The 576,716-nt window shown below is 49.1% G+C and overlaps 5 protein-coding genes, 1 long non-coding RNA gene and 2 pseudogenes across 9 annotated transcripts; 3 read left to right on the top strand and 5 right to left on the bottom strand.

The window, feature by feature from the left end:
- Positions 1–76,402: 76,402 nt before the first annotated feature.
- On the bottom strand, positions 76,403–77,635 carry LOC114207715 (dnaJ homolog subfamily A member 1 pseudogene; annotated as a pseudogene).
- A 24,800-nt stretch (positions 77,636–102,435) lies between these two features.
- On the bottom strand, positions 102,436–110,712 carry LOC148165090 (uncharacterized; annotated as a pseudogene).
- GATA2 (GATA binding protein 2) lies at positions 106,712–119,931 on the top strand. Of its 3 annotated transcripts, none has more exons than XM_028101849.1 (6): positions 106,712–106,998; positions 112,888–113,164; positions 113,585–114,226; positions 115,984–116,129; positions 117,958–118,083; positions 118,573–119,931. In XM_028101849.1, exons 2-6 carry the CDS (start codon positions 112,936–112,938, stop codon positions 118,870–118,872), a joined length of 1,443 nt encoding a protein of 480 aa, XP_027957650.1. In that variant the 5' UTR covers positions 106,712–106,998; positions 112,888–112,935; the 3' UTR covers positions 118,873–119,931. The 3 variants fall into 3 exon arrangements, with proteins under 3 accessions (XP_027957650.1, XP_087883119.1, XP_087883109.1); XM_088026993.1 differs by lacking the exon at positions 106,712–106,998 and adding an exon at positions 111,076–111,165; XM_088026983.1 differs by lacking the exon at positions 106,712–106,998 and adding an exon at positions 112,020–112,220.
- Positions 119,932–137,884: 17,953 nt separating this feature from the next.
- Positions 137,885–138,586, top strand: DNAJB8 (DnaJ heat shock protein family (Hsp40) member B8). The gene has a single exon (XM_028101836.2). It carries the CDS (start codon positions 137,885–137,887, stop codon positions 138,584–138,586), a length of 702 nt encoding a protein of 233 aa, XP_027957637.1.
- Positions 138,587–180,558: 41,972 nt separating this feature from the next.
- LOC114207794 (uncharacterized) lies at positions 180,559–185,675 on the bottom strand. Its single transcript, XR_003608919.2, has 3 exons — positions 185,287–185,675; positions 183,008–183,225; positions 180,559–180,802 (listed from the first exon to the last, which is right to left on the bottom strand). It is a non-coding gene; the product is annotated as an uncharacterized LOC114207794 (long non-coding RNA).
- A 3,189-nt stretch (positions 185,676–188,864) lies between these two features.
- On the bottom strand, positions 188,865–446,607 carry EEFSEC (eukaryotic elongation factor, selenocysteine-tRNA specific). 2 transcript variants are annotated; one of them, XM_028101802.2, is made up of 7 exons: positions 446,274–446,607; positions 347,942–348,149; positions 322,347–322,443; positions 319,809–319,973; positions 252,245–252,901; positions 235,341–235,497; positions 188,865–189,392 (listed from the first exon to the last, which is right to left on the bottom strand). In XM_028101802.2, the coding sequence occupies exons 1-7, from the start codon at positions 446,587–446,589 to the stop codon at positions 189,202–189,204; spliced, it is 1,791 nt and encodes a 596-aa protein (XP_027957603.1). In that variant the 5' UTR covers positions 446,590–446,607; the 3' UTR covers positions 188,865–189,201. The 2 variants fall into 2 exon arrangements, with proteins under 2 accessions (XP_027957603.1, XP_027957606.1); XM_028101805.2 differs by lacking the exon at positions 235,341–235,497 and having other exon boundaries at positions 189,270–189,392.
- A 16,493-nt stretch (positions 446,608–463,100) lies between these two features.
- Positions 463,101–504,001, top strand: RUVBL1 (RuvB like AAA ATPase 1). Its single transcript, XM_028101781.2, has 11 exons — positions 463,101–463,354; positions 466,925–467,011; positions 474,134–474,266; positions 482,693–482,844; positions 485,876–485,965; positions 486,756–486,905; positions 489,089–489,152; positions 490,532–490,730; positions 497,926–498,028; positions 502,304–502,395; positions 503,611–504,001. Exons 1-11 carry the CDS (start codon positions 463,214–463,216, stop codon positions 503,768–503,770), a joined length of 1,371 nt encoding a protein of 456 aa, XP_027957582.1. The 5' UTR covers positions 463,101–463,213; the 3' UTR covers positions 503,771–504,001.
- Positions 504,002–513,662: 9,661 nt separating this feature from the next.
- On the bottom strand, positions 513,663–530,986 carry SEC61A1 (SEC61 translocon subunit alpha 1). Its single transcript, XM_028101648.2, has 12 exons — positions 530,824–530,986; positions 530,498–530,565; positions 527,590–527,655; positions 527,422–527,500; positions 526,353–526,484; positions 524,317–524,426; positions 523,867–524,020; positions 520,093–520,253; positions 518,203–518,400; positions 517,734–517,925; positions 517,251–517,327; positions 513,663–515,725 (listed from the first exon to the last, which is right to left on the bottom strand). The coding sequence occupies exons 1-12, from the start codon at positions 530,828–530,830 to the stop codon at positions 515,539–515,541; spliced, it is 1,431 nt and encodes a 476-aa protein (XP_027957449.1). The 5' UTR covers positions 530,831–530,986; the 3' UTR covers positions 513,663–515,538.
- Between the last annotated feature and the right edge of the window lie 45,730 nt (positions 530,987–576,716).

Genomic DNA, 576,716 nt, shown 5'->3' with positions numbered 1-576,716 from the left:
ACAGATTGATGGCGGTAGAGCTCTTCGAAAAGTGGGTGTCAGCGACTATCAGGACCTGCCTTGGGAACTTGGCATCCTCCTACCCCTTGGTTCCTCAGTTACCCTGCAGCTGGAGGTTTAGTTAAGGAGTTGGAGCCAAGGGAAAGACAGCTAAAGGTCCCACTGTGGTGAGGAAAGTTCCCAGCGAGATTCAGACCTGGGGACCCGCTCCTGGTTGGGGGCTAGTCATGCTACGCTGCTCGGGCTTTTGAGACTACCCATGGGTGGGCCCCGGGTCCCCAGGTTCCCTGTGGGAACTCACACAGACACCATATGGCAGGATGCCCGAGGCAGCCGTTCGTCTTCTAGTGATGGACTGAGGTCCTCCTGAACCTCTGAGAGGTAGCTCCGGGCCAGCTCCTGTGGGGATGCAGGGACCTTCTCATGCTACAGTCCCTGCTCTGGAAACACCCTGTGGTTCCTGCTCAACTCCAGACCCCTGACACGTGCCAGGTTCATTCCTCCGTCCCTGTCCATGCGTGTGCCATGCCCACCACCTTAATCCTTTCTGCCACTCCGAGCCTGTCTGTCCTTCAAGCCCTGGTCCAGAAAACCTTCCCCAGCGACCCCGACAGCCACCAATTTCCTTAGTCTGCAAGGAAGTTTCCCTCCTTGTCTGCCTTGGACAAACTCCTATTCATTCTCGAAAACCCAGCCACCAGCATTACCCGTGGGAAGGCCTAATGGCACCGTCCTCCTCTCTCCTAGATGAGGACGGTCACTGCCCTGCTGTGCACTCTGTGACTGGAGTTGCAATGCCCTAGCTGTATCCCTGCATTGGTTTGCAGACAGATCCATTAAACATGTGTCCTGTGTTTTATAAAGTTGTGAAAGTAATACATGCTCGAGGCAAACATTCAAGCAGATCAGAAGAGAAAAGTAGAGGCGTCTACCTTCCTACCTGCCCACAGTTGCCAACTACTCTCCCAGAGGAAAACTTTGTTGGCAACTTGTTGTGAGCTCCCAGAAAATTCCCCCTGCCTGTGGGAGAATGCCCTTCCTGTTTCTCTGCACCTCATGACCTGTCTCTGTCCACCGCTCCACCACTCTCTCTACCTTCCTGAGGCCTGGGATAGGGTCTGATTTCGGTGGCTGCCCAGCGCCAGCCCTGGGCTGGGCCCAGAACACATACCCAGAAGAGGTTGCCTGGGCTGCTTTTGTGTTTTCACGACATTGGCCATATGTCGTGTGGAACCTGGTGCATCTCCCTGCCGCTGACGGGCGTTTTGTTTGTACCAGCTGACCGGCAGATGTATTTTCTTCTCCTGCGGAATGCTATGATCATTATGAAATACTGAGTTAATTTTCAACACTTAAAAGCCAGGCGATATTCCCTAAAAACTGGCATTTTTTTTCGTCTTTTGAAAAAATGATCAGGCCATCTCGTGGCCCCGGGCCAGAGCAGCAGTGGCTCCTGAGTGCCTGGCCTTTGCATAGCCCACAGTGCTCCCTGCCCCCACTGCCATCCACACCCTGGGAGCACCCCTCACCTGGCCCAAGGCCCCAGAGTCTGTGGCACCCCAGGACCCCCCAGGAGCCACTCTTCCAGATCGGTATCACCCAGGCCAGCCCTGGGGTTTACCCTCTGGATCCTCGCTGTTCTGTAGGTGGAAATCTCCCCTGCATGTGGAGGGTGCAGCCCAGCATGGCACCTTCAGCCTGTCTGCAGTGGATGCCAGTGGCCCTGGACACGTGGCCCCCAGGGCATCTCGCCCGTGGAGGGATTCAGACACAGGAGGGAGGCATTCTGGGGCGAGGCACGGGGGTGGGTTGACATGTGTGGGGCAGCCATGCGGCATGGCTAACTCTACAGAGCCCCAAGGGAGAATCATAAGGAAGCAGCCTAACTCGCCTGCGCTGCGCTGCAGGGAAGGGCAGGGGAGGGAGCGAGCCTGGGGCACATGGGGAGGCTCGTGGCTCAGAGCTTCTGAAACAAAGCTGGAAATACAACTTAGAAGAATGGCCTTAATCAAAGATGTAAAGATGGAAGCCTAGTTGCCCACGCAGCAAACAGCAAACGCAAACGCGACATGCCGGTGGGCCTTCACTGTGTCTGATTGGCGAGTACCATCCTTTCCTTCAGGGGAATGGTTTCGCTTTGTTTTGTTCCCCTAAAAAGTGGGGCTCTCATCATCTCCCTGTCCAGGGCAGCCCTTCCAGTGGATGCATTTTGCTTTATGGAAAACCCCTGAAGTTGCCCTCGGGATTTTGCTTTCCAGGCAAGGAGAGGAAACTTCCTGTCAATGACCTATGTGAAGGAGACCTGAATTGTGGTGACCCCACAGCCACCCCCGGGCCTGCCTTCCTCCTGCTGAGCCTGGGCCTGGAGTCCCTGCCCAGCTGCAGGAGTGGAGGGTTGCTTTGCAGCACAGTGAGGAGGCATCAGTCAAGGAGAAGCCCACCTCCATCTAGCCCATGGGCCAACAAGGCCAGCAGGGCTGGGTTGAACCCCCGGGCCCCCGAGGCTCCACTTGTGGGCACAGAGGCTCAAGAGCCATGGCACCTGTGGGAAGCTTCCAGGCCAAGGGGGAACTCCACAGGCAACTCCCCCATACCCCTGCACAGCAAGGGTCTGCTCAGGCCCCGGGGCCAGATTAGGGATAACTGGGCCCCCAAGATGCTCGCTCGGCCCTATGCCTTGGCCCCTTCCCGCTCAGGGTGCCTGGGGCTGGGGTGCTGCAGGTTGCGGAGTGAGGCTGAAGCTGAAGGATTGGGGCAGGCAGAGCTGTCCTGTTGCCTATCTCTGCTTGAGGTCTCTCTGTCCTTCCTTTCCCAGTGTGCACCCCCATCTGCCCCTGCTCCCCCTGTGGGGGTGCACCGTGGGGAGGTTGTTGACAATTTGTGCATTAATCTCTCTGCCTGGGGCCTCCTGGTCAGGTGGTGCTTATCAGGGTTCCGCTCCTGTCAGATGGGCCTTCCGGAGCCCGTGGGTGAGGGGGGGCGGCAGGAGCCCCTGCTGCAGGGCCTGAAGGCTGCCTCACCATCCTTGGGCCTTCACATCCCCTCGCCCCTCCCGCGGGCTGTCTTCTTTACCACATCAGGATACAGAACATTGCATGAATTCCGGTCTCAATGGAATTATTTCAGAATTCTGGTCAACCGCAAGCTCGGGGTATTTCACAAACTATCTATCACTGCTGTGTGGTGGGCAGAGCCTGGGCTGGGGGCAAGTAACGGATGCAGGGAGGCCTCTGTCCACTGCCTGTGGGGGTGGTGAGTCCCTGCCCACCTTGCTGCCCCTCCAAGGAGCACGCACAGCTTTGCAGACAGATGCCCCCTCCCCCGTGTCTGCAGGGGACATGAGGGGGAGGTTCAGGAAAGGTGGCGGGAGGCCAGGCCCCGGGATGGGAAGGGTGGGATTAGGGGAGAAACAAAGGGGGGGGTCAAGAGCGGCTGGGTTTGGGGTCCACTCCTACTCTACCACCTCCTAGCAGTGGGACCTTGGCAAGTACTTAGTAAGCCTCCCTTTACAGTAAGCCTGTAAAATGGGGTTCTGATGCCTACCCCTCAGTTCAACAGAGAGTCGGAGATCAGTAAGACTCCAGCCTTTCCTAATTTTCTTTTTTTTTTTCTTAAAGATTTTACTTACTTATTTGAGAGAGAGAGAGCGAGCACAGAGGGAGAGGGAGAGGGAGAAGCAGACTCCCCACTGAGCAGGGAGCCCGATGCGGGGCTCGATCCCAGGACCCTGGGACCATGACCTGAGCCGAAGGCAGACGCTCAACGACTGAGCCACCCAGGCGCCCCTTCCTAATTTTCTCCGCACTGGTAGGACTGTTATGGGGACAGCATCTGCAAAGTGCCTGGCTGAGGGTGGGTGCTTGAGCACCGTTAGCTGGGAGGGTAGTAATAGTAGAGGTGGGAGTCTGCTTATAACCTCTCCCATCTCTCTCTCCTGGAGGTTATGCTTGCAAGTCGGGGGGAGGCAAGACCTTGCCTCAGGGATGGCAAATATGTGGTCTGCCCACTGCCAGTCCCCCCTTCCCCATCGTGCCGACATGGCCAACATGTCACCGATACACGCTTTCCTTCACGCTTGTGCCTCAGAATCCTCATCACAGGGCCCGGGCCCCCAAATCCCAGGGCCCTACCGGAGTAGGCACATGCGAGAGAGCTTCTTTCTTATCCTGACCCCAACTGATGGGAGTGGTGTAGACTGGCAGGGCAAGGTGTGCCCCCTCTGCTTCCTGCTCCTGAAAATCCTCTGAAATGTCTTGACCCTTCCTCTAGGAAGCCACCTTGCTGGAGGGCCTGAGCGAGACAGGGATTGGAAGAGCCAATCATATCTCCTCGTCTGCAGGCTTCCCGCCGACCACGAGTGAGGAGGCCCCAAGCCCGGGGTGGGGGATGTGATAGTAGGGTCTGGGCTTGGTGGCACAGGATATCCTTCCCACAAGGATCCAGGATTTGGGCCATCTGCTCAGCAAGATGCTCCCAGGCAGCACTGTCCAGGCGAGGCCCGAGCTCCCCAGGTGAGGGGGGTCGGCAGGAAGTAGAGGGGTTGCTGCAAAGCCCTTGTAGCCAAGCTCAGTGGCAGCCCAGCCCATGAAGAACAGGGCTCCAGGTCCTGAGTGCCTGGGGGACCAGCCCTGCCTTCCCGTCCAGGGCTGAGGAGAGGATAGGGCTGGCGGGGGCCATCTGGCCACAGGCCCAAACTATGGCTACCCAGTTTACGAGCTCCACCTGGGGACTCCCAGGCAGCCGGCTGACTGAGGGCACTAACAGTCCCGGGTGACGGACAGTTCAGTGTTCCCAGCTTTGGCTCCACTGACCACACTGGGGTCGACGGCCTCCGGGATATAGCTTTGGCCGACGGGAAGAACACCCAGGAAATAAATTCCTAGCAGTAGGCTTGCTGGGTCAGAAGACCTGTGCCCATAATGGTCATTGGCCATGGCCATATCACCCTCTAATTTCCCCCCATCCCGGTAGGGTAGGGTGTGCCGCTGCCCCACAGGCTCACCACACAGGGTCTTCGCACATATTATTTTATTTTTATTTATTTATTTTATTTTAAGATTTTATTTATTTATTTGAAAGAGAGAGAGAGAGAATGAGCGGGGTGGGGGGGGCGGGGGCGGCGAGCGGCAAAGGGAGAGGGAGAAGCAGACTCCCTCTTGAGCCAGGATCCCTATGTGGGGCTCAGTCCCAGGACCTGGGATCATGACCTGAGCCAAAGGCAGACGCTTAACCAACTGAGTCACCCAGGTGCCCCTTCACACATTTTACTACCTCTGCCGGTCCCCATCAATGATGTCCGACAAAGTTTAAAAAAAAAAAAAGATGAACAGAAACATTACAAATTTAAAATGATGCCTCTGAATTAGCCTCTGAACCATTAGATGGCATCAATGGAATACGATTTTGTTAACGGTAATATATTTCAGCTATGGACGAAAAGATGGTATTATTTTTCAAGACGTGTCCTGGAGCCTGCAGGGCTGGGGTGATGTGAGATCTTTGATTTACTTTGAAATATGTCAGCATACAAAATAAAATTTATTAGAGTTTCCTTCTGCTGTTTAACTTCAGATCAGAGTTTCACTGAGTGATGATGGTCATAAAGGCTGAAGAAGAGGTGGCTCTGAGGACAGAGGGCTCGTCAAAGGTAGGGCACGGGGAAGCTGAGGAGGTGGGGTTGGAGAAGGGGGAGAGGACCAGAGTGTCTGGCCGGAGGCAGCTGGGGTCCAGGGTGGCTGTGGGGGTGGCCCTCGGCCCCCAATCTTTCCTCCTCGACCCGTCCCCTGGAGCTGGAGGCGAATGCTGCGGGCAGTTCACGGCAGAGCTGGGTTTGGGATGTATTTGAGGGTGGAAGATGGGCAAGGTGATACTGGAGAACAGTGAGGGTTTGGGGTGAGCTGGTGAGTCAGAAATGATAGCACAACCCACTGTTATCACTACTAATAGCAACTTAGAAGGACTTATTAAGAGCTAGGTATTGTTCTACACACTTGCACATTTATTAACTCGTTTGGTCTTTGCAACAACCTTACGAGATAGATACTAGTATTGTGCCCATTTAAAAAATAAGGAAATGGGGCCAAAGAGAGGTCAGGGAGCCTGCCGGCGCCCCTCAGTAAGGGAGTGGGGGGACCAGGCTAGGAACCTGGGCATTCTTGCTCCAGGGTCTGCTTTGGACCACCAGCTGCGTGGCGATGCGGGTCTGCGGGGTAGCCTGGAGTCCTGGAGATGCCTCCAGTTTTAGGGTTCCATTGACTTAGCTTGAACTATCAAACTAATATAACATTGCAAAAAAAAGTTTTCAAAATAACAAAAACAAATGAACAAACAAAATCTTTCCGCACTAAACTGCATACTCACTGTGATCCCCTGGGCATGTTTTTGCCCAGCGGACATGTTCACGGATAAAACTTTTCCTCTCTTTGTCTTTCCCTTACTCCCTCCTTTCCTCTCTCTCCCCTCCTTCTCTCTCTTTCTTTTATTTTATGACTTTCTGAGGCTAGATTTCCAGAAATAGATGAATGGGGCAAGGGGGATAAGGTGTTTTTTTTTTTTTTCATGGTTTGCGGCAGCTATGGTGTGAGACTGGGTCTTAAACAAGGGAGTTCCCATTTCTGGAGGCTGAATATGGGGGTTTCACAGATCAGAAGATGTATCTTAGATCACTTTTCGGAGGCTTATGGGAAGCGCCGAGGTCCTGGGTGTCATTACCGCTGATGGTCATCTTCACGGTATTATCTAAAGCACTTTCAGGAAGTGCAAGGGTCTGGGAGAGAATGACCCAGCCCCAGCCTCAGCCCTGCCCTGGGGCTTTCTCATGAGAGACAGATGCCTACCACAGAGGGGAACTATAGAATGCACAGGAGGACGACGTGAATGCAGGGCTGGGGACGAGGGAGTGAGGGCCCTGCCACCTGAGTTGACCAATGCCAAGCGTCCGGCTGTGGCAGGTCGCAGATTATGACCCGATGCCCCCCCGCCCAGATGAGCAGTGCACACCCTTGACAACCTTACAGGGCAGCTACGGACGAGCTGGTGGTGCGCATGAGTGAACAGGACACGTGTCTGCCGACTGACTCCATATGAATATTCTTTACCTCCATCAAGTAAAACTCACGGCCCTTTGATTTACTTTCCATTTTCCAACTTTTGATAGAGACATGAGTACGAAGAGCCACGTCTCCACCATAGGAAGAGCAATGGTCTAAAGGCCTTCAGAAATGGGAACAGGGCCTCAGCTCCTGCATCCTGGTGGCAATAGGGAGTGGGTTGGGGTGGGGGGAATGGCCGTGGTGAACAAGGGAGCACGTGTACCATCGGAGGGGGCGACTGCTACTCACCTCCAGCTGAGGGGTGCTATGTGGGGGTGTGGCCAGTGCTGGCAGATCGTCCACTGTTTTCCCTAGAGAAATCTAAAATTTGGATTTTTCACAAATGTGCAATCCTTCAGTATTTACCCGCTGACTCAGGTGTGTTTGAAATGTTGCTGAGGCCGGACAGAGCACTTGGTGGGTTGGGTGAGGCCCGGTGAAGCCTTCCTGGCTCCCTGGCGGCTGAAACAGCACCTGTCTCCCCTCCATGTGACACGTGGCTGGCACTCACAGGGTCCCCCCTGCCCACTCGAGACCACCCCTTCATCTCTAATCCATGGGGATGTTGGTCCACATCTGCAGGTGGCAGTGAGTGGACCAGAGATAAGGTTCTTTAACCAAAGGGACTAATAATAGCAAATGCAAACCCCTTTCATCCATACCCTCTCCATTTAATCATCCTGGGGGTCCTTGGCCCCAGATTACAGATGAGGAAACTGAGGCACAGGCGGGTTAGGCGCCTTGCCCAGGGTCACGCAGCCAGAAGGAGGCAGAGGCTGGGCACATTGCCGTTCCCAGCCCCGTGCTCGGGCCCAGCGGGCCCCACCAGTACTCTCAGGGAGGAAGGGCTGCCAATGAAGCATCTCTTGTGAAGAGATGGTGGTGTTTTTCAGTGAATACGGTTTTGTCTTTCTGGGTGTGATTCCAGCTAGAAGGGAAGGGGTTCCAGGAAAAGGTGAGGGATACCTTCCGAGGACTACAGAACTCTGCTCCATCACTTTGGTTTTCCGAAGGGAAGGCAACCGCTTTCCTGGGCACCCACCACACGCCAGACATTTAGGATATCCAGCCCCGCATGTCGTTAACCCCCAGCACGTGGCCAAGGTCCCGGCGCAGACCCCGTTGAACAGGCAAGGAGGCCGAGGCTCTGAAAGCAGGAGCCACGGAACTGAAGGCACTGGCTGTGGCTCAAGCTGGGCCTGCCTCCCGGGTGGGACACCCCAACATTTCCACCCCAATCCAAGGGGGTGGACAGAGAACTCCTTGGCAGGAAACTCCCTTCCCTCTGCCCTCCGTTCTACGGGACCAGGCCTCCCCACACAGAGGCCTGCTTCGCAGTCCCGGCTCCCTGTGCAGGGAGGGCACCTCCATGGCTCCTTTGGGGTCCCCTCGGAGGGCACTGCGCACATTGCAGCGGTGGCGAAGCCTCGATTGTCCTCTTTGGTCTTGCAGGTGCCCATCTCCTTAACCCCATGCGTCCTTGACACTGAAAACTCTCTTCTAATCAAGGCTAAGTTTATGAAGCTGCACGATGCACCTGTGACTGAACAGTCATCCATGTTTGGTTAAAAAGTTCAAACAGGACAGAAGGGGACACGATGAAAAGCATAACACCTGTTTTTTCCAGATGCCCCAAGGGCATCTGTTTTCTGGTGTAACCCTCTAGTCTCTTTCTACATATTTACAAGTCTATATGTGAATGTTCCCTTTTATTAAAAAAAAAAAAAAGCACAGATCGACTCACACTAGACCCCCCTGTTAGCAACTGTTTATCACTTAATCATGACCTTGTGTATCTCTCCTGTCTCAACATATAGATCGTTTTCATCCCCTTCCTTTAAATCTAAATGTATCTCAAAAGATAGTATATTCAGGTCATTTAAGATCCAAAAGTTACAAAAGAGCGCAGGGCGAAAGCCCCTTGCTTCCACGGCCCCTACCCCAGTTACTCTCTGTAGACTCAGCCAGTACTTCTGGTTCCCCGGGAGTTCTAGAGACGGCTTTCCTGTATAAGTATAGAGGCATATCAATTCTCTCCCTCCTTCTTTTTAATGTTTATTTATTATTCTCCCCCTCCTTCTTTTGTATTGAGGTCTAAGTGACATATAACATTATATTAATTTCAGGTGTACAACATAATGGTTTGATATTTGTGTAGATTGCAAAATGATCCACCACCACACTCACACATAGTTATAGAATTTGTTTTCCGTGATGAGAACTTTTAAGATCTACTCTCTTAACAACTTTCAAATCTACAATACTGTGTGATTAACTATAGTGACCATGCTGTACGTTACTACCTAGGACTTGTTTATTTTATCACGGGAAGTCTGTACCTTTTGACCCCCTTCACCTATTTTGCCCACCCCCTGCCCCCCGCCTCTGGCAACCATCAATCTGTTCTCTATATCTATGAGCTCAGTTTTTGTTTTCCGTTTTTGTTTGTTTTTAGATCCCATGTATAAGTAGATCGTACAGCATTTGTCTTTCTCTCTGACTTATTTAGCATCATGCCCTCAAGGTCCGACCATGTCACAAATGGCAGGATTTCCTTCTTTTTTTTTTCTTTATGGCTGAATGATAATGGATTCAGCACCTTGATTTGTCTCCCTGAACACTGTCTTTCAGGGATAGAGTCTCTTTCCTCTTTCTACAGCTGCATAGTATTCCATTGCAATGTGTGTGCCGTGACTTAAGAAGAGTCTCTTATTTCTGGACCCTGAGGCTGATTCCACGTGTCCTCCGTGTGTATTGCAGGAGATGAGAAACTCCCACGGTGGAATGCCAGGCACAGTGACAGGCACAGATTCAAGCTTTTGGGGGCAGGGGCTCCCGGGTGCTCCTTGGAGCAGATGTGACCCCCAGAGGTCGAGTGTCCTTGAGGCCCAGGGAGTCTCTGTGCCCAGTTGTCACAGGGATGCATGTGTCAGCGCATTTCCTACTAGTGACATTTGCAGGTTGGTGACTCAGAATGCTGTTCACTGTTAATCTTACTTCCTTTCTGTCTTTCACTTTTTCCAGCCTCCCTGCCTTCTGCCCTCCTCCCTGAAGAGGGGCACCAAGTCTGAGATCTTGTGGAGTTCTCCCGGCATTAATGACTCAAAAAGGTCATCGCGAACCAGGACTGTTAGAATTTAGTTTCCTTGTTGGGGTCATTTCCAGATAGATGGGAGCTGAGAAAATGTGGCTAAGGTTTTTGATTTGAGATCTTATGATCAGGGGCATGGTGACAGCCTCGGTTCTTCCTGGGGCCGTGGAGATAGAGCTCTAGTTCTGCTTTGACAGTTGATGAATTTGTGTGAACTTGGCAACAACTCAGGCCTGAAGAGACCAGCTGGGCTCCAGCCTAGTGTCATGTTTACCTCTTTGATTATTTTTGGTGGTGTGGGTTTTGAAAAAGGAAATCCAATGCCAACAGTTTCATGGACTTGCCCTTAATGCAGCCTGTTTTGTTGAGTCAGGGAATATTTAATCGAAGGTTCTCCCTGGAATGCGACTCCCCAACGTGGGGCCCTAGGAATGGTTTGGATTTGGAATGTGGGTTTTTCCAGGACGTGTGGCGTCGGTGAACGTAGCAAAATCTGACATTGGCATTTGGTTACCAGCCCTTTTAGGATCTGACTGTTTGTTGAAAGTGCTGGGGTGGTCTTGTGTGAGGAATGGGCTGAGGAGGGCACTCTGACAAGCTTTCTGAGTGGCTCAAGAAGGACCCCTGGTGATGGCATTGGGGCTGTGGCGTCTCTGCCCCTGGTCCTGCTGGCTGGCTGGCTCCAGGGTCCACCTGCCCTGGCACAGGAAAGTCCACGTAGATCTGCCTCCAGGATGTCCCAGCAGCGTCACCCCAGCCTCGGGGACAACAGCTTCCCTTGAACTCTGTTTCCTACCAGGTCTCCCTGCCTGTGCGCGGGCTGCCTCCAAGTGTCTCCTCACCTCCCCCACCCTCTGAACATGTTCCTCCTCAGACTTCGATTTTTCTCAGGGGGGCTCCGACTGTCCTCACATGCAGCTCCCCTCCAGGCTTCCCCCATATCCACGTCTCCTTCAAGAGAGGAGCCTGCCACAGACTCTGCCAACTGTGGGCCTCCTTCTCCCTGCTCCCTGTGAGGTCTGGTTCTTTCCTTTATGGGCCCTTCCTCACACCTTAGAGACCACGGGGCATGAGAGGGTGGGGGTTACCCTGATGTTGCATATGGGAGGTCTCACACTCAGAACTTCAACATTCTCCCTAAAACAAGTCAATAGCAAGAGGATGAATACACAAGCTATGGACTGAGATAAAATCTTTGCAAAAGACACATCTGATAAAGGATTGTTATCTAGAATATACAAAGAACTCTTAAGACTCAACACTAAGAAAACAAACCACCCAACTAGAAAATGGGCAAAAGACCTGAAAAGACACCTCACCAGAGAAGGTATGCAGATGGCAAATAAGCATACGGAATGATGCTCCACATCATCTGTCATCAGGGAAATGCAAATTAAAATGAGATACTACTACACACCTATTAGAATGGCCAAAATCTGGAATACTGACACCACCAAATGTTGGCAAGGATGTAGAAAGATGTGAACTTTCATTCATTACTGGTGGGAAGACAAAATGTACAGCCACTTTTGAAGACAGTTTGGTGTTTTGTTTTTTTTTTTAAGTGCAGGTTGCCTTGAGATTTATTTTATTTTATTGGGAGGGAAAGAGATAGAGAGAGGAGGAGGGGCAAAGGGCAGAGAGAGAGAGAGAGAGAGAGAGAATCCTAAGCAGGCTCCACACCCAGCACAGAGCCCAACACAGGGCTTGATCTTGCAACCCTGAAATCATGACCTGAGCTGAAATCTAGAGTGAGATATTCAACCAACTGAGCCACCCAGTGCCCTGGTTTGGTGGTTTTTTACAAACTAAACATGCTCTTACCATATGATCCAGCAATCATGCTTTTAGGTATTTACCCAAAGGAGTTGAAAACGTGCCCACAAAAAACCTACACACGGGTGTTTATAGCAGCTTTATTCAAAGCTGCCAAAACTTGAAAGCAACCAAGATGACCTCTGGTAGGTGAATGGATAAATCGAGGCACATCCAGACAATGGTCTTTATTCAGTGCTGAAAAGAAACGAGCTACCAAGCCACGAAAAGACATGGAGATTATGCATGTGTCAGGGCAGGGGGTAGAGGGGAAATTTCCAAGCTTTCCACTCAATTTGGCTCTGAAACCAACTGCTCTAAAAAAGATAGTTAATTCTTTTTTTTAAGATCGAACATAAAATCACAAAAATCCACTGACAGGGTTGAAAGAAGATGGTGTTCCTCGTTTGGCTTTAAATTTGTGTTTCATAAATTGTTCTCACTCCTTATAGAGACTCCAGAGTAATACAAACATATTTGTATAAATCTCCTAATTATCTTTTGTGAGTATAATTACATTGCGGCTAGCTTTTCTTATAAGGGCTTTAATTTGTTCAATGGAAACAATTAAAATACCTTCTAATTTATGTAACCATGTTTTGACATTTCTTTAATTTTTTACGTGCTTGTGGGACTCAGGTATGAAGGGTCCCACCCTCAGTCCTTTCATAGGCTGCTGACGTCTCACCCCTTGGGCCTTTCTTCTCCCTCCTGTGGTCTCCTACCTAAGCCTCCTATTCTGTGCAGTCCTGAGATGGGCCTCCCCTTCTGTTGTCCCATTTGTGACCCTCAAGGCCTCATGTCATTTTGTCCCAACCCAGCGAATTCTGTCTTCCTGTAGGGCTCCCTCCCCAACCAGTCCGCAGAGCTTCTTCCTGGATCGCTTGAGGTGCCACCCTGACTAGAGCTCCTTTCAGGTCTTATCATGCCATGGGGGCAAGGTAAATGAGCAAATATGGGGCATCCTAATTCTATCATACCTGATGTCACTGTGAAGTTGGATTTGTTGCTTGGGAGAAAGGAGATACTTATCCAAACTAAAAAGCTTAAGTTAAAAATCCCATGGTATTGAATTTGGTTGGAAGTATGAGCTCATGTATTTTATGTTAAAATGTTAAATGTGTTTTATTCAATGAAAGGCCTCAAATCAAGGCCAACCCATGGCAGTGAATACCTCTACACTCAAACTGTGGTCTCTAAATACCCTTCTCCACTGAATGATACTAGAGGTCCATGGAGAAATGGCTGATTCCAGGTCTAGAATAGGAGATGCACAAGATGAGTTTGGAACATCCAGTCACACGAGATTGCTATGTTATCTAGGGTGATACTAGGGTTCTGTTAAAAAGACTCAGGAGCCAACTCTAATGATTCCCACTAGCCAAAGACTGGACAACCACCTGAACATCAAGAAGAATAAGAACGGTAATGGATTGTAAACACTTATACTTAAATCCAGGTGTTTGAAACTAAAAACGGAACCAAAATAACAAAACTCACTATCGCCATTGGGAATCTACCCATCATTTTGAAAAACGGTACACAAGAGGGAAAGAATTAGCATTTATCCTTCCTTTCCTATATCACTGCACCACGGGGTAATCAAGTAGTAGATGAGACAAACTTTTCCTTTATGGATGTATTCTTACTACTGAATGAAGAGGAATAATGGAAATAGAATGCCACCATTTTGCAACCCTAATGAATGAATGGATTTAGGCATTGATGGTCAATTTCTGCTAACATTATAACAGAGAGACAACCAGGCACGATATACCTCCTGATGCTTCCATCAGTCACTACCTATGACATAGTCTTGGTGAAAAAAATCAAACCTGAATCTGATCAAGTGTCCAGCTCCAATCACCAGTTTTAGGAAATGCGGCAGAGAAAAGAACGTGAATTGTGTGTTTCTCAGGCTCCAGTGCACGCACGAATCACCGGGAAGCTTGTGAAAATGAAGTTCTGATCCAGCAGCTCTGGTCTGGGGTGGGCCTGGGATCCTCCTCGTTTCCAACAAGCTCCCAGGTGATGCAGATGCTGCCGGCCTGTAGACACGCTCCCCATGAGTAGTGAGGTCGAGTGGACACCACGGAGATGCAGCCAGCAAAATCCACACCGTGGTGAACTCCACAGGACAAACAACATGAGTTTCTTTAATAAATAAATTGCCAACTCGTCTTAAGAGATAAGTCTTAAGAGACATATCAGCCAGTCACAACTGGTGAACCTTGTTTGGACCTCGATTTCAACAGACAAACTAAAAAAATGGTGACATTTGTGAGATAATTGGAAATTTGAACGTTGACAAGATTAGTTTTCTAGGGCTGCCTTAACAAAGTACTGCCAATCGGGTGGCTTAGAATAACAGAAATTCGTGTCTTACACTTCTGGATGCCAGAAGTCCACCATGAAGCTGGCGACAGGGCCACACCCCCTCCGAAGGCAGCAAGGCAGGGTTCTTCCTTGCTTCTTACAGCTCCCTTAGCCCCTGACATTCCTTGGCTCATGACACCAGAACACCAATTTTCACATGTATCTCTTCCCATGATCTTTTCTCCATGCTGGTCTGTCTCTGTGACCAGATTCCCCTCTTCTCATAAGGACACCAGTCAGGTTGGGTTAAGACCCACCTTAATGACCTCATTTTAACTTGATCACCTCGATAAAGACCCTGTCTCCAAATCAGGTCACATTCTGAGGCACTCAGGGTTAAGATTTCAACATATCTTTTTTGGGGGGGGCGGGATATGACTCAGCCCACAACACTAGATATTTGATAATATCAAGGAAATAATGTTCATTTTTTGAAGGTATGAAAATGGGATTATGATTGTGTTCTAAAAGTTTCTTTTTCCTTCAGAGAAAGATACTAAAATATTTATAAGTGAAATGCTGTGGTGTATACAATTTACTGTGCGATAATACGGGAGGGGGTAAATGCAGGGCAGCAAGAGGTGGAGAACATTGGCCCTGAGTTGATCATTATTGGGCCTGGGTTGATGGGTATGCAACGGGTCATTGTAGCCCTCTGTTTAGTATTGTAAAAGCTTGAGTTTTTTTTTTTTTAAGATTTTATTTATTTATTTGACAGAGAGAGACACAACGAGAGAGGGAACACAAGCAGGGGGAGTGGGAGAGGGAGAAGCAGGCTTCCTGCAGAGCAGGGAGCCCGGTGTGGGGCTCGATCCCAGGACCCCGGGATCATGATCTGAGCTGAAGGCAGACACCTAATGACTGAGCCACCCAGGTGCCCCAAAAGCTCGAGGTTTTTGATAATAAAGGTAAAAAGACAAAAAGACGAGCAACAAATAACAAAAACATAAACCCTCTCACATAGCTGACTTGGCCCCTTCCTTTCCCCCCATGTAGGGCTCCCCCAAGGCTCACCTTCTCCCACTACAGAGCTCCCCTCACACGGGCAGTCTGGCTGGGTCTTCCTTCATAAATCCTGCAGGAACTGTCTGGGGCCCACACATCCCGGTGGGCTGTACACAGCTCTGCACCCCAGACTTCCTCCACTCCTCTTCCCCAGGCACCCCCGCCTCGGCCAGCTTCCCCTGCACAGGAATAGGCCTGGTTGCTGTCTTTGCCCTCATGGGGGCAGCCACTGCTCAGGGAAGAGATGCCCCAGCTCCAGTGCAGCTGCGGGCCAGGAGCTCAGGCCCTGGAAGGTACTGCCCGGCCCTCTCCTCTATGTCCAGACCAGCCCTGATGGCTTCTGAAGGAACAGTGACTTGGGGAAGGGCTTCCCCCCAAAAGCAGGCTTGCATTCAGTTCTCTCAAGGCTCTCTGAGGGGCTCCAGGCCAGGCCCCAGGGGCACAGCATTAAGGCCCAAGAGCCCCCTGACAGGGACACCCCGTTCAGCGGGGGGAAGAGAGCTACAAGGAGGAGTGTCCCCTAAAGGCCCGATGATCTGTATCCAGGGTCCGTGTCTCCAGAAATGAGAGAACCTTCTAGAATATTAAACAGTGAAGACAAGACAGAACAGCATTGTGGCCAACTAAGGGATCTGATAAGTGTTTACACTGCACAGATGACTACGGTTAAGAAAAAAGTCTTTTGTAAGTGTAACCTTACTTGGAGATAATATCAAAAAGTCTAAATGTAAGTTTTTTTTGTGAAATCGAGGGTTAGATAAAATGGCCCCGACCTCTTCTGGGTCACCTCACAGACCCCATCTGGCTGGTTTCTCACAAGAGCACTCTTCAGAGGCTCACAGGGGGTCTCCCCATAAGCCTCCCTCCCAGGGCCTCTTCCATGCCCATGATCCACAGGGAAGGGAGAAGGATGGTTTCTTGATCCTCCTGAGGATGAAGTTCTTGGTCTCAGGGCCTCCCAGCCCAGGTGCCATTGCTAGAGGACCATGGCCTAGCTTCCTTCAGGCGAAGCTATGGTGCAGCCAGCTACATGTCAGCCACAGATGTGCTCTGGCTTGTCCCGCACAGTAAATTCTTTCCACATCTATTTGTTGGCACCTACTACCTGCCAGAGATAGTTCTAAGTCCATGGGACACAACAGTGAACACAAGAGACAACCATCTCTGCATTCTAGAAGGCGAGCAGATAAGAAAAAATAAATGCAGCAGAAAGTGTTAGGGACGTGAGCTAGGGAAGCATTGAGAAGGGAAGTGGGGGGCGGGGCGCTGGGTGGCTCAGTCATTAGGCGTTGCCTTCGGCTCAGGTCATGGTCTCGGGGTCCTGGGATTGGGCCCCATGTCGGGCTCCCTGCTCTGCGGGAAGCCTGCTTCCCCCTCTCCCACTCCCCCTGCTTGTGTTCCCTCTCTCGCTGTGTCTCTCTGTCAAATAAATAAATAAATAAATAAATAAATAAATAAATAAGGGGAGCGTATTTCACTTAGAGAAAACCTGGAGTTCAGGATTCTCCTGAAGAAGAGGACTCTCTGGCAGTCCCCGGGGTGTGGATCCTAGCTGGCAAGAAGGGGTGGGGGCCGCGGCTGTGGTGCCCTTCCTTAGCCACAGTCCCTCATGTTCCTTAGTGCCTCACAAAGGCCACCTCACTCCTGCCTGCTCCTGTGAGCATCGATTATAAGGAATATACACATGCTTGTCCTCCAGCATTTTCAAGTTCAGAGCAGGGCTGCTCAGACTTTAACATGTTTAAAAGACCTGGGGATCTTGTTAAAATACAGGTTCTGTTCAGTGGATCTGGTTGGGGAACCTGAGGTCGTCCACTTCTAATAAGCTCTTGGGTGATGCTGATGCTGCCCTGTCCACGGACCACAAGGGTCTCATTGATTCAATCCATTGATTTGAACATGCCCACAGAGAGTTAGTTACTGAGGACGAAAAATGCAAACAGTCCAGGCTGTGCTTCATTTTTCGAGTGTTGATTTGCTAGCTGCATGTTTCAGACAGAGGAATTAATTAGCCAGTGTCGCTCTGAGCACACCCTGCTCTTCCATCAGGGGCTTCCACCCTGCATGCACATCGGAATCACCTTGGAGAGTTTCCTAAAATACCCCGCCCCAGAGGAATTCAGCCAGAATGGCTTTAAAATCTCCCCGAGCAATTGCAACGTATGATCGGGGAGTCAAGGAGGTCTCTGTGGTGCATGAGACAAGGCATCAGAAAGCCTCCTGAAGCAAGTGAAAAGCCAAGTTGCACATGGGTTGTGTTGAATGATAAGATGACATGGCTGGAGTTGGACACAAAGGTCCAAGATCAGGGGAGAATGAAGCAGTTGGTGCAGCATTTGAGTGAAAAGATTTAAGAAACACCCCGCAGGAACCTCTTGAAGGACACTCTGCTTTAGCAGTGACTTTGGCCTCTGAGGTGGGAGGACCGCAGGGTTGCAGAGCCTACGGCCGCCTGCAAGCTGGGCACTTTGAGACAGAAGGGACTGGGGCAGCTGGTGGGGGCAGGTCAGGAAGGAGACGCATCCTGGAACCTTGTTTCATGTGTGTGTTTTACTTTATTTTTTTTTAAAGACTTTTTAAATTTATTTATTCATGAGAGACAGAGAGAGAGAGAGGCAGAGGGAGAAGCAGGCTTCCCGCTAAGCAGGGAGCCCGATGCGGGACTCCATCCCAGGACCCTGGGATCATGACCTGAGCTGAAGGCAGACGCTTAACCATCTGAGCCACCCAGGCGCCCTTACTTTATTTTTTAATTTTAAAAAGATTTATTTATTTATTTTAGAGAGAGAGCCGTGGGGGGAGGGGCAGAGGGAGAGAGGAAGAGGGAATTCCAAGTAGACTCCCCTCTGAGCGTGGAGCTTTACATGGAGCTGGATCCCAGGACCCTGAGACCATGACCTGAGGTGAAACCAAGAGTCAGACACTCAACTGACTAAGCCACCCAGGCGCCCCTCATTTGTATATTGTAAACGGGATCAGATTTGTGCTTTAGGAAAACTGCTGCCATGTGGACTGGGGAGGGCTGGGGCAAGGCTGGGGTCAGAAAAGCCAAATTAGGCTGTTTGTTGTCTTGTTGAGAAAAGACAAGAGCACGTTCTGGAGCAGGGGCTTGAGGGGATGCTAGGGTGGGGAGTGTGAGTGGGGAGACCCCCAAGAAGGCACCTGGGTTGTCCTCAGAGTTCTCCAATGCTCTACAGACAGCACTCCTACAGCCTCAGACCTGTAGATTGCACCTGACTGTAATGCGGTCACAAGTCAACTGGGGAGAAGGCTGGCAAGGAAGTTCCACCATCTTTCACTAAGATGGCTTTTTTTTTTTTAAAGATTTTATTTATTTATTTGACAGAAAGAGACACAGCGAGAGAGGGAACACAAGCAGGGGGAGTGGGAGAGGGAGAAGCAGGCTTCTCGCCGAGCAGGGAGCCTGATGCAGGGCTCGATCCCAGGACCCTGGGATCATGACCTGAGCCGAAGGCAGACTCTTAATGACTGAGCCACCCAGGCGTCCCCACTAAGATGGCTTTTGCTCCCAACCTTATTCCTCTAAAGTTTGGAGCCTTAAGTTGTAAGTCTCTCTGAATGTCTCAGTGCTTACTAAGAAGAAGGTGAGAAGATCAGGGGCCAGGTCACCGTCACTTTTGTGTAGCCTGCTGGCATTGTGGGAGAATGCCAAAGAGAATAAAGCCGGTGACCCTTTGCCCAGAGATCTGCTTTGGTATGTGAATCTATCTGTTCGTTCAGATTAGGCATCTGCGGGCTTTTATTTCTCCTGCACAATCAAATTGGTTTATTTCCTGTTTCAGGAACTGTGTTCTTTACACTCTATCCCTAAACATGTAGTACACTGCGGTACTTAAGAGAGAAAAATAAGGGCCCGGAGACAGATAGTAAATATAGATAGCCAGCACCAGAGCTCTTCTTAGGGAGGGACCCTCTTTATTCAGGAAAATACCTCTGTGCTGGGAGCGCAAGAGTTGTGGTTTGGAAGGAGATGAGAAAATAGAGCTACGCTGTTGTGCTACAAAATGAGCTGGAATTTGGGAGGGCAGGGAGCTGGAAGAGAGGGGAGGGGATGGGGTGGCTGGGGCCCATGGAAAAACATGCAACAAGAAATGCTTGGTGATGGGGTTGTCGCTGGATTCTTAATTACTCTTATGAATTATTCTTTTTTTTTCAAGTAGTTTCCACACCTAACATGGAGACCAATGCGGGGCTTGAGCTCACGACCTGAGATCAAGACCTGAGCTGATACCAAGAGTCAGGATGGTTAAGCAACTGAACCACCCAGGCACCCCTCTTATTAAGTATTCTTGATTAAGATGTCCCTATCTGACTGAGATTTACATTGCTGTCATTTAAACTTCCCTAAAGCTTCAGTAAAATCCATGGTCATGGTATCTTAAGAGGGCAGTTTTGGGAGTACAGGGGGTTTAAGGAAAGGGGGCAGTTTCATTTCCAGGTCAGTGTGGAGAGGAGGGAAGACACAAGACATAGAGGGATGAGTGAGAACAAGAGTCAATGTGGAGTCATGGGTGATCAAGAGAATAGGAACCCCCAGGGGACCTGTAGCAATCTTGGGGAGAGCACTGGGTGGACCACGGACAGAGGGTTCATGATGTGACACAATCCTACTGAGTTCCCAAGGCCAGGGGTGGCCTAGGTGGACATCCGGGTTTTACAGACATATGAACACCCACCACATACACACCCCAACAAGGATGAAATTGTTTAGAGCACATGATTAAACTCAGCTCTAGATTGTTTCTAGGATTGTCGGGACTTTTTTTGGCTTTAAGAAACAGAAACTCAGGGGCGCCTAGGTGGCTTGGTTGGTTAAGCATCTGCCTTTGGCTCAGATCATGATCCCAGGGTCCCTGGATTGAGCCCCTACGTTGGGCTTCCTGCTCAACGGGGCGTCTGTTTCTCTCTCTTTCTCTGCCCCTCCCCCACTCTCTCTCCCTTTCTCTCTCTCTCACTCATCTCTCTAAAAAATAAATAAAATCTTAAAAAAAGAAAGAAACAGAAACTCAACCCAAACTGACATAAAGAGGAGAAAAAGTAATTTATTGGTTCACTCATTTAGAAAGCCAGAGGTAGGGGTGCCTGGCTGGCTCAGTCGGAGGAGCGTGCCACTCTTGTTCTTGGGGTCGTGGGTTTGAGCCCCATGTTGGGTGTAGAGATTACTTAAATAAATAAAACTTAAAAAAAAAGCCAGAGGTAGTTTTAGGCATGGCTGACGGGGGGGAGGGGCGAGTTTCTGGGTCAAAGGGACTCCAAGTTTCCCCAGCTTTTGGTTTCTGGTTTCTTCCTTATTGGCTACATTCTCAGGCAGGCAGTCTCTCCTCTCCTGGAGGCAAGACTGAAATGCAGAATTCTGAGTAATAATAAAAAAGAAATATTGCTGAATAATGTCAACAGAAACTGGTTCACAGGGTGTAGCTGGAGGACATTTTTGTGAGCAGGGACAGGCATTAGCTGTGAACTTTTGCCTTTGGAGTGAAACCCCTTGTTTCAAGAGAAAAGTTGCAATAGACTTGAAGCAGGAGGAAAAATACACGGAGGGAGCTGTTTGGGCTGGACGAAATTTGTTCTTAGCTAAGCTTTGCATGGCAATCCTGACTCCATCTTCCCAGCCTCCCTTGAGGCTCGCATGACCATGTGACCTATTCTGGCCAATGAGATGTAAGCAGCTATCTTCCATGAGGCTTTCAGGCAAAGCTTTTATTGTCCTTGGAAAGGGCGTTGGCAGCCAAGACCAGCGGTCACCTGTCCCCTGCCATCCTCCCTTCAGTCCTGGAGCTGTGGCAGCCATCTCCTGATTCCTCTTCTTTCTTCCTTGAGCAAAGACATGCCTTGGAGCGCCTGCCTGGGAAAGGTTCAGCTCTGGCTAAACCATGTGGATTAAGAATTATTTTTGTCTTATTTAAATTAATTAATTAATTAATTAATTTTTATTTAAATTTCATTAGCCAACATATAGTACATCATTAGTTTCAGATGTAGAGTTCAACATTCTTGGGTATAACACCCAGTGCTCATCACATCACGTGCCCTCCTTAATGCCCATCATCCAGTTACCCCATCCCCCCACCCACCTCTCCTAAGAATTCTTTTAAGTCACGAAAGTAATACATAGTCAATGTAAAAAATTAAAATATACCCAAGTATGTATAAAAAAAGTGAAAAGCCCTCAGCCCTCCTTCTCCCTCTAAACCCAGAGTCTGAGGAGGTACCCTAGTACATGGTTTGGGGAGAAGCTCCCCACATTTTCCTGTGCTTTATATGCCATGCTAAAACTTTTCCTGCTGAATTCCATGACCTCCATTCACGTGACCATACATAGGTCAGCCTCACTCTTCCAAGTGGCCCCAGAGGAGTCCCATATTAGGCTCTATCATAATTTATTTAATTATTCCTGTATGAACGGACAGACATTGAGGGGGTCAGTTTTTCACTAGAATATTATTATTTGTGGCCTCATTGCCTCATGTGGCCACTGGATACAGGACACTGTGCTCAGGTTGGGGGACATGGAACGGAACTGGACAGGATCCTTGCCCCGAGAGCTTGGCTGCGTGGCTGGGGTCAATATGCCAAAAGATAAGGTCACATGCTGAGTACCCAGTGAGGACCTTTGGTGAAGAGGGAGCAAGAACTTGGGGTGTCTGGCCAGGGTGGTCCTCACACAAAGAAGTCCTCAGAGCTGGTTCTGGAAGTTTGGGTAGGGGGCGGGAGGGCACCCAGGCAGGGGGAGCAGGGTGGCTGAAGATGTAGAGGCAGGAAAAATGAGCAGACCTGGCTCTCCAGGCACTCCTCAGGGTGTCCAGGAAGCGTTGATCTTCCTAACAAAGGTAAAATTAAGGTGCCAGAATTATCTACCCTTTCTTAGGGCTCACCGGCTCATCCCTGCTTGGGTGGTGGTACTTTTTTTTTTTCTCTCTCTCCCATTTTTTTTTTTTTAATAAAAATAACTATGAAGGGTTCAAGGCGCTTTTCTTTCACGACATGTCAGCACTTAGGTCCCAGCAGCGCATCGGTGGCAAAGAATGTCCCCTGTCACTGTGGCTGCTTGCCTTTATTTGAAGTGTCTGGCTGAGCTATCTCCCTGTGACATGCTTCTTTCAGAGCGAATTATTCATGCCCCCGTGGCCCCCACCGCTCCCCCAGTCCCTGGGTTCTGTTCATCCCGCAGGTGTGAAGACAGGCCCGGCCTTTGTGTGTGAGGAGAGGGCCCCCCTCCCTCACGCTCCCTCTTGGATCCCCTCCAGGCCTGTCAAGGCTTTCCTCGCCCTGGCCTGCGCTGCGTGCGTGCGGGGCTGACGTCTCCTGTCATCCCGGCGAGGGCTGCGCGGCCCCCAGCCTGCCTCTAATCTCCCCCTCCACAAAGGGCAGCCCTGTCACTCAGGGGGACGGCAGGCGAACCTGCATCCGGGGCCACGCGGTACTGCGTCCACCCCGTCTGGGGGAGGAGGAAGCAGGGCGAGCCGAGCGGCCGCAGCCCTCCAAATGGCAAGCTGCTGGGCAGGGGGATGGCGCGGGGGGGCAGAGAGAGGGGATGTGGAACCGTGTTGGGCCACTGGAATCAGGGAGGCGAGGTTACGATGGGAAAATGTGATGGCGTGCTCAAGGCGAAACGGAGCAAGCTGGCCAATTCGAGCAGTGCTAGCTAATGGTTGGTGTGCAAGGGGTGGGGCTCTGGGTGAGGGTCTCAGGGCCATTGTAGGAAAATGAAAATGACCTGCAGAAATCAGGCCAGCGTCCCCATCCTCCACCAGACTCCAAAACTCTTCCTCTGCCTCCTAGATGGACAGTGATGAGAATCTGATGTAGGGAGGCAAGGATGCGGTGAGCAAGCCGGGAATGGTGGGGTGCTGGCTGGAAACCAACTGGTTTCCCTTGACGGCCCCAGTCTCCTTGTAGTGCCTGCCGCAGAGGGAGGACACAGAGAGAGTGAATGGATCACTGTGGGGGAAGTGCCCTGCAGTGCCTGCATACAGTAGGCGCTCCGTGGCACAGAGCAGAGGTGCACAGTGGAGCCTGCAGGAATGTGTCACCTGCAGACAGGCTTCCTCTCACTTATCCAGTGTTGAGACGTTTATTGTACAAGTTACTAATGTGGAAAAATGTGGAGTTTCCACGTAGAAATCTGGCCACACGTGGCCCACCTTCCTTCAAGGCAACAAACAGCAGGCTGGAGCGGGGAGCAGCGGCTGTCCCCCGGAGGTGGCAGGTGTGTCCCCGGCTCTCTTCACTCCAGCCACTCCTTGTCATTGCAGGATTGGCCAGATGCTGGCCCCAGCTGTGTGCTTTGCCTGGCTCCTGCAGACATTAGTGTTTGAGAGAGAGCTCTGGGACCTGGAACAGACTTGAGTTTGAAGCCCACCACTGCTATTTATGATCTATGTAGCTAGCCTCTCTGAGCCTCAGTCTCTTTATCTGTAAAATGGGACCCACAATCCCCATCAACATGAAAATGAGAGGAGCATGTATATGTCACCTAACTGGGCTGGGCAGAGAGATTGGATCCTCAATAAAAGGGAAGATGCTGTTACTGAGGTTTGGTTGTCATTGTTCCTTATCGGACCGGTGTGGTGTATATCCCATGGGACTAAACTTTCCCCCGAGAGTGGGCAGCTCAGAGGGCAGTGCAGGCCTCTGGGCTCCCAGAGCCTCAGCTGCAGCCCAGTCAGTGTCTGGTGCCCCACAGGGCAACGGGGGAACGTGGCAGAAGCAACAGCCAGAGGGACTCTGGAGGAGGCTGTGTCTGTGCAGAGGGGGACCCCTCCTGAAAACCCTCTGAGGCCGGAAGCTGGCCTCTTGGAGGGGAAAACAGGTGCTTGCGCGCCAACCCTGAGCTCCCCACTGTAAATTAATCCACCCAAGCAATTGGGAACAGAAAGTGCTTCCTGTCCCTGCCCGGGACAATGGACAATAAATGCAGCCAGCCCTCTGGGCCCCAGCCCCTGACCTCAGAGGCTTCAGGAAGAAGTTCCCAGCACACACACACCTGCAGTGTGTTGAGCTCTTGGCATTGTTCTAACCTTGGAGCTGAGCTGGGCCCCTTTCTCTGAGGAGTCTCCAGCTCTTTCTGGAACTGAGCCCAAGGAGCCTTCCCCAAGACATGCATTTCCTGGGGAAGGAGACCCCCAGATAACACATGCCAAATAAGCTTCCTTAGGTTCAGTTTCATTTGATCCATATTCATAAAGCCCCTACTATGCACAAGACCTGCACACTTACCAGCACATCACAAAAAGGTTTCTCCTGAAAGCTGTTGTTTAACACTGAGCAGGAATAGAGCATGATCATGCTCCTTCCCGCGTGGCTCCAGGTTGTGAGCTGAGGCAGGCACCCAAGTCATACTCACGCCGAGGTTCAAACATTCCGGTCTCACTAAGGAAGCTTGAGGATGGGTACTGTGTAACATCACTGGCAAGTGAGAACCATTAGGAAAGTGATTAATTACAATAATTTCTGACCCCAAAGATAATCGTTATGTAAGCAAGACTCTGGTCTGAATCATTTCCTGGGCCATCATAGGCTGGAGGTAGGCTCCTTGGAGTGAAGTGCAAGGTCGTGAGGTTCCCATAGGCTCAGGGACAGAAGCCTCCTTTTTTGCCTTCTAAGCCTCATAACCAGGGCTGTGGTTCAAACTGTAACAGTTTACTTTTGGAGTACAGGCATGAGCGCACGTACCAGCCATAAAGTTAGTAACCATTCTGCTTTGCCTGGGACCTCTTCACATTTTGTCTCCTGAAGCATAATGGACCAGTGCATTCTTAGGGAAGGGAAAAGAAAGGGTGTCGTGTCCAACCTGAGGGGAGCTGGAGATCCACTCTGAAAGGTTTTGGGCGGAAATGGGGCCTGAGGAGCTCTCTGTATGTGTGACTCTCCCATTTTTCCCTGCAGAAAATCTGAGCCCCAGGGAGGGCAAGACAGCTGCCTGGAGCCCCAGTACAAGGCAGAGGGGTGAACAGGCTTCCTTGCCCTGGGCCAGCCTGTGGCTGTCCCGTCCCTGGGTATAAGCAGGTGCTTGGAGAAAAATATGTCCTGAAAATTCCTCCTTGCCAGCTTTTATTTGTGGAAATCAGACCTTTCCATGGAGTGTGGCTCCTGACCGTGTTCTCAGTTCTTCAGGCTGAGGCTGAAGCTGGGTGGGGGCAGAAGAAGCCGTGAGCTCGTTGCTGTCTCTGGGTGTCATCCTCACGGCCAGGCTTCTCCCGCTCTCGGTCCTGTGGGGAGGTCCCATGTAAAGGGCCAGTCCTTCCTGTCCCTTCCCTCTGACCATTAATGAACCACTCTCTCTCTCTCTTTTCCTTTTCAACGATTGGGCCGTTGGAATCAAAGCGGCCCTCCGGTGACTCAGGCGTTTCCCATTGCCTATTCTAGCATCCTCTACTCTTAGCACTGAGAGTTTTTCACGTCCTATTTGGAACTGATAGGAAACCCTTTCATTGTTTCAGTACATGGATATTAGCACTGATGAAGGAAGCGTTCCATCAGATAATCGGCCATAGCAGTGAGCTGGTTTCCAGAGTCAGCATGCCCAGAATCAGTGTGTCCCCACCTCCCGGTGACCCTCAGACTAGAAGCCCCCGGGGCACCCTCAGCCAGGATGGACAGGGGATCTGCCAGCTGCAGGACACAGGAGTCCAGGGCTGAGCCTAGCCCCAGCCCCCACCGTCTCCACCCCCACCACCATTTGAAATGGTGCCTTCTTGTCTCTAGAGAGAGAGATGACAACATCAGGGATCAGATCTGCCATTTCTCGAGTGCCCGCAGTGGGCCAGGACCCTGCTTGGCCACCTGCAGACATTTCCTCCTCTATCCCTCCCACGTGCTGGTTTCTAGCTGCGCTCCTTGAAGCCCTAGGGTCCTGGAGATCTTCCCGGAGACCTCTGAGCAGCTTCCCTTGGATCTATTTTCCCTGCTCGCTTTTTGTATAAGACTTTATTTGAACAAAAAATTCTGCCGCTAAAAGAAGAACCATTGCCTCACCACAGCTTTCTCAGGCAGAGATTTTATTTTGCAATTGGATATTTGCGGATGGTTTGAAGAAAGCCTGGCTCTCCCATTGGACTGTCAGTCGTCTCGTGTTCACTGGGGTCTCCCTGCCCTGGGTCAAGGGTCCAACCTAGTAGGTGCTCAATAAAAATCTCCGGAATGGATGAATGGTTGTCAGCCTCCTCGCCCTAGGTAGAGATGAGGATCTCAGGCTCAGAGAGTGCAAGTGATTTTTCTCAAAACACACAGCAGGATTTGCATAGCAGGTGAGCAGCGCTTCTTTTCCTGGGAGAGGCTGCCCTTGGGGGTAAGGCTCAGGCAGAGCCAATTCTGGGAACGGGGTTGAGGGTGGCAGGGGAGAAGGAGGAGAGGGGTTTCCCACAGCATTATTCTGATTTCAAGGGAATTTCCCCTTGACGACTTCTGTCCCTTTTTTCAGAGCTCAAGTGACAACCCATGTCCACATCTCTGGTTAAAGGTGCTCCCTCCTCCAGGAAACACATGTGCATTTTGGATAGAGCCATCTGTGAGGGAGCTGCTCTGGAGGAAAGGGCTGAACCGCTCGGCTATTCTCAGCTCTCACCTCTCTGCTGGTGCCAACTGGGTCGGCTTCTCCTGGCTCTTGAACTCTAACAGCACCTACCATTTATCGAGCATCCCTTATGCACCAGGTACCTCATGGATGTTATCACCAATCCTCAGACTGAGCCCTCCATGACGAGACTTTCTGTGCCTCACTCAGAGAGGGGACACTGAGACCCAGAAGGCCAGATGGCCTGCTCAAAGTCACACGGACTTGGCGACTGCAAACCTGGGTTCTTCTAGGCCTCTCTCCCCCGACCTGACACCCCAGTAGGCTGGGTGTTCAGAGGGGATCAGGGAGCTGGTGGAAAATACAGATTCCAGACCTTACCCTGGGAGAGTTGGATTCAGCAGGCCCTGGGCAGGGCCCAGGAATCTTCATTTTGACAGTGGTTCAGGTGATTGCCGTGCACAGGCAAGTATGTAAATGGCTGGTGGATGATTCATTGACTCACCAGCTCTCCTGGTCTAGGCATGGAGAGCTGCCTTTCTTGTGTGGTCTGGCTGAGACAGAGACAGTGGTAGGAGAGCAATCTATTTTCTAGGCCCAAAAATCCTCCCCGGAAGGATGAGCCCTAGGGCCCAGGTTATCTTACCCTGAGATAACCCCAGAAATCTTATGTGTGGCCATCTTCTAACAGCCACAGAAAAAAATCTCACCTATTCCCAGTGTTGACTTTAGCTTTATTTTATTTATTTATTCTTAATGTGCTGAAATACACCCGACATAGAATTTGCTGTCTTAACCATTTTGAAGAGTGAAGTTCAGCGGCCTTAGGTACATTCACATTATTGTGCAGCCATCCCCACCATCCGTTTCCAGAACATTTTCGTCTTCGCAACCTGAGATTCTGTCCCCATTAAACGTGAACTCCCACCCTCCCCCAGCCCCTGGCAGCCACCATCCCACTTCCTGCCCCTGTGCATCTGACTCCTCTCGGGACCTCATGTAAGGGGATCATGCAGGATTTGTCCTTTTGTGTCTGGCTTCTTTCACTGTGCATAATGCCTCCACGGTTCTCCCACGTTGTAGCGTGTGCCAGAATTTCCTTCCTTTTTTAAGGCTGAATAGTACTCCATGGTGTGGATAGACCACACTTCACCCATTCATCCTTCCACCTCTTGGTTATGGTGACTTTAGCTTTATTTTAACATTATCAAATTGTGCACATCCAAAACTAAACATCCGCCCTGCTACAGCAATAAAACCAAAACAAATGGATGCATTTAACGACTGAGCCACCCAGGCGCCCACAAATGGATGCATTTAAATACAGTCAACATGACAAGACAAATGAAATTCAAATGGACAACAATACTTCCCAGCTGTGGGTGATGTTGTCTTGGCAGCAACCTGGTTGGAATAGGAAGAGGGTGTCAGCTGCCTCGGTGCAGACTCCGTGGAATCGGGCACGCTCTTTAGCCAGATGTGGCAACTCAATTTTCCTACACTTTTCTCACTGGAACTACTACAGAGCCTTCGTTTTTTATGACACGCACAAATGTTGCTTGCCCTTCTCTTGACATGCACACGTCCTTTGCATCTTATGCCCGCCTTCGTTCTTAGTATCCTATGGCCATGGAGGTGTGTTCAATAGCTATGGGCAGATGACAAACCCGATTGCTGGTACTGGAATATTGTGGCTGCCCTTGGTTAGAAGGCAGCCATACAAATGATTATGGGAATGACTTCCGGAAGCTAAAAGCTAGCACCAGCCCAAGTGCCTGTGCCTGCTGGCCCTAGTTTGAGAAACACTGGGCTAAGCTCCTGTTCAGGCTGCTTCTGCCTGACATCAGCTGTTGCCTGAAGTTAACCACCTCGTCTCCCAGGCCACCAGCCGGTTTCCAGGCTGTCCTTGCTGACCCAAGGGCACCTCTTGTCCTGTTCTAACATCCTGGGTCCCTCTGAGGCTTCTGTTTCAGTTCTGGCTTCCCCTCTTCTTGTTTTCAGTTCACTGCTGGGCAGTCTCTGAGATCAGAGAAACCCGCCTCCTCAGATTATGGGCTCTGCCCAATGCCCGGGACATGTGGGGCCTCTCTTTGCCCTATTTTTCTTTCTTCTTTTCTCCTCCCCGTGTGATGATTTTTAACGGTCCGAGTGAGCATTTATTGAGCACCTACTATGTGCCACACATTGTTTCTTCAAAGCATTCCTGCCTGTCAGGAAGGACTGTGGTGTCCCCACTTTCCACCTGGGACCCAGGGCTGCACGTGCTGTAAGCGGCAAAGCCAGGCCTGGCTGACTCCTCTGGGCTCCACCCTGTCTCCACCACCCGGGGCCATTCTTTGGGTGGAATTCTTGGGCTGTCGCTGTCTGGCACCGTCAGTAGGAGGTGAACTGGCTTTGAAGCCAGTTCCCAGGCCGTGCCCGCCCAGCGTGGAAGGTTGGCTGCAGGCTTCCAGGCCGTGCTTCCTCAGACAGCTGGCATGGAAGATGAACAAACATCTTTTTCCCAGCGTGGTTTTTCCCTGCACTAAATAATGATTGCTTCTGTAGCTGAACTTACTCAGTCCTCTTTCACTGTAGCTGCCTGGTGGTCCCATCGGGGGGCGATGGGCGAGCCCGGCTCTGAGGGGCTCTTTGGGGCACCCACGGCCGTCTGTCGTCGGTGACATTGTTTATGCGGGAAAGCGGTTCCACCATCCAAACAACAGACTTACAAAGGAATTTTAGGAACACAATCAGTTCATAAATTGGGAACTTCCTGTCTTTGTTGGAGTGGGGGGATGGATGGATACAGTAGCGAGTTTCAAACACTAAATGAGATAATACAGCAAAAACCCCTCAGCATGGGGGCGCCTGGGTGGCTCAGTCGGTTAAGCATCTTACCTTCAGCTCAGGTCATGATCTTGGGGTCCTGGGATCAAGCCCCGTGTTGGGCTCCCTGCTCAGGGGGGAGTCTGCTTCTCCCTCTCCCTCTGCTCCCCCACTCGTGTTCACTCTCTCAAATAAACAAATAAAATTCTTAAAAAAACCCACAGCATGGTGCATTGTACTTACTCAAATAACCAGTCACCATCATGTTTTTACTACTGTTATCATTATTTCACGTAAAAGCAAAATCTGTGTGGCTCAGGGTGGCTGAACTAGGACCAGTGAGCAGCAGGTGGTTTCTTTCTCCTCAGCTAAAGGCTTCCTGATGCCTTCAGGCTGTTCAAAAACGGAATGGGCTGGCAAGTGAGTCTCCCGTCAGGGAGCAGAGATGAGCAGTTGAGATGGGAAACGTACATGGTGAAGGGAGGCTGGGGCCACAGGGCCTTTGAGGTTCTATCCAAATGTCAGGTTCCAGCTTCTCTCCCTTCCCTTGGCCAACCCTCGACTTGAGTCACTCTGATTCTCCAGCGCACTGGCACACATCTCTGTCGTGACCTGCAAAACGCTTCGTGGTACCTGCAGTGGACTCGTCCAGGCAGCGGGGCAAGGACTTTGGAGCCAGCGGATCCTGAGTTTGAGTCCTGACTCTGCCACGGCTCAGGAGTTTAACCCTAGGCAAAGTACTTGTATTTTCTGTGCCTGTCAGTGGAACTAACAGTATGAATCAGCCCAGGTTGTTGAGAGGGTTAAATGAGAGAAAATATGTAAGGTGTCAAACAAGACTCTGGTTGCACCCTGGAAAGTCACTGAGTCTCTCTGAGTGTCAGGATCTTCAACTCTGCGGTGGAGCCATGACACCTGCTTAGCACGAGGTCATAGTCCTAGTGACACTGGCAGTCACTGAGAAATACCCTCGATAGATGATTATTTCAGGCTTAGCCAAATCCTTTCTATGTGCCATGAAACCTTTCTCAATTTTCCTTTTCTGCTACCACAGCTAACATTTACTGAGCACTTACTATGTGCCAGGCACAGTTGTAGGTGATTTCCATAGAATACCTTGTTATTCTCACCACATGGATTCTCACCATATGGTCTCCACGGTACAGAGGAGGAAAGGGGGCATTGAGGAGGTGAAGTGGCTTTCCCAGAGTCACACATCTAGTTAAATGGCAGAGTTAGGGTTTGGATCTGGGTCTGTCTGGCTGCAAAGGTCTTGCTCAAGAGGGAATCAGTCTGCAGGCTTGCAGGTTGCTTGGCTGGCCGGTTGCCTGATGTCCAGCTGCATCCCCTTTGCAGTGTTGGCAGGCGGCACCAGGATGCCGGACAGCGGGCTGACTGCGCGTGGAAGGCGCTCATCATCACCTCCCCTCTGCTCTCGCCAGCCCGTTGCTCCAAACCCCTGCAGACCCTACCTAAATCACCTCCGGGAAGGCAGTTCCCAGCCCCAGGACCCATGATTCAGGGTCCCAGAGCCCCTGGACTGGTACAAAGCGGTGTGAGCAAGAGGCAACGTGGAGAGTGGCAGGAAGTCGAGAGGCCAAAGTTCTACCCTGGCTCTATGTCCGACGGCTGTAACTTTGGGCAAGCTGGTCAAACTCTCTGAATTTCCCTTTCCTTCTTTTTGAACATGAAAGGTCGCTAGAGATTTCCCAATAGCAATTCCAACACAAAATTTCTCTGATTGTTAGGACAAGAACTAGAAATAGTTTTGACATCAGTGGGAAAGTGGGTTAGGACAATACGGTCAAGAAGAGGGACCTTGAATGAGGCTGAATGTAAGGAAGTGGCTCAGATATTGACCAAGATTTCTCCTGAGATCCTACAGTTTCAATTACAAATAAATTGTTTCCTCCCTACGGGATGAAGATAGTGGGTAGATGGACTGAGCTGGAGCTTAGGGTATAAGGAAGAGAAGGTGCTGGCCAGAGGTGGTGCTGAGTCTTTCTTTGTCAGCAGATATCGAGAATCCATCTTCTATACCATTCTTCCCCTGTCATATTTTGAGGCAGAGGTTTGGCTCTCAAACTTCTTATAGTGACACAGTCCTTCCCAGTGACCTGCTTTCAGAACTTTTGTTTCCAATTTAGCTATCTTGCCTACAATTAAGACATGCTGTCACCAAGTGGCAGTGCTGTTTCCATCTTGCCTATATCCTCAGGGGGTTTAATGGTAGCTGTGGTTTGTTGGAATTGAAGATGATACTGACTTAAAATGTGTGTGTGTGTGTGTGTGTGTGTGTGTGTGTGTGTGTGTGTAAATAAAATCATGCGTCAGCATTTTGGTAGTTGCCAGCTCTGTTCTAGTTGCCATTAAGAGTCCTTAAGAGCAATGCCTTTCCCTCAAATTCTCATCAATGGGGCTATTACATCATGTAAGAGATCTCTTTGGGAATTAGGATAGGGTACAACTATGGAATGGAAAGTCATGGCTTTTTCCTTTGAAAAAGGAGGTAAGAGTTCTGATTTTTGTAAAGATGACTAAGTGATTTGTCCCCACCTTTTCACAGAGGACAGTTAGAAAAACTGGTCCACCCAAAACAGAACAAAATGCCTGCTTGAAATCATCGCAGAGCTACCAACACTGTGAAGCATTACTGGGCCAGCACCCAATATAAAGTAAAAAAAATCAGAAAGGTGAGTTCAGCATTTGGGACCACTTTTTTCAGGAGGGTGTTTGCCGGTTTCAGAAGAGGTGGCTAAGACCTGAGCCGCTGCTCTTTGACAGTTGGTGGAGTTAGGAAGAGAAAAGTTGGTGAGAGCTGATCTACAGCTTGCACTCTAAGTCAGGATCCTGAAGGAGTATGCTCTGGGAGTAAGGGACAAATGGAGGTGGACCTAGACTATTCCTGGCTCAGTGTCAAAGAGTCTCAAACCCTAAAACTCGACTTAAGATTTAGTGCCTAAGGAACTAGCAGTGCCTTTCTGGAGATGTTTAATCCCTTTACGTGCCTTTTGGAAGAAAGATTTTAATATCTTTCTGGAGGAACATAATAGCACTCTGGACCCCAAATTATTTCTATAAACAATGTCTAAGATTTTAATATCAATGGGCACCTGGGTGGCGCAGTTGGTTAAGTGTCTGACTCTTGGTTTTGGCTCAGGTTGTGATGCCAGGGTCTTGAAATCAAGCCCCACATGGGGCTCCATGCTCAGCTCAGAGCTTGCTTGAGACTCTCGCTCCATCTCCCTTTGCCCCTCCCCCCTGCACTCTCTTTCTCTCTCAAATAAATAAACCTTTAAAAAAAGATTTTATTTTATTATTTATTTATTTATTTGACAGACAGAGAGAGCATGAGAGCACAAGCAAGGGGAGCAGCAGAAGCAGAGGGAGAAGCAGGCTCTCTGCTGAGCTGGGATCTCGATGCGGGGCTCCATTCCAGGATCCTGGGATCATGACCTGAGCTGAAGGCAGACGTTTAACTGACTAAGCCACCCAGGTGCCCCTAAAAAAAGATTTTAATATCAAGTACACAATAAAAGTAGTTAGGCACAGGCACAGAAGAAACAATAGACAATGGAAAACAGATGAGGAGAAATGGACAAATCCACAATTTCAGTGGGAGGTGTTAATATGATTCTTACCTCTCTCAGTGACTTATAAAATAAGCAGAAAAAAAATCAGTAAGGATATAGAAGATTCAAATAACATGGTCAGCAAATTTGACCTCCTGGACACATATAGTACATTGAACACAAACTACTTTAGAACAGACATTCTTTTCAAGCACACACTGGAAATTTACCAAAAATGTACTTTTACTGGAAAGCAAATCTCAAAAATCTTCAAAGAATTGAAATAATACAGACTATGTTCTCTGACCCCAAGATAATTAAGTTAGAAATAAAGATATCTAAAAAAAATCTTAAAAAGATATCTAAAAAAAATCCTCACATGTTTGGAAATTAAGCAATACTCAAAACCCACAAAAACCCTAAGGGCCAAAAGAAAAAAACACGATAGCAATTAAAAATATGTTTTGAATGGATGATGATTAAAATATCACATGTTCAAATGTGTGGAATGCAGTTAAAGCCACATTTGGAGGGAAAATTATAGCCTTAACACATATATTAAGAAAAAGGAAAGTTTGAAAATAAATGAGGTAGACAGTTGATTCTATTTCGCTCTCTAGTTTTTAAGTTGCACTGGGGGAGCTTGACTTTACCAACAAGGTATGAAGTCATATTATTTTTGCATCTTGTCCAAAAGAGGTTTAACATTTTTGTGTGGCAAAATGTTATACACATCAGGGGCACCTGGCTGCCTCAGTTCGTGGAGCATGTGACTTTTGATCTCAGGGTCGTGAGTTCTAGCCCCATGTTGGGGGAAGAGATCAGTAAAAAAAGAAAAAACATGTTATACACATCACTGCAGAAGTCCTTACCTAATATGACATGTCAACAGCATTAAATATGGTTGATCACTTTTTCATTCTTGTAATTCTTTCTTGTAACTCTTTCTTCACTTGGTGCTCAGGCAGTGGTGAGCCTGAGCCAGCTCCTATCAGCTTGCAAGAGTTGATTGTGTGCCAACAACCTGTTCAGAGACATCTCATTGGTAGCTTGAAATGGGCCCTGGTGGGAGTGTTTACACCATGGAAATTGGAAAACACTACAAATCAATGCATCTCTATCTATCTATCTATCTATCTATCTATCTATCTATCTATCTATCATCTATCTATCATCTATCATCTTTCTATTTTCAGCAAGCAGGTTTATCAGCTCTGAACACAAACTTCCTCCTGTTTCTCCTCACCTTTGCTGGCTGCTTGGAATCAGTCTCCAATGGCTCCAACCTCTCTCCTGACTCCACACACATTTATTCTCCTGCGAACTCTGCACTTTTGGATGGCTTAGATTTGCAGTGCCCATTAGACCTCCAAGTGGATATGGAGTCACTCCCCTGAGTAGACTTCCCTGAACAATGGGAAAGATGGACCGTCAACTGGGCTAGGAAATCTGAGGGAGAGGTGGGTAGGAAGGTAGGGGAGAGAAGTGGCTTCCACCCAGAGCTCTTAAAATACACTAAGGGAGAGTTGAGGTTTGAGTACGTTAGAGTTGAACATGCTGGAAGAGTTCCTCTGGGGGTATGGAAGAGGGTTTTAAGTGGTATGCCAATGGGCGTAGATATTTGTTTAAATGTACCTTAGCATAAGATGTAAAAAGTGATAGGTACAAAAAAGCTTTCTTTTAGGGGTGTCTTGGTGGCTCAGTCAATTAAGCGTCTACCTTCAACTCAGGTCATGATCTTGGGGTCCTGGGATTGAGCCCCACGTCAGGCTCCCTGCTTAGTGGTGAGTCTGCTTTTCCCTCTCCCTCTGTGATCTCTCTCACTTTTGCTTTCTCTTAAATAAATCAATAAAATCTTTAAAAAAGAAAAAAAGCTTCCTTTTAAAATACTTTCATTTTATTGTTTGTTTGTTTACTTATTTTTGTGCGTGGAGGGATTAAGCCTATGTAAGGCAGGAAACTCTACAGGGCAAGGAAGCATTTGAAGCACCAAAGAAAAGAGTTAGCGCCCATTCCTGCTGCCTCCCTGTAAGACATCCCCGACCTCCACCATATATGCACCCACTTAGCATATTATTTTTTTCCTTTTTTTCAGTAAGTGTTGGCTGAACACATATGATATGCCAGGTGCTATTCAAGTACTAGGAATAAGGAAGCGAGTAAAACAGACTAAAATACTAAAATACTTTCATTTTAAAAAGCAAGTCCATCGAAAGGATAAATAGTAAGTAAATGATAATACAGGTGTTAGACAAAGAAAGCAACGATTGTGAAGGTGGTGTGAGGACTGGGGAGGTCTGAAAACTCAAACACATCAAAAACGGGGAGGAGCCAGCTGAAACCTCACTGTCCCAGGAAGCGGGGAGTCCACCGTTTGAGCTGATAAATGAAGTTATGGCAGTTTTAGGCTTCGGATTTAGGTGTATGGGGACGAGCATAATAGGAAACTAAAATCAGAACGAATTACCACTGTTTGCTCGGGGGGAGCCGGAGGTCAATCAGGGGTCATTGCTTTTCATTATAAGCCTTGTGCTACTAGCCTTTAGAAAAAATTAATAGACTTTATATTCTAAGACAGTTTTAGATTGATGGAAAAATTAAGCCTCCCCACAGTTTCCCTTATTATTAGCAAGGAAAGTGAGAAACTGTCATAGCCAAAAGGAGCCGAAGGAGATGACTAAATGCCACATGGCACCCTGGGACAGAAAAAGGACATTAGGTAAAAACTAAGGACATCTGAATAAAGTATGGATTTGAGTTAATAATAATGTTAATAATTAATTAGTTAATAAATAGTTAATAATTATTAATTAAAATAATAATGTTGTCAGTGTTGGTTCATTAATTGTAACAACGGTACCACACTAATGGAAAATACTACTAATAAGGGGAACTGGGCGGGGAAGTCTGGGATCTCTCTGTGCTAGCTTTGCAATTTTATTGGAAGATGTTAATGAGTTTGGGGAGGAAGACCCCAGAGGTAAAGGGTCATTCTCATCACGTCAGATCACGGGAGCACGCTGTCAACATGATGTATCACTGTGGGTGTTGACCTTGAGCTGAGGGCATGCTTGTCAGGTGTCTCCACCGTGAAGTTACTCTTTCTCCCCTTTTCCACACTGAGCTCTTTGGAAGGAAGTCACAAGGCGCCGTCCCCACTGAAGGGGCAAGTCGTGTTGTCCCTCCTTTTGTGTGGAATATCTTCATAACTTACTTCTGCGTGGGGGATTTGTCCCCTTCCTCCACTTAGTAATGTATTCAATCATTCATTGATATCAGTATGGATATCGATTGGATTTTATATTTGGGCTACTTCACTTTTTTATTTTAGTAAAATACACGTAGTATAAATTTTTTTAAAATTAATTTTATCTAATTTATACGATTATTTATTTATTTGTCAGAAAGAGAGAGCACAAGCCAGGGGTGGGGGAGTGGGAGAGGGAGAAGCAGGCTCCCTGCTGAGCAAGAGCCCGATGCGGGGCTCCATCCCAGGACCCTGGGATCATGACCTGAGCAGAAGGCAGACGCTTAACTGACTGAGCACCCAGGCGTCCCTTATTTAATTTTAAAGGTACAGTTCAAGAGAGAAGCTGTTACAGAGATAAAAGACAGTCAAAAATCCTGTCTGCTGTTTGGGCTAGCCGGCTAAGCGTCTGAGCAATCTTTGTAAATTCCATATGGGTGGCTTTTATAAACTCCATCTCGTCACTGGCCAAATGAAGAATGAATTCCTTTTCTTCTGTACTGCCCTGACATAACGGAGGGGAAAAATCATGTTTTCAAAAAGATGTAAGTACTTTGCTTGTGTACAAAATATGAAATTGTAATCAGTGTGGAATTTTTGTCACTCGTGGCACAGAACACGTGATCACACTGGCCAGTCAGCACATAATTATATACTGTATTATATATTAGCATTTAATTTTGGCAGCCGGTGAGCTAATTCATATGAAAGTACTGTGTCGGGGCGCCTGGGTGGCTCAGTTGGTTGAGCGACTGCCTTCGGCTCAGGTCATGATCCTGGAGTCCCGGGATCGAGTCCCACATCGGGCTCCCTGCTCGGCGGGGAGTCTGCTTCTCCCTCTGACCCTCTTCCCTCTCATGCTCTCTATCTCTCATTCTCTCTCTCTCAAATAAATAAATAAAATCTTTAAAAAAAAAAAGAAAGTACTGTGTCGATAGCAAAATGTTAATAGTAATTTTTTTCTCAGCTGGACTTAGGCTTTTTATTTAGTAAAATGTACAGTTCAATGACATTAAGTCCATTGCCCTGTTGTGCAGCCATCCCCACCATCCGTCTCCAGAACTTTTTCATCTTCCCAAAATGAAACTCTGTCCCCATTAAATAGGAGCCCCCCCCCCATTCCCTCCTCCCCCCAGCCCCTGGCAGCTACAACCTACTTCCTGGGGAGAGTTGCCTAAACTTAAACCCATAACTCTAGTGTTGCTGGAAAGGTGGTTAGAATTCTCGTGGAGAGATGTTTTCCCTCGGTTTAGGGTCCTGACACTGATAGCAATTCTCTTGGTTACCTTTGTCACTCAGGGGACTTTTCTACCAGCCATCACCATTTCATTGAGGTGGGAGCTCTTCAAGGGTCCCAGAAGAGGGTTGGGGATTCCGTTATCACCTCCTGACCCCCACAGGCTGTCCCCGCAGGGCTGTGAGGACCCGAGCTTTGGTTAGATTGACAGCTCTGGCCATCACCTGTCCCTGCAGAATTTCTGAGTACTGTGTTCTTTTCCAGTTGCCCCTTCATTTATTATTATTATTATTATTAAAGAGGAGAGAGAGCAGGGGTGGGGGTGCAGAGCGAGAGGGAGAGAGAGACTCTTAAGCAGGCTCCATTCCTAGCGTGAGGCCTAATGTGGGGCTCGATCTCACGACCCTGAGCTCATGACCTGAGCTGAAATCAAGAGTCAGATGCTTAACCGGCTGAGCCACCCAGGTGCCCCTATTTTTAGGTCAACTTTTTATTTTAGAATAACTTGAGACTTACAGAAAAGTGACATGGAGTTCCCGTAGACTCTGTATCCAGTTTTCCCTACTGTTAACATATGACATTGGTGTGGTACATTTGTCATGATGAATGAGCCAATGTTGACATATTATTATTGACTAAAACCTGTACTTTATTCAGATCTATTTAGTTTTTATCTAATGTCCTTTTTCTGTCTCAGGATCCCATCCAGGAGATTATGACATTTAGTTGTCATGTCTCCTGAGGCTCCTCTAGACTGTGACAGTTACTCAGATTTTCCTTGTTTTTTGGTGACCTTGAGAGTTTTGTCGGGTCCTGGTCAGGTATTTCATAAGGCGTCTCTCAGTTGGCATTTGTCTGATGTTTTGCCCGTGGTTTAACTGGGGTTATAGGTTTTGGGAGGAAGACCACAGAGGTAAGTGCCTTTATCATCACATCATATCACAGGTGCATATGTCAATGTAACATATCGCTCTTGGTGCTGACCTTGAGCACCTGGCTGAGGTCATGCTTGTTGGGTGTCTTCACTGTGAAGTTACTCTTTCTCCCCTTCCCGCACTGAACTCTTTGGAAGGAAGTCACTGGGCACAGTCCACACTGAAGGGGTGGGAGTTTTTCTTCACTTTTTTGATGCTCCTTCCCTTTTGACCCTTAGGAATTTTCCTTCCTTCCTTCCTTCCTTCCTTCCTTCCTTCCTTCCTTCCTTCCTTCCTTCCTTCCTTCCATCCTTCCTCCCTCCCTTCCTCCCTCCCTCCCTTCTTTTTTTCCTTCCCGCAAGATCTGCAGTGCATTGAAAGCAATGTTTATTATACTTTAACCAATTCTAGGAAGTACTAGGCTACTCGTAACTCTGTGACTTGAGCAAATCTACTTAACCTTTCTGTGCCTCAGTTTTCTCATCTGAAAAATGGAAGACTCATATTCCCACCACAGAGGGTGACTGTGAACAAACATATAAAATGTTTAGAGTGGTGTCTAGATGTAGTAAGTGCTATGTAAGTATCGGCTATTATTAGAATGATGACTGCCTATTGCTCACTGTCATTTTGCTAAAAATGGAATTCCCATGTACTCTTTTATTTTTTAAGTAGGCTCTACACCCCACATGGGCTTGAACTCATGACCCTGAGATCAAGAGTCACACACTCCACTGACTGAGCCAGCCAGGCACCTCTCCCCACCATGTACTCTTTTTTAAAAAGATTTTATTTACTTATTTGACAGAGAGAAACACAGCGAGAGAGGGAACACAAGCAGGGGGAGTGGGAGAGGGAGAAGCAGGCTTCCCACTGAGCAGGGAGCCCGATGCAGGGCCTGATCCCAGGACCCTGGGATCATGACCTGAGCCGAAGGCAGATGCTTAATGACTGAGCCACCCAGGAGCCCCTGTACTAGTTTTTTGTTTTGAGAGAGAACAAGCTGGTGAGTGGGTGGGGGAGAGGGCAGAAAGAGAGGGAGAGAGAATCTTAAGCAGGCTTCACACTCAGCATGGAGCCTGATGTGGGGCTTGATCTCACGACCCTGAGATCATGACCTGAGCCGAAATCAAGAGTTGGATGCTTAACCAACTGAGCCACCCAGGTGCCCCCGTACTCTTCTGATTAAAAAATATTTCTGAAAGAATGATGGCATTCTGGGACTGTGTGGCTGGGCCCAGAGGCTTGGGGCAATGGCAAGATAGCCACAGCCCATGCAGACAGCCACATCCAGGGCAGAATGGCCATCACCTGTCCAAGAAGTATCAGGAAGCCACGTGAAAGAGAGAGGGATGGGCAGGCAGAGCAGATGGTCGGAGAAGAAGCTTGTTAGCCAGGTGGTGCAGCCAGGATGGGTGCTCAAGGCAGGATTCCACACTGGGAAAGGGCTGGTGGGAGCCAGTGTGTCTCCTGGACACAGGGTTAGACTTCCTTTCCGTGTCAGAGATGAAGGCAGATGGAATGTTCTAGAAGCCTGAGACCGAACCACCTGGCTCCCACACAGGGCAGGAAGTTGCCCTGTATCCCTCACCAGAGGCTTGGAGACAATTTTTGAGGACTGCCTTGAGCTGGAAGAAAGCTCCTAGTATCATTCCAGGCTGAACTCTGGCTGGTTGCAGGACCAACCATGGCTGTCGGTGGGTGGCTGGAGGCTCACCTGAGTGGGGCCGGGGGGGCTGGGCCCAGGCTGACCCACAGCAACAATGTCTGGGAGTTGGGGTGCTGGCACCCATCGTGGCAGACTCTAGTGGTCAGTTGCCCAACATCCATCCCCATCCTCTGCCTATAACACAGAAGCAGATAATTGGCTGGGGTAGCTTGGAGGAGGGCTTTTCTTTCCTGATAAAAAGAGATGGATTCAGCTTCAACCCATCCCCGTTCTTCCCTCCGCTTGTCTTGAATGTGGATCTAATGGCTGGAACGACAGCATCCATCTTGTGACCATAAGGAAAGAGATTCACAGAGATTTCAGCCCAGGCATGCTCCAGCCATTGAACAGCATTTGGATTTCTCCTGATGTAAGATAAATAAATCCTTATTTAAGTCACCGAAGTACACACTGTGTGTGTGTGTGTGTGTGTGTGTGTGTGTGTGTGTGTGTGACTGAACATGATCCTAGTTATACCCCAGTCTATCATCGATTTAGCCACCCCTAATGATCTTGCTAAAACACAGGCATCATTGTACCGCTCTTCCTGGGAGATATCATCCTGCTCTATCAGACGAACAAGAATGAAGAAGACTGAGAATACTCCAGGCTTATAGAAGGTGTAGGAAAACAATTCTTAGCATTCACTGCTGCTGGTGCTATGCATTGGTACAACACTTAGGGAGAATAATTGGCAGTAGCTTTCCAGATTAAAGGTGCTCACAACTGTCTCGCAAGCAATTGCGTGGCGTCAAGAGAGCATGGCTCCTGCACCCCATCACCCTGGCTCAGGACACGCCTCATCCTGGCTGGCAACGCTGGGCCTGGCAGAGCTGGGGGCCCATCCCAGCTGAGGCCTGCATTGTTGTGACCGGTGGCCGTGGGTTTCCACCCAGCTGGACGGGCCTGCAGCTGGGCCCTGCCTGACGGTAATAAAGAACATGGCGACCTCACTCACCCGCCCCAGCCGAGCGGCAGGAAACATTCCAAGAGCACCTGTTTCCTGAGGACCCTGTCAGGGGCTCCCGGGCACCATCTGGGCGCTGCCCCACATGTTGTTTGCATTAGGAGTTTAGAAAAACAATTCAGCTTTGACTAATCGCTCTTTAATTTTTTCAGGCACATCCAAAGTCTCACCCCTGCCCCACTCCCTCTCTCCTCACCAGCTCTTCTCAGGAGTTCCCCAGGCTGCCGTGCACACATGCGTGGTGCGCTCACAGTATACTCACTCACACCCCACACCTATGCACACCCACATGTCCGCACGTCCATACATCCACTCATCCACACACAACACACTCACACTCACGCCACACACTTCTACCCACAACCCACGCAAGCGCACACACACTCACACGTATACGCATAGACACACAACACACTCACTGTTATAATGCCCAGACACTCACACATGCACGCACCTACACACACTGTCACTCAGGCAGGCACCTTTACACACACACCCCCCTCCGCCTTACACAGTTCTGAAGAATAACCTTCTCTCTCTGTAAGCATGGGGGCTCTACTCCTCTGAGGTTGGCAGTGGAAGGGAAGGCTGGAGGCCTCAGTGGCCCTGAGAACTTGGGGGCACGAAGTGTTGTTTATGAGCACTGGCCTGGAGCCAGGACACCGGGGTTGAATCCTAATTCTGCAACGTCCCCGCTCTGGGCTTCTTGTCCGCCTGTCTGTGGTTCAGTCTCCTCCTTCATCTAAGTGTGAAGCTGCGGCCATTGCTGGTAGCTCGGTACAGGTGAAGAGCTTAGAACAGTGCCCGGCACTGAGTAAGTGCCGTATGGGTTTGTTCTAAAAAAATTCCACAAATCAAAGTAACACTGAAACTCGGGGCTGACATTAACATGCTTTCCCCCCGGATTTTTCTGATTGCATAATTCTGAATCGGTTCCCCAAAGCTGAGTGTTTCTCCACCCCTGGATGCCCCTGCTTTACTGCATCTACGCAGGAGCCTGTGGCCTTCTGTAAAGCAGAGGAAGCTGAAGCACAGAGAGGTTAAGTTGCTTTCCTGATGTCACACAGCCTGGAGCAGTTCTGCAGACTTTCCACTGTGAACCATCCAGGGAATGCTCACAGGGCAGGTTGCCATGTGGGAGAGGGGGGCAGGGCAGGAAGAGGGGGAGGCTTGGTGAGGACGGGGAAGCAGGACGGGTGGACTCGGTTGTAGACAGCGGGCATGCCGCAGGAAACTGGGGTGGCCTCAGCGAAGCCCCTCAGCTGGAGTTAATACAGCCCGTCCAGCTGGAACGGGCCCAGTTTCCAGGCGGCTCCAGGGCGGGGGGAGGGGGTCAGGGGGGCTGTGGCGCCAGTGGGGTGGAGGGTGCCCGGAGAAGGGCTGGCAGGACCGTGGGGCAGTGCCCAGCCCCATAACCGGCTGAGGGCTTCCTGAGGCCTTTTTCTGGCCTGCCACCCAGGCCACGGTCCAGGCCTGATGGCCCTAGCAGGGCTGCCATCTAGAACAAAGCGTCCTGCAGGAATTCCGGCCGGGGTAATGCGATGCATTGTGGGGCCAGGTCCTGGGACCGGCCGCCCCATCCCCCACCCCTCCCAGCCCACAGGCTGCTCACGGTCTGGGGTCTTGGAAGTCACCATCAGCACTCAAGATGGCAAGGACCCCCTTGCTCGGCCCGCCCCCGAATTCCACAGCTGCTTTGATACTCACCTCACCTCTCCCCTTCCTGTCCTCTAAAGTGTTTGCCTGGGACCAGCGAGCGTGGCGGGAGGGGGCGCTTCCTGGCGGGGCCGGACTGCTGGGCTGAGCCGAGACTCCCAGACTGTTACAGCAGCGAAGATTTCCTTCCTGAAAAACACACCAGCCCCTGCTTTCTGTCCCTCTGGTTTCTCTCCAGAGAGCCTGGGCAACCTCTACTCCTCGGCTCCCCGCTGGGCCCAGCCCACCTGAACCAGCAGCCCGAAGGGACAAAAGGAATAATCAGTGGTTGCCTATGAGCAGGCTGCTGTCCTCGGTGGGGTCAGGCCGCAGGACCCCGCTTCTCACAGGCAGACCGGGCTACTGCCAGCTAATGAGAAATAGGCAGCCCCTTCCTCTGGGTGCCCCCACAGCGGGGCAGGTGCCCTGATTGCACACAGCCTGCCAAGGTGGACTCAGAGCCCAGATCAAGTTTCTTAAGCTCCTCTCCCGGTTTTCTCATCTGTATATGGGCATCTCTTTCCCCCACCCCCTTATCCAATCTGCCCACAAGCCCTGCCCACTCTGCCTTCACAGTGCATGAAGTCTGGCCTCTTTGCCCGGCCCCCTGCTGCCACCCAGTCCCAGCCCTCCCTGGGGTCCTCACCTCCCGCCTGCGGGCCCCTTGTGCTCCAACCACAACCTCTTCTCCCCACAGCGGGTGGCAGGATCCCACTTTAACCAGTCTCCCCTTTGCTCACAACTCTCCCAAGGCTCCCGTGTCATCCAGAGGGAAAGCCTCCCATCCTTTCTCCTCTCCTCTCCTCCTCTCCCTCTCGTCCTCTCCTCCAAGCCTCCCAGGCTTCTTCCTGCTCCTCATACACACAGGCACATGCCTGCCCCGGGGCCCTTGCAATGGTTGCTCCCTCTTCCTGGAAGGTGCTCCCCTCAGGGACCACTCAGGTTTGCTTCCTCACATCCTTTGAGGTTCTCCTCAAATGTCACCTTCTTTGTTTAAACACTCCCCCGCTCCCCTTCCTGCTTCGGTGTCTCCCAGGCATTTCCAGCCTTCATGAACTTTGCTTCTGTAGCTCCTTCTTGCTAGAATGTCAGCATGGAAGGCTGAAGGTGGGGAGGCTTGCTGCTTTGTTCACGGCCGTGTCCCTGACACCTAGGACGGAGGCAAGGTCTTTAGAAGGTGCTTGATAAGCAACTGTTGCATGAGGGAATGAAGAGCACCCGCCTTAAGGGGTCCTGAGCACTGCCTGAGGTAATATACGTAAAGTACTCAGCTGGTTCAGAGGCAGAGCCAGTGCTCAGTGGATAAGGATGATGATGATGATGATGATTAGTGGCAGTAGTAGTGTAGTTTCGGTGGCTCTTGTTGCAAGTCCTTGGTGGACCAGCATCCATTCCCTCTTCTTTCGATAACTCACCCCATTCGCCCTGGGAATGAACCCTCCCCTCCCCCACTCTGGGCCCATGTGATTGCCTAGGGCTGTCCTTGGCTGGCTCTGGGATGCGCCCCCCCAGCCACGGCCAGCCAGGGCCCTGCATTCCCCCGCCCACCGCAATAGGCTCAGAGATGGTCCTGATCCAAGTCAACTGGAGGCATTCCTGTTTCTGAAGTCCTGTAGGCTGAGCAGTTAGATGTAGGGGCTGGAACTACAGCAGCCATCTCTCCACCAGGAGGAGAGTGAAGCCACCAGAGAAGGTGAGCTAAGCCGAAAAGAGCTGGGAACAGTGATGGTGTTTAGAAACCTTAATTTGGGCTTAATCCACATCTGGGTTTTTCAGCTACTTACGTCAATAATGCTCATTTTAGTTAGGCCAGTTGAGGTTAGGTCATCACCTGCCACCAGAAAAGTCCTGCTTCATCTGGCATCTGATCTGGAATCCTCTGGAAGATTTCTCCCTTCACCTCCATCCGTCCTTTTTCTTCCCCCATCTGAGAGAGATGTTTAGCCCCCTCTGTCTGGTGTTTGGTAGCCAGTGGTTCCTGTCTTTATTCGATTCTCGTCCCCTCCTCTACTGCACATCTTTCCTACTATTTGTCTGGTTCCTGGCGGCCCTTGAGGGAGCCAGGACTTCGACGTCCGAGTTTTAACACGTTACTCACTCATTTGCCAAATTAATGCTTGAACATGGGAGGGTGGGACATTCTGGTTAGTGAAAGGTTCTGGTTGGCTGAGAGTTTTCACGCCCTCTCCAGCCTTCCTCTGGGGACCCTGTCTCCTCCCTTCTTCTCTCACTTATCTGCCAGAGCCATCCTGCGTCTGGGTGCTCCCTGGACATGGCACGTCCCTTCCTGAGCCGAGAACTTTGCACTGCCTGTTCCCTTTGCTTGGACGGTCCTTCCTTCAGATCCTCCCATGGCTGCCTCCTCAACCTTCGGTTATCAACCCAATTGTCCACCTTCTCTGAGAGGCCTCTCCTCACCAACCTGTCCCTTTTTATTCCAGTGCTACCCTCTTTTTGGCAGCACTTGTCACTTTTGGAAATAATTTTATCCACTTGTTGATCTGTGTCCCTTGCCGGAAGGTAAGCCACATGAGGTCGGGGGTCTTCAGCTGTCTTACCGGGCATCCCCAAGGCCCATGCTCTCCCCGTGGCACCACATTGCTTTATTTGCTTCCTAAGAGTCATGGAATCTCATTGGTCCAAGGAGAGACCTTCATGCCCAGAGTTACTAAGTCTGGATTATTCTTCACCCCTCCCCTTCCCTTCTGCTCCATCCCACCGTCCCTGCCTTAGTTCAGGCTCTTGTCACACCGTGTAGTAGCTCCTAGCTAGGTCCCCTGCCACTCCGCTTCCCTTCTCTGACTGCAGAAGGTTGCCCCACTCATGCCAGACACTTCATCTGGACCATCCTTTTTTTTTTTTTTAAAGATTTTATTTATTTATTCACGAGAGACAGAGAGAGAGAGAAGCAGAGGGAGAAGCAGGCTCCCAAGGAGCAGGGAGCCCGATGCAGGACTCGATCCCAGGACCCTGGGATCATGACCCGAGCCGAAGGCAGACGCCCAGCCATCTGAGCCACCCAGGCGCCCTGGACCATTCTTTTGTTCCCTGCCTAGTGTCTCAGTTATATCTACAGAAGTCACTTTAGGTATTTTAAGCAGGAGAGGAGATTTAATACAGGGACTTGGGTGCTACTTTGGAGAAGCTGGTGGAGCCTCCAGGATGATCTCAGAAAAACACAGCAGAACCCGGCCCGAGCTGTGCTGCCATCGGGGAATAGGCGACCCTATCTACTACTGGAACAGAGCCTTTCCGCTGTGATCCAGGAATCAGAAGCCACTTCAGCTGCTACAGCTGCTGGTCAAGAGCCCCATGAAGCTGGGGCGCAGAGCATCACTACAGAGGCCCAGCATCTCCGCAACCACACTTACCAGCAGAAAACCCCAAAGGCCTGTTCGCCTTCCCAATCACACATGAGTGCCCCTGATTGGTGGAATCTAATTTGACCCTCGCCGTAAGGGAGTCTGGGAAATGCAGTTCTTATGTGCCAACATCTGTGTTTACAGTGTGGGCCACAGAGCAGGTGGGAACAGACCGTGGGGACCCACCGCGTGGTGTCTGCCACAATGACCCCTGACCCCAGGGCCTTTGGGCCCGGCCCAGGGAGGCATCCCCACTGCTGTGTCGGGCCGGGCCCGTCTCATATGCCCTAGTGACAGCCTGAGCTTTTTCTCAGAGTGCACACGCAGGTCCTACCGATGAGCGTGCGCGGTCACCAACGAGCCTGTTCTTGTGTGGGACTGTGTGCCCATGACGCAGGGGCCCCTCGGGCCCGGGGAAGGGGCTCTAAGAGGACCATGTTGCCAAAGGAACCCCGCAGCCCTCCTCCCCACTCCTGAAGCATTTCCTGCTTGGACAGCCTTTCCAGCTGCCCCCCAGGCTATTTTGAACTGCTTCCTGCCATTGGGGCATCGCCCCTCTTTCCTGCAGCTGAGAGGGAGGACCTCTCCTGGACGAGAGGTCAGCTTAAAGTCCAAGGAGAAGGTGTAAGGAGGGGACACCTGCCAGGCCGCCCACTGAGGTGGCCTGGGCCTCGAGGCCTGAACAAGGACCCTGGCCTGTGTCCTATCACACACAGCCCGCCCCCCGACCCGTGCCCCTGCCACCCTGTGGCTCTGATGGAGGCTCTCGGCCTGAAGTAGAGAAGTATCTGCTTCTGTGTGGGGAGTCGCCGATGATAAGGAGAGGGGAGGAGGGATGCAAGGGCCGAGGTTGTTCCCGAGACTGCAGCTGGCAGCCCGCCCCAGACGACTTTTGCTCCTCTCCTACGCTTGCCGGTCGCCTTCTGTGGCTCCTCAGCCAGCCGGCAGCTCGGGCTGCAGGCAACAGCTGATTTACTTGGAAACTCCTGTCTGGGGGAGCTCTTGCTTCAAGGGGCTCCGATATCATGGCTCTGCTTTCTTCTCCATGGGGCCCCCCCTCAGGAACGTGTTTCCCACAGTGTAACGATTGGCCCCAGCCACTCCAGGGCTCTTGTCCTCCCGGGTTCAAGTCTTTGTCTGAGCATTGCCTGCCAAAGTCCTGATCTTCGCCCTGGTTGGAGCAGCTTGGCTAGGTTTCTACCCTGAACCAGCTACTCTGGGGTGGGGGTGGGGAGCACAGGGTCTGGGGGTGGTGGGACCCCTGAAGGCAGACCGGGGCTTGGGAGGCGCTCAGTAGATGTTGCATGAACAACTGGATGAAGGATGGAACACGGGGGCCACTCAGCCTCAGACGCTAAGAGGAGATGGATTCCAGAGGCTTAGATCTGGTGTCCCTTGTGCTTGGGGCTGGCGTGGGGGAGCCAGGCCCGGGACAAGAGGCCAAAGGGGCTGCTGGGGAGCTGTTTCCTCTCTCGGGCAGTTAGGCCCGTGCTGGGGAACCTGGACTCTTTCTGCACCCTGTGCGTGTTCCCGTAAGGACCATCCCTGTGGCTGCTTCCCCTCAGAGGTAAACAAAGTTCTTGATTGAAGGACACTGTGGCAGAAGTTTGTTCCTATGTGACCTCGAGTATTGTAGGTACATGGGGTAGGCTGCTGGTATCTTCTTTCCTCTTTCCACGGTCACAGAGCTCTCGGTGAGGCACATGACCCCCTTCTGAAGTCACATCCCCACGTCCCTTTAGCTGGGTGTGCTCACGGGATAGGCTGTGAGCCATCTTCCGCCCTCCCTCCATCCTGCTGCCTGGAAGGCCGCTGTGGAGATGGGCCATCTGGGACCACGCAGGGACGGTGGAACGATAAGGCAGAGGGAGCCTGGGTCTCTGACACCATGGAGCTGCCGTAACAGCCCAGAAAGGCTCTGCCCGGACTAGTAGTGACGGAATAACAAACTTCTATATTGTCAATGCCGTTCTTACTTTGGGTTTCTGTCCTATAACCTAACTAATAGATCAAGGAGGCGCCTCCTGGGCTGGATGTCACCGGGACCAAGAAATCTGAGAGAGGGACCCCCCATGGAGGAGCTGCTTCTCCACCCAACAACAGGATTCTTTGCCTGGGGATCTTTCCATCTTGACAACGCCACCCGCCCACGCTCCTCCCCTAACCAATTAAAGCCCCTCTGGCCTTCCTCTCTGTCCCCTTCTGCTCCAAGGACCCTCTTGGCCAAAAGTACATGTCTTACAAGGATCCCACCCCCAGTCGCTGCCCCTTCAAGTCTGCCCACCTTCTCCTGTCTGTCCATGGCCACCCCTCTTGGAAGCCCACTGAGGAGGTGCCTATGACCTCTGTCTCTGTCCTCAAGCAGGAACTCTCCTGCCCTCCCTCCCCCACCTGTGCCCTGGCATGTGCCCGGAAGCGCCAAGGATTCCCCATCTCTGAAAGTGCTGTGCAGTGAGGCCCATGGGCTAGCCTGCCAGGCCTCTCCAGGCTGCCCTTCCAGAAACTCCCAGCCCCTTCCTGCCTGGCTTCCTGCCCAAACCCTTCCTGGAAACTGGGCCCACCCTGCCCCCAGTCCAGGGCGCCAATATTTCCATGGGGTAATTCAGCCAGCCTTCCCCCGGCAGGGCCCCTCCTTTTACTCACAATATTGAAAGTTTGGAAAACAACTTGGGGGATGGGAAGGAGAGTCCGGACAGCACCCCCTCCTCCTGAGGTCTCCAAAGAGGGGGTGAAAGACAAGGGAAGAGAATTGGAGAATTTTTATTTAAATGTCATCTAAAATGAGGAATTAGTGAAGCTTTATTAATACATAAAATGCAAATAGTGTCGCACAATATGTAAATAAACATATAGATGTTGGGCTGCTTGCTCGGAAGTGTTTTCCTGACAGGTGCGTGATCCACAGTTTGGTGACCATCAGCCTAAGGCTATTTGTGCTCAGCCCCATATCCTGAGCCTGTGGCCCTCTGTGGGGAGACCTGGTCTTCATGGAAGGACAACTCAAGAGCCAGACTGGGTATCAAGGGAGGTGGGCGGGGCCAGCTTTGCTGCTGGGGAACTGCCATGTTGTGTGTGTGTGGCACGGGGAGGGGGTGCTCAGGTCAGGAAAAGGTTGGGCAAGGCCCTGGGAAGGCGCCAGAATGACTGGAATGATGGTTCTGGGTATGGAGGATTTTATTTGCTTACTTGATGAGAAAGGGGCCAAGTTTATGCCTTGCAAAACAAATGGAAGCCTGACTTGACTTTCATAGTTTATTGTGTTCAACAGGATCATTTGACTGCATGTGACAGAAGCCCAACTCAATGCAATGCCTTAAGGACAAAAGAGAAATTATTGATTTATGTAATTGAAAACTCTTCCAGGGGCACCTGGGTGGCTCAGTCAGTTAAGTGGCTGCCTTCGGCTCAGGTCATGATCCCAGGATCCTGGGATCGAGCCCCGCATTGTGTTCCCTGCTCAGCGGGGAGCCTGCTTCTCCCTTTCCCTCTGCCTGCCGCTCTCCGGGCTTGTGCACTCTCGCTCTCTCTCTCTCTCTGTCAAATAAATAAATAAAATCTTTTAAAAAATGTCAGGACAAGCGACATTGGAGATATAACTCATTCCTTTAAAAAAAAAGAAAAAGGAAAAAGAAAACCTTTCCAGTTTCAGGAATGGCTGGCTCCAGGGCCTCTGTGTTGGCTTCTTTCCCTAGAGGCTTTCTCCTTATGCCAGCCAGCTAGTTCCAGTGGCTTTAGGCTCATCATGAACAAGCTCAGCAATTCCAGTGGAATGAGAACTTCCTCTTCCCATTAGTTCCAGAAAAAACCCAACAACACAGGGGTGACTGACCATTGGCTCAGATTGGGTCATATGTCCACCTCTGAACCAGTCATGTGGACTTTGATTGGCCAGGCATGGGTCACATGATATAGTCTTGGTGCCCGTCTGAGGGGTGACGTCAGCCCCCCTCCCCCTTCTATCCTAAGGGATTCTCCTTAGGAAAAGTCTGTTCTGCAAGCGAGGGGAAATAGAACTGGCAATGTCCCCACATTTATATAGCTGACTACAGGGACGTCTGGTTGTTATAGCATATTTCCAACAATTACACACTTGTTTTTCCTCTAGGAATTTGGAGGGAAGAATGTGTCCCTCTCACCCAAGGCATGTTTGTGGGCAGCAGAGGGGGGTTTGGTAAGGCCTCTGCAGAGGGCTGATTACAGGACCCAGCACAGGCATCCATGGCTTGGGCACAGAGGCAGTGGGTCAGCATGGTCCTCCCTTGGCATCCTGGTCCTCAGTGTAGGGACTGCAGAGGGTAGGTATAGGAAATGCAAGCCAGGTAAGCTGTGCAGCGCAGTGGGGGAGGCTTTCATATCCCTTTGATTTGGGTTCAAATCCCAGCTTGGTTAGTCTATCATAGGTGACTTTGAGGAATTTACTTCATCCCTTTGAGCCTTGGCTTTATCCCCTATAAAATGGAGTGTTCCCCCCACCTGAGGGGGTTTTGGGGATTGAGGGAGATGATATATCTAGACTGCAGAGCACAGTTCCAGGCACGCAGTAGGGCTGGTGACCAAGGTGATTATTATTGTAGGTTCTGGGCCTCGGGAGTGTGTGCTGGGGAGGGTGGAGGGGTCTGGCCAAGGCATGGGGGCTGCCTTGCCCCTGTTGGGGTTGGTTTGGGCTATAGCTGTGGCTGGCCTGAGTCAGAAGGTAGGAGGCCTCTGGTGATATGGCTTAAAGGAGCTGGAATTTGAGGCCAACGGGTAGGAGCTGTCTCTCCTCATGAAGCACCTTGGCATGAGTAGGTATGAGTGACTGGTGCTCAACATCTCTGTCACCACCTTCTGGCATCCTTTCCTATACTGCAGAGGTTGGGAAGCAAGAAAAGAACCTTTTCCAGACTCCTTTGCAGCTAGAGCTGTGGCAGTGATTGAGATTTCAGCAAATACTCATCTGGCCCCTAACAATGACCCCTGGGGAGGGGGTTCCACAGGACATTTTCTTGACCAGAGCTTTGAGTAATACATTGGTGAGGGGAACATCGGAATTTTGAAAGGCCGTGTCATGGTTATTCTCTGCAGGATGGTGATGACAGCGGGAGACATCCCCATTGAAATGAGCTCCCTGCATAGATTGTAGAAATGGCCACAGATTCTTCCCACTGTATCCACAGCACTCTGCAGCCCTTCCCAGGTGGAGTCTGGTTCTCTATATCTTGTATCTGGGTTCCAGTGTTTAATCTGCTTTGGTCAATGGAACAGTAATAAGGGTGGCCCAAGCCAGAGCTTGAAAAATGTTTGTACTTTGGAGTTTGTCTGCCCTTTCCTCCTGCTTTGGAACCTGGCCTCTGGTTAAAAATTCTGGGCTAGCCTGCTGAATGATGAGAGACATGTGGCCCATTTGTCCCTGTCTCTCTGGCCAACAGCCAGCCAGTTGCCAGATATGTGAGTGAGGATGTCCTAGGTCATCCAGCCACCAGCTGACTACAGGCACATGAAAGGCTCAGCAAGCCCACTCAGACCACAAGAACTACTCAGCTGATCACAGAATTGTGAGCAAAGTGAAAGGTTGGTGTTTAAGCCACTAAGTTTTGGGGAAGTTGAATGATTCAAGGAAGCAGGAGAGTATGGGTGGTGGTACCTAACCACCAGAGATAAGGTGGGCAGCAGGGCCAGAGCAATAAGCAGGATGCTTGGCCCACAGAAATCTTCAGTGGTGGCTAAATGATCATGGTGTCCCTGAGCTAAAATACACAAGCAGCCTAGGAAAGTCTTATTTGATCTGCATGCCTCAAATTCTGATATGCCATATTTTCATTTCTGTTATTCAAATATTTTCTAATTTCCTTTGTAGTTTCTTCTTTGACTCCTGGGTTATTTGAAAGTGTATTGTTTAGTTAGTTATTGACTTCTAATTTAATTCTATTGTGGGCAGAGAAAATATTTGAATCCTTGTAAATGTATTAAGACTTGTATTATCATGCAGAATACAATCTGTTTCGGTAAATGTTCCATGTGTACTTGGAAAAAAATGTATATTCAGATGTCCTTGTGCGGAATGTTCTAAAAATGTTAATTAGGTCAATTTGGTAATGTCATTCAAGTTTTTTATATCAGGAGATGTAATGTTTTTGGTCTTGCAGGCCATACCATCTCTGTTGCAACTACTCGACTTTGCCATCGTAGCATGAAAGCAGTCATCAACTGTATGTAAATAAACGTGCATGGCTGTATTCCAAGAAAACTTTATTTACAAAAGTGAGGTTGATCTGTTTGCTGACCCCTGTTCCATATCTGTACTGATTTTCTGTCTACTTTGTTCTATCAGTTATTGAGAGAAGTGTGTTGAAATCTGCAACCATAATTGTGGATTTGTCATTTTCTCCTTTTAGCTCATCGGTTTTTGCTTCATGTATTTTGAAGCTGTGTTATTAGGTCCATTAACATTTAGGATTTTTATGTTTTTTTGATCAATTCACCCCTTTGTCATTATGAAATGCTCTTTTGAATTCCTGGTAATAATCCTCGTTCTGAAATCTACTTTGTATGATATTAGTATAACCACCCAGCTTTTTTAAAAAGTGTGTGTGAGTGTTGTGTATATATATATTTCCATTCTTTTACTTTTCATCTATTCGTAGCTTTTATATTTAAAGTGGGCTTCTTATAGAGGACCTAGGTCTTGCCTTTTTACCCAATCTGATAATCTTTGCCTTCTAATTAGAATGTAAAATGTTTACATTTAATATGATTATTGACATGGCTGAATTTAAATCTAAGATATTTTTTTAAAAAATTTATTTTATTATGTTATGTTAATCACCATACATAGTTTAGTTGATTTCTATCTGTCTCATCTGCTCTTCATTTGCTTATCTTCTTTCCCTGCCTTCTTTTTCTTCTGCAGTGTCTAATGTGCTGTTAATCCTATCCAGGGTATTGTTCATTCATACAAGTTTAATTTTGGTTTCTTTAAAAAGGACTTTATTTATTTATTTATTTATTTATTTGTATGAGAGAGAGAGAGAGAGTGAACACAGGCAGGCAGAGGGGCAGAGGGAGAGAGAGAATCTTCAAGCAGACTCTGAGCTGAGCACAGAGCCCAATGCAGGGCTCAATCTCACGACTGAGAGATCATGACTAGAGCTGAAATCAAGAGTTGGATGTTAGCTGACTGCACCACCCAGGCCTCCTGACTTTGGTTTTTTTTATATTAATTTCTATCTACATCATGTTCATGTTTTCCTCTCCCTTCTTGAATATATTGAGTATATTTATAGTAGTCAACTATTATAAATATTTTGTTTTTTAAAAAGATTACTTATTTATTTATTTGAGAGAGAAAGAGAGCATGAGTGGGGGATAGGGGGCAAAGGGAGAAGAAGCAGCCACCTCCCGGCTGAGCAGGAAGCCTGATGCGGGGCTTGATCCCAGGAGCCTGGGATCATGACCTGAGCCAAAGGCAGATGCTTAACCGACTGAGCCACCCAGGTGCCCCTCAATATCCTATTAATGCCACTGTCAAATCATTCTGTCATCTGTGTTATTTCTGGGTCTGTTTTTATTGATTACCTTTTCTCCTTACTTTTTTTTTTTTGCTTCTTTGTGTGCCTGGTAATTTTTGACTGGATGACAGGCATTGTAAATATTATGTTCTTGAGTGTCTGATTTTGTTTATTTTGTATTTCTTTAAATATTTTGGAGCTTTGTTTGGGATAGAATTTAGTTCTTTTGAGGCATGTTTTTAAGCTTTGTTAGGTTCAGAACAGCCTTTAGTCTAGGGCTAATTAGGTTCCATTACTGAGTTGGGAGAACTTCCCACTCTGGCTGGTGGGAACATAATCTGTGTAGCTGTGTAAGATTAGGAGAAAAAGAATGAATAGAAGAACAGAAATGAGAAAAAAATGGTGTTCCAGTTATCTATTGCTGTGTAACAAACCATCCTAAAATATAGTAATGTGAAACAACTATTCTACCATGCACATGGATACTGTGGGCCATGCATTTGCATTTGGTCAGGCACAGTGGGCCTTTTCTGCTTCCGGATATCTAGGCCCTCAATTGGGATGACTTGAATGGCTGGGGGTAACTCTGACAGCTTCAGGGCTGGAACAGTTGGGGCTGGAGGATCCATTTCCCAGAGGGTTTTTTCATTCATGCATGCGTCTTGCACCTGGGCTGGAAAGACTGAAATATGGGCTCAGGTATGATTGTCTACTAGATCATCTATACATGGCCTCTCCAGTGTGGCAGAGAGATAGTTGGACTTCTCAGGATGGTTGGACTTCTTACATGGTGGCTCAGGGCTATGGGACCAAGGGTTCCAGCAACAAGGCAGAAAGCTGTATGACCTTTTATGACCTAGCATTTAAGATTCCTTTGTATCATTTCCACCATACTCTATTAATAGAACTGGCCAAAAGCCTTCCCATACTCATGGGGAAAGGGTTAAAGGGGGAGTGTGTCAAAGGATGTGCACTCATATTTTAAAACCACCACAAATGTTATCTTGGACCAGAGGTAGAGATGAATGATTAACAGTGTTAGATGATGCTGAATGAATAGGTACATTGAGGGAAAAAAGACAAATTGTTGGATTCAACAATGAGGCCATCATCATGGGAATTCTCTCAAGGGCCTAATAGGGCAATGGGAGGTAGGAGAGCCAAAAGAGCCAGTGTAGATTGCAGGAATGCTGCACACACACTTTCTACATTAGGTAGACCCAGCAGAATAGAGATCTTCAACAAACACCTCTTAGGAACTTCTGAAAAGAGTTGTCTACACTTCTGTCTTCCACTTCTTTACTACCTGCCTACTCCCTGAGCCTTAGAAATCTGGCTTCTGCCTCCACTATCACTGAGACTTCTCTGGAAAGTACCTCTCATTTGCTTGGACCATGTCATATGTGGATCCCTCCCTCCTCCTTTGATTTTTTTTCTATCCCCTGTACTCTTCTAAATTCCTTCTGATTTTTTGGCTGTTCGTTCTCTGAGCCAACTGTTCCTTCCATCACTGAAAAGTCTTCCAAGGATCTTCCCTGATTCCTCTTCTCTTCTGACCCTCTCCTCCATCCCCATGGTTTCAGTTCTAACCTCTTTTTTGATAACTTTCAAATCTCTCTGTCCCCACTAGGCTTCTCTCTTGCACTTCAGACCTCAATATTGCATTGCCTCCTGGACATTAGAATGTCACACAAGCATTTTAAATACAGAATACCAATATTGAATTCATTATCTCCCCTTTTCATCATATGGTTCCTCTTCCTGGATCCCTGTCTCTGTGAAGGGCCCCACCAACCATGAAATTACTAGATCCAGAAACCCCCATATTGTTCTGATCTCTTCCCTTTTCTCACATCCAATCAACCAATCAATAGGTCCTGTTGATCCTACCTCCTAAATGATTCTTCCCCTCACATTTTCTTCTCCATCTTCATTGTTAACCACTGCAGTTTGAGTTTCTATCAATGGTGGATTATATTGTTCCAAACCAACCCTTCCTCTGAGAATAGCTAGAAAATATGAACTAAGTATCTAAAAACCATCTCTCTGAAGAGTTACCATGGCAATGAGGGATTGCAGAGTTAAAATATGGGAGGACACCCAGAGAAGTCTGTCTGGAATTTGGCTCCATTTCCTTGTCAAGGCAATAATTGATTCTCCCAGAGGCTGGGGCTAAAGGTCAGATGTATTTTGGGGCAAGTAGTTAAATTCTTTGCTGCACATTATTTCCTTCAAAGAAGCCTGCATTTGATTGGATCAATTTGTGGAGCACTTATGCCCCAAGGCATTGAGGAAAACAATAAAACACTCAACCCTAAATAGTGAAGCTTGACAGCTGGATATGGTGAGGGAAAGAAACAATCAAAATGAAATCTGCCCACATGATTTTTATCCCAGGGTGACTGTGGGTATCTTCAAGGCTGCAACCCCTGAGGAGCAACATCAGAGGCCTCACACTGCAGGATGGCAGTGAGAGATGATTTCACTAATATAATTCGGTCCAACACTAAAAACACAAACACAAAAACAAAAACAAAACAAAACCCCCTCCCCAAAAAACAAAACTAAACAAACTCCAAAAAACAGATGAATAACAATATCAAGTCTGGGACAGTAGGGAGACCAGTACCACAGAGACCAGTACCCAGAATTGCTGTACTATGTCATCTAAAATGTCAAGTTTCCAACAAAAAATTATGACTCATGCAAAGAAACAAGAAAGTATGACCCATACACCAGGAAAAAGGAAGGCAACAGAAACTACCTGTGAAAGTCATCAGATATTGGATTTAACAAAGATTTCAAAGTGTCCATTATAAATATGTTCATGAAACTAAAGAAAACCATGATTAAAGAAGTAAATGAAATTATGATGATAATGTTGCATATTGCATTAAGTAGAGGATATCAATAAAGAGAAATAATTTTTAAAAAATAAATGAAAATTCTGGAGTAAAAGAGTAAAATTCTGGAGAAAAGTACAAATAAGATGAAAAAATTCACAAGAACTCAGTAATAGATTTGAACTGGAAGAAGAAAGAACCAGTGAACATGAGGATAGATTGATAGAGATAATGTGATCTAATGAACAAGGAGAAAAAAGAATGAAGAAAAATAAACAGAGCCTCAGAAAAACCATGTAAGCACACCAACATGCATATAATGGGAGTAGCAGACGGGGAGGGGAGAGGGAAAGGAGCAGAAAAAAATATTTGAAGAAGTAATGGTTGAAAACTTCCCATATTTATTGAAAATATATTAATCTATATGTCCAGGAAGCTCAACAAACTCCAAGTAGGAAAACGCAAAGAGATCTACAACAGACATATTATACAGTAAAAATGTTGAAAGTCAAAGACAATGATGGGATGCCTAGCTGGCTCAGTCAGAAGAATGTGTGGCTCTTGATCTCAGGGTCATGAGCTCAAGCCCCACCTTGGGTGTAGAGATTACTAAAAAAGATAAATAAGCTTGAAAAAAAAGTTGAAGACAAGGAGAAAGCCTTGAAAGCAGCAAGAGAAAAATGACATCACTTACAAAGGAATCACAATAAGAATAACATCTCGTTTCTCATCAGACAAAGGAGGTCACAAGGCAGTGGGATAACATATTTAAACTGACAGAGAAAAAATTGTTAACCAAGAATCCTATATCCAGCAAAGCTAGCTTTTGAAAGCAAAAATGAGGTAAAGACATTATCAGATAAACAAAATCTGAGAATTTTTTTGCCAGTAGACCTGCTTTACAAGAAATACTAAAGGAGGGATGCCTGGGTGGCTCAGTTGATTGAGCGTCTGCCTTCAGCTCAGGTCATGATCCCAGGGTCCCGGGATCGAGCCCCGCTTTGGGCTCCCTGCTTAGCAGAGAGCCTGCTTCTTCCTCTCTCTCTGCTGCTCCCCCTGCTTGTGCTCTATCTCTGTCTCTCTCTGTGTCAAAAAAAAAAAAAAAAAAAAAAAAAAGAATAAAGAAATACCAAAGGAGCTTCTTGAGACTGAAAGCAAGTTACCCTGGACAATATTTTTGAATCCACACAAAAAACAAAGATCATTGACAAAAATAATTATGTAATTATAAGAAACAGTATAAATGAGATTTCTTCTTTTTCTTCTCTTATCTTATTTAAAAAGCTATTGTATAAAACAATATGTATATAATAATGTATTGTTGGGACTATACCATCTTAAAATATAACATATAGCACAAAGAAGATGGGTGGAACAAAGCTATATTTGGGGTAAGGAAATGCCTCCAGATGGTAACTTAATCCACAGTTGAATGAAGGGAGCTAGAAATAATAAATAAGAAGAGTAATGCAACTAAACCTATAAATATATATTTGATCTTCTCAGTTTCTTTTTTTTTTTTTTAAAGATTTTTGTTTATTTATTTGACAGAGAGAGAGACACAGCGAGAGAGGGAACACAAGCAGGGGGAGTAGGAGAGGGAGAAGCAGGCTTCCCACCAAGCAGGGAGCCCGACACGGGGCTCAATCCCAGGACCCCGAGACCATGACCCGAGCTGAAGGCAGATGCTTAATGACTGAGCCAGCCAGGCGCCCCTCTTCTCAGTTTCTTTAAGAGACATGACATTATATAAAGTAATGATTATAACAAGGTATTGTTGAGTTTAGAACCTTTATAGATATAATATGTAACGTAATACCAAAAAAGAAGGAAAAGGGAATAGTATTTTATAGAAGTAACATTTCTATATCTCACTGGAATTAAGTTAGCATAAATCAAAAGCTGATGGTAAGTCCTAGAGCAACCACTAAGGAAATATCTCAAAAACATATAGTAAAAATGTCACTAAAGATATTTAAATGTTACCTTAGGAAATATTGTTAATGCAAACAAAAGGAGGAAGAATACAGGAACAAAAAGATATGAGACACATAGAAAATAAAAAGTAAAATGGTAGATGTGAATCTGGCTATATTAGTAATAACATTAAGTGTGAATGAATTAAACAATCCAGTAAAAGGCAGAGATTATCAGACTGAATTAAAAATAAAAAACAACAAAACCCAAGCTCCAGCTCTATGCTGTCTATAGGAGACACGCTTTAGATTCGGAGATACAGATAGATTGAAAGCACAAGGATGGAAAAAGATGTATCATGCAGACAGCAACCACAAGAAATCTGCACTGGCTCTACAAACATCAGACAAAATGGACTTAGAGCAAAAGAAGTTCTTAGAGAGGGACATTTTATAACAATAAAAGGGTCAATCCATCAGGAAGATACAATAATTATAAATATATATGTACTTAAAAACAGAGCATCAAAACACATGAAACAAACACTGACATAAATGAAGGGAGTTGTAAACAATTCAACAATAATGGTTATTAGAGATTTCAATATCCCACTATCAATAGTGGATAAAACAACTAGGCAGAAGATAAACAAAAAGCCCAGAAGACAACAACACTATACACCAACTAAACCTAATACACATCTATAGAATACTCCCCCAACCAGCAGAATACACATTCTTCTCAAGTGCACATGAACATCCTTCAGTAGAGCCCATATGCTAGGTCATAAAACAAACTTCAGTAAATTTTAAAGGATAGAAATAACATGAAGTAAGCTCTCTGGCCACAATGGAATGAAGTTAGAAATCAATAGCAGAAAATAATTTAAGAAACTCAAAAATATGTGGAATTTAAACACTACTCTCCTATATCACCAATGGGACAAAGAAGAAATCAAAGAGAAATTAGAAAATACTTTTAGATGAAGAAAAACAAAGACACAGCATATCAAGACAGCCAAAGTAGTCTTAGAGGGAAATATATGTTATCTCAAAAATGCCTATATCAAAAAAGAAGAAAGATCTCAAATCAATAACCTAACCTTCCATCTTAAGACACTGGGAAAATAAAGGCAATGAAACCTAAATCAAGACAAAGGAATGAGGAAGTGTCTGCCTTAGGCTCAGGGCATGATCCCAGTGTCTTGGGATCGAGTCCCACATTGGGCTCCTTGCTTGGCAGGGAGTCTGCTTCTCCCTCCACCTCTCTACCCTGCTTGTGCGCTCTCTCTCTCAAATAAATAAATAAAATCTTTTAAAAAAAGAAAAAGGAATGATATAATGAAGATTAAAGTAGAAATTAAGAAAATAAAGAATAGAAGAACAATAGGGACGATCAGCAAAACCAAAAGCTGGTTCTTTGAAAAGATCAAGAAAACTAGCAAACTTTTAGCTAGATTGACCAAGAGAAAAAATGAGAGAAGACTCAAATGACTAGAATCAGAAATGAAAGAGACATTACTACTGATCTTACAAAAATAAAAAGGATTATAAAGACATATGATGAGCAATTTCATGCTAATAAGACAACTTAGATGAACAAATTTCTAGAAAGACGCAAAGCACCAAAACTGACTCAAGAAGGAAAAGACAATCTGAATAGATCTCTAATAAGTGAAGAGATTGAATTAGTAATTAAAACAACTACCCACAAAGAAAAGCAGTCAAGGCCAGAGGGTTTCACTGGTGAATTCTACCAAACATTTAAAAAATTAGTGCCTATTCCTCACAAATTCTTCCAAAAAATAGAAGAGGAGGGAATACTCTCCAACTCACTCTATGAGGCCAGCATAATATCAAAACGAAAAGCAATACATGAAAAGAAAACTACAGACCAATATCTCTTATGAATATCAGTGCAAGCACCCTAAGCAAAATGCTAGCAAACAGAATCCAGCAACATATATAAAAGAATTATGTACCAGATCATGTGGGATTTATCCGAGAATGCAAATTTGGTTTAACATCTGAAAATCAATCAGTGTAATAAAACTTATCAATAGAATGAGGGATAAAATACACACAGTCATCTCAATAGATGCAGAAAAATCACTTGACAAAATGCAACACCCTTTTATGATAAAAACACTAAACAACCTTGGAATGGAAAAGAACTTCCTGAACCTGATAAAGGGCATCTAGAAAAACCCCATCACTAACATAATACATAATAGTGAAAGACTGGATACTTTCCTTCTGGGGATAAGAACAAGACAAGAATGTCCACTATTGCCACTTCTATTCAACATTGTTCTAGAGGTTCTAGCCAGAGCAATTGGATAATTAAAAGAAATAAAATGCACTTATATTGGAAAGGAAGAAGGAAAATTATTTCTATTCACAGATACGACATTTTATATAGAAAACCCTAAGGAAACCACTAAAAGACTATTAGAGATAATAAACAAATTCAGCATGGTTGCAGGATATGAGATTAATATACAAAAATCAATTCTATTTCTATACACTTGCAAAGAACAATATGAAAATGTAATGAAGAAAACAATTCAATTGACAATACCACCAAAAAGAATAAAATACTCAGTAATAAATTTAATAAAAGAAGTACAAAAATTATGCCTTGAAAACTACAAAACATTTTGAAAGACAATAAGTAAATTCCAAGTAAATGGAGAGACATTTCATGCTCATGGATTGGAAGACTTAATATTATTTAGGTGACAATACTCTAAACTGATCTACAGATTCAATGCAATCCCCATCAGAATCTCAGATGACTTCTTGGTAAAAATTGAAAAACCGATTCTAAAATTCATATGGAATTGCAAGGGATCAAGAATAGCCAAAATAATCCTGAAAAGTAAGAACAAAGTAGGAGGACTCAGATTTTCTGATTTCAAAACTTACTACAAAGCAATAGTAATCAAGACAGTGTAGTAGTGGCATAAGGACAGGTGCATATAGAGCAGTGGAATAGAATTGAGAGCTTAGAATTGAACCCATGTGTCTATGCTTAATTATTTTCAGACAAGTTTGCCAAGGTGGAAAAAGAATAGTTTTTTCAACAAATGGTACTAAACAACTGGATAGCCAGATGTAAAAGAATGAATTTGGGCCCTTCTATCACACCATATGAGGCAATAGATTCTAAGATGTGACACCAAAAACATGAGCGATGGTGAAAACAAAAACCATTTATATTGAACTCATCAAAAGTTAAAAATTTTATGTTTTGAAGTACACTATCAAGAAAGTGAAAAGACAACCCACACAATGGGAGAAAATATTTACAAATCATGATTAGGAATTTGTATCTAATACATATATAAAAAAATCTTATAACTTGTTAGTAAAAAGACAACCCATTAAAAAAATGATCAAAGGATTTGAGTAGGCATTTTTCCCAAGAAGCTATACCAATGTCCAATAAACATGTGGAAAGATGGGCGCCTGGGTGGCTCAGTCGTTAAGCGTCTGCCTTCGGCTCAGGTCATGGTCCCAGGGTCCTGGGATCGAGTCCCACATCGGGCTCCCTGCTCCGCGGGAAGCCTGCTTCTCCCTCTCCCACTCCCCCTGCTTGTGTTCCTGCTCTTGCTATGTCTCTCTCTGTCAAATAAATAAATAAAATCTTAAAAAAAATTAAAAAAAAAAACATGTGGAAAGATGTTCAACATTATTGGACACCAGGGAAACGTAAATTAAAATGACGAGATACCACCTCACCCCCATTAGGATGGCTATAATAAAAAAAAAATCAGACAGTAGCATGTGGAGAAGTGGAAACTCTCATACACTGCTAGTGTGGATATAAAATGGAGCAGCCATTTTGGAAAACAGTCTAACAGTTCTTCAAATGGTTAAATACCATACGACTCAGAAATTCTACTCTTAGGTATCTAACCAAGAGAAATGAAAGTATATATTCACACAAAACACTCGAATACAAATGTTTATAGAAGCACTATTTATAATAGCCAAAAGGTAGAAACAATCCAGGTATTCATTAACTGATGAATGAATAAATAAAACGTGGTCTATCCATACAATGGAATATCATTCAGCCATAAAAAGGAATGAAATACTGATACATGTTACAACACAAATGAACCTCAAAAACATTTGTGCTAAGTGAAAGAAAGGAGATCATACATAATATAGTTCCATTCATATCAAATATCCAAATAGGTAAATCTATGGAGACAGTAGATTAGTAGTTGCTTAGGGCTGGGGGGAGTAGGAGTAATAAGAGAGGTGATAGCTAAATCCTTTGGGATTTCTTCAGGGGCTGTGAAAATGTTCCAAAATTGACTGTATTGCATTTATGCGTGAATACTTTAAAAACATTGAATTTTACACTTTGAATGGGCAAACTGTGTGATACGTGAATTATATCTCAACTGAAATGCTGTTAAAAATAAGAATGGCCCAGGGGCATCTGGGTGGCTCAGTTGGTTAAGCGGCTGCCTTTGGCTCAGGTCATGATCCCAGGGTTCTGGGATGGAGCCCCACATGGGGCTCCCTGCTCAGCGGGGAGTCTGCTTCTCCCTCCCCCTGCTCTTGTGCTCTTGCTTGCTCTCTCTCTCAAATAAAAAAGTAACATCTTAAAAAAAAAAAAAGAGTGAACCAGAAATAGACCATCCTTCATAGGGACTGATGCTTAGTGTTGAATCATCTCCATGGTTGGATTAGATGATCTGGGATTGGAAGTGTTCCTAGCTGTTCTCCAGAAGCAAATGCAAATTCTTTCTGAAGAAGAATAATGTCACCCAGAACCTTATATTATCTATGATTTTTCACATGCAATGTCTGGCACTCAATTAAAAATTGCCAGACACATGAGAATACAGGTGACTAAAAAACCCAAGAGAAAAAACAGACAGTAGAAACATCTCATTATCCTTCAGGGTTCAGCTTAAACATCACTTTCTCAGGGAAGCTTTTCTTAACCCCCTGGGCTTCTTAAATCCCTGGAAAAATTCAGCCCCATCTCAGCCTATGCATCTCCTAATTACTTGTCCAACATCTGTAAGCAAATTATTTCACCGTGTTTAGTTTGCAAGTTTTGCACAAATTAGGATTTAACTTGTGACAGAGCTTCAGTCCTATCTTGCTTTTCTAAGCAAAACATAAATATGTCCTTTTTTCACTTATTTTTGAAGTAAAATTTTAAGTTGTAGCATAACATACATACCGAAAAACGGATGACTTGTAAGTGTACATTTTTTTTTTAATTTTAGAAAGAGAGAGAGAAAGCGAGTGTGCATAGTGGGGAGGGGCAAAAAGAATCTTAAGCAGACTCCAGGCTGAGCGCAGAGCCGAGTGTGGGGCTGGATCTCACGACCCTGAGATCATGACCTAAGCTGAAACCAAGAGTCGGTGCTTAACTGACTGCGCCACCCAGGTGCCCCATTAATGTACATCTTGCTGAATTTTCACAAACTGAACAGTTCCACATGTGCAACTAGCACCCAGATCAAGGAACAGAACACTGCCAGCACCCTGGAAACTCTTGTTTTGTCCCTTTCTAGCCACTGGCCTTTGCCAAGGGTAACCGATTTCCTGTCTTCTAACACCTGTCTTCAAACACTTCTAAGATTAATTTTGCTTATTTTGGTTCAATGTATTTTCAGAACACACAAAGATGTGTGTACCAGGGTATTCACTACAGCTTCATTTATGATAGCAAATGACTGAAAACAACCAAAATGTCCATCAATTGTGGACTAGGTAAGTTTATTATGATGCCTCTTCCAATAAAATTCTATGCAACCATTAAAAGTAAAGATCCAGATATGCATATGCTGACATGGAAAGATGTCCAAGATATGTCAGTAAAGTGGAAAATCAAGTTGTACATCCATCTGTCTATATCTCATTCATATAAAAAAAGTCTGTGTTTGTTTGTGCTGTTTGTGTGTTTGTAAATGCAAAACAAATGACCTGAAGTATATATACCAGCTATTCACAACTGGGAGAAGGGATGGGATAGGACGGAAAGGCACTTGCACTTAAAAAACAAACAAACAGGGCACCTGGGTGGCTCAGTTGGTTAAGCGACTGCCTTTGGCTCAGGTCATGATCCTGGAGTCCCGGGATCGAGTCCCACGTCGGGCTCCCTGCTCAGCAGGGAGTCTGCTTCTCCCTCTGACCCTCTTCCCTCTCGTGCTCTCTATCTCTCATTCTCTCTCTCTCAAATAAATAAATAAATAAAATCTTTAAAACAAACAAACAAACAAAAAACCAAACCAAACCAAACCAAACAAAAAACTACACCTGGGTATCTATTTTTACAAGAAGCATGTATTCCTTTTGTATACAACTTTTAAATGCAATTTAAATATGTAAGAAAAATCACAATGCCTGAAATTTGTCTCTGGGGTTAAAGTAACTGAATTGAAAGTTGTGTTCATTTATTAATGAATTTTCACCCATCCATATATATTAAAATTACAAATGCACATACTCTCCGACATCAGGGTTCCACTTCTTTGGAAATGGAATCTCTGTTTATATACCCTAGAAAGCATCAGTGAAGATGTTTACTGTTTGGAAGGGTGAAAAAATAGAAGTAACCTCAGTGTCCATTCACAGAGGAAGAGCTAAATAAACCATGGTATAATCATTCCCTAAATAATGCAAGAGAACTGGGTAGATTTATATTCGGTAGCATGAAGATGCCTCCAAGATATATTGTTGAGTGAAAAAAGCAAGGTGCAGAATAATATGCAAAGCATACAACTTTGATCACATAGCCCCTCCTCAGTGCATATACATACATATGTACATAGGACATATGAAAATGTCTAGAAGGATACATTCCAACCTGATGTCAATTTTTGCCATCCTTGGAGGTGGTGATCCTTAAGAACATGGTTTCAGTTTGAGGATTTAAGGCAGCCAGGTGGTAAGATTGAAATAAAACCAACTATCCTTTCCTTGAACACTAACTGTGTGCGTGCCAGGGGCCCTTCTGTCCTTCATCCCACATAATCATCCGAGGGGCAACTGCAGGCTCCAGGAGCAACTGCAGCCTTGGAGAAGGTAAATGACTTCCCTGGGGTTACACAGAGGGTAAATAACAGAGCTGAGATTCATATTCAGGTGGGTTTGACTTCAAAGCCCATTCTCAGTCATTTCTCCATGGTGGAGGGAGATGTGGGGGCCAGGGGAGCAAGAGGGGCTTTGTGGGGTCTACTCCTCACCCGGTTCCCTGCTTGATTGGCAAAATTCTTTCCATTACTCTACTTCTCAGGAATGGCCGATGCTGGCCCTGTGCAGGGGAGTGGCACCTCCAAGATGGGATAGAGATGCTGCTTAGCCTACTTTTGTGATATCTGGCAGTTGGTTCTCTAGTTCCTTCCATGATGATGACCCCACTCCCTTTTGTCATTCCATCCCATCCATGGGGAGTTCTGAACAGGAGGAAGTTCTTTTTGATAGGGAATTTGGCTCTGTCTCCCTCTGACTTCCTCACGGGCCCTAGCTTTGTCATCAATGCCCCTGAATGCCACCCGCTTTCCCCCTTGGGATAGCCCTGCAGAGCCTTAGAGTCACTGGCTAGATCCCCTTGTCCACAGTGAGCCACTTCAACTCCTTACAGGATGGAGTCTCCATTCTCCTCCCCATTCCCTCCAAAAACGTCCCCTCCAGACACCCTCCCAAGGTTGGCCCTGTCCCTTTGTAAGGTGGGACCTCCTGTGGAGGATCTGGGAGTCTGAGGGGCAGCAGATAGCCAAATTAGACTGTTTTCTGGAGTTTGTAGAGTGTGAAAGAGAGAGTGGACTGGAGCCCCTCAGAGGAGAAGATGCCAGTGATGCTGGGTCTTGTGGCTCACATGCTCCCAGGTGGCTTCAGGGAAGATCTGTCACAGTTCTTGACACCCCACAGGCTGGGCCACTCCAGACCCCCAGCGTGGAACCCCAGCCTGTGGCCAGGGTGGCAAAACCAGGCGTCTCTCCTCCCAGAAAGCATCTCACGGTGGTTTCCGTAAGTTGATGGCGATTGCATAACTCTTTCACCAACTGCCATGCCGGATATATTTTGCAACCCAGGCTGCTGTGCCACACGTGTTGGCTGGCATGGCCAAGCCTCCCACACAGGCCGGAGGAAGTCTGAGAGTGAAACACAACTGACAGTGCCTCCCAGGAATCTGCCAGCCACAGGACATGCTCCTCGTTCCCCTCCATGCACACAGTCTCCTGCTGGGCATAGCAGGAGGCTCTCGGGGCCCCACTCTCCTCCAACCAGAGTGGGGAGCCATGAATTCCACAGAGCAGCCAGATGGAGGTGTGCACTTCTGAGAAGCCACCATCGTATGCCAACAGCTCTTCTTGGTGTTCATGTGAAGATAAGCCCCAAAAGTTCCATTGGAAGGAGACCCCCACCCATCACTGCATGGGCAGAATCCTACTGGGGCATGTGCCAAGAGAGGATCCACAGGTGTATCATTCAGAGAAGGCATGGCAGAGGGTGAGTTCCAGAGTGAGTTCTGAGGATAGCGGAGGAAAGAATGAGGGGTCCACTGGGTGACAAAAGAAGGGTAAATCCCACCAGCCTAAGCACCAAGGACACCTGTGAGGGGCTGACTGAGCGGTCTTGAGGCTTGGTCATTTGCCCACAGTTCTTTGGGCACAGTGTTTCAGAGATTGGGGAATGATCCAGATGGCTTTACAGTGCTCCCAAAGTAAAAGCTAGGGATCTCTGAGAAAATGGAGCCAAGTATGGAGAGGACTAGGGACACTCCCACTTCCTGACAAGGTTTCTGGTAGAGTCAGGAGTGTAGTGGACACTGTAATGTGTCAGGGAGATCCCCAAATCACCCCCCAGCTGCCTGGAGAGCTGGCTGCTAAAGGCTCTCTGCTGAGTTCCTCTCCAGTAACTACTCGCAGTTAAAGAGAGTTACCTCTACCAAAGCCAGACCCCCTTCTTGGGGACAGCCTGCATCTAATGACTGGTCAGGGTAGGAGTCTAAAGGCTTAACCCCCTTGCTTCAACTCGGGACAACTCTGAAGGCCATTTCAGCCCCAGGGCTCCCCATGAGTTTGGCTGAGTCTTTGTAGTGACTGTGCCATAGCCCATCTTCTCTCTACCCCATCTAGCTTCCCTTGTTCGCTCACAAGATGCTGATTTTCAGAGCTCACCAATCAACCTCTTGGAACCTTAGGACCCAACCTGGGAGAGTATGTGGAACCTCCAGTCTTGCTGTACTCAAGGGTGGACACCAGACTAATTTAGATATTTGCCATTCAAACTAATGGTTTCTCTGCTCTTTGGAGCTAGTCTATTCCAGCCAACTCTGTTCTCCTGGCCACCCTCGTTCAGGCAGTCTTGGGCCTGCCTTAAACCAAAAAAGGTACCCTCTGGTTGGCAAAAGAAAGCAATTGGCCATTAAAGAAAAGATTTGAAGACATAGCTGTGCCCAATTGACTTTCTGGGGGGGGGTACTCAGAAGAGTAGAATGAACATTGAATATTCTTGGGTTGGGTATAGTCACTTGTGAATTACTTTATTTTGTAGAATCTCTAGAACATTTTTGGAACAAGGAAACCATCTTATTGCTTTTTTTTTTTTTTAAAGTGGGCTCCACACTGGGCATGGAGCCCAATGTGGGGCTTAAACTCATGACCCTGAGATCAAGACCTGAGCTGAGATGAAGACTTGAGCTGAGGTCAAGACGAGCTCAGATCAAGAGTTAGATGCTTAACCGACTGAGCCACCCAGGTGCCCCCATCAGATTGCCTTTTAATTTCCACAGCGAAAGTGACCATTTACTGCACCATACCCAGGCAGAGCAAAGCCAGTACTAGCCATCAGCAGTTTTACTAAACCATCCAGCAGGAGTGATTTCATACACATATATGGGCTCACCTATTTACCAAGTTGTATTCTGTTATTCATCATAGCAGTTGCAAATCCCAAACCTTCTTAAGAAAAAAGGAGGAGGAGCTTCATGTAACCGGAAAAACCTAAGAGTGGTCTTTGGGTATGGTTGGATTCAGGGCCTTAAATTATGTTATCAAAACGCTGTTTTTTTTCTCTCTGAGATTCCACACTCAGGCAGTCTTTCCTCTTGTGTGGCAAGTTAGCTGCAGCAGTTCTGGACTAACACCCTCTACAGTTGAGGAGTTGAGTGGGAAGTGAATCTAATTTCCAGCTGCCTAAGCAGAAACCTTGGGATTCACTTTGGTTGGCCCAGTTGGCTTGGCTTCAGTCAATTCTGAACTAATTATTGTGTCTCAAGAGAACTGCTGTGTCCTGATTGGTCATATCTAAAGTTCATCTGTAAATATTTACTGAGTATCTGCTTGGTGTTAGACCCTGTCATAGGTTCTGGGGATTATACAGATATTGTCATTCATTTGTGCTCAAGAACTCACGTTCTAGTAGGATAAACTGACATATGACAAACTTTAAAAATAATCCATTACCTAATTTAATTCACACAAAGATCTTGTAAGAGGGGCGGTTAAATATATTAACTTATTTTGCAGATAAGGGAAGAGAGACTCAGGGAATTTAATAGCTCACGTACAGCTTAATGGACTGACGGATGCCTAATAAATCCTGATGTTGGGAGGGGTGGAGCCTTCACAGCGCTTGGCAGGCCTGGCCAGAGAGGGATATGATGAAGACTGGAGATCCTAGAAGAGCCACAGCACTTTGCACCAAGGCAGGAAGAATGCAAAATCCTGAAGCTCCCTCCAGCATGGAGCCTGGGAAGGTTTGGTTGAGCCCATGAGCTACTGAGGAACCTTTCCAAATAGCTAGAATTTCTTTGGCTGAAAGCAACAGAAAAACTGGCTAGAGGTGGTTTTAGCATCAGACAGTCATTATCTCATGTAGCAGGCAGTCTGGAAGTAGGCATTCTTGGGTTAGTTTGTACAGTGGCTCAGGGACAGCATCCAGTACCCCTGGACTGCCCCCTCTTTCCCCTTTGCCAGCCTTGGCAGGATGGCTTTCATTCCTAGAACTGGCTTTTCAAGGTCAGAAGATGGCTGCAGCAGCCCCAGGATTCGTAGCTTTACACAGCAATGTCCAAAAGTCAGATGGAGACAGGGTCCCTTCTTATGCACCTCTGGAAAGAGGAAAACATTTTCCAAAAACACTCCAGAAGACCACCTCCCATGTCCAGTTGGCCACAAAATCATGGCACATATTCATGCCTAGTCAATATAGGACTCAGGTTTAGTGTTGTAACAAACATCCAAAATAGCAGTAGCTTAAACAAGAGAGATGTTTATTTTTCTCTCAAGGTAGAGTCCACGCAGGTAGTCCTAGGCTGATTTCTATGTCCACATGAACAGAGACCCAGGTTCTTTCTACCCTTTGTCCCTGCTATCTTTAACTTGCGGCTTTCATCTTGTGATCTGAGATGGCTGTGCCAACTTCTCCCAGCACGTCTTTGTTTCAGCCAACTGGAAAGGGAGGAGGTACTGGAGGCATTCCACTTTCCCTTAAAGGCATGACTCAGAAGTTCAGATGTGACTTTTGCTTATTTCCCATTGGTTCAACTTAATCATATGTCCACTCCCAGGTGCAAAGCAGGCTGAGTAATGTCGGCTTTATTCGGGACAGTTCTGCTACAACAGGAAGAAGAAGGAAATGGAAATTAAGGAACAATGAGCAGTCTCTACCACAGAACGGAATTATTAGAGGATTAATCTAGGCTAGACTAAAATTCACCCCCTGGGACTGGAGAGAGAACCGGCCCCTCTCAAGTACATGGTTTCCCAATATGTAGGCAAATTTGGGACTTGATTGGAAGAAGAGATGGGAGAGAATGATGGTTCATAAGTATGGTAGCAGAATAATGGCCTCCTGAATATATCCATGCCCTAATCCCCAGGAACCAGGAAAGTTAACTTAAGAGGATGAGATTTAGAACTTCAGAGCTGATGAGACTTAGGTGAAATTTTGGGTTTGATAGTGGATTTAATGGGTTTAGGGACCTTGGGATGAGATGAGTATATCTTATGTGTGGGATGCATGTGAATCTTTGAGGGCCAAGAGACTGTGATAGGCTGAATAATGGCCTCTAGTTATGTCCACATCCTCATCTCCAGAACTGTGAATGTTGGTTTTTATAGCAAAAGGGACTTCACAGATGTGATGAAGTTAGGGAGATTATCCTGCATTATCCAGGTGGACCTGAGTAATCACAACAGTACTTTAAGGGGGATATAAGAGGAGTCAGACTTAGGAGAATTAACATAGCAAGGAAGCAGAGATTGGAGTGACCTGCTTTGAAGATGGGACAAGGGAGAATACAGGAATACAACAAGGAATACAGGCATCAAAGAAGCCACTTAGAGAGCTTCAGGGAGACAGATTGGCTCCTCATAGCCTTCAGAAGGAATTGCACTGCTAATGCCCTGACTTTAGCCCAGAGAAACTCATTTCAGACTTCTGACCTCCACAATTGTAAGAGAATGAGCTTTGTGTGTTTTAAGCCACTGTTTGTTGTCATTTGTTACATCAGCAAGAGGAAACAAATACAGTAGGCAACCAACAGTGTCCACCACAGCAGGACTGAGGAGCTGCAAGTCATCTGATGGCTCCAAGCTGAAGGGCAGGGAAGGAAGTGACAGGTTGATGGTGGGGGTGGGGAACAGGAAGCAGTCCTTGGTGTCCCAATCCCATCCTGTAGTGAGGGCTTACTGTGTTCCAGGCACTGTGAAAGGCAAGTTTTCCATGTCAATCTTCACAACTTGTCAAGAAGTAGATATTTGAATGACATGCCTGAAACCGCATAGTTACTAAGTGATGGAAACAAGATCTGAATGGAGATCTGTCTGACACCAACATCCAACAGTATACCCCGGCATCACATAGCTTCCCACATTTACAGAGATATCTTCTAGGTGTTCGAGTTGGAGGAGGAGTCAATGGACTAAACAATCTATTCATAATAACAGCTATTGTTTATTGAGAACCTTCTATGTATTAGAGACTTGGTATTATTGTTGGCATTACACATAGTTTTTCTGCAAATTCTTATTATTTGTTCCATATTATAGAGGTGGAAACCAAAGCTCAGAGCAATTCATTGTCTTATCAAAAATCATACAGCTAGTAAATGACAATATTAGGTTTTGAACCCAGGCTTGCCTGACTACAGAGTCATTGTTCTTCCTGTGGCACCAGGGAAATTCATGAGATGGCTGAGAGTCACCAAATTTTGAGTTCCTTGAGGTCACAATCATTGTTTTATCCAGCTCCACATTCCTACTAACCAGCACTGGGTGTGGCAGGTCAATTTGTTGATTTAATCTGTATGAAAACCTTTCCCCCCTGTTTTAGTTTGTAAAAATTTTTAAAATACAGAAAAATATAAAGAGCAATCTAATAACTCTCCACAAGGAACATTTTACTGTATTTTCTTCAGATCCTTTTTTTAAATAAAAGAAACAAAATATAACAGATAAAGTAGAAGAATATTTTGTCCTACTTTTTTCTCATCCTCGTGCTTTTTGCCTGTTATAAACAATACTATAATGAACATCTTCATATGCAGGGAAGCATTTCCGTGGGGTCTGTACCTAAAGTTATACTATGGAAATATTGCTGCTGGGTAGAAAGGCATTTCAATTTCAACTTTACTAGATGTTGCCAAATTATCAAAAACATTCCCATTCATCTTCCTTTTTTTTTCTTTCTTTAACATTAAAAATTTTAACCAAACTTTATATGTAGAAATAGCATTCTCTTTCCAAGTTGTCTCTTTCAAATGTCCCGACTTACTCTTCTGTTTTAAAAAGATTTATTTATTTATTTTAGAGAGAGAGCACGCAAACAGGGGAGGGGCGGAGGGAGAGGGACAGAAGCAGACTCCTCACTGGGTGGGTCACCCACCTCCAGGCTGGATCTCACAAACCAGAGATCATGACCTGAGCCGAAACCAAGAGTCAGATGTTTAACCGACTGAGCCACCCGGGTGCCCCCTGACTTACTCTTGTAATATTTACCTCCATATCTCTAAATCACATACTTGCCATGCTACTTGAATATCAGCTTTTAAATTATTGTCATGTAAGGTGAGGATTTAACCCTCTCTTGTCCTCAACGCTCCACCCACCCCATTTTCTCCCAATCTCCCACTGCAGTTAGAGCATAACTTTGGTTAGATCATTATGATGAGTAAGCACTGCTTGAAATAAATTATGCTTATATTTTCTTGCTTATACAACTTTCTTTTTTTCTCAGAGTTGGTTTGTCTTGGGTTTCTGTTCTCTTTGTTTGGTTTTCAATGTACGTTTACTACTAAGTTAACTTCAGACTCTCAGCAGATTGTCTAGCTACCCCATCAAGATGTTTAGATGCATCACACATTCTCTTAGCTTCAACTTCTTGGTAACGCATCCCCTGAAGCCCTTAGACTCACTCCAGTCCTCCTCCCCTGACTTGGTGCATATCTGGGGCGTGGGAATTCTCTTCATTTCTCTCAGCCTTCTGTTTCCTCTGTGCCAGGCCCTCATCTCTCTTGGTTTCCTTCTTCATTATGGTGACACACATCCTCCAGTAATTTCTGAAAAGGGCTAAGTGGAAGACAATTTTTAAGAATAACTTGCAGATCTGAAAATGTCTTTGTTTACCTCATACCTGGTTGATAGTTTGGCTGGGTATAGACTTTTAGGTAGAAAGTAACTTTCTTTATATTTTTCATCCTTTTATCCCAAATTCCAGATTCAGCCAGTGCTGCTCCTTCCCATGTCCTGAGGAGTCTGTGGTTCAGTTGGGTGAGTTTTCAGCTTTCCCTGCTTCTGGTTTAAGATTCAGCTTTTTGGGTTTGCCATATCTTTGCTCTCAAGACTCTGTAGGGTTGTCTTGCTGGGGCTGTGGTCTCAGGAGCCAGTGGCAGAGGCTATAGGAAGAATTTCAGGAAGCTGGGTTCAACTTTACGTGAGGAAGACCCTTCTGAATCAGAGCTCTGAAGGGTCTTCTCAGAAGGAGGGAACCTCCCATCAAAGGAGGCATACAAGCAGAGTCTAGAAAACCACCTGGTAGAGGTGTCAGTGAAGGACTCCCTGACTTTCTGAAGGGTTGTTCTTAACCAACTGAGCCACCCAGGTGTCCCTCTGAAGGGTTGTTCTTAAGGACCCTCTAGGCTCCTTCCAGCCAGAGTCTGTGAGTCCCTGAATTAATAACCTCTACATTCCCAATCAGGGTCCTTTCCAGGGGAAGAATGCTCCCCAGAACCCAGGAGTTTAGTTCCAGGAGTTGGAGTTGAAGGTCCCAACAATCTGACCGCAGAGATGGGCTTACCGATGGGAGCAAGGCCCATCCTTTGGGGGCAGCATTGGCCTTCAGCCTTCCTGAGAGCACTGAACAGAACAGCCCTGGGTCACTTCCCCCAAATCCATCCCTTAAGGCTGGCTCTTTTGAGCATCCAATTTGCCTAAGGATCAGCTCACTAAAGGTCACATTTCTATTATCATATGTAAAGTATAGTTGCAAGAGGAACACACTCCTTAAAAGTGTTCCTTAGAGCAAGAAGACAAATTGCTAAGTTTGGTAAAACTGGTGAGATAATTGATTTAAAAAAATGCTTCTTTTTTTCTTGCTGGCAGATTGGTCTACTTCTGAGGGACATCAACCTGGCAAAGACAGCAGGGCATTTCTCTTCTCTACCCTTTCAGAGGTGTCCCTGGGTCCTTGGCTTCTTTACCCATAAAGGGAGAGAAACGCCAGTTCCACGATTTCATAACTACTTCCACACTTAGAAATGTCCTGTCTTGCTACGTCGGGGAGGAATGAAGTGTGAAGATGCAGGTTGCCCCTACTCACTTGTCCCAGCATGGACTTCTCTCCTGAGCTCCTGTGGGTCCGACAGCCTCAGGAGCCCTCCCTCCTAGTCTACTACACAGACCCTGGACCTCTGTCTCAGATCAGGTTTCCTAGAAGCAGAGCCTGGGACAGGGATTTGGCTGTCTGTGGCTGATTGAGGGAGTTCTCTCTGAAGAATTCTGGAAGGGAAGAGGGGAGCAGGGCCAGGTGGGGGAGAGAGGTGAGTAAAAAGGTGCTCTCAGGTGGAATAGGATTTCAGTCTGATCCCATGAAGAGCCTGGGGCATAAATGGCACCACACAGAGTTAGTCCCCCTTGAGTAAAGTCGCTGGCTTTTGGTACCTGTGTCCGGTAGTCATTTGTATCCTTCACAGGGAGGGATGGAATCAGATAAGAGCTATTCTGTGATGCTGCAGAGAAGGGACAGCAGTGAGTCTTAGCAGTTAAGGCTCACAGCAGCTGGGTGCCCTGGCTCAGGAAAGGGGGTCTAAGGCAGAGCCCTAAAGCATCCACTGCAACATCCAAAATTAATTCACCTCCTCTGTGGCCTGAATTTGCTTTCCTGGTGGTGTTGGCATCCTCCTCCCATACTCTACCTTCCCTTCTGCACAACCCACTCCCCCCCCAGGCCCCAACTCCTCTCCCATCACCCCAGACATCCTTAGTCAAGGAGCTCCCTCAGCAGAGGGAAGCTCCTAGAAGGGATACTCCCGGCTGCTGTAGAAGTGCTTGGTCTTGAAGGGGATCTAGGTAGCACACCACAACATCTAGTCTACGTAGAGATCGTTTGCATTTTATAGAGGAAGAAACTGAGTCCAGAGAGGTTAAAGAACATGTCCAAGGTCACACAGTTACTAAACACAGAGCCATGACAGGTACCAAATAGTGAAATTTCTGAGTCATATGCAGTGGTGTGGTAGAAAATGTGTAATAGAATAAAAACCCTCATTTGTAGTGCTTGCCAATTTCCACAGCTGATTTTTTTTATTTTTATTTTTTTTTTGCTTTGTAATCAGTATATTAAGGAGACATTCATACATTTCATTTGCTTAATTCTGATACCCAGATTTAAGCTTGTGAACATGACTTTTAAACATACAATTAAAGCTATTCATCATAATTTGCTATACTACAAACATTAAATTACAGTTACTTTGGAGCATAAGTTAAATGGTTTAAAGTAAGCCTGTAACATACCTAAAAAACACCTTCCTATCTCATACATGCAAATTAACTTCTCCACATAAATGTCTCTTCACTCTAAGTTAACCTGCTCCCGAAGTCACTAGTCTGAAGCTTATCATGGTCCAAAGAGAAGGAAAAAAAGTGTAACCAGGACTGATATTAAAAAAAAAAAAAAGATGGCATAGCAGGAGGCAATGCAGTTCTACAAGTGCAAGCCCTCAAGCAGCAGTATTATGATAAACCCCTTCTTTAAAGAGGTATCCTTTCTGTCAATGATACCACAGGCCAAATTACATAGCATGCCATCTTCAAGTAACAGTTGAGGCAATAAATGCAGAGGCATCACAATAAATCCCACTTAACTATAGACCAACACTTCTCTACAAATGCTTTGTCTGACTGCCAATTAAATACAAGTTTTAACTTCATAGCTTAACAATTAAGGGTCATACACTGAAGTCAATACATACACCTAGCATTTCAGTCTGAGCTGTTTCATATACATAGAGCTGAAATTAATTACAAGGTATGGCCTAAACAAATGCTAGGGGAGATTTTTTTTTAAAGTAGTTTTTACAAGTATTAAACTTTATCTTGCACACTGAAGTCATCATACATACAGGGCAAAGTCAGAGCTTTTATATTTGGGTTTATTCTTCATTTAAAACACTACTATAGTTGAATATTAAAACAAAAACAATAGCAAGTAGTGAGCTATGCTTATAGTCCTTCACTCATTCACTACTGCATATAAAATGCCAGCAGTGTTTTTCACTGGCCCCATTAAGAGGTCTGACACTGAACACCACCCCTGGGATGATGTTCATCATCCTCATAGGCTTCCCCATTGTAATGGTGCCGTCTTTCCTGATTTGGATCAAAGTCCACCAGTTCTACCTGGTCCATTTCGTCAGTCTCTTCTACTTCCTTCCTCTCAGGTAGGAGTTTTTCCAGCAAAGAAAGTTTATCAGGAGAGAGAAAGCCATTCTCAGGAAAGTTTACCTTAAATTCAATGATTAGGTGACCCTTCTCATATGGTCTACGATAAATTGGCATGCCTTCATTTAGCACACACTTGATATCTCCATGCTTGACAATTTGACCTGGGTGAGAGGTGATGACGATGGTTTGGTTGTCAAGAGTAGATATTGGCTTTTGAAAGCCACACAGTGCTTCAACCAGCTGTATGTCCATACACATGAAGAGGTCTTCTCCTCGCCGAGTAAAAACAGCGTGGTCCTTCTGATCTAAAACAATGATAATATCTCCTGGTTCCAGTCCTGGTTCTTGGCCTCCTTCACCATGGAATGTTATCTCCTGGCCGTCCTTCATGCCTTTGTCAATATGAACTTCTAGAATCTTCTTCTCTCGAACTATCTTCCTCCCATTGCAGCTTTTACATCTGTCTTTGGGACTGATCCGTTCCCCATGGCCCTGGCACTCCATGCACACAGACTGAATTTGCTGAACCATTCCAGGTCCTATCTGATGAATTCTTATTTGCATTCCAGTACCTCGGCAATTGGGACAACATTCAACTGCTCCTTTCTTACCACCTCGGCCTTCATATTTATCGCAAATCACATTCTTTTGCAGAGCTAGTTTTCGTGTTGCACCATTATATAAATCTTCTAAGGTTACTGAGAGCTGATGCACAACATTTTTACCTCTCCTTTCTCTCTGCATCCTTCCTCCTCCTCCAAAAAACATATCAAAGATGTCCATGGGGGAGCCAAAATCACCACCAGCTCCACCTTCTTTAATTGCCTGTTCTCCTCCTTTGTCATATAATTCCCTTTTCTTTGCATCAGAGAGTACTTCGTAAGCTTGAGAAATCTGTTTAAACTTCTCTCCTTCATTTGGATTCTTATCAGGGTGGTACTTCAAGGCCAGTTTCCGGTAGGCCTTTTTCAATTCCTCTTGGGTGGCATTGGGTTTGACCCCCAAAACATCATAGTATGTGGTTTCTTTCACCATTTTCTACAACCGGTGAGAGGGCCGAGGCCGGTGTGGGGGAGCGGGAAGGAGCGTGTTGCTGGGCGCAGCTCGGGCAGCCACCGCTCCTTCGCGCCTCACCGAGAGTTCTGGAAAGTTCCCCCACAGCTGATTTTTTTTTTTAAAGATTTTATTTATTTATTTGAGAGAAAGAATGAGAGAGAGAGAGCACATGAGAGGGGGGAGGGTCAGAGGGAGAAGCAGACCCCCTGCCGACCAGAGAGCCCGATGCGGGACTCGATCCCGGGACTCCAGGATCATGACCTGAGCCGAAGGCAGTGGCTTAACCAACTGAGCCACCCAGACGCCCTCCACAGCTGATTTTAAGTGATGTGATGTCGCCGAGTGCAGAGTTGGGAAGAGCTATGCATCACTGTATGGCATTTCTGCCACACAGGCATGAAAAACATAAATGATCTCAAGACCACATGTAATAGTAAAAGGTAATAAAACAGGACTTGGTAAATCTTGAGTATTTTTACCTCTGTTTTTAATATAAGTTATTTAATTATAAGTTTATGTAATTTAATTTTTAATAGTGGTGTGTTTAACAATTGGCCCACAGATTTCCAATACATTTAACTATCAATCTTGTGAGCTGGTATGAGCCAGCTACGGCATGCCACCGGATAGTTTCAATTTTATGGGGAAGTAGTCCTTCCAAAGCTCAAATCTGATCATGTAGCTCCCTCACTCAATTACTTTCCGTGGCTCCCCAGCACCCCAAGAGAAAGTCCAGAATCAGCTTAGTTTTCCAACCTCACGCCCATACCCATGTCTCCCTGATTCTCTTCTTGCCAGTCTGTGCCCCGAATCTGCTCCTTTGTTCATTGTGGTCCTCCTGCCCTGCTCTCAGCACCTCCTCTCCTCTGACCCATCCTTTGATGGCCAGAGTGGGCTCACATCCCTGAGCATGCCTCTGAACTCAAGGAGCACTTCCTTCTCTGAACACACACTTCCTTATTGATCTCTGATTTGTGCGGGTCACACTAGCTTGTCTTACAGATCTTACATTATGGGCTTAACGTGATAGAAGTTTATGGCTTCCATTCATGGCCCAGGGTGTGGAGGCTCAGCTCTGTGCTGCTATTTGGGGATCCATGCTGACAGAAGCTCAGCCTTCTTGGACAGGGAGTTTCCAAGGTTGTCCCAGCTGACCGACATCCAGCTGGGCAGAGAGAGTAGAGGAATGGGGGTCGAGGCTTTTTGAGAGCTGGCCTGGAATCCGCTGACATCACTTCTGTCCACATTCCTTTGCCCAGAACTCAAGCGCATGGCCCATCTGACTACAAGGGAGGCTGGAAAATAGAGTCTAGCCAGTGTGCAGAAGGAAAGGGAAATCATCTGGATAAAGAGCTAGCCTGTCTTTGCAGTACCCTCCATGCCACATGCCTGGTTTCATTCACTAACCTTCCCTGTGCCTCTGGGACATGCCTTCCAACAAGGGTGGGAGCTCTTCAGGCTGTAGAGACCGCACTTAATCGTTTGTACCCAGTAGATGCTCACTGTGAGTGGCATGGAAATCATTAGTTGATTCTCATAACAACCCCACGAAGTAGGAACTCTTATTCTCCTTCTACATGTGAGAAAACTGAGTTTTGAAGAGGTTTGCATCAGAGCAGGGCTCAGCGCCTGGTTTCTCTGACTACAGACCTTGGGTTTTCTCCCTTGCACCACAGATGAATAAATGACCAAGTGCATTAGGTAAATTGGTGTGTGCGTGGCAGTTGTTATCCTTCCTCATCAACTCAGGGCCAGAGATGCACCCAGGAGTTTTGGTGGCTGGATGGTCTGTGTTGGTGGAGCCACCTCCCCCCACCCTCCAGCCGCTGGGGCTTCCCACTGTGCTCTCCACACCCCCTCTCAGCTCCCCTCCTCCTGATGGGTTTGGTGTGAGTCCCACAATTCAGGAAACCTTTTTTTTTTTTTTTTTAAGCACCAACTATATGGCAACTTTGTTCTAGACTCAGAATCAACTTATATCAAACATATATTTAAATCATATGTTCATGGGGCACCTGGGTGGCTCAGTCGGTTAAGCATCTGCTCAGGTCATGATCTCAGCGGGAGACCTGTTTCTCCCTCTGCCCCCTCCCTGCTCATGCTCTCTCTCGCTTTCTCACTCTCTCACTCTCCCTCAAATAAATAAATAAAATGTTAAAAAAAATAAATCATATACTCATAATGAAACTTAACAACAACCACCTCACCCATCACTACTGGAGAGCACTAGGGAACCAACTCTATTTTGAAAACTGGTTTTGGGGGCGCCCGGGTGGCTCAGTCGTTGAGTATCTGCCTTCAGCTCAGGTCATGATCCCAGGGTCCTGGGATTGAGACCCGCATCGGGCTCCCTGCTCAATGGAAAGCCTGTTCTCCCTCTCCCACTCCCCCTGCTTGTGTTCCCTCTCTCACTGTGTCTCTCTCTCTGTCAAATAAATAAAAAATCTTAAAAAAAAAGAAAGAAAACTGGTTTTTAAAAAATGGAAAGAGGCAAGCATTTATTCTGTCTTTCCTATATAAACTGCCCCTCAGGGCCATCAAACGGTTAATGAACGGAAATGTGTCTTGATAGAAGTATGGCAGCTCATGAATGATGAATGAATGATAGAATTAGAATACCATCCATCAGTGTGTAATCAGTAATGAAGAAAAAGATCTAGGCAGCCATCATCAGTGGCTACTAACATCAGAAAAGAAGAGACAACCAGATGTTACACGTCCCTGAAGGAAGGAGACATCACCATCTATGAAAGAATTTTGCCCCCCAAAATCAAACCTGAATCTCATCAGGATCTAACAGGAAATAGAGAGAGGAACATGGTAAAAGACACCAGCAGGAATGCAAATTAGCAAAATGTAACAAGTAAATTACAAGGCACAAAAGAGGAGCATCACAAGTTAAAAGAAATCTGAAAAATATATCAGTCCACTGCAATAGACAGATCTTATCTGGGTCCTTATTCAAACAAATAAAGTGTAAAATAAGAATTATGAGACAATCAGGGACACCTGGGCCTAGATATGTCATATTATTAAGTAATTACTGTTGGTTTTTTAAAGTGTGATAACTTTTATTATGGTAAGGTTTTAAAAGCCCTTATCTTTTTATAAATACACATTGAAATATTTCCAGATAATAAAGATGATGTGATGTCTGGGATTTGCTTCAAAATAACCCAGGGGAGAGAGTGTGTGGGGTGGGGTGCTCAGGCTGGCTGTTTGTTGATCATCGCCGAGGTCATCGCCGAGGCTGGGGGAAGGGTACAGAGGGGAAATTACTTTTCTATTGTTGCTGTAACAGATCCACAGATCCAGTGACTTAAAACACCACAAACTTATTATCTCATAGTTCCATAGGTTAGAAATCTGACAGGTCTCATTGAACTAAAACCAAGGTGTCAGCGGGGTTGTGTTCTTTATGGAGGTTCTGGGACAGAATCATTTCCTTGTCTTTTCCAGCTTCTAGAGGCTGCCTGCATTCCTGGGCTCGTGGCCCCTTCCTCCGTCTTCAAAGCCAGCAACGTTGCATCTCCAACCCTACTGTGACTTCTCTTTCTCTAACTATAGCCAGACAAGGCTCTCTGCTTTTAAGGATTTCTGTGATTGGATTGGGCCCGTCTGGGTAAACCAGGATAAACTCCCATCTCAAGATCCTTAACCTTAATCACATCTGTACAGCCCCTTTTGCTGGGTAAAGTAACATATCCCCCAGGGTCTGGAATTAGGATGTGGGCATCTTGGAGGTGGGGTGGGGCATTGTTCTGTCTACTGTGGGCTGGAGTCATTATCTTATCTCTACTCTTGCACGTGTTTGAAATTTTTCACAGTGATAGTTTAAACAGAGTTTGCTAGATGTCGCTGCCGGGGGTCTGCTATTTGAGGAAAGGAGGGAAGGCAAGTCTGGCTGAAGCAGTGACATCTGAGCTTAGATACGATGCACAAGGTGGAGGGGGCTCTATAAACAGCCCATGTAGCTCGGGTGAGCAGCGGGGAGCAGGTGCATCTGAAGGATAGTGAGACACTGGCTTTGTCACTATCTCAGCTGTAGAGTCACTGGGCAGCCCAGGAGCCCCATCCAGTTGGAAACTCATCTGCTCACTTTATCTGGTAGGATGGGGACTGACAGGTGCTAACAGGCATGAACGCTTGCCCCCAGCTTAGGGTCTGTGTTCTACATCCCACTGGAGCCAGCCTGCTGTGGCATCTGAGTGGAACAAACAGAGCCCTTGGCTTCACCCTCTGAGCAGAAGCAGATTTGGGCAAGGTCTGACCTGGGCACCAAAGTCATCATAAAATGTTTGCTCTGTAGCCTCTTTGTACTATGAACAGTTTCCTAGAGCTCACTTTAAACCAGGCAGGCATAATTTTAGACACTTTATTTATATCAACTCATTTACTCTTCACCACTGTCCTGTGAAGAAGGTAGTACCCATGGTCCATGAGCCAGGATTCAGCCAGAGAAAAACCGGTGGGAGATCTTCAGTAAGAGATTTGTTGCAAGGGACTGGCTTATGTGATGTTGGGGCTGGCTGGGCAAGTCCCAGATCCTTGGGGCAGGTGGTCAGGAAGGACAGGCCGGAACAGCAGCTGCTATGCACAGGTGAAACTTTTAGAAAGCCTTTGTTCTGCTCTCAAGATCTCTCAACAGATTGAATCAGCCTCACCCCGATTATCAAGGATAACCTCCTTTACTTAAAAGTCAACCGATTATGGACCACTTTAATCCCATCTCTGAAACACCTCCGTAGCAACACCTAGATTTGCATTTGATTGAATAACTGAGACTGCAGCTTTGCCAAGTTGGTATGTCAAACCACCATCACAGATGGGGAAACTGAGGCATGGGTTGGTGAAACATCTTGGCTAAGGTCTCACAGTATGTCAATGACAGACTTGAACCAAAGGGTGCTGGCTCTGGGGTCTATCCTCAACACTCTTCCGCATGTTTCTCTTAGCCACTTGCTGGTCATGGAGTTAACCTTGGCGCTGGCTGCCTTCCTCTATCTTGTTACATGGGGAATGATGGCTGTGCTGGGGTAGGAAGCATGTCAGATTTTAAGATGTGGGGGCTTGGGGCAGGTGGCACCATGGTTGGAGGACCAACTCTGCAGCAAGACTTCCTTGTCTTAAGAGCTGTGTGATATTATCAGATAGGTTTCTTAGCCTGTCTTTGTCACAATTTCCCCATCTGTAAACTTTGCATCAAATAGTATCTGGCTTATAGAGTGTTGAGGAATTAAATGAGAAAACAGAGGTAAGATACCTGGAATAGTAAGCAGTCAATGAAGGTCAGCTCTTAAATTCTTGCCGAAGAGCCCATTGTGCCCCCCACACCCAGCTGCTGTGGGCTCAGCCTGAGGGCTTCCCCAGAGCTGCCTGCTTCTGAGCGCTGCAAACCTTTGGCCCATCAGGGGCCTGCTAACTTTGTTTCATGGGAGGCTGTCCTCCTGGAGGGCAGACAGGTGGAGGTGGCTCCCCTAGCCATAGAGGCTTCTGAGAGACGTGTGGCCTCTGGTGCTGCACAGTACAGAGCTGTGTGCTGGCAAGAAGTAACACACAGTAACCTGGTCCAGGCCTGTGCTGCCCTGGGGACCAGCAGGTGTCCCAGGCACAAGGGAAGCCTAAGGTGCAGGAAAAGGTCCATGGCGGGAAAAGCAGGCTTTCAGGAAGTGGGACTGGCCAGGGAACCACAGGTGTATCAGAGATAGGGTGCTGCCCAAGTATGCAGAGGCCAGGGACTCTGGTAGCGTGGGCTCCAGCAGGCTTTGCTGAGGGAAGGAGAAACAGACTGATCCCCAGGGCTGACCCCGAGCCTCAGTCACTATCTGCTCCTGCAATCTTGGGACAAGATTGGGGTCAACGCTGAGCCCCCGAGCTCATCCTAAGTCTCCCTCCACTCCCCACTGCTGAATCAGCCTGCTTCCGCTGGGTAAGAAACCACCCCAAGACTTAATGGCTTCAAGTGACAACCATTTATTATTGCTCACAAGTCGGTAGGGGCAACTGGGTGGCTCTGCTGATCTGGACTGGGGTGTGCTAATCTTGTCTCTGTCCCTGTAGTTTTGCCAGGATGTCATATAAATGGAATCACATAGTATATGACCTTTGAGTCTAGTTTCTTTATTGTTATTATTATTATTTATTTATTTAAATTCCAGTTAGTTAACATACAGAGTAACATTAGTTTCAGTTGTACAATATAGTGACTCCACCCTTACATACAAGACCTGGTGCTCATCCCAAGTGCGCCTCTTAATCCCCATCACCTGTTTCACCCATCCCCCACCCACCTCCACTTTGGTAACCATCAGTTTGTTCTCTATAGTTAAGAGTCTGTTTCTTGGTTTGCCTCTCTCTCTTATTTTTTTCCCTTTTGCTCAATTGTTTTATTTCTTAAATTCCACATATGAGTGAAATCATGTGGTATTTGTCTTTCTCTGACTGACGGATTTCGCGTAGCATAATACCCTCTAGTTCCATCCACATTGTTACAAAGGGCAAGATTTCATTCTTTTTTATGGCTGAGTAATATTCCATTATATATATATACACACACACTACATCTTCTTTGTCCATTTATTGATTGATGGACACCTGGGCGGCTTCCATATCTTGGCTATTGTAAATAATATTGCTATAAACAGAATTGCATATATCTTTTTGAATTAGTGTTTTTGTCTTCTTTGGATAAACACCCAGCAGTGGAATTACTAGGTCATACGGTGATTCTGTTTTTAATTTTTTGAGGAACCTCCATACTGTTTTCCAGAGTGGCTGCACCAATTTCATTCCCACCAACAGTGTAAGAAGATTCCTATTTCTTTAAAAAAAAAAAAAATATATATATATATTTTAAAGATTTTATTTATTTGAGAGAGAGAATGAGAGATAGAGAGCATGAGAGGGAAGAGGGTCACGGGGAGAAGCAGACTCCCTGCTGAGCAGGGAGCCCGATGTGGGGCTCGATCCCGGGACTCCAGGATCATGACCTGAGCCGAAGGCAGGGGCTTAACCAACTGAGCCACCCAGGCGGCCTAAAATATATTTTATTTTTAAATAATCTCTATATCCAATGAGGGGCCCAAACTCACAACCCCGAGGTCAAAAGTTGCATGCTCCACCGGCTGAGCCAACCAGGCACCCTGAGTGTTCCTATTTCTCCACATCCCCACCAAGAGTCTAGCTTCTTTCATCCAGCATAATTGAGATTCATCCATGTTGTTGTGTGTATCAGTAGTTTATTCCTTTTTATTGCGTATTTGTTTCCTATTGCTTCTGTAACAAATTGACACAGAGGTTTAAAATAACACAAATTTATTATCTTAAAGTCCTGGAGTTTGTAAGTCCTAAAATCAAGGTGTTGGCTGGCTAGTTACTTCTGGAGGCTCTGAGGGAAGAAGTCACTTCTTGGACTTTTCTTCTAGTAGTCACCTATATTCCTTGGCTCATAACCTCTTCCTCTATCTACATTCCAGTCACTGCTTCCAACATCACACAGCTTTCTCCTCTGACTGACCCCTCCTGCCTCCCTCTTGTGATTACATTGGGCACATCCAGATAATCCAGGATAATCCTCCCATCTCAAGATCCTTAACTTAATCACATCTGTGAAGCCCATTTTGCCCTGTAAGGTAACACATTCACAGGTTCTGGGGATTAGGATGTGGACATTTGTGTGGGGACCATTATTCCATTATTCTGCCGACCACAATTGCCCAGTAATAATCCATTGTATGCTTATACCAGTGTGTTTATCCATTCAACAGTTAGAGGACAAAAGCATATATTTATAGATTCTCTCGTTGACCAACTTTAGGAGAAAAGTGAGAAAAATATATTTCACCTTAAGGTGAACTAAAAAGATTTAAAAAAAGAAGAAGAAGAAGAAAAAGAAGAAGGAAAACTCTTTTATTAGGTTTAAAAATTTTTAAGTTTAAAAAATAACTTTATTGAGGTATATTTACATACAATAAATTTCTTTCATTTTAGATGTACTGTTTGATGAATTTTGGTAATTGAATAGTTACGTTATCGACCATACTGGAGATCTAGAACAATTCCATCACCCTAAGCATTATCCTTGTGTTCATCTGCAGTACACACCTTCTCCAACCCAAGGAACCACTGATCTGCATTCTATCACTGAATACGTAGCATGTTTTTAAAATTCATTTATGTCAGTTTAATTCAAAGAGAGAATTTTCCATTAATAAAATCACCTTTAAGTATACGTATTTTATATTATTATTACTTTTTTGAATAGTTATAGAAGTTCAAACTATATCTGAATGCTTTTCATCCAAGTGTAGACACAACTCCGGTTAAGCATCGTTATTAAGCCAATTTGGAAAACATTCTAGTTTTTAAAATATAAATATTCTTGATTAACATTGAGAAAAGAATATAAGCAAGTTTTTCAATATTCATTCATTAGTAAAAATGATGGTTTCCGAAATGGCCTACTTTTGATAAATAAAAAATTTAATGTGGTGTAACTTTTGTTTCTTCTTAGCACTGAGTAAATAAGAGTGTAAGAGTTTCTTCTTAGCACTGAGTAAATAGGAGTGTAAGAAGAAAATCTAATAGTTATTCAATTGTTCACAATTCAGTAGATTAATTTGCTTACAAATAAATGTGCTGAGTTATCAAAAAAATAAAATTCACTTATGTCATTGTGTAAATAAATATTTCACTCTTTTTATTGCTAATATTCCATAGTATGGATATACCACAGTTTGTTTATTTATTCCCCAGATGATGAACATATGGATTGTTTTCAGTTTGGGACTACTATGGATAATAAACATTTACATGAAAGTCTTTATGTGGACATACATTTTTATTTCTCTTGTGTGTTATATCTAGTAGGATTGCTGAGTAACATGGTTAATGTATGGTTAGCTTTATAAAATACTACTGTATTGTTTCCCAAAGTGACCAAACCATTTTGCATCCCCACCAGCAATGTGTGAAAATTCTAGTTGCTCTATGTTATCTTCAAGACTTGGTATTGTCAGTCTTTTTAACTTTAGTTATTTCAGGGGGTATATTTTTTAAATTTTTTATTTAAATTCAATTTAACATATACTGTTTAGTATACTGTGTTATTAGTTTCAGAGGTAGAATTTAGTGATTCATCAGTCGCATACAACACTCAGTGCTCATTACTTCAAGTGCCCTCCTTAATGCCCAACACCCAGTTACCCCATTACTCTGGCAAACCTCAGTTTGTTTCTTTTTTTTTAAGATTTTATTTATTTATTTGAGAGAGAGAGACACAGCAAGAGAGGGAACACAAGCAGGGGGAGCAGGAGAGGGAGAAGCAGGCTCCCCGCTGAGCAGGGAGCCCGATGCGGGGCTCGATCCCAAGACCCTGGTATCATGACCTGAGCCAAAGGCAGACACTCAACCGACTGAGCCACCCAGGCGCCCCCAGTTTGTTTCCTATAGTTAAGAGTCTCTTATGATTTGCCTCCCTGTTTTCATCTTATTTTATTTTTCCTTCTAGTAGGTATATTTTTATACCCCCTAAATATTTTCATATTTTATAAAATTTTTATGTTTATACAAAAAATTTTTATATTTTAAAGTGCCTTTAATTTGCATTTCTTTGATGACAAGTGATGTTGAGCATCTTGTCATGTTCTTATTGACCATTTTCTGAAGTGACTGTTCAAATTGTTTTTCCACTTAAAAATAATCAGATTATTTGTTATTATTGAGTTGTAGGAGTTTTCTTTAAAAAATAAATTCTGAATACCCAAATCCTTATCAGATATAGATTTTTCTAATCTAGGGCTTGATCGAAATTCCAATCTTAAAAAATTAGAAAAAGAATAAATTAAACCCAAAATGTTGAAAAAAGGAAATAAAAAAGAGCAGAAATCAATGAGGTGAAAAATAGAAACACAATAAATCAATGAAAACCCAAATCTGGTTCTTTAAAAAGATCAGTAAAATTGGTAAGCCTATGACTAGCTTGATCAAGAGAAAAAGGGGAAGTATACAAATTTCCAGCATCAGGAATGAAAGAAGAGGCATCACTATAGATACTGACAGAGGAAAAGAAGGGGCGCCTGGTTGCTCAGTCTGTTAAGCGTCTGCCTTTGGCTCAGGTCACAATCCCAGGGTCCTGGGATCGAGCCCCACATCGGGCTTCCTGCTCCACGGGAAGCCTGCTTCCCCCTCTCCCACTCCCCCTGCTTGTGTTCCCTCTCTCACTGTGTTTCTCTCTCTGTCAAATAAATAAAATCTTAAAAAAAAAATAGAAAAAAGAAACAATTTACCAAAACTTGATCCAAGAAGAAAGAGAAATTTGGAATAGCTCTATATAAATTAAAGAAATTGAATTTATCATTTAAAATCTTCCTACCAAGAAAACATTTAGTGAAAAAGTAACATAAATCCTACACAAACTACTTTAGAAAATAGAAGATGGGAGAACACTTCTCAAATAATTTTATGAGGCAAATATTACCCTGATGCCCAAAACAGACAAAACATCTCAAGAAAAGAGAAGTATGGACCAAAATCCCTCATGAACATAGACGCAGGAGTTTTGTTTTTTTTTTTTAAGATTTTATTTATTTATTTGAGAGAGAGAATGAGATAGAGACAGCATGAGAGGGGGGAGGTTCAGAGGGAGAAGCAGACTCCCTGCCAAGCAGGGAGCCCAATGCGGGTCTCAATCCCGGGACTCCAGGATCATGACCTGAGCCGAAGGCAGTCGCTTAACCAACTGAGCCACCCAGGGGCCCTAGATGCAGAAGTTTTTAACAAAATTTTAACAAATTGAATATGGTGACATATAAAAAGGATAATATATCATTACCATGTGGGGCTTATCCCAGGAATGCAAAGGTGATTTTCATATCCAATATCAATTCATGTAATCTTCTATATTAGTAGAATAAGAGGGGAAAACCTTATGATTATTTTGAAAGATACAAATAAAGCATTTGACAAAGCTTAACACCGATTCACAACAAAAATTCTCAGCAAACTAGGAACAGAAGGGAACTTCTTCAGCTTGACGAAGGACATCAGGGAAAAAACTTAGTTAACATCATACTCATCTGTGAAACACTCAATGCTAAGATTAGGAACAAGATACAGATGTCTGCTATCACAAATTTTAGTCAACATTTATACTAAAGGTCCTAGCCAGTGTAATAGGTAAGGAAAAGGAATAAACGGCACACAGATAGAAAAGAAAGGTGTGAAATTGTCTTTATGTGCAAAAGCATGATTGTGTACACAGAAAACCCTAGGGAATAATAATTTTTTGAAAAGCTACTAGAACTAACAAGTGAATAAAAGCAAGTTTTCAGGATAAAAATCAATATACAAAAATCCACATATTTCTTTTTTTGTAGGCTCCACGCCCAGTGTGGAGCCCAACGTGGGGCTTGAACTCACAACTCTGAGCTCTTGAAAAAGAGGAACAGGGTCAGAAGATTTGCACAGTCTGATTTCAAGACTTTCTATAAAGCTATAGCAATCAAGACAGTGTTTTATTGATGTAAGGATAAACCAATGAAATGATCAATGAAAGAGTCCCAAAATAGATCTACACTTTTACGGTCAATTGATTTTTTTACAAAGGTAATTACCAAAGTAATTCAGTGGGGAAAATCCTGCTTTTTAAACATGTAGTAACAAAGTTTTAGTGCTTAAACAATTGAATATCTTTATGGGAAAAGGGAACTTCGCTGTACTGAAAAATTAACTCAAAGGGATCATAAATCTAAGTGTAAGAGCTAAAACTCTTAAAAGTCTAGAAGAAAACATAGGGAAAAAAATCTGTGTGACTCTGGGTTAGGCAAAGATTTCTTAAATAGGACACAAAATGCACCATCTACAAAAGAAAAATAATAAAATAAACATCATTTCATTTTATTATTTTTAAATCACAGACTCATTACACATTCTTTTTTGGTTAAGAGTCCTTATTTTTTTGGATTATGAAAGAAATATGTCTTTTATTATAATTCAGATGCTGCTGCTCATAGACGACCTTAAGGAATACATGCACACATTATCATATAGGGTTTTAAAAAAATAGTAATGGGATTACATCTATTACTCTATAACTTGTTTTTCTCTACTTGAAATAAACAGTGGAGAATGTTCCCTATCAGGACGTTGATACTTTTGCTAACGATATTGTACATTTATTTTCTCATGTGCTACTATTTCTGCATAAAATATTACTAAGTGTGTGATTGTGGGTAAACACACTTTAAATTTAGATAGATCCTAGCTAATTGCTCTTGCTAAAAGTTGCATCAGTTTGTATTCCCACCAATAGTGGAGGAGGGTTTGCTTTCTGATAGGCTTGCTATCGATGGATGTTATCACTTTTGTTACTTATATAATTTTTTGTGTGTGGCCCATCTGCTAAATGAACAATGGTACCTCATTGTTGTTTTTAATTATCATTTATTTGATTATAGATGAGGGCATGCTTTCCTTTCATATGTTTATTGACCATTATATTTCTTCTTGTGCGAATTGCCTATTTTTCTGTTGGGTTGTTTTGCTTTTCCTTATTGATTTTTAGGAACACCCTGCATATTATAGATATTGACTGTTGCTTCATTATAAGCATTGCAAATGCTTCAGTCTATTGTCCCCTAAGTCTGTGTGTAGTATCTTTCACTATAGAGAAGTTGGAAATTTTCATGTAGTTCAATGAATCAGTCCTTTTCTTTATATTTCCTGCTTTCTGTGCAATGCCTAGAGAATCTCTCCCTACCCCAACTGTCCCCAAAAAAGCTGTACTTTTCCAAGTATGTAGTGAATTCCTGTGCTTCAACTGTATTGGTGCTGTTTTAATGCTTGATCCGGGTATTGGGGACATTTTTCATATTTTTCTGTTTAATCTTTTGTGTGCCTGACATCCTTTACAATATGTTTTTGTAAAGAAATAAAGAGAGGGGAAACCTGATACGTTTTTGATGGGGTTGCACTGCCAAAAAAACCCCTCCAAGTCTGGCAAAAACAAACAAAAACAAACAGTACAAGACTGTGATATTATCACAGAGTCTAAGCAACCTCCAACATCTGGAATCCTCACCCTCAGGAACTGGCTACTAAAGAGATGAGAGCCCCAGTGCCCATCTCAGACACGGCCACAAAGAAGGATGGGCAGGAAACCGCTTTCAGAGAGCAGAACTGGGGCAACTAACTGAACTTGCTGTCTAAGCAGCTGGCAAAGGCGTCGTGATGCATGCTACACATGAACAACCTTGCTAACATCATGCCCAGTGAAAGATGCCAGTCACAAAAGACCAGAGTGTATGGTTGCATTTATATGAAATGTTCATAAGAGAGACAGAATGCAGATTCATGGTTGCCAGCACTGGGGGGAGGGAGAGATGGAGAGTGACTGCTAATGGGTTTCTTTGGGGGAGTTTTTAAAATCTTCTCAACTTAGATTGTGGTCGTGGCTCTCTTAACTCTGTGAATATACTAAAAACCCTGGTATCCCATTTACTGCTAATCTGCTTTTCCATGTTGTAGCCTGAATCAGTATTTCATTCCTTTTTACAGCCAAATAATATTCCTTTGTTGGGGATAGACTAGTTTATCTGTTCACCAGTTGATTGGCATTTGGGTTGTTTCTACCTTTTGGCCATCGTGAACAATGCTGCTTTGAACGTTGGTGCACGAGTGTCAGTGCCTCGGGTACATATCTTGGAGTTGCATTGCTGGGTCATATGGCAACTCCGTGTCTAACAGTTTCCAGTATTCTGACTTGTGCTATGAGCTAGTGCCCACTGCGGTGGTCATGTACTCTCCCCTTTCCCACGTGGGAGTTGATACCATACTTCTCCTTTCCACTCTGCACAAGTCATGTGGGGGTGGCGGGGGGGAGTTAAGATCTCAACCCGGGGTCACTGGAATCCTGGTCCTGGGGCTGGACGTGTGACCAGAAGAGACAGTGTGTTGCCTCCAGTATACCTTTCCATTGCTGCTATCACAATTTACCACAAACCAAGAGGCTTAAAACAGCCTCCCTACAGTGTCTCACAGTTTCTGTGGGTCAAAGGTCCAGGCAGGGCATGCCTCCACTGGGTTTTTTTCTTAGGGTCTCCCAGAGCTGGTCAAGGTGTCAGCAGACTGGACTCTTTTCCCAAGGCTCTGGAGGAAGAGCCCGTTGCTTGCTGAGGTTTTTGGCAGAATTCAGTTATTTGTTCTAAGACTGGGGTCCCCACATCTTTTTTTTTTTTTAAAAGATTTTATTTATTTATTTGAGAGAGAGAGAATGAGAGACAGAGAGCACGAGAGGGAAGAGGGTCAGAGGGAGAAGCAGACTCCCCGCTGAGCAGGGAGCCCGATGTGGGACTCGATCCCGGGACTCCAGGATCATGACCTGAGCCGAAGGCAGTTGCTTAACCAACTGAGCCACCCAGGCGCCCCTCCACTTCTTTGCCAATATTTCTCTGTAATCATGCTTTGGACCCTCCGCTTGCTTTGCACCTCTCTTCCCCTTGCCTACCCGACTCTAACCTCCTCTTTGGCTTTCTTCTTTGGCCACCTGCTAGAGAACACTCTGCTTTTAAGAGCTCATGCGATTACACTGAGCCCACCGGGATAAGCTAGAATCATTTCCCTACTTTAAGGTCAATGGATTCATAACTCTAACTACATCTACAAAGCCCCGTTAGCTATGTGAGGGACAAATTCAGTTTTCAGAGATTAAGATGGGCATCTTTAGGGGCCGTAATTCTGCCTACTACACTTCCCTCAGGAATGAGCATGGAGTGAAGGATGTTTATGGATGTTGGATCGTCAAGATGTGAGCTGAGTGGACTTCTGTGTTTTTTTGCCATGCAACATCCATTCCCGTTCTTCTGAAGTCATATCTTGATCTTCCTCTAGGGTCACTGCCAGGTCCCCAATCAGTTGCTGAGGGTGGGTTCCTGGCTCAGGCCGGGTCAGTCTGGCCACTGTGTACTACTGGCCACAGAGGCCCCTTTCAGGAATGAGCACATGACCGAAATAAAGTTAATGAGAATTTTCAGAAGCTTCTGGAAAGAGATCCCATGTTCTCCCCACTGGGTTTGGGCATGAAGGGATGTAGGGGCTGGAGCTGCTGCAGCCATCTTGCAGCCATGAGGATGGAGCCTGTCTGGGAAGGGATCCACCGTGGAAGCAAGAGAAGCCTGTGTGGAAATAAGGATGTGATCTCTGTCCTGATTCAAGCCACCCAAAGCATTCCACCTTGGGATTTTCAGTTCTGCGAACCCATGAATTCCCTTTCTTCTTAAACATATACAGTCCAGTGAACACCTAAAGTGTGTGCTTGATGATATACATCTGTGGAAATATATGGTCTTTGAGTAGTGGATGTTAAGTGGAGCAGACAGATAAGAACCAGAGGCATGGGCCCAGGATATCCCATATGTGGTGAGAGGTTGTGCTGGGGGAGAAAAATTGGGGGGCTATTTTTATAGAAAAGATTTTTTTCATGTTGGATAACTCTTAACTTTAATATAATTTCCCATATACTCTTTTTAAAATCTTTTTATTTATTTTATTTTTTTCTTAAAGAATTTATTTATTTATTTGACAGAGAGAGACACAGCGAGAGAGGGAACACAAGCAGGGGGAGTGGGAGAGGGAGAAGCAGGCTTAACGACTGAGCCACCCAGGTGCCCCTACTCTTTTTTTTCTTTTTTTAAAGATTTTATTTCACAGAGAGAGACACAGCGACAGAGGGAACACAAGCAGGGGGAGTGGGAGAGGGAGAAGCAGGCTTCCCGTGGAGCAGGGAGCCCAATGTGGGGCTCGATCCCAGGACCCTGGGATCATGACCTGAGCTGAAGGCAGACGCTTAACGACTGAGCCACCCAGGCACCCCTCCCATATACTCTTTACCTAGATTTACCAATTGTTTATATCTTGCCCCTTTTGCTTTATCATTCATCATTCTGTATTAACATGTACATAGACATATGTATATCAAAGGTGAACCATTTCAGAATATGTTGGACACCTGATGCCCCTTTCTTATTATATATTTCAGTGTGTGTTTCCTAAGACGAAGGATATTCTCTTAACATAAATGCAATACACTTATCAAAATCAGGACAATATGAGACGGGACAAGACTATTCTCTAACCCACAACCATATTCAAATGTCATCACTTGTTTCAGGAATATCTTTTATAGCTATTTCTGTCCTGGTCTAGGATCCAGTGGAAGATCACATGTTGCTGGGTCCCTTGTGTCCAGGAGATGATATATATATATGTTTTTAAAGATTTTATTTATTTATTTGACAGAGAGAGACACAGCGAGAGAGGGAACACAAGCAGGGGGAGTGGGAGAGGGAGAAGCAGGCTTCCGCGCTGAGCAGGGAGCCCGATGCGGGGCTCGATCCCAGGACCCTAAGATCATGACCTGAGCCGAAGGCAGATGCTTAATGACTGAGCCACCCAGGCGCCCCTAGGAGATGTTTGAACTCAGCTTGACTTCCCCAGGAGAGAAATCTGTGAGAAGAGTGAGAGCCTCCATGCAAAGGGGTTCTGCGGCTAGCCATCTGTGTGCCACACAAGCGGGGACCCCGGCTGCTCAGGATGCTTTTAAGGCAACTAGCAGTGGCTCAGGCAACACAGACCTTCAATTTCCTCAGAGAACAAGGAGTCTGAGGTGGGAGTTCCAGGCACAGCGCAGCAGCTTCGTGATGTCATCGGGGGACCCAGGCTCTTCCTGTCTTTCTGATTAGCATGTGTCCTCCAGGCAGCTGCCACACGCCCACATGTCATGTCCTCACACAAGTTTGTTCAAAGAGCATGTATTTGTTTTCTAGGGCTGCCGTAACAGGTACCACAGACCGGCCGGCTTAAACAACAGACGTTTATTTTCTCACTGTTCTCACTGTTCTGGAGGCCCCAAGTCCAAAATCAAGGTGTCGGCAGGGCTGGTGTCACTGAGGCCTCTCTCGTTGAGGCCTCTCTCCGTGGTGTGCAGATGGCCGCCTTCTCCCTGTGTCCTCACGTGCTCATCCCTCTGTGCGTGTCTGGGTCCTAATCTCTTCTTTTTATAAGGACACCATCAGAATGGATTAGGGAGCACTCATATGGCCTCATTTCACCTCAATCACCTCTTCAAAGGCCCTGTCTCCAAATACAGTCGCATCTGAGTCCCTGGGGGTTAGGACTTCAATATATGAATTTAGGGGGGACCCAATGCAGCCCATAACTGGGAGAAGGGAATGATCCTCCTCATGTTTCTTTCTTGTCTGAGAGGACAATTATCCCAGAAGTCCTGGGCCAACTTGAAACGCATAGATTATTAAGTTGCAACTTTGCGGGGTGGAAAGAGCCAGAAGGCCTGGGTCACTTCCAGCTTTGTTATCCACGAGCTGCCAGTCTCTGTGCAGCCTGCTTCCCTCCCCGCAGCTCTGTCCACCTGTAAGATGAGGGGCACTACTAATGGCAGTAATAATATAGCTACTATTTATGGAGCTCGGTGTCAGACAGGTGTTGCTTCATCCTCTGAGCCTCACAGCTGCTGGCCACGAGGGCATTTCATGCGGGTGCAGGACCCGTTCCCCTGCTGCGACCTGCCCAGGGGGCGAAAACACCACTCTTGGAAGATCCCTTCGGTCATCCGCAAAGGGCCGCATTCCCCAGTTTTATATTCACAGTCCTGAGCACAAACATATGTGCAAAAGCATAGACTGTCCAAAAGTGCTTTCCCTGTTTTCAAACACTGTTTACATGGAGTCTACATGTGTGCTTTTCCGTGACCTCCTTCTCTCTCACTGTGTCCTTGGTGAGGCTCGTCACGTTGATGATGGTGTTGTCCTCTATGTTCACGGCCGTCGGGACTCCACTGTTTGGCTATAACATGATTCCTTTCTCCTCCCTCCCCTGAGGATTGTTGGATTGGGCTGCTTTCAGGTGTGTTGTTACTTGCATTGTGGACATTTCAATATCCTTTGGTGCCGCAGAGAACCTTGCCCATGACAAGCATCTTTTTTAGTATTGCCATCTGCTGCCAGGACTCTCTGCTGGGCGTCTGGGACCCGCCCCGACGGGCATAAGGATTCCCAAGGAAACGAGCCAATCCGATGTGTGTCAGCAGCCTCACCTCTCTGTCTCGCTTCTCCATCCAGTAAGTGTATGCGGCAGATAACTATCGTTCCATTTATCTATTGCTGCGCTAAAAAAAACTACCCTGAAACTTAGTGGCTTAAAACAGCTCCTTATTACTGTACCCGTGGGTGGGGAATTTAGACAGGTTGCAGCAGGCAGAACTTGTATCTGCCCAATGACATCTGGAGCTTCAGCTGGGACGGCTCAAACACCAGGCGACTCACAAACACACAGTCTCACCACCTGGTTGGCTCTGGCTTCATGGTGGCCTGGTGACCTCAGGGTAGCTGGACTTTCTACATGGCAGCTCAGGACTCCCATGGACAGGGTTTCAAGAGGCACAGGGTGGAAGCTAATAATCAAAGCTCTGGACCTGGAAACATAGTGTCCCTTTCACCATCTCCTCTTGTCAAGTAGTCACAGAGATGGCCCAGAATCAAGGGAAGGGGACGTGTCTCTCAGTAACAGAGAATTTTTGGTCATCTTTCATCTATCACAACTCGGGTTACTGGACTCTTTAGTTCTGAGAGACAAAAAAAAAAAAAAAAACCCATCTCAGACTGGCTAAAGAACGAAAATGAGAGGGGCTATATTGTTGGCTTATGTAATTGAGAGGCCAGGGATATATCTGGCTTCAGGTGAAAGGGCTTAGGCATCTGGGGGAGGCGTGGCTCTAACCCCAGGCTCTAGGGATGCCTATCTGCCCAGATGCTGCACAGAGCTTGCAGGGCCTCTAGGACCCATCTGTACCCTGGCTTGGGCTTCACCAGAAAGGCCTCTCGGGGAAGGCAGCATTTGAGCAGAGACCTGAAGGAAGGGAAGAAGCGATGTGGATATCTGGGCACAGGCAACAACAAGTGCAAATGTCCTGGGGTGGACATGTGCCAGATACGTTTGAGAAACAGCAAGGAAATGAGTTGGGCTGTAGTTGAGCAAGCAAAGGGAAGGAGATGAGGGAGACAAAGAGGGAACAGATGGCCTCTGAGTGAGGCGGGAGCCCTGAGAGGGTGTGGGGTGGAGCAGGGACAGGGCCTGCCTGACATTTTCACAGGATCCCTCTGGCTCCTGTGTTCTAGATGGACAGGGGGAAACTGGGGGACTTTCACTGAGAAAGTTAGTCCAGTAATCTGAAATGATGGCGGGGCAGTAGCTGTGTTGATGCTGGGAGGTGGTCAGATTTGGGAATGACACACTGAAAGTGGGTGTGGGAGACGGAGAGGGGAGGGTGTGGCCGACCCTGGCTTAGACCTCACTATCTTCTAGGGATTATTGCTCTGGTCACTTCCCCATCTTACCCCCTCCAGTCAGTCCCTCCTGCCCACAAGGTGGCAGAGTGATTTCCAAACTACAAATTTAACCCATCTTACCAGGGTAATTCCAGACTTTTTTTTTTTAATCATAATAGCCAACCTATTTATTTCTACGTGATTCAAAAAATACATAACGAGCTCACTGAACCCATGATTTTGGCAGTAATACAAATTTACCTTTTAGAAACAATTTGGTTTATAAAGACAGGAATTGATTTAAAGTAAAAAAGATTGGGACGCCTGGTGGTTCAGTTGCTTAAGCGTCTGCCTTTGGCTCGGGTCATGATCCGGGAGTCCAGGGATCAAGCCCCGCATTGGGGTGCCTGCTCAGTGGGGAGTTTGCTTCTCCTTCTGCCACCCTCCCCCCCCCACCCCCTGCCGGTGCTCTTTCTCTCTCTCAAATAAATAAATACAGTCTTAAAAAAAAATAAAGTAAAAAGATTAACGAAATAGCACAGGGGTGAAGAGATGTGACAAACAATTCTGAAGATGGTAATGGATGTGATCAGGTTTTGGGGAGGCTTCCCATACACCCGCGCCTCCCTCCCCAGCCATCTTGAGCCCTTTCACCCTCTGCTCCTGCAGCAGAGTGTCGGTCCACCTCAAGTGTTGCCTCCAGGAATTTCTTTGCAAGTCATTTATTTTTCACATTAAAATTTGTAATCCATCTGGAATTTATTTAGATATATGAGGGGTCCAATTTTATTTTCTTCCAGATAGATAGTCACCTATGTCAGCACCAAGTATTTCACGATCTACCCTTCCCCCCACTGACTTGAAATATTACCTTTGTCAAGTATTACATTCTTACTTATACTGGAATCTATTTCTGGGTTCTCTCTTCTTTCCCATTGTCTATTCATGCCAACACCATGTTGATTTGATTATAGCAGCTTTATAATATGTTCTTATTTTCAATAAGGTGAAAACCCCATTTTATTCTTTTTCCAGTTTTCCTTGGTTATTCTTGGGCATTTATTTTGCCATGCAATCTTTGAGGTCCATGTTATCCAGTTTTTTAAAAAATCACCCTAATCATATTTTAATTTGAATTACATTAAATTGATAGAAACTGTGGAGGAATTGGCATTCTGTGGCATTAAGTTTTCCCATCCAGGAACATGGCATGGCTTGCTCCCTTCCAGATCTTGTTTTTAAATCTTCCAGAAGATTTAATTCCATTTATGTTTCTATGCTTTCACTTCATATGCTTCATTTCCATAAACAACATACCGTACTGTTTCGTGTTTAAAATTCTGCCAGTTCTTTCTTTGACTGAAACATCATGTGCTTTGCACCTATCCATACAATGTGACTGCTTCCATTCCATTCAAAGGACTGTCCACTATTTGTTTATCTAGTACCCTCAAGATGAGCCATTAGCTTGCATCCAAAGTTTCTTTTAAATATTTTTCTTTCCTTTTTAATTTTTTTTTTTTTTTTTTTTTTTACAAATAATGCCCCCTGAATATCCTTGCCCCACATCTCTTTTATTCATGTATGAGATCCCTCATATGCCTAGAAAAGGACTTGCTGGGTCATGTGGCATTTCTCTCTTCAACTTTCTAGGTGCAACAAAATTACCCTGCAGGATACGTATACCAGTTAACATTTTGGCCAAGAGGGCAGGAGAATTCTTTTTTCTCTACATTCTAGTCAGCGATGGGAAATTTCTTTCCCGACTTTTCTTGGCAAAGTTCTGTTCTTCTCCCTCTTTATTTTTTTAATAAATTTTTTTTCATTTTGGTTTTTAATCTTTAGTTTTTTGTACGGGATATATATGGATATACATGTGAATATGTGTAACTGTATATGTCTATCTCTATCTCAATCTCTGAATCTCTGTCCATCTGTGGAGTTTCAACAGTAACTGAAGCTTGCACAGTGAAAAGTCTTCTCTGATCCCTAGCCCCAGCCACCCACACCTCCATCCTTTTGTGCGTGCCAAAATTGTTCATGGTTTCTTTTGTTTTCCATCCAGAGAAAGTCTATAAATATGTACACAAAAAAAGCCTCCTATCCCCGTTTTTAATAAAATGGTAGCATACCACACTTAATCCTGTGCACTTTTATTTTTCCACTAAATCTATTTGGGGATCATTCAATATCCTTACATAAAGAGCCCCTTCCTTCTTTCCTTCCTTCCTTCTTTTCTCCCTTCCATCTTCCCTCCCTCCCCCCTTCCTCACTTCTTCCTTCCTCTCTCTCTCTTTTTCTTTCCTGATGGCTGCATAACATTCCACTTTTTGGTTGTATGACGATACTTTTACCATCTCTTCTACATGAGCATCTTTTGTTTCCAATCATTTGCCACAAAGTACAAGGCTACAGTGAATTTCCTTACAAATTTCACAAGTGTAAGGGCATATCTATACCCCATGAATGGAATTATCGGTTCAAAGCATAAATGCGTTTGTAAATATGATAGTGTCACATTGCCTATCGCACCCCAAGAGTGCATTTGTTGGCACTCCCACCAGCCTGTCTCCCCATCCCGGAACATAGTATGTAATCAAATGTAATACTGGATAGATATAAAATGGTATCTCAAAGTGTTTTAGGATTTATTTTCAAACAGCATTACGTGGTATAATTCACACACCATGAAGTTTATTCATTTTAAATGTACATTTCATAAATTCTAGTAAATTTATGGAGTTGCAACCATCACCACAGTCTAATTTTAGAACATTTCTCTCTTCCCAAATCTTTCAATGTGTTTTAAATTTTCATTTCTCTTGGTGAGACTGAGCATGTTTTCATCAATCTAAGAGACATTTCTAGTTCCTTTTCTGTAAATTTTCTGTTCACACCCTTTGCCTATTTTTTCTATTTTTGTCTTATTGATTTGTAGGCACTCTTTATATATTATGCTCTCAGACTAGGATAAATGCCTCTCCCCCAAGCACCCTGTGCTTCTAATTCTCACAGGCTGGAATTAACCAAATCTCTTAATGTGCCTGCACCTCCACCACCCTGTGAGTTGTCTGCCCACAGTGACCGTATCGGGTTTCATTCCATGCCCTCACCTCTCAGCACAGGACCTGGCGCAGAGTAGGTCTCTGCAAATACGCTTGGATTCAATATCTGTAAATATATGTTCTTTGCCCCTCAGAGTTCCTGTCACAATTTGTGATGATGTATTAATCTGTGTGGTTATGTCTGACTGTCCCCTGAGGACAGGTACCATAGCTGTTTTATTCAGTACTGTATACCCAGGGTCCAAAACAGTGTGGCCAAACACATTATTTTAAAGTGTTGATTGGATTTATTAATTAATTTATTATTAAGTGGTTTACAGTACCTGGAGGGAGAAAGATATTGGAAATTCCAGCAAAGGATACAGAGAAGGGAGGCCAAAACCAACATAGCCACAGCACACGTTATTTCTATGAGTGACACATCCCTGACCCGTGGGCCTGAAGTGGGTGGGCAAAGACCCCAGTGCACAGGGGGCTGGTGATACAGAACTCCAGCATTACATTACCATACAAGAATGTGGGCCCAGGGTAGCCAATCTTCCAAATTTTCAAGAGAAGCTGCAAAGGAAGTTCTTTATGTGAAATCTCCCACTTTAAAATGTTGGTGACAATTAGTCACTGCATGGGTCCCTGAGACTTGGATTGCCAATTTTCAAAGCCTGGATCACAAAACTCCTTTTAAATACATGCTTATGAGTAATTCTCATAACCCTGGAGGGAGGTTTGCAGAAGCAGACCTGAGGCTCAGAGTAGGAAAGTGACTTGCCTAAGGCCACCCAGCCAGAAGGGGTGTAAGTATATATGTTGGGGGGAGTCCTGGCCCAAGAACCTGCATTAACCCACAGCTCCTCTCCAGGGAGGGAATTGGGGCACTTCTGAGGGAACAGGGAGCTTATTCTCCGAGTCCCTGGGCAAAGCCTCTCAAGGGGTTTGTCTCAAGCCCACCTGAGCAGGGTAAAGCTTGGCCTGGCGATGGGCTGGCTGGACTCCCACCTGGAAGCCCAGGCAGGCTGTGGCCTTCTCTAGTTCTAGTTACTTCACTGTGCATGCCCCATGCATAGCAATTAATCATCACCACCTCATGACAACTCGGGTATAATTATCTTGTATTATGAGTGAAGGCTCACCTGGCGGCCCAGGCCTTCCCAGAGAGGCCACGGCTCCCTGAGAACACAGGATGAGAAGTGTTCTCTACCCCCACTAGCAATGCAGGCACGCCTTGCAGAGGGGCCTCCATGGTGCTCTTTCCCTTAAGTCCCAGGTCCCTCTGGACTTGCCAGCGTGGGCAGGTTGGTGGAGCCAGGCATCCTGGGGCCAAGTGAGCACAACACAGGGGCAGGGTAGGGGGGAATGGTCTAACGATAAGGAGAAATGATCATGATAGCAGGGCACAGTCTGACCCACTTGCTCTGGCCTCCTCTTGTCCCCATTCACTCATTCCCAAAGTTGTGCCTGATGCCGACCAGTTATCAGAGGAGATTCCAGGCTATCGCTGGGGAACAAGACAGATTCCCTTTCCCCAGGAAGCCTAGCATTCCAGTGGGGCAAGAAAGCCGGCGACTTGCACAAACAGGGAGGAGACTAGTTCACGTTGAAAGTACTTACTCTAAAAGAAAAGTCTGAAGGCTCAGTTTTGCTCTCTGAGGGGTGACATTTGAACAGAGGCAGCATACACTCTGCGTAGAGGGAATAGCAGACACAAAGGCCCCGGGGTGGGAGGAATGTTCTGGCTTGTTCAAAGAACAGAAGGAAGGCCACTGTGACTGGATCAAGAAAGGGCGAAAATAGGTCTGAGTGATCAGCAAAGGCTATTACACAGGTTCCAGAGGAGTTTGGCTTTTATCCTAAATTCAGTGGATACATTCTAAGAAATGATTTCTTGTTGCCAACTAAGCTGTGTGACCTTTGACAGTTTGCTAGGTCTATAATTTCCTGCCATCCATCTATCCAAGAAACACTTATGGAGCATCTACTGTGTGTCAGCCCAGCCCTGGAGACACAGCAGTGACAAAACAAAGCCCCTGCTTCTGGAGAGTCCACCTCCGGGAGGAGAGGACCCCTACCCCAGCTCTTCTGCCTGGTGCCTGGGGTTCAAGCCGCCGGCTCCCCGGGACCCCGCTCGGGACACCGGCGGCCGCCAGGTGGCGCTCTGCGCCTGCGCAAGGGCCGCTGCTCTGGGGGTCGCCGGGCCGGGACCGGACCCCCCGGCGGGGGAGGGGCGGCCGGGCGGGGGGCGGGGCCCGCGCCGCAGGTTGTGTGACTTTGGGTTTGACCTGCCTGGAGATGAGCTAATCCCGCGGTATAATAGACTCCGGGGAGATAGGGAAAATGGCTGCGGCGCTATCTGCGTCGCCATGGGGACCATCGCGGGCGCGCGCGGGCGGGGCTCGAGCCTGGAAAAATACAGCCTTTGTCGGCGGCGCGTGTCACTCACGGCGCGGGGACCTCAGGCGGCGGAGCTCGGGTCTCTCTTTCCTCAGGTCCGGAGCGGGGAGGCTCTGGGGCCCCTGGCGGGGCGTGCTTGCTGAGGCGGGTTGGGACCCCTGGGTGTTCCCAAACTCCTCGGAAGACCCCTCTCCCTTACACACCCGCACACCCCGTTTTCTGTCACTAGCACATCCCATTCCTTCTACTGTGGCGTCTATCACACCCGCACACACCTTTCCCTCCCTGCTGGCTGGCTCTTCCCCAAGCTGGAGAGGGGTCCCAACTCCCCAGCTCTTGTGTCCTGAGCCTGCACTTGCAGGCGCAGGCACAGGCCCCAACAACTGCCCCTCCCTCTTGACCCTCCGCAGCACACCCGGGCACTCCCAGGCAGATAGATACACAACAACACAACCACCCTCACGCAGATCCGTGCACCCTGAAGGCACACACCGGGCTGAACACCGACACCTTGCACACTCACTCCTGGCAGTCACAGGTATGCATGGATGCACATGCTTACAGGGCTGTATGAACCCAGAACACTGAGGAGGGTGGGACACCTGCAGGCACACAACACTCAGGAGACTAACACACCCATGTCCGAATATACACATACACACGCGCCCTAGTGGCAGATGACACCACCTCCTGTGTGCACACTTAAACAGCCTCGTCGAGGGCAGATACATTGAGGCACTCACAATACACCCATTCACCACACTGTACACATGGATTTGCACACCCACCCTTTCACACACGTGTCTACCCATCCTGAGTAACATGCATACCTACACACTCACGTGCAACATCCCTTCCTCTGTGCACCCTCAAACAGCCTCTGCTGGGCCATCTCCAGGCACTCACGGCACACACGCCCACCACGCATGTGCGTGTGGGCTTGCACATCTGCACTTTCTTGTAGCACTCTTCTTTGACATACCCGCATGTACACCAATACCCTTTCTTGTTCAGTGCCCATCCACTGGCACACGCGAATGTCCATCCAAACATGCCGGGCACACCCGGGGGCGCACAGGCGGGTGCCCCCGGCAGGCAGGCAGGCAGGCAGGCGGCGCGGGCACAGGGCGCCCGGCGTGCCCCCCGCGGACGGCTATCTGCCTGCCCATCAGCGCGCGGATCTGCGGTGGTAAATGATGCATTCGATGGCGGGCGCATTTGTTGTGCGCGCTCTGAAAGGGCTCCGATAATCTGGAAGGCAGAGATAAGGAACACCATTTATTCCGCGGCACTTTGGAAACAATTCCCAGCCCTGTACAACCCCATTCTCGGGCAGCCTCCGGGAGCAGGGCAGATAACGATTGGCTATTCATTATCTTCGCCGGGAACAAAGATTAGCCGGCCGAGATGAAAAATTACCCCGGACAGCGGCGCAGCCCCGCGCGGACCCCCCTGCCCGCCGCCGCCGCCCGCGCCTCGGTGCCCCGCCCGGCCCGCGGGCTCTGCGCTCACGCCCTCCGGGCCCGCGGGCCCGGGCGAGCGGCCTCCCGCGCTCGTGTCGGGCGCGGTGCTCGGCGTTGCCGCGGTCCCTCCAATCCATCTGTCCATCCTGCCCAGCCTGTCTGCCGCGTCCCCACTCTTCCCTCAGTCTGTTTGGGGCCCTTCCTGCTCTCCCTCTTCTCCTGCTGCTCTCAGAGCCGATCCGGGTTCCCTTCTGTCTTCCATCTCTCTATTTTTGATTTGTTCTGCTCTCTCTCTCCTCTCTGTATCTCTCCCTTGTCTCTCTGTCCGTGTCTGTCTCTGGTTAACACTTTTGCTGCTTTTGTTCCCTTCTCTCTGACCCTTTTACCACTTGCTGATTGGTTGTTTTTGTTTGTTCCTGCATGTCCCCAAACTACCCCCTCCATCCCCTACTGGTGTCTCTGTTCCTCAATGGCAATTGCTTTTTAAAATCTGTTCTCGGGTCTCCCTGTTTCATCCCATCGTTCCCTGTCTCTCTGAGTCTTGCCGTCCCTGGGCCTCCATGTCTCTCAATCTACCCCCACCCAAGGGCCCCCCCAACCCTGCATCAATGGGCCTCACACCCCCTACCCTCTTAAGGCTGTGTTCCTGACTGCAGACAGGGGCTGGGAGGCTCCAGCAGGCTCTGGCCAGCCCAGCCCAGCCCAGCCCAGCAGAGAGATGGCAGGTGGGGTAGGGGTGTAAGACCTCGAGCCCCCCTCTGAAGAAACAAGACCGAACTAGAAAAGGCCCAGTAGACATTCAGGCCCTGCTGGGTTCATGGGGATTTGCCCTTGTGCCCCAGCACTGGCTCCCCCATGCCCCTCCCCAGTGAGGCTGGGGGCCTTGGGAGCGGGTGGTCCCAGCAAGGCCACCTCATTAGAGCGGTTATTCAGCATGGCGCTGGCGTCGGCAGATAAGCCTTATCAGCTCATCGCCCCCTCCCACAGACAGACAGAAAGTGCCCTCGCAAATGGCACCCCGGAGCTCCACTGGCCGCCTGCCCTGCCAGTTAGGGATGGTGGGTGATCTGGGTAGACACACATATTGTGTGTCACCCAGGGACACACTCCTCCCCAGACAACAGACACAGGGTAATACTGGGTAGAGAAACACACATAGTTCAAAAATAATTCATACACACAGATACCCACACCCTAGGTAAACAGACATAAACACCCAGCCCAACACATATCAGTTCATACATACAGTTATACACAGATATGCAGACACACTTGGCTACACTTTACACTGTCCACAATCAGTTCAAAGATACAATGATACACACCCAATACCCAGTGCTGGTAAAGACAGACAGACACACACCATGCACACACACCCCAATTCATAGACACAGGATACCCAGACACACACTGCTACCGACCCACATAGGGACACACACCAATTTATAAATAAACACTTGGAAATACGCATTTCCCATCAAATGATTCACGGACACGATGATCACACAGATACACAGCCACAGGGACATACATCCCAGTTCCACAGAGACACTCTCCCACACGCACTCTGGGAGTCATGCTCTGAAACAGCCACACATAATATACAAACTCTCAGGGACCCACAAGAAGAAATGGGCATACTAATATACTCAGTTTTGCAGACTTTCCATGTGCTCACAAATGCACAGACACACAGGGGCGCTCAGGATAGATATCCTCCTGTATGCACACACCAAATACATATGCAACACAGTCACTATCAGCGTCAAAGAAAGACCCACAGATAGAAGATGCCCACAGAGATGGGGGCTAGACACTCTGGGACACACACTAGTTTTCCAGTCCTTCCAAAGCAAAGCACTTTCTCTTTGGGCCCAAGATCGCCAGGCCACTTTCACTCCCCCAGGGCAGCTGGAATGGGACCAGCCCTCCACCCCTGCACTGTGGAGTTGAATTTTGAGGTAGGGACTTTGGAAGTTCAAGGACTATATTCCCCTAGTTCACAAACCCGAAAGCATTCTCGCCTGGAAGACTCCCACACCCAACTCCTCTGCCTAGCCTTCCAAAGACAAACCCTCTACTCCCTAGCCCCCTCCTGTGAGAGGGTTCCTTGGGGATGGGCCAGGGAGAAGCCTCACACCCCACTCCTGAAATGCTCTGGTCTGCTCTGGAGTTGGGGAATTCTAGTACGGGTATAGATGGGGAAGGGAGAGGCCATGTGTCTACATCTAGCTGAATCAGCCTGAAGTGAGGGGTGTGTGTGTGTGTGTGCTCGAGCGCGTGCATGCCGCGCGTGCCAGATTCTTAAGCTACATTTGGGTATCTGCATGTGTGCATGCCGATGTGACCCACATCCCCCCGCTGAGGATGTCCACGCAGCCACAGCTGTGTGCGCTAACGCGTGTGCACAGATGTGTGTCTGCGTGAGCACTGTTGGAAGAAGGTTGGAGGAGGAGCAGGCGGCTGTGTACGTGTGTGCGCGCTTGTGGCCACGGTTCGTGAGGGTCCCCGGGGAGAGTCTCCAAAAAGAGACGTCCCGGACTTTCTGAACATACACCCTTGAGAGCAGGGGTGCTCATTTGTGCGCCCCTGCGAGGGCGGGAGTAGTTTGGAGTATGGGCGTGTAGGGTGTTGTGCCTTGAGTGCCCACCGGCCCTCAGCCTGCCGCCCCGCGGCTGGACCAGGGAAACGGGGCGCAGAGCTCTGGGCACCCCCCTGCCCCCTGCGGCACTCCCGCCCCCTCAAAGTGCTGTCGAAATAAAAAGCAGCGGCCGCTGCGGCCGGGGGAGGGGAGGGAGAGGCAGCGGGAGCAGAAGGAGGTAACAAGGCCAGCGCCGCCCGGGCTCGCTGTTCAAGCCTCTATCTCCTGGCTGCCTTCGCCCCCACCCCAGCCGGCCCCCGTCGGCCACCGGGCGAACAAAAGCGGCCCGCCGCGCACCATGCGGCCACTCGGCGCGCCGCCCGGGCCCTGCTGGTGAACGCCGCCAGCCCGCGCCCGGTCCTCTGGGCCCACTTAGCCACGCACCTAGCTGTGCGCCCCGCTCCGCTCCGGCCCCGTCCACCCGGGGGCGCAGCCCGCCACACCTTGCTCGGTAAGTCCCCCCACCTCCGCCTGGTCAGGGCCCTTCCAGCCCCCAGGTTTGGGCCCCCTAAACGCGGTCCGCCTAGCCCAGTGGCCCCTGACATGTGGCCTTCGGGGTTCGCCCTGGTCCTACCAGCGGCTCGAACCCCAAGTCATAGGGGCCTAATCCTGAGGGAGTATTTGCGGAGTTGAGGACAGCAGGCCCGCGTCCCGCCTCCCGCTTTCCCATTTCTCGGATGCAGCCATACATAGGCCGCGAGCCCCGGTTATTCCCAGTGCCTCGCAAGCGCCCCACCTCCCGGCCCCCGAGCTGGGGTCTTTGTCTCGGCCGCCCCCACCTCCGGGCCACGGCGGCGGAGGCGCCCAAGCCCGGCAGCCGAGCCGCGGCTGCACCTGCCGACTGGTCCCGTGCGCCGGCTTTGCGCGGCTTAACCCGGCTCGCTCCTGCGTGCGCCCCCGCGCGCCGCGCCCCGCGGCCCTTTATCCTGTGTGGCTGGGGTGCGGGTGGGGGAGAGCGCCGGGTCTGGAAGTCTCCCCCCAGCCCCAAACCGGAGTCGGAATCTGTTTAGTGGGATTTCAATAAGAATGGGGCCGCCGCGGGCTTCGGGATCGGCCGCCGGGAGGCGTAGACGGCGGTCTGGGTCTGTCTGGACGCCGGGCATTTAGAATCCTTCGGCGGCGGCCAGGCTTGAACTCCAGGTTGCCCCAACCGCGAGGGGAAAGATCCGGCGTTCAGGGCCCCCGGGAGTGGCGGCCGCTCCTTTCCCGGAAAACACGCAAGGAAATTCGTTGTTTTGGAAAAAGCTACTTCTCCCGGGAATCGGGAACATCTGGCGGTGAGCTCCGGGTCTACACGGGCACTTAGCGATGGGATTCGTTAATGAGTAGGCAGGATTAGAGAAGCAGGTAGGGCCAGTGCGGCTGCCCAGGCGTCTGGAGAGCGTTTCCCAGCCGGGTTGACAAATTGCAAACAAATTGCGTCTAACGAAACGGATTTACCAGTTGTCATGCTGCCGGGCCGCCGGGCCGCCGGGCCGCCAGGCGCTCTGAGTAAACCGTGGCTGTTCGTGAAGCACGGAAAAACGCTGCCGGATTGCTGCAGGTCTCAGCAGGGCCCATGGGGGAGGCTGTCCGGCTTGGAGGTGGAACCTGATAAGGAGATACAGGATCTCCCAGGCGCCTCGACCCAGGGCGCCAAGACTTCTCGGTCGTGGGCCCCGGGTTTTACGATTCAAAAAGGCCCAAAAGACGTAAGAGGTGGGAGAGCCATCATCGAGGACACAGGAGAGGGAGGCTTCACATTTGGGGGACTGAAAGTGAACCCCAACGAGCAGAAGGGGTTGTTGGAGCCCTGGAGCCTCCAGTGAAGAACCCCTCTGGAGGGATGGCTGCAGGCCTGAGCAGATCTGAGGCCTTGCCCTTTGGGGACTTCTGAACCCCTCTGGCTAAAGCGGACCCCAGTTCCTACTCAGTACCCCTCAAGGCACATTGCCAGCATAGGGCTGGGAGGTCGCTGGGTTGACAATTTAGTTTCCCTATGGAAGGTAGCCCCTAAGCAAACTGGTTTCTTTGAATCTCCCCTCCACTGCGGGCCAATTCGATGTCCATAGGAAAAGGTGGGAAGAATTAGGTTACAAAGAGAGGGCAACATTATATGGTTCCAGAGGGGCTACCTTGGATGACGGAAGTTTAAACAAAGGGCGCGGAGGGGAGGGCCATGTAGGACGGGGAAGACGGGGCAGCTGAGAGCCACGGCCCAGGCCGGTGAGGCCCCCGTAGAATCGGGCCTCAGGATCCCTGCGCTGCCAGCTCCCGGGAGAAAGCATCCTGAGCCACACCAACGACCCACGCTTTCTCGGGGAATCTCAGGCCACTTGAAAAAGGCAGTTAGAAAATTCAGTTTCTCTGTGGCCCTTCCCCAGTGCTTCCTGAAGTCTTGTTCTTATGTAAGGAAAGTGACAGCTTCTCGGTGCGATCAAAAGGCAGCACCCGCATAAGCAACAACCCTTGGAAATGAACAAAAACATGAAAAAGGGAACGTGTCCCTCTGAAGGTGTTCCCGAGACCCGGAATCCCGAGGCTGTAAACTGAAATAAATCTGCTCTTCTCAGGCTCAAGGATGCCCCCCACAATCCCAGCCGATTTGCCGGGCCACGCTGATCCTCCCCCCACGTTTGTTTGGGTACAGGTGATAGGATGGTCTCCGTTGCCTACTGGGCAAGATGCCCGGGTAGTGTCTCTTGGTCTGTCTGGCATACACGTACACTCATGATTGGAGTGGGGGGTGTTTTACTGACCAGCTGGGCCTTCTCCTGCCTGGCGCCCCTCTTTTCTCTCTCAGGCGGGTTCGTTCCTCCGGGAGAACGCAGCAGTCCCGCGTCCAACGCAGGAACTCCAACCATAGTGGAGGCCTCGACAAGCCGGCTGCCTGCCTGCCTTTTGGAGGAAGGCAACCCCGGGGGGGCCTCAAGAGACCTGGGGGAGCTCCCTCCTCCCCTTTTCTCTAGGTCCGGATTGCGGGAAGGGAGACTGGTGCGGATCTCCCGAGGCCCCTGCTCAAGCATTGCTTAACTGCCCTGCTAAGCTCCTCTGCGCGGCGATTTTCTGAGCCGCCGAGCGGGGTAATTAAATCCCCGCCCGCGCTCGGTTCTGCGCCAGGCCAGCGGGCAGCTCGGGGCTGCTGTTCAGGCAGGGGGCCGGGCCAGGCTGGTCACCTCCACTCCTGCGGTGGCCCAGACGCTGCCCCGGAGAGGCTTCAGGTTGCCCCGGAGGAGCTTTTAGCCGAGGTCGAAATGATGAAACTGCAGGCCCACCCAGGATGGCGGTCGTTTGAACCACGCCTTTGGGGGAAATAAAGCGAATTACCTGTTTTCCCGAGGGCCCGGAGCGGCCACGTCCCTGCGAGCCAAGGCGCAGATCGCAGCCCCACGGAAAGCTTCCGCTCGGCTCCGGCGTTCAAGGCCCCGGGGCCGGCAAGCGGCTGGCTGCCTCCTGCGCTGGGTCCCAGGGTTCAGGCTGACGGGGCGGCCTTGCCCGACACCGGGGATTGTCCCCGGGGCCGCGGTGTCTTTGATAAGCTCTCGCTGGGCTCCAGGGACGCCAAACACTTTCGAGGCTCTGACGATCGCATTTTACGCGTTGATGAAGAATCGTAAGCTAAAGGCAGGGAGGAGAGACAGACGAACAGAGAGGCAGCGAGTCTGGCCCGGACCGCGCGGGTTGCGGGGAACGCGAACCGGAAGGCACTGAGGCCAATCACCTGCCCGGCCCGGCAGTGGAGGCCCGGCGCCCGCGGCCTCGCGCTCCCACTCCCCGGCCCCGGCTGGCGCCGGCCTCCTCTCATGCAGAGCGGAGTTCCGAGAAGCCCGGGCGGGCCCGGCGCGCCCCGGAGTGGAGCGGAGCGGGAGGCGCAGCGGGCCGCCGGGGCAGGAGGGTCCCTAAGCGCCCGGGACGCGCTGGTTCCCAGCCAGATGGGGCCCCGCGCCTCCGGCCCCGCGTCTTTACCTGCGCCAGGGCCTCGGACAGATGAACGGACAGCCGAACGGACAGTCGGACGCAGAGGCAGGAGGAGGCCCCTGGCCCGTGCCGGCACCCCCGGCGCTGCCCAGAGCTGGCCTGGGAGAGGGTGACTGGGGCGCGCCCGCGGAGCTGGGCCTGGCCGGGAGCCCCCCGAGCCGAGGGGACCGAGGGCTTTCCTCCCTCCTCGGATTATTAAAAAGTTCATTTCCTGGCGAATCGGGTGACGTCAGGGGCCCGGCGTCGCGGTGGCGGGGCCGCCCGGCCGGAGAAGCCGCCTCCAGTTACCCAATTACCGACTGTCAATCCCGCCGCCCCTCCCCCTACCCTCCCCGGGGGTGGCCCAGACCCCCACCCTCTCCCCTGTCCCGGACCCACCTGGGATCCCTCTGGGCTCCTACTCCGAGAGCTGTAGACTCAGCTAAGGGAGAGGGGCTGGAGGACGACGATTACTCCCCCTTACCCTCGCACCTGTCTCAATCCCCCCAAAGTTCTTTGTTTCTGACCCCCCCCCCCGCCTCCCTCGTTGGCCATAGGCTCCTTTCGAGCCTCGGTCTCCTCAGTCTGTATAATGGGAGAGAGCAAGGAGATGTGTGCAAGGGGCCCACTCCCCCCACACAGCTGGATCTCTGCACTGGAGGTGTGTGGAGAGCAGTTCCAGGTGACTTAGGGGACGGAGTTCCCAGTCCACCGCCTTCCTCTCCCCAGGGGCCGCCTTAGGGACCCCCGGGAGGGAAAAATGCCTCCTCCTGCCCAGAGGCGTCTCCTTCGAGCCGGCGCCGGCGCCAGTCCGGGTCTCCATGGCCTCGCCCCAGGCAGTTCGGCCCGCTGGTCTGCGAAGGCCACGCCCGGGAAGGGGACGCCCCCTCCCCCTCTCTGGAGCCGCCAGCCAGGCCACCTCCACCCGGTCAAGCACAGTCCTAAGCGGCCTGTTGTCCGAGGCCCGGGTGCCTGCTCGAGCCGCGTAGTTCCTGCCCCTCACTGCTCCTGCTGTCCCGCAGCTGTCCTCCCAACCCCCTGCCCAGCCAGAGCCCGAGTCGGGGGAGGGAATGGTCTGGGTAGGTAGCTGGGACTTAAACTGGCCACGTTCAGTGGTAAAGGAGGTGGGATCCGAGAGTGGAAGGGCTGGGGTCCCGGGGAGAGGACACCCAGACACCCAGAGGATGCACGACCCATGCTCCCGGGGAGGGGTCCCCAGTTGGAGGTTAGTCACTGGGAGGAGGGCCCTGAGGTTAGGGGGATCCAGGAGTGTCCGCAAGAGGGGGCGCAGCAGTTGGCCAGTGGGGTGAGGGTCCTGGCGGGGGGTGTTGGCAGCAGGGGCCGCCGGGAGGGCGCTGGGAGGGGGCCCATCGGCGCAGGGGGGCAGGCCCGCGGGTCAGCCCGGGAGTCCGGCGGACCGGGAGTTGCGGGCTCAGCCAATGGGGGGCGGAGGCTGGGCGGCGCGCGGCGCTGATTGGCTGGCGCGGGCTTCTTAGGCGTGCACGGCCCCCGCTTCATGTCTGTGCAGGAGTCGCGAGCTGGCGCCAGGGCGGCCGGAGGATGCCGAGGGGCCGGAGCCGGGCGGGCCTGAGGCCGAGGCGCGCGCTGTCCCCTGCTCCTACCCCGTGAGCCCAGCCGCCCGAAGCGCGGTTCCTGAGCCCGCCACTCCCGGGGCTCCCGCCGGTGCTGATCCCCCGTTCCCGAGGCCGCGCCCCCCCTCCCCGCGGCGCTGCGTGTGTAAGTTTGGGGTGCGAGAACTGGCCGGGGGCCTGGGGCGCGCCAAGCTCTGAGAGGTCTCTTCCGGGGCTCAAGGCCGGGGCCAGGCTGCGGGTGACTGCTTTGGTGTGCGGTGGTGAGAGGTCCTGATTGTGCCGCCTGGGAGTGCGCGCAGGGGGCTGGCTCCTAGCCGCTCGGGCTGCGTGTGCGTGTTGTGGGGGCGGGGGGGGGGCGGAGGTCGTCAAGTCGGTATGTGTATCTGGCGCCAAGTGTAGGTATGTGCGTGTCGCTGGGATCATGTGCCCCGGTGGGTGCTCAGGCGCCTGTCTCGAACTTTTAGTCTGTGTTTATGTGTTTGTGTACCGGGAAGGAGGGGGGTCGGTGTGATTGTCTGACTTAAAGTGAGACTCTGTATGTGTGTGTTGGGGTAACTGCTGTCGGGGCTTGTCCCGTGTGTGACCCGGCGTGCACGACTGTGGCTCTGGGACCGGGGGTCACCATGTGAGTGTGTGCGGCTGAACCCTCTCCTCCGCCTTCCTTTCGTTTTGAGCTTTGAGCTTTCCTCCCACCCGGGTCTGTTCCTCGGCTGAGCTCGGCTGAGGCGCAGCGGCGTGCGGGACTCCGCGTGGCGGGACTTTGGGGGTGTCAGGCCGTGGCGGCGCCCCTCACGCCCCCTTCCGTCGCTCAGGGACGCCGCCACCGCCTCGGCCCAGATCCCGAGCCTCCACTGCGGGCCATGGAGGTGGCGCCGGAGCAGCCGCGCTGGATGGCGCATCCAGCCGTGCTGAATGCGCAGCACCCCGACTCGCACCATCCGGGCCTGGCGCACAACTACATGGAGCCCGCGCAGCTGCTGCCTCCCGACGAGGTGGACGTCTTCTTCAACCACCTAGACTCGCAAGGCAACCCGTATTACGCCAACCCAGCCCACGCGCGGGCGCGCGTCTCCTACAGCCCCGCGCACGGTGAGCCCCCGGCCAGTGGGTGACTGGGAGCCCAGGCGCCAGGCGCGGGTGGGGAGGAGGGCCCGGCTGCCTGCTTCCCGGATGTGAGATCCGCAGGAATCGGAGCAGCTGAAAAATTGGGGCGGGAAAGGTGGGGGCAGCAGCCTCTTGGGGAGGGTTTGGGCACCCTAGGTTTCTGCCCATTTCCAGCTGGCCTGTGGGGGTTTCCTCCAGGCCCTGGTCCAGTGGGGTTCCTTCTGTGCCACTTGTCCGTCAGCTCCGGACTGACATTCTTGATTATTGCCGGTTGGGGTGTTATGTTTCTGGTTTTCTTTGGGAAGAAGGTTACTGCTGGTTGTTTTGTGAGTTGTCCTCCTGTGTATCCGAGCCCTAGCGCGGCTCAGCCTCTGCCCACCCTGACCCCTCTCCCTCCTCCTGCAGCCCGCTTGACCGGAGGCCAGATGTGCCGCCCACACTTGTTGCACAGCCCGGGGTTGCCCTGGCTCGACGGGGGTAAAGCTGCCCTCTCCGCTGCTGCAGCACATCACCACAATCCCTGGACCGTGAGCCCCTTCTCCAAGACACCGCTGCACCCCTCAGCTGCTGGAGGCCCCGGAGGCCCCCTCTCCGTGTACCCAGGGGCAGGAGGTGGGAGTGGGGGAGGCAGCGGGAGCTCTGTGACCTCCCTCACTCCCACTGCAGCCCACTCTGGCTCCCACCTCTTCGGATTCCCACCCACTCCGCCCAAGGAAGTGTCTCCGGACCCCAGCACCACCGGGGCTGCCTCTCCAGCCTCCTCTTCCGCAGGGGGTAGTGCAGCCCGGGGGGAGGACAAGGATGGCGTCAAGTACCAGGTGTCACTGACCGATAGCATGAAGATGGAAAGCGGCAGTCCCTTGCGCCCAGGCCTGGCTGCCATGGGCACCCAGCCTGCCACACACCACCCTATCCCCACCTACCCATCCTATGTGCCCGCCGCTGCCCATGACTACAGCAGTGGACTCTTCCACCCAGGAGGCTTCCTGGGTGGCCCTGCCTCCAGCTTCACGCCTAAGCAGCGCAGCAAGGCACGCTCCTGCTCAGGTAAAGGCAGGTGCCAGGGACCTAGTGGAAGTGGGGATGGTTTGTGCTTTTGTGTGTGTGTTTTGGGGGAGGAGGGCTGTGATATGGGAGATGGGGCAATGTCGGTCTTCCAGATCTGGGGATGGGTGGTGTCCCCTTCCAAGAGCCTCCAACAGATGTTTGAGACTCCAGAATGGGGGAGAGGGAGCCATAAAACTTTTGTCCTTTTCTTAACCGTTCCCAGTGGCCCCCAAAGTTCATTTCCCTTCCCCCCTCCTCGCCCTCCCTTCCAAGGTTGGCCACTGCAGACCAACACAGGACGGGAATTCCCCCTTCCCTTCCCTTAATCTTAAGTGAAAATTTGACCCTCTTGACTTAGTGTGGGAGAGAATGCAGTACGCAAGTGACAACCATGAGGTTGTGTGTGCGTGTGTTTGTGAGTGTGTGTGCATGCTGTGGGTGTACTGTAGGTGCTCCAGACCCTCAAGGAATCTGGTTCTCCAACGCAATCAGTCCAATCTTGGGATTTCGATGTTTCCCAATCTCCTTGGGAGATTTCCCCCAAAGCAACATTCCCAGGACTTGTTCCTGCTCCCTGCCCCCTGGCGTCCTTCATTCTCCCTGAAGGCTCGAGTGAGGGGGATGAAGTATAGGTGCCTCTGCCCCTTTGCCGCCGGAGGAGACGGCTGGAGCCAAGCTGGTTTGTCCAAGAATCTGGCCATAGAGCAGAAACCAGGGCTAGTGCGGGACTTTAGCTGTCAGTGCCTCCTTCCCAGTGCCTGTAAGTGGAGGAAGAGGAAGACTTTTTAAACTTTTACTCCTGAGTCTGGGAAACTTTTCATGCCCGTACATAAAGACAATTTAGTTGAAACTAAATGGGGAAATATTTTCCTGGACTTCGTGATGCCAGGGCATCCGGCTACCCTGCCTGATTGCTGCCGCCACCTCAGGCACCCACCTCAGTCCCACCTCGGGGGGGGGGGGGGCGCCCTGTGCTGCTCAGGCCAGCTATCTTGCCTTTAATTAGCCCCTTCTCCCAAGTTTGTTTTACACATTCTATTTGAATTCCAGATGGTCTTTTAGCAACAACAACAGAAAACAAAAACAGAACCCAAAAACCCCACCATCGACAGAAGACCAAGGTCACTTAGTCTACTTGGCTTAAAAACAAAAGGGCTTTTGGTTAATTTTATTTTAAAGAACACCACCTTCGATCTGAGTCCGGGACTGAATTCTAGGGCCTGAGCGGAAGAGGGGGCAGCTGGGGAGAAAGAAGGAAATCCCCCTGCTTGAGGAGAGTAGGAGCTGAGGGCAGAGAATTGGGAGGTGGCAGACGCAGCTGGGGAAAAGGGGGAGACAGAAGAGGAGAAGCAGAACTAGAAAGCGAGCCAGAGCCCTCCCAGGCCCAGCTAGGTCGAGCGGGGCCACTCCTGCCACCGCCCTGCCCTCGGCAAAGTTTGCTGTAAATACCCTTTCATTGTCGCGCTGAGAATCCCTGGGGCCCTGGCCCCACTCCTCCCTCCTGCCCCGCTTCCCTTCCTTCAAGAGAGGGTTTTGAAGAGGGAGCTTTGGCCTTAAAGCTACTCTCTGAACTCCTCTTCTGGGGGGGAAACCTCCTCCGGGTCCCTCTTCCTGCCCAGGGTTGGAGCTAAAAGTCACCGCCCGAAGCAGCCCGGGCTGAGGCCGACCGCTGCCTGCTCGGCGCCCGCCTACCCCTGGCTCTCTCCCATGACCTTGTCCGTTAAGCAGGCCCTCTGTCTCTCCCTGTCCCCCTTCAGAAGGCCGGGAGTGTGTCAATTGTGGGGCCACGGCCACCCCTCTCTGGCGGCGAGACGGCACCGGGCACTACCTGTGTAACGCCTGTGGGCTCTACCACAAGATGAATGGGCAGAACCGGCCACTCATCAAGCCCAAGCGGAGACTGGTAGGCACGGGGCAGCAGGTGGCTGGGGGGTGGGGGCCGCTAACCTGGGCCGGGCAGCGACTTACTGAAAAAAATAATAGTAACACCACCAAAACCTTTTGAGGCAGCTGCTTTGCCTCTTGAAATCCTTTTATCATTAAAATCACTTGGGGTCACCCTTCTTTTAGGTCAGATTTTTTTCGGGCCAGATTTCCCCCTCTACAGCCCACCAGGTACCGTCACCGCATGGAGCTCAGGAATCCCCAACATGGAGTGTCCAAGGGCCCAACTCCTGTCCCCTGGCCTCTGTTTAACTCTTTTTAAAAATAGGGCCATGAAGTAATTTTCCTTGTAGCCCAGCACACAATCTCCTCACACTTATTTAAATAAAACACACACTCACACCAACCACCAAAAAAACCTGCCCTTTATTATTTTTCCATGGAGTCACCTATACTGTGTATTTTCATTTGAGTGATTTAAAAAAATGCCCTTTCGGATCTCCTGCCGGAGTTTCCTATCCGGACATCTGCAGCCTGAAGATAAGGAAACTTCGCGTATCTGTTTCCGGACCCCGCGAGTTTTAGAGCCTCTCCTCGGCTCAGTCCTGCCTCTCGCTGGGCTGTTTTGAAATTTCTAATACCCTCCGCTCTGCAAATAATGCGTAAAATGCTAAGAATAATAAATATATTTTTTTCAGGGTGAAGTGATTTACGAGGCTTAAATCGCTTGCCTCTTTGGGGGCCCCCCTCCCCCCCACCCCCCAGTGAGGGCGGGGTGAGGGCCCGGGTGGGGGTAGGGGTGGAGGATACGGTGTTGGCCCCTGAGTCAGAATTCCAGCTCCAGGCCGCTTACTCACCCTCACCCTCCCCGCCCCCAAGGCTGCAGTCCCGCAGGTCCCTCGGACTGAGAGAGCGAGCTCCGGCCCCACCGTCCCAGCCTCTGCTGGTCTCCTTCCCCCACCCCCTGTCTTGCTGCCTGCGGTTCTTTGGGAAATAGTTTGGGGGGCGGGTGGACAGACATGTTCTGTCACTGTGGGGCTGGCGCGGGTGGGCGCTAAGAGGAGATCTGCTTTCTCGGTCAAGACTCTCTTAATTTCCCTTGTTAGGAGCCTTCAGCTCCCTTCTCCAGAAACCAGACCCTCATTTCCAGACTATCTCTGGCCTGCATTCCCTGAGGGGCTGCGGGGCAGTCAGCAGTCTGTGGTTTGGGGTACAGGGTGCCGGACGGACCAGCCTTGTGCTGATGGAAATGTTCTGGTTCTGCCCTGTCCACTGTGGTCGTGACTGTTGATTCCTTGAAATGTGGCTAATGCCATCGAAGGAACTGAAGTTCTAATTTTATTAAATCATAGTTCAGTTGAATTCGAATAGCCCCACGTGGCTAGTGGCTATGGCACTGGACGGCGCAGCTCCAGACCTCCCTAAACATTTGACGTCCCTGCCTGGCCTCTGCGGGGCGGTCACACCCAGGATGGTGGATTTTGAAAGGAGTCACGTGGGAGTGCAGCTCCAGACCCAGGGGTTCCAGGGGGACTGAGTCAGCCGCCTCAGGGCCTCAGTTTCCCCGTTTGATGGTTGGGGGCAGTGGCTAATTTGTCCTTTCAGCTCTTGCAACCCCGTGGATTCTGAGATCAGGCTTCTGAGCATTCTTTATTCTAAGTTCTGCGCTGGTTTAGGTCTCAAATTCTAAAATTCCACGGCTTCTGAGATGCCTGGATTCCCCTGTGAGCTTTCCCGCTCCCGGGCTCAGTCGGCAGGGATGGGGTGGGGGGGCGGTGAGGGTTGCGGAGGGAGGTCGAGGTGGGGCGTGGGAGCCCAGCCTGCTGACGCCGCCCCTCCCCTCCCAGTCGGCCGCCAGGAGAGCCGGCACCTGTTGTGCAAATTGTCAGACGACAACCACCACCTTATGGCGCCGAAACGCCAACGGGGACCCTGTCTGCAACGCCTGTGGCCTCTACTACAAGCTGCACAATGTGAGTCCGCCCCTCCCCGGGGACCGCTGCTCTTTGTGCGGCCAGGCGAGGGGGGCCCCAGCCACAATCTCCAGCGTGGCTTGGCTTGGGAGGCGGCTGCCGCCCGGCGGGGAAAGCCCCAAGTGCCAGAAGGGCTTCCCGTAAGAGGGGGCAAGCCGGCTGGAAGTGTGTCCCCCACAGCGGGGGGCCCTGCATGTCCGGGGGAAGTGGTGCCTCTTTAAAACAAAAGGTGGGCATGGAGTTTGGTCGTGTTGATGGGGGACGGTGCTGGCAGTTAGTGGGCTCAACGCCCTGCCCTGCGGGTCCCACACAGTGAAAAGCACCTTTCTTGACAGGGTAGCATGCTGGCGGGAAGACTGCAATGGGCGAGGGGGTTTGCAAGTGGGGTCCCCAGCCCAGACTTCCCTTTGCCCCTTGCGGAAGCTGGGGGTCGCCGTCTTGTTTGGGGAAGGGAACTGGACCTCCTGAAGGTTTTGTTGTTGCCCCCAGGTGAACAGGCCGCTGACCATGAAGAAGGAAGGGATCCAGACTAGGAATCGGAAGATGTCCACCAAGTCCAAGAAGAACAAGAAAGGTGCAGAGTGCTTTGAGGAGCTGTCCAAGTGCATGCAGGAGAAGGCCTCCCCCTTCAGCGCTGCTGCCCTGGCCGGACACATGGCGCCCGTGGGCCACCTCCCACCCTTCAGCCACTCGGGACACATCTTGCCCACCCCAACGCCCATCCACCCCTCCTCCAGCCTCTCCTTTGGCCACCCCCACCCATCCAGCATGGTGACCGCCATGGGCTAGGGACAGCCCCCCAGAAACGGACGGACAGATGCCAAGGAGGGTGGCGGGCAGCTCAAGGCTGGGCGCCCCTAGGCAGGGTGGGCCAAACTCTTAGCAGCCTGCCCTTCCCCGAAGACTGATGCCACTCCTGTCAGCCTGGCCGGAGCCCCAAGCTGCCTCTCCTGCGGGCACTCCACTTGGCCGTCAGCGGTCACGGTGAAGATTCTAACCCAGGCTGGGAGGCAGGCTTGGCCCGGCTTACTGCCCAGGTGGGGTTTCCATCACGGACGATTGTTTGGAGAACAGAATGGACAACTTTATAAAGAGAAGAGGGGGGCAGGGGACAAACGAAGAAAACCGTTTTTAGAAGGAGAAAGGAGTAGGCAAAAATAATTTATTGTGCTCTTGTTTCTAACAAGGACTGGGGAGACATTCCCAAGTTCTCTTCTGGGTCTTCTGTGCCAAGTGCTGCTTGGCCCATCTGCTTGCTGGGGCCCTGGGGGCAGGTGTGCGGGTGTGTATGTGGGGTGGGGGGGCGGAGGCCCTCGGCCCACACCTTCTCCTCTGGCTTCCTTTCCTGAAACAGCTGAAGCCCAGGTTGGGCTGAGCCAGAGCAGCGGGGCCACCAGCCTGTGGAGGCTGAGCGGTGCGTGCGCTGGCGGCCAGGCCCTGGAGGGCAGAGACAATCATGGGCGGTCCTGCGCAGATTCCCAGGCCAGGGCTGGGTCACAGGAAGGAAACAACATTTTCTTGAGAGGGGAAATGTCTCCCAGATCGCTCCCCTGGCTCTGAGGCTGAAGCTGGTGTGACCCGTGTCCCCTTAATGAGCCTGAGCCACAGCCTGACTCCAGCCAGGTGAACCCCTGTACATACATCCTTTTTCTGCGAAACCCCTCAACCCCCTCCCCTCCCATTCTGAGACAAAAGAAAAAAAAAATATATATATATATATAAAAGACTGCATAAGCTTAACTCGCTGAGGAGTTAGTTGTTTTATTTTTAAACTCATTTTGGGTCCAGTCAATTGTACGTTGCCACGGAAGCCCTTGCTATGGAAAGGAATAAAACCTACAAACCAAGGCTGTAGCTTCACAATTATTTTTGGAAAAGTACTTGGATCCCACAACCCTAGGACGGGGAGCTGGGGGCCTGGGGAGGGGCCTTGGCTGCTCTTGGCTTCCCGGGGCTGGTCTGGCAGGTGGCGAAGGCAGGAGTTAGGGGTGGGTCAAGGGAGAGGCCACGACCCTGCTGGGGTCCCTGGAGACGCCTGAGTTCTGCTCTGTTTTGCTGTGGCTGTCTGGATCCTTCCCAAGGTACAGCTGTACATAACTGTGTCTGAGCTTAGATTCTGTATGCGGAGGTGGTGGGGTGCGGTGGCTGGCAAGGGCCCGGCCCGGGAAGAGGATCGTGCCGATGTAGTCGACCAAGTGCAATAGGGGCCGGCGATCGCTGCGGGGGACGGGGGGGCGGGGGGGGCACCACAGCCAGAAGTAACTTATTTTGTACTAGTATCCGCATAAGAAAAAGAATCCGCAGTATTTTCTGTTTTTATGTTTTATTTGGCTTGTTTTATTTTGGATTAGTGAACTAAGTTATTGTTAATTATGTACAACATTTATATATTGTCTGTAAAAAATTGTATGCTATCCTCCTATTCCTTTAAAGTGAATACTGTTAAGAATAATAAAATACTTTTTGTGAATGCCTCTGGCTGGTCTTGTGGGCTCCTGCGCTGCCGAGTCCTGGGTGTGGCGATGGGCAGTCAGACCTAGCGGGTCCTCTGGGCCCAGTGATTTGGAAAGAAGGGCTCCTGGAATAGGGGATGGGGCCCTGTCTGGGGTCGGAGGTCCTGAGCCCCCTCCCCTGCATTTCTCCCATCTGAATTTCCTCACTGTCACCCCACTGGGGGTCCTGGTGGCTGGGTGGATACTGGGGAAGCACGGGGAGGCCGTGGTTTCTCCAGCCTTTGGTCTACACACTGATCTTTTTCCTGGGGCTCCTGTAGAACCCAACAAGGACCGACTCCACCCCAGCTCCCATCCACTTCCTCCCAGATCCTGATCAGCTCTTGTTTCTGAGCTATCTGGTCATTAATATTCCTGTTCATTGACAAATATGGTCACCAATGTTTTTGGTCACCGATGTCATCGATTGCTGCCATCTTCAATCAACGAGGCTGGTCATTGGACATAGCTACCATGACTGTTATTCTTGGTCAGTGACATGTCTGATTACCAGAGCCTATAACCATAGACATCTGATTACTAACAACTGATCGCCAACACTCAATCACCAATATTTTGTCAATGCCTCTGATCAATGAAGTGTCTGGTCACTGACAGCCACAAAATGCGATCACCAGTGTCTTCAGTGACTGTCCTGGCTTACTAGTAATATACCTGGTCATGAGTATCTCCTACCACCGATATTCGTGATCAGCACCTCTATTCATAAATTTTTAATATTCAGTGTGTCCGGTGCCAACATCTCTGATGACCATTGTGTTTCCTCAGCATTTCTTTCTATTCACCATATTTGTGATCACTGGAGCCTCTTATCATTCATGTTCCTGATTTCCAATGTGCTGGTCCCCAGTGCACCCAGTCATTGATGTCCTAGTACATTGAGAAGCATGATCACCAATGTCACTGATCAATGTTTTTCTAATCATTGATCATCTGATCACTCATATTTCTCTCCAGTATCTCCAATCACACTATTTTCATCACCAATGTCTCCTTGACAATGACTTTGGTCACTTGTCTATAGTCACAAACATCTCTAACCAACAATATGTCTAATGACCAATGTCCCTAATCAAGGGATCCTCTTCCCATCAAATTTTCTGTCGATGTGGTCACCAGTGATTCTGGTGACTGACATCCCTGACTCCCCAGTGCTAATCACCCAGCTTTCTAGTGTCCAGCATAGACATTGTGGAGTCTCATCTTCCAAGTCCCCGCTGACCAGGGTCCTTATATCCTGATCGCCAGGAGCACTGACTGCCAGCCTCCTAGTCATCAGTATCACCAGCCACCTGTGTCTCTGGTCACTAAATTCTCTAACCATTGCTGCCTTTGGTGCCCCAGTAGCTCACCTACCACCAGGATCTCTGGGTGTCTCCAGCCATTGAATGTGATCACCTATGTCTCCTCTACACTCAGTCATCAAGGATATGGGCACCAGATGCTTCCTTCACTAACACTCCTGTTGCTCACATCCTCAGTCCCCCATGTCCCTGATCAATGATGAATGATATATCCAATCAGTGATCATGCTGATCACCAGAACCTCCTGGTCCTCAGTGTACAGCCACTACCTCTCTGATCATGTGTTTGAATGAGATCATGTCCCATGACACCACTGTCTCCAATTACTAGTCATTCTATTCCTATGTTCCTGATGGATGACTTCTTTTGGCCCTAATCACCATCTCTGGTACCCTGGGTCCACAACAATTAGGATTTCTAATGGCCAACCTGCTTGCTGCTTGGCAGCCCTGATGTCCACGTGGTCCAGGGGGCCCTTCCTTTCATTCTTCCCATCCCAGACTGCTAGTGCTGGCAGGGTGCTTGCTTGGACCCAGGGAAGCAAGGGTCCTATGGAGGGCAACATGCCTCCTGTGGGGTCCCAGATACTCCAGCCCATCAGGAGGAGCAACCCTGGGACTCTGACTCGGGAGCCCTCTGTTCCTGCTGTGCCATGCTACCACCCTACCTGCATCCTTTTCCTGTAGAATAGAAACCTAGAGCAGGTAGGAACCAACCTCGTGTATAGCTGGATGGGCACTGGCTTGTTCATCTCAGGGCACAGTGGTCCTCTCAGCCTTTCCCCAGCTCACGGCATTCTGGCCTCCCCTCCCATCAGCTGTAGCCACAGTGAGGGCAGGGATGGTCCTATCCTTCCATGCCCTGGCTCTTGACTGCAGGATTGTGTGCCTGTATGATCATGTACTCAAGGGTGCATGTCTGCCTGCCTGTTGAACACCTCCTACACACCAGGAACTCTTCTAGGTATGGGGGCTATATCACTGAATGAAACAAACAGGAATTCCTGCCCTTGGGGAGCTTACCTTCTATGCAGTAAACACAATAATGACTCTACCTGGCCTCTGGCAAGCCATCCTATTACCTGGCCCGAAATCCAGAGCCCAGAGCCAGAAGCTGGAGTCCAGAGCTTTGAGGGCACAACTGGTCCCCCAGGACTCAGGAACCAGACCCAAAACACAGAGCACAGAGCCTGTACCCCCAAAATCCAGAACTTAGAGCTTGGAGCTCAGAATCTAGAATTTATATGCAACTGGGGTCGAGAATCTGGACTTCAGAATCCAGATCTCAGACCATAGAGCCCAGAACTCAGGGCCCTGAGCATGGGCCCTCAAATCCACAGCCTAGAACTTGGAGCTCAGAACCCAGGACTTAGTGCCAAGGATGTGGAGCCCAGGGCCTAGAATCTAGATCCCAGAGCTGCAAGTGGCTGGACCCGAAGGCCAGAATCCAGAGCCCCCGCCCCCTGTTTCTCTATTACTACCCTGGTCTTAGCTCCTTCCTACTACCAATCAATATTTTTGGAGCACCCAATGGCAGGCACTGTTGAAGGTGCCAGAAGCTGCCAGGAAGAAACAAGTAGATGAGCGGATCCCCTCTCCCTGCAATGTCAGGTCCAAGAGGGCGGGGACTGGCTCTGCTGTTCACTCTCCGGTCTCCATCGCCTCTAATGGGCCCGCGTAGGTGCTTCCCCAATGTCTGTTGGATAGATTCATTCACATATCCCACGTATGTTTGTTGTCCCTGTTAGTTGCTGGTGTTTTGGGGTGGGGATGAAACACATACCTCTTGCCCTGATGGACCAGCTCTCTCTGGCTGCCAGGAAACTCTTGGAGAGAAGGGGTTGTTTCTGACAAAGGCAGCGGCCAAAGCTGGGGAAGGCCGTGGTGGCGGTGGTAGGGTGTCGAGTGGGTGACCACCAGGAGCGGGGAGGCAAGTGGCTTTGGAGGCCCTAAGTTCAAGCCCCAGGCACTCCTGCCCCTGCAGCTTCTGTTCCCTCCTCCATAAAATAATCAGCTCCTAACAATGACTCCTGCTGCCCAGAGGCATTGTGCGGGTAAAGAGTTTCGATTTTGTGGCCTTAAAGCTCCCAGGCAGGGCAGGGCAGGGCAGGCAGGCCAAGTGTCGCAAGTGGCCGCCTTAGCAGGGAGAAGGTGCCTTTATGATTCCACGGGGGCCTGGCGCCAGGGCGCCTGGGGTGGGTTGGCCTTTGTTCCACTTGTTTGCACCCAGGTGGGGCTGGCCCAGGCCCAGGGCCCCTTCCTCCCTTCCTCCTGCAGGGATGCTTCCAAGCCCAGCTTCTTATTCCCATTTTCTGTAGGAAGAAACCAAGCCCCCTTTGTAATTTGTAGAGACCATCTCTGTCCCTCTCCAAAGGTCCCTCCCGCCTCCTGGTGACCACTACTAGAAATAGGGAAGGGGGAAGGAAGGAAGGAAGGAAGGGGGAAGGAAGGAAGGAAGGAAGGGGGAAGGAAGGAGGAAGGAAGGGGGAAGGAAGGAAGGAAGGAAGGGGGAAGGAAGGAGGAAGGAAGGAAGGGGGAAGGAAGGAGGAAGGAAGGAAGGAAGGGGGAAGGAGGGAAGGAAGGGGGAAGGAAGGAAGGAAGGGGGAAGGAAGGAAGGAAGGGGGAAGGAAGGAGGAAGGAAGGAAGGAAGGAGGAAGGAAGGAAGGGGGAGGGAAGGAAGGAAGGGGGAAGGAAGAGAACAGCCTTCCCAGTCCCCAGGGCCACAGAGTGACACTGCCCCAGGGGAACAAGATTTGGGAGGAATGTCTGCCATCTACCTGATGGAAGGGAAGGACAAACTCCCCTGAGAGGCAGGGAAGCAGGCAAACACCCAGGGAGCTCCTCCTAAGGTGAGTGGGCTGCCTCTGTGAGTTTATAGCACCAGACAGTAGATCAAACGTCCACTATGTGTGAGTGTGTGTGTATGTGGCGGGGGGGGGGGGGTGTTAGGCGAAATGATAAAATGATTTCAAACTTTACTTATAAAAACTAACAAGACCAGCACAAGTCAGAAAATTAAGGAAAATAAAACGAGGCATGTGTGTAACACGTTCCAGTACTAAGATTCTATGATCACAATCTTTCAAACCTGCGGTTCTACTGTAAGAATAAGGAGATCAATGGCTCAGAGTCACGTAAGCCCAAAATAGACCCTATTATTTACAAGATAATGGATGATAAAGGAGGTATCCTGGATCAATGCAAGGGTGGAGGGTTATTCAAGCAAGTGGAGTTGGCACAACCGACTGGTTAGCATCTCACTTGGTAAACACCTGACTCCGGGATCTGAAACCAGCGTCATGTGGCCTTATCCAGCCAGCAGACAAATTTTGATTTGGCTGCATGATGTTTTGCAAAAGTATGGATGAGTTGCAAATGATTTTCAATTAGGAGAGTCACTTAAAAATAGGCAGAAGTTCTGGTCCCAAGGGGCCATTTTTGCCTCTCTCCCTTCAGGAAGCCCCGCCTCTATCTCCACCCCGCCCCTTATGACCACACCTGCCTGGGTCTTGGGGATGCTGCTGGAGTCCTGACACCATCACACATATCCTAGCACACATTCAAGACCTTTAAAGAGTTAGTCTTGAAACCAACCACTGCAACCCACCTGGATCATTCAGGTTGGTTCCCCCACAGATAACTTGGCAGAGGGACCCCAAACCTCAAGGTTAAGTTCAGCCTTCTAGGAACCAAAGAGGGAAAAGGAAGTTGTTGATATTGCAAGATGTAAAAGCATCTGCAGCAGGGAGGGAGTGGACGGATAATTTGGGATCGTGCTTTTGAAATGAGCTCCAAGATAATTCCAATGCTACGACTCGAATGTTGAGTATTCATCCAAATACCTTTTGCAGGAAGCTCTGACACGAGATGTTTGGGACATTATTGTTTATAAACCAGGAGATTGGATACAATCTAAATGCTCAACAAAAGGGAGAGTATGTACCCAAAAGAATTGGAAGCAGGGACTCGAACAGATAATTTGCACACCCATGTTTACTGCAGCATTATTCACAACCGCCAAGAGGTGGAAATAAACTGAGAGTTCGTCCACAGGTGAAGGATAAACAAAATGTGGTCTAGACACACAATGGAATATTATTCAGTCTTAAAGAGGAGGAAAATTCTGACACATGTTACAGCACGGACGGACCTTGAAGACATCATGTTCAGTGAAAGAAGCCAGTCCCAGAGAGACAAATACTATGGGATTGCACTTATATGAGGCACCTAGAGTAGTCAGATTCATAGAGACAGAAAGTAGGGTGGTGGCTGCCTGGGGCGGGGCGGGGGGCGGGGAGGGGACTGGGGAGTTCGTGTTTCATGGGGACAGAGTTTCCGTTTGGGAAGATGAAGAAGTTCTGGATGGTGGGGCTGGCTGCACCAATGCTACTGAACTATATATACTTCAAAATGGTTAAAATGATAAATGTTGTGTTAGGTGTATTTTACCACAATAACCAAGGGAGGGAGAAGAGGGACCTATAGGATTTCAGCTAGAAAAGCCTTTCAGATGCTTCCTAAAGGTTAGGCCCTTAGAGCCAAGTCACGGAATAGAGGTGTATGTGTAACATGATGACGACAGTGATTACAGCATCTAAGGGGAGAGAACTGTCACCAAATGTTGACAAATGGTGACATCTAAGTCACAGATACTTTCCCCTTTCTTCTCCCCATTTTCCAGCTATTCTGTAATAACGTTTAATAGCTTTAATGATGAAAATAATATTTAACCATGATTATTGCAGAATGGGGGGATAATTTTGCAAAATATGCAAAAACCCAAATACAAAAACACAATAAATAATAAAAAGACCAACTGCCACCTCAAAAAAAGAGAAAAACAAGTGAAAGACGCAGCGAGAGGTCCTTCCCTTTAGAAATGTAAATAACCATTCCAACATTCCGACGGGTACTCTACCTCAGAAAGAATCAAGTACATGCAAATCATACATGCAAACTACCATGGGCTGCTTCTCTTAGCAGAAACGGAAGAGGCTGCCGTTGTGTAGACTCTGGCACATGCCGTTGACGGGAGCGTCGATCAGAATTCTGCATGCTCTCTGGCCCAATGAGCCCTCCTCAGGTGCACCTCACAGAAACACTAGGAAAAGAAAAAACTAAGTTGCAGGGGGGTTTGGTGGGTGGGGAAGTAAACTGCAGAATATATAAAGCATGGCTCTTTTGGGCTCTAAAAATATTTGTGTAGATATAGAAAATAATCAGGGAAGACATATACCCAATGAACAATAGCTGTTAGTTTGGAGAAGTGTGATCGTCTGGGGTGTGGGGGGACACTTCTCACTTTAGAAACTTGTGCTATTATTTTAACAAGTTGTGATCATGTGCTGCTTTTGTGACATAAAAAATAATCACGACAAACAGCTGTTTTCTTTTCTCTGCCTTGTTTCTGACTGCTCTCTCTCCCTGGGATGTTCTCCCTTCAGATTGGCCTGGAGAACTCCTCTTCAGCCTTCAAACCCCAGTCAGAGATCCTAGAGGAAACCTTATTTGAGTTCCCCTTTCCCTGAGCCCCCCAGGGCCTCCCCAGTCCCTAGCCAATGTCACTCAGGGACAAGGACAGGCTATGGTGCAGACACACCTGCCTCTTCCTTGCTGTGCAGCTCCAAGTAAGGGGTTTAGCTTCTCTGAATCCTGACTTTTCACCAATGAAACAGATCACATCCTGAAGGGTGTTCTAAGGATAATATGAGGAAGGCAAAGGGTCCTCAGTTCTTGGAGAGCCCACCTAGCATGGAGACCTTCTTCTAATGCTATTTCAGCCCACAAGCTTCTCCAACCCCTAGAGCCCAGGGTGTGTAGGGGCCCTGGGCAGGCTGCCTGCCCTTTCTGTCCTCCTTTCCCACACATCCCTTAGGGCTGTCAGGGTCCCTTAGGAAAGCTGGTGGGTACCTGGCTATTTAGTAGGTGCTTTCAGTATTGTCCTCCATCCTGCCCCCGACCAGTCAGGGTCCCCACAGATCATCCCTCCTGTACAGCTGGGGAAACTGAGGGCCAGGCAGGGATGGGGGTCTCATTTCCTGGGAGGGGACAGAACAGGATGGCTCCCACTGGTATGCAGGCTAGAGCTGGGGGGGTTTCCTCCTCAAAGAGGGGACTTGGCGGACCCTGCGCAGCTGCTTCCTTCCACCTCCCCATCTGTCCCTCCCCAGCCCACAGAGCAGGGCTCCCTAGAGGACTCTGGGAAAACGCTGTCCTCGCTCCTTCTCCCTGCCCCTCCCACCCAGGTTCGGCTGTGCTGATCTGGGGTGCGGGGCTGGGATCCAGGTTTCCCGGGCTTTGAGGGGATGCCGGGATGGGCCCCTACCTTTGCTCAGAATTTAGGAATGGAGGGGACATTTTTACCCAAGCCCACACCCCACCACACCACCACTGGTACCATCCGGACTTCACCCCTGGGCCCTCTTCTCTACCGCAACACCACCCAGCTCCATCCCTTCACCTGCTCCATAGCTCTGGCGTCCTACAACCTGTCTCTTCCACCATAGGGATCTTTCTTAAGCTTTTTATTTCAATTATGAAATATTTCAAATATCCAAAACTATAGCTAATGCTATAACAAACGCCCTGGTACCCCTCAGTACTGGTTTTCTGGGCCGCATAAGAAATTACCACAAGCTTAGCCACTTAAAACCACACGCATGGATCATCTTACCATCTCTGTGGGTCAGAAGCCCAGGCATGGCTTAGTGGGGTCCTCGGCTTAGGGTCCCACAAGGCTGCCGTTAAGCTGTTGACCAGGACTAGGTTCTCAACAGAGGCTCGACTAGGGAAGGGTCTGCCCTGCTACTAAGCCTCCTCAGGTTTGAGCACAGGCGGCTGCCTTGCAGCTGTGGGATTCACAGCTGCTTGCTCCTTCAAAGCCAGCCACAGACAGACACTCTTCGGAGAGTGGTCAACACATGCGAGTTTTAGGTAATGTCCTGCAATCCCGGGAATGACATCCTATCACCTTTGCCATATCCTACTGCTTATGCACAGTCCCATGTCCCGCCTGCCAGGAGGCAGGAGAAAGGAGGCAACTCAAGGTCCCTCTGACACCCCCTCACCTCAAGTTAAGAAAGAAAACATTATGGAATCTTGAACCCTTGTAGTCCTATGGCCTGCCTGCCTTCCTCCCCAGAAGTAGGCAGGGCTTTATTACTCCCCTGTACGTTATATGTTGACTACGTATGTATGAACCCTTATGCCACGGATCATATTATCCTGCATGTTTTTACATTTTGTATAAATGGTATCGTAATGGTTTTTTTCTATGACTTACTTTTTTGTTGTTGTTTGCCATCACGTTTACGATATTCTTTCACATGAATATATGAAGTTCTGGTCCATTCATTTTTCGCTACAGTATATGCTATTCCATTGCATAAAGACAACGCCATGTATTTGCCCATCCTCCTGTGTTCCCTTATAAACAGGGCCCAGGTGGCTGCTCTCACCCCTCTGCCATGTGCAAGTGTTTCTCTGGGAGCATAAGCCCAGAGGTGGAGTCACTGAGTCAAGGGACTTGGCACCCTCATGTCTACAAGATAAGGCCAAGGAATTTTCTGAACTGGTTGTTCCAGTTTATATTCCCACCAGCAGGGTATGGGAATTCTGGTTGCTCCACATCCTTGCCAACACTTGGTAATGTCAGACTTTTATATTTTTACCCATTTGTTGGGTATGAAGTGGAATATCATCATTGTAGAGAGATCTCTCTAGAACATGCAATTGATCACGTTCTCCCTGTGCCTCAACTGCTCCCAAGTGCTCCCCAGCTCGGGACCTGATCTAAGCTCTTGGGTTTTGCATGACCTTTGCAGTCCCCGGCCCTCTACAACCCCCCCCACCCCGCCCCTCTCCTCAGTCCCAGACTACAGACAGGTGCTCTCCCACCACGCGAGACTTTGTGCCCGCTCTTCTCTCTGCGTGAAGCCACCCCAATGTCTCAAGGCTCCTGCTTTATTAAGAAATAAATGACCAAACAGGTCACCTGTTTGTTTTAAACATTCACATTAAAGAAATGAATGCCTTAGGCATACTAAAAACAAATGCAATATAACTGTGCTCATCAAATGATGGTTTCAGGGTTCAGACCAGAGTTTTCCACCTCGACACCACTGACATTTCGGACTGGATCATTCTTTGTGGTGGAAGTTTGTCTGGTATATTGTAGGATGTTTGGCGGCATCCCTGACTTCACCCCATGAGATGCCCATAGCAACCCCCACCCGCCCCTCCCTGCCAAGTCATGACCATTAAAAATGTCTCCCATCATTGCCAAATGTCCCCTGGGGAGGGAGGACTGACCCCGTGGAGAACACTGATTTAGAAAGAGATTCATTTATAATGCACCCAGTCTGAAATTGCAGCACGTTTTCAGTCCCATGACAAACATCTTCCCACCTGGAAACACTTTTTCCACAACGGAGCAATTTACGTCATTTGGAAAGGACATCCAATGTCTAAATCCAAGGACCTTCACGTGTATGAGGTCACAACCAAAGGCTAATGTCACCCCTCCCAGTAGACCCCGCCCAGGTGTCACCTCCACTGCTCAGCCTTCCCAGATACCCCCCAGACAGGTGTCACCTCCACTGCTCAGCCTTCCCAGATACCCCCCAGACAGGTGTCACCTCCACTGCTCAGCCTTCCCAGATACCCCCAGACAGGTGTCGCCTCTCCCTCCAATGCTTGTTGCAGTTGCATTCACGTGTTTATGTGTGTCTGCTCCCTTTCCTGCAGCCTGGGATTGGGAGGGCCCTCTGTGGGGGGAGGGTAGGGGATCACAGCTGAAATCAGCTCTGTTTCCAGCTCCCACCCAGGCCAGTGCAGGAAAGACTCGTGGATCTGAATGGCAAATTGTGTAGAAATCACCTAGGCCCTTCTCTAGATGACCCAGTGAAACCCAGATGTGTGCTGGGCTCCAGGTGAGCAGGCCTTGGGGAGGGGCCTGGGGAGGCCAGGGTGGGGAAGAAGGAAAACAGTTCTGGCCAGAGATATGGGCCAGACCTCCCCAGCTGGGTTGGGTAGGGGCATCTCTGGAGACATCATATCCCAATGCCCAGGCACAGTAGAGCTGCAGGCCTTGTGGGAGGCCCGGATGTGTTCATGTGCACGAGTGTATGTTTGTGTTTGTGTGTACAGGCATGCACGTATGTGCAGGGACATGGATGCCTGACACACGTGTGGAGGTGTGGGGGGCCCTATCAGCCTACCCTGTCTGAAAGAGAAGCCTCGTCACCCTAAGCCCTCCTTCTGCTTTGTTTTTCTTCATGGCATCTATCACTACCTGACATTGTATTAGATGTTTATTCGTTATCAGTTTCTTTTGTCTTGCCCACTAGTTGGCAACTCCATGAGGGCAAAGCCCTGGCTAGTGTGTTCACTGGCGTATATACCTGCAGCACCCAGAAGAGCGCCTGGCTTATAGTACATGTATGCGTAGGAGCTCAAGAAACATGTGGAGTTAAGTGGATAGATGAAGGGCTGGCTGGCTGGCTGAGTGGCTGGGCGGATGGATGGATGGACGGACAGATGATTGGGGGGTAGATGGTTGGATGACTGCTAATAGGAATGTGTGCATATGCATGTAGGCCTTGACTCTGGAAGATACTTTAGGCTTCTTTGTTCTATACTCTTTCCAGAAAGACCCGGGAAGCCCCACATCCCAGAAGCTGCAGAGGTCCAGGGGTATTTGTGGAGGCTGTGGGGGTTGAATCTTCCTGGAGGCTTAGGGCCGGTTGTTGGAAGTGGGATCAGAGCCCTGCCCAGAGTTGCTCCCTGCGGGGGTGTGCTGAGGACTAGGGCACCATGGGTGGGGAAAGGAGAGTGGCCACCCTAACAGGCTGGTGCCCTTTGGAACTCAGCAGTCCCACAAATGATGCCTTTGCTCAGGCAGTAAACCCCCACCAGAGGATAGATCTGAGCCTCCAGACACCACATGGGCCACCACCAGGAAAGGTGTTCCCTGGGTTGGGGTTGAGGGGAAAGGACCTAGTGGGCACCCATTTCCACAGGCTGGAAGGGTTGACCAGGAAACCGTCCTGGATGTTCTAGGGAGGGAAAGCAGGTCTGAGCCACGTCTGTGTTGAGACTTGAGCTGAGATCATCCTGTTACCTCTGGAGAAGAAGTCAGGTTGCTCCCCACTTCCCATGCCTCACTGTCTGGCGCTGAGCACTCACTGTCCCTTCTACCGGTCTAGTAACCCACCACCTGACCAGCTCTCCATCAGCCTACCAATTTATATGTCCATCTAGCCTTCTACCCATTCTTCTATGGACCTGTCCATCTACTACTCTTTCCCTTCACTCATCTGTCTGTCTGGCCTTCCATCCGTCTGTCTATCCACCCATTATCAACATTGCCATCATTAGGCTAGCAAACCCATATACACAACGTTTCCTCTGTTCTAAGCTGTCCTCACAGCAACCCTATGAGGAAATGCTATTATTATTCCCATTTTACAAATGAGATGTGGAAAATGAGACACAGAGAGGTTGAGTGACTTCCCCAAGAACACACAGCTAGTAAATGGCAGAGCTGTCTGACCTGACAGGCTGAGCTCTGAACCTCCCAGTTTTCTGTTCATCCATCCATCTACCCTTGTAGCTGTCCATCATTCAGTCCCTTCACTCACCTGTCACTGTCCATCCAGTGGCCCATCCATCGCTGTCGCCCATCCATCCTGAAGGTAATGCAGTTAGAGAACCAGGGGCCCTGAGGGGAGAGAAGGCCCGGACTGCCCATCTGGCTGGGCCAGGCTGGACTGCGGGGGTGGGGTGGGCTGCCCCAGGCTGGGCAGGGCGGCATGAGGCTGGAGGGAATTAGCCGAGTGACTGCCAGGATCATCTAATTAGGAACGCTAGTGATAAGCAGATAGGATCGAGGGTGATTAGAATCCTTTTAAAAAGCCACTCCATTAATTACAGAGACAGAGAGGGGCCTCTGGCTGCTCAGAATACCAATTGGCTGCCTAATCGGACTCCATCAGCTCGCCCTGGGGAGGGTTCCTGGGACCGCTGTGTGACCTTGGGTGTGCCCTGCCCTCTCTGGGCCTCCCTGTGCCCTGGATCAGGTTCTGCTTGAGATCACCTGGTCACCCAAGATCCTCTTCCTCCAACCCGGCCATGGCTCAGGGGGCAGGCTTCAGGGTGGGCCTGAGACTGGGGACCCGGGACATCAGAGGCTGCAGGCCAGGGAGGCTAGCCCCCAAAGGGAGGACTTTCCACACCCCACGGGCGAATAAGGACAGAGAGGCTCAGAGAGGGAAAGTGACCAAACAGCCAGTGTGAGTCAGGAGCAGGGGGGCCTGAGCCAACGTCATGCCTGTGCACCCCTGTCTCCCCATGAGGCCCTGTGGAGGGACCCCAGAGGCCCCGGCTGCTAACACGTTCAGTGTCGGATTGCGGAGGACACTAGGCAGAGCCATTTGCAGAAGGGAAAATCACCTCTGCGTGCTGCCTTTGTGGGAAGCGCACCCTGCCTCGCCCTTGTGAACTGGAGAGGGCCCCCTCTGTTTAGAGCACCTTCGGCAATGAGGAGCTGGGATCTGCCTCCCGGGAGTACGCCCGTCCCATGAAGCCTACTGAGTGCTCTGCTCTCTGAGCCCTGGGACAGCTGGGAAACTAGCAGGTCTCCAGCCCTGTCTCCAGCCCTGTCTCCAGCCCTGTCTCCATCCCAGCTACCTCCTACAGACCACCCCAGGGTGGGGCCTCAGGCTGAGCACGGGGCCTGGGGTCAGAGCAGTGCAGAGATCCGGCTAGGTGGCCAGGAGAGTTCCTCCCTGGAAAGACAGTGCGAGGGGAGCCTGGGGTGAGGGGAAGTCTCTGGGGATTTGGGGGCATCTCATCATCCTGGGTCCCGTCTCTTAACCTGATGTAACCACCCACACACTGCCCCAATTACATTGTTATGGGACCTCAGGCTTCAAGTGTAGTGCCGCCATTGTTGCCAACCCCCTCCCCCGACCAGTGTCACGCTACCCCATCACCAGAAACACACCAGCTTTCCTCCCTTCACCGTCATCACCACCACTACTCCCCTCATCCCCACCATCACTGTCACCGACAGCACCACCATGACCGTCCCTGACTCAACCCAGTATCATCACAACCACACCACACCCCCGCCACCACCATCACCGCCGCCACATCCCGCCTAACATCACCTCCATCACCTAGACCAGGATCACCGTCCTGTGACCTCCAGGATGCCCAGCACTGCCGTTGCCATGACCAGCGTCATCACCGTCACTATCACCGCTGCCACCATGCCACCTCTGACGGGCCACCTCCACCATCACCATAACCGCCCGTCTCCGCCTCAACCAGGCTTCACGTTGCCTTGACCACCAGTATGGCCCTCATCTCCACCGTCACTATGGTCCCCACCACAGCAACATCCCTCACCGCCACCAATGCCATCGTTACCATGACGACCATTCCCAGCGTCACCTGCAACACCACCATTTCCACCTCCCTTCTCATTACTACCGTCATCATCTCCTCCGTCACCTCTGCCACCTTCACCGCCAATGCCGCCTCTGCCACACAGTGTCACCACCTTCTGCACTGTCACCATTATCACGAGCCCACCTGCGCCACCACCACCACCTCCCCCGGAGCCGCCGTCACCATCGCCCCGTGCAAGCACTTGCTGACTGTAACAGGCATGAAGATATTTAATATAAGTTTTCACAACCGTAGGATGACCTGGGGGCATAAAGATCAGGGACAAGTCATCGCTGAGGGTCTGCCTAATGCTCCAAAGTAAGTGGATCTCAAGAGCTCTCTCCAGGAAGCTGCTGGAAGCTCACGTTATTCCAGGAAGCTCCCTGGAGTATCTCAGCCTGCAGCCTTGAAGCCCAGGTGTCTCAGAGGATGGCCGGAAGTTGCTGCAAACCTCCGGTTGTCATCTGCCTTCAGCTTCTTTCTCTTTCACTTTCCAAATCGCATGCATTGGCAGACTCCACCTGGGAACCACATAAGGGATTCTGGAAAATCTTCCCTCACTCTCTAGGATGCAGAGGAGACCGTCGAGGAGGGTGGTGGACACCACATCTGCCAGGTCATCACCCTTGGCGTCAGCGCTGTTGCTAGAGCATGTCGTGACTCCCCCTGTTGCCAGCACCCCTCCATGGCTGTCACAGCTCCCGTCAGCCAAGAGGCACTGCCATCAGCACCGGGGCCGCCAATCCCACCATCTCCATCACCCCCACGATTGCCGGCAGCATACTGCAGTATTGCCCACTTCCTCAGAGGATCATGCCTCTCCAGCTGTTGCTGGAGACTTGCAGAACCTTCCTGAAGGGAGTACCATTCCCCACCCCCCACTGATACTGGCCTGGGCCACGTGGCATGAGCACGGGTGACGTACGTCACATCCCGGGAGAAGTGTTCAGAGGCACTCCATGTTTCTCGCAGCTCCCACTCACGCCCTCTGCGCCGTGAGAATGGTATATTCCAGACCAGAGCGCTCCCTCATCCAGGATCTGGAAGGAGAAGACATGTGAGTTGGAGCCCCGGCAACATGGGCAAGGGCTAAATGTCCATGGTAAGGCTCCAAGATGTGGGGGTCGTTACTGAAGCAAAGCCGCATGACACGCAACTTGCATTAGCCCACTGCCTTCATCCCCATCATGGCCACCAACGTCACCACCTCCCGGACAGCCGTCACCACGACCAACTCCCCGATAGTGCCCCTAGTAGCCTTTCCATCACCTGCCTGTCACACCTCCACCATCTCTATCAATACCACCTCTACCACTACCGGTCCCCAGTCACCATCCCCTCCATTGTCACCTCCATATGTTAACTATCCACCACAAGCATGACTACGGTCCCCACCGCCAGCACCTCTTCTGCCATTATCAACTCCACTATCACCACCATAATTACTCCCACCCTCACCACTGCCTCCACATTGACACCACTACCCTAATCACTTCTACTGTCTTAATGATGCCTTTTCACCACCGCACCATCCCCACAATCATCATGGAGAATTGCGTGGGGAGGCAGCTTTCCCCAGCTCCAGTGGACAAGCCTGTCGAGAACAGTCTCTAACTACAGTGACAGAAATATAGTTACGAAAACGCAGAAACATTTTCATCTGTAGCTACATACCCAGTGAACTTACTCCCTGCTCTTCATTTCCTCTACCAAGCGATATGTGTTAGGTATTAGCCCATGGGGTGGATGGACAGGGGGCACAGCGGATAGGTCCTGCTCCTGGCAAGGCGGGAGGCAGTGACCATGTCTGTCACTCTAAGTCAGGCTTGCAAAGTGTCTCTAGGTTCTGCTTTCATTCCTCCTGGCACTGGGGACTGGCTAGAACCTGCTGTCCCCTGCTAGGTTCCTGATGAGTACGGAAGGAAGAAAGAGAGAGAGAGAGAATACAGAGAGGGGTAAGGACCATAGAAAGAAGAGAAGGAAGGGAGCGGGGGAAAGAAATTGGGGGAAGAGAAGGAAGAAGGATGCCCTCCTATGTGACTTAGTGATCCCAATAGCTCTGCTCCTCATTGGTGCAGTTACTAGGTAGTTTAGCATGTGTTCCATCTTAACTGGAGGGGGGTGAGGGGAAGGGGGGAATAGATGTCAATCAACATTGTTAATTGCTATTTCTAAATATGATCTCACATTGGAGCAAGAATTAAAGAAATGTAAATGCCTAAGAACATCTGGTTCCTAATTCACTCACCTTACTAGCTTTCCAGGGCTGCCAAGGCAAATTATCACACACCGGGTGACTTAGAACAACAGAAATGTAACCTCCCACAGTTCTGGAGGTCAGAAGTCCAAGATCAAGGTGTCAACAGGGCTGCACTCCCCCCTTCCAGCTTCTGGTGACTGCGGGCTCTCCCTGCGCTGCATTGCCATCCCCCTTTTCTGTGTGGCTCTGTAAGGACGCTTATCATTGCATTGGGGACCCACCTACATATAATCCAGGATGTTCTCATCTCAACATCCCTAATTTAATTACATCTACAAAGACCTTGTTTCCAAATGAGATCATATTTGCAGGTTCCAGCGATTAGGACAGGGACATAGCTTTTGGGGGGCCACCATTCACCCCACTACATTCACTAGTCACACTTACCTGGATTTTTCTTACCAGAATGGAGTGGAATGCTTCTTTTAATTTGCTGTCCTCAGACAGTGCTGGGTTTGCATCTCTTTCTCTCTCACGGACATACTGTGTGACCTTGAGTACATCCTACATGTCTCGGAGCCTCGTTCATTCAACAAATATTTACTGATTTCCAGGCATGGTCTTAGACACTGACGAACACGCCTGCCTTTGTGGGGCTTACCTCTGAGGATCTGACCTGATAAAGGGGCACAAGAAGAATGAACTCCTGCTCCCACCTCCTTGTCTGATTTTCCACTTGGGGTCCCCTCACTCCATCCCAACAACCCAGCCAGCAGGCTAAGTGGACATGTCCCAGGAAGCCTGCCCTCCCCTCCCCGGACCACGGTCGCCAGGTCGCCCACCTAGGCCCGATCCTGTAGCCGATCCTTTCTCTGCTCCTTGGCTCCTGGGAGCTCAGCCCACAGGCCCAGCATGACCAAGCTCCAAATTCTCAGACCGCCAAGGTGCCGACCTCAAGGGCAGGGGCAGGCCAGTGTGCCCTGGGGGTGCTGGTGCGGAGCTGGGGGTGGCATTTGCCCCGCCCAGGGTTGATGTCACAAAGGGCCCAGCCTCCGCTCTGCAGGGGGATCTGTCCCTGGCCTGGCCCCACTGCGGCAGTGTCCCCCTCCCCCCACCCCTCTCAGTGGAGGTGCCCACTTGTCCCTGAGAGCTGGTACTATGAAAAGGTAAAGTCGCCGGGCAGACCTGCGCCCGGAGCCAGCAGATTCCAGCAAGGCCCCTGCTGAGGGACCCACACCAGCTGCTGCCTCCTCCGAGTCCATCCCGGCCCCCGGGGCCCCAGTGCCCACCTCACCTTCACCCCCCGCCTCCGCCCCCTCCCTCCCCTCGGCATGGCCAACTACTACAAAGTGCTGGGGGTACAGTCGAGCGCCTCCCCGGAGGACATCAAGAAGGCCTACCGCAAGCTGGCCTTGCGCTGGCACCCCGACAAGAACCCCAACAACAAGGAGGAGGCCGAGAAGAAGTTCAAGCAGGTGTCCGAGGCTTATGAGGTCCTGTCCGACTCCAAGAAGCGCTCCGTGTACGACCGCGCGGGCTGCGACGGCTGGCGGGCTGGTGGCGGGGCCAGCACCCCCTACAGCAGCCCTTTCGACACGGGCTACACCTTCCGGAACCCTGAGGACATTTTCCGCGAGTTTTTCGGCGGCCTGGACCCCTTCTCGTTTGACTTCTGGGACGCCCCTTTCAACAGTGACCGCGCTGGCCGGGGCCGCGGCCTGAGGGGGGCCTTCTCGGCCAGCTTCGGCGAGTTCCCGGCCTTCCTGGAAGCCTTCTCGTCCTTGGACACCCTGGGCCGGGCCGGCGGCGCCAGCCGCACCACCTTCTCGTCCACCTCCTTCGGCGGCTCGGGCGCTGGCAGCTCAGGCTTCAAGTCGGTGATGTCGTCCACCGAGATGGTCAACGGACACAAGGTCACGACCAAGCGCATCGTGGAGAACGGGCAGGAGCGCGTGGAGGTGGAGGAGGACGGGCAGCTCAAGTCGGTGACCATCAACGGCAAGGAGCAGCTCAAGTGGGTGGACAACAAGTGAGCGCCCGGCCGCCCGGGGCCGCTCACCCGCCGCCCGCCGCCCGCCGCACAGGCCGCCAGAGTGGCTGATGGTTAATAAATGTGCCAAGTGAGTTCATGGAAACAGCTGGCCCGGATGTGTGGGGCGCAGGCACCTATCTGCTGGGCCGCTGGGGCCCCAGCCCCCATGCGCAGGACTGTGTGCGCTCAGGCCCGAGGGTGCCACCTCCATGCCCGGCCTGCTTTAGTGAGAGGTGCAAGGGTGGTTCTGCGGGTGGTCTGTGAGCTCTCTTGTCTATGTCGTCAGGGCTGGTGTCTGTCCATCTCAACCCAGCCCTGTGCCTCTGCGCTTGCTCTCTGATGGGAGAGAGGCATCATCATCCATCTCCATGTCTCAGCCCCCTGCCCCCTCAGTGATTCATCTCACAGCCAACTTGCCAAACCCAAGTTACATCACATCACCTGCCTTGCTGTTAAACCTGCATGGCTCCCTCTGCTCTAAGCATAAAGACCTCAGGCCCTGTCCTCACCAGAAGGCCCTGGTGGCTTAGCCCCTGCACACCTTCCTGCAACCCTCACTCTCTGAGCTCTGGATATACTGGCCAACCCTCTATTCCTCCACTGGACCAAATGCCTTACAACCTCAGGGCCTTTGCATATGCTGTTCTCCCTGGTATTTGCCCACTCATCTCGAGGCCTTTGCTCAAGCATCACTTCAAGGAGGCCTTCCCCAACACCACTATTCTGAATTAGTTCTCCACCCACCCTACTCTAAAGGCCCCTCATCTGTTTCACCCTGGCCCTTATGGGTTGTCTATGTGATTACTGAGAGATGGGTGCCTCCGTGACTACACTGGAGGTCCAAGGGAACAGGGCCTGTGCTTGTCTCATTGCTCACTGTATCCCCAGAGTCTAGAGCAATGCCTGGCACTAAGGGGCAAGGCACATTATTTGTTAGAAGAATGAATGTTTCTAGGCGTGTGTGTGTGCGTGTGTGCGTGTGTGTGTTGGGGTATTGGGGGATGTGTGCTGATCCCAGGCAGGCCAGAGCAAGACTGACTGTCTGGGAGGAAGTGGGTGCTGGAGGAGGAGATGGGAGATCTTGGGGCCTGTTCAGGACTCAGAAATGCAGTTCGGGGTGAAGTCTTCTGCTTGCCTCTGTAGTGCTCATGGCTGGGCCCCCAGGCTGGAAGTCAGGGCAAGCTATCAGTGTGATGCTCTTGTGGTGGGCACCACCAGCCAAAGGGGTGGTGGGCCTCTTTTGAGCAGTTTTATGGACTGTGGACAGAGGGACACATAGGAGAGAAAGTGAGGCCAGCTATAGGCAGACAAGACCATGGACACATAGAAGGTCCCCTGGCAGGTGTTCTGAGGACTGAGACCATGTTGTGTGATTTCCCAAATGACCCCGAAGTCGCCCTACATGGGTGGGGGGCTGTGTAGCTTGAGGGTCATGTGTACGGACACTGTGTGCATGTTTTTGACTGTATCTGTGTAGCATAGAGAAGTGGAGGATGGTTTGATTTCAGTCTGCTGCCCCAGTAGACCATAAGCTCCACCAAAACAGGAGCTCTGATCCTGTTTTATGCTCATCTCCAGCCCCCAGCCCAAGGCATGAATATAGTAGATAATAAATATTTGTTGTATTGAGGTGTTTGTGTGGGCATGAGTGGATGCGTTTGTCTAGGAGCCTGAGCAAGGTCTCTACAGCTGGGCCACAGGGCCCTGTCCTCGGCATTGTGTCCTCAGTACAGCACTAAGGCTTTGAAGGAGCCACAAAAGGCACAGACCTCCCATTCTCAGACATACCCAGCTGGGAAGGGAGCAGATGCAGAACTGTTGCCCGCATCAGAAATAAGATGACCCAACCCTTGAGACTGGAGTGAATATCATAATTATGCTCTAAAGAGAAGAAGGAAGTCGGGCTGGGGAGACCTGGCTATGTCAGCCCTGTGTGGACATGGAGCTAGAGATCTTAGTGGACCACAAGTTTGTATGACCAAAGGTGTTAATGAGGAAACGCCTAGGAAGTTGCATGTGCCCTCAGGGAATGGATAGCTCTTCTGTTCAGAATTCTGATCCCACTTTGTGCTCAGCTCCAGGCCCTGCCCTGGGAGAAGGACAGGAGCAGCCTGGAGTGGGTCCAGAGGGGGTGGCTAGGGTGGGGAGAAGGTTGGAGACCTCATCCTAGGAGGAGCTGGGAAGACTCACCTTGGAGAAAGGCAGCCGCGTGTATTCCAGGTGCTGTCCCCAAGTCTCTGCAAGACTCCTCCAGGCCAGGAGAGCAGATGGGTCTGAGGCCCAGGGATCAGGCCTAGGAGCCACGGAAGGGCTGGGTGTCATGAGGGAGCAGGTACCGGCCTCATGGAACTGGAGCTTTCTCTAAGTCAGAGCAAAGCAGACTCTCCTAAGGGGAGTGAGCTTTCCCATCACAGGAGGGGTGACAGTGCTGAGTCTTGATTACCTGTGGGCAGACGGAGTGCCAGTCTTTTAAAAATATTGTTTAAGTATATTTTTATTTTGAAACAATCCCAAGTTACAGATGGGTCATGCACTTTTAATTCAATGCAAATCAAGAAATATGTATTGAGCACTTATTATATGCCAGGCACAGTTCTAGGTTCTGGGGATGTAGCAATGGGCGAAACAGATCCCTGCCCTGATGGGGCAGATGTGCTACTGGAAAGCCAGAGAACATTGTCCCAAGTTGTAAGGAATGCTAGAGAGGAAATACTGGCGGGTAAGCTCATAGATGAAGGATGGGGTCAAGGGCATGAGCACAGTAGTGTTTTGTCGGGTGCTTCTGGGAGGCCTTCCTGAGGAGGAAATGGGAATGAAAGTGAGATCACGGACCATGTAGTTATCTGGGGGAAAAGCATTTCTGGGCCGAGGGAACAGCAAACGCAAAGACCCTGCTCTGATGAGAAAGAGTTGAAGGTGGATACACACAGTCCCATTTAATGCTCACACTGTCCCAGACTGGTCACTGACCCATGTCACATAAGAGGAAACTGAGGCACAGAGCGGCGAGTCACATAACTGGCAAGTGGCTGAGCCAGAATTTCATCCAGGGTATTTTGACTCCAAAGGATTTACCTTTCAAATAATAATAAGGGTAACAATAACCATAATAATTGCAGCAACCAAGGTCAGTGTGCCTCTGTGTGTATGCGTGTGCATGCACATGTGTGCATGTGTGCCTGTGTGTGTACATATGTGCATCTCTGAAGGATTGGCATGCGGCAATTCCTTGTTCCTTGGGGGCTGGAGTGGAGCCAGAAATGGAGGTGATTCCAGGTGCCAGGGTTCAAGGCTGATTAATGACAGGGTGTCTGGCTCCCAGTCTGGGAAGAGGGGAGTGTGGGCATGGCCAGGAAAGGTGCTGTGAGTGCCAATCTGGCTGGGACCTGAGCAGATTTTGCTCACCTATGCATCTCAATTCCTAGCCTGGAAGGTAATAGGTGTCCAATAAATGATGTGAAATGAAAGAAGGTGGGAGCACACTGATCCAGGGAATAGCAAGAACCAAGGGGTGTGCTCAGAGGATAGCCTCTGGCGATCATGAGAGGAGAAGCTGCTGGGAGGCCATAAACCTTGACGGGAGGGTGGGACCTGGTCAAAGATAGACCTGGGAGGAATTCATCCCCATTTCCAGATGCACAGCTAGGCCGAGGGACACCCATCGTGGCGGTGGGGAGGCAGTGCTAGAAGCCTGGAGGTGGCCTGGGTGCTTTTCTCCAAGGGGAAACTTTTGAAGGCTTCTTCTAGGAAGTCAAGGGGCATCACCCCAAAATCTCTAGGGTTTGCAAAGCCCCTCGGTGCTGCAAGTGCCCTGGCCAAGAGGACACAGTAGGTGACCCGGCTGTTGGCCGCACCTCCAGGCTCAGCTTAGCCTGTGGTTTCTTGAGTCCCGCCTCCAGGAGCCCCTGGGACAGGCCAGCAGCTGGAGGTCTCCTAACCACGTTACCAGAGGAACAGGAGAGCCCCATGACGCACAGAAGGTTGCACCCCAGCTCCCAGCCCTGCAATGGGACTAACTTCATCAAAGCCCCCACTACAGCATTAACCACCTGACCTGTGCCCCTGCCGACCTGCTAATTTCACCAATTACTGGTCAACCGTGGCTGCATCAAGTGGGCCCGCTTAGCTCCGACAGCTGCTGGGCAAATCCAATTACGGCCCAGCAGCCCAGGCGGTCGCATGGTCCTGGAGCTGGGTGCATGGCAGAGATCTGGGTCCTTGCAAGACACTGGTGTCTAAACGCCCTCAGGATCCCTGGGCCAAGGCACTGTCTGCACTCCCTTCCTTTCACCAAGCCTGGCCCATGAAACCAGTACTTTCCCTCTCTAGCCCAGACCTGTGATAGATCACAGCATTGCCCTCCCTAACTCCTCCCGGGGCTGCTGAGCATGGCAGCTGCTGTGCCCGGTGAAGCATGTGCTGTGCCCTGGACCGCTTTGCGGAATCCTGTCGCAGCCCTTAGCTGCCTTTGCCACACTGAGAAGCTGAAGCCTGGACAGGCTGAGGTGCAACTAGGGATGTACACCCAAGATCAAGTCCAACTCCCTAAACGGGCATTCGAGGCCCCTGTGGCCTTTCCAGCTACACATGTAACCCACCCCGCGGGCACTGACTGCCCAGCGTCCACGTTTTGTGCTTTCTGTCCCTGCACCTGAGCCTCCCGTCTCATCTCCTTTGGGCCTGTTAAATGCCTCCTTGGAAGCCTCTCTCCAAGTCACCTCCTTGGGGAGGCCTCACCAAGCCCCGCTGGAGCAGGACATTCTGGCCGAGGGAACCTCGCTTTCTGGGCCTGGTTTTGTGCCAGGTGCAGAGACTGCAGTGGTGAGGAAGCCCAGGGAGGGCCCACAGAGCCCCCACAAGCCAGCACGCACACCCTGGCTTGGACCAGCTGGTTGGGTCCAGCTCCATTCCACTTCTCATGCAACAGTGCCCCAAGAGGGGTGGGGGTTACATGGAGGGCCCTCTCCTGGCCCAGCCTCAAAGGGGCTCCTAAGGGGTGAAGGGCCCACCTTTAGAATGTAGCTCCTTACCCCCATTGCTGCCTCCTGGATCCCCCCATCACTCCCCTGGGCATTGCACCAGCCGCCTCCTTGGTCTCCCTGCCTCCTCTTGTCCCTTCCTTCATCCTGTTCTTATCCCAGCAACCAGAAGGATCTTGTGAAAAACAGTTTGAGGAGATACTCAAAGTAAAAGTTAAAGTCCTCATGGCAGCTACAAGGCCTTGTGCCATCTGGCCCCCAGGACATCCCTGGCTTTCCCTTTGCTCCAGCCCCACCCACCTCCTCACCATCCTGCACGCATACCTGTCATGCTCCTGTCTCAGGACCTTTGCACTGGCTGTGCCCTCTGCCTGGAACCCTCCTCCCAGAGTTCCATGGGTCACCTCTCTCCACACCTGCCTTCAGGTCTCTGTGCATCTCCCCATGTCTCCCTCACTCTCTGTGCTGAAGTCCTGCCTCAGGACTCTTGCACATACTGACCCCATTGCCAGAAACACCCCTCCCCGCTCAGCCCCACCCAGCAAACTCCTACCAACAGCCTCCCCACCCCCATCTCTTCTCAGATGCCACTTCTGCAGGTAGACCTCAGACTTAGGCAGGCTTTCCCTCCTCCACCCTTCACTCCAGGGTCCCCACATCCCTTCTGGGCCCCTGGCTGTCTGAAGGGACCCAAATCCTGTGGGGAAGGAGTAGGTTCCCCATCGCTGGCTAGACAAGATGGCATCCCAGCATGTCCTTCTGGCGCTAGGATCCAGTGACACTGGAGCATTTTATAAGTCAGGACACCACAGCCCTGGAGAGGGTTGCTCCCTGGTTCACAGAGCAGGTGGGGAGCCAGGTCTGCAACCTCTCTGTAGGAGTAGCCTCAGACCTGGCCAGAGAGCATCACCCCCCATAGGGGTGTTTCCACCAGAGTCTGGTTTCTGCATGGACTGGGGGCAGGGACAAGGTTCTCAACCCTACCGAGTCCCTACTTTGTCTGCACATTTCCCCGACGGAGTTGCACCAACAACAAGAAAGGTACGGCTATTTGCCCCCATTTTACAGATGGGGAAACTGAGGCTCAGAGGGTTAGAGACTTGGTCAAGGTCACACAGCCACACTGGAAGCCGGTTCTGCCCTCCTCATCCTCTCCCCCTGCACCCAGGGCCTGGGGCAGGGTGGGTGGGGCCCAGGCAGTCTCTGCCCGCCCTCCCTCCCTCTGGCCAGTCGATGTTATCGCAGCTGATTTAATTTCAAAGACGGATTGAGCCTTGGCGGGAGGGAGAGAGGCTAATCGCAGCCGCCATCTGCCCCGTTGTCATGGGGATGGGCTCCCAGCAATTGTGCAGGGGCTGGACCCAGATAAGGGCAACACAGTGGGCTGGAGGGGACTGCAGTGGGTGGGGTGGGGATGGGCAGGACGGTGGGGGAGCAGGGTGAGGCACAGAAGGAAGGAGAGACCCACAGACCCAAGAGATGCAGGGAAACAGAAGCACAAGGGCACAGAGGTGTCAAGAGGCTGCGGGAGAGAGCTCAAGGGTGCCTGAGCCCGGAGAGACACGGAGACCAAGAGACACCAGGAGGCAGCTGCCCAGTGATGGCTGAGCAGAGCCTCGGGGCAAGGCTGGTGATTGCGACACGGGTGACAAGGTGTCCTTGCCCACCCACAGCCCTCCTGGCCAAGCCACCCAGACTGTAGCTCCGGGGCCCCACTGAGCCAGGCTGCCTAGCCCTGCCATGGCCTCCCACGGCAGCACCACCACTGGGCCAGGGCCTTGGCGGGACATTCAGACCTCCCCGGCCTGCCCCTCCACCACGACAGGGTCACAGACCCCAGAGTTCTTCCCTGGCCAGGCAGGGTCCCAAGCTCGGCTCAGAACTGGCATAGCAGCTCCTTCTACCAAATAGCTGCCGGAGCCAGTAGTCTAGCTTTTAGGACATAAACTTGCCAAATCAACAATGGCCTCGTCTTGGGGATGGAAGGAAGGTGCTGAGCACCTACCGTATGCTTTGTTCTCCAAACGTCAGCCACATCGCCGTATGTCCCTGCCTGTTTTACAGGACAGGAATTTGGAAAGAGAGCTCCCTCTGTAACTTATTCAATAAATATTTATCCATCACCCCCTATGTGCCAGGTCTGGGAAGGTGCCAGAACAAGATATCGGGGCTCCGCTCTGCCACCTTCACTGCCTATGCTCACCTTCTCCGGGCTCAGGGACGGACATGTCTTAGCTCCATGCTCAAGGTGCCCCTGCCCTGCTGAAACTCTAGCACATTCCACCCTGGGGCTGTGCGCCTTTGCAGATGTTGGCCACTCTCTGGGAACCCACGGCGAATCAGCAACTTTAAGACAGCAGTGTCCTTGTCGCATCTCAGACCCCAGCCGGGTCTGGGATCTCCCTCCGAGGCAGGCTCAGACTTTAGATCTGTACACCTACTGCATGCAGGACGCCCTTGGTGGCCCCCAGGCATCCCACGATGACCCGGGGAGCTTCCGCGGTGGACCGCGCCCTGGCCTCCTCCCTGGGTTTTGGGCTGCCAGCACCAACCTGCCAGAGGTGGCCCCTCAGGGACAGCTCCTTTGACCTTGTCACTCCCCTGCTCCCACCCTCAGAAAGAAGCAAGGCATTTTGTGTTTCACTGAAGGCCACCATCATTCCTAATTCGTTCTCCCATCGTCTGTTGCTGGAAATCTAAAGTCCAAACTCCCCAAAGTGGCTCACAGGAAAATACCAAAATCTCTCCTGACTTCAGGACAAATTGTAACTTCCCACTGTGCCCGCAGGTGGAGGTCTCCAAACTCCTCTTCAACACCCAGGACAAAGTACCAACACCTGCGGAGACCCCTGGTTCCAGGCCCCTCCTTACCATCTCCCACTTCCCTCTTTTAGCTGCAAGAGGTGATTCTTTGTTAGCTAGCTCGCTCGCTCTAACTCTGAAATAGACATAACATAGAATTTACCATTTTAACCATTTTAAGTGCACAGTTGTGCGGCATGAAGTACACTCAGATTGTTGTGCAACCAACCCCAGCATCCGTCTCCAGAACTTTTTCATCGCCCCAAACTGAAACTCTGGCCCCAGTGAACATGAACTCCCCGCTCCCCTCCCCCAGCCCCCAGCAGCCATCATGCTGCTTTCCGTCCCTGTGAGTTTGGCGACCCTAGGGACTGCACGTGAGTGGAATCGTGCAGGATTTGTCCTTCTGTTGGGCTTCTATTTATTGCTTGGACTTGCCCTCCTCTCTCTTGACCCCAGTGGGTGATTGCGGGCGAGACTGACCCCCCCCCGGGGCGTTAGTGAGCAGCAGTATTTGGGAACAGCCCCAAAGACGTCCACCACCCTCTTTGTACACGGCGATTCTCTATGGACGAGTTTGTATGACAAATCTGAAATTTATTTTGCAGCTCATGCTTATTATAACAAATTAAAAACATATAGAATATAAAATAAAAACACCCCCGTAGACACACCCCACAACTGGCTCCCCAGAGGGTTTGCTGGTGGCAGTTTTCCGAGTATCATTGCCAACATTATGGAAAACTGTACGGTGCATGTATCTGGTTTTCCTTTTTAACCAAAATGGGCACCATTTTACACGTGTCATAATAGCTCTTTTTTTTATTTTTATTTTTTAAAAGATTTTATTTATTTATTTGACAGAGAGAGAGAGCAAGAGCAGGAACACAAGCAGAGGGAGTGGGAGAGGGAGAAGCAGGCTTCCCGCTGAGCAGGGAGCCTGATGTGGGGCTCGATCCCAGGACCCTGGGATCATGGCCTGAGCCGAAGGCAGAGGTTTAATGACTGAGCCACCCAGGCGCCCCATAATAGCTCTTGTTTTGTGCACAAAACAGTACATTGTGGACAGTGGCCGCCCTCCATGGCATGCAAAGCAGGCTCCAACAGGTGGGGAGCCTCACCCCATCTCACAGAAGGGGAAGCTGAGGCCTCGTGGGGGAGGGAGTTGCTCAAGCTCTCCCAACAGGAGGGAGAGGGGTGTGGCCTGATCCCGGGTCGGCTGGACCACCAGCCTCCAGCAGTCTCTGAGCTGAGTCTTCTCCCCTGGAGAAGGGACCTGCAGGGCCTCAGCCCCATCTCAGCTGGGCTACCTATTTTCATTACCAGGCCTGCCAGAACTCAAGTGGATAGAGTGGGGCTACCCCCTTAGGGGTGGGGGGGGGCGGGCATTCAGACCTCCAGCCACAGGTGAGATGCACACCAAGTTCTGGCAGGAGGGTTGGAGTTGGAGTCACACAGATGGGAGTCCAGCCTGGGCCAAGTCACCTTACCCCTCTGAGCCTCAGTTTCCTTATCTGACAAGTGAGGCTTTACTACCCACTATGCGGTTCCCCTCACACTGGCATGGCAGGGTACAGGGATACGTGGGCAATGTTCACATATCCCTTTCTCCCTTCAGTGTGCCAGGGGCTGGCCTGAGGGTAGGGGCAGTGGGCTTGCTTCCTGCTGCCCCACAAGCCACCCTCCCAGGTCCCCTCTGGAGCTGCTCATACCTCTCCTCACTTCTAGATGTCTCTTCATTTGCAATCCAGTGCTTTCCCTTTCCCTTTCTTTAGGATTGCTCAGGGAAGGAGCCTGGGATGGTTTCCTCTTGCTGCTGTTAACAGTTTACTTGGGGGCTTAAAACAGCACACAGGTATTCTCTTACGGTTCTGCGGGCCAGAGTCCCAAAGCGGGTCTCACTGGGCTAAAATCAAGGTGTCGGCAGAGCTGCGTTCCTTCTGGAGACTCTGGGGAGAAACTGTCTCTGTGCCCCTTGAGGCTGCCTGCATTCCTGAGCCCGAGGATGCAGCCTCCATCTTCTGTAACATCTCCGATCGCTCTGACTCTGACCTGCCTGCTTCTCTGTGAGTGTTGTGTTTACACTGGACCAACCTGGATAATCCAGGATGATTTCTTCATCTCAAGACCCTTAACTTAATCACATCTGCAAAGTCCCTTTTGCTACCTAAAGTAACAGGCAGGTTCTGGGGTTTAAGACGGGGACATCTTCAGGGGCTATAACTCAGCCCACCACAGGGCCTGGAGAGAGAACAGGGGGCAGAGGGGTTGGTAAGAGGCCGGCTCATGTTCCTCCCCCTGTCTGGGACTTGCTTCTCTGTCTCTTTCCTTTCCCCTGGCACTGGGAGCCCCCCGCCCCAAGTGGGTCACCCCCAAAGCCTTGCTGCTTGCCCCATAAGCCCAGGGATTATTCATCCCTTTGATTGGACCCTGTGAATGGTCTGGGCACAGGTCTTGGTGAAGGCCCAGGATCATATTACAGAGCTAGTCCTGGGTGGGCATCCCCGGATGCCAATAGACTGTGGGACGTGCACAGGGGCAGTGTGGCTTTAAGAAAAGTTTGGGGCATAGCCTCCATTAGCATCTCAGAGGGGTCTGGGGTCCAACCAAGGTTGACCATGATCTCAGATGGACATCTCCAAACCCCTCACTGCCCCCCCCCCCCCCAGAGCTGCCTGACTCCATGTCCCCTGCACCTGGCACTCCCTGGCTTGGTGAGATCTGGCCAGTGGAACAGGCCTCTCCTACACACGGCTTGGGAGGCATGGGAGTTGGGCAGCGCTGGGCCAGGGCCACCCTGCCCGCCAACCACACTGTGCTGTCACACCCCAAAGCAGGAACCTGGTACCGCCAGCCACTTGAGCCCCCAGGCGCCGTGGTTATGCCTGCGGTCACCCAAGCAGCTGGTCAGGAAACCCCTGGGGTCATGGGGTTCTGGGGTGGCAGCAAGGGTATGTACAAGCCATCTTCTTCAGATGCTCCGGCTGCCCTTTGCCGCCTTGAACCCTCGCCACACCTCCAGCCATGTGGCTCCCACCCCCAGAGCATCCTCCCAACCCTTCCTCATCATGGCCAAGTAGAGCTGCCTTCTTATGGCCCATGGTCCCCCCACCCCATCTCTCCCTCATTTGGGACCACATGGATCAGACTGTCTTCACTTGCAGGTCCCTGAATGTCTTCTGTCCAGCACCTGGAGGGTGGGGACAGTTTCGGCTCTCGTCTCCAGCTTGTCCTGCCTGGTAGTGACTCCTGAGTGGAGAAAGCTTTCCCTTGCATGGCTAAAGGAGACAAGGCTGGTGTCCCAAGCGTCCCTGTGGCTAGGGGAGGGGGAGGAGTGGGCCAGGTCGGGGTCCCTTCCCCACTATTGGTGTGGCCCTCCACCCATGTGGCCCTGGAGCTTGGGCCTTCGACAGAGTCCCTTTTAGGAAAGGAAAGCAAGTGCTTTAATTGCAAGTGACTGCTTCCCATACTGTTTTAAATTAATATGTAATTAAAAAGTTAATTATTAATCGGGCTTATTGATTACCTGCCAGTTGCTGGCTGGGAGAGCCGGCCTGTGGATTTGTTCACGCAAGAGGGTCCGTGGCTCTTGCTGAGCCGGGTCAGTGGCACTGTCTCTGTTCAGATTTGTTTGGCCACTGCTTTTGCTGCTGATGGGCTGGATCTTCTCCCAGAAAGCCTGGCTGATGCGGCAGTGTGGGTGCTGCTCAGATCTAAGGGTGAGCCTGAGGGTGCTGGTCTCAGGCTGTCCATGGCAGCCGCTGCTGCCCAGGTGCTGCCTCCCCGCTCTCCTTTCTGCCTTGGGCTCCGGAGCATGAATCTGTTGGGTGGCACCCCAGTAGTGTCTTCCTGGACTGCCCACAGGTGCTGCTCACTCTCAGTGCCAAGCGTGAACTTGGGACTTTCCTTCCCAAATCTGATCCCCATTCTGTGTCCCTTCTAAGGGGTGGTCCCTCCGGCCAGTTGGTGGCCCACCCATGCACCTGGGAATTACCCCGAGCTCCTTCCTCTCAGGCTCTGCGTCCTGTGGATTCTTCCTCTCTGTGCTCTCTGCCACTACTCTGGTCTAAGCCGTCATAAGCCCTGACCTGAAGGAGGTGAGGAAGCAAGCCAGGTGAAGGTCTGGGGAGAGCATTCCCTGCAGAGAGCACAGCAAGTGCAAAGGCCCTGAGGCAGCAGCGTTCACTAAAAAGTAAAGAATGGGGGCACCTGGGTGGCTCAGTCAGTTAAGTGTCTGCCTTTGGCTCTGGTCATAATCCCCAGGTCCTGGGATTGAGCCCTGTGTTGGGAATCCCCGCTCAGCGGGGAGCCTGCTTCTCCCTCTCCCTCTGCCCACCCCCTCCCCCCTGGCTCATGCGTGTGCATGCGTGTGCAAGTGTGTGCTCGCTCTCTCTAATAAATAAAATATTAAAAAAAGAAATTTTAAGCAAAATGTACTCCACATTAAAAATTAAATAAAAAGCAAAGAATGGAGTGAGGAGTAGTAGAAGGGGTAGCTAGATCATACACAAAAACTCATAGGCTCTTCTAAGGGCTGTGTTCTTTGTCGGGTAGATGGGAAGCCATCACAAGGTTCAGGGCCGGGGAGGGGCCAACACATTTCCAACAGATGACTCCAGCTGCCATGTGGAGGAGGCTGTGGGGGCGTCAGAGTGGAGGCAAGGAGCCTAGAAAAGAGCCTTTGCTGCTCTCCAGGTGAGAGAGGATGGTGAGCAGCATCAGAGGAATAGTAATGGAGGTGGTACAATTGGTAGAATATATTTAAAGATGGAACTGATGGGCTTTGCTGATGGATTGGATGTAAGGGTGAGAGAAAGGGTCAAGGGTGACTCCAAGGTCTCTGGTGCGGTAAAGTGGAGTTGCCATTCACTGAGCTGGGGAGCACCATGGGAGGGCAGATTTGTGGAGGGAAATCAAGAGCTCAATTTGGGGCAGACTCAGTTTGACATGCATGATAGAGGCAGCCGAGTAAGAGATGCCCAGTAAGCAACTGCTTGGAGACATGATCTGGGGTTCAGGAGGAAGGTCAAGACCGGGTGAGATCACCTGGGGAGTGATTAGATATGGAGACAGGTCCAAGGATACCCCAAGGCCAGAGAAAGGAGGAGGAAGAGCAGAGGAGAGTGAGAAGGAATGGGCTTCATCTCAGTTCACTGCTTTCTATCCCCTTCTGTTCCAGTTACAGTTAACTGGTTACAAGAGACAGAAACCAATCATGGCTAATGGCAGCTAAAAGCGGGGAGAGGCACTACTGAAGGGGGTACAGGCTGGGTCAAAGGAACAAGAAACCCCAACGGCTGTAGGAAGGCCAGGAGCCTGGGCAGCTCCCGGATTGAGGGGTGGTCTCTCTGGGTTACTGCCCCTGGAGCAATCAGCTCTGACAGTGCTCCAAGGATCTATTGGCTAAGTGGCACCATCATTACCAACACTGCCATCGCCACCATCATCCCCTCAACCACCACCAACACTGCTGCCGCCTTCACCAGAGCGTCTACCACCACGACTGTCACCACGAACCACAGACCACCCCCACCGCCATCACCATCACTGCCATCACCAGCACCCAGAGACCATCGCCAGACTCGCCACTACTTCATTGACATCCTCGAAGAAAGATTTGCGTGCCTGCTATGTGACAGGCAGAATGGTGGGCTCTGCTGATACCATGATGAGCAAAGGTTATTCCCACCCGCAAGTGGATTACACTTGTAATCCCTGGTGTGGGAGAGAGGTTTTAACCCAGTAGCCACGATGGAAATTTAAGACTACAGTGGAAAGAGGTGCCGCAGGAGACAGACAAGATGCTGGGAAAGTCTGGAGGATCTGATCCAGATAGGAAGGTGAGAGAAAGCTTCTCTGAGATCAGAAAGGTATGAGCTCATGGGGTGGGGGGAGGGAAAAGTGCATCAGGCATGGGGCCCCTCATGTGCAGAGTCTTGATGGCAGGAGGGACATGTGAGTACAAGGGCCAGGAGAAGTCATGGGGTGCTCTGCTCCATGCGGTCACTCAGGGATCCAGGCCGATAGATTCCTCCAACCTGTAGCGGCACCCCCTGGAGCAGTTGCCTCCTCAGTTGCCACGGTAGGTGAAAAGAGACTCAATATTCTTTTTTTCTTTAAAATATTTATTATGGGGGCGCCTGGATGGCTCTTGGTTTTCGCTCAGGTCGTGATGTCAGGGTTGTGAGCTCCATTCCCACGTCGGGCTCCAGCCTCAGCTCGGAGTCTGCTTGGGATTCTCTCTCTCCCTCTGCCCCTCCCCCCACTCTCTCTCGTGTGTGCATGCACACACACACACACACACTCTCTCTCTCAAATAAATGAATAAAATCTTTAAAATGTTTATTATGAAGGCTGCCAGGCATATGTAGAATGGGAGAGAGCAGTATCATGGGTCTCCATAAGACCATCCCTCCGCTTCAACAATTACCAGCATCCGGCCAATCTCATTTCATCTATATCCCCATCCACTCCTCCAACCTGGGGCTATTTTGAAGCAAATCCCTGCTATCATATTCTTTCATCCATAAAGATACGATAAAGACTTAGAAAACATAACCACAATACCTTTATCACACCTAAAAAGCAAAAAATCTTAATATCATCAAACATCTACTTATTATTCAAATTTCCCTAGTTACTTTTGATTTGTTCAAAACAGCTTTCAAACAAGATCCACACACTGTGTTTGACAGATATGCCTTTTAAGATCTTAAGTTTACAAAGCCCCCTTCCCCCTGTCTTTCCTTTCACTTCATTTGTTGGAGAAACTGGTATTTGACTATAGAATGCCGTATTTTGGAGTTTGCCAATTGTACCCCTGTGGTGTTAACATGTTGCTCTGAGCCCTGTGTTTCCTGTAGTTCTAGAGGCTTGAGATAGGTCTAGAGGCTTGATCAGATTCAGGCAAGAGTTTTTGGCAAGGATGCTGCATAGATAGTGTTGTGTCCTTCCTAACCTATTACTCCAGGAGATAACTATGGCTGATCACTTCCTTTTTGTGAGATTATGATTGACCAATGGTTTGGGAGTTCTCAGCTTGGCCCATCCATTATAAAGCGCCCCACATGCTTTTCACTAATAATTTTGGTAACCATTGATGATCATGCCTAATTCCACTACTAGAGGGTTGCAAAGTGGTGGTATTCTATCATTTCCTATTCATTTATTAGCTAGAATTTTCCTAAAGAGAGCTGGTTATTCTGAGAAATAGTTCCTAGAAGAGATGGAAGATAGATGATTGTTTTTCCTTTATTGTAAAATTTTGGGAATAATAAGTTGGTTCCTGGCATGCCCAATATTGACCAATAAAGTTTTTTAGCTACCCTTCCATGCACATGGATTTTTAGCAGCTTTGTTATATTTTAGTCTATTGCAGACTTTCTTGATGTTCAAATTGTCCCACCTCTGGCCAGTGTGGGAGCCTCTGCAAGTTAGCTCCTGAGTCCCATCTTCACAACCCCACAGACTTTGATCACTCCCCTTGCATTGTGCATGATAAGACACCCCAGACTCATCTAGAATATTTCCTGCCCTGACCTGGAGCCAGACCTACATCCAAGGAGCCCTGGCTCCTGTGTGTGGGACGTGATATTGAGAGGCCATGGGAATGAAGACCTGCAAAGGGGTCTGCAGTGTAAAGGATAGAAAGGGGTATCTGAATGCCACTGCCCCTGCCACAGGGTTCAGGGAGGGCAACAGAAAAGTAATGGAGGCCTGAGGATGCTTCAGCTTTGCTGCGAAGAATACAGTTGCATGAAACAGGAGTGTGTGGCAGCGAAGGGAAGGAGGAGGAGGGCTTGGGCAAGGGCTGGTTGGTAATGCAATTCCATTTCATTGATAACTGATCATTGTAATGGCCCTTGGAAAGGAGAGGGGCCTGGGTCCAAGGCCCAGGGACTAAATTGGCCTTGGGTGGAAGTGACAATTCCTCTGTTGCAACAGCAGGGAGGGAAGACGGACATTTCTGAGCTCGGCTGCTCTGGAGCAGGCAAGAGGAAGGTAGATAGCTGTGGGAACCGACATCTAAGATGGCCTCATGGTATTCAGGCCCCTGTGTGGTCCCTTCCCACACGGTATAGGCCCACACACAGAACCCATAGACTATTCTGGAAATAACAGAGTGTGACTCCTGAGGGAAGGTCATGAATGATATGGTGGCTTCCGTCTTCTGCTCCTGGGTCACTCACTCTGGGGGAAGCCAGCTGTCATGTCCTGAGGACACTCAGGTAACCCCATGAGCCAGCATCGGCTTGCAGCCAGGTGAGTGAGCCAGCTTGGCAGCAGACCCCCAGCCCCGTCAACATCTTGGTTGCGACCTTGGGAGAGACGGGAGGTGAGAACCACCCAGCTAAGCTCCCAGGCTCCTGACCCACAGAAACTGTATGAAATAATACATGTTTGCTGTGGTTTGAAGCCGCCAGCTTCTGGGGTGATTATTTATTTATTTATTTATTTATTTATTTATGACCACCAATAGACATCTAATCACATGATTATGATAAAAGATGGTGTGGCAGAAAGGAGATAGTGGTCATGGTATGGACTGTTTGAATGAGGGATCCGGAGAAGTGTCTAAGAGCCCCACGGGAGGAGGTCTTGCAAGTTGAAACGGTCAAGGAACTGACAGGCCAGATATGGGATAGGCTGTCCAAGTGGATATTAAAATCCTCCAGGAAGACAGCATGGCTTGGGATCCAGGGGAAGTCTGTGAGCTGGGTTCCAAATTCTTCAGCAAACGAGGAGGAGCTCAGGAGATGCGACATCATGGTGGCAAGTATATGGAGGGGGGTGGGTGGTTTGGTTCTCAAAAGGGAAGCTTGGACTTTGGGGGGTCTGTTTTTGCACGAGGAGGACAAATGCTGGTCAGAATGGGGTGAAAGGGCCAGGAGAAGACCAGTCCAACCCCTAGCTTGGGCACAAGCGTGCATCGAGAAATTAGTCATCACCTGCACTGTTGGCATCACTCTAGCACGGCCACTACCCCCATCACCACTGCAGGCATCATCATCAGTGTCGGCGAGATCCTGACCGCCATCAGCAACATCAACGTCACCACCAGCACAAGGGCCATCAGCGCCCCCAATGCAAACCCCACGAGAGCCATCACAACAACCACCTCTACCCATATGACCCCATGAAGCACCACCACCATCCTTGTTGCCACAAGCATCAGCCACCACCAACACTGTCCCCTGCTGAGCGCCAGCACGGCCATCCCCATCGCCACAGACATCGTCATCCCGTCCACCACTGCCACCTTCACGATCACTTCACAGTCACCACCCCCAGTTGGGCCCCCACCTTCCCCGTCATTGCCCCACCATCAGGAACATCACTGTGCCCTCCACAGGCATGGTTACCACCTCCACCATCACCTATAACTGACCTCCGCCACCACCATCACCACTGTCGATTCTAACCTCACAGGCGCATCCCTGCTAGATGCCTGCCTCGATAATATCCGTCCCTCCTTCCTTCCTTAGAAGCAGGGCGCCAGACTCTTCAGTGCGCACGAGGTCACATGGGACAAAGATCACAGTTGCCAGGCTCCCCCATCGATGAGCCATGAGAAGAAGTGTGGGGGACTTCCAGGAAGTCTGCTCCAAGGAGGGGCAGCCTCTCCTCTCGCTTCTCATCACTGTGGGCCAGGCAACCATTGTTTCTCACTCGCTTTACTATAATAGCCCCCTGATGGATCTTTCTGCTTCTCCTTTGCCTCCTGAGTCCATATAGCACCAAAGTGTGCCATGAAAAGGTAAATCAGACCATGTGATTGCCTTGCTTAAAACCTTCCAAAAGCTTCCCAATGCATTTAGCATAAAATCCAAACTCTTTATCCTGGCCTATGAGGTTCTAAGTAATGGCGTTCCTGAGCACGTCTTGGTTCCCACCTCCTACGAGACTCCCTCTTGCTCACACTTTCTAGCTATTTTGCACCCCTTCCAGAATCTCTAACAAACTAATCTTTTGCTCACCACAGGGCCCTTGCACATGCTGTTCCCTCTGCCCAGAATATTCTCTAACTCCAGACTTCTATATATTCTTCAGGGTCCAACTAAAATGAATTTTGTTCCAGGACCCCTGTCCTGACCCCCGAGCCAGGTCAATTTCCTGTATACCCTTGCTTCGTGGCAAGTATCATTGTTTGTGACAATATGCTTGTGCACTTACATGTTGAATATGTATCTCTTCAGAGAGATGGAACATCTCTCTGGAACATCTCTCTAGACTGGAACATCTTTCAGTCTAGAAATGTGGGGTATGTGCGGTATGTGGGGTAATGGGGGTATGTGTTCGCTAACTTAATGTTTCTTCAATACCAGACACAGCACCGGGCACATGGAAATATTTGTTAAAAGAAAATAAATGCATGAGTGCATTCATGCTGGCCCATCTCTAGAGCTACACTCCTACCTCAGTTTCCTTCAGGCAAGCTATTAAATTGTCCCTGGAGTCAGTTTCTCCAACTGTAAAGTGGGGATAGCAATACTCTTCCTTCTAGGTTGTTTGGAAAAGGGACTGAGTTAATATGGATAAGGTGTTTAGAACACTGCAAACACTAAGGGCCATATAAATGTTTGCTACGGCTATTTTCATTCCTCCTGCCCACTGAGTCTGCCTTAATGGCACTGGAGCCTTCTTCCACCTCCAGGCTGCTTGGCTGGATGTTGCCCTTCCTTGGGGCCTGGGCCAGTTCCCTACATCCCAGCTCCTAGAAGGCTTGTCCCAATGTGCGCCCCCCACACCTGATCATGCATCCTTGGTGTAAAGCTGGGCCCAAAACATGGTCAAGTTCACCTCCAACCCCCCTCTGGGGCATCCTTCCCTGTGCTCAGTGTTAGTCTCTATAGTCGGAGCTGGCTCCACCTACATGCCCCTGATTGTAGCACTAAGGCCTACAGGATGCGTTTAGCAGTGTTTAAGGAATTTTTAAAAAGTTACTTAATAAAAATTTAACATGACAGAAAAATTGAAAAGCAAAATTAAATAATCATTCCCGAGTCCTACCACTCAAAGCAATCGTCACCAACCTGGCAAGGAGGATAATTCCAGACACCTCCCAGAGAGGCTCAGAAATATGGAGCTGGGTGACTGGTGTAGAAATGGACCATATTATGCTGGCAGTTTAACAGGGTTAAAGGATTGCCTTTAGTTTCACTTGGATTTGATCCAAGAGAGAAAAGCTTGACATGCCACTGAAGGAACTGCTGGTCTGGATATGTGCCAATTGTCATGCTGGTCCACTCTACTGATGACGTCATGGTACTCAGACCCTGGGGCAGGTTGTGCAAGCTCCCTTGTTATCCTCCTGAAGCACGTGAGCCTTGCCATATCAGTGAAGATTGTAAGGGTCCCAAGGCCTGGGGCATGCTGGGAGCTGCCTTTTGGGGGGTGAGGACAGGTTCTTGTCCCTCACACCTCCCACCATGAGGAAAGGGGCCCCAGCACCAAGGGACCCCAGGATGCGGCAAACATCACACTTGGGAATGCGGCCCCAACACACTCATCAGGTGACTCTGTGGGTGGGGCCCAGGGCAAGAGAAGTCTCTCTCTCCAGAAGGTTCAGACTGTGGTCAAGCTGCTCCGCAGTCATATGACCTGCAGATCTGATGGTGGTAGACACGGCCCCAGGTGGAGCTGCTGGCCAGCCCTGGTAAGAGGTTGCTATGTAAAGGCTTGGAGTGCTGCAGCAAAGCTATGTCAGGAGCCTGGCTTCTGGAATGCTACAGGGCCCCTGCAGGGCCTGAGCATCTGGTGATGAGGCATCATGTGACCGTGTGACTGGACAAGGCCACCATCAGGTCCACTCATCATAAGGCGGCCAGGTCCGGCAGCGATCCATGGTGTGATAGACTGGGGCACTTGGGCCTGGGCTGAGCACGTCTGTGCACAGTCCCACAACAAGGTGGCCTGGACTCCCACATTCCCGACCCCTGTGGTCCTGATGCCTCTTCCTCTGCCCACCTGTAGCTCCGTGGGAGGGGGTCCTCAGGTCAAAGGGTGGAGGAGAAAATATCGAGGCCAGGCTCACAGATAGCCCTGCAACCATGTATGGGCCTCTGCCATCCTGCAGTCCCCTTGGGAGATCCCTCAAGGAGACTGGTGGGGAGAGATGGTCCTGGGCCAGCACCGCGAGCGGGACCCTGGGTTACTCGCTGAGGAGGAGGGAAAAGCAGTCGGACCAATGGGGATGTGGGGACTCCAGGCAACAGTCAGGAGCCTGGCAGTCTGGTCACGCGCTTGGAAGAAGGGAAGCCCCGAGACAAGGAAGTTTGGGGAGTCGATTACTGGGTGGGCATGGCATGTGTGCATCTAGCCTGGAGGAGAGGGGTGACAACGAGACCAAGACTGACTTGCCCTGGGGCCACTCGAGCATTTGCATGATGGGTCTGTGAGCAGAGCAGCCTCGGTGGCAGGGCAGGCTCCATGTGTGGGCCCCAGCGGGCCGCTGAGGTTGTGGCCGACGCCTACCTTCCAGCAGCAGAGATCAATGCCGGTTCCTTCGTGGGGTCACCCCTTGAGGAGATTGGCCAGCCAGCTGACAGCAAGTTGGTTACACTGGATCCTTTCCACCCTGGAGAGGCCACCAACTTATCTTTACTGGAACAAATACCCTCTCCGGGTTGTCTCCCAGGCTGCAACCTGTCCCCCAGCATCACCGCCTGGGGTGCACATGGGTCTGATGGCCATATTTTTTCAGCCAGGGCAGATGGCTTCTCAATAGCTTTCCCATCTGCACCAGGCACAGAGGAAATGATTGGAGTGATTATTGGCTCAATTTACCCAAGGATGGTACAGGGGACCATCTTACCCTGAGGAGGTGACAATGGAATATAACCACAAGTCCATCAGTCACATCCTAGCTCACATCACTCAGGAGCAGCCTACCTGAAAGGACTGGCCCGTTAAGGGCTTAGCTCCGGTGCCAGTCCGGGACATCCCGAGGGCTGGGGGCTTGTCCTGTGCCACACGAGAAAGCCTGGAGCCCAGACGGACACGTGGCAAAAGACCCCACAGCAGACCCCTGGTGAAGAGCTGGGGCATCCCACCAGGCAAAGAGGTGCTGGCTGAAGGCAAGAGGAATCCAGAAGAGGTGGAAGAAGGAGATGGTGGATGTCAGCTGCAGCTGCAGGACCAAGCGCAGCACAAGGGACCATAGCTCACGCTATTCCCTATATTAAAATCTGACAGGGATCGAGGCCGGCTACCGCTGTGAATTGGACTCTGGGACACACTGGACCTAACAGAGGCCACAGGTGGAGCTGAGAAGGGGCGGGGGTGGGTGGGTGGGTGGGTTTTGTTTTCTGTGTCTGATGCCCTGACCTCTGGCCTGGCTGACCCTGGAGAGATTGCCCCTCCCAGAATTGGCCAATTCCTAGAGAGGAAACCACTGGCCCCTGTGTGCTTTTCAAATGCAAACCAGCCAACCCAGAGCCCACAGCCCCAGCCACCTCTAGTGGGCTCTCACACTCGGGGCCACTAGCCCCCCGACCCTATCTCCGAGGCCTGGTCCCAGACAACTCAGGACTGCCCTAGGCTCCAGAGGTCACCGAAGTGATTCAAACCAGCCAACCCTAAGCCTGCTTACCCGGCTTACCTGTTCTTTCCTGAGGAAGCCACAGTAAAGCCTCCTGCCACAGAGGCCCCATCACCACTGCCCCCCAGCGCTTCCCCAAGTGGCCCCTCCTCTGGCAACTGAGACAATCTTTTCAATGATGGGCTTACTGAGCCTCAAATTTTCTATTAAAAACCGTGGACTGTCTTGGACGCCTCTGCGGCCCACATCAAGCGCTCCTGCCCTGGCGGATCCCAGCCACGGCACTGTGGTGACCACTCCCTGGCGTCTCCGACCAGCTTCGCGCAGGTGCCGGCTGACGGCCCAGCTTGCTCTGGCCCACGGCTTCTCTGCCGCAGCATGAGGACCACCCACCGGACCTGCTTGGCACCCAGCTATATGAACCCAGAAGCGCAGGGGCCAATGAGCCAGCCCCAAGCAACGGGGTGGAAGCCTTTGGCTATGTATCTCCTCTTGTCCCTCTCGGGGGTGGACAGTTTTCGGTACTGTCCTCGAGGTGGCCCGGTGGAGTCGGTATCTCCCAGATGGTGGTCCAGCAATGCCTCTGTCTGCTGGCTTTCCCCCCTTCCCTGCCTCCCCTGCCCCTGGCTCCCCCTGTTCCCTGGGACCACCTCCCTCAGAGACTTCCTGCATGCACACAGACCCCATTCTCAGGCTCTGCTGTCAGCCCCACAGGTCTGCCTTTCCCGAGGTCTGTGCTGAGAATGAGGGAAGTCTGTGCTGAGAGGAACTGAGGGCCCCACAGGGGGCTCCTCCTTATAAAATGGAGCAACCACAGCTGCTCCCTAAGGCTGTGAGGATCCCAGAAATGTACTGGGCAGGGTCCTGGCAGGAAAGAGGTGACGTTCAAACTAGGTGGAAGGGTTTTAAGAAGGCGCTATTTATAGGGACTACTGAGGACACAATGAAGTTAGAGACAGCAAGAGGGCCTTGGCCCATGAGAACCAAGCCCATGAGGGCCAGCTGGTCCAGTCAGACCCTGGGGACTTCCGGGAATGTCTGACAGGCACGGAGGCAACCAAAACTGTGCCCACCTAAAATGCAGAATCCTGAACAACCTCACATCCGGGAACCTCAGTCCATACTGCCTCTAAAACCTCATCATGTGCCCCTACAAACTCTTACGGCAGTACGGCCTGCCTGGGCGACCTCAGGCCTCTACTGCTCCACCCCAGGATGGCCCCATCCTGTGCCACGTCTCACTGCTGGCAGGTGCGGGAGGTGCAGAGAGGGTACCCGGGTGGCCCCCGAAAGCTGGTGACAGCTGGGACAAGATGGGTGAAGACCCCGTCCCACCTCTGAGTCAGGCTGTGCCCGGGCCACCCCCTAGTCTTTGCCCGGCTTGGGTCTCCTGCCCAGCCCAGCCGATCGGCACAGGCCTTATCTCGGCCGTCCATCGAGGGCCACCTGGACTAACCAGTCCTGCCAGAAACTGGATCTGGCCATAAAGGCCCCTCCCTGGAGGTGTGTGTGAGATAAACCCCCACGTTCCACTGGCCTTTGCTGGAGCCAGAGGGCCAAGGCCTGGGGTGGAGGTGGTGGGTAGCTTGCTTCTCCTCCCCCTCCCCTGCCCTCTCCTGTAACAGGCAAGCTTGTGTGATGTCTCTCTTCCCACCAACCTCTCCCGCCTGAGCTGGAGATGCCTGGCTCAGCTATCAGAGCTGGGGAGAGGGAAGGCAGGGGTCGGGGGGCGGGGGAGGGCCACTGGGGAGAGCCTAGGAGCCACCCAGTGAGCTCCCAACACCAACTTTTCTTTGTTCAAAAGGGAAACTGAGGCCCAGAGAGCTTTTCAGCTCTATTTGTCAAGACTGCCAATAACCCACCACATCAAAAGACTGCTTTTCCTTCATGTAAATCTGTCCACTCTGGGCTCCTCATGCGCCTTGGGGTGAGGGCCCTGCCTACTGCGGGCTGATGCAGAGGGGACCCGTGTGGCTATTATTCCCAGCTTCCAGATGAGGAAACAGGCCAGTTGCCCAAGGTCATAACGTGGCTGAGCTGGGACTGGAGCTCCCTCCCATATGCCTACAGAGCCACACTCCAAGGGAAACTCCGAGTCTTACCACCATAAATAAGTGTGCTTACCCACTTGTCCTCTTGGCTCCTTTTAACAATAAATTCCTGGGAGTACAGTCACTGGACTGAGGCTCCACAGGATGTTAAGCATGATTCCCACTGACAAATGGTCTGCGAGCGGTGGTGCCCACGGGGACCCGTCTGTCGCTATTCTTGCTTTTGACCTGTTGGTGGGAAACGATGTTACTCTGTTTGCACACCCTGGACTCCAAGCAGCTTGTCTATGCATGTTGGTCTTTCTGTATCTTCTGGTAGGAATTCCAGGCCTCCATTCTTTGCAGGCAAAGACAAGGGCTGGGAAGCCATGAGTTCCCGCTGCTCTCTGGCCTCAGGCTCCTCATCTGCAAAATGGGGGGACAGGGTGCTCCAGGGAGGATGCCAGGACAACAGCCCCTCCAGGCCCGTTTCCAGCTACAGGAATGCTTCTTTCCCTGAGTCTCGCCCCAGGCCTGACTCCTGATACCAGGCAGTAAATAACTTTCCATTTGGTCACGTCTGTTTGGTGAATCTTTTGCTCTGGGGAAAGTGGGCGTGTCCCTAGTCGAGGACCCACACCAGCTACCACTGGAGGGGCCAGGAGGGGTAGGGAGTGGGGGTGTAGGCAGTTCTGCCAGCTTGAGCTTCTGTGCCATTACCAAGGGTGCCCACTGTGCCTTAGACATTGACACCCCACCGCAGTCAGCCTCCCTGCGGCTTGTGAGCCCACAAGCCTCACCCAGTCCTCCTCCCTGCCAGTTCCAGCCCTCAAAGTACAGGTGGGAAGGCTGAGGCCCGAGTGCGCGGGGATGGAGTCCCAAACCCACAGTGCCGGCAGAGGTCTAGATGGCAGGGGGCCTGCTCTGCTGGCCTGGCTGGACTGTGGGCACAGGAGCGAGGGGGCTGTTCCCCAAATGTGCTTCACACCGCAGCAGTGGGAGCTTCGGCCTCTGCTCCCCAGCCTCCAGGCCCGAGTGCCCGCAGATTCCTTTGCCTGGAATGCAAGGAAGCAGACAGGCCCAGAGAAGCCCAGCGACTTGAGCATGTGGCCCAGCATCAAGGAGCTCCGGTGTCCCGGCGGCGGGAGGAGAAAGCAGGTCTTCCCCGTTTGCCTGGCCAGATTCGGGCGCCAAGACGCCCACACCCAACCCCACCCCCACCCCCCCCCGCCCCCCCAGGTCAGCTGCGGGTGCGGAGGCGCTCGGCCGATTACGGAGCGCGGCCGCCAGCGGGCTATCTGCATGACAAAGGCGCGGCCGGCGGCCCGGGCAGGAGGGGCGGCGCGGGGGGCGCCTGGCTGGGCTCAGCCCCGGCCCCGCCCGCAGGCCCGCAGCTGCCCCGCTAAGCCTCCGCCCCGCGGCCCGAAGATTTGGGGGGCGGGGGCGGCACGCGAGCCCCGGCGCTCAGCTGTGTTTGCTCGGGGGGCGCCACGCGGGGCGGCGGCGCTGCGGCGCGGGACAAAGGCCCGGATCTGACCGATCCCGCAGGTGGCGAGGGGGGAAGGGAGGGCGCGCCGGGGAGTGAGCACGGGGCGGAGGAGGGAGGGGAGGCCGCAGCGGCGTCGGGGAGAGGGGATGCAGGCCCGCCGGAGTCCTCGAGACCTGAGACCCCCTCAGGAGTCCCGGGCCCCGGGATCAACGGTGTCGCCTCCTCTGGCCTGCGTTCCGGAGCTGCCTCCAGGCCCCCTTCCTTCCCTGGAACCCAAAATGACAACCGATATGAGCGTCCATCCATTCTAGCCTGCTGTGGGCCAACGGCGACTGGGAGCCATTTGTGCTCACTTCCGTCTACACTAGCTGTCGTGGGCACTTGCTCCCTGTGACTCGAATAGGCCCACTGTTATGGCCCTCTTGGACCCTCTTCCCCCAGCCTCCTCTGTCCGGCTGCTCTCCCTGCAGCTCCAGCCCAGCCCCATATCCACCCCAACCGGCTCTTTCTCCACCTGCCCCATCCCAAGAAATGGCACCGCGGTATTCTTGGTGCCCGGACCAGATCCGGGCATCGTCCTTGACCTGGCCTCCGCCCCCCCCCACCAGCCCCCTCTGCTGGCTTGACCTTCGAAATCTATCCAGAGTCTAACCAACTTCTGCCAGCCCCACTGCTGCCCCTTGGTCCAGCCCCCATAACCTCTTGCCGGGACTATTCCTTCCTGTTCTCCCAGCTTCCGCCCCAGCAGCAGCCAGAAGGATCCTGTCAAAACCAAAGTCAGACGTCAGCCCTGCCTTGCTCCACACCCTCCCATGGCTCTCACCTTACTCAGAGGCAAAGCCAAAGTCCTCACAGCCGCCATGAGGCCCCACCCGATCTCCTCCCAACCCCCACCTCCTTACCTCTCTGACTCCATTCTTTCCACTCCAGCTACTCCAGTCTCCTGCCTCTTCGGCCAGCAGCCAGGCCTCAGGGCCTCTTCACCGGCCACCATTCCCCGGGCTCGGAGCACACTCCACCCCATAGTTGCGTGCCTCACTCCCTCATTTCCTTCAAATGCCACCTTTTCAGTGAGGTCCTCCTTGGCTGCCTGATCTAGAATGTCAACCCTCCCCTTCAACTCTGCTTGCGTCCTTCCTCGCCCTGTTCCTTCCCCTTGGCCCTTCTTGCTCTGTGCCGTTTCTGCGCATGCACCTGCTCCCATTGCTGCTCATTTTCTGTGTCCCGTGGACTGTAAGAGGCACCAGGGCAGAGACTTCTGTGTTTTCTCTTTGCTGTTGTGCCCCCGTCCCCCAGACCTGGCACTGTCCCTGGTGCACAGTAGCTGCCCAATAAATGTTTGCTGAATGAATGAAGACATGCAAGCATCCAGGTCCCCACAGTAACCCCGTCAGGTGGGCACGATTATTTCCATCTTACAGGTGGAAGCACGGGAACACCCAGAGGAACAGCAAGTGGCCCAAGATCACACAGCTGGACAGTATGGGGTGGGGCGGGATTCGAATCCAGGCCCTCACTTCCTAATGAGGTCTCCAACCAGAGGCGCAGGGGCTAGTTTGGGCCCCTAGAAAGGCTTTGTGGGGTTTGAACAGTTTCAGAAAAAGTTGGCCATTTAAAAAATCAGAAGGTTTTATGCAAAAACCTAAACTTCCAGCTTTTCTGGCAACATTGAAACATCTGGCCACACTGTCCTCAGTCCCACAGGGCTAGAGCCGAGCAGCAGTTGCCCCTCATATGGGGGTGAGGGCTGCCTTATTTGCCCCGGTCTCCACCAGGCTGCTTCCTGGCCAGGCCCTGCCGAACTTCGCCCTGCCCAGGCCTCCTTCCCGTGAGCTTTTGGTCCTCCGGGCCTCTGCCCTTGGTGGTCCCTCTGCCTGAAATCCTCTTCCACAATTCATGGCTGAGCTGCCTCCTTCTTGTCACTCAGGTCTCAGCCCAAATGCCACCTCCTCCAAGAAGCCCTCTCTGATCACTCTGGCTAATGATCATGATCTGAAATGACATCATTACTCTCTTTGGTGCCTGCATACTGTCTGTCTGCCCCTGTAGAATGGCAGCTCGAGGAGGGCAGGGCCTGGGTCAGTCTTGTCACACTGGTCTGGGACAACACCTGCACCTACAGGCACTGGGCGACCGACTGAATGAGCAAATGAGTGAGTGGAGGACTCGCCTGTAGCAGCCTCTGCTCTGAGTACCTCCCAGGCATCAAACCGTCCCATTTAGACACAGGGGCTCTCTGCAGGGTTCATGGGATCGGTGGGGCCAGGTCACAGTTCCCTTGCCCCGGGGGTGGGGGACAAGCCTCAGTGGTTTCCAGCTCTGTGACAACCTTGAGAGGCACGGGGAACCCCTCCTCATGCCAGCTCCCTGGGGTCTTACCACCGAGCTGGGGCTCTGAGTCTTCCGAGTCAGCGGAGCGATGCTGCCCCGCGGTTGCCCCCTTTGTGCTCCAGATGCAGCCCTGCCTCTACTTGCCTGTCAGCCTCGCCCCAACAGGCCCCCTGCAGGTCAGCCTTTCAGGGCCTCAAGGGACAGCTGCTGGGCTGGCTGGGGAGGCTGAGTTCCAGGCCTGGCTCCATTCATTTCTCCCTGTGTGACCTTGAGCAGCTTCATTCGCCTAAGCTTGTGTCCCCCTCTGTAAGTAGGGACCCCTGCCCTCCCCGAGGGCAGTGAGAACTCCTGGAGCTTGTGCACAGGAGCATTGTGGGTGCTCGGGGCAAGGGCGGCTCCCACCCTGCACGTGGCCTCCCTAGCTGACGGCCCCGGTGGAAGAGCAGGTGGATGGGACTTCTGGAGCTCACCCCATGACTGTCACTTGTCTGTACGGGCCAGCCGGCCGGCCGGGACCCTGCGTGCTTACTGTCGTGGGTGGTCTTGGGTGACCGCGGGATCACGTGTGTGAAGGTACGTGTGAGTGAACACACGTGTCTGTGACAGTGCAGTTGTGTGTGCATGCGTGAGACCACGTGGGGTGCGGTGCCCGAGGGGCCTAGCCCGTCCTCACTGGCCAGTGTGCGGTAGGTGGGAGCAAGCTTGCCTGCCCCCTCCAGGCAGCCCTTGGGGCAGGAGTCCGCTGGGTCCTGGCTGACCAGGGCTGGCTGGTCGGCCTGAGCCAGAAGGGACTGGTTGGTGTGGAGAGAGGGGGAGCCATACCCCAAGGCAGTTAGTTCCCAGGACCTGGCTCCACTGCTCCTGCTCTAAGTCCCAGGACCAGGGCCCGGGGCTGGAGGCGGGACCCTGCGCAAGGGCGGTGCGGGGGGGGGGGGGGGGGGTGGGGGTGGGGTGGGGGGGTGGGAGGGGTGGGGGTGGGGGGGGAGTGCTGAGCTTGCACGCTGACTCCCTACCCCCGACCCTGCCAGGGCTGCAGCCCAGCTCCCCCCCACCCCCAGTGGGCTCCTGGTGAGCTCAGGGACACTGACTTCCCCGCTGTGTGGCTGCAGGGCTCAGAAGGTTCGTTCAGCGTGCACCCACCCTGTCCATGCTTGCTGAGCCGGTGAATAAACCAGATGTGTGGAGGAAACTGGAGATGTGCCTGCTTCTAACCCCGGGGGGGCGGCCTCAGAACTGTCCCTGGGCCCCAGGGAGGAACGAGTAACCTGTCCCCAGCTTTCAGAGGGGCTCCACAGGACACACCGACCATCCACCCTGCCACTGCTCTCCACTGAGCCATTTCTGACTTTTACCTTCAGAACCAAATGAATCTCCGCTTTCCCCTGCCAAGAATCCAATCTCAGCAGGTGGGGTTGCCATGTACCCCCTTTCTGCCTAGTTCCTGAGGGCCTCAGGGCCACAGAGCAGAAAGCTTCCTACCCGACTAGACCTGTTGGAGAAAACGAAGGCTCCACAGGGCCTCAGTTTCCCCACTGGGCACTCTGGGGCCACTTACCCGAGGAAGGCCTCCTTCCGCCCATCTCTGATCAGAGGAGGAGGCCTTGGCTTGCCGGTGGGAGGCGAGGCAAAGACCCCAGGAGAAAGCCGTCCTCCCTGCCTGCTCCTCAGGAGCCAGGAGGAGAGCCAGGAGAGCGAGCTGGGGCCCTGAGCACAGCGGGAGCAGGACCAGCCGGTGGAGCAAGCTGGCCAGTGGAGGCTGCCTGCCTGGTTCTGTTTCTAGGAGCATCAAACGGGGGTAGAGGCACAGAGACAGAGACAGAGACAGACAAACAGGGAGAGAGACACACTCCCACACGTGCACACACTTGGGAGCCAGCTGGAGATGGGATATGGGCCAGGCAGGCTCTGGTCTTCTCAGATTCGGACTCCGAATGCAAATTGTTAACCCCAGCCCGGACCGGCTTCAGTTGTCAACTTCCAAACCATCGTGCATGCGTGCGTGCGTGCGTGTGGATTTGCACATGCGCACCTGCAGGTGCAGGAAGTGTCCGTGGGAGCTGATCTGTCTGGAGGGCCTGGCCGTGTGAGCACAAGGACAGACATCTCAGGGTGTGGAGTGCAGGGCCAGGTGTAGGAGAGGCGACCTGTGGGTGTCTGTGAGCAAGTTCAAGTGTCCCTGTGCACACGAGTGTGATGGCCACACCAGAGCCAGCCCAGGGCGGTAGTGAGGACCCTGGGCAGTCATGACCCCAACCCTGGCCTAAGCCCTGGACCCCCAAGCCAGGAGCTCTGGCCTGCCCACCCGGGTGCTTTTGTCTGTTTCTGAAGTGACAAGAGACACACAAAAGGGCTTTTAATTAAATCAAAGGAGGGGGAAACGGGCCAGCCGGGCCACTATTATGTTACCCAACGTGAAAATGAAAACTTATTTTTAAAGCTCTGGCATTAATTTGAGATTATTCAGATAGTTAATTAAAAGTGCAGCATGTGTTAAATATTATTTCAACAAAGATTATCATCGGGCCTCCATGTAATGCGATCCTCGGGCTTGGGGAGCTTTATGCAAATGCTCTGCAGCCGGGAGGAAGGGCCTACAGCGGCCTGGTGGCAGGCAGGGCGGGCAGCAGAGGGCAGGGCGCTGGGCAGGCCCACCCGCTCACCTCGGTTCTGGCTCTTGCAGACACAGGTGGAGGCTCAGCCAGGCCCCCCACATCCAGGCCTGGGTGAGCAGGGAGACCATCAGGCCCACCAGCAGGACCCCAAAAGTCCTCCAGATGGCACTTGGGGTGTGCAGGTGTGTGTGTGTGTGTGTGTGTGTGTGTGAGCCGGAGGCCGTGCACAGGAGCGGGGACATGTGTGCTCGTGAGGCTCTTGCAGGTCTGGATGCACGCAGTACCATTTGCATGCGCACGAGCTGGGACATAGGTGGCGTGTGTTTGTGCCCTGGCCCATCCATCTGTTATACATTGGGGACTTGCATGAGTTATGCGTGTGCATATATGTCCCTGGGCATGGGGCAACCAGCCTGGAGCCAGTCATGTCACCTCTTGGCACCCCAGTTTCTCCATCTGTAAATTGGGGATAAGAAGAGTACAGGCCTCATAAGGAGGACGAGATGAACATTAGATGGGCTAACAGATGTAAAACATTTAGACGAGCATGTCCTATACGAATGGAACACAAGCCACGAATGAAAGCCGTGCCCGTAGTTTTCAATTTTCAACAGCTACATTTGAAAAAATACAAGTGAAATTAATTTTTATCTTTTATTTAGCCCAGTATATCCCACATACTGCCATTTCGACATGGGATCAATATAAAAAATGATGAATGTGATGGTTCAGCTTCCGTTTTTCATCCACAGCCTTTGAAGTCCGGTGTGTATCGGACATTCAGCTCATCTCAGTTCAGCGGGCCACATTTCAAGTGGACTTCACAGGCTTTGAAGCTGCTGAGAGCCCTGCGAGCGGAGGGCCGTTTTCCTGGGTTCTGCAGGCGGCTTTCCTGGAGGAAGCCTCCCCCTCGCCCCATGCAGGGAGATCAGGGGCCTGCAGTGATGTCGCCTTCCCAGGACTCAGCTGCACAAGTGGGAGCAGCCCAGCGCTGGGTGGGTCTGAGAGCAGAGTCTTTCAGGCCTGGGAACACTGGCACCGCTAAACGCCCTCTGCGCCCCTACCCCTGTCCTTAACTGGGTGCCTGTCCCTGGGTCGTCCCTGTCTTATGTAACAGGGGTGGCCTGCGTCCTGAGAGTACACTGAAGCGCGACCCTGTGCAGTGCCGCACGGGGCTCTGGTCCCAGTCCCCAGACCAACGGCGCGCCCGCGCCACTCCACCGTGCGCTCCCGGCCGGGCCGTCGAGGCGCGGGCCGCTCCTGCCCTCTGTCGGCGCCCAGCGGTAGCGCAATGCTCACCCACCTTAGAGGCCGGGCCGCTTCTGTCCCTGCGATGGGGGAAGAGCCGTGTGCCCTCTGCCCACCATCGGCACTAGCGTGCCAAGACGTTTCCTACAGCAGGCTTCAAGGCAGGCAACCCTGCTCAGTTTTACAGATAAGAAGGCTGAGGCTCAGAGAGGGCCAGTGACCCATCGGGGTCATACAGTGGGACTGCAGGGAGGGACTCCAGTGAAGGTCGGAATCCCAGAGTTAGGCACACTTCTGGGAGTCTCACCGGGTTCAAATCCTGGCTGTGCCCCTCATGGCCCTGAGGCAGGTGACAGCTCTCCGAACCTCATAGCTTCTTGGCTGTAAGCTGGGGATGACAGCGGTCCCTTGGCTCTGGGAGGCCATGAGGACTGAATAAGAAGATGTCTTTAAGGTACTTCGCACATTCCCGGCATACAGTGAGTTCCAATAAATCTATCATAGTCACAGCATCCTGACCTAAAGGCCTCAGGGTCTTTACACCTGCTCAGTCACCTGCCAGGAACCCTTTGCCCTGGATCTTGGGCTGAATGGGTCCTCCTCATCCCTAGCCTCAGCTCAAAGTCACCTCCTAGGGGAGGCCCTCCCAGATCATCCCCTCCTTCTTGTCACCCTCCTGTATGCCCTCAGAGCCCTTACCCTCCGACGTGATCTTCTGTGTTCGTGACTTTTCTTGTATGTTCTCTGCTTCCCCCACTGGACTGGCAGTCCCAGGAAGGCAGGGCCTTGCTCATCCTGGCCGCTTGCATCCCTGGCCTAGCTCAGTGCCTGGCCCTAAGTGGGTGCCTGATAAGAATGCGTTGATTGAGGGGCGCCTGGGTGGCACAGTCGGTTAAGTGTCCGACTCTTGGTTTTGGTTCAGGTCGTGATCTCGGGGTCTTGAGATCGAGCCCCTGTGTCAGGCTCCATGCTCAGCAGGGAGTCTGCTTGGGATTCTCTCTCTCCCTCTGCGCCTCCTGCTCGTGCTCTCTCTCTCTCTCTCATTCTCTCTCTCTAAAATAAATAAATAAATCTTAAAAAAAAAAGAATGTGTTGACTGAAAGAATACAAGTGCCAAGTCAGGTGGGAATGCAAAATGGGACAGCCCCATTGGAAAACAGGCAGATACTTAGAAAGTCAAACATACACTTACCATACAGCCCAAACGTTTACTCAAGAGAAAGAAAAACTTAGGTTCACACAGAAATCCATAAATGAATACATCCATAAGCTTTTTCATAATCACCGCAAACTGGAAACAAGCCACGTGTCCCTCAGCTCGTGAGCAGACGAACGGGCCGTGGTACACTCATGTGCTGGGACGCCACGCGGCCACAACAGGAACCAACGTGGACACACACGGCGCCCGGGATGGAGCCCAAACTATCGCCAAGCTAAAGGAGCCTTACTCAGAAGGCTACACAAGGTGCGATTCCATTTGTGTGACATTCGGGGTGACGTAAGCCGGGGCAGGAAAGAGCCCAGTGGCGGTGCAAGTGTGGGACAGGATCTAGCCCTGCGACCCCCGGGAGCAGGCGTGGGGCGCAACAGCGCATGAAGGATGTTGGGCAGCTGCTGTGTATTCTGACTGTGGTGGGATTTGCACAACTCTTTGTGCTTTTCAAAACTCACAGAACCGTATGTTTAAAAGGGTGATTTTTACCGTGTGTCACAAGCAACACGTTTTGAAACCCAGAGTTGTAGACTTTCAGAATCATGGAGCCTCTGGGTCCCACATGCCTTCTGGGGTGGAAGGAGGAGGGGAGCCCTGGTGGGGGCCAAGTTTCCATCTCCATCAAGCTGGGAATCAAAGGAGGGACGACAGGTCCCCACCTCCGAGCAGGACCATCTCCCCAGCGAGCCCCCAAGCCCCGCGGCAGAGCTTATTGGGGGCAACATACGGACGGGCGGAGGGAGGCCAGGACCATGGAGCCTGAGGGTCCAACGGCCTCTGTCACCTCTTATTTCTCGAGCTGGTGTTGGGGCATGGGTGTTCACTGTTTTATGCGCTGTGCATTTTTTGCATGTTTGAACTCTTTCCTTAATAAACACGACAAATCATAAGCTCATTTAAAAACGAGAACAAAATGGTTTCCAGGGTAGGGTCTTGCCAGCCCCTCCTGCAGCCCTGGGAGGACATGTGGGTCCACCCACTGGACAGAAGCAGAGACTGAGGCTTGGAGGGTCACCCCGCTGGCTGGCACAGGGGGCCGCCAGGGAAAGAGGCCGGGGGGGCTGTGTGAGCATCTGTGGTACTGGGCACCACGGCTTCCCCTGACCACTGTCCCGTTCTGCCCCTCATCCCCCAGGGAGATCCAAACTGTGCAGGGGTGTCCCCGGAGTCCTGTTTACGTTTTAAAACAGTTTTATTGAGATAAAATTTACATGCCATAAAGCTCCCTTTTTAAAGTATACAATTCAGGGGCTTAAGTATATTTACAAAGTTGTGCAACCATCACCACTGTTTAGAACATCCCCCCAGAGGGACAACATATGTACTTGCAGTCACTCCTGCCCCAAATCCCCCTGCCCCTGGCAACCACTTAGAAACTTTCTGCATCTATTAGTTTACCTGTTCTGAACATTTTGTGTAAATGGAATTATACAGTATTTGACCTTTGGTGTCTGGCTTCCTTCACTGAGCATGATGTCCTTGAGGTTCATCCACGATATAGCATGAGTTGGTACTCCATTCCTTCTTATGGCTGAATAATAGTCCACCGTATGGGTGGTTTTTTAAAAGTTTTGCCTATTCTGGGCATTTCATATAAATGAAATCATATAATCTGTGGCCTTTTATGTCTGGCTTCTTTTTTTTCTTTAAAGATTTTATTTATTTATTTGAGAGAGAGAGCACAAGCAGGGGGAGTGGCAGGCAGAGGGAGAGGGAGAAGCAGACTCCCTGTTGAGCAGGGAGCCTGATGTGGAGTTCGATCCCAGGACCCTGAGATCATGACCTGAGCCAAATGCAGACGCTTAACTGACTGAGCCACCCAGGCTCCCCTGTGTCTGGCTTCTTTCACTCAGCATGATATTTTCAAAGTTCATCCATGTAGAATGAGTCAGTACTCCCCTCCTTTTCAGGGCTGAATAATATTGCATTGTACAAGACAGACCACATTTATCCATCTGTCATGTGATGGACACATTTTGTTCTGAATCATGCTGCTATGAACACGCATGTACAAGTTTTTGTGTGGACGGATGTTTCCAATTCTCTTGTGTAAATAAATATCTAGGAGTGAAATGCCAGGTCATAAAGTAACTTCATTGTTTGTTTTTTTTTTAAAGCCTTATTGAGATATAATTCACATACCGGGCCACTCACTCATTTAAGGTGTATAATTCAATGGCTTTTCGTATTTTCAGGGAGTTAGACATCTATCAGCACAATCGAATTTAGAATATGTTCATGACCCCGAAAAGAAACCCTATACCTCCTCCATCCCACCCTCTCTCCGCCCTAGGCACCCACTCAGCCACTTCTTGTCTCTGTGGGCTGGTCTTTTCTGGGCAGTTCATATAAATGGCACCACACACTATGTGATCTTTGCACCAGGCTTCTTCCACTTAGCACAGTGTTTTCCAGGTTTCCCCGTGCGACACGCAAAAGCATCTCATTCTGCTCTATGGTCGGATTATTGCTGAATACAATTCTAGTTCATCAGTCCAGGGGTACACGGGTATACTGTATGCCATGCTTTGTTTATCTATAAACATTTGGGTCGCTTCCACTTTTTGGCAGTAACTCTGTGTTTAATTTTTTAAGAAACACCCAGACTGGTTTCCCAAGTGGCTGCCATAGAGCATTTAATGAGTACCAGCTGTGTACCCCTTTCATGTTCACCCCTACCCAGTAAGGCAGCTCCCAATATTAATTTCATTTTGCTGAGGCATAGAGAGGGTGAGACACTTGCTCTGGGCCTCACTGGATCCCAGGTCTGTCTGTGCTGTTAAAGGCCAGGCTGCTGTGGTTGGTGTGGGCTCTGGGAACCAGCCCCTTGCTCACACGACCATTAGGGTGCTGGTGGCCTGCAGTGGGTGCCCTGCGATTTCTTTTGTCACCCTGTGCCCCTGGCAGATCTGGCGGGTACAGAAGGAAGAAACCGTAGGAAGGATCTGGGCATCTGTCCTGGGCTAGCGCTGGGCCCCGTCTCCCTGGGGGCGGGCCCAAGACTCCCAGACATGATGGTGTAGAGAGTGGGACAGGGTAGAGGGTGGGCTAGGATCTATGGGCCTCTGGCCAGGGTAGCAACTCTCCCAGCCCTCCTGGGCGCCCCTCGTCAGGGGACGGGCTGTTCCAAGCTGCCCCAGGTCCTTGGCAAGGGTTCAGGAAACTTTGGTCCAATTTTTGGTCAAAGGACTGAATGAACAAATGAACAAACCTAGCAGCCAGCAGCGGCCTGAGATATTTCAGGGCTTACAGGGCAACGGCAAGGGACCCAAGGGCCCGGCTGTTTGGAGGTGGCAGTCCTGCTCTGCATGGTTCTGCTCAGAGTTCTGGGGAGTCAGCAGGGAGGGGCTGAGATGCCAGCCTGGGGGCATTGTCCCAGCACTGCCCTTGTCCCAGGGCCATGAGGACGGGTGGAGCCGCAGGGCCAGAGGGCAGAACCGAAACCCACCAGAGTGTCTCCGAGAGACAACCGCGGCCCCGGGCGCTTGGCGCTGTGCTGGGCATCTAGTCTTTGTGACTCTGCAGAGTGGCTGTTTACTCTCAGCTGTCATCAGCCGGGGCGGTGTGGAGGGAGCGCCCTGTGCCTGGAGGTGTGTAAAGCGAGGCCCCACCGGGAGGGATGCGCCAGCAGTGGGACCCGGCCCACTCCAAGTGACCCAGGCTCGGAGTCGCCATGCAGGCTGGGGTTCTGAGCACATGGGGCGTGCAGGTGGGCTGGGAGGGGAGGGCTGAGGCTCCCGTCGGGTTGGGGAGAGAGGCCTAGGCCGCCAGGCAGCCCAAGAGGAGCGCGCTGGTCCCTCTGCTCATAAACGTGCTCTCCCTCCTCCCGGTGGGCGCGCCGGGGGTCGCCCAGAGGTTACCCCCAGGAAGAGCCAGAGGCACGATGGCCAGATCCGGGCCATTCGTAACCAACGGGCTGCAGCCGCCCTCGGCTGACGCAGGCAGAGCAGGGCCGGGCGCAGACGCAGGACCCTGGGGGCTCTCAGAACAGGGCCCACAGCACAGCATGGCCGGTCTCAGAGGCCTTCCGGCCGGGAGCCCCATCCAAGCACCCGGGGATCCTGGAGGCCCTGCTCAGGGCGAATGGAGCACAGCCCCTGAGCACTTGCCGAGACAAGAACTCAGAAGACCATAGGCGGGACGGCATGCTTCCTCCCAGCTCTGCTGTGGGGCTGTTCCCATGGGGCCCCTGGAGTCAGGAGTTGCCGCACCTGCGTGAGCAGGGTGTGGTCCTGGAGAGGGCAGAGGCAGTGCCCCGCCCCCCCACAGTGCACCCTGCTAGGGACAAGGCCTGAGGACGCCACGCTGGCTCCTGGGGGCACACGTGTGGGTGGGCTCACTTGCTACCCTCCTCTGGCTCTGGCTGGTGTTCTGACCCCCCCCAGGATTGGGCAGGCCTCTCCGAGGGGTGGTCCTAGGGCAGCCAGGCCTGGGGAGGCATCAGGGGCTCCTGCTTTCTGGAGCCTTCATTTGTGGCTGTGCTTGGGAGTATCCCCAGGGAGGAGCCCCGAGTTGGGGGTCTGTGGGGGCCCAGGCCGAAGAGGACAGGAGCATCTCCTGAGCTCCAGCATGTATATCCCCTCCGGGGACGTCCTGTGTCGGTTCCGGGGGCTCAGTTAGCTTTGCTGCCTGGGGTGGCAGCAAGAGGCCAGTGGCTCTGAAGAAGGAGCCACCAGGGAGAAGGGAGGTGTGGGGGCTTCCCACTTCCCTGCTCAGGGACTCTCCTACTGAGTCTTTCTGTGGCTATCTGGACACCAGACCCCGTTGGGGACCAATGAGTCATAGTGCACACCCACCCTGCTTTGCAGCAGGGAGTGGAGGTGCTCTTCAAAGGTGGGCTAAGGCCTTCCAGGCTCCACAGCACCATTGCAGAGCCAGAAGCCTGAGGCTCAGAGAGGCCCCGAGTCCAAGAAAGGCAATTTGGGCTGCTCCTGGGCCGGGGTGGGCGCACAGAGGCCTGGAGGCTGTTCCCTCGGGGCTGAGCCAGCCCCTCTCCCCGCCAATGGAGGCTGTGCACAGGTCCAGGCCCCGAAGGCCACCCCACCCCCAGCCCACCTGCCAGGGCTGAGATTTCTTCCCAGCAGGGGCTGTTCTCCTGTGTGCAGTGAGGAAGGAAATTGCAAATTAATCTTTATTTCCATCTTGGAAGAAAACCTTAATTCTCTGCATTGAAATGATCCTCGTCATCCCAGGGAATCAATTATGGGCTTTAATTGCAGCCAGTCCTAGCCAATCAGAGCAGGACCGACCCGGCAGGGGGGGTTCTCCCCCCCCACCCTCTCTCCTCCCAGAGCTGGTCTCTGTCGCGGTTGCCCCTCCTCCAGGGCCTAGGAGCCTCTGGGACTCTATCTCTTTGTCTCTCTCTCTCTGTCTCTCTTGGTGTCTGTCTCCCTCTTTTCCTCTGTGTGTCTCTCACCGTGTCTCTGTCTCGGTCTCAGCTGCCCCTCCTCTGCCCCCAGCACCCCCAGGTCTGACAAGCCCCATGGGGGCTGGCTGGCCCCCCGGGGCCTCCTCCTGTGATCAGTCCCTGGCCCCAGAGCCGCAGCTTTGAGGGAGGGGCATGAGGGTGGGGTGAGTTATTGGCCTGGCCGCATCTCCCTGGGGCCTACACTCACCCGGAGTGACCATCCCTGGCCCCACAGGTCACAACATCCCAGGCCACCCTTCGAGGCCAGAGTCATGCTGAGCTCTGTGCTTGGGGATTTGGGTGGGGGTCCCGAAATGGGGTGGGGGCCGTGGGGCCCCAAAGATCTGGGGCCAGGGAGATGCCTGGGTCTTCAGGGCTGGTGCTGCTCCCGGTGAACCTGGGGGCAGGGTCCAGCAGGGAATTGGGGCAGCCACAGAGGAGTGTTGGGGCCTCATCCTTCAGACTCAGGACTGCCCGGAGAGCTGGTCTTCAGGAAAACAGGGCCACGTGGTGTGTGTGACAAGGAGCCTGAGTGACTCCCTACCGCCACACCTCTGGGCCTCACAGAGCTCTGTCCCTCGTTCATCTTTAATTCATGGCTAATATGCCACATGATCTCTTTGAGCAAAATTAAAACCTAAAAGGTAAGGCTAGAGCGCCCTTTCCAGCGGCCTCTTAGGGACAGCCACTGGTTGTCGGTTTGGAGTGCATCCTTGCTTGCCTTTCTCCATGCACTTAAATACATAGACCTGTGTTCACAGGGCGCATGGCGTGTTGCTTTATGGCATTTCTTTTAAGTGTCAAACGGCTCATTCTGCAGGTATCCTATTGCAACTTTTCATGTGTTTGGGGATCAAGCCACAGGATTCTTGGAAATCATTCCACCCTATGCCACCCACCACTGTCTGGGGGGGACCAGTCCACGCCGATGAGTATGTAGTTTGCTTTCCCTGCTCTTCCTCCTGTGCACACGCATGGGTGTGTGGTCACGCCCACCGGGCACTAGTGTGTTATAGTTACTCGGTGCTGCAGCAGCGATGTGGATGTCCTCTCCTAGGAACACGGGTAAGTGTTCCCATCACCCCACCTCTTCACCCCCACGCTATAATCAAACTTTCCCGTTTTTATCAGTTTGACCAATGCTAAATGGCATTTTCTTGTTGCTTTACTTTGTATGGGATGAAGTCCACGGCTGCCTGGGATGTCATGGGGGAGGGCCACAGGTCTGGGGGCCCAGATATGGGGTGGGGAATGGCAAGGTAAAGGGAGGGGATGACAAAGGCCGTGAAGTAACCCTTGACTCAGTGCCTACACATGTGGCCTTCCAAATTCTTGCAGCAGCCCCGAGGCAGCGATGATAAGATCCTGTGTTTCAGGAAAGCCCGCCAGAGAGGATGATGGTCAGAGTGGGCAGGATAGGGAACCACGTCTGGCTGACTCTAAAGCCCTCTAGGCCTCATTCAGGCTGGGTGTGAGGGACACACGTGTACACAGCCTCACACACGTACACCACACACCTGCACACAGACTCCCCAAAACCCATGCACGGGGCTTTGCGGCCACCATGTGTAAGATTCACCCACACCTTTGCATGCTCCAGAATCACCCAGTGTGTACCAGAGGGCACCTACCTGTGCCTTTACATAGACGTGTGCACGCGGCCTGGCCCAGAGATGGGCTCAGACCCCCTGAGCAGGTGACCCGGGCTGCCACACACACGTGTGTGCAGGCCTCCCCACGGGTGCCTCAGCCTTGCGTCTGCTCCAGCTCCTGTACACACTCAGTTGTGCAGATGCCCCTACAAACCCTGGCCCATTCAGGACGGCCCGGTGGTCAGGTGGAGACCTCCCTGCACACATCCCCTCCCAGGTTCACCAGCCCTCGTTCACAGCTCAGCCTCTGAGCAACTATTAACATATTTGTTCAGGGATCTGTGGTCTTAACCAGCAGCTTCCGAACTGCACTTACCAGGTTTGCCTGGGGAGGGGGAGGGACAGGCTGAGGGCCAGTGGGGGGGGGTGTTGCGGCTGTGACTGTCTGACTCCATTTCTGTCTTCTGTCTTCTCCAACTCAAGGACCTTTCTCTGTGATCCTGGGGGGCTCCCGTCCCCTCAAGAAGGCCTGGGGACCAACTCTGAGTGCACTTAGGGCCCCCATGCAAGGCCTGCATCAGCCAAGGGCGCCCCCCCCCCCCCACCAGGTCATGCCTCCCACTGATGAGCTTGCTGTGAAGGCTGGCCTCATGCATTCTTCCAACAGAGTCAGCCAGCACTTATGGGGCACCTACTTTGTGCCAGGCTCTGTTCTGGGCTCTGTTCACTGGACATAGCTGTGAAGCAGAGACAGGCCCGTGCGGCCAGGAGCCTCATGCTCTTGTGGGGGAGCCTGTGATAACCAGGGAACCAATGAGAAATAGCCCTGCAGGTAACTAAACGAGGGGCCGTGGATGAGAGGGAGGTCACTGGTCCCTTCTGAGATGACACCTGAGTGGAGAGAAGGAGCCAGTAGGGCAACGTCGGGCAGAAGGGCGCCCCTGGCAGAAAGAACACCTGGTCCTAAGGCAGGAGAGGCCTGTGTGGGTGACAGCGGCAAGGAAGGGGTCGTGGGGAGTTAAGGAGGGGGAATAGGGGACAAGGTGGGAGGGCCATCACCCCACTTCCTGCAGGGCAGCAGTGCTGGGATGAAGAGCAACCCTGATGGGCCATGGGTGGCTCCCTGGCTCTGGGGGAGCAACTCCTCAGAGGGACATCCCCACTTTCAGAGCCCAACCCAGTGATTCGTGAGGACACAACTTTATTGGTACCTGCCCTTCCCTCGCTCACTCCCTCTCCTGCTGGTGTTTCCTGGGGCCATCCCCACATGACCCACCCCCGAAGGTCAAGGTTGCCGGGGACATACGGGCCGGGCCAGTAAAAACAGCAGCGACGGAACCAGCTCCGTTTCTGGGGATGTGCTCCATGGCAGGGCCCCATGGGGATTTGATAGGGACTAACCCATCCAATCCCTGGCAGCCATGAATGCACGAGGGTGGGGTACCCGGCCATGTGCTCTAGGTGCTGCGCCAACTGCTGGGGATGGCGGTGAACAGACGCACAGAAACTTCTGTCTCTGGAGCTCATGTTCCTGTGGGGGACGCTGACAACAAGGGAGGTAAATAAGCAAGATATTTGGTGTGTTAGAAGGTAGTAATCATTAGGGAGAACACTAAAGGAGGGATGGGGAGTCTAGGCGGTGACCTTTGCAGAGGTACCCAGACAGAGCCTCACTGAGCAGGGGGAGGAAACAGGCTGACTGGCATCAGAGGGAACAGCAGGTGCAAAGGCCCTGAGGTGCGAGGCCAGTGGAGCTGTGGGTGTGGCGAGGGTAATAGGACAGGAGGTCCAGGAGGTAACAAGGCAGGCGTGTAAGCTTTATCCTGAGGGAGGTGGAGATCTGGGAGGGTTTTCCACAGGAGAAAGGCCTATGACAGGTGTGAACAGCAGTCCTCTGGCTGTCCTCTGGCTGGTGTGAAAGCAGACCACAGGAGGGAGGGCAGAGCAGGGGACCAGTGAGAGGTGCGGGCCTCTGTCCGAGCCACTGGCGTAGGGTGAGGAGGGACTGACTCTGGGTAGGTGCTGAGGCTGACTCCATGGGACCTGCCAAGGAGGGTGTGAGACAGAGGGCCGCTCTTGCTATCACCAGGTTTCGGATGGGAACACAGGCATGAGTAAGTAGCTCAAGGTCACGGTTAGTAAGTGGCAAAAATTGGTATATTTTTACATGAAATCTGCCTTTCGAAAATGCTGGCAGTAAAAATTTTTTAAATGTCAGGGCCGTGTGGAAGAGACAAGAGCTCACCCCCAGCCACTGCAGGGGTGTACTCCGTTGGCATCGACGAGCCAGGTCTCAGAGGGCACAGCAGTTGGGCAGCCGTGGGAATCCATCCAGATCCAGGGTGCTGATTTGTGCTGCACCCTGCTGGGCTGCTGAGGGAGGCAGGCAGAGGTGGCTCGTAGAGCATCCCAGGCCGGGGGTAATTGTGTGTGTGTGTGGTGGCGGGAAGGGCTTGGGGGGTGCACAGAGGAAGTGCAGTTGGAGGAGGAGGGAACTGCCCAAAGCCCCACAGTTGAGATGCGAGTATTGGCTGTGGGAAGACTCCCAGAGGGGGCAGAACTGGGATCCATGGGTACACATGGCCATACATGGGCTCCTGTATGTCTGCAACTGGGCCCAGGACCCAGAGCATGTCCCAGACTGGCGAGAGTCACTGCTGACTGATCCTGCCCATGTGCACTTTATGAGTCATAAACAGCAACCCAACTGCAACAGCCTTCAGCATCAAAGAGAATTTATTGCCTCACATAACGAGAGGATAGGCTTCAGGCAGAGCTGGATCCAGGTGCTCAGCGGATGCCTTCAGGTATCTGTTGCTCTTCATCTCTTTGTCAGTCTTCCTCAGTGTAGATGTCCCTCTTTTGTGGTGTAAACTTCACTCCCTTCGTGGTGACAGGATGATAATAGCAGCTTCAAATTAATATCAACCAACTCAGCAATCCCAGCTGGAAAACGGGACCTTGTTCCCAAGGGCTGCAGAAAAAAACCCAGTGACATGCCCAGCCACCGCCACCCCCACGTTTTGGAGGTGTGGAGGAACCCTGCCTGGGATCCTGGAACCAGTGAGACCTGGGCTTCTGTGCCTATGACCTTCTGAGTGACTGTCCCCTCCCTGAGTCTCCTCCCCTATACCTATGAAGTAGGTACAGCCACAGTGCACAGAGAACAAGGACAAGATGCAGGCATTGTCTTGGGAGGCGATGGCACCATCCGGGAAGGTGCCTCAGTCACCTAGGGGAAATGAGGGTGAGGATTCGCATCTTGTAGGGTGTCACGAGAGAAAGCGTGTGGCACACCCTGCTACACCCACCCCACTCTGTACCAGCCCCCGCGTCCCAGAATCCTCTCTTTTTGGCTGGATCGTCACTCTTTTAAGGGCAAGCTGGGCCTGGAAGAATGAGCAGGAGAGGAGAATCGTGGGACGGGAGCTCCGGGCAGACCACAGCGTGAGCTAGGGTGTGGCAGCTAGGGTGTGGCAGCTAAGGTGTGGCGGTGGGAAGAGGCTGCCCTGAGGCAAGGGAGCCCCAAGGAGCTTGTTTGGAGCTGTCTTGGGCTGCGGTGGGCCTGGTGAGCGGGCAGGGGAAGCGGGGGGGGGGGGGGGGGGGCAGGGGGGGCGATTGGGCTGGCAGAAGGTCCTGCAAGGTGACCTCAGGCCTGGCCCTCCCTCTCCAGGTCACGGTCTCCCCCGGCTGCACCGTGAACAGCAGCGGCCCGGATGCCTTGGTGAGGGCTGCTGGCTGGGAGAACAGTTGCGGGGGCCCTGTCCAGAACCAGCAGCCTCAGTGTTTCCACCCGAGATGTGGGCACCCCCAGGCCTGGGCCTCTTTCCACTGCCTTCCGGCCACCGGGAGATGCTTGTCTGTTTTATCAGTGGCACCCCATGACTCTGACAACCGTCTCTCCTTATCAGCAGTCCCCCCGGCTGTCCATGGGGTGACAGGCGCCCCACTGGCCAGTGTGTCCACACTCAGACCCCCAGTTCCCAGGGAATTGCACCAGGCCCAGCAATGCGCTGGGACCCGGGCTGGTCATGTCACTGTGCCCAGGGCCGGGAGTTGGCAGAGGCCATGTCCCCCCCAACAGGGTTCCTGGTGCTGGGGGGCTGAGGCAGAGGACCAAAGCCTCCCCCTGCCTCAGTTTCCCCTTTGTGAAGGAAGTCCAGGAAGCAGGGGTTCCCAGAGCGGTTCCTTGCCTCCCAGCCCATCCCTGAGCCAGGGGGCAGCAGTGCCAGGAGGGCCAGGGCACCACCCTCTGAGCTCCGGCCTCCTGTTGCAGCACCACTGTCCTTTGAGCCTCTTCCTCCTGCTCCGGCCATTGGCAGCCATCTGTGAGGGGAGCCCTGAGGCACCGAGAGAGGAGGGGCTTTGTTTGACGCCCCACAGGGAGACAGGCAGAGCATGAGTAGACCTGACACCAGGCGCTGTCGGGCAGAAGGAACACTGAGGGCAAAGGCCTGGAGAACGGGCGGACCCTCAGGGGACACTGGCCAGGCCTCCATGAGCTTGGACTCAGCCCAGGGGAGGCTCTGGAGCCCGGCTGCTGGGGGACCCCGAGGGCCCGGGTGGTGGCATGGCTACATTTCCCTGTGGCCTGCTGGACACGGAGAACTAGCGAACTGTGACTGGTCGGTGCCTGTCACCTGCCCCACCGGCCCGCGGCATGTCTGATGAGGGCGTGAGCTGCTTCATCGCAGCACACCCATTACACAGCAGTCCTGCCTGGTGCCCACCTACGCAGCCCTGCCCTCAGAGCTGTCTGGCCCACTTCCGCCGGGACCCTGCCTGCAGCCCCCTCCCCAGTTGCCCCCCCATCTGGTTTTCCTCCTCCCTCCCCTGCTCCTCTGCCTTCTCTCTGGGCTCCCCTGCCACTGCCTGAGCCTTAGGCACACACCCCCCCCCCCCGACCCAAGGGCTGTGGAGGGCAGACTCGGGGGTCCACACCATGCTCATCAAGGTGTCTGGCCCAAACCCAGCCCTGCTGCTGGGATCCCCTCTTGGTGGGCCCACGGTGGGCCCAGTGACCCCACAGAGAGGCTGGCCAGGCCTCCTGGGTCCCCTTCCTCCCGGCTCCCTCCTGGGCCCAAGCAGTGCCAAGGCCCGCAGAGGACTTCATCTCGCCATCACTCCTGCCCTGCCTCTTCCTCCCCAGCTCTACTGAGCCCCCGCCCCTTCCCCTCACCTGGCCTCGCAGGGCACGCCCTTCCTGGCCGGTGACCTCATGCGTCCTCCCCCTGGGTGCAGGTCTCCCCCACGTGGATCTGAGCAGGTCCCTCGTGATGCTGGTGGAGGTGGAGGCGGAGGTGGTGGTCTTGGGTGGGGGTGAGGTTGGTGGTCGTACAATGGCAGTCTAGGGACAGGGAAAGGAACTGGCGCGCGACATCCTGCTTGGGTAGTGACCTGGGAGGACACAGGATGGGTCAGCTCTGGCTCCTGTGGCCTGGCCTGGACTCTGGCTCTGGAACCCTTGGGAAATTTGGAGCTCCGGGGGGAGGCCTGGCTCCTGCGCCCCACCTGGCCTGCCCCCCACCTGCCTTTCTGCTTTCAAGCCAGGAGCCTCTCAGGGCCTTGTCAGCCTCTGAGGGAACTTAAGAGGTGGGGTGAGGAGGGGGCCCTGAGAGGCTGCAGGGTTGGGGGGGCGGGAGGGTGTGATCACAACTGGTGGGAGCAGACACTGGGGTGGACAAGGCAGGGGAAAGGATTCGAGGAGAGGGCGACCCGCACTCCACTGGTGCCCTTGGCAGGGACCGGCCCACGGAGCCGCACTTCCAGCCCGCCCCTCCAATCTGCCCCCACCTCAGTGCGCTGCCCAGCAGGGCCTGTGCGCGACAGGCTCAGGGCCCCGGCCTCGGGCTGTGGCAGCTGGGAGGAGAGAGAGTGATGCGGAGACCCAGGGACAGGAGACAGGTGGTGCTGGAGGGAGCAGACGCCGCGGGGAGGCAAGCGGCCTGTGTGCCGCCACAGGGCCATCGGCCTCCCCCAACCCAAATGGTCCGGCCACAGGCACCCTCACCGGCCACCTTCCTTAGCTCGGTGGGGCTCAGTTGGGCCCGGGGAAGCTGACAGGACCCAACCTGGGGAGAGAGTGGGCGTGTGCAGGTCAGGGGAGGAGAGGCTTGGCCCCCTGCAGAGCAGGGTGGCAGTTAGCCCTGTCTGCTGGGGGCTGTGCTGGAAGCCTGGAGGCTGAGGGCTGAGTCTGTGGGGTGTCCCTGGAGGGGCCAGGCAGGTGGCTGAACCTGGCCCCTTACCCCAGCCTCCCCAGGTCAGCCTGGGCTCCCAGCTGGCCTTTATCTGGAGCCCCAGCTGTGGCCACGGGAAGTGGCCGTTTCTCTCTGCTGTGCTGTCTCCCCACCAGACCCGGTGATGGTGATAACATGGGAGAGCGTGGGGGGGATTGAGCAATCCCTCCTGGTGGGGCACACGGGGAGGCTCCGGGGTGCATGACCTCTGACCTGCTGGCCCTGCGGGGGGTGGAGCGCAGGGCAGCCTGTCCTGCCTGATGGCTGCGCTACACACAGGAGGCCGCTGAGGGGCAGGGGTCGCAGGCCACACTGCGTGGGCTCCAGGCTGCCTGCACCCCACTGCATCCAGGGAGCACAGGGCGGTGAGCCCAGGGCCCGGCACATGGGAGGTGCTCAATAAATGTGGAATGACCAACTTTGGGCCTCTTCCCAAATCTATCCCTGTTCCCAGTTTTCACTCCCCTACGCTGGATCCCCAAACCTTCCCAGAAGCCCTCTTCTTCCTCCCAGGGCTCAGCCTCACCCCTCCCCTGCTCCTAGGCCAACTGACAACCAAAACCAATCCTGGGAGCCTTCCTCCAACCCTGTGGTCTCTGCCCCTCTCGGGTGAGGGTCCCTGACGTCCAGGCCCTGGACATTCCGAACTGGTATGAAGTTGGGGCCAGAGGGGTCTCTTGAAGCCCAGATCTGATGCACTCTCCTTGCTTACACCCTGCAAGACGACTGGCAGCAGGCTTCAAGGCCTCTGGCCCCACCCAGCCTGCCTCCACAGCGGCCTCCTTTGCTTCCCCTACCCCCACCACTGGCTCTCAGTGAGGGAATGGGCCTTGGACAGAGGAGCCCAGGGTTGGGGTCAGCTGCTCCCCGAGGGAGCACAAAGCACCCCCCACCCCACCGTCCCCTAGCTGTGGGCTGCTGCCTCCCCGCGATCAAGCCCCAGTGCTGGCTGAGCATGGCTAATTAACGGCTCGACTCTGTTATCAGCCAAGTGCTAATTACTCTTTTGAATCAGAGCTGCCTGTGTGGAGGCTCCTGGAGGCCCAGCAGGGGGTGGGGGGAGCCGGGGAGCTGGGGAGCCTTGACCTCATCCCTCTTCACACAGGCCCTATCTAGTGCTCTCCTCGAGCCTCTGCTGGATGGCACCGCTCCTCCTGGCGGACTCCTACTCTCTCTTCAAGACCTTGCCCCGGCGCCCCCTCAGCGAGAGGCCTCTTCTCACCTGTCATGGCCACGGAGGACGACATGGCTAACCTCGGAGCGGAGAGGCTGTGAGCAGGACTGGCCGTGGTCTCCAGAAGGGGAGCTGGAAATGCTAAATCCCAGGTAAAGGCAGAGGAGGCGGGGAAGGCCCGATGCCTGGATCAACCCGAGGGTGAGTTGGCACTGAGAGGGTCCTGGCTCAACTTGAGGGGGCCTCTGAGTCCCCAGAATGGGGGCAATGAGCCCCATTCCCATCCCACCAGGTCCTGGGAAACCAGGCCCCACCGACTCTCAAGCCCCTGTGGCCCAAGGGACAAACGTGTCACCACCCTGTGCACACTGGGCCCAATACCCTTCTTCTTCACCCCATTCCCACACAGACACACCGGAGAGCCACAGCCTGACAGACTGCCCTCCCTGAGCACACACGGAGATACACACACACCCAAGACACCAAGGTCCATGCACACACCCAGCTGTTGACAGCCACAGATACCCGGAACACAGACCCACGCCCAAACACGCACCCACACACACACACACACACACGGGCAGGGCAGGAGGCCTGGGAGAACAGAAGCTGCCCCTTCTCCTGCCCCGGGCCCCCAGGGCTTCCCGTTTACGAGACTTTATCTATCAAAAATATATTAACCCAGAAGCCTGTTTCCATCAGAGTCTCGATTCCAGGGACATTTCCAGATAAGCCTTATCTCATTGCTGGTGCATTAGCCCCGCTGGTCGGGGGCCTGCCAATCATGGCCACCCCTCCTGCCCCAGCCCGTGGCAGGATGCCTGCCCATGACTTCATTCTGTATGTGCAGGCGGGCAGGCGGGGGCGAGGGGAGAGTTGGGCGGGGCACTGCTGCCCCTTGCCCCCCACCCCATCCCTCTGCCCAAAGCAGGGCCCCAGAAGGCACCTCTTTCCAAGGACACACCCAAGGCCTGAGGCGAGGGACGTGGGGATGTCTGGAATCACGCAGAGCCTGGATTCAAGTCCCAGCTCTATCTGAGGCAACGGCTATGGTCAGCCGAGCCCCAGTCCCTGCCACCTCCCACATCTACAGTTGAGGCAATGCTTCCCAGACCACCCTTACGGGTAGAAGCGCAGATTCAGCAAGTTGATGTGTGTGAGGACGGCTGCAGGGGGCTTGCACTCTCTTCTATAGCACCTAGAGCTGGCTGGGGAGCCAGGGGAAGGGGGACACTGCTGTGGGGACGCCCCTGGACGCTGCTGGCCCCCACCCCTGCCCACCCACCCTGGCTGCGCTTCTCCTTCAAGGGCTGTGTCCCGGCCTAACCCGGCTAATGGGTGCTTGGGTTTCTTCTGATGCCAGGCCTGATAGAGGCCTCTCCCCGAGCAGGCTGCAGCCCGCACTCTTTGGGGGCCCTGAGGCTTCTGGGAGTCACACACTGGGCGGCTCCTCCTCTTCACTGTGCCTCAGTGTCCTCCGCCTGAGTCTGCCTCCTCTCCTGTCTGCAGGCGAGATGGGAGGCAGGGAGAAAGGTGTGGGTGGATGTGGGCATGTCAACAGAGGTCCTAGAAAAATGGCCAGTTTGGAGCAGAGCTGGGCCCTGGGGCTGTCTGCACCACTCCTGAAGGGTTCGTGGGCCCCTCACCTCCCAGTGGTGAGACCATGTCTGCTGGTCCTGCTTCCAGGGCTGCAGGTAATACGATGGGCAGCAGGGTGCCCAGTACCCGAACAACCCCACAAAGCAGCTGCTTTTGTTCTCATTTTTATACATGGGGGCACTGAGGCACAGAGGTCAGGGGACTTGCCCAAGATCACACAAGCAGAGGGGCCAGGATGAACAGGTGGTGGCTTGCGTGCACTCTGTTTCCCCTCCCCCATGGATCTGCTAGTCCCTGCTTAGTGACCCCTCTATGCCTGCTGGGCAGTGGAGTGGGGGGCTCTGCTGGGTCACATAACCCCTCATTTGGAGAGAGGGACAGTGATATGCCCAAGGGTAGGGCAGGACCCTGCCCCTGAGGCCAGGGCGACTCTCCATCTCAACTGGCAGGGACCCCCAGAAGGGGCCCGGAAGGAGGGGTCAGCCTCACATCCCTTGGTCAGGTAGGACTTGGCCTGGCTGGGGAGTACCCAGCACTCTGGCCTCAGTTCTCCACACATTGAGGATGATGCTAGAGGGAGTTTCCTCATCTAAGATGCAAGGCCTGGGGAGACCCCAGCTCCTCCCAGCTGTGTCCACTCCAAAGGGTTGATAGCCACGGGAGGTGACCAGCCTGGGACCTGTGCCCTGAAGCCCTGTGGGAAACCCTAGCTTTCTGCCTCACTGGCCTGGAGTGGCTTCAGCCACATGGCACCACCTCCCTGGTGAGATGGTCTGTCCCACAGGGGTGGGGGTTAAATGAGAGTGGGCCTGGAGCCCGGTCTGCAGAGGGGTCAGGGCCGGGCAAGAAGTACCACTGCTGACGCTGGAGAGGGCCCCTCAGGCGGTGGCAGTGAGGCTCCAAGGGGCCAAGGGACAGCCGACTCGAAGCACCCCCCACACCCGCCCACTCCCAGTTCATTCCCAGCCCAGGGGAACGTGGGGGCCGGGCCTGGACTCGCCCTGCCTACCCAGCCCCCCACTGCCACTCTCTGCTCTCAGCTCCAGGAAGGAACCACTCCAAGTCACTGGACTGCTACTGCCCCGCTAATACTTTCTTTGCTTTTAAGATTTTATTTATTTATTTGACAAAGAGAAAGCACACAAGCAGGGGGAGCAGCAGGCGGAGGGAGAGGGTGAAGCCGACATCCCGCTGAGCAGGGAGCCCGATGATGCGGGGCTCGATCCCAGGACCCTGAGATCATGACCTGAGCTGAAGGCAGACGCTTAACTGACTGAGCCACCCAGGCGCCCCGCCCCCCCGTTAATATTTTTGATGCCACTTTTGCAAATTGAAGCATAACGCACCAGGATGAAAGGGCAGCCTCTGCGTCTGTTTGGAGGCCAAATAAAGAAGCGCTGGAACATCTGTACATCCTACAAAGCTTTGATTTCTCTCATTCAGTTAGTTTCGCCATCCCGCCCTTTTCTGAGCATCCACAGCTCAGGCTGCGGGGTGGGGTGGCCTGTGGGCCAGGGTGGAGGAGCAAGGGTAGGGCTTCCTGGGCTTTGGAGGGGGCTGTGCTCGTGGTCCCTGGCCCACAGGGTGCTCTGCACAGTGTTCTGTCACCTGCCCTCACCTCCACACCTTGGGGAGTATGGGCCCCAAACTCGAGGGCAGAGGCCTAGGGACTGCTGGTGTGGGGCCGGGGAAGCAATCCCTCCAGCCTGCCTCTGCCCTGACGCCCTGGCCGGGCACCTTGTGGCTCCCCAGCACTCCATGGATCCCCTTCCTGGCAGAGCCCTCTCTGGACTTGGCTGTCCAGAGAACCCCCCCACCATGTCCCTCAAGGCCCAGGAGACCCCATGGGCGACCAGCCTGGCCTAGGGGCCTGACACCCTGTGGACTCCTCAGCCCACTCCCACTGGGCTCTGAGTTCTGGTCCCTCCAGCTCTTCTCTGGGCGGGAACGCTGCTGAACCCCTTGACGTTCCCCTTGGGAACAGGCATGGGGAGCCCCTCCCAGTGAAATCACAGAGACCAACAGAGTGGGCAGACACCATGGGACATTTATTTGCAGCTGGTTAAGGGCCAGGCCTCACCTGGGGCAGGGTGTGGACTGGCCCTCCCATGGCTGCCAGTGGGGCGGCCTGGGAAACACTGGCCCCCAGTAGGTGCGAGAGTGCCGGAACAGACCCTCTGGGCCCCAGCCCTGGTGTCACTGCCACCGCACCCCCCCAGCCTTTTCACTGGGGCTTAGCGCCAGGCCTAGGGCTCGTGTCTGCAGGGTCATGGGGAGGGACATATTGAAGGAGGTTGAGGCACATCTGGTCGGACACTTGGCAATGCAGCCCAGCCCAGGGCCTGGGCAGGGTCACTGGAACACTCAGGGAGACTGGACCATGCGCTTGTGGGTGTCAAAGACATAACGCTTAAAAGACAGGCTGAGGGCCACGTGCTGCGCAGGCTCGGACCGCTCAGCCAGCTCCTCCAGCTTGGCTGCTTCTCCTCGGCCGGCCCGGCCCCGCTTCTTGAGGGTGGGTGTTAGAATCTTCTTGGACTCGGAGCTGAGGCCACCTGCAAGCACAGAAGGAGAGCCTATTACTCCGCCACTCCCTAGCCTGTGCACTCACCACCCTGGATGGGGACCCACTCAGACCAGCTCTGTACAAGCAGAGGGAGTCTCCTAGGCCCATCCCTCACACTCTCCTAGGCTGAGCCAGGACCCCAGTGCTACCCTGAGCTCACCCTCTTCTGCCTCCTTCCCCAGCCAATGGCCCTGAGGCCTAGGGTCCACTCTGCCACCTGAATCCCTACATTCCAGCCCCTCCCCCACCGTGCTAGTCCATGTCATGGGCCTGTCCAGCTTGGAGCTCAGCAGGGCTCCCCACCTCCATCTCCCAGCCCCCTGCCCACCCATCCACTCTGTACTCAGGCTCCTGTGCGGCTCAGCCCCACACTTGGTGGCCATGTCCTTCTGCTCTAAATGGTCCCGTTGTTTCCCAGAACACTCACGCTAAAACACATACACTGGAACTTGACATTTGAGGCTCCCTGGGCTAGGTGTTCTCCAATTGCCCCTGGAGATCCACTCTGCTCCTCTGCGTGCTTGGGAGGCTGACCTCTGCAGACAGCACGTGGGCTCCTGTGCCCTCTGGCTTCTGGTTGGGTTCAGCCAATGGGAGCCCCAGCAGATCAGAGGGTGGGAGGAGAGAGCAGCTGGGGTATTGATTTCTGTTCCCTAAGGCCGGATCTCCTGTTGGGGAGCCTTCTCCCGGGGCTTTTGCAAACGGGGCTCCTCCACCCCCATGCAGGGGTGAGAGTGGCCCCCACTGGTTTCCATCACATCTTACCGGCTCCTTTAAACAACCACCCTCTGTTCACTCCCTCCACTATGTTCAATATATGGACTTTATATTCACCCTCTCCAGCCAAATGATTGAGTGGAAATCAGTTTCTTGCTAAGACCCTAAGGCTAACCCCAACTCTCCAGGCCCCTTCACCCATTGCTTTTGTGCATTCCCTGCTGCCTTGAGGAACACGTGGCCAGTCCTGGGCTCCCTGCAGTCACACTTATGAGCCTCTGCATAGGCTGTCCCCTCTGCCTGGAATGCCCTCCCCCGCCCCTTGCCAATGTTAGAAGTCTCACTTTTCTTTGAGCACCAGGCTGCAATCCTTGAGCACCAGGCTTTCTCCGGGGCTTGTCTTTATAAGGAAACTGCTTGGTAGCAACATGGTGCAGCGTCTTTGGGGGCTGCTGGCCAGGGTGAGTGCTCGGCTGCTTCGAGCATGGGTGGGGAGGCTCTGGTTCCCCCAAGGCTGTGGCCAGGCCTCAAACCAGCTCTGTACAAGCAGAGAACTCTGGAACAGGCTGCTCACAACCCTGCTGAGGGAACCTGGTGGGAGCAAGCTGGCAAGGCTGTGGGGGTGGGGCGGAGCAGAGGCGGTGCCATGAGACTTGCATGGGGCAAGGAGGCCCAGTGAGTGGCAGCTCCAGGAGCGACTACTGGGAGACCTGGGTACACAGCCTTCATTCCCTGGCAAGGGGCAAGTGAGGTGGAGCCCAGCCCACACTGTGCTTGCCAAGAAGGGTCCTAGCTGGCCTGTGTCCCCCCTCTTTCTTCCAATATGCACAGAGGGGCTGTATTGGCCAGTGGACCTAGAGGCTGAGTCCAAAGCCGGCGGGAAGCTGGGGGTAGGCACCAGGCAGAGGGCTCCCTTCCCTCTGATCTGTGTCTGCCAGTGCCTAAAGGGCTCCCTTCCCTCTGATCTGTGTCTGCCAGTGCCTTAAGGGCATCCTCCTTTGCTCCAAGGTTGGCCGGGTGTTAGCGGTCTCCCTGAGAAGCCAGATGTAATGTTCTGGTGTCAAGCTTCAGTGGCCAGGAGGACCTTTGCTCATCATGTCTCCACCAGGTGGGGAGCTCTGGGAGGCAGGGGTGTGTAGATTATTCTGCTCAGACCAAGCACTTATGCATGTTTGCTGAAGCAACCCCTTCATCTTACAGAGGAGAAATCGGAGCCCCAAGGAGGGCACGGACTCCATCCAGGCCCCACAGTGAGTCAGGAAGGGCGAGGGTTTGAACTCTGGGCTTGCACCTGCTGGCAAATGCAGGTTACTGCTCCCAAGCCCATCACTCAGTGGGGGTCCACCTTTGGCAGACTCCTGAAGATGATCCTGCAGGGGAATATAGGCTGTGAGAGCACCCTGGATGTTTAGAAAGGTGACCAGGAGGCTGCTTTAAGGCACACTGGAGAGTCAGCCAGGGATCCTCCTCTAAGAAGGACTCGGTCTCCCTTCCACAGGCAGAGGTGAGACTCCTGGCCTCTCAAAGCCTGCACCCCCCAGGAAGGCCGGACTCGTGGCTGATGTGAATGGGGCTCTGGGATGCTAGGGGCCTGCGGGACCCGAACCAAGGGGAGCCGTCCTCCGGCTAGGCAGCACGGTGTCTGATCGCAGGCCCCACACCCAGCCAGTCAGCGTACCTCTGGGATGGGGTGTGGGAATGGCCCCAGGCCAGGCCCCTAAGCTAGTGCCAGGCCCGCAGGTATCTGCCTCCCCGAATTGGAGCCCCGGCCTTCCTTTTGCAAACAGAGAAGGTGGCTGGCACCAGACCCTGACAAATGGCATGGGCGGCCTGTCTCCCTCTGGTGCCAGGAGGTCTGATGGCTGAAGAGGCGCGGGGCTCCCCGGCGTCTGCGCCGGGCTGGGGAGACAGGCGTGGCCCAATCGGCAGTCCATCTCGCCCGCGCTGGCTCCCATTACACACGGTGCATACCTCACACTGCCCAAAGCAGGCAGACCCAGAAAATCTCTCTGGCACTGGCGAAGATGTGGCCATTTAATTGCTCTTCTGAGATGGTCAGGCTCATTTTCCTCCGCTCCGTTTGGGGGTGGCTTGGACACAACGCCCAGAAAGCCTTACCAACAGGTGAAGCTGTGGATTTGGAGCAAATGTCCCTGGGAGCCGCTCTGTTTTACACTGGCCTTTCTCCCCCTTAGCCAGACAGCCAAAGGAGGGAAGTGAAGGGCAGCTCAGGATGTTGGGGGTCGGAGCGGCTGCCCACACTGAGCTTCTCCCAACCTGCCCCTGTGTCTTTCCCTGGAAAACATTCACACAGTGCTCCAGGACTGGAAACAATGGTGGTGAACACACAGACCAGGGCCTGGCCCCCATGGAGTTTACAAGTGTGAGAAGGGGCAGAGAGAAGATAGGCCAGCAAGATAATCCAGATAGCCACCAAGGCAATCAAGGAAGCAAAACTGCTGTGTCACCAGGAGGCAAGGGTGGCCAGGTTGTATGTGCCCAGGGCTGGCTTTTCTGAGGAAGAGTTCTGAACGGGGGGGGGTGGGGGGGGGTCCAGGTGACAGGGACTGGCTGCATGGGGATCCTGGGCAAGGGTCCACAGGCAAAGGGAATCTGAGTGCCCAGTTCTGGCAGGCCAGGGTGGGGGAGGGCATGAGCATGACGCTTGAGGATGTGCAGCTGCATGCTGGGAGGGCTGCAGGGAGACCACAGCTTACCACGTCCATGTCATGCAACATGTGTGCCAAGTTCTTGGGGGCCCAAACCAGGGAGGGTCCCAGAGACCTTGGGGGACCCAGAGTGGTGAGGGCGGCGGCCAAACGCCAACTGTCCACCTGCCTGGCGTCCAACAGGGCTCCTGACACTTCCCGTAGGCCCCGGGGAGACAGAGGCAAGCAGGACCGTCCTGCTCTCATGGAGCTACCATCTTCTCCTAGGGACCGCCCTCTGAAGCACCCTCTGGTAGGCCACATAGGTCGGGCAGCTGCATGTTGCCCCTTCTGGGACGGCCCCTGACCTGGGGAGCATGCTCGGAACTCCTGGCCTCTGACTCCTGCACCCCTCTTCTCCCACGTGACCTGGCCCGTATCGCGTCCCCTCACCCCAATACACCAGGTGCATTCCCACCTCAGGGCCTTGGCATTCACTGGTTCTTCCGCTGAAAGATCCGCCCCAGGAGTTCCACTGGCTCCCAGTTCCACCGCCTAATCGCTGTGCAAATGTCACCTCCCGGTGAGGCCTTCCTGACCACCTTCACCCCCGCTGCCCCAACCCCTCCTACCCAGTTCTATTTTTTCCAAGCTATTATCACCTTCCAACACATCGCTGTGAGTTCCTCATTCTGATGTCTGTCGTCTGTCCCTGCCAAAATACAACTTCTACCATGGCAGGGATTTTGTCTCTCTATGCACGGCTGGAGGCCCAACACCTCCAATGACCCCTGGCTCAGAGGAGGGGCTCGAAGAATACTACCAAGGAATAAGCACCGGCTATGAAGCTCCCGCGATGGTCACTGCATGGACCCAGCAACCCATCCTAGGCATTCAGTCCTAACAAGGAAACAGATGTGTACACACGGATGTCCCCACGCACGCAGGCTCTTAGCCCGCACAGCACAGTGGGGAAGACACCGAGGCCCAGGCCAGTAACTGGCCCCAGGCCACACAGGTCTGGAGAGGCAGAGCTGGGCTCGGTGAGGCGACTTGGTGCCAAGGTCTGGGTGCACCACTGAGGCCTGTGAAGTTACAGGGGCGCAGAGACCCACAGGAGGGCAGTCAGGATAGGACCGGCGTGCATTTGCTGTGGCAAAATATTCCGGGAGATGAAGTGACACCTGAGAAGCGCTTAAAGTCACACAAAGACAAACTTACAAGTTAATTGGAAAAAAAAAAACCCACAGGAATAAAAATTGTTGGAAGAGTTCTGCTCTAACTCTGGGTTGCAGAAAGAAAAGACTAGAAGACTATCCACTAGGCTGTCAGAGATCAGAAGTTACAGGCAACGCTCTTCTTCCATCTACTTTTCTCTGCTTCCCAAGGTTTCTTTCTTTCTTTCTTTTTTTTTTTTTTAAAGATTTTATTTATTTGAGAGAGAGAGAGAACAGGAGCCAGGGGAGGGGCAGAGGGAGAGGGCGAAGTAGACTCCCCACTAGCCTGACGTGGGGTTTGATCCCAGGACCCTGAGATCATGACCTGAGCTGAAGGCAGACGCTTAACTGACTGAGCCACCCAGGTGCCCCTCTGCTCCCCAAAGTTTCTCCTGTGAGCCTGGGTGCTCATGGGACCATCTACCCGGGGCCACCGGCATGACCTCTTGCACCCAGGCCTGAGCCTGGAGGAAGCACAGTGCCACCCACTGCAGTCTGGCTGCTGAATGCATGGGCACATGGGGAGGCAGTGGGGAGGGTCAGAGGGCTCCAGGGGGGGTGGGCAGGGGAGGAAGGGGAGGGTGGGAAGGGGCCGTCACCCTGGGCCAGGTCTGCCTCCACGTCCTGGTTAAGGCTGTCAGAGCTGCTGTGGGCCAGGAAGCTCACTGCTGTCTCTCGGCCAGTGGGGTCATCTCTGCAGCAATCTGGCTCTGCCTGCTGAAGGGCGGGCTGAGCACAGCCTCGGGCCATGCTCATGGCTCCTCCATGGCCACTGGAAGTCCTTGATTTCTGACGCTACTGCTCCATCAAGAGCAGCGGGTCTGAGAAGGGGCAGAGAGAAGATGGGGGGGGGCACAGGCTTAGGGCATCACCTTCCACAACCTCCTGAGCGTCCACACCCTTCTCCCTGCCCTTGCTGCCCTGTCCTGGTGGAGGAGGCCTCTGGGGGCACTCCCCCGGGGGGCCTCCTCCCTCATCCTGCCCCCAGCTGTGGAGGAGTTGCTAAAAGGCTCATGTGGAGCTCTGGACTTGGTTCCACCGACAGGATAAAGTCTATCTTCTTACTTGGCATCCAAGACCCTGGGCCATCCAGCGTGTGCCTCTCTGCGTACTCCCATTCCCACTCTCATTCTGCTGACATTCCAGCCAGGAGAAACCAAGCAGGGCCTCCAACTAGTTCCCTGTGTCTGGAATGCTCTTCCCTGCCTTTCCTGTCTGGCTAATGCCTACTCTGCCACTGTCTCTCCATGGGAAGGTTTTCCTCACCTGCTTAGGCTGAGCAGGATCCCTCTTGGAACACTACTTGGCAGCATGATTTTTGCTTTTTGCATCCCTCTTCCCCGGTGGCCTGTAAGGGGTGGGAAGGGACTGCCCCTGCAGTGCTGGGCACAGGGCCTGGCAGGCAGGCTCAGGGACAGTTTGCTGGATGAAGGCAAAGGGAAGGAGCTGCCTTGCCCAGGCGTGCAGGGCAGCAGAAGTAAGAGAAACGCTCCCACAGAGCCCTTGCCTCTGTCTGCAAGTTGGCAGCCCAAGGAGATGCCCAGGCTCGGATGGCAGGCCCCCTGCTCCCTGCGACCTGGAGCCTGGCTCCCTACCCAGCAGGGTGCACACAGAGTAAAATGAACTACGTGTGTGAAGCGCACACCACGGCCATTACTCCAGAGGGCCTCAGCACACATGTCTGGCTCCTTCTCCCCAAACCTCAGGATTCCTGGAGTTGGGCTGCCCTGCTCCATTCCCCAACAAGCCTGGGCCGGGATGTGGTGGGGGTGGGCCGGCATGACCCCAGGGTGACGCCACTCGCCATGGCTTTCCTTGGGGACACTCTCCCAGGGCCGGGCTGGCCTTTCTCACCGAGCGCCAGCTCCACACAAAGGCACAGTGGGCTGGAGGCTGCTGGGTCTTGGCTTGGGCCAGGGGTAATCAGGGAAGAATGCGGGAAGCACAACTGTTTCCCAAGCCCTGGCCGCGGGTGCCGCCCTGACATGGCCATCAAAGGCCGGCAAATTGCCTCCAATTGCTGGCGTCGCTTTCATGTTGGGGGCCAGGCTGGAAGAGGGGCCTCCACGCTGGTGGGCGGCTTACTCCCCCCAGTGGGAACTGAGCCCTTGCAAGCAGCTTGGGGTCATGGGCCCCCTCGGTGGACCCATGGGGCTGTAGCCAACTCCAGCCACTCCAGCTTCCCCTCCTGGAACAATCAGCTTTGCAAAGAGCCGAGATGACAGGGCAGAAGGAGAGCCGGGGCAAGGGATGGGGGGCCCTTTTTGGGGTCAGTATCCTGGTGATGACAGATGGGTTGGGGAGCTCAGAGGGACATGCCTGGCAGCTGTGCTGGGCTGACGTATGGGGTGGCTGGGATGGATGGTGGTGGAGGGCCTCAAATCTAGCCAGTCCCTGAGTCTAGACTGGACGCTGGGCTTGTGGGCAGGAGGGGCTGCCCACAGGAGGGAACCTCTGTCAGCGAGGCGGGGGTCCCACGGCTGCACTGTTAACCCAGTGGCCTGCAGTGTCAAACTTCCCCAGAAGAAAGAGAGGTCTCTGCCTGCCTGCCCTGTTAATGAAGCTGCCCCACAGAGGTCACACGTGGTCACAGGAGGTATGGGTGGCACGGCGCCTGACGAGACCTCTGATGTGGCTGATGTGTCGGCCCGTGCAGGATAGACCACTCAGGGGGAGGCTGGAGGTTAGCCTGTCTGGGAGGGGGCTGAGGGGGGCAGAAATGGGAGGCAGACTCAGCCAGGGCAGAAATGGCCCTGACATAGGGCAGTAGGGCCCCATCATGTCTGATTTGCACGGGGCTGTTATGGCCACCCCATCCTGCAGCTATGTATGCTGAGGTGCAAGATCTTGCCCACGGCCCCACAGTAGTTGGTGGAGGAGCTGAGATTTGAACCCAGATTCCTCTGCAGGCCAGTGGCCCAGGGCGGCGTGGGCCCTGTACAAGCTTAGCTCCGACAGCACCAGGGGAGAGGAGAGGCCCAAGGAGGCCAGGCAGTCTGGTTCTCAGCACAAGGCCCAGAGGCGAGATGGCACTCGAAGGGCCTAGAGTACTAGGCAGAGCCTGACCGGCGGCAGGGGCCAGTAGGAATGCTGCGGGTACAGAGAGGCGAGAATGGCCCCGAGGGCAGCCCTTGGGGACACCAGTCAGCTGGCTTCCTTTGCCGAGGCCCCTGACCCCATCTGTGAGAGGTGCTGGTGGCCACGGAACCCCCCTCCACCCTCTCTTTGTCAGCCCGGTTTTCCGCATTTATCCTGGGGAGTGCAAGCCTTGAAAGCGCTGGTTGGGGCTGGGAAAGCTGCCTGGTTTTCTCTCCTTTCTCTTCCTGCTATGGATCCTGTATGTAAACAAAGATGCAATTTGCTTTAAAAAGATAAGGTGATTAAGTTTTTATCAGACATGTACTCTGCTGTCCCTGCAACAAAGGGAATGAGGGGAAGGCGGGCGACAGAACAGGCCCTTTATTGGAATCGCGCTCTCTCTGAGGCTCTCGAGCGCACACTCAATGGGCTCCTCGCGGCCCCTTTGATTGGGTGGAGGCGAAGCAACGGGCGCCCGCACCCCCATTTTGATGTCTTAATGTTGCCTAATTCCTCCTTTAATTTATATTAAGCTTCTTAGCAGCAATGATGAATTCTTCAAAAACAAAAAAGGACCCTTTGCACAAATCTTTCCCACACCATGTAAATTGAAATTATAATGTAGTCAAGCCTTTGGAGATTGGGGGTGCGTGGGGAGGGAAAACAGCGCATTATGTGGAAGGAAGGATTTTGTTTTAAGGCAAAAACAAAACCATTCTGAGAAAGGAAACGACTTGGTTTCAAGAATCGGAGGCTCCATGATGAGAGGGGCAGCCCAGGTGGAGGAAAGTTTGCTGTCACACAGGGGGAGAGTGAGGGGGCAGCTGGTGTGGGGCTGGGGGCATTCTGAACTACTCAACACCATCCAATGTCGGGTCCCACCTGTTCCTCACAGGGGCGGCCTAGGGCCGGCATGATTCCCGCTCACCCAAAGGGGCTGTGGGGTGGTCACTGAGGCTCGTTGTCCCCGCAGCCTGGGGCTCTACAGCCCACCCGGGTCATTCCTCATGTGTAGCCCAGAAGCTCAGGCAGGGCTCAAAGCTCAGGCAGGGCTCAAACCCTTGCTTGAGTCTACCCAGCCCCGAGTGGGGAGTCTGCCTGGCATCTCTGGTGGCTGGCCTTGCACTCCATGAGGGCCCCTTCCCTCAGGGTTCCCTCAGGCCCCGCAGGAGCAGGTTGCTGCCACTGGGCCTCGGGTGCTGGCCTCCTGGCATGAGCTGCCATGCTGTTCTCCTGCCAGCACCTTTTGATCTGTTCTTGGGTCTCCTGCTGAAGAGATCTTTCCAGAACAAAAACCTGATCATCCCTCCCAGCTCAAAATCTTTAGCCATTCCTCAGGCAGGTGTCCAAATTCCTCTACCCAGTTCCTCCCCAACTACCTTCTGCAGAGGCAGTGTGTCCTTACCTCCACCACTCACCCCTACACAGCTCCCCACCCATTCACAGGGCCTCACTGCTCACCTCTGCACAGGGTCCCCACACTCACCCCTGCTTAGGGCTCCCCACTCACCCTGCCCTGGCTCTGTACTGGTGCTCTCTCATCTTCGGGTGACCCACAAGACTTGTCTACCTGGCAAACCTCACTCCTTTGGTTTCTCAGCAAAAGGCTTAGCATCTTGGCTCGGTATTCTATGATGCCTTCCAGGCCTCCATCCTCCAAGGACACCACAGCCTTCCACACTGCCTCAAGTCCAGACCCTGTGTCCTCTGGAGACAAGGTGTAGCCTACAGCAGTGGCCAGAGCAGCTCCAGGAAGGGGTGCTACTGGGCACCTAAGCCCACCTGCATTCTGCCCCCTCTACCAGTAGGCTGGGCGCTGACAGCTGGCTCTCTCCCAAGGGTGACCCCTCAAAGGGTCAGAGCTCACCCACTTGTCCGTCTGGCTCCTAATCACCCTCCCACTGCTGGGTAGCCAAGTCAGGCCCTGTCAATCTGTAGGAGGCTTGGGGAGCAAGAGGTTGGCCAACTGCCCACTGGCCTGCTAGAGGAGGCAGGAATGCACTAGCCCTTTCCTTCCCAACATGCCACGTCTGCCTAGATCAAGAGGCCTGCGCCTCAGCACCCAGGGGACCTGGACCCTAGTCCCAACCCCTAGGCTCATGCTCCCCATCAGCACAGGTGGTACAACCATGTGGGTGGGGACCTGACTGTTCAGAGGGAATGGGCCAAGTGCTCCATGAGTGGGGATGTGCCAGACATGGGGGTGGGGGGCACTGCAACCTGGGGATGGAGCTGAGCTGCCTCTGAATGGCAGTTTCCAGAAGGGGAGCCTGGACAGTAGCGTCCACAGGGACTCCTTCTGGCTGGCCCTCTAGGCTGAGGTTTGACAAAGTCTCTAGGTGGGGAAGCAGGGGTGAGGCAGGCTTCACAGGTCAGTGCCTAGGTCAGGGACCAGTTAGGTCACCTGCCTCCACCTCTGCCACCACTGTCATAGGACACTGCTTAGCTAATGTCCTCCTCAACACACCACCCAGCCAGGTGGGTTCAGTCAGCATCTCATTCAAGCTTCCAGACATCCTATAAGTCCCTTTCTAGGCAGGGGAGGTGACTGCCCAAGGTCACACAGCTGGTAAATGGGGAGTGGCACTTTGCATTCAAGCCTATGGCTTTACAAAGCTGTCCGCCCTGCTGCAGGCCTGAGAGTCTAGCCATGGGCCTGGCCACCCAGGGCCCTGCTGCTTCTCACTGGGAACAAAGCAGCAGGGACAGCAATGCCATGGGTGGGGTGTGGGACATAGGGGGCTGAGGCTACTGCCGCTGAGGGTGGGGAGGAGATGGCAAAAGGCAAGGGTGTTGGCATGACTGGGGGCCGCTCTAACTTGGGCAGCAGGCACCTCCCACCTGGCACCTCCCAGGCTGGGGGACCTTGTCTCCTGAGACTTCCAGGCTTCATGCACCTCCGTGTTCTGGGTTCCACAGTGGGGACCACTGGAACTTGGCCACTGCCTTGAAAGACTCTGAGGGCGGCCTAAATGGCAGAGAGGGGGTTTGAAGTTTTCAGAAAGACCATCTTGTATGATCTCAATAATCACGAAAAGAACAACAATGGTAAGCCTAGCCAGCATTCACTGTGCCTTTATTATCTGCCAGGCCCTATTCAGAGTGCTTCTGTACACGCTGCTCCTCCATTCCTCAACTGCTCCCTGGGTGTTGACTCCATTTATACACACGGAAAAAGAGGCACAGAGGGGGCGAGTACGAGCCCAATGTCACACAGCGAACATGTGGTGGGCTGAGCTCAAACTTGCTGTCTGGTTTCAGACTCTGCTGCACCACATGCTGGTGCCCGTGGGGCCACCCTCAGGCACTGGGCCTGCCCCGGCATGACCTCTCTCAAGGGTGTACATGAGCTCACTTCCCTGACTGTGACTCTCTGAGGACAGAGATTAGATCCCAGAGCCTGGCACAGTGTCTGGCCAGGGAAGGATCAGAAAAGCACTTTTCCGTGCCTTAACCTGTGCAAAGAGTGCTCAGTACCCACTCCATCATTCCAAGAAACTGAGGCCCAGGGATCTGAAATGAGTCACCAAAGGTCACACAGCTAGTGGCAAACAAGTGATCATACATCCCCATTACTACTTGGATCCCAAGTTCTTTTCCAGGTAGCTGGAGGAAAGGGGTCTCCCTTCTTTCAGACGGCACTGCAGAATGCCACCTTTCTGCTGGTACCGATGGTGAGCCAGACTTTGCCAATGATGTGCACACACATGTATGGGCACACATATGCATAAGCATGCACGCTCCCAGAACACAATGGCCACCAAGTCAGTCTTAGGTAATGGTCAGAGGACAGTGACCAGGGCAAGGAGCTTTCCTAGAGACAGGCCTCAGTGAGAGCAGGGCAAGCAGGGGAGGGCAGGGGATGGTCCACAGACACAGAGCTCTGAACCCATGGCCCAGGTCTGGATGCCAGGCCATGTGACATGGTGGCCTTACTGCCCTGCTCTGAGCGTTGGTGTCTTCCTCAGTCAGGATGAGGGATGGCAGGGGTAAGGCCTACAGCAGAGGCTGCCTCCAGGAGACCACCGGCTGGTCCCGGACTCTCTTCAACCTGCCCCTCCATGCAGAGGCCAGGATTCGTCCCTCGCACCGGTGCCCTCCTCCATGGACGGCCCCTCAAGGCCAGCTGTGGGGGAGGGGCTCGGTTCTTGGTGGCCCCCACGGAGATGGTTCCCGCCACGGAGGGAGCTGAATTTTAATACTCCAAACACTCACTCCCTAAATGTGTACACTCTTTAACAGCAGTTAATCTTCAATTAAAATACCTAGAGCAGAAACTAAGATAACTGGTTTAAAAGGTAGAGCTTATTGACAATAAAAAGTCTTCTTCATATTGCTTTTCTTTAAAAAAAATTCCACATATTAAAAATGTCATTTTTATGACTTGAGGGAAAAAAACCTCATCCAGAATAATGAAGGCGAACAAAGGCCCGGAGAGCAGTCATCTTCCAGGGCCCATATGCGGCATCCTGATTACTGTATCAGCCCCGTTTCCAGAGTGGAGGGAGAGGTGGGCGGGCAGGCGTCGGGGCTGGCTGCCCTCTCCAGCTGACAGGGAAGGGCGGGTGGCGAGCTTTGGGGGTCCCTATCCACACTCTTGATTTGACAGCTGCAGGCTCCGATGATTTACCTCCTCCCCGACCCGTGAAGACTGCAGCTGCGGCGAGCACAGGGGTGCCCACCCTCCACACAGACACACGGGGCTGGGAGCGCACACACATCTCACGGGCAGGTCCCAGGCTTGGCTGGTGGCTCTCAGGCCCTCAGAGGCTGGTGTGTGCGCGGGGCTGACCCACCCACGCAGCATGCCAATAGCCAGCATGCGTGCTGAGGCTGGCGGGACCTTATTGCAGTAGTGTGCAGTAGTCAGGCCACAGCTCTTGGCTGTGTGTGTAGTAGTCAGTCCACAGCTCTTGGCTGTGGGTGTTAGTAGTCAGTCCACAGCTCTTGGCTGTGTGTGCAGTAGTCAGTCCACAGCTCTTGGCTGTGTGTGCAGTAGTCAGTCCACAGCTCTTGGCTGTGTGTGCAGTAGTCAGTCCATAGCTCTTGGCTGTGGGTGTTGTAGTCAGTCCACAGCTCTTGGCTGTGTGTGTAGTAGTCAGTCTACAGCTCTTGGCTGTGTGTGCAGTAGTCAGTCCACAGCTCTTGGCTGTGTGTGTAGTAGTCAGTCCACAGCTCTTGGCTGTGGGTGCAGTAGTCAGTCCACAGCTCTTGGCTGTGTGTGCAGTAGTCAGTCCACAGCTCTTGGCTGTGTACACTGGGCACCAGGACCTGGGCCGGCTCCCACCACTTCCACCCTCATGGCTGCATGACTCCGTGGGTCCCCAGTGCCCAGCACAGGGCCTGGCACAGAATAGGTGCCTGCAACTGGCATCACTGCCTTGTTCTTACCTTGTCCTGGTCCTTCTCCCCCTGCATTTTATACTGTAACTGCCTCTGGATCACTGACCATCACTACCAGCCCGGGGCTCTCTGTAGGCATGATGGGGATGGGGTACCCTCCTCTGGCTCTGTGCTATCCCATGCAGCTGCTAACGGGCTGGTGCAGACCCTCGTCCATGCCGTGTGTTCTCCTTCTTCCAAAACACCATCTCTGGTTCTGCCCTGGTTAGGATTTAATCACTTGGTGGCCACAGGGCTCAGATCCTTCATCAGGGCCTGGTCGGGGTTATGTTACATATGGGAGGCCGCCCCTCCCCTGAGTCTGGGGGCATATACAGGCTTTGGCTTGGGGTACCTCCAACAAGTGTTCCTCCACCCTCAGGAGCCTGGGCTGCACAGGGCCCGGGGGGGACTGGCCCAAGGTTGGGCATGGCACCAATGGATCTGAGCTGGAATCCATGGGTGTCTCTGTGCCAGTATGAACACATGAGGGGCTCCTGTATGGGGAGTGCAGCATGTGAATCACAGAACAGCTCTCATCATGACCCATTTCCCAGGGTGGCCCTGTACCACAGCCAGCCATGGAAGGTGACTGGGTCAGGAGCTCTGGGCTCTGCAGGGTAGTTGGGAGATGGCCCCATAAATCTCAGTTTCTGTGTCTGTGAAATGGGCCAAACAACCTCCTGCTTTAGCAGGGAGTGGGGAACAGCCCCTCAGAGAGGCAGTGAGCAGATGTGGCTCAGACCCCCAGAGAGAGCCAGGCATGGGAAGGGGCGCTGCAGATGTACCCTGCCTTCCCCAGCCCTGGAAACGGTGCCTTCTTCTGCTTTGTTTTTTTCAAATAAATTCTGTGGGGGCCTTCAACATCAGGTGCCTGTGCTATTGGTGCTGAGGAGTGAGTTACCACACACTGCTCTGTGCGTACAGATGCACGTCTGCCAGACGCGTGCTCCCACGTGGGTGTGATGGCAGGGGCTGAGGTGGCCTGAGGTTGGCTCCAAGGAAGGCCCTGTCCTCTAAAGACCTGACAGGCCAAGAGAAACCAGAGGACCAAGAGACGGTGAACACTGGCAAAGCCCTGGGGAGAGAGTCTGGACTCACCACCCCCTTCTTGGATCATGGCGCCCCCCACACCAGCCAGGGGTACTCAGAGCCCTGCAGAGAGCGGGCCTGGAGCATCCTGTCACCCTCCAACAACTAGTCAGGTGGGCACAGGTGTAGTCACCAGTGTGGCTGGGGGAGTGTAAGTTGAATAGAATGGCCCGGGCGCTCAGAGAGTGAGGGGGCCTCCATTACGTTGCCCGGCTCTGCACAAAGCCCCACAGCCATGCTGGTCGGGGCACAGAGCTGGGCAAGGTTGCAGTGCAGCGGGCATATGGCCTAGCATCTCAAGGCTGGAGGCACTTTTGATGGTCATCTGGGGAGGCAGTACACCTTGTGCCTGGCTTCTCTGCCTCTAGGACTAAAATTGAGGTGTTCAGCACCCTGCTTGTGCCCACACATGGAGCGATCCTACCCACCTGACTCCCAGCTTTGGCTGTTTGAGCAGCAGGCCAGCAATGTGGAAAAGAGGGTGGAATCGGATCTGCATGGGCTGAGGCCTCATCATGAGCACGCTATGTGTTTACTCTCAGGGTAGGTAGTTCGCCTATTCTCTCATCTGTAAAACGGGCACAATCCCTATTGCACACGGTCGATATGGGGATTAATGCAAGACGAGGGTCATGGCACATAGGAGGAGCTCCAGAAATGCCTGGCTTTCTCTCCTCTCTGGTGGCCCTGCTAACCAAGGCAAATGGTGGTGGCTCTGAGTCCTCATGGGACTCTGGATTCAGGGTGCTGGCGGAGCTCATTAGAGCAATGAGAGGCTCCGTGTGAAGTCCTGACCCCGTACCTGCCCAGCACATGGTGAGCCCTCCCCAAACACTGGCGGCTGTCATTATGGCCCAGGTCAGCAGCTCGTACTGCAGGCACCCTGTGCCATGTCCCTGCTTGCTCTGCCAGCTCACTGCCACCCCAGCTCAGATCAACCAGGCTCCAGATTCTGAGGAGGGACTTAGCCCAGACAAGCACCAGGCCCAAGGCTCGGCTCAGACCATGTTAGTCGGTGGGAGATGGGGCTCTTGGAGTTAATCCAACACTCCCCTCTCCTGAGGTCAACCATAGCACGCTCCCTGTCAGGGCGGGTCCGTGAAATCACTGTGTCGAATGAAAACCAAAAGCCCTCCCAATGTTCCTGTAACTGGACCATGTTTATAAGCTGGGGCCTCCTGTGAGCAGGCAGCCAACCCCTTCCTGGAGGGTAGGGTGGGTTCCCAAGTGCCCGGGGTGGGCCTTCCCCAGAGGGACGGCTTTGCCACTGACCACTCTGTGGCTCAGGATGGCCACGTGAGCTCTCTGGGCTGGCCTATCATCTGGCAACTGGGGCTGAACAGAGTATTTGTGTCCCAGATGGCTGGGGAGGTAGGAGCAGATGGTGGTGGCTGCATGGGGGTTTGATGCCCTCCATGTCCCTGTTGGACAAGTATCAATCATCAGGTGGTACTAAGCCCCCCTGCCACCCAAGCCCCTGTGCTCCCTCTGCAGACCAGGTTATAAATGACCCCAGCATGTAGCTCCTCCCCAGTGGCCCATCTCTCCTGTCCCTCTTCCCATGCCTCTGACTCAGTCAACAGACACGGTCAATGGCCTCAGCCCCCAGCTCCCGCTGGCCGCCCACTTAGAAGGCCTTCCCCAGTCCCTCTGCCCAGCTGATTTGTCCTTTAAATGGCAGCTCAAGCTGATTGTCTTCTTGGTGCCACCTGCCCTGGGATGGGTCCTGCTGTGCATGATAGGCTCCCAGGCTCCTGAGGGTTCTGATCCCACAATACAGAAAAATGGGGGGGGGGTGTCAGGTGGACGGGGGAGGTCCTAAAGATTGTCAGCCTGGGGAATCAGAAAAGCAGACCAGATAGCCTCCTTCTCCCACCACCCCCCACCCCCGCCCTTTTCTATTTTGTCTTCTAGACTGTGTTTCAGAGAGCACCTGCCTAAAGGGCATGAGCACCTAGAGAGGGCAGGGCTGGCCTCCCTCTGCCAGACATGCTAGCCACACCATGTGAAAACCCACGGTCAGTGAGGAGAGGGCTGGGTCATGACAGACTGCACAGGGAGGCACAGGCCAGACTGGTCCCTTACTGGAAAAAAGTGAGCCCGTGGCAGATGTTCCTGCTGGCCCCTCTCACCTCTTGGGCCCGGCCTGCCAGCCCCCAGGGTCCCAGGGAAGACTATAGTCCCTAGCTTCAGACACACTGCTGGTGCCCACCCAATGCGCCCTGTACCACCCTGTTGCCTTCTCCAGCTAAGCCGTGAGGGCTGTTCCTCTGGACGCCTTCTGCATTTGCCTGCTTGCCTTTGCAGAGCTCTCCCCCTGGGCTGTGAGTTCTTTGAGAGGTGGGGCTGTAAGGCACTCATCAACGAGCCTCAGGCCCAAGCAGGGTCTGGCACATGCATTTACTCAATCTTTACCCGAGCATGTTGATTCGGGCCCTATCCTCACGGGGCTTACACCCAGTAATTCCTGGGTGAACAGACCATACATAACAACACCAGTTAACAAGTGCTGTGGCTTTGCTAGGTATATGTTCTCATCTAAACGTGCTCTTGTGCATTAGGCCCTTTACCTAGAGCAACCCTATGGGGACGTCCTATTATTTCTCCCAACTTAGAAATGAGGAAACTGAGGCTCAGAGAGGTGAAGTCATCTGCCCAAGAACACACAGCTAAGTAAGTGGTGGAGATGGACTCCTGACCAGCTTGGGCTTGAGAATGTGTGTTCTCACCATCTGGCAACAGTGCACCTCTCACATGCCCGGAAAGAAAGAGCGGGGTGCCTTGAGTGCGAGGACTTTGAGGTACTGACTGACACAGCTGAGGAGGGGGCCTCTGGGTGGCATTTTAAGCTGACCTGAAGGAGGTACACGAGGAAGACATGGGGGTCGAAGCGGGCCTCAGTGGATTCTGAATGAATGAATGACAGAGTGAATAAACACAACGTAGCAAGTCAGGGGAGAGAGCTTGTGGAAACAAGGGGTCAAAAACATCCTCTCCCAGATCCCTTCTCAGGGACAATGACCCCTCTGGCTGTCGCCATCGAAGGTCACTGTGAACTTACCCCCCAACTCCAGGGAGTAGAACAACCACCCCACATGTGGGTGGGTGGACTGTGGCTAAGCCCCTGAGGGCAGCCAGGCCCAAGCACAGGCAGCAGGAGCTGGGAAAGCGGTAGACTTCCAGACCTGGCAGGAAGCCACCCAAGATGCTGACCAGTGGGTCAGACTGACGGATGTGGTGCAGAGGCTGGGAGTGCTGGGTCCCACTGAGGCTTTGAGGGGGCTCTAGAGGAGTGGAGGGGGGGCACGTAGAGGAATTCTGTCCAAGACAAAGGACCAGGGCTTTGCTCATTGCCCCTGAGTGACCCCCTGTGCTAGCAATTTCTAGCGCTGAGTGGAACAGGGAGGGGAGAATGTAGGAGTGTCCGCTCAAATTACTTTTGTGCAATTTTAGGGGGAGCCCAGGTCCTGTGGAAATATTGGGGTGGGACTCTGTCCTCTTGGTCTGGATTGATCCAGAGCCTCCTGCCTCCCAGATCTACCACATTTCCACTTACCTCCCAGTCACCTGACCCACACACCTTACTTGAGCCCCAGGTCTCTGCCCCCGAACTTCCTCAGGTCCAGAAAGTTAGCTCAGTACCCTGCAGCTGGAAAAGGCCAGCCGAGACCACTTCTTCCAGGTCCTCTGTGCTGTGTGGATGAGTCCTGCAAGCAGGACTGCCAGAGCCCCTGGACAGGCAGGTGGTGGAGGGCGGCCTGAGGCTGGCTTCATGACTCTCAGAGCCTTCACGGCCATGTCTGCAGAATGAGGACCGTGGTCCTCACCATGCAAGTGGTGGAAAGGTAGCACTGAGCAGGGGCTTTCCTCTCCGCCTCACTCAGCCCACAGAGAGGGTTTCGATGGTGCAGGCAGGGCCCTGTCTGGCCTGGACCATGGCCTGGACCAAGCAGAAGTGATTCAGAACTGCCCTCCACTCCCACCCTGGAGATGAATCAAGGAGAAACCAGTGACTGTCTCAAATGCCAGCCTGGCATCTGGTTTCCTCAGCTGGGAGAGATACGGTCACATATCTGGCCACACAGCACCTTCCTTTCAGTCACTTGAAGAGGATTTTTACTTCCTTTTCTTCAAGACTAGCTACAACAGTGAGAACTGCCAGGATATAGGGGCATTTTTATCCAAGGAAAACTCAAGCATGCGTGCAGAGGAAAGGTCAGAGTTGTTGCCTCTTTCCTAGTGGAACCGATCTGAACCAAACCACCCCACTGTTCCCACGGCCCCAGGGCAAGGTCCAGCAGCACGGAAGGAGAAAGAGTGCCCGGCAGAGGGGCTGGGCCACCCGTGGCCCCCTGGGCCGTGCCCTCCTGGAGACGGCAGTGTACGACACTCTGGGCTGGGCCTGCTCCCCTCTGCTGTCAGGGAGGCGTGGCCAGCTGCAGAAAAAGCACCCACAGCCTGGCCTCTGCCCAGATGCTACTCTGTGGGGGCCCACAGAGCCTGTTGCCCTCTGAAATCATGGTGCCACATGCCATCACACAGCCCCTCCTGCCAGTCTCAGCGGTCACAAGGTCCTACACGCAGCTGCCTACGTGGCTGGGGGAAGAGAAGTGGGCTGGGGGCTGCAGGGGCCTGGTGGGTGTGCCTGATGGCTCATTCATTCGTGGGGACGTGTGCAGAAGGGACAGAGCACCCTGCTTTCTGGCTCATCCACACTGCTTCTCTCCCTGCTCTAAATTTCACCTGCCCTATAAAGGCCACCTGAGTCCCTCATCACCATCAAAACGCCTGGATAACCCACCCAGGGTTTCCCAAATCTCTTTTCCACGGCACTACTTTTGCCACCACCTTTTTTACTTAATGAATATGTCTTTAAATCTGTTCATTAATTCAGTCAGAAAACGTTATAGGCTACCACAAGTGGAAACTCAGTATCCCTTGTCCCCACACAATGCAGGTGAAAGCAGACACATGACAAGCAACCTTCTTTGTCGGCTTGTTTGCACGCCATCTTGAATCCTCTTGCACACCCCAGGGAGGACCTGCACCACATGCTAGGGGTACCTCTGCCCAAGGTGTCTCCTGGGCGTTCCTTCCTCGGACCAACATGCCTGTCGGGGCCATCGCCCCAGGCCTCAGTCTCCTTGTCAGCTGTCCCTCTGTCCAGCCGCGGCCTTGGGGGTCGGGAGAACTGGGCGCCAGCCTCAGAGCTTGGCTGTGACCAGGCATGAGACCCTCCTGATTTCCAAGGATGGCCAATGACTTTGGCAGAAAGGGACTCAAAGCTACTGAGGCAGTGCACGTGAAACAGGCAGCGTGTGTGTGGGACACGGGCAACACTGGGGCACTGGCACGTGGCAGGGCACACTGAGATGTGTGTTGAGGATGTCCTACACACTTCTACAGCTGAAGTCACTTCTGGCTTTCTGTGGGTCCAATGTGGCCCCTAAAGGTCCTTTAAAAATTGTGGATTGGTTGCCAATATTTAAAAATGTGGGCCTACATTCCCAGGGCAACAAGTGGCCTGAGGTGAGCATGGGCTGCCCTTTCAGATAGGGCAAGGGCCCCCACCCTGCAACCAGTGCCTCCTGCTGCAGACTCAGCCAGGCCTCACCAGCTCTAGAACTAGGTCTTGTCTCAGGCCTGAGCTACAGCAGCCCTTGGAAGGTGAACCCTAGGCGCTGTCTGGAGAGCCTGGAGGAATCCAGACTGCCCACCACGCCTTGGGGTGGCCCAGGGAGATGCCAGAGGAGGGAGCTGGGCTGGGGCAGAGACACTGGAAGCTGTGCCTTTGCCACCCAGTGCCCTTTCTCAGATCTTTGAGCACTGTGGGGTTTGTGGAAGTCACAACGGTAGGGAGATCTGTACGCATTCAAACAAGACCCCAGATGGGCTGCCAGGGAGTGTGGGGGCAGCATGGGGGTGTTGGAAGGCCTGGGACCCTGTCTTGGCATTGATGCTACTGTGTGCCCTGCACTATTCTGACCCTTGTTTCCTCTGTGAAATGGGGTAACACCGCCTTCCTCACCTGACTGTGGGGAGGGGTAAGAAAATCCCTGGTGCACTCAGTCCTGCAGATGCTGGGGAAATGGCAGCCGAGGGAAGAAGTGGAAGCTCTGTTCTCCAGACACTGCCCCTCAACGAGTTCTTAACCTTGGACACATCCCCTCTCCGGCATCAGCTGCATGCACAGGGGGCAGCTGCCTCAGGTCCTACACCCTCTACTCTTTCCCAGCAAGCCGCTGGTATGTGCGTGTGTGTGTGTGTGTGTGTGGGTATGTGCGCGCGCGCGCGTGTGTGTGTGTGTGTGTGTGTGTGTGGCTTCATCAGGCTCCTGCCAAAGACTCTTCATGGACCCACCATCCATCAGGGGGATCCCTGAACTCTTCAGGTATCAAGGCATCCCCTCCCCTGTCCAGTGCACCCCCAACAGCCCATGTGCTTTGGGCCACAAGAGTGCCCTCTCTCCTGAGCATAGCCATGGCTCTTTCTGCCTGGAACTTCCTTCCCCAGACCATCACTCCCACCCTCCTTTAAAGCTGAGCTCAGTGCCACCTCCTCCGAGAAGGCTTCCCCTCGAGCTAGTCCGGCTACTGCTTCTCTCTGTACCCACAGACAGAGGCACCTAGGCCCTCCTTCCTGGGGCTCACACTCTCATTAGAGACCAAAAAGAAAAATGCCAGCCTGAGAGCAGAAACCAGCCTCTAGAGGATTTCTGAAATAGTGGAATGACTCACTCACCTTCAAACTCGGGACATTTGACATGCAATTCTGAATTTCTTTGTCTTGCAAAGCCAGAGGACCTGCCCTCACATTCCCACCCTGCAGCAGGGGGGTGCGGCAGGCCTGCCTGCACTGTGGGCCCACCAGCTACTCTGTATCACTGCCAAGCACTGCTTCTTTCACCTGAGACTGGCTCCCCTCATTTCTGTGACCTGCTGTCCCCTGTAGGCCCCTGAATCGACCATCCGGCAGGATAAGGCTCTGAGGCCCGCTCCCCCCCACCCCCCCCCCCCCCCCCGCAGCCCCAGCACTTCTAGCCCAAGTGCTGGCTGATGCCGGCTGGACAGGGCTCAGTACAGGCTGCGCTGGCGTGAAGGGCATTCGCTGGCTCTCATTCTTGTTCTCCGCCAGCAACTGTGTGACGGCCAGAGCTCAGGCTATACACTCAGACTGCCAGGACCCAAAGCCCCGTGTGGGCTCAGGTCAGCTGTGTGGCTTCATGCAGGACACTGGACTCTCTATGCCTCAGTGTCCTCATCTGAAAAGTGGGGACAGTACTAGAACTTAGACTACAGGGTGGCTGTAAGGCTAGGTGAGTTAATAGAATGTAAAGCACTTGGAACAGTGTCCAGCACAGAGTGAGGTCTAAACGATATTCATCATTTTTATTCTTACACCTCAAACACTACCACCCTGGCATCTACCACGTACCATTCATTCAGCGCAGGGCACAAATCTCTTTTGAGTACTTACTGTGCACCAGACTCTGTTCTAGGTGTGGGGGACACAGCAGTGTATAGGTTATGTTTGCAAGGGGGACAGACTTATGTAACCACCACATAAATGAAGGAGAACGTTTTAGACAGTGCTGTGAAGGAAGTGCAACAAAGCAAAGAGGGACGGCACCGGCCCAGGGTGGGGGTGCTATTTTGGTAGGTGCTTGGGGAGGCTGGTCTGAGGCCCTGAGGACCAGAAGGAGCGGGCAGCAAACATTTGATGGGGGAGCTTGTGGGGGCTTCGCTCAGGACCTCATGGGGCAGGAAGGAGGCTGGTGTGGCTGGAGGAGGGGGCTGTGAGGAGGTGGGGGCCGGGAGCTGGGCACAGTTCACACTCACCAGCCACGGCAGCTGCCCCTCTGAGGGAGGAAGCAGGCGGTGCCCATCTGCACCCTCTGCCGGCGGCCGTGAGCTGGGCCCAGTGCCCCTCCAACACAAGGCTGGGGAGGGGTGTGGGGCAGCAGGAAGGAGGGGAGGAGTTATTTTTTTCTTCTCTCTCTCCCTCCCTCTTTGCTCTTTTTTTCCAGGTTCATCCTAGTACGGCTGTGAGGACACGGAGGGAGAAAGGGCAAGAGTTGAGAGTGGCAGGAATTTATGAGCTCAGAGTGCAGGCTGCCTTTGGCAGGGGTGGGGGAAAGGGGGCTCCTTTTGCCAAAACAATATTTAATTTTTTTTAAAGGCCGCTACAAAGCCATGATTAAGCTCAGGGCCCTAAAACAAGCCCATAAAATCGAAAAATATTTATCTGGAAGGGTGGCAAGTCCAATAAAAGTTTTATGAATGTTTTATAACTGCCCTGTCAGGAAGCTGGCCTCTCACTCACCTCCCTTCTGTGAAAAAAACAACACACACACACACACACACACACTCTCACGGGCACAGACTCACACTCACCGGTACAGACGCATGCTTACCAACACAGACACACGCTCACACCTGTGGACACACAGACTCAGATACATCTGCACACACAAAGCCCACACAACGTCCTGCCACCCCATGTTCTCTCAGGTGGGGATGGGACATGGGAGCGGAGGGCGGGCAGTGCTGTCTCTCTCGGAGCCGGCTCAGTCTGCAGGGACCTGCATCCTGCGGCCTGGTCAAGGCTGCCAGCATCTCAGCTCTGGGCACACTGCCTCCTCCTCGGCCATGTGTTCTGGCTCTCAGCTACAGTGTCTACCCTCGGCAGGCACAAAGCCTCAGGCCCAGCCTCCAGCTGGCGCCCCATTTCCCCAGGAGAGGCACCTCAAGGACCAGGAGTTTGAAGGGAGCTTTCTGCTTTGAGGTCTTAGATTTCTTTCCCATGGCAACCCAGAGGGCTTACCAGAAGGCCAAAGACTGCCAGGGGCTTTATTCTTCATAACAGTCTGGGGGCATGAGTGTTAGGACACCTAGGAAGTAGCCCCACAGAGACAAATGCTCAGGCCTGACTCTAGTGGTTTCTCCTGTCCTGATGCTATGGACAAAGTCCACACCAGCTCCTGGCGTGAGTTAACATGCCAACCACTCTCACTGCATCTCCCACGGCTCACTCCTGCTCTTGGGCCCAGCCAACTGGGCCTCCTCGCCCTGCTGTTCACTGCCTTTCTTACCTCAGGGCCTTTGCACAGACTCCCTCGCTATAATGTTGCTTCATCTAAAGTCCTCCGGGTTTCATTGAACCCCAAGAAACTACCCTTTTCCTATCAGACCTGCTCTCTTCCTCTGTTGTGCCCAACTGTCCAGAAGCACGTGCTACCTCAGGGCTATCTGACCACCCCTTTGAGCTCTAGGGACAAAGCGATTTCTTTTGCCATTGAGTCCCCAGCCTGAGCCAAAAGTGTAGCACCGAAGAGGTGAACAACACTGAATGAGCAAGCCTCGGACTCTAGAGCCTGGAGGTGCAATGCACGTGGTTCCCCCGAGGTCCCACTGGTCCTGGACCGGCTACTAGAGGGCAAGCCTGACATTGCTCAGGCCTCATGTCACAGCCTCACCTTTCCCAAACCAGCTCTTGCCTCAGAGAAATCGCCCCCTGCCTGTGGTCAGTCTGCAGCAAACAGCAACGCCCTTTCTAACAACAAAGAGGATGAGCACTCAGGTGGAGGGGGGTCAGCTACATGCCTGGCTCGGACAGGTGCTTCCAGATCCCAGCTCACCTCATTTGCACACACTTCCCCTCCTTTAGGTAATGCGACAGGTTCCAGATCTATGAAGTGGCCACCAGGAAGGCTTACAGATGGGAAATGGCCTTTGGCAGAAATCAGACGGAGCAAACCGGGGGACCGATTTCCAATTGCACAGCCAGGTTTCCCTTCACCGCTAAGAGCCGATGAGAACCACCAGTTCTGCTCTCCTGGGGAGGCTGGAGGGATTCCCACAAAGGCCTGATATTTAGGGCCAATGCTGAGCTTCTGAGAAACCAGGCTGAACCCAACCATCTAGGAAGAAAACTGCTCCGAAAACCCAATGACTGCCTCCTTCACTGGCAAGAAAGGGCGAGCGGGGTAAGGGAGGGGCTGGCGGGGTGAGGGCAGAGAGGAGGCTGGCGGGCCTCATGCCACCTGCAGCTGTACACATTCTAGGACCAGACAACCACACTTCCCTGTGCCTACCTACAGAAATGCTCTGATGCTGCTCAACAGAGGGGAAGAGTGGAAGCGGCCCACCTGTCCTAGACGGGTGACAGGTGCACCCACCATGGCGCATTCAGACTATGGGATAACATACAGCAGTCAGACAAGTCCCCGAGAACTGCGGACTGGAAGAGCAGCTGTTCAGTCAATACCTCGTTCAGTGCGAGACCACGTAGGTAAGAACTGAAAACACACAGAAACCATCGACACTGTTTGGATGCAGTTGCATGGAGGCAGAGCACAAAGACGCATGTGGGCACGAGATCCCCAGCTGAAGGGGGTGGGGGGGCTTTCACTTCATTGGTAATATTCTATTTCTTAAAAAAAGAGAGGGGGACTGTGAGAGATCTGAAGCATGTGACAGACGTTCACATCTGTTTGATCTTGCTGGTTTCAGGGCTGTCCATTTTATTCTGTATGGCCCAAGTTTTTCAGGATTACAAATTTTTTTTTTTTTTAAAGAAAATTGAATACTGATGAAAAGGAGAAAAGGTGCAGGGATGTGAGCTGTGAGGTCACGAGCTGTGTTCCTCGGACCTCAGTTTCTTCACGTGCTCAGCGGGGAGAGAGAAGCCAGTCTCAGACCACTGTCCCCAGAGCTGGCTGCACATATGTGCACGGCGCGAAGCGACTGTGATTGAGTCAAACCGAGCCTCTGGCACCGGCTACCACAAGAGCCATTCCCAGCCCCCCCACCCCAGCTCCCTACATACCTGGCCTGAGGAGCGCCAGTAGCCATGGGACCTATTCTCATCCTGGGAAAACAAGGCAGCGTCGAAGCTAAGCAGCACTGGGTGCCACGGGGACAGCTGATGAGGCTCAACTTCACCTGGGGTCAGGGCAGGGTTCCTGGAGGAAGCTCTAGGACCCCAAGAGACTTCCTCAGTCCTCAGTTTCCCTTCTGTTTATGAACGTCCTTCTAAAACGGGTCCCCGGTCACAGGCCTCTGTGTGCTGCTGGGGCACATACCTCAGAGGACCTCTTCCCGGGGGTCCCATTCTTACTATGGCCACAGTGAGAAGCCCCTGGTAGCATCCCATGTGGAGGACATGGGACCATGCCCAGGGTGAGGCTGGCCGGCAGATGGTTTCTGTCCACTGCGCTGTGTTTATGTTAATTGCAGATATTTTTAACGTATTGTGTTACTCCATCTATCTTTGTGAACGGTCCGTCTTGTAAAATTCTTTTAATGATGTTATTTTTCCTTGCCTATCTTCATCATCTACAATTATTTATAATATCATTGTCTTTGTTTCAAACACTGGGTATAAACATTGTTGTAACAGTTCTTCGATGGGGTTCATATAATTTTTACAATTGCTTTGAAATGCTTCAATGGCCAAAGGGGGAGGAGGTTGGTCATTCGTTTGGGGAAAAAAAAAAGACACCCCAAAGTGTTCTCTGCTCTTGGTGAAAGGTCCTCCTCCATCAGGATGGTTTCTAGGAGAGGCTGGCCCTTGTCAGGGGCGGTCCCTCTTAGAAAGCGGGGGGCTGGCAGCAGCTAGCTTGCCGCAGGGTTAGGTTTCAGAGCTGCCTTCCCCACAGACATGGGGCAAGATCCATAAAGGCCACCGTCGGGGTAAGACGCCAGTGAGGAAGACGGATGGCTTGTTTTCATTTTTATAGGGAGTTTCTGAAGCCTCTGCTCTCACCCCTCACCTCTCCTCAACCCTCTTTTCTCCCAGCCAAGCGCTTTCCAGAGTCTTCCTGGCCGGCCGGCCTGCTGTGTGGAGCACAACCCGGTGAGTGCCCGAGACTAGGGCAGAGCCCACCCACCCTCCCCTTGGGGTCACTGGGGGCTGTCCATAGCTGCCCCTGACAAAGTTGGCTTTGGACCACCCTGTGTGGCTGAAGTGGGGAGAGCTGGGGACAGTCCGCTCCATGGGGGAGTCAGCTATCAGCTGGACCAGCAGCTGGCCTGGATGGAGCTCAGGACACAGGGGGTACCTGAACCCCTTGCCCTGTGCCTGCTTTGCCATGCTTGCTATGAACTCTCAGGGGCTCCCACCAACAGTGTGCCAGCCCCCTTGGAGCACCAGCACCATTATCATCCTCGAACACACCTCAGACCCTGGCCTCCTCTGCCCAACCCCCTCAGTGGCTGTCTGGTGCCTGGCAGTAAGCCCTGGGCAGCCCCGCCACCCCCCCCCCCCCCCCCCGCCTCACACCAAGCCCCAAGCCCCCTTGCCTCCCTCTGTGCCTCCCAACTGGCTGGGTGTGCCAGCCTGCCTGCTTTCCTCAGGTGGTGCAGGGCTCTGGGGATGTACAAATGCATAGACCTAACACAGACCCTGCCCTCAGGGGGTTCACAGGTGATCCCTGAGTCTAGCAAAGGGCGATTCATCCTTTAAGGACTCAGAGAAGCCCCCTGCCCCAAGTCCTTGGCTCCCTCCTGCAATGTCTCAGACAGACCTTCTCCACGGCCCTGGCCAGAGGGGTGGTGAAGCTGCCTACCCATGATGCAGCTGGCCTGCCTGGGGACTGAGCAGTTGAGGACAGAGCCAGAGCTCTGGGTTCAGGACTCAGCACCTGGCACCAAAGGATTTGCATTGCGTGAAAGAAACCTCTGGACCAGAGACGTGGGTGCCATGGTGGAATAAGGGCCATCTGTCTGGGTAGATGCCTGCACAGGGCCTTGCAGAGACAGAGTTTACACTGGCGACCTGAAGGTCAGAATCTAAGAGGTACTCAGACCCCAGAGTAGAAGGCCAAAGTAGAGAATTCTGGCAGATCTTTGGAAGCATGCTGAGCTGTGAACTGCACCCGCTTCTCCCTTACCTTCTTTTCTAGATCTCTTTAAAGAAACCTAGCTATGGCAAAATAGTTACCAAAGAAATGCAAATGAAAACATGGAGATGCCATTTTCCACGTGTCAAAAATAGCAAGGATAAATGACCTGGGAGCAGCCTGCGCTGGTATGGTGCTGAAGAACAGATAGATGCCCTCACACAGGGCTGACAGGAATATAAAACGATGGGCCACTTTTGGAAATCACTGTCAGAAACTTTCAAGAACATTTTAAATGTTTACAGATAGTATTTTCTCTTTAAAAATCAGAACAACTTCTGAGAATCCATCTTAAGAAAAGCACCCTGTATTTAAAGAGATGTACACACCAAGATGTTGCCAGCAATGTTGTTTATGGTTGAGCAGTTGTCAACACCCAAACGAACGTGCAACAGATGTCCGGCTCCGGGGTGGGGGGGGGCCTGCTGTCATACCATCACTGAGATGACAGGCACCGTAATGGTGACAGCAGCAAGGTTTACTGTGCTGAGCGTAATACATGCTTGTACAGTTTAAAAATGTGCACTTACATCGTGGAGCATCCCACATCCGGCACACCCGTTTTCCCCATTCTTTGGAGGAGGGGACCAAGGTTTGGAGAGGCCCAGTCACTTCTCCAAGGTTACAGACATGGTAAGTGAAGGTGCTGGATTGTGGGCCAACCTCTGGTCTGAGGCCAGGACCCAGGCTCTTGCTTCTGCTCAACCCCCGAAGACAACAGAGTAAAACACAAGAGGGAGTAAAGCTTGCATAATAGTATTGATTGAAATACTGGAATACAAAACTGTAGACACCGTGTCATCTCAGCTGCATAAAAAGCAGTCTTTGCAGAGAAAAGGCAGAGGAAATCAAGTGAAAATATTAATGATGGGACTATGGGAGACCTGTTACCCTTCTTTTTACTTTTCTTTAAATGAGAATTTCCCTGAAGGAATAGCACGATTACTTTTAGGTTTTAAAAAAAGTCCCTGATTTTGTTTCAAACCACCTAAAACATTTGGAAACAGACCCTGTGTGTGGGAGGGTGTGTCTCTGCTGGGACAGGAGGCCAGTAGGGTGGTCTAGGGCCAGAACAAGCACCTGTACCTGCCACGGGTTCTAACGGGAAATTCTGTTCTGTTTCTTAGGAGTCACAAATATTCCCCAGTCTGCTGAAGACTTCTGAGACCTGGTTAGGCAAACTGGCAGACTGTGATATCCTCACGGCTTTTCCACCTCACAAGTCAGTGTGCCAGGGCTGATGAGAATAAATGACATTATCCTTGCAATCGGGCCAGTCATTGTGACTGGGGAGAAGGAAGGTTTGCAACAGCTGAGGGGACATGGTTCTTTCAAAGCCCACCATGCATGGAGCTGACAAAACAGAGCTTAGTCAGAGCTTCCTGCATGGGGTGCTGGGGACACGGGGAGACTCATTTGGGGCCCTCAGCCTGGGGGAGGCGCACAGGGAGATTGGCAAGAGGCCACAGCAGTCCAGGGGCCCAGGGAAAGAGTTAGTACATTTACCAGGATGCTAAAGGGGCCCTGCAAAGGGCACCTCCCACTCTCCTGAGGCTGAGGAGAGATCAGGTGTGAAGAGATGGCCACTCCAGTGTGAGGACAGCCTGGCACCATCACTGGGCATACCTGCTCGCAGCGAACACTTGTTGTTTCTGCTGCTTCTTGCAACAGCCTCTGGTCTTCCCTGGGGAAGCAGGGTCCACCGTTGGGGCTAGGAGGGGGCCATGATGCAGGCTGGTCAGTGGTTGTGTGCATGTCTCCAGCCAGGGTGCTGGTTTGGGGATGGCCATGGGGCTCTACTTTGGTGGACTACCAGGAAGAGAAGCTCTCTCCCCCCACTTGACTTGCAGCTGGGAAGACCACTCGTGGGAGAGCCTACCAGGGGGCAGCCACCTGGCGGAGGGCAGGGCTGAGCCCGAGGAGCTAAGCCACGCCTGGAACACAGCACTACTGCTGGACTTTTTTAGGCACATGGATCAACGAGTTAAGGTTCAGTCACCTGCAAGGGAGACTTCAACCAGTCCATTTCACAATCCCACCCAGGTGACCGCCTGGAGTATCACCAGCATGCTCACTTGCCCATTCATTCAACAATGAGCAATCAACACACACGGCCCACGGACAAAGACAGCAAAGACAAAGACCTCCCCTTTGACTTGCTCCCTGTACAGCAGTGCACCAGAGGTGGATGCAGCTGGGATCCAGAGTTGTCTGTGGGGAGAAGTGACCGTAGTATTGCAGGAGGAAGGCAGGGATGGCAGACAGGAGGTGGCATCTGAGCTGAGCCCAGGGGACCCTGTGCAAATAGCAGAATGAGGGACAGCCACTGTGGTCCGATGAAGGGCTGAAGGGCAGCCTACGGCCAAGACAGGGCAGAAGTGGAGGAGAAGGCTGGCGGGAGGCTGGGTGGGAGGAAGGCAAATGCCATGCTAACGAGCCTGGACTCTACTCCAGGAGCCTGGACTCTGCAGGTCACGGTAAGCAGGGGTGACAGAAGCCACAGAAGTGAGTGCTTACCCAACAACCAGACGCCAGAAGAGGTCATCTGAAGAGTTAGTACATTTACCAATCTCCTGAGAAACACAAACACTAAACTTCACTAAACACAAATACAAAAGATGGTACCCTATGCTTGACGCCCCAAGTGACTGTCTGTCCCTCTGCCCACGTGCAGAGGAAAGGAAACTCAGATTTATTGACCTTTAACAGGATCCAGGCACGTCATATACATTTGCTCACTTACCCATCACAACCCTGAGGGTGGGGAACACTCCCCATTTTTATATAGGAAAACAGATCCAGGGCATTCCTTTAGCTGCCCCAGAGGGGGTCAAGCCAAAACTGGAACTTCTGGAATTCACCTTGGGCCCTGAAATCAGGCAAGGTGGAGAGGGGAGATGAGAGGGTGAATTGTCGGAGGTGGGGAGCAGAGGGAGAAGAGCGAGGACCCTGGAGCCAGATAGCCTGGATTCCAATCCCAGCGTTGGGGCTCCATGGTTGTGTGACTTTGGGCATGTTCCTGTACCTCTCTGTGCTTCTGTTTCCTCACCGGTAAAACGAAAATTTCAGTAACTGTTAATTTTATAATAGGATCTCCCTTCAGATTTGTGGTAAAGTTAATTACCACAAATGACATTGTTATAAGCAAAATACAGAACATATATAAGTGTTTTCCATGCCTACATCTAAAAATTCTAGCTGATACTGAATCACAAACACTGAAGGAACTCACAAGTCTTGGCCAACTTCTCTCATGCCCCTATTCAGCTTGTATATACTTGCCCTCACTCCTGCCAGGCACTGGGATGGGGTCTCCCTGAGTCACCCCTCATCTGCTCATGCAAACTAATCTATGGGAGACTAAGGAAGTGTCCACAGACAGAAGAGCCCAAATTTGCAGCCCAATGAATGAGAAAGACAAAAGTTCAAAAATGACTTCAGATGTTAGCTACAACAGGAAAAATCAGAAAACACGTAGGTACCTAACAGGAGGGAGATGGGGAAGTAACTGCGGGACAGTCCCACAGCACAGCACCACACAGCCTTTGGGAGCCTGGGCTGGGGAGGCTGAGCACCAGCACGACAGATGACCAAGGGAAGATCCGGGGTGCGCCGGGTGAGCGCTGCGGTACCACACACAATAGCACTATCACTGACCGAACCTCTTCTCTACACTGAACTCTGAGCTGGCTTCTTCATACACGCAGCTCCACACCGTTCTCTCCGCCACCCTCCTCCACAGGAGAGATGCAAGCCTGGGAGGCAGAGGAGCTACTCCGGTGTCTCAGCCGTTAATGACAGGGGGCGCTTAAACTCTCACTCTTGACCCTGGGCTCTTTCTGCCCACACCAAATGATACCTGAAGAAGTCCTAGATGGAGATGTAACCAGAAGTCTACTGGGATGCCACTGGGTGAGCAGACTCTGGGTGGCATTTTTTCCTCCAGATTTTTAAGCTTTCTCTCTGAGACCATGCAACTGTTACAATGAGTGAGAACTGGTTTAGGATTAACACATGGCATCTGGGTCTTTCTGGTTGCTCCCATCCAGAAGTGACCCAGTCCTGCCAGGATAGCTGTCTGGAGATGACCTTTGAGCCATAATTAAACAAACATGGGGCCACAGGAGCCTCAGCTAGGAGCCATAAGTACCTGACTCACTAGCAGGCAGCAATAGCCCCCTCTGGCCCAGGGCTGGGCCCTATGTGAACCACGGGTGGCTCCCTGGGGACAGGAGCTACCGAAGCAAGCCAATGCCACCTACAGCTCACCAAGTGAGCTGGACTCAAGTGGTTGTGTGGCCTGGTGAGAGGGTCCCAGGGGAGAATGAGGGCAAGAGCGAGGTGAGCCCCAGGAGTACACACTGGGTGCCAGGTTCTGTCCTTGCTCTGGCCAGCCTGGCTCTAGACCCCCTGGAATCCTACATCCTGCTGTCTCCCAGTTCTCTTTGCGGTCGGACGGTGTGGGGCCCAGACCTAGCTACCCCTCCAGTGCCTAGCTCTGTGACCTGTGCAGGGCCTCATTGAGACATCTATACCACGGAGACCAAGTGAGACTCTGGCCACCAAATCCCCAGCCTTGGGGCGGCTCTCCAACGGCTCGTATTGGTGCGGTGACCAGTGTTGCCCCCCCCGCCCCCAACAACCGCACCTGCTGACCGGAAGGAGCCCGGGGAGAGCTCCGAGGTTTGCTGGAGTGGCAGCCACAGCGGCAGCAACCCTGGGTGAGCGCTGACCTCACAGGTACAATGCTCAGCACCTGCGTGGATCACCTGCAGAAGCGTGAGCTGGGCTGGCTCCCTTCTGTCCTGACCGCAGTCTCTCCCAGGAGGGCTGTGCATAGTGTGGCCACCAAAGTCAGAGGGTTGTCCAAGTGTAAGACCCAGGGCGAGTGATTAACCTATGAATAGTTCCCAACTGAAGGGCTTTGCAAAAGCGCAATCGTGTAATTTATGTAAAGCATCGAGGACCAGAGTCTGGCACAGGGCAAGGGCTGAATACCAGCCAGCAGCCGAGCCTGTACCAGTCTGCGCTATGCCTGGCCCTCTGGTCACAGGCTTTTCTGTGCTCCAGCATTTGGCTGGGAAGGCCAGCCACACCCCTTCATTAATAACACTAATTACCACGGCTCTCTGAATATGTGTTAAGTGTTTCAGTTAACGTGGTAAATTCGGAATACAGGAGAACTGATGCACAGGGCGGTTCTTGTTACTCACACATGTCCTTCAAGGTCTCAAGGTTTGGGGCGCATGACCAGCTGCCACGGCAGTCCAGGGCACTGGGGATTAAGACACGAGATCTGGCAGAATTGCCTGAGCCAAGATTGTTCCGTGATAGGATGTGGGGCTGGCTTCTGATTTCCGAGACTTTCTTTCAGGTATTTAAGACTGCTGGTTGTTTGTTATATTAAGGCTTTCTGGAGAGACAGTACTTAGCCAATCACAAAAGTTCCCCTTAGCACTGCCTGAAACATTAAAGCAAATAATCGGTTGACTCTGATGATTTTACTTAGGTAGCATAAATTCATATGGAAAAATACGAATTTCCCCTAAACTCACAAACTGGTAAAAAATTGGAAAGTTTTAGAGAGTGCTAAACAAAGAGAAATATTTCTCAAAGAAGTTTCACTCAACTTGTAAGAATCCAGGTAAAGGTGCTATGTTCCTGGCACATGTGAAGCTGGAAAAAGCCTCTCCCTCCCTTCAAGAGTGCTAGGTCCAGATCTCAGGGGCCTCCATTACCCCAGCGCCCAGAGGACATGCCAGAACACAAGACCTTAGGGAACACAGCACTGCTGTGTTGAGACAGTGCAGGCGCTTGGGCTGAGTGGGTTGTGACCTGAGGCATTCCTGAGGCCCACCCTGCTGGCCACACGGTATCCAGAGGAGGCTGAGGTGGAGTCTTTTCGGGGTGCCCCCTGCTACTCCTCCTTATTCTGAACCCAGCAGGTGTGGAGTCACCGCAGCCTGTCCGCCCTGCCCCCTGCCCTGCTCTCCACATGCTCACTGCCCCAGGCTTGGGGCCTTCGTCTCTCACTCTCCAACCAGCTGCCTGGGAGAGCTTTCCCACTGTGTCCCTGCCTGCATACCACCCACTGTGGCTTCTACCATCTACTTGGACCAGTGGTTCTTAACCGGGGGTGGGGGGGAGGGGGATGATTTTGCCCTGCAGGAGACATTTGGCAATGTCAAGAGAAGTTTTTTGTTGTTACAACGGGAGAGGGAAGGTGGGGTGGGGTAGCATGGTGTGCTAGTGGTCCTCAGGAAGCAGAGGCCAGGGATGCCACTAAACACCCTACATGCCACAGGGCAGCCCCCACTACAGGGAACAACCCAGCCCCAAATGTCAGCAGTGCTGACACCCAGGAAGCCTGACCTGACTGACAAAGGCCAGATGCCAAGCATGGGCTTCAGGGCCTCAGGCTGGGGACTGAAGGTGAATAGCAAGAAGGATCTCCAGGGGCTCAACTGTGTAAGACATGTAAGACTTTGGGGAAAAAAGTTCCACCGCTTTAAAAAAAAAACTGTTCCCAAACCACGATTTTAAACACACCAAACTAAATGAATTAGTAACATATAATGCATTTAGAACAACGTCCCCCACACTAGAAGAAGTGAGTATGGCAAACTCCTTCTAGCCTCTGTGCATTAGCATACTCTGTTCCCTGTGTCCTGAATGCCTTTCCTCCCTTTCTCTACCTGGGAAAACCCCTGTACCTTCAAGCCAGCTCAAGACTCACTGTATCTGGGAAACTCCCAGCCCACTCTGGAAAGGAGTGGTCACCCCATCCTCCCTGTCCCCATGGCACGTGGGGCCCCTGTCATGCTTCTTAACTTTCTGTGGTCATCTCTGTCATACTTGTGCCCCCGTGGGGAGGGGCAGAAACTAGTTCCCTGTATTCAGGGCTGATGCTAATCACAGGAGAGGGCCACAGCTGGAGCAAAGGAGGGAGGGAGACAGAGACAAAGACAGAGGACTCTACAGGCATTGGGAAGAAGCAGCTCCTCCCTGCACAGGCCCTGGCTTAGCCGGCACAGGGCCTTGGGAAAGGGGTAGGACACTCCTGCATGGGGCCCCAGAGAGCCAGTTCTGCCTCACTGCTGCCAGACCAGGGCCTCAACCTTGACTTCCAAAGGGACTTCCTGGTGCCATTCCTCCACACAGGCCACAGCTCAGCAGCTGTGCGGCCCTGAGCCCCCTTCACACCAGCTATCTCTGGGCCACGGGCTGTCTCCATCTCTTCCTTGACCCTGCTGACAACCACCTTCACCAGCCATCACAACTCCATCGCCCACTGTGGGCAAACTGACGTCACATCCATCCCAGGTGATGCACTAAGAAGGACATGAGAGTGCCTCTGTGGGGTTCCTTCCAAAAATGCACCACCTGAACCCAGTCATGAAGAAATACCAGACTGACGCAAAGAGCGCATGTGGGAAACAGATAAGCTGGACTCTTCCAAAACCCCTGGAGGCGTGACAGCCAAATGCAGGGTGTGAGCCTCCCCAGAATCCTCCATCAGGGAGAAGTTTTAAAAAAGACGTTATTGGGCCAGCTGGGGGGATCTGAAAGTGGGCTGTGTCTTAGACGGACTTTGAGTTTCTCGAGAGAGAATCATATTGTGGTTGTATAGGAGGATGCCTTTGTTCCCAGGGCATGCACTGACGTATGCCAGTGTCACTGGCGTTCCATGGCTAACATTCCAATGGTTCAGCACACACACAGAAAACCAAGGTGACAACATGTCAACAAACGTGAAATCCAAGGGAATATGCGTATTCAATAAACTATTCTTCCAACTTCTCAGTATGGTTGAAAGTATTTGAAAGGTTGGGCAGGGGAACTCTCAAAATAACCCATCTTATAGATGAAGACACCAAGGTGCTGAAAGGTTAATATTCTAGCCAGGATTCCAACTCAGGTCTGGCCGACTCCAAAGCTCTTGTTCTTTGAAGGTCCCCTGCTTCCACCTCCTAGAGGGGGCAGGAAATGCCAAGCATGCACCAGCCTCAGTCCTGCCAGTATCTTTCAGTAAAAGTCAATCTGGGCTTGGCAGGGGCCACTCTTGAGGCAGCCAGCTAAGAACTCTGATGAAGCCCCAAGGACAGGTTACTGAGGTTGCCCAGGAATCTGCGCCAGAGTCTACAGTTGCGACTGGGTGGGTGGGTGGGGAGAGCACATTTTAAAGGAAAAGAAAACCAGTTTCACTTCAAACCCCAGAGGGAACACGCAACTAATGGCCTATTGTGCGAGGGCCTATTTATGGGAACGCGACAATCCCCACAACCTCAGGACTTCTCATGGCCCCTCCCTTTGGCACCAAGACGAGTTTTCACTTTTTCTTGCTGGGTTTCCAGAAGCCTCTCCACGGAACGGTGACCATGAGAAATGCCCAACTCTGCTGGGGACTCCAGGGTCTGCTGGGCGGATCATCTAGCTCCTCCAAGCCTCAGTGTACCCTTCAGGAAAATGGGATGGGGGCTGCAGGAGGATGGAGAGGCAGCGCATCAAGGACCTGGCCCCAACAGAGGACAGATATGATGGTCCCATCAGAGAACTGGGAGATTTCATATAAAAACCCGATCCTCAGTTTCTCTTGAAAAATGGGAAGATCTGATCACGTGGCTGTGCTGCAGTCCAGCAACATCAGTGTGGAGCTGAGCAGTGTCTGTCCGCTGGGACATGGCAGCGTCAGCCTTGCAGCTCCCACCTGGAAGGGCCTGCGTTTCCAGGCCTGGGTGCCAGCACAAGGCAGGCAGATCTGGGCATCTTTGTACCCTGGCCTAAGCCTCCCAGCACCCCAAGAATGGATCATTACAGCCATGTTCATCAAATGCAAACAGCGGCTCTGAAGGCAGTAGCTGCCTTCAGCGGCTCTGAAGGCAGTGAGCTGCCCCAAATGCCCTTAGCTGAGCTACTGTACCCGGGGATCACTGTCTACAACATGGACGGTTGATCCTGAAATGCTTCTTTCTTAAAAGCAAAAGGCAGAAAACTTCATCAATTCTTGTTTACACAGGAGGCACTTCCGGCACCATGGACCATAAGCCGTTACAGCTGGAGACGGGAGCAGGGCCTGGGCTGGGTGGCGGCAGCATCCCGGCACAGCCCAAGGGCAGCAGGGCCATATGTGGACGTTGTAAAGTGCATGAAACTTGTGCCACGGCAAGTCGTGGAGGCCCAGCTCTCCCAACTGAGGGAGGGACAAGGGACCGTCAGGCCCACAAATGCAGGCAGCTGGGGGCCCAGCTCTAACTCCCGTTTCCAGAACTTGCCTGAGCTGCCAGCCAGCTCCCATCAGGGCAGGCCTGCGGGAGAGCAGCTGGTACAGGGCTGCCTTGCCTTCCTGATGGGGTGAGGCACCAGGACAAGGGAATCTTCCTGTGGCGCTGGCTTTGTTGGGTGCCTGATGAGCCAGGGATACAGCCAGGCAGGTGACAGGCACGGTTCCAGCCATGGTGCTAAGCTTGTCTTGGGGCCTCGTTTCCAAGGCTTAGTCTCCCTCCCTGTACCATTCGACAGGGACATAAGCAAGCAGCTGGTTCCAGTTCCTGGATTCAGGGCTGAGGACTGGTCCATGGTGCCGCAGTCTCACAGCATCTGTGAGCTAGGCCCGTGGAAAGAGGTCAGGACTCTGCCTTGCAGGGTAAGAATCCACACTGGGGGTCCAGGTGCACGCCTGTGCCTATGCTCAGGGCCAGCAGCAATGCCTGGGCAGCAGGGACCGGAGAGCTACCTTTCTGCTGTGTGTAGACCTGTGCCCATCCTTTCGGACATGGTGAGAACAGGGCCGTGACACCCTAGGGGGGGCGCCAAGAGCTGTGGTTCCTATCTGGGAAAGCAGAGTACAGGCTCACCTGGCACCCTGGCTCCCAGCCCGCTCCATGTACACCCTCCTGCCCCATCAGTAGTACTTCTCTCATGGGACTTGGGCCTCCAGCTGTGTTCCTTCCAAGCCATTCCCTCCTCCCCCAGGGAGGAACCTCGGGACCATGCTGGGTCCCCACTAAGTGCCTCCCCTGCAGGCTTGACTCCACAAGCCAGGGCTGGCCCACGAGGCCCTTGGTGGCCCTGGCTTGTGGCACTTCCTGCTGCTCCCTGCTGCAATCCTCAAAGGCGCCTGAATACTCAGGCTTCTGAGCACAGCTTTCTCCTTTCCTTGTGATTGGCCTGGGGAAGTCCACTGATGGTGTCAGCCTTCTGTTCCAGGATCACCTACTCTGGGAAGCCTTTCTGGATTCCCATGCACATGACACAGGCCTCACCATCACTGTGTACTGCTGCAGCCTTCTGCCTCCCCGCTTTCCCCATGGCCTTCCTTAAACCATTCTCCAGAGGGTAGCCACAGGGATCGCTTAAAAATGCAAATCGCATCAAGTCAGTCTTTCACTTAAGACCTGCCTCTGGTGGCTTCCCACAGACCCACACTTCTGCCGTGGCTCCTGGCCATGTCTCTGATGCCATCTCCCTGCATCTGCTCAGCTTGCTTATGCCCTTTGGGGGCAGTCCCCCCATAGCCCCATGGCCCTTTGCGAACCCCTCTGAGAGGCACGCCTCGACACCACAGGACACCAGGACACCACAGGGTCCCTGCTGCTTGCCTGCTGTCCATGCCTCTGACACATCTGTGAACGCAGCCCAGGGCCTTGACAAGAGCATGTGCGTGGGGTGGGAGAGGAGTGGGGTGGGGCATGGCTCTTTGAGCCTCATCTGTGACACGGGGGTAACAATACTTCTTCCTAGGGTTGGTAGGAAGATGACCTTTCATACACTGCATCAAGGGATCTTTGGCAAGGGAAATCTGACGTTACGCCCCACCACAGGCCCTCCAACAACTCCTCTCTGCATTAGGGTAGAGATGAACAGCCTCCTGGGGTTCACCAGACCCCACATGGTGGCCCCTGCCCACTCATGTCTCCATCCCCCATCCCCCTCCAGTTTCCTGGGCCCAGTTATCCCTGAAGATGCCAATCTTTTCTGCCTCAGAGCTCTGCTCAGGCCCCTCCTTGTCTGGGACACTGTCCCTACTCTGCTTGAAGGGCTCCTACTCATCCTCCAGGGCTCTGTACCATGCCACTGCCACAGGAAGCCTTCCTGACCCCGGACTTAGTCAGTCTTGCTCTATACTCTCACAGCACCACACCCCTTCCCTGCACAGCTTGGTGAGGGCTGCCAAGTTACGAATGCTTGGGAGATGCATTCATCTTCCCAATGCGATGGGCTGAATTGTGTCCCCCCCAGCTTCACACACTGAGGTCCTAACCCCATGCACCTCGGAATGTGACTGAATTTGGAGACAGGGCCTTTAAAGGGGTGATTAAGGTAAAATGAGGTCATAATGGTGTGCCCTAATCCAATCTGATTGGTGTCCTTATAAGAAAAAGGAATTAGGACAGAGATATGCAGAGACACGCAGCCATGTGAAGAGACAGGGAGAAGACAGCCATCTGCAAGCCAAGGAGCGGGGCCACTAAAGAAACCAGCCCTGCTGACACCTTGATCCTGGACTTTCAGCCTCCAGAACAGAGATGATGGCGTCCCTGTTTTCAGCCGCCTAGCCTGTGGTTACTTGTTACGGCAGCATAGGGATGGCACACAAGAGGGGCTCAAACACTCATTGCTGAATAGATGAGCGATCGACTGAGAACTCCCAGAGCGGGTCGTGTCTTCTTGGAGCCTGTGTGCCCAGAACCCAGCACTGCTGCTGAGGCAGAGAAGGTGAGAGCAGAGAACCAGACAGAGGTGGAGTGCGCTCGTGCCAGGCGACTGTGCATCCCGGCCAGTTGGCCATCTCTGAGCTCGGATGGGGGGGTGCGCCATGGTTCGGGGTGTGCCCTGGCCACTGCTGCACTCAGCCCCAGTCCTCCTCCTCCTCCTACCATGCGACCTTAGGCAAGGTGCGTGGGCTCCGTACTGGTTTGGGCCCCTCCTCAGTGAAATGCGGGCACTGCTGGGAGGATGGAGTGGTCTGGCGATGTGGGGGCGCGCTCCCTGGTACAGAGTGAGGGCTCCAGAGCGGCCACTGTCTGTGCCACTGGCGTCATCATCCTCACTGTGGGTCCTGCCTGCTGCCTTCCTGGATGGCTGCTGTCCCTGCTGTGGTTCTCAGGCTGCAGACTCCCCAGGCGGCCCCACTCCCTCTTGGCTGCTGATAACATCCCCGGACAGCTCCTAGAAGCCACGTGTCTCGTGTTTCACCAATCACCTGCTCAGGCCCAGGGGGACACCTGGGACTCTGTGTTCAATCAGAAGGGAAATGTATAATCCTTGCTTTTGACCAAATGCAAAGTGCCTTCCAGGGTCAATAAATGGGAGGGGTCCTGGTAGCCGAGCCAAACTCAGCTTGAAAGATGGTAACTCCCCCTGCTCGCCGTGGGGGCAGGGCCCTCGGTGGGCACGTGGGACCCCAGGCAAGGGCAGGTACCTCGTGGGTGAAAACAACACACAACCCCAGATACCATTCACAAAGCCCTTGTCACAGGTCAGATACTGCGGGCAGGGCTTAGTGATCTAATCCCTACCCCCTGCTTGGAATCAGAATTATTCCTTGGTGTTAGCACTGAGGGGCTGAAGCTCCAGGTGGGCATGGCCTGCCACAATCAAAAGGGGCTGCCTGTCTCTGCAGACCATGCCCTGTGCTGCATCAAGGGACCCTCCAAGGAACTGGGCTTGTAGCACTTACAGCCCTGGCCTGGTCCACCCACCCTCCTAGGCCAACCTGGGCGCCGAGAGCTGGTGAGGCAGAAGAGGTGGTGCTGCCCTGCTGGGTGCTCAGGCTAAGATGGAGCACTGCACGACTCTCCTTCTCCAGCCAACGTTCAGGACCTCCCTCCCCTCTGTCACATTCCAGGCCTTGGACAAGGCCGGGCACCTGAAGGGCCTGATAAACAGCTGACGAGAGACAGATGAACGGAGGTGCGGGGCTGCCCCTGGAGTCTTGGGACACAAAGGGGAGGCTGTTTCAGCACACGGGTGCTAGGATGGTCTGCCTGAACTGAGTCCTGCGAAAGAGCTTCTGAGAAAAGAGCGAGCTGGTAGGGCCTCTGCACCCCTTGTTCCTGGTAGCCACTGTGCATCTCCCTGGGGACTTAAGAGGCAGGGAGAGACTCGGGGCTCTTACTAGTGGTATAGCTGTGATCAAGGGTTAGAGTAGAATGGGTTAGAGCCGGATTAAATGGAGAGGCTCCATCCTTTCAGCCCTGGCCTCCTCCTGCACCAGTGCCCTGGGCAGTGCCAGAGAGGAGCACCAAGTGGTGGTCTGGAGTCAGGTGTCCCTCCACAGAGGAGGGGCTCTGGTTTGGGTCTGCGGAGTGGTCTGGGCAGTGAGGGAGGAATGAGGCCCTGGGAGGTGAGGTGAGCATTCCCACAGCCATGGCAGAGGCGTAGAAAATGAAGCCCAGAGCAGGCAGCCAGGGGCCGGGGCCTGCGCTCCCCATCCGTGGCTTCTGCTGGCCACAGGATTCTAGAGAACACACATCTGACCCCAGCTCTCTCCACATACCTCCTTCTCCTCTTCCCTCCCAATCCCTGCTTGGACAGCAACTCCTCGGGGAAGTCTGCCCTTTCTCTCCCTCAGGATGGCCACTCTCCCCACCGCATTCCTGGCCCTCTACCCCTGTGGACACCCGCCATGCTAACTGCAAACTGTTGGTCTGTGCCTTCGTGTCTCCCCCGGGGATGTGCCTTGGGGCAGGACTCGGGTCAAATGGTCTCTGCGTCCCCAGCCCTGAGCCTCCACTGGAGTTTGCAGAGCTGGACGGACTGGCACCCTCCCCCTTCAAGTTCTCTTTAGAGAACTAGAACCCCCCCAAGCCACGTCATGAGGAGATGGCTGTGCTGAGGGGGTCTGATGACACTGGTGCCTTCCCCCTTTGGAGGCGTTGCTGGGGAGGCCCACAGCACACCAGGCACCAGGCTCCTTGGCCCCCACAGGCCTGGGTTCACTCATTTGTTCATTCCAGTCCAGCCTATTCCACTGAATAGACTTCATTTATTCATGCGTGCAAGCATTTCTTATTCCATGGAAAGCCATCCCCCTTGGCTTGGATTGGGATGGTACACCGAAGCCCTGAACACCTGGAGGTGGTTGCAGGGGGCAGAAGCTAAAGCCGTGGTGGCTAGGGACCCTCCTCAGAACGCCGACCAGAGGTGAGCAGGCCGTGGTTCTCCAGATGTGCCACTCTGCCATGGGGCCACATGGCAGCCTCCCCATTGCATCTCTCAGGCCCTCTGCTCGAGGCCCCGCCAAGCAGAATGGCTACAACGGTCCCCTTCTCCCACACAGCCTGAGGGACAGAGCTGCGCGTTCTCGCCTCCCCACCGGTCCTGCACGGGAGGAGCCAGGGCTCAGGGAGAGTCGTGGGCAGAGTGGTCGGCAGCGGGGTGATCTGGCTTCAATCCTACTCAGGCTTCCTGCTGTGTGACACTATGTGACACTGGGCAAGTTCACTGCTTATCCTCCAGGCCTCGGGGCCCTCATCTGTCAAACGGCGATACTTCAACGCCGCGGGTGCTAGCCTTCCTGTGGGCTTCCCGGGGCCCCCTCAGGCGGCTGTCCTGGCTCCCGAGTGACGCTCCTCCTGAAGAGCAGTAAGCAGAAGTTCTTCTGGTTTCTTACCGCGAGTACAACTCCACACATTTCTTTCTTTTCTTTTCTCATCTGCCTAGAGTCCATTTAGTTGTGATTAGTAAAAGTTGAAAGGGTCTTAAAAGATCACCCAAATCTGAGGATCCTAAGTGCCAGTTAGTGGGGCCCGAGACCTCTGCTTCCAGGTTTGACTGAGAGCCCGGCTGCCTCACAGCAAGGTCAATTTCTTGACACGTATGAGGAGTGTGGGTCTTGGCAGGCAGGACAGGCCCAGGGGGAGGACGAGGTCCTTGCTGTGGCCAGTGGCTGTGGTTCTCAGCAACACCAGTTCTGGCCTTTCCAAGGTGCGTGTCTGCTCGGAGCTCTGTGACATGGTCAGTTTCACTTGGGAGTCGTGTGGTCACCTGACTCGAGGTGGTGATGCATGTCAACCAGCGGTTACTTGGGGCCTAGGGTTTTCCAGTGACCAGGCCGTCAGCTGCACGCACACTGCAGGCCATCCCCACCCGTTCTACTAGCACAGACTACGTACAATCCTCCCCAAACTGGCAGGTCCAGGAACACAATGTGGGAGATGGGCCACTCAAAGAGCTTGCCATATCGTACCAAGGTACACATATCGCCTACTGGGTAACTTTAGGTTTCTGAGGCATTGTTTTGGAAGACAAAATACATGCATATGCTCACCTTCTCCCCTAGAGTCAGTAAGGGGTGGCTCATAGCTGTCAGGAGGGACAAGTGTCTTCCTCCCCTTGACTCTTCTCTGGCAGGAAGTCATCAAGGAGCTCATTTCCCTTGCAGAGTGGGGTGTGTGGGGCTGGTGGCAGCTGGTGCTGGGATGCTGGTGTGGAGTGGAGGGCGGCACGGGAAGAGCAGGGCAGCACTCGCCAGCATGAGCAGTGGCAGCCCAGGCCAGGCCACCCTGCACAGGGGGGTCTCCACCCACACGTGGACCCCAAGAGCCCGGCTCCCCAAAGCCCTGACACTTCTCTTGGGGCTGGCAGGGCAGGCAGGGACAGGCTGGCCACCCAGACAGACCATGAGTCAGGCACTCAGCCCCGCTGCTCCCTAGGCCCACCTGGAGATGAAGGCCACTGGACCTGGCTCCACAATGTAGCGCCCAGTACCTGGGAAGCAGAGACACTATGCCATGGGCAGGATCCTCAGGAGGAGCCTCAACTCTGCCTGCGAAGTCTTCTACCTACTCCTTCTCTGTAGCAGTGCAACCCAGTGGGTTCCTAGCTCATCTTGTAGGGTCTCCCAGCCTCCCAGGACTTACAAACAGAGGCCACTTTCTTGAAGGGAGTAGCTATGTAAATGTGGGGTTCCCAATCTTGAGGCCCCCCCCCAAGACTTTCTGGGTCAGCTCCTTGGGTGTCAGGTGGGGCTATCCCTCTAGCCCCTCTCATTTCGGAGACTATCTTCTGGGGGAAGCCATGGGCTTAGTGTCAGGACTCCTGTCTCAGAGGTCAGGATCTACGGCTCCATAAAACACTGTTCCCATTTTACGGTTCACCTTTGACTCATGAACCTGAGGAGTAAGTGTTGGTCCTGAAATTCAAGTAGGAGTTACAAGTCGCCATGGGCCAAACCCAGCCCAAAGGTATGTTTTGTTTAGTTTGGACAGTTTTATATTTTTAATCAGGAAGTTTTACATAAAAATGAAATCAGATAAAATTAGATTCCTTGGCCTACAGCAAGAGACCTGAGTAGCAGGCCACCATGGTCCCCACCACTCCCTATTGCCTGCCACCTGGTCTCTTCAACACCTGCTAGGCCCTGTTGGCATCTGGCCTTGTCACTGGAAGTGAGAGGCCCCAGGGAGCACCCAGGCTGGGAGTCAGGGGCAGATGGGAGGACATCTAGATGATCTTTAGTCTGCCTTGCCCACTGTGTTGCCCTGCAGAGCTAACACCAAGGCCCATAGGCCACATTTGATCCCAGCTCCACCCACAATCTGGGGGCTTGGACAGCTCCCCTGAACTGCTTCTGCTCTGGGAGCCTTAGATAGGACCAAAGCCCTGGGCCTCCGCACCCCAGCTCTTACAGCTTGCAGCCAGCAACGCTCCTCCTCCTCCACCTGGCACTGGGTGTCTCAGGTTCACTGAAGATTCTTTCACAATTAATGCACTTCAAAAAGGTTAAAAGTAATTCTTTATGGGAGGAATCGGCAGGAAAAGACAAGCAGGAGGGGGGTGAGGAGTGGGGTGGGTGGGATGAAGGAATCTGACCAGTTATATTTAATAAAAAGCTTAAAAGCCACAAACAGGAAGCAGACCTATTAAAAAGGCAACACTGACCTAACAAAGGAATGTGAACTTGAGTTGACTGAAGCAGCGGCACTGTGTCTCCCTTCCTGTACTCCCACCCCAGCACCCAGGGCCCCCAAACAAGCCTCCTCTTGTACTCTGGCCTGTTCTGGGAACACCCCAACTCTGAGCTTGCCTCAGGCTAAAGGAAGAGGAGCTGAGGGGAATGTCAGCATGACTCTACACACCCCCCAAAAAGGAAACAGACGGTGCTGTCCTTCCCTTGTCTGAACCAGCAGGCCCCCACAGCTGGGGGAGGATGAATGTTCCAGGGTGCAGCTCCCCAACTCCAGGCAGCTCCCCTCCTGCCCTCCCAGTGCCCTGTACCCTTCCTTCCAGTAAGGCCCCACAGGTACAGGCCCAGGGCCCTGGGAACAGAGGTCTGGACCTTGGCCTGCCTGGCTCATGCCTTGTGTGTGCTCCTTGGAACCCAGAGCAGGGCACTGTGGACCCCGGTTTGGCTGAGGTAATGACCAGAGCAGTGGAGAGGACAGGACAGGAGCCTGAAGCCTGGTATCATGGCTAAAGGCTCCTATCGGTGGGCCACTTTGCCTGCCCCAAGGGAGTATCTCTGACTGTGACAGAGCTGAACTCCACCCTGACAGAGACCTCGGGGTACAAACAGTGCTTCTGAGAGCCACAGGGAAGCAGGCCTCTGATGCCTGCTGCCCTTCCTCACGAGATGGCAAATGCCACACATGACGTTCTGGGCTTGTGGAAGGACTCGGGAGGCAAGGCCCTCAGCCAGGCTCTCAGGAGAGCAGAGGGTACTGACTTTACTCGGTGAGCTGCCAGGGAGCTGGCATTCCTGTTTCCTTGCTCGGCCAGGGCACTACCCTACCTGGAGATTTCACTCAAGAAGCTACACACCAATAGCACGTTGCTGACCGGATCTGAACCTCCCCATGGCTTTCCAACTCTCACAGAATAAAACCCAGAGTCCTGCAGATAGGCCAAGTATAGCCACAGGCTGATGTGAAGTCAGGCTTTCTCTTTAACATCCTTCAACTCTGCTGCATGTTTGGGAACTGGCCTAACACAATGCTGGAGAAGAAAAGTGGCATCCCACATGCCTCCCAGTTCGTGCCAAACAATCACTCCTCAAATGCACACCAAAACTCACTGTTACCCCAGGGCCTTTGCACTTGTCCCCTCTCTCCACGGAGTGTTCCTTCCCTTGGTGTCAGTGGGGCTCCCTCCTTCCCTTTTGGTCAGGGCCCTATTCAACTGTTACCTCCTCAGAGAGGTCTTCCTTGATTGCCCCTGTCCAGAGGTACACACACAGTGCTTCTCACCCTCTCCCTACTTTATTTTTCTGCGACGTACAGTAGATACTCACCGAATGTGTTCCCACCTGTCCCCTCCCACGACCACGGCCGCCTGCCTGGTGTGTGGCAGGACCTCCAGAAGATGGGTGTGGGGTAAGTGCAGGAGTGATGGAAGGGAGGACCAAACTAAAGAGATCCAAGGGCTCTATTCCCAAGAGCAAAGGCACACCTTTGACCCCACCATGGATAAGTCCCAACTCAGATCCCTCAGAGGCTCAGCACCTATTGTTCTCCACCGGGCAAAAAAGTAGGTGGCAGCTTATATTCTGGGAAACTGTACTGGCTACTGGGGCAGTATGCCAGGCCCCTAGCAGTCTCTCTCACCGACTCTTCCTCCAAAGCACCTCCCAGATCAGGATTGGTATCGCACTTCACAGACAAGCCAGGTAATTCACCCAAGGTTACCCCTGTATGGTTTACTATGGAGCAGGAGCTCAGACTCACACCTTGACCCTGGCTCAGACCAGAGGCTGACTGTACACCAGCACCTGCAGGACCCACCCTGGCTCTCCAGCCACAAGCCCATGGGACAGGAGACCATGACGTTGAGAGGGCTGGGCCCTGTGCATCAGCTCAGGCAGGGTGAGCATCCTGAGCCAAGGGGCACTGTCCAGGCACTGTCTCCACCATCTCTCCATGCCTGCACAGTGCCTGCCAGTGGGAGGAAGTGACTGCACTCACCAGGGATGTGGATCTTGAACTTGCCACTCTGGCCGAAGGCGCTGTCGATGACCCCCAGCTCCCCAGTGGATAGGTACACCTTGAGGCCCAAAAAGAGCTGGATGTTGGTCTCCTTTTTGAACAGGGAGCGGCCGATCACGCTGTGGTCATCCATCACCTGTCCCCACACACCCAGCCCCAGAGAGAGCATCAGTGTGTGCTAGAGGAGGCCAGGCCTGCTGCCGCTACCCCTCCACCACCTGCCCCCACCTGGTGATCTGCCCATCTCACTGACAATGGAATGCACTGGGGCCATGTGGTGACCAGCCCTCATCACCATCACCACTGACCTCCAGTGAGCCCTGGCTACTGCCAGGCCACCTGCAAGAACTTTATGGGGGTCACACTCAGCACCACAGCAGCAATGGGAGGGAGGCACTCTTTCCTCACTTTACAGATGCAAACTAGCGGCACAGGAGAGTTAGGCTATCCGTCCAAGGTCACAGAGCTCCCAGGGCAGAGGGAGCTCAGAAGCCACAACTGCCCTGCCTGCACCTGCCTTTGTGTGGCCACTGCACCCTGCCTGTCCTCGAGCACTTGTCTAATGATGGCTAGCAGCACTCTCCTCAGCTAAGCTTGCATGGACACCCTAGGTCGAGAGGATGACATCCACTCCGAATCCTGCAGCAAGGCTTTCTAGAACCTGCCTCGCCCTCTCTCTGGTTTTCCCTCCCACAAGGAGTGTCTGAGAACGCAGTCTCTGCTGCTCCAGCTCACTCCACATGTATGTAGTTCAGCCAAGGCCTTCCTCACTCTGTCAGAGATCCTTCCTAGCCTGGCCCACATCTCTTCCACAGCCCCACTTCCCCTCTGCAGGATGCCCTCCTGCCCCCATCCCAGCAGAAGCCTCAGCTCCCCTGGCTCCCTGCTGGCCATGGCCGGGCCCTCTGCTGCTGAACCTGTGCCCCTCACCTCTTTGTGGAGGCTCAGGTTGACAGAAGGGGCATGCGTGTGTGTGAAAAAGCCAACCTGGTACAGCCCTGATTTCAGTATGAGCTATGTTCACCTTGAACCTCTCCCCAGGGACCGAGCATGGCAAAGGCTGAAGAGCCACTCTTCCCTCACAGAAGGTGGCATGGCCTGAAGCTCCCCAACCCCCCAGGTGGCCTCCCCTGCTCTGCCCAGCTCTTTTTGAGGGTCCGTGCCAGGAAGGGGCCAGGTGTCTGTGTAAAAGAGAGAGAGGGTGTGTGTGTGCGTGTGCGCACGCACGTGTGCATGCGCTCACATATGAAAGACTACACCCTCTCCCAGATGACCTCAGAAAGGCTAACACAGAGCTTCAGCCTGAGAGTTGCTGCTACTGTGGAGCAGGACCCATGCTCCACCTGGCATCTGGCATGCCGGGTCCCACACGGCTGCCACAGCGGAACGGGGGAGGCTTCCTCCTGCTCTCCAGGCCCCGTGCACTGGCCTGGGTGCTTCTGGGGACCAGGGTTGAGTCTGAGCAGGCGCTAGCCTGGGGAGCAGCGTGGGGGCCAGAAGTGCTGCCAGCGGTGGCACCTGCGGCCTCCACGTGCTCTCCTCCTGAGGCTGAGACTCATGGGGGACCCCTGTGGGCTGGGCTGTCCTCAACCTCAGAAACATCTCACTTCTGCCCAAGACGCCAAGATTGGGCCAAGGGCCCCAGATGGATTGTTTTGAAAGGTAGAAACTGTCCCATTTACCCTAAAACCCCTTTAGAAAAACAAATCCTATTCTATTTGATTCATAGTGCCAGATAAAAGGTACTCGCATTCCTCCTCTCCCCGGTGATGGATGAATTGGATACAAATAACGATAAGAATAATCATTTCCACTTGCACAGCCCTTTATAATTCACAAATCTCATTCCCACACATGAACTCCTCCTCGTCCTTCAGGACTTGGCTCCAGCAGAGCTCCCCTGTGGGCTGGCTTGCCATGGGCTCTGTCTCATCTGTGGGTGCTGCTGGGTGAAATGAATGGAGCCGGCTCCTCTGACCTACAGGACATGGAGAGCAAGGGCGAGCAGATGTCACCAGCCCCAAATGCTTTCCCGGGCTTCCCGGCTCCCAGAAGTCCTGTCTCTACACCCACCAGAGTGGCCTGCATGTGGAGCTCCATTCCCAGCCTGGCCGGAGCCCGGGAGACAGGGCTACCTCTCACATTCGGCAGCCTAGCCCGGTACAGTGGGGTCCCAGGATGTTTAGCTGAACTGACTCGATGGCTCTGGATTAGCCATTCCAGAGGTGCTCAGCGCCACTTCCAGTCCCAAGTTGAGCCTGTGCTGCGGAGAGGCCACCTGTCCTTAGGAGAAAGAGACTGCCTCAGGGCACCCCAGCCTATGACAGAGTCATTTAGCGGGGCCTCACTGAGCCCTCGAGCACCCCTGTGTGCAAGGGGTTTTCATTCCTACTTTAGGGCAGTTAGAGGGGAGATCTGAGGGAAGTGCTTGTCGCCAGAGCCAGCGGCACAGTAGAAGCTCAAGCCCAAGCATGGCGAACTTCTGGAGAGCCTATGCTGCAGCATTCAAGCAGAGAAAGACCGCACTGACCACACACACACACACACACTGCCCCCACCTCAAGCTGGAGAAGCCGGCGGGTCTGGTGCTGCTGGGAAGCCCTGGGGCACTCTGGGCAGGACGGGTGGGTCCCAGGCCTTTGCTGGCCTGTGAGACAGAGCCAGCTGAGACAGAAGACCTGTCCCCAGCATCATGGCTGGCTGAGAAATGATAAAGGCACAGTCCTCGCACCAGGAGCTTACAACCTACCTAGAGAACCATCTTATAAAAGGCACGACAGGGACCCAATGGGCAATCCAGGCAGAAAATTCACCCCAAATTCATAATGTCCTTCCTTTCTCCCTACAAATACTTATCGAGAGCCTACCACGTGCCAGGTATGTCACTGAGGACAAATCAAAGCTCCTGCCTCAAGCGGCTCATGCATATCCTTGTGGGAGGTAATTACATTCTGCCTTTGGACTGCTCACTGCAGACAGGGTGTCCCCATCTCTGGGCAGGCCCTTGGTGCCCAGCAAGGACCCCAGTCAAGGCCTTCATGCCTGTGGCCCCCTGCATCCCAGCCCTTGCTCCTCTGCACACCCTGGTCCTGTCTCTGTCTTCAGAGCACAGATTATCCCTGATATTACGCCTTTTTATCTGTTACTTGTTTACTCCTCCCAAGCAGGACCCAGGTCCGCGAAAGCAGAAACATGGCTCTCTTCTCCACAGCTGCATTTCCTGCATGTAAACACCACTTACCATATGTGTGCTCCTTGAATGCCTAAGTCAAAGTGGAACACGTACCTAACTGTGATTGTTGGTACATCTGCAATGCTCAGTCCTGCCTGTGGTCTTTCATCTTTTTTAACACTTCATTGAGGCATAACTGATATATAACAGCATGTACATATTTTAGGTAAAACTTGGTAATTTGAGATATACATAGATACCCATGAAACCACTACCATCAAGCTAGTGAATATAATGAACATGTCTATCATCCCGCCACCCTCTTCCCAACTCTGTATCCACGCCAGACCCCTGGCAGTCCTCCCAGGCTCAGCTTGGACAAGCTTTCCTTCAGACAGCCTCCCCACGTGGCAGGCACCTCCTGTCCCAAGGCCTGGCCGCTCTGCCTCACCACAGACAGTTGGTCTGTCTGTGTCCCTCATCAGACAGACTGGGAGTTCTCTCTCACATGGCCCTGACCCACGACAGGTCCCAGTAAATATGCACATGATACGCAGGGGGGGAGGGAGACAATGGTGACAAAAGGTGACTCTTGGCTCCTTGGGGGCAAAAGAAAATCACTCAGGCGGACTCGTGGTTGGTGGTACATTTCATTCGAGAGGGAGCCAACAGCCTCACCTTGCGCCTAGTTCCCCTGCATGCCCCAGAGCTGGTCATCCCTGAGCCTGGAGCACAGCGGCCCATCTCGGCCTTCCAGTAGGCCTGACGGCTGGGCTTCACTGTGACCAGGGCCATGGGGTGGCTGGAAGGCATGCTACCTATTAGCAAGAAGGCATTTCACAAGACTTTCTACTGCATCTTCTCCCCTGCCTCCCCCTTTCTTTTGGTTATAGAATATTAACTTAAAAAGCGAAATGCCACAGACACGGTGGAGGATCCATCTTCCCCCCCAAGCCAAGGACTTGCAATGAGGGCAGACTAATTTTATTAACTTCAGGGGAACTTCAAAAAGCTTCAGGGCTTTCAAGGCAGACTGCAACGACCCCAAAGTTGGTTTAAGTGCTACATAAACAAAAGCCTAGGGCTGGGGAAGCGGAGGGCTCCCAGCACTTCTTGTTTATGTTCTCATCTGACCAGGCGGGCCAGCGTGCAGGCTGGCGGGCCCTGTAATCCTGCTGGTGTGTGGTGCCGGTCAGTTCACTGACCTACATTACCACAATATTTTTTTAAGCATCCGGGATAAGGTGAGGAGCGAATGGGCTTTTTCTGACCCTCTGAGGAGGGGCCTGAGGGGGCTCCCTCTTGCTTGCTGCTTTGTGGTCTCCCTGGGGCTGGAGTGGCAGTTTAGAGAGGATTGAAGTTCAAAAGGAGTGCCTGTGTCACTCCCGTTCTCTTGTTTTATGGCTTGGCCAGAGGGCCTAACAGCACTGATTAGGTGTAACGTCCCCTCCTGCTAACTTCTGTGTCTTCAATTCCACTTGCAGGGTCAGGCAATGTGGGTGAGAAGGCCAGCCTTCAGCACACTGCCAGGAACCCAGTGTGGTCTCAGGAATGCTGGCACCCCCAACCCCTGCCCGCTGATGGTCTGCGTGGTTATTTCTAGCAGCCTGGGTGGATCCTTCCAGGAGCCAGAAGATGGCCTAGACGGGCACTATGGACACGAGCTGCCAGGGCAGTGAGAGAAGCTGGCAGCAAACTCCTCCTCCCTCAGACTATCCAGCCCTCTGCACCACCTCTCCCATCCCACCCGCAGCAGATGAGAGCCACAAATTGTCCTTGGCCATGCTCCGTGAGAGGCACCTTCACACCATTAGTGAATCTTCAGAAAAGCCCTATAGGGATTCAGCAAAGTGAAATGACTTGCTCAAAGTCACATGTTCCAGCTTTGCCTGCATTTGCCCCATGGCATGAGAGCAGAGGAGATGGAGGTTTGGTGGCAGTGAATGAGCCCAGCCAGGGCATTGCCCACCCTCTGGGCTCCCCTGAGTCAAGCCATGACTGGCTGGACCCAAACTTGCTTGCAAATCCAGCCCTATCCCTGCCAGTCCCAGCTCCTGAAAACCCCAAGCCACTGGAGAAACCAACTGCAGAGAGGGAAGACAGACGGAGCCCAGCCACTACATGCAGGAACTGAGGTGCGTGCAGCCCAAGCACCTATCAAAGGCAGACCTGCCAGCCCAGTGGACACAATGCACTGGGAGGGAGGGCTGCCTTAGTGGCTGTGAAGTGTTTCTGGTCTGCTATGGGGCCACCCAGGGTGGAGGCTGCCAGGCCCAGAATGCACTGAAGGCCAGTGAGGCAAGCTGCTGACCCCCCCCCCCCCCGGGCCTCCCCAGTTTCCTCATCCACAAAATGACGCTGGAAAGAGGGTAAGCTTTCCTCTACCTATGGTTATAGGGCCAAGAGGCAAGTTACCCTGCTGGTGAATTCCAGTACAGGCTGGGGGATGTGGGCACACTGCAAACAAGAGAAGACGGAGAACGAGGGTTAAGGGGATGGGGACCAGGTGTGAAGGACGATGGAAAGAGAGGAGGTATTTAGCCAGAAGCAGCAGCTAGGAACAGACTTGAACGCTGTTGTCCAACACGGCTCTTAAGGTTTCACACAGAAGGGCCAATTCCAGAGGGAATGCTAATCTCCTGCTTGTGCAGTGGGCCAGAGCCTGGGCTCTGGAGCCAGCCTACTTGGGCTCAAAACCCTGGTCTTGTGGTCTTGGAGACTCTGGCCCATGGCCTCACCCCTGTGGGCCTTAGCGCCCCCATCCACAAAGTGAGTTAAAAGAGTTAACGGCAGGTTCACACCGAGCTGTTGTCGGCCTTGCCTCTGCTGCCCCACATGCCCTGGGCAGGGTGTCTTCCTCCCTCGGGGCCCACCTCGCGGCACCACACAGAGGAAGGAGGGTGGGGGCGTGCAGGGGACAGGGTGCCCAGCCCCACTGGCTGCCACACGCAGAAGCGAGCAGACACTGCCAACAGACCACAGCACTCTTCCACAGCCCCTTACGGGCCACAGAGCCCCCTGGCAGAGGGCTGCACTGGGAACGGGCAGGGACAAAGCCTATGTGTGGGTCTCGGCCCAGCCGTAGCTTGTCTGCATGGGCTGCCCCAATTGGAAGAGGGGTGGCCCTGGAAGGCAGGAGTTGGCCTAAGTGCATTTCTGCATCCCCAGAACATGAGTCCTCTGGATATTACTGGGGGTGGGGTGCAAAGAGGGGACTCACAAATGTCTGCTGCAAGAAACCTCATTAAAAGTCTGGCTACAGAGAGGGACAGTAGCTCTTCCTGCTGGAGGCAGTGAGGCCACATTTCTGGGGAGCTTCTGGAAGACTGGGGGTCATCGTTTGTCCTGGGTGTTAGAGGGCAGGGGGCTGGAGGAAATGCATTTTCTCAGCTCTATCCATCTCTAGAACATGTGTGCGTGCCCAGTGGTTGGGCTTGTCTCCAAATTATAGACTCTTCCAGCTAAAGGAGAGAGACCTCAGAGATCAGACACCAGCACATCCAACGAGGAAAAACCTTCAGAGAACAGTTGGAGGTTTTTCACTTTGAAATCAATCATTGTGACGTCAAACCAAAGGCAATGCATGTGGGACTTGCTCAGCGGGCCTTGCTCCTTGAGAACAATGCTGAACCTGGGCCAGCGCAGTTACAACAATAGCTCTAAGTGGGGACTTTCACTGTTTGCATGAATACTTCGCTTCATTTATGAGCCTTCAGTCACTGGAGGGTGAGTTCCCAAAGAGCAGTCACTGGTTGCGGATGGAAGCCCAGGCCCTTGCTTACACGCTGGGCAAGTCCCTACTGTCCCCAGCCTCTGAGTGGGAACCTGGCTGCCAGTGCACATAATTATGTCATCACATGTGTGTCTCTCTCAGGGCCCGGCTCCCATGATGAAGCTTGGGAACTGCCCAAGTTCTGAAGTGACTATTCTAATTCAAATTGGAAAAGTGGCACCAAGGAAAGAGGGGCAGCCAGTGTGCAGTGGAGCCCGGAGTCACTCCTTCCAGTGGCTGTGAGGAGGACTAAAGCATGAGGCAGGGCTGGGAAGGTTTGAGTCTGGACTGCCTCTTCCAGCAATATGACCTTGGGCAAGGGACTTCCCTGACCCTCAGTTTCTTCCTCTGAAAATCTGTTTTGGGATTAGAGGTGTTGGTGTTGGCAAGAACAACTAAGACATACTCAGAAACTGCAAGATGCAGAGTTAGTTATCTAAGCGAAGAGAAGCAAGGACGTGGACACCTAACTCTGCACAGACAACGTGCCGGCAGCTGCTCTCTGGACTCTGGTTCTCTCCCTCATACCCTCCATCCCACAGTGAGGGCCTCACTGAGGACAGCAGCCAGGGAAGGGATCTGCGAGGGAAGAACTCAGAAGTTGCCTGGAGCGCCAAGGTAATCCAACAAGGTACAAGAGGGTAATTCTCCCAGAACACTTGACGGCCACCAGGATTGACAACTTCACCAAGAGTCCCTGCGATGCTGCTGTTCTGGTATCACCATCCTTACGTGGCAGAAGAAACATCTCACCCAGAGGATGCCTTTTCTTCCCCGCCAGTACAGGGCCATGGCAGGGAGAGGGGGGCCCTGGAGTGGCCTGCAAGGTAGGGCGGCTCCTTCACCAGCCACAGTGGGACCGTGGGCAGGCCACATCACTTCTCCGAGCCTCAGTGACCTCTCCGGTGAAAACAAGGGTGAACGTATCCACCTCCAGGGTTGCTGTGAGTTGAGGTAAGAGTTCTGTGAAAGATTGCTGTGAGTGACAGCCAACCTCACTGCAATTCTGTAGTGCCAACCCACGCAAGGAAAGCAGCTTTCGTCTCTTTGGTCAAGTGAGTTGCAGAGGCCCAGTGAGGAGGCCTAGGGCAGGCCAGGCTCTGGGCATCACAGAAGGCACAGACCCAAGGAGGCATCCACCCGCCTCTGTCCCACCTCTCAGGCCACTGCAGCTGGCTTCCTCAGTCCCAGTGGTGGGCAGGCCCCTCACTCGTCTATAGCAAGCTGCACCTCCCAGCTCCCCCCACGCATCCCCCCAGCCTCCCTCCCTGGTTCTGCCCTCCACCACCCAGGCACCAACGCAGGTGAAGCTGTCTGTCTGGAGCTCATCAGGAGGTGCCAAGGCACAGGTCACAAAGGCAGCTGTAGTTTCACGGAGGAAAAAGGAGATGACCGTTTTACTGAGCACTTGCTTCATGCCAGACCCCATCCTCGGCCCTCAGCACACGTGATCTCATCAACTCCCCACCACCGCTCCTTCACAGAAGAAACACATTCTGCAGGTGGGGAGGGGGTGTTAGGGAGACAGTGACTTGCCTATGGCCAAGCTGAGCCGGTCCAAGGCCGGCTCTTTCCACCGTGTCAAGCTGCCTTGACCTTGTGTCCATATTTGAGCAAAAAAAGCAATCTTCAAAAGGAGGCTCACAGGCGCTTCAGCAGCTGAGCAAGACTCTCCACTCTCAGATGCTGACCTTGGAAGGGAGGAGAGGGCTTGGGTCCGGGCCAGAGCACTAGGGCAGCCATCTGATCTCCCTCAGCTTCAGGGGGCACCTCTGTTTTCTCCAGTGGCCTGGGAACTGACACAGCCTTTGGCCTGCTGGACAAGGGCCCGGGGCAGCAAGGGTTAGCAAAGTGGCCCAAGGGGCCAGGCGGATAGCAGCACTGCTTCCTCCAAGGGCGGGGGTCTGCCAGATGGCCCCTGCTCAGGAAGGACTACAGGGAGCCTGGGCCGGCCTGCACCCTGGCCAGCATGCTCTCCAGTGCCCTGGGTGCATTTAACAAGCCATCAGCAGTGGAGCCAGGCGGGCCAAGAGCAGGGAGGCAGCACCACTTTAGACTTCAAAGCCAGCCAGCGCTGCTGGTGGCAGTCTGCGTGTTTACACTTGGTTGGGCTGATGCCGCAGGCTCCTGGGCCCAGCCCTAAGGCCTTCCCCATCCGGCGCCAGCCTGCCAGAGCCAGGATGGTCGGCATGCCCGACCCACCACAGGAGAGGCGCGGGTGCTGGCATCTTGCTACCACCCCAGCTGGACCCAGGCATCTGTGCCCTCAGGAAAGGCCAAGTAAATAGCAATGAGGAGAGCCACTGCTTAACGATGGCCTACTGTGCCAGGTACAGCACTCAGCATTTATACGTACTCATGTACCTCCTTACACTAATCCACGGAGTAGGGAGTATAACCCCTGTTTTTCCAGTAAGGACACAGAGGGGAAAACGCCCCCACAGTCTCACACCTGTGCAGGGGGCCATCCAGCATCCCCTGGGGCCCTGGCTGGAGCCTGAATTCCTTGGGCCTTCAAGGCCTCGGCCTGCAGACCCTGCCGTACTTGGTCCTCTCCTCTCCTTCTCTCCAGCCTGGTCGCAAAGAGGCATCCCCTTGGTCCTGCGTGCCTGCCTCCCCAGCCTGCCACACCCTGACACCCAACTTCACAATTAGTGGCAGTCCAGCCATGGTAGCTAAGGTGTGAGTATTGTCTTTACCTTGGCTGTGAGATGGGCCCAAAGGGATTTTTGAATAAAGAGCTGGCAGGACCACCTCTGTTTAGGAGAAAATGATATGGGTGGAGCTGTGTAAGCTACTGAGGCAGGGAGGGAGGCAAGGACGGCCCCGGGGTGTGGTAGCAGTCTGAGGTGTGAAGTGGACCACGGCAGGGCAGGCAGCGCAGAGCACTCTGTGTCCTCGGCACGGCGCCCTTGGAGGCCCCACCTTTTCCCAAGCAATTGTTTCAATGAGGAAACAGGGCCCCAGAGAGTAAGTGGCTTCAGTCAGGCCAGACCACTTGACTCAACCTAGGGTACCCAGGCTCAGAGACTTGGGAATGCAGGCCAGGTAAGAGGGGACAAGGTTGGGGACCTTGAGTGGACACCCACTCTGTGGGCTGCCCTGGCTAACCCTATTCAAAGGATTTCTCCAGCACAATCTGAATGAAGCCCCAGCCTCCCCCAGCCCCCAACCTGCATCACTGGCCCTGCTGGTAGCTTTGGTGGTCGGCCCACCTATACCTTGGAACTCCCTTCCCATCCTCCAGCTGCTGGGCGCCCCGGGCTGAGGGCCCTTTTCCAAACGCCCAGGGCCAGACCTCTGGGCCTCTGCAGAAACAGTGCCTAGCCCTGGGACCCCCACATCCCATCAGTCTGGCCAGTCACAAGGCACAGCTCAAAGGTCACCAGCTCTTTGTACTTTTCCCTCACCAGACCACCTCCTCCCACTTCAGCAGAGTCCTTGCTCCTCTCCTGCTCCCTGTGGGCCCTCTGTATGCCCTCTGACTAGGCACGTGTCTGTCCTCATAGGAAGGCCATGTTTCCTGTGACACTTGGCCTGGTCCACTTAGAGAGGAGCAGCTGGTGTGACTCTGCACGTGGCTACGATGCAGGGACCTCTGGAGCATGGCCTCACAGCTCCACTCCAGCTGAGAAACACTCTCCACCCCCTCTTCACTTTTACCAGATCTTTGCACACCTGCAAAGAAAGATCCTTTACCTGTTTTCTTTAAATACCTATGCTTAAAGGGAAACTTCACATGGTACCCTAGAGAGAAAAAAAGAGTCGCCATAAACAGGAACCTGATGGTAAAGTAAATACAATTAAAAAAATGGATCCTAGTCACAGACTGTTGCCACTGGAAAGATCTATCTTGGCCCTATTTTCTGCCTGTTCAAAAAGCAGATGAGCACGGAACAGAGGAGTGTTCAAGTCACCTTCAAGGGAATCTAAGACTTTCTCTGTGATGAATCAAGGGGCAAAAAAAAAAAAAAAAACTGAAAAAAAAAAGTTATTACTAAGAGGTTCTACATTATATAACAGTATGAGAAAAAGTCTTAGCCAAATGAACAGCAACTTACTGCTTACAAATTTCCAAGTTGCAAACACATGCAAGAATGAACAAATGCGCGCACGCACACACCCATCTATGTATCTACATCCATTCTTCATTTCCAATTTTAATGGTTCATGTTATCTACTTTTAAAAGTCTGCTGGGGTTTTCTCTGTGGTCACAGGTACAACCAAAATCTAAGTCCCACAAGGACAGGGATTTTGTTTCTCTTATTCACTGTTGTATCCCCAGCCCTGAAAACAGCACACAGGTATTCTACAAACATTTTTCGAATGACTATTGCTGAATGTCCAGTTTCATAAATGTTCCACGGAAAAAAAGGAGAAAGTGTATTTTCTCTATTTCTATCTAGAAATCAAGCGTAGCAATTGTGTTATGCCTTAGTGTCCTTACCTGTTGTTTAGTGGGCCTGTCCAATTCCAGAATCTGCATTCTAAAGTGCCCCACTATAATTATGACTCCATTTTTTACCAAGTTCTCTTTGGATTTCTAACATTTTGTTTTTATATGTTTGGTAGGTACAAGTTCGTAACCATGCCTCTTATCATTACATGATGTCTCTCTTTATCTTGGTGAGTATTTTTGTCTTAAATGCTAGCTTGTTTGAAATTAACTTGTCTGAAATTACCACTCACACTTTTTGTTCAGTCACCTGACATTTCTCTGTCTATCCTTTTATTCCTAACCTTCGTTTACCACTCTGTGTTTCCTATAAATGGCATATAACTGGATTTTGTGTTTTAATCCAATCTATCAATCTATGTATTACATAAGAGAATTTGGCCTTTCACATTTAGTATAATGACTGATACTCTTGTTCCTTCTGTTTTTGTCATTATTTATGACCAATGTTTTTATTTCCCTCATTTTTGTCGGTTTAATCAAATTCATTCCAGTTTTTCCTTTGTGTGTGTGGAACTGCTACACTTTCCATTTCCATTCATAGTTTCTTTCCCTTTCTTTGTGTTTATAATCTGACACATAGTTCTATATTTTTACCTGAAAACAGGATACTGACCATCTCCCTCACCACCACAGGCTCTAATTCTCTTTCCCAAGCCCTCTCCCTAGAAAGACTAGCCCTTTAGAACACCTTCACTTCCCTTCCTCTCCCACTCAGGTGAGACTTCTGGAGCATTTCTATTAACCCGAGCTCCCTTCCCAGGACCTAATTCCTGAGGAATGCAGACAGAGTTGAGTACTTGTGGTTGTAGGTGGTAATTAGACTTTTCCTTGCAGGATGCTCAATCTGTTTCAAGACTCCTATTTACCATTTAGATCAGGGGTGGACACAGTATAGCTAGAGCCGAAATTCTGCCCAGTATCTGTTTTTGTACGGCCTTCAAGCTAAGAATGGTTCTTCTATTTTCCAATGGACTGAAAAGCATCGAAAGAAGAGTATTTCATGATGTATGAAAACTATGAGAAATTCAAATTTCAGTGTCAATCAATAAAGTCTTACTGGCACCCCACCACACCGTCTCGCTTCTACCTTGTCTACGGCTGCTTTTGTGCCCCAGGGTCAGAGTTGAACAGTTGTGACAGAGACCTAGGAGGTACTGGGTGCCATAACTCTGGGACGGCTCCACAGCATCTCACCCAGCCATAGGTTTTATTTATTCATTTTTATTACCAGTGCATAGGCATCATGTCAAAACAGGAAAAGTGGACTTCGAATGTCACACTTTCAATGCTCAGTGAGGTGTGGATTATTATTTTATCGAATTACATGGCAAAGCTCTGTGTTCGTTATTGGCTGTGTTAATACAACATACACTGACATCACAATATTCCCAGCTCACAGAAAAAAAAAATGAGACAATTTCAAGCAGTACATCTCATCACAGCAGAATTTCTTCACAAAACAAAACCGAGAGAGAGAGAGAGAGAGAGAGAGAGAGAGAATAGGCTACAATCAAAGTAAGTTTGCAAGTGGTTCATTTGTTAGCCAAGCAAGGAAAGCCATTTACTGGTGGTAAGTTAATTAAATAGTGTTTGATTGCAGCAGCTAAAAAAAGTATCTAGAGAAAACAAGCTTGTTAAAGATGATTAGATTTGGGGCAAGGCCAATTGCCTGGATGTGGTCCACGGGCCACAGACACTGTAGGTGACACCAATGAGTGAAGCTACATCTGTAGGGGAGTCTGACCCATCCTCCAGTGTAAGTGAAGCAGAGCACAGAAGTAAGAGAAAACCCAGGGAGGGCTAACAGCTGGCCTCCTTATGTGCCATGCACTGTCCTCAGCATTTTGTATTTATTTCACTGTTACATTCTTTCTAGAACTTACTACTACTTGAAAGCATCTGAGGTAGATGTAGATACTGTTCCTTGTCAGTCTCCCCCGTGAGAACAAGAACTCTGTCCATCTTGCTATATCCCCATCACACACAGGAGCTAAGTAAACATCTGGATATATGAATGAATAATGTCTTTTAGGCAATGGGCTCAGGACTATATGCCTTAAGTCTGTCCAGATGGAAAGTGTCCATTTAACACATATCCATATAGGGCTGGGCCTTCCTTGTTTATAAATGGAGGATGTCTTAGAGGCCCAAGCTGAGCTCCCAGCCCATGGTGCAGCGCTGTGAAATTCCCTGGATCTGCCCACATTTCCACACTAGGAGGTGGTCAGGCTGGGACTGAAGCCCAGGCCTGCACGTTTGACCAGTCTGCCACATGGCAAAGGCTGTGGCCAACCAAGTGATCTGAAAATCTCTGTGTACTCTGGGGCCTGCTCGAGGCAAATGGGGCTCTCTGTTGGAGTAAGTCCGGCCTTCTACTCGTGAGCTGTACTAGGAAATCTCCTTCCTGCTTCCCCTGAGCTAGACTCAACTCTTACATATGAAGCCACTTCACCTGTGAGGTGGAGACTGTTTGCTTCTCAAATGAATGAGACTGTTGAAATAAAATGGCTCCCCAAGGCATACAGTTGTTACATGGCACAGCTAAGTGTTTGAGCCCAGTCTGTGTGATCCCAAGTTCAATGCTTACCAACCTGACTAGGAAGAAAAGTCTCCTGCCAAGGATACTCCAGTTTCTTGAGAGCATGCCAGCCTCTCAACTCACTGGGCAAGAATCTACCAGACATGCTGGAAAGATAACGGCTCAGAGGCCAGTCAGTGCTGGGTTCAAATCCCGACTTGACCATCCTGTGATCTCGGGCAGGTTGCTTCACATCTCTTAAGCTGGTTTCCAGTGTGGCTCCCTTTGCAGAGGGGCCCTGATGGCCCGAGTTCAGAGTAGGAATAAAACTAGCTTTTTTTTTTTGAGTAACTTTTTGTGTTGTTTGAATTATTTTTTACCATGCACATATATTACTTTTCCCAAATATTTACATATAATTTTAGGAGGAAGAAAGTGATCTATTTAATAATTTCATAAAAAGTACGTAGGAAAAGTAATAACCTCCTCACTGAATTTTTATAAGAATTCAAAACAATGTATGCAGCTAGTAAGAGCACACAGTAGTAATAGCACACAGTAGGTGCTGGGTAAATAGAGTAGGGATGGGGTGGAGGTAGGCAGGAGGCAGGTGTGTTCCTGCCCCTGGGCCCAGAAGGGAATCTGTAGCACACAGGACAGGTGTCCATTCGGCTAGGGCCTTAAGGGGCTGGTAGGGGGAACGCAGGTACCGTGCCCTTTCCTTCCTTACAGGGTCCCAGTCTCAGGACCCCTCCACACACCTCCACAGCCCTGTCTGAAGCAGTCCCTGGCTGAAGGGAGCCTTTCTGCTCAGGATGTCTAGGTGGGATCTGTCGACTGCGAGTCTGGGGCTCTTGTGCCTCCACTTCTGGCCTCCCTGGACCGAGGAGGAAAGGGCTGGTGGCCCCAGGGATGCCCTAGATTGGTGGTATGGCTTGGGTCAGCACATCTCCTTGGCTCTCCCCAGTGCCCTTAGGAGGCAAGAGGCACTCGATAGTATGTTTACTTGCTCCTCACAAACCCACACTCCTCATTCTCGAAGGAAGTAACTGCTGCTCCACCACCAACAGGCCTGTGTGGGGCAATTAGACCTGTGAACTCACCAAGTGGGACACTACTCCATGACAGATATTTCACCAGAGAATAATTATACTTCATAATACTGCTAATAAATCAAACGAGACAAACGAGTGACGTGCACTTTATCACCTTCGTCTTCAATCAGCATCTCAGGGCTGGCCCCCGGCTGATGGAGACTTTGAGTGGCCCCCATGGTCGGCCCATGACCCCTCCTGGCAGCCCTGGGAGTTTAGGCTGCTGCTCTGCAGAGCAGGAAGCCAACATTCACAGAGGGACAGACAGCAAACAGTGGCGGGGGGGGGAGGGGGGACACGGACGGGGGGGACAGACATGGTTCCAGTTTCAGGACTCCAGCCACAGTGCAGGGTGACCAAGCCTGTCCAGCTGAGCAGCCAAGGTTGGCCTCAAAGTGGAAGGCCTGAGATTATAGAGCTGAGGATCCTGAGTTTTGGATGGACTGTGAGGGGGTAAGTAAGAAACTTCTACTGATTCCCCCTCAGAGGGCAGGTCTAGATACAGGCAGGAGAGGAAGGGAATTGGGCCTGAGCACCAGGAAAAATCCTGAGACAAGGAGGAGGAGAGTGGGAGTTCCTGCAGTGACAGAGTTCCAGAGAAGAAACGTGGGGATCTGAGAGAGGGGAAGGAGACAGGGTGGGCGGTGGCAGTGGAAACCCCGACCCTGGCTGGTACCCAAGGCTCTGACACTTTCTCCTGAGTGCCTGCTCAGTAAGGGTCAGACCCCATGCTGGAGCCTATGCTGACTTGGGCAGGGCGCTGCACTGGGAGGGGTAACCTTCATCCTGCTATCTAAGGAACAGAACCGCAGTCCTGTTGAGGGCCTCAGGGCAGACCCCACTGGAACCTGAGCTTCCCAGCACTGGGGTCTTAGCACAGCCATGCTCACCCAGCTCAGAGACGAGTCCCAAGAGTCACAGCCATCCCTGCCCTGCAGGGACCCACATCAGGGAGTGAGGTTTGGACAGACATTTGGACATTCTCTACCCATCTCTTCAAGGCCCAGGAGGCAGGGATTCCCACTGAGACCTATGGTGATGGACAAAGTGGGGGGGGTACCTGACAGAAGGTAATCCCTGGACTTCGGACCCCTTTAGGCTCTAGGCTACCACAACTGCCCACTCCCATGAAAGGCCTGTGAACCAGACTGGCTCACCCATGTCTAAAGACCTGCATCTGGTGATGATACCAGGCACCCGAGGAAGCCAGCAGCCTGGCCCCTCCCACTGTATCACCTTCCTGTACCTTCCCACCTCTTGCCCTCTGGCACCCAGCCACCATCACTCCCCACTTCCCCCACCCCACAGGCTGAGGACACGCTTGGCCAGGCCTGCCCTGCATTGACCAGCCATGCTCCCTCTGTCAATATGACTGGCATATCTGTTGATATGACCCAGCAGCCACCCTGCCTAATGGAGGCTCAGCCCCCACTGAGGCCATGAGAGCGAGGGCCTGCTCATCAGGCTGTGAGGGGCAAGGCCCGGCCTCTTATCTGAAGCTCAAGGGGGCCACTGATACTACTGGCTTCTGGCCCAGGTGAAATGCTGCTGTCTGAAACCAGTTTGTGTGAGGGACCAGGGCTGCTCTGCCCTACACAGGCCACCTCCACCACCAGAGTAGAGGGCAGGGATGGGAGCAGGTGCAGTGGGGCTCTCCTGCCTTGGTTCAGGCCCCGCTATGTGACTGAGGGCTAGCAGAACTCAGGCCACTCAGCCACTCTGGGCCTCAGTTTCCTTGTTTTAAAACATCAGAAGTTGGGACCAGAAGCCTCTGAGGTGTCTCTGGTTCTCATCACAGACCCCAACTATGTCCATCCCGGCCACCGGGGCCCGACAAGGAAGGATGATGGGTGGAGGGGCTGCTTACCCGTTCTACAAGGCCATGTTTGTGCTTGAGCTTATACACTTTCAGCCTGGGCAAGAAGCTCTCAGCATAGTCCTTGTCCTCCAGCCCGTGGAGCAGGACGCCGTGGAAGGCCAGCCGGCACATGTTGGCATGAATGTCTGCATCTAGCCTGGAGCCAATCACCAGGCACAGCCGAGGGCAGGTGACAGGCTTCTCAAATTCCACGAGGGCCCACTGCTGCCGAGGGCAGCAGCCTTCTGTGGCCTGGCCCGTCTTCTTGTTAGCCTCATCACTGTCTGTCGCCACTGGTGCCAAATCCTTATCTAGGTACTGCTCCTGGAAGAGGTATTCTCGAGAGAAGTCGAAGGAGTCCAGCACAGGCTCATGGTCAAAGCTATCGGGGGCAGGGCTGAAGAACATCAACCGGCCCATGACTGTCTCATGGCCCACCGTGATGTGGAACTTGGCTTTGGTCTGCAGGGGCCCCCGGAAATATGGGATCTTCTCCACAGAGATGATGGCCGCGTGGACAGTGTGCAGGGACTCAGGGGCACACACCAGGCCACGCTCCAGTAGCTTGGGGTCAAACTGGGTGACGCAGATGCCCAGTCGGTCTCCCTGCATGGCTGAGGTGACAGGCATGTGAAACATCTGCATGGACTTCACCTTCTTCACCACCTGGTGGGTAGCAAAAGAGAAAGCTCATGAGACGAAGAGCCTTGAGGCTGGGGGGAGGGGCTCCAGCTGGAGAAGTTCCTATCCCAGTACTGCCAACACTCACTTGGCCCCTGGCATGGCAGCCCAGAGGAGCTCTGGGGTGCTCAGACTCCCCTTGGCCAGAGCAAGCTCCACCCTGCAAACACGAAGCCCACAGGGCACCCTGGTCCAGGATGCGGGCGGTGGTCACGGCAGCCAAATCCTGAGCTACCTTAGCTCCCTCCATCCTTCTAGTCGCTACTCCACTCCAGACTCCATTCCAGCACTTTCTTGCCTTGAGCCCTCTGTAGAGGCTTGTCACCATATGCAAAATAGCCCCCCAGGTCCTCAGACTGCCAAGCTATGGCCATCTGTCCTTGAAAGCCCAGGCCAAACCCCGCTGCTCTAGAAAGTCTACCCTGACCCCCAGTGGGCAGGATCTGTCCCTCTCTCTTTGGTGCTACCCCAGCCCCTCTGAGTCATACACAGCCTGCTCTGCTGTCATTGCCGATTCTGCACCAATCTGCCTGCTAGCCTGTGGGCTTGGGCTTCTCTAGGGCAGGTCACACTGAGGGACTACAGTGTGCCAGGCGCTGTTCTGGGGGTAGGAACAGGGTGAGGAACGGCAACAAAACTTCGAATACATTAACATTAACTAAGTTTGTACTGATAGAATATATAAGACTTTGTGTGTAAATACTAACATAATTATATACATTATTATATATAAAGTACTATATTACATATAATATGTATACCATATATAACATAGAGAGAAGGCCTAGGGTGTTGGGGGAGGTCTGGCTTTTTAGAGCGGTGGTCAGGGAAGACTTCTAGAGGTGATGACTCAGCTAAGACCTAATTATAAGAATTTATGTGAAGGTCCAGAAAAAGATAGTTCTGAACAGGGGAGCTAATGAATGTATAGGCCCAGGATGGAGGCACCGTGGGTCTGAGAAATAAACAAAGAGGCGGGAGGGCTGCAGCAGGGAGGGCAGGGAGGAGAGGGCAGGCCGGAAGTCGCCGAGGAGTTTAGGCAAAGGAGTAACCTGATCTTATCTCTGTTTGGAAACTACCACACCAACTACTACACCAGGCAGATTTCTGCACCCACAGTTTGTAAATCAGGAACAGACATAGGAAAGGCTCTAATAAACGTTCACGAAATCAATGAACATTCCTACTAAGATCCACTGTCGGAGAGGAGATGAGATCACGCTTAGCGCAGCAAAGAAATGGGTAATGTATTTCAGAAAACCTCATCAAAATTTGTTAAGTTAAAGACACTTTGGCCTTCAGGTTGCAAGCATCCCCATCTGCAAAGCCCGGGTGTGGGGAGCACTCGTTTTCTCCCTGGATAAAGGGAGAATGCTGAGCGGCTCCAGGCGCAGGAGGCCAGGCCCTTTCCTGGAGAGCCATAATACTCAAGTGTTTGTTTAAAGATCATTAACTACCTAACCAAGAGGTCAGGGGGCAGAGAAAGTGAGAAGTGCAGTGTCAAAAGCCACAGCCAAGATCAATCAAAGAGAAACATAAAACATCTCTGAAATGGTCTACAAGGGCAATGGGAAACTAAGATTTTCAGGAATGCACCTCAGAGTAACTGGAGAATATTATCTTACACTAAGTGTCTGCCCAGCGAGGCAGGCCCCGAATCACAGCTCTTCCCCCCAAGGCCTGTAGCCGCCCAGTGAGCTGTCCTCTGGCCCCCACCCCACCAATCTCCCTTCTCCAGGCCAGGTTTCTAAAAACACATGTTGGATGATGCAATTCCTTGGCACTGACTTCTACACGGGCTCCCCTCTTGCACATCACCACTTTCAAACCTTTTGGGTGTAGCTGTTGTGAGCAGGAAGATCCTCTGGTCATGTGAAATTCTATGGGGAATCAGCCCCCTGGCCGCCAGCCCCCCACCCCCCACATTGGGTAAGCTGCTCAGGGAGGGTAGGGGCTCTTGCACCTCCTGATGTTCCCTCTGCTGCCCCACCAGGGACTTCTGCTTGCCTGGCTTCTCCTCATGGCCTTCCCTGGAGCCTCCCACCACATGAAGCCACAACCAGGGGAAGCTTGAACAATTCCCTACATATAGAACCACATATTCGTTTTGCCTGTGAGGACCCTTCTCCCTGGGACTTCTTCCACCTAAAATTCCTGTTCATGTCAGGGGACCTCCTGGAACGGCTTCCCTGCTCACTCCAGACAGAGCTGGTTACTCTCCTTGGGCTGCTCTGAACCTGACTTCCTGTGTTGCCATTGCTGCTTTATGGTTCTGCCAGTCTGTGCCTCCTCGTACCTACTGAGTTAAATTACCATAGGGTAAATATCCATGGCCCCATCATCCACCCTGAGAACTAAAACATTATCAATAACTTCACTCTCTTTCTGTGCTCCTCCACCACCTAGTTCTGCCTGCCCCCCAGCTGGAGGCAACCACTCTCTTGAATTTGGTGTGTGGCATTCCTTTCTTTTTATATATATACGTGTACATGGTTGTGCGGAGGCTCACTACATATGTAGTACATATGCCTAATCAATACTTTGTTTTCTGAGTGTTTGAACTTTAGAGTTCTTGCCCGTGCCGCCTACACCTGCAGCTCATTTGTTGCTGATGCTGTATGTCACACGGCACACACAGACCACCATTCAGCCTCCTACTGATGCGCACATGGGTCATTTCCAATTTTTCCCTGGAAAATGATGCAATGAATTCCCTCTCAAACAAGATTCCCGCCTGATGCACAGTGCAAGGAAGTGTCTGGAAGACGTGGGCCCTGGACCAGAACTGCTGGGTCAGGAGCAAGTGAGGGCTCATGTCTGCTAGATAAATAAAGTACCAATGTACGCTTCCGCCCACAGGCCAGAGACTCTCAGTAGATCCGTGTCTTCTCCAGTGTCTGGCATGACCAGATTTCTTAATTTTTGCCTATCAAACTTGTGTATTTCCCCTTTTAAATCCAGGTTCCTACTGCTGTATCTTGGTGCCTAGTGCAGAGGGTGGCTGACAGATGCTGTTTATGGCAGACCCAGTTAAACATCCAGCCCATCCAAAGAGAATGGCTGCATCTGATTCTGGAAGAGAACTGCCCCCCATAGCAAAGAAAGCATGGAGCGGAGATTCTGGACTGGCTGGGGCCTGAGCGAGCTCCTGGTGTTCAGGATGCTCCCTGGGACAGAGGCACAGGGCCCTCACCACCCTGACGGCCCCCACCCCCCCACCCCCATCATCAAGCCCATCTCCCAGCAGGCTTCATTAAAAGCATGTTCCTTTCAACGGGGCTTGTGTTCTTAGGACTGAAATAATAAAGAATGCTTTAAGAGGGCACCGAGAAGAGCAGAAAGACAAATAACTGTGCAAATCAAGATTTCAAGGGCCCAGACAGGAAATTGTGAAACAGATAAGGCAGGGACAGGGTGGCGAGGCACGACTGTGGGCTCTCGTGGGGTGCATGCAGTGGCGGCAGCGGCAGCACACAGGCTCATGGACAAGCCCACATTCTTCAAGATGGCCTTTAAGAATGTGAGAGCCCTGGGTGCCTGGGTGGCTCAGTCGTTAAGTGTCTGCCTTCGGCTCAGGTCATGATCCCAGGGTCCTGGGATCGAGTCCCACATCGGGCTCTCTGCCTGCTTCTCCCTCTCCCACTCCCCCTGCTTGTGTTCCTGCTCTCGCTATCTCTCTCTCTGTCAAATAAATAAATAAAATCTTTAAAAAAAAAAAAGAATGTGAGAGCCCATCTAGGACACCGAAATACGGGAAAGTAGTTATGCCAATTCCAGAATGGGAAAAAAACAGGCTTCCCGTTCATTTACTGGCCAACTTTGAGAGAGTCCATCCATCTACTCAACAACTCACTCATATTTACTAATATCCAAGTTGAGTGGCAGAGGCAGTATATGTACATTCACTCAACACATATTTACCAAGTTTCTTTCATGTACCAGGCCCAGGCCCCGGAGTGATACAGGGTGAGCAGAATAGACTCTGGAGTCTACTGCTGGGGGTCGGGGTGGGGGGAGCTTATAAAATCATCAACTAATAAATGCAGATTACAAAACCATGGAGAGGTGCTATGGGAGAGAATAACTGGGTGATGCAATCCTTCCTGGGTCATCAGGGAGGGCTTCCGTGAGGAGGTGGCACTAAAGCTGAGACCAGAGGGAGTAGAAGAAACAGCCATAGGGGCTCTAGGCAAAGGGAAGAGCAGAGCAGGTCTGAGGCTCTGAGGTGGGAAAGAATGTGGCCTGTTTGAGGGACTGAAAGGCGGTGGGCTGGCTGGCAGGGCGGGGGCAAGGGGCAGTGGCATTAGGTTGGAGACATGGGCCCGCCACCTTCACCATGAGGACAACAGAAGCCCCCGGTGGTAGCGGTGTCCTGGGGCTGAGCAGAGGAATGTCACCTGCTCCCACATGCTTTGACAAGGTCACTTTGGCCACACGGTGTGGTGAAATAAGACAGAAAAGGGGGAAAGCAGCTAGGGAGGAACTCTGAGAGTTCTTTGTACAGTACAAGGCTGCAGTGTGCTGGCAGACCGGGTGCGGGGATGAGGGAGACCCTGGCCCCGGTGAGGATGGACCCCCAGGCTCCGGCTGGAGGGACAGCCTTGCGCTGCCGGGAGGAGGGGCCGCTGAGAGATCTGTGCCTGGGAGAGGTCTGTGAGGCGGCCGGCGGCAGGTGCGCACAGAGGTCGCAGCTCCAGGAGAGGCAGAGGCTGGAGGGGGAGGTTGGGGGCTGGGCAAAGAAGGCTCATGCACCTGACTGCCTCTGGCCCTTCCACCTGGAGGTCTACCAGGTTTCTACCTCCAGCCTACCACATCTGAGACTCCTCTCTTTCCATCTGTCTGTCTCAGAAGTGGCAGTTGTGTGCTTCCGGCTGCTCGTGTGAAAACTGTGGGTTCCACCTTGGCTCTTCTTGTTCTCTCGCCCACGTACCCAGCCATCAGGCGCTCCAGCAGGCTTCGTTTTCCCAACAGGGCCAGTGCCCGAGCTCTTCTGCAACCACTGCCCACCCCGCTCCTAGGCCCACCTGGCTTTGATTACTGCCCATTCCCCTGCAACCTGTTCTCCACAGAGCAGCTTAAACATAAGATATGACTCTGCACTCTTGCCTCCAAGCCCTTTACTGTGTAACTAACATCCTTGCTGGGACCCCAACGTCCTACAGTTGGCTCCTGTCGTTTCTCTGACTTTATTTGCTACAATTTCCCTGCAGCCTCTACTCACATCCTTTCAGTCACATGAACCTTCTTACTTCTTGCTCCTGAAACATGCCAAGTGTGCTCCTACCTCAGGGCCTTTGACTAGGATGCTCCTCCCCCAGATGCCCTATTTCTCTTTCCCTTGTTTACTTCCTATCCACTCAAATGTTTCTTTATCAGAGCCCATCCTTGACTCCACAATAAGAGCTCCCCATACCTATCTTCTTTTCTTTGTTTTATTTTTCTTCATAGCACTCATCGCTACGTGACATATCATATATTTGCTTCCCGACTGTCCCTCCCACACTGGAATGTAACCTCCATGAGGGCGAGGGCTTTATTTTTATTTTCTTTAACTTCTGTTTCTATCTTCAGTGCCCAGCGCAGTGCTGGACATATAGAGGCCCGCGACACCTATTTGTGGAATGAATTAATGCAGCCATGGTTGGGTGCAGCACTGTCCCTGCCCCCAGGGAGTTCCAGTCTGGGTCTGGGATGTATACATCTACAAAGGCGCATGGAGGTACATAGCCATGCTGTGAGAGCAGGGCTGGCCCCTAGGCTAGCTAGGAGTTGGGAGGTTCTAGACAACCCAGGGGAAGGAGCCTTCCAAGCCTCTCCGAGGAACACAGGTTTCTCTGGTGGGGCGCAGTTAGGATGGCGGCAGAGAAGGCAGGTGGCAGAGCAGGGAGGTGGCTCTGTGTGGGACCGCCAGGCAGGCCCATTCCCTGAGCTCGAGTCAGAGAAGGGATGGTGGCTGCCAAGTCTCTTCCTCTCATCCTTCCCCTCTTTCTGGCACCAAGCACTTCTGGGGAAGGGAGGATGGACCCACAGAGAGAGGGAGGAAGGAATACATCAAGCAAGCAAACAATTTTTAAAAACTCAAGTTCGTGCTTGCTAAGCAATTTGGCCCTTTCTGACTAACAAAGAGGCTTTATCATCATCTGGGTCAATTATTCTTCATGAAAACTCTACAAGGCAGGTCAATATTTTTACATTTAATTTTAGGGATGAAGAAACAGAGGTTTTTGATGTCTCCAAGGTCACAAAGCAAATAGGCTGAGACTTGGGACAATGAATACAGGGACTGCAAGGCAGGCCTGACATCCCACGGCCGGTCTCTGGACCAGCTGAGCAGAAACTGGGCCCGGGCGGCGGGCGCTGGGGGCAGAGTGGCCCTGCCCTGCTGGGCTGCTCCAGGTCTGGAGGACCATCGATGTGGATGCCCATGTGGTGAGAACCAGAAAGATGGCTCCAGGGAAGGGGCAGAGGGAAGACTCCACTGTGAGGGGACCCTGCTCAGGGGTATGAGGAAGCCAAGACTTGGGAGTGGTGGGGGCAGGCATAGCTCAGGCCCTCCTTCTCCCTGCCCAGGCCGCTATGGCTGCCCTGGCCGTGGTCAGCAACAGCCTCCTCCTGGCCAAGCACAGCGGACAGCTTCAGAGCCAACTTCTCAACTGCTTTGCTCCCTTCTAGCCGCCGTCATGTCTGTGTTTGGGTAGCACAGTGCTCAGCACAGGACAGACACTCAGAAAACGTCTGCTGATGGAGTAGATGAGTGGGCAAAGGAACCCTCTGTGCACTCCCAGGCCTGACACACTCAGATACCCCTTCTGGTCTTCTGAGCATCTGAAGCGTAGTTTTCCAGCATTCTGAGGACTCTGTAGGGTACTATACTCAGAAGGACATGGTCTCTGTTTTGGAGACTACTGAAAACCTCCAAAAGAAGTGGCTCAAGGTGGAAAGCATAAAGCATTCATCTCTGCTCTTCACAGTACCTTGTGTGGAATAGTGGTACCCAGCTCACGCTGGATTCCATGATTTTACCCCATGACCTATACAGAAGGTACACAGAGAGACACTCAACACTGGTCAGATACCTACACATGATGACGCTCTACCTACATGAGCAAACTTTTAGGTGGCAAACAACGATCTCATTTTATAGACAAGGCAACTAAGCTCCCAGAGGTTAAGACATTTATCCACAGTAGCCAGATCTGCCCACCATGAAAACCCAAATTCTTTTACTATATCATGCCATAAAAACGCATCTACTCCACCATGGAAATCCAAATGAGTTACAATCACTGCAGTGAGGTTCATTCACACGTGGGGAGTTCTTTGGCAGCATTCCTTCTGCGGGGTAAGAAATGGAGAGGCCCAGTGACATCAGAATACACTGCAAAGGAACAACAGTGTTTAGGGCCCTCCCGGTATTCTACGGAATCAACAGATGCTTCAAAGAAGTGGACAATAGCCTGCGTTTAGCAGTTTTTCTGATGTGCAGAGATTTTTGTAATAATGGTCCTGGCTGTAATGAGATTGGACCTCTATTATCCATTTTTGTTCCACTAATGAGCCTGGAAGCTCCTGGCTGTGCCAAAGGCGAGGGTCGGGACCTTGCAACTTCATCATTACTTAATAAAATGTAAATTGGAGAGGAAAAGAAACACACAAGGTTTGACACTAATAAGCTTACAGCAGGATCAGTTACTTCAATTCAAAGAGGTTCAGACCGGAGGGGGAAAAATGAAATAAGCTTTTAAAGATCAGTCTAGGTTTGGCTCCATCAGACCTAACCAATTTTGTTTAATAAGGTTTCAATTTGGCTGCTCTTATTTCTCCCTCTTCGAGCTAGGCCGGGTACAGATAAGGCATCCCCCCACCCCACCCCAGCCTAATGCATTAATTGTCTCTCACACAAAAAGCCAAACTCAGGACTCTGCACTAGGAGAGAGCAGTGTGGGCCCCTGGGGGCAGCCAGCACCTCCCCTGCTGGTACAGACCCCAGCTCCCCTAGCACCACCTCTGGGACTGCAGAAGAGACCACCACATGGATCCTGGGGACTCCATTCTTACCCACTTGTTTTTTAGAGAAATGAAAACCATCACCAAAGGTATGGGAATCAAATGACATCAGAACCACCTGTGCTCCCACTCTGACCGCTAAGATGTGTCACTCGTACTTCATGCTGACAGCAAGCTGAAGAGCTCTAGTCCCATTTCCCTCGACTCCCTGCAATTACTTTCATGAATTCCTTATGTGTCCTTCTATTTTATACACTTTGACCCATGTGTGTGTCCCCGGATAGTATATATATTTGTTAGTTTATACAAATTGTCCCATATTATTGCTTCACTCCCACTTGCCTCCTTCCTTCTGTATTATGTTTCTGACATCTGTTCCTCCTAGGAAATAGAGATACCGATCTATGTATCTATTTAGCATATATTTATCTAGACAGAGATACTGCTATCTCTGTACATATCTAGGTGATTTTTTTTTTTGACCACTGCGTGTTACTTCTTTGTGGGAAAGCTCCACCTTTTAACCATGCCGTCACTGATGGACACAAGTTGCTGTTTTTGCTGCTAGAGATGATGTTGCAGTAACTGTTCCTATACACATGGCCCCATCCACACACACAGCGTTTTTCCAGCATGGGTATCTGTGTGGAAGGCTGGCGTGGGGGGCCATAGTCCAGTGTGGCCAAGTCTCACCAACTGCTTTCTGAAGTGGCCGGCTTCCACCCACACTGGCAGTGCAGACCCTCGCCAGCACTTGGTATTGCAGGCTTTTTAACTGTTGCCAGGCTGATGGATTAGGCATGGTGTCCCATTGCTGTCTTCATGTGCATTTCTAGGGCCAGGCTCCTCAGAATCTCTGCTGCTTCTAGTTCACCCAAGATAAACTGATGAAAGCCCCTTGTCTACTGAGACCCTGCCAGGCCCCAGGGGCTTCACGGGCATGCTCCCGAGCCCACATGGCTCTTGGAGGTAGGAGCGGTGCACTGGAGGGGCAGGGAGGAGATGAGGTAGAGGAGATCTGTGTAGGCCCCTGCTCGCTGTCCTGGCTCTCCTCCTGGGCTTCCTGCCCTCTGAGCACCGGGGCCAGGAAATGCAGTCCTGGCAGCACTCGACACACTTCTCCTCCCACCTGGCTGTGTCTCTGGGGAACTGTACTGGCTGACCAGAGGTGGGATCTGTTCTATGCAAAAATTCCATTGGGGCCTCAACAAAAGACCAACGGGCCCCTGGAGAAAGAGGGGAGGGAGCCAAGGAGAACTTCCTGTCCGAGATCCCTGCTAAGGAATAAGGAATGCCCCGTATGAAAAGGAAAAGAGGATCTTCAGGAGCCTGGGGGCCCACAAACCCCAAAGATCCAATTCTAGGACCAGAGATGGAAGGGGGCTTGGCCTGTCTGCACATCTGCCCGCTCTGGCTCTTCTCCTGGCCCTGGGCGCCCAGGCCAAGTCCCCACTCCCAGCAGGGCCCACATGCATCTTCCCCACCTGCACACCTCTCCCACCGAGACCAGCTCGGGCCACCTGCTCAGGGCCTTGGAGCACCCTACAATGTTCTTCACGGCACTCACAGCACCTTAATCATTTCCGCTATGTGCCTGTGCATTCTGTTGTTTTCTGTGGGGCTCCCGCGCCACATGGACAGCTGCCCATGCATAGGTTGGATTTATTTTGCTCACCACCGCCCTCCATGTGGCAGCCAAGGTAGAAGGGAATGAATGGATTTGGTTTCCTACCACATGGCCCAGGAAAGGCCCCTGCTCCTCCATAGCGACCTCGCAAACAAACCCTGCTTATGAACCTCCCAGTCGCTGCAACAATGGAGAACCGTAAAAGTGACAAGGGGTCTGCCAGGAAGCTTTATGCTCCTCCTCCCAGCCACCCTCCACGCATTTGTCATCCCATAAAACTTTAAATTGAATTATACCAATGTTTGAGTCTTCTGTTTTCCATACAACTGGGGTTTTAATTGTTTTTAACGACATCCCTGGGCTTTTTGGGGGGTAAGGAATCCTTGGGAGGCAAGCAAAGGGAGCCAGCTCTGTCTTCGGGGCAGGGCCCAGAAAAGCCGTCTGTGGAGCACCGAGCATGACCACACCTGTGCGGGTGGGCCTGCGCAGAGAACCCAGACAGGCTTGGGTCTCAAAGGGTGGGTCCCAAGTCTCCCCTTTCCTTCAGGCCTCTGTGAGTGCTCCCCCTACCCCATGGCCCCTGCTCCTGGGGGGGGGGGTACACCAGGCCCTGTGCTCTAGCTCTGAGCTTTGGGCAAATTTCATGACCTTTCCAAGCCTCAGTTTCTTCATCAGTAAAATGGGACTAATACAACTTAGGCCACAGGGCCTCTGTGAAAGATTTAAGGAGGTGGCATGCACCTACTATCTAGTGGAGCATTTGGAGAGTGCCAGGTCTTTCAGTGAACATGGTGGCCCCAGCCCCAACTCACGGTCCAAACCTCAGCCTCTGGCTTTTTCCTTATCCTTTAAAAGTTGCCATTGCCCATAAATGACAAATCCTGAAATTCATGTGCTCCACACCTACAGTTTCTTCCCATTCCTGGTCCCCATTTCCCACGCAGACTCCCCCAACAGTCACCCCTTGCCCGTGTTTCTGCCAGGCCACCCGCCTAGTATAGAGCCCGGGTCATACAATGCCCTCACTCAAGCCCGCACATGCTCCGGGTGTCGCGCTCACTCTCTGGCTGGCACTCAGCCCACCCTCCTCTCAGCCTGGCCTCCTTCTGTGTCTATGCCCCAGCTCACTCTGAGCCTCTGCTCCTGCTTATTTATCCACCTTTCACAGTGGGCATTCTTCAGGGTCTGCTGCCAATGTCATCACCTGCATTCCCTCAACACACATACTAGTAGCACCTGCTACCAGGCGGGCCCTTCACTTGACCCTGGGGACATGGGGGAAGCCATGGCCTTTGCCCTCTATGACTCCACACTCACTGTGGGGAGCAGGTGTGTAAAGTGCTATTTAGAACACAGTGTGTTGAGTGCCACTAGAGGGGCTCAGGGGGCCTGCAGAGAGAGGAGGTGACATCTGAATTGGATTTTGAAGGATGATGCCATGCAAATGAGATTAGGAGAGACAGAATGGATGTATGGGGAAAGGGTTGTGGGGAAAGTGCAAGGAGGTGCCAGCAGGTCTGGGCAGAGTTCTATAGGGTAGGGTTCAAAACAAGATGAAGCTGATGCTGGGGCAGGGCTCTGAGGGTGCAGGAGCCCCTTCTTCCCATCTGTGCATCTTGTCCTGATGAGGCAGGGTCTGCCAATACAGAAGGGATTCAGGAATAGCCCATGGAACGGAGTTCCAGGAAAAGCAAGGCTGGGGTTCTCACTTCCCGATACCTCCCAGGGAGAAACCTGTGCACGTGAGCACAAGATAAGATGGTCACCGCAGTACAGGTAACAGCCACGGAGACCAGGCAGTGGGCCAAGAGTCCATCCATGGCACATGGCAATGGGCAATATGAACTGTCCATACTCACAAATGCATGCACTGGTCAGGCTCTGTATATAGTGACAGGGTGAGGCCAATATTGGGCAAAAACAGAAGAAGTGCAAAAACCACACAACATGCTACATTTACAAAATGGCGTCATGTATTTTTATGTATACATATGTATTGCATAGAGAAGGGTTTTGAAGGGTACACTCAAAAGAATTAACAGGGGCCTCCTCTACACCAGAGGCCAGGATGGGGTGTGACAGAATGGGCCCTTTCCCCTTAACTGAAAAGTTTCACTTTCGGGACATGCAGGCATTCATTAAATGGTTATATAATTAAAAATTAATTATTTAAAAATAAAAGACAGACATTCTAGTCAATTAAATTTAATACAATCAGGTTCTAATCAATTCACTCAACAAAGACTGACAGTTTGCTCTGAGCCAGACTCTGTGAGGGTGCTGGGCCAGGAGGAGCAGTAAAGGAAGGTGAGCAGGGTAGGAGGGGTCCCAGGAGAATGAGACACACTCCCTGGTCTCCCTGCTGAGTGCTGTAACCCCAGACTTGAGTCTTGCCTTCTCCAGCAACACCCTGAAGCTACCAGCGGCAGGACGAGAAGCCAGCAGGCCCCCTAACTAAAGCCTGGCCCAACCTCCCTTCTCCACATGGGAAGACACTGGGGACTCTACCTGAGGCAACTGGCACAGAATGGGAGACTCTCTCATTTCTCCTGAAACCTGGAAACAGTCATGCCACCTGCCAGGAGGGGGAGGACAAAAGACATGATACAAGGCTCTGAGTTCCTACAAAATAAAAGGGAAAAGTGGCACAATGGGGGATGCAACCACTCCCAAACAACCCCAGCTCCATGCAGCACCCAGACCAAGAGCCAGCTAGTAGGAGGGGTGACCCCAGGCCAGGCCTGAGAGCCAGGCACTCTGAAGACACAACTATTTTGTCCTCAACCTGAGTGAACCCACCTTCACGCCACCCAGGTGCCCAATGGGAAGTGCCTGTTCTTCATGAAGTGGTCTGGAGACAAAGACACGCTGCCCACGACCACAACCCGCATGGCCACTCAAGATCACCCTGGTCCAAACCTTTCTAAAAGGGCTAATTGTTTCTACATTTTACGTCTAAGAATCCCACCCCTAGGAAACTCTCTGAATGGTAAAGATGGGTCACTAAAATATTCACTTCACCATTCTTTATGATAACCACAAGACGGTGACAACCCAGCTGCCCAACAGTAGACAAATGGCGAAATAAACAGCGGATGAGATGTCGTGTAAGTAATCAAATATACAAAGCAATTTTATCAGCACGGAAATATGCTTTCTTTATAATACTGGACAACTAATCAAGGCATAAGCATATTTAAAATATAATCCTAACTGTAACTAGCAGTTGCCTCTGGGTGATGGGCTTCTCCATGAGTTTTGTTTTCCAGTTTCTTCATACTTCCTGCAGATTTCTAGAGTGATCACGTATTGCTTTGATTTAGGAGGAAAGGTTTTTAAAAACCTAAGTTAAAGGAAAAAGGAAGACTATCCCACCAGGCTGCAGCAATGTGTCATCTCTGCAGAAAGTCGGGTTCCTTCCCCAACCAAACGCCCTGATCTGGGCAGCCTGCCTCAGGCAGGCATCCTGCCAGGCACTCTGTATATTCTTGCCCAGTCGCACAATCACCTCACCAGGTAGGTGGTGCTGTCACCACCATTTGACAGATGAGGAAACAGAGTCAGTAACCTGCTGAAGGCCACTCGGCTGGCAAATGGGGAAATGAGGATGCAAATCCAGCAATGCCTGGCTCTGAAGTGCAAGCTCAGCAGCCTACAGCTCAGGCTACGACTGAGCGTGGAGCACAGAGGCCTGGCCCCAGAACTGTGGCAAAGTGGGGAAGCGGTCACAAAATGGCTTAGTATCGGCGGAGGCTACAACATAGGGGTGGCAGCAGTGGGGCCCAGACGAACTTGGAGGATGGAAGAAGGCCACCTCCAGGTAGAGAGCAGGGCGGGCGGGGAAGGTCTAGGGCTGGGCCTTGCCTGTGATAGGGAGAACTGCATCTGACTGGCCTTTGTCTTCTGTCATGAAGCCACCTTCTAATGACAAACCAAAAATCAAAGTAAGGTCTGTCCAGGGAGGAGAGGCAGTCTCATGCTTAGAAGTCTTGAAACAGTAACAGGAAGGGTACCCTGTACCAAAGATTTTTTCCTCCTTTCTATTTTCTATATACTATTCTGTGCTTTCCAAGTTTGTCTTTAGTCTTTAGTATTAGAAAGAAAAAAAAAAAAGATTTTGAAGGCAAACATCAAATATTTCAATTTTAAACTCAAATACATCACCTAGAATTAATTCCACCAACAATGATGAACGTTCTGCTATGTACCGGGCTGTCTAAGGCACTGGGCCTACAGCCTTGTACTGCTTATTAGCAAGCAGGGCAGGGAGCTCACGCTCAGGCAGAGCAGGATGGAATGGGTCAGGAGATGGGTATCCAAAAATAAAAGAGCAACTTTCCCCCTCTCTGGTTCCCTCTTCCCTCCTCTTTGGGATCTCTTAGGGAGAGCTCTCAGTTTTGCAATGGAGTAAGGAGCCCACCGACCCATAGGAAACCTGCATTTCCACTGGGCCCGGAGCCCTCAAGGACCATATCCATTCCTTAGGGGGTCTCTTGCTGAGATGCCAGCATGCCAAGGTGCCCACAATTCCTCAAAGACAACATGATGTGCTTCTGCCTTTCCTAATGGCAGAGAACAAATGGAGGACACTACCCAAAAATTGCCCGACAGAAGCACAGAATTTCTTGGAAGTCCTAAATTTTATATTAAGATTCATGGAAATTTTTGCATTCTGTGCTGTAAAAGATCCATGTTTGTTTTAAATATAAAAATGAAGTTTGGAATCAACTGCCCTTGTGAAAACAGACTCGTTGGCCATGGCACGTGGTGGCATTTATCCCCGGCACCCTGACCCAGGAGCAAACAAGTTACGAGGGAGGGATGCACTGAACTGAAGGGATGCAAGTGCTCACAGGCCTAGGGAAAGACTCAGACAGGCAGCGAGAGGCTCGTGCACACGACTCCCTATCTCCCTGTACTCACTCGCTGACTGCCAGCCCCAGAGCGCACTGAGATGCCGTGGGGAGTCCACTGCCCTTGAGCACCGGGTTTCAGCAGCACACCTCTGCTGGAGTGAGCACCCGCACACTGCTGAGGGAGGCGCCAGAATCCAGAGATACACATGTGCCATCCACCCCTCATCTTCCACTGCACTGGAGGAACACTGACCGTCCCAACACTAGCCGACCCTACTGAGGGGTGGGGCTGGCATCCATCCTGGCAACCACCCAAGGGATTTTTGAGGGGACTGCTTGTCTCCACGGCATTTGCCCCTGGGGCTGGCCTTGGAAGGTAGTTCCATGCCAAGATGTGGCTCCAATGCAGCAGGAAGCACTCCAGCTTCGCAGTAAACCATGCTGGCCAGGTCTGCCGCTTCCCAGCTGGGGAAGGGCCCAGCCTCTTTACCCTCTGAGCCTCAGCTTCCTTGTGTGTGAAGTGAAGATGACAGCACCTGCAAGGCTATGGCAAGAACTAAAAATGACGTGAGTGAAGCCCAAGCACAGTACCTATCACTCAGGAAAGAGCTGTTGTGATTCAAAGAGTGAAATTAAAAGCCCCAATGTGGGGGGAGCAGGGAGGGAGCAGCAGAAAACTGCATCTGGAAGGCGCACTGGCTCCGGCACTTCAGATGACAAAGGTCAAAGGCCCTAATGCCCAGGCCAAGCACTAGAATCACCAAGTCACCAGCACCCATTGCACAAACAACCCCGGCCAGAGCCAGAAAACCAATGAACTCAGCTGACGCACAGGGAAGGCCCTTCAGTTCTGCTGCACCTGGGCCTTAAGACGCCATCCTGGGGAGGAGCTCCCCAAGAAGCTGGGTGGCTGGAGGGACTCAAAGGAGGCGTGGCTGCTGGCAGCAGTTTCAGTTTCCATATGCCGGAGATCGCTCCAAAGCCAAAGCTTGGGGCTGACAAACGTTTCCGGGATATCTGGAGAGATTTATCTAACGTGAACTATTCCTAAGTGTAGACAACCAACATATATACCTTTTATGCGGAGCTGAGAGAAGCTCTTCCCCAAAACTATTACGGATTTATAAGTGCTTGCCCAGAAAGCAGGTTGGGGGGATAACGATCTTAAACGTTATCTGACAAGTTTAGGAGCTGTTGTTAAGGTTAACGAAAATTAGTTTAAACGCATAAGCAAGAACTCTGGGAAAATGTCAGGGAATAAGCTGCCCCAGGGCGGGATGGAAAAGCAGCACCCTCCCAGCCTGGAGAGTCGGAGGGAGCTTTGGCCAAGGTGACAGGTGCATGCCGCCAAGGACAGACAAGAGGAACGGCAAAGGCAGAGGGGGCGCACAGGGCAGAGATGGAATCCAAATCACTTTTGCTCTGCCAGCGCCAGAGCGAGCTCCCCACCACTCCCACTCCTCCCTAGCACGGTGCCTGGCGCCCTGGCTCCACACCGCCCACCTCAAGGGCAGGGGCGAGGCGACCCAATGCGACCAACTCTGCTCCGTCAGAGTGAGGGTTACACTGAGACAGTGCATGCGAAACGATGAGTGTGGCATCATAAGAAGTAGACACTGTTCAAAGAGATCAGTCACTAACACTACTACTATACTATTTCATCCTCGGTAAGGGAAGATGAGCACCCCAACTTCACTGGGACGACAACGAAATAAAAAAGAAGATTCGAAAGAACTGCGTGAACACGGCTGTTTGCTCAGCTCCCTTGAGGCCTGTGCACCAGGGCTCACATACTTTTCTGTAAAAGGCCAGATAGTAAATATTTCAGGCTCTGCCTGCCCTATAATCTCTGCTGCAACCATTCAAGTTTGCCATTCTGGGACAAAAGCAGCCATCAGCAAAAAACTTTATTTACAAAAACAGGTGGCAGGCTGCAGTCTGCTGACCCTGCCATGCACTGCGGCCCAGGTACTGTGAGCGCTGCCACTGAGGACGGAGACCCAGCCCTTTGTCTGCAGCAGCCAGATCTGTGCCACCAGGCGCCAGAGGGACTGCCCGAAGCCCGGGTGCAAGTGGCAGAGCGAGCCCGCGAGACGGGCATGGACTCAGCAGGCATTTTCTGAGCACCTACTCTGTTGCAGGCACATAGGACAGAATGGGACATGGTCCCTGCAGGAGAGGGGATAGCAGCCCGGCGTGGGGAGACAGCCATATAAACAACACATGGCATGACATTCAGCTTCAGTCTCCTCATCTGCAACCTGGACACAAGAATAATACCACATCTTATAAAGCAGAAAGAGAAAAACAGGAAACCCCTGGTTGGGTGCTGGAGTGATTATTATTCTTACCCGTCTCCTAGGAAGCAGAAGGAGAGGGCAATCCACTGGAGATGACTTTCAGAAGCTTAAGGGCATAAGCTTTGTGCAAAGTCTGTTTGGGGTAGAACAGGTAACACACAGGCCAATGTGAGTCATGTTCTATCGCAAATAAAAATCGGCCCATGAATATACATAATCCCCAAGGTAATTCTCCCAATCTCACAACGGTAATGGAGCCACCCTCGCTCACTGAGGCATGAATATTTACCGTCCTCTGGCTTTACTGCTCTCGATCTGGGTTCAATTTTGCAAATTAAAATGAGGGCTGTGTGGATAGAGAGATTACAGGAGAGCCTCCTGAAGCCTGCTGTCCCCGGTGAGGGAGCCGGGCAGGGTAAGCTGGCTCCTGCCCGCCGGGCTGCTGCTTCTGCCTTGAGGGCCAGGGGCCACAGAAAACAGGCTGAGGGAGGGGCGGCAGGGGGGTCAGGACCTAGGAAAATACACAGAGTGGGACTAGGAATGGCACTTAAAATAGAAACATGTTCCAGGTGGGAAAGGTGGGAAAATACCGCAGGCTTGTCTTTTTGATGGTTGACGAGAGTTTCTGAGTAGGCTCAAGAGTGGTAACTTTATAACCAGACAGACCTGGCTTCAAACCCTGTTGCAGAGTCGAACCTGGGGCATGCCATTTCGCCTCTCTGGCCTCAGCATTTCATCCGTAAAAAGGGGTTAAATATCACCTTCCTCTCATGGCTGATGTGAGAATAGAGACGTATGTGCAAGGTGCCTGGCCCAGAGCGCTCACTCGGTGGCAACAAACAGATAGTCCCTCGCGCATCTGCCGCCTGTCAGAACATGCACCATACAGGAGGACGGCACATGGGAGACGGTCTGCAACCCTGTGGGCGAGGACCAGAATGTCTCGGCAGGGGCAGTGATGCCAGCCAATGAGGTGACACGGACTTGCAGAATGGGAGCTACTCTCACCCAGGGCAATCCTGGCAAAGGATCCAACCCACAGACTGGCTGCAGTCTAGCGGGGCTAACTAAATGCCCGCAGCGAGGCCAGAGAGATCCAACACTTCCGACTGGGTCTTGCTGGTAGAGGGGGCAAGAACAGTGTCCTGTGCCTTTTGCTGCCCCGGGGGAGAGAGGGCAAGAGGGGAAGGAAATCGAGTAGCGGACCAGGGATGGGGGCGCTGTGACAGGGAGCTCAGGGAAGCTGCTGGCCTCCTGCAAGCACGGGACACCTGCCTGCCTGCCACAAAACCCGGTTCCCTGGAAACCAAAAGCCAGAGATAGAGTCACTTAATCTGGCTCAGCTAATCTCAGGGCTCTAAAAAACCAACTGGAACAAAATCTGTATGAAATTCAGTCCAAAAAACCTTTGCAAAGGACAGCACTACCACTTCTTGAGCACCTATTGTATTTCGGGTATCAGACGAGGCCCTTCCTAAGCACGCCCTTGACTCACAATAGTCCGTGGGGGAGGGATTCCCATGCAGCTTTTATGGCTGAGGAGCCAAGGGCTCACAGACTCTCACAGGTAGTCAAACTGCCAGAAAGTGCTGGGGCCAGGCTGGGCACACCAGGCCGGACAGCCCCCTGTTTGAGGAGGAGCCTGTTGCATGCCCTACACTATGCCAGGTCTAAGGACACAAGGACGAACTGGACAGCATTCCCGCCACCTGACAACCGGCTGCTGTGCACCATGTGGCGAGGGCTGTCCCAGGGTGGCAAGGGAGTCGGGGCGAGGTTTGAGGAAGGAGCCACGGTTACCATTTGGCGGGGAACCTGTAGCAGAAATGCAGAGAGGAAGTGACGTGTGTGGGGGGGCCTTGAGGATGGAGAGGGCTGGACGCACACAGGTCAGGAGACAGTGAGAGTATATGAGGAAGAATGGCTGCAGCTGAGGTTGCAGCAGCAGTGCGATGCCCCAAAGCTCATGCCAAGTTGCTGGAGCTTTCTCCTGGTGGCAGGAGAAGGCCACGAGATGCTGTCATGAGAGGTGGGATGTGATGAAGTATGAAACTCACAAAGGCCCAGAGCTAGCACATGTGGAAAACGGGCTGGCGAGGCAAAGACCAAGGGCAAGCAGAGCGGCTAGAGGCACTGTGACGGCATACAGGACGCCGGCTCCAGGGGGTGGGACCTCTGTCCTGCTCGCCAACTATATCCCGAGTGCCTGCCATGCGTCTAGCACACAACACACACCACGTAAATGTCTGCTGAGTGAATGAAAGCACAGAATGAGCGTCTGAGGTCACAAAGAGAGCACGAACCACAAGCCTGGGCCAGGGGAGCACACTTAGCAGAGCGTGTGGGGCAGCGAGCGAGGTGCGCTGCCTCCTTGGGCCTGGCACCGGTGGCCATGGCCGGCCCCGTCCCTGTCGCCAGCGGCGCATGCCGTCTACAGGGCTCCCACCGTGCTAGCGGGGCCCGGGACCAAAGGGTTACTTGCCGCACTTGGAAAACCCTAACCCCCAGCCTGACTAAACGTCTTCTATTTTTCTTTCTGCTTTCTTTAAGACCCCAGATGTGTTCTTACACATCAAAAGAGAGCAACTTATAAAGTTAAACTAAATCAAGGGCTTTTGTTCTGAGGCATCGTTGCTGAACTAATTATTCCTGTATGTTGTTTAATGAAATAGTGGTGCCATATATTAAACCAGTTAACAGGATGAGCACATGAGTTACAAGGAAGGTCGGGGCTGGGATTATAAATTTAACTTTTTCTTAAGAAGAGATGAAACAAACCACTCAACTCCCCGCTGTCGTATGTCATGGGAGGGGAAAATGATGGCACCGAGCAGCACTGAGGGAGGGCCGTGCCCTGGTTCACGGACGCTGGCGGCACGGAGCCGGGCGGTGGGTGGAGGGCCCCAGTCTTCTGGCTCCCAGCCCTGGCTCCTCAGCACCCAACCTCCAGGCGGGCGCAGTGCTCACTCCTCATCCCCCGCGCCCCCTAGGTCCCATTACCTTCAGGCCCACGTGACACTGTGCACACCGGTCGACCAGCCAAGCCAACAGCCATCCTGAAAGTCAGAAATCGTCCTAACAACACTGCCCACACAGAGGGGCTGTGCAGCATTTTCCAGAGCCGGAAACACCCGGAACAGTCTGCAAGTCATTCGTGAGGGACAGCAAAAGAGCATGGCACCTTGCTTTTGTGGGTCACAATGCAGTACACGAAGACAGGAGCCACATGTGAAGATGCTACCATATGTTAAGTGAAAATATGAACCTAACAGTGCATACAAGAGAAGCCCATTTTGGCTTTTTATTCTTAAATATGTGTATGAGCATGTGTGTTTGTGTGTGTGCATGTGTGTGCTGTATGTACATAAAAAAAGGTATGGAGCATGCTATTGACATTGGTTCTTTCTGGGGAGGAGAATTTTAGGGAACTTTAACTTCCAACAGGAGGTGACGGTGTATTAACTTTTCACGAGTATGCATTTCTATTATAATTGAATAAAGCAATAAATAAACATCATTCTTCAAAATATAAAACCACAAACATGCAGCAATACCTCTGTGCCAGAGACTAGAGTTAAGAGGGTGATCGAGAAGGGCTTTCCTTTCCTGGCAAGGCAAGAAGCATTATGATAAAGATGTACTTCATGGATTACTTACATAAGTAAAATTAATTTAGAACAATTTAAGAAAGAAAATATTTAACATAAAAATAATACTATGCAACCAATAAAAATAGCAACTAACCAAGAGCTTTGAAAGATATGAGACATATTTGTGAAACAGTGGTGCTAAAATGCATCAGAAATAGTGACATGATATTAAGTAAAAATTAAATATCGTGATCTCCGCTATGCAAATATAGAGCATATAATCATAGGAAAGTGAATGAAAGGAAATTCATATAAAAATGATCACTAAAGCTGTGGTCAATTTTTTTTCCTTATTCTTTTTGCATTTTCCCCATTAGGTGTGCATTGCTTTTATAATCAGAAAAAAAGAGGTCATCAATTAAGAAGAAAAGATGCTGAAAAAGTATGTCCGAGCCAGGGCCCACAGTTCCAGCTGCCCTGGCAGTAGAGGTGACCTTGCAGGCACAGGTAAGTGTATGGGCTCCTAGAAATGCAGCCTCACCCTCCATCGCACTAACACTGCGCAGGGACCCTGGGCCAAGGAGGACTTCTGCCAAATGATTAATTGGCTACAACACACAGTACCATTGGCAGACTGAGTCTCTTCCTTTTCCAGAGCCCACGTCCTGCCTTCTAGAAGCACAAAGCAGAGGCTGCAGCAGCCCGAGCTTGGCCCTCAGCCCCGGTTCCACTCCCACGACTTGCCAGCCACATGACCCTGAGCAAGGGTCCCTCCCTGTTCCCTGAATGCAAACTGTAAGAAGGTTCCGTCTCCCCATGACCGTGGACAAATTTAACTGCCATCCTCAAATGGAAGATCCTGACACATGGATAAAGCTAAGTACTTGTTTTTTCTGTAGATAATAAGAGTGATGTGCACGAAGCACGTACCACACACCTGGCCCTGGGCTAAGTGAGTGCTCTATGGGCACTAATGCATCACTCCCACACCAGTGAGGTAGGTACTATTATTTTCCCTATCTGACAGCTGAGAACAGTGACTCCCAGTACGTATCCTATCCCAAGTCACACAGCTAGGGAGTGGCTGCCTTTTATCCAGAATCTACAATATGCCAGGTGCTTAATGTGGGCATTCTCACAGCAATGTTGTGATGAAGAAGTGACATATGGGCAGGGGGATGAGACCTACAGGCGCTATGTGACTTGACCAAGCCCATGCAGCCAAGAAATGGTAAACCTGAGATTTCAACCAAGGAGCTGTGAATCCAAAGCTGATGCTCACCCCAAGCTCACTATCTTCCCAGGGAACTATTTCTTTGCAGAGGGGTTTAGAATTCTTACACTTCATGGCAGAACAAAAAAATTGTCTTCCAAGTCTTCATTTATAAAAAGATACAGCTCAGTGGTGAGGAGAAAAGGGAAAGGAAGAGAAAAATTTCAGAAGGCCCCTCCCATTGGCCTGTCACACAACCAGGAGGTGCTGGGAGATGGAGCCTCACCCACCAGCAGCCCGGCCTGTCGTCTGCACCAGGTCAGGACCTGAGGTGAGGCAGCGGCCTGCCGCAGGGATGGTGGCCCACCCATCTCTCAACTGTTCCTCATTAGCTGGAACATTCCACTTTTCAACAACCAAGGATGCCTCTGTCCTTGGAGGGTGAGGGCGGACCCTCTTCCAAACACTGGTATTTCTCCTGGTGGGTGCTCACACCAAACAAAAGCTCCCCTATCCCAGTGCAGTCTGGTGACACGAAGGCGGCAGGATCTCTCTACCCCATCCTCTGCATGTGGAAGTGGCCAGCAGATGGACGGAGGAAAGGGCCTGGCCCAAGAAGGGCTCTGGGCCTGGACAGCTCAGGCACAGGGTGTGCTCCTCATGCTGTGGAGCCTTCATCTCAGACAGAAAGGGACAGTGACTGCACCTCCTTCACAGGGTTGTCTGGTGTGAAAGCAGAAGGAAAGATGCAGAAAGGGCTCTGGATCTGCCATGTACCGGGGGGTGGGGGGGGGTGTCTATCCCCCTACTGAGGGGAAAGTGTTCCATTCCTCCTCTGACTGCCTTTCGGGCTCTCCGCTTTGCAGCACAGCAACAGCCCCAGGAGCGGGCCAGGGGCTACCAGAGGGGGCCCTGACTACTGTGGGCGCCGCGCAAGGGGAACACGCTGCACTCCCCATGTGCTGGACGCTGCCCACGGGCCCACTTTGCTAAACGGCAGAAAGACCAAATTCCTGAAAAAATAACTACATTGTTAAATGAATGAAGGGACCATACAATTAAAGAGAATCTCGTGGTTAATCCTTTTCCAAAACATATTACTGTCCTCTCATGAGACTTTGGTCTGAATCCAAATTTTCATTTTTAACATTTTCTTAGAGAGAGATCTCCTGAATTATACATAATCTTTGTTAACTTATTTTTCCAGTTAGTTCACATTATTGTATAGTTTGTGTCCTTACCTAGACTCCTTTAAAAAAATACAAAAGCTTTACTGAGTGGGTTCTTCCCCACGAAGAGTGTTGCTGCCACAAAAGGCCTCCCCCAGGCAACACCATGCTTGGACAGCCAACGGCCAGTAGAAGGGCGCGGCTGAAGGCGGCCCGCAGACCCCACCCGTGTAGCCGAAGGGAGAGCGCAGAGCATGCATGCCTGCTCCTGGCCGCACCTTTGCAGACTGTGAATTGAGAATTCAGAGGGTCAAAACCAGCTGTTCTTGTTTTAAGTGAAAAAGGAACAGAACAGAATGGAGTAGAATGCAATGCAAAAGAAACCGGGAGGCAAATGTGTTGCTTTGTAAAACTTGCATGTTCTCCACTGTCCGTGTACTGCGTCAGGATGTAAAACTGACCTCTGCTGTGGGTGACGGGGAAGACAAGTGGGACAACACTGCGCTACCGTGTGCTTACAGAGAAACCAGGAGCGGCCCTCGCCCTCTGGCTCCGGTTCCCTGTCTGCAGATGTGGGAGTGGGGGCACCAGGGGTGGGGGCCAGGCCACTGGCACAAGTGTGCTAAGAGGCAGTCCACCAGCTCTGATCTTGTACAATTTGGGGAACTCTCAAGGAGTCAAACTACAAGGTCAAGGGGAAAGCCACAACCCCATTGGAATCGAGGTGAATGGCAGTAGTGTCCCTGTTGGTGGCCTCCAGTTCAACCCTGCAACTCCAAGGGCGGGGGGTGGGGGGCGGGGTCTTCAGAGCCTTGAGATGTCAGGAAGCAGTTCTATATGGCCCCTTCCTTACAAGGGGAAAGAAGAGAAAACAGGAAATCCTGCAACTTTCTCCCGTCTTTAATTAAATACACAACTCTGCCGAGTCCTAATTTCCTAACCTTGCCGAAAGGCTCATCATAGACCATGCCACAGGAATGTTCTCCACGGTGCCTCAGATGGCCTAAAAACGTTGTGGCCAAAGGGCATCCAGATGATAATGGTGACACCTGCTTTTCGTCCTGGAAAGTGCAGATACCGCGCACTGCCTTTGGTTCTGCTACGATTTCATTAAGCTGCACAAGGTGTATGTGGTTGGAAAAACAACTGCTCCTTTGTGTTGTTTTTCAGTTTCCTTCTCTAAATGTTTCTATTTTAAATGGGTCAATGGATGTTAAAGCTAGGAAAAGATGGCATTTGAATAAGATCCCAGAATGTGGCATCCAGCATCTCAGCAGGCCCAGCTAGGCTAGGCTGGGAGAACCAGAACAGGTGAGTGAGGCCCCAGAGGAGGTGCCAAGTGCCACGTGCCCGAGCGCCTCCAGGGAAGCATCTCTGCTCTCCTCAAGTGGAAAGAGGGGGTCCCAGAAGCTCTCCAGCTGGAGGAGGCCGAAGGGCTCTGGCCAGGAAGAGAACTCTCAGATGATTCGGATTTATACCTCACTCCTCAGGCAATTTGCCTTTCCCAGTTTTTTTTTTTCCTAACCTCTGCCACAGATCCTCAAGTAGCTGCTGAATCTTCACAACTAAAATCACAATGATTTAGGGACAGAACTGATGGTCTTTTGGCAACTAAAAATCCCGATTTGAATCCTGGTTCTGCCATTTAACCAGTTGTGAGATCCTGGACAAGTTTCTTCCTTGAACCTCAGTTTCCCCATCTGAAAAACAGAGAAGGTGCCTCTGGCAGAGCAGCTGAGGGTCTGCTCAGTGAGCATGTTTGTCATCTGCGTGGACCCAGCAAGCCCTCAGCAAAGGGCAACTGCCTGCCTCCTCTCCTCACCTCTGTGTGTTGACCCCTCTCTCCACCAGGACGGTCTTGGCCCTTGACTTCCTGCCTTGAGACTTTCTTTATCACCCTGACCCCATCCCTCGTCTAACTGACCCAGGGCAGCTCCCTGGGCTGTCTTTCCTGCAAGGACCTGTGGCTCAGTGCCACCCCTACCCCAGCCCTGCCATAGGGCCCTGTGCAAATCCATGTCCCCGGACCAGTTCTCACCCTTTCTGCATACACCTGTCACAGATCACCTGCACCCAGATGGATCCTGATCCCTGAAAAAGAAACTCACCCAAACACATTCATTTCCCTCAAAGTCCTAGCCTTTTCTGTGAACCAAGACACTTTCACCAAATTCTATCTGTGACCTCTCTTTGTCCCCCAACTCCCATTCCATCCCAGAATTCAGATGTCTCCAAGCCTTGTGCCAGGAACACAACAGTAAGCAATAGGCTGCTCCACTGTCCTCCTGAGACCAGTCCACCTCAATTCCCATGAATATTTATGGAGAATTAATGAGTGAACAAATAAACGTTCAGTTTCATACTCTTACTCATGGTCAAAGCCACCCGAGTGAGATACTGTGCAGGCTTCTAGTTGGCTATCCAGCACACAGTAGGTCCTTAACCAATGCTAGTTGCAATACTTCACTTTCCAGCTCAAAAGAACAGAACCATTGGCATGTGAGGGACAGGCTGGGCTTTGACAAGACTAGCTCTACTGGTTCTGACACCCCTGTGCTGTGCAATGTAATGACACTGGCTTCAGTTGCTTCATCTGTAGGGAGGGGATAAAAATACCAACTCCGGAAGATTCTTTTGAGGATTGGTATATAGAAAGTCTAGTTCAGCACATGGCACACAGTAGGAACTCAATAAAAGCTATGTCTTTTTCTGACTCACAACCCCCATACCTCCCCCACACTTACCCAATCCAGTCTGGTGCACACACTAAGGCCAGAGCGAACCTGGCCCCAGAAGGGCTGAGGTCGGGGCCTTGGCCCCTTCCTGGATGGATGGCCTGGCTCTTGCAGCTTGAGTGGGCAGGAAGCTGAGCCACCGGGCACCATGCAACATAGGCAGAGCTGTGCCTGAGTTTGGCATCTGGCCCCTTCTCTGAGGCCAGCCCAGGGTCTGAATGGCAGAGACCTAGGCTTGCTGCTGAGAGCTTCACTTCTCCAATTGTACTTATCGGCATGTGCAGAACATGTCTGCAAATTGCTGTAAATTCACTCCTTGGCCCACTTACTCTTGGCCATACAGCTAAAGTGGCAAGACAGACTACTGGTGAGCTCAAGGGACCACTGTGACCACACAAGGTCTGGGCCTTACCATTTAGGGACTGAGAAGAAATGCCGATCTTACAAAGTACCAGTGGGTAAGTACTCCTCTTCCCTGCCATAGAAAGAGCACAACTGAAACCATCCTCGTCATCCCCCAAATGGAACAAGCTCAGGGCCCCACTCTGTGAACAGCATCACCTCTGCTTCACAGAGAATGCCCTAAGAGGCCCAGAGATGGCCCGTTCACAGGGCTGGAAATGGTGAGCCTAGTGCCTCTCTTAAGACCTGTGTGTTGATGCTCTGGGGTTCAGTCTAAATACACCTTCCTGTCTGTCCCTATTGCAAATAAGGCAGCTCCGTGAGTTCCTTCCCCGTTCATCCAGCCAATCACCAGACGCTGCCTGAAGCCAGGCCACACAGGAACAGAGACAAAGTGAATGTGCGCTATGCTTTAGGATGCTTTGTAAAGGCCTTTCAGACACCAAGCTGGGCTTGTGGGAGCCAGCTCTTATCTCCCAGGAGGTTCTCACTCTAACCAGGCCCCCTAAATACCTCCTCTTCACTGACAGTCTGAGACATCACCTGCCACAACAACACCCAAAAAGAGCCCCCCTCTCCCCCCCCCCATGAACGAAGCCCTTTCCTCCACAGTGGCCTTGGCCCCAGGAAACATGGACTCTGAACTGGGTGTCCTTTTTCTCCAAGTCTCTGGCTCCATCTGCTGTCTCTGAATGTCACAAGGAGCTGAGGTGGGAAACAGTGTCCAGAGGATGCTTGTGAGCCTCGAGGAAGGCTTGGGAGGGGGAGGCCAAGGGTAAGGGCAAGAATGGCCCTGCATGTGGCCAGGCCCCCACACCCAGCATGAGGCTGGCCTCATTCTCAGAAGATGGGGTCGGTAGGAGGGTGCTGGCGAGAAGACTGTTTGCTTGACCCTTGAGCCCACTGCAGTCTGCTTTCAATTAAGTACAAAAATGAGCCTAGTTACTAGGTTACCCTACTTGCCACAACTCGTCTGAAATGCCAGAAATCATGTCACACAGGGTGACCTGGGGTTTCATCCACCGTGCTACAGTGGCTATATGGGCTGAACAGAAAGAATGTGGACTTTGGAATTAGAAAGCCCAGGATTGGGGATGAATCATAGTTCAAACACCATTAGTTGTGCAACTTTAGAAACTTCACCTTCCTGGGTCTTACTCTTCTCATCTGTCTAAGGCAATAAGAAGTAGTACCTCTAAGGATAGCATTATACCAATTAAGTGACATAATGTATGTAGACTAAACAGCATGAACCTTATCTTAGTTAAATCCTTTGCAGTAAAAAAAAAAAAAACCTACCCATTTTACAGATGGGGAAACTGAGGTTCAAAGAGCTTTGTAGGACTTTACAGTTTCATTTTGATTTTTAAAAGGTCACTATGTATTATAAATAAAGAATCACATCTAAACCAAAATGACCCAGAAGGTTAAAAGTGAAAAAAGATAAAGACTACTATGCTAACAAAAAGAAAACTGGATTACCAACCTTAAATCTAACAAGCCTAAATTCTAGGCAGAAAAGGTTAAATGAGTCAAAGGGGCCACTGATGATTAATGAAGGTTTAATTCACAATGAGGATATGAGTCATAAATATTCACATACCAAAAAGCAGAGCAGCAAAATACATAAAGCATAAATTGCAAGGAAGGAAACAAAACTCAAAAAACAACCAATTCACCCCTGTGAGCCTCAGACAGATCCAGCAGGGAGAGTAAGTAAGAATATTAAAGGATCTGAACCATGTAAGATATTAGCTTGAACTAAGATCCATATATAGATGATATGTAAGAGATGCGTATGTGTGTATATGTGTGTGTTCACCTCAAACTTTATATCCTGATAACAGAGTAAGTCTTTTTAAAAGCCCTGGAACATTTACAAAATCATATATTAAGCCATGAAGGAAAACTCAATAAACTCCAAACAGCTGACATGATACAGGCCACATTCTCCTCCGACGGTGCAATAAAAACTCTAAATGCATAACAAAACTAATAGGAAAAAAACCAACTTGGAAATGAAGAAGATCTTGCCATTACACAATTCTTGAGTCAAAGGAGGACTTAAAACAGAAGTTGCAGATTATCTAGAAAGTAACAATACAATATATAGTGGAACACGACAAACACTGTGCTTGGAGGACATTCACAACCTTCCATGCCTAGAGAACCACATAAGATCAATACATTTAGCTGCCAAGTCAGAAAGCTAGAACAGTTAATCCAAGGAGAGAAGTACAAAGCAAAAATAAGAGCGCAAATTATTCAATATAACCCTGATGGATCACTGACCTCTACCTCTGAAACTAATAATACATTATGTTAATTAATGAATTTAAATTAAAATTTTAAAAATAGACACACCAAGATACTAAGAACTCAAAGCTTTAAAGGCAATGGCTATCAAAAATTATAACAGACCGGGGCGCCTGGGTGGCTCAGTCATTAAGTGTCTGCCTTAGGCTCAGGTCATGATCCCAGGGTCCTGGGATTGAGCCCCACATTGGGCTCCCTGCTTGGCGGGAAGCCTGCTTCTCCCTCTCCCACTCCCCCTGCTTGTGCTCCCTCTCTTGCTGTCTCTCTCTGTGTCAAATAAATAAAATCTTAAAAAAAAATTATAACCATATTTTCAACTGTTATTTGTTTACAAGTATAAAAGATGTTTCTTTAAAGAAAAAAGATGCTTCTTTTATAATACGGGCTTAAAAGCTTATCTAATGGCATTTTTTTCAGTCTAACTCTGTGCTGTTTCATATATTGTATATTGTCATTTTCTTGAATATTTTGTGCTTCATATTTTGAAGGTGTGTTATTCCAAAAAACAAAAAACAAAAACAAAGACAAACCAACACTCTTCCTCTATCCCACCTCTAAAATAAATCTTAAAAAAACTTATATCATAAAAAATTATTCAATTAAAAAGGAGAATAGATCTGATAAATGCAAAATCAAGTTCTTAAAATATGATAAAAAATACACAAAATTAGAAATAAGAAATAGCCAATGATTCTACATAAAAAATAAAATGAAATTTACTTGCAACACTCAATGCAAATAAATCTGAAAATATAACTTCAATAGATAGTTCTCTAGGAAAGCACATTCTCTAAAATTATCCCTAGAGGAGGTGGAGATTGAAAAGAATATAGAGAAAAAAACATTAAAGTTATCAAAATGCTTAATCCCCAAATGGCATCAAGCTCAGATGGTTTCAAAAATTCTTAACCTGCAATTTATGATTCCAAATTTTCCAAGGAACAGGTAACTATTTAAGCTGTTTAAAAAGAAGAAGGAAAGCTTCCAAATTCTTTCTGTGAAGCTAGCATACTGACACCAAAACCTGACCTGACAAAAAACAGTCAACTAGACATTTCAGTCATGAATATTGATGTAAACATCTTAACTGAAATGCTTGCACATATAATTCAGTGGTATAGCAAAAGAATCCTACACTACAACTCTGGAGGATACATCCCGGAATGCAATACTAGAACACCTGTGAATGTAAAGCAGCATATTTATAGGTCAAAAGACAAAAACCCTGAATCATTCCAAAAGATGCCGTAAAGGACTGGGACAAAAATCAAGAGCAATTCTTGACTTAAAAAAATAAGAATAAATGGATATTTTCCTTATTATGAGAAGAAAGATACATAAGACTGAAAGCTAGCATCTTGGTTAATGACATAATATTAGCCACATTTTCATTAAAATTATAAATAGGGGCACCTGGATGGCTCAGTTGGTTAAGCGTCCGACTCTTCATTTTGGCTCAGGTCATGATCTCAGGGTCATGAGATCGAGCCTTGCATTGGGCTCCACGCTCAGCAGTGGGTCTCCTTGGGTTTCTCTCTCCCTCTCCCTCTGCCCCTTCCCCCCTAAAATAAATAAATCTTGAAAAAAATTATAAACAAAAGGATGTCTGCCATTTAACATGACACTGGAACTACAAAGCAATGTAATAAGACAAGAGAAGGAAATTGGTGATCTAAAATTGAAAAAATGGAATTGTCACTGTTTGCAAAGGATGGAATTATAAAACTAGAAAATTCGAGAGCCCGTGGAAAAAAATAAGGGAAATAGTGAAGTCTGTTTCAGTAAAGTGGTGGGTTACAGCAGTAATATTAAAATATCAACTGCCTTCCTATACAGAGACAAATTACAATTACAATAAAGAAAAGATCCCATTGATAATAGTAACCAAAAAGATAAAATGCCTAGGTAAAAACTGAAGAAATGTGCAGGATCTATTTGAAGAAAACTCAAAAACTCTAAATGGAAAGACATACAGTGCTCTCAGATAGGAAGACTCAAGATCATAAAGATGTAAACTCTCTTTGAATTAATCTATATTCAATTCAATTCCAATTATAATATCAAAAATTACTTTCTGGCAATTAAAACTGATATTAAAGTTCATCTGAAAAATAAACATGCAATAATAGCTACAAAGATACTAAGAAAAAGCAAAAGGGGAAAAGGAAGTGGGGGGAGGCAAGAGCTAGCCTTACCAGCTAAAAATACATTAACATGAAGCTATAATAATCAGAAAGAAAGAAAAGAAAGTTTGGCACAGGTGGAAAAAGTGAACAAATCAATGGAACAACAATAACAACAACAACACTGAGATGGATTTAAATAGTTGGTAACAAAAGTAACATTTCGAATTGGGGTAAAAGAGGAATTATCAACAAATGGTGCTGGTGTCATTGGATGACTGGTGGAGAAAAGTAAAGTGAGATACCACCTTTCTCCTTGTACCAAAATAAAGTCAAAGATTAAATGCAAGCAAATGGATGGATGAGAAAGATTTCAGAAGAAAGCATGGGTGAATTATAACCTTGGAGGCCATTTCTAAGCAGGATGGAAAACAAAGAAGTCATAAAAGACCTATGAATCAGACTACATAAATATGTAAAACTTCTAAATGGGGGAAAAAAAACAATCAAAAGATTAACAAAACAGAAGGGGGGCAGTTATTTACAATACAACTGACATGGGGCTAATTTCTTCATTTTACAGAATTTACACTAATAAATGTAAAAACGACAGCCTGCTACAAAAATGGGCAAGCCCAGAAACAGGTAATTTATGGACAATGGCACACAAATGGCCAATAAACACATGTGAAAATAGCCTCATTCATAAATGGAAGAAACAAAAATCAAGCTGCAAGGAAATACCACCCCACATTAGCAGGTCAGGTAAGAATTAAAGTCACTGATGATACTTTGGGCAGAAGTCTGGGGATATGGCCAATCTCACACTTTAGGAAAGGAAATTAGGCAATATTTATCAAAAACTACAAACGCAGAGCCATACATTTGATCCAGCAATCATCTTGCTAAGGATTTATCCATGGATATACTCACACAAGTCCATCAAGATATACAAAATAGAATGTTTATGCAGCATCACTGTAATTTTTGTAAAAGGCAATAGCCCATCAACAGGGCTAAATAGTGGTTAAATAAAATATGGTATATCCACATAACACAATATGCATGAAACGTTTTAGAGTGAGAAACATGTGAATACACATGCTGATAAATATCTCTAAGCTTAAAATCAATAAAAAGCAAGCATTTTTTTCTGAGTATAATTCTTAAGGGAATTTTACGTATATACACACACATAGCTATGTATATACTGGTTCGTGCATACAATTTTTTCTAGGAAAAATTTAGAAAAATTGTTAACACTGGTTATACGAGTGGATCTGTGGTGGAATGGAGAGGCTTTCACCCTTCATTTGTAACTTTTGTGCTATTCGAAGTTCTAACCATATACATGATTTACCTTTGTGGAAAAATCAGGGATTATGAAGAATGTGATATTGGACCATTTCTCCTCTGTATAAAATATTTTTAGGTATTTTGCTTATAAGCCAAACCTTCTTAAAACAGTTACTTCAGGACTTTTTTTTTTTTTTAGTTTCATGGCTGGAAATCAGGGCGCTAAATCAATTTGCCTGTATGGTCAACCTCTCCTGCTATCAGCGCTGCCTGATGGGGGCTAATAACCCACCTCATCCCTTCTCCCTCCTTCATGAATATGACCACTGGTTTTGTTCTGCTTTGAAACCAGGCACACATTTACAGCTAAATGAACATTAATGTTATAAGTGATAGCAAAAATAAAATATTATTAAAATAGCATCTTTCTACCACAAAAGGAACAGAGAGTCATATCACTCTGTGTATACCTTCTGCCCCCACCCCCAGCTCCCTGCCTTTGGACCAGGATGATAAATGTCATGCCAAGAAAGTTATCATTATAACCAATCCACTAGGAAATGGAGGGAAATGATTTTAATTTTGACAACTAAATGAGCTTTGACAAATGACTTAACTAACACTCTAACCAACTTGGCCTGATAAAAATCGGGCACTTTTTCCACTTCGATGAGAAAAATTCATCTTCACTCCATTACATAAATGTTAGCAGCCACCCAGGCCCCTGTCACAGCCGCTCCCACGCAGGCCCATAGGCCCACCTTCCCAGCAGGGTCTTCTGCCAAGCCCTATTCCCCTGCGGGCCCCTCTCCTGGGACCATGGTGTTCTCTCCGCGCCCCCCTTTCCTCATGAAAGGAGTGAATGTGAAGTCCCTCTGGGCACCAGGCCCTCCTCCTGCCCTGCTCCCAACCCACCGAGTTCTGCTGCTCTCTGGCCTGTGAAGTCATGCTGCCACAGCTCACGGAGAGAAGCAGGCTGCCTTGAGGGAAATGAAGGACCGGAAGAGAAAGAAAGGGGTCTAAGAGGACACTGGATCAGTGTGGTGAACAGAAGCGGGGAGTCTGAGTTCACAGGTCTGGTATCTAACACCTGCCCCCACTTTACATTTTGATGACTCCTGGGAATGAGCTCCCCAGGGCCAGCGTGGGGCTTCCTGTGACTGGCAGCTGCGAAGTCCGACCAATCCACCACCTCACGTTTCAGCTGTGCTGAGCCCAAGGCTAGGAGAAGCTCACAGCCGAGACGGGGTTTCACAGAGGAAGCAAGATGTGTACCAAGCCCTCACTGTCAAGTGGGAGCTCACCAGGCAGTCAGAAGGGCTGGGATGACAGTGCATGCCTGGCACAGCTGGAAGCCAGGGCACCCAACAGAGACGGAGCCGGAGGCCCCCAGCTGCATACCCTTCCACCCTTGCCAGGGAGTCTCCAAGGTTCCTCTAGCTGTTCCAACTCAGCCGAGTCCGTTTCAAAGCATGGCCCCTGGATGGGACACCACACATATTACATGGTCTAGCCTGGTGGCCAGAAGCTAGGCTCCTGGGACGCATCTGCTGCAACCTTTAGGGGCAAAAAATCACACTTCCACCTGTGCTGACTGGAAGTTGTTTCTCTATTCGTGGATCTGGTTTGGAAGAACCAGGTACAGAATTTTACATTTATCCCTATTTAGCTATAACGATCAAGTGCAAAAACTTGGAATCAGCTTAAATATCCAACAAGAGAAAATAATTTATGGTGTGTGCAGTATTTCCCTGCTTTTAAGAAGTTAACATAGAAAAAAATGCCTCAGCATAGAACAATAAATACAGTATAGTCCTACTTGTTTTTTTAAAAATGTATTTATTTGAGAGAGAGAGTGTGGGGGGGAGCAGAGGGAGAGAGAGAATCCCAAGCAGACTCCCCGCTGAGCACGGAACCAGACGCAGGTCTCGATCTCATGACCCTAAGATCATGATTTGAGCTGAAATCAAGAGTTGGACACTTAACCAATTGAGCTACCCAGGCGCCCCAGTCCTACTTATTTAAAAAATATATATATATTTGTTTATATATGCATAGAAAATATCTGCAAGAGTGAATTTTCAAATTATCGAACTTCGGAAAAGGTGTAAAAGGGACTTTTACTTTCCATATAGCATTAGGATTAGTCGTATAAGCACATAGAGGCAGGCCCACGTGTACACATGCACAGCTCTTGGGCAGCACGGCACACAGTTTGAATCCCTGCTCCTTCCATTTACTAGTTGAAACTCTGGGCCAGCACCAAGACCTACTTCTTCACCCATAAAACAGGACTCTGTCAGTTCCTTACAAGGCAGTTGAATGGATTAGCGTGAACTTACATACAGTGCCTCCTACGGAGCAGGCACCCAAGCGATGACAGCTGTTTCAATACCACCGCTGTGGCTGGCCCAGTAATGGCCCCCTGGTGTCCAGGTCCTAATCCCTGGAACCTGTGCGATAGTACAGTACATGACAAGGGGGAGTTAATGTAGACATTAAAGTTGCTAATCACCTGACCTTGAGATGGGGAGATTATCCCGGATTATCTGGATGGGCCCCCTGTGACCACAAGGTCCTTATAGGGAAGGGGGGGGCAAAGAGTCAGAACCAGAGACATAGATAGCATCAGGAGAAAGACTCGATTGGCCACTGCAGGCTTTGAAGACGCAGGAGGGGGCTACCAGCCAAGGAATGTGGGTGGCCTCGCGAAGCTGGAAAAGGCAGGAAAATTAATTCTCCCTCAGAGCCTCCAGAAAGGAATGCAGCCCTGCCATCCTGATTTTAGCTCCATGAGTCCCATTTCAGAATTCTGACCTCAAGAAGTGTGGGAGAAAACATCCAAGTTGTTTTAAGCTACTAAAGTAGTGGTAGCACAAACGTAGTGGTAATTTGTTCTGGCAGCAATAGGAATAGGGATAGGAAACTTACAAAATTGCCATTAAAAATATATTAATAACATAGTTCCTTCTAAAAGCTTTTTGTCACCATCCCAGCCTATCAAGATCCAAGAGTGAGATAAAAAGCCAACCTGCACACAGTGTTGGAGTCAAGAATAGGAGATGAAAAAACCAAAAAGTCAAGATGGGGGAAATTTGGGGGGAGAAAGGCAGCTGTGGAAGTAGCCAGAACAGCTGTCCCACCAGGGGTCTCTAGGCCAGCTCTAGCATACCCAGACTCAGGAGACAACAATGAGCTGGGGTCAGCTCTTTTGGGGAGCTGATCCCCACCAGAGAGCGCCACTAGGGAGGACAACCCCTGCCCTGGCCCTGACCCCAAACCACGGGAAGCCATGGGGCTTGCATGGTGGGAAATGGTGCAGACCCATGGTCCGGGCCCCCAGGCAGTGGGCTCACAGGAACTACAGGCCACATCTCCAGCATCCACAGTGGGCCCCGATATATATGTCTTTTCTGATTTAATCCTCACAGTGACTGTATGAAAAGGATGGGCAGGCAGGTCATGTCTGTAGAGCAGGCATTATAAGCTGCCTCTTGGAGCTGAGGAAAGTGAAGGTCACATAAGTGAAAGGACCACACCACAGAGTTACCCAGCAGCCGGGCCTCAACTAGAATCCAGGTCTGTGCTACTGGCTTCCCATTACCTTTCTCTAAGTCCACCAGATGTGTCCAGTGTTTATGAAACAGGTATTCTTAGAGCACTAAGTAAATAGTTCCTGAGCAATATGATATGCCAGAGAACAGGGGTGACCTACGTTGGCACAGGGAGCAAGAGGAGCTGATCCAGGCATGTGCCCCCTCTGTCCCAAGGGTAAGGTGATTTCCAGAAGCCTGTGTAAGCACATCTGGCCAAACACTGCTCTAAACTGGAGGATGCCCACTCCCTGCATGACGGCACCCTCCCCTCCTGCCCCAGGGCTCCCGATCCACTCCAGCTCCTGGACTCCAGTGAGGCATGTCCCTCCAGCATCCAGCAAGCACTAGGAGAAATTAGCAGGGTCATCCCTGCTAATAGACTGGGGTTTTTGGCAGAATTGAGACAAGAACCTGCTTTGAACCCAACATCTGGGAGAGCAAAGGGACTAGCTTCACAGAACCGGCTAGCAAGAACCTAATTTTATAACCTTATATCTTATATGTTTATGTGTTGGTATTTTCAATGATTCAAAAATGCATTACTCTACAGCATGGGAGAGTTAAAAGAAATGAGGCTCACGACCAGAGCCCAGAATCTAGGGCAGTCCTATGAAGTCCTCTGACGAGGCCATCAGAAGAATCAGAGCAAGGCCAGAAGCTCTGGAGTACTTGGAGTAACTATAAACTCAAGATTGTCTTGGGGGGTCATGCCCACTATGCCACGCTTTGCAAGGAGCTGCTTTCCTCCCTAAGGCAGCCCCTAGCCACCCAAACCTTGGAAGGCTCTTTAATCTCTCCTCCCATTAAAGAAGCCAGAGCAGAGAGCTTATGCTGAAAATAAAGATGGAGGAAGTGGTGGAACCAAGCCTCCAAAAAGGAGGTCCATGAGAGGTTTTTCCCCTAAAATAATTCTCCAGAAAGTTACTATCAAACCTAATGGTAATCAGGAGAAGGGAAAGCATATGTCCTGAGCAGGTACTTTGTACCAGACTTCCAATTCATTAACTCAGTGAGCCTCCCTCCCTTTAATAACTGAGGGCCTTCGCTGGGTGTCCCCCTCACACCTCCCTGACCACCCCTCCCAAACCCTGTTGCCAACAATCAGGCCCGAGTTGGCATGCCCTTATTCCTACATGCTTCTTCTGGGTCTCCCAGGGGGAGTGTGCTCATGAAGGACAAAGGCCAGCACCAAGCTGCTAACTCACCAGTGGGTCACCAACAGCTCGTGCACCATGTTTGTATTTCTCTTTAAGAGAAAAGGTTGTAGAAGCTTTGCCAAACCTCTGGGCTCTGAGAGATCCTCTCACCTGGCTGATATAGAGCATGAGGTACAGCTCTGAGGATGGGAGGCACTGGAGAGGTAATAGCCCCCTCATCCACTGGAGGCCTTTTAGCCAATGCATACTTACAGAGTGCTGCCTATGAGTCAGGCCATCTCTCAAATCTCCCGGGGCACAAAGACCAGTGCATCACTGCGGCAAGCTAACAGATGCTAGAGGAACACAGAGGGCTGAAGTGTGTGGGTGGAGGGAGCAGGAAGATGAAGGAGGAGGAGAACCTCAAGCTGCTCCCTGAAGTTCCTCCATGAGGAGAAGGAATACAAACTGTGAGAGGGAACGGAGGCCTTCTGTAAGGGAGGAAGGTGTGGGGAGGTGGGGAGCAGACTAGACGGCCTTGAATCCTGGACGTGGGGGTGAGGGAAAGAGGAGACAGGGAGGGTTTACGATGGCCGGGTCAGGGTCAAAGGGGCATTTTATAGTGTTGGCTGCACAGAATGGTCAGCTCCCACTCCCACCTTCCTCTTGCCTCTGCCCCACCTTTCTCCCTACTGAGGGGCAGGTCTGATCCTGTTGGTTATATTCTAGGATCCTATATGGACTATACTTTCCAGGGTTGGGACTTTTGGGCGGGGGTAGGGTTCCTGAGTCAGCACATCCAAGTGTGCCACTAGACCTCAGCTGAGGATGATGAGGTATGATCTATCAGGGGGGACACAACCATCTCATGCTCTGCACGTGTCCCCAGAGGCCACCAGACTAGCTCAGTTCTAGGGAACAGGGCCAACCTCACCTCTCACCGTCTGTCCCTCTTCCTCTTGTAGGCTGACAGGGTGTGCTCCATCAAGGGGGAAAGGCTAAGCCTGCCCCATAGGCTGATGAGAGGGGAGTGGCAGGTAATGGGGCTAGGGACCCAAGCCCTCATCCTGGAAACACTCCTTTTGGCTTGCTTTCCCCTATTCCCCACTCCCATACTTCCCATGGGCACACTCTGTGGGCAGGAGGATGGCTGGGCTAAGAAGGTTTGAGAACTTCTGGGTTTCTACCACTGCAGTGAGAACCTCTCATCGATGGGGAAGGCAGGATCCAATTCATAGTGGTTCCTGCTACATCCTGGAGTGTCTGCTGGATCGGCTGCTGGGACTCTGCGGGTTAACACTGTGACTCGGGACAGGAAGCAGCCTGGAGCCACAAGACTTCTCCCAAGCTCGGGTCCTTCTCCATCTTCCCACCCCAATCCCAGCCCCAAGGAAGATTAAGAAAAAAACAAAAAAAGACCAGGGACTGTAGGAAGGCCATGTTATGCAGTTTGGAATTGTTTATTTTGTAAACAAACCAATGGCAATAAATTATGCTGAACTTGTAATAAGATGCACATCATATTAGGTCTGTATTTTTGCCAAAAAAGAAAAAAAAAAGGTAGGGGGAAGTAGAGAGAGAAAAATGCCTTGAAGTAAAGATCACAAAAGGGGTTTCCTGTTATGAGATACGGATGCATTTCCCTGACCAAAACCAGACTGATCAAAATGCCAAATCAAAAATTATGAAAACTACAAACAGGTGACAGATGTGAACTTGCTTCCTCTGCTGCCCAGACCCTAGGAGGCAGCCTGAGGGTCACCCTAGCTCCTGCAGTTGGCAAGCACCTTGCCATCCCCAAAGGCGGCACTGAGGGGCTGCCTCATGGCTGCCACTATCAAACAGAAAGCACCTTGGGGTGCCTGGAATCAGTTGCAGCCTTCTGAATGGGGCCCCTTTTGCTTCACTTGAGTCTGAATGACCAAATGAAACAAATACCCGCAACTGAGCACATTCCAGTGCTGGACCAAAAACACACACCCTGTAGCCAGCAAAATGCCCTGTGCTGGCCTGCTGCTGGCCTGACCACAGCTGCCCTCCCAGGCATCACAGGAAGAGCCCTCCCTGGTGAACCCAGCACAGATCTGGAGGTACATGCAAGAGGCTGAGTCCTGGTCGAAATGGCAGCAACATGCATGCAGTGGAGGGATTGTTTGTTTTTGTTTTGTAACAATTATGACTCAAACAAAAGGTCAAATATCCAAGCATAACCTTTGCTATTACACACATTCTTCTGGTCTCTGCTGTTCCCTCTGATGGAATGCACTTCCCTCGCTTTTCCACCTAGCAAATTCCTGTCCATCTTTTAGGAGGAGGTCATATGTCACTTTCCTCTGAGCACCCTCAACATTTCTAAGAAAGCCAACCAGTTCTTCCCTTGGCATCCCCCTCTCAGAGTGTGCTCCCAATGTTCAGATGCTATACTTTCTTGGCACTCTCTCTGCTATAGATCCTGAGCTCTGACAATAGAGCCAGTGTCCAGCTTAGGTCTGGGTCCCTGCCACTGGGCTCAGGGGACCTGCTAAAGACTCTCACCTTCTGTGCCTAGCAGAGCACTGACCTGCCATTACTAGAGGATTAACACTTGACCTTTTTTTGTTTTAATGTTCAGACATGACAAGTCTGAATTCCAGGGAACCCTTCTAGGTTCCCCTGCCTAGAACAAACTTTCAGGAAGACACAGGTCTTCCTGTATGCACTTCAAATGCCAGGTCCCAAGGGGATCGGCCAACTCTATTCCTGGTAATCTTCATGGGGGGATGGAGAGAATGTCCTCCTACCTAGGCCTGGGGGGACCCAAGGGGTGGAGGGCTGTCTGCTCACCAGGCATCAGGGTGAAGGCACCCCAGCAAGACCATGGATGGCTCTCCATCCCAACACCACTGTGAGCACCAGCCAGCCGGTCTAGAGGAGCCCTGGCTCTGTGCTGGCTGTCCCTTCTGAATCCCTGGGCCAGGGACACAGCCACAGGCAGGGAGCAGCCTTCTCACCAACAGGAGGACAGACACTCCTGCCTACAACCCCAATCGGAGGCACAGCTCTCTGTGCATGTAAGCCTTCCCACATTCCCTGAATACCGCTGCTACTAAAACTATCTGCCATTTACAAAACCAAGGGCTATGAAAGACATTTGATACGTATCTCATTTAATCCTCCAAACAATCCCACAGGGAAGGGATTCCCATCATCGTTTTAGGAGAAGTAACTGAGGCTCAGAAAGGTGAAGTCATTTGCCCAAGGTCACCTAGCCAGAAAGGGACAGAAGTGGCATTCTAAGGCAGCACTTTCTGACGCTAAAGCCTGAGTCCTTACTGAAGCCCTGTGATACTATAAGGGAAGTTTGGAAAGGCAGCAGTAAATACAGATATCTAGTAGAAGTAAACAGACACAGAACTAGAGGAGGAAGGAGAGATGTCCCCATAGGAACCCTTTCTACTCTGAGCTGCTCCCCTATACATCCTCAACTCTCCTCTCCCAGGACCCCGGCACCTGCCTCACCTGCCTAATCCACATTCCCAGAGTCATCAGATAGGCCATGAAGGAATTATCGATAAACTTCAAAAGACCGAAACCATAAAACATTTGTCCTCTCACCACAGCAGAATGACCTGAACCGAAGGCAGACCCTTAACCAGCTGAGCTGCCCAGGCAAAAGTATCATTTTCAATAGCATCAAATAAAATACTTAGTAATAAATTTAATAAAAGTTGTGCAAGACTTTGTACTTAACACTACAAAAAGTTGCTGAGAGACATGAAACACCTAAATTAATGAAAAGATACACCATGTTCATGGATTGGAATACTCCATATTTATGTCAATTGTCCCTAAAGTGTTCCATAGGTTCCACACAATGACAATCAAAATTCCAATACACAGTGTTTTAAAAAGAAATTAAGTTGATTTGAAGATTTATATGGATGCAAAGGGGCTAGAAGAGCCAAAACAATATTTTTAAAGTACAAAAGAAAGACTCAGACTATGTGATTTCAAAAATCACTGTAAAGCTACAGTAATCAAAACAGCATGAGATTGGAATAGACAGTTCAAGAGTACAGAACGGTTCAGTAGACAGTTCAAGAGTACAGAACAGAGGCCAGAAACAGATCCACACAAATTCAGCGCTTGATTTTTTTTTTCAACAAAGATGCCAAGGCAATTCAATGGAAAAGGTAAATCTTTTCAGTAATACTAAAATAATTAAACATTAAAAAAAATTCAATCCCTTCTCTGCGCAATAAAAAAAAATCTGGGATGGAACACAGATCTAAACATAAAAGCTAAAACCATAAAGCTTCTAGATGAAAACATAGGAAAATTATCTTCCTAACGTTGGAGTAGGCAAAGACAAAGATCTCTTAGAGAGGGCACAAAAAAGAAGAGCACAAGCCGTAAATTACATACTGATAAACTTAAGTTCATCAAAACTGAAAGCCTTCAAAAGACACCATTAAGAAAATGGAAAGGCAATCTGTTGACTGGGAGAAATAATCTCACATTATCTGACAAAGGACGTATATTCAAATTTACAAGAACTCCTACAAATCAACTCTAAGGGAAACAGCCCAATATAAAAATGTGTCAAGGAATTGAGCAGTGATTTCAAAAAGGTAAGCAATGGTCAATAAGCATATTAATGGATGAGCAACATATTTATTCTACCATATTGGTGGCCCCACAGTAATGTGGCAAAAGGATGGACCAAAGGGTGGTGCAGAAGGGTGAGCAAAGGTTCCCAAATGTAGCCCAAGGGCAGGATGCAGGCTGTGGACAGTTTGATGCACGCTGTGTGACCAAAGAAACCCCTTGAGCCTATATTTAAAAATGGGATATGTCACATGCCGTGACTATGCTGGCTCAACATCCCCGGTAGCTGAGCGGTGGGCAGTGGCTCTCGGGTGCACCGGGGTCTCTGTCACTTACATAGAGCATAGAGATGCCCATCTTCCTGTGTGCTGTTTCCCTCCATCTGGCCCCTGCAAGGCCCCGAAGGGCACCTGAGTGTGTTACCCAGCTCCAGAACCTGTATCTCAGAAAGACTTTGGAAGGCACTAATGTGCAGGATGTGGAAAGAAAGGTGTGATGGAGCTTCCAGGTGTTTGTAAACTGGTTCTTATAAAGGGGGACATCCACACTCCAAACATCCAGGGGCCAGCATTTGGGCCATTAGAGAAAAGTTCTAAGAGGCTAACTGGTGGTATCAAGAGAAAATGGCAGCATTTCTTAGGCCCAAATGGCTAAGACGCAGCTGCCTCAGGAGGGAAAATATGTGGGGCATGGGTTGAGGAGTACTTACCCTGCACTGGCAAGGAAGCTAGCGCATATCCCCTTCACCCCTTTCCACCGCCAGACTCTGACCTCTCATCTCTGTAGGTCACTATCCCAGCTGAAAAGGCTACCAAGGGACAGTCACCATCACCTTCTCTTGATAGTCCCATGCATTGAGGCACAAAAGAACACAAGAGGAACTGCAAATGTTTCAAACAGGAGATCCCTTGACTACATATAACTTACTAATAAGCCTCTGGAAAATGCCTGAGCTGTCTGCGCTAGCCTAGTCTGACAGTACAGATCTTCAGGTCTCCTCACAGAAACCCAGTTTACTATAATGATGGGGCAGAACACTTCCATTTGGAGACTTCTGGTGAAATAAACACTTGCACCCAAGAAGGATAACATAGAGGTCCCCCATCTAACCCCAACATACCAGCAGACTGCCATATTCCACGAGCACTTCCTGAAGCCAATGGCCACAGTGAACCCCAAATCCCAGGGCCCATGGGTGCACATGTGTTCAACAAGGGATTCCTGACCCCTGCTCCGGGTCTGGCCCTATGCTAAGACCCCAGGGATGAGTCACCTCAGCAACAACCCTGATCCACAGACCCCTGATGTGCAGATCCCTGTTGACAGAGGCAGGACTTGGTCTTTTGCTCGGCATATATCACTTATGTATGAATTTACACATTCTTTCTCCCTCAGGTCTAGAAGATAGTGTAAAGGGCACTGGATGTAGAGTTAGGAGACCCAGACTCAAGTTCCCATTTAGCACTTCTATGACCTTGAACAAAACATCATTTGTCAAAGCCTTAATTTTTGTCTTTGGAGTATCTGCCAAAGTCACCTCCCAGGGATCCTGTGAAAACATTTTATAAACCAAAAACCACTCACCCAAAGTAACTGCAAAACGCACCTGCACCATAAGTTTACACATTAAGACAAGAAACAGAAAAGTCAAGCAGAAGATCTGAAGCAACAGATGTGGCCATCACTAGAACACCAGTATAAACGAAGGGGCATCTGTACATAGTATCACTATGGCAGTGGTTAAAAAAAAGGGGGGGGAGAAACCTAGCTGTTTTCACATGAAAATATCTTCCAAGACAGACTTTTTGTGGGGGAAAAAAAGCAAGGTACAAAACAATGTGCATTATGGTATCATTACTATAAAGAAAAAACAGGGGGTAGGGAATGTACATGGATGTGCTTGAATGTGCATGGACTATTTCTGGAAAGAAACTAGAAATGGTATAAGAGTGAAAAGCATTCCTTACGTCTTTTGTATAGTTTGGATTTTTTCCTATCATGAGAATGTTATTACCATTTATTTATTTATTTATACCTTTTTTTTTTTTTAAACAAACATTAAGTTAAGTGCTGTAATTACTGACTCCCCATCTGGCAGTAGCCCGAGGGAACCTGTCCCCGCTGACCCCTGGATGCCTCTGGCCTGTGGGCTGACTTTCCCAGAGAGAGACTCCCCAGCCTAGCACCCAGGCAGGCCAAACTCTGGGGTTTTCTCCCTCAGCCCTCCATGCCATCCCTTCCTCCTTCTGTCTACAACCAGCCTCATTTTCCATAGCAATCACTCCAGGGTGTGCTGAGGCCTTAAGGAAGCCAAGGCAGGTAGGTAGGGCAGTGCAGCTGTTAATCAGCTTCTGCTCTTCCCCAGCCTCCTTGATCTCTCCTAGTGAACGCACTTTGTCTGCTGGGACCTAGGCTTCCCAGGGCTCCCTGATTCGACTCCTGGTCTCGGTCCTTCCTCACACCGTGGCCTGCCTCTGGGTAGCCCCTGGCAGCAGTGGGCAGAGCAGGCCAATCCGCCTGCTCTCCTTTGCATCACTCCCAACCACACCTCCTCCTCAGCCTGCTGGCAATTCAGGCTCCAGGGTGAAGGCCGACATTTCACTATGTCTGCCAAATCAGCTTTCAGGGTTTGCACCTCAAAATGTCTACATGAAAGCAATGTTCCTGCTGCCACCGATGAGGCTCAGGAACCATGGCGACCGTGGTCAAAACAACCCCTGGGGCAGGGACTCATGGTCTAGTAAAAGTTGCCCAGGTGTACAGAGGCTGAATGCAGAAGTGGATGGTGGATGGCAAGTATGAGGCTTGTCACCGTGGAGGGGGGAGGTAACAGACAAGCAAGGAGGAAAGGCTAGAATGATCCCTGTGTACTCGATTAGTGGCAGAGATACCAGAATGAACTCATGTGTAGCCTGACATAGATCCGGGCGGAGAGCGACATCTGCGTCTAGAATTGTAGACACGCACGTATGGGTTAGCACACACACATACATCTCCACGCTCTGTCTACTGAGAGGCCCTAGAAACAATGACACCCTAGTAGCAACAAACACAGGCAGCTCCAGACCTTGGTCTCTGATACCATTCTCCAGTGAAAGGAATGGGACTCCTTCAGAGAAATGGCAGGTTCCAGCACTGCAACAGGAATCATACGAGAGCAGCCTGGAATATCTCATGGTGCCAGAAAGTCAGGAAATGCTCAAAAGGCAAAAGGATGGGGGCTGGGCAAGGGGCAAAGAAACCAGCCTGGAGGAGCTCCCAGTGACCAAGGCTGGGACAATGAGTAGCAAAAGAATATAGTACTAGATTATAACCCAAAGCATAAAATACATATCAATGGCCTGCAGTGATAAAAAAATAAATACTGAATAAATGGCGAGAAGAAATAAATCTCCCATGAAAAATTCCAAATAATCTGCATAGATACTCCACCCTCACGGAGGTGGAGGCTCACGTCCCCGCCCAACTTTGATAAAGACACTGGCTCTGCCCGAAGGAAAGAGCTAGGGAAAGAGCTAGCAGCGGGGAAATGAGGTTGGAGAAGACACCAAACAGACAAGAGAGTGTGTGTGTGCAGGAGCCGTAAGAGAAGGCTGCAAAATGCTCTGGAATGTCCACTAAGAAAAAGAGCGGATAAATGAACTATAGTCGAATCATAATGGAACACTGCACAGCAGTAGAAATTCGTGAGCCAAAACCTCAAATACAAACCTCAACATCACAGCGATGAACAGAAAAGGCAAGCCTGAAGTGGGACATATATAGGGCCTTACCATTTGTACATAGCTTTAAAATGAATGAAACAATGTTATACATTACTTGTGAGTACAAACATATGTGGGAGAAATATTTATACCAAATTCCAGATAAAAAAGAATATAAATGGCAGAGCAGACTCAGGAGTTCATGGCTATTATTACGTTCCCTTTTTAAATATAAAAATCTTTAAAGTATGTTGGCTAAACTAATAGGAAGTACATGACAGTACAGGTAATACGCAGACTTGGGAACAGGCAGGAAAAGGGTGGCAAGTGGCCGGGTGCCAGGTACTTTCCAGGACGATGTGAACTGGCCCTGAGGCCAGACAGGAGCTGCCTAAGTATGCGTGTGTGCTGGGAGAGCTGGGTTGGTGTCCACATGCTTGTCCAAGGGAGAAAACCACAGCTAAACAGTCGAGAACGCACTACAGATTCGGAGGGAGTGGGCGAGCACCCTGGGTGGCGAGAGAATGGAACCAACGCAGACGATCCTGCAGGCGGACAAGGTCCTCCAGGTGGACAAGGAGGAAGTGGACATTGTGATGGGTGGGGGTAGGACAGGAGGAAAGGGAGGCGGGGAGAGGAGAAGGAGGGGAGAGCAGGGGGAGGAGGGGAAGTACAAAGGGAGGAGAGGGTGGGGACACAACAGCCTCTGAATCCTGGCTCTCTCCCTCTCCCCTCAGGCCTCTCTGGCCAGTCCTGCTCTTCCGCAGGCTCGTCCCCTTCTGCCCAATCATTACATGCCACAGTTCTTCAAAAGGCCAGGCCTCTTCTTAAACTCTCCAGCTAATACCACCTTGCCCATCGCTTCAGTGACCAGCAGCCAAGCACGACTCCTGCCCCAGGCAGCGCTTAATGAGCGCCTCGTTCTCCTCATCCATGTACCGCAGCAGGTGCACCTTCTCGCCCCCACACCCGGTCTTCCCACACCCTCAGTGCCACCACCTGCCTCATCAACGAGTCACCTTTGGCCCTCCCCCTTCCTCTTGCCCCGTACCCAGGGTATCACGAAGCCTTACCGTGTGATGGGCGCATCCAAAACCCGGCTTGTTCTCTCTCCCAGTAACACCCTAGATCAGACCAACATCCTCACCTCCCCACACCCAGTCTGGCCTCCAATCAGATCTCCACCCAGCCAGGGGGGTTAGCACTGCCCTCCCTTCCCTGCTGCTCACAATCCTTTAGCACTTCCCTATGCTCTTGAGGCAAAGACAAATGGGAAAGGGTTTCCTCATCATAAGGCAACCTGAAGAGCACCAGAAGCCCATTCGGACCCTCTGCTCCCACCCTGGCCTCTGTGAGGCCCCTGTCATAGGGCAGCCCGCACCATGCCAGGAACCCTCCCATTGGACAGGCCACCACAGGCTCCAGGGCCTACTTGAACGTAGCTATTTGGTGGAACAAACAGACCATACATTTCAACAGCTCCGATCCTGTAGTATCAACTGGTTCATCAAAACAAGCTGAGTCATCAAGAAAAGATGAAATTATACACAGTATTCTAGGAAGAATTGTGTAGTTCAAGGCAAGAGGGGAGTATAAAATACATTCTAGAAAGATTCCCAAACTCAGATAAAACATAATTACTTTTGTGCTTTACAGTCGGTTTCATGATTACATGATCTCTATTTATTGAAAAGGAACCATGTCCAGGTTGTGTGGGAGCGGAGGAGATGGAGGACACACAGCAGCATATAAATATGACACCATTCATGTCATACTGGGTCCATGTGTCTGTGGATTCACAAGAGCTTCAGGAGGGGTGCTGACAAAGGGTATCAAGGCTTCTCTCCAGGGGCTGGGACTACAGGTCGTTTAATATCCTTTTAATAATGTTGAATTTTTAATGCTAAGCATTTACTTATTTATTTAATCTGAAGAAAATATTAAAATGTGAGTTTTCCTCTCCCGTTTGGGGGGACTGAAGCTTTCTCCAAACTCCCAATATGAGCACCTTTGTTAGTCTAAGACTGGCAACGGAACAGGCGTTGCCGCGGGCCGGGGGTGACCGGGGGTGATGGCAGTGTCACATAGCTGTCGCCAGCCCAGGGTCGACTACCCACGTACAGCAGGGTCCCCGCTGGCCTGCTGGCCGGGCCTTTAATGCTCAAGGACCCCTGAGGCCTGGGGATCCCACTCACTACTGCAGCATCGCCAGGAAAGAGGGGCCGGACAGAAGCTCAGAGAAAGCTGACCTGGAGCTGCCCATAGCTTCTACAAGGAGAGTCTGCCTAAGGGCAAAGCCATATGGAGCAGAGTTAAGTCAAGAAATGGAAAGAGATTAAAGCTTTTGAGCTCTAGCCTCTAGACTAGGCGTGCTTAAAGCAGGAGTACCCTGACTTGTCAGTGATGTAGACAAACAGATTCTCTTCTGTTATGTGTGCTCACCTGAGCTGGCGTCTATCACCAGGAACCAAACACCAACAAGCTAATAAGCCCACCCCTCTGGGCACAATGCCCCCTTCCAAGGACATGCTGAGCTGCCAGCCTGGGGTAGAAAAGAGGGTAACCTTAACCGCCGTCCCTCTGTGTGCCTCCCAGGTATGATGGGGCCCAGGGAGCAAGGGAGGGTTAGCTCCAGAAAGGCCTTTCTGCTGAGTAGCCCTGTGTACACAGAGCAGGTCCCAATGGAGACAGATTATTTTCAGAAGAAACGCATGGTAAGTCTACTGGCAGGACACATCCAACTGCATCCACAAGAGAAGGCCACTCACTCAAATAGGAACCACAAGTACAGAGCTGCACATTCCATTCCCTCACCCTTGCTGACTGCAGACAGCCCTGCTTGCTTCCCAGAGCTGTCTCCCACATCCGGCAAAGGCCTCATAGCGGGCCTGTGAGGTGGAGTGAGCTGGCCCCAGAGTAGGAAGCCTTGGCCCAGAGTAGGCAGGTCCACAGACAGCCATGGCAGAGACAAGGTTCCAGCCTAATCCCAAAGCTACATCAAACCTACCAGGTTGCCTCTCCCAAGAGGTAACAGACCCTAGTTCCTCTGCACCTGAAATCCTGCCATCGCGAGCACCTAGAGGATGAACATCTTTAAGCTACGAGTCCCCAGTGAAAGAGGTGACTTCCCCTAACCCTACTCATGAGCCATGCATATTCTGGGGCCCTGGACCATTCTCCACAGATCCTGTGTGTGCCTGTATGCGCGTGTCCTGGCGAGCAGCTCAAGCGCGTGTCAACATGTGGGTCTGCTTTCAATTGTGCTGGAACAATTCTACCTGATAAACAAAAACAGATCCAAAATAACCTTTGGCAAGCAACATATTTTTAAAAGAAAGAGAAGGTCCGAATGAACTGGCAAGAGTAATGCTTAAGCAAACAAACTTGGTCAAGCCAAACATCCATGGTGCACATCAAAAAGCCCCTCAGAGGGCTCCCTGTGAACCGAGGCCGGCAGCCGGGAAGGAGGTTGGAACTGATGCACTTATGGCCTGGAATGGGACAGGCCACCCACTTCCCACCATTGGTCACTGGCTTTTCATTCAGGTCACTGGCTCAGACCACAAGGCAGGGCCAGGAGGCCAGGACTCTGCTCGCAGCAGGAAAGGGCAGAGCCCCCTCTCTCCCCTCCAGCCAGCTCCAATGGGCCTGGCAGGACAGGTGACAGTGGGAGCAAGGGAGCAGCGCACTGGAGAGTCTCAGAGTCCCCACTGGGTGAGATGGCCAAGTTCCCAAGGCATTTCCTATCGAAATCCATTCAGAACCAAGGCCAAGACAGAACCAGGTCTGCAACTGCCTGCTTCGGACCCCACTCCAGCACTGACTCAACAGGACTCACTGGCTTCCCACCCACCCTGAACTACAAAACACCGAGGGTCATGGAGCTGGAGTTGCCAACTCAGGGCCCCACAGCAAGGGCTAAGGCACAAAGCCCGGTGCTGGGCCCACAGAAGAACACCCAGTCACCTTTCACAGAAGGCACCTGTCCCTGGACAGTTTCACAAGCTGGGCCAAGACCTCCAAGGGCAGGGGGCTCCATGCGGCTAGCCCCAGACTCTGAGCCACCAGCTCAGCAAGACACAGAGCACACACCTGCACACTCCTCTCCATCCTGGTGTTTCCACAGTGAAAACGCTCCAAGAGCTTCCTGTCACCAGGTCCCAACCCTTTCACTGCCTGGCTTCTTGAGGTTCTAGAACCTCCAAAGGGGCCGTTCTCTTCACTGTCTCACCCCTCCTCTCCCCACTCCCAAAGTGCATGGCTCACATCTGCCCACAAAGCACATTTCTGGGGCACTGTTGTGACCACAGTTGGGCTGCAGTTGGCCACAGAACCCACACCACATCACACCAAACCCTTCCTCTCTTCAAGTGCCACAGGCTCAGACAAGACAAAGGGTGACCCAGGACGTCTGCGGAGCCTGAGGCCAAGCACTGCTGGAAGGGGCAAGGATACTCCCAGGGATCCCCATGGGAGCTAAAGCAAGCCAGGACAGGGAGGGCTCAAATCCAAAGATGCTATAAACTGTTGCAGGCTCACAGAAGAGGCCCGCGGGCCCAATGGAGAGAGTGTACGTTCTGGAGCCAGATCTATGTCAGAGACACGTGAGCCTGGACAAACAACCCAACTTCTCTGGGCCTTGGTTTGCCCTCCCCTGTTACATGGGGGAGTAAATGCATCTTTTGTGGGGTCATGGAGAAGCGAGAGAAAAGAACCTGCTATGGTACCTGAGAGAGAGAAGGCTTTTGATAAGTAGAAGCGTATCGCTGTTATCACCGCGAAGGCTAGTTTGCTGAGGCTGAGGCTGAGGCCGAGCAGGTGAACGGAAGCAGTGATCTGGTCTTCCTGGATACTGTCAGGAAGGCCGGCCATGGCTGTGAAAGGGACAAGAGTATTTGTACATGCTGAAGAGCAGGAGGCAATGAGGCAGCAGGAAAAAAAGATCACGAAGCAAGGCCTTTTTTGCACCTCTGAGAGGGGAGTATGGAGAGAGCAGAGGTGCGGGGAGGAGCAGGGGCTGAAGGCCAGGAGAAATGGGTTAAAACAGCCAGAGAGGGCTTGAGGTGGGGATCATGGCAACTGCTAAGTGCACTGAGCCAACACAGGAGGCCAGGGGCAGGGAGCCGGGAGCTGGGCCGAGGTCATCCGTGAGGAGGGCCCAGGTGACCGCCAGTCCTACTGCAGGAAGGTGGCAGGAGCCCGTTTGTTCGCTCCTGCTGCCTGAGGAGGAGGCGGCCTTCCCGAAACACAGCAGAGCTAGGCCACCCCAGGGAGAACGGCTATCCCAGACCCAAGCGGGGTGAGGGCACAGGGGAAGTGAGAGAGAAGCAGGGAAGGTTAGAACAAAATCTGCTCTTTCTCTGTTTCTTTGTATTTTTTTCTTTCATAAGAGCCACACCTGAAACAGACGAACACAAGCTTGTTGTAAAAGATCTGAACACCAAGTGCACAGGCTAGGACATGAGAACTCTCTTGCAGCCCCCTAAATTCCACCTTCCCTCACTCCCCCAAGATGTAACCACTATTCACAGTTGGCGGTGTCTCCTTTCAGATCTTTTGACGCATCTATATACAAACACATGTACACAGTTTTCCTGTATAAACGAGACCAATCAGACACACGGTTCTGAGGCTTGCTTTTCACTTAACAATATACGCATCCTATTTATTTACAAAATGTTTATTAAGGGCAGAGGAAGAGACGGACCAGAATGTCTACCGCTGTGGATGTGATGGTTCTAGCGGTAGTCTTCCCACCTACACTGAGGTCACGTTCTCAGTGGTGGCGTGGCGTGGCGTGGCACGGCTCGGATGAACCCGCCTGTCAGGGCACACGGAGCGCGGCTCCATCTGCTCCCAGCACAAGCAGCACTGCGGCACCCACCCCGTGCACGTCTTCTTGGGCGGCCGCACTTGGGACAGAAGAGAAAACAAGACACAGTCATCGGTCCTCCCAGGAAGCAAGGAGGGAGGATGCTTTGTCACCCCCACTCACAACCAGAGATCCTGTTATGGGGTCCTCTGGTCCCCCAGCCGACTGTGCCTGGGGAATGCAGAGAGGGGTGCAAGACCAGCTCTCAATCCCAGGAATACAGGAGTTCATATCCCAGTTCCTACTAGCCATGCAACCCTGGACTAGTCACACTTCCCCTCAGGCCCTATGGCCACTTCTTTCCTGCAAAAATGTCCCCCACATGCTCGCCCCGGTCATTGCCCCCACAGAAGGAAGTGGTGTGTTCAGGGACGGCCCCCTAAGGGGTGCAGGCCAGAGCCAGGGGACATGTAGAATGTCTGGAGACACTTTTGGTCGGCACAGCTGGGGAGGAGGTGCTACTGTCATCTGCTGGGTAGAGGCCAGGGATGCTGCTAAACATCTTACAATGCCCGGGACTGCGAATCACGGGGCCCCAACATCCATGTGCTGAGGTGGGGAGCCTGCTGGTGGCCCAGCAGCCGAAGGGTTAAGCAGCCCACTGCCCAGGCCGCCTTCCTGCCCGCCCGCCTGCCGGCAAGGACTGCATTAAGCCCGGCCAGGAGATGGGCCGCTGCCTTCTGGTTCGCATTAGCGGCGCTCTGCTTGGCAACGTTCCCTCTGGCGGGCTGCCTTCCCTCCCTGCCCCAACCACTCTCCGCCCCGACTCAAAAGAAAATACCAGGATCCACATATAAAACCCGCGCACTCCCCGTCCTGTCTCTTACCCTGTCTTGAATGAAACAAGCTCTTAAACTCCTGACCTTCCGCCCAGTCACCCCGTTTGTTTCGCAGCGGCAGCATCTTAGAGGCTGGGGGGCATGCCTGGCCCTCCCCACTGTGGGGCGCTTTGCCCACCGGGCTGGCACTGGGGCAGGCCAGGGCAGCTCCTCTGGAGGCTGGCCCCGGTGTCTGTGATCTGAAAAAAGGCAACTGTCCCCACAAATACCCTCCCCTCTATCCCCAAATGCCAAAGCCTCAGCTACTCAGACCCTCACCTTTCAGAACTGGGAAGGCTCCCAAGCCGAGAACAAGAGGAGGGTTGGGAGCATTTAAACATCGAAATAAAACCTTAGAAGAAACAGCGAAAGCTCGCTTTTTAACTTTATCTTTCCTTGCCAGAGGCCCCAGCTGCAAAGGTTGGGTACACCAACCGCTCACAAACTCGTGTCTGCTCCCAAACTTCTCTGAGCTGAAGCCCCCTGTATCAGCTTGCCTCCTAGACCTCCGTTCCAACTGGAGGCCCCCAAACACCTCAAACTTATTAAAGCCCAGCCAATGCTCCCCTCTCTGCCTCCACCCTCACCCCCAGACCTTCCAGGGCTCCCCTCTCAGTCACGGCTTCGTTGCCCAGACTGCTGCTCCAGCCAGAGATCTGGGAGTTGTCTTGGACATGCCTCTCCCTTCCACCTTCCCCATAGCTACTTCATCGCCAAGTCTTGTTAATTCCACCTCCTAAATATCCCTGGATCCTACTGTACAGCCACCAGGTTGGCCCAAGTGACCTCAGTCTGCCTGCACCACTCCAACAGCCTCCTGACAGGGCCCCAGAAAGGTACTCCTGGCCCCCTGGAATCCATCCTCCATACTGGTTGTCTCTCCAACACGCAATAAATACACGAGCACACACATGACGCACACACTCCACCCTTCAAAACCATCTGTATGACTAAAGTAGATGAAAATCTTGAAGAGACTACAATCTCTAGACCCTACGTGGTCTGCTCCCACCTACCTCTACAGCACCTCTTGCTCTGGCGCTCTGTTTTCTGAGCTCTAGCTAAAATGCCTTTTTTGCAGGTCTTCAAATTCCCTAAGTTACCTCCCACCACAGGAGATGGCTTTACCCCTGCTGTTCCCTCTGCCTGGGGCACTCTGTATACCCACGCCTCAGCTCTTCTCCTAGACCAGTCCTCCTCCTCCTTCAGATCCTGGAAGTCTGCTCTGACCCTCAGCCTAGGTCAGTTCCTCTGCTCTCTGCTCTCAGAGACTCTACCGTGCCCTGAGAAGGCCCCGAAAGGCACACGTGGCTCGGCCTGAATGACACATGCGCGTGTTTGGTAGGGAAGGCGTGTGCTGGCAGCAGGGCTGGCAGAGGCAGTCCTACAGACCGGGGACTCATCCTCATCTATCCTCCCCTGTTTATGTCTTCACGGACACTGTCACCAACAGCCAGCCAAGGAGGTGGCGGGGCGGTCTGAGGGGGGCAGGGGCCACAGCTGTGCCACACTCAGCTGTGCTACAAAGGCTGGCTCAGACTCTCCAAATTACCCTTGCCCAGAATCATCTCATTTAAACACTTTTGGAAAGACAAAAAGAAAAAAAAAAAAACTCTGAATGAGTGGAATTTATTTTTAAACAAGAACATGTTATAATAAGGCATTTTAGCAAAACTTCAAACAAAAGCAGGCAAGTGCCTTTATTTTAATAAGACATCTCACTTGCCCTTTCCCCATGATTATTACAAGTTGAAGCCTGTGAACAATTAAAGCAATGTTTATGGTATTTTTATTATTGTTTTATTTTTTAAAAGAAAAGAATTATAAATATTCAATTTAAGTGGTGCATTGGCTTTATGCACATTCAGGAAACACTCAACTTTCCTTTAACAAGAAAAATAAAAACAAAAAGTTCCCAGCAGAGCCCCAGAAGGCTGCCAGGGCAGTTAGGGGCTCACCACGGATGCTCACCACAGGTTGTAGGTTGGCCTGTCTCTCCCTGAGGTGCCAAGTCAGAGGGGCTGGTGGAGGCCTGGGAGAGGTGCCCTGGCCAGCCTGGCACTGTCTCCTTCAGCCGAGGGGAAAGGAAGCCTTGTGAACTCTGTGTTCACAGTGAAATCCAAACCCTGGCCATGGCCTCCACGGCCCTCAATGACCTCTCCCCTCCCTTCCTCCCTCCTCTCCCTCACAGGGGCTGTATGCTGTCCCCAACCCCTGTTGTTCTCAATCACTTTACCATAAGGTATATCAGGCTGTTTACGTGCCCATACCCCCTACTGTTAGAAGGTAAATTCTGGGAGAACAGAAATGTGACCTGCTTTGTCCACCCTCTATCCCTATGACCTGGCATAGCACCTGGCACACAGTAGGTACTGAATGTATGTACTGAATGAACATTCTGGCCACTTTATATGAGGTCTTTATCTCCTCCTACTGCCCACGGTGACCCTATAAAGCAGGCACTATAACCCACACCTCCTTGCTGTGTAGATGAGGAAGCTGAGGCCAAGGGAGGTGGGTGCCAGGGCCATATGGCATGTGGCAAATCAGGGACATGAGCCAGGTCTGTCCAACTCCAGAGCCCAAACCCTGGCCCACAGTTTCCCCAAATTGCCTGATAATAAGAATGACCTCAGATGATCAGCACAAATATTAATTCCCTGGTTCCCATGGACTGGGATTCAGGGAGCCAGGGCGGGGAGGGGAAATAAGATTTTCTAACAAGCATCCTCAGTGATTTTGAATGGCCCACCCCTCACTGAGGGTGAGAAATAATGGATTAGACCCCTGCTAGGCCCTGAATTCCTGTCAAGGGGAGGAAGGCCAGGAGCAGAGGCTACATGAGGGGGACCAAGCCTGGGGTCCAAAACCAGGAGTATATGGAGGGCAAGAAGGGGCCCGAGACAAGCCAGAGCACAGGGCCCAGAGCAGAGGAGCAGGGCACCAGAACGCCCGGAAGACTTCTCTCAAGCCTAATTTCTAGGTATAGCAGTGCCTCCCTAACAGGACAAGACATACTCTCGAGCCACACGGGACATTACCACAGGACATGACGCTGTTAGAGCCTCCTCTTTTAGACTTGGCCTTTGGAACACCCTCCCTAGTCCCAAAGCCCAGCCCTCCTGGTGATCTTCTGAAGATCACCAAAACCATGTGATGGGCATTCCTCTGCCCAGACTCTGCCACAATGAATGTCACGTTTCCCTCAGATGTACCAGGCATTCTCTCATCTCTGGGCTTCACCACACGCTACTCTTTTGCTTGGAATGGCTGGCAAAGCCCTCTGCCATCCCTTGAGGCTCAGCTTACCCTATCAGGGGAGCAGGGCTGGAAGCTCGCCTGGGGTATTTGCCCCATGCTCTGGACACCATTCTCACTCAGCACCTTTAATACATGAGGGGACCGCTGTTTGCCTGCCCACCACCCTGACACCACCCAACCCCACAGGAGGCTCCTGAAGCGTCAGTCCAGGCTTTGATTGCTTTCAGCACCTGACTCAACAGGAGATGCACCAATAGCACTGTGGGAAGGCAGTAGGCAGGGCTGGCTTTGTGCGTGTACAATCTCCATGGTCACACAAGACCTGCATGGCCACACTTTCTGCGAGAACCAGAACTTGCTTCCTAGCAGAAAGGCAATGGACCTCAGGCCAAAGATCAAACCCTCCTCTGTGGGTCAGGCGGCACCCATGTTTGCACTGGGCACAGCCTAGCACTAGTCAACTGTCTGCTGACTGAGCATTTTCTGCAGCAAGCCCACTTCCAGCTGGTGCTCTAACTCTGGCTGGGCGCCCACTTCCTGACAGAGGAAGCCCCCTTTGGGCCCCCAGTGTTCTAGGTCTTGCCTTCTCAGCCTCGCTGCCAGCTCACATTATCCACCCCCCTCAATGACATGCCTGCACGTCATACCGGCTATAGCCCACAGCCAAGAAGGGGGCTACAGCACCCCTGGAAGTCTTGGTAAGCCCGCATTCATCTCCCTGCCACTGCTCCAGAATCTACACCAATTCCCCTGCGCTGAGTGAGCGCTTCCCAGTGATACTCACCTGACTGCAGTGGGGTCAACAGCCCTGGGAAAGCGGCTGCCTGAGGCCCTCAGGAGGAACTGTGCCATATGAGGACGATTCTTACTTCTCTGTGAAGGTGACCTGGTAGGAAAGAGGATAGCCACCTGCCCACGGTCACAGAGCTGAGCATTCACACCCAGGACCCCAGACCCTGGTCTCCTGCCTGGTGCGTGGGCAGGGATTGCCCTGGCATGGTGCCTAGGCCACAACATAGCCCTCATAAGTGTTCTTTTTAAATAAATCAGGGTCTCTTCCTGGAAACAATAAACGGATTCAATTTTACTCAGAAGCTTTTATACATTCTAGGGGTTTTCACACGACAACTTGCAGGGGACAGCAGTGTGCCATGGCTACTCTGTGGGTCTTATGAGACCACTATGGGCTGGGACCCACACTTTCCTTGGGAGAGGTCTGGAAGCCGGCCACACTCCCCTCTGACCCCACATCTGCCACTTCTGTGTCTGCTCCCCAAGGGGCCACCAGCAGGTGCCACCTGGAGGGCACTGGCCAGGACATGAGGGACATGAGGCTTCCCATAGTGGTAACAACAGGCGATGGTTACTGAGCACACCCTGGAACCCAGGCACTTGGAAATGCTCTAGAACCCATTTAATCCTCACACTAACTCCCTGATGAAGGTAACATTATCCCCACTTTATAGAGGGGGAAACTGAAGCAGAGAGAGCTTAAGTAGCTTCCTTGTGGTCACAGAGCTGGTGTGTGGGATACAAACCAAGGCAGAGTGGCACTCAACACCCTGCTCTTCACCTCCCTGCTGTACTGCCCCTCAGCTGTGAAGGGCGGGGCACATCCAGGCAGTGGGGGTGCCCAATTCAGGTTTCAAGGTGGGCCGCGGAGAGGCTGGATCCCAAGATATCCATCCAGCCTCACAAGAGCTCTAGTTAGCAAGATGCCTCAGAGGGGCAGTGCCCAGTCCTGCCCTCAGGGCAAGCAGCTTGTCAGACAGGGGCAGAGTTTTATTTGTGGCCTCAGGCACTAGAATCCCCAAAAAGGGCTAGGAGGGCTGCAGGTCACCCTGGGCCCAAGTGGGGCTCTACCTGCCCACAAGGTCCTGAGCACAAGGCTCAAAACACACAGCACACACAACCAGATGAGCTGGCAGCTTTACCGAGGGGGCCTGCCTCTGTAGGGGCGCAGAGCTAAGCCGGAGTGGGGCTGCATAGCCGCCGCAGGCTGTCACCCTTCCTGCAGAGGACAGCACTGGGGTTGTAGCATCCAGTTCTCCCCCACTCCAACTGAGGCCTAAGAGAGCCAGGGTCAGCTCTGCAGAGGACTGTGGGGAATGCTAAGGCTGCTCAGGATCAGACGTAGCCCGTTATTGTGGGTTCAGGCCCCTCCAGGCACCAGAAGCTGGCTGTGCCCTCTGCCTGCACAACTGCCCTCAGGACGGCCCCAGGACTTCCAGCTCCCTGACGGAGGGTCTCTTGGAGCCATAAAGAAGGATAAGGCAGAATGAAGCAGCAACTCTAAAGCTGTCCTCCATTTTATAGGGCATGGAACAGAGACACAAAGATGTAAAATTCTATAAGCTGGGGGCGCCTGAGTGGCTCACTCGGTTAAGTATCTGCCTTCAGCTCGGGTCATGATCTCAGGGTCCTGGCTCCAGGATCTTCTTCTCTGAGGGTCCCTGGTTCATCTCCACAACAACTTCATTTGATATGAGAGGGACAGGATTGTGGGGTTCAGTGGCTTCCTCATGTCTGCCCAGGGAGCTGGGATGAGCGTACATCTCAGACTCTGGCTGACAGTTTGACTCCAGAGTCCTCCACTGATTAGCTTATAGAAGATTTTTAAGATTTTATTTATTTATTTATTTATTTATTTATTTGAGAAAGAGAGCAAGCACGAGGGGGGAGGGGCAGAGGGAGCAGGCTCCCTGCTGAGCAGGGAGCCCAATGTGAGGCTCAATCCCAGGACCCTGGGATCATAACCTGAGCCAAAGGCAGACACTTAACCGACGGAGCCACCCAGGCACCCCAGCTTATAGAAGATTTTTACATCTTTGTGTCTCTGTTGTATGCCCTATAAAATGGAGGGCAACAGCACCTCCCACAGAGCTGCTGGAAGCACAGAAAGAATACAAAAGGAGGTCTTATGCCCGACCCTGGGACACAGTACCACTCAATGATAGCCAACAAACAATTCTACAGCTGTGACCTGCTCTAGGGCTCCTTCCCCAGGCCAGGCCAACAGAGTGCTGTGTTTCAGAACTCATACTTCGAGAAGCCATCTGAGGCTAAACTAAGAGAAGTTGGACCCCAGTGAGGCCAGATGTGGCAGCCTTCTTCATCTAGCCACCAGCATCTGAGCAATCAGGCCCCAGTGTGGGCGGCCGGTGTCAGCACCATCTCTGGAGAGAGGCACATCAGCATGATGAAAATCATTCTCAGAAATAAAGGAAGACACACACACATAAGAAGGAAAGGGAGACAGGGCTTCTGGGAGTGGAAGCTGCAGTCTTCTCCACGGGCTGATGCAGGATGACACATGAGTCACTTGCGACTGAGGGGTGAGGACCAGCTGGAGAGAGTCGACAGGAAAAAGGCCTGTAGAGAGGCGGTATCCTGCAGCCTGCTAGATCTTTAGGATGCTGAGCACACATCTCTGACAACAGCATCTACACAGAGAAACCTTCCTGAGCTCCCTGCCTGCTCTGAGATCAATCTCTGTCCTCACTTGTCGCCTGTCCTTCCTTCTTGGGGCCTCGTTAGGGAGACAACAGGATATTACAACTTGGCTGCAGATGGTGATTCTGATCCCCAAGCCAGAAGGAAGGCGGGGCAGAGGCAAAGGTCTCGAAGAGCTGTGGTGTTCAGGGTGGCGGGGGAGGTATGCAGGGCATGCTGAACTTAGGCCATCCAACCCCTGAGTCACTGTGCTCTGTGGGCCAAGTAAAAAGACATGGTAAATGGGGGAAAGACAAGATTCAGGGTGGCATGTGATGATAATAAAGACAGCGATCCCCGTGCACAGGCCCTGTTACAGGCACAGTACGAGAATGTCCTTGAATCTTGACGAGTAGCTCAGGAAGAAACAGGCCCCAGGAGGTGACATAACTGCCCCAGGAGTAAGTGAGGGGGGAGGGACTCCAGCTCAGCCTCTCTGTGACCAGGACCAGGCTGTCGAGGCAGCAGGACGCAGGACTGAACACCAAGTGTGTGGATCCTCAGTTTTGCCTCCCCGACACTTATTTTCTAGCATCAGTACCCCAACTTCCTTGGGGGCCCATTCTTCCCAGGACCCCCCACCCCTGCTCCAGGGGTGGATGTGTAATCCAGCCTACCCAGTCAGACTGTTGCACTCGTCCTGGCCACAGGTCCAGCCAGCCGAGGAGATCCCATTCAAACTGCAGACAAGCCTGACTCAACAGTAAAGAAACATCGTTTCTCTCCCAACACCAGGTGCTGAGGGAGGGCAAGCCCAGGGCCCTGTCAGGGTCTCTCTTCAGGCTGTTTTCCTCTTTCCTCTGGCTCTATCCGCTTGCCTCCCCCTCAAATTGGTAACAAGAGGGGTGCTTACCCCCTCAGGTTCAAAGGTCACAGCCCTCCCTGCAGGAGAAACCCTCCCAGGAGACCTCCCTTCACATCTCCCTGGCCAGATCTGGGTCACCAGCCACTGGCAGGGAAGGGGCAGCCTCTGGGCAGAATGAACTTGGGGACAAGGCCTGGGAGAGTGGCCCACACAGAACAGGTCTGGAGGGAGGCACCAGCCCCACCCATCTTCTCAATAACGAAGCCAGCCTGCCCCTTTCCTGTCCTACCAGGAGTGTTTGAGTCGTGTTCCCGTCACTTGCCAACAGGGCCCTGCTTAAGACACCGAGCATAGGAGATCTGGTGTGGCTCTGGGTTGAGAAACTGAGGCTGGAGTAAGAGAGGTGAAGTCACACCCAAAAAGGCAAATGCCTTGATTTCACTCATGTGTGGAATCTAAAAACTGAATGAACAAACAAACCAGCAAACAGGAGTGGACTCATAAATACACAGAACAAACTGGTGGTTTGGGTAGAGGGGAGGTAGGTGGAAAAACAAAGCAACTGAGGCTGGAGGGGTGACAAAGGTGAGACTGCAGTCTACTCTCTGCCACACAGGGCACTTCAGATTTCCTCCTGGAGACAGGGGCCCCGCCAGCGGAGAAGTGGGACACAGCATGGCTCTGCAAAGCCCTTGCCGTCCATCCATCCATCAGTGGGGGAGGGCACCTGAGCCAGGGAGGGCCACAGTCCCAGTGGGAGACAGGGGAGGCTGGAGGGCAAGGGCCTGATGGCAGAGATCCCCCCTGCGGCAGGACACCAAGTGAAAGGGGATCGGATCATAGGCACCTCCTGATCAATGCCTGCCTCTGCCTCCCCATCCTTGCCCCGGCTTTTCCAAAACACTCCTCATTTCCTTCACTCCCCTTTGTCCTTCCCTATGCTTTGTCAGCTCCACGCCCCTGGCACATGTGACACCCAGGTACAGAGAATGGACTCCCAGGAGTTTCCACCCCAAAGCCAACCACCATGAAAAGAGCAAATTCAGAGAAGGCCTTCCTTCCTCACAGATCTTCTGAAACAGGGAATTATTAAGGATGAAGACCAGGCTTTACATTTTTGATAAGAGACACAGAAGCAGAAGCAGCTGTCTTCAGAGTGGGTCTGCACAGGTGGCTCCAGAAATCCAGTCTGTAGCCCTGGGCCCCAACATATAACCATTCCCTGAAAATGTGCCAGTACTGGGACACAGGACTACCTCTGGCGCTACTCACTGGGCAAGCATCAAGATGCGAGCCTCAAAAAGAAGACAGCCAGGGCGGCAAGCTGCCAGCGGTCCAGTTCCAGGCTTCTCCATCTGGACCCATGAGCTGGGGGAGCAGCCACTCCAAACCCAGCCCTCTGGCCGTTCATTATCTACCCGGAATCAAAATCCTACTGCAAAACAAAGAGCTTATTTGCTTTATTGGGTTTTCCCTACTGCTTTGTTCATCAGACAGTTTCTGGGGCCTCATCTGGGCCTCCCCCTAGGATGGGTGCAAAGGGCACAGAGATGGAGAAGACCCAGCCTCTGCCCTCCAGGAGATGAGCGTGGTGGGAGACGCAGGCAGAGACAGACAGAGAGATACACACAGTGCCAGGCAGTGCCTAAGTGCGGACCCAGAGCACCCCTGCGAGGGAGCAGCTAACTAGCCAGAGGGCACACAGGGATTCCAGAGGGAAGAGGTCCTGTGCTCCAGGGTAGGGGCACCGCCCACCAAGGCTTCCAGGTGAAAAACAAGGATAAGGGGAGGACAGTTGCTAGGAGTGGGGGAAGGGCAGGGCGGGCAGAGGTACGGCTGTGGGCTTGGCTGTGGGCTTGTTAGGGCGAGAAAATTCATCTTTTCAGATGTCACAGCTTTCTCTCACCTTGTGATCAGCGCCCAAGGGTGGAAGCAAAAGTAAGAATAACAATGCCTAGTGGTATTTAAGACTTTTTTTTTCCCCTTTCTGGGGGTTTTTACAAGAAAAAAAATAAATCTGAATATGGACCTAATTTGGAGGAATATGCTACGAAATTTTGAACTTTTCTCGAACAGGTTTACCAACTAAATAGGCATCTATTTAGATGTTTGTCACCATCTTCAGAAAACAAACATGCATTCACAGTGGACAGTGTGGGCTGTGAAGCATATTTCCATTTCAAGAACGCATTTAGCAGCCCTGAGAAGAAGAGTTTCCTTATAACCTGGGAGGTGCCCTGCCATTTACTACTTCTGTACCCCACAAGAGAAATTCCACAGGAAAGGAAAGGAATACTGAATGGCAACAATATAGTAGACAAGAGTTATCAGCTAAAACCCATGTCCCTCCATAGTGCTGGGAACCTTCTGTCCGCCATTCTTAGTGGTCCGCACACCACAGTGCCCCTCTTCCGGAGGCCCTGGACCACGGTGAGGCTTCAATTTGGGATGAATTAGTGAGATACAGAGAAGCCGAGAACTTGCCTCTCAACTCCCAGACCTCTCTCTCTCTTTCTCCATGGTCTGTGGCTCTTGACAGTTTCTGACGTGACAACCCCGATAGCCAACTGCTATTGGAAACATCACTACCCTGAAATCCCCAGATCAGATGTGACCAGAGGGATTTCTCGGGCTGAGGACCGGGAGAACCAAAAGCCTGAGAAGGAGGCTGGCGAATCTCAGGATGTCTGGTGTTTACGCCATTCTGAGATCTAAATGGGATTTGGTTTTTCTCCTCCAGTCCCGTTCCCCCAACATTTCCTCTATCGGCTAATGGGCCCCAGCTGGGAACGGACACAGGCAGCAGAGACAGGGGCCAGGGTCTGACTGGCTCCGGCGGGCCAGCCCTGGCCAGGAGGGGAATGTGACTGTTTATTTGGAATGGCTGTGCCCTGCCTCTGAGGGAGTTCAAGCGGTCAGATGTGTCCAAGTTGATTAGTGAAATCTGACAGGGATGTCACCAGGTTTGGGAGGAGGGCCATCTAGTTTAAAGCCGCCACCCTGCAATGTCCCCAGTGCCCGATAGGCACCGGTCACCAATTATGGTTAGTGGAAAGCGAGGGCAAGAGAAGGTCAGGAGCTCTGGACCTCAGGAGCTTCTGAAATGTGTTTTTATAGGCTCTGTGGCCCAGGAGAGATCTCAGTGGAACGCCCAGCTCACCTACAAAGCTGCTCTGGAGGTGGGAGGGTCCTGCCCCAGAGAGGAAAGGCCACTGGCCCTGGCATCCCTTTGGGGGCTCTGGGGGCAGGGGATATAGTAGACACAGCCTGGTCTTTGGAGCCAGAGGAATGACTTCAAATGCTGGCTCTGCTATCTGGTTGCTTAGCAGGCCTGGGCCTAGGTTTTCTCGCCTACCGGGGTACTTACAGGAAAGGAAGGAAGCAACAGAGCTGGCCACCAGTACGTAGCAGTCCTACTCTACCATTAACCTGTACTGCCGATGTGCGAGCAGCTTACGTCACCCTCACGGCACACCGGCCGTCCCTCGAGACAAAGCCAAAGCTCAGGGGAGTGAAGAGGCCTGCCCACAACTGCAAAGGACTTGAGGCATGTTCTGACTTCAGTCCTTTCCATCCAAAATCCACATTCATTTCCTAGGGCTGCCCTAACCAATGACCAAACTTGGTAGCGTTAAACAGAAATGTATTCTCTCGAAGTTCTGCTGGCCAGAAGTCCAAAATCAATGTGTCAGCAGGGTTGGTCCCCTCTGGAGTCTCTGAGAACGAACTCCTTCCCTACCTCTCTCCTAGCATCTGGTGGCTCCAGGCAGCCACTGGCATTCCTCGGGTTGGGGCCACATATGCCCTCCCTCTGTGAATCTGTGTCACTGGACACACACCAATGAATAAAGAACCTACCCTAATCAGGATGACTTCATTTTGAGATCCCTACCTTAATTACATCCACAAAGACTCTTATTCCAAAGGTCATTTCTGAGCTTCTAGGTGGACACGGCTTTTGTGGGCCACGATTCTACCCACTACAGTCCACCCTCAAGTCCCCAAAACTTCATTCACATCCATCCCATGTGCAAAATACTTTCACCACATCCCAACATCTCCAATTTCTCACCCCATTACAGCATACTGTAAGTGCAAAATCTCATCTAAGTATCATCAGATCAAAAATATCATTTAACCCACCTAATCAGGCACAGGTATGACCCATCCTGGGGCCAAATGCCTCTCCACCTGTGGATGTGTGAAACTCAAAAACAAGTTTTCTGCTTTAAAATATAGACACGGGGAGGGGGGAGGGGGTGCGCGCCTGGGTGGCTCAGTCAGTTAAGTATCTGCCTTCGGCTCAGGTGATGATCCCAGGGTCCTGGGATCAAGCCCCACGTGGGGCTCCCTGCTCAGCCGGGAGCCTGCTTCTCCCTCTCCCTCCCACTTGTGCTCTCTCCCTCAAATAAAGAAATAAAATCTTTTAAAAAAACTAAAATATAGGCACAGAGAAAAAATGAAGGGAACACATAAGTCACTGGACTCAAGCAAATTTGAAATCTGAAATCCAACAGAGCAACTTCCATTAGCTTTCCTGGCCTGAAAATGACCCTCTGTGGCTCGGTCCTCCACCCTCTGGGCCCACAGGCTTCACTGGCCCCTGCCTCTGGGCTCGCCTCCCTGGCCTCTGTCTGTGTCCATGGCTCTGCCCCTAGAGTTATTCTCCCTCTTGCTTGAAAGATAACATGAGTTAGCTGAGTAATTCTATCAGTCCATTTCCAACAATTAGAATACCAGAAGTCCAACTGCTTTTTTTTTTTTTAAACATTTCGTCGGGTTTGTCCCTTTCAGCCCAGGTTGGCAGTGTTTTTGCTGATACAATATTCTCAAAAACCTTGTGGGTCTCTCATGTATGTCAAGGGGATCTCCACTATTAAACAAGAGGGTTCTCCACAGATCCTTCCTGGAGAAGCCCGTCTCTAGTCCTGGTTTCTGCTGAGATGTTTGACTGGATCCATGAGTCACATCCCTAACCTCCACAGCAAGGGCTGTCCAGCATCACCGTTGGCCTTTCTCCAGAGCGTGCTTTCTCAAAATGAATTTCCTACTTTTAGCATCACTTGGAATCTGGAAAGGCTGAGAATCTCCCAAATCATCAAGTGCAGGTACCTTAGTTCCACCTTCAATTCACTCCTTTCATCTCACATTTAACTATAAGCAGCAATGGAGAAAGCAGGCTGCACTTTCTACACTTTGACTGGAAAATTCCTCAGTCACATATTTAAGTTCACTACTTATAGTTATGCTTTCCCTGCCTAGTAAATTAGAGAATAACACAGCACTAGAGAGTTAAAAGGTAGGGTGGGGGAAATGGGTGAACAAAAGCAAGAAGAGAATTAAATTTATATTTGCCAAGCACCTTCCATGTGCCCAAGTACTACAGATCAGTAATGGGACCCTGATAGGCAAGTTTCATCTTTATAAGGATGAAAAGAGTAGCCAAAGGGGTGCCTGGGTGGCTCAGTTGGTTAAGCGTCTGCCTTCGGCTCAGGTCATGATCCTGGGGTCATGGGATTGAGCCCTGCATCAGGCTCCCTGCTCGGTGAGAAGCCTGCTTCTCCCTCTCCCACTCCCCCTGCTTGTGTTCCCTCTCTCGCTGTCTCTCTCTCTGTCAAATAAATAAATAAAATCTTAAAAAAAAAAAGAAAGAAAAGAGTGGCCAAAGACCTCAGAACATGTCCCCACTCAAACATCCCTGTCTGCTTAATGTGGCTGACTCTTTCTGCCTCGGCCCTCCCCCATCCTATACTTTGGTTAAGCATGGTGGCCACTGATGTTATCATCAAACACCTTTTCCTCCCTCAGGTACTGCACTTCAAAGTCTATGTCCCATAGCAACCTCTTCTGACACCACCTTCCTGCTCCCGGCTGCTCTCCCAGGCTGCAAACATGTCCTCTCCCAAGCCAGAAGGGATACTGGATGAGGGTGGCCCCCCGGGATCTGCTTCAGGGAGCACCCAGAAGGCAAAGAAATTTACCATTTGATTCATTCTCTGTTCCAGCTGAGAATTAACACACAGCACTATAATAATCTTAACTTTGTTAAATATAAGTTTGGTTTATTTTCATAATTTTGTGCTTTATTTTTTTAAGATTTACACTTTTAGTCCCTGGCGCAACATGGATTTGATTTAAGTGGTGTTTATCCAGGACTAATGGTCTTCAGAGGAGAATCTACAACAGCCAGTAGAGGAGCGGATTCTGATCCTAGGACTCGGGTCCTATGTCAGGGGAGGCCCTGGGACTCGGAAGGGCAGGGCTTCGTCCTTCAACTCTTGCTGCCACCCCAGGAAGCCCTGCAACCTGGCCAGTCTCAGGCCTATAGGGGAAGCTTTTCTTGTGATTGGTCCTCCCTGGTCAGGAGACTCTTCCCTAATAACTCCAGCCCGGCAGAAGGAAGCAACAACCACAGCACCATAAAATGAGTGGAGCGGGGTGATTGAAACCTGAGATCTCCTTTGCCTGGGGAAGCCCTGGTCACTCCTCTCATCCCTGAAATGCCCCTTTCCTACATCCTCCCAGGCTATCCTAGACCAGGAAGGGCCAACACAAGGTACACGTGCCCTTGCCCTCTCCTTGTTCAGGGCAGCCACTGTTATCGTGGTTCTCCCCCACAGTGTGATAGTGTATTTTATGTGTCAACTAGGCTGAGCCACTGTACTGACAGCTTTGGTCGAGCATTATTCTGGATATTTCTGTGAGGGTATTTTCTGGATGAGATTAACATTAAGAGGAGCAGACTTTGAGTAAAGCAGAATACTCTCCATAATGTGGGTGGACCCCATCCAATCAGTTAAAGGCCTGAACAGGAAGACTGACCTCCTTGGAAGAAGAAGACATTCTGCCAGCCAACAGCCTTCAGACTTGAACTGCAACTCTTCCCTGGGTCTCCATCTTGCTGGCCTATCCTGTGGATTTTGGACCTGCTGGGCCTCATAATCATGTGAGCCAATTCCTTAAAATACACCCCTTTCTCTCTGTATACATATATACACATGTCTTTTTAGTTCTGTTTTTGAGGAGGACCCTAATACATTTAGTGAGCCAGACAGTCTTAGCATCTGTCTCAACACAGCCCTCGAGGGAGAACTCCCAGTTAGCAGGCAAACTGAGTTCACTGACTTAGGGCTGTGAGTGCATCTTAGTACACGGGGCCAAGTGCAAGGTTCCATGTCCCTGCACTCCAGGTTCCTTTGAGAACTAGACAGCCGCCCTGGACCCCAGATTTCTTCTTAGGATCTGCCTGGTTCTAACTAGCCCTTATTGCCCACCCTTTATTACCCCTGAAGAGAAGGGTGGTCAAGGAGCCTCTGTTTCTTCCCCAGTAAACTAAAACCACAAGAAAAGCCCACTGAAGATTGGAACTATCAAGGTCACTAAAAGAGCTTTCAGATCAGAGCCAGGCCAGTGATTACCAGAGGTGGGGGCAATAGGGAGACATGCAGCTGCCCACAGGTCTTCCAAGGGATAACATGGTATCTACTAGTGGTCACTACCAGTATAAAACTCATCTGGATATCCTCCAGATTGTATGACTCTGAGCGACACAAGATTGTAATTGTGTTTAATTTGAAATTCTTGTGGCGAGGCAAAAAGTACCCAGAAAGAAGTCCACGTATACTTGCCAGCCTGAGGTATGAGCTTGTAGAAAGGGAGTGTACACCCTGCACCCTCACTTGTTGACCATGTGATCCTGAGCCCACTACACCTTCTAGAGCTTCCATTTCTTCATCTACAAAGAACTACTCAGGAGGCTCATCATGGCACATTATGGGCCTCCAATACATGGGTATTGTTATGAGAACTAGGGAGAGTGGTGCTTCTAGAATCCAGGCAGGGTAGGAGAGAAGGGGGAGCAGAGCAGAGCCAGAGCCAGCCCCAGGGAGCTGGCCCAGCAGGCTCAGCTGCTGGAGAGGCAAAGGAGTCATCCCTCTCCCTCGCCACTAGACAGACAAACAAAAACGAAGGACAAGGTAAGACTGACCTTGAGGGCGGGAATCTCCACACTGTCGCCGAGGCTGATGGAGCCTGAGAGGATGGTCCCTGTCATCACAGTGCCTTGGCCTTTGATGGAGAAACAGTGGTCCACAGACATGAGGAGTGGTCCCGAGGGGTCTCTTGTCGGGATGGAAATCTGGGATGTCAGGAGCTAGAAAAGAGACGCCACACGCTGGTGCCACACACTGCCGGGGAGGGGAGCTGAACCGGGCAGGGCGGAGCAGGGCAGAAGGTGCACCCAGTCCCTGGGCAAGCTGGCCCCGCTCGGAAGCAGACGGCTCCCTGACGGCAGCCCAGACTGCCGCCATGCCCTCGGCTCCTCTGGGTTCGAAGGAAAAGGGCACCTGGAGAAGCCTCCTCTCTCCTCTCGCTGGGGTAACCAACGGCCTCCCAAAAGGCCGGCGCCGGGGCCCTCCCCTACAGTGCAGCAGAGCCAGCCTGCTGCGCGACAGCCTGGGGCACATCGACTGGACCTCACCGGCCTTCCCAGCCTTCTGAGCCCGCAGGATTTAAGATGTGTCATCGTCTAGCCCCTAGCTACTGGGGAAGCCTCATCCCCCTCCACGTGCCCTCTCACAGCAGGCACCAGCCACTGGCAGGCCCTGCAAGCTCACCAGCCAGCTTCGCCTCCCCTTCTCCGGGGAGACACCGCCCCTGGGAAGGCTTCTCAGCCCCCTCTGCAAGGCTGCGCTCCCTGCCCCCATCCCCCGTTAACACGCTGTTGTGAGCATTTGCTTGTTTGTCTCTCTCCTAGGGCCTGAGTCCTTCCAAGTACCTCCAGCAGCTGGCACGGGGCCTGAGAAGCACAGGGGCCTGAAGGCCCCGGGTGAGCAGGGCTGCGGCTGTGTATGGCGGGGCGGGAGGGGGTGAGGTGGTGGCTCCAAGCCCAGGCAGAGCCGGGGGACCACCTAATGTCTGCCAAGGGCCAGTGTTGCCCCCTCAGTCTGCAGGGCTGCTGCTTCTGCTCCTCCGACACTTTCCGCGCGCTTCAGCCGCAGCCGGCCCGTTTTCCTCATGCTGTCTACGTGCTTGCGGATGTCAGAGCTAATTCCCAATAAACAAAGGAAAGTAAAGACTGCATTATTCCTTCTATTTGGCTGCTTTCGGATTTCGTTAGCAAAGAGGCTGTCAAAAAGTATTTGGTAGTGAATGTTCCAAACTCTCAGCCTTGTGATAACAATTCTTCTGGAAAAAAGACTAAAGATTCAAAACAGGCTTGGCCTGGGATTTATGCAGAGGCTTCTAAACATCTTTTATAGCAGCATTTGCGAATTTTGCTTTAATAAAAACAACTGTCCAAGGCTCCCAGACCACTGCTCTCTGAAGCAAATGAAAAAGTAACAAAAGCCTCAGACAGAAAAGGTTTGCTTTGCCAAGTCAGTTGCAGCAGCACCATGCAATCATAGAAACGGTGGAAGTACACATGATCGCATCTGTTCTTGGCTCTGTGGGTCCAGGTGCAGGGGGATCCCAAAGACACCCCAACTGATCTGGGACTGGATGCCAGCTCCACCACATACTTGCTGTGAGACCTTAGGCAAATTACTTAATTTCTCTGAACCTCAGACTCTTCCCTGGTTAAGACGGGGATAAATAATGTAAGCCCCCCAGCGCCACTGTGAAAGTCCATGACCACTGTGAGAGGTGTGTAAAGAACACTACAGCTCCTGGTATGTGATAAGCACCGTCGCTGTCATAGTAAACTCTGATATAGCACCCTTCTGAGCACAGGACACATATTAACCTCATCTAACCTGCACGCCAACTCCACAGCTAGTGTTCTTTTCCCAACTTTACAACTGAGGGAACAGAGGCAAGAGAGAGCAGGTCACGTGCCTAAGGCCACACAGAGAGCAGGTGGTGGGCCCAGCGTCCAGCCCCAGAGTCACCACTCCACCCTTCCGACTGAGGGACACTGTGGTCACTGCCATCCTCACAGCAGCATCACCACCACCCCACCACACCCACCCTGTCCTCTGGCTGCCCTGGGCACCCTGTGGTGGCTGGGCTGCCTCCCTGCTTCTACTACCACTGAGCCTGGAGGAAAAGCCCGTGCCTCAGAAGTGCCATTATTTAGTGGAGACCACGAGGCCCTGAGCAGCACTGCCCTGCTGCTGGGCCCGTCTCCATCAGCCAGTGGGACACACTGGGGGACTGGCACAGTCTGAAGGCCTGGAATGGAAGACATGGCTTGGAGCCCCAGGAAGCAGGAGCTGCTCTGAGTGGAGGTATTTGACAAGAGAAAGGAGAAAGAATGACTTACAAGGGTGTGGACAGCTCGGTAGGACCTTGGGCTAGAGACTGAAGCCTCTGCTTCTGTTTTGGTTTAACTCTTTGGAGGGAAGTGAGGAAGGGTACACTAAGGTATGCGTGTGCCTGGGGGAGGGGGGGTGGTAGTTAAAGGAACAGCTCAGACTTTTTTGCTGGGGTGCCTCCCCCTTCTCTCCCTCTCAGACTGAGCGGGATACAAGGGGCCTGAGTGGGGCCGGGGCCAGAGGCCAGCCTGGATTCAAGCAGACAGTACCTCAATGAGCTCTGAGATGCCCTGTGGAGCTTCTGTTTCAGGGGCCTCTGGCCCCCCAGGCTTGGCCGCCACGGGTATAATCGGTGCACCTCGGAACCTGAAATGGAAAAACAAGCCCTACCAAGTTACAGAGATCATCAGCATGGATGAGCAGCAGATGAGGAAACGGAGGCCCCACAGGGAAACCCTTAGGTTGAATGATAAAAGTTAAAAGGATGCTCCTAGGTTTTAACCTCCACTTTCACAACCCACTCTGAGGAGGCAGCAGTGAGCCCTAGCTCCCAGGACTCTGAATAAAAGACCCTCTTGAAGAAGACCAGTGAATACATCCCAGCCTCCTGCACAGACTCAGGTCCTGAATACTGGTTTATCAAAAAATCCCTGAAGGGGCGCCTTCAGTCTTTAAGCGTCTGCCTTCAGCTCAGGTCATGATCCCAGGGTCCTGCAATTGAGCCCCACATTGGGCCCCCTGCTCAGCGGGGAGCCTGCTTCTCCCTCTCCCTCTGCCTGCTGCTCCCCCTGCTTGTGCTCTCTCTCTGTGTCAAATAAATAAATAAAATCTTAAAAAAACAAAAAAAGTCCTTGAAGATGCACCTGGAAACATACTTCCACCACCCCAGTGTCTAATGGAGGGTATTCTGGCCTGGACCCTCCTGAAGAGCTCCTCCTTCTTTAAGAAGATATTCTTCTTCTTCTTCTTCTTCTTTTTTTTTTTAAGATTTACTTATTTTTTGAGAGAGCACAAGCAGGAAGAGGGGCAGAGGGAGAGAGAATCTTCAAGCAGACTCCCTGCTGATCATGGAGCCAGATGCAAGGCTCAATCCCAGGACCCTGAGATCATGACCTGAGCCAAAACCAAGAGTCTGTTGCTTAGCCAATTGAGCCACCCAAGTGCCCCAGAAGAGATTATTACGATGAGTATACATTTATTTTTCCACTGATAAAAAATAAAATGGAAAAGAGAAAATATACAACCCATAATCCTATCATGTATCATAAATAATTTTCTGTTGAATGATAGCAATAACAGTGATATAATGGCAAATAAACTAGGAGGATGTGAAATTTTATGTATGCTATAACCAAAATAAAAAAAGATTCCTTGGCAATGCATGGAAAAACCAAGGTTAGAAGAAAGGGCACTCCAATGGCAGGATTTTGGGTTGTATATTCATCCTCTAAGTGTTAGCAAAGTGTTAGCAATGGCTGAGCCAAGCATATCACCTGGACACTTTCTGTGAAAGCTCTCAGCACCACTATGGGACTGTCACCATTTTATAGATGAGAAATTGAGTCCTAGAGAGGCGAATTAATTTGCTACAAGTCATTTACTATAAATCTCAGAGCCAAACTCTAACCCAGCCCATCTGACTCTAGAACCCAAGGGTCACAGCTTCAATGTTATAATCCTACTGCCCAAGCCTCCTCTTTCATTTATACAGCTGCATAACAGTGTGACACAGAATTTACATGCTTTCCCCCACTAATGTTACTCATTTAGAACATTTTGAATTTTTCACTATTATAAATAACACTGGTAAACATGTTGGTGGACATGACTGGCTTTTTTTTTCCCTTGCTTTGGGATTAATTCATGGGGTATAAATCTAAGACTCAACATACATTGAAAAATCAGGAAAATGGTGGAAATAGGACAATCAGAAAGCCTTTTCTCCATAAAACCAATAAGAACACAGGCAAAAAAATCATCAGAAGCAACTTTTTCAGAACTCTAGAAATTAACCAAAGGTTTACAGCAATCTGTGGAATGTTTATTCAAGAAAAATGGCTGAATCTTGGTAAGAATAAAAGAGCTTTGTGGCATTTTAACTTGCCTTATTCCCATCCACTCCTCCCTAACTCTGCAGTAGCCTTAAATAACCAGCATCTGCTATTAGAATGGAAACCAGCAGCCTGACAGGCACTGAGGGGGCAGAATGGGTCTGAGTTCCATCAAAGCCCCTTTCCTAAAGAATTGTCATTATTTTTCCTTTCCTTCCTTCCTGGAAGACTCCACTTGCAAAGCTATCTTTATTTTTCCTCAAGGGCATTTGCTGAAAACAATCAGAGGCAATTGTTTAATATCACAGCTGCCTGAGGGAGGATAACAGTTTGGGTACATTGGTTGACCAAACAGCTTAGAAGGAAAAGCTAGGAGCTTCCATGGGAGCTGTGGAAAACTTTCCATGGGAGGTTTGGAGGTTTCTTGGGATTCTAGAAGGCTATCTGCAGGCAAAAGCACTGGTCAGGAAAAACATGAGAAGGCCCTAAGTTCTTACCTCTGGCTGACCTTGAGATTCTATGCAAACAGGAAGTGAAGGCCAAGGCAGAGTTGTCAATTGCCTGCCTGAGCACTGAAAGCGTGCCCCAATCTGCACATAGAGATCCTTGGCAAAGATTGGGAGACTTATTGATTCTAGGCATCTAAGGAAAGCTCTAATCAGTAGCTGACCACTAAGCTAACTGAGCAGAGACTTCAGTGGTCACACATGACTTTCAGAATTACTTCACAAAAGTCACTAACCAAATTAAAAACCAACTATGAAAGTGTGGGTGAAGAAGAGAATCTGATGTCCAGAACTGCCACATTATATTATTCTGTAGGTGCAGTTTTCAACAAAGAATCACAATACAACAAAGGAACAAAAGTATGGTCCATACACAAGAAAAAAAGGAGTTAATAAAAATTGTTCCTGAGAAATACCTACTTTTGTCTAGACTTTTGTCTAAAAAGTCTTAAATCAGCTTAAATCAGCTACTTTAAATCTGTTCAAAAAACAAAAGAAACCATTCTAAAGAGCTAAAGGAAAGAACGAAGATAATGTGTCATCAAAGAGGAAATAACAAAAAAGAGATAGAAATTATAAAAAAAAGAAACAAATAGAAATTTTGGATTTGAAAAATACAATAACTAAAATGAAAAATCGGCTAGAGGAGCTTAAATAGCAGATTTGAGCAGGCAGAAGAATCAACAAACTTGAAAATAGATCAACTGGGATTATGAAACCTGAGGAAAACAAAGAAAAAAGAGAGAAGAGAAATGAACACAGCCTCAAAGATGTGAGACATTATCAAGTATATCAACATTATCAAGTATATTGAAAAGTCCAGAAACAAAGGCGAGATGGGGCAGCAAGATCTCAATAAACTTCAAAAACTTCCAAAGTTTTTGAGGATATCTAAAAAGCTTAGCAAATTCCAAGTAGGAAAAACTCAAGAGATGTGACCTACACACATCATAATCAAACTGCCAATGGCCAAAGATAAGGAGAAAGCAGCAAGAGAGAAGAGGCCCGTTCAGCACAAGGCATCCTCAATAAGAGTAACAGCAGATCTCTTCAGAAACCATGACAGCCAATCCCAAATACCTAAAGACAAAAAACAAAACGAAACAAAAGCAAAAAAACCTATCACATAGCAGACACTTGATAAATATTCATTAAATAAATGAATAAATGAACAAGTTAAAAAAAAAGAAAAGAAAAAAAGACACCATGGCAGCTAGAAGGTAATGGGATGATATATTCAAAGTGCTGAAAGTTAAAAAAAAAAAAAAGTCAACCAAGACTTGTGTTTCTGGCAAAAAAACATGCTTCAAAAATGAAGGAGGATGTAGAATTACCATATGGCCCAGAAATTTCCTAAGTATAAACCCCCCAAAATGGAAAATAAGTACTCAAACAAATACATGTACATGTATGTTCAAAACAGTACTAGTCACAAAAGCCAAAAGCTAGAAACAGCCCAAATGTCCATCAATGCTAAGTGAAAAAAGCCAGACACAAGAGATCACATATTGTGTGATTTATATGAAATATCCAGAATAGACAAATCCATAGAGACAGAAAACAGATTGGTGTTCCCAGGGCTGAGAGAACAGGAAGCAGCTGCTAAATGGGTACAGGGTTTCTGAAATCAGATAGTGGTGATGCTTGCATAATTCTGTACACATTAAAAGGGTGAATTTTATGGTATGTGAATTATATCTCAATTAAAAAGAAAAAAACATACATTGAAAGGTTTGCTATTTTTTCACTACCATAATAATTATCTGTGATGTCTATTTCACTAAACATACATCAAAAGCTCCTTATTTTTTAAGCATACCTCATTTTAATTTGTATTTCCTTAATAAGCCATACAATGTTGAACATCTTCCATCTATTTATTTACTAAGTGTACTTTTAGGGAACATTTCCACACCACTTCCAGTTCTGGTCCTTGCTTCCTCCAGTAGGTGCATCCTCACCTTCCCCAGACTCTAAAAACTGCTCTGAGGTGCGTCCCTGTATGTAGTCCAATGTCCAACACAGCAGGAGCGAGGGAAAGGGACAGGGTCAAATACAATGGTACCAGGTGCTGTAGGCTTTGCACTCCTCATCTCATCAACCCCACGAGGTGGCTGTTAATTACTCCTTCTCCGGTTTTACACAAGGGGTCCTAAGTTGGCTAGGGTCTGTCATTTGCTCCAGGTCACACAGCTAATGAGTGGGAGGGCTGTGATTAAAAGCCAACTCTGGGTTTACCATCTACCTGAGAATATCAAGAGAATTAGAGGCATTCTCAAATCCGTGAGAATTTGGAAAGTGGCTGATCTTCAAAGATCAGGCAACATAACATATTTAAGTCCTATAAACAGATTAACAAAATCCTTGCCCTTTAGTAATTTTAGTTCTCAAACCAATGAAAGAAAGATGATGATAGCTATAATGACAGTATTCAATATCTCATAATTTGCTGTCACTTTCAAATAAAGACATAAATTTACTGGATCCTTAAAACAACCCTTGGAGGTAGGAAGAACAGTTGTTAACATTCCCATAACCTTAGTTGAATACTATGTGAATGGCACTTGGTTAAATGCTTCCATCACCCCATTTAATCCTCATGGTAATGATGTGAGGGATAAAATCAGCATTTTAGAGATGGAGAAACTGAGGCACAGAGAGGTTAAATGGCTGTTAAAGGGTCATATGTGAAGTAAATGGCAGAATATAAGAGCTGTGTTCCAGAGCTCTGTCCTTCCCATCTATGCTGTACATCCCAACAATGACCTCTACAAAAGCCAAAAGGCTCCCTTCCCCAGGAATGACCACTGTGTTGGATGTCACAACTGCTCCTTTGAAACATAAGAATGGAAGATGGAGCCCAGTGCCCCCCCCAACACTGAGACAGGACTGGGTTGCTCTTCTCCAACCCCTCCTGCCTCTATTTCAGTGTTACCTTCACACAGGTCACTGGTCCTATACCCTCTTCCCAAGGTTTGTCAAATCGGCATACCACCTAAGTAAGCTATTATTTCTCAAGGTTTTTCCTTTAAAACAATTTACATTCTTACTTAAAAACACTTATTGAAAAACATGATTCTATATTATTATCTAAATGGAAGACCAGTATCATTTGCCACAAAGAAAAGATATAGGAGAGGCCCTCCCACCACCAGCCTCTACAAGGACAGCCATTGGCCGACGGTCTCCACTCCCTCTGCTCTGCAAAACCTGTGCCTAAAGCCTGGTGTACACTAAATGCCCACGCCCAGGAGACGGCTTGAGGCTTGCAGCCATGCTTGAGAGTCTAGTATACCCCATACGTTTGCTTTCACCAAATGACTTTTAAGCTGAACAGGAGGCACAATGGTTATGGCATAAACCTGGTAATGCCAGTTGTGTTACTTTAATTCAATTTAGTATCATAAAACAGTGTGATAATAACTATTTCTATGAGAACTAAGTTGAATTATCTAGAAAGATGCAATACAGAAAAATCTCTTTAAAATCTGGTGATAAATTAGGTATGAATAAGAAAATCATAAAATCATAAAAGACGTCAGGGGGTGGGGGCCTGGGTGGCTCAGTTGGTTAAGCCTCCAACTCTTGGTTTCTGCTCGGTCATGATCTCAGGGTCGTGAGATGGAGCCCCGTGTTGGGCTCCATGCTCAGCAGGGAGTCTGTTTGAGATTTTCTCCCTCTCCCCCTCTCCCTGCTCTTTCTCTCTCTCTCTCTCCAAATAAATAAATAAATCTTTAAAAAAAAATAAAGACTTCAGGGGAGGTTGTGCAAACAGAAAAGTTCTCCACTCACACTGCTGAGCAAATTGTGCTTCCCATTAAGGAGACCAAAACTGTAGACAGTGCATTTGGGATGGTTTATATGTAAAAGAACTCAGAGCACCAGTCAGTGGGCTCAAACTAGAAGAAAAGACGGGCCGGGCAGAACACTTTCCAGCAAGTGACAGATGTAATAAGGTCATGAGCTCCTGTGGCAAGTACCTTGGCTGAGGCGAGCCATCTGATGCTCAGACATAACAGAACCAAAGCCATTTGCTGAGGCTTTCTCCAGGAAATTTAACTGGCGAACATCTCTAACACGCTGGTAGAACTATTCTAACTTGTAAGATGCTATCAAGAGAAGCAATCTCTCTCTCACGCACTCCCTCTCTCTCTCTCTCTCTCTCTCTCACACACACACACACACACACACACACACACACACACACACACACACACACACACACACACACACACAGGCACTAAGCATGCCGCACCTGGGGAGAAAAAAAGCCAAAGTGACGACTGCAGCTGCCTAAGGTCCTGCAGCTGGGACTTGCAAATTACAACTTTTTAATACTGGCAAAGCAACAAACCCTAGAGCTTTTAAAAACATAAATTCTGACCAAGAAGAACATCCAGAATATAGCTTGCTTTACTGAATTCAGACCAAAAGAATTAATGGTAACATATGAATCAGGAGTGCTAATTTGTGTAAAATTGAAATTACAGGTGATGCAGAAATCACACCTGCCCAAACAAAACAGCAAGAAGGAGAGGAGGTAAGCCTGAATTCAGAATGCAAAACTGCTCACATAGCCAAGGTGCCCCACGTGAGCCTGGATCAACTGCCGACAGTGCAGTGTTAATGAGGAAGGGGAGGCACGACACTGAGAACCTTGTATGTTCCCCCGGAGCAACTTACATTATTGATATTATTAACTAAGGATGCATGTATGTGTTGTAAGTTAAAATATTATTTAAGGTCTGAATGTGTCATTTTTTATAATTCCCTGCTTTTAAGCGACTTTTGATTAATCAACTACAGTTCCCTTCAGAGGACAAGAAATCTACTACTGTGGCTACAAAAATAAATAGAAAGAAAGCAAAAGAAGGCTATTAAATCCTAGCTAGATACTATTCCCTGCTGAAGGTTCTGAGCCTTGTTAAAACGCTAGGGAAATGCTGAAGACATAGTAGGACCAGGCTGAGACATTTTCCTGAACTTAAGAGAAGAGATTTAAAATAACTGAAAAAGAATTCACTTTCTCAGATGACTCCATGCCTTTCTTCTAATTTTTTATAGTGGTAAAATACACATAACAAAAAAATTACCATCTTAACCATATGTAAGTGTATAGTTCAGTGGTATAAAATACATTCACAATGTTGTGCAGCCATCACCACCATCCAACTCCAAAGCTCTTTTTTTTTTAAGGATTTATTTATTTATTAGAGAGAGAGAGAGTGCAGCAGGGGGCAGAGGGAGAGAGAGAATCTCAAGCAGGCTCCCCACTGAGTGCAGAGCCTGATGCGGGGCTTGATCTCATGACTCCGAGATCATGCGTGACCTGAGCTGAAATCAAGAGTGGGACGCTTAACCAACTGAGCCACCCAGGTGCCCCCTAGAGTTCTTCTTATAAAAACTCCATACCCATTAAACAGCAACTCCCCATTCCCCCAGCCCTTAGCTCCTGGCAACACTACTCTGGTTCTAGGATTCTGAATATCTCACATAAATCAAATAATACAGTATTTGCTTTCTTGTAACTGCCTTACTTCGCATAGCAAAATGTCCTTAAGGTTCATCTATGTTGTAGCATGTATCAAAATCTCCTTCATTTTTAAGGCTAAATAATATTCCATGGGGAGTATAGGTACCACACTTTGCTTATTCATTCATCCATCAATGGACACCTGGATTGCTTCCACCTTTTGGCTATCATGAATAATATTATTATGAACATGGGTGTACAAATATCTCTTGGGACTCCGCTTTCAATTCTTTTGGATATATATACCCAGAAGTAGAATTGCTGCATGGTAATTCTATTTTTTAATTTTTTTAAGTTTTTACTTAAATTCCACTTAGTTAACATAACTATTCCTAATTTTTTGAGGAACCCCCATACCATTATCCATGTCAGCTGTGCCACTTTACATTTCCACTAACACTGCATAAAAGCTCCAATTATCCACATTTCGCCAACACTTATTTTCTTGTTTTTTGACAACAGCCATCCAAATGGATATGAGGTGGTATCTCACTGCAGTTTTTATTTGCATTTCCCTAATGACTGGTGATGTGCCGGCATTTTTTCATGTACTTATTGGCTATTCACACTTTTTCTCTGGAAAAATGTCTATTCAAATCTTTCCCATTTTTGAATCAGGTCATTTGTTTTTTCTTCTTCAGTTTTAGAAGTTGCCTATATATTCTTATTATCAGATATACAGATTTACAAATATTTTCTCCCATTCTGTAGGTTGCCTTTTTACTCTGTTGATACTCTGTCTTTTGATGCACAAATCTTAAAAATTTTCTTCTGAGAGTTTTAGGTCTTACATAGTTCTTTGACCCCCTTTGAGCTAATGTTTGTAGATGATGTTAGATAAGGGTCCACTCTCATCATTTTGCAGGTGGATATCCATCCAGTTTTCCCAGCATCATTCATTGAAAGACTGTCCTTCCCCCACTGAATGGTCTTGGCTCCCTGGTCAAAACTCATCTGACCATATATGCAAGGGTTCATTTCTGGGCTCTCTATCCTATTCCATTGGTGTATACGTCTGTCTCTATGCTAGTACCCATACTGCTTTGATTACTGTAGCTTTGTAGTAAGATTTGAAATCATGAAGTATGAACTCCCCATTCTTTTTCAAGAATGTTTCGGCTGTTTGGGGAACATTCAGACTCCAAATGAATTTCAGTATGGGTTTTTCTATTTTTGCAAAAAAACAAGATTGGGATTTTGATAGGGATTATGTTGAATCTATAAATTGCTTGGGGTAATACTGACATGTTAACACTATTAAATCTTCTAATCCATGAACAGGAGATGTGTTTCTATTTATTGATGACTTTTTAAATTTTTTTCAGCAATGTTTTATAGCCTTCATTATACAAACCTTTTACCTCCTTGGTTAAGTTAATTCCTAAGTATTTTATTCTTTTTGATGCTAGTACAAATGAAATTCTTTTCATAATTTACTTTTCAGACTATTCATCGTTAAAGTAGAAAAATGCAACTGATTTTTGCAGTTGGTCTTGAATCCTGCTACTTTGCTGAATTCATTCATAAGGTCTAATAGGTTTTTGTGGAATATATGTGGTTTTCTACATGAAGATCATATCATCTATGAAGAGATCATTTTACTTCTTCCTTTCCAATTAGATGCTTTTATTTCCTTTTCTTGCCTAATCATTCTGACTAGAACTTTCAGTACTATCTTGAATAAAAGTGGCAAAAAGTGGTAATGCTTGTCTTGTTCCTGATCTTAAAGGAAAAACCTCTTTCATCATTGCATATGATGTTTGTTATGGGTTTTTCATGTATGGCTTTTATTACTTTGACGTACTTTCCTTCCCTTCCTAGTCTGTTGAGTATTTTTATCATGAAAAGGTGTTGAATTTTGTAAAATGCTTTTTCTGTATCATTTGAAATGATCATGTGGTGTATTACATTAAAATGTGATTTTTGTATGTTGAACTATCCTTGCATTCCAGGAATAAATCCTACTTAGTTGTGGTGTATAATCGTTTTAATATGCTGCTAAATTCAGTTTGCTAACATTCTGCTGAAGATTTTTACATCAATGCTCATAAGGGATTTAGGTCTTTCAGTTTTCTTATAGTATCTTTGGCTTTGGTATCAAAGTAATGCTGGCCTCAAAGAATGAGTCAGAAAGTGTTCTCTCTTATTCCATTTGTTAGGAAAATTTTAGGAAGAATTGGTTAGGTCTTCCCTAAATGTTAGATAGAAGTCACCAATCAATCAGGTCCAGAACTTTTCTTTGTTAGATTTCTGAGTACTGATTTACTCTCCTTAATAGTTACAGGTGTGTGGGGCACCTGGGTGGCTCAATCGGTTAAGTGGCTGCCTTTGGCTCAGGTCATGATCCTGGGGTCCTGGGATTGAGCCCTGCATCAGGCTCTGTGCTCAGTGGAGAGCCTGCTTCTCCCTCTCCCTCTGCCTGCTGTTCTCCTACTTGTGTTCTCTCTGTCAAATAAATAAATAAAATCTTTAAAAAAAATAACTACTCTCATGTCTTAAAAAAAATAGTTACAGGTGTATTCAGATTGTTGATATATTTATGATTAAGTCTTCATAGGTTTTGTTTTCTATGAATTTGTCCATTTCATCTAGGTTACCCAATTTGTACAGCTGTTCATAGTACTCTCTCATAATCCTTTTAATTTCTATAGAATTAGTAGTAATGTCCCCATTTTCATTTCTGATTTTTAATAATTTGAGTCCTCTCTTTTCTTCTTAGTCCATCTAACTAATAGATTTTGTCTATTTTGTTGATCTTTTCCAAAACCAACTTCTGGTTTCCCTGATTTTCTCTATTGTTTTTCTTTCTCTGTTTCATCTCTAATCTTTATTAATAATTTCCTTGTGCTATATTTAAGTTTAGTTTGTTCTTCTTTTCTAGTCCCTTAAGTTGTAAAGTTAGGTTGTTGATTTCAAATCACTCTTATTTTTTAATGTAAGAATTTACAACTATAAATTTTCCCCTTAGCACTGCTTTTACTGCATACCATAAATTTGGTATATTATGTTTTGTTTATTATTCATCTCTAAGTATTTCTAATTTCCTTTATGATTTCTTCCTTGATCCATTGGTTGTTTAAGTGTGTTAATTTCCACAAATTTGTGAATTTTCCAATCTTACTTCTGTTATTGACTTTTAACTTCATCCTGTTGTGGTCAGAAAACGTATTTCGTATGATATCTACCTTTTTAAATCTATTGAGACTTAATTTGTGGTTTAACACATGGCCTATCCTGGAAAATGTCCCAGGTGCATGTGGGAAAAATATGTACGCTATAGTTGTTGGATCAAGTGTTTTGTATACGCCTGTTAGACTAGTTGGTTTATTGTGTTCCTCTATTTCCTTACCTTCTGTCTGGTCAATCTGTGATACTGAAATCTCTAACTACTGTTCTAGAACTATTTCTACTTTCAATTCTGTCAGTTTTTGCTTCATATATTTTGATGGTCTTCCATTAGGCATGCAAATGTTTATAACTGCTACATCTTCTTGCTGTATTGGACATTTTATTAATGTATAATGTCCTTCTTTGTCTCTTGTAATCTTTTTTGACTTAGTCTATTTTGCCTAATATTAGTCCCCTCCCCCCCCCGTTCTCTTCTGATTATTATTTGCATGGAATATCTTTTTCCATCCTTTCACTTTCAAGCTATTTGTGTTTTTGGATCTAAAGTGAGCCTCTGGTAGAGCACATATAGTTGGACCATGTGTTTTTGTCTATTCTGCTAATCTTTGTCCTTTAATTGGTGAGCTTAATCCATTTACACTTAAAGAAATTACTAATAAGGAGGGACTTCCGTCATTATGCTATTTGTTTTCTATATGCCTTATAGCTTTTTTGTCTCTTATTTCTTGCATTATTGTCTTTTTTGGTGTTCAGTTGATTTTATGTAGTGAAACAGTTAAATTTCTCTCTTTTTTGTGGGGTTTTTTTGTGTGTGTGTATATTCTATTGCTATTTTCCTTGTGGCTAACGTGGAGATTACATTTAGCATCCTAAAGTTATAATATTCTAATGTGAATTTATACCAGCTTAATTTCAGTAACTTACAAAAAATCTGTTTCTATACAGCTCTGACCCCATCCTTTTCTGTTGTTCATACCAAAAAATTACATCTTTTTGCACTATGTGCCCAAAACCATAAACTAATTATTCTTTTAAATACATTAATCTCTTAAATTACATAGAAAACAAAATGTAGAGTTACAGACCAAATTTACAATACTACTAGTTTCAGACAAATCACTACTTTGTTCTTTTATATGTATTAGTCTCTTAAATCATGTAGAAAAAATACATGGAATCACAAAATGTCACCATAATAACAGCTTTTATAATTGCCCATGTAAAATCATTATTTCATCAAGAGCTTCAAGTTACTATCCAGTTTCTTTTTATTTCACTGTGCAGGACTCCTGAGCATTTCTGCATGGCAGGTCTAGTGGTAACAAACTCCCTCAGCTTTTGTTTATCTAGGAATGCCTTCATTTCTCCCTCAGTTTTCAAGGACAGTTTCGCTAGATATAGGATTCTTGATTTGTGTGTGTGTGTGTGTGTGTGTGTGTGTGTGTGTGTGTGTGTGTGTGTGTGTTTAGCACTTTGAATATATGGGTCTACTGCCTTCTATTCTCCATAGTTTCTGATGAGAAATCTGCTCATTATCTCACTGAGACTCCCTTGTGTGTGACAAGTCACTTCTTGTTGCTTTCAAGATTTTCTCTTTGTCTTTGTCTTTTGAAAGTTTCATATGTCTCATTGTGAGTCTAAGTTCATTTTACTTGGAGTTCATTGAGCTTCTTGGATGTTTATATTAATGTCTTTCATAAAACTTGGTAACTTTTCAGCCATCATTTCTTCAAATATTCTCTCTGCCTTTTTCTTTCACTTTTCCTAGGACTCCCACAATGTGTATGTCGGTCCACTTGATGGTGTTCCACAGGTCTCTTAGGCTCTCTTCACTTTTCTTCAGTTTTTTTTCTGTTCCTCAGACCTGCTAATTTCCATTGTACTATCTTCAAGTTTGTCCATTCTTTCTTCTGTCTGCTCAAATCTGTTTTTAAATTCCTCTTGTAATTTTTTTTCTGGTTATTATATTTTTCAGCTCCAGAATTTCTTCAGTTTTCTTTTTAGTTTATCTCTTTATTGATATTTCCATTTTGTTTATACATTGCTTTCTTGATTTTCTCCACATTTTCCTTTAGTTGAATGTTTTTAAGATAGTTATTTTAAAAGTCTTTGTCTAGTATATCTACCATCAGGTCTTTTTTGAGGACACTTTCTATTGATTCTTTTTCCTTTGACTGTGCCATACTTTCCTGCTTCTTTATATGCCTTGTGATTTTTTTGTTGGAACCTGGGCATTTGAGTCAAATAATATGGTAACTCTGGAGATCAGATTCTTCCTGTTTTTTGTTGTTGCTCTTGGGGTTTTGTTTTGTTTTTTCTTTTTATTATTGCAGGCTGTCTCAGCCTGAAGTATAAAGTCTTCTCAAGTCTTATCTGAGTCTTCCCCTGGGCATGCATGTTCACTTTGTAATTTCCCCCCATATGTTTGCAGTTGCTTCTGAAAGTCTTAGTCTTTAATGTCTGACTTTGGAAAGGGGAAAAAGAGAAAAATGAAGGGGGAACAACAACAACAAAAAAAGCACTCATCCTTCAAATTCTTCAGAAATCACTTCAGCTGGAGGGAGGGGGGTTGTAATGATGGAGGGATGTGTAAGAATAATGGCTGCCTGTTTGTCTGCACCTCTGTGATCAGAAGCAGCAATATGATCAGAGCACAGATCTCTGATATTTGGTGAACAGGGCATTTTTGCCCACTCTGGTTCCTGCGAGCTATGTACAAGCTGCTCTAGGAACACCTGCACAGGTGCCTGCCATGAGACTGAGGGATGGGGACTGGATAGCTGCTATTGTGCCAAGAGCTCAAATTGACTGAAATGACCGCAATTTAATGTCTAAGCCCTCCCTTGCAAGACTTCAAGACTCCAGTGTACCAAAATGATTATATCAGACATACTCTGCCACTATAATTGTTATGCAGATAGGGAAACAGATTCCTGGTGCTCCTACTTTCTGCCATCTTCCCAAAAGGCTCTCCATGAATTTTTGCCACATCCAAGTACAACCTCAGACTTCTTTTGTCTGATATATAGTGTAAGTCCCTCATTTTGAATAATATCACTTTCTTCATCTTCCTAAAGACCCTTGGCCATTCCTTTACATTTCCCCACTCTGATACCCAATGGGAAGCAGGACAAAGGACCCAGTACAAGAAGAGGCAACAGAAGGCAAGAATCCAAGAAAAATATCTACTGCCACTATTTCTCTGGTATCCCTGCCATGTCTAAAGGAACCCCCTGTCTGACCCCTATCCCCTAGCCTCCCTTCACCAACCCCTCCAGTGCTGTCTCTGGACTCGTGCCTTCTGTCGTTCTGCATTACCACATTTCTCTTCTCTTGGGGTGGGGAAAACCCTTCTGCTTGACACCACCCACCCCTGGCCACTTTCAATCAATACCCAATTTCAATCAATACCCAATACTCTCCCCACTCACATTTCAAAATCAATACCACTTCTGTTTACTCACCAGGAGCTTATGCTTGATTTCCTCACATCACTTCTGTCTCCCCTTTCAAGCTAAGGGATATTTACTAAGCCATCTCCTCTGTACTGGCCTCCATGAAGGTTACCCAACATAGAAAAGGCTCCCAAAGCAATGGGGCAAGAGGGTCTGGAGCACAAACTGAGAGTACCAACTCTAACTGTAAGAGGAATGGGGGAAGGGTCACAGAAAAGAACTAAGTTCCTAAAGGTCAATAGCAACTCTCCAGTGGTCAAGTCAATGTTCTTCCCTCGGACTCTCTCCCTGTCTGTGAACATCAGTCAGCTAGCTCCCCACCCTCTTCACGCACAACCCCAAGCCTTTATTCCCATGGTCCTCCATCAAGGGCCTCTGCCTCCTCAAGAGGCCCTTCTTCCTTCCCTATCCACTGCAAGCAAGTCTCTCCCAAGAGCACCCTTAGAGTCCAGCTCTTTTCCCCCTGGACTGCTGTCCTCCAGGAGCTCCTCACACTCTGATGACCTGTGCCAAGGCTCCTCTGTGGATGGTTCCCATACCTGTGTCTTCAGGCAAGGACCCTTTCCAACACTATAGTCATGTCTCATTCTCTGCCAGCAAGCACCTTCCCAATCCTATCTCCTTGGTTTCTGATCATGGAACAACATTTCCCTGGTCTCTGAAGCCATCACTGGCTGCATGGTCACCACTGTCTTCCTCAGTCACTGCATTTGATTAGTTCTTCTCTTGGGATCTGGCTCCAATCCAGCCCCTGATTTTCATTCTCAACAAGTTCCACCCTGGGTCAGGCCCTTACCATCCCAGGCCAACTACTCTCCAAAGTCTGTGCATGGGCCTATACCAGGCACTGACCATGGCTATGATGACCTTCCAGCAACACCACCACACCATTTTGAGGTATCAGCCTTTTCCTTTATACACTTTCAGGGACTCCATGACCGTCCCAGGATGAAGCCCAGCATCCAGGCTGGTCCACAAGGCCCTCTATGGTCTGCCCCAGCCTCCTCACACTGACTCAACTCACCAACCCCCCTGGAAATACAGGTGAAAACTCAAGCCCTTGCCTGGTGCCAAACTCTATCCTACTGCTGCCTCCACTCTCCTCCCTTCCTCTGCCCAGCCAAGCCTAACCTTGGTGACAGGCAATCTGAGGCACGGCAGAGAGAATGGGATTTTGAGCAAAAGGCCTAGGACCCTAGAACTAATCTCCAATCCAGAGCTGAGTTATCATTCCACCTCATTCAGCCTCCATTTCCCTCCATTTCCCTGTCCTACAGAAAACAGCATGACCTACACTGCAGGGTTGTCTCCCCCACCAAATAAGTTAATGTGTGGAAAGCATGGTGGGGAGTCTGGTAACAGTCCTTAGAACCAGGGCAGCCATTAGTTGCCTGCATCCCTTCTGAGTGGTCAGTGCCCTGACCTGCATCACATATTTTGAACTCACCCCTGCTTGGTTATCACTTGCCCTTCTAAAACCAATTCGAGGGGTGCCTGGGTGGCTCAGTTAAGCATCCAACTCTTGATTTCAGGCCAGGTCATACGCTCAGGGTTGTGGGATCAAGCCCTGCATCAGGCTCCACATGTGGAGCCTGCTTAAGATTCTCTCGCTTCCTCTCCTTCAATTCCCTGCCACTCGTGCATGCACACACACACTCCTCTCTCTTTCTAAAAATAATAAAACCAATTTGAATTCCTGACTCCCAGACCAGAAGCCAATCCACCTTCTCAGAAGCCCCCACACTACTCAGAGGAAGCTAACTCAGCTCTCCTCTTGAGCTGCTAGGCAAATTTCCCGCTGTTACTTCCTCCACCAGTTGGTCTTCCCTGCCCAAGTGTATAGGAGGTACACTCTTTAGAACATGGCAGGCTCAGTTCAGTTGGTCTTTGACTCCATGCCCTTAAAAAAAAAATCAGACTTTTTTTAAAAGAAGAAAGGAAGTAACTCTGACAAGCTGGAGTTCCCTAAAGAGCAAGCTAAACAATCTCAGGAGCCACTGGCTGTCCAAAGGTCAGTGTGACAAAATGATGCAAGTTCACAGGAGAGATTCCAAACAGGGCCTGTGACCCACTCACCAATCAACTCCAGAGCAGCTCAGACAGACCATGCTGCCCCCACAGAAGTGGCAGGACTGAGATATTTGCCTTGGGAAGGCCAACACCCAGAGAGAAAGGAGAGACTTTGGAAAGGGAAGGAGGGAGGAAAAAGAACGAAAAGAAAGGAATAGTGAGGGAAGAAATAAAAAAACTGAGGAAAGAGAGACAAAGAAGGCAAGAAACACAAGCAAAAAAGAAAGAAAAGGAGAGGAAAGGAGTGGATAGCCTGCTCTGTGCTAGCACCATGCTACATGCTCTCGTGCGATCTCAACACCCCATGAACAGGGGCTCTGACCCCTATTTTCAGAGAAGCCAAGTGACTTGCCCGGAGCTGCTAGGGGGCCCAGAGAGTAAGTGGCTGGTCTGTAGGAGTCCAGAGTCCAGGCCTCTCCCATGACGGAGGAGAGGAAGAGTCCATTCTCAGTCCACAGGGAGGACCCCAGCCACGGCAATCAGTGAACCAGGACCCAACCACAAGCCAGGGCCCAGTACATGTGCATCATCTCTGCTTACACTCCATGAACCTAAGGCCCAGGGGGACAGAGAAGGCTAAAAGCGTGCACTAAGAATTCCAGCGATTAACCATAAAGCCTTCGGAAATTCAATTATTTTTTATCCAAACCCTTTTGGGCAATGTATTGTAACAAAACATAACAGTGTGTTGGGCTGAGTCTCTGGCCCTTTCCCAGGCTCAAGAGAAGCTGGCCTTGCTGATTTCCTGAACATGCCACACAACTGGGGATCCTGGCTTTTAGAGGCAGAAGTAAAATTCAGCAGCCCCTAAGGGGACAAAAGTCCCCTCTTGCCTTGAGTTTCAGATCCAGACTGGTGTCTGGGTTCTAGGAGCACAAGAGGCTCCAACCATTGATGTCAGGAAGAGCCCTGGGCCCAGCCCCACAGCTCAGCAGTGCAGGCAGGAGCTGACCTGGAGCACATTCAAGTGCTTCTCCTGTTCCCAGCACCCACCACCTCCTCCAGACTCCCCTCACAGCTGTGGTACATCACGGTTCCAACCAAGCCCAGACATGCTGACTGGGCATGCAGCCTGACCTTCGACAACACACAAAAACGATCTAAGATAAGTTTAAAAAAAAAAAAAAGTGTGTGTGCATGTGCATGTGCATGTGCGTTGTGTGTATAACTCATGTAAAAGACATAAACAAATAAAGTACAAGTTTCCCCACTTTCTGAAAGTAGGCCATTCCTATGAAATCTTCAGTAAGGCAAAATGGCATAAAGTGAAGAAGCAATTACCATTCATTTATATGGGAAAATGAGTGTTCCCAGACCCAAAAAATAATCTCTCCTAGGTTCTTCTGATACCTTAGGACACATCTACTAACAGATGCACAAAATAAATCAACATAAGGCACAGATGCTCACAGACACAGTTCAAAGCGATGGCGGCTTGATGCTGAATGCTGAGTGTAGTTCCTGGGGAAGGGGCTTAGCAGCGCCACTCTAAGGACTCGCGGCAAAGCAGACACTGTACACTATCATTGCTTTTCACCTTCTTTCATAAAAACAAAAATCTCTGGATTTCCTTCATTAGCGAACACAGGTACTAATAAGGTAGGTCTTTCATAAAAGCAAAGTGGTGTAATGCAAACTTTGAAAAGGAGGGGAAACGTGTAAGTTTTCGGTTTGGAATAGTGAAATTCAAAGCAGCCAATATTTATTATATGTTAGTTTTCTCACCAGTCAACCCAGACACAAAACCTTCCCCCAGGGTCACTGTGAGGATCTGATTGACTGTATATGAGAAATCCCTGGTACAGTGCCAAGCACACAGTAGGTGTTTGCTGTGATTGTTAAGAACCTACTATGTGCCATCAAATGCTCCCTCAGAACAAATGCTGTGAGGCTAAACTTATCAGCTCCCATTTTACAAAAGAAGAAATGCCAGCTCAGAAAGATAAAGTGAGTTGCCCAAGACCACACAGCTAGTCAGCCACAAAGCTAGTAGGAAACGCACACCTTGTAAGTCAGCTGGGCAGCAGCCCAGTCACTTGAGATTTGGCATTCCACTCAACCCCAGGAAGGGGAGGCAGGGCCAAGGGAGCCCCAGGTGGGATCTCAGCAGATGGCCTTGGCTGAAACAGAAACAAGGAAATAGAAAGTGTTTAAAAAGGAGGAGGAAACACAGAGGGAGTCTGAGAGAAAGATGCATCAAGGATGCTGTCAGATGATAACATTTAGTGGGAAAATAAACAGAAAGGCCTAGAACACAGAACAGTGTCAATGTTGTGATAACAACTACCTCAAATTATGTCCATCTGGGAAAGACTGACAGGGATCCTAGGGAAAGAACACTTTAATTTGATGCACTGACGAGATTGTGAGTACATTTTTATCTTCTATTTTCATTTCTGTTAACATTGATAAATACTTATGCAAGAGTAATTTTAAATGCTTTCAGAGATAAAGAAATCACAAAGAAAAACAATCAAAGAGTTTGACTACACAAAAATTAGAAACTTCTGCATGTCAAAAAAAGCAAGTAAAATGGAAAGACAACCAACAAATGCTGAAGACTTATTTGTAGCAAACACGATAGGCAAAGGGTTAATTAATAACAACATCTTTGTTAGTATTAAACGCTCCTGAAAATCAAAAAGAAAGCATTAAAAATCACAAGAGGCAAACAGACAAAACGTATAGACCTAATTCAAACACAAAAAGCACAACTATTTAATACACTTAAGGAAAAATGTTGGGGCGCCTGGGTGGCTCAGTCATTAAGTGTCTGCCTTCGGCTCAGGTCATGGTCCCAGGGTCCTGGGATCAAGCCCCACATTGGGCTCCCTGCTCGGCAGGGAGTCTGCTTCTCCCTCTCCCACTCCCCCTGCTTGTGTTCCCTCTCTCACTGTCTCTCTCTCTGTCAAATAAATAAATAAAAATCTTAAAAAAAAAAAAAAGGAAAAATGTTTAACGTCCCCATTGATTACAGAATCACATATTAAAACAAGAGTAACATACCATTTCTACCCTACTAAGTTTCAAATATATTTTAAAATTAGAAACCAAAGGTAGCTGTGAATATCTGTGTAAATGATGCAAACCCTTTTGGAAAAGAATAGGGCAGTGTACAACCACAGGTTTGAAAGGACTTGTGCCCTTGGTTCAGTAATCTCACACCTGGAAATGTCTCAGAAGGAAAAAACCCGAAAATACAGAAAATGTTTAAGGATGGTTGAAGATGTTCACCCCAGGGTTGCTTATTTATAAGAAGGAAAACTTATGCCAATCTAAAGGGCCTACAATGGAGTGATGCTTACATAAAGAAGTGCTATACAAAATGTTAAGTAATGAAAGCAGAAATAAAAAATGAGAATAGCTCATGATTACAACTATATGTTTAAAAGGAAGAACTGAATTCAGCAAAGTTGCAGGGCACAAGATCAACACATAAAAACCAGCTGTGTTTCTGTATTCTAACTAAAAACAATCTGAAAAGGAAATTAAGAAAGCAGTTCCACTTAATAATGACATCTAAAAGAATTAAATACTTGGGAATAAATCTAACCAAGGATGTGAAAGACCTATATAATGAAAACTACAAAACACTGATTTGAAAAATTAAAGAAGATCTAAACAAATGGAAAGGCATCATGTTCATGGATTGGAAGACCTAACACTGTTTAGATGTTCGTACTACCCAAAGGAATCTACAGATTCAAAGCAATCCCTATGAAAATGCCAACAACCATTTTTTGTAGAAATGGAAAGCAGATCCTACAATTCATACAGGAATTGCAAGGGGCCTCAAATAGCCAAAATAATATTGGAGAAGAAGCAGAAAGCTGGAGGACTCAATATCCTGACTTTGAAACTTACGACTACAAAGATAAACAAAGCAGTGTGGTACTGGCATAAGGAAAGACATATAGACCAATGGAACAGAACAGAGAACTCAGAAATAAACCCACACATGTATGATCAATTGATTTCTGACAAGGGTAAAAGGGGAAAGGACAATCCTTTCAACAAATAGTGCTGGGAAAACTGGATATCCACATACAAATAATGAAGCTGGGCCCTTAACTTACACCACATATAAATTTATGCCATATATAAAAAATTACCATATATAGAAATAGATGAAAGACCTAAACTTAAGAGCTAACACTGTAAAATTCTTAGAAAAGAAATTAGGGAAAATCTTCATGACACTGGATTTGGCAACAATTCCATGGATAGGACACCAAAAACACAGACAACAAAAGAAAAAATAAATATATTGGATTTTATCAAAGTTAAAAACTTTTGTGCTTCTAAGGATACTATGAAGAAAGTAAAACGTCAACTTACAGAATAGAAGAAAACATTTGCAAATCATATATTTGACAAGGGATTGATATCCAGAATATATAAAGATCCCCTACAATTCAACAACAACAATAAAACAAACAACAACAAAACCCGAGTGAAAAATGGGCAAAGGACCTAAATACACATTTCTCCAAAGAAGATATTTGAAAGGCCAACCGGTACATGGAAAGATGCTCAACATCGCTAGTCATTAAGAAAATGCAAGTTAAAACCACAATGAGATATCACTTCATAAGTGTGTTAGAATGGCCATCACCAAAAAGACAAGGGGTTAACAAATGTTGGTGTGGATGTGGAGAAAGGGGAACCTGTGTGCACAGTGGATGAGAGTGTAAATTGTTGCAGCCACTATGGAAAATAGTATGGAGGAACCTCAAAAAATCAAAAATAGAACTATCATATGATCCACTTCTGGGATTATATCCAAAGGAAATGAAGATACTAACTTGGAAAGACATCTGCACCCTCATGTCCACTGCAGCATTATTTACAATAGCCAAGACATAGAAACAACCTAAGTGTCCATCGATGGATGAACGGATAAAGAAGTTGTGGTGTATATAAATACATAATGGATATCATTCATCCATAAAAAACAAGGAAATCCTACCATCTGCCACAACACGGATGAACTCAAAGGCATTAAGCTAGGTGAAATAAGTCAGACACAGAAAGACAAATAATGTGTGATTTCAACTTATCTGCAGAATCTAAAAAAACAAAAACAAAAACACAAAAAACAAAACTCAGAAAGAGAGCAGATTTGTGGTCACCATAGGCAGAGGGTGGGGGGAGAGGAAACTGGAGAGAGTGGTCAAAAGATACACTTGCGGTTACAAGATAAATGCGTCCTAGGGACGGGAGGTACAATGTGATGACTCTAACTAACACTACCACATGATATACAGGAAACCTGTTAAGAGAGTAGGTCCCAGGAGTTCTCGTCACAGGAACTTTTTTTTTCCTTTTTTCTTTCCTTCTTTTCTATTTATTGTATTTTTATGAGAAGACGGATGTTAGCTAAACCTACTGTGATAATCATTTCACAACATATGTAAATCAAACCATCATGGTGTCATGCCATAAACTTATATATTCATGTATGTCAACTATTTCTCAATAAAACCAGGGGAGATAAACCAACAAAATGGGGTCGAGGAAGCCACAACAAGATACCACTTCATATCCACTAGGATAACTATTCAAAAAAAGGGAAAATGATGAGTGTTGGCAAGGATGTGGAGAAATGGCAACCCTCACACACTGCTGCTGGTGGGAATGTAAAAGAGTGCAGCCACTGTGGAAAACAGTTTGGTGGTTCCTCAAAAAAGTTAAACATAAAACTATCACATGACCCAGCAATTCCGCTCCTAGGTATAGACCCAAAGAAACTGAAAGCAGGGACTTGAATAGCTATTTGTACACCAATGTTCATACAGCATTATTCACAATAACCAAAAGGAAACAAGCCAAGTATTTATCCGCAGATGAATGGACAAACAAAATAAGGTATATACACGCAACAGAACACTATTCACTATGAAGGAGTGACATCTGACACAGGCTACAACATGGATGGGCCCTGAAAGCATTACACTAAGGGAAATAAGCCAGACACAGAAAACCAAATACAGGATTCCATTTCTATAAGGTACCTAGAATAGCCAAAATTAAAGAAAGAGAAAGCAGAATAAAGGCTGCTGGTGGTGGGGGAGGAGAGGGGAGGAGGAAAGGGGGAGTTCTTGTTAAACGGGTACAGAGTTTATGTTGCAGATTCTGAAAAAGTTTTTGGCATAGAGAGTGGTGATGGGCACACAGCTTTGTGAATTTTTTTAATTTTTTTTTATTTTAAAGATTTTTATTTATTTATTTGTCAAAGAGAGAGAGAGCACAAGCAGGATGAGCTGCAGGCAGAGGGAGAAGCAGGCTCTCTGCTGAGCAAAGAGCCCAACGCCAGATGCAGGACTCTATCACAGGACCCCGGGATCTTTGTGAGTGTATTTAATGCCAGTGAACTGTATATTTGCAAACGGGTAAAATAATAAATATTATGTTATGCAGATTTTACTACAATCAAAGTAATGTGGAGGAAAAAGGGGGGGTAATATGATACACAGTGAAAAGATAGGAATGAAATAAACCCAAATGTCAGCAGCTATTCTGAGAAAAGAAATCTTTGGGGGGCTTCTTCTTTCTTTTAATCATTTTTCTCTATTTTCCAATTTTCTTTCAATTGCTCTTTGGATGGGAAAAAATAAGTTATGTTTTTTAACAGGTTTCATATTTTCAGGTTTTGATACGTACATAATTCGTCAGTCCAAATTTTTCCTTTTTAGGTAGAAAGTTTCTTCGCATTTGGAGCAGCATTTACAAAAGACTCACTTCACAAGGGGCCCTAAGGAAAGGAAATGGTCACTTAAAATAATTTAAAGTTCTCTGCTGCACAGAGGTGAAAGCTAATGTTCTCTTACAACCTGGCCTGGCCCGGGGGCCCTTGAACCCGTTGGCTACAACCCATCAGTGGGCAATCCCTTCCAGTATGGGGGTTGTTCTCTCTGCCCTCTGGGCACTGAATGAGGACAGAAGAGGTTTCAGGGGGACAATTTCCCCTGGATGTGTGATAAAGTCCATAATTTGACCTTTAAGCAATAAATTAAAATAGGAATAGTAATTTAAAATGCAAAGTGAGAATCTGCCTTAAATTTAACCACTCAAAATAATTAGTATTAATTCACCCTTAAAAGTATCCCAAGCCCTTCCCAGAAGGTCCCATTTATATAGCAAATGATACTGGCTTTGTACTGGATTTTTATGCAGGAGTCCAAAGGACCTGTTCTCCCCTTTCTGACAAGTAAATAAAACGGCAGGGAGATCAAATAACTCACTAAAAAGAAGATATAATTTTTTATCTTCCTTTTTACAGTCTCATATCCACTTCCGTTGGGAATAACAAAGTCTGAATTCTTATGCAACACTTATCTAAATGTGTCGATTTTATCGGATTGATGAATTTTGCTAACAAAAGGCAGCGCTAGGAAATCTTTTATGACATATTTGGCCCATTCACAGGCCTGGAGCTTTAATTTAACCAACTTGAGAATTCTGAGGGAGAGCTGCAGGTGTTGGATCTGAAAAAAAAAAATCATAAATGGGAAGGCATATCAATCTTTATGACGGGGAAACAAAAACACTCTCTACTTGCTTGTCCTCCACAGGCAGGAGAAGGAGAGGTGGAAGGAGCAGGATATTGTCTCGGGCTGCATAGCAAAGAGGAAGCATCGCTGTCTCCCAGTGACCGCTATTTAGTATTGATCAAAAGGCGCTGGCCCGGAGAGGAAGAGAGGAATTGATAAAACAATGAGGTTTGCCAACACTCTGTGCTCAACAAGGACATTTTCTCATTTTCTTGACCACATCAGAGTAAGTCACTCCTGCGGCTGCCTGAGCGAGTGGGCAGCTCTCCGTCCCCCCACCCCTCCTACCACCCCCGAGGCTGCCCAGCAGCACTGCCACCTTGCCACCCCCATGGATGGTAAGCAGAGTCAATCACTTGACAAGGCCTGTTGCTTCTCCTGTTAAAGGTCTCCCCAGGTCAGCCTCCCCTCCCTCCACAGCCTTAACGCAGACCACATTTCTCTCCCTGGGAACACCACCACGCTGCCTCTCCCTGTCTGTTCTCCCCCTGGATCCTCGTCACCAAGCCATCCTTCCACCTGCCGCCAGCCATCTCTGGATGGGAGAACCTTTCAGCCACTTCCTTGCACAAACTCATTAAGACTCCCTACTTTCCGCAAGGCAAAATCATAAACGTGTTGGTGTGAAATACTACGACAGTCCTTTGTGATTCTGTCTTTCCCGGTCTCCCCTCCAACAGCAAAGTCTGTCCATTCATCCATCCATCCATCCATCCATCTATCCATCCATCCATCCATCCAATTTTATAGGCCTCTGAGACAGAAACATCCAGTCGTCCACCAAAACCAATCTCCACTGGGGCGCCTGGGTGGCTCAGCCGTTTAAGCGTCTGCCTTTGGCTCAGGTCATGATCCCGGGGTCCCGGGATTGAGTCCCACCTCAGGCTCCCCGCTCAGCGGGGAGTCTGCTTCTCCCTCTGCCCCTCCCCCTGTTTGTGCGCTCTCACTCTCTCTCTCTCTCTCTCTCTCTCAAAAATAAATAAATAAATATTTAAAAAAACCCAAAAACCCAATTTCCCCCTTTTGATAACCGAATTGCAGCTAAGCAGATGGTGAGGGGATCCATTTCCCAGGCTCTCTGACACCACGGCATGCGTGACATGAGCAGGTAGGACTGAGTCCTCCCTCACCCACAGAATCCTTCGGAAGGGTGTGTGTCCCTTCTAGGTCCAGGCATTCCTGACACACTGGACCCTCCTGCGAACATGAACGCAGTAGTGCCCATGCCTGGCTTTGACCACATGGACAAGGACACACCCTACAGTAGAAGGGCAGCAAGATGGAGGAAGCCTGGGTTTCCGAATGCTGTGCAGAGAAGAACCCCCTCCAACCATTCACATTAGGAAATTACCTAGAAAATCAACTTCTGGATTCCTTATGCTTCTGTGTTTTTTGGTCTCTTGCAACAGCATCTTAGCCTTTACCCTTGATGAGAGTAAATGCCAGGCAAGATCCCACTTATTAGGACCCACGGCTGACACCTGCCTGCCTAATCTGTGTTAATGAAATGACCTGTGCCCCAGGGCCAGCTTATACAAGTGGATACTCTACTCATCAACAAACCTACTTGGTGTTCTCCAGGGTCCTCTGCATTTTCTTGGTCATTTTATCAATCGCTGCCTGTCTCTTCCCTTCAGCCAAGAGGTCTATTTTGTTCAGCACCACAACCAGCTTCTGGCAGGCAATCTGCCCAATCACAAGGCACTCCGCTGACTGGGTCTGCATCCCTTTGGTCACATCAATGACCAGCATCATCAGATCAATGATCTGGGCCCCTGCAAGGAGAGAGAAGACAAGGTTAGAAAGGGAAATGGGGGAGAGGACTCTGCAGAAAGTGGCCTGATGTTTGAGGTTAAGCAAAATCAGCCAAATTAAAGTATTAAGATAAAAGTGGTTGGGGTGGGAAATGAATGACCACCACACACCTTCTAGCCCCGGCCGCGGGGGAGGGACTCTGACCACGTGATTTCACGGGAGCCCTCATGACTAACCACCATGAGGATGGACGTGTTACCTCATCTGGAGAGGAGGAAACTGAGGCCCGTGAAATACAGAGAGCTCACCCAGAGCCCCACTGCCAGCATGCAGCAGAGCTGGGGGACCCCAAAACCCACACCATTTTATTGCCTCAATCTTCTCATTTTCATTCCATCCTACCTAGGAAATAATGTCCAAGCAGCAAATATCCCAGTTTTAGACTTGGCAAATGCCTAGAGATTCGGCCTTGCCAAGAGAGCAGACAGAAAGACCAGAAAACTGACGTGGAGGCCGGAGGTTGTCCCCTCTGTAGCTCCTGGGTCTCCTCCTCACAGTGGCTGGTTTTCGTCGTGACCCTCCCACCCACAGCTGCACTAGAGCCACTCACTCCTCTTGTCCTTTCCATTCTGGGGGGGAAGCTCCTGCTCTTTCAGGAAGGCTAGGAGCAATCCAAGGTTCAGGTACCTCAACTGAATACCATATATGTAAGTGTGTGTGGGTGTCTCCATACATACATGTGTGTGCATGTGTACATATAGGAGTGCTGTGTGTGTGTGTGCATTCCGTATTACACATGCATGCCTGGTTGTGAGCATGCCCTAAATACACAGCCACACCTGAGCTGAACAACAGCAGAGGGACAAATTACAGAGGAGTCAATGAAAGGAAACTGCCCTGACCCATGTTAGGAAGACTAATGTTAGCCAGTGAAGGGAATGTGTCCTTTTTAATAGGATTTTTAAGTAGTTTCACAAAAAAAAAAAAAAAGAAAGAAAGAAAAGGTGTTATTTTGGGGATACAGGAATATGCAGATATTTTCCCCTTTGCCCCAGAAGGGATTTTCAGGACCAAATTATCCTCATGGTGATACCAAGGAAGACTGCTCTATGGGTGACTCATGACCCAAGCTCACTCCTGGGAAAGGAGGGAAGGTGAGGAGGGGCAGTCTTTCCTGTTGGCACATTCGCCTTGTGTGCTAGTCAACCACTTAATCTCCACAACCACTGTTTCAAAGAAGGTGGGACTCAGAATCACGGGGCTACTTGCTCTAGACCAACTAGCACCAAAGGCCACCAGACACCAGGGAGCCTGGCTCCACTACTGAAGCACTCTTCCCTGGTCACCACTGACCTGCACAGCTCCTCCGACCTCCCCGGGGAGAAAGAGTAGGTGTCTGGCTCTAGGTAGGACTCAGACTGTCCCCGCTGTCCTTCTTGCCCCTGTGCTCTGCCCTCCCCGGCCCTTTCTTCTACCTCACCCTGGGCCAGGGACAGAGCAGAGCTGTAGTCAATAGGGCCTGGAGGGGCAGGCGGGTGCTCACAGCCATCAGCATTGGCATCTCCCTCATCCTACCAGGGGGTAGGGCCTAGGCCTCTGCTACAGCTATAAGAGGGGCAGGAGAGAGGTATAACTGGTTCTATCACCTACACCTTTTAAACAACTGAGGCCTAAAAACTTCACCACCTGATAAGACTCCCTCTCATATCTACCAAATCACCAACTCACCTCTGGGATCCATCTCTGTTGCAGCCCCAAACCCCATAACGCACGTCAGGCCCATATCAGCTGCCCCCTAATGGGAAAAGACTTGTCCTTCACCTGGGACTTGTCCCTCTGAAATCCAAACAGCCTCCCAGAAGGAACTTTCTACAACTATATGACTGATTCATACACTGAGCCAGGTTAAATCAGTACAACCTCTATGAAAGTCAATTCACAAACAGCTATCAGAATTCACATTGTCTTTGACTCAGCCAAGCCCACATACATGTTCATGCTTGTTGTAGGTACAGTTGGAAAACATGTAAATGTCCATCAGTAGGGGACATGTTGAAAATAAATAATGCTACATCCATGCAGTAGAACACTCTCCAGCCATGAAAAAGAATGAAGAAGCTCTTTATTTACTACTGTGGAACAGTCTCTTAAGGTGGAGCGAGTGAGAAGAACAAAGGGCAGAGCAATGTAATCTGTGTTTTAAAGGGGGAAAAGGTGTGTGTGTGTCTATGTGTGCTGTATCTGAGTGTTTGCTTCCATATGCATAAAACATGTCTGAAGGAATGCAAAAGAAACAACTAACTTTTGGTTGTCTGTTGAGAGAGTAGCTAGGTGACAGAATTGGGATGGAGTTAGAAGGAAACCTGACTGCATGTTCTTACGTACCTTTTTTTTTTTTTTGAAGATTTATTAATTTGAGAGAGAGTGCACACGCACATGAGTGGGGCGGAAGGGCAGAAGGACAGAGAGAGAATTTCAAGCAGACCCCCTGCTGAGCATGGAGCCTGATGTGGGACTCGATCTCATGACCCTGGGATCATGACCTGAGCTGAAATCCAGAGCCAGACACTTAAACGACTGAGCCACCCAGGTGCCCTCTTCCATATCTTTTAATTTTAAACAGAGGTGTATACTGTCCACACATAAATAAAATCAAGTACATAGCTAGATAAAGAAATAAAACACTGATCTGACTGTGTTGTTCCCCTGCTTAGAGCCCTCGCTGTCCTCTTACTGAAAGGGAACTCGCGGTGTGGCTTTGGGCGCCTCCTTCTAACTCGCAGTCCAGGCACACTCTCCCTGCACCGAGCATGTAGGTGCACCTCACAGAGCCCTTCCTGGTGCTCCCTGCCCTGCCCCAGGGGCATATGCATGCATGTGAGAATGCGCGCGCGCGCGCGCGCACACACACACACACACAGAGCCTGAGCCCAGCCCACCCCAGAAGATGTGATCTCTCCTCATGTCCTCCCACCACAAGCAAACCCGTCATCAGTCACAAGGATGTGTGGCCAGGTGTTGAGGCAGGATGGGACCAAGACTGCCGGTGAGTGGGAGGAGGAGTGCCCTGGGTTCCCAGCCTGTGAGCCATTCTCTGGGAAGACTGGAGAGCCACCTTCACACAAACGGTCCCAGTGCCCGACCAGGTGACCCCCAACTCTAGTGGGCAAAGCTGTGCCCACAAAGCCAAGGCTACTCTATCCCACAGATGACTTAAGGACTTTTCAAGAGTAATTCCAACCGCCTGGGCTCCGTCTAGAACCTAAACATCATCCCCTACCTAACCCAAACTATCACCGACCCCACTGTACAGATGAGGAGAAGTTCGGTGACTGCCCTTGGTCACTTGGCAAATAGGTGCTAGAGGAGCGATCTGAACCCTGACCCTGTTCTCACCTCTGTGCCACATGGCCTGTCCTTCCGCGTAGAGACCCAGTCCCTCTCCAGTCTCCTCTCTCACGGTCCTCACCCACTCCCCGCTTTACACTGAGAATCAAGGCACACCCCACAATTTTTCTCACCCTTCCCTGCCCTGCTTTTGCTCCTGCCCCCCTAACTCAGACTTCACCCGCCCCTGGCCCCTCCTCCCCACTGACTCCCATGCTCAGAGCTTATAGACCACAGCCCGGGCTGTCAATCTGGATTCACAGCACCCAGTACAAGACCCAGCTCAGGCACAGCTTGGGCAATCTTTGTTGGGCTGAACTGAGCAAATGACAGCTCCCCCCATGTCCCAACTCTGTTCCTTTTCTCGGAGATTCAATTCCCTATTGGTATATACCACTACCCAGGAATGCCTTGTCTGGGCCCGGTGGCTGAAGGGGAAGGACTCATGTATTCCATGAGTTTAGCCTATCTTACTGATGATGCCTGTTGGGCTCCTGGGGACAGAAATGAAACTGGCCTGACAAACCCAGAAAGACAAGTGCAGCCAGGCCCCAAACACTCAGGCTGGTGAGGATTTCCTCTGAGGCCTTACTCCAGCATCTACAAGCCGCCTTTGTTGAGAGGAGCACACAGTTCTGCTCCAAAAGGCCAGGCTCTCAAGCAGACCTGCTGTGGTGCAGCCAACATCAGGCACTTCTAAGGAGACCAGAGGTCACGACGACTTGACAGGCCCCACTGCGAACCAGGGGTCAGAAGCAGGCAAGTGCCCGCTGCCCAGCAGCAGCTCTCAGTTACTCCCGTTTCTTCCTCAAACTTTTGATCAGACGACAGGAAGTGACAAAACTGGCCCGTCTTGTCTTTTTCAAAATCCTCAGTATTCCAAAGAATGAATCAAACAGTGTCCTTCCCAATTCCCACGAACCCAGGGTAGGAAACCATTCTGAGACCAGAGGGGCACAGCAAGCAAGTGGGCGGGAAACACAAGTCAGGAACTTGCAGCTTACAAATGACCCTCTATATTTTTCCATCTATCGGACCTTTTCATCTAGTTGTTCTGACTATAGATCCCTTTAAAGGTTTGCAGAATAATTATAACAGGGTTAAAGTTTCTCAGTACTTTAAAAAGTTACAATTTCCAATTCTGTAGATCATATATCTTAATCATTTCAAAAATAAAAATAAAGAAAAACTTACAAAGGTCAGCATTTAACAAAGTGTAAGTTATCTGTGAGATGTAATTTTCCTTCTGAGACTGAAGAAAAAAATGTGTGTGTTCAGAGAAAGATATTTCGGCTAGAGAAACGGAATATAAAACTTTAAACACTTTAGCAACCTCAAAATCACATCTTTAATCATAAAATTTGATTTTTTAATCAAAAGCTATTAACACCCCAAAAAGGAGAAAATAATATTAAATTTAAAATAAAGAAAAATGTATTTTTAACCGGTGACTTGTTAAATATTCAACAACGTAAATACATTGTCCTATATAAAGTATAATATAAAATATATATATAAAATATAAAATATATATATAATTCTATCCTATTATTAATATGACCCATGTGCCGAGATACATCAGACGTCTGTGTGCCTTGGCGTCCTCCTGAGCGTGAGGACAGGGATGAGTCCAGTCAGTGGGCCGCAGTGAAGACTAAAGGAGACAACACGTGGGGAGGGCTCAGAACAGCACCTACGCCATAGGAAATCTTCAATAACATGAGTGGCTCTGATTGTTTTTCCTTCTGCAACTTCAACTGTGGCATGCACATGGTATTCTACAGATCTGCTTCTTGTCTTAACTGCACCTCAACTTTGCCATGTGGATATCACAGACGAGAAAACAAAGGCTCAGAGAGGTGAAGGAACCAAGTCAAGGTCAGGAGCAAGGACTCAGTGAGAGCAATGTGAACTCGGAACCACTGACTTCTTTCTACCACAGCATCCTGTGTCCCTGAGCGATCCTGTGTCCAGAGTGAAGCACTCGCTCTGTACGTGGGTGGGGACGCACATGCATGCCCCTGTGGGTGCTGCAGGACAGCAGAGCGGGGGTCAGAAGTCCCCCTTGGGGCCCAGGGTGGGAGGAGGGGCTGCAGCTCTACAATCCCAAGGTGCCCTCATTGCTATTGTTTGTATTCATTTATTCAATGTATTGCTTGCTTCTCCATTTTACAGGCAAGAGGACCGAGGCTCAGGCAGCTTAAATAACTTGTCCCAAGCTATCCAGCAAGGGTGAAAACCCAGTATTGGATTGACACCAACACAGGCTCACCTGTCCTGGCCCTGACTCTCTGCCAGGAGGTGTCAAGACTTCCATAATATGGGGGCCGTTTGGCCCCCTCATAGAGAGTCCACTCAGGTGTGTGTCCATTCTGTGCATCTTAGTTTTCCTCCTTCTGCAAACTTTCCTCAAAGTACAGTGAACTGAAGTTTCCCTGTCAGATTCCTACTGGCACAGTAGAGTGTACAGCCGGGAACCAGGGCTGTCTGTCCTGCCCTCCTCAGCACAGAATCAGAGGGTTTGGACATGGAAGGGACTTAGCAAAGAAGGTCAGTGTGCAGGTGGGGAGCCAAGGGCCACAAGTGGGAGGAAGAGGCGAGAGCAGGGCTTGGAGACACCCAACCAGGCATTCAAACCACAGCCCCAGTGGGGGCCTCTGCTTCCTCATCTGTAAATCAGAATCTAAACAAAGATGCCCACTGCAAGAGGTTGGCGGGGGAAATCAAAGGGGAAGGCCCGCCAAGCCCTCAGTAAGCAGAGCTGCATTTAGGGCTGTCAGTGCTGAGCCAAGTTCTCAGCCCAGCCTCACATTCAGAGTCGTACTGCTCCCACCTGTCCAGGAGCCCCCCAGGCAAACACATGTGGACAAAGGAGTGAGGTTACTGACAGAGTGTGGGGCGTGGAGAAGGAAGAGCTCTCGGAGGGGTCAGGAGTGGGGCCCCCATGGTGTCCATGGACCTAGCACCCACCAGGGCACAGGCGGCATGTCTGACTTGCACACACTGCCCGCCAGCCCCTCTCCTTGCCCTCCCTGCCTCCCCTAGCTGGAGTCACACATTCGTGATGTCCCATGCCGCTACACAACTGCAAGGGTCACTTCACACACCGCAGGACAGGCCAGGAGTCCAACAGACTGGAGGCGCTGGCCAGGCCCAGCCCCTCCAGTGGGGAACCAGAAAGCCAAAGGAGATCCCAATCACTGGAGGGGGCTCCAGTGCCCATGACCCTTGTTCCTACCAGATGATGGTTTTCATGAACACCTTCAGACAAAGGGAAGTTTCTTAATGCTATATACCCTCTCTGAGCTCTCGTTCCTTGTCTGTAAAAGAGGGACAATAACACCATTTTGATTTCTACGGACCTGGTAGAAAATCTCAGACATGGAGGTAGGAGACAGCCCAGAGGGATGGCATACTTGCAAGTGGGGCACATGAGCAAAAGAATCCTCGGGGGGGGGGGGGTGCTGCCCTTTGGCAGGAGGAAAACAGCAGCGGCTTGGAAGCCCACCTGCAGTGCCCTGCCAGGCACGTGAGAGATGCGGGGCAGGGAGGCAGGGAGGCGGAGGGGCCAGGCCCCAAGCCCAGGCACCGCTTCCCTCCTGCCAGCTGTGCAGCCTCAGGCAGAGAGACCTCCTGACCTCTCAGAGCCTGGGACCACCCCACCCCCCATAGCCTGCCGGCCCAGACACACCGCCTCACAGGGCAGGGGCCTGCCCAGCGCATGCCACATGCTAAGAGCTCAATAAACACAAGCTGCTATCATATCAGTACTTGTATCACAGTGCCCGGCACCACAGGAGTTCAGAAGGGGCCATCTCCTTCCCCCACAGGCCCCATGGCCTTTACTGGCTGAGAAGAAGGGAGAGTATTAATGGCAGCATGGAACAAATACTAGCAATACCTCCCCCAATCCAGCAGTATCTATGAGGCCCCTCACAGGGGGCACTGGTGAGTGCCAGCCAACAGCTGGGAGCACTGTGCCCACCAATGGGCAGGAAGGCCTTATTGTTCTAACCCAGCCTGCAAAGGTAGGGTCCTCCACAAACATCCTGCCGAATTCCACCAGGCCAGCAGGGAGACACCCAAGCAGGAGAACCTGGGCAGGAAGCACTGGACATCTTCAATAAGTCATCAAGGCCCCACGACGCATTAAGAACCCTCCCTCTCCTCACAACGCCCTATTGCCTCATACCTTGGCATTTATGCCGCCAGCCGGCTCCTAACAGGCACACGGGCTCATGACCCCTGCCTGATGTGTGTTAGCTCTGCCCTTACCAAATCCCATGAGGAGGAGAGTCTCCCATTTTAATAAAGAGAAATTTGAGGTCTCGTTACACCACAGTAAACAGGAGAATCAGGGCTAGAACCCAGGGCTGACTAACTTAAAAATGTCTTCCTTTTCTCCTTGCCAGCTGCCTCTTGGCTACTGCCGTGTCTCCTGGGAACTCTCCAGCATCCCGAAGAGCAAGTGGGAAAGGCCCTGAGGATGGGAGGAGGAAGGAGAGCAGACAAGGTGCAAAGGCAAACCGCCAGAGGCCTCTAGGACGCATCCCAAGCCAGCAAGCCAGAGGCACGGTTCTCCAGGAGGCAGCGAAAGGAGGCATTCATCAGCACCTAAAGAAGCCCGGGAGGAGAACAATGGGAGCGATGTTAGCAGTGGAGGAACAGGGGAAACAACAAAGAGAGCCCGTGTAAGAGACCGAGGAAACAAATACACAGCTGCGGACAAGACAGCAGACAAATAGAGGTGCTGGGCCCTCGCCAAAAGGAAGAAAAGCCAAAAAACAATAAATGCTGGCGACTCGGGGCAAAACCCCCGCAGAGCTGAGAGAGGGCTGTGGTGAGGGATGAGACGTGCTGCGCGACAGGGTGAGTAGCCATCCTTCCCTGGGCCTCCCTGTCCACATGTGTCAACGGGGGGAAAAGCACTCACCTGGGACACACGGACAGCAGGCAGCCATCTAGAGAAAACTAAAGTTGAGGCTCTACCTCACACATCACACCAAAATAAATTTCCAAGGACCGAAGCTTTAAACATAAAAATATAAAACCATAAAGGTCTTGGAAGAAACTGTGAAAAAAAATTTTATAATCTTAAAACAAAACAAAACCCATCTAGGTAAGACACAAAACCAGAAAGATATAAAAAAGAAAAAAAAATACAAAGACTGACAAATTCAACAACATAAAAATCAAACATTTCTGCATGGACAAAAATATGATAAAGGCCAACATGACTAGGGATGCACTAGCCACAAAGAACTACTCCCCTTAATAGTCAAAAAGCTTCTTCAAACTGATAATAAAAAGAGCAATGGTCCAATCCAAAATGGCAACAATCTCTCCAGATAGCTCATACTAAGCACATTCACTGAGCACCTCCTACTTGCCAGACCTTAGACTGGTGCTTGGCACACCAGAGATGAGGACAGATGACAGTCTTACAAGAGGGACTCACCAGCCAGTGAAGCAAGGCTAAAAACCTACAATACATATAATACGTGAGTCTCACAGAAGGGGGAGGATGGTAAGTGTCCTGGGGGAAGAGAGAGCAGGAAAAAATGGCTCAGGAATGTACAGGAGGCAGGAGGGTTACAATTTTAATTCAGGCTGTCAGGATGGGCCTCACCGAGAAGGAGCTATTTGAGCCAGGACTTGGGAGGAGAGAAGCTGGCAGTTAACCAGGGGAAGAGCGTTCCAGGCAGAGGGAGGGGCTGGTGCAAAGACCCTATGAGGTGTCAGGGGGTCCGAGTGTCCAAGGACCAGCAAGGAGAGTGGGGTGGCTGGAGGGAAGTCAGACAAGAAACAAAGGCAAAGAAAAGAAATACACAGAGCTCAGACATATAATAAGATGCCCTACCTCACCAATAACAAGAAAAATGCAAATTGAAATGACGCTAAGACTAGTTTTTCACCTGGTGGGTTGACAAAATAATACTACGATCAAAGGGCCAGAGTAAGTCCTTGCCCTGCCAGGTGCTACTGACTCCTAGCACCCTCCACATAACCTTGCATCCCTACCCCTATTTAGAGATGAGATTAGGTCACAGGACTGGGAGGAAAGGGCTAGAATTCAAAGTCAAGCTCTGCCACTCCAGGGCCACGTCGTCCCTTCAAACACTGACGACACCCTGCCACTAAGAATGTGGAGAGACAGACAGTCCATTTGGGACATGTGCTGACAAAACCTCTTTGGAAGCCATCCTGGCAACAACCATCAAAAATGTGTACTGTGATCCAGCAACACCCCACATGCAAATGAGGCACATTCAAGGACATTGTTGCTATGCATCTGCAGTAGCCAAAACGTGGGTGCCCGTCAGGAGGGAGGCTGTTACCTACATTCCGGGATAACCACATGACAGAATATTACACAGCTACTGAAAAGCACAAGAGCAGTTCTATTCCCGAGGTGGAAGTCTTACCAAGAGAGCATACACAGTACACTGCCATCTCTACAGGCTGTGCATGAAAAAGTGTATGCCTGAAATCATCGTCTTCGGAATTTTTAGAAGAAACATCACAGTCGTTTGTCTCTGGGGAAGTAAACCAGGTAAGCAGGGACTGGGGTGCATGGGGGACCTATTTCTTACAGTCTATGCTTTTGTACCTTTTAAATTTCAAACCACACACATATATTACTGATTCAAAATCAATTTGTTTTTAAAAATTAAAAAAAAAAGACCAAAAACAAGTACGCGAAAATAAAACACTATTTACATTCTAGCCAGACACAGTTGCTGTCATAGGTACGGAGCTCACAATGTTGAGAAGTGTTAAAGCTCCAGACACCAAACAGGGAGACACCTTTTCCTTAATGGACTCAGAGGATTTAAAGAACCCTGAAGACAGAATAACTCTCTTGCAGTGCTTGATGTCTCTTAATGCGGTACCTATGCACACATAAAAGCATCTCAGACACCATCCTTGGCATGCATCTCTCCTGCTAGGAAACTCTCCTTCAAGAGCCTGGACTTGATTCTACAAGTTAGAACAATGCAACGTTGGGGGATGGCGGCAGAAGAGAGATGGAGGTAGACCCCATTATGTCTGTCTAGGGGTCATAAAGATGTTTCGTTAATGACATTCTGCCCTTCCGCAAGATTGGTGTAGGAACCACGGACTTGTCCTCACCCCCCAGTCGGCGGCTGTCAGACTTGCTGGAGAGCAACCCCCACGACCAGGTGCACCAAACCCAGACAACACATTCAGAGACAGTCGGGCCTAAGGATAACTACAGAGTGGAGGGCGCGTGGGAGTTATCTGTACTACTGCAAATCTTCTGTAAGTCTGAAATTATTTCAAAATGAAAAAAATAAATAGAACAATGACTAAAGTATCAGGAAGTTGGGGAAACGGAGAAAGAAAATGAACATCCATTGAATGCCCAAGAATGCACCATGCCCACGATTTCAATCTCGACAACAGCCCAAGAAGGAGGAATTTATTATTATGCACACTTTCTATAAACGGAGAAACTGAGACTTGGAGGGATCTGAAGTGACTCTCCCACAGTCCGCAAAGCTAGCAAACTGGAGGTCTGAAGTCAAACCCAGAGCAGTATGCTACCACACAGCATGTGCCCGCCACAAGGCCAAGGGAAGAGAAAACCAGGAGCTGTCAAGTTCAGAGGTTGAGACCACATGCTCCTCATTGGAGGGAAATACAAAGGAAGTGATCTTGAATGGAAGCATGAAGGAACTCAGGTAGATCTATAAGAGAACTTCCTGAGAGGCAGGGCTAGTAAAGAAGCAGATGACATCTTTACACAGTTAGAGGGCTCTTTGCTGGAGGTCTTCAGAACAGTTGTGGCGGGCTACAGGGAGGGAGTATGAATTACACCAGGGCTCCCTGTCCACGCATCACCTCTCATCTCTGCCATGCCTGTGGATACCACTTCTACGGTTATTTACTTATGTGGGCTAAGTCATTTTTTTTTTAATCTCAAATGCATTTATATTTAAAAGAACTTTACATGACAATAAATGCATGAGACTTGCCATAAGCAGAAGTTAAGCATAAAGGTAAACAGAACGAGAACACAAAGCGATGTGGTGCAATATTATTAAACGCTAACTAGATAATGCTGGCTGCCACAGCTCTGAACCCGAGGTCTGCTGGCTCCTGACCAGGGGTCAGCAAGAGCTAGTAAGACACCCTATAGCACTAAAACAAGTCTCCCTCCGACAGAACAGGAGGGGCAGGACGAGAACTGGAGTAGGCATGACCTTCCAACCCTGTCAAGCAGGAGTATTAATCACGGGCCAGGCACCACCCTGTACCAGCTCCTTGTCACCAGGCGGGTGGCCCACCCTTAGGAGGCCCTGGAGTAAACACCATTCATATTGCCCCCCTCAGGAGAGGGGCAAAGGCAGGGTCAGGCATCGCAGCAAGAACAGAGGTGTCCGTGCTCCCTGGATCAAAGGGCCAAAGGGGGTGCTGGCCTCTGCCACCCCCTTTCCGGATGGAGGCAGACGCACAGGTTCTGCAGGGCCTCGACTCCCCACTTAACAGGGAGTTTTGCCTGTTTGCTTCTTTAAGCTACTGTGTCATAGTCTATCTGGGGTAATCTTTTTAGCTGACTTTGCACAACAGTACAACTCCTGTTCTAGAGCAGTGAAAAGGAGCAGAAAATGGAATTTGAAATGTAGAAATAAAGTAATTGTGGGCCATGAGCTATAATTTGATTTCATGCTTTACAAGGAAATGAAAGAAGGCTTCCTTAAAATGTACGGTTTCTGCTCCCTCTCCCCTGTAAGCCCCCTCCCCCCCTTTTTAACCATTTTAGGATTTCCTCTAGCACCGAAGAGAAAATAGGATTGTGGAAAATGTTCAGTTCTCAAGTGTCACTGCCACTCAGGGGCAAGCTTGATTTTAATGTGAACTTCCCATTCTGGGTAAGAGGAAATTCTTCAATTAATAAACCGGGTGTGCGGAGGCCAGTCTTTAAGGTTTAATCAATTTCATCTGTACTTAGGATAAAAAGACTGACTATTCTACTTTTTCCCCCCCTCGTTTTCCTTCTTTAAAAAAATAATAAAATGAATGTTTTATTTTAAATTCTTTGAGGTTCGTATCTCCTGTTTCAGGAAATATTGTCTATTTCATGCGGTGAGTATGAAAACTTCCCCCCTCCTTTCTTACTTTTGCTGAGAATCTTTTTTCAAAATATAACGAAATTATCCTCTGCCCTCATATACTGTAACAGCTTGGGAGATGATACGAATTATACAGGATTTTGGCAGACACCTTGGGGTGGGGGGAGGGAAACAGAGACAAATCACCAAATATGGATTCAAGAACTTCTGGACAAAACAGTAAGAGGTGGACCCTGGAATGTAAATTACAAAGAAAACCCGTCCTAGAGTGGCTGAGGCGAATTTCACAGCACAAAGGAAAGAGACCCTGTCCTGTGGGTCATCCAGTTTCTCTCAGGTCTCTCAGCCAGGGGTGGGCACAGGAAGGTGGCCCAGAATCTCAGAATTAAACCAGGGAACCCCCCCCCTCCGCCTCCAAGTAGTATGAATCAATATTGAGACCTGATGATCGACCAGAAACAGCAGGACCTTACCAGGACAGAGAATTCGTGAATCTTTGTTACGTAGTCACTTGACACTCTGGATCTGCTTAGGTGCCGAGGCAGAGGTTATAGTCAGGCCCCATAGCAGAATGTGAAGAGCACAAGTTTTGGGGAGGGTCAGCTCGGATTTAAGTCTGAATCTCTGCTCCACTTACCAGCTGCTGTGTCTCTCACATAACACCTAAACCCTCTGGGCCTGTTTCTTCATCTGTGAAATGGAGATAAAACCACTGCTAACCTTTTAGAAAGTTATGCACCTCACACAGTGCTTGGAACAAAGAAGGTACCTAGTCCACAAGAACAGGAGGACCCAGCATTAAGGGGACCTGGGTAATTCAGTGTATCCCAGGTCTTCCCAATGCTTTGATCAAGGTGCCCTGGGGAAAATGCTACTTTTTAAGTCAGTATTTTCACTAAAACTCCATAACCCTAAGGCCCTGTCAGTGTGATTTCCAATGTGAAAATGAGCAAGAGGCTCCTCGTTCCTAACAGTGGCTACCAGTTATGGAGGGTCTAAAGCTTGCTGGTCATAGTCCCAAGCAATAGCCATCTACAAATGAGAAACCAGAGGCTCAGAAGAGTAAAGTTAAGTGCTAAGTGTGAGAGAGGAGGGCATGGAGCAGGGGAGGGAAGACAGGAGACAGGGGAGGGAGGCAAAAAAAAGAAGCAGCCAGTGGGGTGAGGGGTGCAGAGATAGTTCGAGCCAGATGGCTCAACTCCTACGGCTAGGTCATGGTGGAACTGGAGCCAAACCTGGGTCTGCCTGATCTAAGGCCATTTTTGGTCCACCAGGTCTCCCCCTTGAAGTGGCACCTGAGAGGATTTCTCTTAAAGACAGCACCCTGTGATCCTGAAGGGAAACTCTGCAGGAAGTTTCACCAGGAGTCTTTCCATCTCTAGAAGCAGGCACCCCTGGGTTTCAGGGTACACACATCTTCCTTTCCTATGGAGATGTGAGGAGAAACACGTGCAGGTGTGCAGCTCACAGTGAGAATGAGGGCCAATGTCCAATGGGGAGACATACACAGGTTCTGCAGTGAACATTCGGGACCCCACTTCAGCCTCCCCTATCTGTATGCCTAATGAGACTCATCCAAGGGCCTTTACTTCTCTGAGCCTCAGTCTTTCCAATCTGCAACATGGGGATCATATATTATTTATAGGGCAGTGTGGGGCTCACAGATCATGAATGCAAACCTCATAATCCAGGGCCCAGCATACAGCAGGTGCTTAACCATGGAAGGGATAATTACCAGTATTCTTGGACGTGAGTTCTCATTTTCACAAATTCTAGCATTGGACAAAGCCCCATCCTGGAATGGAGACAGTGAGTGGCCATGTTCCCGAACATCAAAGCCTGCAAGGCCCGGGGTGGGGGGGGGGGAGACCTCAACTGAGTGACGTGGGCTAGGCACAAGATAAGGTGTGAGTCTAGAGGGAACCAAAATGCCAGTGCCCCAGCTGGAAAGGACAGTTTCTCCTCAGCTCCAGCCCATGTGGCCAGACAGGAATGTGGGTCTGGAGTCGCCAGATCTTCTGATTTTTCAAGACAAGCCAAAAATCTGGACTATGAAATTTGCCAATTTTTAATGTTGACAACCAATTCAAAAAAATGTTTAAGCTGTATGGCCCAAACAAAATATGTCCATGGGCCAAAACTGGCCCGCAGCTCCCCAGTGTGAGATCTGTGAAGGGAATTTTCTCTAGAAAGGAAAGTTGGAAGAAACAGAATAACAGAATAAACATCCAGCTTCTTTGGCTGTTACCTGTCTGAATCAGAAAAGCACTCAAGATCAGTCGGCTGAGCTGGGAGGTTTGACAGCCCCATGGCCAATGGCTCCTATGTCCCACATTTGGCCTTGATAAGGGTAGGGAAGGTGGATGCCAGGAAGGATTCATCCCGGAAAGAAAGGGTAGCGTGCCCCCTGTTGTCACCAGGCCCCAGAGGACCAGAGCAGGGGGACAAGAGGCCACAAGCCTGGGGTTAGACGAATGTCAGCTTGGACCTCGCCCGGCTGGGCCACAGGGTGAGCATGGTTCCTCTCTGGCCTCAGCCTCCTGCAGGCCAGACGAGAGACAGTGCTGGGCCCCCGACGCTCTAACATTCTAGACTGAGGCCCTTGCCTAGTACAGCAATACCGTATAAACACAGGGATGGCAGAAAAGTGCCCACCTCAGCAATGAAGCAGTTCCTGCGCATAAATGCTGCAAACACTGTCTGATATGTTATTTTCTCACTGGTGGAGTTTCTCCCTATAGTTTCAAGCACAGGTTTCCATACTGAGTCTCAAAATACCCACAGTGGGTAGAAAGTCTGAAAATAACTTAAGACAATGATTTTCCTGGAAGAATGAAGCAGGAAAACCTCAGAGACACCAGCTGGAATTTCCCGTAGGGCAGAAGTTATCCTTACTGAGTCTTTGGTATAAGCCCTTTCCACAAGAAATGAGCGTTGTCCTCACAGCCAAAATTTAATGGGGTGCTTCCTATGAGCCAGGCACTATTGTAAGTGCTTGTATGCATTAGCTCATTTAATTCAGTCCTCCTAGCATGTAGGTACTATTATCAACACCCCTTTTTTGCAGATGAACACATCAAAGCAGAGTTTAAATCACTTGCCCCAAATCAAAGGGCTAGTCAGTGGCAGGGACAGGCGCTCTGCACCCAGAGTCCTGGTTTCTAAAAGCTCTGTGTTACCTGTGTGGAGAAGGCAGTGGGAAGACCAGGGCTCCCACTGAGGAACAGAGAGGAGGGCAATGGGTTCCCACCCCCACCAGCCTGCCTCCCAGCCCCATCCACCATTCCCCATGCCTCCTCACACTCCCTGCTCCAGCCACGTTCTTGCCCACCCCAAGGATTTTGCCTTGGCACAAAGACAGGGGCCTAAAGCACTCTTTTCATCCCGTCCCTTCTCCTGGCACTTCAGCCTCCCAATTTCAGCTCAGATGTCACCTCCCAGGTATTGCCCCGACTCTCACTGGTCTGGAAGAGGTGGCCCTCCCTGGGGTCCCACAGCGCCCACACTGCCCAGAAGAGCCCTGTCCTGCAATTCACTGGCTTCCCTGCAGACTCACCCACCGGGAAAGGGACCAGACTGGCTTTTTCCCACAGAATCCCTCACACCAAGCAACACAGAGTAGGTGCTCAACAAATATTAATGGAGTAAAAAGAACTGTGAGACCAGGAGGATTAAGCCTTTTAAATTACTTAGAATGTCCCCTCTATTAACAATAGACTCTACTCTTCAGTGGTGACATTCTAGCGCACTCCAAAAACGTATGTGTGCTTGCTCAGAAACAGAAAGAAAAGGAAGAAAAGCTAAGCAACTGAAGCAACTGTGTCTGGGCCAGGACCACATACCCTGAAGATCAGGTGGCCCGGGGCCTGCAGAGAGGGGTCCCAGGGGCCGCCAAGGGCTGTGTTCACTTGGAGAAGACCCCAAGCAAACCCCTAGTGGGGGATGGGTCCTCACACGTCCACTCTGCAAACGAAGAAACGGAACTCAGGGTGGTAAAGGAACTCATCCGCTTCCGTCAAAGGCAGAGCTGGGCCTCAGACCCCTTCCACCATCGTTAAAGTGGGGGGGTCCATCCCTCACAAGGCAGGGCAACCAGGGACACTCGCCCAACTCCAGCACTCTGGTTGTTCTGAGAAACAGTAGTTGTTGCTGTGGCCTCAGACAAACAGGCCCTTGTAGAAATGGGTCCTCAGGCCCCAGAGAGCCCCTCCTCTGAAGCACAGAAACCAAGGCAGGGCATTCGGAACTAACCCCAAGCTGAAGGTGCTGGAAGGGCAAGGCCCATCTGGAGTGAGACACTGAGACTCAGGAGTCAATGAGCCTGAGAGTGGACTTGGGAAACTGTTTACTGGAGAAACAGGAGGAAAAAAAGAAGAAAAGAAGGGGGAAAATCGACCATAAAAAGTAAGTAAAATCAGCAAAATTCCTTCATGAAAAGGGTGGAATTAGCATATGGCCTCAGCTGCCAAGTGAGGCCATTGAAGCAAGCAATGTAAATGAGTTCAAGATACAATTAGACATTTTTCTGGATGGAGACAGAGGGGACTGAAGAAGGCATGGCAGGTCACATTTCAGATGGAGCAGCAGGAACACATTTCACTGCAGAGCGGCCTGCAGAGCCCACCGTGTGAGAGCCCTGCACAAGCGGCCACAGGGGCAGGGCACAGAGGGCAGGCCAGGCCTATACTGGGGGGCTCTCCCTCCCCACTATTTCTTTTCTTTTCCGAAGGAGATGGAAGTTTATTGACTATGCCGCAAGGGAGCGACAGGCAGGCCAGCAGTGTAGGGGCTGTCCCCTCTCCCTCCCCACTCCTGATTTCCCAAGACACCTCATACAGGACCTGCAAACCAAGCTACCCAGGCCCTGAAATAAAAGTTCACGTCCGCTCCACTTCATACATCTATATGCCGTCCTCTGGCCTGGGTCCCAGTCCTTGCCCTCAAGGAGCTCCCACTCTGATGGGAGAGATGCACACAAGCCCGAAACAGCAACATAGGGAAGCACATCAAAGTAAGACGAGGACTCCCTGCTAAGCAAGCACAGAAGAGGGGAATTTATCAACTGGAGGGAGGGAGGAGGCCGGAAAGCCAAGAGAAGAGGCCGTTCCGGGCAGAGGACACAGCAGGAGGCTACGGAAGCCCCAGCTGCCAGCGCCTCATAGAGGATGCTGAGCATGCAGTTCCCCGGGATCTTTGGGGAGAGGGCCAAATCACCTCGAGCTCTGTGAAAAAGGACGGAATGACCAGAGGCGCCAGCCGCTGGCCCGTGGACCAGATATGACTCAACGGCAACAGCTGTTCCCAATCTTCTCCAGAGCGCAGCACATGTGGCCCACCCAGGGAACAGAAAAGGCCGGGTCCTTGTGAGGGACACAATTTATTAGGCCCTCTCGAGCCCAATTGGTTCTGATGTCCTCCTTTATGTGGCTCGCTGCATGGGCCGTCTAGCTTTGTCAAGCTCCCAGGCCCCAGTTCCCTTCTAGGTGAGATACATATTTACTCGTCACTCCAAAAGGACCACAAACATTTCCTTTGTGTTCTCAGCATACTCGCTGGTAAAGAGCATTTCCACAGCCCCTGAGCTCCAACCCCAACTCTGAGCGGGGTTCTGCCCCCCACACAGCCTAAGAGAACAACCTCTGCCAACCTCTTGCGTCAATGAACTGGGTCTCTCGATTTGAAATTAGAAATAATCCGTAACACTCTGAGAAGAAAATGGGGCAATTCCTGGACTTAGCCGAGCACCCTGTCCATGAAATGGCCTCACACCAGACCAGGTGGAGAGAAGTGACAGCACACAACAGGGCAAGTGCTCCGCACTGTCCTTCCCTTCTTCTCTCCTACGCCCCATAAAAGCAGGGCCCCTGGCCACCAGACCACCTTGTACAATAGCAAGGGAGAGAGGAAAGGTCTGTGGGAGATGTTTGGCAGTGGGGGGACAGCAGGAAGTGGGGGGAATGGCTGGTGCTGACGCAATGCTCTGTCCTCCTCCCTGGCAGAGAGAAGTGGGATTACGCTCCCATTTATAAACAACCACTCTGCCTGGCATGTGCTGGGGATGCTTTCACCTATATTCACGCAGTCTTCACAACAACCCTGGAAAGGTGAGTACTGTAATTCCACCTTCCAAAGGCAGAAGCTGAATCAGAGAGATCAATGAACATGCCCAATGCACAATGAATGAACAGCAAAGCCAAGATCCCAGAGCCCATGCTCCTCCATAACCTTTCAGAGGTCTTTATAGCCATGTGTCCTCATTTTAGGGGGCCTTGCCATTGCCCCTGCCCCAGGAGGGGGTCCTCAAAGTAGACACAGAACCAAAGAAGAAACCACACTGGCCAGAGCTGGGGCTGGAACTGCCTCACCATGGCAATCCACGCCATCTTTCAGTGAGAAACTGCTCTGTGCTGGTGTGAGGCTTCCTGGGTGGTGCTCACGTTCACACCGGTCTCTTCTAGCTTTAGCCCCTAAACCTACGGGCTGAAGCTTTAGGTTGAGGTTAGCTGCTTCATCCCACTGTGGGTAAAAGCAGGCCGAGGCAGCCAGGCATAGGGTACAAAATTCAAAACTCACAAACACAGTCAGGAACTTGAGTCCAACACAAGCAGATGACCTGAGGAGGCCAATTTACCTCTCCGAACCTCAGGCTCCTCACCAACATCAAGGACCTGGGGACCTTTTACTTGGGGGGGAGGCATACTTGAAGAGTATTTTTTGAGAAAGTTGGGAAGATTGGACCATGAATGGAGTATGATACCAAGGAATTGTTAATATTGTTAGCTATGATAATGACATTGAGTTATGCAAGGAAATACCTGTATTTTTATTTTTTATTTTATTTTTTTTTAAGATTTTATTTATTTATTTGAGAGAGAATGAGAGACAGAGAGAGAGTGTATGAGAGGGGGGAGGGTCAGAGGGAGAAGCAGACTCCCCGCCGAGCAGGGAGCCCAACGCGGGACTCAATCCCGGGACTCCAGGATCATGACCTGAGCCGAAGGCAGTCGCTTAACCGACTGAGCCACCCAAGCGCCCCGAAATACCTGTATTTTTAGAGTGAGAGAGAGATAAGTATTAGGTGTAACATAACTCGGGATCTTGTGAATTTGTTTTAAAATACTTCAGGGGAATAAAGGAGAATAGCTTAAACAATTGTGGCAAAAATCTTAGTAACTGTTAAATCTGCATCATTCTATCTTCGGTATGTTTGAAATTTTTCATTAGAATCAGTAAGCAATCAGGACACCTGGCTGGCTCAGTTGGTGGAGTACGCAACTGTTGATCTCGGGGTCGAGTTTGAGCCCCACATTGGGGATTTATTTTTATTAAAATAATTTTATTATCAATTATTAATTATTAATAAATTTTATTAAAAATAAACTTTTTAAACAAGTGTAAATTTTTTTTTTAAAAAGCCAGTAAACAATCAAAAAACCTCCTTGAAGACAGACTCTAGCAACAAAGAAACGAATCCAAGTAAGAACTTGGGAATGAGGAAGCATGCACAAAAGGGCTGGGGATGGCTGTGGAAACCATTTAAACATAGAATCAAGTCTAAAGAACTGTGATATTTACCCATTCATTAAAATTATGTGCCTACTACATACTGACTGTATTGCTTACAATTCCTGAAAGACATACATACTACAAATGATTTCAATAAAACTAAGAAAAAAAAAAACGTGGAGCAGAACAACCAAAACCAGGAAGACATCTCAGAGTAGGGCTTTATTCTGGAAGTCAGAAGCTTGAGAAATCCAGGTTTCAGTATGCTTATTAAAGATATGAAGTCATTACTGGTCAAACCATTACTACCTCTGAAGTAAATAAAATAAGCTGTAGATCTATGCAAATTTTAAAAATTAGAGAAAATCACACAGAAAGTAAGGGAAATAAAGAATAGAGCAAGGAAGCATAGAAAATGTTTTGAAAAAAATAGAAACGTGATGACAAAAGACCAAAAATATAATAATAAATGTAAAACGGATACACTAACCTATTAAAAGAATGGGGTTTTCAAAATACAAAATATAATCCTATTTTGATGTCTTTGGTTGGGTGGCAGCATTTGAAATGATTTCTTCTTTCTCTTTTTTTTTTTCAGCTGTATCTGCTGATTTTCCCACAATGAGCACATACACTTCATGATTGCTTTCAATGGGCCAGGCACTGGTCTAGGCACTACAGAAAGATTATCATACAACAACCCTATGTTGTTAAATTTTCCATTTTACACATAAGAATATTGAGACACGGAGATCAACCTTTCATTCTCTTAGCTCATAAAAGTGTAACTTTGTACCTAAATTCTGGGAAGTAACTGGAAAGATATATATCATACGTGGTGAACTGCACAAGTTAAGGGAAAGGTCCCCAACAAGACTGCCCTCACTTCAGACACCAGCCACAGGGTCAGGGGTCCCCAGGCCATATGCACTCTGGATCCACTGGCTGCAAATCCGGGTGGTTCTCACAACACCCCTCAAATTAGGTATTTCGCTAAAACTACTCACAGAACTGAGAATAACACTACACTTTCAATTATGGCTTTATTATGAAGGGATTTATATACAAATCAGGACTAGCCAAATGAAGAAACACATAAGGTAAGATCTGGGGAGGCATCTCTCCCCACAGAATCAGGACATGCCACCCTCTTAGCACATCAATCTGTTCACCAACCAGGAAGCTCCACTGAACCCCAGTGCTCGGAGTTTTTATTGGGGTTTCATTAACATAGGTGTGACTGACTGAATCATTGGCCATGAGATGAACTCAATCTCCAGCCCCTCTCCCCTCCCCAGAGGTCAAGAGGTCAAGATGGTGTCTGTGGCCCAAAGCCCCAACCCTCTAATCACATGGATGATCTTTCAGGCATGACCAGCACATCCTGAGTCTTCCCTTTCACATGAAGTCAGGTGTGGTCAAAGGACCACCTTGAACAACAAGGACACTCCTGTCACTGGGGAAATCCCAATGGCTTTAGAAGCTCCATCCCAGGAACACAGGACAAATACCACATTCTTTATTATATAACAATATGGCTAAAGTATGTTTACATATCACTGCCCTCCATGACCCCCTGACCCACTGCAGAATATAAGTCCCCACCCTATTAATGAACCTATCTCATTTCTCATAACGTGTCCTAAAGAATAATCTGAAATGCCAACAAATGATTATCATAGTATTATTAGACTAGGAAATACTATACAAAATGCATATATTCAAGAGGAGTGAAAAAACATAGTAGAGCAAGACAATGCAATACTATGGAGCCATTAATTATGTTTGTTTTTTTTAAAGATTTTATTTGTTAGAGAGAGAGAGCGTGGGCGAGAGAGAGAGAGTGAGCAAGGGTACAAGCAGGGGGAGCTGCAGGCAGAGGAGCAAGGAGCATGGGTACAAGCAGGGGGAGCTGCAGGCAGAGGAGCAAGGAGCATGATGCGGGACTCGATCCCAGGGCACTGGGATCATGACCTGAGCCGAAGGCAGACGCATAACCGACTGAGCCACCCAGACGTCCCATTAAATATGTTTTCAAAGAATATCTAATGATGTAGAATAAGGCTCCTGGTTCAAAAAATTTTTGAAATCAGGGTCTAAAATGTTATATTCAGTGGGAACCCTACTAGAAAAAAGAATATGTCAAAGTATTAACAGGAATTATCCTGAGTAACATTCTTACTTCTTCCTTATATTTCCCTCTATTTTCCAGATTTTCAATATGCATAAATTACTTCTATATTAAGGAGAAAAAGGCTTTTAAAAAAATAACACATGAAGAATAAAACTACATACACTAGCTCCCACAAAGTATTAATAAGCTAATTAATCTGAAAGTATATGGCAATGACTGCATTTCCAATATTTAGAATTTCTTTTTGGCTCTTTTTCAAATCCACCTATTCTTTTTTCATAATGTCCTAATCTCACTATGGATTCTATTCCTTCATTTACAGTTCAAACATTTCTTATTTTAAAGCCCCTTTGATTTGTTTTATGGTTTCTAGTTCGTAGGATATGAATTTTCACAGTTGTGTCTATAGAATGTCTTTTTCATGGTGGTAATTCTCCTTGTATGCCTTGTGATTTATCTGTAAATTCATCCCCAACAAACATTGTTTTCTGTGTGAGGTCCTACATGTGTGTGACTGAAGTGCCCTGTGGGTTCAGGAGCTATGGTGGCCAGGGCCATATGGCTTCACCAATGTTGACATTAATTTCTTGGCTCAGGGTTTCCAGAAGCACCAACGATGTGAATATGAGACCTACATCTGGGTGCATGCAATCGGGAATTCTGTCCTCTCCTGGGCGACAGGAGCTCTTTCTGAGCTCACCTTCCAGGGTGAGCAACTTAATCTCGACCTGTTGGAGGAGAACTTTCCTGATTTCTTTTCTTAATTTATGAAGTGAGCCTTCACATCTCCAGTTTGGATACCCCTGTGAAACAATGGCTTCCAGTCCTATTCACGACTGTGAATCTGACTTCCTTTTCATGTCCAGTCCTTGAAGATGTTCCTTTCCAGCTTCTGAACCTAGCTGTGTATGTCTGCTTCTCTTAGAGTGTCTTCCCTTCACCCAGCATGTCAATGAGTCTGGGACACAAGGGTCCCCGCAGCATGGCCGCCCATGTTAATGGGAAGTCTGAAAGAATGTGGTAACTGTAGGAGGTCAGGTGTGGCACACTGTGAGGAGACCTGACATCATGCCATTCTTACCACTCGAAAACAATGATGGAAACTAAATTTACAAAGTAACCGGAAGTCATTCTGGTGAACAGAGAACTATAACTGGAGTTGGGCTGTAGTCTCTAAGCCACAAAGACCTGGACTTGAACCTGGGTTCCGCCAGCTTTGCAGTCTAGGACAACTCCTCTGGCCCAACACCCACCCACTGGGATATGGTGAGAACGGGCACTCAGGCACAACGTGCTGCAGAGGGAACTCAGGCCTGAAGCCTGAGCTCACCTTCCAGGGTGAGCAACTTAATCTCGACCTGTTGGAGGAGAACTTTCCTGATTTCTTTTCTTAATTTATGAAGTGACCCTTCACATCTCCAGTTTGGATACCCCTGTGAAACAATGGCTTCCAGTCCTATTCACGGCTGTGAATCTGACTTCCTTTTCATGTCCAGTCCTTGAATATGTTCCTTTCCAGCTTCTGAACCTAGCTGTATATGTCTGCTTCTCTTAGAATGTCTTCCCTTCACCCAGCATGTCAATGAGTCTGGGACACAAGCATCTGCTGCCAGCCAACTGACCTTTGCTCCGCCCAGTCTGAATGAACAGTACGCATTCATCCAGCGGCTGGGGTTATTTCTAACAGCTACTTCAGGCAGGCACAAAGTCAGAGCTACAGAGCAGCGAGTTAGAAGTGGGGGCCAGCAAAAATCATGAATGAAAGAGGAGAGATCACAACCAACACCAAAGAAATACAAATAATTATAAGAACATATTAGGAGCAACTCTATGCCAGCAAATTAGATAACCTGGAAGAAATGGATGCATTCCTAGAGATGTATCAACTACCAAAATTGAACCAGGAAGAAATAGAAAACCTGAACAGACCTATAACCACTAAGGAAATTGAAGCAGTCATCAAAAATCTCCCAAGAAACAAAAGCCCGGGGCCAGATGGCTTCCCAGGGGAATTCTACCAAACATTTAAAGAAGAATTAATACCTATTCTCCTGAAACTGTTCCAAAAAATAGAAATGGAAGGAAAACTTCCAAACTCATTTTAGGAGGCCACCATTACCTTGATCCCCAAACCAGACAAAGACCCCATCCAAAAGGAGAATTACAGACCAATATCCTTGATGAACATGGATGCAAAAATTCTCAGCAAAATACTAGCCAATAGGATCCAACAGTACATTAAAAGGATTATTCACCATGACCAAGTGGGATTTATCCCTGGGCTGCAAGGTTGGTTCAACATCCGCAAATCAATCAACGTGATACAATACATTAACAAAAGAAAGAACAAGAATCGTATGATCCTCTGAATAGATGCAGAAAAAGCATTTGACAAAGTACAGCATCCTTTCTTGATCAAAACTCTTCAGAGTATAGGGATAGAGGGTACCTACCTTAATATCATAAAAGCCATCTATGAAAAACCTACAGCGAATATCATTCTCAATGGGGAAAAGCTGAGAGCTTTCCCCCTAAGGTCAGGAACGCGGCAGGGATGTCCACTCTCACCACTGCTATTCAACATAGTATTAGAAGTCTTAGCCACAGCAATCAGACAACAAAAAGAAATCAAAGGCATCCAAATCGGCAAAGAGGAAGTCAAACTCTCACTCTTTGCAGATGATATGATACTTTATGTGGAAAACCCAAAAGACTCCACCCCAACACTGCTAGAACTCATATAGGAATTCAGTAAAGCAGCAGGATATAAAAATCAATGCACAGAAATCAGTGACATTCCTATACACCAACAAGACAGAAGAGAGAGAAATTAAGGAGTCGATCCCATTTACAATTGCACCCAAAACCATCAGATACCTAGGAATAAATCTAACCAAAGAGGCAAAGGATCTGTACTCAGAAAACTATAAAATACTCATGAAAGAAATTCAGGAAGACACAAAGAAATGGAAAAAACGTTCCATGCTCATGGATTGGAAGAACAAACATTGTGAAGATGTCAATGCTACCTAGAGCAATCTACACATTCAATGCAATCCCCATCAAAATACCATCCACTTTTTTCAAAGAAATGGAACAGATAATCCTAAAATTTGTATGGAACCAGAAGAGACCCCGAATAGACAGAGGAATGTTGGAAAAGAAAAGCAAAGCTGGTGGCATCACAATTCCGGACTTCCAGCTCTATTACAAAGCTGTCATCATCAAGACAGTGTGGTACTGGCACAAAAACAGACACATAGATCAATGGAACAGAACAGAGAGCCCAGAAATGGACCCTCAATTCTATGGTCAACTAATCTTCAACAAAGCAGGAAAGAATGTCCAATGGAAAAAAGACAGTCTCTTCAACAAATGGTGTTGGGAAAATTGGACAGCCACATGCAGAAGAATGAAACTGGACCATTTCCTTACACCACACACAAAAATAGACTCCAAATGGTTGAAAGACCTAAACATGAGACAGGAGTCCATCAAAATCCTAAAGGAGAACACAGGCAGCAACCTCTTCGACCTCAGCCGCAGCAACTTCTTCCTAGAAACATCGCCAAAGGCAAAGGAAGCAACGGCAAAAATGAACTATTGGGGGGCGCCTGGGTGGCTCAGTTGGTTAAGCAACTGCCTTCGGCTCAGGTCATGATCCTGGAGTCCCGGGATGGAGTCCCACATCGGGCTCCCTGCTCGGCGGGGAGTCTGCTTCTCCCTCTGACCCTCCCCCCTCTCATACACTCTCTCTCTGTCTCTCATTCTCTCTCAAATAAATAAATAAAATCTTTTAAAAAAAAATGAACTATTGGGATTTCATCAAGATAAAAAGCTTTTGCACAGCAAAAGAAACAGTCCACAAAACCAAAAGACAACCGACAGAATGGGAGAAAATATTTGCAAATGACATATCAGATAAAGGGCTAGTCTCCAAAATCTATAAAGAACTTATCAAACTCAACACCCAAAGAACAAATAATCCAATCAAGAAATGGGCAGAAGGCATGAACAGACATTTTTCCAAAGAAGACATCCACATGGCCAACAGACACATGGAAAAGTGTTCAACATCGCTCGGAATCAGGGAAATCCAAATCAAAACCTCCATGAGATACCACCTCACACTGGTCAGAATGACTAAAATTAACAAGTCAGGAAATGACAGATGTTGGCAGGGATGCGGAGAAAGGGAAACCCTCCTACACTGTTGGTGGGAATGCAAGTTCGTGCAACCACTCTGGAAAACAGTATGGAGGTTCCTCAAACAGTTGAAAATAGAGCTACGCTACGATCCAGCAATTGCACTACTGGGTATTTACCAGAAAGATACAAATGTAGGGATCCGAAGGGGTATGTGCACCCCAATGTTTATAGCAGCAATGTCCACCATAGCCAAACTGTGGAAAGAGCCAAGATGTCCATCGATAGATGAATGGATAAAGAAGATGTGGTATAGATACACAATGGAATATTATGCAGCCATCAAAAGGAATGAGATCTTGCCATTTGCAACAACGTGGATGGAACTGGAGGGTGTTAGGCTGAGTGAATTAAGTATCATATGACCTCACTGATATGAAGAATTCTTAATCTCAGGAAACAAACTGAGGGTTGCTGGAGTGGTGGGGGGTGGGAGGGATGGGGTGGCTGAGTGATAGACATTGGGGAGGGTATGTGCTATGGTGAGCGCTGTGAATTGTGCAAGATTATTGAATCACAGATCTGTACCTCTGAAACAAATAATGCAATATATGTTAAGAAAAAAAAAAGAAGAAGAAGATAGCAGGAGGGGAAGAATGAAGGGGGGTAAATCGGAGGGGGAGACGAACCATGAGAGACGATGGACTCTGAAAAACAAACTGGGGGTTCTAGAGGGGAGGGGGGATGGGTTAGCCTGGTGATGGGTATTAAAGAGGGCATGTTCTGCATAGAGCACTGGGTGTTACGCACAAACAATGAATCATGGAACACTACATCAAAAACTAATGATGTAATGTATGGTGATTAACATAACAATAAAAAATTTAGAGAATTAAAAAAAAAAGAAGTGGGGGCCAGCAGAGCACCAAAGTCCTGAGGAGAACAGCTAAGGGAGCTTCTTACCCCCCGGGGGGAATCCTCACACTGTGTGGCTAGTAGTAGCCATAGCCGTATGTCCCCACAGGCACCTGGCAGAATCTGGCCAGTCACGCCTCTATCTGAGAGCAGGTTGTGGTGTCTCCTGCTTCCTGTCATCTGGCACTGAAGACACCTACGTCCTCTATGTCTGCCGGCACTTTTGCACCAATAACCTCACTGGCCACATTACAACAGCCACAGAAACACCCTAACAGAGAGAGCTTGGTAAGTGGGAGTTATCACCTCTAGGCCCAGTTCTACCACTAGAGAGGTAATGTGTCCAATTCATTCAACTCCAAAGATAATGCCTGAAAGCAACTCAGGCACCTTTGGATGAGAACACAGACTCTGGAGCCAGAAATGTCTGCCTTCAAATCTCAGTGCCACTGCTTATAGTTTAGTGACTCTGAAGTTACCCTTTCTGTCCTTGGTGTCCTTATCTGCAAAATGGGGATGATAATAGTACCTATCCCATTGGGTAGTAATGTCATGTAACCATGACAAAGTGCACACAGCAAGTGTTATGGGAGGGTCTGCAACTATTATTACTGTTAGTCGTTCTTTTTTGCTCAAAGTGCTATTTAGCAGAAATCCTGAACTCCAAGCACACAACTCTAAGTATACCTAGGGCAATGTTTTCCCTAATGAGCTCAGATGGCAGGGTGGTGCTAGGTCACAGGGATACACTGAAAGAACACTCCTTCAAGATCCATTTAATCAGTACATCTTTGTTTAGTGTCTACTTTGGACCAAGCATTGTTCTAAGAGGTGAAGCAGTTTAACAAAACAAACAAGGTCTCTGCCCTCATGGAGTCTGCATTCTAGTGCGAGATGCAGACAGTTTTACAAAGAGATCAAAGCTATGCAGAAAATAAAACAGTATTATGGTATATAGAGCAGTAGGGTGCAGTGGGGCAATATTCTAAAAAGAACAGTCAGGAAGGTTCTCTTGGAAGATAAACGTGAAGAGTGTTCTCAGCAGAGGAAAGAGCAGATGAGAAGGCCCTCGTGGGAGAACAGCTCTGAGTGGCTGGACACATGGGCAAAGGGGAGGGTGACAGGGGATGGGGCTGAGTCATGTGGGTCCTTAAGGCAAAGTAGGAGCTTGGATTTTATTTTACTTATAACAGAAGGCCAATGGCAGTTTTTTAAGTGGGAGAGTGAAAGGCTTTTTAAAGTTCACTGTGGTCCCGTGCGGACAATGGATTATCAAAGGCATGGGTAGGAACAGGGAGGCCAGGTGGGGAGCCGCTGCTGTGTGCGATGGTAAAGGATGGTGGTGGGCCCGACAGCACTGGGGAGGGTGGTGCTGCCCCGCTCCGAAGCACACAGCCAGACAGAACCAGGAGGACACTCAAGGTGGCCAAGCTGACTGAAGATCTCAGCGCCCACCCCTTCCTCGGATCTAACACAGAACATCTGCTCCTTAGACAGGGCCATCCCCGCCTCCTTTCATGGCCTATTCACAGGTCCATGTTCCTGCTGGGCTATGAGCTTTCCAGCAGCAAGCAGTGGGTTTTATTGGGCTGCAAAGTATTCCCAGAGCACAGGGCTCCCTAAGCTTTTTGAAGACACGAAGGAATACCTGTCTACAACTGAAAAGAGTAAAACCAAGGAGAACTAAAAGTAGCACAATAAACATGTTTTAAAGATTATATAAAAATAATTAACTGACAGAGTTGAAATGGTCACCTTTGGAGAGAGGAGGGGCTCTGTGCTTATTTACTCACATGTCTGGCTTCTCCTCCAGCTCTCAGCTCTGGGAGGGCTGGGGCCTGGATCCTGTCCGCCTCGCTGCACCGGCACAGTGCCTGGCACACAGGGACGCATTCAGTAAATGCTGCACCAGTGAACGTCCAGTCCACAATCACTCTTTGAAACCCAAACCCAAGCCTCTGGAAACGTGACAAAAGAATGAACAAATACATCTAAAGAAAGGCTTAAACACAAATCAAGACAGTGGAGCAGCTTTAAGAAGCCCACTCTAAGACACGAACACTAAGCTTGGCCCACAAAGCCAGCCGCATCTGTTTGTTAAAAGCAACTAAAACAAAAATTGTTTTAAGTTACAGATGGTGTCTGGGCCACTTTATCAAGCACTTAAGATATAGAGCTGATTATTTTTCTGGCAACAACGAAAAAAGAAAGGCTGAAAGTACGGTGTCCTGTTACCAGCTGTTTCCGGAGCGGCTCTTACAATCTACGTCTGTGTCGGGGCCAGAGACAACTAAAGAGGCCTGTACGTGAGGCTTGTTGTGGTTGGTCTTTTTTTTTCTGTCGTTTTCCCCTTTTGCACTTCAGTTCCTTGAATCATGCAAAGTGCAACCCCTGGGAGAGTATCTTTCTGTGCTCTCACTGCTATTTGCAAACAAAACAAAAAAACCTTAAAAGAAGACTTGGCTTAAAAGAAACATGTGTGCACTGTGGTCCTGACTCTTGGTCTTTGCCCCTTACTGGGATCTGGATTCCAACATCAGCTCTCACTGGCCTGCTATGTGGCCTTGAGCAAGCCTCCCTCCCCAACTCTGAACCCTAGTTTCCTCATCTATACAACGTGAGAAAGTTGGGAGCAAAGTGGAAATGCTTTCCTAGTACCAAGCACAGAGCCTGAAATATGGAAGGTGCTCAATAAATGGGATGATAATTAATATTTGATTCATCCTCATCACTCGTACCACCCTTCTCCCTACCACGTGGACGGTTCCCCCGAGGCCAGAATGGAAAGAAGGCTACAGCTGAGACCACAGTTATGTACACGGGAGGTGGGTGAGGGGAGCTGGTACTGTGCCACTGGCTCCCAGACTCCCAGCACTCATTTAATCTGCACACATCCACACAGGTCCTAAGGGCAGGTAAGCAGGCCCAGAGGGTCTAGGCAGAGGGGCCTAAGAGCCAGACTGGAGGGCCAAGGCGTATGTCTAATTGTCTCACCAAGTAATCCTTTAAGCACCTTCTGCTGGGGGCGGGGGGTGAGGGAGGCAGGACCCTGTCCTGGCCTATGCCATGACACCCTATGATGGGTGGACAGCGCACCACCTCTACCCCAACCACGCTCCACCTGGAACAATATCCACACAAGTACCTGCTTAGCACTCAGTCAACCCCCGGGTGACAATTAACCCGGGGCTTTACCTCAGCCTCCCTGCAGGCGAGGTGTCCTTGTCACACCCCCACACCACCACAGACCTGACTTTGGTTCCAAACTAGGGATGGGGATAATAATATCTCCTCCTACCTCATACTTTTGCTGTGAGAATTCAATGAGTACGTTTAAAATGCCCTTACAGTGGTGACTGGCACAAAGCAAAAGCCATAAAAGTGTTAGCTGCTATCATTATTAACATCTCTGGAGGTGGGGTTATGGGTAATTTTTATTTTCCTCTTCCTGTGCTGTTTTCCAAGATTGGGATAAGAAAATATACTTCACAATACCTATAAATACTTCATAATAGAAATCATTACCTACTAAAATATTAGAGTAAAATGCCAGAATTATGTATATGATAAGCATCCATCCCAGGGGCCAGAGGTTTCCATCTGCTATGTCAGGCATCTGAACCAGTTTTCAGGACTGCCAAAGCCAGTAGGGCAAAGTCTGCCTCTGCCTGCCTATCCTGCCAAAGGATTCCAACCTACCTATAGTTCCCACTGCCCTGAATCAGTCACAATGAATGGGACCACATTCAGCCCCAAGAGTGGCCTCCTGGAAACTGGCCAGTGACTTATGGTTTCTGCAAGCTCGATTCCCCTGGAGGACCCTGTGAGTGATTTACTGGGAGACAGGGCTGGTGAGCTGGACATGGGTGAAGGGTGTGAGGCAGATCCCATGCACGGACAGCTGTCAGAGGCCAGGTGCAGGTCCAAGTGGGCCCATCAAGGGGTGGAGGAGCGGATGGGTGGGCAAGTGCCCTGGCTGGGGCAGGCAGAGAGCCAAGCTACATCACTGTGACCACCTGGTATGGACAACCACCTGCTCCAACTTGGGTTCAGCATGTCCGGACCAGGAACTGCTCTGCTTCTCCCCAACCCATCCCTTTACTAGACCCATGCGGAGCTAGTTTCTACTTCATGCAACCAATCAAGTCCAAACTAAAACCCCAGGTCTGCAGACCTATTAGTGGACATGAAGCCACCCCAATGGAAGCTGAGCTTGGTGATAGGCCAAGCTTTGATGTTCCTCCATTCCACAAGTGGCCAGAGTCTCAGATTGTTTATTTTTCCTGTATAACTTTTGCAATGTTTCAACTAAACAGGACAGTTTTTATCAACAATTTCCAGAGCAAGAAAAATAGCAGAATGCCTGGTTTGTAATGAGGACTAGTAGATCTTTTAGGCTGTGTGATGCATGAGAACAGGTCCTACTTTGAGAGATGCAGAAACCCACGCAGGAGCTGTGTATCTCCTTTTGCGGTAGAGACCCAGCACTCCTTCAACTGACTGGTCAGAGCCTCTTTTCCTTTGGGGTCACCCCTTTCCCCATCTCAGTCCCTACTGTTCAGGTGGCAGGAACTCCAGTCCCAGGTCCAGGTGTAAACACAGGACCCAGATCCAGCCACTCAGTTTCTCCTACGTCTTCTGCTGGGACTCCCGGGAAAGAGATCTCTCTCTCTGCCAGGAGAGCTGACTTGGCAGAACAAAGGTCGACTCGGAGAGCCATGGCCATTCCACGATCTCATGGGAGCCAGTGGGCCTGAGAAATAAGCTGACATGAGAGAAGCAAACCCAGGAAATGGAGGCAGGGTCCTGACCACATCATTTGAGGCCCTGTGCTGTGCTTAAAACTGGCCTTTATGACCCTCCTGGTTCTAAAAAGTAGTTTGGGTTCAATTTCTGTCTTTCACAACCCAAGATGATTTAGACGAATACATTGTATTAGTCCCTTCTCTGACAACCCAATTCAACTTGACTATTGTGATTTTAATACCTTCATAGCAATTTCCATGCCATCAACCATGCACACAAATTATCTCACCTGACCCATCAACGAAGCACAGCACTCATTATGGCTACCCTGACTTCAGAGACCAGGGCCAGTGAATTAGTTAACTTCTGCCATTGCTGTCACAATCATCATTATTTTACCCAAAGCCAAACAGATTCTAGGTAGTAGAATCAGGATCTAGACCCATTTCCTCTGACTCCAAAACCCATGTCCCTTCCCCCAAGGAAGGCCCTGCTGCCTCTGTGTGCACAATCCCATCGTAAATGCAGGCAGACACACAAAAGGAGCGTATGCCTCATCCCCTAACATCCAAGGGCTTGCAATCACCTTGAAACTAGACATAAGTCCATGAGCCAACTAGGGATGTTAAAAACCATAATATAATTGAGAGTCCAAATGTGCGGTCCAAGTACTGTTCACATGGCAGGCAGGTGAGGTGGTGAAGAGGCTACATTTCAAGGCTGGATTTTAGTAAAGAATATCACCAATGTTATTACAACCTTAGTAATGAAACACTGCATCTTCTGATTCAATTCTTCACCAGCCACCTCATCTCCCCCGTACCCATATTCCACTAAGGTTTCCTCTATTATGTGATTCTGCTGCTGCCCTCCCTCCCCAGACTGCAAAAGCATTCCGTCATAACTATACACTTAGAATTATACAGATCACAGCCGTTAACTGTGGCCCACCACCTTCTTTAAAAGTCCCTTAATTATAGCTTTCAGGTGACATAGAGCACGATAATTTCCAGTTTCCCTCCTGGAAATAAAGAGACCTCAGGTAATTCTGTAATTCTACATTACATCATTAATATTCTAGTGTCAACTGATGGCCTCTGGGTCTGTACCGGGTCATTTTCTATTGAGTAAGTATCTTAACTGGTGGCCGCAAATAGTTACTGAATGAATTCTGCCTCACTGATTGAGACAAAATTTTTAATTTAGCCATCTCATTTTATGTAACTGAGAAACCTGATTTTTTTTATCTCCTATCATATTTTCTAACCAACTTACATTATATTAGTGATATGTCACTGAATGATTTTTCTTAGGTCAAATTTTTTTCTTATCAAATCATAATATAATATTAAAGATATGTTCCAGAAATGAAAAGTCAGCAAGGACTCCAAAAGGACTTAAAGGAAAGTCCCACAGCACCGTGGTTCTCAAGTATTTGTCACTCCTGTGCCGCCATCACAAACTCTGCTCCGCCCACCATGTATGTCCTGGTCTTGCTTTCCTCTTTAAGGATTCTGTGCTCATGGACCTTATATTCTAGTGAGAGAACAGATAAACAATACCATATAATTACAAAGGTGATTTCATGGGGGGACAAATGCAGTGAAGAAATTAAAGTTTGATGTTGTGACAGTGACTGGGGGACTGGCAACATTATTAGAAAGCAAGTTTGGGGGCCCCTCACTCAGAGTCACATTAGAGCTGAGATCAAAATGACAAAACAGAGGCAGAGTGGTGTGAGTTAAGGAAAAAGCAAGTACAAAGGCCCTGAGATTCGAACAACCCTGGCCTGTGTGGCTGAAGGAGAGAGGAGAGGACAACCATCCAGGTGCCACCTGTCACCACAAGGGTCCCAGCCCGACTCAGAGTATGATGCCAAATGACGGGAGGGTTTCCTTGTGGGGGACCTGTTTATCGCTACTTTTAGTTGTTTAATTTCCCGACTTTGTATTCTGAAAAATTTCAAACCTATAAAAAAGCGGAAAGAACAGAATAACAAACACTGTATATCCCTCACCAAGTTGCCACCGACAGTTAACAGTTTGCTATGTTTGTGTTCTCTCTCTCCACATACATATATGCATAGTTGTGACACAAATATATATAATACATAAGTAATTATGTAATAGATAATAATATATAATGTTATATATAATTTATATAACATAGATAAATGTTGCCCCAACCATTTTATAGTAGGTTACAGACACTGTGATACTTAAATCCTTAACATCTATATTCCAAGAATTAGGACTCAAGAAATTCAACACCAATAACATAATATTACCTAATCTACCACCAATATTCAAGTTTACCCAAATTGTCCCCATAGTGTCTATCACAAATGTTCTTTATTTTTCCCAGATCCAGTCTCTTTATTTTCCTTTAGTCTAGAAGGGTCACCTGCCCCATTTTTGGAGCGGGGGGGGGGAATCCTTTCACTTGACATTCTTAAAAGAATCTTGCCTGGTTTATTACTTACTTAATATTTTTATTTAAATTGACATACTTTTCTTTACACTGAGAAAATAAAGCTAAAGAAAACCAAAATCTTCCATGAAAATTATAGGTTTGATATACTAGTTATTTGGGTTTTTTTCCTAATATACATTAAAATAAGGATGTAACTTTTAAGACTGAAAGTGTCTGTCTCATGGTCCTCAGAATTTAAGAATTATTCTGTGTGTCATCTATGAGAAACCACTTCAGTCTAGCCTGGTCCCCACCCAGGCTCGGCCTAACTCCTGCACTGGCTCAGCAACCCAAGGGCCCCTGCCACGCATGGTTCCTCCTTCCTCAGGAGGAATCAAGACCTCCCTGTCAGTGACCTCTGCCAAGTCCCAGATGGCACTGGGCCAAGTGTCTACTCTGAGATAAGTGCCATACTCCCACTATACAGATAAGAAAACTGATGCTTACAGAGATTATGATGCTTGTCCAAATCCTCTAAATCAGCTAGACTGCAAAGCCCTTTCCCCTTGTCCTGGCGCCAGACTCCCATACCCTTCACTGGAGGTATCCCCAACTCCATGTGGCAGATGAAGAGGTGTGCCCAAGCCACACAACCAATGAGTAACAGAGCTATCCCAACTGGTCTCTGATTCTTGCTCCTTGGTCTCCCAGTCACTCTGCCTAGCCAAGGCCTTCCCTCAAGGCAATCCACTGGGTAATCAGAAGTTGTGGTGTGACAGCCAAACCTCTCTGGGGGTCAATGAAGGTTGCCAGAGTTCCTCCTAAAACATAAGCTCAAGGATGGATGTTGGTGCTCCAGGTGTGTGTTGGCTGCACGTTGCTCCCTTGCACGCGGATGCCATGCTCACAGGGCAGCAGCCCTGGAAGGAGCTTGTTGACATAGTAGCACCAGTCCATTACTGCTCAAGGAGGCTGGGAGCCAGCTAGAACCCCCAACACTCCTTCCACTTACTCCTGTCTCATTCACCATGTTGGCTTTGGCTCAACGTCTAAGTCCACAGAGACAACATGACTCTTGATTCTGCTGTCTTGAATAGAAGAGAAACTATACCTCCAAATATGCTTCCATTCTTCTTACAAGCCCTTCTAAAAACCCCTAAAGCAGGAGGCCAAAGCAGAATTCCTAGGTTTAAACCAGATCTTCCCTAAGCTGACACAGTTTTTAACCACTGTTCTTGGGATGGGATTCTCAACCAGTTTCAAATCCTTCTCCAGGGCAGCCCTCACTTCCTTACTTCAGGGCTCAATATCAGGAAGAGATAAAGCTCAAGAGCAGAGTTCTAAGTGCAATGAGAGCTCTACAGGGTCTCTCCTGGAAAGTGGAGGACCCGAAGGCTCACAAAGCTCTCAGCAGGCATTGGAGCCAGTCTCTGACCAGCACTGGAGAAGCAGACAGAGCAACAGAGAAAGTTGACTCCGGTACTGAAGGAGAGTGGCAGGAATACCTGTGATGAAGTAAGGACCAGCTCCTGTTCAGATCTAAGCTGGGGCAGTCCCCTAACCTCCTGACCCGTTCACAACCTCAAAAGAAAACTAGAAATGTCTTCTAAAGTTCCATTCCACAACAACATCCTCTTAGTGGGAAGCAGTGTATGTAACTGTATTTTTGGCCAGTCTGGATTTTTGTATGTTACATTATCAAGTGATAGAGTATTAGCTCTGGACCAAGGCTTTCATATTACTACCAGCCTCCCCACATCCCTACAGAGGTGAGAAGTTGTCTATCATGAACAGCTTCACAGATGGTAGATAACTAAGAACAATAATACCTGTATTTAAAGTATATACCACAGAGCTACACACAGGACTAAACTGGCTCTCCGCATATATTGTCTCCAAACCTCCCAACCACTCTGCAAAGTGGGCATTAGTAATCCTATTTTGCAAATGAAAACACAGAGACTTAAGGCAGTGCTACTGCCCAGGCTCACACAGCCAATAAGTGACAGAGGCCATTTGACTGCAAAGCACACCTTCCCCATTATACCTGTCTAAGCCATTGGGCAGTCGGTGAAGCCAATAAGCAGACTGGCAGGGCCCTTTCATTTTTGCTAATATAAGAGCAGACAGGACAAGGAAGAATGTCAGTGATGCCTGGCTGACCTAGGCCTCGAAATCCCCAGAGCACAACGAGCAACTCACCAGAGGACGAAGGTCAGTGATCTGCACCTTCTACACCAAACTACGCACCAAATACGAGAATCCCCAGTGTCATCACACACGTGCAATCAATGCTTCTTTCACTCCAGAGAAAACATACAACAATCTGCTGGTTTTGAAGCTAGCTTTCTTTGAAAACTCAGAGATGTGATTGTGAAGCCAGAAGGAAACTTAACTAATCATTACTGATTTCTGGGCATCTGCTCTGTGCCACATGCTGTCCCAGGCACCCCCTCCCCCAGTAACCCTCCCAGTAATCCTTAAGGTTCGGCTTTGCAATTTCACTGTCCAAAGGGGAAACCAAGGCCCCAAGAGGTGATGGGGTAGATCCAGAAGTCAAATGCAGATTTATCTTAAAATCTAAAATCTGCTGTTCTTTCTACCACCAGAGATTTCAAGTTGTACATAACAAGTAAACATGTATTTCACTGGACATCTCTGAACATCTCCACGGAGACTTCCAGCAGAAGCCCTAAAGTCAATATACCTCCTTGATCCCCCAAACCTGCCTCTCCACTAAGTCCCAGCCCTAATTCAGGCCACTATGGCCTACTTAAGAAACCAAGCCATCTCTGGGACCCCCTTTCTCCATCGTTTATCCCCAAGTCCTGCCCATTTTTTCTGCTAAATCATGAAACAGTCCCTCCTCCCCTGCTATAGACATAGCCCCAAAGCCCAGACCTCTGCATCTCTCTCCTGGACTTCTTTTTTTCTTAAGCTATAGCTTTCCTGCCCCCAGCACTACCCACTCCAACCACCACCCACAGTATTGCACAAACTGTCTTTCTAAAGCATGAATAGGTACTCCTGTTTATAGACCTGTTCAGCAGTCCCCCACTGCCTAGAGCAGGGTATCCCCAAATGGGAGACGTTTTGAGTGACAGAATGATCTGGCATTATATTGTAAGAAAATTATTAATTTTTTGGTTCTCTTTGAAACTTTCTGATTGAACAGTAAGCAAGTCTCAAATGGGGGCAAGATCTATGTAATACCTTTCTAAAATGTCCTAATCTCCCTTTTAACAAAAGTAAATCATGGCTCAATGGCTCAAGTTCATAGCCTGTGGCAGGCTAGTTTGACAACTGTTTGTGTGTGTGTGTGTGTGCCCGTGTGTGTGTGTGTGTACATGAGCGTGCACATGTGCCCACATGTATGTTTACTCTATTTATGGAAAGGGATACTGGTTTCCAGTTGCCTTAGTTATATATAATTTCCATATGATTATTTAAAATCTAAAAACTGAATTGATTCAAAGGAAAATATTAAATCAGAATGTACATGGCATTGTACAAGACAAGACAGAGATTATGAAGATGGTTCTAAAAGGACTATAGTTTAAAAAATAATAATAAAATAGAGGAGGGCGGAGCAAGATGGCGGAGGAGTAGGAGACCTAGATTTCGTCTGGTCTCAGGAATTCAGCTGAATAGGGATCAAACCATTCTGAACACCTACGAACTCAACAGGAGATCGAAGAGGAGAGTAGCAACAACTCTCTGAACAGAGAAGCGACCACTTACTGGAAGATCTGTACTTCTGAAACAACGCAACATATTTTAAGAAAAAGAAAAAGAAGAAGATAGCAGGAGAGGAAGAATGAAGGGGAGTAAGTCAGAGGGGGAGATGAACCATGAGAGATGATGGACTCTGAAAAACAAACTGAGGGTTCTGGAGGGGAGGAGGGGAGGGGGATGGGTTAGCCTGGTGATGGGTATTAAAGAGGGCACATTCTGCATGGAGCACTGGGTGTTATGAACAAACAATGAATCGTGGAACACTACATCAAAAACTAATGATGTAATATATGGTGATTAACATAACAATAAAAAATTAAAAAATAATAATAAGATAAATAAAAGGTACAGTTTGAGAAAGACTGACTCAGCATGCAAAACAGTTCTCTAGAAGCTGATCCTTTCTCTCCAAGCCCCTCGAATCTCTTCAATGCCTTTCCCTCCCACATGTCCTCTACTCAGACATCTAAACCCACAATTTCCTGAGTTAGCCAAGGTCTTTCAAACCTACATGACTCTGCATGTGCTGTCTACCCTGCCTAAACCGGGTGTCCAAGATAAGTTTGAGAAACACCAAATACCATGTCCTGCTCTTTAAGATTCATAACACACTACAGTGTTAAAAATTAAAGGCTCTGAGAAGTTCTGTGAGGGAAGGGGGAGGCCACTGAGCCTTGTTTAACCAGCACTTCTCAGACCAATTCTCTTCTTTTCCCATAACACCTATCATCATCCCATGCAATCAGTGTTCTATGAAGTGTGCTTTGGGAAACACTGGCCCAGAATGTCTCCTCGTCCCCATCTACTCAAATTCTACTCCTGCCTCACCCTTCAAGAATTTACTCTGTCATTTCTTTGAGAACTCTTCCCATTCTCCCCACACAGAATAAGTTGTTCCTCTCATCTATGCTACTAAAAGACTTAGTGAAGTCACATCATATTTTTATTTAACTCACAGGAACGCAACTGTAAGCATTCAGTGAGGAAAGAAAGGGAGAGAGAAAGAGAAATTCAATGCACCGGGACTTGTGCCCTTCCCCCTTAATAAGGTGATGTGCCAAGTGATCCCTGAGTTGTCTCCAGTCTCACAGGCCTTTCACAGGGTGACCACCTTACTGGGTGAGCTGAGATTCTAGCATTTAAAAGGTAGACATTTTTCATACAGCATGGCCCCTAACCATCAGCCAGCTGCTTCATCTATGCTCAACCAAAGCCAGAGCAATCTATTCCAATGCCAGGGGAAAACTGGCCCCGCACTGAGCTGAGAAACAAGAGATTCACCTTCAACACAGCCCCTTCCCAAAGGATTTTCAAGGGCAATTCAGACAACATGTTGCCTTGGGCACACACACAGGACCTGACACACCTCAGGGTAAAAGTGAAGCTCCCCCACAGCACACAGTACACAGCTTATCTGGCTGCAAGTCTCTCTCCTTCTAGACTGTGAGCCCCATGAAAGCGGGCACATCTTTTTTTTTTTAATTTTTTATTGTTATGTTAATCACCATACATTACATCATTAGTTCTTGATGTAGTGTTCCATGATTCATTGTTTGTGCATAACACCCAGTGCTCCACGCAGAATTTGCCCTCTTTAATACCCATCACCAGACTAACCCATCCCCCCACCCTCCTCCCCTCTAGAACCCTCAGTTTGTTTTTCAGAGTCCATCGTCTCTCATGGTTCGTCTCCCCCTCCGACTTACTCCCCTTCATTCTTCCCCTCCTGCTATCTTCTTCTTTTTCTTTTTTAACATATGTTGCATTATTTGTTTCAGAAGTACAGATCTGTGATTCAACAGTCTTGCACAATTCACAGCGCTCACCATAGCACATACCCTCCCCAATGTCTATCACCCAGCCACCCCATCCCTCCCACCCCCCACCACTCCAGCAACACTCAGTTTGTTTCCTGAGATTAAGAATTCCTCATATCAGTGAGGTCATATGATACGTCTTTCTCTGATTGACTTATTTCACTCAGCATAACACCCTCCAGTTCCATCCACGTTGTTGCAAATGGCAAGATCTCATTCAAAAGCGGGCACATCTTGGTCATCCTTTCTGCTCCTGACTTAGTGGCATCCAATACACATGAGAAGATGGACAGATGAAAGGAAACGAAGCGGGGGGCAGATAGAGTGAAAAAGTGAGGCTCAGTGAGGTCAAGGAATTTCGGTTTCTAATAGAGTGAAATCTGCAGGAACAGACTCCTGGGTGATAATGGGGCAAAAAGGCTACCTGTCCAACCATCCAGTGGTTGAGTCTCCAAAGTGGAGATGAGCTTTTGCTGGCACACCTGTGTGACAGAGAAATGGGTGAGGCAGTCGTGGCTGTCTTTGTTGAAATGACTTTCTCCTACTGAGCCAAAACCCAACTGCCTGGAGTCTTCCCAATGGTGCCAATTCAGTCTCTTAAGACAAGAAATTTATTGTTTACCAAAAGGGAAAAAGAGATAGACAGGCAGGCACACTTTCCAGGTGATCTGTTGCTACCACCAGCCTGGCATGCTTGTCACAACTGAAGGATGGGGTGCCAGAAATAGTAAGCCTGGAAGTCCAACCATAAATTCATTCAGCAGCCAGATGAACATCGAAACTGTCTATAGCACCTGTCGAAAACACTTGGGGAGAGGTTTAATGATTATTAACAGGGCCTTCCTCCTCTAGAACTTTACTGAGCTATCCATCCACTATCAGTTCTAACTGGGTAATGCTGAACGCAAATTCTTAACAACAAAGAAAAAACCTTTTGACCTTTTGTCAGCTAGCACCCTGCATCTCTAAATGCCAAGAGACATGTTGAGTCAAAGGCCCAATTTACTTTATCCTTATTTTGCTTAAATTCATGTGTGTATGTTTGCGTAAAGGATGTGTCTGTAGGAAAGAGGTAGGTGGTTTTGGAAAGGATTCCACGAGATTATGATTTTACAGATTCCAAAGTCCTGGATCCCTTAACTTAGCAACCCAAGAGGCCCAGGCTCTCTGGAAACTTGAGTTCATTTAATATTACAATCAAACAAAGTTGCTCCTCTTCACTTCCTAGTTAAAATAAGCTTCTTGGGGGGCAACAAAACAAAGTGACACACTCCAGAGACTTGCTTCCATAGGACCTTTCCCAAGCCCCCACCCATTTTCAAGGGCAGTTGAGGTGAAATGACAAAATTGATTCCTAAATTGAAAGGAAGGGAGGGAGAAAGGGGAAGGAAAATCAAGGGAGGGAGGGCCTACCATTTTTAAACATGGTTTTATAAGGCTCTTACTCAAGTTGAACAAGTTTGTTTTAAAATTAAGCAAAAAGTCCTGAATTACAGCAATAAATGCACTCTTTTCTTGTTCTGATGTTCAAAGATGCAATTTTCTTAAACTCGAGCTGCTGAAGGGCCCATTCAGATGTGGGGCAGTGTAAGTGCAGAGAGCCTGAATTTAGTGCAGGTTCCTGGCTGCCTACCACTGCTCTTCCTACCAGGCCCGTGGCTCCCCTGCAGGCAGGCTTCTGAGTAGGCAGGGAGAAGCCTTCTCTAGACCCTATTCCACCCTGTCTCCTGACCAGCCCTGAGAAGTGCAGAGGAAGGAAGATGGTGTTCCAATCCCAGTTCTGCACTTTCTGCGCCTCAGTCTCCTCATCTGTTACACAGAGCCAATACCACCTACCTTATAGGTCACTGTGAGGATCAGAAATAACACGTGCTGAGCAATCAACTTTATCTACATCTGCCCCTGATCTCAAAAGGTTTTCTCGCTAAGAGAAACTATGGACAGCAGCCCTGTTTTACACAACTGTTTATGTCAAACCCTCATGCGGTCTTTTTTCAGGGAGGTCAGTTTTCCACACAGATTTGCGTTCTGTGCGAACGTGGACAGAGGTGACTGGTGTGCTCTAAGCCAAGTTAATTCCCACAGCAGAGACGGAGCATTTCCCATCACCCCCTCCTCTAATGCTTGGATTCAAAACGTGCCTGATAAAAACAAGGATAATTTTTCAAGGTTAATGGCTGGTCAAATGCCTCCAAGCAAGCCAACGACACTGAAGAACTCCTGCCTCCTCCTGGAGACCAAGGAGAATTCTAACACAGGCTTTATAAACACTACTAGGAAGCCAAAATGAAAGGAAGATCCTGCCTAGGGATGATGGACCTAAGTTCTGCAGGCAATCCTTCCCAGAAAGGTGTCCCAGAATGCCTCATACATCCCAGCTCCTTCATCCAGTTCCATATTCCTTAAAGAAACCCTAGAGATGCAAAACTAAGTACTAAGGTGATTTAAGCTTTGCATTTATCCCCCTACATCTTTAGCAGGGATTCTGAAAACCAACATTACACTGCATTGTAAAATACTCAGAGTCATTATGTTTACTTAAAAAGGAGGACAAAGACATGTTCCAAATGGACTAGTACACTTGGGACACCCCACTTCACTCCCAAAATGCTGTGCTATCAGTAATTTTTTACAAGAATCATTTTTAAGAGGCATATAATTGTACTGCACCCCCGAAATTCCTTGGCAGGCAGGGGCCTCCGGAAGTTATCGAGCTCATCTCCCTACTCCAGGAAAACCCTCCCTTGCAGACGGTTATCCCAGTCAAGCAAATTAAACCAGATCTGTGGGATGAGGATACAGAATAAATTAGGTCGAAGAATAAACCTCTGGAAAAGCAAGAGTTTCATAAAAATGGAAGCGCATGCTCAGCCTTCTTCGTCATTAGTAAATGTGGGAGAGGGTAAAGGCAACTTACTGGTCTAATAAAATGTTTACAGGGTGAAGCTTCTTACAGACAAATATTGCCCAAGATCAGCAGACCACCTGCTAGGGTTTGGGGACTCTTTTATTAGGCAGATTTCACTATGCTGACATTAAATATGCTGCTGGAATGCACCCCTCTGTCACACCAGATATGCAGGGGTTCAGGCCCAAATCCTCCCCACCCTGGGTTCCCCCCCTCTGCTGACAGGCTGCTCAGCAGCACTGGAAAGTCTCCCCCAGGGCTGGGGTCTTGCTACATGCATCGGACTCCCTGAGCTCTGCTCGGGCCCTATCTGGCCCAGAGGAGGGAAGGGTGTAAGACATTCCGGGGGGGGCGCCTGGGTGGCTCAGATGGTTGAGCATCTGCCTTCGGCTCAGGTCATGGTCCCAGGGTCCTGGGATCGGGTCCCGCATCGGGCTCCCTGCTCCTTGGGAGCCTGCTTCTCCCTCTGCTTCTTTCTCTCTCTCTCTCCCTCTCTTCTCTCTCTCCCTCTGTCTCTCATGAATAAATAAATAAAATCTTTAAAAAAAAAAGACATTCCGGGGGAACAGATGAACATACAAACTGATGAACACATCAGAAAGTTACTAAACAGGGGGATAAACAAAGAGAGGAAAGGGACCGCATCCTTCATTTTAATGAATTTTAATTTATTCCCTCAACCAACTCTTCTTGGGTACTTACTTTATATCAAATTGTACAGAATTAGCAAACACCAAATCGAACCTGCCGGACAACCTACAACTTCAAACTGAAAAAGTCTTCCAGGGAAAGGCTATCATGGAACAGACAAAAGTACCTAATGGGGAAGTGTGACAACTGTGGGCTCCTTTCTTTTCATGATCATCTAGATAAATCTGCCTTTTATATTTAAGTTTTAATCTGTTACCTGGTCAGGCAAAACTCACCAGGTGGATTTCTCCCTGAGCTTGGGAATGTCTTCATCACACATGGACTGCTCGGCACACTTAAAATGCACTTGGAGGGCAGGGGTATCTCAGGATGGGGCCAGCCCTCATCTCCCACTGCTAGGGGGTGGAGGGGCTGTGCAACCCAGCTTCAACACATGCACAGCCACACAGATGCTCCCAGGGGAGGGGCGGCAAAGAGCAATTTATTCTTTAACAGCAGATATTGATTCCGCAGAGCAACTCCGGGGAGTACATGGCGTGGTTAGGTACTGTGGTGCTGTTAGGTACTGTGATGAATAGAAAAAACTCTGACAGAGTCCCACCCTGTCTCACACAAGGAGAAGTAGGGGAACACCTACCTTAGGGCAATTCTTGATGGGGCTGACCAAACTAAAACAGGCAAGGAAATCCTGCCAAAGATTAAGAAATAAGTATCACAATTATACTAATATAAACAGTAGTATGCAAAACAATAATAATAGCTAATATTTACTGAGAGTGGACTATGCACCAGGCTTTAAGCACTTTACATACATATTAATTCATTAATCCTCACAATGATTATTGTAAGTAGGTATAACATTTTTCTCCCTATTTTACAGATGATAAAACTGAAGCACAAATTCCTTAACAACGCCAGGCCAAGATCACACAACCAAGCAAGTGCTGGTGCAGACCCAGGCAGTATGGTGCAGGATGGAGTCTGTCCTCCTAACACTCCTATCCCACTACACCGTGGAATCTTCCACATTCTTTCTTTTTTTTTTAATTTTATTCATTTATTTGAGAGAGAGAGAGCACATGAGATGGGGGAGGGTCAGAGGGAGAAGCAGACTCCCTGATGAGCAGGGAGCCCGATGCGGGACTCGATCCTGGGACTCCGGGATCATGACCTGAGCCGAAGGCAGTCGCTTAACCAACTGAGCCACCCAGGCGCCCTTCCACATTCTTTCTTTATCAAAGTTAACCACAGTCAACAAAGGATTTGTTCCTTGAGAATATATCACCCAATTTTGTAATATAGAAGTCATCGAGAAAATAGGCCTCACCTCACAGATCTGCTTTACAGCCTGCTTAAAGAACCACATCCCACAAGTAAATAATTCTGGGGTCTCATTTACATTTGGCAACCATGTTTCATGCTAAGAATTCCTGGGATTACTGACGTATTCTAAAAACTAGGTTTTCTCCTATCTTATGGAGCACCAAGGTTGGCATTCAACAGGCCAAGTATAACAGCAGCTCTATTATTAAATCAATAAGATAGGTGGTATCAACTAATAGATTATCTTGGGAACTTTGTTACAACTTTATCCTTAAAGCTCAAAGATTCACTCCAAAATTCAGATATTCTGATATTCCACAATACAAAAAGGTAGGTGTTACCTGGAAAAAGTCCAACAGCTTTGAAGTCTGGCTGACCTGGGCTCCAGACCGGTTTCTGTCACTGTGTCGCCTCTGACAGATAATCTAATCCCTAGGGGCCTATATTTCCTCAGCTGTAACTGACTCACGAGCTACTCAGAGGATTACATGAGATAATAGTGCACGGCATCTAGGCAGTGCCTGGCACCCAAGAAGTGGTGGTGATAATGCCGGCTGACCTTCATTTCCCTTAGTTCTCGGACCTGTGTCCATCCCCTTCCTGTGCTATCCTCCAGCACTCAACCTTCTTCTGCCCGAGTGGAAACAATGACATCACTTTAAAGGAATAGCCTATAATGATCCAAGACCATGAATTAGGGCATACCTAGAGACAAATGTGGATGACATGGTCTGCCCCATAACATAAGCATTACTAAATGGTTAAAAATAAAATCACATCATACTTCCCCAACAAATTCCACTGCAATGTCAGAGATGGAACAAAGGCCCTGCCATTCCTGCTGTTCTCCTATCTCAAATTTCCACCTTTCGGGCATAACCATTCATTTGGACCAGCTACAATCTGTAATCCTTATTGGCTAATCCATGGGCAAAATATTCCACTCCTGAAAAATAAAAATCTAGATCAACCCATTAAAACCATACTACAAAGCAATGCTTCAAGGGAAATTTACAGCTTTTTATGCTCAATATTAAAAGAATTTCAGTGTAATTCACTATATTAATAGAAGGAGAAAAATTATGATCATTTCAAAAGACATGGAAACAACAGTTGACAAAATCCAACAACTACACATGATAAATATTCAGCAAACTAGGAATAGAAAGAAACTTCCTTGACATAATAAAGGATGTCTATGAAAAATTCATGGCTGACATATTTCACAGAGAAATATGGAGTGCTTTCTCCTCCATGATCTGAACAAGTCAAGGAAGTCCACTGTCATCACTTCTATTCAACATTTTACTGGAAGTTCTAGACAGTGCAATGAGGCAAGAAAAAAGAATTTTAAAAACACAAAGATTAGAAAGGAAGACACAAAACTATCTTTATCCATAGGTGACATGGTTGATTATTTATGGAGAAAATCTAAAAAGTCTACAAAACAACCACTAGGACTAACAGCATTTAGCAAGGTTTCAAGAAACAAGATCAATATACATAAACTAATTATGATAATATGTTAGCAACAAATGAAAATAATTTACAAGAGCATCAAAAAATGTAAGGTACTTTGGAATAAATTTAATAAAATATGTATACGATCTCTGTACTAACAACTACAAAACACTGCTTAAAGAAAACCTAAATAAAGTTCATACACTGGAAAATTCAATATTGCTGTGAATCAATTCTTCCCAGCCTGAGCTATCAATTGAATGGAATTCTAATAATAAACCCTGGTGTGTGTGTGTGTGTGTGTGTGTGTGTGTGTGTAGAAACTGAAAACCTACTTCTAATATTTATATGGAAATGCAAAGGACCTAGAACATTTAAAATGATCTTTAAAAACAAAATTGGAGGACTTTCACCACTGGACTTCAAAACTAACTTTACAAAGCTACTTAAAACAAAGACAGTGTGGTTTTGGTGTAAGGATAGACAAACAGATCTATTTCAATAGAACAGAGTCCAGAAATAGACCCACACACAAATGTTGCTATTCAACAAAAGCAACAAAACTATCCAATGAAAAAAACTAGCCAATGAAAAAAGGAAAGACTTTCATGAACTGGAACTGGAGAGCCGTATGAAAAAATATCAACTTTGACCCCCCCACACACCATATACAAAACTTATTTCAAGGTGGATGGTAGACCTAAATGTAAAAGCTAAAGCCATAAACTTTTTAGAAAGAAACAGAGTAGAATGCCTTCACAGCAATAGGCAAAGATTCTTAAACAGGACACAGAAAGTGATAGCCATAAAAGAAAAAAAATGATTAGAATGAATGAAAATTTATAACTTTTGCTTATCAAGAGACATCAAAAAAACAAATAGGTACATCACAGATCATTACAAAATACTGACAAAACATATAGCTGACAAAGGACTGGTAAACAGGTTAAAGAACTCCTATAACTCAATAATTTTTTTAAAAATTTTATTTCTTTGAGAAAGAGAGAGAGCATGGGGGGGTGAGTGGGAGAGGGAGAGGGAAAAGCAGACTCCCTGCTGAACAGGAAGCCCAACGCAGGACCCTGGGATCATGACCTGAGCTGAAGGCAGACACATTTAACCAACTGAGCCACCTAGAAACTCCTAACTCAGTAATTTTTTAAAAAACGTTTAACCCAATTAAAAATGGGAAAAAGATTTAAAAGATGTTTCATAAAAGATATACAGATAGCCAACAAACACATTAAAAAGTATTCAATATTACTAGTCATCAGGGAAATACAAATATAAAACATAGGGAGGTACCACCACATACCTAGCAGAATTTTAAATTCTAAAAACCAGAACACAAAATACTGTCAAGGATGTGGCACAACAGGAACTCTCTATACCACTGGAAGGAGTGTAAATGGTACAAGCACTTTGGGAAAAGCTCTGGCAGTTTTTTTTTTATTTCTTTATTGTTATGTTAATCACCATAAATTACATCATTAGCTTTTGATGTAGTGTTCCATGATTCATTGTTTGTGCATAACACCCAGTGCTCCATGCAGAATGTGCCCTCTTTAATACCCATCACCAGGCTAACCCATGCCCCCACCCCCCTCCCCTCTAGAACCCTCAGTTTGTTTTTCAGAGTCCATCGTCTCTCATGGTTTGTCTCCCCCTCTGACTTACTCACCTTTATTCTTCCCCTCCGGCTATCTTCTTCTTCATTTTTTTTTCTTAACATATATTGCATTATTTGTTTCAGAGGTACAGATCTGTGATTCAACAGTCTTGCACAATTCACAGCACTCACCATAGCACATACCCTCCCCAATGTCTATCACCCAGCCACCCCATCCCTCCCACCCCCCACCACTCCAGCAACCCTCAGTTTGTTTCCTAAGATTAAGAATTCCTCATATCAGTGAGGTCTTATGATACATGTCTTTCTCTGATTGACTTATTTCACTCAGCATTACACCCTCCAGTTCCATCCACGTCGTCGCAAATGGCAAGATCTCATTCCTTTTGATGGCTGCATAATATTCCACTGTGTATATATACCACAACTTCTTTATCCATTCATCTGTCGATGGACATCTTGGCTCTTTCCACAGTTTGGCTATTGTGGACATTGCTGCTATAAACATTGGGGTGCACATACCCCTTCAGATCCCTACATTTGTATCTTTGTGGTAAATACCCAGTAGTGCAATTGCTGGATCATAGGGTAGCTCTATTTTCAACTGTTTGAGGAACCTCCATACTGTTTTCCAGAGGGGTTGCACCAGCTTGCATTCCCACCAACAGTGTAGGAGGGTTCCCCTTTCTCCGCATCCACGCCAACATCTGTCATTTCCTAACTTGTTAATTTTAGCCATTCTGACCGGTGTGAGGTGGTATCTCATGGAGGTTTTGATTTGGATTTCCCTGATGCCAGGCGATGTTGAGCACTTTTTCATGTGTCTGTCGGCCATTTGGATGTCTTCTTTGGAAAAATGTCTGTTCATGCCTTCTGCCCATTTCTTGATTGGATTATTTGTTCTTTGGGTGTTCAGTTTGATAAGTTCTTAATAGATTTTGGAGACTAGCCCTTTATCTGATATGTCATTTGCAAATATTTTCTCCTATTCTGTCGGTTGTCTTTTGGTTTTGTGGACTGTTTCTTTTGCTGTGCAAAAGCTTTTTATCTTGATGCAATCCCAATAGTTCATTTTTGCCCTTGCTTCCCTTGCCTTTGGTGATGTTTCTAGGAAGAAGTTGCTGCGGCTGAGGTCGAAGAGGTTGCTGCCTGTGTTCTCCTTTAGGATCTGGATGGACTCCTGTCTCATGTTTAGGTCTTTCAACCATTTGGAGTCTATTTTTGTGTGTGGTGTAAGGATATGGTCCAGTTTCATTCTTCTGCATGTGGCTGTCCAATTTTCCCAACACCATTTGTTGAAGAGACTGTCTTTTTTCCACTGGACATTCTTTCCTGCTTTGTCAAAGATAAGTTGACCATAGAGTTGAGGGTACATTTCTGGGCTCTCTGTTCTATTCCATTGATCTATGTGTCTGTTTTTGTGCCAGTATCATACTGTCTTGATGATGACAACTTTTTAATAGAGCTGGAAGTCCAGAATTGTGATGCCGCCAGCTTTGCTTTTCTTTTCCAACATTCCTCTGTCTATTCGGGGTCTCTTCTGGTTCCATACAAATTTTAGGATTATCTGTTCCATTTCTTTGAAAAAAGAGGATGGTATTTTGATGGGGATTGCATTGAATGTGTAGATTGCTCTAGGTAGCATTGACATCTTCACAATGTTAGTTCTTCCAATCCAAGAGCATGGAACGTTTTTCCATTTCTTTGTGTCTTCTTCAATTTCTTTCATGAGTATTTTATAGTTTTCTGAGTACAGATCCTTTGCCTCTTTGGTTAAATTTATTCCTAGGTATCTTATCGTTTTGGGTGCAATTGTAAATGGGATCGACTCCTTGATTTGTCTCTCTTCTGTCTTGTTGTTGGTGTATAGGAATGCCACTGATTTCTGTGCATTGATTTTATATCCTGCTGCTTTACTGAATTCCTATATGAGTTCTAGCAGTTTTGCGGTGGAGTCTTTTGGGTTTTCCACATAAAGTATCATATCATCTGCAAAGAGTGAGAGTTTGACTTCCTCTTTGCCGATTTGGATGCCTTTGATTTCTTTTTGTTGTCTGATTACTGTGGCTAGGACTTCTAATACTATGTTGAATAGCGGTGGTGATGGTGGACATCCCTGCCGCGTTCCTGACCTTAGGGGGAAAGCTCTCAGCTTTTCCCCATTGGGAATTATATTCGCTGTAGGTTTTTCATAGATGGCTTTTATGATGTTGAGGTACGTACCCTCTATCCCTATACTCTGAAGAGTTTTGATCAAGAAAGGATGCTGTACTTTGTCAAATGCTTTTTCTGCATCTATTGAGAGGATCATATGATTCTTGTTCTTTCTTTTGTTAATGTATTGTATCACGTTGACTGATTTGCGGATGTTGAACCAACCTTGCAGCCCAGGGATAAATCCCACTTGGTCATGGTGAATAATCCTTTTAATGTACTGTTGGATCCTATTGGCTAGTATTTTGCTGAGAATTTTTGCATCCATGTTCATCAAGGATATTGGTCTGTAATTCTCCTTTTGGATGGGGTCTTTGTCTGGTTTGGGGATCAAGGTAATGGTGGCCTCCTAAAATGAGTTTGGAAGTTTTCCTTCCATTTCTATTTTTTGGAACAGTTTCAGGAGAATAGGTATTAATTCTTCTTTAAATGTTTGGTAGAATTCCCCTGGGAAGCCATCTGGCCCCGGGCTTTTGTTTCTTGGGAGATTTTTGATGACTGCTTCAATTTCCTTAGTGGTTATAGGTCTGTTCAGGTTTTCTATTTCTTCCTGGTTCAATTTTGGTAGTTGATACATCTCTAGGAATGCATCCATTTCTTCCAGGTTATCTAATTTGCTGGCATAGAGTTGCTCCTAATATGTTCTTATAATTATTTGTATTTCTTTGGTGTTGGTTGTGATCTCTCCTCTTTCATTCATGATTTTGTTGATTTGGGTCATTTCTCTTTGCTTTTTGATAAGTCTGGCCAGGGGTTTATCAATCTTGTTAATTCTTTCAAAGAACCAACTCCTAGTTTCGTTGATCTGTTCTACTGTTCTTTTGGTTCCTAGTTCATTGATTTCTGCTCTGATCTTTATTATTTCTCTTCTCCTGCTGGGTTTAGGCTTTATTTGCTGTTTTTTCTCTAGCTCCTTTAGGTGTAGGGTTAGGTTGTGTATTTGAGACCTTTCTTGTTTCTTAAGAAAGGCTTGTATTGCTATACACTTTCCTCCTAGGACTGCCTTTGCTGTATCCCAAAGATTTTGAACAGTTGTGTTTTCATTTTCATTGGTTTCCATGAATTTTTTTAATTCTTCTTTAATTTCCTGGTTGACCCATTCATTCTTTAGTAGGATGCTCTTTAGCCTCCATGTATTGGAGTTCTTTCCGACTTTCCTCTTGTGACTGAGTTCTAGTTTCAAGGCATTGTGGTCTGAAAATATGCAGGGAATAATCCCAATCTTTTGGTACCGGCTGAGACCTGATTTGTGACCTAGGATGTGATCAATTCTGGAGAATGTTCTATGGGCACTAGAGAAGAATGTGTATTCCGTTGCTTTGGGATGGAATGTTCTGAATATGTCTGTGAAGTCCATTTGGTCCAGTGTGTTATTTAAAGTCTTTATTTCCTTGTTGATCTTTTGCTTTGATGATCTGTCCATTTCAGTCAGGGGGGTGTTAAAGTTCCCCACTATTATTGTATTGTTGTCAATGTGTTTCTTTGCTTTTGTTATTAATTGCCTTATATAATTGGCTGCTCCCATGTTAGGGGCATAGATATTTACAATTGTTAGATCTTCTTGTTGGATAGACCCTTTAAGTAGGATATAGTGTCCTTCTTCATCTCTTATTACAGTCTTTGTTTTAAAATCTAATTTGTCTGATATAAGGATTGCCACCCCAGCTTTCTTTTGGTGTCCATTAGCATGGTAAATGGTTTTCCACCCCCTCACTTTCAATCTGGGGGTGTCTTTGGGTCTAAAATGAGTTTTTTGCAGATAGCATATCGATGGGTCTTGTTTTTTAATCCAATCTGATAGCCTGTGTCTTTTGATTAGGGGCATTGAGCCCATTTACATTCAGGGTAACTATTGAAAGGTATGAATTTAGTGCCATTGTATTGCCTGTAAGGTGACTGTTAGTGTATATTGTCTGTGTTCCTTTCTGATCTATGCTGCTTTTAGGCTCTCTCTTTGCTTAGAGGACCCCTTTCAATATTTCTTGGAGGGCTGGTTTCGTGTTTGCAAATTCCTTTAGTTTTTATTTGTCCTGGAAGCTTTTGATCTCTCTTTCTATTTTCAATGACAGCCTAGCTGGATATAGTATTCTTGGCTGCATATTTTTCTCGTTTAGTGCTCTGAAGATATCATGCCAGTCCTTTCTGGCCTGCCAGGTCTCTGTGGATAGGTCTGTTGCCAATCTAATGTTTCTACCATTGTAGGTTACATATCTCTTCTCCTGAGCTGCTTTCAGGATTTTCTCTTTGTCTCTGAGACTTGTAAGTTTTACTATTAGATGTCGGGGTGTTGACCTATTTTTATTGATTTTGAGAGGGGTTCTCTGTGCCTCCTGGATTTTGATGACTGTTTCCTTCCCCACATTAGGGAAGTTCTCTGCTATAATTTGCTCCAATATACCTTCTGCCCCTCTCTCTCTTTCTTCTTCTTCTGGGATCCCAATTATTCTAATGTTGTTTCGTCTTATCGTATCGCTTATCTCTTGAATCCTGCCCTCGTGATCCTGTCGTTGTTTCTCTTTTTCTCAGCCTCTTTATTTTCCATCATTTGGTCTTCCAGATCGCTGATTCTCTCTTCTGCCTCATTTATCCTAGCAGTTAGTGCCCCCATTTTTGATTGCACCTCATTAATAGCCTTTTTGATTTCGACTTGGTTAGATTTTAGTTCTTTTATTTCTCCAGAAAGGGTTTCTCTAATAACTTCCACGCTTTTTTCAAGCCCAGCTAGTATCTTTAAAGTCATGATTCTGAACTCTAGGTCCAATATCGTACTAATATCCATATTGAGTAGGTCCCTGGCAGACGGTACTACCTCTTGTTCTTTTTGCTGAGGTGACTTTTTTCGTCTTGTCATTTTGTCCAGAGGAGAACAGATGAATGAGAGAACAAAATGCTAACAGGTTAACAACGTCCCCAGCAAATATACTCTATACAAATCAGAAAAGACCTGAAACCAGGGGAAAAGAAAGCGAAAGAAAGAAAAAAGGAGGAAAAAAAAAAGAAAAAGATAAAAACAAACAAAAACAGAACAAAACAAAAAAAACAGAATATGATCAAATATGATCAGGCTAGTGCATAGATCAGTGTCACACACTGGATTTTGGGCGTATTTTGGTCTGTTAGAAGAAAGTGCCTCCTAAAATTTTAAAGGAAGAAAGACATATATGTACAAAATAAGGGTTGATACAATGAAGGGATGGAAGATGACTGTAAAGATGAAAATTATAAAAGATTTTATAAAAGGAATTGATAAGATAAGAAGTTGTTTGAGAAAAGAAAGAAGATTTAAAAAAAAAAAGGGAGAGAATGTGATCAGGCAGGAGACTAGAACAAAGCCATACACTAGTAATTTAGGGTATATTTTGATCTGTTAGAAGAAACTGTATCTCAAAATTTCAAAGAGAGAACAACTTATATATATATGCCAAAAATAAGGGTAATGACTATGAAGGGATAAAATATGACTCTAGGGGCGCCTGGGTGGCTCAGTCGGTTAAGCGGCTGCCTTCGGCTCAGGTCATGATCCTGGGGTCCTGGGATCGAGCCCCGCATCGGGCTCCCTGCTCAGCAGAGAGCCTGCTTCTCCCTCTCTGCCTGCCTCTCTGCTTACTTGTGCTATCTCTCTGTCAAATAAATAAAATAAAATCTTTTAAAAAAATGACTCTAAAAATTAAAAATAAAAAATGTGTTTTTTTAAAAAAGGGATTGATAAGATGTTGGTTGAAAAAGGGAAAAAGAAAAATTCAAAAAAAAAGTTAAAAAAATTAACTTTGAAAAACTAATGAATCATGGTAAAAAAAAAAGTCATGAATTCTATGTGCAGTATTCCCCTAGCGCTGGAGTTCTCCCTTTCTCCTTGATCGGTAAACTTGGTCTTGGCTTGCTGGCTGTTCGTGCTGATCTTCTGGGGGAGGGGCCTGTTGCCGTGGTTCCCAAATGTCTTTGCCGGAGGAGGAATTCCCCCCCCACCTTGTCCGTCTGGGCTAAGCAATCCGCTTGGGTTTGCTCTCGGGAGCTTTTTTTCCCTGCAAGCTCTCGGTACAGCTTTGGAGGACCAGAGTGAAAATGGTGGCCTCCCAATCTACGCCCAGAGGAGCTGAGAACTCGGGGCCCCGCTCCTCAGTGCGCCCCCAGAGAAAAGCAGTCACTCCCGTCTCCCCGGTCTCCGGCCGCACTCCGTGCTCACCCGGCCTGTGACCGAGCCTTTCTATCTCTGGCACCCGACCCCGTGTGGAGTCTCCAAACCCAGCAGATCCCTGCGGTGCGCTCCCGTGCCGCTCTTCCCGGGGGAGGAAGGGGAGTCTCCCCGGATCTGCCGCTTGTGGGGTCCCTGCTGGAGGAGCAGTGGCCCGACTGGGCTGTGGATCACAGCTTATGGCAACCCCGAGCTGAGAGCCCGCGCCTGGGCTCCGTCTCTGCAGCGGGCTTCCCTGCTCCGATACCTGGGAGCTCTGCCACACTCAGGCACCCCTGGTCTTTCTTGACCCCGAGGGTCCTGAGACCACACTGTCCCGCGAGGGTTCCACCCCCAGCTTAGCCACTGGAGCGACGTCCCTCCGCGGAGCCGACTTCTAAAAGTTCCGATTTTGTGCTCCGTGGCTCTCTCACTTGCCAGAAGCGGCCGACGGAGGCCCCCTCCCCCGCCATCTATCCTCCCGAATATTGCCTCGGATTCACTTCTCCACAGATCCTACCTTCCAGTAAGTGGTCGCTTCTCTGTTCAGAGAGTTGTTGCTACTCTCTTCTTCGGTCTCCTGTTGAGTTCGTAGGTGTTCAGAAGGGTTTGATCCCTATTCAGCTGAATTCCTGAGACCAGACAAAATTCAGGTCTCCTACTCCTCCGCCATCTTGCTCTGCCCCCTCCCAACTCTGGCAGTTTCTTATAAAATTAAACATGTACCCACCCTCTGCCCCAGCAATTCCACTCCCAGGAATTTGCCCAATAGAATTGAAAACACATATCTACAAAAAGACATGAACAAGCATATTCACAACAGCACAAAACTGGAAACAACCCAGGTGTCTATCAGTAAGAGAATGGACAAACAAATGGTGGAATATTCATAAAATGGATTGGCATTACAAAGGGACAAACTACTGATACCCATAACAACATGGATGAATCTCATGCTGAGTGAAAGGGTACATACTGTATGATTCCCCTTACACGCAGTCCTAGCACAGGAAAAACTAATCTACAGTGGCAAAAATCACAAGGTGATTATCTCAGGGAGTGGGGAGGGGGCACAGAAAACTTTCTAAAGCAGTGGTTCCCAAGCCTGTCTACACATTAGAATCCCCTGGTGAGCTTTGAAAAGTTCCACTGTACAAGCCCAAAGCTCCGTGATCACACCAATTTTTTTTCTTCGTGTTTGTCAGCACAGAATTGAAGTTTGGCACACAGTAGGCACACAACAAATATAGAATGAATACATGAAAGGTGACTAACCTTGCACACCGGACTTTTCAAATTCACGTCTGCAAACCCAGGTGTGTATGACGGTGTGTCAGGGCACACAGAGAGTGGTAAAATAAATGACGCTCTGATATTTTAGACAAAGCTTTCATTTTCACTGAAGGTAACCCACTTAAAATATGATTTTTATAAAACAAACATAAAGAGTATGACCTTTGGGGGGCTGGGGGGGCTTGGCAATATCTGTTAAAATGTAATTAACCCAGCAATTTCCACTTCTAAGATAGAAACCCACAGAAATATTCCCACCAGGGTGCAAAACGGTATGTTCACCTAGCTAAAGACAAGAGACACCCCAAGTGGTCACCCCTAAAAGAGTGGCTAAATGGTACATGCATCCAAGGGAATATCCTGTAGCTACTAAAACAGACTGAATCTGAACTATCTGAACACATGTGGAAAGATCTCTAAGATATCGTTAGGTGGTGGAAAAACAGTGCAAAAGAGCAGGTGTAGTAGAGATAGCGCCACTGTAAAATTTAAAAATACACTTAAGGGCGCCAGGGCGGCTCCGTCATTAAGTGTCATGGTCCTGGGGTCCTGGGATCGGGCCCCGCATCGGGCTCCCTGCTCCGCAGGAAGCCTGCTTCTCCCTCTCCCACTCCCCCTGCTTGTGTTCCCTCTCTCGCTGTGTCTCTCTCTGTCAAATAAATAAATAAAATATTTAAAAATAAATAAAAATACATTTAAAAATGACAATACTAACACATTAATATGAGTGTAAATATAGGTCTGTATGGAAAAAGCCAGATGAATATGCACCAACCAATCTGTTAACATCGTAAAGGGGTAGGGAGGCTCTTTCTCAGAAAGTATTTATGAAATGCTAGAATGTTACAGGAACTTTGTAGTCAGAAAAAAAAGTTTAAAAACAAACAGGGTGTATTCCCATGTAAAAATGCATACGTAAAAAGAAAAAAAAAAAGCTTAAAAAAAGTCTCCTTCCTCTGAGCTTCCCTTCAGACATGCACCTCCATGCCCAGGTTCTAAGCGTTGGGCAGAAGATGCAAGGGCGCTCTGAGAAGAAAGAGCCCTGCATTTGCAAGAAAGAGCCTTCCTTAGGCAGTAGCCCCCAGCACAGTCTCCCCCCAGGTCATTTCAGGCTCCAATGTCCTCCCACGAGGGACCGAGCATCCAGTGTTCTCCGCCAGCTGGGTCCTCAGCCCCTCCGCTGGTTTTTCACATCCAACTTTCTGGCCAGCCCTGTGCTAGAAGACATTACGGACCCAAGTGCTGCCAGAAGAGTGTCTTTTCTGAACTTGAAGAACTGTTTGTGTTCTGTACTTTGTGGTTATGTTTTAGAGGACTTGAGGTTATCACTGAAAATCCTTCCTTGGGATTTATGCTTTTATTTAAATATACATATACATAATTCAACCATAAGAACTATTTCCCAGGAGGAAATGTTAAGAGGCCACAGGAAGACGTAAAATTTCTTAAGACTAAGCAACTCTAAGACAGCCGGTCTCTACCAAATTTGAAAATGGGGAAAGAAGGGAGTTGGGGCACTCACTCCAGAGCTATATAAAAATAAATCGTTTTTGCAAAGTCCAAATGACTGCTGGAGGCAAGGAGAACCGGCCTCTCGTTTTCTCCTTCCCTCTGGTCTGCAGTCCTCCCCCTCCTGCCTATTCTGAAATAACATCGCTCAGGGCTACAACCATCTGTAGCTGCCAGGGCAAGGCACAATACATTCAGAAACTCTTGGACCCACATATCCCGGAGCTCGGAACTGCACAAACAAAAGGTTAGGGGAAGGGGGATGGGGGAGAGGGAATAAAGGCTTAAAGATTAAAGTCACAGGCAGAGACAGACGGCTCCGTTTTTTAATAACTGAAAACACGAGTTGGGTCTGAATGTGCTCATTGTTTAGCAGAGGGGGCAGCCTATGCAGGCAGGACTGGCTGGCGACAGGGCTGCCTTCCCATCAGAAATAAGATTTACCAAAAGGGTGGGGGAGGCCAGAGCAGACCTCAAGCCGGAGCTCCATTTACCGATGATGACATAGAGTACAGCAGCCAGGTGAGCATCAGGTCGCTGCTATCCTGGGCCACAGCAGGGAGGGGCTTGAAAAGAAAGATCCCGCTCCCGTGGACTTCCAAGGAGCCGGTAACATGCGTCTCCTCTCATATGGTGGCTCTTGGGAGTGTTCTGTGGTCAAGCCTTCTCAGAAGCGACCTGGCCGTCTGAATCAGAGGTATAAAAATGTATACATCCTTTAGCCCTGTAATACCACTTCTAGGATTCTAGCCCTGGGAAATAGCCCAGCCAGGGACAGCTCCTGATGCACAAAGATATTCTGTGCAACATTATTTACGACAGCAAGTAATAAGAACAAGCTAATTGTCCAACACTAGAGGAAATGGTTAAGTGTTTATTTATTTATATCTGCCTTACTGCAAAAAGGATGTAAAGCAGCTTACATAAACATACACCACAAAGGGAGAAAATGCAAGAGAAGTCATCACAGCTACAGAAAAAAGAGTTTGTTTAAAAAATGAGGCCAGAGCTGGGCTGCTTATTCTGAACACACTGTGAGGGCCTTAACTCTTCCTAGAGGGGCCATAAGATACCACCACCACCAATAATTAACAGCAGCTACTGTTTGCTCAGAACCTGCCGGGTACCACACTGTGCAAGGCTCTTTATTCCGCTCTGAGTCCACACGGCAACCCCACAAGGCACTCCTCCTGTCCCCATTTCACAGATAAGGAAATCTAGGCTCCAGAGGTCACCCAGAGCCAGGAAATGACAGACACAGGTTTTGAAGGCAGGTTTTCTCTGAGTCAAAGCTTATATGCCTGCGGCAACACCCACAAGCCTAAAGAAACTTTGTATTCATTCAATGACATTCTTACAGGCTTGAAAAAATGATCTTTACATAAAGTGATTAATGGTGTGGGGAAAATGCTTTGGATATAATGTTAAATTTTTAAAAAACAGCAGAAAAAAAATTACAGGCAATGTATAATTTCAACCAGGTAAACTAGATGATCATTTTTGTCCTTACAGTTTTGCCTATTATCCAAATTTTCCTAAATAGATCTGTATTAGCTTTATGATCAGACAAAAAATGACTTTGTATTTAAGTACTATACAGGGGCTCCTGGGTGGCTCAGATGGTTAAGCGTCTGCCTTCGGCTCAGGTCATGATCCCAGGGTCCTGGGATCGAGTCCCGCATCGGGCTCCCTGCTCCTTTGGAGCCTGCTTCTCCCTCTGCTTCTCTCTCTCCCTCTCTCATGAATAAATAAATAAAATCTTTAAAAAAAAATAAAAAATAAAAATAAATAAAAATAAAAACTATACAAAGGGCCACTGTATTCTTGTATCACAGCTCACATCCCACCCATATGCACACCAACTCACTTTTGTTTTACATAAAAATTCTACATATGTAGTAGAATCAGAAAATATGCATGTTGAGACCTAAGCCAAGGAAAATCTTGTATTTATGTCCATCATTCTGTTAATCAAAAATAAACAATTTCGTTTTGCTCAGAACCTTTACAAGTGATCTGGGATCATGTGTGTGTGTGTGTGTGTGTGTGTGTGTGTGTGTGAAGACAATTACTATAAATGAGTTCAGTCTCCCTTTTATTTTTGTCTTTAGATACAGACTCTCACACCAACAAGCAGAGGCAGAGATAAACTTTCTCAGTCATCTTCCTGGATATGGCACAGACCTACCCACATGGACATCGGAGCCCCACATTTCAAGCCCTCCCAGAAAAGCCCCACAGGTCGGCCCATCACCCAAGTCTAGCCAGGCCACAGTTGCTTCTTGAAGGTCTGGCATCCAAAAGCCTGCTGAAACAGTCACGTACATTTTGCTGGGGAGAAGGGCCAGAGCTTTCCCAGTTTCTCAAAGGGCTTTCTAACCATTAATCTAGACAAGCTAGTCCCCCAGACTTCACAGCAAGTCTTCATGGCAAATCCCTCAGCTTTACCATCTGGACCCCACGCCCTAACCCAAATCTATCTTCCAGGGGTATGGGGAAGGTTTAGCCATCTTCACAAACTGACAGAGGGAAGCACTCATCTAGCAACTATTTATGTAAATGGGAGGCACTCTTAAGCCCTTCATGAAGACAAGAAAACTAAGGCTCAGAAGAGTCACCCACCCAGTATCCACCTGTGTCTGTGAGGCCCCACACACCCCACCAAATAAAACAGATCTTGCAGATGACGGCACTTCCAAGTTTGACTTTGGAATGTTCTTTTTTCTGCTGGTCACCAAATGCTATGCTCAGCAACAAAACACAGGCTTGGTTTTCTATTATTAAAAAAAAAGAATAACAATTTCCCAAGAGCTATTTAAATACTTCTTTAAAATCTGCCCTGTCCGTTAGCATGAAGTGAACCCCTCTTTGGGAGCTAGCTTCCAGCACTGCATATAGCAATAGTCTGCTGTGTTCTGGTTATCTTAAAGAAGAGGAAAAAATATTTTAAATGTTTTAATATTTAAACAAATAGAAAGAAGGCAGATTTCTTTCATGTTTCCTCAACTCCAAAAGTCACAGAATAGCCTGGCCCCTAAACTTTAAAATGAGTTTGGGTTAAAGGAAGTATCCCAAACTGGCAACAGACGTGAAGACTGTGTGAACTATTAATCATAACGCTGCCCCTGGGAACCAGCCCCCAGTGCCTAGAGAAGGAGCTCAGTGAGCAAGCAGCATGAGCTGACTGCGACTGTGCGCCTCAGCTGTGCAGCTAGCTCCCCAGCAAAGAGTGAGAACTTCCTAGCCGGAGCTGTGTTTTGATTTTTATGTAATTAGGGAGGGTGGGGGGAGGAGGAAACTATTAAACTAATAATGTTCATGACATTATTTTGGAAAATAACAATGGGAAAGAAAATACCTTGGGAAAAACACCTTCTCTATAAAAGGAAACTGAAAGAGACCTACATTTCCATCCCCTGAAGTGAGCCACTGTTAACATTTATTTTTTGTCTTTCTAGTATTTTTCCCATTTTTTTCACTTAGTATTATATTTAATGTGATTTTTCACGTTTTTAAAATTTCTTCAGAAATACTTTTTTAAGGATGGGCTATACAAAGTACCTGAATTTGCTTTATTTGGGTGGCTTCCAATTTTTTGCTACTATATGTAATGCTGTGAAGAACATCTTTGAGCCTAAAGCTCTGGCCAATTTCAGATTATTTCCTAGAAGATGAATTACAAACTCACAAAGTAGAATTTATTTAAGGCTCTAGATAGATTTTCCACAATTAGTCTCCAAAAAGGCAGGGCCAAGCCAGAGTTTTCTAGTAAACTGTTGCTAAAACAACAATCACATTCCCAACCAGCCGCTGTGGGCCCCTGCTGCCAGCAAAGGCATCTGAACTATAGGTGCTTCCTCAAGAGGCCTTCCCTGTCCTCCCGGGGAAAGAACAATGGCCACAGGACAGGACAGGTGCTGAACCAGGCAGGAGGATGCCCAGAGAGGATCAGATGGGTGGTTTCCATCAGACACATGATGCAGGTGCCCTAAGTGTTTTATGAACTGGAAAGATTTCCCATTCCAAGAAGGAAGACAGGGAAAAGGGGGAATGTGAAACGTGAACTCCAGCATCAGGGATACTGGATCAGTGCAGCCTTGTGGAGGCCTAGCTTCATGAGCAGTTTTTGGTTGCATTGTTTTCTTCTTCACTCAAGCCCCTGAAGGAATCAGAGTCTCCTGACGACCTCCTCAAAGGAGGGTTACATATAAACAGAACCCAGCTACTCAGTATTTCTGGCTTAGTCTCACTTAGGTAAATGCACTATCTGCCTTCCCTTCTGCCCTCCCATTCCAGAGGAAAAACCTACCTGCTGGCACCAAATCTCTTCTTCCTTTGGAGCAATGGCTGAGTCAGACAAGCTATGTTCAAATCCTGGGCTGCCAATTTGTGTGTGACCTTAGGCAAGTGGCTTCCCCTTGCTGTGACTGAGTAATAGGAAGTGATGTTGTGAGGATCATATACTGTGACATGTATAAAGCACATAGGTATGGTGGCTGGGGCAAAGCAATGAAGTCAATTTATTTTATAAAATAGGATCGTTAAATCATTATTATTATCCAAATGATCAGATGAATGATCATCTGCAAGAAAAATAAATAAATAACTAAAGAAATGAAGAAATGCAGGACAATGGCCCCTTGCCAACACCCATGCTAGGGGTCACCAAGACCAGACCCCTCCTGAAGTACCAGCCCGTTAGCTCTGTCACGGGCCCAAGAACCCCCCACCAAATCTACTGGATGGGCCCTGCTAGCAAAGGTAACTGAATCCCTGGCCTCTGCTCCTTCTCTTTCAGAAGCTTATCTGGACAGAACCATCTGACAGTGCAACACGACCTTGGGGGGGTAAGGTGGGGGGTGGGGGGAAACAGGGATTACAGCCTCCACTGATTTCCCCAAACCTGACTGGGGAGTTACTTCAGTGACACAGAAGGAAGACAGAATGAGGTGCTGAGGAGAAAGAAACAGTACATCACCATCAGCAAGGGCCTCCTGGGTGTGGTCACCCTGCTGGGCACTTCACACACACCACCCCATGTAACCCACACCACAGTCTCCGGAAAGCAGGTGACACCCTTCCCATGCTGCTGTTAAGATCATGTGGCCAGTAAGTGGTGGTGCCAAAATCCAAACCTAGACTAAGACCCATCTTCTTTTCACACAGTGCCACACATAGTCATGCAACCAAAACAGGCAAGCAGGGGAGCTTGGGTAAGTGAGAAGGACAGGCTCTGGAAGAAAGAAAATGTCTACATTATTACTACCCCCTGACAATTTCAATACTTCCTTTCTTTTCTATCCAAGTAGGCTAAGAGTTCTGGGGAATGTGGGGGGTGGCTTCCACATCTTAGGTGCTTCCCCCACCAAACACAAGCTCCTCCTTCCAACATCACAGGTGTTCAATAAATACTGTGGAAATCATTAATCAATTAATTAAATGAAAGGAGTCAAAAGACAAGAGAATTAAAGAGGGAGAAGAAAAAAAACAAGCTACAGATAAAATTGGCATAATGGCATAAGCACTATAAAAACACATTTGTAAAGTTCGGGAAGATCCCATCCCTGACCGCTTTGGGTTCGGTTCTAGGTGTCAGAGCAGTAGGCAGCAAGTGGAAGAATGTGATTAGGGACCCTCCAGCTCAGAATCTGCATGCACACCCTTTCATGAGCCTACAAGAGGAGAGCAGGTCCAGGGCCTGCAGCAGCCACTGTGGTCTCCAGCACAGGGAGAGGATGGGGTAAGGGGCACCAGCAGTGCAATCTGCCAGGCTTCTCACACACATCCACATCAGAATCACACAACGTGGACAGGAATGAAGTATCATCCGCATTTTACAGATGGACGGCTAAGGCTCAGAGAGGATGCAAAGGCCCAAGGCTACACAGATGATAGCTAGAGCAGCCAAAATTCTAGCCAAGCTGGTTAGGCACTGTACTGCACCAGCCATCCCCCAGGCCAGCTCCACCTTTTCCACTATGTCATATTGACACCCATGCTGTTCCTAATATTTTTCCTTAAATAATTAATTTTGCCATGTTTTTTAAACATTTTTTTATTTTTTTTATTTTTTATCTATTTGAGAGAGAGAGAATGAGAGACAGAGAGCATGAGAGGGAAGAGGGTCAGAGGGAGAAGCAGACCCCCCGCTGAGCAGGGAGCCCGATGCGGGACTCGATCCTGGGATTCCAGGATCATGACCTGAGCCGAAGGCAGTCGCTTAACCAACTGAGCCATCCAGGTGCCCTGCCATGTTTTTTAAAACCCACTTTTTTTCCATTAAAGGAAAAGTCATCCTTTTACCCAATAATTCCACTCTTAGGTAGGTATCCAAAGGAATTGAAAGCAAGGACTCAAACAGATACTTGCACGCCCATGTTCATCACAGCATTATTTACAATAGGCAAAAGGTAGAAACAACCCAATGTCCATCAACTGATGATGGTAAAAGAAAACTGGTCTCTGCATACAATGAAATATTATTCAGCCTTAAAAAGGAAAGAAATTATGGGGTGCCTGGCTCAGTCGGTTGAGCATATAACTCTTGATCCCAGGGTTGCTGAGTATGAGCCCCAGGTTGGGTGTAGAGATTACTTAAAAATAAAAAAATCTTAAATAAGTAAAATCTTAAAAAAAAAATGAATTAAATTCTGACCCACACTATAACATGGATGAATCTTGAAAACTTTGTGCTCAGTGAAATAGGCCAGTCACAAAAGGCCAACTACCGCATGACTCCATTCATCTGAAGTACCTAGCAGGGACAAATGCATAGAGACAGAAGGTAGAACGGTAGTTGCTAGGTGTTGGGGGAGGGAAGAATGAGGAGTTACTGCTTAATGAGCACAGGGTCTCACTTTGAGGAGACAGAAAAATTCTGGAACTAGATGGTGGTGATGGTTGCACTGCATTGCGGACGTACTTAGTGCTACTGACTTACACACTAAAAATAGTTAAAATAGTAAATTTTATGTTATGTATATGTTACCACAATTAAAAAAAAAACCTCGAAAAAGGGTTTATATATGTCTTTACATGGCTGCCATAAATGGAAAACAATGGCATGCCAAAATTAGAAGGTAACTAGAAAAAAATACATTCAATGATGCTGCTATGCTTTTGCCTTCTGTGAGCCACTAACTTCTGGTCAGGGAAGGAGATGGGCGGTGCTCACAGAGACCGCCCTATGGTCCTCTCTCCCTGACATCGTCTTTAGAGGGATGGCAAGAGAGCTAAGAAAGGAAGGACCCATTTACCAGGTGATTCAGTGTCACCTGATCTGGGCAGCCCCTAATACCATTGCTGGCCCCACGTGGTGGGGGTCCCCCAACTTTGGGAGCACTGCTCATCACCACCCCCATGCCAAGGTGTTGAGCACTAGGCCTCACCCCATATACTGTCCAACTCCACAAAGACCCACGCATGGGGAGATCGTGGGCAGTCCTAGGGCTGAGGCAGTCCTTTGCACACAATAGCCCCACATCCAACCCCCAGGTGAGGAGGGCCAGAAGGACAATAGGTAGGGGAGGCTGAGGGATGGATGAGGGCTTGGAGGAACAAAGCAGCAGCCTGTAAAGAAGGGTGGTACCAGCAAACTTGGCAGATGAGACAGCCTGAGCAAAGAGGGGCTGCTGGCAACCTTCCTTGCTTGTACAGTCAAAATGTACAAGGACGCTTGGAAATAGTCAATTAGATGTGATACTGTGGAATAATAATACCAAAGGTCCGGAGTGGAACGCATTAGCTATGCATTCCAAATACCTGATTCCAGGGCCTGGTCTGCAAGGCAGATACTTTCACCATCCAGTACAAAGGGTCAACAATACCAAGGCCGCCAAACTATTGCCTGGGGGCCACATGGCAGCTAGCCAGGAATCCCAAAGCTGCACCTGATAGGCATAAAACAAAGTCAAATGGAGCCCCTTTCATCTACCCCACAAAAGAGGGGCCGGAGGCTGCCGTGGCCTGCGCCCCCAGCCCCGCCTGCCAGACAGGCCTCATCGTCCTGCAGCACAATTCTTACCCCTCCCACCTCACACCCATTCGGTCCTAAGCACCCTTCCTCCTCCCCTCCCCTTCAAACTGCACTGTCCCTCCACCAGTCCACTTCCTAACTTGTGTTTCCTCTTCCCTTCCCTTCCATCCCTGCCTCCAAAATGGTCTCCCAGCCTCTCTCCCTTCCACCCCACCTGCACCACTGTGAGTTTTGTAAACCACAGACCTTTCCCCTTCCTGCTTAAAACCCCCCAAGAGGTCTTGCTGCCTCCAGACCTAAGTCTAGATGTCTCAGCCCAAGATAAAGAACCTTAATAATCTACTTCCAACCTGCTTCAGCAGCTCCACACTGTTTGCTCACACCTGTGCCTCAATCACATAAATCTCTGAGGCCCCCAACCCACCTCATCCTTCCTGCTCCTAAACCCCTACACAGACAGTGCGCCCTGCTCCTGGAACTTGCAGTCTCTCATCTGCCACCAGGCAGACTGCAGCTCACCAAAGTCACCTCCTCTGGAAAGCCTTCCCTGACTCTCCTACCTGTGAACCCCGAGAGCACTTTTTTTGGTTCTTGATTAAGGCACATCTATGTGATACTTAGCACATCTGTTTTACAAGTCTCTCCCCTATCCTCCAACTCAGTGTGAGATAAAGGGCAGGCCATCCTTTATATGTCAGGGCATCCTCAGTGCCTAACCATTAGAATGTCCTGCTCTCAGCAGGAGCTAAATGCATACTTGTGGGGGGGGGAATGGCATCACTCTTCACTGCATGGCCCATTCACTAAAGTACTGATGATTTTTTTTCCTCATGAGTAACAGAAACAGACTGACTAATTTTAAGCAAAGAGGAGGATTTATGAGAAGGATCCTGGGTACTTCCGGGGAAGCCCAGAAGCAGAAGAGCTCTGGGGACCTCAGCAGCCTTCTCTCTGGTCTAGCAAACGATTTCTACCAAAATGCCCATTTCCCAGGACTCCTAGTTGCTCTGCCTCTTCTTCCCATGTTTCAAATTCAAGGGGAGGGGCGCCTGGGTGGCTCACGCCCTGGGATCAAGCCCTGCAGTGGACTCCCTGTTCAGCGGGGCGTCTGCTTCTTCCTCTCCCCCTGCCCCTCTCCCCCACGCCCAGCGTGTGCTTTCTGCTCTCTCTCAAATAAATAAAATATTTAAAAAAACACACACACAACCAAATTCACAGGGGAGAACATCTTTTTATTCCAGCTTGGTGAAAGTATATATCTCTGAACCAATTAAATATGGATGGGGCTGGGGGTGGTCAGGGTTACCAAGCTCAAATATGGTCCCTGCGCGCCCACACCTATATCATGGGGTGTTCAAAGATAAGGGACTTATTGAGGGCTTCAACCTTCCAGCTGGTGCCTACAACATCTTATATCCACGTTCAAGGTTGGGATTCTAAAAGTATGGCATTATCATGCTGAAACAGTGATAGTGTGGATGTCAGAAAATCTATGATGAGTCTCAGCTCTGTTCCCAGGCTTTTCTCGGGTGTGCTATGGAGATCACGTGGTAAGAAAGGTAAGGAGAGTACATATAGTAATGTCTGAGAAGCTGGAAAAGGGGGCCCTCCCCATGGGGCAACAGCACCCTATTATTATATAGTCTCCAAAATTCTGGGGGCAAATGTGTTTCAGAATTCAGAATTTTATTTTTATTTATTTATTTGACAGAGAAAAGGACAGCAAGAGAGGGAACACAGGCAGGGGGAGTGGGAGAGGGAGAAGGAGGCCCCCCTCTGAGCAGGGAGCCCGATGTGGAGCTCAGTCCCAGGACCCTGGGATCATGACCTGAGCCGAAGGCAGACGCTTAACGACTGAGCCACCCAGGTGCCCCCAGAATTCAGAACTTTTTAAAAAGTAGTTCAGAATAAGGAGAGATAGGCAGATCAGTGAAATGGAAGTGAGATTGCAGGGAAGTCTCACATTTACAGTCAACTCGTTCTTGACAACAATGCCAAAGAATTGGGGCAAAGAATAGTGTTTCAACAAATGTTACTGGGACAACTGGACATCCGCATGCAAAACAATGAAGCTGGACCCTTACCCCACAATGCATACAAAAATTAACCCAAAATACAGCAAAGACTTACATGTAAGAACTAAAACTATAAGATATGCTTAAAATATAAGTATACCTCAAATTAAGCAGTAGTTTCTTAGCACAAAAAATAAAAAAAGAAATTGGACTTCATCAAAATTAAAAACTTTTGTGCTTCAAAGGCCACTATGAAGAAGGTGGAAAGACAACCCACAGAATGGGAGAAAATATTTGCAAATAATATATGTGAATATTTAGAATATATTAAAAACACTTACAAGTCAACACTAAAAAAACAAACTATCCAATTTAAAAATGAGCAAAGGGGCATCCGGGTGGCACAGTCAGTTGAGCGTCCGACTCTCGGTTTCATCTCGGCTCGTGATCTCAGGGTTGTGAGATCAAGCCCCAAGTCAGGCTCCACACTCAGCATGGAATCTGCTTGGGACTCTCTCTTCCTCTCCCTCTGCCCCTCCCCACCATGCACTCTCTCTCTAATAAATAAATAAAATTTCTTAAAATGAGCAGAGAGCTAAATAGACATTTCTCCAAACAAGATATATTAATGGCCACCTGAAAAGATGCTCAACATCACTAGCCATCAGGGAAATGCAAATCAAAACCACAATGAGCTGCCACTTTACATCCATCAGAATAGGTATAATCAAAAAAGACAGGCAATAACAAGAGTTAGTGAGGATGTGGAGAAATTACAATCCTCACGCATTACTGGTAGGAACGTAAAATGGTGCAGCTGCTGTGGAAAATAGTCTGGTAGCTCCTCAAAAAGTAAACATAGTTGGGCGCCTGGGTGGCTCAGATGGTTAAGCGTCTGCCTTCGGCTCAGGTCATGATCCCAGGGTTCTGGGATCGAGTCCCACATCAGGCTCCCTGCTCAGTGGGGAGCCTGCTTCTCCCTCTGCCTCGGCCTCTCTCGCTCTTTCTGTCTCTTATGAATAAATAAATATTAAAAGAAAAACACAAAAACATCAATACTTTAAAAAAAAAGTAAACATAGTTACACTATGACCCAGTAATTCTATTCCTAGGTATGTATACACCCAAAAGATATGCCCATACAAAGACTTGTACATGAATGTTCATAGCTGCGTTATTTATAATAGCCGAAAAGTAAAGACAAGCCAGATGTCCATCAACTGATGAATAAACAAAATGTGGTCTATCCACACAATGGAATATTACTTATCATAAAAAGGAATGAAGTATAGATTCATACCACAACATGGGTGAACCTTATTCACATTATAAGTGAACAGAGACACAAAAGGCCATATACTGATATGATTCCATTTATAGGAAATGTCTAGAACAGGTACACCTACAGACGCAGAAACTAGATTCGCGGTCGCTAGATTCGCAGTCGCCTAAGGCAGGGGGAAGCAGGAGACGCGCAGTGACTGCTTGTGGGCATGGTGTTTCTTTGAGGGTGATGAAAATGCTCTAAAATTGATTGTGCTGATGATTACTCAACTCTGTGAATACTAAAAGCCATTGAACTGACACTTTAAATGGCTGATTGTATAATATGTGAATTATATCTCAATAAAGCTATTATAAAAAGTTTTTTTAAAAATATGATATGGAATGGTCTATACTTTAATGTCATAAAAGATGTCCATGTTATATCATTAACTAAAAATTTACATATGAAATACTTAAATATATTACCCCTAAAAATTCAGTGCATACAAGAATAAACCATATATTATGTAATATCCTAACAGGGATGGGACCATGCTCTATAATCAAACATTTAAATATTCACACTCAATGGGAAAAATAGAAGCCATAAATAGCCTCAGTTAGGTCAGATGGGGCATGCAGCCAAACTCCCCCCCCCAAAATACTTTCAATGTTTAGAGTTTTTTGAGTTTTGGAGTTACAAGCAAGGTATGGAGGACCTGTATTTCTTACCAGGTCTAGGTAAGGCACGAAATACAGCCATTGCTGCTAACCCATTCTGAAGAGTTTACAATGCAACCAGGAATCTCAAAAGGAAAATAAGACAGAGCAGACCACAAACTTCTTGGTACCCCTAAGAAATATTGTTAATTTTGGAAATACAGAGCTTAATTAACATAACTAATTCTGTAAGAGATAAGGAAAAGAAGCAGATGCCCTTCATTTTAAGGAGAATCAAAACAGTCTGTTGTCACTAACAATATTCACAAAAATGAAGTAATTACATAGAAATTAAAATGTTGTAAGTCAAAGCAAAATACAAAACATGACTGTTATAAATAAATACACACTGGTAAGTATATATGTATGTTTATATATTTAACCTATCTTTAAAAACTTGGAAGAATAGGAATATTATTCAGCCTTAAAAAGGAATAAAATTCTGACACAGGCTACAATGTGGATGAACCTTAAGGACACTGTGCTCAGTGAAATAAGCCAGTCACACAAAAACCAATACTGTATCATTCCGCTTTACATGAGGTCTCTAGAGTAATTAAATTCACAGAGACAGAGAGTAGGATGGTGGGTGCCAGAGGTTGGGAGAGAGGGAAATGGGAGCTTAGTGCTTAACAGGGACAGAGTTTCAGTTTGGGAAGACGAAGAAGTTCTGGAGACAGATGGTGGGGATGGTTGCACAACAACGTGAGCCTACTTAATGCCAATGAACTGCACACTTAAAAATGGTTTAGAGGGACGCCTGGGTGGCTCAGTCCGTTAAGCGTCTGCCTTCGGCTCAGGTCATGATCCCAGGGTCCTGGGATCGAGCCCCACATCAGCCCTGCTTGTGCGCTCTCTCTCTCTGACAAATAAATAAAATCTTTTTAAAAAAATGGTTTAGAGGGGCGCCTGGGTGGCTCAGATGGTTAAGCATCTGCCTTCGGCTCAGGTCATGATCCCAGGGTCCTGGGATCGAGTCCCGCACTGGGCTCTCTGCTCCTTTGGAGGCTACTTCTCCCTCTGCCTCTCTCTCTGTGTCTCTCATGAATAAATAAATAAAATCTTTAAAAAAAACGGTTTAGAAAGTAAATTTTATGTTATGTATAGTTTATCAGCAATAAAAAAAAAGCTTGCAAGAAAATACAAGAAAACATGGAAGTAGTTGTTGGTGGGACTCAAGGGTGTTTGGAAGGCCAGACCCATCCCAAAGACACCTTTTTCATGCAGCGCTGCCTCTGCACTTAGCCTTCCATCTCCCCAGGGCAATAAAGGAGTGCTGAGCTACAGAGACAGGCCCCGTGCCTTGCACAGCTGCCCCCACCAGCAGCCCACAGCCTCCTCTCAGGCACTGCAGAAGGCATGTCTTCACAGCTGAGCACACTTCAGCCTCAGAATCCCAACAGCACCCCACTCCTGAAGTTACTACTCCCTACAATCACTTCCCACATGGACACTGAACAGAAAGCAGCTCGATGGCAGGTCATTCTATGAACATTTCAGGAACCCTCACATTTCTCTCTGGTAGTCTATGAATTAGCCAAATGAAGAAAAAAAAAAAAAGGAACCAACCCCATTTATTAACCAAGGACCTACCACATGCCAGGCACTGTCTGGGCTGCTATGCACACATCAGTCCTCACCATGACATGAGAAGATTTTACAGACATGGAATATGAGCTGCAAAGAGATGATGTATCTTGTTCCAGGTCACATTCCTAATAAGCATGGTAAGAAGCAAAACTCCAAGAGTAAGAAATGATCGTCTCTGGCACGAAAGTGTAAGAAAAGAGCTTAAGCTTCACTAGAAGCACAATGCAATGAGTAGAGAACCATAATCTGAACAATCAACTCTGGCCCCATTTAGGGAAGGCCCACATAGTGGTGGGGATCGTTGGCTCTGGAGCAAACACTGGGCATCAAATGTCTACTCTGTCACCGTTACATGAATGGCACTCAGGGACCTACCTTCAGTCTCTTAAACAAAAGGATTGGAACTGTGTCTAACTTACTGGGGCTTATCAGGATTAGATGAGACAACACAGGTGAAAGAATTTACAACAGTGCCTGACACAGTCAGAACTCAACAATGTTAACCACTCCCTACTAGCAGGAGTATTTATTTATTTTCTCATAACAACTCTCAGGTAGGCATAAGGAGCACCAATTTTACTTGTAAACCTGAAGGGTTAAATAAGTTGCCGAAGGTCACTCAGCTAGATAAATAAAATACAACTAGAGTTCAAGCCTGGGCCAGTGAGATTCCAAAGGACAAGATTACAGAGCACAAAACAGACGGTAAATTTTTTACAAAGTCCTCTCTCTGCTCCTTCTCTGGCAATGGCACCTCCTCAAGACCACTGTCCTCTCAGTGGCTAGCTGGAGGCAGGCCAAGCGCCAAAGCAGAAGCTGTCGCCACATCTCTGATGGCAGCAGGGCTGGTGGTCAACGGTGTCAACAACACTAAACCCAACTGAGAAGAGAGCGATCAACAGTGTCTGCACAGGCCTGGGAGTAAGGAAACCCAGGTTCCAGGCAGGGCTCTGTCTCTGGGAATCCATCTCATAGTCTGTGCACACAAATGTGAAAGATAAAATAGCCAAGTCCATTCAGCACTGCTTGAAATAGCCCAGGCTCATCCTGAAGGGGTGAGGCAGTATGCTGCCATCAAAAAGAATAAAGTAAAGCTTTTATACACCGCTATAAACCCATCTCCAGAATACAGTCATAAATGAAAATTGGTATGTTGCAGGGGAGGAGAACTAGAGACTGGGCACAGAGACAGAAGAAAGAGATACTCTTCAAGAGTATCTAGAGATAAGAGATATCTCTTAAAACTGTTTGAATTTTCTACTCTGTGCATGTATTACCTAATCAAAAACATAAAAATACTTCTTTAAAAAAATCCTGAATCAGTCACTTTCTTACTGTATAGTTTTGGGTAGTTACTCATTTATTTAAAAAGCAAACAAACCAACTTTCCTCCTAGAATTCTTGTTGGGATTAAATGAGATAATGTAGAGTAACAGGTACTCAAGCACAGAGCGTTCCTATCCTTAGCTGCCATCCATAAACTTAGTCTGAGCGCTTTCTCCCATTAAGAAAAACAAACAAAAAAGGATTTAACAATATTAACCCTGCATCGTTCCTGTTTTATTTCTTATTCCTCAGGACTTTTCTGAAATGACAGATACCCAGCCTCGGAGGGAGGAGCAGCCGGCCCGTATCAGCCCAGCTGGGCATCTGCAAGGGTCAGACACGCTGGGAGAGAAGTACTTCTCCAACAAGAAAGACTGTTCAAAGGAGAGACACTTCAAAACTCCTTATCACAATCTCCACTAGCTGCTGCCAAGTTCCACTTCCATTTTATATCAAGGCTTCTTTTTTGTTTTGTTTTGTGTCTTTTTTTTTTCCTTCTAAATCTGGAATCAGGATGGAGGCTGGCAATATCCCTTGAGAAGCAAGGACCATGGCTGAAAACACAAAAAAGTGCTCAGAAGACCCACCCGTTTGCCAAGCGCATGTGATCTGCTCAGAAGAATGTCGGCGGCACAGGCTAAGGGTCTTGATGGGAGGACAGTAAACAAACAGACAAACTCAGAATGCTCTCCACACACAGAAAAGGATTTGGGAATAGAAACAATGAAGGTTATTCTCCAAAGTATTTTATCCTTCATCTGAAATAGAAAGGCAGTTACATTGGATGGAAGAGGAAGGGCCCCATAGGAAACCCTGAAGGCCCTTTACCAGGTAGCCAGGCCACACCCACTCACGCCCAGGCTAGGTTCCCATGTCACCTGCCCAAAGGACATGGTCAGTGGGCCATGCGTTCCAGGGCCATGTCCTGAAATGCCCCTCAGCCACTCAAGGCTATACCCTCTGAAGGGAAGCTCAGGCCTGGCAGGGCTGCCTACTACCCAGGACTGAATAATCTGCCCTCAAATTGCTGAGGTCCCCAAATTCCTGAAGTAAGGCAGACAGTCAAATCAAAGCTTCCAGGAGGAAAGGGTCTCCACAGAGAATACAGAAATAAAGGACTTCACCAGTCCACGAGCCACTCTTTTGGTATTTTTCATTTTTACGTCACATGTGCTTTTCAAAGTCTAAACTTTCCTGCTCCACCCAGGTGTCCCCGTCTTCTGGAATAAGGCAACAAATGACTGAGCCACCCAGGTGTCCCAAGGCAACAATTTCTAAGCCTCGGTTACCCATAGCTCCCTGTGCCTGCCAGCTCCTGGACCCAGCGCTCCTGCTTCTATCACAGGCCTGCCATGCCCCTTTCATGCAGGGCTTGGTGTCCCCCACTGAGTACAGTGCAAGAAGAGGCATCTCCAGAGCTGGCACCGCAGGCTTGTCACTCACTGCGTCAGCTCCTCACACGTGTCTTTTCGTGCCAGCCTCACAATCCTTTAAGGTCTTGCTTTCCCCATTTTAAAGACAAGCAAATAGTATTAGCCCCCCACCCCCACCCTAAGATTGCACAAGCACTGTGTGCAAAGCCTGCCAGGTGGGAAAGAACCTGGGAAAGGTGTAAGGGTTCTGGCTCTGTAGAAGAAGGGGTTTATCAAAGAAACAGCTGTTACCCTGAGTCAGGTCCTTACGGTCAGGAAAGCACACAGCAATTTGGCTGGAGCATGTCCGGATTTAAAAGACAGACAAGGGTTTAGCCACACACTGAAATCCTTTTCAGTTTTGTCTTTTTAAGTATTCAACCTGACAGGACAAAAACAATTTCATGTGCTTTGATCAGTTCAACGAATGATTTTTTCAACAAAGAAAATTAAGTTTTCTTCCAATTTATATGAGAAAAAAAGAAAGAAAGAAAGTACATGAGAACATGAGAAAGGAAACGGGTCTCCTCTATGCTAAGCATAATGCAATTATTCCCTCTTGTGTGGTTTGGTGGTTAAAATCTGGCAGTTTGAGGTGGTCACTCTCAAACAATGAGTTTTATCTACTGCCTAAAAAGTATGGATCTTGGGAAGAGAAATTTTTCTTACCCTGATAAGACAGTAATCTCTTACCTTGCTGACTCAAACGTACTTGCATATTAATTGCTTCAGACCCCAAAATCCCTGCTGAACTGGCTAAATTGTGGGCCAAATTCAATAATCCAACAACCTCCCATTCAATGCCTCACCAAGATAACTTTGCATGTTTAATTTAAAAGTACCGATCGCTTTTAAATGAAGTGCTAACGTAAGCCCATCTACCTCAGCCCAAGGCAGGGCTGCCTCTGACAGACAGCTCCAAGTCAGGGAGCGAGACTCAAGTCTGCGCGCTCTTCCGACAAGGTAAACACAGCTTGCATCTCTCTTCCAAATGGTATCTGTTCCCCCAAATCAACCCTTTAAAATATGCCCCTTTAGGTTAATTTCCCTGATATAGAGGCTAGGAGATCTAGCCTCAGATACTCAAATATTATCTGTACCGATTTATCTGATTAGCAAGAAATACACAACCCTCCAGCCAATGTGAATGCCTACGCTATTTTAGCTGAATTGACCTAAGGCATTTTTTTTCCTTTCTCTTTTGCAACTGTGTTCCATGTTTGACCCCTCAAATTTATTTTAAGTAGTTTTGCAAACAGCTTCCTCTCCCCCTTCCTCCCCCAAGCAGCCAGCATCTCACATTTCTCGTGCACAGAACATGTTTTGTCCACCTTGGGAAGTGGCACTTGGGGAAACGGAGAGACTGCTTCAGTAAACTTGGAATCAGAAATAGGTCTCATTCATTCAAGAGATTAAAACAGTATCAAGGGCTTGTTTTTATTTCACCAGAATAAGTCGGAATTAAAGCTGTGATTCCCAAATGTTAGAATTCACAGCAACCCTTCTGGCTTGTAAAAACAAAAATCTTACTCCCTGGTATCAAAATGCCCCAGAAATATAGATAAAATCCCTGCATCACTTCACTACTCGGCTTGACGCCACACACTAATCACCATAATCAAAATGCTCGGTGGAATCTTTTCAAACTAAACATCCAGAGCTTGTTCAATAATAGTAACAATAATCGTTACAATAAAATAACAATTACAATAATAATAACAGGGATTTGGAGATTTAACTGAATAAGGAAGTACGAACAGTGAAGGCAGTTTTTGGCCTGTGGTAAAGCAAATAGGTTCCGAGAGACGTTACAGGAAAAGAATAGTAAAGTCCATCTGAATTCATTTAGGGTTCTGGGCTTCTGGAATCACAAATGTCCCATTGTAAAGATTCACTATGAATTTTGCAATGTCAACAAGTAAAAGAGTTTAACAGGAAAAAACAAAGTGCCATTTTGTCCTTGGAGTTTATGTACTATTTCTACAAATTTGCCTACCCCAAAATGAACCTACCTTTAGAAAAGTTTCGTTTAGAAATTTCACTTTTAAACTAAGTTTGAGTCTGAATACAACAGCAAAATCTGGTTATGGCGTAGCAAATATTCACATGATAATCTGTCTGGATGCTACTGCCTTCTTATAAAGAACTGATCTTCAGAAGCTAAATTTTCTAGTGCTTCTCCTCAGCCCCCAAAATACAAATTACCTATCAAAACTACTTCCATTTTCGCTTTACATGCTGAAAAAGTTCGTGGGAAACATGGTATTTGAATGTTTCGCTTACAGGAAAATAAGATGGTTTTCGTATTTCAAATCTTCCCAAAAGAGACATTCTTTTAAGACAACTGAAAAGACCTCGTTCCAAAATAATAAAACCTTCACTGAACATGACTTAGTCCACACATTTTTACTATATAACTTGTGATTCTCAACTCCCATTTTATTTGCTGTACATATATTTATTATGGTATACTATTTTGCCATGAGTTCTACACATGTACCAATACACAGATAAACTAATCCAATAGTCTGACATTCACCTTGAAGTCCAGTGTGTTTGTGTCAATAAGCATGTTTTTGAGAACCAGATGGCCTATCATTTACATAAAGAAAGTCAACCCATTTTTTACGGCTGTGATTTCTCCAATCAAATTCTAAATGGGCCACATGTCATCTCCTGTCTGTTACTCTTCATTCATCTCTTTGCAAATCAATTTTCCTATTTATAAAAACAAACTTGAGCCTGCTCCTCTAGGACAAATTTGACAAAAATGAGTATCTCCATATTTTTAAAAATTCACAGCCACTTTCCCACTTAGTTTAAGCATCTGTGTTACAGCAAAACACAAAATCAAAGAATTTGGGAGGTTCTTTCAAGTTTGATGTAGTAAGATTTGGCTTGATAGGGAGTTCTTTACCACCCTAAACGGAGTGTTTTCTGGCTTAGCTAGAGATGCGAAACTTCCAGAAATTTCAGAGTCATGCATATCTGAGGGAAACTGAAAGTCAACAAGACCTTTTTAAATTCCCTGCAAAGGTCTAATGTTTGTTAGTTTATAAACTTAAAAAATGTATCACTTATATTTGATATATTTGGAAATGTGCATGCCCAAAAAATAAACAGTAAATTCAGAAGGAAAAATTGTTTCCTCAATTGAAAGGAGGGCACCTTCAACAAGTCTTCAGAAAAACTAAGTTTTTCTGAATTTGTCCCCAGGCGTCCACATAGGTCTAGCTCAGGTTCTAAAAATATTAAGCTAGTAAGAGCTTTTTTTTTGGGGGGGGGGTCTCAGTTTTAGAAGAAGGAGTTAACAAAAAAGAGCCTTCCAAAATTTGGTCATATAAATTCCTTTATAAACCTCTCCGCAACACTGAATCAACACTCTAGTATGTTCATTTATACTACAGTAAAAACTATAGCATTTCAGGGAAGCCCACATTTATAGTTGGCAACGTAGAGTCACAAGGGACCAGGAGCTTTTATTATCAGTAGGAAAAGTAACAATGATAACAATAACCATGTTTATTAAAAGCTTATCAGGTACCAGATATATTTCTTCTAATCCTTAAAATGGTTCTTTCCTATTCTGCAGACCAGGAAGTCAAGGCCCGGAGATGTGAAGTAATCTGCCCAAGATGAGACAGCTAAGAAATGCAAAAGCCATTTCTGCAGGATTCAAATTCAGTTTCTTAGCCTCCAAACCTCAAGCTTTAAAAAAATTATATCATGTTTGCACTCATGCTGTGCTATTCTGTGTTGTTGTTGTTGTTGTTTTTCCTTAATACTGACACACAAATTATTTCAAGGAAAGCTAAATTACTTATTTGGAGGCACATCTGCATTCAGCAGTGATTGGCACCTATCTGCTTCCGAACACAAAACAAGCCAAGGCTTCCTGCAGACTGATCTCTCCTGGTAGACAAAACACGCTGCTTTCTAATAAACCATCCACGTTTCTCTTCTGGTTTCCGTCCCATCTTTCCCCATTGAGGGCCTTCCTCCTCTCAACTCCAACTGCACTCACAATATTACAGCCATATCAACGTAGCTAAGTACTGATACTCTGATGACTTCCAGTGTGTTAATAGTTTCTCCCCAACTACATCCTCATCAATTTAAAAACAAGACAAAAATCATATACTACCTAGGGTATCAGATGCCATCCATCTAGCCTGCCTTCCCAACCAAAAATAGGTAAGACTTCTGACAAACGGTTTATTTTTATGTGAAGAGTCTTTTAAAGATTAAAAAATCAAATCATAGTTACAAATCACATAGCTAACACCATTTGTTCAGTACTTTATAGGTTGCAGGCTTGGAGGTAAGCACTATACATAGCTGATGTCACTGGATTCTCAAAAAACCTGCAAGGTGATTCTCCCCATCCTGAAGATGAGAAAACGGAGGTTCAGAACAACGCATCATCACAAGCTAACCGCAGAGCTGGGGTTTAAGCCCAGGCCAGCACGCTGAACCCAGCTCTCCACTACTCCTTATAAATAAGCATATAGCTACAGGTGTCACAAGCCACTGTTAGGAAAGAAGGACATGGTGCAAATCCAGGCCCTTGCGGTGAGCACATCACTGGTGCCAGAGGAGTAATCGCGTGCCTCTTCAGGGACTCACCACTGAACCCACGTTTTCCCAAGCTGTGAAGAGAAGCTCAGCAAGCTCCTCCCAGCACTGAGATCCCCCAAAGCAGGAACCATGTCTTTTCCTTGGGCTTCCCAAAGCCTGCACTATGTCAGGATGGCAGAGTCCGCATTACTGGTACTCACTAAACAGGGAGCAGCTGCTGAACTTTATCAGCCCTCCCAAAGAGCTTCCCCAGGTGTCTGCCAGTCTCCACCTGGCCTGACATCGGTCCAGCTTCACCCAGAGGTCAGTCCCGCTTTCCATCCATGCCCATCTTCCTTCAAACCTTGCTCACTATGTTGCCCCATCGCCTACGGCCCTGGCTGCACAACAGCGGGGCCGTGCGAGCACACTGCCACGAGCTCCTGCTTGCCCCCCCCTTTCCAGCACTCCTCATGAACCCTGAAACTAGCCATGGGGCCGGCACCTGGCACCTTTCTTTGAAAAAAAAAAAAAAACCAACAGAAAAACAGGAAACGTTGAAGAATTTAAGACCAAAGACCACAAAAGAGAAAATATTCCTAGCAACAGAACATCTCCACAGCATGAGATTTAATCCCAGGCTTGGAACCTCAGAATGACTTGGAGAAAAGGAGGTTTTGTTGCACTAAAGGTTGAGAGAGGAGGGGGAACAGGGGAGAAGGGGGGAAAGGGGAGGAGGGGAGGAGGGGAGGAGGGGAGGAGGGGAGAGGGGAGGGGAGGAGAGAGGAGGAGGAAGGGGTTGGGGGAGGAGGAGGGGAAGGAGGGAGGAGGGGAAGGAGGGAGAAGAAAAAGAAAGAAAAAGAGAAAGAAAGAATGCTGATGATGACATGAGACAGGAGAGAGGCCAGCTTTGTCCTGCATCCTGTTGAATAGCCAAGTAAAACAATGAATCTATTTTTTTCCCCTCCTCTTCTTTGCCTTAAAAAATTCAAGAATTTCATTTCCTTCTTTGAAACATAGCTCTTGCATAATTCCAGTGCTCTTTCCTGCTGTCTGCAATGCTGAGGGAAGAGGGCGTTTGACTCTCCCCAGCGACCTAAGAAGTGGAGGAATTCCCGTGCCAAACCTCGCAGTGCTGGTCCTCAGGCCACAGTGGCAGCGAGCGAGCGAGCGAGGCTTCCATGCACCAGATCTCTACCACGCACCCAGAAGGAGGCTAACTGCATCACAGTTACTACTGCTAAGCCCAACAGCAAACCCCAGAGGTAGGCATTATTCTTTTCAAATGGGCAAAGAAACTAAGGTTCAGAAAAGCAAAATAATAAGGCACAGTCACACAATAAGCTAGTAGGGCGGCCAAACTTCCAATTTAAATCTTGCCTGTCTGAGTCTGGAGCCCAGGCCTTTGCACTGCAGCCTCTTCACTCTGGGAAGTTCTGTGAGACAAAGTCTGAAGCCTCCTCCTGGGTTTCCCAAAGGCAGCTATTAATCAGGCATGACAAGCAAAGCACCAAAGTTTACAGTGTTTGAAAACTTAAAAATGTTTACCAGTTCCAAAATACAAAAAGAAAATGGTAAAAACTGGAATTACTCAAAGTTGAATTAAATGTCTGCTAAGATAGAAGATGTCACCAGTACGCTAAGGATTCAATGCAGATAAAAGTATGCATAAATTGTATTTTATGTGGGATGTCAGCACATTTTATTCATGTTCATCTGCTTTCTAGGCTGCTGGGGGGTGGGGGGCTCAGGCCACAAAGGTCTCAAAGCAGCCCTCAGTTTCTCTGGCCCTTCTCACCAGAGGGCACTCCCACCAGGGCCGTGGGCAGACCCTGAGGAAACAGAGAGGGGACCGCCTCTGAGAGCAGAGGCCACGGCAAACATTTCCTACAGGAGGCAGGAACAGCTTTCCCAGCCTCTTCAGAGTTCCCAACCCCAAAAGACTGCTGTGCAGTTGGATGCACACGGCCCCCCTCATCCATCTGAGACTGTGGACCAGGATGGAGCCAGAAAGACCTCTGAGCCTGTCTGCCATCATCCACAAGTGGGCACGAACAACCCCCGGTGCTATCTTCGTCGGGGGACTCCATTTTCAGCAGCACTTCCTCTACCTCCAACTCTTCCACGGTATTGGTAAATATTGATAATTACCTCCAAATGCAAACGCGAAGCAGTTTGTGTTTTGAAATGAGGATCATAATTCAAATTGGAAGCTGACACTAATCATTTGATGCTCACTTGAAAAGACCAGATAGGCTGTGCAGGAACATTTCAGTAGGGGGAACGATAAGGAGAAGGGAAATAAAAATTATTGGTATTTACTCAGCCTGCAATGCTTGTGGAAGGAAACTCTTTTAAAAGGGAGCACTTCAGAATGGTTATTCAATCTGAATTTTACAGATAGCACTGGAAATATTTTCTCACAGAATGCACTCTATCTCTACCATCATATCTCGCCGGTGTGCCGTTCACGTCTTTCATTGCAGGAATTCTCACTCAATTTTGCTCCATTATGAGCTGACGGTGACCCAGAGTATACAAGCCATTCAAGAATCTGACTGGAAATTACTACCAAGGAACATCTGTCCCATTCCCCGCTTGCCAACCCTGCCTTAGGGAGTGAAGATGGAGAACAACCCAGAATCCACACACAGAAACAACTTTTCATTCCCCTTACAAACTAGGCTGCTTTGGAAATTGAGGGCCCCAGCATTTTTCAGAAATTATGTTCCTGGAAAAACATGGCGTGAGCCTCTCTTGAAAGCCTGCAGCTCAAAAACCTTCCTTTCCTACCCAGACCCTTCTAATAAAAGCCAGGACAGGAGCTTCATGGGGAAGCAAATGAGAAGGCCACCCATGGTTCTCCTCCCTCGGTGCTGTCAAATTCAAATTCTGTATGAAATCCTACTGATCAATTAAAGACCGTGAGGATGTCACAAATACTAATATATTCCACAGTGTATGCGGCATCTATCTTATAGACACACTCACTTTGGAAGATTTATGTTGCGATTAGAAGAGATTAGAAGAAGACATCTGGTTTCATATAGGGCTAAGCTTGGGAACCCAGCTTTTCTCGATGGCTATCAGAGGATTGAGGCAGCAGCGCGGCATCCCCCCCCCCACCTAGATTTCATTTTGTCTCGTTGCAGATGCTCAGAGGGGCCGAGCAACAGACACGCTTAGTGAATCAAATAAGAGAACAACCATCGGTGCCTGTGCCCTAGCCTCATGTCCAACAACCCCCCACGCCCACAGGCTTATAATGGGGTCAGGGCCAGAAGGATCAACATCACAATAACCGCTCCCTACTACTACATGTCACAAGCTTTACAGCCATTTCTCTGACACAGCCACCCTGAGCAAGATAATCACCTGGATCAGGTGCACCAAGAGGCTCAGAGAGGTGAAGGGGCACTGCCACCAGAATGCACAGTTCCTTCCACCTCACTGTCCCACCCTCCAGGGTCTCTGGCATTTCCTCGGGGCGCTGCCCTGGCTGCTGCTGTTGCCATATGCTAAGCTCGTTGGGGTGTTAACGTGCGGCACATACGTGGCACCCGCAGTTCCAGGTTGGGGGGAACAGGTGTGAGGCCCCAACTCTGGCACAGGCTGCAATCTAGGGGAATGGGGGGCTGCACACTAATATGTGTCTCTCTGGCCTGAAAACCTCTACAGAAGAGCACGGGAGAGTTGAAAACAAGCCAATCCTTATACAAAAGCAGACATGGCCTATTTCAGATAGTAGATTGTGCCCCCAGGAGGCAGGGAGATCACCTTTTTTTCTCTCCTGGAAATTCCTTGCTCTGGTTAATACCATGAACTTGCAGAGAAAGGTTGATAACTGAAGCCCACATCTTCAAATGTTTTCAGAGTTAAGTCAGATAATCTTTACACTGATGTGAAAGGGGAAGAATATACATTTGACCCCTTGCTTCAAACAAAAACCTTTCCATATGGTTTTTAATTAGAAAGCAGTTGTTTTGCTTTCGCAACACTCTTTAACCTCTGCCATTGTAGGTACAAGGCCGCAAACCGTACTTTCGTTTGATTAAAAAAAAATAAAAAATAAACGCTGAAAGAAAAAATATTTTTCTTTTTAGGGAAAGAAAAGATAGCAAGCAGCTATTTCTCGGAAGGGTCAGGCGCTTAAAGGCATATATGGGAAGCCATTATGGCTGGGGCTTACAGTTTATTTTGTCTTGAAAAAGTCCGAGGTCATTCTAACTATGCTGACCTGTTAACCTACGCACTGATCATCTCCACCCAGGACCGTAAGCAAACACTGCCCTCTTGTGCACCGAACAGTCCCGGAGTCAGCGTGGAGATGGGTTCCACCTACCGCCCTGTGGATGGCTTACAACTGTACAGCTGCCTCTTGGGGCCTGAAGATGTGTCAGGAAAAGGATGACACACATCTGTTACCAGGGCGCTTGCTAAAATGTCCCCAGATTGCCTTCCGAGACAGATTTTGAGATAAAGAGGAAGAGAGGAAGATTCAGCTGAAGAAATCAAACCAAAAATAACCGACTCTTATCTTTCCTAGAAAATATTCATTCCTCGAAAAGAAACTTTATTGGTTACCGTGGCAAGTTTTCTCATTATGTACTCATAAAAACTTTTTAGAAACAGCTAATGAATCCACAGTAACAACTATACAGTACTTCTGTTTATCTGGGAAATATTTGCCAGGCAAAGAGATTCCATCTGATTCTGGGTGGGGGGGAAAGGCAGGAGAAACCCAGGTTGCTCTTTCTCAAAGGACTCCCCCAAGGTTCAGTGATATGGTCCTCTTCTTTCTGATGAGCCCCAACCTGTTACAGTTACGTGCAAACACTCTCCTCCAACCTGGGGACGTGGCTTTCCCCAGAAGACCAAATTGGCATCTCAAGAGAGCTTTAAAGGACATGAACTACTGTCCCTTATTAAAGAACTTGAGAAAAATCAAAGGCAGAAAAATACCCACTCAAGTCTGGGGCCAGGCCAGTCCTGCTTGGCAGGAACCTCCAGGGTAAGGTCCTGGTCTTCTCTAAATGGGTCTCCAGTTCTAGTTCTAAACCACAAACTATCAAAATGCAACCACCCCTGTACCCTTCCAGGCACAATCCAGGATGGGTCAGATCGCCTGCTCAGCTCACTTACGGGAGAGAAAGAGAAGGCAAAATCTGCCCCCAATGCATTACCTTCAACCCAGCAGGCACCCCAGAAGAAAAGGGGATGGAGATAAAGATTTAGGGAAGTGTGTTTCATGGGCTGTGACCAAGTCTCAGAAGGTGGGGTGGGTGCCAGCGACTTCAGCTACTTCACTTACCATCTCTGATATCAAGTGCTTGGTTTAGTCCTTTAGGAATGTATCCTTAACCTTCATCTGGCTTGTAAATCATAAGCAGTCAATGTGAAATGGCCAAACACAAGCACAAAGCAGGGAAAACTATCTGGTTCACTTTATGCCAGGATTATCTGCCAACTCCTACTTCCACTTCAGCTCTTTCCTCTACCATGGGAAGAAAATGAGGGGCACAGTACCAGAAACAGACAGGACTAAGGGTGGGTAAAGGCCAAAGGATGGCCACACTGAGACCATTCACCTCCAGAAGGCTGGGCAGTCTCCCTCCGCCTTGCTCTCTGTCCTCATCTCTGCATGACAAGACATGCAGATCCTTTATCCTCCAGCCACAGCGAGACTGACATGCAACTCCAGTATACATATTTGTCTAATATGCCAGCCCCACACCAGGTGTCTGTTATGGAAAAGGGCTCTGATACAGTCAGCCAGAGTGACCCTCTCACTTGTACCACAGTCCCGACCTTTCTCCCGCCTCAAAACCCTCACACGTGCTACTCCTTCCCAGCACTCCAGGGGCCGCCGCGGCTCCTGTTCAACCTTCCGATTTTAGTTCAAGCTTAATTTCCTTAGAAAGGCCTTCCCTAGCCTCCAAATAAAGGAGACTCCGCATATCCACTTGTCCCTCTCTGGGCATCGTGTCTCGTCCTTTGCAGCACTATCACAATTTCTAATGCTGCGTGATCCTGCTTATTTCTGTAACACCTGCCTCCTCCCCTACCAGGTGGTCAGCTACCTGAAAGCAGAAGCCACTTTTTCCTGGCTCACCAATGGAAACCCAACTCCTAGCTCTAGATTGCTCTGGACTTGCTGAATGAATTAACTGATGTAATGACACACCTTTCCTTCTACAATGTCTAATCTTACAGATAAGTTTCCCTAGGACACTAGAATCTTGGGAAAAGAAATGAAAGAAAGCCGAGGAACCAGGCCAGGTGCTCAGACAGCCCCCAGACTATTGCAAGAGTAGATGACAGAACAAACAAGGAGCTGCCTGGGCAGGGATTGGGAAAGTCAGGTCTCTGACACTGCAACACCCAAGACATCAGCCCCCGAGGCCCACAGGGCCCGAGGACTGTGATGTCGCACATTTTCAGATGTCTTTTGGGTTTTCCCTCAAGAGAACACATGAACAACTGAAGGTGAGGCTGGCTAGCTGATGAAGGTGACTGGGAGCTGGGGGCAGGCCAACAGAACAGCACCATGTCCCTACCCTCTTGCCTCAGGGAGTCATGTTCCCTTTCCCCAGCAAGTGTCATGTCATGCAAGCATTTTGTAATGGTATGTGAACCCCAAGTTCACATCTGCCCTCCCAGGTTCCTAAGAACTGGTGCTCCAGGAAGTTCACGTTCCGGAGGAATTCCAGGCCCAAAGCCTGACCATCTGAGAGAGGAACCTCTTTTTGTCATATTGTCAAGCCAGCCCCGGGGTTACCCCCTGGACAGCTACCACACCCAATCTACCTCTGGAGGGCCTCCACTCCCTTCACCTTCGAAGCCTATTTGCAGAACAATCACTGGCACCGGCCACAGGCTTGCATTATGCTCATTTCCCCATCCCCAAGCTCTGGGGCAAGTTTAAAAGTCCTCGTCCTGTCTCAGAATCAGGTCTGAATTAATACCCTTCCTCAAAAGAACTCCAGTAGCAAAGTGAAAACAGACGCATCAGACAATGCCCTTTGAAAGCCCCAGCAGGGATGACTGGTGACAATGCAGCCCCTGGCTCTGAAAGAAACCTTAAGGTTAAAGGTTCACGGAGGCAGAAGAATTACCAAAGTACAAGTTTGTTCAAATTTCCTCCGGCAGATTTAAACAACCAGGGTCAAGCTGAAGATTGCTGGCAAAAACCTATGAGACAACCCAGCCCCTTTGAACTGCATGGAGAAAGGAAAATATACGGTCTGGGAGGGATCTATGTTATAGCTTTTAAAAATGTTCTTGAAAAGGTCACCCCTGTTAACTCAAACTCAGCCCGTTGAAGGATGTTTGAAAACTGCTTCTCTAAAACAACAGGGCTGTCGGGCCCTCACTGTGTGCGGTGAGCAGCACTGAGGTCGCCGTGTTCCCGGCATTAGTGTGCTGACCCTCTGTGGGCCATGAAATTAACCATCAGCGCGGCAGAAATCTGCTCCGAGTTAAACTACTTTGCTACGCAAAGTGGCCTGAAAATGAAATATGAGGACTGAATTTCCACTGAAAGATGAACTTGTCTAACCTCAAGGCAGGCTTCCTCCACTGTGAACTCTGTGTGGCCACTGGTTTCAAGCACCCCAGGAGGGTGGGTAATCGCTGCAGGCAGTGGGAAATGACCTCTTATCCATCCATTCGTTCGTTCACTTGTGTCTGCACGCACCAAACATCAACTCAGGACCACACCAGGTCCTGGGCCCCTGCACACAGAGTTGAATGATAACAGGCTCCTGCCCTCAAAGGAATCAAGTCCAGTGGAAAACATAACCCAGTAAACAGAAAATGCAACAGATGGGGAGAAAAGGAGATCCTAAGGTATAGATAGGATGTCAGAGGCCCTCAAACAAGGGTCACCTAATTTAGGCTGGGGAAAGCCAACACTGAGGCTTCCCAGAAAAGTACATGTAGCCAGATGACGCAGCATCGAGAGAGCATGGTCTGTCTGTCCAGAGACCTGCAAGTAGTTCATTAAGCCGGGAGTCCTGAGAGAGACAAAGAGACACAAAGCCATCAGGAAGGGCTGATGTCAGCCATGCTGAGGAATTTGGCCTTTATGCGAATGGAGGGCAACTCAAGACTTCTAAAACAGGGAGGCAAAATAACTATATTAGCCATTTAAAAAGAGCTCTTGGCTACAGAGGGGAGGATAGTTTCAAGAGGCGGGGCTGGAATCAGAGAGATGGTGAAGGAACACTGTACTCATCCAACTGGGCACTAATGGAGGCCTGTCCTAAGGGAGCAGATGCAGTGATGGGGAAGACCACACAGGTCAGAGGACACGCAGGAAGGACAAGATTTGGTCACTGATTCATATGAAGGAAGACACACTAAGGATCATTTCAAAGGTCATGCCCTGGGGCGCCTGGGTGGCTCAGTCGGTTAAGCATCTGACTCTTGGTTTCGGCTCAGGTCATGATCTCAGGGTCATGGGATCACACCCCACATTGGGCTCTGCGCTCAGCTCAGAGTCGGCTTGGGATTCTCTCTCCCTCTGCCCCTCCCCCCACTTACGCTCTCTCTCCTCTAAAATAAATAAGTAAATATTTAAAAAAAAAAAAAAAAAACAAGGAAAGGTCATGCCTTAGGAAAATGAAGGTATCATTCCCCGGGAAGGTGAGGAAGTGAAGACGGTGGTCTTGAGGATGTGGATTCTGAGGGCCTGTGATGTTCAAAGATGAGGAAACCAGCCCAAGAAGTAGATGGATCTACAGGTCTAGAACTTCCTACTGAAATGTAATTAAAATTAAATAAAAGGAAACGTCCAGTTCCTCAGTTGCACTAGCCACAGTGTGAGTACTCATAAGCCACATGTGGCCCACAGCCACCATGCTGGACTGTGCCACCATACAACATTCCCATCTGTTGGAAAGTGCTGAGCAAGGCCCTGCAGGATTTGTGAAAAACTGTCACTGGCAGCCAAAGTGTCCACTTCTGTTGGCCACACTGATAGCTAATGGCAACAAGGTCTGTGCTGACAAACACTGGCTTCCCTTCCTGCTCTTTCCGTCTACTTGTCTGTGCAAACGCTCAAGAAATGGTGGTCTTCTTATGTAGTCTTTTTTTTCTCTAGAGCGTCAGTTCTGAGGACTATTTCCCAATGTGCCCTGGATCATCATTGCTTCAGAGAATAAGGAACACTGAGTACACACACATGTGCGCACACACGACGGTCTTCGGTGCTTATGGCATAAGGCCCTGAAAATCACCTAGAAATGACCACAAGCAGAGCTATTTTTTTTAAGTGCCACACTGCAATATAACTGGGAAGGCAGAGCTCTAGTGTCTGTGTCAGATGACCAAGGACAATCCATTGACCCTCCCTGAGCTTTAAGCAGCCCAAAAAAATCTATGATAAAGAACGAAGCCACGAAGCCAGATAGGGCGGGTACCTGAGGCCAAGCAGGTCAATGCTAGCAATTCCAAGCACTAATTTTAAAAGAAAAAAAGTCAGGTTTATCTTTACGTAGCACCTGTGTATGCCACCAAATAAATATCCTCAGGAAGTAGGTTAGAGACAAAGGAAATTATTTTAGTCTTCCTGAAGGCCCCAAGACAAGAGAGGCATCATCACAACACAAGAGATACGGAAAGAGGGAAAGTCAACTTCTCTCTTAACAGCAAAACTTGTTTCTTCTCCTGCCAAGAGAGGATCACCACATTAACTAAGTCCTCCCCACTCTCTCCCCACCCAACCAAGGCCACTTCAAAGCAGCAGGAGCCTAATCACACAGCACGAGAAAATAAAAGACCCAATTAACAAAAAAAAAACCCCAAAACTCAAATAATCCAGGGGAGAATGGAAGCTGAAATCTCTATTTTTGACAAATTGACTTATATATAAACTGCTCCTCAGGAGCCACAACTCCTACCAAAGTAGGCATGGGCTAAGGTCTGAGAGCAGCTTCCCAGCAAACCAGGGCCTCTGAAATCAAACTGGATTAGACCCCTACTGAGCCAGCTACTGACCTCTGGAGTCTCATTTTTATGGGCTGTACTGTGTAGAGAGAAACTCTCCCACCTCTGGCTGGCAGGGTGGAGTGAGATAATAAAGGGTCTAGAACTGTGGCCAGCAAACAAAAGATGTTCCCAAAGCGTCCATTCCCCCTCTTTCCTTCTGAAAAGCAGACCTTCCTCAGCCTCTGCTCTGCACTGCCATGTCTGCACCCCCAGAGCCACACTTTCCCTCCTGATGGTGTCTATTCTGCCTATGGTTGCTCTCCCTCGCTCTTCCAGCCAGCTCTGGAAGCCTCAGTCAGAGTGAGGAGAGGGATGCGTGGCCCCAGACCACTTGTCACAGGCCCTCTCCTCAGACTCTTCAAAAGCTGCCAGGATCTCCCAGCTTAAAAACCTTCCACCTGCCTCCAACTACAGGCTCCCCAAGCTCCTGAGCACTGGGGCCCAAGGGTCTCTGCAGCTCAGCCTCATACCCTGCTGCTTCCCTGTGAGCTCCACACTCCAGGCCTCCCTTCGCCCCTATGTCCCTATCCACTCTTGAGTCCTCTAGTGGGAAAGCCTCCCCTCTTCCCCACTGGGAAAATCTCAGCCTTCAAAGCTCCGACAAGACGGAGCCCCTCCTCCTAACTCACCCATGACCCTCATGCCCTGGTCTTACCTCCTCCCACTTCTCCCTCTGACTGGCTGCCCCCTTCTTTGGCCAGGTCTGCTCTCACACCTCTTGACTGCTCAGGCTGCTCCCTGGGTCTGCTCTGCCCTCTCTTTTTCTATGCCTGGAAACCTCCAGGTCACCCTTCCAGGCCCAGCCCAGGGTCTCCTCCTGAGGGATGCCCTTCCTGCCTGTCCCAGGCAGAGGCACTCATATCCTAAGCTCCTCTTTATAAAGCCCTTATGACCCTGCATCTTAACTGGCTGTTGGCACTGCCTCTCGCTCTTCCCTGGCCCTCCGGACTGTGAGCTCCTTGAAGATAGGCACATCTGTATCTGCCCTCATATCCAAACAGAGTGTACAATATATGTTGTTTGTAGAGTCTCTGAATAAATGGATGAAAACACTAAATAACAGTGCCATCTGATCCTCTCCCATCATACAGCCTGACAAAAGCCCTCAAAATGGGGGCTACAAGCCCAAATGTCTACAGGGCCCAGGCAATCTAAAAAGCACATGCCCCTTCTACTCAGCTCCAGGACTGTGCCACCACATTGAAGCATGGCTCTGCAGGTATGAAAATCTTATATGTTTCTAAGAAGCCAGGAATCTGGGTTGTTAAATGAGATCTCCTGATTTATTTATTTATTGGGGGGGGAGTGCAGAGGGAGAGGGAGAGAGAGAGAGAGAATCTTAAGCAGGATTCATACCCAGCATGGCTCAATCTCACAACCCTGAGATTAAGACCTGATCTGAAATCAAGAGTTGGACGTGCAACCAACTGAACCACCCAGGCCCCCCTTGATCTCCTGATTTTTTAAATACTAGCAATGAATTTTTTAAAAATTCTAATTATTAAATGGGCCACCAAAACACATCTGTATGCCAGACTCTGGACAAGACCCTAATGTGGGATGAGACCCTACCATGGGATGAACAGAGAGGACGACCCATTCTCCTATCAGGCACAGATGTCCTATAAAGACAGAAATGGGCAGATCCAAGAATAGGACAGGAAGGACCCCAACAGGCTTTCCATACACAAGCAAATGGCACTTACTACATGCTTACTATAGCCCAGGTAATGTCTTAGGTACATTTAATCCTCTCAATATATATTAATTTATTTAATTCAATTCAACTCAATTATTTAACTCAAATATTATTGAGAAAATATTTGCAAATCATCCATTAATAAGGTTCTGGTATCCAGAATACATAAAGAAATCAATAATAAAAGCCAAATAACTCAATTTAAAAAATGGGCAAAGGATCTGAATAGACAATTCTCCAAAGAAGATACACAAATGGCCAACAAGCAATGAAAAGATGTTCAACATCACCAGCCATCAGGGAAATGCAAATTAAAGCCACAATGAGATAGCACCTCACACCCACCAAGATGGCTATAATCCAAAAGACAGACAATAACAGGTATTGGTAAGGATGCAGAGAAACTGGACCAGCGTACACAGCTGGTGGGAATATAATGTGGTGCAGCTGCTATGGAAAACAGTCTGGCAGTTCCTCAAAAAGTAGAAATAGTTAACCTATGACCCAGTAATTCCATTCCTAGGTAATACCAAGGGAATCAAAACATATGTCCATACCACAGACTTGTACACAAATGTTCACAGCAGTATTATCCATAATTGCCAAGAAGTGGAAACAATCCAAATGTCCTTCAGCTGATGAATGGATTAAATAGCAGTATATACATATACTGGAATACTATTCAGCCATAAAAAGGAATGAAGTATAGCTGGGGGAGGCAGAAGGGAGAGTTACTTTTAATGGGCATAGAGTTTCTTGGGGTTTTTTGGTTTGTTTGTTTTTTAAGATTTTACTTATTTATTTGACAGAGAGAGTGTACACACGCACAAGCAGGGGAAGCTGGAGAAGCAGGTTGCCTGCAGAGCAGGGAGCCCGATGTGGGGCTCGATCCCAGGACCCTGAGATCATGACCTGAGCCGAAGGCAGCGCTTAACCAACTGAGCCACTCAGGTGCCCCTAGAGTTTCAGTTTTTTAAGATGAAGAGTTCTAGAGATGGATGCCACTAGACTATAAACTTAAAAATGGTTAAACAGTTGAGGCGCCTGGGTGGCTCAGTTGGTTAAGCATCTGACTCTTGATTTCGGCTCAGATCATGATCTCAGGGTGGTGGGACTGAGCCCCACAACGGGCCCCTGCTGAGCGTGGAGTCTGCTTGAGATTCTCTCTCTCCCTCTCCCTCTGCCCCTCCCCACCCCTTTCTCTCTTTCTTCCTCTCTCTCTCTCCCCCCCTTAAAAAAAATTGTTTGATGGTAAATTTTATGTAATATTTACTTTACCATAATTAAAAATAAATTTTAAAAATTTTTCTCTAAAAAAGGAATGAAGTATATATACTCCATGCTACAATATGATAAACCTTGAAAGCATCACACTGATTGAAAGAAGCCAGATGCAAAAGGCCACATGTCGGAAGATTCCATTTTTATGAAATGTCCAGTAAAGGCAAATCTGTGCACATTAAGTAGATCAGTGGTTGCATAGGTCTGGGGGAGGGGAGAATGGAGAGTGACTGTTAATGAGTATGGGGGTTCTTTTCGTAGTGATGAAAATATTCTCAACTTAGATTGTGGCAATGGCTCTATACAACTCTGGGAACATACTGAAAACCACCAAAGTGTACACTTGAAATGGGCGCATTGTATGATATGTGAACTATACCTCAATTAAAAATATTTACAAACATTATTGAATATATACTATGTGCTAAGCCCTGGACTGGCCCTAGAGCTACCAAGACAATTCAAATGTTGTCTCTGTCCCTGAGATGCTTCCAGACTAAAAGGAACACTCGAATAAGGGGAAGCAAGCCGTTGCAGCAGAGCAGGAGAGACACGAGGTGCCATCTGACCCTAGGCAGGCTCATTCCTGCTCCTCGTCCCACCCTGAGGCCATCTCAGAAATGCCAGGCTCCACCTCACCAGGACACGGGCCTCCGGATCACCCAGAGCACCAGAGCTACAGACACTGTCACCTTGGGCACAGTCTCAAAGGCCTGCTGGTCAAAGGGAACAGACTCAAGCTCCAAGACAAGGGTGCCTCATCCCTAGCCTGTTCAAGACTCTGGCCAACAAAAGAATGACCAAGCAGGGACTATGTCTCAGGGCTGAATTTACGGCTTGTTTCCTGGGATGCCTGCCCAAATCTTATTCCAACCTGGATGAAGTGATTTTTGAAGAAAAACCCAGGAGACAAAGAAGATAGAAAACAAAGGAGATGCTAAGTAAAAAGTTTAAAAGCAATTAATTTTAAATGATTACAGCTTTACCAAAAGCTGTGGCTATGATTTCCTTCTGACTTTGATTATAACCTTCCAGCAAAATATTTGCCTCCAGAAGGCAAAGTCTTTGCATTATTTTCTATTCCTAGCATGACTACAAAAATATTCTTTGATTTAACATTTGATATGTTTTGTTCTCAAGGGCAAGCCCCATGAGAAGAAAAATGCACCCCAACAGAATGAAATATGACTACCTGCTTCCATTTTTCTTTCCTGTTGGTTCCTGCTCAAATATTCTGCATTAATTTAAACTTGAGGCTGCATCTCTGATGTTGTGTTACCTCCACACTGTCACCCAAACCAAAGCAAAGTCACCCGCCATCCAGCGCCAGGAGCACGGGCTGCAGACAAAGCTCAACTTGAGAGTCTCCTAGAGACAGCGAAAGGCACTCCAACTTGGAAGGAGATCGGGCAGGGTCAGAGAGTGATAAGGTAGCAGGCAAAACAGAAAAACTTGTATTTGAATATGGGCACCCTTGGCACTGAGTGCAGCCAACATCCTAATGGACATAGAGAGGCTTTCAGCACATTAACACAAGAGACACCAGTATTGGCCTCTGCTTTACTCGGTGGTAGAGGGCATCCCAGAACTGGCACCACAGAGGAGAATCTTCCGTTATGGTGTGCACCTTTTAACAAAGAAGAGAAAACCAAAGGCAGCACCCCCAGAGTGAGCACGAAGATACAGGGAACCAAGGCGTGGCAGATTCTAGGGGCTAAAGAAATTAAGGTGCTTCTTTAGAAGCACTTCCACTTATATCAACTCCTTTAAATGTCTCAATATTTTAAGACACACATATATGAATACCATAACATAACAACATACTGCTGTACAGATTCATAAAAAGACCAGAGGCAAAGAAAACCCAAACCGGGTTTTTTGTTTGGCTGGCTGGTTTTACATTATTAGCATAATGCCCAAATTCCGTGCACTGCCAGGCCCCTTTGTTGTCTCTGCTTATACGGCTTTCTGGGCATTATGTGCAGGTACCCGAAGGGTAATGTAAAAAATCTGGTTGAAAACACACATTCCTTCACACACCTTGATTCACGGGTCCAAAGACAGCATCTCAGACAGACTGCAGAGAAACTGCAGGGCACACTCCTTGATAAAACAAGCCAAAGGGACAAGCACTTTCTCCACATCGGCACCAAGAGTGCAAGAGTTGGAAAAACAGAGAAGACAAAGCAGCTTAAGTTTTACAAAGAAGGTTTTCTCCCAGGCTGCAGAGACAAAGACCCCCGGCGCTACTGACTGTTTTCCCTCCAAAGAGAGTAACCGAGTCAGACTTACAAGGCTTTGGCAGCTCTCATCAGCTCCAGCCAGGGAGGACCCAGAGACCCAGAGAGGGTCCAAGCCAGGCAGGAAGCACCACTTAAGTGGTGGGCAGAGGAGGCAAGAGATCAGGGCGACAAGTCGTGGCAGAAGAGCTGCTGTTCATTAACAACTGGAACAAAAGACCAGGAGACAATACACTGTTAATCCTAGCAGCCACAAGAGGACTATAAATTGCCAAGCCAAGATACCAGCATTTTTCAGCTCTCCTCTTTCCTGCCAGAGTTAGATTGAGGATGGCTCCAAGTCCCTCACCCCCACCCAAGTCTTTAAAACATACATTACTGAATCTTTTTGAAGTTCTAACCCTGAAAGATTTATACTCTAAAATGGATCAGAGAAAAATACTGCCCTGAAACACTACTATAGGGGTTGCAGTAGACGGATACACTTTTTCATTCCCATTGAGAATGCCAGAGTAGGAGCTGTGTGGTCAGATCAACATAGGTTCAAACCTAGCCCTGACACTTATGAACTGTGCTACCTGCCTGACCTCTCTGAGCCTGCTTTTTCACCTGTAAAATGGGAATATCATCTCTTACCTCACAAGATTGCTTTGAGAGTTAAATGGGGGGAAATATAGCTTAAGGGCAGCACTAAATAAAGGCTAAGTACTACTGTCACTATTAACCTCCCTCTGGTACCACAGGAGTTTTATCTATGGCCACACAGATCGAGGAGATAAAGCCCAATTTTCTCTAAGTTAAGAAAGGAATCTTTTGGGTAGTGAAAAGACTTTGGGGGGAGCAAGAGAATCAAAGAGAACTGGCTTTAATATAAGATATATTAAACCTCAGAGATATCATCACAGAACTGAGACAATCATTCTAATTTCCTTCTACTAGGGCTAATGTATTCAGCAAGTGGTCTAAATCACTCACAGCAAGCCAGGAATTCTAACAAGAGCCCAATCTTCCAGCAATCCCAGGTGTAGGTACATTGCCTGCTGCCAGTAAGAGTCCCTGCCTGGGAATCTTGCATCGTCCTAACACTGAGGCCTGATCTTGTTACAACCCTGCTTTAAAATGCTGCCAAGGCCCTTAGGAGAAATCTATGCTAAGGGCCTAACCTAATCTATGTTCAACACTTAGCACTCTAGAGGATCTGGCCTACCTACCCTTCTACCTTCATCTTCATCACACCTCCCCACACAGCATGCTGATTTCCAGCCACAGCTAAATGCTAGCAGTTACCTCAGACTCTAAACAGACAAAAAGTCAGGTTTAAGGCACAGAGCCCTGACCAGGCATTTCCTCCACTAGGAAAGCTCTTCTTTCCCCCATGATGCCCTATACCCCATTGCCCAGCAAAGTGAGTTATTCCTGCTTTTGTCCTGGATGGAAAAAGCTCTGATAGGTCACTTTGCACATCGGACAGTGCCCTCTCCCCAGTTCTGCTGTTAGCTCCCAGAGGGAGAGAAAAAAATCAACAAGCGTAACGTACCTACTATAGGCCAGGCCCCATGCTGATTGCCTTCTGTCCACTAACCCATGAAGAAAGTTCTTTGCTCACTACTACCACTACCAGGAAGTGGGACACAGCTTCATCCATTCAGACTTACCAAATGCCTACCACACACCTGGCTCTGGCCCAAACACTGAGAATATGCTGGTAAATAAGCCAGACATGATTCCTACTCTACTCTCATGGAGGACAGACACAGTCAACAAGTAAACACATAAAGAGTTATCAGGTAGTGAAAAGAGCTGTAAGGAAGTAAAACAGGGACATGAGAAAATTCCTGGGGGAGAGAATTGAGGATACTTTAGCTAGGCAGCTCAGAGGAGCCCTCTCTAAAGGACACTCAAGCTGAGATATACATGAGGAGCCAGGTGTACCAAAAAGAGGGAACAGCAGGTGCAAAACTAGCCCATTCAATAAGTAAAAATGAGGCCAGTGAGACTGAAGGTCAGGGCAAGGGATGAGCTCAGAGGAAAAGGGAGGCCAGATCGTGGGTTCTGCGGCCCACAGAGAAGAGGTTGGATTTTACTCTAAGCACAAAGAGAAGCTGCTGGGAAGTGTTGAAGCTGAGGGCTGACATGATCTGCTGAACCTATGTAAAAGGAGTTTTGCTGCCTTTTGTATGGAAATGGAGTAGCAGGAAGAGGAGGGCAAGCAGTCAGTGAGAAGTAGGTCCTGCATTGTAGGAGACCAGCTGCCAGAGGCAGGGATTTGGCCTCTGGAGCAATCTTAAGAAGGCAAAGATGGCTATGGATTCATGAGTCATGAGGATAACTGAAGGTATTAACCAGATCCAGGTTAGGGGCAGCAGAGTTAGGTAAACACCAGCCCAGGGTACTTGATACTTTCCAAGCTTCAGTTCCTTTATCGGAAAAATAGGCCTAACACTCCCACCACTTGGGGTTGTTGCACAAATGCAAGTTTTTAGCAACAGGCATGGGCCAGAGCAGGTACTCAAATGTGGGCGCCCTTTCCCTCATTTTTTTCTCATTTCTCTGAAAAGGGTGGGAACCTGATCTATGGAAGGAAGGATAGTGGCAGCCTTGGTCTCCCCATACCACTGTGTTCAGGTTGCATTTTAATGCCTGTAAGAAGGTAAGGAGTCTCCTCACTCAGGAGGTGAGAGAAAAGTAAGAAGAACCACGGTGTACATACAAGAAGAGAAAAAATTCCTTTTTTTCTTCTACAGTCTAAACTAAGGATTTGCCAAATTCTTGGAGGCATTAAAATTTGGTTATATAGGATAAGGCTGGCACCTGAAACATTTTGTCCTACAAAGAGCTTCTCTATAAATGGATATGTTAGAAGGGGGTCAGGGGGAGCATAAAGTGATCTGAGGAAGCATAGGAAAGAACTCCAGCTTTGGGACCAGGGGGACCTGGGTGCCACTTACCAGCAGCCTCCCCATGTCCCAATTTCTTCAACTATTAAATGGTAACCACCACACTCCTTACAGGGTCTGCCTGGGAAGTGGCAAACATGTGAGAAAAGCAAAACCAATAAAGACCTGTGTGGTTGCTATCTGCCAGTGTGTGGAAGGTCCAAGATGAGGTTCAAAGGTCGCACAGTTAGTAAAGGAAAAAGCCAGGCCTCAAGCCCAGTTCTGACTTCAAAAGCATGTCCTTCATTACTCATCACACTATTTACTAAAAACAGCAACAACAACAAAAAAACCTAAAAGTGCCTTTTTGTTTTATTTTAACCTGGTTCTTCCATCTCCAACCTAGACTGGCTCAGAGTACCTGTCTTAAAATGTACTTGGACTTGAGTAAATAGAATTGTTAAGAGAAGGGAAGGGGAAAAGGGTAGAGAGGATCACATGACCCTTAATATTCATCTGATGACTGAAACACGACTTGAGTGGAAGACTTTAGGCCGTGTGACCTTGGGCAGGTCCCTTCCCTTTGAGCCTCCACTTCCTCTACTGTAAAATGGGGAAATCACCTCAGACTGCCTGCAGCATGAACAGCTGGGAGGTAACAAAGATTAAAGTACTTAACACACTCATCACTACAACTGGGAGCCAGTATGCCCAGCGACCAATGAGGCCATCTGCCCAATATATATTCCCATATGTGCTTGTAGGTGTAGAGAATATCACATAATTGGAAGGAAACAGAAGGCAATGGAAAAGAGGAAAGCAACCAAACACTTGGGTCAGCAGTGAAGAAAAGACTTCTTTTAGCTGTATACCCTTTTGTGCCAGGTGCTTCTATTATTTCATCATTTTCCTCTAAAAATAGAGCAAGTTTTAAAGCCTTGTCCACAGGGCTTTGCCACTGTGGTAAAATGTGTCCAGAAAAGTAATGCACAAAGGTACAACAGTGGCTTCCTCTGGAGAAATAGGAGGGGCAATTAGGGGACCTTTACCTAATTTGAAATGTTCTATTTCTTCACAAGCAGAACTATTCATGTACTACCTCTATAATTAAAAATTAATTAAGTGGTACATCTTTGGAGGGAATTTTGGCAATACCCATCGTAACTGCAAATAGATGTGCCCTTTGCCCCAAGCCAGTTCAGTTCTAGGAGCTTATCCTACAGATAGATTAGCACCCCCACCAGACTTGTTCTAGAAAATTCACTGAAGCATCATTAGCAAAAACTGGAAATGACATAGGTGTCCATCATTAAGAGTTATATAAGAAAACGTTGGCACAAGTGTACAATGGAATTTTATATGACCCTTAAAAATAATACAGCTTTTGGGGCGCCTGGGTGGCTCAGTCCCCTAAGACTCGATTTCTGCTCAGGTCATGATCTTGGGATCCTAAGATCAAGCCCCCCCCCCCCCCAGGGCTCTGTGCTGGGCGTGGAGCCTGCTTATGATTCTCTCTGCCTCTCTAAGAACTAATAATAATATAGCTTTGTGTGTACAGATATGGAGCCGTTGGTATTGACTAAAATAGTGTCTACTATTTTGTGGAGAAAGAAGAGGAAGGGGGTTTACGCATGGGTATGCTTGTCTTTACGTGGAGTTTTTCTGAAATGATACAAGGAACTGGGAACAGCGGTTGACTCTGGTTGACTCTGGAAATGGGAACCAGGAGACCAAAGAACAGGTGAGTGGAGACTTCTTTTTTTTTGACACTTTTTACATATACCCTTTTGGTAACCTTTGAGTTTTCTTACTTGTTCGTGTATTACAAACTCATCTTGAAAACAGAAAAGCAAAAAACAAAACCAAAAACTTTAAGGAAGCACTCCTGCGCGGTTGTGCTGGGTGGGAAAAGGTTCCAAGTCAGCCGGCCGCGAGTTCGAGTCCCAGAACCTCCGCTCCCTTGCCGCGCGGGGCCTTGGGCGAGCCCCGTCCTCCTCTCACGACCTGGGGGGAGCGGGGATGCCGGCCGTGAGGTGAGGCCGTCTCCCTTCCCCGGCAGCGGCTTGGGCGAGCTCGGACACGGCGCCCGGCCGCTCTGCCCAGGGTCCCCGAGCCCGTCTCCCGCCCCGGCCCGCGCTCACCGCCAATGATGGTCCGGATGAGGGAGGCGTGCCCGGGGCAGTCGACCAGCGTGACCTGAAGCTGCGGCTCGCCGGGCCCGGGCTCGGCTCCGGACGCCGCCGGGGGAGCGGGCAGCGCCGACCGCAGGCGCGCGGGCAGCGGCACCGAGAAGCACGAGAAACCCAGGTCGAGCGTGATGCCGCGCTCGCGGCTCTGCGGCTGCTTGTCGAAGGCGGCGGTGGAGGCCGTGGTGCTCAGCGCCCGCGCCAGCGCCGTCTTGCCGCTGTCGATGTGGCCCAGCACGCCCACATTTACGTTCACCCGCCGACCTGCCATGCCGCCGCCGCCGCCGCCGCCGCCGCCCGCCGCCCGCCGCCCGCCGCCCCTCCCCTCCCGCCGCCGCCGCTACGGTCCGGCCGGTTAAGCCGCCCCCCCCGCAACCCGCGCGGGCCGGGCACGCCCGTTCCGGCCCCGAAGTTTCCGCCGTCTCGGCGCCTGCGGGCCCTGCCTGGCACCGCTCAGGAGGAGGGGGCTCCGGGGTCGGGACTTGACCAAGGTCACCTACTGTGCAGCTGTTCTCTCACCTGGCTCCTGCCACCCGATGCCTCGAGGAGATTGAGAATGGAGGGATCCGTCCATCCATCCATTCATTCAACAGGCTCTTATTATGTGCCTACTGAGTACCAGGCACTTTTTCAAGGCATTGGGATACGGTGCTCTCTCCATGCTATACTGTATTGGAGCGCGGGTGGGGGTCAGACAATAAACAGGTGAACTAACGCCTGAGCCAGATCGTTTCAGAGAGGGAGAAGCCTTCCGGGGAAAATAAAAGCAGAGTTTAAGAGGACTAGCGCGCCAGAGGGAGGATAGCTAATTAACAATGAATGGTCAAGGGAAGGCCTGTCGCGGGTTGCTGATTGAGAAGAGGCTGGAATGTTAAGCAGAAGTCAGCATGGGGGAATCTGTTAAAGGCTGTTAGAAATGGCAGAGAAAGATGTCATCTCTGACTCAAGAGTTCTCGCCCTGCGGGTCTGCAGCCTGGCCTCAGGAGGGGTGCAGAGCTCCCGATTGTATGTAAAATGTTATGCTATGTGCTTGTACTGAAGAGGGTACATGACTCTCACGAGATTCTTGAAGTGTCTGGAGCCACTAAAAAGGTTGTCAACCACAGCTAACAGCCAGGGGTCACAAACAGGGGTCTTCACTGGCTAGGCAGATGCCTCAAGGAGAGAGATTAGCAGGGCTTAGATGCCCGTGAGTGTGGAGACTAGAGACCTGAAGAGCTTCCTTTGTAGAGGAAGACACTGTTCAGTTCCAGCCAACTGATACCAGGCAGGAATGGCAGGAATGCCAGCCCAACATTGCCCATCTTCCCATTTTTCAAGAGAAGAGAGTGTCTCTATATGAAATTTCTATATGCAATCTTTTACATGTCAGCAACTAGTTTAGCTTTTAATTTAAACACTAAGGTAGCCAAGCACAAGCATTGAATTCTACCTGGCAGCCAGTTTGCCATCTGTAATGAGCCGGGTCATGTTCTGATATAGTCAACTTGGCAGTAACTGCTCCCTGATGCCTCCTGTGGTCCAGGCCCTGCACTAGCAACAGAGTCCCTGGGAGAAGCAGGCTCAGTTTGTTCAGTTCCTTGTGCAGCAGAGAAGAGGGGGACATGTGTTGGGATAGCTAACACCATGCAACCACCACTCGAGGAGACACATGCACAACACAGGGTGAAGACTCAGGGCAGGGGTTTAAAGAAGGGCCAGGTAGGACCCTTCTGTTTGTCGGGCACATGGCACTCACTTGTGGAAAAGTTACTGCTGGGTGCTTACACACAAAATACCCATACAGAAGAGAAAAAGCTGCACGGTAAGCTTATTCTGAAAATATCTTTCCAAGATTTTAGTCTGAACCTGTGGCCTTCTAAAATGTCACAGGCAAAAGCTCTGGAAAGTCAGTTATAGGCTGTGATATTGTGATTTATAGTAAGAAATATGTACTTGGTTTTCCACCTGCTCCTGGCACAGGGCTCCAAAAACCCTTGGAATTTCCTGTGATGACAGTGAGAAAGGTGTCTTTTGTTATGTTCCTGGGGTGACTTTTGGAAAGCACCTAAGAATGGGGGCTGGCCACCAGGGGAGCCAACCAAGTGATTGGAGTTGGAACTCTCAGTCCTACCCACTAACCTCTGGAGAAGGGGAGAAAAGAGGAATTGGAGATTCAATCAATTGCCAATGGCCAATGATTTTTTCAGTCATGCCTGGATCATGAAGCCTCCCTAAAAACCCAAAGGAATAGCGTTCAGAGAACTTGCATGTTCAAGGAAAGTGGCAAGCTCAGATAAGGCATGGAAGCTCCATGTCCCTTCTCACATACCTTGACCTATGCATCTCTTCCATCTGGCTGTTCCCGAGTTAAATCCTTTTGTAATGAACTTGCAATCCAGTAAGTTGTTTCTCTGAGTTCTCTGAGCTGCTATAACAAATTAATTGAAGTTGAGGAGAGGGTTTTTGGAACTTCCCATCCATAGCTAGCTGGTCCTCAGAAGCACAGGTGACAAGCTGAACTTGCAGTTGGCTTTCTGAAGGGGTGGAAGGCAGTCTCATAGGACTGAACCCTTAACATGTGGAACTGATCTCCAGTAAATAGTGACAGAATTGTGTTGAATTGTAGGACACTGTAGGGGAAGGAAAACTTTTCCCTTCCTCCTTCCTAGGTTCTACGGCTGGCCTAATCATTAAATTGACATAAGACAGAGTCACAGGCTAAATAAGAAAATTTAGTTTTGTACATATGAAAACTCATAAAAACATGAGACTCAAAGAAGTAACCGAAGCACGCAGCTTTTTTACCTTTTAGATAAAGAAATAATAAGTCTGTGAAGAATTGACAAGAAAAAGAAGTTGGAGCTTGGGGTAGCAAATTAGTGAAAAAGGAAACAAGGTTTATTTATACAGCATTCTGGGCCTTAATTCCCTATCTCTGGGATAAGGATGTCTTCCACCCAGGTACCCTTTACATGGGAAATTTATTTCCTGCTTTCAGGGAGATTAAAAAAAAGGGTCACAATGTCCTTATTGTACTGGCTGTTTCTTAAGTAACTTTAATTCAAAATAATCCATTTACCAAAGTGGCATAATTGGGGGCAGCCTGCCCTGGACCCCAACAACATTGGTAAAAGCAAGACAACCGGCCCAAAATGGAATTGCTTATGCAAAGCCCTATGTCAACAAACTGAGAATTAACTTAATTACAATTTCAACTCTCCCATGGGTGCCTGGGTGGCTCAGTTGGTTAAGCGACTGCCTTTGGCTCAGGTCACGATCCTGGAGTCCCGGGATCGAGTCCCACATCGGGCTCCCTGCTCGGTGGGGAGTCTGCTTCTCCCTCTGACCCTCTTCCCTCTCGTGCTCGCTCGCTCGCTCTCATTCTCTCTCTCTCAAATAAATAAAATCTTTAAAAAAAAAAAAAACAATTTCAACTCTCCCAGAAATGGAATCTTAAACCAGTCAATGAGGAATCACCTGATCAGCACTAGTTAGGTAATCAGCTTCATAGATCCTCATCATCTCTCAAAGGAAAGTAACCTTACAACCTTGTGATAATCAACCCACTTTTTTGCCTGGTATAACTTCCTTGTTCCTGCTCCCTTTTGCCCTATACAAGCCTTTCATACAGCTCCTCAGTGCTTCTTTCTGTCTGCTGGATAGGATGCTGCCTGCTTTTAATCAATTTTTGCTCAAACTCTTAAAATTGCTAATATGCCTCAGTTTATCTTTTAACAACACCCAGCTGGTATTAGGCAATTGCTTGGTGGTGTGGGAAAACCCACACACCAGAATTGGGGCCAGAAATGGAAAGGCATGGGTGCCTGGGTGGCACAGTTGGTTAAGCATCTGACTCCTGGTTTCAGATCCAAACCCTCACTGGGCTCTATGGTCAGCATGGAATCTGCTTGAGATTCTCTCTCCCTCTCTGTCTGCCCCCCCACTCATTCTCTTGCTCTCAAATAAATAAATAAATCTTAAAAAAACAAAAAAACAGAAATGTAGAGGCCAAGGCCAGGAGACTTTCCAAGAGAAAGTTGAGTTTTGTGTTCAGTGTTCAGGACCCATTCCTCAAGAGAGATGTTCTGAAAGCATTTCAGTTCCCAACCCTTTGTCCTTTTGGGCACCAGGGAATGTGGTCTTTGTGAATAGGCATGTTGTACTATTTCTTTACTATATTGTTTACAGCAATAAAATATTAAACACAACTGAAATACCTGTAAAAATAGATGTTATGGTAAGTTTACAATTACATCAAAATAACAAGTTACCAAGAAACAATATTTTGAAAGAAAGAGTGTATGGTGGTCTAGATAAACTAAAACTGTCCATGAGTTGATCACTGTTGAAGTTGGGTAATGGGTCAGGGTGGGGAGAGGATTCATTATATTTTTCTATCTACTTTTTGTGTATGTTAGAAATTTTCCATAGTGAAATTTTTATTTATTTATTTTTAAAGATTTTATTTATTTTTTTATTTGAGAAAGGTAGAGAAGGAGCAGGGAGGGGGCAGAAGCAGACTCCCTGCTCAGCAGGGAACCCGACATAGGGCTGAATCCCGGGACTCCAGGATCATGACCAGAGCGGAAGGCAGACGCTTAACCAACTGAGCCTCCCAGGCACCCCCATAGTAAACATTTTAAACAGGAAGAGAGAGAGAGAGAGAGAGAGATCATGGTATGGCCACAGAGTGGAATATTATGCAGCCCTCAAAAAGAACAAAGACAATGTTTATATACCACTTGGGAATAATTTCTAAGGTATATTAGTAACTGAAAAAAAAGTAAGGTACACACCCATATGTGTAACATGTGTACTTCTATGAGAAAGGCACTCCCTTTCTATATCTGCTTGAACAGTGTAGAATAGCCCTGCAAGGATACACAAGAGTGTATCCCAAAAGATGGACCCAGGAAGGCCCTAGAGCTCAATCCTCTTTTTTTTTTTAAAGATTTTATTTATTTATTTGAGAGAGAGAATGAGAGAGAGAGAGAGCACATGAGAGGAGGGAGGGTTCGAGGGAGAAGCAGACTCCCTGCCGAGCAGGGAGCCCGACGCGGGACGCGATCCCGGGACTCCAGGATCATGACCCGAGCTGAAGGCAGTCGCCTAACCAACTGAGCCACCCAGGCGCCCCTAGAGCTCAATCCTCTTATTTCCTCTCTCTGCACTCACTTCCTGGTGATCCAAATCACTAGGACCAGCCATGACTTTAAGAGCCATCAACTCTCAGATGTACAGCTTATATATGCATCTTGAATGTCTAACAGGTACCTTGAAATGAATGTAGGGAATGAAATGTCTAATCCTACATTTTTTCCCCATCCCACCAGCAGCCCTATTTCAGTTCATGAGAACTACATTCTCGCACTTGCTTGGGCAGCAAACCCTGGCTCAATCCATGAGTCTTCTCTTCCTTTCACACCCTACATCCAATTCATGAAAACATCCTGCTGGTTTTATACCTAGAAGCCAACCACCTGTTAGCACTCGGCTGAAGCTGTCATCTTTTACCTGGATTACTGCAACAGGAAAATTCACTCTTTTTGGCATATGGTTCTGTGAGCCTTGGCAAATGCACAGTCACATAACCACCACGACAGTCAAGATACAAAACAGTTCCACAACCCTCGGAGAAACCCCTTTGGGATCAAACCCTCCTATACCTTTAAACTCTGGAAGCCCCTGATCTACGTTCCTATCCCTACAAGACTTGCGTTTCCCAGAACATTATACAAATAGAAGCAGACAGTAGGTAACCTCTGAGTCTAGCTTATTCCACTTAGTATAATGCATTTGAGATTCATCCGTGTTGTTGCATGTAACCACATTGTGAGTTCCTTTTTATTGCTGTGCAGTATTCCACTGAGTGGATGGACCACGATTTGTTTACCCGTTCATCTGCTGAAGGACAGGAAGACATTTTACTAGAAATGCATCAATATTTTTGACTTTTAAATTAGGCCAAAGTATTACCTATTCAATAAATAAGTAAATATTTTTTATTTTTTTTTATTTTTTTTTTTTAAAGATTTTATTTATTTATTGGACAGAGAGAGACAGCGAGAGCAGGAACACGAGCAGGGGGAGTGGGAGAGGGAGAAGCAGGCTTCCTGCCGAGCAGGGAGCCTGATGTGGGACTCGATCCCAGGACCCTGGGATCATGACCTGAGCCGAAGGCAGACGCTTAACGACTGAGCCACCCAGGCGCCCAAGTAAATATTTTTTAAATGTAAAATAATGTCCTAAAGAAACCAGTGGGACTAAGATCCTTTTGTTTTTAGTCCTTAGTGGAAGAGTCATAAATGCTTTCTCACTGTTGCCTGTGGATGGATTTCTCACCACCCGCCCCATGCCCACCTCTCTCCGCTCTGACTGTCATGAACCTGTGCGATCCTGCAAATGAACAGTGCTGATCCACCTTGCCCTACACTCGCCCATCAGCTATGCCCTTTGCCTGGCACACCTTCTGGAAGCTTCCTCCATATCATGTCCTGCACTAGTCACAGTTTTAGAAAGTAAGTGACAGAAACCCTCCATGAAACTGACTGAAGCAAAAAAAAAAAGAAGGAAATTCAGTGGCCGATGGTACAGTTAAAAGCACAGGCTCCAGGGGCTGTCTGCTTGTACTTGAATCCCACCTCCATCATTTGAAAGCTGTGCAGTCTTGGGCAAGTTACAGAACCTCTTTGTGCCTCAGTTCCTTCATTTGTGAAGCAGGAGGACATAACAGTTCCTAACTCACAGGTTGCGAGGATTAAATGAAGTATTTCTGTAGCACATAGAACAATGCCTGGCATAGAGTAAGTGCTGTATTGGTGTTTGTTAAGTTCAATAAATAAACCTAACTAAAAGATCTAGATGAAGCGCCCATTTTCATGTCAGCCTCATCCAGGGGCCCAGACAATGACACAAAGCCACGAGCTTTGTTCCTCACCCCTCTGGGTTGCTTTCATTGCAGGCAGGCTCGCTCCTCATGATGACTAAGATAGCTGCCGGCACCTCCAAGCCTACCACCTCAGCAACTCCAAGTCCCCACGTCCAGTCTCATTGTCCCTGATGAAGTCGTGTGTCCCTGCACCAAGCAGAGACATAAAATGCTCTGCCTAGCCAGGTGTCAGTCATTAGCTCTCTCCGAGGGCCGGGAGGAAAGCGAGGTGCTGTTGCCAGCAAAATACAAATCACACTATGCCTCACTCTTGAGAATTTTGTCTCTCTCCTGACATCTGAGTTGAGTTTGCTTTAGGCCAGGCTGGTGCTCTGAAGCGCCCCCACCCCACCCCCAATCCTAGTCGGCTGAGGGTCCCTTACACATCTTTGATTGCCCAGGGCCTGACACAGGCAAATGCCCCGTGACTGTTTCTTGACTGGACTCACCCCCAAACCTCTAGCCCACAAATACATCCCCCTCTGCTGCAGACTGCTGGGTCTCATACAGTTCCACAGGCTGGGCACGGTCCCTGGGAAATGACTGACAGAAAACGGCCTGCAGAATGGCGATTACTTGGGATTTGTTCTTAATGTTAATGCAGTGCTGGTTCCTTTCTGTTTCTTTAATGCCATTTTGTACTAAGGTAGCTCAAAGTTTTTACAAGCAGCTAGTAATTAATTCAACTTCATTAAGGCCAATTAATCCAGGATTAATTATAAATTTACCCAGAGGAAGTTATTATACTTTGCTCTTTGATTTAGGTTTTGGCTTCTAAGGATTCTTTTAGGAGTGAAATGGAAATTTCCCTTTTCTCTAAGGGTAACTACCTTGCCAGTGATTGTGTTAACCATGTACCTTCCTCAATATGTACCATACTAACCTCAGATGAGACTGTCACTTGGGCCACCAGCTGTGCTACATGGCATTTCCAGCACTAAACATATCTGCTAATGCCACTAGCCACAGGGGGAGGTGTCCTGACAAGAACTGGTCCCACACAGTTTCAAACCAGAGCCCTATCTCATGCTGGCTGTGTGACTCACCATTTTTTCCATCTGCACATGGACATAATAATGTTTTACAAGATCACTGTAGTCTATATTGGCCAGCATCCTCTCCCTCCTTTTCCGAAAGGCTCCTTGATTCTCCTTGGAGGCATCACACCACCTCTCCTCCAGGTCACTGTGGAGACTGACTCCTCTAGTTCAGAGTGAGCCTGAGACTCAGGTCCAGCCCACCAGCCAGTATCCCAGGAGGGGAGCCTGGCCATGGCAGAGTAGTGGACCTCCAAATATGTCCCTGTTCTAGAATCTGTGAGTATGTTACCCTACATGGTAAAAGGGACTTTGCAGGTATGACTCAGTGAAGGATCTTGAGATGGGAAGGTTATCCTGGATAATCCTGTGGGCCTGATGAAATCACAAGGGTCCTTATCAGAGAGAGGCAGGAGGGTCAGAATCAGAGAGATGGCATCATGAAAGGCTCCACTGGCCATAGCTGTCTTTGAAGATGGAAGATGGACATAAGCCCAAGAATGTGGGCAGCCAGTAGAAGCTGGAAAAGGCAGGGCAGTGGATTCTCCCCTAGATCCTCCAGAAGGGAGTGAAACCCTGCCAAAAACTTGATTTTAGCTCACTAAGACCCATTTTGGACACTGAGCTCCAGAACTGTAAGAGAATAAATGTTGTTTTAAGCCACTAAGTGTGTGCCAATTTGTTACCACAGGAAATGAATGCAAGCATTTAATTGGAGGACTGAGTCTATTTTCATATTTATTACATAAATGAATATCCCCTAATCCCCTCCCACCTGATCAGAGAAATAGGGGGCCTTTACCAGGCTTGCTCCACATCTTAGACCTAAGGATCACTAAGACTTACACCATAGACAACCCTAGTGCCTTTTGCTCAGACCTGTTGCTTTCATCCTGGCTACCCTGACCTCTGATCGCACTGTCATGCAACACCAGTAGGACACAGCCCTGGGAGCCCTCAGAAGCTGCAGGCTCTGGCTGATTTCCTAGGCTGTCCCTGGGACTCAGCAGATGCCACCAGGTTTCCCCATTGCAGTGGGACATGCCTGCTGAAATAGAAAAACTGTTCCCCAGCAGAGGAGGTTACAATAGGAGACGCAGGACTAGCCTTTGTTAAGCTGACCCCTGTCTCCAGCCTGACTTCCACCTCTGCTCTCCACAGCAGTTCCTGTGGGTTCCCTGAGGGTACTGTTTCAGCTGAAAAAAGCATGACAAAATGACCCACTAAGGTCAGGACACACACAAAGAAGGCAAATATTAAAGGGGGGGAGTCCATGCCTTTATAGTCTAAGGCTCTGATACCACTTTCTGTGCCCTTCCCAATACTAGAGCCCCCTTGTAAAAGATCTCATTTAATTTTCTTAGTGATCCTATATGTGAGTGTTGTTATTGTTGTTTCACAGCACAGGGAAGTGGACCTAGAGAGATAACTTGCTCAGAAAACATCAGGATTTGAAGCCAGAGCATCCATGTTGAAGTAGGAGGCTTCCACACTGCCAGGAATGCAGGACCCTTCTGTTCCTGGCCAGCTGATCCTGGTTCTGTCAGTTTCCTTCAGCCCGGGTGATGTGCACCATCTTCATAATTTGTGTCCCATCCAGGTACCACCTACCTCTTAATATGTGCCTTTAAATTAACCTGCTTTTCAACTTAAATCAAAGTATTTCCTATACATTGGAAAACTATCACTTGCAATAAGTAGGCAGGAACCACAAAAACCTTGGTTTCAGGGTCCTTAGGGAGATTAGCAAGTGCTAGAAAGGGGTTAAAGTTACACTCTGCTCCCTAAGACTTGTTGAAAGAGAATTAGAAAGGCAAGAATGTTCTTACTATAAAAATCAATATCATTTAATTTTAGGTCTTTGTACCACCTCTGAGTTGCCATGAAAATTCTCTCTGTCTGCTCTGTCCCCAGAAATCAGCCTAGGGCTGAAATGACAAGCATGCCAATTAGGTTGGCAATAACCAGAAAGGTATACTTCCGAATGCTGGTGAGGATGTAGAAACGCAAGATCAGTGAATAAGCCAATTGGTTTTAAAAAGTGATTCCTTCACCTGGGTATTTCTCTGACTTACTTGATTCTGATTGGCTGGGATCTTGGGACCATAGCTCTGAAGTGCACTCCACACATTGGGAATTATCCTGTTTATAATGAGCATAATAGTCTCCTTGGTGTGCCATATTCTCTCAAAAGCTTTGAATACAAGTTCCCAGCCACTGCCAGCAAAGCAAATGATCTCCCTAAGACTAGAATGTCAGAAAAGGAACAAAGAGAACAATTGACCTAAAGAATGTAAACCTGACATTGTGATCTGTGAATACCATACAAAGATTCAGCAAAAAACAGGATTTTAGAGCAGTAGCTGGGAGTAGCACTAATACTTAACATTTTGATTACGTCCTTTGGGTATGCTGAGAGTCTGATCAAAAAGGGGGGAACTGGGCGGCTGGGTGGCTCAGTTGGTTAAGCAACTGCCTTCGGCTCAGGTCATGATCCTGGAGTCCCGGGATCGAGTCCCGCATCGGGCTCCCTGCTCGGTGAGGGGCCTGCTTCTCCCTCTAACCCTCCCTGCTCTCATGTACTCTCTCTCTCTCTCATTCTCACTCTCTCAAAATAAATAAATAAATCTTTAAAAAAAAAAAGGGGGGGAACTGTTAAAAAACAAGACAATAAGCCCCCAGTGGACTCACTTATGCTAAGCCCCACATCACCAAATCAAGACTTATTTAGTGTCGGTTCTCCAAGAAATAGAATCTTAGTTTTTTTAAAGATTTTGTGTTATTTATGACAGAGAGCGAGAGAGAACACAGAGGGAGAGGGAGAGGCAGATTCCCCACTGAGCAGGAGCCCAATGTGGGGCTCGATTCCAGGACCCCAAGATCATGACCTGAGCCAAAGACAGACGCTTAACCAATGGAGCCACCCAAGTGCCCCAGAAAGAGAATCTTAAACCAATGATCAGGAATCGTCTGATCAATGCTAGATAACCTGCCCGATAGACCCTGCATTCCCTAAGGAAGGTAACTTTGCAATAACCAACCCACTTTTTTTGGTCTACTGGGACTTCCTTATTCCTGCTCCCTTCTGCCTATAAAAGTCTTTCATTTTGTGCAGCTCCTCAGAGATCCTTTCTGCTAATTGGATGCTGCCCGATTCATGAATTGTTGAATCCAGCCAACAACATCTTTAAAATGTACTCAGTTGAATTTTTTTTTTTTAACATTGCAAAGGATATCAAAGGATATGGATCAACAGCCAGATGAAGAGAGATGCATAGGGCAAGGTATGGGGAAAGAGCCTGAAGCTCCCACATTCTCTCTAAACACATTATCCTCCCCAAATCTCCACACGTTCATCAGGCTCTCTTTGAACCCTGTCCTTTTGGGTTTCTATGGAGGCTTCATTACATATGCATGATTGATGAAATCATTGGCCATTGGCAACCGATCCAACCTCCAGCCCTTCTCATCTCTCTGGAGGTTGGGGGGTGGGACTGAAAGTGCCCACCCTTTAATCATTTGGTTGGTTCTCCTGGTAACCAGTCCCCATCCCAAGGTGCAGTCCAAAAGTCACCTTATTAACATAATAGACCTTTAGAGCTTTCATAACTTAGGAAATACCAAAGGCTTTAGGATGCCAGAAGCAGCACAAAGACCGGTTAAAAAACAAAATTCATTGGAAGATCTAATTAGCTTCATTTAATGATTCATGAATTGAGCAACATCCCATCTGAGCAGATAGAAGGGAGCTCTAGGGAGTTGTACAAAATGAAAGTCTTTTATAGGAAGAAGGGGGCAGAAAAAGGAAGTTTCTGGCAAAAGTAGATTGTTTCAGGCCAGGTCTCCTTCCTTTGGGGGAAGACAGGGGTCTATAAGGCAGATTACCTCACTAGTGCCGACCAGATAATCCCAGATTGACTGGTTAAAGTCATATTTCTGGAAGAGGTTAAAACTGCAATTAGGTTAGGTATTAGTCTTGGTTTGCTGCCATGGGGCTTAACACAAGTGACTCCCTTTTGGGTCTCTTGTTTCTTTTTTAACAGACCAAATATGTATTTCTTATTATAAATCACAATATCACAGCTTCTGTGAACAATGCTGCTATGAACATTGGTGTACAGCTATCTGCTGAGTTCCTGTTTTCAGTTCTTTGGAGTATATACCTAGGAGTGGAGTTGCTGGGTCATATGGTAAATTTGTGTTTAACTTTTTGAGGAGCAACAAACTGTTTTCCACAACAGCTGTACTATTATACACTCCCATTAGCAATGCACAAGTGTTCCAATATCTCTATATCCTTGCCAATACTTGTTATTTTGTTTCTTTCTTTTCCTTCCCTTCTTTCCTTCCTTCCTTCCTTCCTTCCTTCCTTCCTTCCTTCCTTCCTTCCTTCCTCCTCCTCCTCCTCCTCCTCCTTCTCCTTCTCCTCCTCTCCCTCAGCTTCCCCTTCCTCCTTAAACTTCTCCTTCTTCTTCATTGTAGTCCACTCTAATGGGTGTGAGGTAGTATCCCAGTGCAGTTTCGATTTGTACTTCCCTGATGACCAATGATGTTAAGCATCTTTTCGTGTACTTATTGGCCATCTGTGTAACTTCTTTGGAGACATGTCTATCAAGTCCTTTGCTCATTTTTTAATGGGTTGTTCATTTCTTTGTGTTGAGTTGTAGGAGCCATTTCTATCTCCTAGATATTAAACACTCATCAGATATGTGATTTGTAAATATTTTCTCCCATTTTCTGGGTTATTTTTTCACTCTTTTGAGAGATAGAGTCCTTGATGCACAAAAGTTTTAAATTTTGATTAAGTCCAACTTCTCTATTTTTTTGTTAGTTGCGTATGCCTTTGGTGCCATATTTAAGAAACCATTGCCAAATTTGAGGCACCTGGTTGGCACAGTTGAGCATCCGACTCCTGGTCTCAGCTCAGGTCGTGATCTCAGGGTCAGAAATTGAGCCTCACATCAGGCTCTGGGCCCAGCGTGGAGTCTGCTTTGAGTTTCCCTCTCCCTCTGCCCTTCTCCCTGCTCTCTCTCTCAAATAAATAAATAAATCTAATTTAAAAAAAGAGAAACCTTTGTCAAATTCAAGGTTGTGAAGATTTACCATTATTTTTTCTTCTAAGAGTTTTTTTCAAAGATTTTATTTATTCATTTGAGAGAGCTAGCACAAGTGGTTGGGGGGGGCAGAGAACGAGGGAGAAACAGGGCTTGATCGATGCAAGGTTCCATCCCAGGACCCTGAGATCATGATCTTAGCTGAAGGCAGATGCTTAACTGACTGAGCTACCCAGGTGCCCCTCTTCTAAGAGTTTTATAGGTTCAGTTCCTCAGTGCAGGTTTTAGATCTATTTTGAGTTAATTTTTTGTATATTTTGTAAGATAAGGGACCAACTTCTTTCCTTTGCACATAAATATCCAGTTTCCCAAGCACAGTTTGTGGAAGAGACTGTCCTTTCCCACTGACACACTGAATGGTCTTTGCACCCTTGATCACATATGTGAGAGTTCATTACCAGGTTCTTTATTCTGCCTTCAGGAGGCAGTGGTGAAGGCAGGGTTAGGCTTGACCTGGGCTTGTGGGTTCAAAAGTCAGGTGTGAAAGAAGCCAAAGCAAAGAAGAAGCAGAAGCGGGGTTGAGAAACAAGTGGCTGAGATGATCAAGCTTGGACTGGAGAAAAGTGGAGTCAAGGAACTGGACATGAAAGAGCAAGGGTCATAGGAGTGAGAGAATGAGAATGCTGGCAAGTCTGGGAGTGTCACACAGCACAGTGCTGCAATGTAGCAGTCCACACAATTCCTTGTCTGTATGTCATTGCATTGATAAGGATTTTCAGTACCCACGGATAGATACCTAACTCAATCTATTTTAAGCCCCGATATCAGTGCATATACACTGCACATAGGGCAACGCTGTATCGGAGAATGTAAAGGATTTCATTAGGAATGTCTGCTCCCTTTCTTTTTTTTTTTAAAGATTTTATTTATTTATTTGACAGAGAGAGACAGTGAGAGAGGTGAACACAAGCAGGGGGAGTGGGAGAGGGAGAAGCAGGCTTCCTGGGGAGCAGGGAGCCCGATGCGGGGCTCAATCCCAGGACCCTGGGATCATGACCTGAGCCGAAGGCAGACGCTTAAAGACTGAACCACCCAGGTGCCCCTGTCTGCCCCCTTTCTTTTCCTTTGTGTTGGCTTCATTCTCAGGCAGAGTCTTTCCATAAAGTGGCAAAGATGACCTGGAAACCCATGACTCAAGTCTCTTTCTTGATATTTTCAGTAAAAATACCAGGACACAGTGTCATTGGTCTGTCTGCTCACGAGCATCATTTTGCGGGTGGGGAGTGGGATACTTTGATAGGCCAGGCCACGGTCCCATGTCCATTCCTGAAACAAAGCTATAGGGTGGTGTCAACCCATCCAAACCACTCAGACTCAAAGTTAGTGATTGGTGGTTCTCTAAAGAAAGTTAGATTGATGGTAGCCGGAAGAAGCAGGATAGATGCTGGGTAGCCAAAATATGTCTACTACTGTGGGCCTCACCTGCCCTTTACTCACCTTGTGTCTCTTGGACACTGGCTTGCTGCATAGTCTTCTGTTGAACCGAAGGGAAATCTCTGGCTCTGCCACCAGGCCCAGCTTCTTTCTACACTGGATGTGGGATCTAGGCTTTGTCAGGCACTTGCTCGATTTATGATCTTGGACAAACTCCATCCTCTCTGAGGGCCTTAGTATCCTCCTCTTCGAAATGCGAATGCTAGACTGGATCCGTGATGGAACAGCTCTGGGGGACGGGGAGGTGGGGCATGGGACTGCCATCCTGCTCCCTCAGCCTTCCTTTTCTCCACACATACTGGGCACAGAGGAATTCAACAATCTCACGGAATATGGTTTGAAAACCACTGGATCAAGTGTTCCTAGTGATTCCCCTGAGTTCCAAAATCCTTATTCCCCAACCCTCGCCACCCTCCCCATTTCCTCTGGAAGGAAATCCTCTTCATACCAAAGTCAGGGGCTTAAAATACTAAATGTAGAAAAGGTCTTCTCTCCTAACTGAACAAGGCACAAAGAAATTAGTCCCATAGAATGCCTCACTTTGACTGTAATTGGGGGAAAGCTTTCTTCCTCTATGGGGTGAAAGGAATTGCTCCTTACTTATGTGTAATGACCAGGAAAAAAGTCAATGAGGTGCTAAGCAACCTTCTTGGTGTCCTAGAGTTGATGAATCGTAGGCCACCAGTAGCATATTCAGCCTTCCAAGGCTTTGCCTCTACTCTTTCACGCTCTGAAAATGCCAAAAGCTTCTTTTCATGGACAGAAATCATTACCAAGTCCCATAAAACCCAGTGTTTAGAATACATGCAGCAAAACTGCATGGACTTAAGCATGTATGTGGTGGTATCAAATCTTATTTGAATTCATAAGAAGCCTTAATTATGAGCCAGGCTATGTGCCAGGCAGTTGGGTTAAAATGGTGAATACGAATGTGGTCTACACTCTCACAATGCCTGCAGTTTATTGGGAGGGATAAACATTGACCCAAAAATCTTGCAAACAAAACCTAGATTCAAAAATACTGGAGAGGTACAAGAAGTGAGAGTCAGAAACTTCTACAGTAGGATTAGACTTCAAGTCTGTCTCAAACCTGATTCAAGCTCTCTTAAGCTCTAGGCAAGTGCCTCCTTTTCTCTGGACCAGAGTTTACTCATCTGTAAAATAGTAACATACCAACTGCTCCTGAGGAAGTCTTCCCATTGGTCAGATCTGGCAGAGGCATTCTCTCCTCATGATGCCTTCCTGGGCTCTCCAGGCTGTTCTTGGTGGCCCTGCTCTGGGGTTGCACACCAGGTGCATATACCTGTTCCTGCACATCTTGCACATCTCATGTTGCAAGTTTCCTAACTAAGGACCTCCCTTGTCAACTAAGGACCTTGCTGGAGATTTTGTCATCCCTAGTGCATTGCAGAGTCTGGCTCATAGCAGGTACTAACAAATGCTTATTGAATGAATGGATGGATGGGGGAAGTACATTGAGTTACGAGGAGTGTGAATATCATTCAGGAGTGTCATAAAGGAGTGTCACATCTGACAAGACATATTTGCTGGCTGTATCATCTGAGGCTGTGGGTTGGGATGAGGATTATACAGGCTGTGGAGCCTCAAGTCCTCAGTCAAGCTCTCCATTTCTGCTGATTATTCGCTGCAGTAATGTGATTATTTTGGGGCAAGTTATTGTGATTAGTCTGCATCTTCATCTGTGTTAGGACTTGGACTACCTTACAGGGAGGCAGAGTTTTGGAAACATGTTATTCACTGTCAACTTTATTTAAATAAAGGGAGAGGGTGGAGGCCAGGAGAAGCGGAGGAAAACAGTTCCAGGGAGGATCCTGAGCGGAGCCAGGGTGGGAGTGGTTGGTTGAGCTTGGCCTTCCCAGGGAGGCAAAGCAAAGGCTTGGGAGTCAGAAAACTGCTTAGTAAGCAGAAGTCAAAGTTTAAGCTCTAAACTTGTTTTCTTCATCTCCAAATCGGACGTAACGACGAGCTCCGCAGAAGGGTATGACGTTCAAATGCGATGATAGGATGGCACAATTAGGAACCGGACTCCAGGACCCCACATTAGTGCCTTAGATCAAACCCCGTAGGAGAACCCTTTCCATTCTCACCCTAGGACCAGGGCAGGAAGTGCCGGCGGCGGGGGAAGCCAACCCCGCGACACCGCCGGAAGTAAGTGGATGGGCCCATCCACTTCCGGCGGTGTCGCGGAGTTGGCTTCCCCGATGGGCGCGGCCAAAAGCCAATGGAGAGCGGAGGCGTTCCCGCCTTCGCCAGTGGAACGCCGAGTAAGGCGGGCTTTGACAAACCGCCCTAGTAACAGCCGCATGGTAACCCAGGTGCTGGGCGTGTGGTACTCGCTCTCCGTTTTCCACGCTGGTTTTGGCTCCCGGCGTCCGCAAGATGAAGATTGAGGAGGTGAAGAGCACCACGAAGACGCAGCGCATCGCCTCCCACAGCCACGTGAAGGGGCTGGGGCTGGACGAGAGCGGCCTGGCCAAGCAGGCGGCCTCGGGGCTCGTGGGCCAGGAGAACGCGCGAGAGGTGTGGCGGGCGGGCCCGGGAGTTGAGAGGCCGCTGAAGTGGGGGGCTCAGGGCGGGGTGCGCGCTTGGGTGTCCCGCCGACGTTTCCGTAGGGCAGTGCGAATGGGCTCCGGTGGGGGGAGTGGGCGGCGAGGGAGGTCCGCCCTGGGACTGGGAGAGGGGCAGTTCTAGGAGAACAGGTGCTGACCCCACGCGGGCGGTTGACTGCTTGCTTCGCCTCACTGACAACAAATCACTATTAAGTCCCCTCCTCTGTGCCTTGCTCTCGTGACGCAGGGGTAAGCTGGGAAGAAGTTAGTTAAGAAGGTCCCTGCTCTCATGGAGCTTACATTTTAGTGTGGTGAGAGACCATAAACGTTTAACCAGTAAATAAAATAATTATTACATTTTGGTGGAGGTCAGTTCCTGCAGGGCTTTGTCGGACATGGTAAAGAATTTGGATTTCTGGAATGCAGTGGGAGGCTATGGCGGTTTTAAAGTAGGGAAGTGATCAACCTTAGAAAACTCACTTTGGTTTCCAGGGCTTGGGGACTGAAGGAGGGAAATGGGAATTAGGGAGAGGAGCAGTCCTCTTCAGCCACACTCCAGCGTCCTTTTTGACCATTCCAATCAAATCCACTTAAGTGGCAGTGATGCCAAGTCATTTCGCCTACATTATAATCACGAAGTTATTCAAGCTCTTTGTATTATTTTTTTGCAGATAAAAAAATTGAGGGTGAAAGAGGTCACTTCACCTATCCATTTGCCACTCAGTTTAGTAATAATGGTGGTGCTGGGATTTGTACCCACATGTATTTCTGACCCTCAAATCAGTGCCCTATGATATTACAGCTACTTTTTAGCCTACTGTGCTCTTAGATCCATGGCCTTTGGCCTTGCCGTGGTTTAGTAGCTACAGACACATGTACTTAGTACAAGGTTAAGACTATTGCCTCCTAGCCAGATTGTGCTAGAAGAAAGGGCCAAAGAAAAGCCTCCAGTTTCTATTTTGAGCATCATCTTTCAAAAAATGGAAATATTGACAGGGTCAGGGGGACTTTGAAATTTCTCTTTATCCAGCTTCTGCTTACTGAGGACCTGTTACTGAAAATAGCTAACACTGGCTGAGTACTTGCTAATGTGCCAGGCAGCTTTATCTCCATTGTCTTGTTTTCACCTTCACCCTAATAATTGTCACCTACTTTACTCTGCCTCTTTTCAGATGTTAACAAAAAAGTTAAAAGACTTGTATAGTGAATACCGATGTGCCTAAATTCTACAATGAACATTTTACTCTGTTGGTTTATCCTACATCCATTCATTTATCCATCCATCAATCCACTTTTGCATTTCAAAGTAAGTTGCAGGCAGTAGTACACTTTACCCTTAAGCCCTTTAGTGTGTGTGCCACTATTATGAACTGTTTTCAGAGGAGGAGATTTGATTCACACAGGTTAGGTAGGTAGGTCCGAGGTCACTCAGGGTAGTGGTAGAGACAGGATTTAAACCCAAGCTTGTCTGATTCCAGAATCCATGCTCTTTTTGTTTTTTTTTAATATTTATTTATTTGAGAGAGAAATCACCAGCGGGGGGAGGGGCAGAGGGAGAGGGAGAAGCAGACACCGTCCTGAGCAGGGAGCCCGACTCAGGGCTCCCTCCCAGGACCTCAGGATCATGACCTGAGTCTAGGGTCATGATCTGACTGAGCCACCCATGCACCCTCCGGTATCCATGCTCTTAACTCTGATGCTTTATGCCTCCTTATGAATATGAGCTTCCTGACAATAGAGATGATTAAATAGGATTATATGCCCAAATCTTACTCATTATCAGGGCTCAGTATTTATTTATTTATTGAAATAATAGGCATACTGCTGCAGCTTCCAGCTCCTTGCATGACTCTGGTCACATCAGCAGTCTCCCTGGTGCTCAGTATCCTCTCTGAAAAATAAGAGAGTTAGACTAGATGATCTTTTAAAGGCCCTTCCAGTTCTTTTTAAATTTTAGAATTCACTGAACATAGCTCACTGGAGAGGATTTGGAGCTTAAACTAAGAGAGAGTAAATGGAAGAAGTCCTAGTGTGTCAGTAAGAGTACACATCCACGTTTTGGAAAGTTTCTTCCCGAAGAGTGTTGAGGATTATGATATCACAGGGCTCTAGGGGAAGATCATGGTGGTTGGCTCTATTTTCTTTTTAGAAATGCAGCGGCTGAAGAACAGCTTCTAGGCTTTCTTCAGGGTACAGTGCTTTTCCATCTGAGCCAGAAATGGAATATAGCCCATCCACATGCATTCTTTGAACCCACATTTTTGGAGTGGCTGTCTAAGTGTGGGACCAAGGTGCTTCTCCACAGTCCATAGGAAGTAGTGGTAGAGGAGATAAGATGTGTTCACAAGACCCTGTCACCCCCTGGAAAGAAGAGCTATGGCATGCCCTAAGTAATTTATTAGGTTATTAAGTCAATGTAAGGAACCTTGTCATCCTGGGATATGTGTTCAGTAAGTGTGACTCTCAGCCTTCTTATAGTTAAATATTCTAAAATATATAAAAATCAGTAACCCATTTATGGAGTTTGCATATATATATACACATATTTATATATCTATATGTATACGTATATATATGCTGTAAATGGTCTAATAGTGTTGCGTTAGTATGAACTTAAGGTATAACAACAAATCATCAAGTAACTTACTCTTGAGGATTTGAAAGGCATTCACTTAATCTTAGGGCGCCCTAGGTTTAACCTCACATGCAGCATTTGCTTTGCAACATTCTGGGAGTTAACTGATGGCCAACTAGTAGTGTATGCCTTGATTCTTGGGTTGTTTTGGGAATCTGATGAAAGCTGTGACTCTCCTCCCTGGAACATCTATATGCAGTTTTGTTTTCAATTTCATTCCCAGTCTCAGGAGGTATGTGGGCCCCTGGAGTCTACCCTTGGCCCCCAGGCTAGATATCAGTGCTCCCGTTTGTACCCCTACCAGTCATTCTCTACACAGTGCCATCAAGGTCTTTTAAAAAGAAATCATCATGGGATGCATAGCCTAAGACCTTTTCAGTGGCTTACCATTACATGTAGGTTGAAATCCAAACTTTACTATGGACTAAAATCCTGCTGTGAGTCCTGGCCTCTGCCTGCCTCTTGAACCTCATCTTCCCATTCTCCTTTTATTTGTGCTTTGGTCATGCAGCCTTTCTGTCCCTTGGACATGCCAAGCCCGTTCCTGCATTTTGCATTTGCTGTTTCCTTTGTCTGCAACACTGTCTTCCCTTTGCCTGGAGCTTCACATATCAAATACAGTGTCCTCAGAGAGGGCGCCCCAGATCATCCCCCCTTTTTTTACAGTGGTGATCATCTACAGTGTTTTTGTGTGTGTCCCTTCCACTAGACCACAAGCTCCAAGACCATAAGGCTTTCTTTTCTGTCACCCTCCCCTGCTCCCAGTACCTAGAACAGTGCCTGCAATGTAGTGGCACTCATTGTTGGCTGAATTGAGTATGAATTGTTTGGACCGGAAACTGGACTTTTTCCCCATGTGAAACATTTCAATACTGATTTATTATTTCTTTCCATTGTGGTGTCTAGGCATGTGGTGTGATAGTAGAATTAATCAAAAGCAAGAAAATGGCTGGAAGAGCTGTCTTGTTGGCAGGACCTCCTGGAACTGGCAAGGTACTCATTTTCTTTCATTTTTTTAAATCTACCCAAGAGAATGATCTTAATGTTTAAGCCAAATTGAATTCGTGTCTTAACTAGTCTTTGTTTAGCTAAATTGGTTATATGTATGTTTGAAAAACTAATGTGCAGTAATACAATTGAGTATCTAAAACCCATGCTCCTAAAATTCAAATTATCCTGGCTGACCTCCAAAGAAGAGAGGATGAAGTCCTTGGAGGGGTCTCCATTGTGTCTAGAATTTGTCCTTTATCTCTTTCCATTCTCCTTTGCCTTGGAAATACATTTCTGTTGGCCTAGGGCATCATTAAATCTTGGGGATGACATCTTACTTAAGGGGGAAAAATCAGTCAGTGACCATTTTTTTGAAGACTAACTTTACCTAGCACTATTCTGGCTGAGAGATGGGGAAAAAGAAAGAAGAAAGGAATTAGATGATTTTTATCTTTAAGGGGCTTTCAGTGTCCAGGGCAGAGAGAGGAAACCATGACAGCACAAAATACTTAAGTTGGCCACTAAGCTGTGAGATACTGACTCGTCTTAAATGCAGCCAGGATTTGAGCCGGAGGAGGTACCGAGGCCTGGTAAAGCTGGAAGGGTTGAGACTTGACATTTGCCCTGCAGAGTTGGGAGAGAGTTTGGCTTTGCAGGGGAGAAAAGGGCCTTCTAGGCAACTTGTTGGGATCTGTCAGGGGACTGGCCAGATACACGAAATGGACCAGAGCTCCCAATTTGAGTCATGCATGTCCCTCAATAGGGCCACTTGGTATGGGAATGTAGGAGCTTGGGATTGTGTTTGTAAAGAAATAAGCTTTAAATTCCAGCTCTGGTGTTGACTTGCCGTGGGGACCCGAGGGAAGTATGTTCACCCTTTCTGAAGTAGCACGTGCCTCATTTCAGACGGTTGTTATACCGGTCAGTTGTAAGATAATGACTTGAATTATCATTTTGAAATCATGTAATTGAATTGATGGTATATCTTATACTAGTGTCTTACAGTAGAGGAAGAAGTGCTGTATTCATGAAGAACCTTTAAAGTGCCATGTAAATGTGAGCTTTAATTATCTCTCTGCAGGCAACACAAGATTGTCCAGTGTATTTACCATTTATTTGCTTACTCTTCCTTCTTATATTTTAGCCCTTCCCTCTCCCTCCATTTTTCTTCTTCCTAAAGTACATCATTTAGAAGTTGCTTCTAGAAGTTTGTTGGTAGCCAGCTCAGGTTTGTATTTATTATGTTGCCCTTGTTTTGAAAGGTGTTATGTTGCTTATATAATTCTGTTGATAGCTGTTTTCTTTTGGTACTATTTCTCTTGAAGTTTGCTACCTTTTTGCTTTTGAAAAGTCTAGTTTTGAGGATTTTGTCTTGATGTTTTCGGTTTTGGTCTTTCACTATGATATGTATCTCTTGATACCTCTTCACTGTGATATGTATCACTACAATTTTACCTCTTCAGACGTTGCATTTCCTTATTCTCTTTGTGCTCTTCTGGAACTCCAGTCAGATGATGTTTGATTGCAGGGATTTTCAGCCTGGCCCCCCAAGAGACATTGGCCAGGTCTAGAGACATTCTTGATTGTCAGAATTTGGTTGAGCAGGGACTGCAGCTGGCATCTCGTGGGTGGAGGCCACAAGTACTGCTAAACATCCTACAGCGCACAGGACTGTCCTCATAAGAAGGAATTATCCAGCACAAAATACAGTAGTTGCCAACATTGTGAAACCGTGGGCCAGAGCTTCTTATTTTGTCTTCTTTGTCGTTTAACCTCTTTTTTGTATTTTCTCTCTATTTGGCTCTGCTGCATTCGGAGTAATTTCTTTAGACCTCTGTTCCAGTCTAATTGTTTGGTAGGCTATAACTAAGCTGCTGTTTAATTCAACCCACTGAATTTTTTTTTTCATTTTGAAAAATTTGAAACCTAAAAAGAGTTGGAAGAATGGTATATACCCCACATGTAAATAAGTAATTGTAAATATTATGTGACATTTGCATTTTCTCTATTTCTGAACCATTTGGAGGTCAGTGCAAGGACATTCTCCTATGACACCAAAGTACCAGTGTCTGCCCAAAAAATGCTAACATTATTAGCTGATGTCTTGTGTATATTAAAATTTCTCCAAGTCGTTCCAGTTTGGGGTTGTTTCATTTTTTTATATTTTTAAATTCAGAATACAATCAAAGATCACACACTGCATTCATTGTTGTGTCTTTAGTCTCTTTTTATCTAAACAGTAACGCTCCCCAGCCCTTTTTGGTTTTGTTTTCTTCTTTGACATTGACATTTTTGAAGAGTCCAGGACGGTTGTTTTGTAAGAAGGTCTTGCAGCTGGCCTACAATTGTCTGATTGTCTGATTGTCTGATTGTTTGATTGTCTTATTGTTTCATCAGTAGGAAATGTTAAACACTTGGTGGAACCCTGCCCTGGTGGTGATGTATCCCATTGCATCCCAGCAGGAGGCTAGCAGGAGGCTGACAGGACGGGTGGGCCAAAGGCCAAGTTCTGCTGTGAAGGTCCTGGTTCCCTTAATTAATTAGTAATCGGAAGTGACGCACTGAGATGTTGCAAATATCCTTTCACTGTAAGGGTGTAGAATTCCCTGATGGTTATTGCTATATCAGTTACCACATTGGTGGTTGCAAAACAGTGATTTTCTAAATCTGTCATTCCACATGAATTAGCTTGCTTATGGTTTTGTTTTTGGTAAAGAAGGAACATCCCCCTCTTAAGTTCAGGTTTTTTTTTCCCCTTCAAAATATGGCTTTTTTTTTTAAATCTGGCTATTTTTATAGCCTCTTGTTCTTTGTTCATGACTCAGTGTCTTCATTATTTCTGTATTCTCTGTCTGCTTGTGAACTCACGTTTGGCTGATCAACTCTGCAAGGCTTCTTCTCAGAGTGCTTGTGAGGGGCCCTCCTACCCTACCCAGGGCACTTGCAATGAATTTTGTGGCGTAGGTTTTCCGGTCATCAATGTAAAGACTAATCCTAAAGTTGTTTGAGAGCATTCTGTGGGGACTTTTCTCCTCACCCAGAGCCATGGAAGGATGGATGAGTTTATACCTTGTATGTCAGGGTATTTTTTGTTATGGCTCACCTTTTCTACTCATTCATAGTCCTTCGGGGCTCCTTTTTATTCAGAGGTTTCTCTCTCTCTCTCTTTTTTTTTAAATATTTTATTTATTTATTAGAGAGAGACACAGCGAGAGAGGGAACACAAGCAGGGGGAGTGGGAGAGTGAGAAGCAGGCTTCCCGCTGAGCAGGGAGCCCGGGGCTCGATCCCAGGACCGTGGGATCATGACCTGAGCTTACAGCAGATGCTTAATGACTGAGCCACCCAGGTGCCCCCAGGGGTTTCTCTCTTAACTATATCTTGCTGAGATTTCTGCCATCTGTCAAAACCTTCCAGACTTTCTTTCTTTTTTTTTTTTTTAAAGATTTTATTTATTTATTTGAGAGAGAGAGAGAGGGAAACAGCATGAGAGGGGATAGGGTCAGAGGGAGAAGCAGGCTCCCCGCCGAGCCGGGAGCCCAATGCGGGACTCGATCCCGGGACTCCGGGATCATGACCTGAGCCGAAGGCAGTCGCTCAACCAACTGAACCACCCAGGCGCCCAAAACCTTCCAAACTTTCAAGGCGACAAAGTTTACTACTCTGGATTTTTTATTATTTCTTTATTTCTGGGTGTTTTGTAACAGGAAGGATTTTCTATGGCTCTTTCTAGTGTGTCATATTCCTGGCAGCATAAATTTTTCATTCCATTTATTTATTTATTTTGAGAGAGAGAAAGAGCGAGAGTGCATGCACTAGCGCAAGCGGTGGGGAGGAGCAGAGGGAGAGGGACAAGCAGACTCGGGGCTCCATGTCATGACCCTGAGATCATGACCTGAGCCAAAAATCGAGTCAGGCTTAACTGACTGAGTCATCAGGCACCCCCTTCGTTCCTTTTGTAGTATTGTAGCATTTTTCTCCTAAGATATATGAGAAGTTCCCAGCACTACAGTCTCTTTCCATGTGTATGAAGGCGTGTGGTAACTCTCCTGCTCAACAGTGCGCTGATGGGACCCATGGTTTAGGCAACTTAACTAAGTGGCAGGCAGAAATATGGTGCTTATTTTAGAGATGCAGATACATGGTTCATATGGACAATCCACTCTTGAGGACCTCATGCTATTAATAATGGGGCTTTATATTTAGGTTCTAGGGAAAGGAGATGTTTATTTATTTATTTATTTATTTATTATTAAAGATTTTATTTATTTATTTGAGAGAGAGAGAATGAGAGATAGCACGAGAGGGAAGAGGGTCAGAGGGAGAAGCAGAGGGAGCCCGATGTGGGACTAGATCCCCGGACTCCAGGATCATGACCTGAGCCGAAGGCAGTCACTTAAACAACTGAGCCACCCAGGCGCCCCAAAGGAGATGTTTAGATGAGATTGAAATAGGTTTCTTCAGTCTTCTTTTGGCAACAGCCTCTTTTTTGTGTGTGCCACTTGCCACTTATATAGGGGTTGCTCACAAAGAAATAATGTCTTAGGGAGTGGGGTTTGCATCTTGGCTTTGTTGATTGGTAACTGGTCTTGGATGAGTTAATAGCTTGTGTGTTTCAGTCTCTAAATCTATCAAATACAATATCAAATATCAAATACAGTATCAAATACTAGATCATCAAGTTCATAGGCTAGTTGGGAGGATTCAGTGAGACCTCATACAAGTGATCTAGCACCACCTAGCACAGATGTGGGTGTAATAGCTATATGGTATACCTGCCTTCTGGGAAATGGAAGAAACTAGACACACCTGAAGGATTTCTTAACCAAGTATTTATCATACTTTAGTGGAAGAATATTGATCATCTCTTCTGTATTAGGTTGAGGTGAGGGGGATACCATTGAACCAGATATATAGTCTCTGTCTTTGAAGTTCACAGCTGAAGGTGTGGAGTCAGGGCCTGTGGAGATACCTGGGTGAGAAAGGACTGGCTGAGAAAGTGGTGGGTTTGGATAGAAGGTAGATATGGTACTAGAGTCTGCTCCTCACACTGTACCCTGTCATGCTGCAGAGATTTTCCCTTCACTTGTAGAGTACCAGAGAATAACAGTTTTAGAGGTATCAGCCCCGAGGTCACAAACTCAGATGCCTACTCAGACAGGCCATGGGGATGAGGGACGTGCCTGGGTACAAGCATGAGGGCTCAGGGTGGCCAGACTGGCATGTCCTCACCAAAGGTAGCAGCTGTTTTAGAGGTCCACCCCAGGTGTCACCACATGGTAATGCGGGCCCATTGTGGCCAGACCTTCTAGTTCCTCAAAAGAAGCTAAATACCTGGATTTTTATGTGGAATTTCCCAACATTAAAAAATAGGCAACAAATTGAGTTTAAAAACACATGAGACTCATGGGGAAGGGAGGGAAAAATGAAACAAAACGAAACTGGAGGGGGAGCAAACCATAAGAGACTCTTAATCTCAGGAAACAGAGGATTGCTGGAGTGGAGGTGGGTGGGAGGGATGGGGTGGCTGGGTGATGGACATTGGGGAGCGTATGTACTATGGTGAGCGCCGTGAATTGTGTTAAGACTGATGAATCACAGACCTGTACCCCTGAAACAAATAATACATTATGTTAATAAAAAAACAAAACAAAACAGGCTGTGGGCAACTAGTTTGTGACTTGTGATTTAAGCTAGGACTTTGATTTGACAGGTGGGGAAATGGAGCACCAGAGATTTGCCGTGTGCCCAGAGTCACCGTGAAAATTAGTTGCAGAACCAGGACTACAGTCCAGTTTTTGCCCTGCCTGCCAGGGCTTTTTTTTTTTTTTTTTTTTTTTTATTTGAGAGAGGGAGAGAGAGTGAGCGCGCACACACGCATGAGCAGGGGGAGGGGCAGAGGAAGAGAGAAGCTTGAGGCTCCCCGCTGAGCCGGGAGCCCGACTCTGGTGGGCTCAATCCCAGGACCCCAGGACAATGACCTGAGCTGAAGGCAGCCGCCGCTCAACCGACTAAGCCACCCAGGCGTCCCCTGGTGGTGCTTTTTGTGCTACACTACATGCCGATTCTCTAACATGTTCTACCATCTTAAAACATCACCAAAATGGTATTGAAAAGGTTCCTTCTAAAAGGAACCTTTACTGGGCCAGTTTTAAAATACTGTTTCAGAGATGTACTTTGTTGTTCAGCGCAGGCTTGCTTTCTTGCTTAGTCTCTACACCTTGGAAACTGACCTTCCTCAGGCTCTTGTTTCAAAGTTGAGCAAAGATGAAAACAGGCATTCAGACACCATGGCGTTTCCCTGTCCCATACCAACTCTAACGGCATTGGATTTTCATACTTGATATGTGACCATGCAGCTGTTAAATCTGCTTGTGTTTAGCATCTACCAGCTGTAGCTATCTTATTAAAAATCAGTTTGTAGTTTATGAGGGCATGTTCAAGTGTAACTTAGGACCAGCTCATAGCTTCAGAACCTAGCTCATGCATCATTCTTCACCGTGCGCGGGCCACTTACTACAAAGCGAATGTCATGTGATTCATTCTTTGATTAGTAGTTTTCTAATGGGCTGGAGGTTGGTTTCCTCCTGTGCCTGTAAAAACCACCCCAGAGTAGTGTTCCGAGCCATTAGGTCAGGGCCCTGTTGTGATACTGAGGGAAGTGTTTTAGGAGACTACTGATTCTGATGGGAACATGATCTCTGGAACCCGTTGCCAGACTTAAAGTTCTCACTCTGCCATTTTCTAGATTATGGTTCCCAGGATGTGTTATTTAATGTCTACCGTGCCTCTGTTTCATCATTTGTAAAGTGGGGAGAGTTTAGTGTCTACCTCATAGGGTGAGTGGAGGGTCACGTGAAGCCCTTAGAGTCGGGCCCGTGCTGGTAAGTGTCAGTGAGTGATAACTGTTGTAATTACAGGGATGATTAAAGATGCCATTTGGATTATAAATCGCCTGTCCACAAAAGTCATTCAGCATTTATTGTGTGAAACATGCCAAATGGTGTTACAACTAAAAGGACTAGATTTTCAGTTATTCCTGGTTCATATTTTTTTAATAGCATATGTTTCTGAATTATTGTATTTTCAAGAATGTAAAACAAGTGCTTTTCCACTTTTTCTGTAGACAGCTCTAGCTCTGGCTATTGCTCAGGAGCTGGGTAGTAAGGTCCCTTTCTGCCCAATGGTGGGGAGTGAAGTTTACTCCACGGAGATCAAGAAGACGGAGGTGCTGATGGAGAACTTCCGCAGGGCCATTGGTGAGTATCACGTCTGTGGCAAGAATTCTTCTCACTTGCCCAGTGCCCTGAAGCCGCTTTGTTGTGCAAATGCCTTTATGACTTCTATTTGTTGTACTACCATTTTTCTTTTGGCACCATCTTTGCAAGCCAAACAAGAACACAACTTTACTAATTGAAGCACTTTAGCAATTGACAAATGTGGGCCCTGGCTATATGGGGCTGGGGTTTCTCACCTCACAAAATAAATATGGCTGTGAAGTGATTTTTTTTAAAAAGTCAGATTTTCCTGGCAGCCTTGTTATGCTTTTAGAGATGACTGTCCACTGAAAAGGCTTGGACTTAAGCCAAAAGCTTTGTGTGTCGTGATGCTGGAATGTCCCTGGTCCTGGATACTGAGCCAGAATTGTGGCCTATCAGAGAGTGGGGAAATCATGTGGGGACGGGCAGAGATTTGAGGCTTATGGTGCCACCCTCATGGGGCTGGGAGCTACCATATGAAGTGCTTGTTATATGCCAGCCCCCTCCCAACATTGATTATAGCCTTTTGTTCCCCTAAGAGAAAGTTCTCTGACTTCATTTTGCATCTCATGAAACAGAATCTCAGGAAGTTAAATGACTTGCCTACAGTAACCCAGCTAGTAAGTAGCAGGGTTACAGTCTGAGCCTGTATCTGTTTGATTCTAGAGCTCATACTCTGAAGATCTGCTGTGAAAAGAAAATGGCCTTTCCCAAGTATTTACCTCTTGTCAGCCGGGCTGTCTGGGCCAGTGTCCTTGTTCCATTTTTGTTTCCCTTCCTCTGGGAAAATCCCAGCTTCCCTCACATCTACATGTAGAAACAGCTCATTCCTTTTAAGATATTAAAAACTACTTGATGTGTTTCTGCACATGTGGGCGTCTATCTCTAGGATACAGTTGCTGAGTTATAAACACTTGTCAGAGTGCCTGTACAGTTTTCCAGGCCCTTTGGTTGTCAAAACAAGGTAAACATTCTTTTTTTTAAAAAAGATTTTATTTATTTATTTGAGAGACAGAGAGCGTGAGAGAGAGAAAGAGCACGAGTGGGGGCGGGGTGGGTAGAGGGAGAAGCAGACTCCCCGCTGAGCAGGGAGCCTGACTCACCGCTCAGTCCCAGGACCCTGGGATCATGACCTGAGCTGAAGGCAGATGCTTCACTGACTGAACCACCCAGGTGCCCCCAAGGTAAACATTCTTAAAAAGGAAATTTGCTAGAAAACTTCAAGGAAATGAGGAAAGTTTAAGAAAGAGTGGATTTGTCTAGCCCAGAATCCTTGCCTTGAGACTGCTGAAGTCTAGGTCAGGATTACAGTCATGTAGGGCCTCACGCCACAATTAGGGCTTTGCATTTTTCGCTGAGTGAAAGGAGAAGCAATTGGAGAGTAGTTTCGGATGTCCAAGAATCCCCCTCTGGCTGGGGGACGGAGAGTGGAGGGTGAGGAGAGTGAGGGGGCAGCGGGGAGACCGTGAGGAGTCTGAGCAGATGGTGGTGGCTTGGGCCAGGGTGGTGATGGCAGAGGTGATAAGAAGTGGTTGGATTCTGGATGTAGTGGGATGGTAGAGCTGACAGAATTGCCTGAAGGATTAGATGTGGGGCTGCAAGAAAGAGAGGTGGCCATCTTGGGGGATGGGAAAGAATGGAGAGGAGCAGTTTGGGTGTTTATTAAATGTCTGCTGTGGATAGAGTATCTACTGCAGCCCCCGTTCCTGCCACAGAGTGAATGCTTAGTAAAGTTTTTCTGAATGAAAAAAGAGGATGGACTGTAAAGCAGGTAGAAAACAGAAGGCTTTGCCTAAAGATAGCCCTCAGTCTGTGTCTGACTATAGATATACTTTGTTTGGTTTACACAGGGTTTTTTAAAATGAATTTTGTGTTAGTTGCCAGTGTTTAGAAATTGGGGAATGTCCTATAAAATCCTTCTTTCTGGCTTCTGGAGAGAAGCTTTCATTCCCACACAGCAACAGCCAGGTTGGGGCCGAGCAGCGCTCCTTTGCAGAGTGGGCTTGCGAGGCACTGCGTCACAGCCCCCCCGGGGGCCTGCTCTGCTTCTTGACCTCCGTTGGGTACTTGCCTGCACCGGGTCCCTGCGAGCACCCAAGTGTGGGACTCTTGTTCTAAGCCAGAGGGATTCTGAGCCGTGTCTGTAGGCTAAGCTTTGTGTTATGTAGATACAAGGTTTTTTTTAAACTGTGAAATAGTCCTTACTAGAAATCTTTGTTAGTGGAAACACTGCATTGTTTTGGTGGCTGTTTTAAATTGAAATATCATATACATTTAGAAAGGTAGGTATAGCATGCCTGTAGTTTAACGATTAATTATGAGGTAAACATGCAGTCACCGCTCAGCTCGAGGTACAGAGCAGGGCCAGCACGCAGATGTCGCCATGCCCTGGCTGGCCACAGCCCCTCACCTGTCCCACACCGACCCGCAGGGTGCGGGCACTGTGTGGCCGCGGCATCTGTGCTCGGCAGAGCCGGTGCAGCGGGGTGGCTGAATTTTGCCTATTTGCAGTGCAAACTTTCCTGCTGTTCTACATCCTCACCAACTCTTGATATGGTCAGCTTTTTTTTTTTAGATTTTTTTTTTAATATTTTATTTATTTATTTGAGAGAGAGAGAATGAGAGATAGCATGAGAGGGAAGAGGGTCAGAGGTAGAAGCAGACTCCCTGCTGAGCAGGGAGCCTGATGTGGGATTCGATCCCAGGACTCCAGGATCATGACCTGAGCCAAAGGTCGTCGCTTAACCAACTGAGCCACCCAGGCGCCCTTCTAAATGGAACCTACTTCAGGTGTTCCTTTTTTTTTTTTAAGCAGTGTTTATGTTTGTGAGGTTCAGCTGGTGTTCTCAACATGTCTTGCTGTCTTTGGACTTTTGCATTGTATCTGGAATAACAGTGGACATGGCTCAAAAGACACAGGGTTTAAAATCTTTCTGAGTCCTTTTTAAAAACTTAATGAACATGTGCCAAAGATTTTATTTAACTCACTAATTAATAAGATAAACTGTAAGATATTACAACTGGCTCAAATATCTGAGTACATCTAAAATGTATTCTTACAAAAAAATATTTTTCTGATTGATAAAATCTGACAAAACTGACTTTCACATAAGTGCATGTGTTTAGGTGGCATAAAAGTAACTTTAATGCTTTAAAATTGGAAAAAATAGAGGTAAATTTCCTAGGCATCTGCTTTGTGATTTGCCATTTTTGAGGGGAGGGGGCAGTGCAGTTCTTTTGATGGCACTGAGGTAAAGAGAATTTCTTGATCCTGCCACAAAATAAAAGGCAGGCCATTGACTGTCTTCAAAAAGGAACCCTGCCCATCTTCCTCTGCCTTTGAATTCCTGTGAAGTTGGCAGAGGGGTGGGGAGGAAGCTGTAAGCTGACCAGAAATTAAAAGCAAGGAGTCTGTGCTGTTTCCTTGACGTGATGAAGGTCCCTGTCAGGGATTTAGAAACCTGAGCCAGCAGATGAAACCTGTGTCATTTGTATTGCCGTTGCCAGAGATAGCGCCAGCTCGTTCCCTTCCCTGGCTAACAGCCGCTTTCATTGTCCGTCAGCCACATCCCCTGCCTGCTTGTCAGCACACAGCGACTTCTAAACAAACACAGGGACTAGTGAGAGACGAGAATGCCTTTCTTCCCCACAAGGAATTTCATGTCATGGTCATTAACAGGAAATAGAGGGAGCATTCCATTGGAAGGAATTTATCTCTGTGGGATATAAAAGTTTTGATTTAAAAAAAAATCAAAGTTCATTTTAAAAGTACAGAATTTTCCAAGTATGTCACAGTCTTCTGATACATTCATGTAGGTTTGGAAAATTTTAGTCTCGATATTGAGGAATTAAGAATTTGGAAAGGCAAAAATGAAACACAGCCTCTCTTTTGGGGCCATTCCAAAACTTCTATTTATAGGGCTACTGGATTGAATGAAAGTAGAGTAGAACTTCTCCTTAACTTTAATATCTGAGAGTCTTTGTTCTGGTTGGGTTTCTGGGGAAAGAAGGCAACTGACCCAATGATAAGATAATGACTACGTTTAAAAGTGGGAAGTGATCGAGAGTGTCTGACACCATTGGCAGTGTTTCTTTGTGCTATTGGGCTGTTTCCATATCAGAACAGAGGTGGCTTGATGGTGAGGACACCCAAACCCTATCTGGGCTACCTGTCATCGGAGGTAGTTTACGGCTCTACATTGTGAGTAGGACGGAGTTCTTCACTCCTTAAATGAGTGGTTCTCAGCTGTGGATGCACACGGGAATCACTGGGGGAGCTTTAAATGAATGATGGTGGCAGTCCCAACCCCTGAGGTTCAGAGGCAAATGGTCTGAGTCCAGCCAGGGTCTGAAGAATTGTAGAGGCCTATCTTGATACTAAAGGGTGAGAGAACCATGATGTACACTCCAGCTGAGGTTTAGAATATTGTTTCCTTTTTTTTTTTTTTAAGATTTTATTTTTTTGACAGAGAGAGAGAGACAGCGAGAGAGGGAACACAGGCAGGGGGAGTGGGAGAGGGAGAAACAGGCTTCCCGCTGAGCAGGGAGCCCAATGTGGGGCTCAATCCCAGGACCCTGGGATCATGACCTGAGCCGAAGGCAGACGCTTAACGATTAAGCCACCCAGGTGCCCCAGAATATTGTTTCCTAAATGTAAGCCATCAGTGTTCCTCCTTTGCCAGGTCTCACTAGTATTATTTACTTAAATTTTTCTTTTTAAAGTGACTTGGTCATTTTGTGTGCACATAACAAAAAAGTAGATGGAACATAAGCGTATAGCTCAGTGAATTATCATAAACTGAAAGCCCATGCAGTCAGCACCCACTCAAGAAAGAGAGTATTGCCAATCCCCAAAGTACCCTTTGTGTCCACCCCCAATCTCCATCCTTTCTTCCTTCTCCAAATTAATGACTGTCTTGCTTCTAACATTATAGTAGTTATGCCTGTTTCTGAACCTCACATATGCAATCAGGCAGTGTAGAAGTATATATTCTTCTGTGTTTGGCTTCTTTTCCACAAAGTTATGTTTGTGAGAGTCATCGGTATTTTTTCATGTAGCACGCCCATACCTAGTAGGTGTATACCTAGAAGCTGAATTACAGAATATAGGGTATTCATGTGTTCAACTTTAGGAGATTATACCATGCTGTTTCTAAAGTATTTGTACCAATTTACACCCCTATTTGCAGTGCAAACTTTCCCGCTGTTCTGCATCCTCACCAACTCTTGATATGGTCAGCTTTTTTTTTTTTTAAGATTTTATTTATTTGAGAGAGAGAGAATGAGAGATAGCACGAGAGGGAAGAGGGTCAGAGGTAGAAGCAGACTCCCTGCTGAGCAGGGAGCCTGATGTGGGACTCGATCCTAGGACTCCAGGATCATGACCTGAGCCGAAGGCAGTCGCTTAACCAACTGAGCCACCCAGGCACCCGATATGGTCAGCTTTTAATTGTAGTGATCCTAGAGGTGGTAGAACAATATTTCATTGCTTTTTTTTTTTTTTCTAACTCTTAGTTTGGAAAGTTTCAAATGTACAAAAAGGAGTCAAGTGATGACCTTCCCCCATGGTCCCATCACCAGGCTTCAACTCATAGTTAATCTTGATTCATCTATAGCCCCCATCATTCCCCTCCCAGATCCTTTGAAGTTAATTGCAGACCTACTTTTTCATCCATAAATATTTCAGTATGTATCTCTGTAAAATAAGGACTTAAAAGAAAACCCCACTATACCACTGTCATGCCTAGAAAAAAACGAACAATATATTCCTTGATGTCATCAAATACCTAGTTAGTGTTCAAATTTCTAGTTGTCTCATGTTATAGTGTGTTTTTCCTTTCTTGAAAAGTTTTTGAATTATTATTTGAATCAGGATACAAATAAGGGTCTGCATGATAGCTTGGTTGATATGTGTCTTACATCTTTTTAACCTATGGGTTTCCCTTACATTTCTGTTTTTCCCTTTGGGCAAAACTTAAATTAGATGGAGACTAGGCTCACACCCAAGGGCTGGCAGAAAGGGACTGCTGAAGTCAGTGGGCACATGTTACCTGAAGGGGAAAGGACAGCGCCAAGTGTTGTGGGAAAGGCTGTCAGCCAGCTGGCACCCCGTGGTGTGGCGTGGCGTGGTGTGGCGTGGCGTGGTGTGGCGGGAAGAAGCTGGTGTCAGAGCCAGAAGACTTGGATGCTAGTCTGGGGTCTACCATGAAGGACGAAAGGACCCTTGGCTCCCCTCTTGGAGCTGACCTCCCCTCTGTAAAATCTGTAAAAGGACATAAGGAGTGCTCACTCTGGCTGTTTCACAGGGCTAGGTTGGGATGTGCCGGCCCCTCCCCTTGTCCTCAGGATTCCAGTGCAGGATCAAATGAGGCAGTGACATGCATGCCTTCTGTAGACTGTGTGGGAAGGCCACTTATGTGGGTGAAGAGGCCGCCACAGTTAGAGGTTTATAGTGTGTTCTTCCTGGTGCGGCCTGCAGCTTTCCCTAAATGTAGGGACTCCTTCTGGATGCATCTTCAACTAGTTTGACCCGAGGATGTGTCCTTCCTTTCCTCTGGGTTGATGGCAGGTACAGTGACTGAAAATGGTTTTCTTGTTGATGTAGAATCCTTGGAAAACAGATTTATTGGCTGTTAACTTACCTGTGATACATCTGTGGTTTTGGAGAAAAGGATTTGTGTCCCTTGACCCAGACTTTGGGAACTGGGGAGAGCTTGTGTTTGAGCGCATGTGTTTTCAGAGAAGCGGTGTTCAGTGGTATGCATTTGTTTTCCCGTTGTAAGAAAACCTTTACTTACTAGTAATTATCATTGCTTTGTTAGACAAACCCAATTTTCTTTTTGTTATTTTAACATGTTATTAAAGCATAATATATGTATATGTGTCGGTATGTATATGTGTGTATATATATATGTATATATATATATACACTCACACATATATATACACAGAAGAAAAAACACAGTCATAGGTATTTAGCTCAATGAGTTTTCATAAAGTCAATACACTCATGTAACCAGCACCAAGATCAAGAGACACATGAGAACTCCAGAAGCTCCTAAAAAAAAAACAACCATTCCAGAAGCTCCTTGTGGTGCCCCCTCCAGTCACTATTCCCTGTTCCCCTGCACCAGTGAGCAGGGACATGCCTGTATTGACTTTGAAGGCAGAAAGGTGTGATCCAGTGTTGGGGTTTTAGGGTTTTAGGTTTGGGGGTGTTATGGTGGACCTGGGCTGTTGCATCATGTGGCAACCTCCTTAGAGATCTCGGTCATTACAGAGAATGTGCGGAAGTATCCGTAGACATATTTCTTGGGTACTGGATGGTCTGCCTGATGACAGCCCGCATACCCTCGAGTAACTTCCTCCATTCATCCACTTATGTGTGTGGCTGTTGACAGTCTAGCAGAGGGGGGAGTCAGGTTTCCCGAGTCCCAGCAATCCCATGTATGAGTGCCAGGTGGGAGGCACGGGTTGCCATGGGAGTCATCTGGAGGGTAAGGAAGAAGGTGTGTGAGGCAAGCTTTCTAGGAGTAAGTATTTGAACTGGGGAGTTGGCGAAGCCAAAAAGGAGTGAAGTACTTTAGGCAGCAAAAACATTTCATAAAAAGGCACTGAGATCATGTTCTAAAAACTAATTTGCCAACAGTTCTTAGTTTGATAATAAACATTTATTGAACAGCTAATGTGGTTGATGTTTAGAACAAGGAGAGACATTTGCCTTCACTGATAATATTCTAATCTGAAAATTGTGCTTTATCATTGGGGAGTTGCTTTGGAAATTGTGGCCTTGGAAAACTTGTAAAACAACCCATTGCAAATACTGAATGACCACTGGGTCTTTCTTCTTTGGGTGTGCAGTGAGGGTCAGCCAGAGGCCCAGGATACCTGGCAGGTCAAGTATCACTCGCTGTTGGCATGGACCTCTAATTATATCTAGCTTAGACCTGATAGTGTCACAAGGGATGTGGGGAGTTACTCCATTGGTTTTAAAATTCTTTTCAAGAGTCAAAAATGCAGGAAATGAGGGCATATCTAGTGGAGCAGAATGGTTTGGGTTCAGAGACTGGGTTAGAGGCTAAAGCTAAATTTCATCCCCTTGGAGGTGTAGCAAATGTGAGAAGCAATTTTGAGAATGATAGCTTGTCTATTTAGTTCCAGATTCAAACCTAGAAAGTCCCTTTGAAAAGTTGAAATAAAATTGTTTTTCTGAATTCTGAATAGCTCCTCCAGGTTACATTTATGTTTGTAGTACTTTTCTACCCAGAGTGATACCCTTGAATGTGCATTAGTAAGGTTGACTTGTCAGTCTTGGTGACATGGAAGTTTTGTGGCTAAAAAGGCTACTAAGGAGTAAGAGAGAGAGATTATGAATATGTGAGAGAGAATTCTGCTTCTCACCAGGGCTCACCTGCCATCTCTTCCAGGGCTACGGATAAAGGAGACCAAGGAGGTTTATGAAGGCGAAGTCACAGAGCTGACTCCATGTGAGACAGAGAACCCCATGGGAGGGTACGGCAAAACCATTAGCCATGTGATCATAGGACTTAAAACGGCCAAAGGAACCAAACAGTTGAAAGTGAGTACTTCTGTGTGGACTCTCTTGTCTTGCCTCAGAATCTGTCAGCACTGTGTGGCCTTGGGCAAGTGATGTAACCTCTCTTTGTCCCACTTTTCTCCGTATACTGCAGGTGATAATATGTCACAGGGCCATTTGGGGATATTATGTGTATTAAGCAATACCTAGAATAGGGCGAGTACACAAGAAGACCCAATAAAGATAGCTCTAACTTTTCTCATTGACTCCTAGGAAACTGTACCTTAAAACGTGAGCTGTGTGCTTAGTCGTGCCTACCTTTTGCCATGCTGTATCCCGTATTATGACCATGTGTCAAAGGCTCTGGGCCTGTCTCTGAACCTACGGATTAATGTTTCAGATATCAGTGTTCATGCCCACAGAAAGAAGCAGCATTGAGTAATCTGGTAAGAGTTGTATAACAGATGACAGATGGACATCCCAAGGGGCCAAACACAGAATCCTTAATGTAGTTCCTTTTATGTGTCAGAGCCTAGAAAGCTATAGTGGCTTCAGTGGTTGACTCTGCTCAGGCTAGGGCTTTGTGGAGAAGTCATAGTGGTGGCAGTGTGGGAGGCCTTCCATCGCCCTCGTCAGACACTTGTCCTGCCAGCCTTGGCAATGTGGGTAGCAGGGGCGCCCAGGGGAAGAGTGTGGTTTGGAGTCTGGCGAAGTCCGAAAGGGAGACCGGGCTCTGCTGCTGAGAGCAGTGTGTGGCTTAAGAATATAAAAGTCGTAGTTTTGGGGGTAGCTCCTAGTTACCTAAGACATGGTAGCTGTTGATGTTATTATGAGAGCCTTCAGTTAGAGAAACGTGGCAATTGGGATTGTAGGCTTTGCCTTATTATTTATAATAAATAATATCATAATAATTATAATAGCACCATAGATCTTATTTACTGGATGTGCCAGGCCCAGGCTAAGTGCTTCAACAAATATTTCATCTTTTGTCATTTATAGCTTTCTACATGTATGTGTGCCATGTGTGTAATTTCCCTCATGTTACAGAAGAAGGAACTGAGACTTCATCAGGAGGTTAAGCAGTTATCCTAGGCTTGCACAGCTGGTTAAGTGGCAGAGCGGACTCTCTGAGTCCCAGCCGTTATGCTGTCCATCCTCCAACTTCCTGTGTGACCTCTGGGCCTCTGTTTGCCCATCTTTGAACTCTGGGAGATTAATCATATAATTTCTCCATCTTCACTCTCCTCCGTGATTTTATGGTTCTTTGATTCTGTAAGGTGGTTTCTTGGTCACTGCTTTATGGAGATCATAAAAATGTCACTTCTTCAGAGGGTCATTTTTCTTTTTCCTAACAGGGTTTCTATCTCAGGAGCTTGCCTCTGCAAATATCTCTTTTAAACCTCCCCCTCATCTCTCCCTTACTGTATTAATTAGATTTCTTGGTAGGATCTGCTGCTTTTCCAGTAATTACATCTTCAGTCAATTCATTTGGGAAATTAACCAATATTAAAATGCTTGAGGCAAAAAAAAAAAAAAAAAAAGGAATACTCCCCAGTGTAGGAGAGCTGAAATAAGGCACGCAGTTTAGATTTCACCTCTCCACCAGGCTGCTTTGCACAGTTTCTTCAAGAAAATAACCTAAGGGAGAAAATGAAATTTTTTTCTTCCCAAATGAGTAGCTAATTTGAGCATATGTATAAGGTATTTGGACAAACGGAGTTCAGATACTTGTAGGTATTGAATTGTGAAGGAGGAGAATTATCGTACTTGCCATCATTATCATGTACCTCCCTCGTGCCAGGCCCTGCGTCAGGGGCTTACCAAGCATTGTTCTCACGCTTTAGGAAGCTGCCAGGCCCCACCCCGCCAGTGACACAGAGCCCCGGGTTTGTTCCTGTGGTTACGGTCTCTAACAGCTTTATTGAGATTTAATTTTAAATAAAATTCACCCATTTTAAGCGTACAACTCAAGGAATTTTAATCTATTCACAGAATGGTATAGGTAGCACCACCATCCAATTTTAGAACATTTTCATCACCCCCAAAGAAACCTCCTGCCCGTTGACAATAGCGCCTATTCCCACCCACACCCCCTGGCAACCACTAATCCACTTTGTATTTGTATATATTTGTCTTTCCTGAACATTTCATGTAAATGGAATCATACAGCATGTGTTCTTTTGTGTCTGGCTTCTTTCACTGAGTCCTGAGTTTTACTCTTTAATTTTGTTTGAGATAAAGCCCAAGTTTTTTCACATTATAAAATACAAAGTTTGAGAAAAACAGCTCTCCTTGAAGTTTAATGGCAACTTATGTTTAAATTCTGGCTCCTGACAAAAGATGCTGTCCTAGAATATTGAACATTAAGGGTAGCCTGAATTTGAACAATGAGGAGAAAAGCAGTGGTCAAAAATAGGCTCCTCTCCTTTCCTGGAGGTATAAGCAGGCAGGCCCCAGGGAGCAGACACAGATTTGAATCAAAAAGGCTTGGTTTGTGTTTCCCTCTGGATATTTATACCTGGGTGCTATTGTATAGATGAAGAACCTGAGGTTCAGAGAGCCTTGTCCAAAATCATAGGACCACCAAGTGCCAGCCACAAAGAGCAAGCAGGTTCCAGTGGGTGCTTCACATGCAGGAAGTTCTACCCCCCATCTGAGAATTGAAGCAGGGAGAGCAATCTCAAAAGGGGGTCTTAGGACCTGTGGTCCCACGGACAGCGTGGGCCTCACCTAAAAGTAATCAAAATTATATTTGCCAATCTGCAACCTCAGGAGTAGGAGGAAGGAGGATAATAGGTCTTTCCTTGTGTTCCGCTTGGGCACACTCATTCTCCTGCTGTCTCTAGGACACATATCCCCAGAGCCAGTTGTTTCATACATCCACACACACACATCCACAGACGCACACACATACCCCCGCGCCCGCACAGACACACTTTCTCCACACAGTCATTAGCTACCTCGAGTCCCTTGTGGAAAGGTACCTTATAAGCAGCATATCGGAAATAGATACTATATGTATTACAGTTCCCTGAATCAAATGTTTTTGGGTTTGTTTGTTTTTTCTTTAAAGCTGGACCCCAGCATTTTTGAAAGTTTGCAGAAAGAGCGAGTAGAGGCTGGAGATGTGATCTACATTGAAGCCAACAGCGGGGCCGTGAAGGTAACACCATGCCTGGTTTGCAGGAGGAGGCCTAGGTGACAAGGGGGGCTGCTTTCTTCAGGAGCATGGGGTGCGGGGAGGGGCTGGCGTCTGGTGGGATGCTGAGGGAAGGTCAGCAGTTGCCCCTTTATGTTGAATAAAGTTTGCTTTCCCTTTATCTTCATTCTTTAACCTTCTCATGATTAAAACAGACAGTCTGTTAGAAAAATACTAAAGCCTGTTTAGAGGGGGAGTACCAGGTGAGAAAGCAGAACAACTGTAGTCATTTTCAAATTGAAGTGTGCAGTGCGTTTAATCTTCCTTTTATCTCTTTGGTATTTTCTTCCCAAGATATATGCATGTGGAAAGGAATGCTGCATTAGTTGGCATTCTTTTTATATCTGATTTTCAGTGTCCTGTACAGTGTTCCTCACTGTTTAATGGATGAGCATAATACTTCATATCATACGATAAATCACCCACCTACAAAAGAGTCTGAACGGCTCCCTCCGTCTCCAGTTAATCTACTGGATTTGCCCTTTATCAGGAATTGCATACAGTTAAAAGAAAGAGAGGGGGGAAAAGATTCAGAGAAAGTATCAGGTGTTTTTCAACTGGGTTTTTGGAGCCCAGCGATGAGCAGATAGCTTCCCTCTCTTGGCAGCGGGGGCGTGGGGCATATTTCAAGTTTGTCAGGTAGGCTGTCAGGCCCACAGTTGGGAACTGAGACTTTTATCTCACTTAGCACTGTGCCATTTGGGGACTTGGCAGTGAACACTCACCGGGCACTCAGGTTTCTTTCTTTCTGCAGAGGCAGGGCAGGTGTGATACCTATGCCACAGAATTTGACCTTGAAGCTGAAGAGTATGTCCCCTTGCCAAAGGGGGATGTGCACAAGAAGAAAGAAATCATCCAGGATGTGACCTTGCACGACTTGGATGTGGCCAACGCACGGCCCCAGGTACTGCCTTGATGTGGGCATGACCTGGCACCCGAGCCCTTTGGTGTGTGCATGGAAGCTCTGGGAATGAATTGTCAGTGTCTTGCTGCCGTTTCTTAGGGCAGACGGTCCTTTTCTATCTGTAATGTTCAGCAATTAACATCGACATGAGCTACGAGGGACTCCTTTGTTCCAATTCAAATGCTCTAGTCACAGATGATTTCATGTGTATTGTTTCTTACCCCAGCCAGGCCTCTGGCCCTGAGCTAGCCAGCTTCTTTCGTGGCTTCCCTCCAGCAAGCAGGCTCATGCCTGGGATTCTCTGGGTGTTAATGGTGGAGGGCAGGAGTGTTCTTTGAGCCCTTTGCAGGATTCCCGAAAGCCTGACCAAGCTGTGTCTTTCCCTCTGCTTAGTGAAATCTTCGGTGTTTTAGCTTGGAGCAGGAGTTGTGTTGGCTTCTCATGCTGACAAATGGATGCTTAGGCCTTGACTAGTAAAATGTGGGGGAGTACAGTATGACTCTATGACATCTCTGCAAAATGTGCGATTTTAAAACCCCAACTCACCCTGCTGGTAGCCTTTCAGTTTGATTTCCTCTTCATCCTACGAGTCTGCCTTTTCATTAGCAGGGAATAGGCTTTCTAACCTGAAATTTGATCCTTGGGTGTTTTGCCCCTTAGAGGCTTGGCCAAGAGATTGCTGAAGAATCGTTTGTGTTTTGTTTTGTTTTGTTTTTAAGATTTTATTATTTATTTATTTGCAAGCGAGAATAAGAGAGAGAGAGAGAGAGAGAGAGAGATCAAGCACACAAGCAGGGGGAGCAGCAGGCAGAGGGAGAAGCAGGCACCTCACTGAGCAGGGAGCCCGATGCAGGGCTCGATCCCAGGAGCCAGGGATCATGACCTGAGCCAAAGGCAGATGCTTAACGACTGAGCCACCCAGGTGTGCTGCTGAAGAATCGTTTTGGACCAAGAGGTCCATCTGTATGTGGAACAGCTGTCCCCAAACCAGCCTCCCGGGAGCCTTCACCTTGGTTAGAGTGTTTGGCCAAGACTTGGAAGTCAGGGATTGTGTCACTCTGACACTAATGAGTTCTACCCATTAGTCACTTGGTGTCCGTGGGTTTTCTGTGATTTAGGGTGCTCTGGTTTTGAGTTTCCTCCTTTGTGAAGAGGGCATAATAGTTCCTACCCTGCGGGATCAGATGTTGTAGGTTCTCAGGGAACATTCGCTACATTTTATAGCTGAACATTTAGTAAGCACCTCCACCTCTGTCCCAGGGCCTGGCAGAATGGGATCACGAAATGCTAGGCAGATGACTGCCCTGGGAGGGGCTGGCGGTGAGCCTGTTGGTGAGTCTGTTAGCAGCCAGCCGTCCTGCAGGGTCGGCTCCCCAGACCAAGCAGCCCCAGGGCAGGACTCGCTGGAAGTGACTGTGCAGTCAAGTCTAGAGAGGAGATGTGGGAACGCAGATAAGTACATCCTTATACTTACCTCAACAGTCCATCCATCCCCAAGGGAACCAGAGCATCGGCAGAGGGTAGGCGTCGGATGCCCCATGAGGGCATTTGACCCGAACTTTGATGGGTAACTGGAGCTTCCTGGAAAAGAGACTGTGTTTCCAGGTAGGTGGACTAGAATATGCAAAAGCATTGAATCGTACAAGAGCACGGGTGTTTGGAGAAGGGTTGGTCCTGTGTGGCTGATCAGGGAATGTGGGATCGGAAAAGGATATGGCTGGAGAAGGAGATTGGGGCAGGCCGCACAGAGCTGGTACATCCCATGAAGGCCAAGGGGGACCTCTTAAAAATTCCTCTGTGTTTAGTAGAAGTGCCTCACATGGGGCACCTGGGTGGCTCAGTCATTAAGCGTCTGCCTTCGGCTCAGGTCATGATCCCAGGGTCCTGGGATCAAGCCCCGCATCGGGCTCCCTGCTCAGCGGGAAGCCTGCTTCTCCCTTTCCCACTCCCCTTGCTTGTGTTCCCTCTCTCGCTGTGTCTCTGTCAAATAAATAAATAAAATCTTGAAAAAAAAAAGAAGAAGAAGAAGAAGCTCCTCATGCTTTCCATTGAGGGTGTCTGGGGTCTCCACACCTAAAACCCCGTGTCCAGTTGACAATGGGAAGCAGTGTGATGGTGGTGGTGGAGACCTTTGCAGCTGCCTTAGAAAGCGGAACTGACTCTGTGAGTCTTCTGTTTTGCAGGGGGGTCAAGACATCCTGTCTATGATGGGCCAGTTAATGAAGCCAAAGAAAACAGAAATCACAGGTAAGAGAAACAGCAAGGCCTGAGAGCAAGAACCAGAACCGTAGGGCTCTGGACTCTGATGTACTGTGTGAGGCTCTTTGAGTGAATCCTCGGACCTGAGGAACTACTTTGGGACAGGTTCTTCCTCGTCATTCAGAGCCTGACTTCATCCTAGCGTACTGTGTGCTGTCTGGCCCGGAGTGCTAGCGCACTCTCTTGAATGCATTCAATATCCTTGCACTCATCTTTGAAGATGGAGGCCATCACAATCTGGTCCCTTCGAGGTCCCGGAAATGTGGATGGTATCAGTCCAGCTGTGCAGGACAGCTCCTGCCAGAGCACTCCTGAGCACAGCAAGCTCCACCACCTCGGTCCTGGCTCTTTTTGCTCTGCAGCGGCAAGGCAGCTCCCAGCCTGCCCAGCTCAGCTTCCTGGGCACTTCCCATGGCTTGGCAGGAATGTTGTTTCTCCCTTGTGGACCTTCAGTTTCCCCTGCTTCTCTTCCCAACTGGCACATCCCTCTTTTTTCTAAGCACCTGTCACTTTAAAATGTTAAACATTAAAGCCTGTTACCTGTTTTGTGTTAGCCAGCAGAATGATCTGAGACTTTTCTAGTAGAGTCGCCAAGATCAGTTTCTGTGTTTTCACGGTTTTGACCATGACCTCCTCTTTTGACCATCCCTGCCTCCTGGCTTTGGTGGAAGATGCAGCATCAGATCTTTGTGTTCTGTATTTGTGAGCAGCTCCCTCCTCATGATAGTGCAGGAGCTGGTTTGGAGAACAAGAACGGTCACCTTAGGTGGTCTCATGTAACTCTTGAGAGACCCATCCCTCTAGAGCTCTGAGGTTGGACCTTTCCTCAGAACCTGCCTTCCTCACAGGTTTCCTTCCAGAGAGCCTTTTGCATGCACTGTATTCCTTCATCTAGGCACTTGATTGAAAGTTAATTAACCCAAGCTTTGTCATACAGGGCCAAAAGAAAGGGTCATTTGATGAGTGCAGAACAGGAAAATTTGCATATGAAAACTCACTTCAAGCAGGACTCCCCAACTTCTGTTCTCTGGGATGTGGCAGGGCACTAGGTGGGTGTGTGTGAGTAATAAAGCAAAGTGGAGAGCGTGACTGGGGGGTGCATGCCCCTGTGAAGACATGCAAAACTGTAAAAGCCATTACAGACTTAACATGTCGGCAGGGGAAGCTGCCAGTTCTGTGACTTCTCCGTGGTGATTATCCCTGTTTTCAGATCATGACACCGAAGTGGGAACGTAACCTGCCTGGGGTCAGATAGCAGTAAAAGTGGGCCCCACACTTGGCTTTGGATCAAATGGGGATGGGAGAAGAGGAGAGGAGGTGACTGCTTCCCCACCTAACCGTGCCTGTCTCTTCTTACTGTCTCCTAGACAAACTTCGAGGGGAGATTAACAAGGTGGTGAATAAGTACATTGATCAGGGCATTGCTGAGCTGGTTCCAGGTGTGCTCTTTGTTGATGAAGTCCACATGCTGGACATCGAGTGCTTCACCTACCTGCACCGGGCCTTGGAATCTTCTATCGCCCCCATCGTCATCTTTGCATCCAACCGAGGCAACTGTGTCATCAGGTAGGGTGAGTCCATCTGGGCTCATGTTTTCCTCTGGGATCACTTTCAACCCATAATGTTGTGAGTCAGGATAGAGATGAAGGGAGATCATGTTCATTTTGAGAGAAACCTGCCAAAGTGGCTTGTCTTCACAGGTAGTTCATGCATCAGCCTCATTCCATCATGGCCATCCAGGGCAACAGCCATCCTGTTACTGAATATGAGGGCCTCCCACATGGTCTCTGGGGTTACAGTGTGGTGTGATTTGGTCATTCTGTTGGAGAGGGCAAAGGTAAGGTCAGTCAGGCTGGCCTTGGGTGACCTTACATATGTTAATTTCTATCCTCATACTAGCTGTGGGTGGTAAGTATTCTTGGCTTTGTGTTTTAGATGAAGAAACAACAGCAGAATAAATCCTGGTTGTAAAGATAAAGATATGATGAGGACCCAGATCTTTCTAATAATGAAACCAGTAACAAAACCAGTATTTTCTCTGTATCTCTCTACCTTCTTGGAGCCACACTGGTGCCTGCCCCTACCCCTACCCCCCTGAGGCCTGCCTTTGGGAAGGGTGGATGTTGAGACCTGGAAGGCACATGCCCACATGATGCTCACCCTGCCAGGATGGGCCCAGGGCTGGGTGGGGGGGTCTTTCTCGAGTTTCTTTTTCTCCTGAGTACTCTGCAAATGAGCAGATGAGCCCCAGAGAACACACTGTCTTCCCAGCTCTCAAGGGCCATGTACTTGGTAGTTTTCTTGCTCTTTGGTTTTCTGTGCTCCGGTTTGAATGCTGGGGCACAAAGCAGGGTGGTGAAGAGCCCTTTTCAAGCCTGCCAGGGAGAAGTGTGGGAGAACAGAGCCCTGGAGGCTGCGTGCTCCTGGCAGCAGGGGTGGTAGGAATCTGGAAAGAGACCCTAAGGCCCATGAATATCTCAGTACAGAGCTGGAGCCAGACCAAGTTAGGAACCCAAATTGCTGATTCACCTAGACTTGCCTCTGAATGATGGTGGGTCACATGCAGGACTTTAGCTGGCTCTTGACAGAGTTTTGTCTCCATTGAGATTGTTCCAAGGCTGTGCTGCTGGCTCTGGGGCAGCTCCCCTCTCAGGTGATCGTTCTGTTTCAGAATTAGGATTTGCTTACATGATTCAAGTTCATGTGGCAGCAGCTTGTAGTCATTCTTTGAATCCCTCCTTGTATTGGTGTCTTGACAAGATCACCATCACAGGTGTTTTCTGCATTCTTGGGGAGAAGGCAGCTTATTCCAGGGCCAGGCCAGTCGTTGGTGAGAGGAGCTGGCTACCTGGGCAGCCTCTGGAAACCAGTATGTGACCTGGTGCCTGGTGAGCCTGGCATCCCTGCCGCCCACACCCTGTAGTTTTGCTGGACTTCTGCTTGCTTTGGTCAGACCTGGCTTCAGTCTGAAAGTTGGTGAAAGGCTCAGCCTGGACTGATGGCGCCCCCTGCTGGGGGGCTCTGCCAACAGGCTCCTCTCCTTCACAACAGATAACCCAACCCAGCAGATGCCAGTGGAGCCTGGCAGCGTCTGACAGGAGCAGACTCTTAGGCCTCAGAGTACCTTCTCTCAGACCCATCCCACCCGGGAAAAAAGTACACAGGAAGATGGTTCTGAACTCAGAGCATGCCCAGTGGGGAAGGAGCTCTGGTCAGCCTGAAACCTGGGAAACTTGGCCCCAGCGCCCCCAGACGGATTTCATCAAGGGCTGCTAGAGGCTGTGGCTGCCCACTGCTGCCAGACCGCAGTGGGAGGAAGATGCTCAGCGTGTGATGCTTTCTGCAGCTCTGCTGAAGCAACCAGAATTGGGTTGTATGCTCTAGATGAAGGTTTTGGTGCGAAGCGCTGGTAGCTGGTAGGGCTTTTGTTGTAGTGGTGAGAATAATGTGAAATTAGCAACAATAAAAATAATAGCCAACATGTATTGAGGAGTTCCTTCTGTGCACACTGCTGGTCACACCTCAACTTATTGGGGAAGGGACTGGTGTTCTCACTGTTCACATGAGGATACTGAGGCTCCACCATGATGGGGGATTTGGCCAAGGTCATACAGCTCAGAAGTAAGGCTGGGGTTTGAATCTAGGGTGTTGGACTTCAAAGCTCATGCTCCCAACAAGATTTGGTTTAGATGTGAAGTGTTGAAATTTCTGGAATATTGGTACAGTTTCGGCAACATATGACTTGCTTCCCCATAGACTTTACTCCTGGAGGGAGCTGTCGAGCTTCCTTGCCCTTCAGACCCATATCTGACCTCCAGAGCTCGAAAGGCAAGAGGAGGGAGGGAGCTCCCTGTAACTGAGGGCTTCCTCTGTGCCCGAAACTGTCCACAGTACTCTAAGTAGGTCACCCCATGTAATCTCCTGCACCTGACGATTCTGTGGGCAGGTGACCTCATTTCCAGACTCCCACGGGAGGTGATGTGAGTGGGCCACAAGCCTGGGGGTCGGCTGGCTCTAAAGCTCCTGCCACCCCTGTTCTCCCGCACTGTTTCTGGTCAGTGTGGGGTGTGGAGGGGGGGCTGAGCTGGTGCAGGTCACTGCCGCCTCTGTCAGGGAGTGGCTGTGAAAGTGCCAACTGCCCCCTCTTCCTCTAGGTCATGTCTCCTTGTGCACAGGGCAGGGTAGCCATTCTTGCAGGAGCACCTTCAGGCCTCAGGCTCCTCCTGAGAAGAGAGAATGCCCCTGGGCGCCAGGGGTGGTGCAGCTGCATGGGCTCCACCCTCCCTTGCCACCCTCAGAAGTCCCTTCTGTGCCAGGACCCTCAGCCATTAAAGGAGAGACTGGCCTTGATCCCAGCTCCCCAAACTTAAGGGGTCTTCTTTTCCTGTGGGAAATAGCTCCCTGGGGTTAAGGAGTCTTTGTGGGAGTTTCTCTCCACAACTCACTCTGTTGCAGCAAAGAGCAAGACTTAAACAGTGTAGTCTCCATTCGGTGTATTCCTGTGGCAGAAGATGGTACATTTGAAGAAAACAGCTTTATGGAGATAGAATTCACATACAGTATAATTCACCCAACTAAAGTGTACAATTCAGTGGTTTTTAGTATAGTCACAAAGTTGTGCAACCATCACCACTGTCCGTTTTAGAATATTTTCGTCACCCCAGAAAGAAATCCTATACCCATCAACAGTTATCCTGCTGCCACGCCTCACCCCCCAACTGTTTTCCCCCTCTCTTCTCCCCACAGCCGCTGGCAGCCATTCATCTACTTTCTCTATGCGTTCGCCTTCTCTGGACAGTTCATATAAATGGCTCCACACGACCTGTGCTCTTTTGTGCCTGGCTTCTTTCACGGAGCATAATGTTTTCAAGGTCCATCCGTGTTGTAAACCGTGTTAGTGTTTATTGGTTTTTAAGGCTGAATAGTATTCCAAAATGGGGAATATTTAATAATACACTGACCCTTTAATTAGTTGATGGACATTGAGTCATTGGGTTGTTTTTACTCTGTGGCTCTTATGAATAATGTTGCCCTGAACATCTGTGTACAACTTTTTATGTAGACTTTTGTTTTTATTTCTCTTGGGGACATACCTATCAGTGGAATTATTGGGTCCGATGGGAATTCTTTTTAACCTTTCAAGGAACTGCCAGACTGCTTTCCACAGCGGCTCACCATTCTCACCAGCAGTGGCTGAGGGGTCCAGTTGCTCCACAATCTAGACGACACTTACTACGGACGTTTATAGTCTAGCCTTCCACGGGGGTGTGAAGTGGTAGTTCACAGTGGTTTTGATTTGCATTTGGCTATTGATTTTGAGCATCTTTTCATGTGTTTCACAGCCATTTGTATGTCTTCTGGGGAGAATTGTCTGTTACTCTCATTTGCCCATTTTTTTTTATTCAGGTTGTCTTCTTATTATGAGATCTAAGAATTCTTTATGTATTCTGATACTAGACCTGTACCAGATGTATGATTTGCAAATATTTTCCTCCAATCCTGTGGGTGGTTTTTTCAGTTTCTTGATAGTGTCTTTAAGTTTTGATGCCGTCCAGTTTTTCTCTTATTTCTTTGGTTGCTTGTGTTTTTTGGGCTCATATCCGAAAAAACATTTAAGGTCACAAAGATTTACACCTGTGATCTCTTCTAAGAGTTCTGTAGTTTTAGCCTTTATGTTTAGGTTTATGATCATTTGTGGTTAATTTTAGTCTAAGGAAGAGGTATGTCCAGCTTCACTCCTTTACATGTAGTTGTCCGACTGTCCCAGGACCATTTGTTCTTCAGTGAATCGTCTCGGCAGCCTCATCAGAAAAGCAAATGGTTTTCTTCTTAGCACTCTGCCTGTGTCCACTGAGCCAGGGTGCAGTGGACTTACGGGAGTTACCCTTCACATTACCCAGAGAGGTGTTCTCCACTGCGTCTCCTGTCATCAGAAAAGCTTTGTGGTATCTGTGTTCCTGTAGCCACAGGGTTATATAAAGAAGCAGTCAGGCAGTGATTCTCAGCCAGGGACGTTGTGACTTGTCATGACTTTGGGTGCTACTGGCATCTGGTGGGTAGAGGCCAGGGATGCTGCTGAACATCCTACAATGCCCAGGAGAAGCCCCTACAAAAATTATTTGGTCCACAATGTCAAAAGTGTCAGCGGAGGAACCTTGAATTATAGTAAGATGGAAACGTTCACAATTGAGTCAACCCTTTGCACTTGTAAGTGTAGCTATAGGATACAGAAGTACAGTGACCTTGTTCCTGCAGATAGACCATATTGGATTCTAAGGAGAATTAGGTCTGTGGCATCACAGCCCAAAACTATATATCTGGAAGAGGCATGGCATTAACACAGTTGGAACAATTGTCAAATGGCCTAATGGTGAAATCAATATTGGGCTGACACCAAAGCCAGAAAGGAGCCTCTGGGTACAAGAATAAATCTGCAATTTTAGCCAAAATGTAATTGTTGCAGTTTATTATTAGCAATTTTATAATCTATACTGACAGTTATGGCAGCCTTGTCAGACAGTGATTGCTCTGCACTGAGAGCTCCTTCTGGGCTCACCGCCCCCCTGGAGGAGCACTGGTAAATAGGGGCTTCCGGTCCCTCACCCACTTAGCAAGTGATGGGACAGACCCTTTTGTGGGATTTTTGCAGCATAGAATCCCAGAAACTATTTTTTACTAATATGTTTTCTAAAAGAAACTTTGTACCTAAGTTTCATAGCTTGGACAAATGTTTCGGCTTTAATTCCTGAAAAATACTTGGCAGTCTTTAAGCGGACCTTTTTGTTTAAATTTTTAGTTTTGTGGATTCAAAACTGTAAGAGTTTTTTCTTTGTTTTTTGCATAAAAAAGGAAACATCAAATTAAATTTAAAGAAAAAAAATCTGAAAAAAACTGTGGAGTTTTGCGTCTTGGTGAACAACTTTATTGGAAAGGTTGGAGAAAAATAAAGATGCCCTTTCGCTTAAGAATTTGTGGGTTAAGGGGCACCTGCGTGGCTCAGTTGGTTGAGCGTCTACCTTCGGCTCGGGTCATGATCCCAGGGTCCTGGGATCGAGCCCCACATCAGGCTCCCTGCTCAGCGGGAAGTCTGCTTTTCCCTCTCCCTCTGCTGCCCAGCGCCCCCCCGCTTGTGCTCTCTCGCTCGCTCTCTCCCAGATAAATAAATAAAATCTTTTTTTTTGGTAAAGATTTTATTTATTTATTTGACAGAGAGGGACACAGTGAGAGAGGGAATACAAGCAGGGGGAGTGGGAGAGAGAAGCAGACTCCCCGCTGAGCAGGGAGCCCGATGCGGGGCTCGATCCCAGGACCCTGGGGTCATGACCTGAGCCAAAGGCAGACGCTTAACGACTGAGCCACCCAGGCGCCCCTGGATAGAATTTCAACAGCTAGATTTCTTTACTGAAGTTGTATTTCTTGAATGCTCACTTGTATTTGAAACTGAATATTCTGGTAATATTAACAACTAAATCCAAATGACCTGCCTTGTTCTCTGTTCTATTGATGAGTTATGACCCCATAGACTCTGCAGTCTGGCGTAAGTTTAGGAATGCCAGAGTCAGTGCTGACATCGAGCTGCTGCTGCGACTCTCAGAGGCTGAGGCAGGAGCACACGGCATAATAGCACATTGGGCTTTCAGACACAGCGGCTGAAGCTGACCTTGTGTGCTACCAGCTCTGCTCGGCATGCCTCCTGTTGGGCAGTTGGTGTCTCGTGGCCTCATGGGTTGGCAGGGCTCCCTCCTGGGCCGCTCTTCCTATGGTTTGGCTAAGGATTCGAGAGAAAAATAGGCACAAAGGACATGATTAGACAGTTCCCAAAAGGCAAGAAAATAATCAGTGGATCTAAGGGAAACATTCAAATGATTCACTAATAATCAAGGAAATGTAAATTCAAACAAAGTGTTACCCTTTCTTTTTCTAAACCATTAAAGCAGCAAAATATTTAAGAATTAGAATGTCCTGTGCTGGTTATAATGCACTGAGATCAGATCACTCATGTAGCTGTGGAAATTAGTTCACTCATTCATTCAAACATATTCAGGATTGTAGCAGGTACTCTGAGAGTTGCTGAGGAAATGTTTATGGCTGTATGCATGAAATTATTTATCAAACATCATTAATAATAGCAACAGTTGGAAACTACCTAAATGCCCAACAGTTTGGGTTAAGGAAAATACTTGATGGGTTTTTTTTTTTTAAGATTTTATTTATTTATTTGAGAGAGAGGGAGAGAGTGCGTGCCTGCACGAGCAGTGGGGAGGACAGAGGCAGAGGGAGAAGCAGACTCCCCAATGAGCAGGGAGCCTGATGTGGGGATGTGGGGCTCCATCCCAGGAAGGACCCTGGGATCACAACCTGAGCAGGCAGACACTTAACTGAATGAGCCACCCAGGTGCCCCCTTCATGGGTTATTAAAACTGAAGCAGCATGGACAAAAGCAAAAAAAATCTACACACTTAGTGTGATTTATAAAGACATCTATATGAAAATTTGGTAAATATCTGTATGAATATTTTTAATAGGATTTTAGGTGGCCTTTTTTTCCCTCTTTCCCAAATTTCCTATTGTATTGACATTTGCTAAAATAATGAAGTTGTTTTTGATGCCACCTGAATGTTAATTGGTTCACTCTGTGGTCATGGGTTGACTCAGGATTGAATTGCCTGCTTTGTCATTGTGAGTACCTCAGCCATGTTTCCAGTATCCAGTTTCTGGTCTCAGAGAGGCCTGGGTGATGTGATCATTTTGGCCCTTGCAGGGGTACTGAAGACATCACCTCTCCTCATGGCATCCCTCTTGACCTTCTGGACCGTGTGATGATCATCCGGACCATGCTGTACACCCCACAGGAAATGAAACAGGTGAGCCTCCCTTGCCCCGCCCTTCCCTCTTCTCCCCTCATTTACTCCTAGCGTTCCCTGTTGCTGTGCAGAAAGGTATCCATGGAGCAGACCTGGCTTCCACCACCATTCTGGCACTTAGCTGCTGGCCTCGGGCAAGTCACAGTACTCCGGGGCTTCAGTCCTTCCGTCCGAAAGATGGGTGGGCTGATGAGACGTTGCCTGAGGTGTCCCCAAACCTCAGCTAAGGTCTGTGGGTCCTGGCTGTTGTCTCTTCTACTACATGCATTCTGATAAACTTTAGGAAAGGGATAGTGAAAAAATCAACTTGATGACAGCCATTAGGGAGGCCACCAGCTGTAGGACAGAGGCAATAAGATATGATTTAGCAGTCATTCTTGGTGTCTCGGCCAGCCCCTGTCCGAGGCCTCTTCTGCTGAGTAGGCAAAGCCAAGTACTCCATCCCACCAGAACCCACAGCAGGCTGGCTCCAAAAGGGCACAGAACCTGGAGTGGGGCGAGCGACTATCTGCTGCAACCAGTGTGACTAGTGGCAGGTCTCCTGGGGGCTGTGGAGGCCATAGAGATGATGGTGAAGCAGGGTCACACAGCTTAGAGGGGCCCCTGGAAGTGGTGGTCCTAAAACTAGCCTATAAGAGGCTGAAGGAGGTGTACCTGACTCAGAGCGGATACTCAGAATTCTGTGCGAGCTGGATGTGCATTAGGCCTGAGGATGGGAAATGAAGCAGGTGTCTGCAGTCGGGCCTTACCCCGGGGGGCACCGTCCCAGCTCTCCACACAGGGTTCGTCTCTTGCTTGATCTGGAGTTGGAGCACCACGTGCCCAGGCACTTTACACTTAGAATTTCTAGTCCTCTTCCTGGTACTGCCAGGTAGTCCTTGATCCCCTCTCTTCCTGTGTATGGCTCAGTCCGTGAGTGGCAAGTCCTGGGTGCGGAGCCCAGGCCACGTGCTCAGTGGTGGGTTGCGCCCTAGGTTGGTGTCCCACTGGGGCAGCACTGCTGGGCTCTTGCCCTGCCCGGCCCACCCTTGTGCCAGAGAATCTTGCTCCCGGCATAGGTCTCTCACTGCGGGGTCCGTGTGGCCACAGACCAGGTGGACCAGGGCTGCACTGATGTCTCAGCGGGCCCTGCCTGGACCCTCTCCTCTCACAGAGCACAGGCCCTCTTTGTTGGATGTCATGCTGGGCCTGTGGACACACTTAGCAATGTGATTCCATTTGCTCCCCATTACCTGTGAGGTGGGAGAGCTATTGTCACTGTCATTCTTAAAGATGAGGACACAGAGACCCAGGCCCACTCGTCTGCCCAAGTTCATAAAACTTGTCAGTGGCCAGTAAGTGACAAGACTGACAAACCAGAGTCCAGGCTGCCTGGTCCAGAAACCCATGTTCTTCCTCACCGGGCCACTAGCTCCCACCTGCTAGACATAGCTCAGTTGGGGGTGGATTCCCTGTGGCAGTTTGTGAGCATGGCCTTTCCTTTTGCCTCTCCGGGGCACTCCCTGGCAGCCCCCCTGCTCACCATGGTCCCCCCCCCAGCCCCGCCCCGCCGACGCTCGTTGTTGGCCAGCGCCCACCAGTGCCATGGTGATGTAGGGAGCTGGGGACCACCAGAGCCGTAACAGTGGGGGGCGGCCGCGGGCGCACTGTTGGGGACACAGTGTCCATGGCCGGGGCCCTGGCACCAGATCGTGGTCTCCGGCTCCTGGATGAATGGTAGGTTGAAGCCAAGGCATTCACTGAACAGAAGCAGAGGCAGAAGCAAAGGAAAAGTTGGTTGCCCCCCCCAAAACCTTACCGTGGGACAGGAGCCCCGTGTCGTCCTGCCAGGAGAGGCAGCCCCACCCACTTGAGGTGCTTTGTGGCCGAGTGACTTGAGCCACTGGCACACCTCTGTGATCCTTGGCCTTCTTTGTCCTCTGGAAGGTCTACTCTCTCTTTTCCAGGTTGTGAGGACTGAGGGACAGTAACCGAGGGAGGGGACCAGGCTGGCCATCCTTTGTCCCAGCGCAGTTATTACAGCTACTAATGGCTTACAGGTGTTCACCACCCGCTGGGGGCCTTATAGCAACTCCCAGTAACCAGGCTTTAAGGTTCCCGAACTACAAAGGTCCTGTGGTCACAAAGATAAGCTGCAGAGCTGGGACCCCACTCAGAGCCAGTTCACCTTTGTTGCCTCCATTCGACCCTGGAGCACAGGGTCCGAGCTCTCCTGAAAAGTTCTGCACTGTGCTTCTGGCTCCTGGGCTGGTTCCCTTCTTGGCTCAGTCAGGAGGGTGAGCAGAGGTCACTGCAGCTGCCAGGACGCGCATTGCTTTGTTCTGATGGGCTCAAGGGATAACCTCAGCATTTTTACTGGAGCCTGGGTAAGTTTTTAAAAAAACAAAGTAAATATAACTTGTGTACTCTGCCATCAGTGCCGACACCCTCATAAACTATCCCTGCAGGTTATTAAATGATTAAAGATCTAATTTATGAACTGTCCGTTTCCGAGCAGTCTGAAACAGGAGCTCTTGGGATTGCTCTGACCTGCTGGCAAGAGAGAGAGAGTGAGAGCAGAGCGGCCCTGACATTCCTGAAGCCCGACTCTGAATGCTGTACAACTTGCTGAAGGCCAGATGCTCTGGGCTGAAGCTCTCTCCTTGACCAGACTCTCGGATTCAGTATTTGCATCTCCCTAGAGTTTCCGAAGTCCCCCGGAGGACATTTTTCTTGGCAGGACCTGGAGGTTTCCTTAATCCCCAGCTGTCAGGGCAAAGCCCTTTTCTGGTAGAACACAAACCTCTCTGGCTCTGGCTGGTGTGGTCAGAGGGGACTCCTGTGGTTGGAGTCAGGAGCAGGGATCTCTTTTCCTGCTCTTTTTTGTGCCATCCTTAGGCCTATCCAGTAACTTCCCTCGCCTCGGCTCCATTTAGCTTTGGCCCCTGGACAGTGGAATTCCTCATGCACAAGCTAAGAGTCTTTTGACAGAGGTCATACATGGCAGCCCACTGGCTGAATGAAAAGTTCTATGTAGCCAGTGCTGTGATTGTGAGTGATTCAAACAAGTTGCCAACATTTAGAAATTGGGACATCTCATACAGAAGTCTAAGTTTTGAGTCTCTTTGGACCAGATGGAACTTCCCTGAAAGCACCTGCCCTCCGCCCTGCGGCACCAGCGGCCTGCGGCAGACGTGCCACCTGTCCTGGCTCGTGCAGCCTTGGCTACCTTGGCCTCTGCCCTGGTCCAGTTCTGTGAGACCTGGCTTTCCTCTGGAGCACGACTTTCCCCATTCACGGCAGCTGCCATGCGAGGGGCCCTCACCGGAGTTCCCAGATGCTGAGCGGCCTGCCCCAGTGGGTCTCTGCCTCAGAGCCTCAGGGCTGGTGTGAATTCAGAGTCTGGCTCCTGAACCTCTGGTCCCTCTCTTCCCCTTGCAAGGGTTTGGCTGGGGACTCAGTCTTTCCCATTTCCTATTCCTCTACCTTGGGTGTTTTTATGGCTTTAATTTAAACAAGGGCTTCTTGATATCTTGTTTACGAAGCTGCCAAAGTGAAAAATTCCTGTATTATATGAGGCTCGAAGTCCTCGAGTTATCTCGGCTCCCCAACACACAACATCATTATCCCAGCTGCCCCTTATCACTCAGTGCTGGTGCGCCTGCAGGATCCTGGGGCCATGTGTGTTACAGCGGCCCTGCCGCCAGCCCGCCTCCCCTCGGCTTCACCAGGATCTTCACACTGCAACAAGCGTCAGCCTCTTCGTGATAGATTAGATATCTCCCAGTGATGTTATGAGGGCTGGTAAATCTTTAAAAGTAACTTTTTTGATTTATTTAATCATCGTATTTATCAAGCAAATAAAAAATGTCTCTTCTTGCCTGAGTGCTTATAGGTGGTGGTGCCCATGCTGGGGAGGAAGGTTAGAGCCCTGGAGGGAGCCCTGGCAGGTTTCGGAGGGGCCTGTGTTCTCCAGATCTAGGAACTGCATTAGGGAGGCTGGGGAGGCAGGGGCTGAGCTACCCTGGTGCACACCTCCAGGGGTACCAGCCGCCTTCTAGTCACTGTGAGCCCAGGCTGTAAGCTGTTCACACAGAATGTGGTTTGGCTAGAGCCCCAAGGTGTGCCAGGCCAGAAGTCCTGGGCGGAGGCCAGCTCTCTGCCCCTCTAGCCTGGGTTTGGGCCTCTTTAGCACTGATGATGCAGGACACATGGGACAAGGTCGTTTTTAAAGCACTTGATAAAGGGGACACTTGAGGTCAGTCACTGTTGATCATGGTCTTTCTCCTCCAAAAGATCATTAAAATCCGAGCCCAGACAGAAGGAATCAACATCAGTGAGGAGGCGCTGAACCACCTGGGGGAGATCGGTACCAAGACGACTCTGAGGTGAGCGCGTCTCCCCGGAGCTGCTCCCCACCTGCTGGTGCCTGCCCAAGGGCCCAGTGGGGCCACCGGAGGGCCCTGGGACATAAAGGCGGATCCCTCTCACAGGGCATAGGACCATGTCTGCCCTCATTGCTATGATGGGTCTTGTCCTGGGCACTGTGATTTAGAATGTGGAATATTCAGGTGATGATGCTCATAGAGCTAGAGTAACAGGTTAGGTCCCCTTGTCCTGTAGCAGATGCTCCCCTGTGTGGAGAGCTTGCCAGCCTCCTTGGTGGAGGCGACAGACGATCCCGAGATCAGGGTCCAAGGCAGACGGCTCACTGGCCGGGCTGTGCTTGGCCCCTCCCCTGGGGCTCTTCTCCAGGCTGAGGCGGGCAGGGAGGGGGAGGGCGGGTGTGGGCACAGATTGCTCTCCTGACTTCACCAGGGGTCTGAAGCCAGCTGCCTGTAGGATGTCCCTCTTAGTGCTTGGGAAATCATGACCCAAGTCCCTATTTCTGTTTCCCTTTGAGTCTGTTCCTTCCTCCAAGGTTGAAGCAGAACTGCAGGCTGTTTTATTTGGGTGGAGCGGTGCTCTAAAAACTCCCAGAGTTCCGTGGCTTTGCAGGGGGGATGTTGGCTATGTGTTCATTTGCCTGCTCTGTGCAGTGTCCCAGTCTGGGCCTTAGCATTTCTGGCCTGTGCCTGTGTACACCACAGTTTGTGGTCCCCCTTGCTAAAGATTTTATTTTATTTACTTTTTTTTTTTTTAAGATTTTATTTATTTGACAGAGGCACAGCGAGAGAGGGAACACAGCAGGGGGAGTGGGAGAGGGAGAAGCAGGCTTCGGGCACCCTGGGATCATGACCTGAGCCGAAGGCAGACGCTTAACGACTGAGCCACCCAGTCCCCCCTTATTTACTTTTGTAAGTAGGCTCCACACCCAGTGTGGAGCCCAACATAGGGCTTGAACTCAACCTGAGCTGAGATCCAGAGTCAGACGCTTAACCAACTGAGCCAGCCAGGCGCCCCTGTGGTCTCTTTGAAATAGCAATGTAGTTACTGCTGTTACAGAGAACTTCTAGACTGACAGAGATTTGGGGGCTAGGATGTGTCGTGCCGGTGACTTCCCTCCTCTGATGGGGTCATGAGACGGCAGGTCTTGCTGGTGTGGTGAGGGGGCTGCCACCTGTGGCCCCGTCTCACCCCTGCCCTGGCCCCTGTCACTCTAGGTACTCGGTGCAGCTGCTGACCCCAGCCAACTTGCTGGCTAAGATCAATGGGAAGGACAGTATCGAGAAAGAGCATGTCGAGGAAATCAGTGAGCTCTTCTATGATGCCAAGTCCTCGGCCAAAATCCTGGCTGACCAGCAGGATAAGTACATGAAGTGAAGACAGCTGAGGTGTTCTGGAGAGACTCCGGGCGTGCCTGGCTGGGTGCCGCCTGCGAGCAGGAGGCTCGCCCTGCGCTTTGGGCTCTGTCCCCTTCGGCCACGGCGGGCAGCACCAGCTCAGTGTGAAAAGTGTTGCTTTTTAAATTATTGTAACTTCTCCTGCGGTTGCTTTGAAGGAACCCTGCCTCACCTGGCATGTTTTCTAATAAATCCTTGTAGGTTATTTTGATGACCTGTCTCTCTCTAATTTTTTTAAAAATAAACTGTATTTTAGAATAATTTTGGATTTCCAGAATTGTTGTGAAGATAGTACAGGGAGTTCCCATATACCTCACGCCACTTTGCTTAACTGTTAATATCCTACAGTGCTGGTTTGGCACATTGTCCCAGCTAATGAGCCAAAGTTAATATGTTATTGTACCCTACTCGCCTTTCCTGGGTTACTGAGCGGCCTCATCTGTCCCAGGATCCCGCCCAGGATGTCACGTTACATTTAGCCATCATACCCTCCTTCAGTTCCTCTTGGCTAGGACAGTTCCTTGTTTTTTCTACATTGACGGGAAGAGGCGTGCTGGTCAGGTGTTCTGTTGAATATCCTGCAGCGGGTTGGTTTGATGTGTTTCTCGTGGTGACCCAGGGTTTTGGGTTCTTGGTGGCAGACCACAGAGGTGCAGTGCCATTGCCATCACACTGCATTGAGGGTTCGCGTGTTGTTGTGACTTCCCCCTGTTGATGGCTGGCCTCAGTCACCTGGTTGTCGTGTGCATCCTTCATGGTGTCCTCTTTGGAAGGAGTCACTAAGCAGCCCACACGTAAGGCTGGGGAGTTCTGCTCCACCCCCCCCCTTTTTTTTTTAAAGATTTGAGAGAGAGCGCATGCATGAGGAACGGGGGAGGCTAGAGGGAGAAGCAGATAACCGAGCAGGGAACCTGACCCGGGACTTGATCCCAGGACCCTGAGATCATGACCTGAGCTGACGGCAGATGCTTAACCAACTGAGCCACCCAGGCGCCCCTCTGCTCCATCTTCTTGAGAGCTGTGTATCTACATAAATTATTTGGAATTCTTCACAGGAGGTATCTGTTCTTCCCATTGTCTCCCATTTGTGTATTTACTCAATCATTTATATCAGTGTGGTTCAGGGATATTTATCATATACTTGGGGTTATAATCCAATACTACATTATTCTGTGGCTCAGATTGGTCCAGTTTTGACTGGAGAGCTCTTTCGGTTGGCTCCTGTGTTCCTTTGACATATTAGTCCACCGAGTGGGGCTTTCAGCCCCATGAGAGGAAGGGGCAATGGCAGCCCTGACAGCACAGTGGGACATCTTGCCTGGTAGCATGAGCACAACTTTCTGACTCTGCCCCGCGCAGGCCTCGTCAGCCAGCTTAGCCACAGAAGTGGTGCCTCAGGAAAGGCTCGTTGTTGGTTCTCTGCCCACATGCGCAGGGCCTCTGTGCTCTCAGTGGACAGGAGAGGGGACCCACCAAGATGGGTATCTTGATCCAGTCAGGGCTTTAATCCCAGTCAGCCATGAGGGCCTTGTGGGGCAGGCGCAACTATTGTCCCATGACTGATACCCGCCCGAGCATGTCCAGGACACTCCAGGCAGGAGGGCTGAGGTCATGCTGTGGGCGTCCATCTAGCCCTCCGAGGGTCCCCTGGCCATACTCATGCCCCAGGAAGGCCCCAGCTAATCTGTGGATCTTCTGTGGGCCTGGACCCTGAGGGAGGTGCCCGCATGGGGGTCTTGGGGGAAGTGGGGGCAGGGAGGAGACTGGGTCTGGTGGGGCATGGTGAGTTACTTTCTGAAGTCAGGGCTGAACTCTGCAGCCTGCCTGGGCTGCCCAGATCCTCTGTCCTTGTTCCTGTGCCCCTGGCCTCCCAACCCAAGCCACGGTAGAAAAGAAGAATGATACCTAAGGTGTGGCGAGAGCTATTAGGTACTAGAGCCATCTCCTTCCGTGTTCTCACAGTAGCCCCAGGAGATTGGGACAAGTTCAGTCCTGGTCAGCTAGTAAGAGGTGGAGCCAGCATTTGCAGTCAGCCAGGCAGGAGTCTGTGCTCCTAACCCCTACAGCTGTACCACCACCTTCCTCTGCGCTGAGTTGGCAGGGGGGCCTTCAAGATCTGAGCTCCGTACCAGGCCGGTGAGGCCAGCAGGCTCAGGTGTGAGGACGCTGACTTGCCTCGGATGCCCCAGAGGACCAGGGCAAGCTCTGCCCCAGCGGGACCTCTTCCCCCAGCCCCCAAATCTTCCACAGGGTTTGAGGAGCAGGATAGAAGCAGGGGTGCTGGCAAACCTCTCCAGCACAGGTGAGGACAGAGTCCTCCCAGCTGCTCTGGGAACCTGGATGGCCAGAGCAAGTCTGGGTGAGGAGGGGTGGGGGGGGGCGGTTGGTCACAGCCCCCTGCTCCAGCTCCTCCAGGATCTTGGCCTTGGTGGTGCCCAGGGAGCTGGCCCACCTCGCTCATCTGTGCTCCAGTGAGGGAGATGGTTCTGGATAGGTAGGAAGGTTGGGTTATTTTAATTTTCCTCCTATTTTTTCCAGCAAGGCCTGTGATTATTGCATTAATCTTCCAGGCGAAGTTTTTACGACCGATCCCTTGCCGACTATGAGAAGTTTCTCCATCCATTACCAAGAGGGAAACAGACCCTCGTGGGGAGGAAAATATTTGTTATATCTTATCAGGCTGACACACAATCTAACAACAATTACAGCAGCCCCATTTTTTGCACTATTTCAGCTCCGGCGTGAAAAATTGTTGTAATATTAAAGTGAGTCAGGGTGGGGGCTGGTCATAGAAGTGGCTGGTGTTCCAAGCTCTGGGCCCAGGCTCTCCTGGGGGCCTCCTGGCAAGGGGAGGGAGTGTTTGCATGTAAATCCCAGCTCCCCAATTCTCTGCTCGTGGCCTTGGAGATGCAGAGATGTGTGTGAATATGCTGGAAGGGCTCCTGAAAGACAATGTCCCCAGCTCTCGCTGGGAAGCCCCCTTGTCCCCCTCCTTCTCAGCCCAAATGTCTTCTTACCATCACACCTCTTAGGATGCACTCCCTAGATTGGTTCACAGGATACTACTGTGTTTTTAGGACTAAACAGATAGATGGTGTCACACCAGAAAGGGACTTCCTGGTTAGCAAACATTCCTCAACGTTTTTCTAATAAATCAGCTGCACAACAGTGGGGGTGTACTCCCTGTTGGCCTCCATAGCTGACCCCAAGGTCAGCAGGCTTCTGCCAGGAAAGCAGCAGACATTGGTCACCCGGCAGTCCTCAGCACTCCCGGTGGCCAGACCTGCTCTTGAGGGTCCCAGACCGGTGACAGGTGGGAGACAGGAGCAACCCGGTGCTGGCGGCACAGCACACAGGGATGAGGTTTTGATTGGGTTTGGCCCTTGGTCCTGATGAGGCTAGTCCCTTCTGGTCCTCTGAGCTTTGGTTTCCTCATCTATAAGATGGGGGCAATCTTTTTTTTTTTTTTTTAAAGATTTTATTTATTCATGAGAGACGGGGAGAGAGAGAGAGGCAGAGGGGGAAGCAGGCTCCCAAGGAGCAGGGAGCCCGATGCGGGACTCGATCCCAGGACCCTGGGATCATGACCTGAGCCGAAGGCAGACGCTTAACCAACTGAGCCACCCAGGCGCCCAAGATGGGGGCAATCTTATCCCATTAGATGGATGTGGGGACATGTGGAAGTGCTGTGTGGCTGCATCAGGCACTGCAGATGTACTGAAATTCAGCAAAGAGTTCCCAATTCCTGTCCCTCTTGGGAGAAGAGGTCCCAGTTTGTCCAACAGGAGGCAGAAGCTGGCTAGCCTTCACCCCTCGCTATCTCAGGCAGCAGGCCCTTGGAAAGGCCTGGAAATCCCAGGTGGCTAGACCCTTCTGTTGGGCGCAAAGGACCAGCTCCTGCTCAGGGCCACACAAGTTTCGGAGCAGGGAAGAGAGAACCGGCCAAGGCATGAGCTTTTCCCTCTGTGTCTACAACTTGCAAAAACCATGTCCTGCCCCTCACTGGGCCCCTGGGCCCCCCAAGCCCCCTCCAAGACAGGGCTGGAGCAGCCAGAGGGGAGACACGGCTGCCCCCTTGTGCCGTCCAAGCAGTAGCGACCACTCGGCCCGGCCAACCCTCCCTTTTGGTCTCTGGGAAACCGTCCAGCCGGGGAGCAGAGTAGGGTCCACCTGGGCCCACCTACTGGGCGCTCACCACGCCTCCCCCTCCCATTCACCCCAGGGCGGCAGGCCCCCGGGGACGAGGCCGGCGCACGGTGACTGGGCAGCCCAGGGTGCGGGGCGAGCCGCGCAGCAGGGCCGGGTGCTGGGGAAGGGGCGGGCCGGCCGCGGGGGCTGGCTGTCGGCCCGGCTGGCCCCGTCGCCCCTCCCCGTCACTCGGCGGCAGGCGCGGTGATTAATGGCCGGGCCGCGCCGCCCGTGCCGCCATCAGCGCGCGTCTGGGCGGCGATGGATGCGGCTGTCAGACCGGCCCGGCCCGCGCTGACCCCCGGCCCCGGCCCGGCGCGATCAATGGGCGGCGCGCGGCGGGCGGCGGCTGGGCCGGCGCGATAAGATGGGCCGATGGGCGCCAGCCGATTGCCCGCTCCGTCACCCGTCGTCACCGTCCCCGTCACGCCGCCCGCGCGCAGATCGGCGCCGTCAGCGCCGCGTGATTAATGGGGACGCGGGCAGCGGCGGGGAGGGCGCGGGCGCGCGGACCCCGCCGCGGAGCGACGCGCGGGGTGGGATGTGACACCGCCCTCTCCCACTGGGGCACAGGAGTCACCGAGGGGTGGCGGAGTGCGGGTCTGGAGCACATGCTGGTAGCGCGTGTTCACGGGCCCGGCAGGACCCAGGACACGCGTGTGGGGGACCCAGGCACCAGGGCTGGGGCAAGTCCATGCACAACGGGCACAGAAGTGTCACGAAGGCCTGCTCTGGCCCACGTGCCCCGGTCACCCAGGGGCCTGCGTGACCCCAGCTGTTAGCGCACCGAGGGCCGGGAGTTGGGGGAACAGCTAATGTGACCTCTTCTCACTGCCCCTGCCTGGGCCAGGCCTCTGCTACCAGGGCCACCAGGCTCCTCAGCCTTGGCAGGCCTCTCCCCACTGTCCCAGCCATCTTTGGAAACTCCAGATGTGACCCAGTCAGGCCCCTACTCAAAACCCTCTCATAGGTCCCCATGGCCCAGGGGACAAATCGCAAGGCTCGTGATTGCCCCTGCCCTCCTGCCAGCCCAGCGCCTGAAGGGCACACTCACAGCGCTCCCCCGCAGGACACCCCGCCTTCAGCTCGGCGCCCTGGGTTCACCCTGTCCTGCCCGCGCCGCACCAGGTGACCTCGGAGAAGAGCTGGCGGAGCGCCAGCGCCAAAGTCCACAGATGCACCCGAGGTGACCTGTTCCCCAGCCTCTCGGGGGGAAAGAGCCAGGCCGCCTGGGACGGTCAGCCTCGGAGACCGCCGTCAGCTCACCCACCCGTCGATAAACTGATAGGAAGGAGCCGTGGGCCTGGTGCTAAGGGAGGCGCCAGGAGGGCTTCCCAGAGGAGGTGACCTGAGCGCAGGGGGAGGCCAGCCGCCCCAGGCCGGGGATAGCGGGGATGGGGGGGGCCTAGTAGGCGGGGAGCCCGGTGGCCAGAGTGACTGAGGGCAAGCGCGGGGGCGGGGCCCAGCTGCGGCCTATCCGGTGGGCGGCGGTGTCTCAGGGGCGAGCAGCAGCGGGGACAATGCCAGTCCCTCTCCCTTTTCGCTTTCCGGGGGTCTGGAGAGCCTCCCCACAGCGGAGCCACAGCGCCCTCGCGCGGTCAGACGCGCACAGCGCCTGCCCCGCGTCGCGCCTCTCGGCCCCGGGCCGGGCCCGGTCGGAGGGTGGCGGGCGAGGCTAAGCCTGGCCTTAGGGACCAAGATCCCAGCGGACCCACAGCGGCCCAGCCCGCCTCCCTGCAATGGAGACCGAGGCAGGGCGGGCAGGGAGGGAGTGCCTGTCCAAAACTGCCTGTGGGAATAGAGCAGCCAGGGAAAGCTTACTGAGCTGGGTTTCTAATAATAATAATAATACATATCCATATATATATTTATTTAAATGTGTAATTTAGATCATGGTTCAAAATGTAAAAAGCAAAGGCGTGTACAGTGGAGAACTTTCTTCTCCCCCTGCCCTCAAGCCGTCCCATCTTCCTCTGCCAAAGCAGCCAGCCTTACACCGGTGTACCCTGCCAGAGATGTTCTGTGTATACAAGCCGGTGCCACATGGATAGTGTGCTGCCCGACAGGTGTGAAAGTTTTCAAACATGAAAAGTAGCAGGAACTGTACAGTGACCATCCGTAGCATCAGGATGCTCTCCAGCCTTCCCTGCATCCAAGTTTATCCAATCTTTTCTCACTCATTCCAAGGCAAGTTGCAGCCGTCACCCTTCATCCCCAAATACTGTAGCATATACATATAGTTATCTAGAGTTCAGTATTTGTGTTTCTCTCTCTTTTTTAAAGATTTTATTTATTAGAGAGAGAGAGAGAGAGAGAGAGAGAGAGAGAGCGCATGGGCAGGGGGAGGGGCAGCGGGAGAAGAAGGCTCCCCGCCGAGCAGGGGGCCCAATGCGGGGCTCGATCCCAGGACCTGGAGATCATTACGTGAGCCGAAGGCAGCCGCTTAACCATCTGACCACCCAGGCACCCCGTGTTTTTCTTTGTTAAATTTATACACAGTGAAATGCATTAATCCTAAAGGGACCAATCCATGAGTTTTGACAAATGAAACCCAAACCCTATCAAAGATGTTTCTGTTGCCCTAGAAAAGTTCCCTTGTGCCTCTTCCCAGTCAGCCTGCAACACACTAGAGAGAGAGAGAGAGAGAGAGAGAGCACTGTTCTGGATGTTCTCACCAGAGAACATTGCTTCTCACAAAGCAAGCTTTGCCTGCTCTGGGGCTTCTTAAAAATGGGATTGTACGGTGTGCATACACTGTCTCATGACTGGTTCCTTTCAGTCATACAGACCCCTGCACCTGAGGTTCACACATGCTGTGGTGTGTATCAGTGCTTTGTCCCGATTTCTGGAGATGCCGCTCTATGGGTGGCATCCATTTACCTGTTGTTGGCTGTTTGGCCCGTTCTCACTTTTCAGCTTTCACGAATAAGCTATTTCTTTCAAGGAGAGAAATGTTACAGATGCCTGTCTTATTTTTAATTCTTTTCCAATATTCAGCAAATATATTCTCATAAAATAGTGAATGGTCTTACAGAATGTGTGTGTGATGTACACTCTTTTTATTTTTAAGTAATCCCTACACCCAACGTGGGGCTTGAACTTAACAACCTGGAGATCAAGAGTCGTGTGCTCCCCCGACAGCCAGCCAGGCGCCCCAAACGTTCTGTAGAAGTCTTTGTATAGGCATAGATTTTTATTTCTCTTGGGTAAATACCCAGGAGCGGAAGAGCCGGGTGTAGGATGGGTGTATGTTCAGATTCATGAGAAATTGCTTGACCTGTTCCCGATGCACAATCTCACCCCCCTGCCCCGGCCCCAACTTCTTAAACACAGATAGAAGCGAGCGCTGTTCCTGCTTCTTGGCAGTTTGCTTCTCCCTCAACAGCACATCTTGGAGATTCTTCTCATAGCGTATATGGAATGTCCTCCAAGTTCTGTTCCATGGGAGGGAGCTGCTGTAATTTATTCAGTCCCCTTCTGATGGGCATTTAGACGTTTCTAGCTTTATTGAGCTGGGCTTTGAAGGGTGAACAGGAATTTGTCAGGCCGGCAAAAACTGAGGCAAACTGGGGAGAGCGCGGAGGCTTGGCGGACGTTGCAGAATTCCCATTGCTGGGGCATGAGCTTTCTGAGGGTACAGTCAACTCCTGACCCCTTTACTCCCAGAGGCTCAATAATGTGTGTCGAACGGAAAGGAGTGGGTGATGTGGAGGTGTGCTGGCCAAAGGTTCTGGGGCAGGGTGATGGAAAGTCCCAGAATGTTGGGGCAGGGGAGTGAGGTGGGCATTGCCACTAAGGGGCACTCCTGGGACTCTCCAGAACCAGGCATTGGTGGGTTTTAAAGTTCGTACTAGAGCTTTTGCTGATCCTTGGACGGTGGTCACATGCCCACCCCCTGGCCCTCAGGAAGCCACACTCTTCCCTAGGACATGGCCCACCTCTTGGGGCAGGGATCAGAGGCTCACCCATCTTCCCCACTGCACCTGAGCTTCTCGAGGACTTCTCAGCCTGGCTGGGACTTGGGCCCAGGACAGGCTTTCAGCAGGAGCAGGCTGGGGTGGGGCGTGGGGCAGGGGCAGCAGCTGGGACTGAGGACACCCCGGACAAGGGCAGGTCCCCTACAGGGCCCCAGGGGAGGTCAGCATGGGGAAGCTTCTGCGTGGGGCAGGTTTCCTAAGCCCTTCATTCCTGGTTCCAACGATGCCCCCTGCAGAGGCACCCGCAGGCAGGCCTAGCAGCCAAGCAGGAACTGGGGGCAGGAACAGCACCTTGGGTTTCGTGTCCCGATGCTGCCGCTAAGTGGCTGTGTGTCAGCTGGTCACACTGCATCTCCGTTTCTGCACCAAATGGGGAAGTGCTGTTTCTTCCAAGGCCTCTGGCGGCTTGGGGGTGGGAGAGGGAGAGCACGTGTAGGAGGTAGCTGGCACAGGGCCAGCCCCGGGGGGGGGGGAAGGGAGAGCATTAGGCGGCCGCGCTGTGGTATCCCCAGGACAAAGGGCCAGCCTGGTGGCATGGTGAGCCGAGGCAGAGCCTGGCACCGGGGCCGCATTCCTGGCACGAGGAAGGGTGCGGTGCCTCCCTGGGGGCTGGGAGCTTCCCTGATTTGAGTTTCTGGAGGTCAGACCCGGGCCCCTTGCCCGCGTCGCCATTCCGCAGTGCCTGCCTGCCTGCCTGGCTCCCGTCTGCGGCCTCTGAGCCTGCTCCGGCGGCCAGCGGCCAGGAGGGGGCACCGGGCAGGCCACACGCCCCGTCTGGGTGCAGTCTCAGTGCAGCGCCGGCGGCGGGCTTCCGCAGGGCCAGGCTCCAACACTGGTCCCTCCCCAGGTCTCAGGGCCCCTGCCCAAGGCCGTCTCAGAAATCTGAAGTTTTCTAAGACAAGGCCTAAGGCTGTCCTTGGAACACCCAGGTGAGGAGGAAGGCCCTGCCCGCCTGTCCCTCCGGAGTCACCGAGGAAGCACCAGGCCAGCGGCGGTGATGGAGGGTCTGGGGCAAGGCCTTGTCTGCGACAAGCGTGACAGCTTCAAAACCCAGGTGAGTGGGAAGTCTTTTCCTCACGTCACCCTGGAAATGTAGTCCGCTGTTCTCCTTGGAGTGGAAGCCCTTGGAAGACTTCTGCGTGGCCCATTGCAGGGGGGCAGCCCTCCTGTCTGCCACCACCATCCACGTGATGCTGGGGTCCAGGGCAGGGTGGAAACCCTCCTGGCTCAGCGACGGGTCTGCCTGGCCAGTGACCGGATGTGCAGTCTGCTGTCACAGCCAAGGGCAACGGTACCCCTTGGCCCGGACTGGAAAGGTGGGGAGGTGTGGGCCACGGGCTCCTGCCAGCACTTTACATGGGGACAGCACAGTGGGCTGCAGTCACAGGTGAGATGCCAGTCCCCTCCCACATTCCTGGGAGGGCCTCAGGGCTGCCCGCACACCGGCCCCACACCAGCCCGTCACCCGTGTCTCACTTTACCGGAAGCTGGGGTGTGCAGCTGACGCCACCACCAGGAGAAGGCAGTTTCCCAGGCAAAATGCCTTTCTGACGAGGCACTTCCATCCAGGGGAGACCTGGGGAGACCTGGGGCGCCCTGTGCAAAAGCAGGACTCGACTGCACCTCACACACACCCGGAGGACACCCCAGCTCTGCACTCACCGGCCTTCTTGGGGGCTGTAAACCAAGAGAACGTGACCAAGTGGCTTGTAAAAAGTTGGCTTTATTTGTCACTTATTCACCTTAACTCAGTTATGCCATTTTGGCGTCCACAGTGACAGTCCCCTGGAAGCTGGGGTCAGCCCCCACCCACCGTGATCACGGACCACAGAGCACGAGCCACGCAGGGCCCCACCCATGAGGCTTGCGCCCACAGCGTGCCCACGGATGGGGCCGAGCGAACTGCGTGCTGCGGGGAGGCTTCGAGTCTCTGCTCAGGACTGGGTCTGACAAGGCCACGTGTGATATGGTGGGATGCCCTGGACTGGGGGTGGTCAACAGACCTGTTGGGCCCATCCTGGGTCTGCTGCTGACTTGCCGGGTGGCTTTAGACAGGTCGCTTCTTGTCCCTTGGTCGGTCTGTTTGCTGGTTAGCGCTGCGAGTGAGGTGTCCTAGGAGCTCGGACTCAGCTCTACTGAGTCGTGACCATGGCTCTGTGCTTCGAAGGCCACTGTGGGCCTGCTGCTGGTGGGGCATCTCTCTCCGTGGGGCCCTGGTGCTCCCTTCTTAGACCTGGGGCATCCTCCAGGGAGAACTCCTCAGGCTCGTGGCGCCCGACTCTGCTGTCCCTGCTGTCAAGCACCGCCTGTCCCCCAAGGAGCCTCTCTGCAGACCTCAGAAAAGGTTCCACTGCCTAAAACCTAGGTCCCCTGTTACTACAAACAGAACTCATTTTAGACATCGTCTTTTCCTATCCAACACTGGAGCAACTTACTAAAAAAGCAAAAACAAAGACCCTAAGCTCTCTGACCCTGATTTTGCCTCGGATGTGGGGCCTGCACCCTCCTCTCTGCGGAGTGGTGCTGACAGACGAGGACAAGGTGGCATCTGGTCACTTACTTAACATGCATTTGGTCCTAGGCACAGTGAAAAAAGTGCTACATACACGACGGGAAGGTTTCAGCCTGGAAGGTACGGTGGCCTGCGAAAGCGAAGCCGTCTCCCCGTGTGAGTTCCACCACGGCAGTGAGCGGGAGGCCTGTCCATCGACGAAATGGAAGGACTGCACAGACACGCATCACTTCCAGGGTCCTCCGTACAGAGTCCACCCGGCTGGGCCAGGCGAAACTCCGTAAGGCTGGTGAATCCTGGCCTCGCTCAATCAGAGGACACAGACCCACGACAGAGACAGACAGACATGGTGGAGCCAAGCTGACTCCGTGCTCTTCAGCCTCAAAGCCCGAACAGAACAGTCAACGAGAATAGCCAACAGGCACATGCAGAAAAATTAACAGATGGCCCAAGAGTGTCTTCTGGAAAACCCATCCCTTTCTTTTGGAAGAGGCTTGTTCCTAAAAAACTACTTATAAAAAGGGAAAACAATGGTGTCTTCCAGAGAAACAGTTTGAAGCCAGATACTCTTACCCCTGATTGTGATAGGGACTCACTTGTGAGTCATGTCCACCAGAAAACATGATTTGCTCTCAGCCTCGTGCCCTACGGCCACAACGGAGACATGGCTACGAGGTTTGTGCTTCTAACCAAAAAGACGTTCCCTTAGTGGGGGAACAGCTCAGACCACTGCAGCCGCCTACGGCACTGAGCAGGTGCAAAGGTTAAAACAAAAAGTTACATGGACACGGGGACAGTCCTTTACCGTCCCCAACTCTGGCAGCTCCATAAAACCTCCCTTCTGCCCTCTTTTTGCCAATGCCAGAATAAAAAGCAAAATTTCAAACTGGAAAAATTCTAGCACTTTACAAAGTGGAATGAAAGAATATGAAATTCAAAAACATTATTAAACAAAAGTCCCGGTGCCGCAGCAGCACTCCCCGTGATGAGCACCTGACAGTGAGGCCTCGCTGTTCCCATCCCTTGCAATTCCGGGCAGGGCCCCCTCTCCCTGGTCCAAGGAGACACGGCTCAGAACAGGAGGGCCCCCATGCTGCCGACCTCGCTCTGCTCCTTCACGAAGATTTCAAAGTACTGGTAGATGATTGTGACTGCGAGCAGGATCCCGGTTCCAGACCCGATGGCGCCCAGGAAGTCGGCCAGGACGGAGAGGGCCCCGATGCACAGCCCGCCGAAGGCCGCAGCGGTGGGGATGTACCTGGGGAGTGGGGACCGATCAGCCATGTGCCACCATGGAGATCCCCACCCCCGGCCTGGCCACGAGAAGGGGCCGGGCCGTCAGACATGCCCACCTCTGGTTTAGGAACCTGACTCCGAGGTCACTCCACTACCTCCTTGAACCTTCACTGACTCACATGCCTTGATGGCCTAGACTAGGGCTGTGCTGTCCAGTAGGTGCCACATGAGGCTCATGAAATGGGACTACTCCAAATCGAGATGCTGAAGACATCACAAGAGGTTTTGAAAACAAGAACATAAAATATCTCATGATGCTTTTTCTTATGTTATCTACAACTTGAAATATAGTCTGAACATGTGGAATTAAATAAAATACATCATTAAGTTTAATCAGTTTTTTACTTTCAAGATATAACCTACATGCAACATTTTGTTAGTTTCAGGTATGTATGTATTTCTTTTAACGTGGCTAGTAGAAAATTTAAAATTTCCTAAGTGGCGTGGAAACTATTATGACTGAATGCTGGTATAAATCTAGAGGCCTCAGAGGAGTCTTATGAAGAGAACATTGCATACCGCCCCTGCAAGAGATCTGAAAACAACCTGAAACTTGCAACACTGGCTTTTCCTGTGGTTGCTTCCTTTAGGTGAGGCGATCAAGCTACAGGCCGGGCCGTGGGACAAGCCTGGTCTGCCACCTGATCTAGGGAACAGTTCTGCAGGGACACAGCCTCCTTCATCCGCGTAACGAACTGTCTGCGGCCGCTTCCCAGTGGCGGCGGAGGAAAGGAGCAGTCACGGCAGGCTCGAAAAGCCTGAGGTACTTAGTACCGCCACCCTGCTGCCTAAGAGGCAGCTCCATGGTAAGTGAAAAGGGGGTGCAAATGGCAAAGTGGCACATGCACACTGCAAGGGCCAGCCCGGAGCGTCCTCCTCTCCCGTATCCGACACCCAGCTGGTCACCAAGTGCTGTGGCCTCTCCTCTGCGTCCCCAAGTTCCTGCAGCACTTGGGGCCCCCTTCTGCCCCTGGCCCAAACTCCCACCATGGCCTCTGGGCGGTTGGCCTGCCCTCCCTCTGGTGGGTCTGCCTCCAGCACTGAGCGTCCTAAAGGGACCCTGGGCACTGTCCCTTCCCTGCGCAGCCTCACCAGGCTCACCTCACCTCAGCCCTCATCTGCACTTGGGCACCACCCCTCAGAGCACAGGTGTGTGTGTGTCGGGGGGGGCAGTGAGCCCCGTGCCCCAGTGGCCAGCTCACTGCCCATACCCTTACCACACCCTCTTGTACCCATGGGGCCGCGGGCCACTGTCTTGCTCCCTGGCGGGTCCCTCTTTGAGGAAGGGGGCTGCATGCGTTTATTATCCCATCCCCAGTCTCCAGCATCTTAGCAAGCGCATAAAGAATTAGAGACACAGGGGTCTTTTCTATCCTGTTACCCAAGGGTAGGAGTTAATGAGCCAGAAATCCCTAAGCCAGATCAGGATGCCTGGTGTGAAAGGAAACCACATATGCAGAGTCTGGGGGCTGGGGACCAGCACTCACCGGTTGAGTTCATGGACCATGGAAGTCTCTCGATGGCCCCTCATCACCATCTGCTGCTCCTTCAGCTGCTTTGCAACCTGCATGATGCCCACCAAGGAGACAACGTTAAATCTGAAACCTGAACTTGAAGGGAAGGCAGACGTGTCTCCTGGTGGGACTCAACGCTCACATCTTTTTCTCTTCCGCGCCCTCAACACTCACACAGGTAACTGTGACTTTGCCGTGGAGAAGTCACGTGACGAAACCTAACCGCACACTGTGGCTCCAGCTTCCCCAGCTGAGCGCTCCCTTACCCACTGGGCTTTTAGCTTTGGCCACTAAAGGTTCGGAGCTGCCCCGCAATGAGCATGGAACATCTGCGGGTGTTCACAGACCGCTTTCTTAGCAAGAGGAGACAGGCTGAGACCCCTCAGGCCCCAAACGGATAAGGACTATTGCTTCCTGGTTTAACCTCTCTAGACACTTACTGTAACTTATACTTACATCTTTGGCAGAGGAGCCCGAGACCTCGATCCATGTTTTGGAGAAGAACGCACACGAGCCGAGCATGAACACTATATACACCACGGCATGGACAGGATCTTCTAACACGGAGCCAAAGGATTCTGGTGGGGACAGGTAATAGCAAAGGCCGCCGACTGGGTATGCACGCGCTGGGCCCCCGGAAGAGGTATCCTGGAAAAGAATAACGCAGAGAGCCTGTGAGGGCCATTTCCTCATACCTTCGCATTAGGACAGACAGTTCTGAGCAGATGACAAAGATGACAATTTTGCTCAAGTGCCCGTAGTACAGTTCCCTCACCGAAAAGGGAGTTGAATGTGCTGAATCTGTAAAAGGCATGATTAGCAAATACCTATGGGTGAAGTATGTGGTCACGAGCAAGATGCACGGAGGCACATCCGGCAACCTGCCGCGGCGCTAAAACTGATGGCCCCGAGCGGCCGTACTTACAGACCAGGTGCCCAGCAGGCTGACCAGCAGGTTGCCACTGAAGCGGGCAGACAGCATTTGGGAGATGACGTACAGGTTGGACACCAGGGCGGACTGCAGGATGATGGGGATGTTGGAGGTGTAGAAGAGCTTGATCGGATAGGTGTTGTACTGGCCTCGGTAACGGGCTGACTTGATGGGCAGGTCCACACGGAAGCCCTGAGACACCAAACAGAGCAGAATGCCCTTCACTGCCTCATCCGGCCCACTGCCCAGAAGCCCCGGCCAGTCGGAGACAGCCACCAGGGAGCCGGCCCCAAGCACCGCTTCCAGGGCTCTGGTTCCTCTGCCTTACCCATCTCTGCACCTGGGGGCATTGGAACAGAAGGTTCCCAGTAGGGGCGCCTGGGTGGCTCAGTCAGCAAGCGTCTGCCTTTGGCTCGGGTCATGATCGTCGAGCCCCACGTCGGGCTCCCTACTCAGCGGGGAGCCTGCTTCTCCCTCTCCCTCTACCCCTCCCCCACACTCGTGTGCTCTCGTGCACTCTCTCTTCTCTCCTTCTATTCTCTCAAATAAATAAATAAAATCTTAAAAAAAAAAAGGTTCCCAGAAATACTGGCTTAAAAATGCACCAAAGCCCAGCAGAGATAATCCCATTTTTTTTAAAGATTTTATTTATTTATTCATGAGAGACAGAGGGAGGGGGAGGGAGAGGGAGGGGGGGGGAGGGAGAGAGAGAGAGAGAGAGAGAGAGAGAGAGAGAGAGAGAGCGCGAGCGCGCGCGCAGAGGGAGAAGGAGGCTCCCAAGGAGCAGGGAGCCTGATGCGGGACTCGATCCCAGGACTCTGGGATCACGACCTGAGCCGAAGGCAGACGCTTAACCATCTGAGCCACACAGGCGCCCATTTTTGTCAGAAACCAAAGTCCAGCACATAATATCCAGCTCTACGTGGAATACACTAGAAGAGCCTGAAGAACACATGCCCAAGTCCTAGCAGTGCTTCTCTCGCCTGTGCTTTCAGTGGCTCGAAGACCATGCCACCACAGCATCTGCCTCGCACCCCAGAACAGCCATTTAGGAGGTTTCTAATCATACACAGAAAAGCCAAGCTTTTCTATGAATATGACCTCTCCCTTGAAAACCCTTGGAGGAAGGGTTTCTTTTGTATGATTTTCACAAACTCTCAGTGCCTAGAACAGGGCTTAGAATATGTAAGACTTAAAATAAAATTTTCATGCTCCAAATGCAAATACTTGCCAAGCCCCTAGAGAGTCCTCTTGTTAGTAATGAGGCATCTGAGTCTTAGCCAAAAGAACAGAACTGTTAGCTCCTCGGAAAAAGCATTTGCCTGGTTTAAATGCCTTTCCAACAAGCATTCAACTACTCCCTCAACTGCTGTCTCTCCTTGTCAATAAATATTAGGGTACAAAGTGGCCGATCAAGAAATACAGAGATTAATCTGACTACAGAAAAGCCAACTGGCAGCTCAGCTCTCTTGTTCAGAAGTGACGCAGACGAATAATGTGAAGGATAAGAGGAAGGCCTTTTCCACGCTGAGGCTCGTGCCCACAGTTATGGTACAAACTCTGGGTAAGACAGAGACGCGGTGTTAGTTTGGTTACTTTTCACTTCTCTTGAACTAATAACTTAAAAATATATCCTTTCTATCTGTCAGCAGGCCCAATGCAAAGGAACACGATTCCAGAAATGTTAGCTCTGCCTCAACTGTGTTTCGTTCCGGCCAGTCCCCCGACTCGGTGGAAGGCACCTGTCCTCCCAATGCCATCTCATGTCAGTACAAGGCGATGGGATGGGCGCCCCCTGGGTGTGCATGGGGGACGCGTACACCAAAGCATTCTGACACTCAAATGCAGACCATCAAAACTCGCCACGCTGGGGTCTGGACGCACCTGGAAATAGATCACCACTGCAAAAACAAAGATGGTGGCAATCAGATTCATAAGGTTGGGAAGATTCTGCCGGTAGAAGGCCTCTCGAAGGGCTCGGACCTTGTCGGTGCGGGTGGCCAGGAGATGGAAGAGTGCAATGATGGCGCCTTCGAATTCCATTCCTGTTGGTGAAGGAGAGGGTGCACATGGTAAAGAAACCACCCACCAACTAAATTTGGCTCTAAGAATTTTCTCAGTGGCCAAAAAGACTAAGCCCTACCATTTGCAGTGCCTACTCCCATAACCACAGGGAGAGAGTTCTCTCATCCATTGCTTTTGTAGAGACTGCAACCTGCAGAAAGGGCTACCTTACCTTCTTAATTAATCGATCTCAAGTCTTTAGCATGTACGAATCAATGGCTACTGGATGTGTGGCATAATGATCAGTTACAAAAACATAAAGGCAGGGTCTGCTGAACCCCAGTTGAAGGGGCCCTACACTGAAGAGGGGCCTCCAAGCTGCCAGATTCTCTTGCCTGAAACGCCCGGCCAGTCGGAGCATCAGCAGCTCCAAAGGGCGGGTGGGGCTCGGGCTCTGCCCCCTACACGGATGGCCAAGCGCAAAGGACCACACGTGTGTCCACCACAAGGCTGATCCAAATCTGAGTTGATGCCCTACCCCAAGAGGGTGTGGAAGGAGGCAGGCCAGTAAGAGCCAGGAAACCACAGCCACGAAGCAGGCTGAGCTTGCCAGAAACTGAAGGGAAAGAGCGAGACTGGGTACTTGACCTGAGGAGCAGGCAGCAGAGGGACAAGTGAGAGGAACCCGGGGAACACAGGGCTTCAGTAAGGCCTACAGTTGTCTTAATTTTCAAGAAATTTATAGAGTTAAACAAAGCCAAAGCAAGGAACAAGAGCACTGTATTACTGTGTAATCTCTGCTAACCCAGGACAGTCTTGTGTCATGACACAGTCTAGCGGCGCGCATGCCTGAAGCTAGTGCCGTGTCTAGAGCCATGGTCTCTGAGGGCAGCTGGGGGCACCGGTAACAGTCGTGTGAGGTGTGCCCTGGGACTGTCCTGCCACAGCATTTGCTCGTTTCTAACACATGGCGGCTCGCACCACCTGCTGCTGTTCCCGGGCCATTTCAAGACGAGACTGTAGGCCAACCATCTAATGGGCATCACCACGGACCTCTTCTGGAATGTGGCTTCTGTGAAGGAAACACTGTCCCAACTGTAATTCCTCACCCCACCCTGGGACGTTGTACTCAGTCCCCCGCAGCCCTGCTCCCAGGCTTGTGACAGCACTGGCCTGTCTTCGCAGGGCACAGGGTTCAGGGATCTGAGAGCTGGAGCCAGGACAAGCTCGTGCCTCACAGGGGACGCCGCCCCAGCCGCCAGGGAAGAGCTTGTTCCCTTCTGCCCTCTGTCCACACTGCTGGTCTCAGTTCCGACTCCTCTCCCCCTTGTTCATTCTGCACCAGCCACACGCACTGGCCTTGAACACCAGCTACACTCCCACCTCACGGCCTTGGCAGCGGGCTGTTCCCTTCAAATGGGACATTCTTCGCACACTCCCTCCCCTCAGCAGGGCTTTGTTCCAAGGCGGGGGATGCTGATCACCCAGACTGACCCTGTGACAACCCTCGCAGCATCTCCAACTTCTTTCTCTGTCTTGTTTTTCCCCGAGGTACCTGTTGTAACACCTGCCATGTGGAACACTCAGCTCACTCTGCATTCCCAGTGGCTAGAACAGCGCCTGGTCCTTCACAGATGGCCGATAAAGTATTTGTTGAGTGAAGGGCAATGCCAGGGTTAAGCTCTAGTTCTCCTAATTTTTAACATCATTTCTTAAAATTCACTACCTGCTGCATCTCTGGGGACAAGACAGAGCTTCCAAGTGTGAAGAGTTACTTCAGGTGCAGAGACTAACGGTCCCCGCTCATCCCATCTGGGCTGTGCCCACTTGCCCAGGGAATGGCTGTTCTCCCGTGAGAGGGTCATGGTCACGAACATGTTTCCATGTGCACAGGCCACACTGCAGCAGAGCTCCAGATGTGCTGCCGTACTGTCTTCTCAGGCCTGTGACCGTTGTGCCTTCTGCCCTCCTCCAGGGCCCAGTCCTCGACACCCCACTCCTCCCTTCCCCCCACCTCACAGTTCTCACAGCAACATTCGCTGCCCACACGCGCGCCTTGGAGTGACCCTTCCTGGCTGTGCTTCTTCCCGGCTCAGTCCCAAACATGACCAGCTGACAGCAAAACACTAAGCCAGAAACACACCCAACTTTGCTCTGCGATTTTCCATCACCCTTGAAAGAACCTCCTTTGCCCCGTCTCTTACACTCTTATCTCCTTGTGCCCTTGCTCCATGCTTTCCACCTCGGGCCGGCTGCTCAAAGCTGGACGACGGAACAGCTACTGGGCTGTGTTCTCCGCCCATCTTCCCCTCGATTCCAGGCTGAATCACTCCTTCCATGCTCCAACCCCCACTGCCTCACTGCCTGCTCCTCAACGGAAGGTGGCTTCCGCTTCCGGGCCTTTGCTGACTCCTCCCCTCCTGGGCCCCACTCTGGTATCGCTTCCTCATACTTCAGGATGCTCCCAGGCCGGTTATAGTGAGAGTCTTCACAAACCTGAACCCTTATGATCTCCCTTACCCTCCTGCCTTTTCACACCCATCCCTGAAAAACCTTGCCTTCCACCCTCTCGTTTCTCCCAATTTGTCCTGGATTTCCTACAATTCCATAAGTGCCCAGGGAGGAACCAAGTCTGCTCTGGCCCCTCTTCTCTGAGGCTGACAGTTCCTACGTCAAGGAATCTCTTGGGTGCATGTGGCCTTCATTTGTGCAGGGACCTACTTTGAGTCTCACTAATGAGATCCCTTGGTCTCTGGATGCCAGGGACTGTTTCCAGCATTCATCGCAAAGAAAAATAAATACGTATGAATACTTATTTCTCATGAGACTCTTCTGAGTGAATAACATTGTGATGAAAAAACCTGATTTTCCTTTCCTAATAAGTCACACTTCCCTAAATATTTAGGAAGTTTTATTAAAGACACCGTCTGTAACAAGATTGCCTTCTTTGTAGGTAGAACATTTACACGAGACATACATCTATTTTGAGCCAGGCATCACAGAATTTTATGTTATTTCTCATTAATCCTGGCACCCACGGCTCACAGGCAGAGGAATGTGCCCAAGGCCACTTAGCTACTACCAGCAACTGCCAGGACTTAAACCCAGTGAGCTCCAAGTTCAGGCCTCTCTCCCAAAACTGCCCCTCACACGAGCAAGTGTGTTGGTTCTGTAATTTCATTTTTAGAAACTTATTCACTGCAAGCGACTGCCAAGATCTGTAAAGATGAACATGTGAGGATGTGCACTGTTTCACTGCTGCAATGACAGCAAAACTGGAAACAACCTCCGTGTCCATCACAAGACTGGTTATAATAAATATTGTTTCATCTTTGCAACGGAAGTCCATACCGTGCTGAGGAAAACGAGGCGAAATTATGTATTCAGGCACAGCAAATGTCCATGAAATACAGGAAAAATGCAAGTTAGACATCTTGATGAGCACAAACCTATCTGTGTTTAAAAAATTCTGCAGAGAGAGGTTACTTTAAAAAACAAAAACGAAAACTCTGCTGATACACACAGGAAAATTAGAAGAGATGCACCTAAAACTAAGCTAATTTTTCCTTGGCACAGGAGAACTTCTGTTTCCTGCCTTGCACACATTGGTACTTTTTACTAAACCCTGTCCCCAGGGAAGGCCAGGGCCCTTACCTCGGCCGGTGTTGACAGTGGTGGGGCTGAACGCCTTCCACACGATGGTCTCGCAGATGTTCGTGGCAATGAAGAGGGAGATCCCAGAGCCCAGGCCATACCCTTTTTGCAGAAGTTCATCCAAAAGCAAGACAATTAAGCCAGCAACAAAGAGCTGTGAAAATTTAGAGAGAAAATAAAAAAAAAAATAAAGAAACCCAAACAGACTGCGCATTACTGTTCTTCACGGGCCTGGTTCTTTCCTTCCACAGTACCAAGCTTCTCTGCTATCAATGCTAAAGGCAGGGTAGGCCTCGGACAGTAGAGCCTTCCTCTGGTGAACTTGGGAAGGCTACCCCAGGGGCTCCAGCTTCTTCTCATGCTTCTTTTATGTATGCCTCAGATCTGTCATTCAGGAGTCTGAGTGGGAGGGGCTACTCCGAAGGGGGGACACGGCAGAGCCGCACTGACCTGAATGGTGATTAACAGGCAGATTCCAGCACCCATTTCAGAAGGATCTCCGTACATTCCTGTCATCACATACACGATGGACTGGCCGATGGTAATGATCATGCCGAATACTGGAATCACAAGAACACAGTGTTCTCAAAGTGGGACACTCCACGGTCTGGAGAGAACAGTTCCAGAACACCTACTGTGCGCCAGGCACCAGGGAGGACGATGATGGAGATGAAGAATACAGACAATGCCCGTGAGGAGCTCAATACAGGAACACTCGGTAGCCCCATGGCCAAGGTACAAGAGTACTGAGTACAAGTACTCAAATGCCTTCTAACAAAAGCCTACGACCTCTTTGATTTCAGCTTCTCCTAAATTCACTTTCCTTTCAGTAATGGCAGGAGAAAAAGAGTTGAAGTGTACTAATCTAGTACTTTTTTTTTTTTTAAGATTTCATTTATTTGACAGAGAAAGAGAGCGAGAGAGCACAAGCAGGGCGAGTGGCAGAGGGAGAGGGAGCAGCAGACTCCCCAGAGCCCAATGCAGGGCTCGATCCCAGGACTCTGGGATCATGACCTGAGCCAAAGGCAGACACTTAACCGACTAAGCCACCCAGGCGCCCCACTAATCTAGTTCTTATGAAAGGTGAGTCAGGGAGCAAGGGAATACGATGTCCAGAGGCACGTGATTTGGTGATGGCACTGACCTGCAGCACCCAAACTCAGGTCAGGTCGCTTGGGCTCTGGAGAGTTCCCTAGCTTGAATACATGCCTGGGCCCTCTACAGGCCCATCATCCGGGTCTGAGTCCAGCAAACTGAATATTAGCTCTGGGATAAAGTGATCCCTTCTCAGCTTGTAGTTAATGTGCTTTTGAAGAAAAAACTCACAAAGTAGTCAATTTTCTTTAGCCACAAAGCTCTTCTGGCCCAAGAGACACTTTCCTTTTTGTATGAACATGTCTTTGTTTCTTCTAGCTCATTAGACTGCATTGTTAGGCACAGTGGAATCCACATGTTTTTATTGGTTCCACAATACTAGATGGGTTTGGGATTCAATTTCAGCTTTTCTGCTTAGTTTGCACATAAAATACAATTTTACTCTGAAGTGCCTGTCAAATAGTTTCCATTTGACTTTTTTAAAAAGTGCCTAATAAAACAGATGTCTTAAGACAGAAAAATTTCAAAAAACTGTCCAAGACTAAAGAGAAAATGGCTGATTTGTGCTTTTGAAAAATAATACATGTGTATATTTTTAAATCCTGATTTGTGTCTGAAACTGACAAGTCTGAATTGGATTTGTCTTTCTTGCTCAGTCATTTAACTTACTAACTTCAGAATATCTGTAAAACATGCTGGTGTGGAAGAAAACATGGCTGCGTAGGTAGCTGTAAATGTCATTTCCTAATTAATACATTTCACTTCACAGCCAGAGGCTGCATGTGGTTCATTCTGAGGACTGGTTACTATTACTAGTAACATATTATTTGCTATAAAGCAAATACCATTATCATCCTCACTATTACAGATGAAGAGACTGAGACTTCAGAGCTGTCATCTAACTTCGTCCCAGCTCAGAGCTAGGACATAGCAGAGCTGGATGGAGAGGACCCCTTTCCCCTAAGCTGAATCCTTTCCAACTCCCAGCAGAGAGAAAACACCACTTGTTGGGTAACTACTGTGTGCCAGGCACTGAGAGAGATTTTACACACACTATTTAATTGAAGTCTTACAACAGCTCTGAAGTTTTCCTTCTAAGTGGCAAGGAAACTGTGGCTGGCGGAGGGTGAGACTGCCAAGCCCTGCAAGCCCTGCTCCTTCTCCTTCCCCTCGATCACATGGTGTCTGGGGCCTGTGCCCCCCATGTCCCCCCGCGCTGCCTGCCTCATCCAGCCCCTCCAGGTGCTCTCTCACTAAAATAGCCCGCAGTACATACAGGGTTGGTGGGCCAAGAAGGTTACATTGTACAAAAACACCTGTTTTTATGCCCTTTAGAGCAAATTTGAATTCTCACCTACAGACATCTGAACATTATTCAAAATCTCACTTACGCTTTTGGGCTCCATTAAAGAGGGCTCGGTCTTTCGGGGTGTCACCAACTTCAATTATTTTAGCGCCAGCCAAGAGCTGCATGATGAGGCCGGAGGTGACAATGGGAGAGATACCCAGCTCCATCAATGTACCTTGAAGAAAGGGCAAGGCAAAACACAGCCAGTATGAGCTTGGAAAAGCAACACATTATTAAGAAAACGAATGAGCAGAATTCGACGGTGTGCCCTGTATACAAATCCAATGTGTTTCAGTTTGCTAGCAGCATTTAATTTCAAAAATAATCCCTAAATATCAATGATTAGAGTATAATTCAATTCATTCTGTTCAGTCTGCCAGGCAACATCTTATTCTGTTTAGGAAGTCACATGGCATTTAAACAGACAACTGCATTTAAATTCACCCCAAACAGATTCATTCTGGTTTCACAGAGATAAGAAAGGTTCGTCTCTTCATCAGTTCATAAAAAAGGATAACATTCAAATAATTTCCAGAGTTTGAAAGGTCTGCACCATTGTATCTAGTTGTGAATAAACCTCTATTTCTATTATGCTAAAATGAGCTACACTTCCAACTGATTTACAACTTAATTTGAACTATGTTTAAAAAGCAAGTTAATCAAAAGCAGTATCAACATAAATGTTCAAATCCTACCCCCCATAGGTAATGGGTTAGAGTATACAAAACACCATTATATATTTTTTTGGACACGTATATGTAACCTATAGATATGAAGATGTAGCTCAGAAATAAATTACATATTCTAAAAATGTTATCAAAACAGGAGAAAGACCAGTACAAATGTCATCATTTCAGTTGTTTAAAAAACATTCTAGTTTTTCCATGTTTTTTTATCCTCTACGACCTAGACTTATCTTGTTATTACAGGTTTTATGTTGCATTCAAGTGCCTCGGTGCTGAACTGGGCATCTGCTCAGGCTATTCAACACAGGGCGCTAGCATTCCTCCCCAACACTCTCTGAATTCCACATAAAGCCAAAGCCTGTAATTTAACCAAAGGAGGCCAGTCAAATCCACACTGCAGAGTGGTACAGATGGCCAGAGTCCTACCTCTGTTAGAGGCTAGAATCACTCTCATCCAATAGAAAGGGTCAGCTGAATCTGAAGACATGATACCAAATAGCGGGATCTAGAAACAAGCAGAGAAAAGGAGGCAGCACACTGACCCCCAGCCTGCTCTTCATCCCACCCCAGTTCTGAAAAAGGAACTGCGCTTACCTGGCAGCACACTAAGAAGATAAAGAGGGTGATTGCAGTCCACAGCACTTTCTCTTTAAACTGAATCTACAGTAGAAGAGAATGCATTAAGGCAGTGGTTCTTTATATAAGCAAGTTAATAGAAATGAACTTGAATTGGACCCCTTTCTCTGTTCACCAGAGAAGTGAGCCTCGAACACTCCCAATTGTGTGCCAAACATAAGCATTGAAACCTGAGTATGTGTGTTGCATACTTTCTATGTACAAGACAGTTGCGCAGAGACCTTCACACGTACCATTTCATTTGATCCTCATATCACATAGTGTTATCTTTACAATGAGAAAACAGTCTTAGGAAAGCTAACTTGCTCCAAATCTCACAGCTGAAGTGAGTTTTGAGTGCAAAATCTTTGCTCTTAATCACCAGCATTAACAGTTTAGGATCAGATCCCAGATCAAACAATGTTCCAACAGCAAGGAATTCCTAAAACAGACCAGTCCTTACAACCAGCCAAGGATAGTGATCATTCAAAAAGGTTTTGTAATTGATAAAATCTTGCAATTCTGTAGCTAACCAATTTGCAATGTGTGATAGTTCCACAGTGCATTTGCTACGAATTAAGGGTAAAACAATGTAATAAAAAATACTGGGGGGGGGAAGCAGGGAGAGTTACACCTTTAACCTACTCAATGCCTACTAACAGCACCTATTTAAGACTTCACATCTCCTTGGGTACACAGGTAGGCCAAGTGACTACTGGGAATTATTTTATAGATGACGAGTAAGTACCATCAGATAAATTTAGAATCCCCTCCCAAGGTCCCTCTGGTACCAAGTAGAACTGGCAGCTTTTCCAGGTGTTCTGCCTCAATAACTGAGTGCCTTCCCTAGTACTTGCTGCCTATCCTGCAAGAAAGGGTTTAAAGGGCTTAAAAAACACAGTTAATTACTGTGTTGGACTGAGGATTTTGATATGGAAAAATATCTTGTGAGCGACAGCATTAAGTGAATAAAACTGTGCTCTGAAAAAGTACTTTTTAACTGGAGGGGAGGGGAAGTCTAAAGTCTACACGAGCTCTGAGACACAGTCTGGCTCTCTGGTCAGAATAGAAGTTGAGGTCTTCCATGACTGCCTTTAGGCAGGCCCCAAGAAGACCGCCACGCAAAGGCTGTGGGCACTCACATGAACCTGGGGTGAATTCACAGAACCCTCCTTCCTCTTGAGAATGCTCCCTTTCCCACCTGTCCCCTCACCACACCAAGAAATTAGGAGGCCAAGGGAAGGTAACACCACTTCCGGCTAACTAGTTGAAAGGATTCTTTATGGGAAAAAAGAGTAGACAATTTTTTATAAGACTCCTCATTTCTTAATAACCAAGTCTCCTCTCCTGGATGCAGCCAAATTCAACAGCAAAACTTCAAAAGCTCTTTATCTCAGTCCTGTCTACTTTACCTTTGAAATAGCCCCTGAATCAGCCAACAATCACTTCTCATTCAAAAAGCTTTTGAAATTGATAAAATCTTGCAATTCTGTAGTTAACTAATTTGCAATATGTGATAGTACCACAGTGTATTTGCTATGAATTAAGGGTAAAACAATGTAATAAAAAGTACTGGGGAGGCAGGGAGCCCACCCCATACACCCTCTGTTACAAAAGCCTTGAAACCACTCTCATCTTGTACCGATTTCCAGAGCATTTTCTAATCACCTGGCCCTTCCATTGCTCCCCACCACCCTTTATGTTCTAGCAATATGGTACTAGAGCTAACACTCTCCCATCTGCTTGTCTGCTTTGCACACCATATATACCTTATGCCTGGAATTCCTTTCCCTCTCCTCAAAAAAATTATTCTTCCATTAAAACCACCATCAGAAACCACATCTTCCAGAATTAATCCCTTCCTGAGCCACTGCTACACCCTGCACATGTTTTTACTGCTCCATCTACCACACTTAGTTACAAGGTCAAGGGCAGACAGCTATTAAGAGGTTTGTAAGGATGGGTCCCAGGCTTGTCTACCTCCAGAGCTATAACTTTTCTACTATGCTAGGCTGTTGGGGTGGAAGGGACAACTTTGTATTTTGCCCATCAAAGGCAGCACGTATGTGGAACACTTATACAAAATGATTTTAAGTTAAAAAAAAAAAGACTTCAAGAATGTTAGTGTCCATATTGATGTCAAGTACACAGATGTATATGTGAATGCATGAACAACAGTCTGAAAAGAATCTGAAGACAAAAATCTTTTACTATTCATTCTCTTGAATGCAAGAATCTAAATAAAACTTCCCCATTGTTTAACAGCTTCACTAACATTGGCAACACTCGCTATCCTGTGCTGTGTAGGAGCAGAAATTCTGATGAAGTTTCTGCATTTTTATCTTCTCATGTTTTAATATGTCTGCTGTAAAAAGCAGGGTTCACAAAATGCCCTTTTTCTCTGTACCTTTTATGGCGACTGTCAGAGTACTAACTCATATGCACAGGACAAAGTGACTGCTCTTAGCTCCTTTTAGCACATGCATACTAAAAGCTTCTCCTAGGAAAAAACAACCCAGCCATGAAGTGCTCCTGTTGGAGGTGAAGAAGGAAAGGTAACTCAATCCGAGTATCCTGAGGCTTTTGAGGCCTTACTCATTCACCCCCGAGATCCACTTTTGGGACAGAGCAAACCAGAGGCTTTGTTTGCTGGAGTAAAATCCACAAAAGATGCTCCAAATAAAGCACCATGATTTCGGTGGAAATTCCCACACAACCAGGTCACCTTCCCACAAAGCTCAGGAGTATACACAACTACACTCCAGGAGAAAGGGATGGAAAACAGAGTTTCCATCTGGTGTGTTGAAGCCATTTTTAATTGTACTGTAAACTTCGAGCGCCCAGACAGTTCATGAAACCTTCTTGGACGGCGATTTCGGGAACTTACCTTCCTCTCCGGCTTCTGAATTTCCGGCAGGATGACACAGAAGGGCTTGATGACTTCCAGAAATTTGACTTTTATGGGAGAGACAAAAGCAGAGTTAGGGCACGTAAAAACCTTCCCCGCTCCCTGGGGAAGCGTTCTGCCTAGCATAAGGAGCAGGGACTAGGGGACCTGACCGCGCGCGGGGACCCGGAGGAGGGCCGGGGACGCGGGCCTCAGTCTGCGGGGACCCGGGCGGGCCCGGGGGGTGGCCGCTCGCCCGGACCGGTGAGGGGAAGGGGGATTTTGATCCTTCCCGGCGTTGCTGGGGGCTACCCCGAGGGACTCACTCGCCATGGCGGCGGCAGCTCGGGCTCCGGATCCCGCTTCTGCTCCGCTCCACTCCGGGTGAGGTGAGGCTGTCCGCGGCCCAACCCGCTCCGGAGCGCTGCGCCTCCACCGAGAGACACGTCAGTGCTAGCACCGCGGCGAGCGGCGCGGCGCGGCACGGGGCGGAGTTGGGGGCGGGCCGCAGGCTGCTTCCGCTTCCTGCCACGCGCTGCGGGCCGGCCGCGGCGCCGCACCGCAGCCGCCGAGGCCACAACTCCCGGCATGCAGCGGGGCTCCAGGGCCTCCCGGGAAGAGGGTGCGAGACGCCGGGGCGGGGCGCGGGGCACGCCGGGATTGGGAGTGTGCTGAGGCTGCGCAGACCTGGCTAAGCGAGATCGTGTGGGTGCCGGCTGTGTGGTGGCTTCAGCGGCTGAGTGGGTGTCGGCTGGTAGAGAACCTGAGGCAAAGGGCAGCAGCCGTCTGTGCCCACAGCCCTGCGAGCAGGGAGGTGTCCCAGGTCTCCTCTATGCCCTTCATAGTACTTATAATTATGAGTTGGGAAATAGACTGTAAGCTCCTTTGATCAGGAGCCGGTGTCCCGGCGCAGACCGAAATGCCCGGCTCCTTGTAGGTGCCTGGCTAGGCACACCCTCGTTTGTTGAGTCATTCAGCAAACCCGGAGGCTTAACCTGGGCACAGGGTCTCGGAAATGACTCCTGCCGAGTCCCTGCCATCTGAGGGCGAATGGGCTGAATTCCTGGAGAGACAGCTGGTCAGAGAAGAACTGGGAAAGCTCATGATATAGTTAGGCCTGCTAGGGAATCCAGGAAGGCCTCCCAGGAGAGTTGCTTTTGTGCTAAACCTTGACGGATTCCGGCAACAAGAAATGAGGGAGGAGGGTGCCTCAGCTTGAGGAAACCTTTTTGAGCAAGGCATGGCGGTATGACCGGCTAAGATCTTTGGGGGGAAATGTCCTTTTTGGCTGGGGCAAGGGCTATGTGAAGAGAAACAATATGATTTAACGTTCTTGGGGGATAATGGGTGGGGCAAGGTATGCTAGACGCGGAGTTTGGAATTTATTTTTGAGCCATGTGTAATTACAGGGTAGCATGTGATAAGTGTTCTAACAGAGACAAGAGAGACTTAAGTTGTGATCATTAGAGGAAGAGGGTGATGCTGGCTGGGGATTAGGGAAGGTTTCAGGGAGCTAAATCATGACCTGGACTGATCTAAGTTGGAGGTGTAGATGTGGCAAGATTCTTTTTTGGTAATATTAATTTAGTGATTGCTATTTCTGTTTGCCCCCTCCTTCCCATTTCTAGCGTGTGGCCAGAATTTGCAAATCTTTATCTCAGAAAGTTTGGTAGGACAGGAAGTCTTTTATTGAGAATCAAACCCAGGGGTGGGAAGTTACAATGTTACCAGAGGCAGGTAGGTAACTTTAAGTAGTGAAGTGGTCCAGGTGTGACATCACTTGATACCCATCTTCCACACAAAAAAAGTGACCATGGACTACGCTTGTAGAGCTGCTTCTGAAATGCAGCCCATCTTCCAATCCAGGATCCATTGATAATCTCTTCTGGAGTTTTGGTCAGAGGCTTAAAACTGGCAGCCCCTGGACTAAATCCAGCAGATAGACCAGAGCTGATTTAGCCAGTATGCATTGTGCACCATACTGATGGTTAAATTATTGAACTACCTAATGGTAAATAGTATTATAGTAATAGTGGTGTTACAATTAGTTAATATAAATTTTAATATAAACTCACTGGTGATAGTTTTAGGATATTAGTACCATTGGAAATGGGCCTCCTGATATAGCCACATCCAAGAAATATTCATGACATAGTTTGACCTGTGTCACTGAAGGGACTGGCTAAGTTGCTTATGTTAACAAAATACTAATTGCTTTAGGAGAATCACTACTTAAAATAATTTTATTCCTCACACTTTGTAATTCTTTTGGAAGCAGTTGTGCAGTGTTTTATACACTTAAGATGTTATTATAAAATATTAAAAACAAATACCTAGAATGAAGAGGGAAAATCTGGATAAAATTTTAAGACTTTTAAACATAATAAACATGAATCTTGTTAATCTGCAGGACAAAGAAGGAACTACAATAGTAGTGAGTCCCAGCCTGAGACCTGTTTTCTGTTTTGATGCTGTGCAAGAATCTGCACAAAATGAAACTTGTATTAAATAAACTTTATCATGTAAAGTCTGTAGTTCTGGAATGAAAAATAATTTTTTTTTCCAGCCAAGAATTTGACTTCTTGGTAGTGACAGAAAAGTTGGATACAAATAGTGCTCAAAAGTTATGTGTTAAGAGATTAAAGTTCTAAATGTGTATTTCATCAGGATACTGTTAAAACTTGTTCAAGTGAAATCTTTGACAGTATATAACTGGGCATTTTTATGAAAATATTTAATAGAATTTCTAAAGGAATGCTATTGATGTGGATTTGGGTATATGGACACCCCCCCCCCAGTTATAAAACATAGATGAGAAAACAACTTTTTGGAAAACATAAATCAGGGCAGTTCATTTAATTTTTTACTTAGTAGATTACCAGTTTATTACAAAAAGTCGTACTTGGAACAGCCAGATAGACATGCATAGGGCAAGATATGTGGGTAAGGGCACAGAGCTCTGCCCTCTCCAGGTGGGCCACTGTCCCTGAATCTGCATGTTTCACCAAGAGGGAGGCTCTCCAAACCCTGTTCTCTTGGGTTTTTACGGAAACTTCATTACCATAAGCATAATTGATTAAATCATTCGCCATTGGCAATTGATTCCCCAAGGCAGATGATTTTAAATCACTATCAAAGAAACTTCATTTGTTTTACTTAAAGATGTTTTCATAATTTGCTTAAAATACAAATTTCATGATTTTGAAGACAATGGTTTTTGTTGAACTTATGGCATCGAGAACCACATTTAATACAATGTATTGAACTTTTTTGTGGGCAAGAAAAATTATATTCCATTGAAAAATATTTCCATAAAAATGTCATTGGAGTATTTTATGACAAAAAAAAGTCATTGGATTTTGTACAGAAAGTACCAGTGTAATATTAGAGTCTGGGGTTTCAGCCAAAAGTTTAGAAAAAATTTGGATGTATTAACTTGGCACTAAGTTACCAAATTTAATTAATTTTGGTTAAAGCAATACCGGATATAAGTCAAGTAATTCTCATTTTTTTTCTCAATATGCTGTATTTACTATCACACATCAAATAAAGATCAGAAAGAACTGCAAATTACATAAAGAAAATCGAATGGACAACTTGAAGTGCTAGAGCTTCAAAAGCAGTTTGGAAATCAATAAATTCTGTATGTTCACTGTCAGAGAAAACAAACAGAGTGGTTAGCCATTTCAAAAACATGTTTTAAGTGTTTTGGCCTTAATAAATGATATTTTCATGGAAATGTCAAAATTTATTTCAGCTTAATGAGGAAAATGACTTAATTATTGTAGCTGATATCTTAATGAACTATAGATGAAACAACAGGATGTATGTAAACTGTCATAGTCTGTTTGGGTTGCTATAACAGAATATCACAGACTGGGTGACTTATAAACAACAGAAGCTTATTTCTCACAGTTCCGGAGGCTAGAAGTCAGATAAAGGTGCCAGCGTGGGGCAGGTTCCTTTTCCAGGTTGCAGACCACAGACTTCTCTTTGCATCCTCATATGATGGAGAGCAGAGCAGAGGAAGCAAGCTCTCTAGTGACTGTTTTTGTTTGTTTGAGAGTGTGAGAGTGGGGTAGGGGGGGCAGATGGAGAGAGAATCCCAATCAGGCTTCACACCCACCGCAGAGCCCAACACAGGGTTCAGTGTCATGACCCAGAGATGTCACGACCCTGAGATTATGACCTGAGCCAAAATCAAGAGTTGGACACTTAACCAGGCGCCCCTCTCTGGTGACTCTTATAAGAGCATAATCCTTATGACTTCCACCTTGTGACCTTATCTAATTCTAATTATCATGTTAGGGAGGGAGGTAGGCTTTAATAAGAATTTTGGGAAGACATTCTGTCTATAACATAAACTTTGAAACAAAAGTGGAAGGTGGAGATATTTAAAAAAATAGGTATACTCTTTGAAACTAAGCAAAGTATCAATTTCAATAGAAAAACTGTAAGATTGTCCAACAGATAATATGAAAAGGTATTTGAGGACAAAAGTGAAAAATGTAATGAACTTTTCAATTCCTTCAAATTACTGAGTCCTGAAATTTGGCCAACTGGTTTGTGCAGTTCCAAAGATTGAAGGTGAACAATTAAGCCAACTGGCTAAAAGGTATTTCAACAAATGATTTTTGTGATTTAGTCACTAACAGAAATACTGAATATATAAAAGCCTCAGACTGGAAGTCTGGAAAATATTTAAATGCAATTGCTATTCAGAAGCTGAGGATTCAACGCCAAACTATCATTGATGTTCAGAAAAACAGTCTACTTAACTCATCCAGTGATTATCAATTTAATGGGGAAGTTGCTGGAAGAATTTGATGTTGCTCCCTATGTCAAATCAGGACTCATACAGGGACAAAATTTAGTGACAATTGCATCAAAAGGTGAATAATTTCCAAATATAAATGATTTACCCTTACTGGAATGATCTGATGAATTATTTTTGCCACAAATTATATTATTTAACAAGTCATTTTATAATATTTAGAAAATGACAAGATTTGTTTTGAAACTTTGATTTACATATTGATCTCTATATATTACTAGTTCAATATTTTGAATATCTCTGTGGGAGATAGCTTTTGTTGTCTTACAAATCGAGGGAGATTGCATACAGCATAGAATCTAAATCTTTTACTTCTTTTGAAAAATCAGAAGACCTTACAACATTGTACCCATATTCCTACATGTGAGAATTCAGCCACATAGTAGTTGCTCTGTTAGGTTGGTCCTGAGCCCTTCAGCTCTCCATTATCTCCACTTTTGCCTGTTACTTGCCTGGTCTCCATGAGCATTTGAAATTGTGGCCCCTGCTTTAGAGTTTTAAGCCTGGGCTCTGGCAGGATGGTGGTGTCATTTGCTCCATTTACTAAAAGGAATCAGAAGAACAGATTGTCTACCCTTACTTCTGTGGTGAGTGTGCGAGTGTGTGAGAAGGAGAGCGAGAACCGTGGGCTTGATTTTAAACATACAGAGTTTGATATGCTGGCAATGCATCAGGGAGGAGAGGTTGGTAAGCAGTGCTGGTGCTGAGAGATGGGGCAGGGTTAGGAGGGTTTGCAGTCTTCTTCTATGAGAGTAGATGAGATTTCCAAGGAAGGACGTATAGAGAGAAACCAGATACAAGGAAAGACTTCGAGTGAGAGTGTCACCCGTATTTAAGGGTGGGAGGAGCAAGGTGGTTCAAGTAGAAAGGTTGAATGGAGGCGGCTTGTTCTTTTGGCAGGTTTGTTGCTGTACTACTCAGGATGTAAATTTGGCTGCAGAGATCCAAAAGACAGTATAATAAACCAAAGGAAGTCTGGGTAGCAGAGAGAACTCAAGCTCTGCTTGTCTTATCACTCCCCTCCCTTTAGGGTGGCATCCTTGCCCACAAAATCCATCATGTCACATCACCACATCTACATTTGGCATGCCTTCCCTTTCAACACAACCTGGAACTTGAGCTTGTACCTTCTGCTCACATCCCATTGCCTATCACCTGGTCATGTGACCACACTTATCTGAAAAGGAGGCTGGGAAATGTAGTCATTATCCTGGAAAGTTAGGTACTGGCTAAAAATCAGATTATCACGGAAGAAGGGGAGAATGGATATTGGGAGACAGCCTCGGTGTGGGATGTTAACATTGGAATTACCATCAGACACAAGCCTAGGAATTGGGTTTTGGATTGGAGATCCACCAAGCGGAATTTGTTCTTCTTCTCTTTTCTGTGGGGGAAATGGTTCCTTTCCATTTTTATTTTATTATGTTTTAAATTTTTATTTTATTTTGTTTATTTTTTTAAGATTATTTGAGAGCGAGAGTGAGCAAGAGAGAGAGAGAGCAGGAGCAGGGAGAAGGGCAGAAGGAGAGGGAGAAGCAGACTCCGCACTGAGCAGGGACGCCTCCCCTGCAACATGGGGCTTGATCCCAGGACCCTGGGGTTGTGACCTGAGCCAAAGGCAGACGCTTAACCAACTGAGCCACCCAGGCGCCCCTGAGTTTCAGATTTTAATCAGTCAAAGAGAGGTGATAATATTCTTATGGAGTGGTTGCAAAGGTTAAGTGGAATAACACATGTGAAAACATAATAACTGGTCTGGACAGCCTAACGTTTGCTGATTTCCTTTTTGCTATTAATCCAAGCCTCTCTGAAGCATCCAGAGGCAAGTTCACCTTTCTTGCAAGTAAAAGTTGACTGTAATATAATTACTACACTCGTTACCACTTACTGCTTGCTGTGAACCATATGCACTGTTAGGTAAGACTGCTTCCCAGGGCAGCACAGACTGGGCCACCTGGCTCTGCATTGGGCCAGTCACAGACTCCGATGAGGATGGCGTCACCTGGGGGTGGCAGTGCAGCAGTCCTGTTTCACGTGCACTGAGCAGTCCTGATTGACACTGTGAAGAAGGTATTATTAACCTATTTTGCAAAGAACTTTGTGACTTAGGTTAAGGAACTTGCCCAGTGTTATTGAATGACTCAGGGACACAAACCAATGGAAACCGTATCTTTTGGAGATATTTTGGTGGGGCATTGTAAAAATACAATCCAGAGATTTCAGGATCCACAATTACTACAGTCCTCCAGCGAGGGGAGGGGAGGCAGAGGGAGAGGACAGACCATTTCAGTTTTAAAAACCATCTCCAAACCCCCGAAATAAAAACCGCCTACCAGAACCCTGGAGCTGAGAATATTACCAGCTGTCTCATTTACTATCCTTAGCCTCTAGGGAGGGGACAGAAACATAAACAGTCTGGAGCATCTTCTACCTCTTCCAAATAATTTGAAGCAAATATAGCAATTGTGAAATGTGTCAGAGTGACAAGTTTTGGAATGATGTGGTTTATTTATTTACTCCGTAGACACGATCTGAGTGTGGTAGCACAAGTATCTTTCAGGGTCCCATCAAGGTCAGATGGTGCTGTTTCTTGGGTTTTTCCTATGAAAATAAATGCTCATAATTTTGGAAAGGACCTCAAGCACTTTTGTTCCAACCATGTTAGCCTCAAAGAGAGTTAGTTGTCTGCTATCTCTTATTTGCAGGATTTTTAAAAAAATATTTTACTCATTTATTTGAGAGAGAGAGAGAAGGAGAAGCAGACTCCCCGCTGAGTAGAGAGCCTTATGTGGGACTCGATCCCAGGACCCTGGGATCATGACCTGAGCTGAAGGTAGACCCTTAACTGACTGAGCCACCCAGGCACCCTACAGGATGTTTTGATCAACACCTCTTTGAGGGCCCAGAGTCCTCACAAAGTTGTTTACTTCAAAACAATGAATTCCAGATATGTTTTAAGAAAACATTTTATCGATCACAAATAAACCCATTTTTTAATTTGATAACCTTTGTGACAGATTTTGCAAAAATTTACTGTGGTTTTCTCTGGCCTTCAACACTTAGATACGGGGAAGCATCCACTGTCCTGATGTCAGATCCTGGTGTGGTACTCAATATGATTCTTATAAGATGCTCAGTGTAACTCCTCCCTTGTCCAGCTAACTTAATGGCAACTTCAACTTTCAAGAGTACAGCTGAGAGTAAGTCAGATGAGGACCCCGGATGGCCATGATAGGTGTCCTAGTGCTCACTTTACCTTGAAAGAAACATTGCAGAACCTATTTGCTCTTCTAAAGCTACTGTGGGCTATAATTCAAAGACCATAAAATCCACCCGTTGAAGGTGTACAGTTCAGAGGCTTTACGTGTATTCACATGTTTGTACAAACATCACCATTATCTAACTTCAGAACATTTTCATCACCCCCAAAAGAAACCCCGTACCCATTAGCTGTCACTATATAGGTTTTTGTGTTTTCAATTCTCTCGGTTATGTATACATGGTGTGGCATTGCTAGGTCATATGGTATCATCATGTTGAACTATTTGGGGAATTGCCAAACTCTGTTCCAAAGCAGCTGCACCATTTTACATTCCCGCTGGCTGTGTACAAGGGTCCAATTTCTCCACATCATCCCCAACGCTTGTTATTGTCTGTTGTTTTTTAAATTACTCTCTTTGTGGGTGTAAAGTGGTATCTTGTTGAGGTTTTGATTTCCATTTCTGATGGCTAATGATGTGAGCATCTTTAATGATGTTGAGAATTTTCTTTTTAATACTTATTTGCCCCTTGTATATTTTATTTGGAGGATGTCTATTCAAATTCTTTGCCCACTTCTAAATTGAGTTGTCTTTCTACTGTTGAGTTAAAAAGTTTTAAAATACATTTTGGATACAAGTCCCTTAACAAATATATGACTGTAAATATTTTCTCCCATTCTGAGGATTGTCCTTTCACTTTCCTGATAGTGACCTTTGAAGCACAAGTTTTTACTTTTGAGGAAATCCAATTTACCTATTTTTCTTTTGTTGCTTGTGCTTTAGATACCATGAGAAATTCTTTCCTAATCTAAGACCAAGAAGATTTACACCCATTTTCTTCAAAGGGTTTTATAGTTTTCACTCTTAGATCCATTTTGAGTTAATTTCTGTATATGGTGTGAGGTGGGGGTCCAACTTTGCATGTGGATATCCAATTGTTCCTGCACCATTTGTTGACAAGACTATTCTTTCCCTCAAAATTCTTATGCTGAAGCCCTGACCAACCCCTAGTACCTCAGAATGTGACTGTATTTGGAGGTAAGACCTTGAAAGTGTTGATGAGTTAAAATGAAGCCATTAGGGTAGGCCCTCACCCACCATCCAACTGGTGTGCTTTAAGAGGAGGCAGTGTGGATACATGGAGAGACATGGGATGTACGTGCATAGAGGGCCGGCCACGTGAGGAGACAGCAGGAGGACAGCCATCTGCAAGCCCAGAGAGAGGCCTCAGAGGAAACCAACTCTGTTGGCATCTTGATCTTAGACTTCCTCCAGAACTGTGAGAAGTAAATGTCTGTTGCTTAAGGCACACAGTCTACAGTATTTTATATGGCAGCCTTAACAAACTAATACAGCTGAGATGAAATAAGAATAGACTCAAGAGCAATTGATAGATGGGAGCCCTTTACCCCACGCTGCTGGCCCAGGGTGATATGTCTGCATTTTCTTCCTGTGGCAACTCTAACTTCCTGTTGCTGTCAATGTCTTTCTCTGGTAATTTCCTGTCCCCGTTACTACCCTGACACTGCCTGAAAAAACAATACCCACTGTAGTTAAAACTGTACTTCTATTGGTGTCAGTGCAATTGGCAGAGTAAGGACCTCCCCCAATTTCCTCCTTTATAAAAGAAACAAGAAAATGGCCAAAAATGGTAAAAAACAAACAAACAAACAAAAAACAACTTATTCAGAGCTCTGAAAAGTAGCCAAGGGCTTACAGCAATCTGGGTAAGCATTTATTAAGAAAAACAGCTGAATCATGATAAAAGTAGTGAGGCCACCATTACCTCCAAGTATTTTAACTTGCTCGTCTTCTCCCTGCAGCCCCCGGCTCTGCAGTAACCAGGAAGACTGGCAGGTGCAATCATGGTGAAAACCAATGGCCTGGCAGTTACTGGAGGTTGCAGAATGGGGTAGAGCTCCTTCAAAGCCCTATTCCAAGAGAATTGTCACTATTTGACTTGTCTGGAGGGTCTCCAGAAGACCCCAGTTGAAAGACCCACTTTATTTGACTTGATTTGGAGCTCAGAATTCACCCAGTGCAAAAAAACTTTTCCCCAAGGACATTCTCCAATAACATGTACAAGCAAGTGTTCAGCTTCACAACTGCCTGAAGTAGCAAATAACGCTTGAGACAAATAATAGGTTAGCTGAAAAGCTTAAAAAACAGAACTGGGGAATGGTCATCCATAGCAGCTTTGAAAAGCTCTAAAATATTCCTGCAAATCTAGAAGGTCACATGCATGGGTTGAGCATGCACATGACTATGGCTGTTCACATGCTCAGCAAAGACATAAAGGGCCCTGAAATCTAACATCTGGCTGACCTGGAGGCTCTACCCCAGCAGGAAGTGGAAGCTAAGGTAGAGTTGTCCACTGACCAGCTGAGTGTTGAGAGTTTGCCATGCAGAGAACCCCTCTGTGTACATTGGGAGAATATGTGTTTAAGGGAATCCCTGTCTAGTCATTAGCTGACCACTAAGCTAACTCAGCAGAGACTTCAGTGGACACACACAACAAAGAATTACAGAATTAGTTCAAATAAATCGCTAAACAAACAAACAATAACAACAATAAAAATAAGCCCTAGGGAGGGACAAAACCTGCTTCCCGGAGTTGTCCCATTATATTGTTTAAAATAATATTTGGGTGCCTGGGTGGCTCAGTCAGTTAACCATCTGCCTTTGGCTAGGGTCATGATCTTGGGGTCCTGGGATCGAGCCCCGTGTCTGACTCCCTGCTCAGTGGAGAGTCCATTTCTCCCACTCCCTCTGCCGCTCCCCAGCTTGTGCTCTCTCCCTCTGCGCTCTGTCAAATAAATAAATAAATAAAATCTTTATTAAAAAAATTTTAAAAATATCCAATTTTCAACAAAGATTTGAAAACATGCAAAAAAAAAAAGAGGAAGATAAAAAGGAAGTAAGAGAGAAAGAAAAAGAAAATATGGCCCATATGCAGTAAACAAAAGCAATCCACAGAAGCTGTTCCCAAGGAGGTCTAGATGTTGGACTTACTAGACAAAGACTTTAAATCAGCTCTTTTCTTTCTTTCTTTTTTAATTTTATTGTATTTTGTTATGTTAGTCACAATACATTACATCATTAGTTTTTGATGTAGTGTTCCATGATTCACTGGATATATAAACAACCTATCCCCCCAGCCCCCTCCCCCCTAAGACCCTCAGTTTGTTTCTCAGAGTCCATAGTCTCTCATGGCTCGTCTCCCCCTCCAATTCCGCCCCCCTTCATTTTTCCCTTCTTACTATCTTCCTCTTTTTTCTTTTTTCTTCTTTCTTTTTTAATATATAATGTATTATTTGTTTCAGAGGTACAGGTCTGTGATTCATCAGTCTTACACAATTCACAGCACTCACCATAGCACATACCCTCCCCAATGTCCATCACCCAGCCACCCCATCCCTCCCACCCCCCCACCACTCCAGCAACCCTCAGTTTGTTTCCTGAGATTAAGAATTCCTCGTATCAGTGAGATCATATGATTCTTGTCTTTCTCTGACTGACTTAGCTTGCTTAGCATAATACCCTCGAGTTCTATCCATGTCATTGCAAATGGCAAGATTTTGGTTTTTTTGATGGCTGCATAATATTCCTGTGTGTGTGTGTGTGTGTGTGTGTGTGTGTGCGCGTGTGTGTGTGTGCACGCACGCGCGCGCGCACCACATCTTCTTTATCCATTCATCTGTTGATTGACATCTTGGCTCTTTCCACAGTTTGGCTTTGTGGATATTGCTGCTATAAACATTGGGGTGCACGTACCCCTTTGGAGCACTACATTTACATCTTTGGGGTAAATACCCAGTAGTGCAATTGCTGGGTCATAGGGTAACTCTATTTTCAACTTTTTGAGGAACCTCCATACTGTTTTCCAGAGTGGCTGCACCAGCTTGCATTCCCACCAACAGTGTAGGAGGGTTCCCCTTTCTCCGCATCCTCGCCAACACCTGTCATTTCCTGACTTGTTAATTTTAGCCATTCTGACTGGTGTGAGGTGGTATTTCATTGAGGTTTTGATTTGGATTTCCCTGATGCCGAGCGATGTTGAGCACTTTTTCATGTGTCTGTTGGCCATACGGATGTCTTCTTTGGAAAAGGTCTGTTCATGCTTTCTGCCCATTTCTTGATTGGATCAGTTGTTCTTTTGGTGTTGAGTTTGAGAAGTTCTTTATAGATTTTGGAGACTAGCCCTTTATCTGATATGTCATTTGCAAATATCTTCTCCCATTCTGTCGGTTGTCTTTTGGTTTTGTTGACTGTTTCCTTTGCTGTGCAAAAGCTTTTTAACTTGATGAAGTCCCAATAGTTCATTTTTGCCCTTGCTTCCCTTGCCTTTGGCAATGTTTCTAGGAAGAAGTTGCTGCGGCTGAGGTCGAAGAGGTTGCTGCCTGTGTTCTCCTCAAGGATTTTGATGGATTCCTGTCTCACATTTAGGTCTTTCATCCATTTTGAGTCTATTTTTTGTGTGTGGTGTAAGGAAATGGTCCAGTTTCATTCTTCTGCATGTGGCTGTCCAATTTCCCCAACACCATTTGTTGAAGAGATTGTCTTTTTTCCATTGGACATTCTTTCCTGCTTTGTCGAAGATTAGTTGACTGTAAAGTTGAGGGTCCATTTCTGGGCTCTGTATTCTGTTCCATTGACCTATGTGTCTGTTTTTGTGCCAGTACTATAGTGTCTTGATGATTACAGCTTTGTAATAGAGCTTGAAGTCCAGAATTGTGGTGCCACCAGCTTTGCTTTTCTTTTTCAACATTCCTCTGGCTATTCAGGGTCTTTTCTGGTTCTGTACAAATTTTAGGATTATTTCTTCCATTTCTTTGAAAAAAGTGGATGGTATTTTGATGGGGATTGCATTGAATGTGTAGATTGCTCTAGGTAGCATTGATATTTTCACAATATTTGTTCTTCCAATCCATGAACATGGAACGTTTTTCCATTTCTTTGTATCTTCCTCAATTTCTTTCATGAGTATTTTATAGTTTTCTGAGTACAGATTCTTTGCCTCTTTGGTTAGATTTATTCCTAGGTATCTTATGGCTTTGGGTGCAATTGTAAATGGGATCGACTCCTTAATTTCTCTTTCTTCTGTCTTATTGTTGGTGTATAGAAATGCAACTGATTTCTGTGCATTGATTTTATATCCTGCCACTTTACTGAATTCCTGTATTAAATCAGCTCTTTTCAACATGTACAAAGAGTTCAAGCATGTCTAAAGAATTAAAGGAAACTAGGAGAACACTGTCTCTCCACATAGAAAATGTCAATAAAGAGCTGGAAATTGCAAAAATAGAAATTATGGAATAAAAAAAAATACAATAGCTGAAATGAAAAATCCACCAGAGGAGCTCAATGGCTGATTTCAATAGTCAGGAGAAAGCGTCAACAAACATAAAGATAGAACAATTGAGAGGATCCATTCTGAGGGAAAGACAAAAATGTGAGAGCAAACTAAGCCCAAGGCAAGCAGAAAGGATTATATAACGATTAGTCATACTGATGACCATGGGACCTAAAAAGGGAGTTTCAGTTTCAGTTTAGTAGTTAAGTTTTCTTACAGGGGATTGTAAGGTGTATTTTGTATATATTCAGGTCCCATATACAAAAGTGTGTTGATCATAGGATAAACTCCAGACTCCCAGAACACCTAGTCCCAGTGTTGTTTTCTGCTGGGATGTCTATGACTGGTAGCAGTTATATTGCAAACAGTCCCTTGGGTTGTGTGCAGTTACCTTGCATGTACTCTGTAACACCTTCATTCCCTCCCAAGAAATCACCTTTAGAGTGCAAGTGATGAGTTCAATCTGATGTAAATAAAGCAAGTCATTAACAACAGATCTCTCACAGTGCACCTTACTATGATCTAGGCACATATGTGACTTTTATGTATTTTTCAACCATAACAGTTAAATACTGTTGGTCTAGGAATTACACTTACCAGAGAATCTTTATTCTCCCGTGTTAGGGATAAATGAAGTGTTACAGTAGTAATGGCATACTTCCAAGGCTTTTTTTTTGAACCATGGGGCCAACTCATATTCGCTTTCCAGAAGTTTGGCCTGGATGGGCAAGGATGCTAGAGAGCTGACAAAAAAAAGAACAATCGGTCAAGCAATTCAAGCCCTCCCTCCCCCACTTGAAGTTGTCTCCAAGCCACTGACCTGTGGGAGAGACGGGGCCAGTTTTCTTGGAGAGAGTCTCTCTTCCTGGATTGATCTGCTTGCTCCCCTGTGGCATTGTATTAATTGTTTCTCCATTTTCTGTTTCCTTACAACTTATTTTTAAACAATACTTTTTTAAGGATTTTATTTATTTATTTGAGACAGAGAGATACAGAGAGAGAGAGCATGAGCAAGGGGAGAGGCAGCGGGAGAGGGACAAGCCGACTCCCTGCTGAGCCAGGAGGCAGATGTGGGGCTCGCTCCCAGGACGCTGGGATCGTGGCCTGAGCCACCCAGGTGCCCCTCCTTACAACTTTTTTAAAAAAGACTTATTTATTTGAGAGAGAGGGAGAGGGAGAGCACGAGTGGGAGGGGCAGAGGGAGAGCAAGTGGGAGAGAATCTCATGCACACTTCCACCTGAGCACCAAGCCCCGCATGGGACTGGATCTCATCACCTTGAGATCACGACCTGAGCCAAAACCAAGAGTCAGCTGCCCAACCGACTGAGACATCCAGGCCTCCCTCTAATTTGGTTACTTCTGCTGCATGACAAGTTGCCTCAAAACTTAACATTTTAAAACAAGCCTTTTACCATGCAAATGAGTTCTAAGAATTTGAGCAGGTCACAGTCAGAACAGCTCAGCTCTGTTCCTCTACTAGGAAAAGTTGGCAGCTGGGGGCCAAATTGTCAGGTAAAATATAGGGCACTTAGTTAAAGTTGAATTTCAGGTAAACAACAAGGAATTGTGAGACATACTTATCCTAAAAAGTATTTCTTGTATTTGAAATTCAAATTGGAGTGTCCTGATGTTTTATTTGTTTATCCTATCATCTATCTATCAATCGATAGGATCAATCTATCTATCTATCTATCTATCTATCTATCTATCTACCTACCTAACTAGCTATCTGGTCATCTTGGCTACGGGTGATTTGACAGCCGGGGGCTGGACTCATTTGGATTCCTTCTCGCTCACATGTCTGGCCATCAGCTGGTACCTCCACAGGGGCTGTGGAACAGGCCGAAATATTCGCAGCCGCTCTCCAAGACCTGGGCTTCCTTGCAGCATGGTGGACTTGGGCTAGTCAGAATCTGACAGGGGCTCAGGGATCCGAAAGCAAGTGCCTCAGCAAACAAGGCATTGTCTTTTAGCCTTAGGAGTCATGCAGCATCACTTCCGCTGCCTTCTCTTGGTTATAAGCTGGGCGTGAGCCCATTTGGATTCAAGGGCAGGGGTATTGGGGTCTACCTCTCGGGGGGAGTGGTAAGCTTCAAGAAGTGCATTACCAGTGTGACTGTCTTTGGTCTGCCACAAAGACAATGTTGAATAAAAGAAGCCAGAACCAAAGGAGCACATACATATGCGGCCATTCACGTAGACTTCAAGAACAGGGAAAGTTAGGTGTGCCTGTGTGGCTCGGTTAAGCAGCCAACTCTTGATTTTGGCTGAGGTCATGATCTCAGGGTCATGAGATCGAGCCCCATGTGGGGTTCTGCACTGGGCGTGGAGCCTGCTTAATCTTCTCTCTCTCCCTCTTCTTGCCCCCCCCCCCCCCAAAAAGGAACAGGGAAAGGTAATCTATGGTATTACAAGTTCAGGGTAGTGACTACTCTTGGGGATTGGGACAGTGGTTGGGAAGGGACATGGGGGTTTTGGGGTGTTGGTCTTGTCCTGATTCTTATTCTTGGTGCTGGGCAGTGGGTGTGCATACGTTTGGAAATCCATCCAGCTGGGTGCTTAGGATTTGTGTGCTTCTCTTCATGTGTCCTCCTTGATTTCCGTCTAAGTTGGTCCATGAGCAACATGGTAAATTTAACCACATCACACTTTAGACAGGGTTTCTGGTGGCAACAACAATGCAAAACTGTCCCCTTGTTGTCACCTTGCTTATGTAACACTGTAAGTCCTGGATAGCCATCCATAGCCCAATTAGCAGGGGCCTGGGTACGTGGGGAGCTGTGAGGCACCAACCCACGCCGGATCCATCTCTTCAGAAAGGCAAGAGGGCCTCAAGAGTCAGAGAACACAGCTGGTTCACTTTTTCCAATTATAAAATAATTCAGGGCATTAAAGAATATTGGAAGATACATAAAAGTACAAACACATGTTTGAGAATCTCCTGTAATCCCCCATCAGGAAAGAATCTAATGTGGGTCGGTTTCCGTTGTCTTTCTTCCTTACCTACTTTTAACATAATTGTAACCACATATTATTTTCTATATTGCTTTTATATAATATCTTAAATCATTTTAAATTTTAAAATTTAAATGAGTATTCTAAATATTTTCAATAATTCATGCGTTATTTTACTCCTGTCACTAACAGTTTTTCCATTAACTTCATATTAATACTATGCCCATGGGAAGTACATCCAGGGAGCCTCACGGTTTACATAATGATTTCCCTGAAATTGTAGATTTAGATCGTTCACATTTTTTTTTCCCTCTTATAAATCGCATTGGGATGAATATCTTCATGACTAAAATGTTGCCTACATATCCTGTTAAATCTATTAGGATAGAATCCCAAAAGTGAGAATTTCTGGAAATTCTGGAGAAAGCAATGAACACTTTCTTTCTTTTTTTGTTTTTTTAGAGAGAGAGCAAGCCTGGTCTGGGGCTCCATCTCACAACTCTGAGATCATGACCTGAGCTGAAATCAAGAGTCAGACACTTAACTGACTGAGCCACCCAGGCGCCCCAGCAATGAACACTTTTAAAGTTCTTGATCCATATCAACACATTTCTTGAAGACAGACTGTACCTATTTTAACGCTTAACAAATTATATTGATGGGGTTTTGGGATATAGGTGAGGTTCAATGGGGTGGAGTCTGGAGCCGACGACTAAGAAAGAATTCTTGAGACGTCTTTGGTGCAAAACGGTGGTTTATTAAAGCACAGGAACAGGACCCGTGGGCAGAAAAGAGTTGCTGCCCGGGGGTCGTGAGCAGTGGCTGATTCCATACTCTGGGGTTGGGGAAGGTAAGGAAAAAGGGAGGTTTCCAAAAGAACTTTCATATGCTAAAAAAGACTCACAGGATACCAGAGGCCTTGCCATTGTCAAGTTAAGGTTGTTTACCCCTCTAGTAAGGCATTAACATTAAGATAGTTGCGAACTTCCTGGAAGAATGTCACACATGTCCCACCCAGGAGTGGGGGGTGGGGGGGTTGCAGGGTGTCAGCTTATGCTTTGCCTTCAGCCAGGCTTCTGTTCCCTCATCAATATCAGTCAGATGATAATTTATTTTACTTTCTAAAGATTTTATTTTTATGTAATCTCTACACCCGGTGTGGGGCTCGAACTCACAACCCTGAGATCAAGAGTCTTGTGCTCCACCAACTGAGCCAGACACCCTAGTAGGGTGATTTTTTAAACAAAAAAGGCCCCATACTTCTCAGCCAGGTCAAAAGAGGCCATGTACGTGCATCTTGCAATGTGGCTGACTTTGTTGGCAGAGTCAGCTCCTAAGCCTTCTAGAATGTTCCGCCATCCACCCACAAGTCATCCTCCTGGTGCTTGGGGCCTGTGGTTTTCTGCAGATGGTGGGTGTTCCCTGCTCACTGGCATTCTTCTGGGCTCTGTGTGGGGGTGTTACACTTTCAGGGGACAGGAACCCTTGGCACTGGGGGACTGAGGTCTCCCATCTGTCTGCTGTCTGCCTCTCCTGGTGGGACCTCTTTGCTCTGTCCTACCAGCTCTGAGAAATCAGAGTCATCCCTCCTCCATTCATGGACTAGCTTCTAGCAAAGGGCAGGGTGTGAGGTAGCTGCTCAATGTTTGCTGAAGGAAAAACTGCTCGAGTGAAAGGTTGAAGAAACCAAGGCAGCTATGGGTTGTAGGGTCTGAGGGGCAGCACCACTCCAGCTCGGCTCCTGGTTCTCAATGTCCATTGCCACTTGCCCATCCGAAGGTGACAAAGGTCTGGGGAACAATGGGGAACAATGGGAAATCTGGCATGGAGGTCAAGTTTGGAACACTATTGACGTCCTTGTCTCTCCCTTTTTGCCTCCTGAGCCTGCAGCTTTCTCTCTGGGAGGGCTGTCTGCAATGAGATCAGGATTCCTACAGAAAGTGTCCAAAGGAAAAAGACTGTTATATTCATGTTCTGATATAAAAAATAGATGTTTGCAGTGAGACAACAGGCTTGAAAATCAGCACTACAGAGTGAGAAAGGGTTTTCTGGTTCATTTAGCTCCTGTGTCACTGATCCAGACTCTCTGGCAGCGGAGAACCTGCTCTGTGTTGGGGGACACCTTCCACCTGCGAAGCTGGGCCAGAGTCTTCATGCTGACTCTAATTTTACGAAAAGTGGCCCTCCTGCTTTGCAAGGCCGGCAGGATGCTGGAGAGGAGAGGGATGGAGGGAGGGGTGGGGAATGAGCTGGGTCTCCATCCCCCCAGGTGTTACCTTGAGGGGTCCTGCTGGGGAGGGAGGGGGCTATCGTGCTGAAAAGGTGGAGCGTGCCTCGGGCAGTTCGAGGGTCTCCTTAGTGTCCCTGATCTCTCCTCCAGTCTCCTGGGGGGCGGTGGGGCAGGCACTGAGGTGAAGGACAGCAAGTCTGACCGGGCAGGGTCCAGGTGACCCCACATCAGAGGGGGCCTGGATGGACCATCTGGGACAGGAGCTTGGTGGAAGAAGATATGGGAGACAGTGTCTAGGACCTGCGTGGCAGTGAGAGCTGAGGTGAGGGGATGGGGAGGCAGCTGGGCATTACTGGGCCCTGAGCAAGGAAGGTGGGAAAAGGTAGGGGGGAGAAGGGAGGGAGGGGGAGGGCAGAGGACAAGGGGAAGGAGAGCGGATGAGGAAGGAGGGGAAAACAGGAACTCTCTGGCCTTCAACTCCAGCTGGGGATCAGACAGCCAGGGGCATCCCTCCCTGGCTGGCAGAGGTGCTGGCGGCCTCACACAGCTCCCAGGGGGCCTTCCCTTCGCTGCAGCCTGAGCCAACCACCGCACCACCCCGGCGGGAGCAGGGAGCAGAGAACAGGAACCTGGTGCCTAAAGAGACGGAGCACGGAGGAATTGCTTAGACTTCCAGTTCAGAGGAAATCCATGCGACTATCCAAATGGCTTCCCCTGCCCCACTGTCCCTCTCCCCAGCCCCTCCTCCTCATGGGCTGGGGCTTGTGCAAGAGCCTGGATCAGTTCTCGAGAGGAAGATAAAAAGTAGTTTCTCCATGGGTTTGGGGGAAGTGGGAGAACACGTGTGATCCCATGACAGGCTTGTCTACCTTCTGCTCTCGTCTCCTGCCCCTTCCTTCCCACTGCACCTGCCCCCTGACCCTGATGTCCTGGTTGGGGCATCCCCGCCAGGGCAAAGGGAAGAGGTGGGACTCCCAGGGTGAAGGGACGGCCCCTCGGCCCCCCGTGGTGTGGCCCTCCTGCGCGGCCCCCTCACATAGCCATGCCGCTTGGCCTGCCAACACTGGGCACATGTGGCCTGTGCTGACAGGTTCTGCCTTTAGGGAGAGTCAGTATTAAGGCGAACCATAGGAAGTTGCTCTTTGCAGAGGTGGTAGATGGGGGCAGGTTCAGGAGGACCGTGCAGGGGGGTGGGTTTAACCAGCACCCAGGACGAGGAGCGCGCCAGTGGCTTCCACGTGGCTCCCCGCTGCTGCCCTGTGCTGACTTGGCGTGGGGAGGAAGGCAGCATGGGGCGCTGGTGGAAATGCTCGCTGGCTGCCTACAGTTTCTCGGGGGCTCGGCTGCAGGCCCGAAGCCAGCCCTGAGGTGCCCGATGGAATCACTGGTCTGTTGTGGGCTGTGCGTGGGCCCCTGTGTGGCTCCGTCCCAGGGCGGCCTCTTACCAAAGGCCTGCTTCTCCCCTTGCCCCTCAGTGTGCTGTGCTGGGTAACGGAGACAGTGTGTGGTGGGTAGGAGGGGCCACAGAGGCCTGCTCTGAGCGAGGCCCACTGACCCGGCATCTTAATGTCTATTACCTCCTTTAATGTGGCCCACACAATAACCCTGAGAGGAGGCAACATTGTTCCTTAGTTTATTTTAAATTGTGGTAAAATACACATGACATTACACTTACCATCCTAACTGGATGCATGAACTCGAAGTATTTCTTAGCACCCAGTTCAGGGGCAGTAAGCACATTCACACTGTTGTGCAACCATCACCGTCATCCATCTCCAGAACTTTCTCACCTTCCCAAACTGAAACTCTGTCCCCTTTAGACACTAACTACCGATCCCCTGTCACCCCGGCCCCTAGCAGCCACCATCCTTCTGTCTCCAGAAGTGTGATTGCTCCAGGGACCTCATATAAATGGGATCATATGGTGTTTGTCCTTTTATGACTGGTTTATTTCACTTGGCATAATGTCCTCAAGGTTCTTCCATGTCATAACCTGTGTTAGAATTGTCTCCCTTTTTAAGGGTGAACACTCTTCCATTGTGTGGATAAACCACATTTTGTTTATCCACTCACCTGTCAATGGGCATTTGGAGTGCTTCCACCTTTGGGCTACTCAAATAGTTTTTAAGCCTACAGCTTTGGGGTGAGACATGGATTTTGGGTGGGCAGTCTGAAGTCATACATCTCGGCTCCCTCATGGTAGTAGAAGGGCCGGGATTCCCAGCTGGTTCGGGCCGCGCTCGGGAGTACAGACAGCAGAGATGTGTGCTCAGAGGCCCCTGAGCAGTGGGTGGCCGACGGCCTCCAGCAGTGAGCTCCTGCAGGGCTGCCTCAGCCTCTGAGCCAAGTGGTGGTCTCCTGGGGCGGCTCCGGCCCATCACTGGGGATACTGTAGTCTGAGGGCCTTCCATTTCTGCCTGACTCCTCTGCCAGGTCCGAGGGCCCTCCCTGCCCCATCCCAGGAGATACCCCCCCGATAGCACACTCTTAACTCTACTTCAGCGTCTGTTTCCTGGAATCCTGGGGGACCCAGCTGACAGGATCATCGGAAGAATTAGCTACATTAGCAGCACAGCTGGGACCCAGGCCTGCTGGATCTGAGGTCACAGTTATTGTGGCCTCGCCTCCATGGCTGTCCCTTTAAAGATGAGGCTTGGGACAAAGTCCCAGAGAGACAGTCTAATGGAGAGTCTTATGTTGCTGGGATTAGGGCCTCAAGTTTTGCAGTCAGAAGGCCCAGCCTCAAACCCAGGTCTCTGATGACCTCTGACAACCGCAGGCAGGCAACTCAACCTGGGAATCATAATCTCCTGAACCATCATGTAGGAAAAATGGAATAGGACTCCCTCACCGCAGGGCTGTGAGAACTCAGTGAGCGTAAGTGTGTAAAGTCCTTAGCACACTGGGCACTTTCTAAATCGGTACATAATTAATTGCTCCTCTCTGTGCCCCCCAAATTACGCACCTGCCCCCGGAGTTTTGTTAAAAGCAGCTCTTTATTAACACGAGCCCAGTGGAAATTAGTGTGTGTCTAAAAAGAAATCAGAAAATTAGAACGTGAGCAAGAAAGGAAAATCAAGGTCATTATCTTGCTTCATAAATCTCCTTGTCCTGTTTCCTACTGTGCTTAACCAAACCATCACTTTCATAATTGCCAGGTTTGGAAACTTGAACCCACCCCTCTCCTCTGTTGTCATCCCCTTCCCTCCAGTACTGACCTCTCAATGTTTTCTGCACCCCTCCCCCATCCTACCTTTGTTTGGGCATATTGCCGGCTGCCAGGACACATGCATCTCTAACTGCCCCTTCTCCCTCCTAGATGGCATGTCCAGCCCACCTTCCACAGGTTTCTAAAGCTCTCCTTTCTGTTGCTCACTGGTCCTCGATGGTGTCTGTGTTTAGTTATGATTAGGTTTGGCTGCTTATTACAGAAAACCCCAAATAACAGCAGCTTAGCCATGATAACAATTTCTTTTCTTTTTTTTTTTTAAGACTTTATTTATTTATTTGACAGAGAGAGACACAGCGAGAGAGGGAACACAAGCAGGGGGAGTGGGAGAGGGAGAAGCAGGTTTCCCACCAGGCAGGGAGCCCGATGCGGGACTCGATCCCAGGACCCTGGGACCATGACCCGAGCCGAAGGCAGACACCTAACGACTGAGCCACCCAGGTGCCCCAACAATTTATTTCATTTTCGAGAAGTCTGGAAGTAGCCTTTCCAGGGCCCCTGCCATGCTCCATGGTTTCAGAGACTCGGGCTCCTTCTATCTTAGGGCTCTGTCATGTGTGCCACCTTACGGTCCAATATGACTACTCAAGCTCCAGCCCTACATCTACATTGTAGCCAGCAGGAAGGGAGAAGGAAGAAAGCTCACTCTTCATCCCTTAAAGACCCTTACTATAGGGGCACCTGGGTGGCTCAGATGGTTAAGCATCTGCCTTCGGCTTAGGTCATGATGCTGGGGTCCTGGGATCGAGCCCCACATCGGATTCCTGGCTCAGCAGGGAGCCTGCTTCTCCCTCTCCCTCTCTGCCTCTCCCCAGCTCATGCTCTCTCTCTCTCTGTATCTCTGTCAAATGAATAAATTAAAAAAAAAATCTTTAAAGACCCTTACTATAAATCTCCAGACTTATAGTGGTGATCATTTCGCAATATATATGAAACAAAACAAAACAAAAGCAAAAGAAAGAACGGATGCCCTTGCACTTCTGTCTTTCAAAGCATGTGTCTGGCAAAATCTCAAGTATGCTTTCCCCTCGCTGGCCCATGACTGAACGGGACTGGGCAGACTGGATCTACCGTGAATCCACTGGACCTCGGATGACCCCTGGCACTGCCCAGAATGTGAACATCCACCTGCGTTTCCTCCTCAGTCTGTGCTTCTCCTCCCTGGGGTGGCTGTTTTTCCTTTTTTTTTTAGATTTTTTTTATTTATGCATTTGACAGAGGGAGAGCACATGCATGAGCAGGGGGAGCAGAGGGAGAGGGAGAAGCAGGCTCCCTGCGGAGCGGGAAGCCTGACTTGGGGCTCCATCCCAGGACCCTGGGATCATTACCTGAGCTGAAGGCAGATGCCTCACCGACTGAGCCACCAGGTGCCCCTATTTTTACTTTTTTAAATACAAAAGCATAATTTACATACATTAGCATTTATCTTTCTCCCTGTATGGCTCTGCAAGTTCTGACAAACACATACAGTCGTGCAACCACAAGCAGCATCCAGATACAGAAGAGTTCCGTCATCCCAGTGCCCTGTGCCCCTTTGTGGCTCTTCCTCCCCCACTCTCAGCCCCTGTCCGCCACGGATATGTTTTCCATTCCCTACGGTTTTACCTTTTCCAGAATGTTCTATAAGCAGAATCATATGCTATGTAATCTTTTGACACTGGCTTCTTCCACTGATAATACGTTGACGATCCATCCATGTTGTTGTATATGTAAGTAGATCATTCCTTTTAATGGCAGAGTAACAGTCCCTTGTATGGTGTATCACAGCTCACTTATTTGCCCGGGGAAGGGCATTGGCCAAGTTGCCTCCAGGATTGCGAGAAAAACCACTTTAAGACTATGTGCAGGTTTTTGTGTATGAAATCAAGTTTTCATTTTACCTGGTGTGGGACTGTGGGGTCATAGGTTTCCCCGCAAAGTTGCTCTCCCGAGCAGCTGTACCCGTTTGGGTTCCCGAAGGGGGCACGAGTGTTCCTGTTGCTCTGCACACTCACCAGTTGCTCGTGCCAGATTATTATTTTTTTTAATTTTAGCCATTCTCATGTGGTATGTTATTGTGTTTTTTTAAAGATTTTATTTATTTATTTGAGAGAGAGAGAATGAGAGATAGAGAGCACGAAAGGGAAGAGGGTCAGAGGGAGAAGCAGACTCCCTGCTGAGCAGGGAGCCCGATGTGGGACTTGATCCAGGGACTCCAGGATCATGACCTGAGCCGAAGGCAGTTGCTCAACCAACTGAGCCACCAAGGCTCCCTGTTATTGTGGTTTTAACTCCTATTTTCTTACTGAGTAATGATGTTGAGCATCTCATGTGCTTATTTGCCAGCCATATGTCTTTTTTGGTGAAGTATCTTTTCAAATCTTTTGCCCATTCAGAAAAATTCAGTTATTTGCATTTTCTTTTTAATGAGTTTTGAGAGTTCTTTATATATTCTGGTTAGAGCTCCTTTATCAGATATATGATAAGGCAATTTTTTTTTCTTCTCATCTTTGGCTTGGTTTTTCATTCTTTAAACTGTCATTTGAAGAACATAAATTCTTCATTTTGGTTATTGTTAATTTTTTCTTTTATGGATCATGCTTTTGCTGTCACATCTAAGAAATCTTTGTCTAATGCAAGGTCCCAAAGATTTTCTCCTACATTTTTTTCTAGAACTTGTATAGTTTTAGGGTTTACATTTAGGTCTATGATCTGTCTTGAGTTAGTTTTTGATTATGTGTTAGGTCAGTGACTTTATTTTTAACTGAGTTTCTTTTTTCTGCAAATATTACAGGCACACATCGGAAAAGACCATGTACATGCCTTACGGTGAGGGTCAGGACTTCCATGCCCTAACTCCTCTCGGATCCCCACTCTGCAAAGGCAACCATTCTCAACTCATTTGCTTCTTTTTTTCCCTGTGTTTACCTCCATGGAACATACTTATTCTACTCTTTTTGAGTTTCAACTTTAGACACTTTCTTTTTAAATTTTTAAATTTTATTTATTTATTTATTTGAGAGAGAGAGAGAGAGAGAGAGCACAAGCAGGGGAAGGGAGGAGGGAGAGGGAGAGAATCTTAAGCAGACTCCACACTCAGTGCAAAACTGAACTTGGGGCTTGATCTCACGACCTTGAGATCATGACCTGAGCAGAAATCAAGAGGTGGACTCTTAACCCTCTGAGCCACCCAGGCGCCCCAACTTTAGACACTTTCTATTGACTTGCTCCCACTGAAGATTTTGTTTGCTTTCTTCCACCTTCTTCCACAACCCCCACCAACCCCACCGTGTTTGTTCCCAATGTAGTTGTGTCACCATTTTGTTGAACTTGGTGCTACTGTCATCACGACTGTGTACTTATAGCTCACAGCAAAATAGTGTATTATGATTACATTTTCTTCCTCACCTATTTTTTCCTCTTATAGTTAACTATTCTTTTCATTTGTTTGACTTTGTAAGTGCCAGCCTCTCACTTATCCTTACATTCTTGGACAAACTCTATGGCACCTCTCAACATGCGAAAAATCAGGTACTCTGTGAGTGTCTTTGCTTAGATTCCCTCTTGCTCCTTGGGTCCCTATTTGGACTGGTGCTCTCCCAGCCTGCAGCCCACTGCTGTCCTGGGACTGCTTCTCACAGGGATGTCCCTTCTTGCCTCCTCAGGGCTGGGTCTCATTTCTTGGATACTTAGCCTTCCTCTTTCCCGGTGAACTTTCTGGTTTAGGCGGAGCACTTCCTCTCACACATTCTAAAGTCATGGCACGTGGGTCCTTGTGTGACTGAGATGTCTTTATTTTACTTTCTCTCTTGTGTGGGAGCTTGGATGCTACATAGAAATCTGGGTTAGAAATAATTGTTCTTCAAAATGTTAAAGCTGTCACCACTGCTGTTGAGAAGTCTGTAGTCATTCTGATGGCTGGGGCTTCATGTGTGTCTACTTCTTTTCCTCCAGAATCTTTCAGTGGAAGTGGGGTGGGTGGGGTGCAGGCCTGGCAGCCAGGGGTCTGGGAGCTGAGTGGGGAAGAGGCCGGGGGCTTCAGACTCTCTTGTAGCCCCCTGTCTTCGGCTGGGCCTTAGTGCCCCAACCAGGGTCCCCTGGTTCATGTCTCTAGATATAGTGTGGCCTACAGATAAAGCACAGGATTCCTAGTTGAATTTGAATTTCAAATAAGCAGTGGTATTTTAGAATGGTGTCCTATGCAACATTTGGGACACATTTATACTAAAAAAAATTATTAGGTGTTTATTCGAAATTCAAATTTAGTTGTGTATCTTGTTTTTAATTTGCGAAACAGGGCAACCCTATCCAGAGACAACCTCTTTTTTCCTATCTGGGAAGGTCAGTCACCTAGTTGAGAGGGCTGAGGGAGGCATACCTGTACAGAGGGGACTTTCCAACCCAGATTTCTACAGAGCAGCCAAACTCATACAACGGTGACAATAGATGGAAGACATTTCAGCCATATGAGCTCCTATAGACCCAATCCTCCTGTCTTCAGCCTCTCTTGGCACAGCCCTGCCTCCCCAGGGACTCGGCACGCTAGTTCTCACGTCTCTCCCGCCACACGCCCCACTCTTGCAAGCAATGGATAGAGAAAGTGAAACGAAATCACTCCGTGTCTGTTTTCCAGATTAGGAAGTTCCATTCACATCTTTCACCTGTTGCCAACTCTTTCCTTTTCTCTTTGGTCTAGCAGGTTTTTATCTTTTTCTTCTTGAATTATCATTTCTTTTTTTTTTTTTAAGATTTTATTTATTTATTTGGCAGAGAGAGACAGTGAGAGCAGGAACACAAGCAGGGTGGGGAGTGGGAGAGGGAGAAGCAGGCTTCCTGCTGAGCAGGGAGCCCGATGTGGGGCTTGATCCCAGGACCCTGGGATCATGACCTGAGCCGAAGGCAGAGGCTTAACCACTGAGCCACCCAGGCGACCTTGAATTATCATTTCTGAGGAGTGTCCTGAGGGAGCAGAGAGAATTGAGGGGTGAACTTTCGGTAAAAGATATACAGAAAAGTGTGTAAATCATGAGCTCAGAGTGAGATGAAGTCTTACAAGGTGAACGCGACCATGTGACCAGCACACAGCTCAAGAGAAAGAAGTGTAGTTAGTACGCCAGAGGACTCCTGAAACCCGTTCTAGTCACTACCACCTCTTTAAGGATAGCTGCTACCCTGCCTTTTGGAAAACTTTTTGCAAGGCATAAATAGGAAATATCTTAATCTTTTCAGGCCAAAGGGTCTCTTTTGTAGCTACTGAACACTGTCCTTGTAGCATGAAAGCAGCCATGGGCAATAGTAAGTGAATGGACTTGGCTGGGTGACAATAAAACTTTATTTATAACAGAGTCTTGGGCAGGATTTGGTCTGTGCGCCGTAGCTTGCCAATCCCTGTTCTGGAGAGTGGCTTTGCCTATTGTCCAACTTTACAGAAACGGAATCATACTGCATATATTCGTTTGTGTCTGGCTCTTTCCCCCTCAGCATTATGTTTGTGAGAGTCAACCATATTATTGCATGTAGTTATAGTTTATTAATTATTTTTAAAAAATCTTCTTTCTTTCTCTCTCTTTCTTTCTTTCTTTCCTTCTTAGATTTTATTTTTTTGAGTAGTCTCTACCCTCAATGTGGGGCTTAAACTCAAAACCCTGAGATCAAGAGTCACATGCTCTACTGACTGAGCCAGCCAGACTAGTTTATTAATTCTTTTTGCTGTATAGTATGTTGTTGTGTGAACATACTACAATATATTTATCCATTCTACCATCTGTGGTCATTTTGGTAGTTGCCAGCTTTTGGCTGTTACGAAGAGTGACACGAACAGTTTTGTACATATTTCTTGGTAAATACACACGCTATTTTCCTTAAAAAACGTATACTCCTAGGAGTAGGACTATTGGTAGGAGGTTTAAGTAATTATTTTTGATCAGCTGTATTTCAATGGGAGCTATTTCTTGACAGGTGAACTTGGCCACTTTGGCTTCACATTCTCCTTCCTTCTTCCCAGGGTTCCACCTAAATAACCCACGGGGTGTGTGTCCAGTTATTGGCTGGGCTCTGTTCAAAGTGGCCTCGCTGGAGCCAACAGCTCCTGGTCCTCAGATTCATCTACAACAAAATGTGGAACATGCTTGGGGCGCCTGGGTGGCTCAGTTGTTAAGCGTCTATCTTCGGCTCAGGTCATAATCCCAGGGTCTTGGTATTGAGCCCCACATCGGGCTTTCTGCTCGGCGAGAGGCCTGCTTCTCCCTCTCCCACTCCCCCTGCTTGTGTTCCCTCTCTCGCTGTGTCTCTCTGTCAAATAAACAAATAAATAAAGTCTTTAAAAAAACAAACAAACAAAAAACCAAAATGTGGAACATGCTCTTCAGGCCGTTGTTGGAAGATCGTGTAACAGGGCGTGTGTCTGGTTCTGAACATGTGGTAGAAGCAATTGTTGCCACTCTCTTGAAGGGTCTGGGCCCCTTCATAGTTTTGGATGATTGATTGGTTTGGGGATCTTGGTTTTGCTCAAGAACTTTAAAGAAATCACAGGTGAAAGTGTCTACTAGTGTGGGCCCTCAAAAGGTGCCTGTCACCTGGAAGGAGCTCAGTTCATGTCTTAGTTTGATATAGTGACTTTGGGCTCAATCTGGAAAAACAGATTGCAGCCTGAGACACAGAGAGCCCACAACTCAGTGGTCCCCGCCTGGGTATTTGCCCTGGAGAAGCGCCTGCCCCTGTGTATCAGGAGGCCTGCTTGAGGGTGACCAGGGAGCTTTGCTGGGACTGGCAGAAAATTGGAAATAAATTAAGTAACCATTGGCAGCCAAATGGATGACTACATTTGGTATGACTGGAGTACTTTACTGCGGTTAAAATAGATAAGTTAGACCTACATGGGTCTGCACGGGTTCACAGGGATAAATCTCAAACGTGTAACGCTGAGTAAAAATATCAAGTTGCAGATACATATGTAAGGTCTGATAAGATGTATATGAAGTTTAAAACACAAAATGATACTCTGTTTTGTTGATGGTTATACACACACACGGTATATAATATTTATAATATATGTGCAGTAAGTGCCTAAAAATGTGGAGGAGAAGGATTCATGTCAACTTTAGGGGAATGCTTACTTCAGGGAAGGGAGAGAGAAAAATGGGTTTGGGGAGGCCTAGAAATGAAGCTAGAGTGGCCAATTGTTCACCTTGTCAAAGAAGAGTGTTTGTTGCATTAGTCTCTGCATTTATATATATATATTAGCCCCAATTGAAAAACTTTAAATTATTTAAAAAATGCTCTAAGTTCCATTTCTGGAATGGAAGCATGAGGAGCTCCATAGATCTACTAAACAAGCAAAACCGGTACAAACCTTGTAGGAAATCATTTCAAATCTCTGGAAATTGTCCTAAGGGCACACAGCAAAGGAAGAAATGTTTATTCAAGAAAACCTACTGAAACATGGTAAGAACAACAAGTCTGTGGCATTTGAACCACGACCCATTCTCTCCCCCACCCCCTTAGCTTTGACGACAGAAGCTCTGCTCAGGTGGGGGCTCAGTCAGAGCCCAGGTCCCAGCTCCTCCCAGCTCCCAGTTCAAGGTTATGGTTTCACCCTGGGAGGAGCAGGCTGCCAGTTATTTCTATCACTCCTGTGTCAGAAGGTCTTCCAGACCATCCCGAGATTCTGTGATTTGCTGGAAGGACTCAAACAGCTCAGCAGGTAGTCATACCATGGCTGGGGCTTAATAAGGTAAAAGCGTGCAAAGCAAACTCAGCAAAGAACACAGGCCCATGGGGGGAGCCCAGTGGAAAGAGATGCTAGCTTCCCAGGGTCCTCTCCCAGCAGAGGACACAATTAATGTCCTCCACAACACGCGGAGGGGTGCAGCCAGTCAAGGGAGCAGGTGAGAGACGCATTGACAAGGATTTTTACTGGAGATTGGTCACGTAGGCCTCTTCTGCCTAGCATGTAGCAAAATTCTAGACTCTGAGAAGGAAAGCAGGTGTTCAGCGTAAAGCATGTTGTTTGCATAAATAATGAAGCCCAATGAGCCAGTCTTACCAGTCCAGGGAGTGGGAACCTTCCAACCCCAACTTCCCAGATGCCGGGCAAGGCCAGCTTTTTCAGCAGGCCTTTCCAAAGGTAGCGGCGAGGCCTTCAGAGTTAACTCTTTTCTGCACCTGAACCTCTCCCCACCCGTCAGCTTCCTGTTGCAGAAGCTAAATTCTAGATGAGGGTGGCCACGAGGTCCAGGCTCCTTTCTTCCACATAGCTCCCATTCGTGGAGTAGAGGCTCTACCTCAGGCATGACACACTGAAAATAATGAGGTCCCTGTCCCATTGTCCTAGCTTGTTCATAGGGTGGAAATTCCACACCAGGAGAGGCAAGCCGAGAAGCCAGAGGCAAAGCCAAGTGTCACTCCAAGAGACCCCTTCCCTCTGCCACAAACACGTATGGCGTCCTGTTATAGACTGGGCAAGCTAGGCCAGGGGTGTGAGGTGACCGGGCCTGGTCTCTATCCTCAAGGAACTCATGATCTGGGGGGACAGCGGGCCCATACCCAGAAGATTCCAGCACTGTGGCCTTTTCAGAGGTCCCACAGGCCTGACTGGGAGTGGCCACGGGGACAAACTTCTATTGGAGTGTTTCTCAAAACAGGGAACCTGTACTACCTGCAGGAGAGTCTGGGTAGGAGTGGGAAGAGGGAGAGGAGAAAGGGCTGGGGTAGGGGAGAAGGCAGGGTGCACAGGAAAATGCATATTCTCAGGCCTCTCCCTAGGCTTTCTGACTGGGACTCTGCACTGTTAGAGTGTCCCCAGGTGCTTCCTATCAGCCTACTGTAGAGGCTTCAGTGCAAGGATTGCATTTTTAATGCAGTTAAAATGCCCTGTCTTCTTCATCTGAAATGCACACCCTCTTCCTGTTTGTTGAAGCCCTTTTGACTCAGCTCTTTGGAGAGAGCTTCCTCAAGCCCAGGATTCCCCAGAACTTCATTTGCTTTCTACCGTATCCATTACACCACCTGAATAATATGAGAATATTTGGTTTATATTTTCCTTTAAATCGTTTTTATATAAATACATTTCTTTCAGAGGAAATTTTTATTACGGTAAATGGAAAACCAGTGCGACCTGTCATAATCGAAGGGAACTAAAAATACCAGCTGCGAACACCAAATGAAGGTATCCCCCACTTTTTGAAAGTTCACACTGCGCCACTTTGCTTTTATGAAAGACCTCTTAGGTATTAGTATTCGTTTCCGCTAACCGAAAGAAATCCAAAGATTTTCCCTTACGAGAAAGGGCGAAAATAGTGTTCAGCGTTTGTCTTGCAGCAAGCGTGCTGATAGAGGCCGCGAGCATCCCGAGCAGCAAAACGGGCGCCGCCCAGCGCCTTCCGCCGAAGCTCCACTCAGCATCTCAGCATCAAGACTGTATCCGTGCGCATCTGTGCCTTATTTCGATTCACTCTGTGCATCCATTAGCAGGATGTGTCCTGAGGGACCAGAAAAGCCTCAGAGAGGTTACTTTTTGAATCTGGATATGACAAAAATTTTTCCACATAAACGAATGGTGATTGCTCCTTCACTTGACGCCACTCTGGCTCGTGCGAGTTTTCAGAGGAACGCCCTACTTTTGGAGAGCGGGGGAAACCTGTAGGACCATTATGTTTTCCCTAGGTGCTTGCCGAGGCTCCAAGGCCGGGGCCCGCGGTCTCTCTGGTACAAAGGGAGATGAGCTCGTGTTGGAGAAATGTGAAGCATATTAGACCCATGGAGACGTCTCCTGGACACGTGTGGAAGGATTGCAAGGGAACTGAAACAGAAATGACTATTTTGCCAGAGGACTTGGTGACCTTTTATCTTGGGATGCCACCTCCATTGTTGGTGGGCCCCCAAGGCAGAAGACGAGGGGTCAGCCACCCGAGCCACCCTCATGGCCTCCTGTGGGCTCCTGCTGTCCTGTCCCCTGAGCCAGCCTGGAATTGTCAGTGCCCGCCTCGCAGTGCTCCTGGCCAGTGACAGGCACGCCATACAATCTGCTCAACGACTGACTCTTTCATTTCTCTTGACAGGGTAGGTCTTGCTATTTTCCTACTACAGAAAAGGAAGCTCAGATTCAGACAGGTTAAGTGGATGGGCCAAGGTCACACAGCCGGCGGTGGGGGAGCTGGGGTTAGAGCTAGGGACTGCTGTGTAGGTCCCACTCCAAAGCCATGTTTTAAAAAAATATTGTACACTTATAAAATATATTTTAAACAGATAGGAAAAAAATAGAGAACAATACAACAGATGCTCATGTGAACCTCACTCAGCTAGAACAGATATTCTGATGTTGTGGCATGTACTTGGGTTGGGAATCCTTGAAGTCCGGGGAACATTCTGATGAACCTGAAGTCCGCTTTGGGTCCTTCTCCATCGCGTTTCTCTCTCTCCCTACACATAACCCTGTCTGAGGTCATTGTGAATCTTTGTCATCCATGTTATTTACTTTTATTACATATGTATGCATCTCTAAATGACAGCAGCATCATTTTGCATGTTTTAAGCTTTACATAAGTGGTTTCATGCAGGATCTATAATTCTGCTATTTGCTTGTTTTCATTCAATATAATGTTTCTGAGGTTTATCCACACAGATATGTGCGTTCCGGTTTGTTCTAACTTCCGCAGAGGGTTGAATGCACCTAGAGTAGCCATCCATTCTCCTGTCGAGGGACACAGGGGTCATTTTCTGACACCCTGCCTGTTCCTACATAGAGTGCTGTTGTAAATGCCTGGTGTGTGCATGCACCTCCGTGGCCTGGGGGTAAGAGTTTCGCCCCGGTCTGCACCTAGGAGGGCCCGCAGGGCATTTGCACCTTTAGCTCTACCAAGTAATGCCCAGCCATGCTCCAAAGAGGCTGCACCGCAGTGGGGGTGGGGGACAGTGCAGGTGGGGCCAGGCGGGGTCAGGACAGCGCTCCTGGCCCTGCGCTCCGCTTTCTGCCAAAGGAGGGCTGCGAAGTGGTCTCTTCTTGGTCCGAATTGCTTTTTCTCTGAATTCTAGTGAGGCTGAGCATCTTTTCATTTGTTTACTAGCCATTCAGGTTTCCCTTTCTGTGAAATCAGCTCATCCCTGTTGCCCGTTTTTGTTTTTTCTCCCTCTCTAGCTTTTTTTGCTTATCACTTTGTAGACCTTCTTTCCGTACCCTGTTCCTAGACGACTTCTAAGGAACGTCGTCTCTCCTGTTTTTGCTTCTCCTGATCCCCGCGGTCCGGGTGGTGTCGGGAGCGTGCTCTGCACCTGCGAGGTGGCTGCTCCGGCCCACCGCCTCACGGCCGGAAGCCATCCGGTGCTGCCACCAGGGGGAGGAGCTGCTTCACTGACCGCGGTCTCTCGCTCCCTGCGGCAGCTAGGGGAGCGCAGCCACCGGGAGAGGGGCGGGGCGGGGCGGGACGGGGCTGGCGCCCCAGGAGGGGCGTGGCCTGAAGCCGAGGCCGAGTGAGACCCCCCTCTGGCCCCCCCTCCCCCGAAGGTGGCGCGGGAGGTGTGGCGCTGGCTTAGCCGGCGCTTGCTACCGGGCACCTGACGCTTGGGCAGGGCAGCCCTTGTCCACGGGACAGTGATCCCTTCCCTGCCTGAGTAGACAGGGGTCTGGGGCTGGAGCCACCAGGTGGCCCTTGGGTTTTTCTGCTCAATATGCTACCATCCTTCATTCTTCCTGGTTTTAAATGAACCAAAGAGCAATCCTGGCTGCTCGACCTTCCTCTTCCAGGGAGCCTGATGTAATCAGTGTTTGGCTCTGGAGTCCTGATTCCACTGAGTTTCACATCCCGCCGGCAGCCGACTCCTGTCTGACCCACGACCGCTGCAGGCGGGACTCGGGCTGGGAGGGGCGCAGGGGAGCCAGGCGAGCTGAAACGCTGGACTGGAAGAGTCTGGTCGGGTGGCTCCCAGCACAGAGCCGGGGCTGCAAGACTGAGGGCTGAAGGTCCCCAGGAACCAGCCGATGGGTGCTCCCACTGGGAGCCATGAATTGGAGGGACACCGGGCACGTGGTTGGCACACAGGAGCCGGTCTGGGTGTGAATCCCGATCCCAGTGTGCCCCCAACCCTGTGACCTTGGACAAGCATCAGGTTTCCTGTCTCTTAAAATGCTGTACCTAACAGCAGCGCCTGCCTTGCCGGGCTGGCAGGCTCTTTGGAGGTTAAATGACTGAAGCATGCAGGGCGCTGTAGGGAGCTGCGGTTGGGTTAGCTGCTATTAATCATATAGAGAAAAACCTCCAGCAGACAGTGCAAAGTGATGGGAAATTATGCATTTTTCTGAAAGACAAACTATGTGCTTTGTTCAATTGCCACACAGAGTATATAAAAAAATAACGGTTTCTCCCTTTCATCTCTGACCCCAGTCTCCCAGTTCCAGAGTCCTGGAGGGTGCACTGTACCAGCTTCTTAGGACTCTTGCCACATAGCCCCATTCCCCGCCCCCCCATACATACATACACACGCATATACATGCACACTCAGTGCCATATATGTATAAACACATACATACTGACATACTATTGGGAAAATAATTACAATCTCTTGTCAATCCAGAAAACCTCTCCACAAAGGGGGAAGAGAAGGAAAACAGTTTTTATTGCATAAGCATTGAACCAGACGGCAATGCAGGGAATCTGCTAAAGAGATCACAAAGCTTACCCTTTCCTTTTCTCTCTCTCTCTCTCTCTTTTTTAAAGATTTTATTTATTTATTTGACACAAAGAGAGAGAGCACAAGCAGGGGGAGCGGCAGGCAGAGGGAGAAGTAGACTCCCCGCTGGGCAGGGAGCCCGATGTGGGACTCAATCCCAGGACCCTGGGATCATGACCTGAGCCGAAGGCAGACGCTCAACCGACTGAGCCACCCAGGCGCCCAAAGCTTACCCTTTCCTATAGCCCGGCAGGCACAACCCATTGCACATGAGTTAGTTGTCCTTACCCAAAGGAAAAGTGAAATTCCTCCTATCCCTGGCTTTAAACTCCTGGGAAGAATGGAGACAGACACAAACCTTCCGAATGTTTACATTTTAGAGAGGGAAACTTGACTTAAGAAAAAGCCAGTCCTAGGTTGCAAAACTGTCAAGAAACTTATTTAGCTTTTATTTATTTATTTAAACGTTTATTTACTTATTTTTTCTACTAATCTCTACACCCAGTGCAGGGCTCAAACTCATGACCTTGAGGTCAAGAGTCACATGCTCTTCTGACTGAGCCAGCCAGGTACCCCCTTATTGAGTTTTTAAAAAAGGTTTATGTATATCTCAATGAGACAGAAATAGCATTTACAATTTCAACTTCTCTAAAGGAAACGCTGAAGTGGATGAGAGGATTTGTTTCTCTTTTATGTACCAGATAAAATTCAATTTCTTTAGTCATAGGTTTTTTTTTAAGGTTTTTAGTTTTTTATTTTCCGACTGAAAAATTATTTGTTTAAAATTTTACCGTATAAAAAGTAGAAAGTAGAAATTGAATAACTCCCTGTAAAATCCTATTGTGTGTGTCTGGGTGCATTTATATTTTTTGAAACAAAAATAGGATCAAATTACATATGATGTCTAAATTATGTATTTTACCCTTATAGTGAACACACATTCACAAAGACACACACTCATACACATACATGTACATACCCATATACACATACACCCACACACCCACCCACACATATCCACACATTCTTACATATACACATGCATCTGTGTACACACACTCATAAACACTCTCAGACACACATGCATACATGGACACACACATATATGCGTGACTGTGTGTTGTGTGTGTCTTGTGTGTGGAGGCGCTCATGGCCTTGTCCACATCCCACCAATGGAACCAGGTTATATACTTAGTTCTCTGTCTTGCCTTTTTCACTTGGCATTGTACCACAGAAGTTGTTTCTTCTCGGTAGAGGGATGATAATGATAATGCGGACCCCTAACTTAGGTCTGCTGATATTCCCTTAAGCACTCCATTTGTGGGGCGCCTGGGTAGCTCAGTTGGTTGAGCGACTGCCTTCGGCTCAGGTCATGATCCTGGAGTCCCGGAATCGAGTCCCACATCGGGCTCCCTGCTCAGCGGGGGGTCTGCTGCTCCCTCTGACCCTCTTCCCTCTCGTGCTCTCTCTCTCTCATTCTCTCTCTCTCAAATAAATAAATAAAATCTTTAAAAAAAAAAGCACTCCATTTGTGTGCGTTTTATATGTGTGCTTTTAACCCCCATGCCCTAAGAGGCACATACTGCTATATGCCCATTTTACAGATAGGGCAACAGAGGCTCAGAGAGGCCCAAAGGGACACAGCTGGTGCCACTTCGTGGTCTTTAGGCAGTGATGTTTTCTGTCACGTGTGTGCACATGAGTGAGTGAGGAGGGGACAGGGTTCAGCTCTCTGGGTTGTGCCTGGTTCTGCAACTAGCTCCTGGTGTGGCCTTGCCCAAGTTCCTCCTGGCTTGGGCCTGGGGTCCCCCTTCTGGTGGATGAGAGGTTGGGCTTGTGGCATGTCTAGGCCAGCTCTGAGTTTCGCTGGTTCAGATGCACCCAAACCTGTGGGCCCATTACCTCCTGAGAACCGGGTCCTGCCCACCGAGTTCTTCAGTGATTCGGGCATCCTGCAGTAATGGAGAAGCCTGGGCATGGGAGCAGAGGGCACCTGCTCGTTGAGGGTCTCTCGTCCCTGTCGTCGCCCCACAGCCATGCCCTCCTCTCCTCCTCCTGTTCCAGTTATGAACCCTGGCTCAGGCCCTGCGTTACAGTGAACTGATGTAAACACCAGTCATAGCTGAACCTATGCTGAGCTCTGGCTACCTTTCCTCTCTTACTAATGGTGTTATTTTCTCTGGGATTAATAATGCCCTTATTCTTATTTAATTTTTTCCTTTTGCTTAACTTTCTACGTCCCCTAAGCATTCTGGAGAGACTGAGAGAGGAGGTCCCTGAGCACTGTCTGGGCCATAGTAGATACTCAGCAAATGTGTTGCAAGAATGGAGAAATCTTGGTACTGTCGGGGAGCTGGAGAAATCAGAGCAAGGGAAGACTGGTCTCTTCACAGCTCTAAATGCGTCTGCCCTTCACAACTATCTTGAGACGGATGCTGTTCTCACCTTTCTTTTTGTGGATGGGGAAACTGAGGCACGCAGCGGTTTCAGGTCACACAGAGTAGGTGGTGCCAGATGTGGCCCTGGGGAGCCATGGTAGAGAAAACCCACAAGAATACGCCCCCATGTTAGGAAATGTTTCCCCTCCCCCCAGAGGAGATAGCACATCACCTCATTCAATTCTCCAAAGCCCTGCAAATGAGGTAGGAATTATTAGTTCTACTGTCTAGATAAGGACATGAGGGATGGGAGAGGGGAGGTGAGGTGCCCAAGGCCACACAGCCAGGGTGTGGGGGCTGGGGTGGGAACTGGTGGCCCCGAAGGCTCTGCTTCTTTGGTACCCAGCTACTTGCACCCGGGAATGGACAGTGAGAGAGGCCAGGAGGGCAGTCCTTGGGTGGGTCTGCTTTTGAGACAGAAACCTTTTTTTGGTGGGGCTGGGTGGCTATTAGAGAGTATGTGTGCTGGTTCCCCCCCCCTTCTCTCTTTCTTTCTTTCTTTCTTTTTCTTTTCTTTTTTTTCCAGTAATCTCTAAGCCCAACATGGGGTTTAAACTCATGACCCTGAGGTCAAGAGTTGCATGCTCCACTGACTCAGCCAGCTAGGTGCCTTAATTTCTCTTTTTTTCTAACTGAAAGTTGTTCACACAATGATCGCAAACCACTTGAGCAGAATAAGTGCAAAACGCCTTATTATCCAACCCCTGCAAAGATGACCGCTGTTAATGGGTGGGGGACATTCTGTACGTGCACAGCTGTCTGTTAACACCGGTGTCAGGACACCACTCTGCTCTGCACCGCACCCTGTTTCCCCACTTAATGATCTGTCTCAGTTGGTACACACACACTTCCTTCTTTTTAACAACTCTGCAGTCCTCCATTGAGTGGTCAACGTCATTTATTTAGCTAATCTGTTACTGGTGCCCATTAGGTGGGAGAAATTCTTTTAAAAGTAGCTCAGCCCAAACTCATTAGTAATTAGAGAAATTAAAATCAAAATAACAAGGAGGTATCATCTCACCATATGGGTGAACATTAGAAAGGCCGGTGGGGGTAGGGGTAGTGCTGGAGGGGTGGAGTCCCAGAAAGCCTTGTGTCTGCGGCAGGTGGGACTGTGCAGCCGCACTGCACTGCGAGGGAGCTGGCAGAGGCGGGGGAAGCTAGCGTGAGCCCGCCGTGCCTCCTGATGTCCCAGAGGGTGGGGGTGGGGAGGACCTGAGTGCTCACAGTGGCCCTGGAGTAGACACAGGTGAGCATGTCTCTGTTGCATTGTGTTTTGGAGACTTGGGGACAGTGCGAGTGGCTGTCAGGAGGGGAAGGACAGAAGGTATTGAGCACTTGCGCTGTGGCTTGTCCTAACTGAGATGTGCAGTGGGAGTAAAATGTACACTGGATTTTGGAGACTTAGTAAAAAAAAAAAGTCAAATATCCCATTAATATTCTTTTATATTGGTTATGTGTTGAAATGACAATATTTTGGATATATTGAGTTAGACAAAATTGTATTATTGAAATGCATTTCACCCATTTCCTTTTACTTTGTTTAATGAAGCCATTAGGTCATTTAAAATGATAGGTGTGGCTTTCATTATGTTTGTGTCAGCCGGTGCTGCTGGGAATACCCTGCAGAAGTTAGACGCCCTGATTAGATGAGATCTTCCTAACATCTTTTTAGAGTTTGCCGGCCTCTTCTATTTCAAGATAAATCTTGCTTTTTTTTATCTACCAGTCTGATAATCTCTGAATTTTTGAGTGTCTAGCTTATTTCTATTTAGTGTAGGTATCCATATGTTTGTGATTACATCTCCCATCATGCTCTTCGTTTTCGATGTGGCTTCTGTTCTTTGTGTCTTTTCCTTCTTTTCCTGTCTCCTTTGCACTAGCAACGGTATTCCCTTTAATCATCACTATTGTTAGCTGTACCTTTTTATTTTGTTGCATTTGCTCTAGGGTTTACAATATGCACCGTCAACTTCCTGCATTCTACTTTCAGATAATATTATACCTCTTCCTATATAGCACAAAACCCTCTTTTTTTTTTAATTTAAAGATTTGTTAATTTATTTGAGAGAGAGACACAGAGAGAGAGAGCACAAGCAGAGGAAGAGGGAGAAGCAGACTCCCCACTGAGCTGGGAGCCCAATTTGGGGCTCGATCCCAGGACCTGGAGATCATGACCTGAGCTGAAGGCAGAGGCTTAACCATCTGAGCCACCCAGGTGCCCCAGCACAAAACCCTCCTAACAGCATACACTTTATTTCTCAGTTCCTATCTTTTGCTCTGTTGTTTTTACATAATTTACTTCTGCATATGTGATAAATTCCACAATAACTGTCATCAGTTTTACTTTAAACAGTCAATTGTCTTTTATTATTTCATTTGTTTCTTTATTTATTATTTATTATTTTGTTTAGTTTCAGAGGTAGAGTTTAGTGATTCATCAGTTACATATAACACTCAGTGCTCACTACATCAAGTGCCCTCCTTAATGCCCATCACCCAGTTACCCCATCTCCCCAGCCCCCCAACAACCCGCAGTTTGTTCCCTTGAGTTAAGAGTCTCTTATAGTTTGTCTCCCTCTCTGATTTTGTCTTATTTTATTTTTCCTTCTGTTCCCCTATGTTCATCTGTTTTGTTTCTTAGATTCCACATATGAGTGAAATCATATATTTGTGTTTCTCTGACTGACTTATTTCACTTAGTATAATACCCTCTAGTTCCATACACATTGTTGCAAATGACAAGATTTCATTCTTTCTGATCGCTGAGTAATATTCCATTGTGTATATAAACCACATCTTCTCTATCCATTCATCTGTCGATGGACATCCGGGCTCTTTCCATAGTTTGGCTCTTGTGGACATTGCTGCTATAAACATTGGGGTACGGGTGCCCCTTCAAATCACTATGTTTGTATCCTTTGGATAAATACCTAGTAGTGCAATTTCTGGGTCATAGGGTAGCTCTATTTTCAACTGTTTGAGGAACCTCCATACTGCTTTCCAGAGTGGCTGCACCAGCTTGCATTCCCACCAACAGTGTAGGAGGGTTCCCCTTACTCCACATCCCCGCCAACATCTGTCGTTTCCTGACTTGTTAATTTTAGCCATTCACTGGTGTGAGATGGTATCTCATCGTGGTTTTGATTTGTATTTCCCTGATGCCAAGTGATACTGAGCATTTTTAAAATTTATTTTTATTTATTTTTAAGATTTTATTCATTTATTAGAGAGAGCTGCAGAGGGAGAGGGGGAAGCAGGCCCCCCGCTCAGCAGGGAGCCCGATGCGGGGCTCGATCCCAGGACTCTTGGATCATGACCTGAGCTGAAGGCAGATGCTTAACCGACTGAGCCACCCAGGCGCCCCGATGTTGAGCATTTTTTCATGTATCTGTTGGTCGTTTGGATGTCTTCTTTGGAAAAATGTCTGTTCATGTCTTCTGCCCATTTCTTGAAACAGTCAATTGTCTTTTAAAAAATCATTCATTTCAGACCCAAGTGGTACACTATAATTAAATTTCTACTCATTTATGCCGTGCAGTCAATCCTTGAACAAGGTGGGGTCTGCCTCCTCATTCCCACTGTTCCACCTTCGTTGGCCTCTTTCCTGGACTCTGCCAACAGCCTTCTATCAGGTGGCCTATTCCTGTCCATCCTGAGGTATGGCCATCAAAATGATCTTTATAAAATCCCATGCTGGCTTCCATGCATCCACACCCAGGGTCCTTCCCAGCCTGGCCCAGTCTGCCTCTCCAGCCACCAGTCCGCATACTGTTGGCACAGAACTGCTCTCTGTATCCAGAACACACTGGGCCTTTTCCCATGCTGGGTCCTCTGCCAAGGCTGCCCCTTCCTTTTTGTCCCTCCAGCGAACTCAAGCCTGAGGGTCTCCTGCCCTGTGAGCCCCCAGGACCCCCTAAAGCCAGGAGTCCTCTTCCCTGGGCCTCCCCTGCAGTTTGGGTCACTCTGCTTGTACCAGAGATGCATTTAACTTAGGTTATGGCTTGTGTTTAGTGGTTACTATACTTCTTCGAGCCTTATGGCTTGTATCAGAGGCTTCGTGTTAAAGCAGAGTGGAAATAATCGTGCAGGCAAGGAGGGTCTTTCCTTGTCACGGTTCCTCCCCAACCCCCATAGGGATGTCCCAGAGGTCTCGGAGACCACAGCTCTCATGGCCACACATCTGCATTTACACTGGCCTTGTTAACCCTGGGGCCCCAAACCTTTGGTGTGCCTGTGAAATCCTGTACAGGTTGTGCACAGACATATTCCACGGGTATGTTAGGCATTAGGTAGTGTGGCAGGCAGAATAATGGTTTCCCCCAAATGTGTACATCCTAATCCTTGGAAACCTTGCATAGCAAATGTCTCGTGGCAAAGGGGAATTAAGCTGCCAGCTAGCTGACCTTAAGATGGGAAGATGAGGGGCGCCTGGGTGGCTCAGTTGGTTAAGCGACTGCCTTCGGCTCAGGTCATGATCCTGGAGTCCCAGGATCAAGTCCCGCATCGGGCTCCCTGCTCAGTAGGGAGTCTGCTTCTCCCTCTGACCCTCTTCCCTCTCGTGCTCTCTATCTCTCATTAAAAAAAAAAAAAAAAAAAAAAAGATGGGAAGATGATCCTGGATACCTGGGCGGGATACCTGGATACCACCAGAAATGGGGAGGGATCAGAAGTGGGAGACAGAGGAGGCGATTGGGGCAGGCAGAGCAGATGCAATCCTTGGCTTTGAAGATGGAGGAAGGGACTGCAAGCCAAGACATGCCAATGGCCTCTGGAGACTGAAAAAGGCAAGGATGTGGATTTGACCCTCGAGCCTCACCTCCCAAAGGAACGCAGTCCTGGGACACCTGATCTTGGCTCACTGATGTCCATTTCAGACTTCCAGACTATGGAAGCATGAGATCACAGCTTTGTATTGTATCGAGCCACTAAATTTGTGGTTGTTTGTTCTGGCAGCGATAGAAACAAATGCAGGGATTCCCTGAACTACACTACACTTTTCCTGTTGTGGGTGTAGACCCTAACCTCTCATAAGATGTCACTTCACCATGTTTGCCTTCTTCCCTCCTCCAGAACGTGAACTCATTGAGGGCAGGGCCCTGCATCATAGCTCAGAGGCTCAGAAGAGTGAGAAAGACCAGGTTCTTCGACTATTCAAATAACAGCTGGAGGAAACAGCTGAAATCCCCATCCCTTGGTGATTTGTTAGAGAAATTATGACAAATCTAGGATGGCGCACTATACGGCTGGTAAAAAGAAAGTGTATGGAACACTCTTTTTCAGCTATATTGTTGAGTGAAAGCAGAATGGAACAGAACCATGATTTAGATATAAAAACAAAGGAATAGGTATTTATTTTCCTTGAGAATTTATATATTCCCTTAGCTCAGTATTTTTGTTCAAGAAAATTTGATGGAATGTGCTGGAAGCTGGCAAGCCTTTTCTGTGAAGGGCCAGATCATAAATATTCTAGGCTTTGCAGGGCAGAGGTCTCCATGACAACCCCTGGGTTCTGCTGCTGCCGTGGGAAAGCAGTGTGACCGTGCCCCAGTGACGTTTTACTCACCGAGACAGGTGGTGGGTGAGATTAGTAGTAAATAAAAATGTGGAAGTTTTGAGAGGCAAATACAAGAGAGGTAGCCCAGGAACCATCGGCCCGGCATGCAGAACTTACCTCACTGTGATGAATGAAGATACCTCATCACCAGACATCCCAGTGACTGACCGGGATGGTTTGTGTCCTCCCCTTTGGCTAGCGTGTCCGATGTCAGCCCCGGAGAAAGTGGCTGTGAAGGGCGAAGGTTGGAGTATGGAAATCTTGGGCTGCACGTAACTCAAGGAGGCCTGACCACTTGGGAACCTTTATCATAACAAGTGGCATGGAGCACAGAGTCCCGTGGCTGGGTCATTCAGTGGCTCCAGGGTGGTACCCAGGACCTGGATCTTTCCATGTCCCCAACCTGTCCCCTCTATGGACCAACCACAGTGGTCTCTGTCTGCTTCCTCATCACCACAGGGCAGTGGCTGCAGCTCCAGGGGCATGCAGCCTTGGAAAAACTCGGCAGAGAAAACCCTTCCACAAGTCCCTCCAGAGATTTCCCTCCATGTCCCCTGGGTGGAAACTGCCATATGGCCTGTTACAATAGCCATGGTGCAAGGAGTGGCTTCCACGACAGTTCAGGCAGGATTTCCTGATGAGCTGGGACTGCCTCCTTGTGACTGCAAACAGGGATGGGGACCAGCTGGGGCTGCTAGGGTTGGCAAAGAAGTGGGGCAACTTGGCTATATCCCAAAGCCTCTCCTCTGTCTTGGTGATCCCCAGCTGGGCCTGGTGTGAATGGCTGAAGCCATCTGGGTGGTAGCTGTCTTTCAGGGTCACTGGTGGAGAGTCATGACCCCTTAGAAGATTTTCTGGTGTTTGGTTTTGGCTGACTGGCCATTGTCCTGTCATAAAGACCCCAGCATCTCCCTCCTCTCTGAATTGGCCAGACACACTCCATTTCTGTACAACGGACTTGCTGTTCTAAACTCCCTGCTGCCAGGTTAGCTCGGCTTCAGTGACAGGGACGCATGCCTGCTCTTACCCTGTCTGTCCACACTGCGCGGTGGAGGGATGTTCCCGTAGGACCTCCTTGCCTGAAACCCGGGTGCCGAGGAAGAGACCCACTCTTTGGTGTGGCGTTTGAAGTCTTTTGTGATTGGCCTCATCTCCTTTTCCTGACACCCTCCTGTGCTTTAACCATCCCGACAATGGGGACACCTCCGCCCCCCCCCCCCCGCCCCCTCACATGCCCTGGCCGCTGGACCTTGCTTGCTCCTATGATTTTCCGGCGAATCAGTCCTCCCTGCCCTCCTTGGGATTGCTCAGTACTTCCTGAGCACAGGAACCCCTTCTTCAAGAGAAATCTACATTGAATTGCAATATGAAAAACAACAAAGGCGATCTTTCATTAGTAAATTTTTATTTTGCAAGTTCAAACTGAAAGCATCTGCTCATTATAAAGTCAATCAGCGAGAACAGTGGCGCTTTCTTAGTGGGCGCAAGCAGAACCCGGATGTGCTGATGGCTGCCATCTCTCGCCAGCCTCGGCATCCAGATCGTTTCCCTACTGTGTTCTGTGCTCAGTGTGCAGAAATCCTGCTTCACAAAGATAAGAACTAGCAAAGAGTCAAAGTTTTCTAAGAGTACTCCATGACATGCATGTCCCCTCACTTATGAAGAGACAACCTTCACTTGAGGTGAAAACAGGAGCGGGAGGAATTCAAAGTGGAATCCCTGACAATCTCTGACAACAGGAGGGTAGAGGTGTCTTGTGTTTAGTAACAAATATGAAAGTCAGACAAGAAGCACCCAGGGCTTCAATTGGATACTAAAAGCGAAGCTTGCTTATTTATTTGCACACCATCTGGAGGAGCTGAGTGTGAGTCTGGGAAATGAAAAACCATCTCACATGAAGGCATAGCTCCCCTACCATCCCACAAGAGTCCACTCAAGTACTGGGTCATTGTGGGCACTATGCTTTGGGAAATGCGGATTACAATGATAATGATTCTAGAAATAATGGCAGCTGAAGGCTGTTTATTGTTTTAGTATCTGACAGGCACTTTGCTCAGCACTTTCTCACTCAGTCCTCATACCAACCCTAAAAATGATTTTTCTCCCCTTTCTGCATATGGGGAAAATAAGGCTTTGGAAAGGTTATGTTGCCCAAGAGATCACACAGCTAGCAAAGTAGCAAGCCTGGCACTAGAGCCTAGATCTCGAACCCAATGCATCGACAAGATGTATCATGACACACTGACAAGTGTGCTTCCCTCCTTGATGCAGGGAAGTGTGGCAGCTTCTAGTATGTGCTTGTGGGTGGAACAGGCGCAGTGGTTCTGTTAAGAGGAAGTCAGGGAAACAGAGCTGCCGGGGGAGGGGGAGCTCTCCGCAACCACGGCTGCCCACACCAGCACAGCCCACTCAGAGGAACTGCTCTGCCTTTGCGGCAAGAAAAAAACCCCACAGGTTATGAGCCTCCACCAGGGAGAAGGATCAGCTCATTTCAACTCATGCAAGAAATGTTCTTAAAACCCTCTGTATAAACACTAGGGAATGGATGCATGCATAACTGCCTAAAAGTACACTTTGCTCAATGCAGGTTCAAAGTGGTGCCACCGCCAAGTGACAGGTGTGGCTCCTGCCCTCCTAGAGTCTGGCCTATTTGGGGACAACCTGTGCTGGGTCTAAGTGGACCCCTGTCATGTTGGCAGAAGCAGGTTTCTCACTGGACCTGCCTCTTCTGCCTGGTTTAGCAGCTGGAACCTGGGAACATAGGCTGACCGTCATCACGGTCACACAGCTCGGCACTAGACAAGAGCTGTCTCAATCTAGCATTGTCTCCCTCTGGGAAGGTTCTAGGGAATTTACTGACCACTCCTGTTTAAAAAGGAGCCCTGTGCAAGGGGAAACTCCGGAGAAATTATTGAGGAACAGCTACCAAAATGCACTCTTTGAATCCACTGTGCTTCCAGAAGTATGGATGGCAAATAAAATAGATGGATTCCCCATGTGTTGTTTAAATGTCACCCCTAAAGTGTATTCTGGGAGTGGCTGTTTTCTGATTATGCTCAACTGTGGGCTGAAGCAGGCAGCTTCATCTCTACTGGCAGTCTTGGGGAAGATACTGCAAAAGCTAGGTAAGAGAGCAGGCAGCCAAAGCGATGTGTTTGCTCTCTCCTCCACACCAGAGCCTGCTCAGTGCCAACGTGCAGAAGGTCATGTGTGCTGGAGGGCAGCTTGGATAAGTCTAGTCCAGGACACCCCAGAGTGGGCCAGGGCAGCAGAGCTCCCCATATCTGTCCCTGACACAGACCTGGCTGAGGGTGGAGTTTCTTTCCTCACTGTGGTTGGGCTTGAGTGCCTGGGCTGGTAGGAACTTGTGGTCCACCACTAGCCCCATTTTGGGCAATGTCGCTGTAGTAGAAGAGAATAGAAAGTCTCTACACGAGAATAGAAAGTCTCTGTAAGACTGAAACTGGAACAGAGCGCAGAGAGAAGTCTTCCTTTAACATCACAAGATTTTGAGATGATTCCCCTGCTCAGAGACCAGGTCCAAAGTCCTTGCTTTTCCAGGTGTTGGTCACTTATCTACAATCTCCTTTTCCAGCCTTAGTAGCAGAGCCTATGGCCCAGGCAATCTGACCCAGCTCTGGTCAGCTGTTTCTGTGATGTCCCCATGAGCTGCACCCATGGGATTGCTTCTTCACCGTCTGAGGCCCCAGTAAAAGGTCT

This window comes from Eumetopias jubatus, unplaced genomic scaffold (genome assembly GCF_037043125.1).
Source record: "Eumetopias jubatus isolate StellerSeaLion01/CBP00866 unplaced genomic scaffold, mEumJub1_p1.0 scaffold_1, whole genome shotgun sequence".
NCBI lineage: Eukaryota > Metazoa > Chordata > Mammalia > Carnivora > Otariidae > Eumetopias > Eumetopias jubatus.
The sequence above is the reverse complement of the archived record's forward strand: the minus strand, read 5'-3'. Positions and strand labels throughout refer to the sequence as shown.

Bases quoted from the DNA above. Each gene is read 5' to 3' on its own strand.
- EEFSEC (XM_028101802.2), bottom strand. From the start codon at position 446,589: ATGGCAGGTCGGCGGGTGAACGTAAATGTGGGCGTGCTGGGCCACATC. The intron at 252,902-319,808 runs GTCAGTCTTACC...GCTACCCACCAG, and splicing joins TGGAGATTCCCGCCCTCAAG to GTGGTGAAGAAGGTGAAGTC. The intron at 235,498-252,244 runs GTAAGCAGCCCC...GTGTGGGGACAG, and splicing joins AACATGGCCTTGTAGAACGG to GTGATGGATGACCACAGCGT.
- RUVBL1 (XM_028101781.2), top strand. From the start codon at position 463,214: ATGAAGATTGAGGAGGTGAAGAGCACCACGAAGACGCAGCGCATCGCC. The intron at 489,153-490,531 runs GTAAGAGAAACA...ACTGTCTCCTAG, and splicing joins AAAGAAAACAGAAATCACAG to ACAAACTTCGAGGGGAGATT. The intron at 498,029-502,303 runs GTGAGCCTCCCT...CTCCTCCAAAAG, and splicing joins CCCCACAGGAAATGAAACAG to ATCATTAAAATCCGAGCCCA.
- DNAJB8 (XM_028101836.2), top strand. From the start codon at position 137,885: ATGGCCAACTACTACAAAGTGCTGGGGGTACAGTCGAGCGCCTCCCCG.
- GATA2 (XM_088026993.1), top strand. From the start codon at position 111,076: ATGGGAGAGAGCAAGGAGATGTGTGCAAGGGGCCCACTCCCCCCACAC. The intron at 113,165-113,584 runs GTGAGCCCCCGG...CTCCTCCTGCAG, and splicing joins CTCCTACAGCCCCGCGCACG to CCCGCTTGACCGGAGGCCAG. The intron at 118,084-118,572 runs GTGAGTCCGCCC...TGTTGCCCCCAG, and splicing joins TCTACTACAAGCTGCACAAT to GTGAACAGGCCGCTGACCAT.
- SEC61A1 (XM_028101648.2), bottom strand. The intron at 526,485-527,421 runs GTAGGACTCTGG...CCTTTCTTCAAG, and splicing joins GATTCTAGCCTCTAACAGAG to GTACATTGATGGAGCTGGGT. The intron at 518,401-520,092 runs GTGCGTCCAGAC...TTGGTGTCTCAG, and splicing joins CAGTGGTGATCTATTTCCAG to GGCTTCCGTGTGGACCTGCC.